Here is a 576,716-nt window from a genome sequence, read left to right on the forward strand (position 1 = left end):
TCATCATAATTTGTTCCTGTCATCTTAACCAATCTGACAGGTGTGTAGTGGTTTCTCAGAGTTGTCTTAATTTGCATTTCTCTGATAAGTAGTGATTTGGAACACTCTTTCATGTGAGTGGATATAGTTTCAATTTCTTCATCTGAGAATTGTCTGTTCATATCCTTTGACCATTTATCAATTGGAGAATGGTTTGGTTTCTTATAAATTAGGGTCAGTTCTCTATATATTTTGGAAATGAGACCTTTGTCAGAACCTTTGCTTTTAAAAATATTTTCCCAATTTGTTACTTCCCTTCTAATCTTGTTTGCATTAGTATTGTTTGTACAGAAACTTTTTAGTTTGATGTAATCAAAATCTTCTACTTTGTGATCAATAATGAAATCTAGTTCTCCTCTGGTCATAAATTCCTTCCTCCTCCACAGGTCTGAGAAGTAGACTATCCTCTGTTCCTCTAATTTGTTTATGATTTCATTCTTTATGCCTAAATCATGGACCCATTTTGATCTTATCTTGGTATATGGTGTTAAGTGTGGATCCATATCTAATTTCTGCCATATTAATTTCCAGTTTTCCCAACAGTTTCTTCCGAATAATGAATTTTTATCCCTAATGTTGGTATCTTTGGGTTTGTCAAAGATTAGATTGCTATAGATGTACCCTTTTTTGTCCTTTGTATCTAATCTGTTCCACTGATCTACAGGTCTATTTCTTAACCAATACCAAATGATTTTGGTGACTGCTGCTGTATAATACAGCTTTAGATCAGGTACACTTAGACCACCTTCCTCTGAGTTTTTTTTCATTAGTTCCCTTGCAATTATCGACCTTTTATTCTTCCATATGAATTTTGTTGTTATTTTTTCTAGGTCATTGAAATAGTTTCTTGAGAGTCTGATTGGTATAGCACTAAATAAATAGATTAGTTTGGGGAGTATTGTCATCTTTATTATATTCGCTCGGCCTATCCAAGAGCACTGAATGTCTTTCCAATTATTTAAATCTGACTTTATTTTTGTGGCAAGTGTTTTGTAATTTTCTCATATAATTCCTGACTTTTCTTTGGTAGATGGATTCCCAAATACTTTATACTCTCAACATTTGTTTGGAATGGAATTTCTCTTTGTATCTCTTGCTGTTGCATTTTGTTAGTGATATATAAAAATGCCGAGGATTTATGTGGATTTATTTTGTATCCTGCCACTTTGCTGAAATTTTGAATTATTTCTAGTAGCTTTTTAGCAGAGTCTTTGGGGTTCTCTAAGTATACCATTATGTCATCTGCAAAAAGTGATAGTTTAATTTCCTCATTTCCTACTCTAACTCCTTGAATCTCTTTCTTGGGTTTTATTGCCGAGGCTAGCGTATCTAGTACTATATTGAATAGTAATGGTGATAGTGGGCAACCTTGTTTCACTCCTGATCTTACTGGGAAAGGTTTATTTCTATTGTATATTATGCTTAATGAAGGTCTTAAATATATGCTCCTGATTATTCTAAGGAATAGTCCATTTATTCCTATACTCTCAAGAGTTTTTAGTAGGAATGGATGTTGGATTTTGTCAAATGCTTTTTCTGCATCTATTGAGATGATCATATGGTTCTTATTAATTTGATTATTAATATGGTCAATTATATTAATATTTTTCCTAATATTAAACCAGCCCTGCATTCCTGGAATAAATCCTACTTGATCATAGTGTATTATCCTGGAGATGATTTTCTGAAGTCTTTTTGCTAATATCTTATTTAAGATTTTAGCATTAATATTCATTAAGGAGATTGGTCTATGATTTTCTTTCTCAGTTTTCGCTCTACCTGGCTTAGGTATCAGTACCATGTCTGTGTCATAAAAGGAGTTTGGTAGGACTCCTTTATCCCCTATTTTTTCAAATAATTTATATAACATTGGGGCTAATTGTTCTTTAAATGTTTGGTAGAATTCACATGTGAATCCATCTGGTCCTGGGGATTTTTTCCTGGGGAGTTGATTAATAGCTTGTTCTATTTCTTTTTCTGAAATGGGACTATTTAAGCAATTTATTTCCTCCTCTGTTAATCTAGGAAGCCTATATTTTTGGAGGAAGTCATCCATTTCACTTAAGTTATCAAATTTATTGGCATAAAGTTGGGCAAAGTAACTCCTTATTATTTCTCTAATTTCCTCTTCATTGGTGGAAAGATCCCCCTTTTCATTTGTAAGACTATCAATTTGATTTTCTCTTTTTTTTTTGATCAAATTTACCAAAGGTTTATCTATTTTATTGGCTTTTTCATAAAACCAACTCTTGGTTTTATTTATTAATTCAATAGTTTTTTTTTTACTTTCAATATTATTGATTTCTCCTTTTAATTTTTGTATTTCAAATTTCATTTTTGGTTGGGGGTTTATAATTTGGTCTTTTTCTAGCCTTTTAAGTTGTAAGCCCAATTCGTTAATCTTCTCTTTCTATATTTTCTTCAAATAAGCCTCTAAAGATATAAAATTTCCCCTTATTACTGCTTTAGCTGCATCCCAAAGATTTTGGTATGATGTCTCATCATTGTCATTATCTTGGGTGAAATTGTTAATTGTTTCTATAATTTGCTCTTTCGCCCAGTCATTCTTTAAGATGAGATTATTCAGTTTCCAATTACTTTTTGGTCTATTTACCCCTAACTTTTTACTGAATGTAGCTTTTATTGCATTGTGATCTGAGAAGAAGGCATTTATTATTTCTGCCTTCCTACATTTAATTTTGAGATCTTTATGTCCTAATATATGGTCTATTTTTGTATAGGATCCATGAACTGCTGAGAAGAAAGTATATTCCTTTCTATTGCCATTCAGTTTTCTCCAAAGGTCTATCATACCTAGTTTTTCTAATGTTCTATTTAATTTTTTAATTTCTTTCTTGTTTGTTTTGTGGTTTGATTTGTCTAAATCTGAGAGTGCAAGGTTGAGATCTCCCACTATTATAGTTTTACTTTCTATTTCTTCTTGCAATTCTCTTAATTTTTCCTTTAGAAAGTTAGATAATATACCACTTGGTGCATATATGTTTAGTATTGATATGGCTTCATTATTTATGCTACCTTTCAGCAGGATATAGTTTCCTTCCTTATTGTTTTTAACTAGATCTACTTCTGCTTTTGCTTGATCTGAGATAAGGATAGCTACTCCTGCTTTTTTGGCTTTACCTGAAGCATAATAGGCTCTGTTCCAACCTTTTACCTTTACTCTGTATGTATCTCCCTGCTTTAAGTGTGTTTCCTGTAGACAACATATTGTAGGTTTCTGCTTTTTGATCCAATCTGCTATCTGTTTCCATTTGATGGGATCGTTCATCCCATTTACATTTACAGTTAAAATTACTAATTCTGTATTTCCTGCCATCATATTATCCCCAGATTATGCTTTTTCCCTTAACCCCCCTGATCCCCCTCCCCGATATTTAATTACAGACCCCCCCTTGTGACGCACAACCCTCTCTTTTTTTTTTTTTAGTATCCCTCCCCCCTCCCTCCAAGTCCCTTCACTTATTCTCCTTTTCCTTTTCCCTTTTCCTCTTCCCCCTTTTAATGAGGTGAGAGAAAATTCTCTGAAAAACAAATATGTTAATTGTTTACTCTTTGAGCCTCTACTGATGAGAGTAAGATTCACACAATGATTCTCCCCCTCACTAAGTTCCCTCAGATATGGTGTATTTTCTATGCCTCTTCCTGGGATGTAGTTTCCCTCTTTTTATCATTCCTTCCCCTTTTTCTGAACCGACCTCCTTCCCTTTACTACACCCCCCTTTTTTTCTTTTATATCAGTAAAATCAAATTATCCTTGAGTACTTTTTATATACCCACAACAGAGTTACAGTTCTCAAGGGTTCTGTGTACCTTTTTCTGTTTCTCTTCAGTCTTGTGGATGTAGATCAAATTTTTTGTTTAAGTCTGGTTTTTTTCTTAGAAACATATAGAATTCCTCTGTTTCATTGAATGACCATCTTCTTCCATGGAAAAAGATGCTAAACTTAGCTGGGTAGTTCATTCTTGGTTGCAGTCCTTGATCTTTTGCCTTACGGAATATCAGGTTCCAGGCCCTTCTATCTTTTAATGTGGAGGCAGCCACATCTTGAGTGACCCTTATTGTGGCCCCTTGGTATTTAAATTGTTTTTTTTCTAGCTGCTTGCAGGATTTTCTCCTTTGTGTGGTAATTCTGCAGCTTAGCCACAATATTCCATGGTGTTCTTTTTTTAGGGTCTATTTCAGAAGGAGTTCGATGAAGTCTTTCCACATCTACTTTCCCTTCTGTTTCTATTATCTCTGGACAGTTCTCTTTGATAATTTCCTGTAAAATAGAATCTAGGCTCTTTTTTTGTTCATAGTTTTCTGGAAGTCCAATGATCCGCAGATTATCTCTCCTAGATCTATTTTCCAGGTCTATAGATTTTCCCAGTAAGTATTTGACGTTGTTCTCCAGCTTCTCATTTTTTTTTTTGTTTTGTTTGACTGATTCTTGGGTTCTCTGTGAATCATTCATTTCTATTTGTTCCATCCTGACTTTTAAGGAGATATTTTCTTCTTTCACAGTTTTTAGTTCTTTTTGTAAATGCCCAATTTCGTTTTTAAATGAATTATTTTGCTCTATTGAATTTTTTTTCCATTTCCCTAATTTTTTTTTGAGAATTATTTTCTTTTTCCAATTCAGAAATTCTATTTTCTTGAGACTTTTTTGTCTTTTCCCATTCAGAAATCCTACTTTCCTGTGATTTTTTAATCTTTTCTAATTCACAAATTTTGTTTCCCTGCATCTCCTGTGAATTCTTTATTTTTTCCAACTCCAATTTCAGGACATTGTTATTCTCTATCATAGCTTCCCTTTCCTTTCCCCATTTTTCTTCAAGCTCCCTTAATTTTTTAATAGTCTCTCCTAGGAGAGACTTATGTGATGGGGGGCAGGAATCGTTCCCCTTTATGTTGTTATCTGCTGTCTCTCTACTGTTAACTTCTTCGGGGTTGGATACACACTCTTTCTCTGTGTAGAAGGATTCTATGGTTTTTCTGTTTTTTTTGTTCATATTTTAAAAATCTTTTGGGGTCTGTCCCTGGGTTAGGAAATTATTTATTTACTTCTTTACCAGCTTCCTCCCAGACCGGATGGATGCAGCCGTTCTAGCGCCTGAGCTAAGATAGAGCTCTGGGAGAGAGTTCCCTACCCCCTCCCTGGAAGTGCCTCAGAGGTGACTAGCACTGCTGTGCCCTGAGGGCGCTGTGTTTTAGCGGCTTCCCTGAGGTTGAGACTGAACAGTAAAGGCAGCACAAAGCCTAGCCTATGTGTCCCGGTGGGGTGTGGATGTCTGCAGCAGGTGACGTGAAAAGCCCCTGCACTCAAACTGGAAGTGTCTGCCAGAAACCGTGGTCCCTAGTTCAAAGGTTCGGCTTTTCTGGGACTTCCTGGAGCTGAGTTCCACTCCCTCCAGCTAATCTAGACAGTGTGTGTTGCCTTGGGCCGTATCTGCCCACTTGTCAATCTCTTAACTATTCTCAGGAGGTAGCTGAGGCCACACCCCCTGGAGCCGAGATCTGCTGAGTCACCTCCAGGATCGGGAAAATCTAATCTATCTGAATTTTTAAGGTATTTTAGCTTTCTCTTCTGAACTGCTAAATAATTAGCTGAGAAGAGCTAACAGCCTGTGCCAGGTTCCTTTATCTCAGTGGCTTCTCTGATCCCAGAGCCCTCCCCAGCGCGATCGGGGCTGTATGCTAGCACCCAGCTTCTGTGCTGGCCTCTCTTCTTCCTCCCCTGGGAACTGACCTTTTCTGTTGAAACTCCAGATTCTCTTCAGCTGGTAAGTTGTGCTTCCAGTCCTTGTGGTATCTATCAGTCCAGGGCTTATTTTGAGGCTTAATTTATCTAATTGATTGTGAGGGAGTGAGGACGTTCACAGAGTAGTGTGTTTCTTCTCCGCCATCTTGGCTCCCCCCTCAGCAGTCACTTTCTTTAACCTGGCACCCTTTAACCTGGTTCCCTAACCTGGGGTAGCCCAGCCAAGCTGATGGATAGCTGAAAGATAAGGAGTTTGGTAGTGAACATGTGGGTCTTCAGACCAGTTGTTCACTAGGGAACTGACAAGTCAGGGCATTATATGAGTAGGTGTAATAAAGGCTTTTAAGATTACACATGGCTATTCTTGAGTGTGTTACTGGTTATTAAACTACTATTCACAAAATTGTGGCCAGAGACCTTTGAAGGCCTCAGAGGAGGCAAGAGGGTAGAGTTGACACTGCAAAGGTCAGTGGTCAAAGGTACTCTGTTGGGCATAGGGCAGAGTAGTAATTGTAACTGCCAGGAGGGCATGTTACAGTCACTAGATTTTTAAGTGTTTTTTTTGAATTCTTCTATAAATTTGCTCTGAGCAGGGATCCATTTAACAATACTTTTTCTTTTTGGAATAGAAGAAGCTTTCTTTTTTTTTTTTTTTTTTTATTTCAGTGCCCTCCTTTGAAGATGAACCTTAGTCATTACTATTTCCACAGTAAGTTTCTATTGGGTATTTTTTCTTTGTAGTCTCATTAAAAAAATAATAATAATAAGTGGTATTATGGTAAGTATCTCTAATCTTTGGCTGGGGGGTTGGTACCTCTAGCTTAACTTCAGGTTTCCCTTCCAACTTGGAAGCCCAAACCAAAATCTCCACCCTCCAACCAGTGCCCACAACCAATAGCATCTCTGCCACACTGTTTCTACACTCACCTTCATATCCAGGGCCACATCTCTGCAGCACTGATGGTCCTTGTAATCCTAATGAAACAAGCTTCTTTCTGTCTTCCTAGACTCAGATCCTCAACACCTAAAATAATCCTGGAGATAAATGTCTCTGTGGTTCCTTCTGAGGCTCCAGCCACATCCAGATTAGCCTCATTGTTCACCACTTGGTATTGCTGTGGAGATACTTTGGAAATGATGATACTTCATGTGCATTAATCCCTGGCTTACGAGCTTTCTTCTGAGCTTCTTTTGTTTTTGTAAAAGGACTGATTTTCTGTCCCAAATTTTCTAGAATTCTCACGAATATATGTTTGCCCTGAGGAGCAAATTTGTTCTGTATGTGGAAAAATTGTGAAGAATTTGAAATTTTCCAAACTATTATTCCATCTTCTCTGAATCCTCACCTTTTATTTTTTCCAAGAAAATAAACACCATTTATAAAGAACTCCCTCTTATTCCTTTTATTATAGCTCAAAAACACAAAGTAATTTTCTCTTCTTTTCTTCTTTAATCTTCTCTTTTTTCCAATTTATTTTATTATATTATGGTGAATATAAACCTCTACTTCTTATTTCCATCATTGATAATGCTCTTGGCAGCCTCACAATTCAAGATGAACAATGGAATTTATATAACAGAAGTATGATCATATTGGAAATCATGTTCTTGCTTTTACTACAGAAGTTTAAAAATTGGCATGTCTATGTTAATGATGTATTCCTTCCCAATTCATAAAGGCTTAGCATAAAGCTTTCATGGCACTTTTTCAAAAAATTAGAATAATCTAAACTTATATGATAATACAATACTAGAGTTTCATGAATCATTGAATGTCTTTTTTACTTCCAAATGTGTAATATTATTATAAAACATATCCTGTATATCCCCAGAGAGGATTTCTAAATTCCCACTTATGCTGTAAGGCTAGGTGCAGAGATGTATGATACTATTTTTATTCTTAGACTTTTCAGTAGACTTCAGTGCTTATGAAATGTAGGACTATTTTTCTCTATTTTTTATAACCTTGAAGCCACCACAAATATGCTTCCTTCAAAGACACAATTCTAAATAGTTTATATTTTTTCTTTAAGGAAAAATGGCAAAACATATTTACTAAGGCAGTGAAATATTTAGACTTTTTAAGGGAAATTACTTTGGTAACTGGGTAGTGTAGGAATTTAGCAATAAATGAGTCATGGCAAATGTTGTAGGAGATGTGGGAAAACTGGGACATTGATACATTGTTGGTGGAGTTGTGAACAGATCCAATAATTCTGGAGAACAATATGGAATTATGCTAAAAAGTTATCAAACTGTGCATACCCTTTGATCCAGAAGTGTTACTACTGGGTTTATATCCCAAACAGATATTAAAGAAGGAAAAGGGACCTGTATGTGCCAAAATATTTGTGGCAGCCCTCTTTGTAGTGGCCAGAAAAATGGAAACTGAATGGATGCCCATCAATTGGAGAATGATTGGGTAAAGTGTGGTATATGAATGTTATGGAATAGTATTGTTCTATAAGAAATGACCAGCTGGAAGAATACAGAGAGGCTTGGAGAGACTTACATGAACTTATGCTAAGTGAAATGAGCAGAACCAGGAGATCATTATACACTTCAACAACAATATTGTATGAGAATGTATTCTGATGAAAGTTGCTATCTTCAACAAAGAGAAGATCTAATGCAGTTCCAATTGATCAATGATGGACAGAATCAGCTACAACCAGAGAAGGAATACTGGGAAATGAATGTGGACTACTTGGACTTTCGTTTTTCTTCCCAGGTTATTTTTACTTTCAGAATCCAATTTTGTGTGTGTGTGTGTGTGTGTGTGTGTGTGTGTGTGTGTGTGTGTGCAAGAAGAGAACTGTATGTATCTGCATGCATATAGTGTATCTAAGATATACTTTAACATGTTTAACATGTATAAGAATGCCTGCCATCTAGGGGAGGGGATGGAGGGAGGGAAGGGATAAGTTGGAACAGAATTGAATGTAAGGGACAGTGTTGTAAAATTTACCCATGCATTATGTTCTGTCAATAAAAAGAGAAAATTTAAATTTAAAAACAAATAAATAAATGAGTCATAGATAATATGGAGTAAATAGCAAAGGAATGAAAAGTTAATAGATTTAGAAATCAAAAAATAGTTGTTGATTGATTTACTGATCTGGTTTATGTAACTGTTCTCTTTCTATCTCATTTGATATTCATCAATAATACTCTCATTGACTAGGTAAAGGTCAATGCTCTATCCTAAAGCATGTTCATATTTGTCTATTTTCATATTAACCTGGTGTTCTAATCAGTATGCTAGAGTTATCATGTCTATGTGCACACAGCTACCAAATATATATAGATATAGATATAGATATAGATATAGATATAGATATAGATATACATATACATATAGATATACATATACATATAGATATAGATATAGATATAGATATATGTCTATATATCTATATCTATATCTATATCTATATATATATATCTATAGATATATATATATATACAGAGAGAGAGAGAGAGAGAGAGAGAGAGATCCTTTTTGGATTATAGACCCATATCATAAACTATCTGTTAGTTATATCCAAGTAGAAGACATATTTATGTATGCAAGTATTTGTAAGTACATATATGTGCATGTATATGTGTACTCTTTTCTATGAATTAGTATAACTTAATATTACATATGTGAATATCATCTTAACTTCAGCACATCAAAATGGAAATAATCATTCTTTCTCTTCAAACCTAAGTTCCTCTCTAAACGAAACAATTATCATTTTATTTATATTATTAATATATATTATATGTTTATATTTATAATATAGATAAACATTATATTCAAAATCTTGATTTTATCCTTTATTTCTCATTCTCACTCCACAATTCAATACATTTATAAGATCTTGAGGTTTATACCCCTTTATCACCTTTTACATATATCTACCACTCTTTATTTATACAACTAACATTTTACATCAATCTCATGTCACCTTTAATTTGAACTTAAGCAAATACTGTCCATATTGACTTCATAGTTCAAGTTTTGTTTTGTCTTCTTCATTATCCTATATTCTATCAACTAATTAATTTTCCTAAATTATAACTTTGACTATACCTGGTGTGTCTTAATTTTATCATCTATCTCTGCATAATAATTTTTGTCTACCATGCTTTCATCTTCTCCTCAGCTTTTTAAAATCCCTACCTGTAGAGGGCCAGAACACTGAACAGTTGTATCTTTTTTCTAAGTAGGTGCTTAGAGTCAAGTACTTAATGTGAGATAATGTTCTCTATGATAATGTAATGGTTACAAGTGCTCAGTGTGCTGTACTGATGTAATTGTGCTGGGATATTTAAGGTAGTCTAGGACACAGAAGATTCTATCAACCACAGCTCTCAGTCACAGACACGAGAGAAGACACCAGACTCCAGATTCCAGACTATGGAATCCATCTTTGACCAGCCTTGTGGTGGTTGTCCTGCTTCCTTCACTTCTCCACCTAAAGATCAAAAACTTGGGCTCCCAACATGCTCCAGAGAACTAGCCCAGACATTACATTCTGGCAGCCAAATGTAGGGCCCTAGAAATGCAGACCCTTGCAAAGGAGGGCACAAAAATTTTTGACTGATGCAATCATAATCTCAGTGGAGGAGTCCCTATGACCTGGAAATAGGGTGAGTATAAAAACAGACAAGCAGGAAACTTTGGTAACTTTTTTTTTTTTTTGGAAACTAGTCACTTTTATTTTTTTTTAGCTGAGAGGAGACAAATACTAAGAAAAAAGACTCCTCCACCACAAGGGAAGTATATAGAATGCATAGTTAGGTTAATGAAGAAGCAAGGTTTTTGTTAATTCAGAAGCAGCTCACTGGGCTCTTAACCATTCTCCTTCAATTTTATCTTCATGGATGGAGGGAGGAGGAGGAGTGGGAAGTGCAGTAACAGCATCAGCATCATCCATGCAGTAGCTTTGTCCACCCCCTATGACACAATTACAAAAAAGTCACTTATTAAAGCCAAAGAGGAAGAACAGGATACTTATGATTTGAGAAAAGAAACATAACTTGTGACTAAAGAGTTTGATACTTCAGGTCAAAAAAAAAAAAAAAAAAAAAGAAAGAAAATATACTCCATTTAATCTAGACATTATCAAAGATCTGAAAAAAAGTCTTGCTCTTTTTATGGGTCTACATCATCTTATATTAAGCTGTTATTAAAGATTTTGGCTTTTGAAATTTTAACCCCTAATGCTTAGAAATGTATAGTGTAGTATAGTAATTTATAGTATTTTAGTTTTTTTTTTAAGCAGGGCTGTTGTTGAAGGCCTGCCTGCATTCTCTTCTGTTCCCATTCAGTGAAAATCTTATACACCTGTGTGGTTAGAACAGTGGACCTTAGCAAATGATAAAATTCAGGCATTATTAGATATAGTACAGGAGCAACTTGACAAAGGATACTTACAACCTTCTTTAAGTCCTTGGAATTCCCCTATATTTATTGTAAGAAAGAAATCTGGAAAATGGAGGATGCTGACTGATTTAAAAAAAGTAACTAAACATATGGGAACTATAGGAACTCTTCAGCCTGACTTCCATCTTCTACTCAATTACCTATAGAATGGCCTCTTTGGGTTATAGACAATATGGATTGTTTTATTCTATGCCTCTGGATAAGGAGGATATGAAAAGATTTGCCTTTTCAGTACCCAGCATTAATTTACCTAAGCCTTATAAATGATATGATCAGACAGTTTTGCCACAGGGAATGAAAAATATTTTTTACTATGTGTCAGATGTATGCTGCTGCTACTCTCACTCCAGTAAGAAAACTATTTCCAAGTTATGTTATTACATTGCATATATGATATCTTAGGGTGTGCACTTGAGGATGTGTTAGCAGCCTATGTACAAAATACTATGGAAACACTAAGAAACTGCAAATTGCGTATAGTTCCAGAAAAAATTCAAAGACACACGAATTTTCAGCATTTAGTATATGAACTATATCCTAAGATGCCTACAGTAAAAAACTTTCCTTAAGAACAGAGTAGTTGAGGGGCAGAGCCAAGATAGCAGAGAAGCCACATGTGACTTTCTAAGCTCTCTCTTACCCTCACTACCAACTATTAATTCAGCCTCAAAAATAGAACTAGATTGATAAAACCCATGAAGATTAGAAGTACAACAACTTACCAACCGCAGAGAATCTGGAATTTCATCACAAAAGGTCTGTCCTGAGGGGCAGAAAAAGACCAGCATGGACAGTGATAGAACTAGGCTAGCATATTGTGCAGATTGGGCTGTGGAGGCCTCTGGAGTTAGAAAAGATACAGAGACAGAGCACTCTGGCATAGGCTGATTGCTCTACTCTGCTTGCAAAACAGCAGATCAGCAGAGAAATCAAAGCCACTTTAAAAAACGCCAGAAACTGTAGTTTGCCTATATCTACCGAACACCCCGAAGTGACTCAGCACATATCACAACACAGCTGTTCAGCCCCATTCTGCTGTATGGGGATTTTCCTTGGGGCAGTTAAGAACCTGCACAGCAGCAGGGGGAAACTGCCCAGGGCAGCTGCTAATCTGCACAGTAGGGAGCTCAGCTTGGGGCAGTAGAACATTCACAGCACTGAAACTTCCACAGCAGCAACTGTGCTTCCAGAGGCAGAGCTACTTCTTGTCTGTGTACTGGGGCTATTCACTGGTCAGAGACTAATATCCACAGTCTCATAGTGGTCTTTGGCCTGGGGTTGTGACACTTTCACTGTTCAGCCTCTAGCGTCAGGGCAGTTGCTAGGGCACACAGTGGGGGCTTTTAAATAGGGGGCCAGTTTACTGTCCCTAAGACTACTGGAGGGCCAGACTATTGTAAAAACAAAAACTCACACTCTGTCTCCTCCCCTCAACCCATTTTCCATAACCAGGAGGGCTACATAAACGTCCTGTGTGGCATATCTGGCCTGCTAGCTGTAGTGTGAGAACCCCTGCTATAGTTTTTTTTTTTTTTTTTTTTTTTTTTTAATGAGTAAAAAAATTAAAAGGACGAACGTTAGCTTCTATACAGAAAGAGAGCAGGTTTGCCACCTGAGGAGACTAATACCAAACAGTCTCCAGATAATTCCCTGAAGGGGAATGTTATCTGGCCCTTATCACATAATTCTCTCTCCTAGAAGAGACTATTTAAACCTCAAAAGAGAGTTAGAAGAAAAATAGGGAAAGGAAAGAGAGAAAACAACTTCCTGAAATGTTAATTGGAAAAGGTAAAGAACTTTCAGGAAGTGCAGGGAAACAGAATTTGTAAATTGCAAAATGTTAAAAAATCACTGGAAAGTAGGATTTGTGAATTGGAAAAGATAAAGAATTCCTAAGACAGTAGGATTTGTGAAGTGGAAAAAGAAAATAACTCACTAAAAAAAAAATAGTGAAATGAAAAAAAATTCCATAGAGAAAAACAACTCATTTAAGAACTCAATTGGACATATATAAAAAGAAGCAAAAAAAAAAAAATGAAGACAATACCTCATTAAAAATCAGAACTGAATAAATTGCAATAAATGATTCATTGAGACACCAAGAATCAGTCAAGCAAAACCAAAAAAAATGAAAACCTGGAGAAAAATGTCAAATATTTACTTGGAAAATTGACAGACCTAGAAAATAGATCTAAAAGAGATAACCTGAGAATTATTGAACTTCCTGAAAATTATGATAAAAAAAAATACTTTTTTACAGGAAATCATCAAAGAGAACTGCCCAGAGGTAATAGAACCAGGAGGTAAAATAAGCATTGAAATAATTCATCCAACACCTTCTGAAAAAGACCCTAAAAAAAAAAAAGTCCACGGAATATGGTGGCCAAACTTCAGAACTATCAGACTAAGGAAAAAATATTACAAGCAGTCAGGAAAAAACAGTTCAAATACCGAGGTGGCACAATTAGAGTCATTCAAGATCTGGATGTAAGGGCCTAGAATCTGATATTCCAAAAGGCAAAAGAACTTGGAATGCAGCCAAGGATAAACAGAACAGCTAAGTTCAGCATTTTCTTCCATGGAAGAAGATGGACATTTAATGAAACAGAAGAATTCCATTTGTTTCTAAGGAAAAGACCAAACAAAACAAAACAAAACAGATCTGAACAAAAACTTTTATCTCTAAGCACAGACCTCAAGAGAAGCAGAAAAGGGTAAACAGAACTCTTGAGGACTGTATTTCTATTGTGGATATACATAAAGAGTATGTGTATAATTTGATTGTACTGATGTAACATAAATAAGGAAGTAAAAATTTAAAGAGGATAGTGTCAAGAAAAGGGAAAAAAGGGAGATAAAAAGAGGGAAACTAGATCCCAGGAAGAGGCAAAGAAAACTTATCATAACTGAGGGAATTCAGAGAGGGGAGGAACATTGTATGAATTGTACTCTCATCAGAATTGGCTCAAAGAGAAAATAATTGACATATTTGTTTTACAGAGGATTCTCTCTCATTTCATTAAAAAGGGGAAAAGGAAAAGGGAAAAGGAAAAGAATAATAAGGGAAGGGTACAAGAAAGGGGAAAGAATTTTAAAAAGAGGGGGAGGCATATCAAATGATATGAACTGACAATTTTCAGATGATGAAATTGAAACTATTTCCACTCATATGAAAGAGTTCCAAATCACTATTGATCAGAGAAATGCAAATTAAGACAACTCTGAGATACCACTACACACCTGTCAGATTGGCTAAGATGACAGTAACAAATAATGATGAATGTAGGAGGGGATGTGGGAAAACTGGGACACTGATACATTGTTGGTGGAGTTGTGAAAGAATCCAGCCATTCTGGAGAGCAATCTGGAATTATGCCAAAAAAGTTATCAAACTGTGCATACCCTTTGATCCAGCAGTGCTACTACTAAATACTAAATACCAAAGAAGGGAAATAGACCTGTATGTGCCCAAATGTTTGTGGCAGCCCTTTTCGTAGTGGCTAGAAACTGGAAAATGGATGGATGTCCATCAATGGAGAATGGTTGAGTAAATTATGGTATATGAATATTAGGGAATATTATTGTTCTCAAAGAAAGGACCAGCAGTATGAATACAGAGAGGCTTGGAGAAAGTTACATGAATTGATGCTGAGTAAAATGAGGAAACTAGGAGATCATTATACACTTCAACAAGGATACTGTATGAGGATGTATTCTGATGGAAGAGAAGATCTAATTAACTTCCAATTGATCAATGATGGACCGAATCAGGTTCACCCAGAGAAGGAACATTAGGGAAATGAGTGTAAACTGTTTATATTTTTGTTTTTCTTCCCAGGTTATTTTTACCTTCTGAATCCAATTCATCCTGTTCAGCAAGAAATTTGATTCTTCACACATATATTGTATCTAGAATATACTGTAGCACATTCAACATGTATGGGACTGCATGTCATCTAGGGGAGGGAGTGGAGGGAAAGAGGGGAAAATTCGGAACAGAAGTGAGTACAACAGATAATGTTGTAAAAATTTACCCATGCATATATACTGTGAAAAAATTATAATTTTAAAATTAATAAAAAAGGAAGAGAAGAACAGAGAAGTTGAACACGTTAAATGACTTTCAGAAATTGATAGGAGATATCCAATGTATGGGTCCAGTGTTAGGCTTAAATAACTATCAATTATAACCATTATATGACATTTTAAGAAGAGTCACTGCTTTAAACTCACTACAAAAGCTTACAAAAAAAAAAAAAAAGTAAGGAGGCTTTGAGAGAGGTTGAACTGGCTTTATCCAATGTAGTTTAAAGAGTCAATCAGAATTCTTTGATAATATGTTTTTGCTACAAAAGAGGCACCCACAGCAGTCCTGAATCAAGATACAGTGGGTATCACTCTTAGCACAAGCAGAGTAAAGCCTTATTCCTTAAGCAGTGCTTGTAGCTACAATCTTATTAAAGGTCATTAAGTGAACAGTACAATTATCTAGGATAAGACATATCTATATGTATATATATAGATATATATCTATATATCTATATCTATATCTATCTATCTATCTATCTATATATATATATATATATATATATATGACAAAATATATATATTTTATACAAATGCACAAATAATGTATTCTGTAAAACCATCCCCGAGTGGCAAATTTTATTGGGCCCAGCTTTAAATTTTAAAGATGTATCTCCTTTAAAGATAACCCAGCTATTATATAATTGGCGATGGATTTTTGAAGAAATCATTTCTAAGATTCCTCTGAAATGATCAACTATCTTTACAGAGGCATCCAAACATAACATTTGTGCTGTGAACTCTGAAAAGGTGGATTTGAATCTGAATGGTGCTTATAGTTAAGCCCCTACTTAATGTGAGATAATGGTTCTCTATGGTGATGTAATGCTTGGGTGTGCTCTTTGTGTTGTAGTGATGTAATTGTACTGAGATATTTTAGGGAGTTTCAGACACAGAAGGCTCTCTCAACCACAGACCCAAGAGAAGTTGCCAGACTTTAGACTCCAGACTCTGGACAAGTTTTGACCAGCCTCATGGTGGCTGTCCTCCCTCCTTCACTTCTACACCAAAAGACCAAAGTTTTGAGCTGATCCTGAAGTCCTTCAGAGAGCTAGCCCAGATATTACACTTACCTTCCTTCAAGAGTAACTGAAAAGCTACTTTCTATAGAGACCTTTATATTCTTCTCTTTCCCTCTCTCCAAACTGATATCGTTTCCTTGAAAGTTGCATTATATCTAATTAGTTTAAATCTTATACATTTTTGTTTATAGACAGATTTCCCCATCCATTTTAATGTGAACTTCATGAAGAAAAATGCTAGTTTATATATTTGTATATCTGTGTGTTGCCTAAGCAATTAGTATATTACCTGACACATAACCCCTATATATCCTTTTTCATTGCATAAATTCACCATGCTTAAAAAAATGTACATCTATTTACAACAAAAATAATTCAGTAGTTTCATGTCTATCCAGGAACATTCATTGTCAATTATATTTACTTTGTCTCTTCTACTATAATTTATTATGATGCTACAGTATACTGTATGATACAGTATGAAGGGTTTTCTTAGATTCTAAAGTCTATTTTCCCAAAATATCCTTCTGTTGTAGCAACTTACTCAAAGCTAGAAAAATATACTCTGCTGATGCAATTTTAGGTGCTTTGTTGTCAATGGATATACCTAGTAAGATGTGAAAAGGCTCTTAGCCCTAGAAGCACATAATTTTGGTAAGGTTATACTTCTTTATGGAAAAAAAAAAAGTAGAAACTTTTAAATGGGCCTCAGCTTTATGCTTCCTTTTTCTCCTATCACAGAAATTGCAAAAGACTAGCAGAAATTTGGAACTGGGATGCTAAAAACCACGTATTTTAAAGAATGTCCACAAATAACTTAATACTGGATACTTTCAATATGGACTTGTGGTCCATTAAACAACTACTTAAAATACTATTAGAGAAATTTCACCACATTCAGAATATAAGTCTAGGCATAAATGAAACCAGAAGACCAAAAAAGAACACGTGTGGTGTGGGGAGAAGATAAAAATATAGAGAAATGTCAATTGCTCTTTTCAAAGAGAGAAATAAAACTATTGGCAGAGTTGGTTTTAAAGTTGTCCCAAAGGCAACACAGAAATATTTCACATGATACTTGATCTCTCACTGAGTGGTGCTTATAATTAATGTAGTCAAGGGAATTACCATAGATATAATTGTTGTAGATGTGCCAATATCTGTTGCAAAATAGGAAATTATAGATAATTTATACTAACACCATGATATGATGCTTCAAACTAGCCAGTATATTTGCTGATATTTGTCAGCTCTATGTTAGAGTTGGCACTAGGAAGAGCAGTCTAAATATATAAATAAACAAACAAATATATGAGTATATACACACACACACACACATATATATATATAAGCGTTTAAACATATTTATGTGTGCATGCATATATAAATGTGTATATATAGATATATATGCATATGTGTATGTGCACACACACACACACACACACACACACACACACATATATATATAGCAAATATATATGTATATATGCAATATATGGACATTTTACAGTTTCTCCTTAATAGAGGAAATAGACATGAAGCTTATAGATTAATATAGAATTTATGCATACATATATATAAATACAAACACATATGCATGTATGTATATATAGTATATGAATACATTATTTTAAAAGTCTTGAAAAAGCATTATAATTATATCTATTGTGTATAACAATACACAATTTTAAACATATTGCTCATCAAATGATATGAAATTTATACTTCTCTATTTAAATGTTTTAGAATCCATAATTTTGAAGTAATAACTAATCCTTACATTGACATAGATTTTAAAAACTCTATAGCTTAATTTATCTTTGAAAGTTAATGTGACCAAAAAAATTCTATTACTCTGAGAACAACCTAATGATAAGTCTAAAAACTCAACTAGACATTTCTTCAAACAATACATTTAGGATCCATCACCACACCATATTTGAAGGATTTTCTATAAAGAACACTTCTATTTCTTCCATGATCAAATATAAAATCCTTGGATAATTAAAGTTCTCCATAATCTGGTCTCTTCCTACTCTTAGTCTTCTTTAATTTTATTACACAGTATTTATTCTTAGAGCTAACTACATATATATCCCTGAAATTGCTGTCCATGATACTAAATGTCTAAGCTCTGCATTTGCACTGGTTGCTCACATTCCTGTTACACTATTTGTCCACACCTCCTCCTAGATTCTTTTATTTTCTTTAAGCCAAATGGGATCCTACCTTCTGAAAACAAAAGGGTCAAATTTTTCTGAGGTTCAGAATCAGAAAGGATATCCCTTAATAATACCTGAAGTGATTCTATACCAGTGAACCTTAGAGTTCTTGTCCCATTTTAAGTGAAATTGCCAACTAGATTTAACAATCTGTCCTTATAGTAGAAAGTGTTTGGATCAATTTGAGTTAGCAAATAGTTCTCATAAATCATTCGTTTTAATGACTAGACAGATTTCCTGCCCTATTAAAAGTTTCTAAATTCCTGATAAAAGATTCTGTTATTAGGATTTTTTTTTTTCCTGAGGCATTTGGGGTTAAGTGACTTTCCCAGGGTCACAAAGCTAGGAAGTATTGTGTCTGAGGCCAGATTTGAACTCACGCCTCCTGACTTCAGGGCTGGTGCTCTATCCACTGCACTTTATAACATTCATTTTTCAATCAAGGTTCTTAGCTTATCTGAATCATCAACTATATATCTACATCTATCTCTCTATATATAGAATGAAGAATTTAAGGAAAGCAGGTTACTTTTCTTTATATAATGGGGAAAAAACCTTTCATATAGAGGGATTAGGTCATTTTTATTCTTGTTTTCATTTTAGATAAAGAAGAAAGAAATGAAGGAGAGAAAGAGAAGTGATATATACACTATCTCTCTCCATGTGTTAACAGTTAGAATGATAACTACAAATGTAAATTTTCTTCACTTATTGTTGACATTTCTGGAATATTAAATTGTTTTTAACACAAAAAAAGTATTCATTTTAAACAGAACATTCAATGTAATGTTCTATTTTTAGAAGAATGAGGCTTTTAATTTAAACTTTGATATCAAAAGATCGCTACTATTTCTCTATTTAGCTCTAGGATCTACTTTCTTTTCTTTTTTGTAGTAAAATCTGATGTTATTTATTTAATTCACTTTCTATACAAGCTACACACTTGTATATCTCCATTTGATTTTTCTAATTTCCCTTCTTGCCACTTGTTCTTTATTGTTAGCAATACTTTTTCATAAAAAAAAACTATTATTCCTGTAATGATTATTACCATGATAGTCATAATATTAGGAATAGAATTTAACTTCATCTTGTGCTTTAAAATATCAGGAAAGACCACACAATGAAAAATAAAAGTTTGTTTCTTGGTCTTTCAGGATCCCATTGGAAGCAAAACATACTGGGCATTTTTTTTCCTTAATTAAAGTTCCAACTTCTTTTGTCATAATTTATAAACTAGGAAAATGTTTGTGAATTAAGTCTGATAAAGTTTAATTGCTAAAAATAATGCTTAGCGATGACAGGAACAAATAATGATGAATGGTGGAGGGGATGTGGGAAAACTGGGACACTAATACATTGCTGGTGGAGTTGTGAAAGAATCCAGCCATTCTGGAAAGCAATTTGGAACTATGCCCAAAAAGTTATCAAACTGTGCATACCCTTTGACCCAGCATTGCTGCTATTGGGCTTATATCCCAAAGAAATACTAAAGAGCAGAAAGGGACCTGTATGTGCCAAAATGTTTGTGGCAGCTCTTTTTGTTGTAGCTAGAAACTGGAAGATGAATGGATGTCCATCAGTTGGAGAATAGTTGGGTAAATTATGCTATATGAAGGTTATGGAATATTATTGTTCTGTAAGAAATGACCAGCAGGAGGAATACAGAGAGGCTTGGAGAGACTTACATCAACTGATGCTGAGTGAAATGAATACAACCAGAAGATTGCTGTATACTTCACTGTTGTATGAAGATGTATTCTTCAACATAAAGAAGAACCAACTCACTTCCAGTTGATCAATGATGGACAGAAATAACTACACCCAGAGAAGGAACACTGGGAAGTGAATGTAAATTGTTAGCACTACTGTTTATCTACCCAGGTTACTTATACCTTCGGAATCTAATGCTTATTGTGCAACAAGAAAATGGTATTTACACACATGTATTGTATCTAGGTTATATTGTAACACATGTAAAAAGTACGGGATTGCCTGTCATCGGGGGGAGGGAGTGGAGGGAGGAGGGGGATAATTTGGAAAAATGAATACAAGGGATAATATTATAAAAATAAAAATAAAAAAATAATGCTTAGCTTCTGAAAAGGGAGATTATTTTATCATCCAGCATAACACGCTTGAAACAGGTATTCACAGGTATTCTCTCTCTCTCTCTCTCTCTCTCTCTCTCTCTCTCTCTCTCTCTCTCTCTCTCTCTCTCTTTCTCTCTCTCTCTCTCATAGTTCTATAGAATAAAAATTCTATGACACCTTGCAACACTCATGCAGACTTAGATTAAAGTCAGCTAGCATTCTTTGTATGCTATTATTAAAATCATTTTCTACAATTATATTTGACAGTCTTGTCTGTCCCTGTTCCTACTCTAATCACAAAAGAAAGCCATGTTTTTAAAGTTTATTGTATGAGGCAGGCATTCATGTTTGATTTTCCACCTACCTTGTTGAATTTATTTGTAACTTATTTATTTTACCAATTCCACTAAGAACTGAAATATGCTATAAAGTTTGAATGACAGTGATTATATTAAAAAAATGATAAAATACTTTTTTTAAAAATAAAATTTATTGGAATAAATTCTCAAGAAATTTCTTTTGAATGCCTTAATGTAGTCAGTTTTTTTAATAAAATAGTAAGCAAAGGACTCCACTGAATCTACACAAGGAAATGAGCTAGAAAACATACAGAATAACAGAATTTGAAGACCCATTCCTTAACAGTCATATCTCTTATTACTCTCTTGAGAAGTAGTAATCAAATCTGAAGTCATATCACAAAGGGAAAAAAATAAAAACAACAAAAGAAAAACCAAACAAACAAACAAAAAAAAGCATTAATTCTTGACAACACATTCTATTTTTTGAATAAAACAAACAAACAAACAACAAAAAACTCAATATTAAAATAACAGACCTATTGTTTTTCTTGTCAATTTATTTTCTTCGATTCTGCTCTTGACAAAATGAACAAAAACTTCAAAAGGGCTCTAACCATTGACAGCTTTTGTATGGAGAGAGAGCAGACTTCAAATACTGAGGAGACTAAAAACAGACTGTCCCCAGAGGAATCCCCTAAGGGGGATATGATCTGATCCTCAATACTAAAGAATCTCATAAAGGAAATCAAAAAAGCTCTCACAAGAGAGCTAGAAGAGAAATAGGAAAAGGAAAGGGAAGCTTGGAAAGAGAGCCTGGAGAAGTTATCCAGAGTGCATAAAAAGATCAAATCATTGAGAAACAAAATTAGTGAATTAGAAAAGGTAAACAACTCCAAGGAAAACAGGATTAGTGAATTGGAAAAGGTAAACAACTCCAAGGAAAACAGGATTAGTGAGCTGGCTAAAGAAATCAGCTCTCTAAAAAAACAAAATGGATAAAATAGAAAAAAATTCCAAAGAAGAAAAAAAAAAAAACTCACTTAAAAACACAATTGTACAATTACAAAAAGATATAAAAAGGTGAGTGAAGAAAATACATCATTGAAAATTAGACTCGAACAAGTAGTGATGAATGACTCAAGGAGAAAACAAGAGGTAATCAAGCAAAACCAGAGAAGTGAAACAATTGAAAAGAATGTCAAGTACCTTATCAGAAAGACAACAGACCTGGAAAATAGATCCAAGAGAGACAATTTGGGAATAATCAGACTTTCTGAAAAATTTGAAGAAAAAAAGAGCTTGGACACTATTTTTGAGGAAATTATCAAAGAGAACTGCCCAGACATTTTGGAAACGGAGGGTAAAATAGACACTGAAAAAATTCATCGATCACCTACTGAAAGGGACCCTAAAATCAAAACGCCAAGAAATATAGTGGCCAAGTTCAAGAACCACCAGACAAAGGAAAAAAATATTGGAAGCGGCTACAAAAAAGCAATTCAGACATGGAGAAGCCAAAACAAGGATAACACAGGATCTAGCAGCATCCACATTAAAAGAACAAAGAGCCTGATACATGATATTCCAAAAGTCTAAGGAACTTGATATGCAGCCAAGAATAACATACCCAGCAAAAATGAGCATTGTTTTCCAGGGAAGAAGATGGGCATTTAATGAAATAAATGAATTCCATCTATTCTTGATGAAAAAACCAGACATACATAAAATGTTTGATCTTCAAATACAGAACTCAAGAGATTTCAAAAAAGGTAAAAAGAAATCTTGAGAACTATACTTCTGCCATAAAAAATATGTAAAGAACATATGTATAATTTATCCTAGAAACTAGAGGTAGAAAGGAAATTATATCATAAAAAAGTGTAAAGTGATGGTACTACATCTCATGAAGAGCCAAAGGTAACCTATTATATCTGAGAGAAAGAAAGGAGGGAGATGAACATAGTGTGTATCAATAGACATATCTAATTTATGGTGAAACTTCTTCCACTTCATTGAAAAGTGAGAGGGAAGGAGTAAGCTAAGGGGAAGGGAATACAGAAATTGTGAGGAAAAGGGGTACAATAAGGGGAGGAACTTTAAGGTGGGGGAGGGATACTATAAATGGAGGGCTGTGAAAAGCAAGTGGTGTTCACAAGTTTAATACTGGGTAGGGGGGTAAGAGGGAAGGAAAGGGGAAAAGCATAAGTAGGGGTTAATAGTATGGCAAGCAATATAGAATTGGTCAGTCTAACTATAAATGTGAATGTGGCAAACTGCCTCATAAAGAGGAAGCAGTTAGCAGACTGGATTAAAATTCAGAATCCTACTATATGTTGTTTACAGGAAACACACCTGAAACAGGGTGATACATTCAAACTAAAAGTAAAAGAGTGGAGCAGAATCTACTATGCTTCAGGTGAAGCCAAAAAAGCAGGGGTAGCCATACTCATCTTAGATCAAGCAAAAACAAAAACTGATCTAATTAAAAGAGAAAAGGAAGGGCATTATATCCTGCTAAAGGGTAGCATCAATAATGAAGCAGTATCAATATTAAACATATATGCACCAAGTGGTGCAGCATCTAAATTCTTAAAAGAGAAATTAAGAGAGCTGAAAGAAGAAATAGACAGCAAAACTATAATAGTAGGAGATCTCAACCTCGCACTCTCAGACTTAGATAAATCAAACCACAAAATAAATAAGAAAGAAGTCAAAGGGGTAAATAGAATACTAGAAAAGTTTGATATTATAGATTTTTGGGAAAAGCTAAATGGAGACAGAAAGGAGTATATTTTCTTTTCATCAGTTCATGGAACCTATACAAAAATTGATCATATACTAGGGCATAAAAACCTCAAAATTAAATGCCATAGGGAAGAAATAGTAAATGCATCCTTTTGAGACCACAATGCAATGAAAATTACATGTAATAAAAAGTCAGGGGAAAATAGACCAAAAAACAATTGGAAACTAAATAATCTCATACTAAAGAATGATTGGGTGAAACAGCACATCCTAGACATAATTAATAACTTCACCCAAGAAAATGACAATAATGAGACATCATACCAAAAGGTGTGGGATACAGCCAAAGCAGTAATAAGGGGAAGTTTTATATCTGTACAAGCCTACTTGAATAAAATAGAGAAATAGAGGGCCAACTAATTGGGCTTACAACTAAAATTACCATAAAAGGAACAAATTAAAACCCCCCAGACAAACACAAAACTTGAAATTCAAAAAATGAAAGGTGAGATTAATAAAATTGAAAGTAAAAAAATATTGAATGAATTAATAAAAGAGTTGGTTCTATGAAAAAAACAACAAAATAGACAAACACTTAGTAAAACTAATTAAACAAAGGAAAGAGAAAAAGCAAATTGTTAATCTTGAAACTGAAAAGGAAGAAATCACCACTAATGAAGAGGAAATTAGAACAATAGTTAGGAGCTACTTTCTTCAACTTTATGCTAATCAATTCGATAACTTATATGAAATGGAAGAATACCTTCAAAAATATAGCCTGCCCAGATTAACAGAGGAAGAAGTAAGTAGTCTAAATAGTCCCATCTCGAAAAAGGAATAGAACAAGCTATTAACCACCTTCCTAAGAAAAAATCCCCAGGACCAGATGGATTTACATGTTAATTCTACCAAACATTTAAAGAACAACTAACTCCAATGCTGTATAAACTATTTGAAAAAATAGAGATTGAAGGAGTCCTACCAAATTCCTTTTATGACATAGACATGGTATTGATACCTAAATCAGGTAGATGGAAAACTGAGAAAGAAAACTATAGACCAATTTCCTTAATAAAGATTGATGCTAAAATCTTAAATAAGATATTAGCAAAAAGACTTCAGAAAATCATCCCCAGGATAATACACTATGACCAAGTGGGATTTATACCAGGAATGCAGGGCTGGTTTAATATTAGGAAAACTATTAGTATAATTGACCATATTAATAAACAAATTAATAAAAACATATGATCATCTCAATAGATGCAGAAAAAGCATTTGATAAAATCCAATATCCATTCCTAATAAAAATGTTTGAGAGTATAGGAATAAATGGACTATTTTTAGAATTGTCAGGATCATATATTTACAACCTTCAGTAAGCATAATATGCAATAGAGATAAACTAGAACCTTTCCCTATAAGATCAGGAGTGAAACAAGGTTGCCCACTATCACCATTACTATTCAATATAGTACTAGAAACTCTAACCTCGGCAATAAGACCCAAGAAGGAGATTCAAGGAATTAGAGTAGGAAATGAGGAAATCAAATAATCACTCTTTGCAGATGACATGATGGTATACTTAGAGAACCCCAAAGACTCTGCTAAAAAGCTATTAGAAGTAATTCAGAATTTTTGCAAAGTTGCAGGATACAAAATAAATCCATATAAATCCTCAGCATTTTTATACATTACCAACACAATTTAACAGCAAGAGATACAAAGGAAAATTCCATTCAAAATAACCGTCGATAGTATAAAATATTTGGGAATATATCTACCAAATGAGAGTCAGGAATTATATGAGCAAAATTACGAAACACTTGCCACAATAATAAAATCAGATTTAAATAATTGGAAAGACATTCAGTGCTCTTGGATAGGCCGAGCGAATATAATTAAGATGACAATATTTCCTAATCTATTTATTTAGTGCTATACCAATAAGACTCCCAAGAAACTATTTAATGACCTAGAAAAAATAACAACACAATTCATATGGAACAACAAAAGGTCGAGAATTTCAAGGGAAGTAATGAAAAAAAAATAAATAAAAGTGGTCTTGCTGTACCTGATCTAGAACTATGTTATAAAGCAGTTGTCACCAGAACCATTTGGTATTGACTAAGGAATAGACTAGTTGATCAGTGGCATAGGTTAGATTCACAGGGCAAGATAGTGAATAAAAATAGCAATCTAGTGTTTGACAAATCCAAAGATCCCAAATTTTGGGATAAGAATTCATTATTTGAAAAAAACTACTGGTAAAACTGGAAATCAGCATGGCAGAAACTAGGCATGGACCCACATTTAACACCACATACTAAGATAAGATCAAAATGGGTCCAAGATTTAGGCATAAAGAATTAAATCATAAATAAATTGGAGAAACATGGGATGGTTTACCTCTCAGACCTGTGGAGAAGAAAGGAGTTTGTGTCCCAGGAGAACTAGAGACCATTATTGATCACAAAAGAGAAACTTTTGATTATACCAAATTAAAAAGTTTCTGCACAAACAAAACTAATGCAAACAAGATTAGAAGGGGAGTAACAAATTGGGAAAACATTTTTGCAGTTAAAGGTTCTGATAAAGGCCTCATCTTTAAAATATACAGAGAATTTACTTTAATTTATAAGAAATCAAGCCATTCTCCAATTGATAAGGGGTCAAAGGATATGAATAAATAATTTACAGATGATGAAATTAAAACTATTTCCACTCATATGAAAGAGTGTTCCAAATTACTATTGATCAGAGAAATGCAAATTAAGAGAACTCTGAGATATCATTACACACCTGTCAGATTGGCTAAGATGAAAGGCACAAATAGCGATGAATGTTGGAGGGGCTGTGGGAAAACTGGGACACTGATGCATTGTTGGTGGAGTAGTGAAAGAATCCAACCATTCTGGAGCGCAATCTGGAATTATGCCCAAAAAGTTATCAAAATGTGCATACCCTTTGACCTAGCAGTGCTACTACTGGACTTATATCCCAAGGAAATACTAAAGAAGGGAAAGGGATCTATATGTGCCAAACTGTTTGTGGTAGCCCTTTTCATAGTGGCTAGAAACTGGAAAATGAATGGATGTCCATCAATTGGAGAATGGTTGGGTAAATTATGATATATGAATGTTATGGAATATTATTGTTCTGTAAGAAATGACCAACAGGAGGAATACAGAGAGGCTTGGAGAAACTTACATCAACTGATGCTGAGTGAAATGAGCAGAACTAGGGGATCATTATACACTTCAACAGTGATACTGTATGAGGATGTCTTCTGATAGAAGCGGATATCTTCAACATAGAGAAGAGCTAATCCAATTCCAATTGATCAATGATGGACAGAATCAGCTACATCCAAGAAAGTAACACTGGGAAATGAGTGTAATGATGAATGTTGGAGGGGATGTGGGAAAACTGAAACACTAATACATTGTTGGTGGATTTGGGAAAGAATCCAACCATTCTGGAAAGCAATTTGGAACTATGCCCAAAAAGTTATCAAACTGTGCATACCCTTTGATCCAGGATTGCTTCTATTGGGCTTATATCACAAAGAAATACTAAAAAGGGGTAAGGGTCCTATATGTGCCAAAATGTTTGTGGCAGCTCTTTTCGTTGTGGCTAGAAACTGGAAGATGAATGCATGTCCATCCATTGGAGAATGGTTGGGTAAATTATGGTATATGAAGGTTATGGAATATTATTGCTCTGTAAGAAATGACCAGCAAGAGGAATAGAGAGAGGCTTGGAGAGACTTACATCAACTGATGCTGAGTGAAATGAATACAACCAGAAGATTGCTGTATACTTCACTGTTGTATGAAGATGTATTCTGATGGAAGTAGATATCTTCAACATAAAGAAGATCCAACTCACTTCCAGTTGATCAATGATGGACAGAAACAACTACACCCAGGGAAGGAAACTAGGAAGTGAATGTAAATTATTACCACTATTGTCTATCTACCCAGGTTAATTACACCTTTGGAATCTAATACCTAACGTGCAACAAGAAAATGGTATTTACACACATATATTGTATCTAGGTTATATTGTAATCAAGATGCTAGAACATTTTAACCTACTACCTGGATGGAATTAAATAGTTATGAAAATAAAATCTAACACATAAGCTAAGAATTCAGCATCACAAATCCAACAAAGAAAAAACATGATTAAATAGCTGTTGGAAAAAACAAAATATGGGAGTTTGGATGGTTTTTAAACCACTATGAGTCAAGATTGTGATGTTTTTAAAAGAAAGATAACAGTATCTTAGGCTCTATTGAAAGAATACAATTTAATTCCATGCTTTTTACCTTTTGATTTTCAGTGCGACATGTTTAGAATACCTTCTATCCTCACCTGTTCCTCTACCACACCATAGAGTTCTTCTAGACACAGCTAAACTACCATCTTGTTGAAAGAGGTCTTCACTATGATATCATCTGCTACTACCATTTCTCTTTTCACCCTACTATAACCTAATGTAAATTTCATTTATCTATAAACATATATACATACATGTAGAGGACTGGAACTCTGGAGAAGGATACTTGAAACAGGGATACTTAAAACAAGGTGTTCTCAGTGGAATTGATGAGATGATGGTTCTTTAGTAAACACATACTTAGTACTTAGCATGGTGATGTAATACTTCTCTAGTTCACAAGTCTTCACTGTGCTGTAATGATGTAATTGTAATAGGGTATTTAAGAGCTGAGATGATTGGAAATGAGATATTACATCTTTGCCCATCCTCCTGGTGGCGCTCCTGCCTCTTACACACCTCCACAAAGATCAAGACTTGGGTCAGACTGTTACAGGCACAGGCTGTGAAGGAGACAATAAAAGACTTTAAATTCTATTCCTGAGTATCCTCGTGTTGTTTATCCTGCTGAGAACAAAGCCCATCTGAAGATCCCCCAGAAAGCTAGCCTGAACATTAAACATACGTAGACAATTACATAAAAACATGCATTCATATATACATATATGTTGTTTCTCCAAGACAATGTAAGTTCCTGAGGCAAAGGTAGTTTTACACCTGTATTTGAACCCTTAGTACTTCATGCAGTTGTTGGCATATAGAAGCCATATGTCATTACCAGAACACAGCTATAGTACTATGCTCAGTTTGGAATTCCAGTGGTTAAAAAAATGGATAAACCAAAGATAATAAACAAGGATAGTACTGCTCATTTCACTCAGCATCAGTTGATGTAAGTCTCTCCAAGCCTCTCTGTATTCCTCCTGCTGGTCATTTCTTACAGAACAATAATATTCCATAACCTTCATATACCATAATTTACCCAACCATTCTCCAATTGATGGACATCTTTTCATCTTACAGTTTCTAGCCACTACAAAAAGGGTTGCCACAAACATTTTGGCAAATAGAGGTCCCCTTCCACTCCTCAGTATTTCTTTGGGATATAAGCCCAATAGAGGCAATGCTGGATCAAAGGGTATGCACAGTTTGATAACTTTTTGGGCATAGTACCAAATTGCTCTCCACAATCGTTGGATTCTTTCACAACTCCACCAACAATGTATTAGTGTCTCAGTTTTCCCACATCCCCTCCAACATTCATCATTACTTGTTCCTGTCATCTTAGCCAATCTGACAGATGTGTAATGGTATCTCAGAGTTGTCTTAATTTGCATTTCTCAGATCAGTAGTGATTTGGAACACTTTCATATGAGTGGATATAATTTCAATTACATCATCTGAGAATTGTCTGTTCATATCCTTTGACCATTTATCAATTGGAGAATGGTTTGATTTTTTATAAATTAGGGTCAGTTCTCTATAGATTTTGGAAATGAGACCTTTATCAGAACCTTTCACTGTAAAAATATTTTCCTTCTATTCTAATCTTGTTTGCATTAGTATTGTTTGTACAGAAAATTTTTAGTTTGAGGTAATCAAAATCTTTTATTTTGTGATGAATAATGATCTCTAGTTCTCCTCTGGTCATAAATTCCTTCCTTCTCCACAGGTTAGAGATGACCTCTCTCTTCCTCTAATCTATTTATCATCTCATTCTTTATGCCTAAATCATGGACCCATTTTGATCTTATCTTGGTATATGGTGTTAAGTATGGATCCATATATAATTTCTTCATACTAATTTCCAGTTTTCCCAACAGTTTTTTTTCAAATAATGAATTTTTATCCCTAATGTTGGTATCTTTCCGTTTGTCAAAGACTAGATTGCTATAGATGTACCCTTTTTTGTCCTTTGTACCTAATCCATTCCATTGATCCACTGGTCTATTTCTTACCCAATACGAAATGGTTTTGGTGACTGCTGCTATATGATATAGCTTTAGATCGGGTAAACCTAGACCACCTTCATCTGACTTTTTTTTTCATTATTCAATTGAAGTTCTCGACCTTGTATTCTTCCATATGAATATTGTTGTTATTTTTTCTAGATCATTAAAATAGTTTCTTGAGAGTCTGATTGGTATAGCACTAAATGAATAGATTAGTTTGGGTAGTATTGTCATCTTTATTATATTTGCTCGGCCTTTCCAATTATTTAAATCTGACTTTATTTTTGTGGCAAGTGTTTCATAATTTTGTTCCTATAATGCCTGACTATTCTTTGGTAGATGGATTCCCAAATATTTTATAATCTTAACATTTGTTTGGAATGCAATTTCTCTTTGTATCTCTTGCTTTTGCATTTTGTTGGTGATATATAAAAATGCTGAGGATTTATGTGGATTTATTTTGTATCCTGCAACTTTGCTAAAATTCTGAATTATTTCTAATAGCTTTTTAGCAGAATCTTTGGGGTTCTGTAAGTATACCATCATGTCATCTGCAAAGAGTGATAATTTGATTTCCTCATTTCCTACTCTAATTCCTTGAATCTCTTTCTTGGGTCTTATTGCCGAGGCTAGATTTTCTAGTACTATATTGAATAGTCATAGTGATAGTGGGCAACCTTGTTTAACTCCTGATCTTACAAGGAAAAGTTCCAGTTTATCTCTATTGCATATTATGCTTACTGACGGTCGTAAATATATGCTCCTGATCATTCTAAGGAATAGTCCATTTATTCCTATACTCTCAAGCGTTTTTAGTGGGAAAGGATGTTGGATTTTATCAAATGCTTTTTCTGCCTCTATTGAGATGATCATATGGTTTTTATTAATTTGATTATTAATATGGTCAATTATACTAATAGTTTTCCTAATATTAAACCAGCCCTGCATTCCTGGTATAAATCCTACTTGATCGAATTATATTATCCTGGGGATGATTTTCTGAATTATTTTTGCTAATATCTTATTTAAAATATTAGCATCAATATTCATTAAGGAAATTGGTCTATAGTTTTCTTTCTCAGTTTTCCATCTACCTGATTTAGGTATCAATACCATGTCTATGTCATAAAAGGAGTTTGGTAGGATTCCTTCATCCCCTATTTTTAAAAATAATTTATATAACATTGGGACTAGTTGTTCTTTAAATGGTTGGTAGAATTCACATGTAAATCCATCTGGTCCTGGCAATTTTTTCCTGGGGAGTTGATTAATAACTTGTTCTATTTCTTTTTCTGAAATGGGACTATTTAAGCAATTTATCTCCTCCTCTGTTAAACTAGGAAGCCTATATTTTTGGAGGAAGTCATCCATTTCACTTAAGTTATTAAATTTATTGGCATAAAGTTGGGCAAAGTAACTGCTTATTATTTCTCTAATTTCCTCTTCATTGTTGGAAAGATCCCCCTTTTCATTTGTAAGACTAACAATTTGATTTTTCTCTTTCCTTTTTCTGATTAGATTCACCAAAGGTTTATATCTATTTTATTGGCTTTTTCATAAAATCATTTCATTGGTTTTATTTATTAATTCAATATTTTTTTACTTTCAATATTATTGATTTCTCCTTTTAATTTTTGTATTTTAAGTTTGATTTTTGGTTGGGAATTTTTAATTTCGTCTTTCTCTAGCTTTTTAAGTTGCAGGTCCAATTCATTTATCTTCTCTTTCTCTATTTTGTTCAAATAAGCCTCTAAAGATATAAAATTTCCCCTTATTACTGCTTTAGCTGTATTCCAAAAATTTTGGTATGATGTCTCATCATTGTCATTAGCTTGGGTGAAATTATTATTGTTTCTATAATTTGCTGTTTCACACAGTCACTCTTTAAGATGAGGTTACTCAATTTACAATTACTTTTTGGTCTATTTACTCCTACCTTCTTACTGATTATAGCATTTATTGCATTGTGATCTGAGAAGAAGGCATTTATTATTTCTGTCTTCTTGCATTTAATTTTGAGATCTTTATGCCCTAATATATGGTCAATTTTTGTATAGGTTCCATGAACTGCTGAGATGAAAGTATATTCATTTCTATCACCATTCAGTTTTCTCCACAGGTCTATCACACCTTTTCTTTCTTATTTGTTTTGTGGTTTGATTTGTCTAAATCTGAGAGTGCAAGGTTGAGATCTCCCACTATTATAGTTTTACTCTCTATTTCTTCTTGCAGCTCTCTTAACTTTTCCTTTAGAAAGTTATATGCCATACCACTTGGTGCACATATGTTTTGTATTGATATGGCTTCATTGTTTATGCTACCTTTTAGCAGGATATAGTTTCCTTCCTCATCTCTTTTAATTAGATAAACTTCTGCTTTTGCTTGATCTGAGATAAGGATGGCTACCTCTGCTTTTTTGGCTTTACCTGAAGCATAATAGATTCTGCTCCCACCTTTTACCTTTACTCTGTATGTATCTCCCTGCTTTAATTGTGTTTCCTGTAAACAACATATTGTAGAGTTCTGACTTTTGATCCAGTGTGCTATCTGTCTCCATTTGATGGGAGAGTTCACCCCATTCACATTTGCAGTTAAAATGACTAATTTTGTATTTCCTGCCATAATATTATCCCCAGATTATGCTTTTTGCCTTGACCCCCCTGAACCCCTTCCCCAATTTATGTTATAGACCCCACTTGTGACTTGCAGCCCTCCATTTTTATTATCCCTCCCCCTTCCTTCCAAGTGCCTTCCCTTATTGCCCTTTTCCTTTTCTCTTTTCCTCTCCCCCCTTTTAATGAGGTGAGAGAGAATTCTCTGAAAAACAAATATGTCAATTATTTACTCTCTGAGACTAATCTGATGAGAGTAAGATTCACACAATGTTTCTCCCCCTCTCTAAATTCTCTCATATATGGTATAATTTCTATGGCTCTTCCTGGGATGTAGTTTCCCTCTTTTTATCACTCCTTCCCCTTTTTCTGATACTACTCCCTTCCCTTTACTACTCCCCCCTTTTTATATCAGTAAAATCAAATTATCCATGCGGACTTTCTACATATCCACAACAGAGATACAGTGCTCAAGAGTTCTTTTTTCCTTTTTCTGTTTCTCTTCAGTCTTGTAGATTTAGATCAAATTTTTTTGTTTAAGTCTGGTTTTTTTCTTAGAAACAAATGGAATTCCTCTGTTTCATTGAATGACCATCTTCTTCCATGGAAGAAAATGCTAAACTTAGATGGGTAGTTTATTCTTGGTTGAAATCCTTGATCTTTTCCCTTTTGGAATATCAGATTCCAGGCCCTTCGGTCTTTTAATGTGGAGGCAGCCAGATCTTGAGTGACCCTTATTCTGGCCCCTTGATAATTGAATTGCTTTTCTCTAGTTGCTTACAATATTTTTTTTTCCTTTTTGTGGTGATTCTGCAGCTTAGTTACAATATTTCATGGAGTTCTTTTTTTAGTTTCTTTTTCAGAACGTGTTCAATGAATTCTTTCAGCAACTTTTCTCCCTTCTGTTTCTATTATCTCTGGACAGTTCTCTTTGATGATTTCCTGTAAAATGGAATCTAGGCACTTTTTTTGGTCATAGTTTTTGGGAAGTCCAATGATACTCAGATCATCTCTCCTAGATCTATTTTCCAGGTCTATGGATTTTCCCAGTAAGTATTTGATATTATTCTCCAGCTTTTCTTTTTTTTTTTTTTTTTTTTCTTTTGTTTTGTTTTGTTTTCTTTTCTTTTCTTTTATTTTACTGATTCTTGGGTTCTGAATGAATCATTCATTTCTATTTGTTCCATCCTGTTTCTTAATGAGTTATTTCCTTCATTCACATTTTTTTAGTTCTTTTTATATATGCCCAATTGAGTTTTTAAATGAATTGTTTTGCTCTATTGAATTTTTTCCATTTTCCTAATTTTTTTAGAGAATTATTTTCTTTTTTCCAATTCAGAAATCCTACTTTCCTGTGATTTTTTAATCTTTTCTAATTCACAAATTTTGTTTCCCTGCATCTCCTGTGAATTCTTTATTTTTTCCAACTCCAATTTCACAACGTTGTTATTCTCTATTATAGCTTCTCTTTCCTTTCTCCATTTTTCTTCAAACTCTCTTAACTTTTTAAAAGTCTCTTCTAGGAGAGAGTTATGTGATGGGGGGCAGGTATCATTCCACTTTCGGCTGTTATCTGCTGACTCTCTGCTATTAACTTCTTCGTGGTTGGATACCCGCTCTTTCTCTGTGTAGAAGGAATCAATATTTCTCTTAAGCTTTTTACTCATGGTTAAAATATCTTTTGGGGTCTGCCCTTGGATAAGGAATTTATTTATTTATTTCTTTACCAGCTTCCTCCCAGATTGGATGGGTGCTGCGGACCCTGTGCCTGATCTAAGAGATAGCTTTGGAAGAGAGTTCCCCTCCCCCTCCCTGGAAGTGCCTCAGAGGTGATTAGTACGAGTGTGCTGTGAAGGTTGCCCAGTGAAGGACCCCACTTTATGTCCTAGAGACTTCCCTGAGGTTTAAGACTGAACAGTAAAGGCAACACAAAGCCCAGCCAATGTGTCCCTTGGGGCGTGGATGTCAGTAGCTGACATAAAAATCCCCTGTGCTCAAACTGGAAGTGTCTGCCTGGAAACCGTAGTCCCTATTTCAAAGGTTCTGCTTCTCTGGGACTTCTGTGGCTGAGTTCCACAGCCTCCAGCCAACCCTGGTCCTATGTGGATTAAATATTGCCTCAAGCTGTGTCCCCACTGTTCAAGCTCTTAACAACCCCAGGGTGAAGCCCCGGACAGCAGAAAGTGTCTGCACAGCCTATCTGAGATCTGTTTGGTCACTTCTGGATTGGGGTAATTCTAGTATCTGGCTTTATATTTTAAAGTGGCTTGACTTCTCCTCTGAACTGCTGTTTTATAAGCAGAGAAAAGCTAATAGCTTGTGCCAGATTCTTCTATCTCAGTGGCTTCTCTGATCCCAGAGTTCTCCCCAGCGCAATTGGTGCAGTATGTTAGCACCTAACTGTCTGTGCTTGCCTTTTTTCTTCCTCCACTGGGAAGTGACCTTTTCTGTTGAAATTCCAGATTCTCTTCAGCTGGTATGTTGTTCTTCCAATCCTTGTGGTTTCTATCAGTCCAGCATTATTTTTGATTTAACTAATTGGTAATGAGGGAAGAAGGGAGCTAACAAAATCACGTCTATCTTCTCTGCCATCTTGGCTCTGCCCTTCTGCTAAATAAATTCTTAAAGGCACTTTTATATATCTAGATGCTTATTTGCATAAAATAAAGAGATGATTAATAAATTGGGAATAGAACTAAAAATGGGAGGACAAAAAAAAAAAATAAAATCTCCAATTAAACACCAGATTTGAAATTCCAAAAATAAAATGGGAGACTAAAGAAATTTAAAATAAGAAAACTATTAAATTAGTAAATAAAACTAAGAATTGGTTTTATATAGAGAATAAGAAAATAAATAAACCTTTACTTAATCTGATTAGAAAAAGGAAAGAGGAAAATGAACTTCTTAGTATCAAGAATAAAAAGTGAGAGGATTTGTCCAATGAAGAGGAAATTAGAAAAAAAAAATTAAGAGTTATGGTATGCTAAGTGAAATGGAAGAATATCTACAAAAATATAGATTGCCCAAATTAAGAAAAGGTGAAATAAATTACTTAAATAGTCCAATTTCAGTAAAATAAATTGAAAAAGCTGTTAATTAGCTCCCTAAGGAAAAAAAAATATCTAAGGATCGATGGATTTACATGTGAATTTTACCAAACTTTTAAAAAATAATTAACTCTGATATTATGCAAAATATTTTTGAAAATAGGGAAAGAAGCACTTTTACATTTTTTTTAATGACACAGATATGGTACTGATACCTAAACCAAGGAGGATGAAAACAGAGAAAGAAAATTATAAACCAATTTCCTTAATGAATATTGGTGCAAAAATCATAAATAAGATATAGGTAAAGAGATTTCAGAAAATCATACACTTTCTGTATACATGATGGCTAAGTAGTATTCATACCAGGAATTCAGGGCTGATTCAATATTAGGAAAACTATTAGCATAATTGACAATATCAATATCAAACCAACAAAAACATGTTTATTTAGACGCAGAAAAAGCATTTGATAAAACCCAATACCCATTCCTATTAAAAACTCTAGAGATTATGATCAGTAGCATCTATTTAAAAACATCAGTAAGTCTCATATATAATGGGGACAAGCTAGAAGCATTCCTTTTAAGATCAGGAGTGAAACAAAGCTGTCTACTGTCAGCATTAAAATTCAATATTGTATTAGAATTGTTAGCTTTGGCAATAATAGAAGAAAAAGAAATTAAAGGAATCAGAATAACTAATCAGGAAACCAAATTATCAATCTTTGCAGATAATATGATGGATATTTAGAGAACCCTAGAGAATCTACTAAAAAACTACTAGAAACAATCCACAACTTTAGCAAAGTTGCAGGATACAATCTAAATCCACAGAAATCATAAGCATTTTATATATTATCAAAACATCCAGCTGCAAGAGACACAAAGAGAAATTTCATGGAAACTAACAGTAGATAATATAAAATATTTGGGATTCTACCTGCCCAGGCAATGTCAGGAATTGTATGAATACAACTACAAAACACTTTCCACACAAATAAAGCCAGATCTAAACAACTGGTCTAAACAACAAGTGCTCTTGGGTAGGCCAAGTGATTATAATAAAAATTAAAATATTACTTTAATTAATATAGTTATTTAGTGTCACATCAATCAAGTTCTCAAGATGTTATTTTATAGACCTAGGAAAAATAATAACAAAATTCATTTGGAATAACAAAAGGTCAACAATTTCAAATGAAGGGTGTGCCAGATGTAAAACTATTTTATAAAGCAGTAATCATCAAAACCATTTGGTACTGGCTAAGAAATAATGTAGTTGATCTGTGATATAAGTTAGGTTCACAGGACAAAGTAGTCAATAACTATGGCAACCTAGTGTTTGGCAAACCCAAAGACTCCAGCTTTTAAGATACGATTCCACTGTTTGGGAGGAAAAAAAAAAAAAAAGTTGGGAAAATTGGAAACCAGAATGGCAAAAACTATCCATTGATTCATACCTAATACCATATACCAAGATAAGTTTGAAATGGGTTCATGATGTAGACATAAAGAATGATATTATAAGCAAATTAGAAGAACATAAGATAGTTTACCTCTCAGATTTGTGAAAAAGGAAGATATCTGTGACCAAAGAAGGAAATGTAAGACACAAACACCAAACAACTAATTTTGATTATATTAAGTTAAAAAAAAAGTTGTACAAACAAAAGTAATGCAGACCACATTAGAAGGGAAGCAATAAATTGGGGAAGTTTTTTTTTTTTTTACATTTAAGGGTTCTGATAAAGACTTTGTTTCTAAAATATATAGAGAATTGACTCAAATTTATAAAAATTCAAGTCATTCTCCAATTGATAGATGGTCAAAGGATATGTACAGACAATTTTCATATGAAGAATATTAAAACCATTTATAGTTATAAATCACTATTGTTTAGAAAAATGCAAATTAAGCCAGTTCACAGATCCCACTACACAATCCTCACATTAATTAAAATTACAGGAAAATACAAGGATGAATGTTGAACAGGATGTGGGAATACTGGGACACTAATAAATTGTTGGTGGAATAGTGAACGAACCTAGCCATTCTGCAAAGCAATTTTGAGCAATTCTCAAAAAAATTATTAACCCTTTGAGCCAGCAGTGTTTCTGCTGGGCCGATATCCCAAAAATATCTTAAAGGAGGGAAAGGGACCTACATCTACAAAATGTTTGTGGCAGACCTTTTCACAATGGCAAGAAACTGGAAACTGTGTAGATATCCTTCAGGTGGAGAATGGTTGAATAAGTTATGCTATATGAATGTTAAGGAATATTTTTCTTTGAAAAGAAACAATCACCAAGGGCTGTGGGAACTGACTGTTAATAACAGCATAACATTTTCACTATTTTTGTTATTCAAATGCATTTTGCTTTCTTACTCATTTTCTTTCCTTTTTGATCTGATTTTTTTATGCAGCAAGATAATTGTATGAATGTTTACATTTGATATATATTTTATATATTTTGATATATATTTTAAGATGTATAGAATATATATTTAATTGTTTTTCATCTAGGGCAGAGGGCAGAAGAAAAGAAGGGAAAATTTGGAACACAAGGCTATACAAGAGTTAATGTTGAAAAAATTTCCATCCATATGGTTTGAAAATTAAAAGGTTTAATAAAAAAACATATAAAGTCATACAATGGTGAGAAAACAAACAAAAATTGTTAGAATTAATTAGGAGTTAGAATAAATTTGATTTTAATGAATTACTGCTCTGTTTGCTGACAAGCAGCCTGATACAATATGTGTAGTGTTGTTCTCCAAGGGAAGAAAGCATGGGTTCAAAACTTTCTTTTTTTGTGAATTATGTATTATGTTCACATGGGCAAGTTTTTGGTCTCTTCTGAATCTTTCTTGAGTGTAAAATGAAAATTCTGAGATATTGTTAAAAATAAAAAGATATTTCCTAAATTTTAAAACATTATCAAGTATATTGGTTTAATCAGTAGTATATTTATTGAATACTGATTATAAAATTTTCATTTCCAAACAGAGACACACATATAAAAGAAAAATAAAGTAATGTGAAAACAATTTGAAATTATCCTTCATTTATCAACACATTTTATTTATTTATTTTATGAGACTATTGGTGTTAAGCTCAAGGACACATAGTTATAAAATATTAAGTATCTGTGACTGTTATTGAACTCAGGTTCCCCTAGGACTTTAGGACTCTGGTAGTCATTCTACTATATCTGTAATGCTTCCTTTTCCTATTGTCTATTCATATCCTAAGTGAGGCTTGAAGAATGGATTTGATATAATCATCATACTGTCTAGCTTCCCCTATACACAGATCATTTGATGCCCACTACTACTAAAGCAAAGGCAAAGAACTTCTAGATAGCACAGATGATTGAATATCAGCCTTAAATTCAGTCAGACTCATCTTCCTCAGTTCAATCTGTCCTTGCTTCCTAACTATATGAAGCTTAGGAAATTATTTAGTTTGTCTCAGTTCCTCATTTATAAAATTAGCTGCAGAAGGCAATGACAAACCACTTTTGAGATACATCAAAATAGGTCACAGAGAGAAAGACATGACTGAAAAAAAAAAAGTTATCAAACTGTGCATACCCATTGCCCATTGATCCAGCAGTGCTACTAATGGGGTTATATCCCAAAGAAATACTAACATTGAGAAAGGGACCTGTATGTGCCAAAATGTTTGTGACAGCTCTTTTCGTAGTGGCTAGAAACTGGAAAATGACTGGATGTCCATAAATTGGAGAATGGTTGGGTAAATTATGGTATATGAATGTTATGGAATATTATTGCTCTGTAAGAAATGACCAGCAGGATGAATACAGAGAGGTTTGCATAGACTTACATGAAGTGATGCTGAGTGAAATGAGCAGAATCAGAAGATCACTATATACTTCAACAACAATACTGAATGAAAGTATATTCTGATGGAAGTGGATATCTTCAACTTAAAGAAGATCCAACTCACTTCCAGTTGATCAATTATGAACAGAAACAACTACCCCCAGAGAAGGAACACTGGGAATTGAATGTAAACTGTTAATACTACTGTCTTTCTACCCAGATTACTTATACCTTTGGAATCCAATTTTTACCGTGCAACAAGAAAATTGGATTTACACACATATAATGTATCTAGGTTATACTGTAACACATGTAAAATGTATGGAATTGCCTGTCATCTAGGGGAGGGAGTAGAGGGAAGGAGGGGAAAATCTGGAAAAAGGAATACAGGACATAATGTTATAAAAAAATTACTCATGCATATGAAATGTCAAAAATTTTTTTTATAATTTTATGATTATAAAATTAATAAAACAAAACAAGAACAAATCTCATATACCCATATGAGTATAAGAATATTTTCAAGTTATATTTTTGGTAATGCAAAATAATTTTATAGATGCCCTATATTATTCCATATTCAAGTTATTTGTAAAACTATGATTAACAATTTTTGACAAAATGTACCTACTATAACATAGTAAAACCCACTACAGTATCAGTAAGGGAACTGAACATTTAATTTTTTTTTTCCCTATGAAACTAATTAGTTCCTTGAATGTCATTTGACCTAGTGCCATATTGTTGTATTTGTCCTGAGCCATTAGGTTGGTTTTGATTATACTTATACATCATTCCATCTTATAAAATCACTTTAATACACACAGTGCATTAAATGCATTCAGTGAAAAATTCACTGTTCATATAAATCACATGCTGCCACAACTGGACTAATTCCAAAAAGCAAGGCAGGCATATTCTCATAATATAAACTAGTATGAATTCCAAGAGTAGTTAATTAGATTTCTAGACAGTAACTGGATAGAAGACTACCTAAAAAGCTGTGAGACAGTTATCCTCTTGCTTTGCAAATAATACAGCTGTCCTATTTCCCTAGTGTGAAACATGCTTTTTCCATAAGTCTACAATGAATTACATTATAACATTCTTTGATACCTGTAATGTAAATCAATGACTATAGAACCTTAGCAAAGTTCTTTGAATCCCCACAGAAAATTATGCATATTGTTCTAATACTTAATAAATTACATTGACTGTTAGAAAATAATGCCATGAAACATTTTCTTATTATACTTCTTTCTGAGATAAGTCAAATATTTTAATATCTTATTAGATATGTATTGTTGTCATAAAACCAAGAACTTAAAAAGAATATATATCTATATCTATATACTTAAGTATGTATTTATATTTACATATATATATATATATTTATATTTATATTTATTCTGTGAGAATATTAAGTGTTTGGAAAACCATTTCCACAAATATTTGTACTGCCTTACTTTTATGTCATGGTTGCTTCTTCAAATACATTTGTCTCAATACCTTTTGACAGAATTGTAGGTCTGTAATAGCAAAATGACCTCTCTTGCTACTTTGGGGATTGATTTTCATTTTGGTTGGTGTAACTAACCCAGTATCAATGTCCCTTTTGGGATTGTGCCCAGAGCATCTGGTCTAAACCTTACAAGCCAAAGCACTCTCCCAAGTCAATTCTCCCTATTATGTTGGACATATAGAATAAGGGAAGATTAAAAAAAGATGAAAGAGACAGAAGAGAATGTAAAAGAAGAGGAATAAAAGAGAGGAAGATTAAGACCTCGGAATTAGAAGGGCAAGTGCCTTTTATAAAGCTTTGAATTAATTTTGCAATGCTATTTATTATTGTTAAAATGAGCATCATTATTTATTCATTATAATCAGTTACAAAGGGACAAATATTATATAACTTTGGATTTGAGAAAAGCTTCTTTTAAAGTTTAATGTTATCTCTAACACAATGGTGGGAAAAATTAATGTTATAATGGTAGGGGAAGGTCTTATAGGTTCTTTAAGGAAACTATAAAAATAGATTTCTGTTTTCTTTACATTTAAAAATTCAAGGATGTTTCATTTCTATTTTGATAATATTATTAACTACCGTTCATAAAAGTATACTTTGAATCATTTCACTCATATTAAATATAATTTGCTTGTCAAATATCCAAAAGACTTTTAGCATTTGGTAGCTAAGATAAAGGATTACCAGTTTAGAATGACAGAAGAAAACATAAACTGGAGTAATTATATATATATACGAAAAAAAAATAAAGTTTATTTGATAGAAGTCCATTCTCTATACATTAATGTAAATAGCTATTAAAGTTACTTTCTTTATTGCCTCTCTCACGAGATCCCATAAAACAAATAAAAAGGATGTGCCAACTATTTTAAACTGGGTATATTTTTCTTTCTACTAGTCAAATAATTCATGAAACACTATTATCTCATTGTGAACTCTAACATGCAAATATTTTATTTCAGAGAAGAAGCACCACATAAAATGCAAGGGCTCTCATTAAACAGTATGAGTAATATGAGTAATAAGAGTGTTATTCGTTCTTCTTTTATCACAGCAACAGAAGTTCAGGTATTATGTCACCACATGATTGAAGAGGCAAAGTATCAGTTCAATAGTACTAAGAAATAATAGAAGAGATAAATTTAAAATCTTCAAAATATTACATCCCAGATATTTCACTCTACATCAGGAAGATAGTATGAAATAACAGTTGTAACAAAATCATTATCTTTTTTTGCATTAAATAGTAATGCCTATTTGTACTAATTTAGGGAACATAAATTATATAACAGAAAGCCTTTAATCTCCTCCACTGATGAGTCTTTCCAAAAGTAGTTAGTCTCAAAAGATTCTTGATACTTTGAAGATTCCCTTTTTAACTTAGATTTACCAAGTTCATACTTCTGGCAAAAATACTCTGGGAAGAAACATTACTGTTTGTATATGATGATAATTGTCTAAAATAATTTTAACCAAAATAGTGTAAATAATTTTTATCTATCATTGGACTTCCCAAAGAATATTTTTATACATTGTGAATGTGTCATAAGAACTATCTTCATTAGATCATGAAATTTGGTGTTTAACATTAGACTTTAATTTTTGCACTGTTCCAGGGGCGGAGCCAAGATGGCGGAGAAGAAACACACAACTCAGTGAACGTCCTCACTCCCTCACAACCAATTAGATAAATTAAGTCTCAAAATTAGCTCAGGACTGATAGATACCACAAGGACTGGAAGCACGACTTACCAGCTGAAGAGAATTTGGAGTTTCAACAGGAAAGGTCAGTTCTCAGGGGAGGAATAAGAAAGACCAGCACAGACGGTGGGGTAGGGGCACACTGCGCCCATTGCGCTGGGAAGGGCTCTGGGATCAGAGAAGCCACTGAGGTAAAGGAATCTGGCACAGGCTGTTAGCTCTTCTCTGCTAATTATTTAGCAGTTCAGAAGAGAAAGCCAAAATATTTTAAAACTCAAATTAGATTTTCCCCGATCCGGGGGGGTGACTCAGCAGAACTCTTGGCACCAGGGGGTGTGGCCTCAGCTACCTCCTGAGAATAGTTAAGAGATTGACAAGTGGGCAGATACGGCCCAAGGCAACACACACTGCCTAGCTTAGCTGGAGGGAGTGGAACTAAGCTCCAGGAAGTCCCAGAGAAGCAGAACCTTTGAACTAGGGACCGTGGTTTCTGGCAGACACTTCCAGTTTGAGCACAGGGGCTTCTCACGTCACCTGCTGCAGACATCCACTCCCCACCCGGACACATAGGCTGGGCTTCCTGCTGTCTTCACTATTCTTCGCCCTCGAAGCACAGTAGTGCTAATCACCTCTGAGGCACTTCCAGGGAGGGGGTGGGGAACTCTCTCCCAGAGCTCTCTCTTAGCTCAGGCTCAGGAGCCACTGCATCCATCTGGTCTGGGAGGAAGCTGGTAAAGAAGTAAAAAATTTCCTACCCCAGGGACAGACCCCAAAAGATTTTTTTAAATATGAGCAAAAAAGCTAGAAAAACCATAGATTCCTTCTATACAGAGAAAGAGCGGGTATCCAACCCCGAGGAAGTTGACAGCAGAGAATCAACAGACAACAACCTAAAGGGGAACGATTCCTGCCCCCCATCACATAACTCTCTCCTAGAAGAAGCTCTTAAAAAATTAAGGGAGATCGAAGAAAAATGGGGAAAGGAAAGGGAAGCTATGATAGAGAATAACAACGTCCTGAAATTGGAGTTGGAAAAAATAAAGAATTCACAGGAGATGCAGGGAAACAAAATTAGTGAATTAGAAAAGGTTAAAAAAACACAGTAAAGTAGGATTTCTGAATTGGAAAAGACAAAAAAGTCTCAAGAAAATAGAATTTCTGAATTGGAAAAAGAAAATAATTCTCAAAAAAAAAAAATTAGGGAAATGGAAAAAATTCAATAGAGCAAAATAATTCATTTAAAAAAGAAATTGGGCATTTACAAAAAGAACTAAAAACTGTGAAAGAAGAAAATAACTCCTTAAAAGTCAGGATGGAACAAATAGAAATGAATGATTCACAGAGAACCCAAGAATCAGTCAAACAAAACAAAAAAAAATGAGAAGCTGGAGAACAACGTCAAATACTTACTGGGAAAATCTATAGACCTGGAAAATAGATCTAGGAGAGATAATCTGCGGATCATTGGACTTCCAGAAAACTATGAACAAAAAAAGAGCCTAGATTCTATTTTACAGGAAATTATCAAAGAGAACTGTCCAGAGATAATAGAAACAGAAGGGAAAGTAGATGTGGAAAGAATTCATCGAACTCCTTCTGAAATAGACCCTAAAAAAAGAACACCACGGAATATTGTGGCTAAGCTGCAGAATTACCACACAAAGGAGAAAATCCTGCAAGCAGCTAGAAAAAAACAATTTAAATACCAAGGTGCCACAATAAGGGTCACCCAAGATCTGGCTGCCTCCACATTAAAAGATAGAAGGGCCTGGAACCTGATATTCCGAAAGGCAAAAGATCAAGGACTGCAACCAAGAATGAACTACCCAGCTAAGTTTAGCATCTTTTTCCATGGAAGAAGATAGTAATTCAATGAAACAGAGGAATTCTATATGTTTCTAAGAAAAAAACCAGACTTAAACAAAAAATTTGATCTACATCCACAAGACTGAAGAGAAACAGAAAAAGGTACATAGAACCCTTGAGAACTGTAACTTTGTTGTGGGTATATAAAAAATACTCAAGGATAATTTGATTTTACTGATATAAAAGAAAAAAAGGGGGGTGTGGTAAAGGGAAGGAGGTCGGTTCAGAAAAAGGGGAAGGAGTGATAAAAAGAGGGAAACTACATCCCAGGAAGAGACATAGAAAATACACCATATCTGAGGGAACTTAGTGAGGGGGAGAATCATTGTGTGAATCTTACTCTCATCAGAAGAGGCTCAAAGAGTAAATAATTAACATATTTGTTTTTCAGAGAATTTTCTCTCACCTCATTAAAAGGGGGGAGAGGAAAAGGGGAAAGGAAAAGGAGAATAAGTGAAGGGACTTGGAGGGAGGGGGGAGGGATCCTAAAAAAAAAAAAAAGAGGGAGGGTTGCGTGTCACAAGGGGGGTCTGTAAATTAAATATCGGGGAGGGGGATCAGGGGGGTCAAGGGAAAAAAGTATAATCTGGGGATAATACGATGGCAGGAAACACAGAATTAGTAATTTTAACTGTAAATGTAAATGGGATGAACGATCCCATCAAACGGAGACGGATAGCAGATTGGATCAAAAAGCAGAACCCTACAATATGTTGCCTACAGGAAACACACTTAAAGCAGGGAGATACATACAGAGTAAAGGTAAAAGGTTGGAACAGAGCCTATTATGCTTCAGGTAAAGCCAAAAAAGCAGGGGTAGCTATCCTTATCTCAGATCAAGCAAAAGCAGAAGTAGATCTCGTTAAAAAAGATAAGGAAGGAAACTATATCCTGCTGAAAGGGAGCATAAATAATGAAGCCATATCAATACTAAACATATATGCACCAAGTGGTATAGCATCTAACTTTCTAAAGGAAAAGTTAAGAGAACTGCAAGAAGAAATAGACAGTAAAACTATAATAGTGGGAGATCTCAACCTTGCACTCTCAGATTTAGACAAATCAAACCACAAAACAAACAAGAAAGAAATTAAAAAAGTAAATAGAACATTAGAAAAACTAGGTATGATAGACCTTTGGAGAAAACTGAATGGCAATAGGAAGGAATATACTTTCTTCTCAGCAGTTCATGGATCCTATACAAAAATTGACCATATAGTAGGACATAAAGATCTCAAAATTAAATGTAGGAAGGCAGAAATAATAAATGCCTTCTTCTCAGATCACAATGCAATAAAAGCTACATTCAGTAAAAAGTTAGGGGTAAATAGACCAAAAAGTAATTGGAAACTGAATAATCTCATCTTAAAGAATGACTGGGTGAAAGAGCAAATTATAGAAACAATTAACAATTTCACCCAAGATAATAATAATGATGAGACATCATATCAAAATCTTTGGGATGTAGCTAAAGCAGTAATAAGGGGAAATTTTATATCTTTAGAGCCTTATTTGAAGAAAATTGAGAAAGAGAAGATTAAAGAATTGGGCTTACAACTTAAAAGGCTAGAAAAAGACCAAATTATAAACCCCCAACCAAAAATTAAACTTGAAATACAAAAATTAAAAGGAGAAATCAATAAAATTGAAAGTAAAAAAACTATTGAATTAATAAATAAAACCAAGAGTTGGTTTTATGAAAAAGCCAATAAAATAGATAAACCTTTGGTAAATTTGATCAAAAAAAAAGAAAGAGGAAAATCAAATTGATAGTCTTACAAATGAAAAGGGGGATCTTTCCACCAATGAAGAGGAAATTAGAGAAATAATAAGGAGTTTCTTTGCCCAACTTTATGCCAATAAATTTGATAACTTAAGTGAAATGGATGACTTTCTCCAAAAATATAGGCTCCCTAGATTAACAGAAGAGGAGATAAATTGCTTAAATAGTCCCATTTCAGAAAAAGAAATAGAACAAGCTATTAATCAACTCCCCAGGAAAAAATCCCCAGGGCCAGATGGATTCACATGTGAATTCTACCAAACATTTAAAGAACAATTAGCCCCAATGTTATATAAATTATTTGAAAAAATAGGGGATGAAGGAGTACTACCAAACTCCTTTTATGACACAGACATGGTACTGATACCTAAACCTGGTAGATCGAAAACTGAGAAAGAAAATTATAGACCAATCTCCTTAATGAATATTGATGCTAAAATCTTAAATAAGATATTAGCAAAAAGACTTCAGAAAATCATCTCCAAGATAATACACTATGATCAAGTAGGATTTATTCCAGGAATGCAGGGCTGGTTTAATATTAGGAAAACTATTAATATAATTGACCATATTAATAATCAAATTAATAAGAACCATATGATCATCTCAATAGATGCAGAAAAAGCATTTGACAAAATCCAACATCCATTCCTACTAAAAACTCTTGAGAGTATAGGAATAAATGGATTATTCCTTAGAATAATCAGGAGTATATATTTAAGACCGTCAGTAAGCATAATATGCAATAGAAATAAACTGCAACCTTTCCCAGTAAGATCAGGAGTGAAACAAGGTTGCCCACTATCACCATTACTATTCAATATAGTACTAGAAACGCTAGCCTCGGCAATAAGAGCAGAGAAAGAGATTCAAGGAATTAGAGTAGGAAATGAGGAAATTAAACTATCACTTTTTGCAGATGACATGATGGTATACTTAGAGAACCCCAAAGACTCTGCTAAAAAGCTACTAGAAATAATTCAAAATTTCAGCAAAGTGGCAGGATACAAAATAAATCCACATAAATCCTTGGCATTTTTATATATCACTAACAAAATGCAACAGCAAGAGATACAAAGAGAAATTCCATTCCAAACAAATGTTGAGAGTATAAAATATTTGGGAATCCATCTACCAAAGAAAAGTCAGGAATTATATGAGAAAAATTACAAAACACTTGCCACAAAAATAAAATCAGATTTAAATAATTGGAAAGACATTCAGTGCTCTTGGATAGGCCGAGCAAATATAATAAAGATGACAATACTCCCCAAACTAATCTATTTATTTAGTGCTATACCAATCAGACTCCCAAGAAACTATTTTAATGACCTAGAAAAAATAACAACAAAATTCATATGGAAGAATAAAAGGTCAAGAATTGCAAGGGAACTAATGAAAAAAAAAGTCAGAGGAAGGTGGTCTAAGTGTACCTGATCTAAAGCTATATTATATAGCAGCAGTCACCAAAACCATTTGGTATTGGCTACGAAACAGACCGGTAGATCAGTGGAACAGATTAGATACAAAGGACAAAAAAGGGTACATATATAGCAACCTAATCTTGGACAAACCCAAAGATTCCAACATTAGGGATAAAAATTCATTATTTGGAAAAAAACTGTTGGGAAAACTGGAAATTAGTATGGCAGAAATTAGATATGGATCCACACTTAACACCATATACCAAGATAAGATCAAAATGGGTCTATGATTTAGGCATAAAGAGGAAGATAATAAATAGATTAGAGGAACAGAGGATAATCTACCTCTCAGACTTGTGGAGGAGGAAGGAATTTATGACCAGAGGAGAACTAGAGATCATTATTGATCACAAAATAGAAGATTTTGATTACATCAAACTAAAAAGTTTCTGTACAAATAATACTAATGCAAACAAGATTAGAAGGGAAGTAACAAATTGGGAAAATATTTTTAAAAACAAAGGTTCTGACAAAGGTCTCATTTCCAAAATATATAGAGAACTGACGCTAATTTATAAGAAATCAAACCATTCTCCAATTGATAAATGGTCAAAGGATATGAACAGACAATTCTCAGATGATGAAATTGAAACTATTTCCACTCATATGAAAGAGTGTTCCAAATCACTACTGATCAGAGAAATGCAAATTAAGACCACTCTGAGATACCACTACACACCTGTCAGATTGGCTAAGATGACAGGAACAAATAATGACAAATGTTGGAGGGGATGTGGGGAAATTGGGACACTAATACATTGCTGGTGGAGTTGTGAAAGAATCCAGCCATTCTGGAGAGCAATCTGGAATTATGCCCAAAAAGTTATCAAACTGTGCATACCCTTTGACCCAGCAGTGCTACTACTGGGATTATATCCCAAAGGAATACTAAAGAGCGGAAAGAAACATATATGTGCCAAAATGTTTGTGGCAGCTCTTTTTGTTGTAGCTAGAAACTGGAAGATGAATGGATGTCCATCAGTTGGAGAATGGTTGGGTAAATTGTGGTATATATAGGTTATGGAATATTATTGCTCGGTAAGAAATGACCAGCAGGAGGAATATAGAGAGGCCTGGAGAGACTTAAATCAACTGATGCTGAGTGAAATGAGCAGAACCAGAAGATCACTGTACACTTCAACAACAATACTATATGAGGATGTATTCTGATGGAAGTGGATATCTTCAACATAAAGAAGATCCAACTCACTTCCAGTTGATCAATGATGGACAGAGGTAGCTACACCCAGAGAAGAAACACTGGGAGGGGAATGAAAATTGTTAGCACTAATATCTGTCTGCGCAGGTTGCATGTACCTTCGGATTCTAATGTTTATTGTGCAACAAGAAAATGATATTCGCACACATGTATTGTACCTAGACTATATTGTAACACATGTAAAATGTATGGGATTGCCTGTCATCGGGGGGAGGGAATAGAGGGAGGGGGGGTAATTTGGAAAAATGAATATAAGGGATAATATTATAAAATATATATATATATATATAATAAAAAAAATTAAAAAAAAATCTCTTCAAAAAAAAAAAAAAGTCAGGTAATAGAAAGAAGTACACAAGTATAATAGAACATAAACTACTCAAAGGCAGGAACTGTGTCTTACCTTTTATCTCCAGTGTTTGGCAGACCAATTGACATGGAGCCACATAATATATCCTATATGAATTCTAACTTACTCATTCTTATCTTACAGTATCTTACTCATTCTCTTGGTCTTCCTAAAACTATGCACCAAATTGATATTTTTGGGTCAGCAGGCAATGAGGTTTAAGACAAACACAAGACTTAAATTACCAGAGTAACTTCCATTTAGTCACCTATATATTTAGAACTACCAGCTTAGTGAATTCAACGTTGCTGCTACATGAGGCAAAAGGATTCTTTTTTATAAAGAAACATTAGCTGATTTTGAATATAGAAGACTCATTTAATGTTGTATGTTGCCAACATTGTTAGTGAGTATCCTATTAAAATAAAAGAGCTAATGAACCTTCAAAAAAAAAAATAATTTGCACTGTTCCTTGAAATTTCAAAAGTTTGAGTTATATCAGACAATGATATGAGAAGAAAATTAAAATGAAATTGGAAATAATATTATCTGTTAAGAGGGGAAAGCAGTGATAAAAGACTTTGAATTCAAAAGATGGGAAGTTAAGTGAAGGAACTGGAACTTTTTAGTTTCAGAAAATAAGACTTGGTGAACTGTGGGACTTGATAACTGTTTTCAATAATTTTTCAGGTAGAAGCTGAATGGTCTAAATCTTGCAATGAATTAAGTAGATGTCTATCCCAAATATATGAAAACTTTCCCACCTAGAATAAACAGATGAGAACAATGTATTCCAATATACATGAAAAGGGCAAACGCAAGTATAAAGTTTACTCAGATATTGAGGATGCCAAGGCCATACATCGCATGGCAGGCCATAACAAGTCTTGAGACTAGTTAGTGCAAGAAACTGAATGTAAATATAAATATTCTTTATTCTGTTGCCAATTTCTAGCCAGTAGACCACATTGCTTCTTTCTTGCTTAGTTAATAGTTTTTTTAAATTGCATGTAAAGATAATTTTCAATATTCATTTTATAAGATTTTTTCTCTCTCCTTTATCTCCCTTCTTCATAAGACAGCAAGCAATTTTATGTACAATGCATACATGCAATTATTTAAACAAAAATATTAGTCATGTCATGAAAATAAAATCAGAACAAAAGGGAAAAATCATGAGAAAGAAAAAAAAAAACAAAAAGAGGCAATGATAGTATGCTTCTATCTGCATTCATTAACATAGTTCTTTTTCTTTTTCTGGATGTGGATAGCATTTTCCATCACAAGTTTATTGGAATTGTCTTATATCATTTTGTATATCACAGCTGAGCATCATACAATTATGCTACTACTGCATACAATGTGCCCAGGTTCTACTCCCTTCACTCAGCAACAGTTCATTTAATTATTTCCAGGGTTTCTGAAATCCCCTGTTCATTATTTCTTATACAACAATAGTATGCTATTACTTTCATATACCATAACTTATTAGGCAATTCCCCAACTGCTGAGTATTCACTGCATTTCAAATTGCTTGCCAGCACAAAAAAAAAGAAGTGCTACAAACATTTTTGTACATGTGGGTCCTTTTCATTCTATTTTAAAATCTCTTTGGGACACAGATCTAGTAGAGGCACTATTCAAATAATAGTTATGCATAGTTTTATAGCCATTTGGGCATAATTCCACATTGTTCCTTCCTTTTTAAATAAAAAATTTACACTAGAAGCTATCTGTATCTTGAAAGTCAAAAATATTGTCAGACATATATAAGAGAAGCAAGGTTAAGGGAAAGTTGAAGTTTCTGTCTCTCAAGCAATATGATGGAAAGATAGCAAAAAAAAAAAAAAAAAACTATTGGCAGAATATCCATAAGATGCTGGAAAAATTCTAAGGTAATTTCCTTTAAAATAAGTGTTTTTATTGACAATATACTCATCGAATTATGGATCATCACATTTAAAGTTTTCTCTAGAGCTTATAAAAATTTGTTCTTATATTTTGTTGTAGCTAAGATGGCTTAAAAGTCAGGATAAAAATATATTACATTTAATTTTTTTGTTAATTTTATAATTATAATTTTGACAGTACATATGTATGGATAATTTTTTTACAACATTATCCCTTGTATTCACTTTTCCAAATTTTCCCCTCCCTCCCACTACTCCTTCCCCTAGACGACACACAATCACATACATATTAAATGTGTTAAACCATATCCTAGATACAATATATGTGTGTAAAACCAAATTTCTTGTTACATAGTAAGATTTGGATTCCAAAGGTATAAGTAACCTGTGTAGAAAGACAATATTGCAAACATTTTACACTCAATTTGCAGTGTTCCTTCTCTGGGTGTAACTTATTCTATCCATCATTGAACAACTGGAACTAAATTAGATCTTCTTTATATTGAAGATATCCACTTCAATCAGAATATATCTTCATATAGTATCATTGTTGAAGTGTATAGTGATCTCCTGGTTATGCTCTTTTCACTCAGCATCACTTCATGTAAGTCTCTCCAAGCCTCTCTGAATTCATCCTACTGGTCATTTCTTATAGAGCAATAATATTCCATAATATTCATATACCATAATTTACCCAACCATTCTCCAATAGATGGGCATCCATTCATTTTCCAGTTTCTATCCACTACAAAAAGAGCTACCACAAACATTTTGGCACATACAGGTCCCTTTCCCCTCTTTAGTATTTCTTTGGGATATAAGCCTAAACCCAGTAGTAGCACTGCTGGATGAAAGGGTTTGTACAGTTTGATAACTTTTTGGGCATAGTTCCAAATTGCTCTCCATAATGGCTGGATTCTTTCACAACTCCACCAACAGTGCATCAGTGTCTGAGTTTTACAACATTCCCTCCAACATTCATCGTTGTTTGTTCCTGTCATCTTAGCCAGTGTAGTGGTATCTCAGAGTTGGCTTAATTTGCATTTCTCTGACCAGTAATGATTTAGAACACTCTTTCAATTTCATCATCTCAAAACTGTCTGTTCATATCCTTTGACCATTTATCCGTTGGAGAATGGTTTGATTTCTTAAAAAATAGAGTCAGTTCTCTATATATTTTGGAAATTAGGCCTTTAAAAGAACCTTTAATTTTAAAAATATTTCCCAATTTGTTACTTCCCTTCTAATCTTTTTTAAAATTTGTTTTGTTTGTACAAAAGGTTTTTACATTGATGTAATCAAAACTTTTTATTTTGTGATCAATAATGATCTCTAGTTCTCCTTTGGTCATAAATTCCTTCCTCCTCCACAGGTCTGAGAGGTAAACTATCCTATGTTCCTTTAATCTATGTATGATCTCTTTCTTTATGCCTAAATCATGCACCCATCTTGATCTTATCTTGGTATATGGTGTTAAGTGTGGGTCCATATCTAATTTCTGCCATACTAATTTCCAGTTTTTCCAACATATTTTTTTTTCAACTAATGAATTCTTATCCCAAAAGTTGGTATCTTTGGGTTTGTCAACCACTACATTGCAATAGTTGTAAACTATTTTGTCCAGTGAACCTAACCTGTTCCACTGATCAACTAGTCTATTTTGTAGCCAATACCAAATAGTTTGGTGACTGCTGCTTTATAATAAAGCTTTAGATCAGGTACAGCTAGACCACCTTAATCTAACTTTTTTTTCATTAATTCCCTTGAAATTCTCGACCTTTTGTTAGTCAATATAAATTTTGTTATTTTTTTCTAGGTCAATAAAATAGTTTCTTGGGAGTCTGATTGGTATAGCACTAAATAAATAGATTAGTTTAGGGAGTATTGTCTGTTAGGTTCTTACTAAGTGCTAAAGAGATAACGAGATATTAGGTTTTTACTAAGTGCTACATCAATACTTAACAATTCTCTAATTCTGGCCTTTACTGGGAGTTTTACTTGTGAACTCCTGGGGAGGAGCAAGTTCATTGGTTGAAGTAATTTTTTGAGAAGCCTTTGTGTTATCCCACACCCATTCTTTGGGAGTATAAAAGAGGGCAGCATTCCAGGGATAGAGAGTCTCTGTTCTAGGTCAGAGTTAGAGGAGCTCTCTGGAGGAGAGTCTTGTTTGGATCAGACTTGAGGTGGCTCTCTGGAGGAAGAAGTCTCTCCTCTAGACCAGAGAGCAATCAGCAGTTTCTGGAGACAACAGCACATTACAATTGTCATCTTGATTATATTCGCTCGGCCTATCCAAGAGCACTGAATGTCTTTCCAATTATTTAAATCTGACTTTATTTCTGTGGCAAGTGTTTTGTAGTTTTGCTCATATAATTCCAGACTTTTCTTTGGTAAATGGATTCCCAAATATTGTATACTCTCTACAGTTGTTTTGAATGTAATTTTACTTTTTATCTCTTGCTGTTGCATTTTGTTGGTGATGTATAAAAACACTGAGGATTTGTGTGGATTTATTTTGTATCCTGCAACTTTGCTAAAATTCTGAATTATTTCTAATAGCTTTTTAGCAGAGTCCTTGGGGTTCTCTAAGTATACCATCATGTCATCTTCAAAGAGTGATAGTTTGATTTCCTCATTACCTACTCTAATTCATTTAATCACTTTTTCGACTTATTGCTGAGGCTGGCATTTTTAATACAATATTGAATAATAATGGTGATAGTGGGCAACCTTGTTTCACTCCTGGTCTTACTGGGAAAGGTTCCAGTTTATGCCCATTACATATGATGCTTACTGACAGTTTTAAATATATGCTCCTGGATATGTTAAGGAATAGTCCATTTATTCCTATACTCTCAAGTGTTTTTAGTAGGAATGGATGTTGTATTTTATCAAAGGCTTTTTCTGCATCTATTGAGATGATTATATTGTTTTTGTTAATTTGATTATTAATATGGTCAATTATACTAGTAGTTTTTCTAATATTAAAGCAGCCCTGCATTCCTGGTATAAATCCCACTTGATCATAGTGTATCATTCTGGGGATAATTTTCTGAAATCTTTTTGTTAATATCTTATTTAATATTTTAGCATAAATATTCATTAAGGAGATTGATCTATAGTTTTCTTTCTCCATTTTCAACCTATCTGGTTTAGGTATCAGTACCATGTCTGTGTCATAAAAGGAGTTTGGTAGGACTCCTTCATTACCTATTTTTTAAAATATTTTATATAACATCGGGGCTAATTGTTCTTTAAATGTTTGGTAGAATTCACATGAAAATCCATCTGGTCCTGGAGATTTTTTCCTGGGGAGTTGATTAATAGCTTGTTCTATTTCTTTGTCTGAAATGGGACTGTTTAAGCAATTTACTTCCTCCTCTCTTAATCTGGGGAAGCTATATTTTTGAAGGAAGTCATCGATTTCACTTAAGTTATCAAATTTATTGGCATAGAGTTGGGCAAAGTAACTCCTTATTATTGCTCTAATTTCTTCTTCATTGGTGGAAAGATCCCTCTTTTCATTCTTAAGACTAACAATTTGATTTTCGTCTTTCCTTTTTCTGACCAGATTTACCAAAGGTTTATTTATTTTATTGGTTTTTTCATAAAACCAACTCTTAGTTTTATGTTTTAATTCAATGTTTTGTTTTTTTTATTTTCAATATTATTGATTTCTCCTTTTAATTTTAGAATTTCAAATTTAGTATTTGGTTGGGGTTTTTTAATTTGATCTTTTTCTAGCTTTTTTTTATTAATTTTATAATTTTAACATTTTTTGACAGTACATATGCATAGGTAATTTTTTTTTACAATATTATCCGTTGTACTACTTCTGATCTGAATTTTTCCCCTCCTTCCCTCCACTCCCTCCCCATAATTGCAGGAATTCCCATACATATTAAATATGTTATAGTATATCCTAGGTACAATATAAATGTGCAGAACTGAATTTGTTGTTGCTGTTGTTGTTGCAAAGGAAGAATTGGATTTGGGAAGGTAAAAATAATCTGGGGAGAAAAACAAAAAATGCTAACAGTTTACACTCATTTCCCAGTGTTCCTTTTCTGGGTGTAGCTGATTCTGTCCATCACTGATCAATTGGAATTGGATTAGCTCTCCTCTATGTTGTAGATATCCACTTCAAATCATAATACATCCTCAAACAGTATCATTGTTGTAGTGTATATAATGATCTCCTAGTTCTGCTCATTTCAGTCAGCATCAGTTGATGTAAGTCTCTACAAGCCTCTCTGTATTCATCATGTTAGTCATTTCTTACAAAACAATAATATTCCATAACATTCATATACCATAATTTAACCAATCACTCTCCAATTAATGGGCACATAGAGGTCCCTTTCCCTTCTTTAGTATTTCCTTGGGACATAAACCCAGTAGAAACATTGCTGGATCAAAGGGTATGCACAGTTTGATAAATTTTGGGGCATAATTCCACATTGCTCTCCAGAATGATTGGATTGGATTCTTTCACAAATCCACCAACAATGCATCAAAGTCCCAGTTTTTCTACATTCCCTGCAAAATTCATCATTATTTGTTCCTGTCATCTTAGCCCAACTGACAGGTGTTTAGTGGTATCTCAGAGTTGTTTTAATTTACATTTATCTGTACAAATCAAATGATTTGTAACACTCTTTCATATGAATGGAAATAGTTACAATTTCATCCTTTGAAAATTGTTTGTTCATATCGTTTGACCATTTATCAATTAGAGAATGGCTTGATTTCTTATAAATTAGCGTCAATTCTCTGTGTATTTTGGAGATGAGTCCTTTATCAGAACCTTTAACTGTAAAAATGTTTTCCCAATTTGTTCCTTCCCTTCTAATCTTGTTTGCATTAGTTTTATTTCTTTAAAAGATTTTTAATTTGTTGTAATCAAAATTTTCTATTTTGTGATTAATAATGATCTCTAGCTCTCCTTTGGTCACAAATTCCTTACTCCTCCACAAGTCTGAGAGGTAAACTATCCTCTGTTCCTCTAATTTGTTTATGATCTTGTTCTTTATGCCTAAATAATGGAGTATGTGGTGTTAAATGTGGGTCCATGCCTAGTTTCTGCCATACTAATTTCCAGTTTTCCCAGAAGATTTTGTCAGATAACAAATTCTTATCCCAAAATTTGGGATCTTTGGGTTGATCAAACACCAGATTGCTATTTTATTCACTATTTTGCCCTGTGAACCTAACTTATTCCACTGATCAACTGGTTTATTTCTTAGCCAATACCAAATGGTTTTAGTGACTGCTGCTTTATAATGTAGTTGTAGGTCAGGTACAGGTAGGCCACATTCATTTGATTTTTTTTTCATTACTTCCCTTGAAATTCTCGACCTCTTGTTCTTCCATATGAATTTTGTTGTTATATTTTTTGTAGGACATTAAAATAGTTTCTTGGGAGTCTGATTGGTATAGCACTAAATAAATAGGTTAGTTAAGGGAGTATTGTCATCTTGATTATATTTTCTAGGCCTATCCAAGAGCACTTAATGTCTTTCCAATTATTTAAATCTGACTTTATTTTTGTGTCAAGTGTTTTGTAATTTTGCTTATATAACTCCTGACTTTCCTTTGGTAGATATATTCCCAAATATTTTTTACTATTGACCCTTATTTTGAATGGAATTTCTCTTTGTATCTCTTGCTGTTGGATTGTGTTGGTAATGTATAAAAATGCTGAGGATTTATGTGGATTTTTTTTGTATCCTGCAACTTTGCTAAAATTCAGAATTATTTCTAATAGCTTTTTAGCAGAGTCTTTGGAGTTCTCTAAGTATACCATCATGTCATCTGCAAAGTGTGATATTTTGATTTCCTCATTACCTACTCTAATTCCTTGAATCTCTTTCTCGGCTCTTATTGCAGAGGCTAGCATTTCTAGTACAATATTGAATAGATTTGGTGATAGTGGGCAATCTTCTTGCACTCTTGAGCTTACTGGGAAAGGTTCCAGTTTATCGCCATTATATATGATGTTTACTGATGGTTTTAAATATATGCTCCTTATTATTTTAAGGAATAGCTCATTTATTCCTATACTCTCAAGTGTTTTTAGTAGGAATGGATGTTGGATTTAACAAATACTTTTTCTGCATCTATTGAGATGATCATATGGTTTTTGTTAATTTGGTTATTGATATAGTTGATTATTCTAATAGTTTTCCTCCTCAGGGTTAGAGATCCACTCTTTTTCTATATAGAAAGTGTCAATCATTCTCTTCAATTTCTTACTTATTTTTTTTTATAACTTATGGACTCTGCTTTCTGATTAAGGGGTTCCCAGCTTCCTCTACAGGACAGAGATATGAAAGGTAGCTATTTGTGAAAGGGTTGGAAAAGGTAAGACTCTGGGAGAGAGTTCCCTCCTCCTCCTCCATAAGTGGTTCACAGCCGGGCTATGGGTGTGCCCAGTGAAGGACCCCTGCTTTGTATCCTAGAGACTGCTCTAAGGCTAGGGGCTGAACAGTGAAAGCATCAAAACTCCAGACCAAAGCCCTGTGGGGCCTTGGATATTGGCAGCTGACCTGCAAATAGCCCCGTGAACAGACTGGAAGTATCTCTGCCCCGGGAAGCCCAGTCACTGTTGCTGGGGTTTGGCTTCTGTGGAATTTCCACTGCCTTGGGCTAAGCACCCCACTGTGGGATTAGAAGCTCTCCTGGGCTGTGTCTCCACCACTGCCTTGCAGGTTCTTAATTATTCTTAATTGTCCCAAGGAAAAGCCCTGGACAGCAGAAGGTATGCCACTATTTGTGCTCTCACTTCTGGTTTGGCATAGCTATAGGCAGTTTCTGGCGGTTTTTTTTTTTTTTAAGTGGTTTGACTTCTCTGCTAGTCTTCTCTTTTGTAAGTAGAGTAAAGCTATCAGCCGATACCAGAATTTTCTGTCATGGTAGATTTTCTAACCCCTGAAACCTTTCCAGCGCAGTTAGCACAGTAAGCTAGCCTTTAGTCTCTGTCTGTGCTGTTCCTTTTCCCCCCTCCCTTCATTACAGACCTTTTCTGATGAAGTTCCAGGTTCTCTTCAGCTAGTAAGTTGTTGTGTTTCTAATCTTCATGATTTTTACCAATCCAGTGTTATTTTTGAGGCTGAATTAATTAATTGGTATTGAGGGTAAGGGAAAGCCTTGAATTTCCTGTGGATCTTCTCTGCCATCTTGGCTCCACCCCCAAATGTATATCTTCTAAACAACATATTGTAGAATTCTGTTTTTTACTCTACTCTGCTTTTTGTTTCCATTTTGTCATAACAAGTTATGCATATCTCTCCATCCCATTTTCTCCCCCTATGCCCTTTTGTTTTCTCTTCCACCCAGTCCCTCTTTTGTAGTGTTTTGTTTCTAATTCATTCAGCACTGACTCTATCATCCTCTTTATCATCCTTTCTCTTTTCTATTACCAGTTTCTCTTAGTGTTTCTGTCCTTTCTTCAATCCATCCCTTTCCTTTACTTTCTCCTACTTCTTTATAGAGAAAGATACATTTCTATCCCCAAGTGAGTGAATGTCATTTCCTCTTTGAATCAAAACTATTGAGATTAAACTTCAGGCAATCCTCATTCCTGTCCCTTTTTTTCCCTCTAATTTATTAGCTTTTTTATGTCTCTTCATGTGATCTAATGTATGCCATTTTATGTTTACTTTCTTCTTATCCCAGTAAAATCTTTTTTTTCTAACTCTTACTGTCTTTTTCTTTGATATCATCACAACAAGATTAATTCATACTCAAAATCCCAGTCCCCTCTAAGTGCCCCAATAAAAGGTACAGTTCTCAAGATATACAAGTATAATTATGCCATGCATTGATGTAAACAATTTAACTATTAAATAAAATATGCTTTAACTGTTTGCCTTTCTATGCTTCTCTTGAGTCTTGCATTTATAGATCAAATTTTCTGTTTTAAAGCTTTCTTTCCAATAAAAATGATTGAATTTATCTTACTTCATTCAGTTTCTACCTCCTCCCCTGCAATATGATAATAATTCTTACTGGGTAATTAATTCTTCTTTATAATCACAGGTCCTTTGTGTTCTGGAATATGGTATTCCATGCCCTTTAATTGTGTATTGTAGACATTGCCAGATTCCTAGTAATCCTGACTATTGCTCTTCAATATTTGAATTGTTTTTTTTTTTTTTTTTTTTTTTTTTTTTTCTGGCAGCTTGCAGAATTTTTGGTTGAGTTCACAATTCTGTAGTTTCACAACACTGTTTCTTGGAGTTTTCCTTGTGGGATCTCTTACTGGAGGTGATCTATGTATTCTTTCAATGACTATTTTGCTTTCTAGTTCTAGTATATTAGATTTCCATAATGATCTCTTGAAGAATGCTAACTAGGCTCCAATAATTTGTAAATTGTCTCTCCTAGATTTATTTTATAAATCAGATTTTTTTTAATAAGGTAATTAAATTTTTGTTTCAATTTTTAAAGTTATTTTTGGTTTGTTTGAATGAGAGTCAATACCTGCCATTTGCCTGGTTCTAATTTTTAAAATGTAATTTTAATTTCGTTTTTGTATTTCTTTTTCTATTTGTTTAATTCCAATGTGTTGTTTTCTTAAGTGATTTTTTTTTTGCATTTGATAATTGTGCTTTTTAAGGAATTGTTTTCTTTTTCCAAGCTGTTGATTCTCTTGCCTACCTTTCATTTCATTTCCATTTTTTTCTTGTACTTTTATTTGATTTTTAAATTTGCCTAGCTCTGGTCTGTGGTGCAGGTGTTGCTGCCCCAGAGTTTTTGTACAGCTCTGAGCCTTTGCGTTGAGCCCACAGCAGAGAGTAGCCCTACCTGCTCTCTCCAATCCATTTGAATTCTGTGTTGAGACTAAAGGCTGCCCTACTGGCCTGTTCTGCTACTAGGCCAGAACAGAGGTAGTTACTTGTTGATGTGCTGTGATCTAGGCTCTCTCACTGGCTTTCTAGGATACCCATTTCACTCTAGTGACACTTAACTTTCTTGAAGTTTATCTAATTTATTTTGAGCTGGGGAGTGTTTTCATTCCATGAGACTCTGTTCAGAGGTTTGGTTTCATGTTGTTTTTGTTAGAAAATGTGTAAGCTTGAGCAGTTTCTTCACTTTATTTCATCATCTTGGCTCAGCCTGTGAACTCAAAATAAAATAAAATTTACAATATAATTTATGAAACTTATAAGAGATAAGACTTAGCAAAGAGATGTGACTACTAGAATTGAATTCAATATTTGTTTACAAGTTTTTGCACTGTCAGCCTTCTATGTATAAGCATGGGAAAGTTACTGAACTGCTTGACAGGCTTAAATAATTCTCACATATTATAATTTATGCATAATAAAAGGATCAGAGTTTTAGAGCTGAAACACTTTTGAAGGCAAAGAATCTTAGCATGGGCACGATTTACAAATAAGGAGAATGACGCTTATTAAATGATTTGTTGAGGTTCAGATATTGATTATCCAAGGAAAATTCAAATTTAGTTTTTTCCTGACACTAAATCCAGTTCTCAATCTATTGGAAAGCCAGCCCGTTTCTTAGCATCTAATATGCATGAGTGGAGGGAATTTGGATATTAGGGTTTTCCCATGCCTAAGATTATGTTGATTAAAATATTTGTGAGATTCCAGCAAGAATATTTCATCTATTATGAAATATATTCATGATTGTGACTCTGGGATTTATATAGGCTCTTTATATTCTACCATCATTTGATGCTATGGTTCAAGCTAATGGAATATTTTATGTGACCTCTAGTTTGTTTAACTTGCAAAAATAAATTACCACCAGTTTTAAAATTTATTTATTTAAACTTTATTTAAATTTATTTAATTTCAATTAGACATTGGAAGATAAAGAGTGGGAAAGTACCATATAGATATATATTCTAATTTCTTTTTACTTATGGACATCAATGTACCATGATTTTTTTTTTCTTTTGGTATTGGTTTTATTTGTTTTCTCTAATAAGAAGCTCTGGGCCTCATTTCCTTTAAGTGTAAAACAAAATTGTGAAAAGCAATTATCTCTATGACCTCTTCCAGATCTATCTATGATTCTGTGATATATTTCAACTTCACTTTTTACATTTTCATTAGATTATTTTCAGTTAAAGGTAATTAGACAGTTTTATATATCTGTCAGTCTTTTATACTAGGTACATAAAATAATAATTAAAGGTGGTTGTTGTTATCTGTTCTTAACTTTCAAAGATCAAGGACATCATGGGATAATGTCAACTTGTACATGAATTGAATGTAAGTGAGGCATATTTGCTTAAAATAATCATGTTTTCTTTCTTCCAGAGTCATAAAAGTCCGGTGAAAAGAAAAAAAATCATGATCGTTGGAGATGGCTCAATATGCAGTAAATAATCTTGGCTTCTCTGATATCTGACTAAATTCTGAGGATTCCATAACTGCCTTCATGAATGTTGGAACACATTTCTCTAATCCTTCCATTCTGACATGAGGAATATTCACATAAGTAGGGCTCACACCTCTTCTGTTTACTAATGGGAACCAAGAAAATGACTCAACAAGTCCTTACATAAGAAGTGCTAGTCCTTTCTAAAAACAAAGTATATTCCCCAAGGAACCTTAGAAGTCATCCCTGTCCAGATCCCTTACTTTATATGTGACAGAAACAGAGACTTGGTCACTTTAAGTGTCTTGCCCAAAGTTTCTTAAATAATGATAATCTAAGGAAATATTTGATTCAAAGTCCTTTTGATTTAGTGGAGTTACTGTTTATATAACTTCGCCACATATTCTAGATTTTGTTTTCCAGTGAATAACAGATGATTAATCAAATAGGACTATGTTACTGAAATATACCTAATAATATAGATATGAGAGTAAACATTTTTTCTTTCTTTCTTCTTCCTTCTATCTTCCCTATCTTCTCTTCTTCCTCCTTCTCCTTCTTCTCTTCCTCTTTCTTCTCCTCTTACTCCTCCTTCTCCTCCTCCTTTTTCCTTCTTTCTTCCTTCTTTCTTCTTTCTACTATACAATATAAATACCTCTAATTTAAATGTAAAACCCTAAGAAGAATTGTTTTTCTTTTGAAAAATATAAGGATGATAATTATATATAATTATATATAAACAGGTGTTGATAAAAAACCAATAGGATTTTTCAAAACTGATAAAATCAGTCACCACCTGTTTTGGTTAATAAGAATTGTTTACAAGCTAGGCAGCTGGGAAAGAATGGCATTATGAGTTGATATTGTTCATTAAAATTTTTGGCATGGAAATAATTTTATTTCAAAAAAAACTTTAAAAATCTAATTTTTAAAGCCAAAAAAGTAGAGTCGAGTGAAAATGAGCAGCTGTGAGTAGACAGATGGAATTAGGGGAAAGAAAATACAGCCAAATATTTGGACAAATATAATTGCCTCTCTCTCTTTGTCTCTGTTTCTTTGTCTCTGTCTCTGTCTCTCTCGCATCTCTCTTTGCTTCTCTCTCAACATAAGATGTTTTGTTAAGTTTTGTGTGATTTTTCTTGATTCAACTAGAACGGAAAAGAGAAGAAATATGGTCAGCATAAAATTGTCTCATCCTTTTAGTATTTTCTTACATCACAAATAAGGTAAAAAATGGGGAGATTGGATAATGGTAATAAAATAATATAAAACACAATACATTCATGATTTTAAATATTGCCATGACTTGAATAGCAAAATGAAAAAAATTGGATAAAAGATATACTATAGTAAGGGAGAAAAGGGAACTAGCACAAAGTCCTACAAAAAATGACACAGGGATATGAATATATAGAAAATGTAATGTGAATTTTATTTTTTTTCCCCCTGCAGTAAAAGTTAGCTGGTTCAGCATTCTAAGAACTAGAAATCTCTATTAACTGGCACATTGTGTTTCCAGCCAAAACAGCAGGTGGGAGTAAATAGCAGGGGAGAATGAAGTCTATAAAGAAGAAAAGATTCCATACTTTTGCAGTGTGATAGGCTGAGTACACTGAAGTGTCTCAAAACCCTGCATTGGCTCAAAAGGGATGAGTTGAGACTGTGACCAATAGTATTGGGAAGCTATATGGAAATTACAAATGTTTTGAGTTCTAGAAAACCAAAGTATACTGATAAATAAGTAAAGTTACTCGTGAAAAAAGAAGCAAAAAAAATGGGAAAACTATTCACCTTATGACTGTATAACTAAATTTATAGAGAAAAAAGATCATATCAAACTACTATTATATATATTATACACACACACACACACACACACACACACACACACACACATATATATATATATATATATATATATATATATATATATATATATATATATATATATATATATATATATATATATATATATATAAAAGCATTGAGAAAATGGCTAAGTAACAGAGAAAAACAATATTTTGTTCTTTTAAAATAATCATACTTGACACTTCTGCAAGGCCATTTAAATATATGCACATATGGGTGCATGTACACATACATATATGTGTATGTATATACCCATACAAACATCATGTATCCATATACAGTATATATGCTAAGGCTTGACATATTAAATAAGAATAATTGACTAAATTATTAAGTTCAAATGTTCAAATAGAACATAAATTTTTTTTTGGAATGTAACTTTCAGATGATGGGACACTTAGACCTATTATAGAAAGTGTATTAGAATGATGGCTAAGAGTCAATTCCCCTTTTGTGTATTTTGAGAAATACAGGTGTAGAAAAAGAGGACATAGTATATGTATGTATATGCATATGTGTGCATGTCTATTAAACTGGCCTCATATCTGTCTAGCAGATTTATAAAATAAGGCTCTCCATTTTATATAATTCTGAACATAGAACAGTGTTTTCAAAATGTCATTATTATTCCCACAGTCAAACAGCACTACTCTCTAATGGAGATAGCATCTCTGCAATAGGAAAGCTCCCTGTCTGTAATGTGCTCCCCATTGTCCTTTTTGCTGAAAACAAACAACAACAAAGACATAAGGCAGCATAAGATAGGGTTGGCTACAATTGATTATGAGAAATAATATTATTGGCAAATGTATTCCATAACATATTTGTGGGTGTGTTTGTTTGTGTGTGTGTGTGTGTGTGTTTGTGTGTGTGTGTGTGTATTGCTGATGCAATTGGGGTTAAGTGACTTGTCCAGGGTCACACAGCCAGGAAGTGTTAAGTGTCTGAGATCAGATTTGAACACAGGTCCTCCTGACTTCAAGGCTGGTGCTCTATCCAGTATGCCATCTAGCTACCCCCATAACAGATATATGTTTAAGGAAAATAAATAGAATTAATGGCTAGACACAGTGGAACCCACTTTTTCTTTGCTCTGTGTACTGACTTTCTTCCCCTCTTTTACTATAGGAATGAGTAGCTAGAGAAAGCATATTCATTCCCAGGTTCCATTCAGCCTGCTCATTTAGAGGGTATCTTTTGCAATCTCAACAAAAGGTACTATAGATTTGGGAGGTACCATCTGCTGCCATCACTGCATCAATCACACTGATGCTTTAGGATCACAGTCAGTTCTTTTTTCTTCCATTCTTATTCTCATAAAATTTTGTGGAACTCTATTTTCATTTCTCTGATAACTGATCTCATATGAGTTTCCTCACTTCACAAACTGGGAATCAAAAATATAAAGGGGTTTTGTGTTCAGGTAGCTTATATATGTATAATACATAGATGTATGTTAAAGCAGAAAACTGTAAATCATGGTGATGCTTATCAATTGGGGAATGGTTGAAGAAATTGTTGTATATGAATATAATGGAATAATATTGTTCTATAATAAATGATGAAAAGGCTGATTTTAGAAAACAACAACAACAAAAAAAAATCTTGAAAGCCTTACTTGGATTAATTCTAAGTGAGCAAAATCAGGACATTATACATAATCACATCAGCATTATGTGGGTGATCAACTTTGATAGAATTTGCTTTTCTCAACAATACAATGATCTAAAACAATTCTGAGATTCATGATGGAAAATTGTATCCACATCTAAAGAAAAGACTATGACTTCGGAATGCCAATTGAAATATAGTATTTTTCCATTTTTTTTCTTATTTTGTTTTTCTTTTTTCTTTCTAATGTTTCCCTCCCCCTTTATTCCTAGTTCTTCTTTTATAACATGACTAATGTGGAAATGATTAATATGATTGTGAATTCATTGCTATCTTGGGAAGAGGTGAGGGGAGAGGGGAAAAATGGAAATAAAAATTGTATAAAAGTACATATTTTTCAAAATATTATACATGTAGGCAAAATAAATTGACACATACATATGTATACATATATGTGTGTATATATCCATGTGGCTATGTATGTATGTATATATATATATATATATATATATATATATATGTGTGTGTATTAACTTACAGTCACATAGTGATAATGATTCTTATTTCATAGCTGAACTAAGTGACTAATGTTAAATTAATTTACTATGACACACATGTAAATTGTCAGAGATAGAGCATCTAAGTGGAAAATAAGAAAAAATGCAAAAAACAATGTTAAAAATTTCTAAAGCTCTTGAAATTCAAAGAGAAGAAGGTAGGTAGCTCTTGCACCTAACAAGTTTACATGGTGATGAAAGAAACACATATAAGTATAGAATAGAAGGAAAATTCCAGGAGAAAGAGAAGTTAAATTATGAATTCTAGTAGTCTGTTTTCTCCATTTGGTTTAATAGTGCAATTTAAAAAACAAGAAAGCTAAATTTCACTAACAAAGATATAACAGCCTACTGAAATAAGGGAAAAGTACAAATATGTTCTCTGCCCTTGATTTATATGCATGTGTGTGTGTGTGTGTGTATCAAAGTTTAATTACATTTTAACATAGATAATAATAAGCTGGGGAGTGTTCAACCAAGATACCAAGATGTTGCCAAACAATAGCATATAAGAATTTATTGAAGAAACTGGGTATGTTCCACCTGGATAAGAGAAGAATTAGTAGGAATATTATAGTTGCATTTCAGTTCTTTTTCTTTAAAGCAAATAGAAAATAGGAAATGATGAATGAAAAACACTATCACATGCACTGTAAAACATATGAAGAGATTCAAAATATTTAGCAATATATTTCCATTTTAAGAAAATAGATAAAATAATAAAACATATTGTATTTGGAACTACTTTGCTTTTTTATAGATGTTCTTTTGGTATCTGCTTCCCATGTTTTCTGTTTTTTTTTTTCTTTTTTTCTTCCCTCTCACTTCCCCCAAGCATGCATGCACATGTGTTTTATGTATGTATGCATACATATAAATGCACATATGCATATGTGGATGTATAACTATATATACATATATGGATATAAACATGCATACATATATACCTACATATGTACTTATTACCTTGTTTCCTTTCCCTGCTAACTATTCAGCTTTACTTTTACCTGCTAACTTGTATTGATATTACTTACTATTTTTCTATCCCTCAATAATTCCTCTCCTATCCTCTCCCCTCACCCTTTTCCTCCCTCTTTACCTTGTTCCCTTTAATCTACTCACATTATTCTATTCCCATTTATCTCCACACCCTTCTGTATCCCACCTTGTCCTATTCCCTCCCCTTCTTATTTTATTATAGATTTTGGATAGTGCTATACCCCTATGCCCTTGTGGACACATATGCACACACACACACACACAAACAGACACACACACACACGTGTGTGTGTGTGTGTATTTGTGTGTGTTGTTCATTTTAGCTCATTCCTGATGTGAGTAGAATTTCAGAATTACCTCTTCCCCCATCTTATTCATCCATGTCAGTTCTTGTTCTCATACCTTATACATATAAAATAACTACTATTTTTAGGTTTTCTTGTAGTTTTGCTTTTTATAATCACATCATATTCAACCCTACCCCAATCTTTCTTTTTGATTACCCAACTGATAATGACAATTTGAAATAGGGCTTACATTTCTATGTATAAAATGTAGTTTGCTCTTATTGAGTCTCTTGAAGTCAGATTTTTATATTGTCTTGTATATTGAATTATTTACTGACTTTATATTATTTTTGCCCCCAAGTCCTGAAACTCTGACACTAATGAATGTATCTTGTTTTGTTGTTTATTCATCACCTTATTTTATATATTTATGTATTCAAAATAATGTTTATTCAACATTATACTTATTTTAACTAGGGATATAGTTCAGCCACAACCTCAGTTCTTTTTACTGGCAAAATATTATATTCCAGGATGTTCACTCTTTTATTTTATTCAGTAATAAGTCTTATGAGAATATAATTGTAGTTAAAGTATATATGAGTAATATTCATGGGGGGTAGAATTATACCTGCACCCTTTACTAACAAGGCATAGTTCCATAATAATGACCTTTCTCAGAGATGAGATTCCTGGATGATTCCTGGATGAATAACCTTTTCCTTAATCTTTATGTTTTACCTCTTTCATTTCTTGAGTATTTTCTTTCTTTACATTTCAGGTAAAGTTCAAATGTGGGACTGGGAATTTTTCTATGAACTATAAATAAAATATGAATTAAGGAAGAAGTACATAGCCATGACCAAATGATTGCTCTATTAAGTTTGAATAGAGATTACCGGCCATCATAATTTCTTAACTCACTTATAAACATACATATTGCCCATCATTATCTATGTGTGCCAGGGAAAGAACTCTGGGAGATGATGATGAACCATTACATAGAATTCCTAAATCCCTCTATTTTTGTCAGCCTGCATTTTTTATTTCCTTCACAGGCTAATTGTATACTATTTCAAAGTCTGATTCTTTTTGTACATCAAAATAACTGCTTGGATGTATACATATATTGTATTTAACTTATACGTTAACATATTTAAAATGTATGGGTCAACCTGACATCTTGGGGAAGGAGTGGGAGGGAAGGAGGAGAAAAGTTGGAACAAAAGGTTTTGCAATTGTCAATGCTGAAAAATTACTTATGCATATAACTTATAAATAGAAAGCAATAATAATAATAATAATAATAATAATAATAATAATAATAATAAAAGACAGATAAATCCTTTAAAATATGTGTGTATATATATATGTGTGTATATAAATATATAGTAATATATTATATATATGTATATATACATATATGTGTGTGTGTGTATAAAAATATATATATCCAGAAAAATACAAACAGAAAAAGGCACATGTACAGAGATTTAATTGTGCACAGATTGTGGCTATACAGGTAAATGAGTTCCTTAAATAATAGAATACTTTGCTGAAGTTCCCAATGAAGTGATTTTTATTGTAGGTTCCTAACAAATATTTATGAAATGGAATTAAATGTAGCACCAGAATAATTCATTGGTGGAGACTTTGATAAACAAGGATTCTAATTTTGCAAATGCATTTCATATAAGTTTAAAATTTCACTTTTATTTAAATAATAAATAAACTCTGCAAATTGAATAAATTATCACAATGAGATAGAGGCATTATTTAACATGGGAAAAACAATTTGAATAGAAGTAATTACATATAATAATAATAATAATTCAAATAACATAATTTAAAAAGAGTCCTTGCTTTAATATATGTATATATTTTATAAGAGCTGATGAAATTCTCTCAACCATTATATTATTCATTCAAAATTATATTTTTGAAATTCAATAAAATAAAATCTTCTCCCATCTACTTCCTCCTTGTCAGTTCTTGTTCTTGCATCTCATACATTTAACACAACTAAATCAAGAGTATAATGGTTTCTGTGTTCGAATGAGGTAGGTTGGAGAAGTAGATTGAGGAATAATGAGCTTAAGGTAATTGAAGGAAAATAAGTATGTGTTTTGAAACCCCTACTATAAGTGAATGCATAAGAGAGAGGAGGAAGACCATGAATTGAGCTTTGAACTATTGAGGCAGAAAGGTGAATGTACTGGGATCAATATATAAATGAATGCCAATATTATTTTGTATTAAATGATAAATTTAAAGAACATACATCTTGAAGGAGAAATACTGAGTGATAGTGGCAAAGGCTGAGCGATAGTGGCAAAGGGAGAGCTTGGAAATGGCAATGAGATATCACATCAATATGTCAAAAATCATTTATTATCTATCATCTTTGTTCTGTAAACTGGATTAAATGTTGAAATACAAAGAAACTAGGCTTTGCACTCAGAAAGTATTCTTCTGCCTCCCACTGAACAATGATTCAGAAGGAATGATTGAAATTAAAATTTTTCCAGGAATACAACATTTTCTTTCTTTCTTTTTTTCTTTCTTTCTTTCTTTCTTTCTTTCTTTCTTTCTTTCTTTCTTTCTTTCTTTCTTTCTTTCTTTCTTTCTTTCTTTCTTTCTTTCTTTCTTTCTTTCTTTCTTTCTTTCTTTCTTTCTTTCTTTCTTTCTTTCTTTCTTTCTTTCCTTCCTTCCGAGGCTGGGATTAAGTGACTTGCCCAGGGTCACACAGTTAGGAAGTGTCAAGTGTCTGGTCAAGAGACCAGATTTGAACTTGGGGCCTCCTGAAATCAAGGCTGGTGCTCTATTCACTGCACCACCTAGCTGCCCCTGGAATACCATATTTTCAGAAGAAATCCAGGACTCAATATTAGAAGATGGAAAGAAAATGTTTTAGGATGAAAATAAATTTATTAATCAAGAAGTCAACATTCAACCAATCAATTTCAGAATCATTTATGTGTCATTCACTGTACTGCTAGAGATTTTTTTTTTTTTTTTTTTTTTTTTTTTTTAACCTCTGGTCATAAATTCCTTCCTCCTCCACAAGTCTGAGAGGTAGATTATCCTCTGTTCCTCTAATCTATTTATTATCTCCCTCTTTATGCCTAAATCATGGACCCATTTTGATCTTATCTTGGTATATGGTGTTAAGTGTGGATCCATATCTAATTTCTGCCATACTAATTTCCAGTTTTCCCAACAGTTTTTTCCGAATAATGAATTTTTATCCCTAATGTTGGAATCTTTGGGTTTGTCAAAGATTAGATTGCTATAGATGTACCCTTTTTTGTCCTTTGTATCTAATCTGTTCCACTGATCTACCGGTCTATTTCTTAGCCAATACCAAATGGTTTTGGTGACTGCTGCTATATAATATAGCTTTAGATCAGGTACACTTAGACCACCTTCCTCTGAGTTTTTTTTCATTAGTTCCCTTGCAATTCTTGACCTTTTATTCTTCCATATGAATTTTGTTGTTATTTTTTCTAGGTCATTAAAATAGTTTCTTGGGAGTCTGATTGGTATAGCACTAAATAAATAGATTAGTTTGGGGAGTATTGTCATCTTTATTATATTCGCTCGGCCTATCCAAGAGCACTGAATGTCTTTCCAATTATTTAAATCTGATTTTATTTTTGTGGCAAGTGTTTTGTAATTTTTCTCATATAATTCCTGACTTTTCTTTGGTAGATGGATTCCCAAATATTTTATACTCTCAACATTTGTTTGGAATGGAATTTCTCTTTGTATCTCTTGCTGTTGCATTTTGTTAGTGATATATAAAAATGCCGATGATTTATGTGGATTTATTTTGTATCCTGCCACTTTGCTGAAATTTTGAATTATTTCTAGTAGCTTTTTAGCAGAGTCTTTGGGGTTCTCTAAGTATACCATCATGTCATCTGCAAAAAGTGATAGTTTAATTTCCTCATTTCCTACTCTAATTCCTTGAATCTCTTTCTCTGCTCTTATTGCCGAGGCTAGCGTTTCTAGTACTATATTGAATAGTAATGGTGATAGTGGGCAACCTTGTTTCACTCCTGATCTTACTGGGAAAGGTTGCAGTTTATTTCTATTGCATATTATGCTTACTGACGGTCTTAAATATATACTCCTGATTATTCTAAGGAATAATCCATTTATTCCTATACTCTCAAGAGTTTTTAGTAGGAATGGATGTTGGATTTTGTCAAATGCTTTTTCTGCATCTATTGAGATGATCATATGGTTCTTATTAATTTGATTATTAATATGGTCAATTATATTAATAGTTTTCCTAATATTAAACCAGCCCTGCATTCCTGGAATAAATCCTACTTGATCATAGTGTATTATCTTGGAGATGATTTTCTGAAGTCTTTTTGCTAATATCTTATTTAAGATTTTAGCATCAATATTCATTAAGGAGATTGGTCTATAATTTTCTTTCTCAGTTTTCGATCTACCAGGTTTAGGTATCAGTACCATGTCTGTGTCATAAAAGGAATTTGGTAGGACTCCTTCATCCCCTATTTTTTCAAATAATTTATATAACATTGGGGCTAATTGTTCTTTAAATGTTTGGTAGAATTCACATGTGAATCCATCTGGCCCTGGGGATTTTTTCCTGGGGAGTTGATTAATAGCTTGTTCTATTTCTTTTTCTGAAATGGGACTATTTAAGCAATTTATCTCCTCCTCTGTTAATCTAGGGAGCCTATATTTTTGGAGGAAGTCATCCATTTCACTTAAGTTATCAAATTTATTGGCATAAAGTTGGGCAAAGTAACTCCTTATTATTTCTCTAATTTCCTCTTCATTGGTGGAAAGATCCCCCTTTTCATTTGTAAGACTATCAATTTGATTTTCCTCTTTCTTTTTTTTGATCAAATTTACCAAAGGTTTATCTATTTTATTGGCTTTTTCATAAAACCAACTCTTGGTTTTATTTATTAATTCAATAGTTTTTTTACTTTCAATTTTATTGATTTCTCCTTTTAATTTTTGTATTTCGAGTTTAATTTTTGGTTGGGGGTTTATAATTTGGTCTTTTTCTAGCCTTTTAAGTTGTAAGCCCAATTCGTTAATCTTCTCTTTCTCAATTTTCTTCAAATAAGCCTCTAAAGATATAAAATTTCCCCTTATTACCGCTTTAGCTGCATCCCAAAGATTTTGATATGATGTCTCATCATTATCATTATCTTGGGTGAAATTGTTAATTGTTTCTATAATTTGCTCTTTCACCCAGTCATTCTTTAAGATGAGATTATTCAGTTTCCAATTACTTTTTGGTCTATTTACCCCTAACTTTTTACTGAATGTAGCTTTTATTGCATTGTGATCTGAGAAGAAGGCATTTATTATTTCTGCCTTCCTACATTTAATTTTGAGATCTTTATGTCCTACTATATGGTCAATTTTTGTATAGGATCCATGAACTGCTGAGAAGAAAGTATATTCCTTCCTATTGCCATTCAGTTTTCTCCAAAGGTCTATCATACCTAGTTTTTCTAATGTTCTATTTACTTTTTTAATTTCTTTCTTGTTTGTTTTGTGGTTTGATTTGTCTAAATCTGAGAGTGCAAGGTTGAGATCTCCCACTATTATAGTTTTACTGTCTATTTCTTCTTGCAGTTCTCTTAACTTTTCCTTTAGAAAGTTAGATGCTATACCACTTGGTGCATATATGTTTAGTATTGATATGGCTTCATTATTTATGCTCCCTTTCAGCAGGATATAGTTTCCTTCCTTATCTTTTTTAACGAGATCTACTTCTGCTTTTGCTTGATCTGAGATAAGGATAGCTACCCCTGCTTTTTTGGCTTTACCTGAAGCATAATAGGCTCTGTTCCAACCTTTTACCTTTACTCTGTATGTATCTCCCTGCTTTAAGTGTGTTTCCTGTAGGCAACATATTGTAGGGTTCTGCTTTTTGATCCAATCTACTATCCGTCTCCGTTTGATGGGATCGTTCATCCCATTTACATTTACAGTTAAAATTACTAATTCTGTATTTCCTGCCATCGTATTATCCCCAGATTATGCTTTTTTCCCTTGATCCCCCTGATCCCCCTCCCCGATATTTAATTTACAGACCCCCCTTGTGACGCGCAACCCTCCCTCTTTTTTTTTTTTTTTTTTTTTAGGATCCCTCCCCCCTCCCTCCAAGTCCCTTCACTTATTCCCCTTTTCTTTTTCCCTTTTCCTCTCCCCCCTTTTAATGAGGTGAGAGAAAGTTCTCTGAAAAACAAATATGTTAATTATTTACTCTTTGAGCCTCTTCTGATGAGAGTAAGATTCACACAATGATTCTCCCCCTCACTAAGTTCCCTCAGATATGGTGTATTTTCTATGTCTCTTCCTGGGATGTAGTTTCCCTCTTTTTATCACTCCTTCCCCTTTTTCTGAACCGACCTCCTTCCCTTTACTACACCCCCCTTTTTTTCTTTTATATCAGTAAAATCAAATTATCCTTGAGTATTTTTTATATACCCACAACAGAGTTACAGTTCTCAAGGGTTCTGTGTACCTTTTTCTGTTTCTCTTCAGTCTTGTGGATGTAGATCAAATTTTTTGTTTAAGTCTGGTTTTTTTCTTAGAAACATATAGAATTCCTCTGTTTCATTGAATGACCATCTTCTTCCGTGGAAAAAGATGCTAAACTTAGCTGGGTAGTTCATTCTTGGTTGCAGTCCTTGATCTTTTGCCTTACGGAATATCAGGTTCCAGGCCCTTCTATCTTTTAATGTGGAGGCAGCCAGATCTTGGGTGACCCTTATTGTGGCACCTTGGTATTTAAATTGTTTTTTTCTAGCTGCTTGCAGGATTTTCTCCTTTGTGTGGTAATTCTGCAGCTTAGCCACAATATTCCGTGGTGTTCTTTTTTTAGGGTCTATTTCAGAAGGAGTTCGATGAATTCTTTCCACATCTACTTTCCCTTCTGTTTCTATTATCTCTGGACAGTTCTCTTTGATAATTTCTTGTAAAATAGAATCTAGGCTCTTTTTTTGGTCATAGTTTTCTGGAAGTCCAATAATCCGCAGATTATCTCTCCTAGATCTATTTTCCAGGTCTATAGATTTTCCCAGTAAGTATTTGACGTTGTTCTCCAGCTTCTCATTTTTTTTGTTTTGTTTGACTGATTCTTGGGTTCTCTGTGAATCATTCATTTCTATTTGTTCCATCCTGACTTTTAAGGAGTTATTTTCTTCTTTCACAGTTTTTAGTTCTTTTTGTAAATGCCCAATTTCGTTTTTAAATGAATTATTTTGCTCTATTGAATTTTTTTCCATTTCCCTAATTTTTTTTTTTTGAGAATTGTTTTCTTTTTCCAATTCAGAAATTCTATTTTCTTGAGACTTTTTTATCTTTTCCAATTCAGAAATCCTACTTTCCTGTGTTTTTTTAACCTTTTCTAATTCACTAATTTTGTTTCCCTGCATCTCCTGTGAATTCTTTATTTTTTCCAACTCCAATTTCAGGACGTTGTTATTCTCTATTATAACTTCCCTTTCCTTGCCCCATTTTTCTTCGATCTCCCTCAATTTCTTAAGAGCTTCTTCTAGGAGAGAGTTATGTGATGGGGGGCAGGAATCGTTCCCCTTTAGGTTGTTATCTTCTGAATCTTTGCTGTTAACTTCCTCGGGGTTGGATACCCGCTCTTTCTCTGTATAGAAGGAATCTATAGTTTTTCTAGCTTTTTTGCTCATACTTAAAAAATGTTTTGGGGTCTGTCTCTGGGGTAGGAAATTATTTACTTCTTTACCAGCTTCCTCCCAGACCGGATGGATGCAGCGGCCCCTGCGCCCGCGCTAAGAGAGAGCTCTGGGAGAGAGTTCCCCACCCCCTCCCTGGAAGTGCCTCAGAGGTGATTAGCACTGCTGTGCTTTGAGGGCGTAGAATAGTGAAGACAGCAAGAAGCTCAGCCTATGTGTCCGGGTGGGGAGTGGATGTCTGCAGCAGGTGACGTGAGAAGCCCCTGCGCTCAAACTGGAAGTGTCTGCCAGAAACCACGGTCCCAAGTTCAAAGGTTCCGCTTCTCTGGGACTTCCTGGAGCTGAGTTCCACTCCCTCCAGCTAAGCTAGGCCGTGTGTGTTGCCTTGGGCCGTATCCACCCACTTGTCAGTCTCTTAACTATTCTCAGGAGGTAGCTGAGGCCACACCCCCTGGTGCTGAGTCTGCGGAGTCAGCCGAGTCACCCCCAGGGTGGGGGGGGTGGGGGGGAAATCTAATCTGAGTTTTAAAACACTTTGGCTTTCTCTTCTGAACTGCCAAATAACCAGCAGAGAAGAGCCAACAGCCTGTGCCAGATTCCTTTACCTCAGTGGCTTCTCTGATCCCAGAGCCCCTCCCAGCGCAATGGGCGCAGTGTGCCCCTACCCCACCGTCTGTGCCGGTCTTTCTTATTCCTCCCCTGAGAACTGACCTTTCCTGTTGAAACTCCAGATTCTCTTCAGCTGGTAAGTCGTGCTTCCAGTCCTTGTGGTATCTATCAGTCCTGAGCTAATTTTGAGACTTAATTTATCTAATTGGTTGTGAGGGAGTGAGGACGTTCACTGAGTAGTGTGTTTCTTCTCCGCCATCTTGGCTCCGCCCCCGAGATTTTTTTTTTTAAAAGGCAGAGGAAACAGTGGAAAAAATGAGTGGATCTGGAATAGAACTGGGGGATTTTATTGGGATTGAATATAAAAGAAATAAAGTAATATTTTGGAGGTATGCAATGGAGTTGTAGATTGATATCTGAAGACTGATATAAAAGATTGGGAGACATAATTTCTGGGTAATTAATTATTTTGTTAGTTGTTGTTAGTAAAAATTAATAAAATGAATATTTGACCATCTCTCCTTTATCTTTGCAGGGTTTCTACTTACATCAAATTTACCCCCTACTACAATAATCCCTATAACAATACCTATCTTCACAAAACTCTCCGCCTTAATTGTAACTGTATTAGGAATCTTAATTGCCATTAAACTTAACTCACTAACAAACAAAATACCTAACAAATCCTTAATCCATATTCATAACTTCTCCAATATGCAAGGGTATTTCACACATATTTTCCACTGACTCAACCCACTAGTATATTTACACATAGGCCAACACATCGCTACCATACTCATTGATTTAAACTGATACAAAAAAACAGGACCCAAAAGTCAGGCCAACTTCCACAGCTCTGCATCATCTACCTCTACTTCTATTCAAAAAGGATTCATTAAAATATACTTCCTATCCTTTGTAATCTCTATTGCACTTACCTTAGTAATTATATAATTATAGACCTTGAACAATCTCTAAAACAACCAAAATAGTAATAAGCAAAATTCAGCCTAACAATACTATAGCTCACCCACCACAACTGTACAACAAGGACACCCTTAACAAATATGGATGATGGTAATATATATGGTCTTGGAAATGAAGGCCTTCCTGAGAGACACCAATAAATTCTGGTTAACAAATGAAAAGAAGTAAAGCCATCTATAGTCATATGAAAAAATGCTCTAACTCACTATTAATTAGATAAATGCAAATTAAAATTACTCTTAAGTACCACCTCATACCTTTCAGACTGGCTAAGGTGACAGGAAAAGATAATGATAAATATTTGAGGGGATGGTGAAAAACTGTAACACTAATTCATTATTGATGGAGTTGTAAAATGATCCAATCATTCTGGAAAGCAATCTGGAATTGTGTCCAAAGCGCTATCAAACTATAGAGCCAGATGTGCCTTTAGTGAGTCTGTATTCCAAGGAAATCATAAAAGAGGGAAAGGACACACAGGTGCAAAAATGTTTGTAGCAGCTCTTTTTGTGGTAGCAAGGAAGTAGAAATGAGGAGATGCCAATCAGTTGGAAATGCCTAAATAAGCTGTGGTATATGCATAATGGAATATTATTATTATTCTATAGAAATGATAAACAAGTTGATTTTAGAAAGGCCTGGAAAGATTTACATGAACTGAAGCTGAGTGAAACAAGCAGAATCAGGAATATATTGTACATAATTATAGCAAGAATGTGCAATGATAAACTATGAAAAAGTTATTTCTTTCAGTTTCAGTGGTCTAAAACAATCCCAATAAAATGTGGACAGAAAATGCCATCTTCATACAGAAAAAAAAAAAAAAAAAAAAAACTAAGGAAACAATATAAATCAATATTCATTTCTTTTTTCTATTTTTTTTTTAAACTCTGGCATAGTTTTTTTTTTTCCATTTTGCTCTGATTTTTTTCTCTCCCAACATAACCCATAAAGCAATGTGTGCTAAAATAAATAAATCCAAAGAGAAACAAATGAAAGAAAAAAAAAAAACTAAAAAGAAGAAAGACAATTATAATGAGAAGTGGACTTAATTTAATGAGGGCCTGGAAGACTTGACTTTGATTTTGTCAATCATGTAAAAATAAATATTATTTCAAACCAAATCACTCCCAACCTTCCACAATCTGGGCAAAGGATCTACTCCAATATCCAAGGCTAAGTAAAACACAATGGACTATAATTCACCTTAGATTATTATTATTATTATTTTTATTTCTTTTGTCGGCTAAGGTCTCTCATTGAGAATTGAAAAGCATATACCCCAGGGTTTTGGGCAATCTCATTATTCATAATTACTCTTTGGAAATTAAACCACTTGGAGGTTTGGTTATTTATTTGTTTGTTTTCTAAATGAGGAAATAAGAAGGGAAAACCATAATTCTAATTTAATAATTGATTATTAACATGAGCGAAATGACCCTTTAACTCAGGATTCAAAATCACTGCAATGAGAGTATAAGGAAAATGAAAAGAAATAAACTAATCTTTGAGAAATTAATTTAGTGTCTATGGATGGCGAGAAATCTGCTGAGACAGCTAAATGAATATACTAATATCCTCCCTTTGAGATTTAACACTGTAGCATATGGTAATGAGATGTCTTGTGAGCCCCAGAATCCATACCTCAAAGCAGGCAGAAACTGATGAAGAGTGAGTCTAAGCAAGGAGTAGCAAGTAACAATGGGATATGAGTCTTATTTGGGGAGTAGAATTAGAGCATTTCTTGAAATAAAAACCAGAACTCTCCCCATTGCATAATTTAGTGGAATTCCCTGAAGGCAAAACAAAGACTGATGGGTAAATGACTAAATCAAAATTATCAATCCTAAAATGTCAACTACACTGACAAAAGTTTTACCAAATCACTAAATGTACTGATCTGAAATCCACCAAATTAAGAGAATTGAAAAGGGTCACATTACAAAAAAAGTGTTTGAGGATAGAAATGAAGTCAGGTCTTTGTAATTTCAGGTCTTTCTGTCTATTCTGTTATTCAGGAGTCTTATGTCTTCCTCCCTTTTGTCTCTTTTCATATTGAATTTGGGAATTGACAAAGTATATACTGATTTGCCTTATGTCATGTGAGATTTTTCATACAACTATTTTATATTTTAATCCTTTAAAATTTATTAGCACATAAACTATGATATTTTATTGTTAGTGTTCATTTTGAGAAATGTGACACAAAAATGCTATTTTATGAAACATTTTTCTCATTCCCTTTGGGAACTCAATCATACCTTTTTCTGCCAATTCCTTCATTTTTTTCCAAAGAGCATTTCATAGGAATGCTTAATTTATCTTATTGTTTTTTTCTCTATCTTCACTAAGTGCAAGAATATCAGTATCAGTCATGTTAAGATTTTTCCAATTTGTTGAGAACCATTTGAACATAAAATTCTCACATTTAGAATAACAGTGGATGTAAAACTATTATTCATCCAATTTCTTTGAATTAATCTTGGTTTTTGAGGGAAGGAACAATGGGCTACACAAAAGTAAAAAAAATAATTTTGAATTTTCTTTAATTCTTTAATTTCATGGAATGACAGGAACAAAGTTTTCATTACCCAATGATTGACTTCTTTATTATAAATCTTTTGTGGTAGTTTAGGTTTTTTTTTTCAGTTTTATCTAACACTTTGTGATTTGATTTGGAGTTTTCTTGGCAAAGATACAGAAGGAATGTCATTTTCTTCTCCAGTTCAATATACAGATGAGGAATTGTAGCAAACAGGCTAAAATGACTTGTCCATCATTCCATAGTTAGTAAGAATATGTTTGAGGTCAGATTTAAACTCAGGTTCTATTGACTTTAGATGCAACATTCCATCCAATGCACTACCTATTCTTTAATGAATCTCTCTTTATATTTACCTAATTGGAGCTTAATCAGCTGCCTCACTCAATTAAAAGGGCTATATTTAAAACTGTGCAGCTTGATAGAAACACACAAAAATATTATTCTCTTGATAAATTTATTGAGAATCCATCCTTACCACACATCAGGAGAAGTATTTGGAGAAGGATTTAAAGCATATATGGTTGTGATATTATTAGAAAATTTGAGTGAAATAAAATGAGAAGGTTAAAGAAAACAGATTACTCCTAGTATAGATATTACTAAATATTTAAATAATGATAAGCTTCAGGAATAACTTATTTTAGTTTCTTCTCACTTTTTAACACTCAGTGACACCACACTAAATGTCAAACAACAGATAAAACATTATCTTTCAATAATATAATAATATTCTTTTATCTATCAAGAAACTATTTTACAAATAACAGTAAAAGATTTTATTTGATCACCAAATATTGGAGTACTTTAGAATAACAATTTTATAATAAAATAAGCTTGTATGCAAATAGTAACTTTGACATATTTATCAAATAATTAAAAAGTATCCTAGAAATATAAATTCATGGTTCTGGTATCACTATTTTTGTTAAGACAAATATTAATATTTTATAAATTAGGAAATGGACAGACCAAATACTAAAGCCTTTCTATTGTTGTATGGCTAAGTATAATAACATGTCAACCCATACACTGATAATTAAATAGCATTTTCAATTTACAATGTATTATATATGTATACATATACATGTATATATTCATATAATCTCACTTCCTCCTAGTAATAAGCTTTCTGAGATAAATTCTGCAAATATCATAGTACCTATCAATATAGATGAAACAACTAAGCTTGAGATGTTAAATTATTTGACTAGGATACATACGTGTTAAGTGCCTAAGGTGGAATTAAAATGAGATCTTCAAAACTGTGTGTCCAAAACTTTAATTACTCTAATTGATTTTTTTTTAATTTGTAAGCCTAGCATTTTACTTACCAATACTTAGTACTTGGTAAAGTATTATTGTAGTAGTAGTAGGTATTTGTTTGTTTGTTTTATTTTATTTTGTTTTTAAGTTCTCCATCCTACTCCATTCTAAAACTCTGCCTCTCTAGTGTAGTTATTGGAAACTTTGATTCTGCTTATCCAAATAATAGCCATTTTCCAGTGTCTAGCTTAAAATCTTTCTTATTATCACTATCATCCCTTTGAACTTGAGGAACTATGCTGCTACTCTCACCCCCAAATTCTCCTTATCACTGGTGTTTTTCCCCCTAATACAGTTAGTCATCCAGAGTGATACTTGAGTTATTGGCTTCATGTAAAAATGGTAACTATGCCAAATTACGTCTCTGCATTAGAATCTCTCATATCATTTATTTGTCACATATACTATGAATATTTTGTATCTATGCTTTAACTTGCCAAATTCCTTTCATCTAATGAAGTATCAAAATGAGTACATTCCCTACCTACATTCCTTTCACAAAAAAATCATATTCTTGTGTTCCATTTGGCAAATTTAACTATTTGGAACTTAAGGTATCAAAATACAAGAAATAAATTAGCTTCAAATCAGTGCTCCAGTTTCAACACAAGCCATACATAACATTAAAAAGTATCCTCATCCATGTTCTCAATTTGCACATGCACTTGTAGGATAGTAGTTCTGAATCAGGCTTCTTTCATATAGTTGGTTTTTTTTTTTAATAATTTAATAACTGCTTTATACAATAATTTATTTTCTTACTAATGTTACATATTTTACTCTATGTGTTTTAAAATGTTTTTGAAAAGGGACTCATCATATTTAGAAAATTATCCAAAGATGTTTACTGCAAACAAAAATAGTTTGAGAAACCCTATCCTAAGAGTTATCAACAATACTGGAAAGACAATACTTTCCTCCCTGACCCTCTATTTTTGCTACTGAATTTGAAATTATTAAATACATGTTTGATTTTTTTTCTTGCAAATGAGTCTTATTCCTAATTAGTTTATAAAGTTTTTGATTATAGTCTATGAATTGTGTTTTCCTTATATCTCTTAAATTTCCTAATCATTTTGGACCCATAGTAGACATTTACCTTTGATCTTTTTATAATGTGTTTGCAAAGTTGAAATAAGAAGCCACTTGTACTGAAAACCTTCCTAATAACTATTCTATTAGTTCTTTAACATTTACAAATAAAATTCACTTTAAGTATGTTTTTGCTTCATGTTTGTTTTTTCATAGTTGTACTTTAAGTAGACTTTTTTTGCTATGACATGAAATAAAGACTACTTCTAATGAAACAACCCAGCTTTATTAGTTTCGTAAGCAATTAATAGCCTTAATTAAGGTTAATAAGGTTGATATTAAAAAATGAATTAACCACTAATTCTTCATTAAGAAATTAAAGCAATTATCAAGAAATATTCTGCCCAATTATATGTTAATAAATTGATGATCTCAGCAAAACAGATAAATGTTTATAAAAATATAAATATTTCAGATTAATAGAGATGAAATTAAATACTTAACCAACCATTTTTGAAAAATAAATTGAAAAGTTCTTTAATTAATTTCTGAAGAAAGAAAATCCTAGGGCCAAGGGAATTATACCAAACATTTTAAGAACAATTTATTTGAATAATACGTATACTGTTTTGAAAATGAGGATTCCTTTCAGTTCTTTTTTATTACACAAATATATGATGATAAGCCAAGAAGAGCAAAAAGAACAAGAAGATAACAGAGACATTCTCATCATTAATATTGATGAAAATTTTAAATAAAATAGTAACAAGTTGATTATAGCAAGTTATTGCTATATCAAAAATACCATAAACTATGATTCAGATTATTTGCCATGACCACTAGAAAACCATAAGATAATTGATCATATCAATATAAGCATATCAATATTACAATCAATAGAAATCAAGATTATCTCAATAGACGCAAAATTGTTTTGAGGAAATAAAACACCCATTTAAAAAAAATAAGTAGAAATAATATAAGATCCAGAAAAACTCTAAGATGATCATTAAAATTAATCATAAGGCAGTGACAACTAATAGCTTGTTTATATATGATTAAAGAAAATATTAAGTGTTCTTAAATCTTATCAATACTAAGTTAGTGTGAAAGAAATGTTGTCCCTAAGATCTGTATGATGAGGTAATTACTAAAAATGGGTAGGAAAAGTTAAATTTGGCCAATATAAAATATGGATATATACTTATGCACACCTACAGATAAACAGTTATTTGTGTCTAATGTCTAGTGGTATCCATTTGTATGGAGATAAGAGAGAAGAAACATATATATATATATATATATATATATATATATATATATATATATAATTTTATTGCATATTTTAAATAGCAAGTTGTATATATTAGATTTGAAATTACATGTGCAATCATCTTTTTTATGATATTGTATTATAAAAATGTTCTTTTACATAAATTTAAATTTGAAAATTTAAAATATCACTGGAGAACATAAGAATGATTTCACTTTTCTTTTAAATGATAAATAATGTTTATATGAATGCAGGAGTAAGAAGTAACTGCAATGGATATAGCTTAGGGGCCTTCCCAATAAGAGTTGAGCAAGGATTTCCATTATCACAACAATGATTCAATATTATTCCAGAAATATTAGGTACAGACATAAAGGAAAAAAATTGAAGGAATTCAAGTAGGCAAAGGGAACATAATTATCATTCTTTTCAGATACTATGATGCTATAATCAAAGAATGCTAGAGGATCAACTAAAGTAATTGAAATAAATAACTTCATCTCAGTAGCAGGGTATTATGCAAAGTCTCATCAGGAATCCTCTATATTACCAAGAAAGCCCAGTAACATGAGATATGGAGATTCCATTTAAAATAACTAGAGAGTATAAATATTTGGGAGTCTATCTGCAAAGCCAACCCCCTGAACTATATGAACAGTTACAAAACAAATTTCATACAAATACAGTCTTCTGACTAAATAACTGGAAGACTATTACTCAAGATTAATACAAGTGAAGATAATAAAAATGATAATACTACCTATTTAATTCACTTATTCAATGACATACTAATAGAGCTACCAAAAATTATTTATGAAGCTTAAAAAATTTCATCTATGAAAACAAAAGATCAGAAATATTAAGAGAATTAATGAAAAAATGCAAAGGAAGATGTCTTAGTCATATAAGAGAAAATTGCATTATGAAGGGATAATCATCAAAACAATCTAGCATAAGCTGCAATATAAATTGGTGGAATAGATTAGGTAAACAATACACCTTAGTAAATGGGTACAGTAATTTTTTTTGTTTGTTTGTTTTAAGCTCCTAGAAGATATCAGGTCTTAGAAGAATTCATTACTTGAAAAATTTACTGGGAATCTTCAAAAGCAGTTTGGTAGAAACGAGGTACAAACTAACCTTTCACATTATATGACAGGTTAAAGTCAAAATGGTTGCATGATTTAGACATAAAATGTGTATCACATTTATCACATAAGTAAATTACTATAGCATGGAATAGTTTACCTCTCATATACATAGAGGGAATAGAGAATTTATTACTGAAAAAGAAATGGAGAACATTACAAAATGTAAGGATAATTTGTTTATATAAAAGGATTTTTTTTCATAATTGAAACCAATGGCACCAAGATTAAAAAAAAAAAAAAAAGTAGAAAACTAGAGGAAAGGAGGACGTTTTACAGTAAATTTCTCTGATAACAACCTCACTTCTCAAATATCTAGAGAATTGAGTCAAATTGATAAAAATACAAATTATTTCCCAATTGATAAAAAGCAAAGGCTATAAAAAAGCAGTTTTCATGGGGCAGCTAGGTGGCGCAGAGGATAGAGCCAGCCCTGAATTCAGGAGGATCCAAGTTCAAATCTGGTCTTAGAAACTTATCACTTCCTAGCTTTGTGATCCACTTAACCCCAGCCTCAGGAAAAAAAAAAAAAAAAAAAAAAAGGCAGTTTTCAGACAAAAAACAACAACAACAACAACAACAACAACAACAACAACAACAACAAAAATATCTATAGTTGTATGGAAAAGCATTCTAAATCACTATTGATTAATGAAATTCAAATTAAAACTTCTCTGAAGTACTACTTTATAACTCTCAGAATGCCTAATATTAGGAAAAATAAAAATGATAAATGTTTGAGATAAATGTGAGAAAATTGGAACACTAGTGAAGGGTTGGTGGAGTTGGGAACTGATCTGCCAGTCTGAAGAGGAAGTTGTAACCATAGCCAAAGGGGCCCCAAACCCTTTCTTTATGCTGTGATAAACCATTACCAAGTCTGTATCCTAAAGAGATAAAAAGATTGGGAGTGTGGGGAAGTGCGGTTTATGTATACTTTTTTGTGTAGTGATGGTGGCAAAGAATTCAAAGTTGAGAGGATGTACATTAATTGGGCAATGGTTGAATAAGCTGTGGCATATGATTTCAACAGAATATTATTATGCTATAAGAAATGACAAATAGTACAATTTCAGAGAAAAAAAAAATTCCAAATTCTCCAAATAATTCTTGTGTGATCAAAGTGAAATGAGTAGAACTAGGAAAATATTGTGCACATTAATATAATATTGTTGGGTAAACTTTCAATGACTTAGCTGTTTTCAGAAATACAAAGATTCAAGGTAATTCAAAAGGAATCATGATAGAAAATGCTATCTACCACTGAAGAAAGAAGTGATGAAGTCTAAAAAAATATTGAAAAAATATTGAAGCATAATATTCTTTATTATATATATATGTATATATATATATATATATATATATTTATACTTACTTTTTGTTTTGTGTTTTCTTTCATAATAGGATTAATGTGGGATAATTTTTTTATGATTTCATATGCATACCCAATACTAAATTGTTTACCTAGAACTTGAAAAATAATTTTTCCAAAAATGTTAAAATTATTTTGCATGAAATTAAAACTAATAAAATATTATTTTTTTTTTACAATTTTTTCCACTTCATTCATTTATTCTACAAACATCTAATTGGTATTTATGTACATAATATGCCATGCTCTTAAGAAGCAACTTTAATACTTCTTAAATTTGAAAAAAAAAACTGCATTTGAAACTGAATACATACCTCTGTGAAATTGCTAAAATGATAATAATAAATCAAGTTTATAATTATTTAATCCTTTCTTTGTGAATTTATCAGTCTTGTTATAAGAACTGTGCTATAGAAACACTTTTGGAATGCAATACTTTACTTAAGAAGTAGAAATAATCTGACAAAAGCTCTGATGAATACGTTGACTATTCTATTCCATGTCTATTGAAAGGAACATACATAATAGAAGAGGATTGCTGTGATAGTTATTTCACTATGCTCTCATGTGGTTTACTATATTTCTTTCTGGAATGGATACAATACATACTCATTTTACAAAAATGAGAGATGACATTTCTAAGGTTTGGAAATTAATATTTCAGATTTCCCATGAATTCTTATTATGACATGGTTAAAGAAAACTCTGCTTTTCTAATAGCAATATATTATATTAAAGTGTTCCATTAAATATTCTATTTTGGAAACAGAAAAATATAAAGAAACAGAAAAATAGCATATTTACAAATAGCTGCTTTTTGATGGTCGTGGTAATAAGGGGAATACATTGTTGTATAAGCTTAATTCCACTAAAAGTTTGGCCTTATGCTCATTACATGAAGTATACTTCCAGGAAATTCTAAGAAAATATTATTAGGCATTGAATGGAGTATTTAAGGAGCAAAAAAAAAAAGCACAATTAGCAATCAACAGTACATAAACTATGAGATTCAAAGTTTTTAGCCAAGACATTTTCTTGTACAACTCTTAACTCTGATAGATGTTACCAAAAGGTCTTTTTCAACAACATCTACATTTTGTTCCCAGTGTTATTGGATTGGCAAAACAGTGATACTGAAAATATCAGAGGGAATATAGTGTAGAGACAATGGAATTGATGAGTAATGAGACAGAAAATAAATATTTTGAATGAACTTGAAGGGAATATATTAAAAAGCAGTTGTCACAACAAGGTACTATTTCTATGCAATAATAACATAGCACTAATCTCTTCATCATACTTTTATGATAAATGTTGGTGTTCTGTTGTGTTACTTTCATGTGGGTAATTAGAAGTAAATTGTGGCCAATTAATTCTACTTCCTCTTTGTGAGTCAAATGCATACTTAAAAACAAAAACAAACAACAAAAAAAAAAACTTGGCACTTCCGGCCAAGATGGCAGCTTGGAGGCAGACAACTGCTTGAGCTTCGTGTTTTCTCTCAGGACTTACTTCATGAGAAGCCTCAAAGTTAATGCTTGACCAGAAAAGAAACCCACAAATAATCACCAACAGACGACATCCTTGAAATTCCCCAGAAAAGGTCTGTGTTTGCTTGGGGCAGGGTCTAACAGACTGGACGCAGACTGAGGGCAGGCAAGCCAGAGCAAGACAAGCAGCTCACACAGCTCAGACCAGAGGGAGGAGGGGTATGATCTCTGCCATTTCTGCAAAAGACTTTTACTCCAGTGTGGATAGTCCTTCTTGGCAGCAAACCAGGAGCAGTGGAGAGAGTGTAAACAGCGGAGGTGAAGATTAAAACCCCGGGAACCTAGCATCTCTCAGAACCTAGCCACCCCCAATCCCCACCTGGAGTGACTCCGAGTTATCAAAGCCTCAGAGCTCAGACACAGCGCAGCCATTGCTGTCCTATTACTGGCTCTCTGTTACCCTATCCCCAGTCTGTAGAGGAAGCCCATTAACACCATCCAGCCCCATCCCCACCAAAACAGACCTATTGTTTCTCTTGTCAATTTGTTTTCTTCAGTTCTGCTCTGACAAAATGAACAAAAAATTCAAAAGGGTTCTAACCATTGACAGCTTCTGTATAGAGAGAGAGCAGACTTCAAATACTGAGGACATTAAAAACAGATTCCCAGAGGAATCCACTAAGGGGGATATGATCTCCTCCTCAAAACAAAAGAATCTCATAGAGGAAATCAAAAAGGCTCTCACAAGAGAGCTAGAAGAGAAATGAGAAAAGGAAAGGGAAGTTTGGAAAGAGAGCCTGGAGAAGTCATCCAGAGTGGATAAAGAGATCGAATCATTGAGAAACAAAATTAGTGTATTAGAAAAGGCAAACAACTCCAAGGAAAACAGTATTAGTGAGCTGGATAAAGAAATCTGCTCTCTAAAAAATAAAATGGATAAAATGGGGAAAAAAAATCCATAGAAGATAAAAACACAATTGGACAATTACAAAAAGATATAACAAAGTGAGTGAAGAAAATACATCATTGAAAATTAGACTGGAACAAGTAGAAATGAATGACTCAAGGAGAAACCAAGAGGTAGTCAAGCAAAACCAGAGAAATGAAACAATTGAAAAGAATGTCAAGTACCTTATTAGAAAGACAACAGACATGGAAAACAGATCCAGCAGAGACAATTTGGGAATAATCGGACTCCCTGAAAAATGTGAGGAAAAAAAGAACTTGGACACCATTTTCGAGGAAATTATCAAAGAGAACTGCCCAGACATTCTGGAAACAGAGGGTAAAATAGACATTGAAAAAATTCATCGATCACCTACTGAAAGGGACCCTAAAATCAAAACGCCAAGAAATATAGTGGCCAAGTTCAAGAACCATCATATAAAGGAAAAAAAATATTGGAAGCTGCTACAAAAAAGCAATTCAGATATGGAGGAGCCACAATAAGGATAACCCAGGATCTAATAGTGTCCACATTAAAAGAACAAAGGGCCTGGAACATAATATTCCAAAAGGGTAAGGAACTTGGTATGTAGCCAAGAATAACTTACCCAGCAAAAATGAGCATCGTTTTCCAGGGAAGAAGATGGAATTTAATGAAATAAATGAATTCCATCTATTCTTGATAAAAAAAAAAAAAAAAAAACCAGACCTACATAAAATGTTTGATCTTCAAATACAGAACTCAAGAGATTTCTAAAAAAGTAAAAAGAAATCTTGAGAACTATACTTCTTCCATAAAAATATGTAAAGAATTTATGTATAATTTGTCCTAGAAACTTGAGGTGGAAAGGAAATTATATCATAAAAAAGTGTAAAGTGGTGGTACTACATCTCATGAAGAGGCAAAGGTAACCTATTATATCTGAGAGAAAGAAAGGAGGGAGATGAACATAGTGTGTATCAATAGACATATCTGATTTATGGTGAAACTTCTTCCACTTCATTGAAAAGTGAGAGGGAAGGAGTAAGCTAAGGGGAAGGGAATACAGGAAGTGTGAGGAAAAGGGGTAAAATAAGGGGAGGAACATTAAGGTGGGGGAGGGATACTATAAAGGGAGGGCAAGTGGTGTTCACAAGTTTAATACCTGGTTGGGGGGTAAGAGGGAAGGAAAGGGTAAAAGCATAAGCAGGGGTTAATAGGATGGCAAACAATATAGAATTAGTTATTCTAACCATAAATGTGAATGGGGTAAACTCCCTCATAAGGAGGAAGCAATTAGCATACTGGATTAAAAGCCAGAATCCTATTATATGCTGTTTACAGGCAACACACCTGAAACAGGGTGATACTTTCAAACTAAAAGTAAAAGGGTGGAGCAGAATCTATTATGCTTCAGGCAAAGCCAAAAAAGCAGGGGTAGCCATCCTCATCTCAGATCAAGCAAAAACAAAAATTGATCTAATTAAAAGAGAAAAGGAAGGGCATTATATCCTGCTAAAGGGAAGCATCAATAATGAAGCAGTATCAATATTAAACATATATGCACCAAGTGGTGCAGCATCTAAATTCTTAAAAGAGAAATTAAGAGAGCTGCAAGAATAAATAGAGAGCAAAACTATAATAGTAGGAGATCTCAACCTCGCACTCTCAGAATTAGATAAATCAAACCACAAAATAAATAAGAAAGAAGTCAAAGGGGTAAATAGAATACTAAAAAAGTTTGATATGATAGATCTTTGGCAAAAGCTAAAAGGAGACAGAAAGGAGTATACTTTCTTCTCAACAGTTCATGTAACCTATACAAAAATTGATCATATACTAGGGCATAAAACCTCAAAATCAAATGCAGTAAGGCTGAAATAGTAAATGCATTCTTTTCAGACCACAATGAAATCAAAATTACATTTAATAAAAAGCCAAGGGAAAATAGACCAAAAAATAATTGGAAACTAAATAATCTTATACTAAAGAATGATTGGGTAAAACAGCAAATCATAGACATAATTAATAACTTCACCCAAGAAAATGACAATAATGAGACATCCTACCAAAATGTGTGGGATACAGCCAAAGCAGTAATTAGGGGAAGTTTTATATCTCTACAGGCCTACTTGCATAAAATAGAGAAAGAGAGGGCCAACGAATTGGGTTTACAACTAAAATTGCTAGAAAAGGAACAAATTAAAAACCCCCAGACAAACACAAAACTTGAAATTCAAAAAATAAAAGGTGAGATTAATAAAATTGAAAGGAAAAAAAAATTTGAATTAATTAATAAATCTAAGAGTTGGTTCTATGAAAAAACCAACAAAATAGAAAAACCCTTAGTAAACCTGATTAAAAAAAGGAAAGAGGAAAAGGAAATTGTTAGACTTCAAAATGAAAAGGGACAACTCACCACTAATGAAGAAGAAATTAGAACAAGAGTTAACAACTACTTCGCTCAACTTTATGCCACTAAATTCGATAACTTAAATGAAAGAGAAGAAAACTTACAAAAATACAGCTTGCCCAGATTAACAGAGGAAGAAGTAAGTAGTCTAAATAGTCACATCTCAGAAAAAGAAATAGAACAAGCTATAAACCACCTTCCTAAGAAAAAATCCCCAGAACCAGATGGGTTTACATGTGAATTCTACCAAACATTTAAAGAACAACTAACTCCAATGCTATATAAACTATTTGAAAAATAGGGATTGAAGGCATCCTACCAAATTCTTTTTATGACACAGACATGGTACTGATACCTAAATCAGGTAAATGGAAAAGTGAGAAAGAAAACTATAGACCAATTTCCCTAATGAACATTGATGCTAAAATCTTAAATAAGATATTAGCAAAAAGACTTCAGAAAATCATCCCCAGGATAATACACTATGACCAAGTGGGATTTATACCAGGAATGCAGGGCTGGTTTAATATTAGAAAAACTATTAGTATAATTGACCCTATTAATAATCAAATTAATAAAAACCATATGATCATCTTAATAGATGCAGAAAAAGCATTTGACAAAATCCAACATCCATTCCTACTAAAAACGCGTGAGAGTATAGGAATAAATGGACTATTCCTTAAAATAATAACAAGCATATATTTAAAACCTTCAGTAAACATCATATGTAATGGGGATAAATTAGAACCTTTCCCTGTAAGATCAGGAGTGAAACAAGGTTGCCCACTATCACCATTACAATTCAATATAGTACTAGAAACTCTAGCCTTGGCATAAAGAGCCGAGAAAGAGATTCAAGGAATTAGAGTAGGAAATGAGGAAATCAAATTATCACTCTTTGCAGATGACATGATGGTATACTTCCAGAACCCAAAGACTCTGCTAAAAAGCTATTAGAAATAATTCAGAATTTTTGCAAAGTTGCAGGATACAAAATAAATCCATATAAATCCTCAGCATTTTGAAACATTACCAACATGATCCAATAGCAAGAGATACAAAGAGAAATTCCATTCAAAATAACGGTCGATAGTATAAAATATTTGGGGATATATCTACCAAAGGAGAGTCAGGAATTATATGATCAAAATTACGAAACATTTGCCACAAAAATAAAATCAGATTTAAATAATTGGAAAGACATTCAGTGCTCTTGGATAGGCCGAGCGAATATAATTAAGATGACAATACTCCCTAAACTAATCTATTTATTTAGTGCTATTCCAATAAGACTCCCAAGAAACTATTTTAATGACCTAGAAAAAATAACAACAGAATTCATATGGAACCACAAAAGGTCGAGAATTTCAAGGGAAGTAATAAAAAAAAAAATTAAATGATGGTGGTCTAGCTGTACCTGATCTAGAACTGTATTATAAAGCAACAGTCACTAAAACCATTTGGTATTGGCTAAGAAATAGACTAGGTGATCAGTGGCATAGGTTAGCTTTACAGTGCAAGATAGAGAATAAAAATAGCAATCTAGTATTTGACAAACCCAAAGATCCCAAATTTTGGGATAAGATTTCATTATTTGACAAAAACTGCTGGGAAAACTGGAAATTAGATTGGCAGAAACCAGGCATGGACCCACATTTTACACCACATACTAAAATAAGATCAAAATGGGTCCAAGATTTAGGCATAAAGAACAAAATCATAAATAATTTGGAGGAACATGGGATAGTACCTCTCGGACTTGTGCAGGAGGAAGGAGTTTGTGTCCAAGGGAGAACTAGAGACCATTATTGATCACAAAATAGAAACTTTTGATTACACCAAATTAAAAAGTTTCTGCACAAACAAAACTAATGCAAACAAGATTAGAAGAGAAGTAACAAATTGGGAAAACATTTTTTGCAGTTAAAGGTTCTGATAAAGGCCTCATCTCCAAAATATACAGAGAATTGACTTTAATTTTTAAGAAATCAAGCCATTCTCCAATTGATAAATGGTCAAAGGATATAAACAGACAATTTTCAGATGATGAAATTAAAACTATTTCTACTCATATGAAAGAGTGCTCCAAATCACTACTGATCAGAGAAATGCAAATTAAGACAACTCTGATATGTCTTTACACACCTGTCAGATTGGCTAAGATGACAGGAACAAATAACGATGAATGTTGGAGGGGCTGACGCGGATGCATTGTTGGTGGAGTTGTGAAAGTATCCAACCATTCTGGAGAGCATTCTGGAATTATGCCCAAAAAGTTATCAAAATGTGCATACCCTTTGACCCAGCAGTGCTACTACTGGGCTTATATCCCAAGCAAATACTAAAGAAGGGAAAGGGACCTGTATGTGCCAAAATGGTTGTGGCAGCCCTTTTCATAGTGGCTAGAAACTGGAAAATGAATGGATGACCATCAATTGGAGAATGGTTAGGTAAATTATGGTATATGAAGGTTATGGAATATTATTGCTCTGTAAGAAATGACCAGCAGGAGGAATACAGAGAGGCTTGGACAGACGTACATCAACTGATATTGAGTGAAATGAATAGAACCAGAAGATCGCTGTATACTTCATTGTTGTATGAAGATGTATTGTGATGGAAGTGGATATCTTCAACATAGAGAAGTGTTAATCCAATTCCAATTGATCAATGATGAACAGAATCAGCTACATCCAGGAAAGGAACACTGGGATATGAGTGTAAACTGTTAGCATTGTTTTTTTTTTTTGTTTTTTTTTTTTTTGTTTTTTTTTCTCTTCCCAGATTATTTTTACCTTGCGAATACAATCCTTCCTTTGCAACAACAACAACAAAATTCGGTTCTGCACATATATATTGTACCTAGGATATACTATAAGATATTTAATATGTATGGGAATGCCTGCCATCTAGGGGAGGGGGTGGAGGGAACGAGGAGAAAAACTTGGAACAGAAGGGAGTACAAGGGATAATGTTGTAAAAAAAAATTACCTATGCATATGTAATGTCAAAGAAAATGTTATAATTATGAAAATTAATAAAAAACAAAATTTAAAACATTTAAAAAAAACTTAAAAAAGATAACCCCATATGATGTCAAGAGAAGAAATGTATGACACAGCCAGTGAAAAAATAATCAGGTTCTTGAACTAATGGATTTGGGTTTGAATGTTTACTGTACTTTTGCTTGATTGAGTTGACCTGTCACTTATTTCCCTGCTTTTCAATACCCTTAGCTATTAAATGAGGAGCTTGGTTTATATGATTTTGGATGTCTTGACAAGTTCTAATTATGTGACCATACAATCATGTCTGGAGTTCTATACATTATTTAGAAATGACTTCATTATGCAGTGCTGACAGAAAGAACTTATAAGGCCTTTGTTGTCCATAATTATTTGTTTTTGGGTCTCTGACAGAGAAATGCTAAGTTTAACCTTGAGTAATTCTGTCATTTCTCTTGCATTAATCAACAAAAATTCACACAGTATATTTTATATGTATTTCCTATCAACTTCTCTCTTGGAAAATTGAAATAATAACATAGGCTATTGCAAGTGAAACAGGACTCAAAAGCACTGAGTATCAGACCACTTCTATTCTATTTGTGCCAATAAAAGCTTCAACTTAAGCTCACTAGATCTCAACAACTTTAATTGTAAAGTAATGATGTCAAACTGTTCCTTTCAATTGTAAAGAAATTAAATTTCTTGTGCCATGATGTATTAAAGCTTTAAACAAGCTCAGCGTTTTTCTTTTTACTAAAGAATAGTCAACAGATTTCATTTGTACCTCCCCTTTTCAAAGATAAATACCTACAATTCCCTACACCAGGTTTCATATGAAATCAACTTAAGGCATTTAAGTTTTTGGGTTGCTATCTTCTGAAAATTTTCAAAATCATCTGTGTACCTCCTAAAAAAATATGCCACTGATTTAAACATAATGCTACAGAGATATTCTGACCAGACTATATAGTGGATATTTACTTTCTTATTTCTTGGCACTATGACTCGTAATACAATTTTATATTTCACTAGGTTTTTTGGAGACCATATCATACTATTGACTCATATTAAGCTTTCAGTCTGTTGAAATCTCTATATCTCTTTCAGAAAAATAAAAAACAAAACAAACAAAAAAAAAAATTAATAAATAAATTAAACCATGACATCCATATTTTATATTTGTGAAGCTGAATGTGAAATAGTTTTATCTGTTGTTACTACTAACATTCCCGTCTGGAAATTTTTCTTAAATTGCTTATAATATTTGCCAGAGTGAATAAGAATTTTATCTATTACTCTATAAAGAATATACACTATTATGAGCAAATGAAAACAGAAGAAAAAAAAATTCCAATAATCTTATGGGGAAAAAAACAAAACAAAACAAAACAAAACAAAACAAAACAAAACAAAAAAAACAACCTTTCATGTGACCCTTGGCCATTCCTGGCACAAAATCTTTATATATAATTATAGTAACTATGTAATACCCAACCTGGCTGGACTAGGGTTAGATTGAGGAACTATGATTCGCTTCTCTTTGACATCAAAGACTGCTTCTCCTGAGTAAACTACCTCAAGTAACCAAACAACTTCCAATATATCTACACTTATACAACAAATCTGGCATGGGTTCCTCATTCTTCTATCTATCAGTACTATCTCAGAGTTCTGTGTCTCTACCATTAGTATGTTAGGGCACAAAAAAAGTCAACTTTCTAATAACTTGTGTAACTGGCAGGATAGTTGCCTCACAACAAATTCCAGGCACTTAAAACTGGCATGGAGGAAGGGATGTCCAGTCTCTTTGCTAATTGCTTGATTTAAGCATAAGGAATAGGCTTCTTTGGGAAGAGAAAATCCCCAAGTTGATCAGTCATGTGTGGAGGGAGGACTAGTCAGTTTAGTGTAGATGGCTGCACAATTTTAGGGATACTCAGGAAAACTTATTGACGGTTTCTTAAAAATTATGTATTGTGAAAGATGGCGGAGAAGATAAGCAAGAATCTGTGAACGTCCTTACTCCCTCACAACCAATTAGATAAATCAGCCTCAAAAATAGCGCTGGACTGATAGATACCACAAGGACTGGAAGCAGGACTTACTAGCTGAAGAGAATCTGGAGTTTCAACAGAAAAGGTCAGTTCCCAGGGGAGGAAGAAGAGAGGCCAGCACAGACAGTTGGGTGCTGGCACACTGCGCGGATTGCACTGGGAAGGGCTCTGAGATCAGAGAAGCCACTGAGATAGAGGAATCTGGCACAAGCTGTTAGTTCTTCTCTGTTTATAATATAGCAGTTCAGAAGAGAAATCTAAGCCACTTTAAAATTTCAAAGATAGATTAGATCTTCATGGATCCTGGGGGTGATCAGCAACTTGGCACTGTGGGTGTGGCCCCTAGCTTTCACCTGTGAGTAGTTAAGAGATTGAGAAGTGGGGAGATATGGCCCAAGGTAACACATAGTGCCTGGCTCAGCTGGAGGCTGTGGAACTCAGCCCTGGAAGCCCCAGAGAAGAGGAACCTTTGAACTAGGGACCCCAGTTTCTGGCTGACACTTCCAGTTTGAGCACAGGGGCTTTTCACGTCACCTGCTGCTGACATCCACGCCCCACCGGGATGCATAGGCTGGGCTTTGTGTCCCCTTTACTGTTCAGTCTCAAACCTCAGGGAAACCACTAGAACACAGTGCCCTCAAAGCACAGCAGTGCTAATCACCTCTGAGGCACTTCCAGTTAAGGGGTGGGGAACTCTCTCCCAGAGCTCTCTCTTAGCTCAGCTACAGGAGCCACTGCATCCATCTGGTCTGGGAGGAAGCTGATAAATAAATAAATAAATAAATAATTTCCTACCCCAGGGACAGACCCCAAAAGATTTTTTAAGTATGAGCAAAAAGCCAAAAAAACTATAGATTCCTTCTACACAGAGAAAGAGCGGGTATCCAGCCCCTAGGAAGTTAACAGCAGAGAGTCAGCAGATAACAACCTAAAGGGGAATGATTCCTGCCCCCCCATCACATAACTCTCTCCTTGAAGAGACTATTAAAAAGCTAAAAGAGTTTGAAGAAAAATGGGGAAAGGAAAGGGAAGCTATGATAGAGAATAACAACGTCCTGAAATTGGAGTTGGAAAAAATAAAGAATTCACAGGAGATGCAGGGAAACAAAATTTATGAATTAGAAAAGGTTAAAAAAAAACACAGGAAAGTAGGATTTCTGAATTGGAAAAGATAAAAAAGTCTCAAGAAAATAGAATTTCTGAATTGGAAAAAGAAAATAATTCTCAAAAAAAATTAGGGAAATGGAAAAAAATTCAAAAGAGCAAAATAATTCATTTAAAAAAGAAATTGGGCATTTACAAAAAGACTAAAAACTGTGAAAGAAGAAAATAATTCCTTAAAATTCAGGATGGAACAATTAGAAATGAATGATTCACAGAGAACCCAAGAATCAGTCAAAAAAAAAAAAATGTAAAGCTGGAGAATAACGTCAAATACCTACTGGGAAAATGTATAGACCTGGAAAATAGATCTAGGAGAGATAATCTGCAGATCATTGGACTTCCCCAAAACTATGACCAAAAAAAGAGCCTAGATTCTATTTCACAGGAAATTATCAAAGAGAACTGTCCAGAGATAATAGAAACAGAAGGGAAAGTAGATGTGGAAAAAATTCATCAATCTCCTTCTGAAATAGACCCTAAAAAAAGAACACCACCCAATATTGTGGCTAAGCTGCAGAATTACCACACAAAGGAGAAAATCTTGCAAGCAGCTAGAAAAAAAAAAAAAAAAAAAACAATTTAAATACCAAGGTGCCACAATAAGGGTCACTCAAGATCTGGCTGCCTCCACATTAAAAGATAGAAGTGCCTGGAACCAGAAGATCACTGTACACTTCAACAACAATACTGTATGAGGATGTATTCTGATGGAAGTGGAAATCTTCAACATAAAGAAGATCCAACTCACTTCCAGTTGATCAATGATGGTCACAAATAACTACACCCAGAGAAGGAACACAAGGAAGTGAATGTAAATTGTTAGCACTAATATCTGTCTGCCCAGGTTACATGTACCTTTGGAATCCAATGCTTATTTTGCAACAAGAAAATGGTATTTACACACATGTATTGTATCTAGGTTATATTGTAACACATGTAAAATGTATGGGATTGCCTCTCATCGGGGGGAGTGGGTAGAGGGAGGGGGGATAATTTGGAAAAATGAATACAAGGGACAATATTATAAAAAATATATAATAAAAATTAAAAAAAAATATGTATTGTTATATTTTAAGTTTTTGATTGTCTCCTTCCTTTACTCTCCAACCCACACTAGAGAAGACTACATTTTTAAAATTAATTAATGTATTTTAATACATATTGCTTTATGAATCATGTTTGGGGAGAAAAATCAGAACAAAAGGGAAAAATCATGGGACAGGAAAAAATGCACAATTTGATAGCCCTTGGGTCACAATTCCAGATTGATGTACAGAAAGGTTGAATCATTTCACAACTCCACCCATAATACATTAATGTACTAGTTTTCCACTATCTCCTCCATCATTTATCATTATCTTTTCTTGTTAGCCAATCTCAGAAGTGTGAGGTAGTAACTCAGAACCGTTTTAATTTGCATTTCTCTATTCAATAGTGATTTAGAACATTTTTTTCATATGAGCACAGATGGCTTTAATTTCATCATCTGAAAACTATTCATACCCTGTGACCATTTATCAATTGGAGAATGAATTGTATTTTAATAAATTTGACACAGTTCTTTATATATTTTAGAATTGAAAACTTTATCAGAAACACTGGTTGCTAAGATTTTTCTCTAGCTTTTTCACTCCTCTTTTAATATTTTTTTCCTGCTGGTTTAGTTCTTGCAAAAACTTTTAAATTTAGTGCAATCAGTGTTGTCCATTTTGCCTTCCAGAATGTTCTATAATTCCCTTTTGGTAATAAATTCCTCTCTTCTCCAAAGATTTGATAGGTAAATTATCCTTTCATCTCCTAATTTGCTTATGGTACATTAATGCCCAAATAAGATACACATTTTGATATTATTTTGGTATAGGATGTGAGATGTAGGTCTATGTTTAATTTCTGACATAATTTTCCAGTTTTCTCAGTAATTGTTAAATAATTAATTCTTATTCCTGAAGCTGGAGTTTTGGGATTTATCAAATACTAGATTTCTAAAAGCCTTGATTATTGTATCATGTATATCTAAACTATTCCAGTGATTTATCACTCTATTTTTATCCGGTTAGACGGTTTTGATGACTGCTGCTTTATAATAGTTAAGTTTGGTAATGTTAGGGCATTTTGTATTTTTTTTATTAATTGTCTTTTATTCTTCCAGATGTATTTTTGTAATTTTTTTTTCTAGTTCTATGTACTTTTATTAGTATGACACTGAACAAATAAACCCATTTAGGTAGAATTGTAATTTTTATTATGTTAAATAAACCATAGCTTATTCAGCTATTTCTTAACTGATGGACATCTACTCAATTTCCAATTCTCTGCCACTGCAAAAAAGGACTGCTAATACATTTTTGAACCTGTGGGTGCTTTCCCTCTTTTAAATCTCTTTGGGACACAAACCCAATTGAGACACTGCTTAACCAAAGGGTAGGCACATTTTTATAGCACTTTGGGCGTAGTTCCAAATTCCTAAGTTTTCTCCTTAATTCTGTTCCTTAGCTTGCCTTGCTAATCTTCCTCACATCCATAGATCTCTCTCTTTACATGTCTCCCTACACTTTTCTCCCTTCTTTATTTATTTCCTTTTATTCTACATACCTTATCCCACTGCTATAACTTTATACAACCTTTATAATCCACCATATCTTTTATTGCTTCCCTATTAATCTACATAGTTTTTTTATTGCCATAAATCTATACATCCTTCTATATCCCATCTTATTTTTCTATCTATTTCTTTACAGATTTTTGAAAACTGCTTTGATTTTCATGGTATCTAGCTAGCTATCTAGCTATTCATCCATCTATCCACACATTTATTTGAATATACATAAGTATATATGTTTATGTATATGTAATGTTTTTCTATTTTATCCATTCCTTATGTGCATACATTTTCAGGACCACCAGGACTTCTTCCCCCTTCCCCCGATGGCCCTATGTTGGTTATTTATCAAAACATCTTTCATATAACATAATTACTAATTTTACTTTTTCTTAGACAATTTTGCTTTTCAGGGTTAGGTCATACACATCTATGGGCTAGTTTTTCTTTTAAACTATCCACTTACTCATGTCAGTCTTAAACATATAGTACACATTTCAATGCAAAAAGACCAAAAAAAATGTCCATGTTGGGTCCCTTGAAATTATTTTTAACATTACATATTATGTTAAATCAACACTTTCATTAAATATATTTTTCCCTTCATCACTGGATAGTGGTATGACTGGATATATTTTAAGTCATAGATCTACTTGATTCTCTCTCTCTCTCTCTCTCTCTCTCTCTCTCTCTCTCTCTCTCTCTCTCTGTATACATATATATATATATATATATATATATATATATATATATATTCAATTATTCTTATAGTTGTTCTTGTTGATCTTTTGTTCTTTCTGTAGCTTTTATCATTATATGCCTAATTAATGGATCTTCTCTTTCTCTGTCTTATTCATGTAGCTATTTAGAGATATAAAATTTCACCTAAGAATTTCTTTGGCTGCATTTCATTGGTTTGGGTATGTTGTCTCATTATTGTCATTCCATTGGTTGAAATTATGGAGCATTCCTCTGATTTATTGTTTGACCCACTCATTTTTTTAAGAATTAGATTGTTTAATTTCAAATTGGTTTTTAGTCTATCTTTCCTTGCTAAAACCTTGGGACCTTGAAATTTTTTGACCTACTCTACCTAACTTCCAGAATCTTCCCTTGTCTTAAGTCTTTCTGTTCCTTCTCCTCATTTAGTTATTCTATATTTTATTCATTTATCAATATTTTCATCTTTCGACAAAACTTCAATTTTATTTTCATTTAAAATTATCAAATTTTGATAATTGAATTACTTCATGAGTTTCTAATAGTTGCAGTTTTTCTTTTTCTTTTTTTTTTTTTAAGAACTGTTTGTCCATGTGACCACTGATCCTTTAGGAAATGATTCTTAATCTGGCATGGATTTATGATACATTGGAGATATTTAATATAATTAGTTTAAAAATGTTTTCCTCTCTTATGTAGATGGCAAAAAAAAATTGCCATTTAAAAAAGATTTGATCTTCCCTTTCTGGGTAATCTTTACTTTTATTTGAAAATCTCATTTTTATATGTAGATATGTAGATATAGATAGATAAATATACATATCCCTCAAAAATTTATCATACTGGTTGTGTTCAAAAAATTCTGTCTCATTTTGCATATTACAACAATCATTTCAATTTAAGGATGTGGGTAGGAAGCTTTATCTTCAATTCTCCATAATCTTTCCTTGTCCTGGATTGAATTCTACAGCTTTTAAATTGATTCTTTTTTTATTTATGATAGTGCTACTTTTAAATAAATTGCTCTTATAGTTCTCCTTACTTCAGTTTTTACTTATTTATAAAGGACTGGTTACTTGTCCTTGAAACTGTTCTTTTCAGCATTTTATGGCAAAATATTATGCCATTTTAGTTATATGCCATAATTTGTTTAGCCACTCTAACAGCACAAATTTAGGTTTTTATTTTTGTTTTTGTTTTTTATTTTTCTACTATGAAAGTGCTGTGATTTATTTTTCTGTTTTGATAACAAATTTTAATTTTCAAATATATTTTCAAATTTGGCCAGTATGTTGATTTATTCTGCTTTAATATGCTTATATTTTAATAAAATAAAAACTCTACTTGGTGGAGGAAATAATGGATTCATAGGTAATAGTCATTGTTTTTTTAAAGTGAGCATCAAGAAAGCATGTTTATATGCTCAAAATAAAAGAAGAGAAAATAATAAATTTCTTGTCCCTTATATTATATTTGAAGTATTTAGGGATGCAGAAAAGGTGGCAAGAGGACACACATGTCTTTCTAAGCTCTCCAGTACTTACTCTCAGACTACTTTTTTATGAAACAGCCTCAGAATTAAAGCTTGAATGTCAAAACCCACAAATATTTGGAGTACAACACATTACCAACAGAAGAAAATCTCTAAATTCACCAGAAAATTGCTGTTTTTACTGGTGGGCGTGGATGGCTAGACCAGGTACAGGCAAGTAGGCAGGGAGACCACGGGAAACAGCTCACACTAAGCAGACTAAAGTGAGGTGGGGTATGTTCTTCACCAGTGGAAATTTTGCAGGGAAATTTAAAATGTAGAGCTATACAGTGCCAGCAGCTCTGCTGTGCTATAAACATAAGGGTTAGAGACTGTAACCCCAAAAGGTTAGAGTCTCTCTGGACCTGGACACACCCCTGAGGAACACACCACAATCTCAGCTCTGAAACCACTGATCCCAGCCCAGATGCTGATCACAGCAGAGACTCTAATCTCAGTGCAGACACTGATTCCAGCATAGCCATTGTTGTCTCAATGGTGTTTCACTGCTACTTCCTGTTGTCTGTAGAGGAAGCTTGCCCCAACAGCAGACTGATTTTTTGTTTGTTTGTTTGTTTGTTTGCTTGTTTGTTTTGCCTTTTTTTATAGAGTAAAACATCAAAATAGGTTCTATGATAACTTCTATACTGAAAGAGATCAGACTTCAATCCCTGAGACTATAAGCAGATTTTCTCCAGATGAAACCTCAAATGGTGATATAAACTAGTTTCCATCACACAAGGATCTCACAGAAAAAAACTAAAAAGGCTCTTTAAAAAGAACTACAAGAAAAATGGGGAAAGAAAAGGGAAACTTTGCAAGAGGGTATGGATAAGTCATGTTGCTCATTGAAAGATAGAGTGGATAAAGAAATCAACTTCCTCAACAACAGAATTAGTGAATTGGAAAAAAGAAAACAGTTCCCTAAAAAATAAAAATGGCAAAATGAAAAAAAAAATCCATACAACAAAACAGCTCATTTAAAAACTCAATTGGACAATTACAAAAAGAAATAAAAAGTAAATGAAGAAAATAATTCATTAAAAATCAAAATTGAAAAAATGGAAATGAATGACTTAAGGAGACACCAAGAATCATTCAAGTAAAACAAATAGAAAAAATAGAAAAAAAAAGTTAAATTCCTACTTGGGAAAACAACAGACCTGGTAAATAGAATTGGGAAAACATGTTTACAGTTAAAGGTACTGATAAAGGCCTCATTTCCAAAAACAATAAGAAATCAAACCATTCTCCAATTGATAAATGGTGAAAGTATATGAACAAACAATTTTCAGAAGATGAAATTGAAACAATTTCTACTCATAAGAAAAGATGTTTTAAATCACTATTGACCAAATAAATGCAAATTAAGACAATTCTGAGATAGCACTACACACCTGTCGGATTGGCTAAGTTAACAGGAAAATATAATGCAGAATGTTGGATGTGATATGGAAAACCTAGATCCTGGTGCATTGTTTGGGAAGTTGTGAATAGATCCAACTGGAGAGCAACTTGGAACTATGCTCAAAAAGATATAAAACTGTGCATATCCTTTGATCCAGCAGTGTTACTACTAGACTTTTATCCCAAAGAGTTATTAAAGAAGGGAAAGGGACCTGTATGTGCAAAAAATGTTTGTGGTAGCCCTTTTTGTAGCAGTTGGAACCAGAAATTGAATGGATACTTATCAATTAGAGAATGGCTGAGTAAATTATGTCATAGAAATGTTATGGAATATAATTGTTCTGGAGACTTACATGAACTGATGCTAAGTGAAATGAGCAGAACCAGAAGATCATTATGCATTTCAACAACAATATTATATGAGAATCAATTCTTATAGAAGTGGATATACAAAGAAAAGATCCAATTGAATTCCAATTCATCAGTGATGAACAGAATCAGCTATACACAGGGGGGAAAAACACAACAAAAACAAACAAACAACAACAACAACAAAAAAAAAAAAAAACACAAAACACTGGGAAATGAATGTGGACTGCTTGCATTTTGGTTTTTCTTTCCAGGTTATTTTTATCTTTCTAAATCCAATTTTTCTTGAGCAACAAAAGAACTGTATAAATATGTACACATAAATTGTATTTAAGATATAACATGTTTAACATCTATGATACTGTCTGCCATCTAGGGGAAGGGGTAGAACGAAGAAAGGAAAAGTTTTAACAGAAGTGATTGCAAGGGACACTGTTTAAAAATTACCCATGCATATACTCTATCAATAAAAAGCTATAATAAAAAAGATAGCATAAAAATAAAATGAATTATTTCTCCTATGATATCATTTAACCCATCAATATGAAGAATACATTCACAATTATCAATTTAGAAATTTATCTTTTATTTATCATAAATTTTATTGTGTTAATGATCACTTTTTATAATGCCATTCTATAGTATGCCAATACATATAGCATCATTTAATATATTCATATAGTTATGATAATAACTAATAAATTAATAGAAAAATCATCAGAATGGAAAGATCTAATTCATTCAATAATTTTTATAGCTCTACATTTTAAAAATATTTTATTTGGATTTATCTAACTCTGAGAAAGGAGTACTAAACTCTCTTACAAGTATTCTATTACAAACTTTTTTGCAATTGTATCAGTTTTCTTTTAAGATATAGATGACATGCCATTTGGAATATATTTAATATTTATATTTTCCATTCAACCATATAGCCTTTATAATAAATGTAGCATTGCTGCTTATCTCTGAATATATAAATGATAAATGTTTTGTTACCTTGTGCAATTATTATATCTGTTGGTTTTGTTCAAGGTTTTGAAACAGAATTATTTGCTTATTCTTTTACTCTTGTGCATAATATGTATATGTAACTGAATTATAGATTTTGATCTCAATTAGATATGAGAGACCATTAAACCTATTCTTATTTTTTTCAAATAAGAAAATTGGGTCAGATGTATGTATAGAGCTTTGCCTAAGATTACATAAATAGCCACAAGGAGTGAAATATGAACAAAAAATAATACTTCTTTCATTATACAATTCTGCATCCCAGAAATGCTTACCAGATTGTTTGCTTATATATATATATATAAAATATATATAAAAAAAAAAAAAATACATACATATATATATATATATATATATATATATATATATATACATATATATATATATATATATATATATATATATATACATATATATATATATATATATATATATATATATATATATATATATATATGTATGTATTTTTTTTTTTTTTTTGCTGAGGCAATTGTGACTTACCCCAGTTCACATAGTGAGTAAGTATTCAGTCTCTGAGGCTGGGTTTGAACTCAGATACTCCCGACTTCAAGATTGCACTCTACCCACTGCACCATCTAGCTGAGCAACTCATAGCTATTCTTTACTCTACTTTTATCTGTTTTAATAACTGCTGATTTTTCTGTGGAAACCTAGTCTAAAATATGCTAATAATGAATCATTTCCCTTTACAAGTTACAATACTTCACCCCCGGCCCATGCTGATTATTATTCTCTGTTCTTTCTCAAAAATCACAAAATCTCCTTCATTGAATGAAGATGGTCATTTGAAAATATAATTCCAGAGAGTATGTGAATTGACAGTGTTGTACAGTTTATCTGACATCCTAACTAGTCTCAGTCTTATAAATTCTACTTATCATTACTACAAATAACTTTCTTCAGTCCCTAGCCTAACCTTCAAATACTGTTTATGAAAAGAATAGGTAATCATGCCCTAGAGCACAACTGAGAGGTATCCTCCAAGAAACCTTTATAATTAGATTTCTTCTCCAATATTTTTTCCACTGATTCTACTGTCACCTTTTCCCCTCCAGTTAAAAATTAATTAATGCTGGTCTCTTCACTCCACTATTTTCTTGTCTTCCTATATTCACATTACTCAATAACCAACCCTTATTGTTTTTGTAATGTTGCAGTCTTCTATGAATTGCAGGCATAAAAACACTGCTGAGAGTAGAGTTCTCCCTATATCACTGGCACAAGCTTAATTCTCAAAAGCTGGCAGAAAAGTTGTGTCTTTCAAGGATGTCATGGAACTGCTTTTTATTAGCACTTAGGTGGAGGTCTTTTGGTGGAGTAATAGGTATGTGGGAACCTAGGTTGACTTTTCTATCATCAGCCCTAACAATAAGGAATATTTGGATAAAATGTCATAGGACAAAAGGGAAAACAAAACAAAATAAGTAACCCCCTCCAAAAAATCCAAACATTTAATTTTGCAACAGCCATAAAAATTGGCAAAAAAGCATTTGGGGAAACAACTCTGGGAACAATAAAAATCAATAAGAAAATCCCAAGACTTGGATGGTTTAATGAATTGTTTTGTGGTTATTCCTTTCTTTTTGTTAGGTGATTTGAAATAAATGATTTAAGTTAAATCTTCTATCTTGGATATTTATTAACTCTGATTCTACAAATTCTACTTAATGTCCTACTTGTAATGCCATTTTATTTTCTGTAATTGGCAATCACCACAGAGAGGCTAAGAAGTTTGATGTCCCAAGACTCAGAAGGTGGAAAACAACTGATTATTTTTAAATTACCAGAAATCTTTCTTAATAGTGAAACAAGGCAAATTTTCTTCACTGGCACTTGCCTTCTTCAAGAGAATGGGAAGATATAACACATTCATCAAAATATAGTATAGTTTGTTTTTGATGTCACAATATGTATCCAGTGGATAATGATGATAGGGAAAGAGAGAGAGAGAAAGGGTGGAGAAAGACACATAGAGACATAGACATACACACATACTCACACATGCAAACACAGAGAAAAAGTGACAGAGAAAAATGCAGAGAAAGCCAGAGAGCCAGAGATTGAGACAGATAGATGAGAAAAGCCCAGGGAGTAAGCAAGAAGCTGGGGTGGGGAGAATGGGTAGAAATATTTTCCGTACAGATGAAAGCATGTTAAACATTGGAGGAACTGGTCTGGTTGAATTGCTGCTTTGTAATCTCCTGACTGCCACAAACATTAGACAACCATTATTCAACCTACATGCCTACAAGCCAAAATTACTTGGGGGCTAGAAGATCCATCTGGTAGTTCTTGTATCATATTTGAAAGCAGTTTTGTTCAGTGCCAAGTTCTAGTGTGAGATTCTGGCCCCAGGCCAAGACAGGTGAACAGCAGAAATTCAGTCATGATTTCTGAAATTGTATGCATATCATTTACTGCCTCTGTTTAAAATGCTTAACCTCCAACTATATCTAGCAGTATTGGGCACTTTTCTGAATCTGGTAATATAATATGTCACATTGCTTGTCTCGCTTAGAGATATTTTGGAACAAAAAGAACTGTGAGATTCTACAAACATTATGGTCCCATGAAAAGTTATTTTCCACTTTTTTCCTATTATTTATGCACACACATACATGTATTTATAAGGTAATGAATAAATGTAGTGTAAATGTTCAGCTACAAGAGATATTGAGGGTTTTTTAAGACAGACATTCTTAATCTTTTTAATATGATGGAGCTCAACGGCAAATTAGAGAAGATTAAGGACTCAAAGATTTTCTTTAAGGATATTTTTTTAAATTAATACAATGGAATATATATATATATGTATATATATATATATATATATATATATATATATGTAAAATTACAAAGGAACATTATATTGAAAAACATTTTAAAAGTTCTTAAATAAATAAATCCAAAGATTTTAGATTTTTTGCACCTTTATATTTGAAAGCAACTTACTTATATATACAAATCAAATACCTAAACAAAGGAAAAAGCAGAAGATAGTGAAAATAACAAAGAAAATCACTAAGATTAAGGAGGATTGAAAGTCTTTTAGAAGAAGATCACAATTTAGTGGGGTCTTAAAGAATGTAAGTTAAGAGAAAAACAGGAAAAAACAGTGAAAATGTCTGTATTTGGGAGATTTAGTGTTGTGAAGACCAAAAAGCCCAATGTCATTTCATCACAGTATGCATAAAGGTTTGTGAAAACTGAAAAGATAAGAAAGGGACAGATAATGATAGGCTTTAAAAATCAAATTATATGATTTATTTGAACATTTGAAATAAGAAGTCTCTGATTTTTATTGAATATAGGAGTGACATAGTCTAACCTGTACTTTACCAACATGAATTTGACAGTTATTGAAAGATAGAGTGAGAAAAGAATTAATCAGGGAGAATAATTAGGAGTCTATGCACATTAGAGTAGATGGAAGTCTGGACTGGGATTGTGACAGTGTCAGAAGAGAGAGGAGGAAAAAGTGATATTACAAAGTTGAAAATGCAAAATTATTATTATTATTATTATTATTATTATTATTATTATTATTATCATTATATTTATTTTTATTTTATTGGCAAAAATATGCATGGTTCATTTTTCAACACTGAATCCTGCAAAAACTTCTGTTTCAACTTTTCCCCCTCCACCCTTCCCCTAGTTGTCAGGCAGCTCTGCATTTGTTAAACATCTTAAAGGATATATTAAAACAATATATGCATACATATATATATATATGCATATACACACACACACACATATATATATATATATATATATATATATATATATATATATATATATACAATTTTCTTGTTGTACAAGAAAAATCAGGTTTATAAAAAAGGTAAAAATAACCTAGGAAGAAAACAAAAATGCAAGCAAAGCAAAACAGAAAATGTGTAAATGCTATGTTGTGGCCCACACTCATTTCCCAGTGTTCTTTCACTGGATGTTGCTGGTTCAGTTCATCACTGATCAATTGGAGCTGATTTGGATCCTCTCATTGCCAAAGATAACCACTCACATCAGATTTGATCTTCATATAGTACTTCTGTTGAAGTGTATAATTATCCCCTGGTTCTGCTCATTTCACTTATCATCACTTGATGTAAGTCCCCGCAAGCCTCTCTGTATTCTTCCTGATGGTCATTTCTTACAAAAAAATAATATTCCATAACATTCATATACCACAACTTATTCATCCATTCTCCAACTAATGGGCATCCATTCAATTTCCAGTTTCTAGACACTACAAAAAGGGCTGTCACAAAAATTTTTGCACATATAGGTCCTTTTTCCTTCTTTAAGATCTCTTTGCAAAATTAGCTCAGTAATAACACTGCTGGATCAAAGGATATGCACAGTTTGATAACTTTTTCAGTATAATTCCACATTTTTCTCCAGAATAGTTGGATCACTTCACAACATCACCAATAATGCATTAGTGTCCCAGTTTTCTCACATCCTCTCCAACATTCATCATTATTTTTTTCCTTTCATCTTGGCCAATCTGACAGGTGTGTAGTGGTATCTGAAGAGTTGTCTTAATTTGTATTTCTCTGATCAATAATGATTTGAAACACCTTTTCATATGACTAGAAATAGTTTCAATTTCATCATCTGAAAATTATTTGTTCATAGCCATTGACCATTTATCATTTGGAAAATGGCTTGATTTCTCATAAGTCGAGTCAATTCTCTATATATTTTGGAAATGAAGATTTTATCAGAAACTTTAACTGTAAAAATATTTTCTCGGTTTATTGCTTCCCTTCTAATACTGTCTTCATTAGTTTTGTTTGTACAAAAGCTTTTTAACTAGATATAATCAAACTTTTCTATTTTATTATAAATAAGGATCTCTAGTTCTTCTTTGGTCACAAATTCCTTCCTCCTCTACAGGTTAGAGAGGTCAACTATCCTATGTTCTTCTAATTTATTTATAATCTCATTCTTAATGTCTAGGTCATGAACCCATTTTGAGCTTATCTTGTTTAGGGTGTTAAGTGTGGGCCAGTGCCTAGTTTCTGCCATACTAATTTCCAATTTTTCCAGCAGTCATTGTTAAATATTAAATTCTTATACCAAAAGTTGAGGTTTTGGGTTTATGAAACACCAGATTGATAAAGTTATTGACTATTTTGTTCTGTGCACCCAACCTATTCCACTGATCAACTAGTCTATTTTTTTAGACAACAAATGGTTTTGGTGACTGCTGCTTTATAATATAGTTTTAGGTCAGGCACAATTAGGCCACCTTCATTTGATTTTTCTTTCATTAGTTCCCTTGAAATTCTTGAACTATTGTTCTTCCAGATGAATTTTGTTATTATTTATCTAGGTCATTAAAATAGTTTCTTGGGAGTCTGATTGATATAGCATTAACTAAATAGATTAGGTTATGCAATATTGTCATCTTTGTTGTATTCTCTCAATCTAACCAAGAACACTTGATATTTTTCCAGTTGTTTAGACCTGAATTTGTGTGGAAAATATTTTGTACTTTTGCTCATATAGTTCTTAACTTTCCTTTGGCAGATAGATTCCCAAATATTTTATACTATCAACAGTTATTTTAAATAGAATTTCCTGCTGTTTGATTTTGTTAGTAATGTATAAAGATGCTGAGGATTTATGTGAATTTATTTTGTATGCAACAACCTTGCCAAACTTATAGAATATTTCTAATAGCTTTTTAGTAGAATCTCTGGAGTTCTCTAAAAATACCATCATATCATCTGCAAAGAATGATAATTTGGTTTCCTCATTATATACTCTAATTCCTTTAATCTCTTTTTCATCTCTCATTGTCAAAACTACCATTTCTAATACAATATTGAATAGTATTGGTGATAATGGGCAAACTTGTTTCACTCCTGATCTTATTGGGAATGGTTCCAGTTTATCCCCATTACATATCTCACCTATTGATGGTTTTAAATAGATATTATTGACTAGTTTAAGGGGAAAAAAGTCCATTTATTCCTATATTCTTTAGTTTTTTTAAATAGGAATGTATGTTGGATTTTATAAAATGCTTTTTTCTGCATCTATTGAGATGATCATATGTTTTTTGTTACTTTGCTTATTGATATCGTCAATTATGCTAATAGTTTTCCTACTATTGAACTAGTTTTGCATTTCTGGTATAAATCCTAGTTTGTCATGGTGTATTATCCTAGGGATGATTTTCTATAATCTCTTTACTAATATTTTATTTAAAATTTTTGCATTAATATCCATTTTTAGAATAAGAATTCACTATTTGATAAGCCTGCTGGGGAAATTGGAAATTAGTATGGCAATATCTAGGAATTAGCCAATAACTAACACCATATACCAAGAGAAGGTCAAAATGAGTTAATTATTTAAATATAAAGAATAATATTAAAAGCAAATTAGAAGAACATAGGATAAATTAACTGTCAGACATGTGGAGAAGGAAGGAATTTGTGACCAAAGAAGTACTGGAGCTCATTAGTGAACTTAAAATTGATAATTTTGATTATATTAAATTAAAATTTTTTGACAAACAAAATTAATATTGACAATATTAGAAAGGAAACAATAAATTGGGAAAACATTTTGCATTCAAGGGTTCTGATGAAGGCCTAATTTTTTTTAAAATATGTAAAGAATTGACTCAAATTTATTAGAATTCAAGCCATTCTCCAATTGATTTAAATTGGTCAAAGATATGAACAGACAATTTTCAAATGAAGAAATTATAATCATCTATAGTTATATGAAAAAGTTCTCTAAATCACTATTAAAGAAATTCAAATTGAGACAACTCTGAGTTACCACTACACAACTTTCAGATTGGCTAAGATGATAGGAAAAGGTAATGATGGATGTTGGAGGGAAAGTGAGGAAACTGGGACACTATTGCATTGTGGGTGAAATTGTGAATGGATCCAGCCATTCCAGCACAATTTAGAACTTTGCTCAAAGAGCTATTAAATTGTGCATATCCTTTGATTCAGCAGTTTTCCTAATGGGCCTACATCCCAAAGACATCTTAAAGGAGGGAATAAGACCCACATATGCAACTATGTTCTTGGCAGCCCTTTTGTAGTGGCAAAAAACTGGAAACTGAATGGATGCCCATCATGAATATTAGAATTATCCTGAAGCTAGATCTCATTGGTTTTACCTCCACAAGCAAATAACTTAATCATTCAGTTTGGTATAAAAATGTGCTGGAACTCTATCTTCCCAGAAATCAGCCGGAGTCAGAATCACTAAAAGTCTTTATTCTTGATCCCCAACGCCAGGTCATGAGTGTGAGAGAGTGTGAGTTCCACGACCCAAGTTTCTCCTCCTCTTCCTACTCCTCCCACACAAGTCACTTCCCCCTCTTTGTCCCATCAATCAAGTCAGCACAGAACAGCTGGGGAGGGTCAACCTTCAAATAAGTTAATAGGGAACCGTCCAATTGGCAATTAGTCTCACATGCTTCATTATCCAAGTGCATTGCTCAGTTCTAGCCCTTTACATCTCCTGCTTTCTTTTGTTTTAGACCGCAGGTGGTCACTCCATCCCTGACTTTTCAGGGAGGTGAGAACCCCCAAAAGGAGGTGATCACGCCCCCCCGACTTCTCAGGAGGGGAGATGAAAGCACTAAAAAGGAAGGGAGATGGAGAGCACCAAAGGGAAGTGGGGATTTGCTAGCGGGTTTCTGGGTTGAAGGGCCTTATTAGAGACAAGTATGCACAAACCCATAACATGGGAGGTATTGCACATAGCAATAACACAGAGGCTATTAGTGATGACTCTCTCCACAGTCAGTGCAAACTTGATGTGGTGTAACAAACAGGAATTGTACATGCAAGTAGTGATATAACAAACAATATAAATCAACATGGTATTGTAAGAGATTTCCAGAAGTCCTAGAAGGAGGGTATGTAAACATCAGTCATACATACATACACGCCTTCTTCACCAACCAAGAGATAGTCCAAAACCAATCTATTGTCCATTGCTTCACATGTTATGGAATCCAATGATCTCTACAGGTTTTGAAGTCCAGCAACAGTCTTATGATGCCTCAGAGAATCCAATGATTCCTGAGGACTTTCAGTTGTACACTAGTCTTATGATGCCTCAGAGAATCCAATGATTCCTGAGGATTTTCAAGTCCAACAGTTTTTGATGTCCATGGGTCAAATGCCATTAACTGCCAGGTTCTTTCAGTTGTGGGCTCTGTTAAAAGATCTTCCATCTGGCTCGTTAACCTCTTTATATAAGCATTATGTTCAGCTGTGTCCTTGAGCCTGATACCAGAGTTAACTGGATCCATATTGCCTGCCTTCCATCCTACAAGTGGCATTTCCACCGGATCCTTCAGAATCTTAATTCTGAATATTAAGTATTTTCAAAACCTGATAATTCCTGATGTATCCACGGTCAGGCGCCAGTTCTAGCATGCACTCCTGGCAGTTACAATTACTAATCTGCCCTAAGCCCAACAGAGTACCTTTGACCACTGACCTTTGCAGTGTCAACTCTACCCGGCTCACCTCTCTGAGGCCTTCAAAGGTCTCTGGCCATGATCTCTTGAATCTATAGTTTAATAACCGGTAGCACGCTCAAGAACAGCCACATGTAATCTTAAAAGCCTTTATTATACCTACTCACATAATGCCCTGATTTGATGCCCTGACTTGTTGGTTCCTAAGTGAACACCTGGTCAGAAGACCCACGTGTTCACTACCAAACTCCTTACCTCTTTCGGCTATCCATCTCAGCTTGACCACCCAGGTTAGGGAGCCAGGTTAAAGAGTGCCAGGTTAAAGAGAGTGACTGCTGTCTTCAGTGGGCTTATAAAGGGCCTATGAGGTCACACACACAGCCAATCAGCGAGAGAGATTTAAAGGGCCCTTACAATTCCCTTCTCTTGTTTTGCGGGAACAGTAAACAGAAGTATGACAATGAGAACTAGGCTCAACAGTGGCCCAAATACAACTAAACTAAGAAGAGTCAAAACAGGAAAGAAAATTATAGACGAAGCTCCCTAATGAATATTGTTGCCAAAAATTTAAATATAATATTAGGAAATTTATCAACAATTTATGAGCAGGATACTACACTATGATCAAGTGGGACTCATACCAGGAATGCAAGGCTGGTTCAATATCAGGAAAACTGTGATCATAATTGTTCATATTCATAAATAAACAACTATAATCATAAAATAATCTTAATAGAAGCAGAAAAAGCTTTTGACAAAATGCAATAGTAATTCCTACTGAAAACACAAGAGAACATAGGAATAAACAGAGGTTTCCATAAACTAACACATAGTAAATCAATCTAAAACCTACAGCAAGCATCATTTGTAATAGACAGAAGCTGGAGATGTTCCCAGTTAGATCAAATGTGAAACAAGATGCCCATTATCACCACTATTATTCAGCATCATACTATAAATTTTGTCTTTAGCTATGAGAAAAGAAAAAAAAAATTAAAGGAATTAGTATCGGCAAAGGGGAAATAAAAATCTGTTTTTCAGATATCATGATATGTTTAGATAATCATAGAAAATCATGCAAAAACCTACTGAAAATATTTCAAAGCTTTAGCAAAGTTGCAAGATAAAAAATAAAATGCATACAAATCATCAACTTTTATATACATTACCGGCAAAATTCACCAACAAGAGAGAGAGAAATTCCATTTAAGATTATTGTAAATAAAATAAAATACTCAGGGTCTTCCTGCCAAGACAAACCCAAAAACTATATAATTACAATTACAAAAGTGTTCTCACACAAATGAAATGAGATCTAAACAATTGGAAAAAGATCAATTTCTCATGGCTAGGTTCAGCTAAAGTAATATAAAATGAGAATTGTTCCTAAACTGTTCAACTTGTTCATTATCATGCCAGTCAAACTGTCAAAAATATTTTATAGAACTAGAAAAAAAGGAACAAAATTGAGCTGGAAGAACAAAAGATTAAGAATAGCAAAGAAATTAGTGGAAAAAATATAAAGGACCTTGCCTTAGCAATATAGAAAATGCCATCTGCATTCAGAAAAAAATCAAACAAAAACAAAAACAATTTAGGAGACAATCTAAATAAAAACCTTCTATGTTCATTTATTTTTTCTGTTTTTTTTCTCTCTCACCTGGTTTTTCTCTTTACTCTGATATTTCTCTCCAAACATGATTCATAAAGCTATATGTATTAAAATAAATAAATTTACTAAGAAAAAATAAAGTAGGATCAAAAAATGAATGCTTATATGCATTTGTCTTTCTAGACTAAGGAGATCTTTGCACAAATGTTCTAGACTAAAATGAAATATTTGGTGCACTTCAGAAGGCTTAGTTACCAAAACATGATAGAAGTGTATTTGAATTAGAAAGTGAAAAAAAGGAAAAAATAAAGTACTTATCACACATTATTTGTACATAGTAATGATCAAATCCTTTAAAAACTCATTATTTGATTAAAAAGTGCTTTAAAAATTGGAAAATTGTATGGCAAAAACTAGATATTGACCAGAACATAACAGCATATTATGAGAAGGTCGAAGGTTCATGATTTAGATATAAAGAGTAATATTACAAGCAAATTAGAAGAAGAAAGGATAGTCTACTCATCAGATCTGTGGAAACAGAAAGGAATTTATGGTGAAAGAAAAATTAGTGAATAGGATTAAATGAAAAATGGACAATTTTGATTATATTAAAGTGAAAAAGTTTTTTACAAATCAAAGCTAATGCATACAAGATTAGAAAACAAGAATTTAAACAACTGAGGAAAAAAAAAACTTTGCATCCAAGTGTTATTATAAAAGCCCTCATTTCTAAAATATTTAGAGAATTGACTCAAATAATACATTTGAGTCAATGTATTAGTTATTATTAACTTATAAGAATACAAGACATTTTCCAATTGAATAAAACATCAAAAGATAAGAACAGAAAAATTTTAGATGAAGAAATTAAAAGCATTTCCAGGTATATGGATCAGATAAATTCAAATTAAGACAAAAGTAAGGTACTACTACACACCTCTCACATTGACTAAAATAACAAGAAAAGATAATAGCAAATTTTGGAGGGATGGTGGAAAACTTGGACACTAATACATTGATGTTGGAGTTGTGAATGGATGCAATCGTTCTGGAGAGCAATTTGGACCTAGACCCAAAGTATTATCAAAGAGTGCATGCATTTTGATTCAATAATGTCTCTACTGGGCCAGTACCCCAAAGATATTATAAAAAAGGGAAAGGGATCCCTTCCTGCAAAAAATTTTGTAGTAGTCATTTTCATGATGCCAAGGAACTAGAAACTGATTGGATGCCCATCAGTTGGGGCATAGGTGAATAAATTATGGTATATGAATGTAATGTAATATTACTGTTCTAAATGAGCAGGATAATTTCAGAGAGGCCTGAAGAGACTTACATGAACTGATTCTAAGTGCAATGAGTAGAACCAAGAGAACAATGTACACAGCAATATGATTATGTGATGAGTAACTGTGATGGATGTGGCTCTTTTCAGCAATGAGGTGATTTCGGACAATCACAATAGACTTTTGATGGAGAGCGCCAAGAGGACTACTGGGACTGAATGTGGATAGCTTTTTGAACTTTGTTGTTGTTGTTGTTGTTTATTGTTTTATGTTTGACCTGACTTTTCTTGTGCAGCATGATAAATGTGGAAACATGAATAGAAGAATTGTACATGTTTAATATATATTAGATTATTTACTATTTAGGAGAGGACATGGGGGGTAAAGAAGGAGAAAAATTTGGAACAGAAGGGAGAATGTTGAAAACTAACTTTGCGTGTAATTTGAAAATAAAAAAAAACTATTAATTCAAAAATAAAACAGTAAAAATGAAAATCTTCATCTCTGAAGCAATTAACATGGGAAATCTTTACATATCAAAAGAATATACTTGATGAAAAAGTATTATATTTGTGTTAATTTTATCTTGAAAATTGTTTGTATTCATACATCCCCTCCCCCCAAAAATAATAATATTGTTTTATTTTCTCTACCATGCTTTTTCTACTATTTCATTTTGCCCTTTAGCTATCTGGCAATGCACAAACATATGTGTTATTTGTTTAAAAAAAAAAACTAATAGTATTTTCTCCAATGTGCATTTATATTAAAAATCCAGTAACAAGATTTATAATTCCTTTTAACACTTAAAAAGTGTTTTGTCTTATAAAATATCCTCCTTGACCAGGACATCACTATATACTTCAACAATAATACTATATGATGACCAATTCTAATGGAATGTGACCATCTTCAACAATGAGATGAACCAAATCAGTACCAATAAAGCAGAAATGAATTAATCCAGCTACACCCAGCAAAAGAACTCTGGGAGATGACTATGAACCACTACATCGAATTCCCAATCCCTCTATTTTTGTCCACCTGCATTTTGGATTTCCTTCACAGGCTAATTGTATGGTATTTCAAAGTCCGATTCTATTTGTACAGCAAAATAACTCTTTGGACATGCATACATACATTGTATTTAATTTATACTTTAACATATTTAACATGTATTGGTCAACCTGCCATCTGGGGGAAGGGTTGGGGGGGAAGGAGGGGAAAAATTGCAACAAAAGGTTTGGTAATTGTCAATGCTATAAAATTACCCATCCATATATCTGGTATATAAAAAGCTATAATAAAAAAATAAAATAAAATGTCCTACTCATCACTATTGATAAATATCTTCCTTATGTGTTTTACCTTTTTGAACTGTAGAGAATGATTGAATGTTGATCTTTTCCCTTGCCATCATCTTTTAAATTTAATTAAAATTGATCTCTCAAGTTTCTTGGAAGGATTTTTATCTAATCTATGAATGAGTCACTCCTAGACCTGACCATTAAAAATCTCTGGGAAATATTGTATTTAAATGAGGCAGGCTTCATGGAAAATAAAGTTCAATATTTCAATTTTATGCTTCTTCTACACAAACACAGATATACATACTCATTACTCCAGGATAAATCATTATATTCTAACATAAAAATGGACTAAATCATGCCTCTGTTAGTGAAGAAAATATACATACATACATATATAAAACCACAAACAAACAACATTTAACATTGAGGAATTCAAATTATCTTAGCTAAATCTGCCTATTTTATACCTAAATATCTTGCACTACAGATTTCTCTTTCTTCATTAGAGTGTCTCATTTCTTGATGTTGGAGTCTGAATCACATCAAGTTAATAGAGCAAGTTAGTGTTCACTCCTTTTAGCTGCTTTATTAATTACTGTTCTTCAAGTTGGACTAAAGCCAACTTTTTTGGTTTGTTGAGTTTGAGTCTCCCTATAGGTAGAGGTTATTTAAATAGCATAGGTTTAGTGGTGAGGATGGGAAAAAATATATATATATGCTTTACAGGTGGCATATTACTTGATTACTTGATTTATTCAGAATGAGAAATAAACATTTCTCTACAAATTCCAGGAGGAAATAATAACATTAAACTCTCATAGGAAGAAGCCACTCATGGATATTTAATCAATCTTGAATGTTAGGAAAAACAGTACTTGAATTGTGTATGGTCTTGATTTTTTTGAACTTTCTTCCTTGGTAGGATTCCAGACATTATCATATATATGAAAGAAACTCACCTATGCATTTGATTAAGGGAAAAGTTTCCCTTACCAATGTAGGATTCTACACTCATTTATTGACTTTCCCCTGTGAAAAGAACTAGAGTTTGGATTGGTACATGATTTTGTTTTAGTGCAAAGCTGTGATTACATAAATAATTTTTATCTTATCAAATCCCAGTTTTTTTTAATCTCTTTTTTTAAATTTTTTATTTTATTTTATAATTATAACATTTTTGACAGTACATATGCATGGGTAATTTTTTACAACATTATCCCTTGCACTTACTTCAATTCAGATTTTTTCCCTTCGTCCCCCAACCCCCTCCCCCAGATGGCAAGCAGTCTTATATATGTTAAATATATTACAGTATAATTTAGATACAATATATGTGTGTAGAACCGAATTTTTTTTGTTGCACAGGAAGAATTGGATTCAGAAGGTAAAAATAACAGTTTACATTCATTTCTCAGTGTTCCTTTTCTGGATGTAGCTGGTTCTGTCCATCATTAATCAATTGGAATTGGATTAGCTCTTCTCTATGTTGAAGAAATCCACTTCCATCAGCATACATCCTCGTACAGTATCATTGTTGAAGTGTATAATGATCTTCTGGTTCTGCTCGTTTCACTCAGCATCAGTTGATGTAAGTCTCTCCAAGCCTCTCTGTATTTCTCCTGTTGGTCATTTCTTATAGAACAATAATATTCCATAACATTCATATACCATAGTTTACCCAACCATTCTCCAATTGATGGACATCCATTCATCTTCCAGCTTCTAGCCACTATGAAAAGGGCTGCCACAAACATTTTGGCACATACAGGACCCTTTCCCTTCTCTAATAGTTCCTTGGGGTATAAGCCCAGTAGTAGTATGGCTGGGTCAAAGGGTATGCACATTTTGATAACTTTTTGGGCATAATTCCAGATTGCTCTCCAGAATGGTTGAATTCTTTCACAACTCCACCAACAATGCATCAGTGTCCCAGTTTTCCCACAGCCCCTCCAACATTCATCGTTATTTGTTCCTGTCATCTTAGCCAATCTGACAGGTGTGTAATGAAACCTCAGAGTTGTCTTAATTTGCATTTCTCTGATCAATAGTGATTTGGAACACTCTTTCATATGAGTGGAAATAGTTTTAATTTCATCATCTGAAAATTGTCTGTTTATATCCTTTGACCATTTATCAATTGGAGAATGGCTTGATTTCTTAAAAATTAAAGTCAATTCTCTGTATATTTTGGAGATGAGGCCTTTATCAGAACCTTTAACTGTAAAATTTTTTTTTCCCAATTTGTTACTTCCCTTCTAATCTTGTTTGCATTAGTTTTGTTTGTGCAGAAACTTTTTAATTTGGTGTAATCAAAATGTTCTATTTTGTGATCAATAATGGTCTCTAGTTCTCCCTTGGACACAAACTCCTTCCTCCTCCACAAGTCTGAGAGGTAAACCATCCCATGTTCCTCCAATTTATTTATGATTTCGTTCTTTATGCCTAAATCTTGGACCCATTTTGATCTAATCTTAGTATGTGGTGTTAAATGTGGATCCATGCCTAGTTTCTGCCATACTAATTTCCAGTTTTCCCAGCAGTTTTTGTCAAATAATGAATTCTTATCCCAAAATTTGGGATCTTTGGGTCTGTCAAAGATTAGATTGCTATTTTTATTCACTATCTTGTCCTGTGAACCTAACCTATGCCACTGATCAACTAGTCTATTTCTTAGCCAATACCAAATGGTTTTGGTGACTGTTGCTTTATAATATAGCTTTAAATCAGGTACACTTAGACGACCTTCCTCTGACTTTTTTTTCATTAGTTCCCTTGCAATTCTCGACCTTTTATTCTTCCATATGAATTTTGTTGTTATTTTTTCTAGGTCATTAAAATAGTTTCTTGGGAGTCTGATTGGTATAGCACTAAATAAATAGATTAGTTTGGGGAGTATTGTCATCTTTATTATATTTGCTCGGCCTATCCAAGAACATTGAATGTCTTTCCAATTATTTAAATCTGACTTTATTTTTGTGGCAAGTGTTTTGTAATTTTGCTCATATAATTCCTGACTCTCCTTTGGTAGATATATTCCCAAATATTTGATACTATCGACTGTTATTTTGAATGGAATTTCTTTTTGTATCTCTTGCTGTTGGATTGTGTTGGTAATGTATAAAAATCCTGAGGATTTATGTGGATTTATTTTGTATCCTGCGACTTTGCTAAAATTCTGAATTATTTCTAATAGCTTTTTAGCAGAGTCTTTGGGGTTCTCTAAGTATACCATCATGTCATCTGCGAAAAGTGACAATTTGATTTCTTCATTTCCTACTCTAATTCCTTGGATCTCTTTCTCGGCTCTTATTGCCAAGGCTAGAGTTTCTAGTACTATATTGAATAGTAATGGTGATAGTGGGCAACCTTGTTTCACTCCTGATCTTACAGGGAAAGGTTCCAGTTTATCACCATTACATATGATGTTTATTGAAGGTTTTAAATATATGCTCCTTATTATTTTAAGGAATAGTCCATTTATTCCTATACTCTCAAGCGTTTTTAGTAGGAATGGATGTTGGATTTTATTAAATGCTTTTTCTGCATCTATTGAGATGATCATATGGTTTTTATTAATTTGATTAATAATATGGTCAATTATACTAATAGTTTTCCTAATATTAAACCAGCCCTGCATTCCTGGTATAAATCCCACTTGGTCATAGTGTATTATCCTGGGGATGATTTTCTGAAGACTATTTGCTAATATCTTATTTAAGATTTTAGCATCAATATTCATTAAGGAAATTGGTCTATAGTTTTCTTTCTCAGTTTTCGATCTACCTGGTTTAGGTATCAGTACCATGTCTGTGTCATAGAAGGAATTTGGTAGGACTCCTTCAATCCCTATTTTTTCAAATAGTTTACATAGCATTGGAGTTAGTTGTTCTTTAAATGTTTGGTAGAATTCACCTGTAAATCCATCTGGTCCTGGGGACTTTTTCTTAGGAAGTTGGTTAATAGCTTGGTCTATTTCTTTTTCTGAGATGGGACTATTTAGACTAGTTACTTCTTCCTCTGTTAATCTGGGCAAGCTATATTTTTGAAGGTATTCTTCCATTTCATTTAAGTTATCGAATTTATCGGCATAAAGTTGAGCAAAGTAGTTCCTAAGTATTGTTCTAATTTCCTCTTCATTAGTGGTGAGTTCACCCTTTTCATTTTCAAGACTATCAATTTGCTTTTTCTCTTTCCTTTTTTTAATCAGGTTTACTAAGGGTTTGTCTATTTTGTTGGTTTTTTCATAAAACCAACTCTTAGTTTTATTAATTAATTCAATAGTTTTTTTACTTTCAATTTTATTAATCTCACCTTTTATTTTTGAATTTCAAGTTTTGTGTTTGTGTGGGGGTTTTTAATTTGTTCCTTTTCTAGCAATTTTAGTTGTAAGCCCAATTCGTTGGCCCTCTCTTTCTCTATTTTATGCAAGTAGGCCTGTAGAGATATAAAACTTCCCCTAATTACTGCTTTGGCTGTATCCCACACATTTTGGTATGATGTCTCATTATTGTCATTTTCTTGGGTGAAGTTATTAATTATGTCTATGATTTGCTGTTTTACCCAATCATTCTTTAGTATAAGATTATTTAGTTTCCAATTATTTTTTGGTCTATTTTCCCCTGGCTTTTTATTAAATGTTATTTTGATTGCATTATGGTCTGAAAAAGGATGCATTTACTATTTCTGCCTTACTGCATTTGATTTTGAGGTTTTTATGCCCTAGTATATGATCAATTTTTGTATAGGTTCCATGAACTGCTGAGAAGAAAGTATATTCCTTTCTGTCTCCATTTAGCTTTCGCCAAAGATCTATCATATCAAACTTTTCTAGTATTCTATTTACCTCTTTGACTTCTTTCTTATTTATTTTGTGGTTTGATTTATCTAATTCTGAGAGTGCAAGGTTGAGATCTCCTACTATTATAGTTTTGCTATCTATTTCCTCTTGCAGCTCTCTTAATTTCTCTTTTAAGAATTTAGATGCTGCACCACTTGGTGCATACATGTTTAATATTGATACTGCTTCACTATTGATGCTTCCCTTTAGCAGGATATAATGCCTTTCCTTATCTCTTTTAATTAGATCAATTTTTGTTTTTGCTTGATCTGAGATGAGGATGGCTACTCCTGCTTTTTTGGTTTTGCCTGAAGCATAATAGATTCTGCTCCACCCTTTTACTTTTAGTTTGAATGTCTCATCCTGTTTCAGGTGTGTTTCCTGTAAACAACATATAGTAGGATTCTGACTTTTAATCCGGTCTGCTAACTGCTTCCTCTTTATGAGGCAGTTTGCCCCATTCACATTTATGGTTAGAAGGACTAATTCTATATTTCTTGCCATCCTATTAACCCCTGCTTATGCTTTTCCCCTTTCCTTCCCTTTTACCCTCCTATCCAGTATTCAACTGGTAAACACCACTTGCTTTTCACAGCCCTCCCTTTTTAGGATCCCTCCCCCACCTTAAAGATCCTCCCCTTATTTTACCCCTTTTCCTCAAAATTACTGTATTCCCTTCCCCTTAGCTTACTCCTTCCCTTTCACTTTTCAATGAAGTGGAAGAAGTTTCACCATAAATCAAATATGTCTATTGATACACACTATGTTCATCTCCCTCCTTTCTTTCTCTCAGATATAATAGGTTACCTTTGCCTCTTCATGAGATGTAGTACCACCACTTTATACTTTTTTATGATATAATCTCCTTTCCACCTCTAGTTTCTAAGACAAATTGTACATATGTTCTTTACATATTTTTTTGACAGAAGTATAGTTCTCAAGATTTCTTTTTACCTTTTTTAGAAGTCTCTTGAAGATCAAACCTTTTATGTAGGTCTGGTTTTTTCATCAAAAATAGATGGAATTCATTTATTTCGTTAAATGTCCATCTTCTTCCCTGGAAAACGATGCTCATTCTTGCTGGGTAAGTTATTCTTGGCTGCATACCAAGTTCCTTAGCCTTTCGGAATATCATGTTCCAGGCCCTGCGTTCTTTTAATGTGGATGCTGCTAGATCCTGTGTTATCCTTATTGTGGATCCTCCATATCTGAATTGTTTTTTTCTAGCAGCTTCCAATATTTTTTCCTTTGTCTGATGGTTCTTGAACTTGGCCACTATATTTCTTGGCGTTTTGATTTTAGGGTCCCTTTCAGTAGGTGATCGATGAATTTTCTCAATGTCTATTTTACCCTCTGTTTCCAAAACGTCTGGGCAGTTCTCTTTGATAATTTCCTCGAAAATGGTGTCCAAGCTCTTTTTTTCCTCCCATTTTTCAGGGAGTCCGATTATTCTCAAATTGTCTCTCCTGGATCTGTTTTCCAGGTCTGTTGTCTTTCTGGTAAGGTACTTGACAGTCTTTTCAATTGTTTCATTTCTCTGGTTTTGCTTGACTCCCTCTTGGTTTCTCCTTGAGTCATTCATTTCTACTTGTTCCAGTCTAATTTTCAATGATGTATTTTCTTCACTCACTTTTTTAATATCTCTTTGTAATTGTCCAATTGAGTTTTTATCTTCTATGGAATTTTTTTCCATTTTATCCATTTTATTTTTTAGAGAGCTGATTTCTTTTTCCAGCTCTCTAATCCTGTTTTCCTTGGAGTTGTTTACCTTTTCCAACTCACTAATCCTGTTTTCCTTGGAGTTGTTTACCTTTTCCAGCTCACTAATCTTGTTTCTCAATGATTTGATTTCTTTATCCATTCTGTCTTTGAATGCATGGGATGACTTCTCCAGGCTCTCTTGCCAAGCTTCCCTTTCCTTTTCCCATTTCTCTTCCAGCTCTCTTGTGAGAGCCTTTTTGATTTCCTCTATGAGGTTCTTTTGTATTGAGGAGCAGCTTATATCCCTCCCAGGGGATATATCTGGGGACATTCTGTTCCTAGTCTCCTCAGCATTTGAAGTCTGCTCCCTCTCCACACAGAAGCTGTCAATGGTTAGAGCCCTTTTGAATTTTTTGTTCATTTTGTCAGAGTAGGAATCAAAGAAAACAAACTGATAAGAGAAACAATTGGTCTGTTTTGCGGGAGATAAGGCTGGATGTTATTAATGGGCTTCCTCTACAGACTGGGGGTAGGGCAGCTGAGAGCCACTAACAGAATAGCAATGACTGTACTGAGTCTGCGCTCTGAGGCTCTGAGAACGCACCGAGTCAGTCCAGGTGGGGGTTGGGGGTGGCCGGGCTCTGAGAGATGCTGGCTTTCTAGGGTTTTAATCTTCACCTCCGGTGTTTACACCCTCTCCACGGCTCCTGGCTTGCTGCCAAGACGGAGCATCCACACTGGGGCAAAAGCCCTTTCACAGAAACGGCAGAGATCACACCCCTCCCCCTCAGGTCTGAGCTGTGTGAGCTGCCTGTCTTGCTCTGGCTGTCTGCCCTCAGTCTGCGCCCAGTCTGATTGACCCTCCCCCGAACAAACACAGACCTTTTCTGGTGACTTTCAAGGATGTCTTCTCTTGGTGATAATTTGTGGATTTCTTTCTGGGTCAAGCATTAAGTCAGAGGCTTGTCATGAAGTAAGTTCTGAGAGAAAACGAGGAGCTCAAGCAGCTGTCTGCCTCCACGCCGCCATCTTGGCCGGAAGTCCCTTTTTTAATCTCTTAAAACTATATAATATATCAGATTTAGAAGTACCTTGGAATTCACCTATTGCAGGGATTCATCATGTAACTCTTTATAAATATATATATATATATATATATATATATATATGTAACTGAGGCTTTTGTTGTTGCTTGATTGTTTCTTGTCTTGCCTTGACGAAGTTACAATTTTTTAAAAAGTATATAGTCATTGACTAAGAAAAAAGTCATTACTTGTAAATTGAAGTATTTTTTAAAAATTTATAATAGTCAAAATAACCAAAATTAATGTGATTTCATACTCACAAAATTCCTAGATAGGTGAGTCATTATTCCCATTGATTATTGAAATAAAATGGAAGAAAAATTAAGCAAAATAATTTTTCAAGGTCCATTAAAGTTGTCTTTACATTATGAAACATATATCTGATTCAATCATCTGGATATTTGTTAGTCCTGAAATATTCAAATTTAGCAATTAATAAAGAAATATTCCCTGAGTTAGCTGACAGAACAATATAATTAAGACAGAATATGATAATTCACGTGATAGTTTGAATAGCGATGACTTCATCTTGCATTTCACATTGGGTTGAGACACTCACTATACAATTTGTATGAATGTGTGTTTGTATTGAATATATCTGCTTTTGGGACATGCATATTGTAATATATCTATGTTACATGTACATATACAAAATTCATAAAGCTAGTTTCACAAGATGATTATAAAATACCTTCATTTTTATATATAGATGAAGCCCATTAACCTCCTTAGACCACTTTTCTTGTCATTAAAACAAAAATAAACTTTGAGTTCCCTTTCAGCACTAAACTTATGAAACATAGATATATATGCACAACGTATCAATGTGTATGAACACATATGTGTGTATGTGCTTTGTGCAAGTGGGTACATATATATATAGACTCTCAAGTGAATACATATGCATCATATAAGCATATTAACATTCAAAAGCTTATAATGCTTATCTATACACAGATTTTCCCATGCATATAACTAAATATAGGTTTGTAATAAAAAGATATATAGCAGGGGCGGAGCCAAGATGGCGGAGAGGAAACACACGACTCAGTGAACGTCCTCACTCCCTCACAACCAATTAGATAAATTAAGTCTCAAAATTAGCTCAGGACTGATAGATACCACAAGGACTGGAAGCAAGACTTACCAGCTGAAGAGAATCTGGAGTTTCAGCAGGAAAGGTCAGTTCTCAGAGGAGGAATAAGAAAGACCAGCACAGACGGTGGGGTAGGGGCACACTGCGCCCATTGCGCTGGGAAGGGCTCTGGGATCAGAGAAGCCACTGAGGTAAAGGAATCTGGCACAGGCTGTTAGCTCTTCTCTGCTAATTATTTAGCAGTTCAGAAGAGAAAGCCAAAATATTTTAAAACTCAGATTAGATTTCCCCCCCCCCCACCCTGGGGCAGACTCGGCACCAGGGGGTGTGGCCTCAGCTACCTCCTGAGAATAGTTAAGAGACTGACAAGTGGGTGGATACGGCCCAAGGCAACACACACTGCCTAGCTTAGCTGGAGGGAGTGGAACTCAACTCCAGGAAGTCCCAGAGAAGCGGAACCTTTGAACTAGGGACCGCGGTTTCTGGCAGACACTTCCAGTTTGAGCGCAGGGGCTTCTTACGTCACCTGCTGCAGACATTCACTCCCCACCCGGACACATAGGCTGAGCTTCCTGCAGTCTTCACTATTCTACGCCCTCGAAGCACAGCAGTGCTAATCACCTCTGAGGCACTCCCAGGGAGGGGGTGGGGAACTCTCTCCCAGAGCTCTCTCTTAGCTCAGGCGCAGGGGCCCCTGCATCCATCCCGTCTGGGAGGAAGCTGGTAAAGAAGTAAATAATTTCCTACCCCAGAGACAGACCCCAAAAAATTTTTTTTAAGTATGAACAAAAAAGCTAGAAAAACCATAGATTCCTTCTATACAGAGAAAGAGCGGGTATCCAACCCCGAGGAAGTTAACAGCAGAGAATCAGATAACAACCTAAAGGGGAACGATTCCTGCCCCCCATCACATAACTCTCTCCTAGAAGAAGCTCTTAAGAAATTGAGGGAGATCGAAGAAAAATGGGCAAGGAAAGGGAAGTTATGATAGAGAATAACAACGTCCTGAAATTGGAGTTGGAAAAAATAAAGAATTCACAGGAGATGCAGGGAAACAAAATTAGTGAATTAGAAAAGGTTAAAAAAACACAGGAAAGTAGGATTTCTGAATTGGAAAAGATAAAAAAGTCTCAAGAAAATAGAATTTCTGAATTGGAAAAAGAAAATAATTCTCAAAAAAAAAAAATTAGGGAAATGGAAAAAAACTCAATAGAGCAAAATAATTCATTTAAAAACGAAATTGGGCATTTACAAAAAGAACTAAAAACTGTGAAAGAAGAAAATAACTCCTTAAAAGTCAGGATGGAACAAATAGAAATGAATGATTCACAGAGAACCCAAGAATCAGTCAAACAAAACAAAAAAAATGAGAAGCTGGAGAACAACGTCAAATACTTACTGGGAAAATCTATAGACCTGGAAAATAGATCTAGGAGAGATAATCTGCGGATTATTGGACTTCCCGAAAACTATGACCAAAAAAAGAGCCTAGATTCTATTTTACAGGAAATTATCAAAGAGAACTGTCCAGAGATAATAGAAACAGAAGGGAAAGTAGATGTGGAAAGAATTCATCGAACTCCTTCTGAAATAGACCCTAAAAAAAGAACACCACGGAATATTGTGGCTAAGCTGCAGAATTACCACACAAAGGAGAAAATCCTGCAAGCAGCTAGAAAAAAACAATTTAAATACCAAGGTACCACAATAAGGGTCACCCAAGATCTGGCTGCCTCCACATTAAAAGATAGAAGGGCCTGGAACCTGATATTCCGTAAGGCAAAAGATCAAGGACTGCAACCAAGAATGAACTACCCAGCTAAGTTTAGCATCTTTTTCCATGGAAGAAGATGGTCATTCAATGAAACAGAGGAATTCTATATGTTTCTAAGAAAAAAACCAGACTTAAACAAAAAATTTGATCTACATCCACAAGACTGAAGAGAAACAGAAAAAGGTACACAGAACCCTTGAGAACTGTAACTTTGTTGTGGGTATATAAAAAATACTCAAGGATAATTTGATTTTACTGATATAAAAGAAAAAAAGGGGGGTGTGGTAAAGGGAAGGAGGTCGGTTCAGAAAAAGGGGAAGGAGTGATAAAAAGAGGGAAACTACATCCCAGGAAGAGACATAGAAAATACACCATATCTGAGGGAACTTAGTGAGGGGGAGAATCATTGTGTGAATCTTACTCTCATCAGAAGAGGCTCAAAGAGTAAATAATTAACATATTTGTTTTTCAGAGAATTTTCTCTCACCTCATTAAAAGGGGGGAGAGGAAAAGGGGAAAGGAAAAGGAGAATAAGTGAAGGGACTTGGAGGGAGGGGGGAGGGATCCTAAAAAAAAAAAAAAAAAAAAAAAAAAGAGGGAGGGTTGCGCGTCACAAGGGGGATCTGTAAATTAAATATCGGGGAGGGGGATCAGGGGGGTCAAGGGAAAAAAGTATAATCTGGGGATAATACGATGGCAGGAAATACAGAATTAGTAATTTTAACTGTAAATGTAAATGGGATGAACGATCCCATCAAACGGAGACGGATAGCAGATTGGATCAAAAAGCAGAACCCTACAATATGTTGTCTACAGGAAACACACTTAAAGCAGGGAGATACATACAGAGTAAAGGTAAAAGGTTGGAACAGAGCTTATTATGCTTCAGGTAAAGCCAAAAAAGCAGGGGTAGCTATCCTTATCTCAGATCAAGCAAAAGCAGAAGTAGATCTCGTTAAAAAAGATAAGGAAGGAAACTATATCCTGCTGAAAGGTAGCATAAATAATGAAGCCATATCAATACTAAACATATATGCACCAAGTGGTATAGCATCTAACTTTCTAAAGGAAAAGTTAAGAGAACTGCAAGAAGAAATAGACAGTAAAACTATAATAGTGGGAGATCTCAACCTTGCACTCTCAGATTTAGACAAATCAAACCACAAAACAAACAAGAAAGAAACTAAAAAAGTAAATAGAACATTAGAAAAACTAGGTATGATAGACCTTTGGAGAAAACTGAATGGCAATAGGAAGGAATATACTTTCTTCTCAGCAGTTCATGGATCCTATACAAAAATTGACCATATATTAGGACATAAAGATCTCAAAATTAAATGTAGGAAGGCAGAAATAATAAATGCCTTCTTCTCAGATCACAATGCAATAAAAGCTACATTTAGTAAAAAGTTAGGGGTAAATAGACCAAAAAGTAATTGGAAACTGAATAATCTCATCTTAAAGAATGACTGGGTGAAAGAGCAAATTATAGAAACAATTAACAATTTCACCCAAGATAATGATAATGATGAGACATCATATCAAAATCTTTGGGATGCAGCTAAAGCAGTAATAAGGGGAAATTTTATATCTTTAGAGGCTTATTTGAAGAAAATTGAGAAAGAGAAGATTAACGAATTGGGCTTACAACTTAAAAGGCTAGAAAAAGACCAAATTATAAACCCCCAACCAAAAATTAAACTCGAAATACAAAAATTAAAAGGAGAAATCAATAAAATTGAAAGTAAAAAAACTATTGAATTAATAAATAAAACCAAGAGTTGGTTTTATGAAAAAGCCAATAAAATAGATAAACCTTTGGTAAATTTGATCAAAAAAAAGAAAGAGGAAAATCAAATTGATAGTCTTACAAATGAAAAGGGGGATCTTTCCACCAATGAAGAGGAAATTAGAGAAATAATAAGGAGTTACTTTGCCCAACTTTATGCCAATAAATTTGATAACTTAAGTGAAATGGATGACTTTCTCCAAAAATATAGGCTCCCTAGATTAACAGAGGAGGAGATAAATTGCTTAAATAGTCCCATTTCAGAAAAAGAAATAGAACAAGCTATTAATCAACTCCCCAGGAAAAAATCCCCAGGGCCAGATGGATTCACATGTGAATTCTACCAAACATTTAAAGAACAATTAGCCCCAATGTTATATAAACTATTTGAAAAAATAGGGATGAAGGAGTCCTACCAAACTCCTTTTATGACACAGACATGGTACTGATACCTAAACCTGGTAGATCGAAAACTGAGAAAGAAAATTATAGACCAATCTCCTTAATGAATATTGATGCTAAAATCTTAAATAAGATATTAGCAAAAAGACTTCAGAAAATCATCTCCAAGATAATACACTATGATCAAGTAGGATTTATTCCAGGAATGCAGGGCTGGTTTAATATTAGGAAAACTATTAATATAATTGACCATATTAATAATCAAATTAATAAGAACCATATGATCATCTCAATAGATGCAGAAAAAGCATTTGACAAAATCCAACATCCATTCCTACTAAAAACTCTTGAGAGTATAGGAATAAATGGATTATTCCTTAGAATAATCAGGAGTATATATTTAAGACCGTCAGTAAGCATAATATGCAATAGAAATAAACTGCAACCTTTCCCTGTAAGATCAGGAGTGAAACAAGGTTGCCCACTATCACCATTACTATTCAATATAGTACTAGAAACGCTAGCCTCGGCAATAAGAGCCGAGAAAGAGATTCAAGGAATTAGAGTAGGAAATGAGGAAATCAAACTATCACTTTTTGCAGATGACATGATGGTATACTTAGAGAACCCCAAAGACTCTGCTAAAAAGCTACTAGAAATAATTCAAAATTTCAGCAAAGTGGCAGGATACAAAATAAATCCACATAAATCCTCGGCATTTTTATATATCACTAACAAAATGCAACAGCAAGAGATACAAAGAGAAATTCCATTCCAAACAAATGTTGAGAGTATAAAATATTTGGGAATCCATCTACCAAAGAAAAGTCAGGAATTATATGAGAAAAATTACAAAACACTTGCCACAAAAATAAAATCAGATTTAAATAATTGGAAAGACATTCAGTGCTCTTGGATAGGCCGAGCGAATATAATAAAGATGACAATACTCCCCAAACTAATCTATTTATTTAGTGCTATACCAATCAGACTCCCAAGAAACTATTTTAATGACCTAGAAAAAATAACAACAAAATTCATATGGAAGAATAAAAGGTCAAGAATTGCAAGGGAACTAATGAAAAAAAACTCAGAGGAAGGTGGTCTAAGTGTACCTGATCTAAAGCTATATTATATAGCAGCAGTCACCAAAACCATTTGGTATTGGCTACAAAATAGACCGGTAGATCAGTGGAACAGATTAGATACAAAGGTCAAAAAAGGGTACACCTATAGCAATCTAATCTTTGACAAACCCAAAGATTCCAACATTAGGGATAAAAATTCATTATTCGGAAAAAACTGTTGGGAAAACTGGAAATTAGTATGGCAGAAATTAGATATGGATCCACACTTAACACCATATACCAAGATAAGATCAAAATGGGTCCATGATTTAGGCATAAAGAGGGAGATAATAAATAGATTGGAGGAACAGAGGATAATCTACCTCTCAGACTTGTGGAGGAGGAAAGAATTTATGACCAGAGGAGAACTAGAGATCATTATTGATCACAAAATAGAAGATTTTGATTACATCAAACTAAAAAGTTTCTGTACAAATAATACTAATGCAAACAAGATTAGAAGGGAAATAACAAATTGGGAAAATATTTTTAAAAACAAAGGTTCTGACAAAGGTCTCATTTCCAAAATATATAGAGAACTGACCCAAATTTATAAGAAACCGAACCATTCTCCAATTGATAAATGGTCAAAGGATATGAACAGACAATTCTCAGAGGAAGAAATTGAAACTATATCCACTCACATGAAAGAGTGTTCCAAATCACTACTGATCAGAGAAATGCAAATTAAGACCACTCTGAGATACCACTACACACCTGTCAGATTGGCTAAGATGACAGGAACAAATAATGACAAATGTTGGAGGGGATGTGGGGAAACTGGGACACTAATACATTGCTGGTGGAGTTGTGAAAGAATCCAGCCATTCTGGAGAGCAATCTGGAATTATGCCCAAAAAGTTATCAAACTGTGCATACCCTTTGACCCAGCAGCGCTACTACTGGGATTATATCCCAAAGAAATACTAAAGAGCGGAAAGAGACATATATGTGCCAAAATGTTTGTGGCAGCTCTTTTTGTTGTAGCTAGAAACTGGAGGATGAATGGATGTCCATCAGTTGGAGAATGGTTGGGTAAATTGTGGTATATGAACGTTATGGAATATTATTGCTCGGTAAGAAATGACCAGCAAGAGGAATACAGAGAGGGTTGGAGAGACTTAAATCAACTGATGCTGAGTGAAATGAGCAGAACCAGAAGATCACTGTACACTTCAACAACAATGCTGTATGAGGATGTATTCTGATGGAAGTGGAAATCTTCAACATAAAGAAGATCCAACTCACTCCCAGTTGATCAATGATGGACAGAGGTAGCTGCACCCAGAGAAGAAACACTGGGAGGGGAATGAAAATTGTTAGCACTAATATCTGTCTGCCCAGGTTGCATGTACCTTCGGAATCTAATGTTTATTGTGCAACAAGAAAGTGATATTCGCACACATGTATTGTACCTAGACTATATTGTAACACATGTAAAATGTATGGTATTGCCTGTCGTCGGGGGGAGGGAATAGAGGGAGGGGGGGTAAATTGGAAAAATGAATACAAGGGATAATATTATAAAATATATATATATATATAATTTAAAAAAAAAAAAAAAAAAGAATGTTAGTTCCTTGAGAGTAGTGCCTGTCATACTTTTTTGTTTGTTTTCTCATTGCACAGTGCTTTTCACACAGAAAGTATTTATTAAATGCTTTTAAAATCATCAAAAAAAAAAAAAAAAAAAAAAAAAAAAAAAAAGATATATAGCATAGATGATTATATATACAATTTGTATATGTAAAATACATATACACACAAATTGAATATATGTTTACTACATATACATACATAAAAAAGTTTTATTGTAGACATGTGTACTTGCATTTGTGTACTTTTGCATATGTTTGAGAATTCTCATGTTTTTTTAGTATTTCTGTTTATATCAGTAAGATTGATATTATATTTACTGTCCATTAAAATTCTTTATTCAAGAAAAAAATCACAATTTGTTATAGTTCAGCATAGTCTACCCAAAGAATATAAACTCCTTATGGATAATCATTTTACTTTTTAAGTCCTACATAGAGACTAGTTTTCAGGAGCATTCAATGAGTAATAATAAGCATAGTTATTTTTTGTTGTTGTTGTTGTTGTTGTTGTTGTTGTTGTTGTTTTGTTTTATTTTGTTTTGTTTTTAATTAGCCTGTTCACCTTATAATGTATGGGTCCTGGATACTTTATTTGGTCATGATGTTTTTTGATAATGATTTTGATCACAGCTGGATGGAAGCTGAATTTCACTAAAAAAAAAATCCATTGCCTTCCCATCCTCTGTAGTAACTGAAACAGCATATGTTAAAGCAATGAGGCATGGAACACCCTCTGGGCTTTCATATGCCAGTGTAAGGAGAATGAATTTTAATGCCAAAAGTACAGAAGCCTGGTAAAAATGCAGATGTTCTGGGAGAATATCCTTCACTAGTTCATGGTTCCAGGTTGTCATCTGATGTTTATTGGAAAACTCAAACATGAATAATGAGCATGACTTGCCCTGGGACTTTTTAAAGTAGACATCTTTGGCAAAGAACATGAAGAACTACAAGGCTGACTTTGTTAGAAAGATGTTAGAGCATCATTATGTTAAACAAAAAGTGTGTGTGTGTGTGTGTGTGTGTGTGTGTGTGCTGATTTAGAAATTTTAATAGCATTTTTATACATGCATTAGTTATTTACATTTTCATTTTCTGTCACTGTGTTGACACTACTATTTGTTTATGATAAACACACTAATGTTAATGGTAATATGAAGAGGCAAAAGATGCTAGAATATATGATTTAACTCTACCCAAGGTTAGAGAAATTACAGCAGAAATATATTTATAAGAAAAGACGAGTCATCGTGATATCAAATGGATGTGAATATATATATATAATATATGTATATATATATATATAAGGTGGTATGTGCTTATATCCTTTGACCATTTATCAACTGGGAAATGTTCTGTATTCTTGAAAATTTAATTCAGTTTTCTACATATCTGAAAAATCAGGACATTATCAAAGAAAATTGATGTAAACATTTTCCCCAATTTTCTGCTTTCCTTCTACTCTTGAATGAGTTGATTTTATTTGTGGAAAACTTTTTTAATTTAATGAAATTAAAATTATCCAAGTTATACCTTGAAATGTTCCATGTGATATTTGGTCATGAATCCTTCCTTTATCTATATACTTGATTGGCTAACTATTCTATGCTCCTCTAATTTGCTTTTTGCAATCATCCTTTGTATTTAAATCATGTGTCCATACTTATCATTGTATATGATTTAAGCAGGGTGCTTTTGATCTGCTTATTTAGTTCCAAGTTATTTCAAGAGATTCTTTAGGCAATTTTGCTAAAATCTTCTAGTATTGAGAATCAATACTATTTGGTACAAACTCCTAAATTAAATATTTTTACTACTTAGTTAATATGGTGAAAACCTTGTGAAACCTTATAGATCTAGTCCATTAATTACAGACATATAAGAAGAACATCAAATTAAGAATCCATAATTCAATTGAAATTTCTGAAAATTTCAGTTTAGTTGTACCATTTACTCTTTTTTATCTTTAGTTAAATATATCATGTAATATAAGATGATGACATAAACAAACTGAAGAATCTTTAATAAGGGTACATGAAGATCATTTGAAATGAATTACTATTATCAGACATGAACATCAAAATAAGGGGGAAAGTATGTGATTTTAATCATGTTTTAAGTTATTGATGCAATTTTATATTTTTGTTGCTGATTCAAATTCCAATAGTATCTTACACTTTGAGAGCCCATTTATAGTTTTCTTATAAGATATCCTTATGTAGTTTATAGTATCCTTCTTTAGATTGTTTTAAGATGAAGAAACTGCTATCAACAGAATTACTACATGTGTGAGCCCAGAATTAAATTTAGGAAGATGAGGCTTTCTAATTCTAAGCTCATATTCTATCTACTCTACCACCTAGTTGCCCTTATAATTTTATACATAATTTTTTATTTCAATTTTGAGAATTTATTACTAAATACTCAAAGCATGTATTTACAATTAGAAATATTTGGAAGGCAATCAAAAATCTTTGCGTAAATAGGTAGATAGGTAGATGGAAAGATAGATAGAAGTGTGTATAATCTAGTTCTCATATTTCCAATAGTCTAATTTTGTTACTTTCTCTAAGTTTTATAGCAATTGAAATTAATTGATTTCAATAAATTTAATTTAAATTGAAGCAATTAAGTTCTAAACATGTTCAAATTATTGATGAGGCTATCATTTACCAATACAAAGGATACTTATCTCTTCTTTAAAGGAAAATATTGAGAATGAGGATGATATATATATATATATTTTATGGAGAAAAATGGGAGCAATCAAAAAGTAAAAGGGAGAATCAGAAATGAAGGAAACAGTAGATTGAGAAGCATTATATTTTGGGGGGATAATGTGAATGGTTAGAATTTGGAATGTAGTGTTAGAAATATTCTTTTCTTCCTTGTTATTGCTATGGAAAACTCATTGATAGTGTCAACCTGCATGACTGTTTAGTATTACTGAAATAACAAACCAAATTATTTTAAATGAAAGTCAGTGTGGCAGAGGTATCAGAACAGACTTCTTAGAAACACTTGCATCCTTCAAGGATAATATATTTCCTTGAAATAAAAGTTATTGGTATGAAAATTTGACTTTTAAATTTAACTCAGAGACTAAGAGTAAAAACTAGAAGCAGTTTGATTTTTTTCAATTTTTGGTTTACTTCTCCAATAAATATAAGAACGTTTATGTCTTTATCTTACTCCCCTTCCTTGAAGATATAGTTAATCTTCACATCATAATTAAAACATTTTACAAACCTAATTTCAAACATGAATATATAATATATCAACTAGATAATAAGCCTAAAAATCATTTTACATAGTTGCATATTATAAGGAGTTGATTCATAATAAAATATATTCAGATAGTTTATTCATATTAAAATACTTGCATCCTATTATAATGACTCAGTTGTATTAGTATTAATACAGTTCACCTGTCCTGATTATAGAAATTTCCAATTAAAAAAAAGGAGGAGTGACATGGTTAGTGACCTGTACCTTCAAGGACACAAACAGATCTGACATAATCATAATAAGGGGGAAAGCTTCTGTTTAATTCCAGGATAAAGCCATGGTTAAAACTGGTCAAGCATCATAGTTCAACATCAATCATAATACACCATAGCCAGACATAAAATTAAACAGATAAGAAAATTTCATGTTCAGAAAGGAAAAACACACACACACACACACAAGCAGAAAATTGAGTGAATAGAATCTTAGTTTTGTGTATGCAGAGTCTTTCCCTAAACTTTTCTATGCATAGATATAGCAGTGAACTCCTTTTGAACAGCACATAGTTTGCTCTTTTAAAGGTAGACAAAATATTGACTTAACTAAAAATATTTTGTCTCAACTACCAAACTTTTATTAAGTGTGGTTTAAGATTATTACATAATTATTTTTTTCATGTTACAGTAGCAGCCAACAATAAGTACATAGAGAACATATTTTATTTATTATTTTCATCATTAAGAATAATGATATTTTGGAGTTTCACAAAACAGTAAATAATGATGGTTCATTCAATAATCCTAGCAAAATACTGAGTACTTATGCTTTCAGATTATCAGATATCCTTTGTTAAAGAGTGAAAATGCCATGCTGTGGTACATGCTCAGTTCCAACAGTCCTCTCTCTGGATGTAGATGGTTCTCTCTCTCAGTGAACAACTGGAACTGATTTGAATCACCTCATTGTTGAAGAGAGTCGCAAACATCAGAATTGATAGTTGTCTAGTATTGTTATAATTGTGTATAATGATCTCCTGGTGCTGCTCATTTCACTAAGCATCAGTTCCTGTAAGTCTCTCCAGACCTCTCTTAAATCATCCTGCTGGTCATTTCTTACAGCAAAATAATATTCCATAACATTCATATACCACAATTTATTCAGCCATTCTCCAATTGATGGGCATACACTTAGTTTCCAGATTTTTGCCACTACAAAAAGGGCTGACAGAAACATTTTTGCATACGTGGGTCCCTTTTCATCCTGCAAGATCTCTTTTGAGATATAAGCCCAGTAGAAATACTGCTGGGTCAAAGGATATGCACAGTTTGATAACTTTTTGAGCATAGTTCCAAATTGTTCCAATTTGCTCCAAATTGGATCCATTGACAGTTCCACCAACAATGTATCAGTATCCCAGTTTCCCCACTTCCTTTCCAATAACCGTTATTATCTTTTCCTGTCATCTTAGCCATTGTGAGAGGTGTATAGTACTATTTCAGTGTTGTCTTAATTAGCATTTCTTTGATCAATAGTGATTTGGAGTACCTTTTCACATGATTAGAAAGAGTTTCAATTTCTTCACCTGATAATTGTCTGTTCATATCTTTGACCATTTATTTACCATTTGTAGAATGGCTTTAATGTTTTTTTTTTTATAAATTTGAGTCAATTCTCTATATATTTTAGAAATGAGGTCTTTATCAGATGTTTTCCCAGTTTATTGTTTCCCTTCTAATCTTTTCAATACTTTTGTTTGTACAAAAATGTTTTAACTTAATGTCATCAAAATTATCTATTTTGTGACCAGTAATGATCTTTAATTCTGCTTTGGTCACAAATTCCTCCCTCCTCCACAGAACTGAGAAACTATCCTATGTTTGGCTAATTTGTTTATATCATACTTAATATTTAGATCATGAACCCATTTCAACCTTATTTTGGTATACGGTATTAGGTGTGGGTCAATGACTACTTTCTACCATAATTGTTTCTAATTTTCCTAGCACATTTTGTCAAATAATGAATTCTTATCACAAAAGCTGGGTTTGTCAAACACTAGATTGCAAAATGGTTATTGACTTTTTTGTCCTGTGAACCTAACCTATTCCACTGATCAACTACTCTTTTTATTTTTCTTTTTTTTTTAATTTTATAATTATAATTTCTTTTGACAGTACATATGTATGGGTGATTTTTTTACAACATTATCCCTTATATTCATTTTTCCAAATTTTCCCCTCCCTTCCTTTACTCCTTCCCCTAGATGACAGGCAATCCCATACATATTAAATGTGTTACCGCATAAGCTAGATACAATATATGTGGGTAAAACCAAATTTTGTTGCACAGTAAGATTTGGATTCTGAAGGTGTAAGTAACCTGGGTAGAAAGAAGATAGTGCAAACATTTTACACACAATTCCCAGTGTTCCTTCTCTGAGTGTAGCTGTTTCTGTCCATCACTGATCAACTGGAACTGAATTAGATCTTCTTTATGTTGAAGATACCTACTTCAATCAGAATATATATTCATTCAGTATCATTGTTGAAATGTATAGTGATGCCCTGGTTCTGTTCATTTCACTCAGCATCGGTTCATGTAAGTCTTTCCAAGCCTCTCGGTATTCATCCTGCTGGCCATTTCTTATAGAGCAATAATATTCCATAACCAGGAAATCCTGAGAGGTTTACACCAAGCTTATGTTTTGTGTTACACAAACAAATCTCTTTTTCAATTTATCTTGTTTTCAGGCTGTCCTCTTGGCAAAACTGATTAGTCACACATGGTGGGTATGTTGGGTAACCATGTGGGAAATATTTACCAAAATCCTAAATGGTTAATGAAAACAATTTAAAGCCTGAGCAAGAGGGAATCACAAATCATTTCAACTTTAGTCTCCTCTATGAAATAACGCAATACATTTATTTATGAAACTATTTCATATTTTGGCATCTGTTTTTATGAACAACAAAGTTATAGGAGTGGTAAAGGTCCCTAACTATTACTTGACTAAACTGGAAATTTCTCCAAAACCATGAAATGTGAATAAAAATAAGTAAGTCCATATCTAATTTCTGCCATACTAATTTCCAGTTTTCCCAATAGTTTTCTGTCAAAATTGTTTCAAATAATGAATATTTATCCCAAAAGTTGGTATTTTTGGGTTTGTTAAACACTGATTTGCAATAGTTGTAAACTGTTTTGTACTGTGAACCTAATCTGTTCCACTGATCAACCAGTCTATTTCTTAGCCAATACCAAATGGTTTTGGTGACTGCTGCTTTATAATATAGCTTTAGATCAGGTAGAGCTAGACCACTTTCATCTGACTTTTTTTTTTCATTAATTCCTTTGAAAGTCTTGACCTTTTGTTCTTCCATATGAATTTTATTGTATTTTTTCTAGGTTATTAACATAGTTTCTTGGGAGTCTGATTGGTATAGCACTAAATAAATAGATTAGTTTAGGGAGTATTTTCATCTTTATTATATTCACTCGGCCTATCCAAGAGCACTTAATGTCTTTTACATTATATAAATTTGACTTTATTTTTGTGGCAAATGTTTTGTAATTTTCCTCATATAGTTCCTTACTTTCCTTTGATAGATTCCCAAATATTTTATACTATTGACAGTAATTTTGAATGGAATTTCTCTTTGAATCTCTTGATGTTGGAATTTGTTGGTGATATATAAAAATGCTGAGGATTTATGTGGATTTATTTTGTATCAAGCAACATTGCTAAATTTGTGAATTATTCCAAATAACTTTTTATAAGAATCTCTGGGGTTCTCTAAGTATACTATCATATCATCTACAAAGAATGATAGTTTGATTTCCTCATTACCTACTCTTATTCTTTTAATCTCTTTTTTGACTCTTATTGCCGAGGCTAGCATTTCTCATACAATATTGAATAGTAATGGTGATAGTTGGCAACCTTGTTTTACCCTTGATTTTACTGGGAAAGGTTCCAGTTTATCCCCATTACATATAATTCTTCCTAAAGGTGTTGAACATATGCTCCTGACTACTTTAATGAATAGTCCATTTATTCCTATACTCTCAAGTGTTTTTAGTAAGAATGGATGTTGTATTTTATCAAATGCTTTTTCTGCATCTATTGAGATGATCGTATGATTTTTGTTAATTTGATTATTAATATGGTCAATTATATTAATAGTTTTCCTAATATTAAACCAGCCCTACATTCCTGAAATAAACCCTACTTGATAATAGTGTATTATCCTGGGGATGATTTTCTGAAGTCTTTTTGCTAATATCTTATTTGAGATTTTAGCATCAATATTCATTAAGGAGATTGGTCTATAGATTTCTTTCTCAATTTTCAACTTACCTGGTTTAGTTATCAGTACCATGTCTGTGGCATAAGAGGAGTTTAGTAGTACTTCTTCATCCCCTATTTTTTTCAAATAATTTATATAACATCGGGGTTAATTGTTCTTTAAATGTTTAGTAGCATTCACATGTAAATCCATCTGGTCCTGGGGATTTTTTCCTGGGGAGATAATTAATAGATTGTTCTATTTCTTTTTCTTAAATGGAACTATTTAAGCAGTTTACCTCCTCCTCTGTTAATCTAGGATGTCTATATTTTTTTGAGGTAGTCATCCATTTCACTTAAGTTATCAAATTTATTGGCATAAAGTTGGGAAAAGTAACTCCTTATTATTGTTCTAATTTCCTCTTCATTGGTGGAAAGATCCCCCATTTCATTTTTAAGACTAACAATTTGATTTTCCTCTTTCCTTTGTCTGATCAGATTTACCAAAGGTTTATCTCTTTTATTGGCTTTTTCATAAAACCAAACTGTTAGTTTTAATTTTTAATTCAATAGTTTTTTTTTCCTTTCAATATTATTGATTTCTCCTTTTAATTTTAGAATTTCAAGTTTAGTATTTGGTTAAGGGGTTTTAATTTTGTTTTTTTCTAGCTTTTTAAGTTACATATCCAATTCATTGATCTTCTCTTTATTTTATTCAAGTAAGCCTCCAAAGATATAAAATTTCACCTTATTATTGCTTTAGAAGCATCCCACAAATTTTGGTGTGATATCTCATTGTTGTCATTATCTTGGGTGAAATTGTTAATTGTTCCTATAATTTGCTTTGCACCCAATCACTCTTTAAGATGAGATTATTTAGTTTCCAATTACTTTTTGGTCTATTTACCCATAACTTCTTGTTGAATGTAGTTTTTATTGCATTGGGATCTGAGAAGAAGACATTTACTATTTCTGCCTTCCTGTATTTAATTTTGAGATCTTTATGTCCCAATATGTGTTCCATTTTTGTATAGGTTCCATGAACTTCTGAGAAAAAATGTATACTCCTTTCTATCACCATTCAGTTTTCTCCAAAGATCTATCATACCTAGTTTTTCTAATGTTCTATTTGCCTCCTTAATTTCTTTCTTATTTATTTTGTGGTTTGATTTATCTAGTTCTGAGAGGGCAAGGTTGATATCTGCCACTGTTGTAATTTTGCTGTCTATTTCTTCTGGCAACTCTCTTAACTTCTCCTTTAGGAAATTAGATGCTATACCACTTGGTGCATACATGTTTCGTATTGATATCACTTCATTTTCTATTCTACATTTTAGCAGGATATAGTTTCCTTCCTTATCTCTTTTAATTAGATCAATTTATGCTTTTGCTTGATCTGAGAAAGGGATGGCCACCCCTGTTTTTTGGCTTCACTTGAAACATAATAGATTCTACTCCAACCTTTTACCTTTACTCTGTAAGTTCTGCTTTAAATGCGTTTCCTGTAAGCAACATATACTAGGGTTCTGACTTTTGATCCAGTCTGCTATCTGCCTCTGCTTAATCTGTAAGTTCATCCAATTCATATTTACAGTTAAAATTACTAATTCTGATCACAAATAAATTGGAGGAATATGGGATGGTTTACCTCTCAGACTTGTGGAGGAGGAAGGAGTTTGTGTTCAAGGGAGAACTAGAGACCATTTTTGATCACAAAATAGAACATTTTGATTACACCAAATTAAAAAGTTTCTGCACAAACAAAACTAATGCAAAAAAGATTAGAAGGGAAGTAACAAATTGGGAAAACATTTTTACAGTTAAAAGTTCTGATAAAGGCTTCATCTCCAAAATATACAGAGAATTGACTTTAATTTATAAGAAAACAAGCCATTCTCCAATTGATAAATGGTCAAAGGATATGAACAGACAATTTTCAGAAGATGAAATTGAAACTATTTCCACTCATATGAAAGTGTGTTCCAAATCACTATTGATCAGAGAAATGCAAATTAAGATAACTCTGAGATATCATTACACACGTGTCAGATTGGCTAAGATGACAGGAACAAATAATGATGAATGTTGGAGGGGCTTTAGGAAAACTGGGACACACTTATGCATTGTTGGTGGAGTTGTGAAAGAATCCAACCATTCTGGAGAGCAATCCTGGAATTATGCCCCAAAAGTTATCAAAATGTGCATACGCTTTGACCCAGCAGTGCTGCTCCTGGGCTTATATCCCAAGGAAATACTAAAGAAGGGAAAGGGACCTGTATGTGCCAAAACGTTTGTGGCTGCCCTTTTCATAGTGGCTAACAACTGGAAAATGAATGGATGTCCATCCATTGGAGAATGGTTGGGTAAATTATGGTATATGAATATTATGGAATATTATTTTTTCTGTAAGAAATGACTAACAGGAGGAAAACAGAGAGGCTTGGAGAGACTTACATCAACTGATGCTAAGTGAAACGAGCAGAACCAGAAGATCATTATACACTTCAACAATGATACTGTATGAGGATGCATTCTGATGGAAGTGGATATCTTCAACATAGAGAAGGGATAATCCAATTACAATTGATCAATGATGGACAGAATCAGCTACATCCAGAAAAGGAACACTGGGTAATGAGTATAAACTGTGAGCACTGTTTTGTTTTGTTTTTCTTTCCAGATTATTTTTAGCTTCCAAATACAATTCTTCCTTTGCAACAACAACAACAACAACAAAATTCAGTTCTGCACATATATATTGTACCTAGGATATACTATAAAATATTTAATATGTATGGGAATGCCTGCCATCCAAGGGAGGGGGTGGAGGGAAGGAAGGGAAAATTTTGGAACAGAAGGGAGTACAACAGATAATGTTGTAAAAAAAAATTACCTATGAATATGTACTGTCAAAAAATGTTATAATTATAAAAATGAATAAAAAAATTAAAAAAATAAAAAATAAATAAAATAAAATTACTAATTATGTATTTCCTGCCATCAAATTATCCCCAGATTATGCTTTTTTTCCCCTTTGTCCCCCTTGAACCCCTTCCCTAGTATTAAAATTATGGGCCCCATTTGTGTCACTCAGCCCTCCTTTTTTAGTATCCCTCCCCCCTCCTTTTAAATCCCTTACCCTTTCTTGTACCCTTCCCTTTTTACTCTTTTCCTTTTCCCTTGTCCTCTTGCCCCTTTTAAAGAGGTGAGAGAGAATTCTCTGAAAAATAAATATGTTAATTATTAACTCTTTAAGTCTACTCTGAAGAGAGTAATATTCCCACAATGTTCCTCCCCCTCTCTAAATTCCCTCAGATATAGTGAATTTTTTTTGCCTCTTCCTGGGATGTATTTTCCCTCTTTTTATCTCCCCTTTTCCTGTTTTATATTACTATCCCCTTTCCCTTTCTACTTCTCCTTTTTATGTTATATCAGTAAAATCAAATTATAAATGTGGAATTTCTGTATATCCACAACAGTAATACAGTTCTTATCACTCTTTGCAGATAATATGATGGTATACTTAGAAAACCCCATTGATTCTAATAAAAGGTTATTAGAAATAATTCACAATTTTAGCAAAGTTGCTGGATACAATATAAATCCACATAAATCCTCAGAATTTTTATACATCACCAACAAAATGCAACAGTAAGAGATATAAAGAGAAATTCCATTCCAAACAAATGTTGAGAGTATAAAATATTTGGGAATCCATCTACAAAAGAAAAGTCAGGGATTATATGAGCAAAATTACGAAACACTTGACTCAAAAATAAAGTCAGATTTAAATAATTGGAAAGACATCCAGTGCTCATGGATAGGCCGAGCGGATATAATAATACAATACTCTCCAAATTAATCTATTTATTTAGTGCTATACCAATCAGACTCCCAAGAAACTATTTTAATGACCTAGAAAAAATAACAACAAAGTTCATATGGAAGAATAAAAGGTTGAGAATTTCAAGGGAACTAATGAAAAAAAAGTCAGATGAAGGTGGTGTAAGTATACCTGATCTAAAACTATATTATATAGCAACAGTCACCAAAAACGTTTGGTATTGGCTAAGAAATAGACTAGTTGATCAGTGGAACAGATTAGGTACAAAGGACAAAAAGGGTAAAACTATAGCAATCTAGTGTTTGATAAACCCAAAGATACCAACATTAGGGATCAAAATACTTTATTTGAAAAAAAAAAAAACTGTTGGGAAAACTGGAAATTATTATGGCAGAAATTAGATATGGACCCACACTTAACACCATATACCAAGGTAAGATCAAAATGGGATCATGATTTAGGCATAAAGAATGAAATCACAAATAGATTAGAGGAACAGAGGATCGTTTACCTCAGACCTGTGGAGGACGAAGGAATTTATGACCAGAGGAGAACTAGAGATCCTTATTGATCACAAAATAGAAGATTTTGATTACAACAAACTAAAAATTTTCTGTACAAACAATACTAATTCAAAAAAGACTAGAAGGGAAGTAACAAATTGGGAAAATCTTTTTATAGTTAAAGGTTCTGATAAAGGTCTCATTTCCAAAATATATAGAGAATTGATCCTAATTTATAAGAAATCAAACCATTCTCCAATTGATAAATGGTCAAAGGATATGAACAGACAATTCTCAGATGATCAAATTGAAACTATATCCACTCATATGAAAGAGTGTTCCAAATCACTACTGATCAGAGAAATTCAAACTAAGACAACTCTGAGATATCATTACACACCTGTCAGATTGGCTAAGATGACAGGAACAAATAATGATGAATGTTGGAGGGGATGTGGGAAAACTGGGACACTTCTGCATGGTTGGTGGAGCTGTGAAAGAATCCAGCCATTCTGGAGAATAATTTGGAACTATGCCCAAAAAGTTATCAAACTGTGCATACCTTTTGATCCAGCAGTGCTACTACTGGGCTTATATCCCAAAGAAATAGTAATGAGGGGAAAGGGACCTGTGTATGCCAAAATGTTTGTGGCAGCTCTTTTTATACTGGCTAGAAACTGGAAAATGAATGGATGTCCATCCATTGGAGAATGGTTGGGTAAATTATGGTATATGAAGTTTATGGAATATTATTGTTCTGTAAGAAATGGCTAGCAGGATGAATTTAGAAAGGTTTGGAGAGACTTGCATGAACTGATGCTGAGTGAAATGAGCAGAACCAGAAGATCACTATACACTTCAACAACGAAGTTGTTGAAGTAGATATCTTCAACATAAACAAGATCCAACTCACTTCCAGCTGATCAATGATGGAGAGAAACAACTACACCCAGAGAAGGAACACTGGGAATTGAATGTAAACTGTTAGCACTACTGTCTTTCTACCCAGGTTACTTATACCTTTGGAATCCAATACTTAATGTGCAACAAGAAAATTGGATTTACACACATATATTGTATCTAGGTTATATTGTAACACATGTAAAATGTATGGGATTTCCTGTCATGTAGGGGAGGGAGTAGAGGGAGGGAGGGGAAAATTTGGAAAAATGAATACAAAGGATAATGTTATAAAATATTACTCATGCATATGTACTGTCAAAAAATTATAATTATAAAATTAATAAAAAAATAAAGTTTTGTATTCTTCTATCTGTATCCTAGGTGATTCTTGAGTTACATAACTTTCCTTAAGAATGTGTCCTAGGTAATGAAATGGAGGTTCAGTATGTATTTTTTCTTGGGCCACTATTAATCCATACTTAGCTAATTGTCCTGTCATTAAATTCAATAGAGTCTGTTTTTGTTTTTTCTGTGAGAGTTGCTAACAGCATATCACCCATGTAATGCAATATTGTGCATTTTGGATATTGTTTTCTAATTGTATTTATTATTATATCAACATACCATTGACATAATGGTGGACTATTAGCCATACTCTGAGGGAGAATTTTCCACAGAAATCTCTGAGCAGGCTGTTGTAAATTAATTGAAGGCATAGAAAAAGCAAATTTTTCTCTATCTTCTGAATGTAAGGGAATAGAATAAAAGTAATCTTTAATATCTATAATTGCAATATGATATCCCACAGGTATAATGTTAGGTGAAGGTATTCCTGGCATCAGAGACCCCATTGGTTTCATCATTGAATTGATTGCTCTTAAATCTGTTAAGATTCTCCATGATCCATTTTTCTTTTTTATCACAAATATAGGTGAATTATAGGGGCTAAAAAAAGGTTCTATATGCCCTTTATCTAATTGTTCTTTAATTATTTCCTTTAATGCAACTAGTTTTATGGAAGTCAGGGGCCATTATTCCACCCAATTAATGAATTTAATTAATTCCTTTATTTCAATTCCACCCAAATAGATTTTAAATCCAACCATTTTATTTTCGCCCCCCAATAGTTGTTTGTAGGGTGATTCCCATCTCAAACATTATATCCCGGCCCCATAATGAAGCACCAGGGTTGGAACCTCCCTTGTTGATCATCTATTTTCCACTTTAAACTTAACTGTAAGCATGCAGCATGTTGATTCCCTCCTACTCCTTTTACCTCCACTCTGCCTTTTTCTAATGGCCATGAAGTATGCCATTCTTCTTCCCTAATTGCAGACACATCAGCCCCAGGATCTAACATGCCCATAAATGGAATGCCTTCAACTAATATTTTTAACATCAGGTGTTGGAGATTAATGGGTTGTGTTAAAGCAATTTGCCCAGAGGAAATAGCAGAAGGATTTCCTCTGGTATCCAATTTCAATGGAATAGCTCAAGCCACTGGATCTTGAGGCAATAAAGTAGTGGAAAATGCATGGGGATTGGTTGTTGATATACAATTTTCCCCAGGATATAACACAGTTGTATGAACTATAATTGGGGATGGAGCAGGAAGACCTACAATCAAACATCTTCCTCCACTTGTCTGAATCTGAACATCAATAGTAGAGAATGAAGGAATAGTTATAGTAGGAGCTATAATATTCACCATGAATTCCCACCTTTTAAGTGGTGGAACTCGGCTTGATACTGATCTATTGGGGTCTTTGATGTTATGGTTGAACTCCATTTGGCCTGGACTGGATAAGCTGTTGGGGCACTCATTAGTTTGTTTGTAGGGTGATTCCCATCTCAAACATTATGTTCTGGGAATTGCAACATAGGCAGATATGCCTGGTGGCTACACTTTCTGCAATTTATCATAGATGTCATTTACTTGTCTTTGGAGGTCTTGGAGATCAACACCAAAACCACCTAATCCCTCCCACTCAGAGTTAGCTCCTAGTTGGCAAACATTTTGATTTTCTTCTGTACTCACTGAACCATTTTGTTTTTCTTCAGTGCCTGGCAACATAGCTGTGTTTTTCTTCAAACTTACTTGAAAGAGCCCCTTGAGCCCCCTCCTCCTTTCTTCCCTTCCTCGTCCTGTGCTATTTTTTCTTGCCTGTTATTTTCCATTCCCTCCTTACTGCCACCTCCTTTATCCCTCCATTTACTTAATGATGGATACAAAGGCTGTCTTTTAGGGAAAATTCTTTTTTCTAAAGGTTCAAAAAATTTTTCTTCCTTTAGTTCTGCTATTGAATCACCTGTCTTTGTAATTTCTGTAATTAATCTTTTGGGATGTCCTGGACCACCACAGATAGCTGCTTTTACAATCCCATAAATTGTAAAATCTAATTCAGTTAACATTCCAGGAGACTCTTCTGCATATGCAGTCATTTGATACCCAACTGTGACCCATCGAGCACCATCCAACCCTGTGTATTCTAGCCAGGAGGAAGTCTTCCAAATCCTATCTACAAAGGTTCTACAGTATTTTAAATGCACACTAAAATTTTCATTTTCATCTGGCTTGACAATGGGAAGCAAAATCATCTGTCCTATGTCTATTCTACTCAGACTTCTCACTTAATTGTAGGGCTGTGGAGCTTCCAAACAAGGCTTTCAAGTCCAGCTATCCAGTCCCTGTTCAGGCCGCCAGTCGTTAACTCCCACTGCTGACCTCAGCAGGGTCAACTAGCATCTTACCTTCACCAGGTCTTCATCTTCATGGTTTCGATTATCTGAATCCAAGAACGACCTCAAGAGGTCCCCCAGAGAACACCCGATACACACGAATATGCAGCAACAAATCTTTATTCCACTACTTCATTACATAGAGTTCCCTATATCCTAATGTTCTAATCCTAAGGCATAATGAATCTAATCTACTCTACTCTACTCTACTGCACTCTACTCTACTGTACCATATTGTACTACTCTACTCTACTCTACTCTACTGCTCCTCCCCTTTCTGCAACTCCTTTTTCTGTAGTCCCCAGGTCACATGTCAGAGATTGTCAGAGCCAAGTGCATAATCAATTGAGAGTAAGGAGGACTTCCACCTCATTGGATGAGGCTTACTCTATGCCCATTAACACCCTATTTTGGACTCAGGCAGAGTAAGCCTCCAAGTGCCTCATACTCTGCCCTTGAGATTTGCCCTGGACCATAACAGTGGCTCTTTTGTATTCCTCACTGTACTTTACAGATAGAAGAAGCAAATCTATCACTTTTGTATGTTTCACAAATTTCTTCCAACTTGATTTTATTTTTCTTGTCTCTGAAGTTTAAAATTCAGCAAAGTTTGAAAATAATTGATTAAATAATTTTGAGTTATATCACTGAACATGTAAGTAAACATACATATATACTCAGAAGTTCTCTGGAGGAAAATAAAGTGATTTTTTTTTCCCTTATACCCTTTCTGGCAAATTTGATGCTGTTAAGTAACTCTTGAGATTAAAACTTGTTCTTACAGAAAGTGCTGTCCTTACAGGCTTGGGACTACAAACAGAAAGATCATCACAATTTAATATTTTAATTCATTACATTGTTTTAACTCCTAACATCCTCTGTATTTGAGTTAGAATAAATTCAAAGAAGAAATAGGACTTATTTATTTTATTTTAAATAGCCATTACTTTTTGTTAAAAATTAAATCACAAAACTATCAGTTCTTAAAATGAAAATAAATGCCCTTTTTAGATTTAGTACCAACATATTTTCTTTTCCTTTTCTACTTTCAGTTTTTGGTAAGCTACTATTTTACTTTACTTGTATATATAATCAGGCAAATGTTAAATTAAATATCACTCATTTGATTTTTTGCATTGACAGAAATTGTTTTGCCCATGAAATAAGAAAGGTGCCTATCCTATTCAAAACTTTGAAAAGAAAAAAAAAAGCTTTTGTATTAAGAGGTTTAAGGTATATGTTGAGTAAACAAGCATGCCTGCTAATTATTTAGAAGATAGCTAGACAATCAATAAATGTTCAAATAATTAATGTAGCTTTTTCCAAGTGATAAATTGTCAAAGGATATGAACAGAAAAATTTCATATGAAGAAATTGAAACTATTTCTAGTCATATGAAAAGGTGCTCCAAGTCATTATTGATCAGAGAAATTCAGATTAAGATAACTCTAAGATACCACTACATACCTGCCAGACTGGCTAAGATGACAGAAAATGATTATGATGAATGTTGGAGGGGATGTGGGAAAACTGGGACACTAATACATTGGTGGTGGAACTGTGAATGGATCCAAACATTCTAGAGAGCAATTTGGAACTATGTTCAAAAATTTATCCAACTGATGCATGATGTTACTACTGGGCTTATCCCAAAGAGATTTTAAAGGAGGGAAAGCAACCGGTATGTGCAAAATGTCTATGGCAGTTCTTTGTGTAGTGGCTAAAAACTGGAAACTGAATTGATGCCCACCAATTGCATAATGGCTGAATAAATTATGGTATATGAATATTATTGGTCTGTAAGAAATGACCAACAGGATGATTTCAGAGAAGTCTAGAGAGACTTATATGAACTGATACAAGTGAAGTGAGCAGAACCAGAAGATCATTATACACACAACAACAATACTATATTATTTACAATTCCGATGGATGTGGCTCTCTTCAAACAATGAGATGATTCAAACCACTTCCAACTGTTCAGTGATGAAGAGAGCGATCTACACCCAGACAGAGAACTGTGGGAACAGAGTGTGGACCACAACATGGCATTTTCAATTTTTCTGTTGATTTTTGCTTGCATTTTGTTTACTTTTTCAGGTTTTTTTCTTCATTACTCAATTTTTTTGCATGCAGAAAAATAACTGTATGAATATGTATATACAGATATTGGATTTAACATCTATTTTAAAATATTTAGCATGTATTAGATTATATGCCATCTAGGGGAGAGAGGGAAGAGAAAGAGGACGAATTTAGAGCAGAAAGTTTTGCAAGGGTCAATGCTGAAAAATTACCCATGCATATGTTTTGTAAATAAAAAGCTTTAATAAATTTTCAAAATAAATAAATATCTTTTTTTAAGAGTTAATGCAGCTTACAAAGAATGTTAAAATATCTCATTTATTTTTTACAACAACCCTGAGACATATTGATATTGTCACCCTTGTTTTACAGATGAAAACACTGAGGTAACAGAGAGATTGAGTACCTCGCTCACGATCATCAAGCTAGTAAGTCTATGAAGCAGAATTTTAATTCAGATTCTTCTGAATCCCAGTTGATTGCTTTATTGAACTATTATCTCCAGTTTTTCCTATACTCTCTTGCTGCCATGCATTTTTCTAATTACTAAAGATACAAAAATATAAAGGAATAGTTTCTGCCCTGAAGGTATGAAAATTTTAAAGGAGTAAAAATGAATTAATGCAATCAAATAACTTATTTAATCATAATTTGAAAATAAATACCTGACTTGATTAAGCCTCTTCCTCCTTCCATTCCCCAACTATCCAGTTAAACAGAAGAATAGTATGAGGACTGGCTATATTATCTTGACATAACATTAAGGCTTTGTGGTGACCAAGTAAATCAAACTGTATATGCAGAACATCAGTTACTCTGAAACCAATTAAACTTAAACCAACTTTGATGCAAATCCTGAGCCATCTGTTGTTTTGTGAACTTACTGAAGACAGCTTTGCCTAAAAATATTCCTTGTTTTATATTTTCTTGCCTTATTTTTTTTTTTTTTTGTGCTCTAGCCTGGGATTGTCAGAGTGATTTGTATCAAAGGGGCATATATCTGACACCTGAAAATCTTTTAGCCACCTTGTAGTTTTCTCCTTCCTTCAGATTAGAGAATATTTCCCTCCTTTCTCCTCAACTTCCTTATTTCCCTGCGTTTGAAAAGCATAAATATGTATTTCCTTTTTTAAAAAAATAAAGCTTTTTTATTTTCTTTTTTTTTTCTTTTTTTTTTTTTATTATTATTATTATATATATATTTTATAATATTATCCCTTGTATTCATTTTTCCAAATTGCCCCCCCTCCCTCTATTCCCTCCCCCCTACGACAGGCAATACCATACATTTTACATGTGTTACAATATAGTCTAGGTACAATACATGTGTGTGAATATCATTTTCTTGTTGCACAATAAACATTAGAATCCGAAGGTACATGCAACCTGGGCAGACAGATATTAGTGCTAACAATTTACATTCGCTTCCCAGTGTTCCTTCTCTGGGTATAGTTATTTCTGTCCATCATTGATCAACTGGAAGTGAGTTGGATCTTCTTTATGTTGAAGATTTCCACTTCCATCAGAATACATCCTCATACAGTATTGTTGTTGAAGTATACAGTGATCTTCTGGTTCTGCTCATTTCACTCAGCATCAGTTGACCTAAGTCTCTCCAGGCCTCTCTGTATTCCTCCTGCTGGTCATTTCTTACAGAGCAATAATATTCCATAACCTTCATATACCACAATTTACCCAACCATTCTCCAACTGATGGACATCCATTCATCTTCCAGTTTCTAGCTACAACAAAAAGAGCTGCCACAAACATTTTGGCACATATATGTCTCTTTCTGCTCTTTAGTATTTCTTTGGGATATAATCCCAGTAGTAGCGCTGTTGGGTCAAAGGGTATGCACAGTTTGATAACTTTTTGGGCATAATTCCAGATTGCTCTCCAGAATGGCTGGATTCTTTCACAACTCCACCAGCAATGTATCAGTGTCCCAATTTCCCCACATCCCCTCCAACATTTGTCATTATTTGTTCCTGTCATCTTAGCCAATCTGACAGGTGTGTAGTGGTATCTCAGAGTGGTCTTAATTTGCATTTCTCTGATCAGTAGTGATTTGGAACACTCTTTCATGTGAGTGGATATAGTTTCAATTTCTTCCTCTGAGAATTGTCTGTTCATATCCTTTGACCATTTATCAATTGGAGAATGGTTCGGTTTCTTATAAATTATGGTCAGTTCTCTATATATTTTGGAAATGAGACCTTTGTCAGAACCTTTGTTTTTAAAAATATTTTCCCAATTTGTTACTTCCCTTCTAATCTTGTTTGCATTAGTATTATTTGTACAGAAACTTTTTAGTTTGATGTAATCAAAATCTTCTATTTTGTGATCAATAATGATCTCTAGTTCTCCTCTGGTCATAAATTCCTTCCTCCTCCACAAGTCTGAGAGGTAGATTATCCTCTGTTCCTCTAATCTATTTATTATCTCCCTCTTTATGCCTAAATCATGGACCCATTTTGATCTTATCTTGGTATATGGTGTTAAGTGTGGATCCATATCTAATTTCTGCCATACTAATTTCCAGTTTTCCCAACAGTTTTTTCCGAATAATGAATTTTTATCCCTAATGTTGGAATCTTTGGGTTTGTCAAAGATTAGATTGCTATAGATGTACCCTTTTTTGTCCTTTGTATCTAATCTGTTCCACTGATCTACCGGTCTATTTCTTAGCCAATACCAAATGGTTTTGGTGACTGCTGCTATATAATATAGCTTTAGATCAGGTACACTTAGACCACCTTCCTCTGAGTTTTTTTTCATTAGTTCCCTTGCAATTCTTGACCTTTTATTCTTCCATATGAATTTTGTTGTTATTTTTTCTAGGTCATTAAAATAGTTTCTTGGGAGTCTGATTGGTATAGCACTAAATAAATAGATTAGTTTGGGGAGTATTGTCATCTTTATTATATTCGCTCGGCCTATCCAAGAGCACTGAATGTCTTTCCAATTATTTAAATCTGATTTTATTTTTGTGGCAAGTGTTTTGTAATTTTTCTCATATAATTCCTGACTTTTCTTTGGTAGATGGATTCCCAAATATTTTATACTCTCAACATTTGTTTGGAATGGAATTTCTCTTTGTATCTCTTGCTGTTGCATTTTGTTAGTGATATATAAAAATGCCGAGGATTTATGTGGATTTATTTTGTATCCTGCCACTTTGCTGAAATTTTGAATTATTTCTAGTAGCTTTTTAGCAGAGTCTTTGGGGTTCTCTAAGTATACCATCATGTCATCTGCAAAAAGTGATAGTTTAATTTCCTCATTTCCTACTCTAATTCCTTGAATCTCTTTCTCGGCTCTTATTGCCGAGGCTAGCGTTTCTAGTACTATATTGAATAGTAATGGTGATAGTGGGCAACCTTGTTTCACTCCTGATCTTACTGGGAAAGGTTGCAGTTTATTTCTATTGCATATTATGCTTACTGACGGTCTTAAATATATACTCCTGATTATTCTAAGGAATAATCCATTTATTCCTATACTCTCAAGAGTTTTTAGTAGGAATGGATGTTGGATTTTGTCAAATGCTTTTTCTGCATCTATTGAGATGATCATATGGTTCTTATTAATTTGATTATTAATATGGTCAATTATATTAATAGTTTTCCTAATATTAAACCAGCCCTGCATTCCTGGAATAAATCCTACTTGATCATAGTGTATTATCTTGGAGATAATTTTCTGAAGTCTTTTTGCTAATATCTTATTTAAGATTTTAGCATCAATATTCATTAAGGAGATTGGTCTATAATTTTCTTTCTCAGTTTTCGATCTACCAGGTTTAGGTATCAGTACCATGTCTGTGTCATAAAAGGAATTTGGTAGGACTCCTTCATCCCCTATTTTTTCAAATAATTTATATAACATTGGGGCTAATTGTTCTTTAAATGTTTGGTAGAATTCACATGTGAATCCATCTGGCCCTGGGGATTTTTTCCTGGGGAGTTGATTAATAGCTTGTTCTATTTCTTTTTCTGAAATGGGACTATTTAAGCAATTTATCTCCTCCTCTGTTAATCTAGGGAGCCTATATTTTTGGAGGAAGTCATCCATTTCACTTAAGTTATCAAATTTATTGGCATAAAGTTGGGCAAAGTAACTCCTTATTATTTCTCTAATTTCCTCTTCATTGGTGGAAAGATCCCCCTTTTCATTTGTAAGACTATCAATTTGATTTTCGTCTTTCTTTTTTTTGATCAAATTTACCAAAGGTTTATCTATTTTATTGGCTTTTTCATAAAACCAACTCTTGGTTTTATTTATTAATTCAATAGTTTTTTTACTTTCAATTTTATTGATTTCTCCTTTTAATTTTTGTATTTCGAGTTTAATTTTTGGTTGGGGGTTTACAATTTGGTCTTTTTCTAGCCTTTTAAGTTGTAAGCCCAATTCGTTAATCTTCTCTTTCTCAATTTTCTTCAAATAAGCCTCTAAAGATATAAAATTTCCCCTTATTACTGCTTTAGCTGCATCCCAAAGATTTTGATATGATGTCTCATCATTATCATTATCTTGGGTGAAATTATTAATTGTTTCTATAATTTGCTCTTTCACCCAGTCATTCTTTAAGATGAGATTATTCAGTTTCCAATTACTTTTTGGTCTATTTACCCCTAACTTTTTACTGAATGTAGCTTTTATTGCATTGTGATCTGAGAAGAAGGCATTTATTATTTCTGCCTTCCTACATTTAATTTTGAGATCTTTATGTCCTAGTATATGGTCAATTTTTGTATAGGATCCATGAACTGCTGAGAAGAAAGTATATTCCTTCCTATTGCCATTCAGTTTTCTCCAAAGGTCTATCATACCTAGTTTTTCTAATGTTCTATTTACTTTTTTAATTTCTTTCTTGTTTGTTTTGTGGTTTGATTTGTCTAAATCTGAGAGTGCAAGGTTGAGATCTCCCACTATTATAGTTTTACTGTCTATTTCTTCTTGCAGTTCTCCTAACTTTTCCTTTAGAAAGTTAGATGCTATACCACTTGGTGCATATATGTTTAGTATTGATATGGCTTCATTATTTATGCTACCTTTCAGCAGGATATAGTTTCCTTCCTTATCTTTTTTAACGAGATCTACTTCTGCTTTTGCTTGATCTGAGATAAGGATAGCTACCCCTGCTTTTTTGGCTTTACCTGAAGCATAATAGGCTCTGTTCCAACCTTTTACCTTTACTCTGTATGTATCTCCCTGCTTTAAGTGTGTTTCCTGTAGGCAACATATTGTAGGGTTCTGCTTTTTGATCCAATCTACTATCCGTCTCCGTTTGATGGGATCGTTCATCCCATTTACATTTACAGTTAAAATTACTAATTCTGTATTTCCTGCCATCGTATTATCCCCAGCTTATGCTTTTTTCCCTTGACCCCCCTGATCCCCCTCCCCGATATTTAATTTACAGACCCCCCCTTGTGCCGCACAACCCTCCCTCTTTTTTTTTTTTGGATCCCTCCCCCCTCCCTCCAAGTCCCTTCACTTATTCTCCTTTTCCTTTTCCCTTTTCCTCTCCCCCCTTTTAATGAGGTGAGAGAAAATTCTCTGAAAAACAAATATGTTAATTATTTACTCTTTGAGCCTCTTCTGATGAGAGTAAGATTCACGCAATGATTCTCCCCCTCACTAAGTTCCCTCAGATATGGTGTATTTTCTATGTCTCTTCCTGGGATGTAGTTTCCCTCTTTTTATCACTCCTTCCCCTTTTTCTGAACCGACCTCCTTCCCTTTACTACACCCCCCTTTTTTTCTTTTATATCAGTAAAATCAAATTATCCTTGAGTATTTTTTATATACCCACAACAGAGTTACAGTTCTCAAGGTTTCTGTGTACCTTTTTCTGTTTCTCTTCAGTCTTGTGGATGTAGATCAAATTTTTTGTTTAAGTCTGGTTTTTTTCTTAGAAACATATAGAATTCCTCTGTTTCATTGAATGACCATCTTCTTCCATGGAAAAAGATGCTAAACTTAGCTGGGTAGTTCATTCTCGGTTGCAGTCCTTGATCTTTTGCCTTTCGGAATATCAGGTTCCAGGCCCTTCTATCTTTTAATGTGGAGGCAGCCAGATCTTGGGTGACCCTTATTGTGGCACCTTGGTATTTAAATTGTTTTTTTCTAGCTGCTTGCAGGATTTTCTCCTTTGTGTGGTAATTCTGCAGCTTAGCCACAATATTCCGTGGTGTTCTTTTTTTAGGGTCTATTTCAGAAGGAGTTCGATGAATTCTTTCCACATCTACTTTCCCTTCTGTTTCTATTATCTCTGGACAGTTCTCTTTGATAATTTCCTGTAAAATAGAATCTAGGCTCTTTTTTTGGTCATAGTTTTCGGGAAGTCCAATAATCCGCAGATTATCTCTCCTAGATCTATTTTCCAGGTCTATAGATTTTCCCAGTAAGTATTTGACGTTGTTCTCCAGCTTCTCATTTTTTTTGTTTTGTTTGACTGATTCTTGGGTTCTCTGTGAATCATTCATTTCTATTTGTTCCATCCTGATTTTTAAGGAGTTATTTTCTTCTTTCACAGTTTTTAGTTCTTTTTGTAAATGCCCAATTTCGTTTTTAAATGAGTTATTTTGCTCTATTGAATTTTTTTCCATTTCCCTAATTTTTTTTTTTTGAGAATTATTTTCTTTTTCCAATTCAGAAATTCTATTTTCTTGAGACTTTTTTATCTTTTCCAATTCAGAAATCCTACTTTCCTGTGTTTTTTTAACCTTTTCTAATTCACTAATTTTGTTTCCCTGCATCTCCTGTGAATTCTTTATTTTTTCCAACTCCAATTTCAGGACGTTGTTATTCTCTATCATAACTTCTCTTTCCTTTCCCCATTTTTCTTCGATCTCCCTCAATTTCTTAAGAGCTTCTTCTAGGAGAGAGTTATGTGATGGGGGGCAGGAATCGTTCCCCTTTAGGTTGTTATCTGATTCTCTGCTGTCAACTTCCTCGGGGTTGGACACCCGCTCTTTCTCTGTATAGAAGGAATCTATAGTTTTTCTAGCTTTTTTGCTCATACTTAAAAAATGTTTTGGGGTCTGTCTCTGGGGTAGGAAATTATTTACTTCTTTACCAGCTTCCTCCCAGACCGGATGGATGCAGCGGCCCCTGCGCCTGCGCTAAGAGAGAGCTCTGGGAGAGAGTTCCCCACCCCCTCCCTGGAAGCGCCTCAGAGGTGATTAGCACTGCTGTGCTTCGAGGGCGTAGAATAGTGAAGACTGCAGGATGCCCAGGCTATGTGTCCGGGTGGGGAGTGGGTGTCTGCAGCAGGTGACGTAAGAAGCCCCTGCGCTCAAACTGGAAGTGTCTGCCAGAAACCGCGGTCCCTAGTTCAAAGGTTCCGCTTCTCTGGGACTTCCTGGAGCTGAGTTCCACTCCCTCCAGCTAAGTTAGGCAGTGTGTGTTGCCTTGGGCCGTATCCACCCACTTTTCAGTCTCTTAACTATTCTCAGGAGGTAGCTGAGGCCACACCCCCTGGTGCCGATTCTCTGCTGAGTCACCCCCAGGGTGGGGGGGTGGGGGGGAATCTAATCTGAGTTTTAAAATATTTTGGCTTTCTCTTCTGAACTGCTAAATAATTAGCAGAGAAGAGCTAACAGCCTGTGCCAGATTCCTTTACCTCAGTGGCTTCTCTGATCCCAGAGCCCCTCCCAGCGCAGTGGGCGCAGTGTGCCCCTACCCCACCGTCTGTGCTGGTCTTTCTTATTCCTCCCCTGAGAACTGACCTTTCCTGTTGAAACTCCAGATTCTCTTCAGCTGGTAAGTCGTGCTTCCAGTCCTTGTGGTATCTGTCAGTCCTGAGCTAATTTTGAGACTTAATTTATCTAATTGGTTGTGAGGGAGTGAGGACGTTCACTGAGTCGTGTGTTTCTTCTCCGCCATCTTGGCTCCGCCCCAGTATCTTTCAAGCTTTTTTATTTTCAAAACAAATTCACAGATAATTGGACAACATTGACCCTTGCATAGCCTTGTGTTTCAGATTTTCTCCTTCCTCCCACCTCTCCCCTAGATGGTAAGCAATCCAATATGTTAAACATGTTAAAATATATGTTAAATCAAATATGTAAAAAAACATTTATACAATTCTCTTGCTGAACAAAAAATTCAGATTAAAAAAAGAAAGGAAATGAGTAAGAAAACAAAATGCAAGTGAACAACAACAAAAAGAATTAGAATATTATTTTGTAATCAAAATTTAGTTTCTAAAGTCCTCTTTCTAGGTATAGATGGCTCTCTCCATTACAAGGCCATTGCAACTTATAAGTTCCAGTTCTTCTTTGCACACAAATTCCTTCCTTCTCCACAGATCTGAGAGGTAGACTATGCTATCTTCTTCTAATTTGCTTATAATATCAGTCTTTATGTCTAAATCATGAACCCATTTAGATGTTATCTTGCTACATGGTGTAATGTGTGAGTTGCAACTTAATTTTTTTCCATACTAGTTTCCAATTTTCCCAGAAGTTGTTGTCAAATAGTGAATTATTGTACCAAAAGTTGGGGTCTTTGGGTTTGGCAATATGTATACAATATATATTGAATTTTGCCCTGTGATCCAAATTCATTCCACTCAAGTACTCTATTTCTTAGCCAATAATAAATGGTTTTGAGTACTGTTACTTTATAACATAATTTTAAGTATGGTACACCTAGGCCACCTCTGTTAGCATTATTTTTCATTAATTCCATTGAATTTCTTGACCTTTTGTTCTTCTAGATGAACTTCATTACTCTTTTTTTTTCTAGATATGCAAAATATTTTGGGGAGTTTAATTGGTATGACATTAAATATGTAGATTAATTTAGGTAGTATTGTCATTTTTATTATGTTCAGCTTGATGGACCCATGAGCACTTGATATTTTTCCAACTAATTAGATCAGACTTTTTTTTGTGTAGAAAGTGTTTTTGTAGTTGTGTTCATATAGTTCCTGCTTTTCCCTTTGCAGATAGAGTCCCAAATAGTTTATACTATCCACAGTTATTTTGAATGGAATTTCTTTTCCTATCTCTTGCTGCTGGACTTTTTTGACAATATATAATATCCTGATGAAGTATGTGGATTTACTTTCTATTTTGAACTTTGCTAAGGTTGTGGATTTTTCTAGTAGTTTTTTTTTAGTTGATTTGCTAGGATTCTTTAATTATACCACCAAATCATTTGCAAAGACTGATAATTTGGTTTCTTCTTGACTTATTCTAGTTCCTTTCATCTCTTTTTCTTCTCTTATTGCTAAAGCTAACATTTCTAATACAATATTGAATAGTAGTGGTGGTAGGGGGCAGACTTGTTTTACTCTTTATTGCATTAGGAATGGTTCTAGTTTGTCCCCATTTCATATGGTGCTTGTTTGCTGTTGGTTTTAAATAGATGCTACTAATAATTTTAAGGAAAAGTCCATTTATTCCTATAGTCTGTAGTGTTTTTCATAGGAATGGGTCTTGGATTATATCAAATGCTTTTTCTGAAACTATTGAGATTATATGATTTCTGTTAGTTTGTTTATTAATATAGTAGATTATGCTAAAAGTTTTTATAATATTAAACCAGCCCTGTGTTCCTGGTATAAATCTTGCTTGGTTATAGTATATTATCTTTGGGGACAAATTTCTGTAATCTAATTGCTAATATTACATTTAAGAATTTTGCATCAATATTCATTAAGGAAATTGGTCTATAATTTTCTTTGTTTTCACCGTACCTGGTTCAGTTATCACCACCATATCTGTGTCATAACAAAGAATTTGGTAGGACTCTTTATTTCCCCATTTTTTCAAATACTTTATATAGAATTTGACTTAATTGTTTTCTGAATGTTTGGTAGAATTCACAAGTAAATCAATTTGGCCTTGGAGATTTTTTTTTCCTTAGGGAGATAATTAATATCTTGGTCTATCGCTTTTTTTCTAAAATGGGACTATTTAAATAATTTATTTCTTCTTTTGTTTATCTGGGTAATCTATATTTTTTGTAAATATTCCCCCATTTTATTTAGATTAGCAAAGTTATTGGCATATTGTTGGACAAAATAACTCCTAATTATTGCTTTAATTTCCTCTTCATTGGTAGAAAGTTCTCAATTTTCATTTTTGAGACTAACAATTTTATTTTGTTCTTTCAATTTTCTAATCAAATTAATTAAATGTTTATTTATTTTGTTTTTTATAAAGCCTTTATTATTTCAATAGTTTTCTTATTTTCAATTTTATTAATCTCACCTTTTATTTTCAGTATTTCAAATTTGATATGTAATTGAGAGTTGTTAATTTGTTCTTTTTTTCTGTCTTTTTTAGTTCTAAATTCAATTCATTTGTGTTCTCTTTCTCTATTTTATACAAGTAACCATCCAGAAATATAAAATTTCACCTTATAACCGCTTGGGCTGTATCCAACAAATTTTGGTATATTGTCTCATTATTGGCATTATCTTGGATAAAAGTATTGTCTGATTTACCGTTTCACTTATTCATTCTTTAGGATTAGATTATTTAATTTCCAATTAACCTTTTGTCTATTTTCTCCTGTCCTTATATTGCATGTGATTTTTTTTGTTCCATCATGATCTGAAAAAAAAATACATTTAACATTTCTCCTTTTCTGCATTTGATTTTGAGGATTTTTTGCCCTAATACCTGGTCAATTTTTATATAATTTCCATGAACTACTGAGAAAAAAGTAAACTTTTTGTCTCCAACTTTCTCCAAAATCTATCATAATGTACAAAAATATTTGTGGCAGCCCTTTTTGTAGTGGCTAGAAACTGGAAATGCCCACCAATTCAAGAAGGGATGAATAAACTGTGGTATGTGAATGTTACGGAACATTAATGTTCTATAAGAAAAAACCAGCAAGATGAATACAAAGAGGCTTGGAGAGACTTACATAAACTGATGCTGAGTTAAATGAGCAGAACCAGATCATCCTGCATTCAACAACAATATTGTATGGAGATCAATTCTGATGGACATGGCTCTGTTCAACAATGAGAGGATCCGAATTAGTTCTAATTGGTCTGTAATGAACAGAACCAGCTACACCCAGAGAAAGAACACTGGGAAATGAGAATGGACCACAACATAACATTTCCACTCTTTATATTATTGTTTGCTTGCATTTTTGTCTTCTCAGATTATTTTTACCTTCTTTCTAAATCTGATCTTTCTTGTGAAGCAAGATAACTGTATAAATAGGAATACATATAGTGTACATATACTTTAACTTATTTAACATGTATGGGACTACCTGCCATCTAGGGGATGGATTGGAAGGAGGGAAGGGCAAAGTTGAAATAGAAATTTTTGCAAGGGTCAATGTTGAAAAATTACCCATGCATATGGTTTGTATATAAAAAGCTATGAAAAAATCATCTATCATAACTAACTTTTTAACATTGTTTACCCCCCTTAACTACTTTCTTATTTATATTGTGTTTCAAATTATCTAGTTTTGAGACAGCAAGGTTGAGATGCCCCATAAGTATAGTTTTGCTCTCTACTTCTTGCATCTCTCAGCTTCTCCTCTTGAAATTCAGATGCTATGCCACTTGGTGCATATGTTTAGTATTGATAATTGCTTCAATACCTATTTTATCCTTTATCAAAATATAGTTTCCTTCCTTATCTCTTTTTTTTTCTTTTTGTATTAAAACTTTTTATTTTCAAAACATATGCATGGATAATTTTTCAACATTATTCTTTGTAAAGTATTATGCTCCAATTCCCCCCGCTTTCTCTGTCCCCTCCCTTATATATAAATCCAATATATGCATACATATTATTACAATTATCTTGCTGCACAAGAAAAATCAAATAAAACTTGAAAAAATGAGAAAGAAAATAAGATGCAAGCAAACAACAACATTAAGAGCAAAAATGCTATGTTGTGAACCACAGTCCCCTCTCTGGGTGCAGATGGCTCTCTTCATCACAAGATCATTGTCTGAATCACCTCATTGTTTTTTTTTTTTTGTTTTTTTTTTAATTTTTATTTTATTTTATAATTATAACATTTTTGACAGTACATATGCATGGGTAATTTTTTACAACATTATCCCTTGCACTTACTTCTATTCAGATTTTTTCCCTTCCTCCCCCAACCCCCTCCCCCAGATGGCAAGCAGTCTTATATATGTTAAATATATTACAGTATATTCTAGATACAATATATGTGTGTAAAACCGAATTTTTTGTTGCACAGGAGGAATTGGATTCAGAAGGTAAAAATAACAGTTTACATTCATTTCTCAGTGTTCCTTTTCTGGATGTAGCTGGTTCTGTCCATCATTAATCAATTGGAATTGGATTAGCTCTTCTCTATGTTGAAGAAATCCACTTCCATCAGCATACATCCTCGTACAGTATCATTGTTGAAGTGTATAATGATCTTCTGGTTCTGCTCGTTTCACTCAGCATCAGTTGATGTAAGTCTCTCCAAGCCTCTCTGTATTTCTCCTGTTGGTCATTTCTTATAGAACAATAATATTCCATAACATTCATATACCATAGTTTACCCAACCATTCTCCAATTGATGGACATCCATTCATCTTCCAGCTTCTAGCCACTATGAAAAGGGCTGCCACAAACATTTTGGCACATACAGGACCCTTTCCCTTCTCTAGTAGTTCCTTGGGGTATAAGCCCAGTAGTAGTATGGCTGGGTCAAAGGGTATGCACATTTTGATAACTTTTTGGGCATAATTCCAGATTGCTCTCCAGAATGGTTGGATTCTTTCACAACTCCACCAACAATGCATCAGTGTCCCAGTTTTCCCACAGCCCCTCCAACATTCATCGTTATTTGTTCCTGTCATCTTAGCCAATCTGACAGGTGTGTAATGATACCTCAGAGTTGTCTTAATTTGCATTTCTCTGATCAATAGTGATTTGGAACACTCTTTCATATGAGTGGAAATAGTTTTAATTTCATCATCTGAAAATTGTCTGTTCATATCCTTTGACCATTTATCAATTGGAGAATGGCTTGATTTCTTATAAATTAAAGTCAATTCTCTGTATATTTTGGAGATGAGGCCTTTATCAGAACCTTTAACTGTAAAAATTTTTTTCCCAATTTGTTACTTCCCTTCTAATCTTGTTTGCATTAGTTTTGTTTGTGCAGAAACTTTTTAATTTGGTGTAATCAAAATGTTCTATTTTGTGATCAATAATGGTCTCTAGTTCTCCCTTGGACACAAACTCCTTCCTCCTCCACAAGTCTGAGAGGTAAACCATCCCATGTTCCTCCAATTTATTTATGATTTCGTTCTTTATGCCTAAATCTTGGACCCATTTTGATCTATCTTAGTATGTGGTGTTAAATGTGGGTCCATGCCTAGTTTCTGCCATACTAATTTCCAGTTTTCCCAGCAGTTTTTGTCAAATAATGAATTCTTATCCCAAAATTTGGGATCTTTGGGTTTGTCAAAGATTAGATTGCTATTTTTATTCACTATCTTGCCCTGTGAACCTAACCTATGCCACTGATCAACTAGTCTATTTCTTAGCCAATACCAAATGGTTTTGGTGACTGTTGCTTTATAATATAGCTTTAAATCAGGTACACTTAGACGACCTTCCTCTGACTTTTTTTTCATTAGTTCCCTTGCAATTCTCGACCTTTTATTCTTCCATATGAATTTTGTTGTTATTTTTTCTAGGTCATTAAAATAGTTTCTTGGGAGTCTGATTGGTATAGCACTAAATAAATAGATTAGTTTGGGGAGTATTGTCATCTTTATTATATTCGCTCGGCCTATCCAAGAGCACTGAATGTCTTTCCAATTATTTAAGTCTGACTTTATTTTTGTGGCAAGTGTTTTGTAATTTTGCTCATATAATTCCTGACTCTCCTTTGGTAGATATATTCCCAAATATTTGATACTATCGACTGTTATTTTGAATGGAATTTCTCTTTGTATCTCTTGCTGTTGGATTGTGTTGGTAATGTATAAAAATCCTGAGGATTTATGTGGATTTATTTTGTATCCTGCGACTTTGCTAAAATTCTGAATTATTTCTAATAGCTTTTTAGCAGAGTCTTTGGGGTTCTCTAAGTATACCATCATGTCATCCTTCCTTATCTCTTTTAATTAGAACTATCTTTGCTTTTATTTGATCTGAGATCAGGATAGCTACCCCTGCTTTTTTAACTTCTCCTGAAGCATAATAGATACTGCTCCAGCACTTTACCTTCACTCTGTATGTATGACTATGCTTTAAATATGTTTCTTGTACATAACATGTTGTAGGAGTCTGGTTTTTAATGCAATCTGATATCCACTTCTATGTTTATGGGAGAGTGCATTCCATTCACTTTAACAGTAAAATTAACTAATTCTATATTTCCTGCTATCTGATTTACCCTGTTATGCTTTTCTCTGTTTTTTCCAACTTCCCTCCTCCCCAGTATTTTGCTTTTGATGACCATCTCCCTCAATCAGTCTTCCCCTTTAGAGTCCCTCCTTTTTTAAACCTTTCCACTAAGACATACATGTTTGCTTTTATTAGTCTTTCCCTTTCTTATCACCTTTTCTCTTTTACTTACTTATAAGATAAGACAAATTTCTCTGTGAAACTAAATATGCCTAATATTCTCTCTTTGAGTCAAATCTGAAGAGAGTAAGATTCACACAATGTTCATACCACTCCTTTCTTTCCCTCAAATATAATAGTTCTTCTTTGCTTCTTCATGAGATGTAATGTGCCTTATTTTACCTTCTTTGTCCTCTTTTTCTAGTACAATTCCCTTTCTAGCTCTAATTTATTCCTCATATTATCATAATAAAATCAAATTATACACACCTTCTCTAAGTACACTTATAATGGAAGTATATTTGTCAAGAGTTCTTTCCTTTTTAAATTTTTATGTTTTTCTTAATCTCTGTGCTTGGAAATGTTTTATTCAGTTATGGTCTTTTCATTAGAAATAGGTGAAATTCATCTATATCATTGAATGTCCATCTTCTTCCCTGAAGATAATGCTCATTTTATCTGGATAGCTTACTCCTGGCTGAAATTCAATTTCCTTTGTTTTTCATCATATCAGATTCCAGGCCATATCATTCTTTAAAGTTGAATCTTCTAGGTCCTCCAGTATTCCTAATTATGGCTTTTTTGTTTGTTTTTTTGTTTGTTTTTCTTTTCTTGATGCTTGCAATATATTTTTCTTGGTGTTGCAGTTCTGAAATTTAGATCAATATTTCTTTAGGATTTAATTTTGGGATCTCTGTCAGGAGGTGATCTGTGAATTCTTTCAATATCTATTTTACCTTCTGATTCTAAGTTATCAGGGGAATTTTCCTTCATGATTTCCTCTAAGATAATGATTAGGTTATTTTTATCATCATGGCTTTCAGGAAGTCCATTAATTCTTAGATTGTCTCTCCTAGATCTATTTTACATTGCAGTTGTTTTCCTAGAAGATATTTCATATTTTCTTCTACTTTTTTTCATATTTTTGTTTTGGTTTGACTGATTCTTGAAGTCTTATTGAATCATTCATTTACATTTGTTCAATTCTATTTTTTAGTGCATTATTTTCTTCAGTTATCTTTTTTAGCTGTTTTTGTAATTGTTTTGCTTATTTCATTTTTTTTCCATTTTACAAATTTTGTTTTTCAGTGAATTGGTGTATTTTTCATGTCTGTTTTGTAGGGCATATGTGCTTTTTTCCATTTCCTATTGCAATGAACTCTTTCCCTTTCTCCATTTTTCTTCTAAGTCTCTTTTAAGATCCTTTGTGCAATCCTCTAAGAAAGCCTTGTGAAATAGGAACTGGCTCATATCTCCCTTTGGAGTTTAATATGGAGTTGCTTTGCCCTTAGAAATGTCAGTATTTGAAGTCTGTTCTCTCTCTTCATAAAGACTGTTTAGGTGTAGAGTTGTTTTTTTACTCATTTTTTAAGGCTTGAAGTATGTTCAATGCAAAAGCATGACAGCTGCTTTAATTTGCCTTGAGGGAGTTCTGGTGATGGACTTCCAGTGCTGGGTAATTGCAGCTAGACCCTGAATTCTTCGGGGCTCAGTTGTTTACAATTTTCTTTTTGTAGCAAATCTGCCAAACCACATGTTTACAACCAGGAAAAGGTGGCATAAGAGGTTCACAGAAGATTCCCAGGTATGTGGAAGCTGCAATTCTCTGACTCCTTGCCCCAGGTCTTTGCCTTGTACTCCCAGTACTGTGGTCTGGGCTCAACAGACTGTCCCCCTGCTCATTTGAAACAGACCTCTTCTGAAGTTCTTCCAAGGAATATTCTTCTGGAAATTTGTTGTACTCCATATATTTGTAGGTTCATTTATTCCAAAATCAGTTTAAAGTCTTAATCTGCTACTGGTTTGAGAGGTCAGAGGAGATTAAAGAAAGTCATGTCTGCACTCCACCATCTTGGCTCCACCCTACCCATGTCAGTCTTTCTCACTGGACTTTCAATTTGTCAAAACAGACATTGGACAGATTTGCAAGATCATTCTTTTTTTTTTTTTTTTAGAATTTTTTTCACAGTATATATACATGAGTAATTTTTTTTAAATATTAGCCCTTGTATTCATTTTTTCAAATTATCCCGACCTCCCTCCATTCCCTCCCCCCGATGACAAGCAATCCCATACATTTAACATGTGTTACAATAAAACCTAGATACAATATATGTGTGTAAATACCATTTTCTTGTTGCACATTAAGTATTGGATTCCGAAGGTATAAGTAACCTGGGTAGATAGACAGTAGTGCTAATATTTTATATTCAATTCCCACTGTTCCTTCTCTGGGTTTAGTTGTTTCTGTCTATCATTGATCAGCAGGAAGTGACTTGTATCTTCTTTATGTTGAAGATATCCACTTCCATCAGAATATATCTTCATACAGCATTGAAGTGTACAGCGATCTTCTGGTTCTATTCATTTCACTAAGCATCAGTTGATGTAAGTCTCTCCAAGCCTCTCTGTACTCCTCCTGCTGGTCATTTCTTACAAAACAATAGTATTCCATAACCTTCATATTCCATAATTTACCCAACCATTCTCCAGTTGATGGGCATCCATTGAACTTCCAGTTTCTAGCTAAAACAAAAAGAGGTGCCACAAACATTTTGGCACATACAGGTCCCTTTCCCTTCTTTAGTATTTCTTTGGGATATAAGCCCAGTAATAGTATGGCTGGGCCAAAGGGTATGCACAGTTTGATAACTTTTGGGGCATAGCTCCAAATTGCTCTCCAGAAGGGCTGGATTCTTTCACAATTCCACCAACAATGTACCAGTGTCCCAGTTTCCCACATCCCCTCCAACATTCATCATTATTTGTTCCTGTCATCTTAGCCAATCTGACAGGTGTATAGTGGTATCACAGAGTTGTCTTAATTTGCATTTCTCTAATCAGTAGTGATTTGGAACACTCTTTCATATGAGTGGATATAGTTTCAATTTCATCATCTGAGAATTGTCTGTTCATATCCTTTGACCATTTATCAATTGGAGAATGGTTTGATTTTTTATAAATTACGGTCAGTTCTCAATATATTTTGGAAATGAGACCTTTGTCAGAACCTTTAACTTTAAAAATATTTTCCCTATTTGTTACTTCCCTTCTAATCTTGTTTGCATTAGTATTGTTTGTACAGAAACTTTTTAGTTTGATGTAATCAAAATCTACTATTTTGTGATCAATAATGATCTATAGTTCTCCTCTGGTCACAAATTGCTTCCTCCTCCACAGGTCTGAGAGGTAGACTACACTTTTTTCCTCTAATCTATTTATTATTTCATTCTTTATGCCTAAGTCATGGACCCATTTTGATCTTATCTTGGTATATGGTGTTAAGTGTGGATCCATATCTAATTTCTGCCATACTAATTTCCAGTTTTCCCAACAGTTTTTTTCCAAATAATGAAATTTTATTCCTAATGTTGGTATCTTTGGGTTTGTCAAAGATTAGATTGCTATAGATGTACCCTTTTTTGTCCTTTGTATCTAATCTGTTCCACTGATCTACCAGTCTATTTCTTAGCCAATACCAAATGGTTTTGGTGACTGCTGCTATATAATATAGCTTTAGATCAGGTACACTTAGACCACCTTCCTCTGACTTTTTTTTCATTAGTTCCCTTGAAATTCTTGACCTTTTATTCTTCCATATGAATTTTGTTGTTATTTTTTTCTAGGTCATTAAAATAGTTTCTTGGGAGTCTGACTGGTATAGCACTAAATAAATAGATTAGTTTGGGGAGTATTGTCATCTTTATTATATTTGCTCGGCCTATCCAAGAGCACTGAATGTCTTTCCAATTATTTAAATCTGACTTTATTGTTGTGGCAAGTGTTTTGTAATTTTTCTCATATATTTCCTGACTATTCTTTGGTAGATGAATTCACAAATACTTTATACTCTCAACATTTGTTTGGAATGGGATTTCTCTTTGTATCTCTTGCTGTTGCATTTTGTTGGTGATATATAAAAATGCTGAGGATTTATGTGGATTTATTTTGTATCGTGCCACTTTGCTGAAATTCTGAATTATTTCTAATAGCTTTTTAGCAGAGTCCTTGGGGTTCTCTAAGTATACCATCATGTCATCTGCAAAGAGTGATAGTTTGATTTCCTCATTTCCTACTCTAATTCCTTGAATTTCTTTCTCGGCTCTTATTGCCGAGGCTAGCGTGTCTAGTACTATATTGAATAGTAATGGTGATAGTGGGCAACCTTGTTTCACTCCTGATCTTACTGGGAAAGATTCCAGTTTATCTCCATTACATATTATGCTTACTGAAGGTCTTAAATATAAGCTCCTGATTATTCTAAGGAATAGTCCATTTATTCCTATACTCTCAAGAGTTTTTAGTAGGAATGGATGTTGGATTTTGTCAAATGCTTTTTCTGCATCTATTGAGATGATCATATGGTTTTTATTAATTTGATTATTAATATGGTCAATTATACTAATAGTTTTCCTAATATTAAACCAGCCCTGCATTCCTGGTATAAATCCTATTTGATCATAGTGTATTATCCTGGAGATTATTTTCTGAAGTCTTTTTGCTAATATCTAATTTAAGATTTTAGCATCAATATTCATTAAGGAAATTGGTCTATAATTTTCTTTCTCAGTTTTCGATAGACCTGGTTTAGGTATCAGTACCATGTCTGTGTCATAAAAGAAGTTTGGTAGGACTCCTTCATTCCCTATTTTTTCAAAAAGTTTATATAGTATTGGGGCAAATTGTTCTTTAAATGTTTGGTAGAATTCACATGTAAATCCATCTGGTCCTGGGGATTTTTTCCTGGGGAGTTGATTAATAGCTTGTTCTATTTTTTTTTCTGAAATGGAACTATTTAAGCAATTTTCTCCTCCTCTGTTAATCTGGGAAGGCTATATTTTTGCAGGAAGTCATCCATTTCACTTAAGTTATCAAATTTATTGGCATAAAGTTGCGCAAAGTAACTCCTTATTATTTCTCTAATTTCCTCTTCATTGGTGGAAACATCCCCCTTTTCATTTGTAAGACTAACAATTTTATTTTCCTCTTTCTTTTTTCTGATCAAATTTACCAAATTTTTTCTATTTTATTAGCTTTTTCATAACACCAACTCTTGGTTTTATTTATTAATTCAATAGTTTTTTTTCCTTTCAATATTATTGATTTCTCTTTTTAATTTTTGTATTTCCAGTTAAATTTTTGGTTGGCAGTATTTAAATTTGGTCTTTTTCTAGCTTTTTAAGTTGCAGACCCAATTCGTTAATCTTCTCTTTCTCTATTTTGTTCAAATAAGCCTCTAAAGATATAAAATTTCCCCTCATTACCACTTTAGCTGTATCCCACTGATTTTGTTATGATGTCTCATCATTGTCATTATCTTGGGTGAAATTATTATTTCTATAATTTGCTCTTTCACCCATGTCATTCTTTAAGATGAGACTATTCAGTTTCCAATTACTTTTTGGTCTATTTACCCCTAACTTCTTACTGAATGTAGCTTTTATTGCATTGTGATCTGAGAAGAAGGCATTTATTATTTCTGCCTTCCTACATTTAATTTTAAGATCTTTATGTCCTAATATATGGTCAGTTTTTGTGTAGGATCAATGAACTTCTGAGAAGAAAGTATATTCCTTTCTATCACCATTCAGTTTTCTCCAAAGGTCTATCATACCTAGTTTTTCTAATGTTCTATTTACTTTTTTAATTTCTTTCTTATTTGTTTTGTGGCTTGATTTGTCTAAATCTGAGAGTGAAAGGTTGAGATCTCCCACTATTATAGTTTTACTGTCTATTTCTTGCAATTCTCTTAACTTTTCCTTTAAAAAGTTAGATGCTATACCACTTGGTGCATATATGTTTAGTATTGATATGGCTTCATTGTTTATGCTACCTTTAAGCAGGATATAGTTTCCTTCCTTACCTCTTTTAACTAGATCAACTTCTTCTTTTGCTTGATCTGAGATAAGGATTGCTACCCCAGCTTTTTTGGCTTTACCTGAAGCATAATAGATTCTGCTCCAACCTTTTATCTTTACTCTGTATGTATTCCCCTGCTTTAAGTATGTTTCTTGTAAACAACATATTGTAGGGTTCTGATTTTTGATCCAGTCTGCTATCCGTCTCCGTTTGATGGGAGCGTTCATCCCATTCACATTTACAGTTAACATTATTAATTCTGCATTTCCTGCCATCATATTATCCCCAGATTATGCTTTTTCCCTTGACCCCCCTGAACCCCTTCCCCGATATTTAATTTATAGACCCCACTTGTGACGTGTAGCCCTCCCTTTTTTTTTTAGTATCTCTCCCCTATCCCTCCAAGTCCCTTCCCTTATTCTCCTTTTCCTTTTCCCTTTTCCTCTCTCGCCTTTTAATAAGGTGAGAAAGAATTCTCTGAAAAACAAATCTGTCAGTTAATTACTCTTTGAGCCTCTTCTGATGAGAGTAAGATTTACACAATGATTCTCCCCCTCTCTAAATTCCCTCAGATATGGTGTATTTTCTATGCCTCTTCCTGGGATGTAGTTTCCCTCTTTTTATCACTCCCTCCCCTTTTTCTGATACTACCCCCTTCCCTTTACTACACCCCCCCTTTTTTCTTTTATATCAGTAAAATCAAATTATCCATGAGTACTTTCTATACACCCACAACAGTGATACAGGTCTCAAAGGTTCTGTGTACCTTTTTCTGTTTCTCTTCATTCTTGTGAATGTAGATCAAATTTTTTGTTTAAGTCTGGTTTTTTTCTTAGAAACATGTGGAATTCCTCTATTTAATTGAATGACCATCTTCTTCCATGGAAGAAAATGCTAAACTTAGCTGGGTAGTTTATTCTTGGTTGCAGTCCTTGATCTTTTGCCTTTTGGAATATCAGGTTCCAGGCCCTTACGATCTTTTAATGTGGAGGCAGACAGAACTTGAGTGACCCTTATTGTGGCCCCTTGATATTTGAATTGATTTTTTCTAGCTGCTTGCAATATTCTTTCCTTTGTGTGGTAATTCTGCAGCTTAGCCACAATATTGGGTGGTGTTCTTTTTTTAGGGTCTATTTCAGAGGGAGTTCAATTAATTCTTTCAACATCTACTTTCCCTTCTGTTTCTTTTATCTCTGGACAGTTCTCTTTGATAATTTCCTGTAAAAAAAAAATCTAGGCTCTTTTTTTGGTCATAATTTTCGGGAAGTCCAATGATCCGCAGATTATCTCTCCTAGATCTATTTTCCAGGTCTATAGATTTTCCCAGTAAGTATTTGACGTTATTCTCCAGCTTTTCATTTTTTTTTTTTTTGTTTTGTTTGACTGATTGTTGGGTTCTCAATGAATCATTCATTTCTATTTTTTCCATCCTGAATTTTAAGGAGTTATTTTCTTCATTCAAAGTTTTTAGTTCTTTTTATAAATGTCCAATTTCGTTCTTAAATGAATTATTTTGTTCTTTTAATTTTTTTTTCCATTTCCCTAATTTTTTTAGAGAATTATTTTCTTTTTTCAATTCAGAAATCCTATTTTCCTGTGATTTTATAACCTTTTCTAATTCACAAATTTTGTTTCCCTGAATCTCCTGTGAATTCTTTATTTTTTCCAACTCCAATTTCAGAATGTTGTTATTCTCTATCATAGCTCCTCTTTCCTTTCCCCATTTTTTTTCAAACTCTCTTAATTTTTTAATAGCCTCTTCTAGGAGAGAGTTATGTGATGGGGGGCAGGTATCATTCCCCTTTAGGTTGTTATCTGCTCACTCTCTGCTGTTAACTTCCTCAGGGTTGGATACCCGTTCTTTCTCTATGTAGAATGAGTCAATGGTTCTTTTTTGCTTTTTACTCATACTTAAAAAATCTTTTGGGGTCTGTTCCTGGGGTAGAAAATTATTTATTTATTTCTTTACCAGTTTCCTTCCAGACTGGATGGATGCAGTGGCTCCTGTGTCTGAGCTAAGAGAGAGCTCTGGGAGAGCACCTCCCTGGAAGTGCCTCACAGGTGATTAGCACTGTTGTGCTCTTGAGGGCAGCACTATGTGTCCTAGCGTCTTCCCTGAGGTTTGAGACTGAACAGTAAAGGCGACACAAAGCCCAGCCTATGTGTCCTGGTGGGGTGTGGATGTCAGGAGCAGATGACATGAAAAGCCCCTGTGCTCAAACTGGAAGTGTCTAACCTGAAACCACGGTCCCCAGTTCAAAGGTTCGGCTTCTCTGGGACTTCCTGGGGCTGAGTTCCACAGCCTCCAACCAAGCAAGGCACTGTGGGTTTCCTTGGGCCGTGTCCACCCACTTCTCAATCTCTTAACTACCCGCAGGTGAAAGCCTGGACAGCCTAAGTTGGCCACACGCACAGTGCCGTGATCTGCTAAGTCACCCCCAGGATCCGGGATGATCCAGCCTCTGGTTTTACATTTTAAAGTGGCTTTGATTTCTCCTCTGAACTGCTGTTTTATAAGCAGAAAAGAGCTAACAGCCTGTTCCAGATTCTTCTATCTCAGTGGCTTCTCTGATCCCAGAGCCCTCCCCAGCGTGATCAGTGCAGCATGCCAGCACCCAACCGTCTGTGCTGGCCGTTCTTCTTCCTCTCCTGGGAACTGACCTTTCCTGTTGAAACTCCATATTCTCTTCAGCTGGAAAGTTGTACTTCCAGTCCTTGTGGTATCTATCAGTCCAGCGCTATTTTTGAGGCTGATTTTATCTAATTGGTATTGAGGGAAGAAGGGAGCTCACAGAGTCGCGTGTATCTTCTCCACCATCTTGGCTCCGCCCCCACAAGATCATTCTTAAGCAATAAATGCAATTGTATAAACTGTTTTTTTTTTCTGTAATCATTTTTTATTTTATATATTTATATATATTTTATTATATATATATATTTAAATAAATTTTATAATTATAAAAAAAAATTGACAGTACATATGCATGAGTAATTTTTTTATAGAATTATCCCTTGTATTCATTTTTCCAAATTTTCCCCTCCCTCCCTCTACTCCCTCTCCTACATGACAGGAAATCCCATACATATTAAATGTGTTATAGAATAACCTAGATACAATATATGTGTGTAAATCAAAACTTTTTTGTTGCAAGTTAAGAATTGGATTCCAAAGGTATAAATAACCTGGGTAGAAAGACAGTAGTGCTAACAGTTTACATTCAATTCCCAGTGTTCCTTCTCTGGGTGTAGTTGTTTCTATCCATCATTGATCAACTGGAAGTGAGTTGGATCTTCTTTATGTTGAACATATCCAAGTCCATCAGAATATATCTTCATAAAGTATTGTTGTTGAAGTGTATAGTGATCTTCTTGTTCTGCTTATTTCACTCAGCATCAGTTCGTGCAAGTCTCTCCAAGCATCTCTGTATTCATCCTGCTGGTTATCTCACAGAAATAATATTCCATAATATTCATATACTATAATTTACACAAACATTCTCCAATTCATGGACATGCATTCATTTTCCAGTTTCTAGGCAGTACAAAAAGAGCTTTCTCAAACATTTTGGCACATAGAGGTCCCTTGCTCAACGTTAGTATTTCTTTGGGATATAAGCCCAGTAGTAGCACTGCTGGATCAAAGGGTATGAACAGTTTGATAACTTTTTAGGCATAGTTCCAAATTTCTCTCCAGAATGGCCAGATTTTTTCACAACTCCACCAACAATGCATTAGTATTCCAGTTTTCCCACATCCCCTCCAACATTCATCTTTATTTGTTCCTGTAATCTTAGCCTATCTGACAGGTGTGTAGTGGTATTTCAGAATTGTATTAATTTGCATTCCTCTGATCAGTAGTGATTTGGAACATTCTTTCATATGAGTGGATATAGTTTCAATTTCATCATCTGAGAATTGTCTGTTCATATCCTTTGACCATTTATCAATTGGAAAATGGTTTGATTTCTTACAAATTAGGGTCAGTTCTCTATATATTTTGGAAATGAGACCTTTGTCAGAACCTTTAAGTGTAAAAACATTTTCCCAATTTGTTACTTCCCTTCAAATCTTGTTTGCATTAGTTTTGTTTGTACAGAAGCTTTTTAATTTGATTTAATCAAAATGTTCTATTTTGTGATAAGTAAGGATCTCTAGTTCTCCTCTGGTCATAAATTCCTTCATCCTCTGCAGGTGTGAGAGGTAGACTATCCTCTGTTCCTCTAATCTATTTATGAGCTCATTCTTTATGCCTAAATCATGGACACATTTTGATCTTATCTTGGTATATGGTGTTAAGTGTGGATCCATATCTAATTTCTGCCATACTAATTTCCAGTTTTCTGAACAGTTTTTTTTTCAAATAATGAATTTTTATCCAAATTTTTGGTATCTTTGGGTTTGTCAAACACTAGATTGCTATAGTTGTACCATTTTTTTGTCCTTTGTGCCTAATCTTTTCCATTGATTGACTGGTCTATTTTTTTTTATTTTTTTATAATATTATCCCTTGTATTCATTTTTCCAAATTATCCCCTCCCTCCCTCTACTCCCTCCCCCCAATGACAGGCAGTCCCATACATTTTACATGTGTTACAATATAAACTAGATACAATACATGTGTGTAAATACCATTTTCTTGTTGCACAATAAGCATTCGATTCCGAAGGTACATGTAACCTGGGCAGACAGATATTAGTGCTAACAATTTACATTCACTTCCCATTGTTTCTTCTCTGGGTGTAGCTACTTCTGTCCATCATTGATCAACTGGAAGTGAGTTGGCTCTTCTTTATGTTGAAGATTTCCACTTCCATCAGAATACATCCTCATACAGTGTTGTTGTTGAAGTGTACAGTGATCTTCTGGTTCTGCTCATTTCACTCAGCATCAGTTGATGTAAGTCTCTCCAAGCCTCTCTGTATTCCTCCTGCTGGTCATTTCTTACAGAGCAATAATATTCCATAACCTTCATATACCATAATTTACCCAACCATTCTCCAACTGATGGACATCCATTCATCTTCCAGTTTCTAGCTACAAGAAAATGAGCTGCCACAAACATTTTGGCACATACAGGTCTTTTTCTGCTCTTTAGTATTCCTTTGGGATATAAGCCCAATAGCAGCAATGCTGGGTCAAAGGGTATGCACAGTTTGATAACTTTTTGGGCATAGTTCCAAATTGCTCTCCAGAATGGCTGCATTCTTTCACAACTCCACCAGCAATGTATGTATTAGTGTCCCAGTTTTCCCACATCCCCTCCAACATTCATCATTATTTGTTCCTGTCATCTTAGCCAATCTGACAGGTGTGTAGTGGTATCTCAGAGTGGTCTTAATTTGCATTTCTCTGATCAGTAGTGATTTGGAACACTCTTTCATGTGAGTGGATATAGTTTCAATTTCTTCCTCTGAGAATTGTCTGTTCATATCCTTTGACCATTTATCAATTGGAGAATGGTTCGGTTTCTTATAAATTAGGGTCAGTTCTTTATATATTTTGGAAATGAGACCTTTGTCAGAACCTTTAACTTTAAAAATATTTTCCCGATTTGTTACTTCCCTTCTAAACTTGTTTGCATTAGGATTGTTTGTACAGAAACTTTTTAGTTTGATGTAATCAAAATCTTCTATTTTGTGATCAATAATGATCTCTAGTTCTCCTCTGGTCATAAATTCCTTCCTCCTCCATAAGTCTGAGTGTTAGACTATCCTCTGTTCCTCTAATCTATTTATTATCTCACTCTTTATGCCTAAATCATGGACCCATATTGATCTTGTCTTGTTATATGGTGTTAAGTGTGGATCCATATCTAATTTCTGCCATATTAATTTCCAATTTTCCCAACAGTTTTTTCCAAATAATGAAATTTTATCCCTAATGTTGGTATCTTTGGGTTTGTCAAAGATTAGATTGCTATAGATGTACCCTTTTTTGTCTTTTGTATCTAATCTGTTCCCTGATCTACCGGTCTATTTCTTAGCCAATACCAAATGGTTTTGGTGACTGCTGCTTTATAATATAGGTCATAGGTTTATAATCAGGTACAGCTAGAATACCTTCATTTGACTTTTTTTTCATTAATTCCCTTGAAATTCTCGACTTTTTATTCTTCGATGTGAATTTTGTTATTTTTTTTCCTAGGTCATTAAAATAGTTTCTTGGGAGTCTGATTGGTATAGCACTAAATAAATAGATTAGTTTGGGGAGTATTGTCATCTTTATTATATTTGCTGAGCCTATCCACAAGCACTGAATGTCTTTCCAGTTATTCAAATCTGACTTTATTTTTGTGGCAAGTGTTTTGTAATTTTGCTCTTATAATTCCTGACTTTTCTTTGGTAGATGGATTCTTACATATTTTTTACTCTCAACATTTGCTTTGAATGGAATTGCTCTTTGTATATCTTGCAGTTGCATTTTGTTGGTGATGTATAAAAATTCTGAGGATTTATGTGGACTTATTTTGTATCAAGTAACTTTGCTAAAGTTGTGAATTATTTCTAATAACTTTTTATTAGAATCTCTAGGGTTCTCTAAGTATACCATCATATCATCTATAAAGAGTGACAGTTTGATTTCCTCATTGCCTACTCTTATTCCCTTAATCTCTTTCTCTAATCTTATTGCGAGGCTAGTATTTCTAACATAATATTGAATAGTAATGGTGATAGTGGGCAACCTTTTTCACTCCTGATCTTACTGGGAAAGATTCCAGTTTATCTCCATTACATATTATGCTTATTGAAGGTCTTAAATATATGCTCCTGACTATTTTAAGGAATAGTCCATTTATTCCTATACTCTCAAGCGTTTTTAGTAGGAATGGACATTATATCTTATCAAATGTTTTTTCTGCATCTATTGAGATGATCATATGGAATTTATTAATTTTATTATTAATATGGTAAATTATACTAATAGTTTTTCTAATATTAAACCAACCCTGCATTCCAGGTATAAAACCTACTTGATCATAGTGTATTATTCTGGGGATGATTTTCTGAAGTCTTTTTGCTAATATTTTATTTAAGATTTTAGCATCAATATTCATTAAGGAGATTGGTCTATACTTTTCTTTCTCCATTTTCAACTTGCATGATTTAGGTATCACTACCATGTCTGTGTCATAAAAGGAGTTTGGTAGGACTCCTTCGCCCTTATTTTTTAAAATAGTTTATATAATATTGGGGCTAATTGTTCTTTAAACGGTTGGTAGAATTCACATGTAAATCCATCTGGTCCTGGGGATTTTTTCCTGGGCAGTTGATTAATAGCTTGTTCTATTTCATTTTCTGAAATGGGACTATTTAAGCAGTTTACATCCTCCTCTGTTAATCTAGGAAGCCTATATTTTTGGAGGTAGGCATCCATTTCACTTATGTTATCAAATTTATTGGCATAAAGTTGGGAAAAGTAATTCCTTATTATTTCTCTAATTTTCTCTTTCTTGGTGGAAAGATCTCCCTTTTCATTTGTAAGACTAACAATTTAATTTTCCTCTTTCCTTTTTCTGGTCAGATTTACCAAAGGTTTATCTATTTTATTGGCTTTTTAATAAACCAACTCTTGGTTTTATTTATTAATTCAATAGATTTGTTTTTATTTTCAATATTATTGATTTCTCCTTCTAATTTTAGAATTTTAAGTTTAGTATTTGGTTGGCAGTTTTTAAATTTGGTCTTTTTCTAGCTTTTTAAGTTGCAGACCCAATTCATTAAATTTCTGTTTCTCTATTTTATTCAAATAACCCTCTAAAGATACAAAATTTCCCCTTATTACCACTTTAGCTGCATCCCACAAATTTTGGTATTATGTCTCATGGTTGTCATTATCTTGGGTGAAATTATTAATTGTTTCTATAATTTGCCATTTCACCAGTTGTTCTTTAAGATGAGTTTATTCTGTTTCCAATTACTTTTTGTTCTATTTACCCCTAACTTCTTATTGAATGTAGTTTTTATTGCATTGTGATCAGAGAAAAAGGCATTTACTATTTCTGCCTTCTTGCATTTAATTTTGAGATCTTTATGTCACAATATATGGTCAATTTTTGTATAGTTTCCATGAACTGCTGAGAAGAAAGTATACTCCTTTCTATCACCATTCAGTTTTCTCCAAAGGTCTATCATACCTAATTTTTCTAATATTCTATTTACCTCTTTAATTTCTTTCTAATTTGTTTTGTGGTTTGATTTATTTAATTCTGAGAGGGCAAGGTTGAGATCTCCCAGTATTATAATTTTGCTATTTCTTCTTACAACTCTCTTAACTTTTCCTTTAGGAAGTTAGATGCTGTACCACTTGGTGCATATATGTTTAGTACTGATATGGCTTCATTGTCTATGCTACCTTTTAGCAGGATAAAATATTCAAACACAGATGGTGGAGATAAAGTGTTGTAGTCTTTCTTTTTCAAGTCTGGCTAATTGAAATATCTTAAAGCATTTAAAATTGGAGTCCATAAGAGTTGTAAGTGTATGTGCATGTGTGGGTTTGTGTGTGGGTGTGTTTTAAAGAGATTTTATGGAAGTTTGTGTGTTTGAAAGGAGTTCTTTTCAAAGTATTCAAAAATACAATTTCTCAATGATTTAGTATGTATGTAGTTTAGATAGATTTTACCAAAACACTTCAAAAGAAATATCAATCTATTTTTGGAGTTGTTTAATCATATGAATCAACAGATTCTTAAATAACTAAATGGCTTGAGCAAAAATAGAATATGGTGGTTCAATGCAAAACTAAAGGTCTTCAGTGAAGTACCTGATGAATCTCTTGTTCTAATCCCTGTTGTGTTTTCCATCATTTCCCAATATTTTACCTTAAGCCATAGAACCAATTCACTGTGAATAAGAAATGTCAACCTTACATACAGATAAAAGTAGAGCTAATAGAAATAATTATAATTAGAATTTTTTAAAAAAGTCTTGACAGATGAGAAGAAAATAATATAATTAGGAAATTGATAAGATTCTCTGATCAATCCATTCTTGAACTGGATAAATACAAACTGGGTAAACACTAACATTAAGAAGAAGCTTTTCTTCTGAGATTATCACCAATTTATCCTCTGCATATTTAGGTTATATTTACTCAATTAAAGTCTATCCATTTGATATTTCCAAGGAATGGTTTTTTAATGGCAGGATACATCACTATTCCAAGTGTAAAGTGATAATGGTTGTTACATGGCACTGGCATAACTAATATATGTTACAAAAATCAGAAACATAGGAATTGTGCACTACTTAGTATTTTTTTTATTATACCTTTTAATTTACAAGATTTATGCATGGGTAATTTTACTGCATTGACAATCACCAAGCCTTTTTTTTCTAATTTTTCTCTTCCTTCCCTCCACCTCCTCCCCAAGATGGTAAGTTGATCAATACATGTTACATATGTTAAAGTATAAATTAAATACAGTATATGTATACATGTTCAAACAGTCATTTTGCTGTAAAAAAGAATCGGACTTTGAAATAGTGTACAATTAGCCTGTGAAGGAAATAAAAAATGGGATTGGGAATTCTATGTAGGGATTCATAGTTATCTCCCAGAGTTCTTTTTCTGGGCATAACTGGTTCAGTTCATTACTGCTCTATTGGAACAGGTTTGGTTCGTCTCATTGTTGAAGATGGCCACGTCCATCAGAATTGATCTTCATATAGTATTATTGTTGAATTATATAATGATCTGCTGGAAATGCTCATTTCAGTCATCATCAGTTCATGGGAAGTCTCTCCAGGTCTTTCTGAAATCATGCTGCTGGTCCTTTCTTATAGAACAATAATATTCCATAACATTCATATACATATACCACAATTTATTCAGCCATTCTCCAATTGATAGGCATCCATTCAGTTGCCAGTTTTTGACAACTACAAAGAGGGTTGCCACAAACATTCTTGCTCATACAGGTCTCTTTCCCTTCTTTAAGATTTCTTTAGGATATAAGCCCAGTAGTAATACTGCTGGATCAAAGGATATGCACAGTTTGATAACTTTTTGAGCATAGTTCCAAATTGCTCCAGAATGACTGGATGCATTCACAATTCCACCAACAATGTATCAATGACTCTGTTTCCCCACATCCCCATCAACATTGCCCATTATCTTTCCCTGTCATTCTAGTCAATCTGACAGATGTGTAGTGGTATATCAGAGTAATTTTAATTTGCATTTCTCTGATTAATAATGACTTGGAGATCTTTTCATATGACTAGAAATAGTTTCAATTTCTTCTGAGAATTGTCTGTTCATATCCTTTGACCATTTATCAATTGGAGAATGGCTTGGTTTCTTATAGAGTCAATTATCTATATATTTTGGAAATGAGGCCTTTATCAGAATCTTTGACTGTAAAAGTGTTTTCCCAATTTATTGCTTCCCTTCTAATCATATCTGCATTAGTTTTGTTTGTACCAAAAATTTTCAATTTGATATAATCAATTGTTTTCTATTTTGTGATCAGTAATGACTTCTATTTCTTATTTGGTCAGAAATACCTTCCTTTCCCACAGGTCTTAGAGGTAAACTATCCTATGTTTCTCTAATTTATTTATAATCTCATTCTTTATTCCTAGGTCATGAATCCATTTTTGACCTGATTTTGGTGTATGGTGTTAAGTGTTGGTCAATGGCTAGTTTCTGCAATACTAATTTCCAATTCTCCCATCAATTTTTGTCAAACATTGAGTTCTTATCCAAAAAGCTAGGGTCTTTGGGTTTGTCAAACACTATATTATTAAATTTATTTATTGTTTTGTTCTTTGAATCTAAGGTATTCCACTAATCAACTAGTCTATTTCTTAGCCAATTCCAAATTGTTTTGCTAACTGCTACTTTATAACATAATTTTAGATCTGATACAGCTAGGCCATGTTCATTTGATTTTTTTTCATTACTTCCCATAAAATACTCAACATTTTGTTTTTCCATATGAACTTTGTTGTTATTTTTTCTAGGTCATTAAAAACATTTTTTGGGAGTCTGATTGGTATAGCACTAAATAAATAGATTAGTTTAGGTAGAATTGTCATTTTTATTATATTTGTTCTCCCTATCCAAGAGCATTTAATAGTTTCCCAATTGATTAGATCAGACTTAATTTGTGTGGAAAGTGTTTTCTGGTTTTACTCTTATAGTTTCTGATTTTCTCTTGGCAGAAAGATTCCTAAGGATTTTATACTATCAGTAGTTACTTTAAATGGAATTTCTCTTTGTAACTTTAACTGTTGGATTTTGTTTGTGATATATAAGAATATATGAGTTTATTTTGTATCCTGTAACTTTGCTAAAGGTGTGGATTATTTCTAATAGCTTTTTAGTAAAATCTCTGGGGTTCTCTAAGTATACCATCATATCATCTGCAAAGAGTGACAGTTTTGTGTCCTCATTGCTCATTGTAATTCCTTTAAGTTTTTTCTCAACTCTTATTGACAAAGCTAGTATTTCTAATACAATATTGAATAGTAATGTTTAAAGTGGGCAACCTTGTTTTGCTCCTGATCTTATTGGGAATGGTTGCAGTTTATCCCCATTACATATGATGCTTACTGATGGTTTTAAATGGATGCTACTGATTATTTTAAGGAAAAGTCCATTTAATCCTATACTGCCAAATGTTTGGTTTTTTTTAATAGGAATGGATGTTGAATTTTATGAAATGCTTTTTCTGCATCTATTGAGATGATCATATGCTTTTTGTTAATTTGGTTATTAATATGGCCAATTATACTAATATTTTTTCTAATACTAAACCAACCCTGCATTCCTGGTATAAATCCTACTTGATCATGGTATATTATCCTGGACATGACTTTCTGTAATCTCTTTGCTAATATTTTATTTAATATTTTATTATCAATATTCATTAGGGAGATTGTTCTATAATTTTCTCTCTCTATTTTCAACTTACCATATCTATGTCATAAAAGGAATTTGGTAGGACTTCTTCATTCCCAATTTTTTCAAATAGTTTATATAACATTGGGGTTAATTATTCTTTAAATGTTTGATAGAATTCACATATAAATCTGTCTGTTCCTGGGCATTTTTTCTTTGGCGGTTCTATTTTTCTTCTGAAATGGGACTATTTAAGCAATTTACTTCCTCTTCTATTAATCTGGGAAGCCTATATTTTTGGAGGTAGTCATTCATTTCACTTAGGTTATCAAATTTATTGGCATAAAGTTGGGAAAAGTAACTACTTATTATTGCTCTAATTTCCTCTTCATTGGTGGAAAGTTCTTATTTTCATTTTTAAGACTAACAATTTGATTTTCTTCTCTCTTTTTTCTAATCAGATTAACCAAAAGGTTATCTATGTTATTGTTTTTTTCATAAAATCAACTCTTAGTTTTACTTATTTCTTCAATAGTTTTTTTTATTTCAAAATTATTAATTTCTCTTTTTAATTTTAGAATTTCAAATTTAGTATTTGATTGGGGTTTTTAAATTTGTTTTTTTCCTAGCTTTTTAAGTTGCAAGCACAATTCATTGATCTTCTCTTTCTCTATTTTATTCAAGTAAGCCTCTAAAGATATAAAAAATTTTCTTTATTACTGCTTTGGCCACATCCCATAAATTTTGGTATGATGTCTCATCATCATCATCATTATCTCCAGTGAAATTATTGTGTCTATAATTTGCTGTTTCACCCAATTATTCTGTAAGATGAGATTATTTAGTTTCCAATTACTTTTTGGTCTATTTACCCCTAACTTTTTGTTGAATATAATTTTTATTACATAGTGATCTTAAAAAAAAAGAATTTACTATGTCTGCTTACTGCATTTAATTTTGAGGTCTTTATGTCCTAATATATGGTCAATTTTTGTTTAGGTTCCATGAACTGCTGTGAAGAAAGTATACTACTTTCTGTCACCATTCAGTTTTCTCCTATCATCTATCATACCTAAATTTTCTAATACTCTATTTACCTTTTTAATTTCTTTCTTACTTGTTTTGTGGTTTGTTTTATCTAATTCTGACCATGCAAGATTGAGATCTCCCAGTATTATAATTTTGCTATTTCTTCTTGCAACTTTCTTAACTTCTCTTTTAGGATGTTAGATGCTATACCACTTGGTACATATATGTTTAGTATTGATATACTTCATTGTCTAAGGTTCCCTTTATCAGGATATAGTTTCCTTCCTTATCTGTTTTAATTAAATCAATTTTTGCTTTTGCTTGAAATAACATAAGGATGGCTACCTTTGTGTTTTTTTTTTTTTACTTCACCTGAACCATAGTAAATTCTGCTCCAGTCTTTTACCTTTACTCTGTTTGTATCCCCTGCTTTAAATGTGTTTCTTGTAAATAACATATTGTAGGGTTCTGATTTTTGATCCAGTTTGCTCTCCACCTCCGCTTAATGGAGAGTTTATTCTATTCACATTTACAGGTACAATGACTAATTCTATATTTTATGCCATCTTATCATCCCCAGATTATGCTTTTCTTTTTTTTGCCCTGCCCAATTTTCTTCCCCAGTATTAACCTTATGGGCTCCACTTGTGTCATGATGCTCACCTTCTTTAAGATCCTTTACTCCCCCCTTTGAATCTCTTAATCTTTCTTGTATCCTTTCCTCCTTACTCTTTTCCTTTTTCCTTTTCCTCTCCCCCTTTTTAATGAGGTGAGAGAAAATTTTCTGTAAAACCAATATGTCAATTATTTTCTCTTTGAGCCAATTCCGATGAGAATAAGAATCACACAATGTTCCCTTCCCTCTCTAAATTCCCTCAGATATGATAGGTTTTCTTTGTGGGACGTACTTTCCCTCTTTTTATCCTCCCTTTCCCCTTTTTCTGGCACTATCCCCTTTCCATTTCTACTTTCCTTTTTATGTTATATCAGTAAAGTCAAATTAGACATGTAGTCTTTATGTATATCCACAACAGAAATACAGTTCTCAAGAGTTCCTTTTACCTTTCCCTGCTTCTCTTGAGTCCTATTGTTAGAGATTAAATGTTTTGTTTAGATCTGCTTTTTTTTTTTTTTTTCTCTTAGAAACAATTGGAATTCATCTGTTTCATTAAATGTCCATCTTCTTCCATGGAAGAAAATGCTGAGCTTAGCTGGGTAGTTTATTCTTGGCTGCATTTCAAGTTCCTTTGCCTTTCAGAATATCAGATCCCAGGCCCTTTGATGCTTTAATGTGGAGGCAGTTACACTTGAGTGATCTTATTGTGGCACCTCAATATTTAATTTTTTTTCTGGCTGCTTGTAATATTTTTTCCTTAGTCTGAGAGCTCTGAAATTTAGCCACTATGTCCTTGGAGTTTTTATTTTAGGATCTTTTTCAGAAGGTGTTCAATGCCTATTTTACCTTCTGATTCTATTACATCTGGACAGTACTCTTTGATGATTTTCTGTAAAATAGTATTTAGGCTCTTTTTTATCAGAATTTTCTGGAAGTCCTATAATCCTCAGATTATCTTTCCTAGATCTATTTTCCAGGTCTATCATTTCTCCCAATAGATATTTGACATTTTTCTCCAGATTTTCATTTTTTGGTTTTGCTTGACTGATTCTTGGTGTCTCAATTAATCATTCATTTCTATTTGTTAAGTTCTGATTTTTAATGAGTTATTTTCTTCATTAACTTTTTTTTGCTTCTTTTTGTATATGTCCAATTGAGTTTTTAAATGAGTTGTTTTGCCCTATGGAATTTGTTTTCCATTTCACTATTTTTTTTTTAAGTGCGTTATTTTCTTTTTCCAATTCACAACTCCTACTTTCTTGGGAATTATTTATCTTTTGCAATTCCCAAATCCTACTTTCTTGGGAATTCTTTACCTTTTCCAATTCACATTTCAGGAAGTTGTTACTCTTTTGCATAGATTCTCTTTCCTTTCTCTTTTGAGATTTTTAATTGTGTCTTCTAGTAGAGCGTTATTTGGGGTATTGTCTGGAGGCTATTTAGAATTAGTCTCCTCATGGTTGAGAACCTGTTCTCTTTCTGTATAGAAGCGAGTGATCATCCTTTTGTTTTTTTTTACTCATTTTTAAAGCTGTTAGGGTCTGCATTCAGGGCAAGGATGTTACCATCTTCCTTTGCAAAGCAAGGATAGGTGCCAACCAGCTACAAACAGTGGCCAGGTATGGGAGTGTTCTGGGAAAGTATTCCCCACAGGAAGTAATTTAGATGTGATTAGCATAGGAGAACTGGGGAAGTTCCCAATGAAGAACCCCACTGTGCAGATTAGTGAATGCCCTTAGGCTTGAGACTTTGCAGTGAAATTGTCACTATGCCAAGCCAAAGCCCTCTGTGGGTATTTGCAGCTGACTAGCAAATAGCCTTACACAGAGTACCCTCTGCCTTTGGCTTTAATTTTTCTGCTGGTCTGTTCCTTTACAACCAAGGCAGAGCAAACAGCCTATGCCAGAGTAGTCTCTGTACTTTTCCTAACCACAGAGGCTACCCCCTCCCTTGGTCCACTCTGTTTGCCAATCTCTCATATTTCCCTGTTTGCGTGGATCTGTTCCAGCCCCTCAGGACAAACCTTTTCTGGCAAACTTCCAGATTATCTTTGGCTGGTAAGTTGTACTTCTAGTCTTAGTGAGGTGGAGCTATTTTTGAGGCTGAATTTAATAATTGGTTGTGAGGTATGAGAGGAGCTTAGAAAGTCATTTGTGCCTTCTCCACTATCTTGGCTCTGCCCCCAGCACTACTTAGTATAGAAGGTAAATAAGCATGAAGTACTGATAATGATGTTTTTATTACCAGCTTTGGTGACTAGGAAGATAGTGGAATCATCAACAGTATTGGGTAATTTGGGAATAAATGAAGTTTTGAAGATAGATAATAAATTCAATTTTCTATATCAAAAGTTTAAAAGGTCTGATGTATAGAATACATGAGCTATAAATTCTAGTAGTATGGGACCTTGCAGAATAACTGCTCTGTTATTTCAGTTATACATTTTTTTTTCTTCTCATAGTGCTAGCATCTCTGAAAGTCATGTTGCCCAGTAGATTTCACTGGGCCTTTTCTTATCTTCAGCTGAACTCTGGATCAGTTAAGAAGAATTTCTCTTACCTTATCTCTTCTCTTATTGATGGCTTTCCCAACATTTTTGATTTGAATTCCATGAAGTTATATAAGGGAAATATATATCTTTATTTTTACTAACATTTAATTGATATTCAACTTTTCTTTATTTAAAATTATTTAAATTATATTTCATTTATTTAATTATTTAAAAACACTCTAGGAAACTGTTCCTAGGCTTCAACAGACTGCCAAATGGACTCCATAACACACACACACACACACACACACACACACACACACACAGAATAAGAGAGAAAGGGAGGAGAGGGAGAGAGAGACAGAGAGACAGATGGAGCAAGAGTGAATTGAAGAATCCCTTTTCAAGAATTTGCAAGGATGTTCCTTTGAAAGGATTACCATAATCTGATTAATTCTTTTACCTTCCTATGAATTTTCACTCTCTAATTCCATGAAATTTAATATAAGAACTTCTTCATACTTTACAAAAAAGTAATAAAGCATCATTTCATCTATTTGTGCTCATTTTTTCTTTATTTAGAATCTTAAATTCACATAATTTTTTAGTTTGCCATTTTTTTTGTAATATTGTTGGTTGATCTACATTTAGGAAGAATAAGGAAGATCTGTTGATTAGATCTCTCAAATCAAACTCTAATTACCTATCAATAAGTCAATGAGCTTGTATTCAGCTTAAAAGATTAATATCATAACTACAAAAGGAATAAGAGGAATTTAGGATACCATTGGTTACAAAAATAATCTAAAATGTTATCAAATTCTAATTATCTATAATCAGTATAAAAAACAGACAAACTAAGGTAATTGTAGGCTATATTAAAATAAAAATATGGTATTTGGACAGCTTCAATATTGAGTGTTGTGTTATGCTGTACATATGACATGTTTGCAAAGACATGGATAATCTAGAAACCATAAAGAGAAGTGCAATGAGACCAGGACTGGTTAAATAAATTATATAATATTTAAAAGACTGAAGAAGAAAAAAAAATCAGACATAGGGGTCCATGACAGCTATATTAAAATATTAGATTGTCAACTGTAAAGGGATAGAATTGAGCAAATGCACTTGGATAATGGAGCAAGTGAGACTAATTGTCAATTGGACAATTCTCTATTAACATGTTTGAAGGTTGACCCTCCCCAACTATTCTGTGCTGACTTAATTGGTGGAACAAAGAAGAGGAAGTGACTTATGTGGGTGTAGTAGGAGGAAGAAATTGAGGCATTCTCCTGGTGGTGGAGAGAGAGGAAGGTGGTGTGGAGATTGCTAAATCTAATCTCCTGATAGCGACCACAAAAGACCAAGAATAAAGATTTTTGGTGATCCTGACTCCAGCTGATTTCTGGGAAGACCGAGTTCTAGCAGTCAATCACAAAGATTAAATATCAGATTTATTTTACCTGTCCAAAGAAAACAAAACTAAAACTAAGGGGAAGAAATTGCAAAGATTCTCTAAAATGTCTGATATAAGGGGAACAAAAGATCTTATAAATGTCATATTTTACATTATTTTGTTTGGATCTCTCTTTATTTGAATCTTTTCCTTCCATTCATAATTTTTAATTTATTTGACATATAATTTTGAATAGATAATTGTTTTCATTTTTCTCTTATTCACTGTGAGTTCTTTAAATAAAATTGTATCCCCAATATTTAGTATAATGCCTAGCCCACTGCAGATACTCATTAAAGTTTATCAACTTTCTAAAAGTAGAATGGGGTGCCTTGGCAAGTAAGAGCTTCCTCCTCAGAGGAAGTCTTCAGAAAAAGCTAGATGAGCTACTTATTGGGTGTATGTTATAGTGATAATGTTTATTACTAGATGGGAATGCTAAACTTAGAATCAAAACATGACTTTAAATCTTTCTTCAGGATCGTTATTCTACAATACATTAGGTAATCATTTTAATCTTCCTCAAATACACTGGTCTTTCCCATGACTGTCATCAGAATCAAATGATATTTCTAAAGAAATTTGTAGTAGATAAGTTTCATTTTGTTTTATTGGGATTGAGAAATATAATTTTGTTGTTGCTGTTATGGTTGTTTGTTTTTGCATTTCCTGCAGTTATTAATTATTCAGATATAAATGGAACTAGATATTACTTGAAGTCCCTACCAATTTAGCCATCTTGGAATCCAGTGATTCTACAATATATGCCTCATGCCAGCAAAATATCCTTTCCAAATTTCAACTTATTTGTTTTTTTCTTTTATTGAATCATGCCTGTTTTCTCATTATTTTTAAATAGATCTTTCCTTAAAGAACCAAATTCACAATTAATTTAATAAAAGTTTACAACAGAAATGTAAGCCTTTCATTTTGAAGGAAGAGTAATTGGGAAGGAAGTCAATTTCCTAAAAGCTAGCAGGTGTGTGTGCAGGTACAGGTATGATTGAAAGTAGCTCCACTGAATCATTGGTATTAAATCCATGGTATTAAAGATGATTCAATGTAAGGGTTAAAAAGCCTCTAGAAGCAAGGAATGCAGTTCAAGGCATGTGGGAGGACCTGAGGGATGAGAGGTTGTGAGGCACAGGCAAGTCCTACCTGGAGGTGGGGCATAGCCCCAAGAGGCAGTGTCTGACTCCAGGTACCATACCTCCCTTTTTAGTGCTCCCAAAGCCTAGCACGCCTCCCTACTTCTTCTTAGGCCAATCCCATTATGCCAAGTTCCTAAAGGACCTTCCCCTTCCCCCAGATACTCAGGGGGTATAAATATGTGCTATCTCAGAATAAATTTCTCTTTCACTTTACCCCTACCTCCTGGGGGTCTGTCTCTATTGGATCCTGGTTGGTGCCCAAAGACGGGTAAATGTGGCCTAGCCGTGCCGTTGACAGACGGGCATTAAGAGTAGCTCTAAGGGGAGCTACCAGGTTAGAGTAGTCCATAAGGGTGTAACAATTCAGGTTCCCACATTTTCTCTGAGGTCAGAAACATCTCTTTCTGATTTAGTCTAGTCGACAAGTACAGTCTTTTTTACTTTAAGCCTAAAATAGATTCTTCCCAGACTAACAGATCTCAGTGTTTTTGGCTTTGCCTTTTACATGTTTTCACTGCCTTACTAACCCTGCAGCTATTGAGAATTGTGGGCAAGCTGCCAATTATCAGATGCCTTGCTGTTAGCATCCTACTCAGAATAGCACATATGAGGGATTTGGGTACTTAAAATATACTCAAAATAATATGCTTAAATAATATTAAAGCAATGATACAAGCTGACAAAATAAGAAATTTTCAAATCATTGCTAATATTTATATCCATGCAAACATCAAATTTATTAGTCCAAAAGGTTTGAAAGTTAGGTCAGATTACATTTAATTTTGATAATCATAATTTTCAGATTATTTTGAAGCTTGGACAGGGCTTTCTGAATAAATAGTGATCGACTGAAAGTATTCCAACTTAAAAAACACACACACACACACAAAAACAAACAAACAAACAAAAAAACCCAACTTTTTTAATGTTCTTTCCTTAGCCATCACATCTACTCTATTACATAAATCTTTCCTTGACTGAACAGTTTCCAAGTAGAGAAATTCTCAACTAAATTTACCTAAAATAGGTTTGGTTCAAGAGAAAGCAAATGTCCTATTTAATTGATATCTTTCATAGTAATCACTTAAAGTGTATGTTGTCCTAGAAGTTTTTGATCTTTAGAAAATATTTAAATATATGATTCTAACATGTAAATATTCTAAATAAGGGCTTACATTTCCAATCTTGAATTGCCTGTCCAATAAAAATTTTCCATGTTTGACCTTCAAGAACTTGACTAAAATTTTATAAAAGTCTGACTCATACACTGAACTCTCAAAATTTGTCTCTTGGGGATTCATTCAAGGAATAGAATCCCATGGAAAGCTTTTTTCTTTATTTTTTTAAAATCCTCAAAGTCTTTCCAATTTTTTCAATTGTAGGCCTTCAATATCCTTTGCGTCCTTCACCCCCTACATCAACCCTCCCAAAAATAATTGAATTATCTTGATTTAAACCTTCTATACTTTCTCTCTGTCCATCCCAAAATTTTATCTACTATTTATTTCTATAATATTGACCTAAGTAGCTATTAAAATATTTTCAGCATTGTTAATAACAATATCACTTGTTTTAGATAAAGCACGTGCTAATACTTAACAATGAGTATCTTTTTTCACAAAAATTGAAGAAGTAGGGGCAGCTATGTTGTGCAGTACATAGAGCACTAGCTCTGAAGTTAGGAGCACCTAAGTTCCAATCTGATCTCAGACATGTAACACTTCCTAGCTGGATGACCCTGGGAAAGTCACTTAACCCCAATTGCCTCAAGGAAAAAAAAAAGGAGTAAGTGAATTAGTATCCCTATTTTATAGATGAATAATATGAGGTACACAAAATTGTTGTAATTTGACCAAGGTTGTACAACTACTAAGTACCTCAGGCCTCATTTGAATTCAGATTTTTTTGACTACAGGCTTGCACTAAATCCACTTTACCACTTTAGTTTTTTTTTTCCTATTATAACTATTTTTGATAATAACTAATACAAATTAGTTATATTTACATGATAACTTGTATCAAACAAATTGTGTCAACTACCAATATCCATAGAAAACCAAACAAGTAAACATCCTGCTGTCTAAAATATGTTAACTCACCAAATTATTTACTTAGGTTGGTATTTTTTTAAAGGAAAAGGTGCATTGCTAAAAATAAATTAGGTTATTCTTAAAGACAAATGCATGTAAATTTTTTTGGCCTTTTCATAAGAAATATCACTATCAGTAAATATGCGAGTGACCATGAAGAATCACTCCAAATTTGTTGGTTTCTTAAACACCTTTATCCCTCTCATTCTCTTTCTCTCTCTTTTCCCCCAATGTAAAAAAGGTTTTTCTTATTTTATCTTCCTTTTTTTTTCCAATCATATGCCAAGCTTTTACTGATTTTCAGATATATGAAATGCTCATTTTTAAAGTATTTATGTGTATAGTGAGAACTCATTAATATCACATATTGAAATGTTTTTGAATCACTTGTTTAATAAATGGTTTAAATTCACATGCATCTGTGATTTCAATGGACAGCAACGGAGGCATGCTATATTATTTACTTAGCAGTATTTTAAGACATACTGCAGAAGGACTTTAAAATTGCCCATTAATAATGAACTATGAAAAATGTAAAAAATTATTATTGCCCATGACAGAGATAGAAGAAGGAAAAAGTCAGGGAAGGTCATATAAACATTGATGAACTTTATGAATTAAAGTACTATGAAAATAATTTAAAATGAATTTTTATGAAATAGGTTAAGTTAAAATATTCTGCAGAATGTTATATTTGCAGAGCTCATGAGATATGCCATATCCTCTATTAAGGAAGTTTATTTAATAAAAACAGTTTTGTAAAGCATTTATGTTAAGTTGAAGTATAAATTAAATTCTGTAATTTGATGATTTTCTTCAATTTTTTTCAACATTGAGATATTCTAATATCTTATAATCACTACGGACATTGTAGACACATAATTGCAAGTAAGCCTATGTTCTTAGAATTATGTACCTTGATTTTATGACTTGCTTAGGAGAGGAATTCACTTAAGTAAAACAATAAGTTCATTCTAAGCCGTTACTTAAATTATAGGACTGGTAAATATAAAGAAATATTAAAACAGTTACAAAATTGTATATTCCTTTTACTCTTTCAAAGATTCCCAGCTGTTCTTTTAACTTCTTTCATCATTCCCCCAAAAAGTTCACTTTAGAAAATAATTTCAACCCCAAATCTCAGAATCTTGATAGGTCCCTCTGATTAGAGGGTTGGACTTCTTCTGGATGTCCCATTTGAAGAGGAAACCCAGATTAGACATCTCACTTCCCAAATTTCTGCACTGCCATAGACTTCTCCATTTCCTGTCATTCAAAAAATATGCTTTTGCATGTATCCACACATATAAACTATAGTTTTATACATATATATGTGATTTATATATACTATATTTAGGATAATTATATATTTATAAGTGTGTGATGTCTATCTGTGAGTGTGTGTGTATATAGAGACAGATGGCAACAGTGATAGAGACAGAAAGAAAAAAGATAGACACTACTATAGGATTCTTTTAATAAATAAACACAAGAGGCATTTGAGGTTGAAATAATATTATAGCTATTAACTTTATGACAATGGGTAATTCTCAATCTGAGCTTCTCTTTCTTAATCTGTAAAACTAAGATAATCATACCTAATTCTTACTTCAGAGGGTTTTCTGAGAATCTAAATGATTAATAGTTAAGTACTTTATAAATATTAAAGTACAAAATAAATGCTAGCTGTTATTATATGTCAGCAATTTCAGCATGGATTTTATTGCTAATGTAGAGCAATCAATCAATTAATCCCATCTCACTTAAAGTAAACGATAAAATAGTCTTACTAGATATTGTAAACAGGTGAAAGTGCATTTCAATTAATCTGTCTTCATGTGCTTCAAAATGAGTGTATGCACTTAGAATAATATAGCCTACAGATAATATGTTTTGGTTGTTCAAGGAAACATTGGCATTCTCAGTAGGTCAGGCAAAATATATTATTCTTGTTTTGGAACCAAGGAATTTGATCCAAGAGGAAACAGCTCTGGCCCATGTTTAGAGAAGAAGTTGTTTGAATGGAAAGAGAGAACCTTGCCCCCCTCTTTGGCTAGAGGATGGCCCTGTTAACTTTGGAGGATCAAAGGAATGGAAAATTTTCATTCATATTTAGTAGCATTCAAAAAATAGTTGGAAGCTATTATGTGAAATATATGGAAGCAATATCTAAATGGAGAGTCAAGAACTTCCTGGACAGACCCAATGAGGAAAAGCAGATTCATAGTCCATAAGGAATCTTGAAGAATAATACTGAATGCAACATACTTAAGCAAAAATTACTTTGCATTGCATTAAAGGAAGAAAATGACTTCAAGAACTGTGAAGTATGCTTTTGCTATACGTGAGTCTCAGAACTTTGGTCTACTTTCTTCTGGATTGCTGTACATGATAGGGGAAGAAATAAATTATATACTTACTCTCTCTATATAGATAATTTCATTTACATATATAAGTATAAAAGTTAATAATTTGCATATATGAATAGATAGATAGATATGTATATACCTATACATAGGTAGAATTCATATTTTGCTAATCTTAAAGTGCTGTATCAATGCTAACTGTTGTTGTAATAGTACTAGCAGTTGTAGTAGTAGTAGTAGTAATAGTAGTAGTAGTAGTAGTAGTAGTAGTAGTAGTAGTAGTAGTAGTAGTAGTAGTAATAGTAGTAATAGTGCTATTTCATGGGGAGATCATACCAAATATGCCATTGCAATAAAAAAGTACATTCTAAAAACTAATTATCTGCCTAATTCTATAATATTAACTGACAATCATCGGTGGAATCACACAGTAGGTGATTAGTGATCTACTTCATCAGAAAGAAAAAAGCTTCAAATTCTTTCATTAATATCTCTAAGACCTGAAAGAATTTACTAAGAATATTGCAAAGGCCTGAATGCTCAAACCCAGTGGGGATTTATGATATATGCTGTATCATTAAACATATTAATAATAAACTAGATATTAAAGGCCTTAAAAAGACATTTATAGTAAAATGGCATTCTACAAAAACTCAATGTGCCCTTAGCTATTGACCTTTGGAAATATATTCAACTTGCCCATTTTATTTCCTTAAGTATTAAACATTCCTAAAGTATGTTTGAGAAAAAGTATAAACTATATATGTCAATACATTTATTATTATCTAGTCATATCAATTTAGATATGGCCCTTTTATTTAAGGATTTAAAATAATCCAAGGGTACATTACATTTCTATTATTACTTCTAAAATATTTTTAGCTTTTCTTATGAGAAGCCATTAATTTTGAGATACTTAATTTTTTTGTTTTAAAGGTTTTACCATAAATTCCTTATTTTCACTAATATTTTTAAAATAGCAACTTAATTGATAAAACTGTTTTAATCACAGCTTATACATTTCTCTTTATATAACCATGAAATTTAAAGTCACTAATATTTTCAGGTGCAAAACAAGAAAAAATCAACTGCACTATGATTGTAAATGAATGAATGGAATACTAATTTAAAAAAAATAAAAAATAAATAATTCCTTCCAGCCATTCTGGAGAGCAATTTGGAACTATGCCCAAAAAGTTATCAAACTGTGCATACCCTTTGACCCAGTATTGCTGCTATTGGGTTTATATCCCAAAGAAATACTAAAGAGCAGAAAGGGACCTATATGTGCCAAAATGTTTGTGGCAGCTCTTTTTGTTGTAGCAAGAAACTGGAAGTTGAATGGATGTCCATCAATTGGAGAATGGTTGGATAAATTATGGTATATGAAGGTTATGGAATATTATTGCTCTGTAAGAAATGACCAGCAGGAGGAATACAGAGAGGCTTGGAGAGACTTACATCAACCAATGCTGAGTGAAATGAAAAGAACCAGAAGATCGCTGTACACTTCAATGCTGTATGAAGATGTATTCTGATGGAAGTGGATATCTTCAACATAAAGAAGATCCAACTCACTTCCAGTTGATCAATGATGGACAGAAATAACTACACCCAGAGAAGGAACACTGGGAAGTGAATGTAAATTATTAGCATTACTGTCTATCTACCCAGGTTACTTATACCTTCGGAATCTAATACTTAATGTGCAACAAGAAAATGGTATTTACACATGTAAAATGTATGGGATTGCCTGTCATCAGGGGTGAGGGAGTTGAGGGGGGGGATAATTTGGAAAAATGAATACAAGGGATAATATTATTTAAAAAATTACTCATGCATATATACTATGGGGAAAAAATTCAAAATGAAAAAAATAAAGTAGAAAAAATAAATAAATAAATAAATGATTCTTAATGGCAGTCCCAATGTATATTGATGGATTCACACTGTTCTGTCCTGAGTTACTTGTATAGTTTGCTGTGAGAAATTCTGAATATAGCAATAAATATGAAAAAAAATCATACAAAGTTAAAGATATATTTAGAGAGAGAGACATTGCATGAGCTCTTGGCTTTCTTTCACTATAAAGAGAATTATACAAATGTTTTCCATTGATCACAGAGAAGAAAGATAAAAAGATATAGAGTGCTATATTGTCCAACAACATACTATCTATAAATCAATAATTTCTTTCTTTTTTATCAAAGCTTTTTATTTTTCAAAACATATGAATGAACAATTATTCAACATTAGCCTTTGCAAAACCTTGTGTTCCAGTTTTCCCCCTCCCCCACTCTGTCACCTAGATACCAAGTAGTACAATAAATGTTAAACATAGTAGCACTATATGTTAAATCCAATATATGCATGCAGATTTATATAGTTATCATGCCACACCAGAAAAATAAAATCAAACAAAAAAAAAAGAGAGAGAGAGAGAGAGAATCAAAATAAAATGCAACAAAAAACAAAAAGAGTGAAAATGTTATATTGTGAACTATACTTAGCTTCCACAGTCCTTTCTCTTGGTAGGCTCTCTTCACAACTGAACAATTGGAACTGGTTTCAATCATCTCATTGTTGAAGAGAGCCTCATTCATCAGAACTGATCATCTTACAATCTTGTTGTTGCTGGGCATAATGATCTGGTTTTGCTCATTTCACTTAGCGTCAGTTTATATATGTCTCACCTGGCCTTTCTGAAATCATCCTGATGATTGTTCCTTTTTTTATTAATTTTATAATTATAATTTTTGACAGTACATATGCATGGGTAATTTTTTTTTACAAGATTATCCCTTGTATTCACTTTTCTAAATTTTCCCCTCTCCCCCTCTACTCCCTCCCCTAGGCAATCCCATACATATTAAATGTGTTACAGTATATCCTTTATACAATATATGTGTGTAAAACCAAATTTCTTATTGCCCGGTAAGAATTGGATTCCAAAGGTATAAGTAACCTGGGTAGAAAGACAATAGTGCAAACAGTTTACACTCAATTCCCAGTGTTCCTTCTCTGGGTGTAGCTGTTTCTGCCCATCATTAATCAACTGGAACTGAAGAGCAATTATATTCCATAACATTCATATGCCATAATTTACACAGCCATTCTCCAATTAATGGACATCCACTCAGCTTCCAGTTTCTAGTCACTACAAAAAGGGCTGCCACAAACATTTTTGCACATGTGGGTCTCTTGAGCTCTTTTATGATCTCTTTGGGATATAAGCCCAGTACAAACACTGTTGAGTCAAAGCATATGCATAGTTTGATAACTTTTTGAACACAGTTCTAAATTGCTCTCCAGATGGTTGGATCCATTGACAATTCCACCAACAATGTATCAGTGTCCAAGTTTTCCAAATCCCCCTCCAATATTCATTATATTTTTCTGTCAGCTTGGTCAATCTGAGATGTGTAGGGGTATCTTCAAGTTGTCTTAATTTGCATTTCTCTGCTCAATAGTTATTTAGAGCACTTTTTTTGCTCTATTTTGAGCAATAGTTTTTCAACTATTTTGAAATAGTTTCAATTGCTTCATCGGAAAATTGTCTGTTCGTATCCTTGGATTAGTTATCTATTGGAGAATAGCTTGAATTCTTATAAATTTGAGTGAATTCTCTATATATTTTAAAAATGAGGCCTTTATCAGAACCTTTGAATGTAAAAATGGTTTCCCAGTTTATTGCTTTCTTTCTAATCTTGTCTGCATTAGTTTTATTTGTACAAAAACTTTTTAAATTAATATAATAAAAATATCTATTTTGTGATCTCCAGTTCTTCTTTGGTCACAAATTCCTTCATCCTCCACAGATCTGAGAGGTAAACTATCTTCCTCTATATTGTTTATAATATCATTCTTTATGTCTAGATCATGAACACATTTTGACCTTATCTTGTTACACATTGTTAGGTGTGGGTCAATGCCTAGTCTCTGCCAAACTAGTTTCCAATTTTCCCAACAGCTTTTGTCAAATAGTGAATACTCATCCCAAAAGCTGGAGTATTTGGGCTTGTCAAATACTAGATTACTACAGTTATTGACTATTTTGTCCTGGGAACCTAACCTATTCTACTGATAACTTGTCTATTTCTTAGCCACTTCCAAATGGTTTTGATGCCTTCTACTTTATAATATAGTTTTAGATCAGGTACAGCTAGGCCATCTTCATATGATTTCTTTCCATTAGTCCCTTTGAAATTCTTGACCTTTTGTTTTTCCAGATCAATTTTGTTTCAATTTTCTTTAGTCAGTAAAATAGCACTAAATAAATAGATTAGCTTAGGTAGTATTGTCATCTTTATTATATTTGCTTGACCTATCCAAGAGCACTTGATATGTTTGCAATTTTTTAGATCTGATTTTGTTTGTGTAGAAAGTGTTTTGTAGTTTTGCTCTTGCTGTTCCTGACTTTTCCTCGGAAGATATTTTCCCAAATATTTTATACTATCAACAGTTATTTTAAATGGAATTTCTCTTTGTGTCTTTTGCTGTTGGATTTTGTTAGCAATGTAAAAAATGCTTATGATTTATGTGGATTTATTTTGTATTCTGCACCTTGCTAAAGTTTTGGATTGCTTCTAATAACTTTTTCATTGATTCTCTGGGGTTCTCTAAACATATAATCCTACCTCTGCAAAGAGTGATAATTTGGTATACACATTACCTACCCTAATTTATTTATGTTTTTCATCTTTTATTATCAAAGCTAGCATTTCCAATACAATATTGAATAGTAATAGTGAACATGGACAAAATTTTCTCATCCCTGATTTTATTGGGAATAGTTCCAGTTTATGCCAATCACATATGATGCTTATTGATGGTTTTAAATAGATGCTACTGTGTGGCTCAGAAATGGAGAGGGGTCACCATTAAAAAAAAAAAAAAAGCTGGCGACATCTCTAGGAGCAAAACAATAGTTTATTGTACAATCTTGCAAGAATCGGGGTCCCAATTGTCTATCAGGCAATGTAAGGGAGGAGGCACTTTTTAGGACAAGTTTGACACTTAAATAGTCCCTAACATAAATACCCCTCTCAACACTGACCTTCATCCTCATTGGCTGAGGGTCTTACATTCTAAATGTAGGAACTAGCCAAGAAATTGAACTTGACCAATAGGCATATAGTTGCAGCCATTTGATTGAAGTAGGAAGAAAATGATGTCATGGGAGGATAGCAAGAAATAGACTTAAGTATGCCCTTGAATCAATGTTCAAAGACCTTCAGGCCTGAAGTAGATGAAGCCTTACTTGATTTTCACAACTGTCTTGAAAGATCACACCTCATCTCTTTGACTACTGACTGTTTTAAGGAAAAGTCCATTTATTCCTATACTCTTTCATGTTTTTAATAGGAATGGATGTTGTATTTTATCAATTCTTTTCTGCATCTATTGAGATAATCTTTTTTTGTTAATTAGATTATTGATAAAGAAAACTATGCTAATAGTTCTCCTAATATTGAACCAGTCCTGCATTCCTACTATAAACCCCACTTGGTCATGGTGTATTATCCTGGGGATGATTTTCTGAAATCTCTTTGCTAATATTTTATTTAAGATTTTTGTATCAATATTTATTACAGAGATTGGTGTATAATTTTCTTTGTTTTGGTCTTACTGGGTTTAAGTATCAGTACCATTTTGGTGTCATAAAAAGAATTTGGTAGGAGTCCTTCATTACCTATTTTTCCAAATATTTTATATAGTATTGGAGTTAATTGTTCTTTGAATGAGCGAATTAATATGTAAATCCATTTGGTCCTGGGGATTTTTTCTTAGGGAGTTGATTAACAGGCTGCTATATTTATTTTTCTAAAATGGGACTATTTAAGCAATTTACTTCCTTCTCTGTTAATCTGGGCAATCTATATTTTTATAAATATTCTTGCATCTCTCTTAGGTTACCAAATTTATTGGCACAAAGTTGACTTACCTTGATTCTTAACACTCTTTCTCATGCCCCTTGCCTGTGCCCCATTCTTTGATTCCTTTCCCTCCTTACATTCCCCCTTTAAATGTATTTATCCTGCTTCCTATCCCACTGAAATATTTGCTTCATGTTGTACATAGCTACTCAATTCAATTAGTTCTTCTTAACACTAAAATGATAATAGTTTAACTGATGATAAGAACTTAATTTCCTATTTTTTTAGGTAAGAGTATCTTCCCAGGTACTCTCCCCAACCTCCATTATCTTAAATCAAAAAAGTGACATGCAGAAATTGAAGGGGCAGAGAACAGTAGCTGGACAATGAAATAAAATTATTTCCATGGTTTCCAAAATTTTTCATGTCTTTTCTCCCTAGTAAATACTCTCGTATACAAGTGTAAGTATGACTCTATCATTAAAGGTCTCAATCTTTCCTGGGAGTCTAATGTAAAGAAAATATTAATGTTCGTAATGTCTGGACAATAAGACCAAGACAAAATTTTTGATCTTAGGTTGGAGGAGTGAAGGAGACAGGAGAGTAACCAGGTGGACCAAGATGGAGTCTGGAGTCTGGAGTCTGGAGTCTGGAATCTGAAGCCTGCTGTGGCTGAGATCTGCTGCTAAGAGCTGCTACTGAGAGAGATCCCTCTATCCTTGGGATTCCTCTTAAATACCCCAGCACAACTGCATCACGACACCACACTGGGCATGTGCTGTTGTAGAACATTCTATCACCACATTAACCTAAATATATGCCATCTGGATTGACCACATCATTACATTACATCAAGTATATGTTTAAAGAGTCACATCTCACACCAAGGAAGGTACTTAACCATAAGCACCCTACTGTCTTACATTCAAGTACACCCTTTCAGATGGTCAGCTACAAATGTTTTCTTTTAGCCAACGGGGAACATGTTTACATAAAAGTGCCCAGAAATCTGCCCATCAATTGGAGAATGGTTGGAATATTACTGTTCTGTAAGAAATGACCAGCAGAATGAATACAGAGAGGCTTGGAGAGACTTACTTCAACTGATGCTGAGTGAAATGAGCAGAACTAGGAGATCATTATACACTTCAACAACAATACTGTATGAGCATGTATTTCTGATGGAAGTGGATATCTTCAATAAAGAGAAGATCTAACTTAGATCCAATTGATCAATGATGGACAGAATCAGCTACACCCAGAGAAGGAACACAGGAAATGAGTGTAAACTGTTTGCATTTTTGTTTTTCTTTCCAGGTTATTTTTACCTTCTGAATCCATTTCTTCCTTAGCAACAACAACAACAACAAAATCGGTTCTGCACATATATTGTATCTAGAATATACTATAACATATTTAATATGTATGGGAATGCATGCCATCTAGGGGACAGAGTAGAGGGAAGGAGGGGAAAATTCGGAACAGAAGGGAGTGCAAGGGATAATGTTGTAAAAAGTTACCTATGCATATGTACTGTCAAAAATGATATAATTATAAAATTAAATAAAAAATAAAAATAATAATAAAATAAATAAAATAAAAAGTGCCTAGAAATCTGGAAAAAAATGAAAATGAGCAGAAGCAGAGAAAAAGGTCAAAATTTGTCTAAAATTGAATTATTGTTTAAGGAGAGTAAAAAGACCACCAATTCATTCAATTAACATAAGGCAAGAGATCACATGTTCCAGGGGACATATGGTATATATTTGGGTACTTAATATAAAATTAGTTTTACATTCTTCTTTAATGAGTAATACAGATCATAATTTATTTATAAATACTTAGAAATAATAATAGAATAGAATAGAAAACTCAAAGTAATCATAACAGCTTGTTTCATGTAATAGTTTGTTATTATTGTGAGTTTTAAGGTATTATATCAACTGACATGGTATAGAGAGTAGTAGAAAGAAAATTGCATTGAATCCAGAGATCCAGTTTTGAGACCTTGCTATGTCATTCCCTAAAAATGCACCTTTAAACTAATCACTTCACATCTATCTGGTTCTATTGCTATATCTTAAAATGAGAGACTTGGCCTAGAGGAGCTCCTAAGTACTTTTCAACTCTGACATTCTAATTTTCACCATTCTAGACAGGAGCAGAAAAAATATGACTCCTAATTTTCCCATGAAAAATCTAAGGTTATCATTGAATGTTTATTGTTTGCAGTGCATTGTGCCAAGTGATGAAAAAAAGTACACACACACACACACACACACACACACACACATATATATATATATATATATATATATATATATATATATAATGACATATTTGCAGAGATATAAGAGATCAACAGATAATTATAATATTAAATACAAATATTTTATTCTGTTATGTAAAACCCTGTACTATCTGGTATCAATTTATTTTATCTTATTTAACATTGTATCACCTCTCACATTTTCTGTTCCACCTTAACTGGAACAAGTGCATTTTTAGCATTCAACAGTTCCTCTTCCATTTCTATATATTTTCATAGATCATGATCTGTGATTTTCTTTTTTCTTTTTTATGACTTTTGGAATAAGTCCATTTCAGAGTTATACCCCCCTTCAAAAAAGAAATGTAAATGGGTAAGTGTGCAGGAAATTTAAGTAAACTGCTAAAAGTTACATAGCTAGTAAATGGAAGAGCATTTTTCTGATTTCATACTTTCTTCTCTTTCCTCTACCACCTCTGTATACTACAATCACTTATGCCCCTAGGAAGAGAAAGGATAGTATGACAGAATAGCAGAACAGATCACTATAAAACAAGGTGAATGGAATTGGGCTGAGGATGATTTGCAAAAGAAAAAACAAACCCTGAAAATAAATGTAGGTGAAGTCACAGGTCTAGACCACCAATACCCTCAAAGTATTATTGACAATTTTTTCATTTTCATTTTATTTATATCAGCACTGTACTACCAATAGTTTTAATGCCTAACCAAAATACACGCTTAATTTTAGCAATATTGTAATATTGTACACTTACATATGTTACTTTTACATTTAATTATCGTGTAGGATCAGTCAAAGATCAAAAGTGATAATTTAAGACACTTGTCCCATATGACACACTTCTGGAATATCTCAGAATTAGGATATTACAATTATTTTCTATTTACTACATACACATGAATTGTTTGTGTAACTTTTTCTGACTTTGTAAATTTCAAACTATTTAAAGCTATCAGATTATTTCTATATTCTTAATGCAGATCATGCTATATATGACAGAGTAGACAATGCCTGTTAAGTTCCAAGACTGGTGTCAGGAAGACATGTGTTCAAGTCTTGACACTATATACGTTGTGTGATTTTGGACAAGTCACTTAATCTCTCAATTCTCCTTGGTCCAGAAAACTTTTTTTATTTAAAAAAAATTAATTAGAGCTTTTTATTTTTAAAACATATGCATGGATAATTTTTTTCAAAAGTGACCCTTGCAAAACCTTGTGTTCCAAATTTCTTCTTTCTTTCCCCACCCTTTCACCAAGATAGCAAGTAATCCAATATATGTTAAACATGTTAAAATATATGTTAAATCCAATAAATGTATAGATATTTATATAATTATCATGCTCTACAAGAAAAATTAGATCAAAAAGGAAACAAAAATACAAATAAACAACAAAAGAGTTAAAACACCACATTGTTATCTACACTCAGTTCCTATAGTCTTCTCTGTAAGGTACATATGGCCCTCTTCATCACAAGATCCTTGGAACTGGCTTCAATCATCCTATTACTGAAAAGATCCATATCCATTTAGAATTGATTTCTATATAATTTTGTTGCTGTATACAATAATTTCCTGCATCTACTCATTTCCCTTAGCATAAATTAATGTAAGTCTCTCCAGAGTTCTCTGAAATCATCCTTCTGATTGATTCTTATAGGATAATAATATTCCATAATATTCATGTAACATAACTTATTAAGCCATTCTCCAATTAAGGGTATTGACTGACTCAGTTTCCAGTTTCTTAACACTACAAAAAGATCTGCTACAAACATTTTGACACAGTGAGTCTTTTTCTCTTTTTATCTCTTAGGATACAGATTCAGTAGAGACATTATTAGATATAAAAGGTATTCAAAGTTTGGTAGTATTTTAGACATACTTCCAAATTGCTCTCCAGAATGGTTGGATTAGTTCACAATTCCACCAACAATGTATTGGTGTTACAGTTTTCCTTTATCACCTCTAACATTCATCATTATATTGCCCTGTGATCTTAGCTAATCTGAGAGGTGGGTAGTGTTAACTCAGCTTTGTCTTAATTTTTATTTTTCATATGACTAGAAATGATTTTAATTTCTTCTTCTGAAAACTACCAGACAATTTTTCTTAAGTCGATAGAAGAAATACCAGCCCAACATTTGAATTAGTAAAATTACTATACCAGAAGTTCTTTATATTAAGTAAATCATAGATATAAATCATAAAAATAATAGTTTGAAGTATTGTGTCTGTCGTAGTAAATACAGATTATACACTGATCAAAAATGGAACTATTCAAATAATATAATTAAACTGAACAAACACCCAGAGAGAGACAGTATAAGTGATCATATAAGAAAATTTTTCTCTTAGAAATTCAATAAATACATTTTAGAAAAATCAAAATTGCATAGTAGAGAGCAAATAAATCCCTAATCCATATCCAATTCATCAATAAAGTTAAAATTCTCAATTGTCATAACCCTAGCAGGACCATAAACTAGAAACTGAAATGTTTTCCTCTATGAAATAAAGAACTATTAAAAAAAACTATCAAGACCTCAGAAATATTTCTATTTGATTTATTATTATTATTATTATTATTATTATTATTATTAATATTAATATTATTAATTCACTTTTTTCAAATTGCTTTAGAAGACCAAAAGGCAATGTTCAGAAAAGTAAGAAGGGAAATAGTAAAAAGCAGCATCATGAAAAATGCAGAAAAGATTAGAGCATATTAGAGAAAAGGGTGATCAATATTGTCAATGATTGCAGAGAGGTCAAGATCAGGGAGGATGTAGAACATATCATTAGTCTTAAAAATTCAGGTATAATTAGCTCTTTTGAATGGGGAACAAAAAGGTTGGTCTGCCAGACATCAGAAGAATAGAGCAAAAGAACAGGAAATAGAGACACCTATTTTAGATAGTCTTTTTAAAAAGTTTAAAGATAAAAGGCAGGAGGTGTATAGGTGCTTTGCTAGTACAGATCAATGAATCACATGAGAGATTTTTTGATGAAGAGGAAGGCTTGGCCATGTCTGCAATCAGTAGGAATGGAACTGATAAATAAAAAGTGTGATTGAAGTAAAATAGAGTAGTTCTGATAGATAGGTAAATTTGGAATAGAAGGGATGGAATGAGATCCTATATATAAAGAGGGGTTTGTCTAGCAAGAAGAAGGGTAATCTCTTCAAGTGAGGAGGAATAAGGGAGAAGTTAATGGCAGAAATCCTTCGAGAGGAAGTAAAAAAGGAGACAGTTCTCTGAAAAAGACCTCAACTTCTTGACAGAAATATGAGACAAAGATGATGGATGAGAAGATCCGATGGAATAGGCATGAAAATTTGGAGGAAGAAGTAAGATAGATAGAAAAGTAAATATGGTGAATGATATCATGAATTGATTAAAGGCTGAATAAGAGTGAAGGCCAAGGATGATGTGATTAATCCACTACTGAGGTTTCATAGGACAAAATCTTCATTAGAAAAAAAGGAAAAAGGATTCAATTAGAGGGCAGTAGAGTCAGTTTCCCAAATCAGTTTCCCAAGTGTTCAACATCAGTGGAATGCTTTGCATACCTAAAGCTGGAGTAATGATTTTTAAAAAAGAACTGAATCCTGGAGGAATTATCATGACAGTATAGATGGAAAGAACATGATTTGGAGGTCTAAAGCAGAAAGATGAAATTACAACAGATTATTATCAGAAAAAGGAATATCAGAATTCCTGAATATGGCTGTAGAATACTTTTAGGTGTTGTTAATATTAAGTGTGTGACCATCTGTGTGTATAATTTTGGTTGGGTTAATAAATAGTTTTTATAAAGAGAGTAAGTGGAAGATTTGGGACATTCAAATGTTTAATGGAGTATCAAATATCCATGTGGATTTCCTGTATGGGGGAAGAATTTATAACCAACCAGAAATAGAAAGCATTACAGGATGTAAAATGGAAACTTTTTTTTGCATTAGACTAAAAAGTTTTGCCCAAGCAAAACCAATGTAACGAAGAGTAGTAGCAAAGTAGAAAACTGGGATTTTTTCTATAAGTCTCTTTATAAAACATCTTTTATCAAATACATAGAGAGCTGAGTAAAAATTCATAAGAATATAAGTCATTTCCCAATTTACAGATTATCAAAAGCTATGAACATAAACTTTTCAAAAGAAGAAACTAAAGCTGTCTGTATTAATATAAATGTATGCTCTAAATCATTATGGATTAATGAAATGAAAAATCAAAGCAATTCTGAGGAACCACCTCACACTTATAAGATTTGATAATAAGATAGAAAAGAAAAATGATGAATATTAGAATGTGGAAAAATGAAAAAATGAATATACTATTGGTGAAATAGTGAATTGAGCTAATCATTCTGAAGAACAATTCAGAACTATGCACAAAGGTCTTTTCAATGAGGGATACTTTTTGACCTAGCAATAGCTCTGTATCCCAAAGAGTCCAAAGAAAAAGGAAAAGGACCTATATGTATACAAATATTAATAAGTGTTTGTTTGTGATGAAAAATAATTGAAACTAGGGATTACCATTGATTAGGAGATGACTGAATAAGTTGTGAAACATAATTATGATGGAATACCATTGTGCTATAAGAAATTATGTCAGAAAAACCTGGACATACATAGATGAATACATGCAAAGTGATGTAAACAAATTAGGAGAAAATTGTAGACAGTAAAAACAATCATATATGATAATTCACTATGAATGTTATGATGTCTAGACTAGCTTGCTGGAGGGCCTCAGTATCATTCAGAGTCAGGAACAGTCAAAATCCTTGGTCTTTAGGAGGAGAAGTGAAAGAGGCAAGCATGTTGCCTCTTGGCTCATAAAAGATGCATCCTGGACTCTGGATTCTATTGCCTGAAGTAGTCTCTCCTCAGCATGCTGTGGCAGAGAGGCTCTGACCCTTTCCCTAAGTCCTCCTATTCTTCTTCTCATTATCTCATCACAAAGCATTCAGCAAGCTACAATCATGAGTAGAGCCATCATATCAACATAGATTTATAGAACCATTATCACACCTTGAGTAGGTAATTAGTCTTAAGAGCTCTGCTGTCAGATTCAAATACACCCTTTCAAAGTTTGAGCCCTCTATAGAATATGATTTGGATATATTCAACAAAATAGGCATACCTCATTTTATTGCACTTCAATTTTTTTGCACTTTGCAGATATTGTAACTTTGTTGTTGTTATTGTTGTTGTTGTTTTTTAATCAATTGAAGGTTAGGACAACCCTGCATCATGTAATCCTATCAGTGTCATTTTTTTTTTTTCAACAAGCTATGCTTATCTTATGTCTCTGTATCACATTTTAGTAATTTTCATAATATTTCAAAATTTTTCAGTATTATATTTATTTGATGATATACAATCAATGATCTCTTATTTGAGTATTACATTTGTTTTGGGGAACCATTAAATGGACCCATATAAGATACTAAACTTAATAAATGTTGCGTATATGTTCTTACTGACTCAGTGACAGTCATTTCCTTATTTCTCATCAACTTTTTTGGCTTCATTATTATATGATACATAACAACATTTAACTTGGAAAACTGATAACCTACAATGGCTTCTATAATGTCCAAATAAAAGAAATCAGATATCAATGTGGAAAGCTTTATTATTTTCTTATTTTAAGAACTTTTTATAGCCACTCCAGCTGTCAACAATCAATACCCTGCTCAGTGAGAAAAGTATCAACATTGAGAAAAAAGTTTTTACCAGCAAAACAATTTTGACTCACTGAAGGCACAGAAAATGGTTAGCGATTTTTAGCAATAGACAGTTTTTAAATTAAAGTATTTATTTCAGAGAGGCTTGGAGAGACATACATGAACTTATGCTAAGTTAAATGAGCAGAACTAGGAGATCATTATATACTTCAACAACAATATTACATGATTCTCAAATCTCATAGACATAGCTCTCTTCAACAATGAGAGGATACAAATTAGTTCCAATTCATCTGTAATGAACAGAACCAGGTACACCCAGAGAAAGAACACTGGGAAATGAGTATGGACCACAATACGACATTTCCACTCTGTTAGTGTTTGCTTTCATTCCTGTTTTTTTTTTCTCTTCTCAGGTTATTTTTACCTTCTTCAAAATATGATCTTTCCTGTGCAACAAGACAACCGTATAAATATGTATACGTGCATTGTATTCAACATATACTTTAACATATTTAATATGTATAGGACTACCTGGGGGGAGGGGATGGAGGAAAGGAGAAGAAAAGTTGCAACAGAAGGTTTTACAGGGTTCAGTGTTGAAAAATTACCATGCATATGTTTTGTATGGAAAAAGCTAAAATTAAAAATAAAATTAAAAAAGAAAGCCTATATAATAAATATTACACATTTTATTCAGAGTTAAAAAATTAAAGCATTTATTTCCCTTGGGCATAAAACTATTTCATTTTTAAAAGACTACAGTATAGTGTATATATGCATTTATACGCAGTGGGAAACAAAAAAAATCATATGCTTCATTTTATTTTGATAGTTGCTTTTTTGTAATGGTTTGGAACTAAATCCATAATATCTCTGAGGAATGCCAACAGACCTGGAAAATAGATCTAGGAGAGATAATCTAAGGATTATTGGACTTGCAGAAAAGTATGATAAAAAAACCTAGATATTATTTTATAGGAAATCATCAAAGAGAACTGTCCAGTGGTAACAGAACCAGAAGAGAAAATAGGCAGTGAAAGAACTCATCGAACACCTTCTGAAAAAGACCCCCCAAAAACAACAACAACAACAACAACAAGAAAAAATCCACGGAATATTGTGGAGAAACCAGAACTATCAGACTAAGGAAAAAATATTACAACCAGCCAGGAAAAAAAAAAATCAAATATGGAGGTGCCACAATAAGGGTCACCCAAGATCTGGCTGCATCCACACTAAAGGATCTAAGGCACTGGAATCTGATATTCCAAAAGGAAAAAGAACTTGGAATGCAGCTAAGATGAGCATTTTCGTCCATGGAGGAAGATGGACATTTAATGAAACAGATGAATTTCATTAGTTTCCAAGGAAAAAAACAGATCTAAACAAAAAGTTTGATCTCCAACCGAGAGAAGTAGAAAAAGGTAAGAGCAACTCTCGAGACTTGTATTTCTGTTGTGGATATACATAAGGTACACAAGTATAATTTGCTTTTACTGATATAACATAAAAAAGGGAAATAGAAATAGAAATGGGATACTATTAGAAAAAGGGAAAAGAGGAGATAAAAAGAGGGACACTATATCCTACGAAGAGGCAAAGAAATCCCTTCATATCTGAGGGAAGTTAGAGAGGGGGAGGAACATTGTGTGAATCTTACTCTCATCAGAGTTGGCTCAAAGAGAAAATAATTGGCATATTTGTTTTACAGAGAATTCTCTCTCAACTCATTAAAAAGTGGGAGAGAAAAAGAGAATATGAAAAGAGTAATAAGGGAAGGGTTCAAAAAAGGGGAAAGGATTTAAAGGGAGAAAGGAGGGATACTAAAGAGAGAGGGTTGCATGACACAAATGGGGTCCATATGTTTAATACTGGGGAAGGGGTTCAGGGAGGAAAGGGAAAAAAAGCATAATCTGGGGATATTATGAGGGCAGGAAATACAGAATTAGTCATTTTAACTGTAAATGTTAATGGCAAATATCAGACTGGATCAAAAGTCAGAACCTTACAATATGTTGTTTACAAGAAACACATTTAAAGCAGAGAGATACATATAGAGTAAAGGTAAAAGGCTGGAGCAAGATCTATTATGCTTCAGGTGATGTCAAAAGAGCAGGGATAGCAATAGATCTTTGGAGAAAACTGAATGGTGATAGAAAAGAGTATACTTTCTTCTCAGCAGTTCATGGAACCTTTACAAAAATTGACCATATATTAGGACATAAAGTTCTCAAAATTAAATGCAGGAAGGCAGAAATAATAAATGTTTTCTTTTCAGATCACGATGCAATAAAAACTACATTCAACAAAATGTTAGGGGTAAATAGATCAAAAAGTAATTGGAAACTAAATAATCTCATCTTAAAGAATGATTGGGTGAAACAGCAAATTATCACACAATTAATAATTTCATTCAAGGGGGGTGGAGCCAAGATGGCAGAGAAGATACAGGTGAATTTGTAAGCTCCCTTCTTCCCTCATTGCCAATTAGTTAAATCAGCCTCACAAATAACGCTGGACTGATAAAAACCACAAGGATAAGAAGCACAACTTACCAGCTGAAGAGAGTCTGGAATTTCAACAGAAAAGGTAGGTTCTGAGGGGAGGAAAAAAAAAAAAAAAAAGGCCAGCACAGACAAGGTTAGGTGCGAACACACTGCGCCAATCAGGCTAGGGAGAACTCTGGGATTAGAGAAGCCACTGAGATAGAGGAATCTGACACAGGCTGATAGCTCTTCTCTGCTTATAAAACAGCAGTTCAGAAGAGAAATCAAGCCACTTTAAAATATAAAGCCAGATTATAGAACCACCCCAATCTGGAAGTGACCTAACAGATCTCGGCAGGGCTGTGAAGCCACCTTCTGCTGTCCCAGGCTTCACCTTGGGGTAGCTAAGAACCTGAACAGCACAGCAGGGACACAGCCTGAGGCAACATCTAATCCACATAGTGCCGGGCTAGCCTGAGGCAGTGGAACTCTAGCAGCAGCAGAATTCTCAGAGAAGCAGAATCTTTGAAATAGGGACCGCAGTTTCCGGGCAGACACTTTCAGTTTGAGTGCAGGAGCTTTTCAGCTGCTGATATCAATGCCCCATGGGACGCCTTGGCTGGGCTTTGTGTTGCTTTTATTGTTCAGTCTTAAACCTCAGGGCAGTTACTAGGCCACACATCCTTGTGACAGCATGCAATGGTTACACAAAGCAAATTCCTGCATTGGTTATGTCAAAAATAAATAATGATTCATTCAGCACTGAGTTTATCACTGTACTCCTTTTTATTAAATATTTTTTTAATTAAAAAAATTCATTCAAGATAATGACAACAATGAGACATCATACCAAAATTTGTGGGACGCAGCTAAAGTGATAATAAAGGGAAAATTTACATCTTTAGAGGCTTACTTGAATAAAATAGAGAAAGAGAAGATCAGTGAATTGGGCATGCAAGTTAAAAAGCTAGAAAAAGATCAAAGTAAAAACCTTCAATCAAATACTAAACTTGAAATTCTAAAATTAAAAGGAGAAATTAATAATATTGAAAGTGAAAAAAAAAACATTGAATTAATAAATAAAACTAAGAGTTGGTTCTATGAGAAAACCAATAAAATAGATAAACCTTTGGTAAATCTGATCAGAAGAAGGAAATAGAAAAATCAAATTATTAGTCTTAAAAATGAAAAGGGGGAACTTTCCACCAATGAAGAAGAAATAAGAGCAATAATGAGGAGTTACTTTGCCCAATTTTATGCCAATAAATTTGATAACTTAAGTGAAATGGATGACTACCTCCAAAAATATAGGCTTCCTACATTAACAGAGGAGGAGGTAAACTGCTTAAATAGTTCCCATTTCAGAAAAAGAAATAGAACAAGCTATTAATCAACTGCCCAGGAAAAAAATCACAAGGACCAGATGGATTTACGTGTGAATTCTACCAAACACTTAAAGAACAATTAGCCCCAATGTTATATAAACTATTTGAAAAAAAAATAAATGAAAGAGTCCTACCAAATTCTTTTTATGACATAGACATGGTACTGATACCTAAAAAACTGAAAAAGAAAAGTATAGACCTATCACTTTAATGAATATAAATAAGATATTAGCAAAAAGATTACAGAAAATAATCCCCAGGATAATACACCATGATCAAATAGGATTTATACCAGGAATGCAGGGCTGATTTAATATTAGGAAAACTATTAGTATAATTGGCCATATTAATAAGCAAATTAACAAGAACCATATGATCATCTCCATAGATGCAGGAAAAAAAGCATTTGATAAAATCCAACATCCATTCCTACTAAAACCACTGGAGAGTATAGTAATAAATGGACTATTCCTTAAAATAGTTAGGAGCATATATTTAAAATTGTCAGTAAGTATCATATGTAATGGGGAAAAACTGGAATCTTTTCCAATAAGATTAGGAGTGAATAAGGTTGCCCACTATTACCATTACTATTCAATATTTTATTAGAAGTGCTAACCTTGGCAATAAGAGTTGAGAAAGAGATTAAAGTAATTAGAGTAGGTAATAAGGAAAACAAACTATCACACTTTGAAGATGATATGATGGTATACTTAGAGAGCCCCAGAGATTCTAATAAAAAGCTATTAGAAATAACCCACAACTTTAGCAAAGTTTCAGCATACAAAATAAATCCACATAAATCCCCAGCATTTTTATACATCACCAACAAATTCCAACATCAATAGATACAAAGAGAAATTCCATTCAAAATAATTGTCGATAGTATAAAATATTTGTGATCTATTTACCAAAGGAAAGTCAGGAATTATATGAGCAAAATTACAAAACATTTGCCACAAAAATAAAGTTAAATTTAAATAATTTGAAAGACATTAAGTGCTCTTGGATAGGCCGAGCAAATATAATAAAGATGACAATACTCCATAAACTAATATGTTTATTTAATGCTATACAAATCAGACTCCCAAGAAACTATTTTAATAACCTAGAAAAAATAACAACAAAATTCATATGGAAGAACAAAATGTTGAGAATTTCAAGGTAATTAATGAAAAAAAAAATCAAAAGAAGGTGGCCTAGCTGTACCTGATCTAAAACTGTATTATAAAGCAGCAATCATGAAAACCATTTGATATTGGCTAAGGAACAGACTAGTTGATCAGTGGAATAGGTTAGTTTCACAGGACAAAATAGTGAACTACTGTAGCAATCTAGTATTTGACAAACCCAAAGATCCCACCTTTTAGGATAAGAATCCATTATTTGACAAAAACTGCTATGAAAACTGGAAATTAGTGTGGCAGAAATTAGGCATGGACCCACACTTAACACTACATACCAAGATAAGGTCAAAATTGGTCCATGATTTAGGCATAAAGAATGAGATCTTAAATAAATTAGAGTAACATAGGATAGTTTACCTCTCACACTTTTGGAGGAGGAAGGAATTTGTGATCAAAGGAGAAGTAGACATCATCATTGATCATAAAATAGAAAATTTTGATTACAAAAAATTAAAAAGCTTTTGTACAAACAAAACTGATGCAAATAAGATTAGAAGGGAAGTAAACTGGGAAAATATTTTTACATTTAAAGGTTCTGATAAAGGACTCATTTCCAAAATGTATGGAGAATTACTCTAATTTATAAGAAATCAAGCCATTCTCCAATTGATAAATGGTCAAAGGATATGAATAGACAATTTTCAGATGATGAAATTGAAACTATTTCCACTCATATGAAAGAGTGTTCCAAATCACTATTGATCAGATAAAAACAAATTAAGACAACTCTGAGATACTACTACATACCTGTCAGATTGGCTAAAATGACAGGAAAAAATAATGATGAATGTTGGAGGGGCTGTGGGAAAACTGGGACACTGATATATTCTTGGTAGAGTTGTAAATGAATCCAACCATTCTGGAGAGCAATTTGGAATTATGCCCAAAAAGTTAACAAACTGGGCATACTTTTTGATTCAGCAGTGCTACTACTGGGTTTATATTCCAAAAAAATACTAAAGAAGGGAAAGGGACCTGTATGTGCCAAAATGTTTGTGGCAGCCCTTTTTGTAGTAGCTAGAAACTGGAAAATGAATGGATGCTCATCAATTGGAGAATGGTTGGTAAATTATGTATATGAATGCTATGGAATATTATTGTTCTGTAAGAAATGTCCAGCAGGATGAATACAGAGAGGATTGGAGAGACTTATATGCTGAGTGAAATGAGCAGAACCAGGAGATCATTATGCACTTCAACAATAATACTGGATGAGGATGTATTCTGATGCAAGTTGATATCTTCAACAAAGAGAAGATCCAATTCAGTTCCAATTGATGGACAGATTCTGCTACACCCAGAGAAGGAACACTGGGAAATGAATGTAAACTGTTTGCATTTTTGTTTTTCTTCCCTGTTTATTTTTACATTCTGGATTTATTTTTTTTTTCTGTGCAATAAAAGAATTGTTTGGTTCTGCACACATATATTGGATCTAGGATATACTATAATATATTTAATATGTATAAGACTGCTTGCCATCTAGGAGAAGATGTGGAGGGAGGGAAGGGAAAAGTCGGAACAGAAGTGAGTGCAAGGGATAATGTTGTAAAAAATTACCCAGGCATATGCTCTGTCAATAAAAAAAAAAAAGTTATAATAAAAAAAATAAGTTTAGAACAAGGAAGTTCAGAACAGGGATTGATGATTTTTATTTTTGAAATGCAAAATTGAGATGCCTCAAAGACCAACAAGTTTAAATAACTGATAGACAATTGACAATGTAAGGCTAGAGCTCAAGTGAGAGATGAGGGCTAGATTTTTAGATGTGATAGCCCTCTGCACAGAGATGATTAGTGAATTCTTGGGAGTTTATAAAGTCACCAACCACTAAATAAACATTTAGGAAGTAAAAAAAAAGATAATTGTATAAATATGCATGCATATATGGTATTTAACTTATCTCTACCATGTGTAACATATACCATAACTTATTCAGCCATTCTCCATTTGATGAGAATATACTAAGGGAGATGATGGAGATAGGGCCGAGGTTTTACAAAGACAAATGTTGAAGGATTGTCCATGTATATGTTTTGAAAAGTAAAATCTTTAATAAAGAAAAAATTGTGAATTATTCTAATATTTTAGTTGATTCTCTAAGATTATCTAAGTATACCATCATATCATATTCTAATTCTTTTAATCTCTTTTTCTTTTCTTATTTCCAAAGCTAATATTTCTAATACAATATTGAATAGTAATGGTGACAAGGAGCAAATTTGTTTCATCCCTGTTCTTATTGGTAATGGTTATAGTTGTGACATCTGATACTTGCTGATGGGCTTTATATAATTGTTATTTATCATTTTAAGAAAATTCCATTTATTCCTATATCTCTAGTGTTTTTCATAGGAATGAGTTAGATTTTGTAAAATGCTTTTTCTGTATCTATTGAAATAATCATATGGTTTTTATTTGTTTGGTTATTGATATAGTCAATTATGCTAATAATTTTCCTAAAATTGAACCAGGCCTGCATTCTTCATATCTTGAATCAATATTCATTTGGGAAATTGCTCTAGAATATTTTTTATCTGTTTGGACCCTACCTGATTTAGTGGCATGTTTTTATAATAAGAAGAATATGATAGGATTCTTCCTTTCCCTATTTTTTCAAAAAGTTTGCATAATTTTAGAATTAATTTTTCTTTAAGTGTCTGGTCGAATTCACATATAAATCCATGTGGCCCTGTACATTTTTCTTAGGAAGCTGATTAATCGTTTGTTGAAATTATTTTTCTAAAATAGAAATATTTAGGCAATTTGTTTCTTCCTCTGTTAATCTCAGTATATATTTCTAAATATTCATCCATTTGATTTACAATATTATGTTTATTGGAGTACAGATGGGTAAAATAGTTCCTAATTATTGTTTCATTTTCCTCTTCATTGGTGGAAAGTTTATCCTTCTCATTTTTTATACTAACAACTTGATTTTCTTCTTTCCTTTTTCTGATCAAATTGACTAAATTTTATCTATTTTGTTTTTTTTTTTCATAAAATCAGCTCTTACTTTTGTTTATTATTTTAATAGGTTTTTTAAATTTTTTTTATTAATTTCCCCTTTTATTTTCAGAATTTCGAATTTAGAATTTACTTCTGGGTTTTTTATTTGTTCTTTTTTTAGCTTTCTTGCATAGCGAAGTCATTTATATTCTTTTTTCTATTTTATACAAGTAAGCATCTAGAGATATAAAACTTCCCTAAGAACAATTTTAACTAAGTCCCATAAATTTTGCTATATTGTTTCATTATTGTCATGTCTTAGATACAATTATCCATTGTGTCTATGATTTCTTGTTTCACTCATTCATTCTTTAAGATCAGATTATTTAATTTCCAATTAATTTTGGTCTGTTTTCTGTGGGCCTTTTATTGCATATGATTCTTATTGCATCATGATCTAAAAAAGATGTGCTTATTATTTCTGCCTCTCTCCATTTGATTTTGAGGTTTTTATGCCTTAATAAATGGTGAATTTATTATAGGTTTCATGAACCATCGAGAAAAAAATTATATATCCCTTTGTGTCTCCATTCAATTTTCTCCAAAGATACCTGACTCTTCTAAAATTGTATTAAACTTTTTAACTTATTTATTTCATGGTTTGATTTATCTAGTTTTGAGAGAGCAACTTAGAGTTCTCCCACTTAGTATAGTATAGTTTTAGTATAGTTTTAGTATTAGTTTTAGTATAGTTTTACTGTCTATTTTTTTCTTGCAGCTCTCAACTTCTCCTCTACAAATCTGGATTCTATATCAGTTGGGGCATATATGTTTAGTATTGATATTTGTCATTATCATTTATCAAGATATAGTTTACTTTCTTATCTCTTTTAACTAGATTTAATTTTGATTTTACTAGATCTGATATCAGGATCACTACCCCTGAATGACAAATTCTGCAACAGCCTTTTACCTTTACTCTGAATGCATAACTATGATTTAAATGTGTTTCCTCTAACATATTATGTTTTAATCCAGTCTGCTTTCTGCTTCCATTTTTCTGGTATAGTTCATCCAATTCATATTCACAGTCAAAATGACTAATTCTGTATTTCTCACCATCTTGTTTATGGCAAGTTACACTTTTCTATTCCCTTTCCCCCTTTCCCTTGTCACCAGTATTTTGCCCTCCCTCAAACAGCCCTTCCTCTTTATAGACCTTTCCCCTTTCTTACACCTCTCCTCAACAATTTCTGTTTTACCTTCTTTTAGTCATTCCCTTTCCTTTTCCTATTTCCCTCCTACTCATCTATAGGTTGAGACAAGCTTCTCTATGAAACCAAATATGTCTGATATTCTGATGAGAGTAAAATCCACAGTGTTCATCCCCTTCCCTTCTTTCCTTCAATTAAAATAGGCCGACTTTGTCTCTTTATGAGATGTAATTTCTCTCATTTTATATGCATTTTCATATTTTCTCATCATAATAATCTTTCGTCCAATAGTTTATTTGTAAATTGTCATAAAAAATCAAATAACTTTACTCTCTCAGTATACCTATAACAGATATAGTTTTCAAGAGTTCTTTCCTTTTTAACTTTTTATGTTTCTTTTGAGTATTGTATTTGAAGATCAAATTTTCTATTAAGCTCAGACCTTTTCATCAGAAATAAATTAAATTCATCTGTTTCATTAAATTTCCTCTTTTCCCCTTAAAAATGATATTCCATTTTACTGGATAGTTGATACTTGGTGTGATACAAGTTCCTTTGCCTTTCACAATATCAGATTCAACACCCTTAAATTTTTTAAAGTAGATGTTTCTAGATCCTGGGTAATCCTTATTTGAGCTCTTCAGTATTTGAATTGTTTCTTTCTGCCTGGTTGCAATATATTTTCTTTGCCTGATAATTCTGAAATTTAGCTATGATATTCCTTAAGAGTTTTAATTTTGGGGTCTCTTTCAGGTGGTAATCAGAAAATTCTTCCAATGGATAGTTTATTTTCTGGTTCTAGATCAGGGCAATTTTCATTGAGGATTTCCTGAAATATGATGTCTAAAGTTTTGTTGTTGTTGTTGTTGTTTTTGTTGTTCTCCCACCATGGTTTTCAGGAATTCTATAAAGCCTTAGATTCTCTCTCTTAGATCCATTTTCCTAGACAGTTGTCTTTCCAATGAAATGTTTTATATTTTCTCTCAATTTTTTCATTTTTTTTTCTGTTCTTTGAAATGATTCTTGATATTTCATTGAGTCATTTGCTTCCATTTGTTCAATTCTAATTTTTAGTGCATTATTTTCTTCAGTTAGCTATTTGAACTCATTTTGTATTTGGCCTCTTGAATTTTTAAAGGAGTTATTTTTTTCAATGGATTTTTTTTCATTTTACAAATTATGGTTTTTTTTTTTCCATTTTAACAAATCTATTTGTAAGAAGTTATATGTTTTTTTTTCAATTTCACCAAATTTATTTTGTAAGGTGTTTTCTTCAAATAATTTGTGTTTTTCCAAATGATCCTACAATGTTTTCATTTTCTTTCTCCATTTTCTCTCTAGCTTTTAAAACCCTTTTTAAATGCTTTCAAGATAACCTTATGGAATGGAAACCAATTCATCTCACCCATTAGGGCTTCATCTGGAGTAACTTAATTTTAATGTCTTCAAGGTCTGTTCTTCTCTTTCTCCATTAAAATAATCTATGGTCAGAGCTTTTTTTTTTTTTTTTTTTTTTTTTTTTTTTTCTTTTTCTTTTTTAGTATTTTTTTTTAATGTTAAATGTTATGATTCTTACAAGGTGCTAAGTAAGTGGACTTGGGACAGTGATTTAATCCTACAACAAATAATAGCTTCCTAGTGATATAATGATGGGTGTGTACTCAGTGTACAACATATAAGCAAGAAGCTTTCAGGGCCAGACAGATAAACCCACTCTCAGAGGCAGAGACAGATTAATTACATTTTCCACCTTTGTGCTGGCTGGAGGCTGAAGTACAAACGTGTGGATTTGGAGACATTCAGAAAGACCTACAGACAGAAGCCGGCAGAGGCAAAGGACTAGCGTCAAGATCTGGAAGGCCTCCAGAAAACTAGCTGAGCCCCAAGTGAAGGAGATAAGATTTTGATGGAAACAATAAAGGATTTGGACTTTAACTCCTGGCTGAATTTGAGGTGATTATTACTTTGAGCTGAAACTAAGGCTGCTCCTAGAAGCCTACCAAGAAACCTGCTCCCAGAGAACATTACAGTTTAAAGAAGAACATTACATGTTGGTGCCCAAACGTGGGACAGAGAGGGCCCTGTTTTCAGTGGAAAAGCCTCTGATCTTAATTTCATTGGAAAAGTCTCTGATCCTCATTTCAGTGGAAAAGTGTCCTCAACTCAGAAATTCATGTGAGTACAAAAACAGACAAGGAAACTTTGTTAAAGGTCTAAACTAGAGCTTCAGCTAAAATGGGACAGATGTTTAGAAATAGTCTTCTTCTCCAATTCAAGGAAAATGTGTAGAGAGCATTGTCAAAGTTATGAAAAGCCAAGGTTTGATTACAATTTAAGAGTAGATCACTGAACTTTTAGAAACTGTACAATATACTTCTCCTTGGTTCTCTATTGAAAAAGAATTGGGATCTAGAGGAGTGGAAATTAATAGGAGAACAAGTATCCTAATTCTACAATGAAAATGGATCTGACTCAATTTCCAAAGACACATTTAATACATATAATTTAATACAACTGGCTTTAGGAAATTATATAAATTATAAGAAGAAAGAGCAGGAGAGGGATGGTCCAACTAAACTAGGTGAAAAGGATGAAGAATCAGACAAGAATGGAATTAAGTACAATTTTGAGAGTGCTACTTCATAGCAGGAGAAATTAGGTCATTCCACATAGGTGGAGGAAGAAAGAGGAGGGGGAGAGGCAGTAACACATTCAGGACCTCCTATAAAGTAGCCTATGACAAGATTACAAAAGGCACTAATTAAGGCAAAAAAAAATGAAGGATGGGATATATCTTATTTAAAAATAAGTGCATACCCTGTGATTGAAGAGCTTGATTCTTCAGGTCAAAAATGGAGATGATACACTCATTTTGATTTGGAAAAAAAATAAAGATTTGAAAAAAAGTTTTGTATTCTTTATGGGTCTACATCATCTTTTGTTAAGATATTACTAGATAGTTTGGCTTATGAAATCCCAACACTGAGTGATTGGAAATCCATAGCAAGCACATATTTAGAACCTGGACAAAACTTGTTGTGGCTTTCAGAGTATCATGAATTATGTAGGATTCAAGCCAGATGCAATAGCCAAACAGAAGTTAATATACAAATCACCTTTGACCAACTAGCAGGTGAAGGTAAATATGCAGAGAATTCAGCACAGATTAATTAACCCATAACAGTTTATGAACAAATTGCTGCTGCTGCAACAAAAGCTTGGGATTTCCTCCCAGAGAAAGATGGAGGTAAATCCTTTGCAACAATAGAGCAATACCCCAATGAATCTTTTGCTGATTTTGTGGGACGTTTGCAGATAGCTATCACAAGAACCATTGGAGAAAATTCAGCTACAAAAATTATAATAAGACCACTGGCTAAGGAAAATGCCAATGAAGTTTGCAGAAGAATTATATGGGGACTACACAAAGATGCTCCTTTACAGGAGATCATAAGACACTGTGCCACAGTGGGGACAAATGCTTATTATATCCAGACTATGATGAACATGAAAAGACCGGGTGCCTCTTAGGAAGGGACTTCTAGAGAAAATAGTCATTGTTTTCAGTTTAGAAAAATAGGACATCTTAGAGCTCAGTGTAGGTATAGAGAAAGAGTGAGAGGACAGGGTGAAAGAATAAAACACAAAATCCAAGGTCCAAAATGCCACAAGGACTTCCACTGGGCCTCAGAAAGTAGATTGACCCAGGGAAATGAGAGGCAGGGCCCATCCTCAAGATATCATACAAAAGACAGATGGGGCATGATGATAGCTGAGTTTATACCCAGAGAGTCTTTAGAAAGTCACCTAAAAGCAAATAGCAGAAAGGGATTACAATTGTGGAGAATACAGACTTTTTAACCCAACAGGGCAGTGTCCAGTGCAAACAGCTCCAATATAATTGCCAGATGATGAGGAGAGTTTTAGAAAGTGGTAAATGGAAGGGACTAGATAGGTTTACTGCTTGGGAGAAAGGGTTTGCTTGTATTTCTATAGATGGAGAAGGAATCATATAGGCCAACAAGCCATATTCTCCTTGTCCATCAGAGAGATACAGAAAAAGAGAAAAAAAAAAAAAAAAAAACTCAAAACAAAGGAGAAGACCTAAGAACTTTCAAATATGAAGGAATCATTGAATTCCCTAACACAAAATGAGACTGTTGCAAGACTTAAAAATCTACAAGAACCATTGGATTCCTTGAGATGAAAAATTGTTGATGAAACTATTGCAGGACTTCAAAACTTGCAGGAATTATTAGATTCCTGGCACATGAATTAATGAACACTAGATGGACTATTCTAGGACTTATGGACATGTATAAATCTTCATGTTGATTCATGTTATTTGTTATATCACTACTAGCCTATGTTATGTTACTATGTGCTTATGCAATTTATGTAATTATGTGTAACACCTCCCATATTGATGGATTTATGTATACCTGTTTTAAGAGTGAGCCCCTTCAGAAATCCACTAATCTGAGTTGATTTCCCATTTCCTTTGGTGTTTTCATCTCCCTTCCTGATATGTCAGAGAGGGTATGACACCTCCTTTTTATGATGTTTTCACTCCTTTTTTGAGCAGTCAGGGAAGGCATTATCACCTTCTTTTTTGGGGTTCTCACCTCCTTGAGAAATCAGGGAGGTCATGACCACCTATGTTCTAAATCAAAAGAAAGCAGGAGATATTAGGATCCTTACAAAGTGCTAAGTAAGTGGAATTGAGGAAACAGTGATTTAATCCTACAACAAATAATAGCTTCCTAGTGATATAATGATGGGTGTGTACTCAGTGTACAACATATAAGCAAGAAGCTTTCAGGGCCAGACAGATAAACCCACTCTCAGAGGCAGAGACAGATTAATTGCATTTTCCACCTTTGTGCTGGCTGGAGGCTGAAGTACAAACGTGTGGATTTGGAGACATTCAGAAAGACCTACAGACAGAAGCTGGCAGAGGCAAAGGACTAGCGTCAAGATCTGGAAGGCCACCAGACAACTAGCTGAGCCCCAAGTGAAGGAGATAAGATTTTGATGGAAACAATAAAGGATTTGGACTTTAACTCCTGGCTGAATTTGAGGTGATCATTACTTTGAGCTGAAACTAAGTCACCCAAGAAACCTGCTCTTAGAGAACATTACATTTTAAAGAAGAATATTACAATTGAGGTATGCTTTTAGGACAAAAAAGAGATTGTCCAAGCTTCTTCTATAGCTTACAGTGGTTAGGATTCAGGGACTCACATTTGCCTTTTGTATTTATGTTGGATATCTCACAGCTAATGTGATTATCTACTGGCTTGCAACCAGGGCAGAATAGTCAATACTTCAGTAGATTCCTTTCAGTAGATTCCCCAGGGTATACAACTTACACTGCCCAGAGTCTCTGTACTGCACCTATACTTCACTGCCTCCCTTCATGGCCAATTGGAACAGACCTTTTATGAATTTCTTCCAAAATATCTTCTGCTCCAAACTTATTACACTTTAAATAATTGTAGATTAGTCACTCCACAACTATTTCAGAGACTTGATTTGGTGTTTATTTGAGGGACATCAGGGAGATCTCAGATAAAGACATATTTTCTCTTCGCCATCTTGGCTCTGCTTCCCAAATCATGACTTATTCTTTCATATTTTTCTCATCTGTAAATGAAAGAGGTTGAATTTCTAGAAAGTAATTTGGCATTATGCATAGGAAACAAGCAAATGAAAAAACAAATTAAAAATATGACTCTTTGATGTAGTAATTGCACTGCTAGGTCTGTATCTTCAAGGAGGCTAGAGTTAGAGTTAAATGTATATAAACTAAAATATCCAGAATGATATTTTACTTTTCTTATTAAGGGAATAAAACTAAATATTTCCTTAGGTTGAACAATGACTAAACAAATTGTGTGAAAATGTATTGAAATATACTACATTTCAAAACATGATTAACATGAAGAATTCACAAAAAGAAGAAAAAATATAAACATTCAATTTATCAAATGAACAGAAGCAGAAAACAATACATACAATCATTACATTGATGTACATGAAAAGGAGAAAAAAGTGGAAGTGGATTTATCAAAACAAAGTTAAGAAAATGTATTTTCACTTCTTGATAAAGGAAGCAAACTAAGATATAAAATATTTCATATATTATAAAAAAATATGTGAGGAAGGATTCTGGGAAGATGGCTGATTAGGTCAGTAAATTTCAAGCTCCCCAGATTTTTCCCACAAAAAGAACAAATTTGCATTTCAGGGCAAATTTAGACTGCTTTTCAGAACTCTATTTCTTAATTAAGAAGACTTCGGTAGAACAAGGATGCTTCTGGCACAACCAAAAAAGTCCTGAAGAAAGATCCCCATATTAGGGATTAATTAGTATGAAGTAAAAACACCTCTAGTCTAAATCTATAGGAAAACCAAGAGGGAACTCCTGGGGCTAGCTGGGTTTGGCTGAATCTTCTGCAGGAATCATAGAAACTTTTACCTCCTAGACTTTGTGCAGAGTATGGTGTCTGAATACAGAAATCTGAGTAAATCTTGGCCATTTAGGAATGCCAGAGCTAGGTGTACTTCAAAGACACAGACCTGGGTGAGAAGGAGTCAGCCCACCTGTGAGTACAGAGGCAGTGAGACTGGCACTTACCTGATGGCAAAACTTTTTTGTTTGGGGTTACAGGTCAGAGAGAAAAACTGAAGTGAAGCTAAAGGCTACATACACCTCCCACCTCAAGATTAGAGATCTTATTATTTTTTTTTAAAGTGAATCAGCAAGATAGAAGGAAACCAACTATAAAAACTTACTATGGAAATAGGGAAGATTGGGGTTCATTTCTGAGGAAGACAATGAGGGAATAAATCTCATTGTACCCCAGAGAATAATGTTAAATGACTCACTACTCAGAAAAAAATAAAGAAAAAATTTAAAAAATTAAAAATGAAATGAGTGACGTTGAGAAAAAAACTAAAAACTGCAAGAAAAACAAGAAGATTTTGAAAAAAATGTAATCAACTAGAAAAGAGGTATAAAGTGTTAAAAATGAAAACAATTCTGAAAATTATAATTAGGCAATGGGAAACCAGTGAAGCTACAAGAAACCAAGAAATAACAAAACAGAATATTCAGAAAAATGTTAAACATCTCATAGGAAAAAAACAGGTTTGAGAAAGTGTAATGAGCTGTCGTCTCTAGAAGCTGCTGGATCACTCTCTGGGAAGAGATCTGCTGTGTCTTCTACTCAAATCTCTCCAACAGATTCTTCTTCCTGTAACGAACCGTTGTCTCCAGGCAGTTGCTGTTAACTCTTGTCCAGAGAAGTGACTTCCCTTCCTGCAGGGAGCCCCGTCAAGCCTGATGCAATGCAGAGTCTTCTTCTATCTCTGGGAGTCCTCTCTTTTATTCTCCCAGAGAATGGGCGTGGGATAATGCAAGGGCTTCTGGGAAGAACCACCTCAGCCAATGAGCCTGCTCCTTCCATCAAGTCAACCTGAGTTCTCACCTTGTAATTGTCCAACCTGAATTCTCACCTTGTCACTTTCCAGACAACCCGAGTTCTCACCTAGTAATCCCAACATCTCCCCCTTTCTTTTGATTTAGAACATAGGACAGTCATGATCTTGAAACATAAATCCATCAATATGGGAAGTATTATACATAATTACATAAATTACATAAGCACATAGTAACATAGTAACATAATACATGCTAGAAGTATATGACAAATAACATAATCAAATAACCATAAATTGAAAATTTATAAATGTCCATAAGTCCATTGTCCATTAGTCTCATCTTGTGTGAGGAAGTCCAATGATTCCTGCTGGTTTTTAAAGTTCTTTAACAGTCTTCTTATTATCCATGCTCTTTCAGTGTCAGATGTTTCTTAGATCTTCTCCTTTATTTTGAGGTCTTTCTCTTTTTCTGTCTCTCTCTGATGGACAAGGCGAATATGACTCGTTGGCACCCATCTGATTCCTCTTCCTGCTGAAGAAATACGAGCAAACCCTCTCCCCCAGGCAGTTAACCTATCTGGTCCCTTCCATTCACCACTTTCTGGATCTCTCCACATCACCTGGCGATTATCTAAGGACAGTGGAGATGCTCGCACTGGACACTGCCCTTCTGGTGGGTTATAAAACCTGTCTGCCAGAGCCAGTGCATCTTTGTCAAAAATTAGAAAATTAATGGTATAGAGAACTAAATTTAGAAGTTCCCTAGGGCTACCTGTGGCTCCCCCTTTCTTTTGTTTTTGGAGGAGTGTCTTAATATCTCTGTTTCTTCTCTCTACTATTGCCTGCCCTTGAGGATTAAAGGGTATGCCCGTGGTATGTAAAATCTTATACTGTGCACAAAAGTGTGTAAAATGTTTGGACGTATATGCAGGTCCGTTGTCTGTTTTTATTGCTTGTGGCACACCCATAATTGCAAAAGCTTGTATAAGGAATTCAGTGACCACTCGGGCTGTCTCTTTTGCTGCTGGCATTGCAAATGTGAATCCTGAAAAGGTGTCTACCACGACATGAATAAAATATAGACGACCAAAAGATTTATAATGGGTCACATCCATTTGCCAGATTTCATTGGGTCTCAAACCACGAGGATTCTTCCCTGGAGGGAGTGTAGGAGCATGGAAAGGAAGACAGGCTGTACAGCTTTTTACTATGCTCCTAGCTTCCTCTCTTGTGATTCCAAATTGTAAACGTAAAGCTCGAGCAGCCTGATGATATTTAGAATGAGATTCTTGTGCTTCCTGAAATAAAGGACTACTGGCTAACATGGTTAGAAGGCTATCTGCCTTTGAATTTCCATCAAAAATGGGACCTGGAAGTCCACTATGTGAATGGACATGCAAGATATAAATCTTGCCTGGTTGTTTTCTCACTTGCTCTTGAAGTTCCTTAAAGAGCTGATAAATATTGGAGGCTGCAAATTTTATTTGGGCTGTAGCAATTCTTTGTACTACACCTACTGAATAGGCTGAATCAGTAATTATATTTACGTCTCCTGGGTAATAAGTAAGAGCTAGCATGATAGCAAATAATTCATTCTGTTGAGTGGATTGAAAAGGAGTCCTGATTACTCTCTTTATGGTTAAATCATGAGAGTATATGGCACAAATATTTTCTTTGGAGGCATCTGTAAAGATTGTTGGTCCTTTTAAGAGGAACCTTAGAAACCTTTTCTTCAAAAATCCATCGCCAATTATGTAGTAGCCGGGTAATCTTTAATGGAGATCCATGTGGAAAATTTGGAGCGGTGGCCAATAAAATTTGCCATTCTGGGATGGTCTCACAGCATACATTAATTTGTGCGTTAGTATAGAATGTGTATAATTTTTCAGGACTTATTCCAGATAATTGTGTTACTCTCTTAATAGCCTTTAATAAAATCCTAGCCACAAGCACTGGGTAAGGTGTAAGGCTTTGTTCTGGTTGTGCTGGGAGGTTCACCCACTCAATCACTCTGTCTCCTTGATGAAGGACTGCTGTGGGTGCCTCTTTTGTAGCAAAAACTGATATTTCCAAGGGTTTTTGAGTGACTCTTTCAACCACATTGGATAAAGCCAGTTCAACTTCTCTCAAAGCCTTTTGTGCTTCTTTTGTAAGCTGGCATGGTGAATTTAAAGCACTGTCTCCCCTTAAAATGTCATATAGAGGTTGTAGTTGATTGGTAGTTAAGCCTAACACTGGACGCATCCATTGGATATCTCCTATTAATTTTTGAAAGTCATTTAAGGTGTTCAACTTCTCTGTTCTTAAAGAAAGCTTTTGTACTGTGAGTGTCTTAGGATATACTTCATATCCTAAATATTGAAAAGGAGCATGACTTTGAATTTTTTCTGTAGCTATATGCAGTTTGTAGTACTTTAATGTTTCCATGGTCCTTTGTAGACATGCCTCTAACATTTGTTCCTCAGGTGCACATCCCAAAATATCATCCATATAATGTAACAATATTACTTTTGGAAAGGCTTTTCTTACTGGAGCAAGAGCAGCTGCAACATACATTTGGCACATAGTAGGGCTGTTTTTCATTCCCTGTGGCAAAACTGTCCATTCATATCTTTTATAAGGCTCGGCCAAATTAACACTAGGCACTGAAAAAGCAAATCTTTTCATATCCTCCTTATCTAGAGGAATAGAATAGAAACAATCCTTAATGTCTATAACCCATAGAGGCCATTCTCTTAGCAACTGAGTAGGAGATGGAAGTCCAGGCTGAAGAGTTCCCATAGTTTCCATCTGTTCATTTACTCTTCTTAGATCAGTTAACATCCTCCATTTTCCAGATTTCTTTTTCACCACAAATACTGGGGAATTCCAAGGACTTAGAGAAGGCCGCAAGTGTCCTTGGTCAAGTTGTTCTTGCACTATGTCTAATAAGGCCTGAATTTTATCACTTCTTAAGGGCCACTGTTCTACCCACACTGGTGAATCAGTCTTCCACTGAATAGGAACTGGTGAAAGTGCAGGTAGGCCTTCAACAGCAGCCCTGCCTAAAAAGCCGAAGTGCTTATTTGTAATCCTATCTGCTGTAAAATGTCTCTTCCCCACAGATTGATGGGGATTTTTTCAACCACAAAAGGAGTAAAAGCTCCTGTTTCTCCTTCAAATACCCATCTCAAAGGCCTAGCACTAACTTCTGCTGCTATTGATCCTCTCACCCCAGACATATAGGTGTCTGCTTTAATCTTTGGCCAGTGACCGGGCCAATTGGCACCTCTAATAATTGTACTATCTGCACCCGTGTTTACCAATCCTTCAAATGGTATTCCGTTTATATAAATAGTAAGCATAGGTCAGTCAGCTGTCACAGCTGCTGTCCATTATATTCCTGGATTTTGTTCATTGGAGTCAAAATCTAGGCGACTATCACTAGGTTGCTTATTAGGGGTCCGTAACAATAAGCCTGATGCTACTACTTCTCCTGGTTGATAAATCACACGTTGTCTGCCTGTGTTAGTGACTGGGATATTAGATACACGTTCTCCAGTCTCCCACATCAGTGTATGGATGGACACTGTTTTGTAGGCACTCTCAGAAGATGAAATGGTCAAGCCTACTGTGCCTGGAGGCAAAGGATCCATAGGCTCAACAGGAACAGATTTCACTTCTCCAGGGAGTATCTCGGTAGTCTCTACTGCACACAACTCTATTTTTCCTAATTTCAATCCCTTTCTTCCATCTGATTGCCTTTTGGCTGATTGATCATGTCTTAAAATTCTCTGGATGTAACCTCGGCTGCCATCATGCCCCACTTGGGGGGCTGAAGCTGGGCCCCACCTGTCATTTCCCTGGGTCAATCTACATTCGGAAGCCCAGTGGAGGCCCTTGTGACATTTTGGACATGGAGTTTTAGGTCTTCTCTCACCCTGTCTTCTCACTGTATCTCCATATCTACACTGAGCTCTTAGATGCCCAATTTTTCCACATTGAAAACATCGCCGAGTTTCTCTAGAAGGCCCTTGCCAGGAGGGACCCTGTCTTTCCACATTCATCATTGTCCGGGTGTAAAAAGCATTTGTTCCCACTGTAGCACAGCGTCTTATGATCTCCTCTAAAGGAGCATCTTTGTCTAATCCCCATATAATTATTTTGCAAATCTCATTGGCATTTTCCTTAGCCAGATGTCTGGTCATTATTTCTGTAGCTGAATTTTCTCCAATAGTTCTTTTGACAGCAGTTTGCAAACGTCCCACAAAATCTGCAAAAGGTTCATTGGGACCTTGCTGTATTTTAGTGAAAGCCTCTCCACGATCTTTCTGTCCAGGAAGGACACCCCAAGCTTTTATTGCAGCCTTAGCAATTTGTTCATATATTGTCATAGTATAATTAATCTGTTCCGAATTCTCTCCATACTGACCTTCACCAGCTAAGTGCTCAAAAGTGAATTGTGTGTTAACTCCTATTTCCAAATTGCAAGCCATAATAAATTTTCTCCAGGTTCCAGACATGTCCTTGCTATGGATTTCCAATCATTCGGGGTTAGGACTTCATAAGACAAACCATCTAGTAACATTTTGACATAAGCTGATGTAGCCTCATAAAGGGTACAACCTTTTTTCAAATCCTTAATTTTATTCAAATCTAAAGGTACATATCTTCTCCTTTTTTTGCCTACAGAGTCAATCTCTTCAATCACAGGATATGCATGTATAAAATCACTTATATCCTGTCCTTCTCTCTTAGCTTTAACCAATGCTTTTTCTAATCTTGTCATAGGCTTAGGCTGCTTCACAGGCAATTCTGTTTGTGTTTCTGCCTCTTCCCCTCTTTCTTCCTCCATCTCTGAAGGTGGGGTTGATGTGGGCCTGTCAATAATCTGTTCTCTAGGCAGAGTTGAAGCTTCTTCAAGAGAATCATACCCTAATTCCTCATTTAAATCCTCTTGCTCTAGGGCAAGATCTTGATCTTTCCTTTTTTCCTCACACTTCCTCCTCTGTTCATTTTTAAAACTTTTCCTTCTCCTACAACTTGCTTGATAGTTTAAGGCTAATTGAACTATGTTGTAGATATAAAATACTTCTGCAGAAATTGAACGAGGCCCATTTTTTGCTTGAAATTCTTTCATTTCATATCCCACTAGCTTCCATTTATCTACATCTATCTTTTCTTCCTCTAAGAACCAAGGGGATGTGCATCTTAATGCAGCCAAGAGTTTAGCAATCTGTACCCAGGTTACAAGTAAACTCTCCTCCTCAATTATCTTGATTATACTCTCTATAGTACCACTCCTGAATGGGGGTGGAGCTGAGGTTGCTTCTGGGGCTGGGGTTGAGTCGGCTGTGGTCCAGGGATTGAATATAGCTAACATCTGCCCCATTTCAGCTATAAGAGATTCCTGGTTTAGCCCTTAACAAGTTAAGTTCCTTATTTATCTGTTAGCACACTCACTTAATCTTTAACAAAGTTTCCTTGTTGCTCACGGTTCTGGGTCAGAGAGACTGAGATCTGGATGGGAGGCTTTTCCACTGGAATCAGGACCGTGTCTGTCCCTGCTCGGGCGCCAAATTGCGAAGGTCTGGTCTAGCTCCTCTTGTCAGGATAAGCAAAAGTCCTTGCCCCACGTGTGGACGCCAAATGTAGCGAGCTGTCGTCTCCAGAAGCTGCCGGATCACTCTCTGGGAAGAGATCTGCTGTGTCTTCTACTCAAATCTCTCCAACAGATTCTTCTTCCTGTAACGAATCGTTGTCTCCAGGCAGTTGCTGTTAACTCTTGTCCAGAGAAGTGACTTCCCTTCTGCAGGGACCCCCATCAAGCCTGATGCAATGCAGAGTCTTCTTCTATCTCTGGGAGTCCTCTCTTTTATTCTCCCAGAGAATGGGCGTGGGATAATGCAAGGGCTTCTGGGAAGAACCACCTCAGCCAATGAGCCTGCTCCTTCCATCAAGTCAACCTGAGTTCTCACCTTGTAATTGTCCAACCTGAATTCTCACCTTGTCACTATCCAGACAACCCGAGTTCTCACCTAGTAATCCCAACAAGAAAGAGATGAAGAAGAGAAAATATAAGAATAATTGAACTACCTGAAACCATAAACAAGAATAAAAAAGAACCTTGACACAATAATGCAAGAAAACAAAACAAAACGAAAAAAATGTTCTAGAGTGATAGAACATTAGTGGAAAATAGAAATAAAAAAAAAAAAATCACCCATCATTACTTCAAAGAGATTCTTTGAAAAACACACACACACACACACACACACACACAGGAATATCACTGCCAAATTTTGAAACTTCCAAGTCAAAGAAAAAATTCTTTAAGAAACAAGAAAAAAAAAAATCAGTCACAATAAAAGACTGCAAGTCCTGGAATCATATATACCAGCAACAGAAAGAACTAGTTCTATAGTCAAAAATATTATATACAGCAAAACTGTTAATAACATTGAATGGAAAAATGAATATTAAATAAATTTGAAGATTTTCAGGGCTTTCTGTCAATCAAACCTGAACTGAAAATAAAATATTAGAGCCAATGTCAAAGATCAATTTCAATGAACTTCCCATAGACAAATTGATTATGTTTTTAATATGGAAATGTATACCACATATTTAATATTGATTTCAGAAGCTGGGCAGCTCAAAAGAAAGATTAGAGCAGAGTTGAGTATGTTCTAACTCTAAAAATCAAAAACACCTAGGAAAAATAAATGTTGTGAAGAAGAATATATGCAGAGACATTAAACAGAAGAGAATATATTGGAATCTTCCCTGTAGGGCACATGACAATGTGCTGGGGTTTTTTTTGTTGTTGTTGTTGTTGTTCTTGTTGTTGTTGTTTTTTGTTACTTGTTTTGTTTTCTGTTTTTTTTTTTTTACAAAAAAGGAAATTTAAAAATTAAAATTAAAATCAATTAATAAAATTAAAACAAAAAAAAAATGTGTTAATAAGTTTTACCTGTTTTACCACTTTCATTATGGATCTTTGTTACAAGGAATTGCTCACTGGGAAGTGGAGGGAAAAGGGAACAATGCAATATGCATATACATAAATTCAAACATAAATGATATATAAAACAAAATATACCAATATATTAAAATGTTTTACAACACAAAAGCAAATTAATATGTATAATTAAGTATTTAATATAATAAGCTAATGCAACCTTTGAGATTTTTATCTGGGAAATAAATTGGCTATAAAAATAATCAGTTTCTTGAGTCCTTTGGAAGGCTTATTTGCTATATGGCAGAAACTATGTATTCAAACTGAACTTGTGATTTAAGGGTCTCTTTAAAGAAGAAATTCCCTTTACTAATTTAGATAACATCTTCTCTGCAACTGAACATCTCAGTTCACTCTGAGAAAATATTCTTTGAGGAACATGCCCAGGATCAAACATATATTTCTAATATCAAAACTAATACTGATGATGATGTCTGTGGTAAAGAAGAAGATGATGATAATGATCATGGAAAGTAGTATTTAAGATTTGTAAATTGTTTAAGGAATAATCTCTAAATACATACAACCAATATCTAGAAGAGATATTATTGGACATAAAAATACAATAAAATATGGTGGTTCTTTCTCTCAAGAATTTTAATAATAAGAGGGGAATACAAGATGTAAAATGTACTTATGAAGAAAGGTTGATGGGAAAGGGGGCTGCAGTAGAATTATAAAGGGCTGAAACTTTGAATAGGTGTACTTGAATCAGGCAAGGAAGCACTTAAGGCTAATTACCTATTCAATAATGACTCTATTAGCATATGTTTGGAGTTGCTCTTCTCACACTTATGCTGGCTCAATGTTTGGGGTTAAGAAAATTGTAGGCAAGGATTAGAAGGTGGGATGACAGAGGCCAGAGATTTCACTTTGCAGCAGGACAAGGAGGAGAGAACTTGGTGGTGAGCCTTGTGTCAGTTTGTCCATTTCCTTCACTTTTCCCCCTAAAGACCAAGGACTTTTACTTATCCTGACTCTGGCTGATCCCAAGGCCTCCAGGGAGCCTCATAGTTTCCTCAACAGAAGGAAACATTTGTTAAATGGCACCATGAAAGAATTAATATCTTGAGTAGGGCATTTTCAAGAATAAGTTGTATCTCCTTATTGTTACATAAAACATTACTCTTTAGATGATGAAAATAATGTAGAATATTCTAGTAAAAAGAGGTCATAATTTTGAATATAAAGACTTGTTTTTGAGTCTTCTCCCTGTCACTAGTGGAAAGTTAATTTATCTTGGAATATCTAAAATTTCTCCACTATAGAAAAAGGGATTAAAACAATTTTATAACCTTTTTTAACCACAAAAGGATTGCTGTGAAAATAAAATGAAATTACCCATGTAAACATATTTTGTAGCAATAATTTGTTATATATACCTACTTCACTATGTGTTGCTAGTCATATAGGAATGTAACTGTTTGAATTAAAGTATGAAAGAACATGCTTCTTTCCATTATTTAATTAGTAAAATTATTATAAATTTAATAGTAAGAATGTAAATTATTCTAACAAGTAAATTTCAGTAGAAGTTACTGTGTAATGATGGCTTCTTGTTTCTATTTTCTTTATATAATATAATATATATATATATGTATATATAAAATGATCAATATACCAAAAACAGATATGTAAAAATTATTTATCTTTTGTCTTCTTATCTGTAAAATCTTTACTTGAAATGTGCTGATCCAGTGATTATAGTGGCTATATGGTAGCACACATAATGTTTGTAAATAAAGTCAAGCTCCTAATTCTTTGCTCACTTAGAAATAATACTTGAAATTATGTTCTGAGTCAAAGTGGAAAAACAATGAGTTTCTTTCTTATGGCTCATATAATGGAGGGTTTATGATATTCTCGTATTCATGTTTAAAATCTGCCCACCTTTGGGCACAAGTAAAAAATATCCTTACCTATATATTTTAATTATTATCTGGTGTTTGTGAGTAGCCATTGATTTTTATCCTCATTTCCTAACAAAATATTAAAGCTGCTTCTGTATACATTTTGAACCTCTCCTGAATTGATATCAAAACAGTGAACTAGCTTTGCTTTGTTCTCTTACTCTGATTATATTTATTTTCCTGACACCCTTTCACTTCTTTTGAACTTTTTATTCATGTCCCGATTTTGCATCTATTTTTCAAGTCAGTTGCCTCTAAAATTTTCTCGCTTCATGTATTCTTCAAACAAGTTTCCTCATCCACCATATGGTATCTGATTTATTCTAAAGAGATTTTCTAAACAAGATACTTGCCAAGTTTAATTAGATTTTCTACTTGTGAACTTCAGGGTGACACAATTTGAAATAATTAACTTTACTCAGAAGGACATCTTAATGTCCCATGCAGGGCAATTATTATTTGAGAAAAGTTGAGTAGAATTAATAGATTATATCTCAGTTTAGCATAAACATTTTTAAGTCTCAACATATCATAAGTATTAGAAGATTATTTACTTTGGAGTCAGAACCTCAGAAATCTACAATCAATTTAACCTATTCTTTATGGATACACTATCTCTGAAGAAGAAGAAATGGAGCACTTTCTTTTCAAGTACCATTTATTTTTTTAGGTGTCTAGACTATCTCTTGGGTTTGACTTCATCCAAAACTTCCAAATCAATCTTAATTTGTAGGACATGATAATGTTTTTTAATGATGTTTTATTTTTTTTTCCAAGCACATGCAAAGATAGTTTTAAACATCCCCTTTTGCAAAACTTTGTTTCCAAATTTTTCACCCTCCCTCTTCCTCTCCCTAGGTAGCAAGCACTCTGATATAAATTAAACATGTGTAATTCTTCTAAATATGTTTCCATATTTAATCAAAAAGGAATAAATCATGAAAAAGAAAAAAAAAACAATAATAAATGAAAAGAAGGTAAAAACACTATGCTTTGACCCACATCATGCTCCATAATTTTCTTTCTGAAAGTGGATGGCACTTTGAAGTCTATTGGATTTGCTTTGTTGAAAAGAGCCACATCCATCACAGTTGGTTATTAAATCTTCTTATTACTGTATATAATGTTCTCTTGGTTCTGCTCACTTTACACTCCATCAGTTCAAGTAAATTTTTCTAGGATTCTCTGAAATCAGCCTGGTCATTATCACATTATATTCATATACCATAATTTATTCAGCCATTCTCCAACTGATGGGCACCCACTCATTTTCTAGTTCGATGCTATTACAAAAAGGGATACAAACATTTTTGTACATGTCTGTTTTATTTTTTGTGATATCTTTGGGATACAGACCCAGAATAGACACTTTTGGATCAAAGGGCATGCACAGTTTTATGGCCCTTTAGGCATAGTGGTAATGATATTTTTATGAAGTGAGTATTATTCCAGACATAAGTAAATGACATCACAGTGAAAGATCTACCCCATGTAAGCCCCATTGCCAACATCTTGACAGAGTTCAAGCAGTCTACATACCCCAATCTTAAATTCCTAGACTTTCTGAGACTTTGACCTTAGGCATACATAGAATATATAAGTAAAGAAACAGATAATATAAAACTACTGTATTACTGCAAGATTAGTAGTAGAAGATAGCTTTGTCTTATTGTTAGTACATATAGTAAAGAAGAATTTAAAGAAGGAATAATTTTCCTACTCAGTTTAAATATTTGAAAGATGCATTTTTATTTTTTTTTCCTTTTAAGAATGAATTATTTTATTCTTTGTTTTTTGTGTACTTTGCTTTTGAATAAATTATTTTCACAATTACATACATTAATTTAAATAAATTATTCCATCTTCTTCTTTAATTTATAGTGTGTATAGTGTAGTCTTGTTTAAATGTATAGTCTTTTATAGTTAAACTTCCCTTTCCCTGTTGCTAAAAAGTTTCTTGTTAATGGATTAATTTAATGAACAAATGTTGTAGTTTGAAGCCTTTTTTTGGGGGGGGATGATATTTACTGATTCTTTTACTGATATGTTGATTTTTATATTCAGTTTTTAGAAATTTTCTTGTGATTTTTCTTGAATGATGATACTAAGGTTATTGACTTCCATGACTTCCATTTTCTTCTTAAAGAACAATCATTCTTAAGTTGTTTATACATTTCTTTTTTATTTTTCTTTTTGTCTTCTAAATTATCTCTCACCTTAGCATATACAAATTATCAAATCACTTGCTATCTCTTATAGATTTTGGAAAGACTATCATGGATTTAAATTGTCTTTTTTTTTTCTTCTCTAATCTGCTAATATTTCACAAACTATTTTAATACTACAAAAACCGAGGGTGGAGCCAAGATGGTAGAGAAGATACACGCGATTTTGTGAGTTCCCTTCTTCTCTCAATACCAATTAGTTAAATCAGCCTCAAAAATAACTCTGGAATGATAGAAACCACAAGACTGGAAGCATGACTTACCAGCTGAAGAGAATATGGAGTTTCAACAGAAAAGGTCGGTTCCCAGGGGAGGAAAAAAAAAAAGAGGCCAGCACAGATGGTTGGGTGCTAGCACATTGCACTGATCGCACTGGGGAGAACTCTGGGATCAGAGAAGACACTGAGATAGAAGAATCTGGCACAGGCTGATACCTCTTCTCTGCTTATAAAACAGCAGTTCAGAAGAGAAATCAAGCCACTTTAAAATATAAAGCCAGATACTAGAACCATCCCAATCTGTAAGTGACCTAACAGATCTCGGCAAGGCTGTGAAGCCTCCATCTGCGCTCCAGGATTTCACCTTGGGGTAGTTAAGAGCTTGAAAAGCGCAGACACAGACCAAAGCAACACACAGTGCCTGACTCGGCTGGAGTCTGTGGAACTCAGCTGCAGAAGTCCCAGAGAAGCAGAACCTTTGAAATAGGGACCGCGGTTTCTGGGAAGAAACTTCCAATTTGAGTGCAGGGGCTTTTCACATCAGCTGGTGACATCCATGCCCCATGGGGACGCATTAGCTGGGCTTTATGTCGCCTTTACTGTTCAGTTTTAAACCTCAGGGAAGTCCCTAGGACACACAGCGCCCTCAAAGTGCAGCCGTACTAATCACCTCCAAGACACTTCCAGGGAGGGGGAGGGGAACTCTCTCCCAGAGTGCTCTCTTAGCTCGGGTGCAGGAGCCGCTGTATCCCTCCGGTCTGGGAGGAAGTTGGTAAAGAAATAAATAAATAATTTCCTACCCCAAGGACACACCCCAAAAGATTTTTTTAAATATAAGTAAAAAGCCAAAAAGAATCATTGATTCATTTTACACAGAGAAAGAGTGGGTATCCAACCCTGAGGAAGTTAATAGAGAGTCAGCAGATAACAGTCTAAAGGGGAATGATACCTGCCCCCCATCAGATAACTCTCTCCTAGAAGAGACTATTAAAAAATTAAGAGAGATTGAAGAAAAATGGGGAAAGGAAAGAGAAGCTATGATAGAGAATAACAATGTTCTGAAATTTGAGTTGGAAAAAAATGAAGAATTCACAGGAGATGCAGGGAAACAAAATTTGTGACTAGGAAAAGGTTAAAAAATCACAGGAAAGTAGGATTTCTGAAATGGAAAAGATAAAAAATTTTCAAGAAAATACAATTTCTGAATTGGAAAAAGAAAATAATTCTCTAAAAAAATAAGGAAATGGAAAAAAATTCCATAAGCAAAATAATTCATTTAAAAACTCAATTGGGCATATACAAAAAGAACTAAAAAACTGTGAATGAAGAAAATAACTCCTTAAAAATCAGGACGGAACAAATACAAATGAATGATTCATTGAGAACCCAAGAATCAGTCAAACAAAACAAAACAAAAAAAAAAAAAAAAAAATGAAAAGCTGGAAAATAACGTCAAATACGTACTGGGAAAATCTGTAGACCTGGAAATTGATCTAGGAGAGATAATCTGAGGATCATTGGACTTCCCGAAAACTATGACCAAAAAAAGAGCCTAGATTCTATTTTACAGAATTACAGAATCAAAATTCATATGGAAGAATAAAAGGTCCAGAATTGCAAGGGAACTAATAAAAAAAAGTCAGATGAAGGTGGTCTAAGTGTACCTGATCTAAAGCTATATTGTAATAGCAGCAGTCAACAAAACCATTTGGTATTGGCTAAGAAATAGATCAGTCAATCAGTGGAACAGTAGATACAAAGGACAAAAAAGGGTACATCTATAGTAATCTAGTCTTTGACAAACCCAAAGATACCAACATTAGGGATAAAAATTCATTATTTGGAAAAAAAAAACTGTTGGGAAAACTGGAAATTAGTATGGCAGAAATTAGATATGGATCCACACTTAACACCATATATCAAGATAAGATCAAAAGGGGTCCATGACTTAGGTATTAAGAATGAGATAATAAATAGATTAGAGGAACAGAGAATAGTCTACCTCTCAGACCTGTGGAAGAGGAAGGAATTTATGTCCAGAGGAGAACTAGAGATCATTAATTATCACAAAATAGAAGATTTTGATTACATCAAACTAAAAAAATTTCCATACAAACAATACTAATGCAAACAAGATTAGAAGTGATATAACAAATTGGGAAAATATTTTTAAAAGCAAAGGTTCTGACAATGGTCTCATTTCCAAAATATATAGAGAACTGACCCTAATTTATAAGAAACCGAACCATTCTCCAATTGATAAATGGTCAAAGGATATGAACAGACAATTCTCAGATGATGAAATTGAAACTATATCCACTCATATGAAAGAGTGTTCCAAATCACTACTGATTAGAGAAATGCAAATTAAGACAACTCTGAGATACCACTACACACCTGATAGATTGGCTAAGATGACAGGAACAAATAATGATGAATGTTGCAGGGGGTGTGGCCAAACTATGACACTAATACATTGTTGGTGGAGTTGTGAAAGAATCCAGCCATTCTGGAGAGCAATTTGGAACTATGCCCAAAAAGTTATCAAACTGTGCATACCCTTTAATCCAGCATTGCTGCTATTGGGCTTATATCCCAGAGAAATACTGAGGAGGGGAAAGGGAACTGTATGTGCCAAAATGTTTGTGGCAGCTCTTTTTGTAGTGGCTAGAAACTGGAAGATGAATGGATGTCCATCAATTGGAGAATGGTTGGGTAAATTATGGTATATGAAGGTTATGGAATATTATTGTTCTGTAAGAAATGACCAGCAGGAGGAATACAGAGAGGCTTGGAGACGCTTACATCAACTGATGCTGAGTGAAGTGAATAGAACCAGAAGTTCTCTGTACACTTCAATATTGTATGAAGATATATTCTGATGGAACTGGTTATCTTCAACATAAAGAAGTTCCAACTTACTTCCATTTGATCAATGATGGACAGAAATAACTACATCCAGAGAAGGAACACTGGGAAGTGAATGTGAATTGTTAGCACTACTGTCTATCTACCCAGGTTACATGTACCTTCGGAGTCTAATACTTAATGTGCAACAAGAAAATGGTATTTACACACATATATTGTATCTAGGTTATATTGTAAAATATGTAAAATGTATGGAATTGCCTGTCATCAAGGGGAGTAAGTAGATGGAGGGAGGGGATAATTTGGAAAAATGAATACAAGGGATAATATTATAAAAAAATTACTCATGCATATATACTGTGAAAAAAAATTATAAATAAAAATAAATAAATAAACATAGTTTAAAAAAAATAAAGAAGAGAGCTCAGTTCATAAAACTTTCTTACCTAGCTACGGGTAAGATTTTTACCACCATGTCATGTAGATAGCTTTTCCTCTGCAGCCACCCTTCCTCTGACTTTTTAACTTTTTTCTGTGTATTTTCTTTCTTCATTGTGTAAGCTCTTTAAAGACATAATGCCTGATATAACATTGATGCTAGTAAATTTTAACTATCATTATCATTGTTATAGTTCTGTTTACTTCACTCGGCATAAGTTAATAAAGGCTTTCTCAGTTTCCTTTGGGGGGAAAAAAAAAAGACTACAAAAACCATAGGAATAAGCTAGTATCCTTCTTTTGCTTACCAGTTAATAAAATATTCAGTATATAATTTCTCATAAATAGCTACTGTTTCTCATTCCTTAACCAGTAGAAAAATTTGAGGTTTTCATGAATGATGAAAAAAGGATACCTTTGAAGTATTGAGATTTAATATTGAATTATGTAAGATAATTTTACTCTTGAAAAATTCGACCCTTTGTAACATCAACATTATTTCTACAATCTTAGGTCTTAAGAATTTTACTTCTAATAATCATTCAAAATGGTGAAAAGTTTTAATTTGATTTTTTTTACAATATGTGGTATAGCAAATACTGTCTTTTAAGAAAAAGTTTGTTTGATATTTTTATAGCATAGTGGAAGAATGTCTAGACAACAGACTTGTGAATTGAGAAGATCTAAGCTCAAAATCTGTATTATACAATAGTTTGACCAGGAATATAACTTTAATCTTTCAGAATGTGGAATAATTTCCTAGTACTCTAATAAATCCACTAGTATTTGCTAAATTCCTCCTATGTATTAGGCACTTTATTTGATGCCAGAGATGCAAGTACAATAAATTAAATAATTCCTACTTAAAAATATATCTAAAATGGAGGAGAAACAAGCACTTCTAAAAGGAAACCTTACCAATTTTTTAAAAAGTGTGCAAAAATATAATAAACAAATACAACAAATATAAAGATATAAATAAGGTAGCCAGTGATAAATAGCAAAACAACTATAGATATGTTAGCACATAGAAATATAGACAAAGTAATCAAATAAGGAGTTATTTTGAAGAGTACTGACAGTAAAGAAAGAAGAAAATGCTCCAAAGAGAAAGAGATTGAGCTGTACTTTTCCTTTAGGAAAAAAATGAGAATCAATGAAGCAAAGAAAAAAATGTAATTAATTTTTAGTATATCCAATAGCTAGTAAAAAGTATAAAGAGGGAAGATCATGTGTCTGTGTTTAGGATAAGAAAAAAAGATCATCAGCTACATTTATTTTAATGTGTGGGAGAGGGAGTCTGAAGAGTTTTGTTAGGTAAAATTTTAAAAATTAAATACAGGGTCAGGCGATCAAAAAGGAAGTTAGTTTGCAGGGGTTAGCACTAGAAAAATGTAGTATTATCTCTATCTATACATCATCTATCTTTGTCTCTATAAATAAATTTTCTAAGATTACTTTTTTTTTTTTTTTTTTTTTTTTTTTTTTTTGCTTAACATTGGATGTTTTTTGGTTGAAGCAGAAGCCTTTCCAGAAGTTGTTTGACTCTGTGTTCTTTTGCAATTCATTGCAAGTTACCAAAATACAAGTCCACCTTCCATCTTTGCATTAAGCCAATCAGAGATTCTGGGTCCTTTAATGGACAAGATCCCTGTGGCCACTTCATTCAGTGAATAAGAAAAACTCAAGAAACTGGAAATGATTTATAGTAAGGGCCCATTTAGATTCCAGTTTAGACAATTTGTATACCATAACTGATATGACAGACAGAAAACGTATCTCAGATACTGGAATTTCTTTATTTAGACATTTTAAAATATAAGAGCTTCAAGATAGTGGATGTTCAAGAAAAGGGTCAGGGTAGTAGGGAAAGATCTAGTTAGTAGAAGAGGACAATTTGATGAAAGACATAGCCTTAAGTCAGAAACTCTTTGTTTTTTTCTACAAAAGTATAAAAGTGAAAAGACTATATGTGGAAATTTTACATATTGGCAATTTGTTGCTTCTATTCTACATGAAAGCAGCATTAAATATTTGTATTTAGAATAATAAAAATAAATAAATAAAACATTTTAAAGAGAACCTGAAAATTTGAATGTGCTGTCTATAGAAATATCAATTCATATATGTATATACCTCATATCAAGGAGCATGCTAATGGAGCATGAATAATAATTTATCTAGTAATGCACTATGTTTTTCTGATGTGTGAAATATAAAATAATGAATTTTATTCTGGTTATTTTAATTGAGACTTCAGATTAAAAATATATTTTGTTTATAAATTACATGAGGAAATATAGCAGAGAAAAGGTAGCAATTGCCTGAGCTCTCCACAAATAAATGTTAAATAATGTCATAAAACTATAGCATGAGAATCCACAAAAGGATTGGGTGAAATAATTTTCAGCTAAAGACAAATTAGAAAGCCATAGAAAGCCAGCAAGACAAAGCTGTTCCTCTCAGGTGAGAGAGGAATATGATCATGCACAGGCCATGCCTGAAGAAATCCTGTCTAAGCAAACCAAGAGCAAATCTTGGGGGCTAATAAGAATCAAGTCTACCAACAGCTGCTTCTGGAGCCCTCCATTCTCAAATAATGAAGCTGTTAAATCACTGCTCAGCAGAATAATGCTGGGGTCTCTTTGCTAGCACTAAAGCAAGACTGTTACTTTGCCCATTCTCACATTCAAGGCACAGTTCTGGATGGCAGACTAATAAGGAGGACTAATAACACATCAGAGTTTTAAGCCAAAGTTGAGTGGCTCTACTCACAGTTCTAGGGCAGAAAAGAGTACTTGTCATCACTCACAGATCAGAATACAGGCCATTTGAGAAGTAAGCATATCTCTCTAGAGTTATAATACCTTAGAAGAATTAAAAACTTACAATTCCCTAGAAACATCTCTTTATACAGTTGCACAAAACTGCTGAAGTAATCTCCTATTTTGGAAGCAGAGTTCTACTTAACCAAAGAGTTAAAAGTCAATAAATGGCTTGGGGAAATAGGCAATCAAAAAAAAAATATATATTCTTACTATAGAAATGGTGAGTATTAGGTATACATATGGTGACAAGATGGATCAAACACACACTCAGAAGAAGATAATAACCAAGTCAAAGCTGCTACATCCCAAACTTCCAAGATAAATAGGAATTTGAAATATGAATATGATCTATATAAGAACTCAAAAATATTTTGAAAATTAAGCAAGAGGTATAGAGAGAAATGATGAAAGGGAAAGGACACTGATGTAAGAAAATGGTCAAAATAAGTCAATAGCTTGGTAAAGATACATAAACATAAACTAAAAAAAATAACACTTTTAAAAAATCAGACTACGTCAAATGGTACAAAAAGCCCATTAGGAGAAGAATGAGTTGAATAGGCCAATGTTGGAATACTTGGGAGCCACCTGACAGAGGCTGCTGGAGATCCAACCTAGAATGAATCTCCTTGTGTAAGATGATGATACAAGGAGACTGAGGCAGTTGCTGTTACTTGACCTCTCTGACTAAGAGGCCATTCCATTGTCTGATCTCTCTCCTCTTCCTTCTGCCTCCAATTCATCTCATTCCCAATCCATAACACCTATGTCAGCAAGGTTGCCCCGCAACTACTTCCGATACTATGATGCATGGTTATGGAGAATCTTGGAGAAGTGACCGAATGGAAAAAAGACACAAAAACTCACTGAAAAATGAAAAAAAAAAACTATAAAAAAGTATAATTGTCTAAATAGAAAAGGAGGTATAAAAACTCATCAAAAACAATTCTTTAAAAATTAGAATTGAGCAAATGAAAGCAAATGAATTCATGACATATCAAGAAACAATAGAACAAAACCAAAAGAATGGGAAAAAAAGAATGTGAAATAACTCATTGGAAAAACAATTAACTTGAAAACTAGATACAGGAGAGATAATTTTAAAAGTTTGAACTACTTGAAAGCCATGAACTCCATAGAAGAAAGAACCTCAAAATCATAGCCAAATTTCATAAGTTCCATGTCATGAACAAATATTTCTTTTTTTTTTTTTTACTTAATAATTTTTTATAATATATATATTTTTATAATATTATCCCTTGTATTAATTTTTCCAAATTATCCCCACTCCCTCTATTCCCTCCCCCGACCACAGGCAATCCCATACATTTTATATGTGTTACAATATAGTCTAGGTACAATACATGTGTGTGAATATCATTTTCTTGTTGCACAATAAACATTAGATTCCGAAGGTACATGCAACCTGGGCAGACAGATATTAGTGCTAACAATTTACATTCACTTCCCAGTGTTTCTTCTCTGGGTGTAGCTACCTCTGTCCATCATTGATCAACTGGAAGTGAGTTGGTTTTTCTTTATGTTGAAGATTTCCACTTCCATCAGAATACATCCTCATACAGTATTGTTGTTGAAGTGTACAGTGATCTTCTGGTTCTGCTCATTTCACTCAGCATCAGTTGATTTAAGTCTCTCCAGGCCTCTCTGTATTCCTCCTGCTGGTCATTTCTTACAGAGCAATAATATTACATAACCTTCATATACCATAATTTACCCAACCATTCTCCAACTGATGGACATCCATTCATCTTCCAGTTTCTAGCTACTACAAAAAGAGCTGCCAAAAACATTTTGGCACATACAGCTCTCTTTCCGCTCTTTAGTATTTCTTTGGGATATAATCCCAGTAGTAGCGCTGCTGGCTCAAAGGGTATGCACAGTTTGATAACTTTTTGGGCATAATTCCAGATTGCTCTCCAGAATGGCTGGATTCTTTTACAACTCCACCAGCAATGTATTAGTGTCCCAGTTTCCCCACATCCCCTCCAACATTCATCATTATTTGTTCCTGTCATCTTAGCCAATCTGACAGGTGTATAGTGGTATCTCAGAGTTGTCTTAATTTGCATTTCTCTGATCAGTAGTGATTTGGAACACTCTTTCATGTGAGTGGATATAGTTTCAATTTCTTCCTCTGAGAATTGTCTGTTCATATCCTTTGACCATTTATCAATTGGAAAATGGTTCGGTTTCTTATAAATTAGGGTCAGTTCTCTATATATTTTGGAAATGAGACCTTTGTCAGAACCTTTGCTTTTAAAAATATTTTCCCAATTTGTTACTTCCCTTCTAATCTTGTTTGCATTAGTATTATTTGTACAGAAACTTTTTAGTTTGATGTAATCAAAATCTTCTATTTTGTGATCAACAATGATCTCTAGTTCTCCTCTGGTCATAAATTCCTTCCTCCTCCACAAGTCTGAGAGGTAGATTATCCTCTGTTCCTCTAATCTATTTATTATCTCCCTCTTTATGCCTAAATCATGGACCCATTTTGATCTTATCTTGGTATATGGTGTTAAGTGTGGATCCATATCTAATTTCTGCCATACTAATTTCCAGTTTTCCCAACAGTTTTTTTCCCGAATAACGAATTTTTATCCCTAATGTTGGTATTTTTGGGTTTGTCAAAGATTAGGTTGCTATATATGTACCCTTTTTTGTCCTTTGTATCTAATCTGTTCCACTGATCTACCGGTCTATTTCTTAGCCAATACCAAATGGTTTTGGTGACTGCTGCTATTACAATATAGCTTTAGATCAGATACACTTAGACCACCTTCCTCTGAGTTTTTTTTCATTAGTTCCCTTGCAATTCTGGACCTTTTATTCTTCCATATGAATTTTGTTGTTATTTTTTCTAGGTCATTGAAATAGTTTCTTGGGAGTCTGATTGGTATAGCACTAAATAAATAGATTAGTTTGGGGAGTATTGTGATCTTTATTATATTCGCTCGGCCTATCCAAGAGCACTGAATGTCTTTCCAATTATTTAAATCTGATTTTATTTTTGTGGCAAGTGTTTTGTAGTTTTTCTCATATAATTCCTGACTTTTCTTTGGTAGATGGATTCCCAAATACTTTATACTCTCAACATTTGTTTGGAATGGAATTTCTCTTTGTATCTCTTGCTGTTGCATTTTTTTAGTGATATATAAAAATGCCGAGGATTTATGTGGATTTATTTTGTATCCTGCCACTTTGCTGAAATTTTGAATTATTTCTAGTAGCTTTTTAGCAGAGTCTTTGGGGTTCTCTAAGTATACCATCATGTCATCTGCAAAAAGTGATAGTTTAATTTCCTCATTTCCTACTCTAATTCCTTGAATCTCTTTCTCGGCTCTTATTGCCGAGGCTAGCGTTTCTAGTACTATATTGAATAGTAATGGTGATAATGGGCAACCTTGTTTCACTCCTGATCTTACTGGGAAAGGTTGCAGTTTATTTCTATTGCATATTATGCTTACTGAAGGTCTTAAATATATGCTCCTGATTATTCTAAGGAATAGTCCATTTATTCCTATACTCTCAAGAGTTTTTAGTAGGAATGGATGTTGGATTTTGTCAAATGCTTTTTCTGCATCTATTGAGATGATCATATGGTTCTTATTAATTTGATTATTAATATGGTCAATTATATTAATAGTTTTCCTAATATTAAACCAGCCCTGCATTCCTGGAATAAATCCTACTTGATCATAGTGTATTATCCTGGAGATGATTTTCTGAAGTCTTTTTGCTAATATCTTATTTAAGATTTTAGCATCAATATTCATTAAGGAGATTGGTCTATAATTTTCTTTCTCAGTTTTCGATCTACCTGGTTTAGGTATCAGTACCATGTCTGTGTCATAAAAGGAGTTTGGTAGGACTCCTTCATCCCCTATTTTTTCAAATAATTTATATAACATTGGGGCTAATTGTTCTTTAAATGTTTGGTAGAATTCACATGTGAATCCATCTGGCCCTGGGATTTTTTCCTGGGAGTTGATTAATAGCTTGTTCTATTTCTTTTTCTGAAATGGGACTATTTAAGCAATTTATCTCCTCCTCTGTTAATCTAGGGAGCCTATATTTTTGGAGGAAGTCATCCATTTCACTTAAGTTATCAAATTTATTGGCATAAAGTTGGGCAAAGTAACTCATTATTTCTCTAATTTCCTCTTCATTGGTGGAAAGATCCCCCTTTTCATTTGTAAGACTATCAATTTGATTTTCCTCTTTCTTTTTTTTGATCAAATTTACCAAAGCTTTATCTATTTTATTGGCTTTTTCATAAAACCAACTCTTGGTTTTATTAATTAATTCAATAGTTTTTTTTTTTTACTTTCAATATTATTGATTTCTCCTTTTAATTTTTGTATTTCAAGTTTAATTTTTGGTTGGGGGATGAACAAATATTTCAAGAAGAAAGAAAGAAAAAATTCAAATATATCATGGAACCACAATCACAATAAGAGAACATTTAGCAGCTTCTACAGTAGATGGCTTGGAATACGATATTCCAAAGAGCAAAAGAGCTAGGATGATAACCAAGAATAACCTACCCAGCAAAATTGACTTTATAAAAATGATGCTTGTAACTAATAAAAATTTTCTCCTCATTAAGGCAAATTAGCAGAGTAAATATAGACAGCACAGGTGTAAGTTAAATAGGAGAGATGATATCTAATAAAATAAAAGAAAATTAAGGATTGAGAGAGAATCATATGGGAGAAAGAAAAGGGAGAAATAGAAATTATCCCACACAAAATAGTCAATAAAAATATTTTATAGAGGATGGTAAGAGGAGAGAGGTGTGAAGGAATGAGAGGATTGGTCTCATCAGAATTGACTTAAAGAGGGAGTAGCATTAACATTCAATTAGGTGTAATCATGTATTTTTTCCTATAGGAAAAGGAAGTTAATAAAGGAATAGGAAGTCATAGAAAACCATTTTGGAGGAGACAATAATCAGGAGCAAATCATAGTGAAATATGGGAAAAGAGGAAAAGAGGAAGGGATAGAATTTGGAACTCAAAATTTTAAAAATGAAAGTTTAAAATTGTTTTTACATGTAATTGGGTAAACATAAGATATGAAAAAGTTTTAAAAAAATAAATGCTGAAATGAATCCTAGGATCAATTCTAGGCAAACTATTAAATAGATGAAAAATTTAAAAAACTCTATATGAAAAATGAAATTTATGCAAATACAAAAATATAAATAAAATAAAATTTCATAATAAAATTAATTTGTTGAATAGTTAAAATATATAAGGCAGATATGTCAAATCAATAATACTTTAGTAACAAATATTTCCATCAACTTAAAGGTAAAATTAAATTTTTGAAAGCTTCACATCTAAAGCATCCACCAAGAAAACAGATGAGATTGAGTATATATGTAATTTTAGAATCAGTCCATAAAACTCCTTGTAATTATCCATCTGACATACTCATGCATCTACTTTACCAGAGAATCTTAAAATATTTATATATCATAAAAATAATTGCTAATATAATTACATATCTGTCTCCTCTTCTTTTTCCTCTTCTCTCTCCTTGTCTCTTCTTATCTCTTTTCCTCTCTCTCCTCCAGCTAAATGTTGATTTAAATGTGTTTGTATTTATATATGTATATACACACATATAAATTGATACAAGTATATACATATGCTTATTCCAGTGTGCTTGTATATATACATATTCATATATGTGCACATACACATTTACTTGTTCATAGACAGATTACGTACTCATTTCAAATAAAAGTATTATATGCTTTTGAAAAAACTTGTATTTTATTCTTGTCAATAGCTAAGATTTTTTTCAATGAACTCTATCAACTTTTTGGTATCTATTTATTTTTTTTGTTAACTTGCATATGTAAATTTCCTCTGCAAAATTTTTCCTTTCCTTCTCCAAGCCTAAAAAGATATTTTTGAAAAGGAGAAAAAAAAACCTCCCTATGATGATCATAACTTTTATATAGATGGTCTAAGGACAGATCTAAACATTTGACACTTTATGGAGGCATTCTTAGATCAAAATTTCATTCACATGAAGAATCTTTAGGATTTTTAATGATTATTTTTGAAAATACTCAAAATCCAGGTAAAAATCAGCTTTGAATGACTTTTTGCTAGTAAACAATGTGAAGGTGTTGCTTTAAAGAAAAAAAGAAAAAAGAAAAAGAAAAAAAAATCAAAGAAACCTGATTGTTGAATCATGTGCTATAGCATTACAATTCAGAATTCATCTTTTATAATTTCTGGTTTTCTTTCAAATCCTATCACCTAAGAACAGACACTTTGTTGACTTTGAAATGAGAATACTATATTATATTTACTTTTTAACATACAATGTTGATGCTATTACTATTTACAATGACAATGGAACTTTATCAAAACTGTATGAACCAAAGGACAATTTGAAAGTTTATTGTCCTTAGAGAAAAGCCTTTGTCTGCAGAATTTTTGTGTTACATTTGATTTTATTAAAAGATAGATCTGAAGCTTTTACAATGCTATCAAGAAATCTGAATAGCATTTCTGTGGAGAAGGACTCATAATTATTTAATTGGGCCAGTGATTCAGGGACTAGTTATCTTATTTCACCTAAGGCATGGATTTATTTGCAAGCTGCAGAAACTGCAAAGGCAAATGTCCTTATCCCTTAGCACAACATTAAGTAATGGTTGCTAGGCTGCCTTAGAAAGTGGGGCTTTCAGCCTTCTTGATTAGAGACCATTTGGTTCTTTTATAATATTTTTTTTCCAAAAGAAAATTTTGTTCCAGGTCCTCCTTTAAGAGTTACTAATAAGCTTGACTTAATAGCAATGCTAAATACTAGTTAGCATCCAAACCACTCTATTCATAAAATATGTATTTCAAAATTATTTGTGCTGTAATTTTACAGCTTAATAACATTACAATCACTATACACTACACTTGTAATTTTATAAATATTCAACCCTGTAGAAATATTTGAAAAAAATAAAACAAATATTTTAATCAGTCATGCAGAAGTTTATGATTACAATCTGAGTAAAAGCTATTGAAGGATTTAAAATTTAGAGCTGGAAAGGGTAGTAAGTATACTGAATTTTCTATTTATCATCTCTTCATTCACTATGTGGTTTTTCTTGAGAGAAGTTATTTTACCTTTTGTGACCTTAATTTACTTATGTGTAAAATGAAATTGATGGGTTCAATGATTCCAAATGCCCTTCTAGTTCTAATACATTATGATTCTAAAATCAATTTTTAAAAAGTCATTTTTTGTTTATTAAAAAAGAAAAGAAAAAAAAAAAGAAAGACCAACAATGTAAATAAAACAAACAACAACAGCAACAAAAATAACAGATAATTGCCATGTGCCCAGCATAACATTGGAAAGGATTCAAAATATATAACAATAAATTACCAGTTCAAGAAAAAAATATATAATAGAACAAATTATATTCATGAGAATTTTTTTGGCTTTCTTGTTATTTGTTCTTTGTTCTACTGGGCACTTTTTTTAAAAAAAATTATTCCTTCCTCTCCTTTCATAACTCTCACTTTTCCCAAGAATTATAGTTAAATTCAGATATCTTTATGTATTCCTATAGAGATATACATATATACACTGAGGTTTAACTCACTTTTTCCTGACTCAGACTCCCTATTCTGCAAGCAATCTGGGAGATGAAAATTTCTGTGGCACCTGCTGAAGCTCCAGCCACACCCAGGTAGAACCAGGGGTTCACACCAACTGGTTTTGTGGAGATATATTGGTGATATGTGTACTTTACACAGGTTATTAAACTTAGCACTGGCTGCTTCCCCTGATTGATACTCATTGTCAGATTTTCAGCCTGCAAGAAAAAGGTGAGATCTTTGTTGTATATAGTGAAACAAGTTCTTATTGAGTTACATCCTTATATATTTGAGTAGAGAAACTAAATTACATAAAACAATGATATTTTAGAAACGCTTTTATTAACTGAATAAAACAAGAGTTTAGTTATCCTTTCTGTTCTATCATCCTCACACTCACACTCTTGGATAAGAAAATTGTGTCCTTGCCATATATATTTTTGAATATCAATACTGAATGTTTTGTAGAGAATTCAATTATGGCACTGATGGGATATGTATAGTGTCGATATGTTCTACAACTAGAAACCTGCAAATTTACTCATTGTGAGCTAAGGAGACACTAGGCCTATGAAGTAATATGCCATAATCATTTACATATATATATATATATATATATATATATATATATATATATAAAGAGAGAGAGAGAGGTATGTATATATATATATGTGTGTGTGTGTGTGTATATATATATATATGTATATATATATATATAAACAAATACATATCTAAATATAAACATATGCATACATGTATACACATATACACATATATATATACAATACAAGCTAGAAATCTAACATAAAAAGCAGGAGGAATTGAATTCAAGAACTTTCTCTGACATACACAGATGACTTGTCACAGTGGGCAAATCATTTCATTTCTCAGCGATTTAAGCAATTCTCCAAGAGTATTTAAGTTGTAAATGAAATTCAAAGCAACATTAACAGAAAGTTTCTCCATATTTCAACAAATTACCAATTCCAGTCCCTATACATTGTCAAAAATATTTTCATTTATTGTTCATTAGTTATTCTTTATAACTTCTTTTATGTAATGGGAATTTATAATAATCCCTTGAGGAAACTGAAATATTAAATTCACAAATGATTCCTCTAGATTATTCTTTCACAATAAGGCTTTCTCATTACTATGAAACTTTTATTTCTAGAATCTATACTATCAAAAAGGGAACATTAAAGGTAAATATGGTGGTCTCCTCTACAGCTGGGCATTATTACTGACAGTCTTTCCTTCTTGAAATGGTCACTTTCTGGCTTCTCTGTCTTCCTTCAAGTACCAGCTAAAATTCTATAATCCTATCTTCTTTAGTACAGTTTTAATGATCACTTTTTCTTCTAAGTTCCATGGCTGTGTTGATTATTACCACTTATCATATATCTAGTTTATTTGTATATGTTTGTATCTTCTACCACAAACTAAGGTCTTTTTTTGTGTTTAAGGACTGTTTTGTTTTGGGTTTTTTTTTTTTTTTTTGGTTGCTTTTTTCTGCCTTTCTTTGTATCTGAAGGTCTTAGCATAGCCTGGCAAATAATAGTGTTCAGCAAATATTTAGTGCCTGACTACTTTCCTGTTTGACAGAGAAGGTGATTAGATTTAAGATAGAAACAGATGGAATTTTGTACTGAACAGAGAATCCTTTGATGAGGATGTAATCATATACTTTTTTTTTCCTTCAGCATCACCTGAATCTGAGAAACATGTTTGACTTTAAAGAAATAGTCTTACTTTCACCACATTGTGTTTGACTTTGATATATCATTGGAGTTACAAGTGCTATCAAGGATGTTAATGTCCTCCTTGATGAGTTCTTTACAAAGTTGTAAAATGGGTGGTCCCATACTCTTGAAAATTTTTCACGTAAAATAACAGTTTAACTCTCACTGTCCCTACTTCATTACTGAATGATTTTTCATGGTTTTTGCTCCTTTTTTAGAATAATCCTTATCTGTCAGATACTCCTTTCATCTTTAAACAGACCTCATATCTTTACTTCAGACTATATTTCCTTTGATATAATTGTCATATATTTCATTACTTTGTGTATTTCTTGAATTATTTTAATTTAATCTTAGTAAAACTTCCCTATTTCTTTACTTCAGACTATATTTTCTTTGATATAATTGTCATATATTTCATTACTTTGTGTATTTCTTGAATTATTTTAATTTAATCTTAGTAAAACTTCCCTATAATATACTGAAATTAGTGCCTTTTTAAACAAGAAAATTCATCAAAATGAAAGACAAAAGGTAGTTAGCAAACAAGCGGTAAACATGTAACTTCTTATATAAATCAGCAAATTTAGTGAACATTTTAGTTTCTCATAGAAGACATAGAGGAAAAAATGTTTAAATGTCAGCTGTGGTATAGGTTGTGATAAGATCAAAAGCTTAGTGCACTGCCATAAGAAAAAAATCAGAGATACAAAACCAAGTAATTTTTTGAATCACGAACGATATTAAAGTGTCTTCTTGAACTTGAACATTTATGCACTAAAGTAAATGTTTCTGAGTTTATGTTGATTCATTAGCTACTGACCAATAACCAAGGGCACAAGCATCATTTTCCTCAAAACTGTTAGGCTTTCAAGAGATCGGTGATGAGACTTTTATTTTTCATTAGAATTAATGAGGAGACAACACCAATCACTGTATCCATTTCAATCTTGACAATTTTTGCAGAATCTCAGGTTTTCATAAGATGGGATTTCCTAACCTCCTTGACTTAAAATGTACAACTGAAATTTTAGACTAGTCATGACCTTCTGAAAACTTGAAGCTTATATGTTTATGAATCTGGGTGGCAGTAGGAAAAAAATTGTGGAGGAAATGCTTTCTACTACTCTTAAAAATGCCTTAAAAACAACAAAAACAAAATTCTGGCTGCTTCAACACCACTTCCAAAGGGTTCTTTAAATCAAATCCCAGATACATTTCCTTTTCCTTTTTCCTCTCTATCCATATTTAAAGATTGTTTTAAAATAATAGGCCTAGTTTTAATCAATCTAGGTTGTAAAACTATGGGAACTAAGTAGCTAGTTAAAATATATTTCTATAAAGCTAAAAAGAACAGGTCTACAGACCAGTGATGTCCACATTGTGAAATGGTCACTCAACTGCCAGAGAGTGATTGAAACAAAAAACAAAAACAAACAAACAAACAAAAAAGTTAATGCTCAAGAATACATGATGAAGATATGAAAACTTTTGTGCTTTCAAATATTAAATTTGGAAAAAGTCACAGCCACATTCCAGAAGAAACTTTAACCTAAAACAATCAGCAAACGTCATTTGTAATTGGGATAAACAAAAAGCCTTTCCAGTAAAAGCATGTGTGAAACAAAAATGTTTACCATTGCCAATATTAGTCAATATTATGTTGGAAATAATAACAATAGCAATAAGAGAAGAAAAAGAAATGGAATAGGAAGAGGAAATAAAACTATTTTTTGCTGATACTATAATGATATACTTGGAAAATCCTAAAGATTCAACTACAAAGTTAGCAGGATATAAAGCAAACTCACATAAATCATTAGTATTTGTATGTATCACTACATATATCACTTAGCAATAAGAGAATGCTGGAGACTTCCCATTTCAAAATGTCTAGACAATGTAAAATACTTACCAAAGTAAAACTAGAAATTAGATGAACAAAACAATTTCCAAAACATCTTATTAGGTTTAAATAAATGGAGAAATTAAATTAATTTTTCATGGGTAGGCAGGACCAATATAATAAAAATGACAATTTTACCAGAATTAATTCATATATATATATATATATATATATATATATATATATATATATATATATATATACACCATCCCAATTAAATTAACAAAATATTATTTTATTGAAATAGAAAAATGTAGCAAAATTCACTTGGATGGATACAAGATATTCTTGAATATCAATATGCAAGAAATAAAGGGGAAAATATAAGGGAACCAATTTTAGCAGTAATAGATCTTAAACTGTATTTTAAAACAGTAAGTATCCAAACTATCTGATACTGGCGATAAAATAGTAAGGTAGATCAGTGATTATAGAGTAGATATACAATTTACAGAAACAATCAATTATGACAACATAGTGTTTCACATGTCAAGAGGTTAAAATATTGGAGATTAGGATTCATCATTTGGTAAAAATTTGGGAAAACTAGAATGCAGTCTAATAGAAAGAAATTGAACATAGATCAATATCTTATGCAAAAAAATTTTACAAAAATAAGGTCAAAATAGACATATGTCCTACATAAAGGGAGATATTAGAAGAAAATTTGAAAAGTTTTTCATATATTATCTATAATTCTTATAAATAACTGAAGAATTTATGAACAAAAGATAGTGTTGTGAGATGTAAAATAGATAATCCTATTTGCATTAAATTGAGAACTTTTTTCTATGAGTAAAACAAATATAGCCAAGATCAGAAAGAAAGCAGAAAACTAGGGGAGGAAGGGTATTATAAACAGTTGCTAAGAAAAAAGTCATATTTCAAAAATTTAAATGACATTGTTGAATCTATAAGAATTTATATACTTATTATATATATATATATATATATATATATATATATATATATATATATATATATATATATAAAGTAATAAATTATCAAAGTATATGAACAGGCAGTTTTCTGATGAAGAAATTATTATTTATATTCATATGAAATTTTGTGTATCTGTATTCCAAATATCTAGCACAAAAACTGCTTTATGTTTAAAAAAACACAAAAAAATTAATCCTTGCCAATTATAACAATAGCTAGTGCATTTCCTCAAAATTATCTTGTTTTTATTTTTTATATATGTGTATGTACATATAGTATGAATGTGTATATGTGTGTAGATATATGTGCATATATTATGTATGTGTTTTTCATACATTCACATAAATTATTATCTAGTAAAATATAGCTTTCTTAAGTGAAGGAGCTTTTTGTTTTGTCTTTTTAATCCCAGTATTTAGAAAAATGCCCAATATATAATAAGTGCTTAAAAAATATTTCTTCATTCCTTGGTTTACAAAGTACTTGGACAAGGAAGCTATATAGTATTATAAAAATACTAGATCATGTGTATGTGTATAAAAATTCAAATCCTGCTTCTGATCCTGATGATTACTATTTGTGTAATCCTGGGTAAGTCTCTGAATTTCTCTATGAGCTTCATATTCCACATCTATAATATGAGGGTCTCAAGCTATTTGTTCTATAATATTCCTTCTAACTATTGTCTTATGATATGACTTTTTTATTTTTTAAAATTTTTTGCCTCAGGCCTTTATTCCTATTTTAGTGCTAGTATCCTTAGCTTAGAGCTTTGTCAGTACTTCCCTTCAGTTGCTACAAAATTTTTCATGTCATATGTCCAGAATTGTTCAGGGGTTTTTTCATTGATTTCCTGGTATTTTATAAATTATAAAACAGATGTTGCCTCTGTCTTTTTATCTTTTGTTTTGTCTCTTACACATATGTTATATGTATGTATATCCCCTCTAGCCTTATTGCCAAGAAAGTCTAAATTATTAACCCATTTTGATCTTATCTTGGTATAGGATATTAGATGTGGTTTAATGCCTAGTTCCTGCTCTATTAATTTTGATTTTTTCCTGCAATTTTTGTCAGATAGAAAGTTTTTATCCCCAAAACAGGAGTCTTTGGGTTTATCAACATCAGGTTATTATACTCAATGACTATTGTGTCTTGTAAATGCAACCTATTTTCCTGATCAATCTCTCTGTTTCTAAGACAGTACCAAATGGTTTTGACCACCACTGCTTTATAGTATGGATTTAGGTCTGGTATAGCTAGGCTAACTTAATTTGCATTTTGTTTTCATTAATTTCCTTGGATTCCTTGATCTTTTGTTCTTGTAGATGAACTTTATTATTTTTTCTAGCTCTGTAAAATATTTTCTTGGGGATTTGATTGGAATACACAGAATAAGTAGATTAATTTCAGTAGAATTGTCATTTTTTCATAATACCTTGGCACTTGAGATTCTTCTAATTGATTAGATCTGACTTTATTTGCACCAAAAGTATTTGTATACATAACTATACCTATACCTATATATATATATATATATATATATATATATATATATATATATATATATATATATATATATATATATATACACACATATACATATTTATTTTGTCTTGGCAAATAGATTCCCAAATATTTTATATTATCTACAGTAATTATAAGTGGAATTTCTCTTTGTATCTCTTGTTGCTGGACTTTGTGGGTAACATATAGAAATGCTGATGATTTATGTATATTTCTTTTTTATCCTACAAAATTGCTAAAGGTGTGAATTGTTTTTAATAGGCTATTAGTTGATTCTCTAGTATTCTCTAAGTATTCCAATGTATCATCTGCAAAAAGAGATGATTTGATTTCTTCATTATCTACTCTAATATATTTAATCTTTTTTTTTCTACTCCTATTGTCAAAGGAAATGTTTCTAATACAATATTGAATAGTAATGGTGATAGTTGGCAAGTTTGTTTCACCTCTGATCTTGTTGGAAATATTTTTATATTATATATAATATGTTACATAGATGCATTTTAAGGAAAACTCTATTATAATAATTATCTTTTAATTGGAATAAGTTTGGGTTTTATTATATGTATTTTTATTATAACTTTTTATTGACTGAATATATGCCTGGACAATTTTTTACAACATTATCCTTTGCACACACTTCTGTTCCTATTTTTCCCTTCCTTCCCTCCGCCCTCAACCCTAGATGGCAAGCAGTCTTATACATATTAAATATGTTACAGTATATCCTAGATACAATATATGTGTGCAGAACTGAACAGTTCTATTTTTGCATAGGAAGAATTGGATTCAGAAGGTAAAAATAACCTGGGGAATGTCCATCAATTGGAGAATGGCTGAATAAATTGTGGCATATGAATATTATGGAATGTTATTGTTCTGTCAGAAATAACCAACAGGATGATTTCAGAAAGGTCTGGAGACTTACATGAACTGATGCTGAGTGAAATGAGCAGTACCAAGAGATCATTATATTCTTCAATAACAACACTATATGATGATCAATTCTGATGGACGTGACCATCTTCAACAATGAGATGAACCAAATTGATTCCAATAGAGCAATAAAGAACTGAACCAGCTACATTCAGCGAAAGAACTCTGGGAGATGACTATGAACCACTACATAGAATTCCCAATCCCTCCATTTTTGTCCACCTGCATTTTTTATTTCCTTCACAGGTTAATTGTTTACTATTTCAAAGTCTGATGCTTTTTGTACAACAACACAACTGTTTGGACATGTTAATTTATACTATAACATATTTAATATGTACTGGTCAACCTGCCATCCAGGGGGGGAGGGTAGGAGGGGAAAAATTGGAACTAAAGGTTTGGCAATTGACAATGCTCTAAAATTACCCATGCATATATCTGGCAAATAAAAACTATTAAAAAAATTAAAAATTAAAAAAATATAACCTGGGAAGAAAAACAAAAACATAAACAGTTTACACTCATTTCCTAGTGTTCCTTCTCTGGATGTAGCTGCTTCTGTCCATCATTGATCAACTGGAACTGAATTAGATCTCCTCTATGTCCAAGATGTCTATTTCTATCAGAATAATCCTCATATAGTATTGTTGTTGAAGTGTATAGTGATCTCCTGGTTCTGCTCATTTCAATCAGCATCAGTTCATGTAAGTCTCTCCAAGCCTCTCTCTATTCATCCTGTTGATCATTTCTTACAGAAAAAAAATAATATTCTCTAATACTCATATACCATAATTTACCCAACCATTCTCCAATTGATGGACATCCGTTCATTTTCCATTTTCTAGCCACTACAAAAAGGGCTACCACAAACATTTTGGCACATACAAGTCCCTTTCCCTTCTTTAGTATTTCCTGGGGATATAAGCCCAGTAGTAGCACTACTGCATTAAAAGATATGCACAGTTTGATAACTTTTTGGGCATAATTCCAGATTGCTCTCCAGAATGGTTGGATTTGTTCACAACACCACCAATAATATATCAATGTCCCAGTTTTCCCGCAACCTCTCCAACATTCATCATTATTTTTTTCCTGTCAACTTAGCCAATCAGACAGGTGTGTAGTGGTATCTCAGAGTTGTCTGAATTTTCATTTCTCTGATCGATAGTGATATGGAACATTCTTTCATATGAGTGGAAATAGTTTCAATTTCATCATCTGAAAACTGTTCATAACCTTTTGACCATTTATCAATTGGAGAATGTCTTGATTTCTTATAAATTAGGGTCAATTCTCTATATATTTTGGAAATGAGGCCTTTATCAGAACCATTAACTATAAAAATGTTTTCCCAGTTTGTTGCTTCCCTTATAATTTTGTTTGCATTGGTTTTGTTTGTACAAAGGCTTTTTTAATTTGATGTAATCAACATTTTCTATTTTGTGATCAATAATGATCTCTAGTTCTTCTTTGGTCACAAATCCCTTCCTCCTCCACAAATCTGAGAGGTAAACCATCCTATGTTCCTCTAATTTATTTATCATCTCCTTATTTATGCCTAAATCATGGACCCATTTTGATCTTATTGTATATGAATGTTAAGGAACATTATTGTTCTGTAAGAAATGACCAACAGGATGAATACAGAGAGGCTTGGAGAGACATCAACTGATGCTGAGTGAAATGAGCAGAACTAAGAGATCATTATACACTTCAACAACAATACTATATTAGGATGTATTCTGATGGAAATAGATATGTTCAACATAGAGAAGACCTAATTCAATTCCAATTGATCAATGATGGGCAGAATTAGCTACACCCAGAGAAGGAACACTGGGAAATTAGTGTAAACTGTTAGCATTTTTTGTTTTTCTCCCCAGATTTTGATCTTATCTTGGTATATGGTGTTAAGTGTGAGTGCATGTGTCAATTTTTTTTTTCTGTATCTATTGAGATAATTATATGATTTCTGTCACTTCTTGATATAGTCAAATATGCAAATAGTTTTCCTAATATTGAGCGAGCCTTGCATGTTTGGTATAAATCCTACTTGGGCATGTTGTATTATCCTGGTCATACCTTCTTGTAATCTCTTTGTTAATATTTTAGTTAAGATTGTTGCAGCAATATTAATTAGGGAAAGTGGTCTATCACTTCCTCTTTCTGATTTGTGCCTACCTGATTAAGGTCTCAAAGGAATAATAATAAAAGGAATGTTGTAGGGTTCCTTCTTTCCTTATTTTTCTAAATAGTTTGCATAGTATTGAAATTAACTGTTCTTTAAATGTTTGGTAGAATTTATGTGGGAATCCATCTAGCCCCAGATATTTTTTCTTAGTGAATAAAGAACTTATTAAATTTCTTTTTCTAAAGAGTAATTTTAACTAATATATTTCCTCCTCTGTTCATCTGGAAAATCTATATTTTTGCAAGTATTTCTCCATTTCACTTAGATTATCAAATTCATTGGCATAAAGTAGGGTAAAAAAGCTCCTAATTATTGTTCTAATTTCCTCTTCATTGGTGGAAATTTTGCTTCTTTCATTTTTGATACTAGCAATTTGATATTCTCCTTTTTTTCCTAACCAAATTAGCTAAATATTTATCTGTTTTGTAGGGTTTTTATTAATTTTATAATTATAACATTTTGACAGTACATATGCATAGGTAATTTTTAAAAATATTATCCTTTGTACTCCATTCTCCAATTGACAGGCATCTGTTCATTTTCCAGTTTCTAGCCACTAGAAAAAGGGCTGCCACAAACATTTTGGCACATACAGGTCCCTTTTCCTTCTTTAGTATTTCCTTGGGATATAAGCCCAGGAGTAGCACTGCTGGGTCAAAGGATATGCATAGTTTGATAACTTTTTGGGCATAATTCCAGATTGCTCTCCAGAATGGTTGGATTCTTTCAAAACTCCACCAACAATGCATCAGTGTCCGATATTCATCATTATTTGTTCTTGTCATCTTAGTCAATCAATTGGAGAATGGCTTAATTTCTTATAAATTAAAGTCAATTCTCTGTATATTTTGGAGATGAGGCCTTTATCAGAAGCTTTAACTGTCAAAATGTTTTCCCAATTTGTTACTTCCCTTCTAATCTTGTTTGCATTAGTTTTGTTTATACAAAAGCTTTTTAATTTGATGTAATCAAAATTTTCTATTTTGTGTTCAATAATGATCTCTAGTTCTCCTCTTGTCGCAAATTCCTTCCTCCTTCACAAGTCTGAGTGGTAAACTATAATATGTTCCTCTAATTTTTTATGATCTCATTCTTTATGCCTAAATTATGGACCCATTTTGATCTTATCTTAGTATGTGGTGTTAAGTTTGGGTCCATGCCTAGTTTCTGCCATACTAATTTCCAGTTTTCCCAGCAGTTTTTGTCAAATAATGAATTCTTATCCCAAAAGCTGGGATCTTTGGATTTGTCAACACTAGATTTCTATTGTTATTCACTATCTTGCCCTGTGAACCTAACCTATGCCACTGATCAACTAGTCTATTTCTTAGCCATTACCAAATGGTTTTGGTGACTGCTGCTTTATAATATAGTACTAGATCAGCTACAGCTAGGCCATATTCATTTTATTTTTTTCATTATTTGCCTTGAAATTCTCGACTTTTTGTTCTTCAATATGGATTTTGTTGTTATTTTTTCTAGGTCATTAAAATAGTTTCTTGGTAGTCTGATTGGTATATCACTAAATGAATAGATTAGTTTAGGGAGTATTGTCATCTTTATTATATTCACTCGGCCTATCCAAGAGCAATTAATGTCTTTCCAATTATTTATATCTGACTTCATTTTTGTGGCAAGTGTTTTGTAATTTTGCTCATATAATTCCTGACTTTTCTTTGGTAGATTGATCCCAAATATTTTATACTCTCGACAGTTGTTTTGAATGGAATTTCTCTTTGTATCTCTTGCTATTGCTTTTTGTTGGTGATGTACAAAAATGCTGAGGATTTATGTGGATTTATTTTGTATCCTGCAACTTTGCTAAAGTTGTGAATTATTTCTAATAACTTTTTATTAGAATCTCTGGGGTTCTCTAAATATGCCATCATGTCATCTGCAAGGAGTGATAGTTTGATTTGCTCATTAACTACTCTTATTTCTTTAATCTCTTTCTCAACTCTTATTGCTGAGGCTAGAATTTCTAGTATAATATTGAATAGTAATGGTGATAGTGGGCAACCTTGTTTCACTCCTGATCTTACTGGGAAAGGTTCCAGTTTATCGCCATTACATATAGTGTTTACTGACGGTTTTAAATTTATGCTCCTTATTATTTTAAGGAATAGTCCATTTATTCCTATACTCTCAAGTGTTTTTAGTAGGAATGGATGTTGTATTTTATCAAATGCTTTTTCTGCATCTATTGAGATGATCATGTGGTTTTTGTTAATTTGGTTATTGATATAGTTGATTGTGCTAATAGTTTTCCTAATATTGAACCACCCCTGCATACGTGGTATAAATCACACTTGGACATAGTGTATTATCCTAGGGATGATTTTCTATAGTCTTTTTGCTAACATTTTACTTAAGATTTTAGCATCCATATCCATTAGGGAGATTGGTCTATAATTTTCTTTCTCTATTTTCAGCCTACCTGATTTAGGTATCAGTACCATGTCAGTGTCATAAAAGGAATTTGGTAGGACTCCTTCAATCCCTATTTTTTTCAAATAGTTTATATAGCATTGGAGTTAGTTGTTCTTTAAATGTTTGGTGGAATTCACATGTAAGTCCATCTGGTCCTCGGGATTTATTCTTAGGGAGTTGGGTAATAGCTTGTTCTATTTCTTTTTCTGAAATGGGACTATTTAGACTATTTACTTCTTCCTCTGTAAATCTGGGCAAGCTATATTTTTGAAGGTATTCTTCCATTTCATTTAAGTTATTGAATTTATTGGCATAAAGTTGGGCTCCTAACTATTGTCCTAATTTCCTCTTTATTAGTGGTAAGTTCTCCCTTTTCATTTTTAAGACTTACAATTTGCTTTTCCTCTTTCTTTTTAAATCAGATTTACAAAGGGTTGGTATATTTTGTTGTTTTTTTTTTCTTAGAATCAACTCTTAGTTTTATTAATTAATTTTTCTAATTTACTAAAAATTTACTAAATTTACTAAAAAAATAGTTTTGTTTTTTTTACTTTCAATTTTAATAATCTCACCTTTTATTTTTAGAATTTCAAGTTTCTGTGTTTGTCTGGGGGTTTTTAATTTGTTCCTTTTCTAGCATTTTTAGATGTAAGCCCAATTCTTTGACCTTCTCTCTCTCTATTTTATGCAAGTAGGCCTCTAGAGATATAAAATTTCCCCTTATTACTGCTTTGGCTGTATCCCACTCATTTTGGTAAGATGTCTCATTATTGTCATTTTCTTGGGTGAAGTTATTAATTATGTCTATGATTTGCTGTTTCACCCAATCATTCTTTAGTATGACATTACTTAGTTTCCAATTATTTTTTGGCCTATTTTCTGATGGTTCTTGAACTTGGCCACTATATTTATTGGCGTTTTGATTTTAGGGTCCCTTTCAGTAGGTGATTGATGAATTTTTTCAATGACTATTTTACCCTCTGTTTCCAAAATGTCTGGTCATTTCAATTTGATAAATTCCTGGAAATAGTGTCCAGGCTCACATTTTTCAGGGAGTCTGATTATTCTCAAATTGTCTCTCCTGGATCTGTTTTCCAGGTCTGTTGTCTTTCCAATAAGGTAGTGGACATTCTTTTCAATTGTTTCATTTTTCTGGTTTTGCTTGACTACTTTTTGGTTTCTCCTTGAGTCAATTATTTCTATTTGTTCGAGTCTAATTTTCTTTTTTTTTTTTTTTTATTTTTTATTATATATATTTTATTATATATTTTTATAATATTATCCCTTGTATTCCTTTTTCCAAATTATCCCCCCCTCTCTCTACTCCCTCCCCCCGATGACAGGCTATCCCATACATTTTACTTGTGTTACAATATAACCTAGATATAATACATGTGTGTAAATACCATTTTCTTGTTGTACCATAAGCATTAGATTCCGAAGGTACATGTAACCTGGGTAGATAGACAGTAGTGCTAACAATTTACATTCATTTCCCAGTGTTTCTTCTCTGGGTGTAGCTACCTCTGAACATCATTGATCAAATGGAAGTGAGTTGGCTCTTCTTTATGTTGAAGATTTCCCCTTCCATCAGAATACATCCTCATACAGCATTGTTGTTGAAGTGTACAGTGATCTTCTGGTTCTGCTCATTTCACTCAGCATCAGTTGATGTAAGTCTCTCCAAGCCTCTCTGTATTTCTCCTGTTGGTCATTTCTTACTGAGCAATAATATTCCATAACCTTCATATACTATAATTTACCCAACCATTCTCCAATTGATGGACAACCATTCATCTTCCAGGTTCTAGCTACAACAAAAAGAGCTGCCACAAACATTTTGGCACATATATGTCTCTTTCCACTCTTTAGTATTTCTTTGGGATATAAGCCCAGTAGTAGCACTGCTGGGTCAAAGTGTATGCACAGTTTGATAACTTTTTGGGCATAGTTCCAAGTTGCTCTCCAGAATGGCTGGATTCTTTCACAACTCCACCAGCAATGTAGCAGTGTCCCAGTTTTCCCACATCCCCTCCAACATTCATCATTATTTGTTCCTGTCATCTTAGCCAATCTGACAGGTGTATAGTGGTATCTCAGAGTTGTCTTAATTTGCATTTCTCTAATCAGTAGTGATTTGGAACACTCTTTCATGTGAGTGGATATAGTTTCAATTTCTTCCTCTGAGAATTGTATGTTCATATCCTTTGACCATTTATCAATTGGAGAATGGTTGGGTTTCTTATAAATTAGGGTCAGTTCTCTATATATTTTGGAAATGAGACCTTTGTCAGAACCTTTGCTTTTAAAAATATTTTCCCAATTTGTTACTTCCCTTCTAATCTTGTTTGCATTAGTATTATTTGTACAGAAACTTTTTAGTTTGATGTAATCGAAATCTTCTATTTTGTGATCAATAATAATCTCTAGTTCTCCTCTTGTCATAAATTCCTTCCTCCTCCACAGGTCTGAGAGATAGACTATCCTCTGTTCCTCTAATCTATTTATGATCTCCCTCTTTATGCCTAAATCATGGACCCATTTTGATCTTATCTTGGTATATGGTGTTAAGTGTGGATCCATATCTAATTTCTGCCATATTAGTTTCCAGTTTTCCCAACAGTTTTTTCCAAATAATGAATTTTTATCCCTAATGTTGGTATCTTTGGGTTTGTCAAAGATTAGATTGCTATAGATGTACCCTTTTTTGTCCTTTGTATCTAATCTGTTCCACTGATCTACCGGTCTATTTCTTAGCCAATACCAAATGGTTTTGGTGACTGCTGCTATATAGTATATATATATGCTTTTTTTCCCCCTTGTCCTCCTTGAACACCTTCCCCAGTATTGAATTTATGCACCCCACTTGTGATGCACAGCCCTACCATTTTAGTATTCCTCCCCCCTCCTTTTAAGTCCCTTCTCCTTTCTTGTACCCTTCCCTTATTCACCCTTTTCCTTTTCCCTTTTCCTCTACCCCCTTTTAATGAGGTGAGAGAGAATTCTCTGAAAAACAAATATGTCAATTATTTACTCTTTCAGCCTACTCTGAAGAGAGTATGATTCACACAATGTTTCTCCCCCTCTCTAAATTCCCTCAGATGTGGTAGATTTTCTATGCCTCTTCCTGGGATGTTGTTTACCTCTTTTTATCTCTCCTTCCCTTTGTCTGATACTATCCCCTTCCCTTTACTACTCCCTTTTTAAAAATATATCAGTAAAATCAAATTATTCATGTGGACTTTCTGTATATCCACACCAGAGATACAGTTCTCAAAAGTTCTTTTTTACCTTTTTCTGCTTCTCTTGAGTCTTGTGGATGTAGATCAAATTTTTTGTTTAAGTCTGTTTTGTTTTTTTTTTTTCTTAGAAACAAATGGAATTCCTCTGTTTCATTATATGTCCATCTTCTTCCATGGAACAAAATGCTAAACTTATCTGGGTAGTTTATTCTTGATTGCAATCCTAGTTCTTTTGCCTTTCAGAATATCAGGTTCCAGGCCCTTCGATCTTTTAATGTGTAGCCATCCCAGATTTGAGTGACCCTTATTGTGACACCTGATATTTGAGGGTTTTTTTTTGTTTTTGTTTATTTTTCCCCTAGCTGCTTACAACATTTTTCCTTTGTTTGATAGTTCTGCAGTTCAGCTACAATGTTCCATGGAGTTCTTTTTTTAGAGTCTTTTTCAGAAAGTGAGTGGTGAATTCTTTCACCACCTGTTTTCCCTTCTGTTTCTATTATCTCTGGACAATTCTCTTTGATGATTTTCTATAAAATAGAATGTAGGCTCTTTTTGTCATCATAATTTTCGGGAAGTCCAATGATTCTAGGATTATCTCTCCTAGATCTATTTTCCAGGTCTATAGATTTTCCCAGTAAATATTCCATGTTATTCTCCAGCTTTTCATTTTTTTGTTTTGTTTGACTGATTCTTGGTTTCTCAATGAATCATTCATTTCTATTTGTTCAATCCTGACTTTTAATGAGTTATTTCCTTCATTCACATTTTTAGTTCTTTTTGTATATGTTCAATTGAGTTTTTAAATGAATTATTTTGCTCTGTTGAACTTTTTTCCATTTCACTATTTTTTTTAGTGATTTATTTTCTTTTTCCAACTCACAAATCCTAATTTCTTGGGAATTTTTTATCTTTTCCAATTCAGAAATCCTACTTTCCTGTGATTTTTTAACCTTTTCTAATTCACATTTTTTTTTTCCCTGCAGCTCCTGTGAAATTTTTATTTTTTCCAACTCAAATTTCAGGATATTGTTATTTTCTATCATAGCTTCTCTTTTCTTTTCCCATTTTTCTTCAAACTCTCTTAACTTTTTAATAGTCTCTTTTAGGAGAGAGTTATGTGATGTGGGGCAGGTATCATTCCCCTTTTGGGTGTTATTTGGAAACTGTCTTCTGTTAATATCCTAGGGGTTGGATACCCTCTCTTTCTCTGTATAGAAGGTTTCAATTGTTCTCTTCAGTTTCTTACTCATTATTAAAATTCTGTGTAGTTCTGCCCTTGGATGGGAGATGTACCAGCTTACTCCCAGACTGGGGATAAGATGCAGCAATCCTGTGACTGGGCTAAGAGAGAGCTCTGGGAGAGTGTCCCCCTCCCTCCCAGAAATGACTCATAGGTGGTTAGCTGGAGTGCCCAGTGAAGGATCCCTACTCTGTGGCCAAGCAATTGCCCTGAGGCTGGAAGCTGAACAGTGAAAGCATCACAAACCCAAGCCAAAGCCTCCTGTGGGGCCATGGATATTAGCAGCTGACATGTGAAAAGCCCCTGCGCTCAAACCAGAATTCTCTGCCTGGAAAGAACAGTCCCTGCTGCAAAGGGTCTGCTGCTGTGGTAGTTCCACTACTGCTGGAGTTTTGCTAATGAAAGAATTTCACTCCCTCAGGCTGAGCCCTGTACTATGTGGATTATAGGCTGCCCTGGGCTGTGTCTCCCTCTGTTCAAGTTCTTAAATGTCCCAAGGAAAACCCCCAGAGCAGAAGGTGGCTGCACAGCCGTGCCAAGATTGGTGTTAGGTCACTTCAGGTTTGGGGTAGCTTTGATTTATCTTCTGACCTGCTGTTTTATAAGCAGAGTAGAACTATCCGCCTATGCAAAATTCCTCTGTCTCAATAGCTTCTCTGATCCCAGAGTTCTCCCCAGCCTGTTTGGCACAATGTGCTAGCCCCTAGTCCAATCCTGTCTGTGGTGGTCTTTTTTTTTTCCTCCCCTTGGAACCTACATTTTCTGTGGAAATTCAAAATTCTCTTTGGCTGGTAAGTTGTGCTTCTAATCTTTATTTTTGAGGCTGATTTAACTAGTTGGTCTTGAGGGAATAAGGGAGCTTAGAAATTTGCGTGTATCTTCTCCACCATCTTGGCTCCACCCTCAATAATTTTCTTAATTACAATTGTATTAATCTTCCATTTGAATTTCAAATTTTTATATTTAATATTTAAATGAAGATTGTTAATTTGTTATTTTTCTAGCTTTTTTATCTACATGTCCAATTCATTCATCTTCTCACTGTTTTATGCAAGTATGCACCTGGAGATATAAAACTTCCTCTAAAAAGTTATTTGGCTGTAACCTGTAAAATTTTGTTGTGTTATCTCAATATTTCCATTTTCTTGGATGAAAGTTTTGATTGCTTTTATGATTTGTTGTTTCATCCACTCATTTTTTTTTCTTTTTTCCCCCCTGTGGCAATTTTGGTTAACAGACTTGCCCAGGGTCACACAGCCAGGAAATGTTAAATGTTGAGGCCAGAGTTTGACTCAGGTCCTCCTTATTTCAAGATTGGTGCTTTATCCACTACACCAACTTGCTTCCCCCACCCACTTATTTTTAGGATTAGATTATTTAGTTTCCAATTAATTTTTGGTGTATTTTCCTTGGCCATTTGTTATATTTAATTTTATTGCATCATTATTTTAAAAGGATGCATTTACTCTTTTGAGTTTTCTGAATTTGATTTTGAGGTTTTCATGTCTACTTCATTGTCAGTTTTTATGTAGGTTTCATGTACAACTAAGAAAAAAATTATATTCCTTTCTGTGCCTCCTTAGCAATGTTTTGTTTCTGACTACCACACTTCAATCTGCCCTCCTCTCTTACAGTGTCTCCCCACTTTCTTATACCTTTCCTCATCTAATTTTCTTTTCCTTTCTATTACCTCCCTTTTTCCTTACCCTTTTCTCCTACTTCCTTATGAGACAAGTTTCTATATTAAACTAAATATGTCTGATATTCTCTCTTTGAATCCAATTCACTGAGTTTATACAATGTGCATATGCCTGCCTTTTTCTCCTTAACTGCAATAGATCATCTTTGTCTCTTCACATGACATAATTCCTCCCATTTTACCTCTCTTTTAATTTCTTCTAGTACAATAGCTTTTCTACCTGTTACTTCTTTTTTATATCATTACAGTAAAGTAAAATTTATATATGTATATATATATATATATATATATATATATATATATATATATATATATATATATATATATATATATCCTCTAAATATACCCCTAACACAGATACAGTTCTCAAGAATTTAACATGCGATCATCCTATATAAGGATGTAATAATTTTAACCTTGAAAAAACAGTTTTTTTTTTGTTTGTTTTGTTTTTTGTTTTTTTTTTTTCCCCCTTCCCTTTTTGCGCTTCTGGAAGTCTTACTCAGACCTGTAGATCTCTGCATGTGAGAGGATGATGGTGATGATGATGATACAAGGAGACTCTAAGGCAGTTGTTTAGTCTGACTTCTCTGCTTTTCCCTTTGCCACCAAATTATTTCATTCCCAGTCCACAACCAACATCTGTGTCAGTAAAAGCTGCTTTGCAACTCTTTCATATATTATGATCCATAGCTGTGGAGGCTCTTTGGAGAATTGACCTGCCCCTTAACAAATGTCCATCTTTCCTCTGAAAGTTAGTGCATAATTTTGCTGCATAGTTGACTCTTGACTACAGTGCAATTTGCTTTGCGCTCCCAATTATCATATTCCAGGATCTTTTGTGCTTTAAGGTAGAAGCTAATATATCTTGAGTAATCTTGATTAAGGCTCTTCGATATTTGGATATTGTCCTTTAATTGATAAATTATTAAATACAATATTCCTTGGAATTTTCATTTTTTGGTCTCTTTCAGGTGGTAATCAAGAGAATCTTTCAATGGCTATTTTATCCTCTGGTTTTTGGACATCAGGACAGTTTTCCTTGATGAATTCCTGAAAGATGATTCCTTAAAATATTAAATACAATATTCCTTGGAATTTTCATTTTTTGGTCTCTTTCAGGTGGTAAACAAGAGAATCTTTCAATGGCTATTTTATCCTCTGGTTTTTGGACATCAGGACAGTTTTCCTTGATGAATTCCTGAAAGATGATGTCTAGACTTTTTTTGTTTTTTCTATTGTGGTTTTCAAGTAAGATAATAATTCTTAGATTGTCCTAGCTCTATTTTCCAAGTCAGTTGTTTTTCCAGTGAGGTATTTTCATTTTCTTTACATTTTCTTCTATTTTTTTGTTTGTTTTGTTTGATTGATTCTTTATGTCTCATTGAATTATTTGCTTCCATTTGCTTAATTCTAATTTTAGTGCATTATTTTATTCAGTTACCTTTTATAGCTCCTTTTACATTTGGCCAATTGAACATTGAAAGGAGTTATTTTGTTTATTGTTCATTTTCAATTTCACAACTTCTGTTTTTCAAGGAGTTTTTTTCTTTTTCTATTTAACCAAAATTATTATTTGAGGAGTGCTTTTCCTCTGACAAAATCTGTGTTTCCTTTTCCAGAGCTCTGATTTCTTTTCCCCATTTTTCTTCTCTCTTTTAAGATACTTTTTGAATTTTTCCAAGAGTCTTGTGAGAACGAAAACAACTTATATCACCCTTTCAGGCTTCATCTGGAAATGTTTTGTTTTCAATTTTCTCAGGATTTGTGCTCTATTCTTCCTTGTCTTTACAAAAGCTTTCTATGGTCAGAGCTCTTTATGTTTTTTGGTAATTTTTAAAGATTATGGTCTGCTTTTAGGGCAAAGGGGAGATTGCCCAAAGCTTCATCTATGTGCAACAGTAGCTTCTTGTTGTCCTGGGCCCAGTTCTGCTGGCTTACTATCTTTGCTGGGTAGGCATGACCAAGCCTCTTGCCATGCTGGGGTGAAAAGGCTCACACTTGCCTTCTCTAGATGTGTTTGAGTTTGCATAACTAGTCTGCTGATACACTGGCTTCTGAGGCAGGACAAATTTGCAAAAGCAGTATTCTGCCTATGAGCTTCCTACTAGTTTCCCCCAGCATACAGAAGCCTCTCTGCCCTAGATCTACCTGTACTGTGGGATGCTTGAGCTGGCTTGCAAGCAGCATCCCCAAACCCCCCACCATCTACTGGTTAATTGAAACAGATCTTTAATGAAGTCCTTCTAAAATATATTTTGCTGCAAATGTTTTACCTAAATATTTTTGAATTCTGTCACTCCAAAACCTGTTCAGAGACTTGATCTGGTGTTGATCTGAGTGAATTCTGAATACTACTTGTCTTTGTCAGTTATATATAGAGATACTGATGATTTGTGTAGGTTTATTATGTATGCTGCTATTTTGGTAAACCTGTTAATTTGTTCCAGATAGTCTTTGGGTGATTTTCTTGGATTCCCTAAGTCTATCCTTATATCATCTGTAAAGAGTGATAGTTTTATTTCCTCATTGCCTATTTTAACTAATTTGTTTTTCTTCTTTTAATTGTAAAAGCCAATATTTCTAGTACAATGTTGAATAATAGTGGTGATAATGGGCATCCTTGTTTCATCCCTAAACTTATTGGGAATGATGTTTATTTTTGGTTTTAGATAGATATTGGTTATTACTTTAAGAAAAACTCCCTTTATCCCTGTTATCTCTAGTGTTTTTAATAGTAATGGGTGAGGTGTTTTCTCAACAGCTTTTTATGCATCTCATGAAATTATATAATTTGTTGGTTTTGTTATTGATAGGGTTATGATAATATTTTCCTCATATTGAACCATCCCTGCATTCCTGATTTAAATACCACTTGATCATAGTGTATTATCATGTTTACAAAGTGCTATAATTTCTTTGGTAATATTATATTTAAATTTTTTGCATCAGTATTCATTATGGAGATTGGTCTGTAATTTTCTTTTTCTGTTTTGGCTCTTCCTGAGTTAGGTTCCATACTATATTTGTGTCATAATAGTAATTTGGCAGTACTCCTTCTTTATCTATTCTTCCAAGTAGTTTACATAGTATTGAAAATAAGTGTTCTTTAAATGTTTGGGAAAATTCACTTTTAAATCTACCTGGCCTTGGAAATTTCTTCTCAGGGAGTTCATTAATGGTTTGTTCAACTTCTACTTCTAAAATGGAATTATTTAATTTATTTCTTCTTATGGTACTTTAGACAGTGATTTTTTTAATGTAGCAATTTTTTTTTTACTCACAACAATTTAAAATAAAAGCCCAACAATTATGCAGCATGCCAATATCTAAGGAGAAACAGCTAATCTCTCCAAGCCTCTCTGTATTCCTACTGTTGGTCATTTCTTACAGAACAATAATATTCCATAACATTCATATACCATAATTTACCCACCATTCTCCAATTGATGGACATCCATTCATTTTCCAGTTTCTAGCCACTAAAAAAAAGGGCTGCCACAAACATTTTGGCACATACAGGTCCCTTTCCCTTATTTAGTATTTCCTTGGGATATGAGCCCAGTAGTAGCACTGCTGGGTCAAAGGATATGCAGAGTTTGATAACTTTTTGGGCATAATTCCAGATTTCTCTCCAGAATTGTTGGATTCTTTCACAACTCCACCAATAATGCATCAGTGTCCCAGTTTTCCCACAGCCCTTCCAACATTCATCGTTATTTGTTCCTGTCATCTTAGCCAATCTGACAGGTGTGTAATATCTCATAGTTGTCTTAATTTGCATTTCTCTGATCAATAGTGATTTGGAACACTCTTTCATATGAGTGGAAATAGTTTTAATTTCATCATCTGAAAATTGTCTGTTCATATCCTTTGACCATTTATCAATTGGAGAATGGCTTGATTTCTTATAAATTAAAGTCAATTCTCTGTATATTTTGGAGATGAGGCCTTTATCAGAACTTTTAACTGTAAAAAGGTTTTCCCAATTTGTTACTTCCCTTCTAATCTTGTTTGCATTAGTTTTGTTTGTGCAGAAACTTTAATTTGGTGTAATCAAAATTTTCTATTTTGTGATCAATAATGGTCTCTAGTTCTCCCTTGGACACAAACTCCTTCCTCCTCCACAAGTCTGAGAGGTAAACCATCCCATGTTCCTTCAATTTATTTATGATTTCATTCTTTATGCCTAAATTTTGGACCTATTTTGATCTTATCTTAGTAGTGTTAAGTGTGGGTCCATGCCTAGTTTCTGCCATACTAATTTCCATTTTCCCCAGCAGTTTTTGTCAAATAATGAATTCTTATCCCAAAAGTTGGGATCTTTGGGTTTGTCAAACACTAGATTGCTATTTTTATTCACTATCTTCCCCTGTGAACCTAACCTATGCCACTGATCAACTAGTCTGTTTCTTAGCCAATACCAAATGGTTTTGGTGACTGTTGCTTTATAATATAGTTCTAGATCAGGTACAGTTAGACCACCCTCATTTAATTTTTTTTCATTACTTCCCTTGAAATTCTTGACCTTTTGTTGTTCCATATGAATTCTCTTGTTATTTTTTCTAGGTCATTAAAATAGTTTCTTGGGAGACTGATTGGTATAGCACTAAATAAATAGATTAGTTTAGGGAGTATTGTCATCTTTATTATATTCGCTCAGCCTATCCAAGAGCACTGAATGTCTTTCCAATTATTTAAATCTGACTTTATTTTTGTGGCAAGTGTTTCGTAATTTCCAGCTGATATAATTAACATTATCAGGATACATTATATGATTGGATGGAAAAGATTGTTTAAATCTTTGGAATCTAATATTATTCATCATACATTTGTTGGTTTTAAGTCATTCCAGTTCTGTTAAACTCTTCATGATACTACCTGAGGTTTTCTTGGTAAAGATAATAGAGTGGTTTGCTATTTGCTTTCCTAGCTTATTTTATAGGTGAAGAAACATAACCAAATATTCTTAAATGACTTGTCTAGGTGATGCAGTTAGCAAGTGTCTGAGACTGGATTGGAATCAGACTCCAAGCTGGAGTCTTCCTGACTTCAGGCTTAGCTCTCTATTCATTGCAATCTCTCTGGCTTCTTCAAAATAAAGACCTATCAGAACTGAGAAAAAAAACTGTACATTGATTAGAAATATTACTCCAAATAATACTCTATTATTTAAAGTTATACAGTATATAATCTTTTTTCTATATTGAGTGAAGTATAATTCTCCATCACTAGGAGAATAATACTAAGTAACTTATGCCTATTATTATTACTACTATTATTACTTTGGAAAGATTCTATGCTCTACATACACATTTATATGTTTTTTTCTTTATATTTAAACCAATAATTTGAATTTATGATTTACTTTCTTTAAAATCTCATTTTCCCATTTTTACATTCTAGAGACATGGACTAATTATAAATTTGGGTTCTATTTTGATATAGTTATTATCTTTTCTTCCCTTTTGTCTATCACTGAAATTTGTCTATTCTTATATTTCTGTTATTTTCACCAACTTAGACACAATGTCAAACCCTGCTTCTGAAGAAACTTCAAAAGACTTTTAGTAAGGTTACCTAAAATACTGTTTGATAGAGAATAGGAAAAAGGCAACTATATTCAAGGTAAACAGAAAGGGAAAAATATATAGATAAGGTCAAGAAAAGTTTCCCTGGTAGATCATAGCTAACCTCTTATAAGGTCACAATGGATCAATGGGTTAGCATATAGTTTATGGAAATAGATTGATTAATTCTGAGAGAAAAGGTCAGGCAATCTCTGAGTTAAAGAAGTACAATCCCAATGCAGCCTTTACAAACAACAGATGTAAATACAAATCAAATACAATCACTAGCTGTTAGTACTTCTCTAACCATAAGAATTTAGTGGTCATCAGTAGAGTTAGCTACCACCTAAAAAATAAATTACTGTAATTGACTACATATCACAGAAAAATTGTGACTTTATCATTCAGTTTATAAATATGTATCATGTCATGAATAATTACATACAGGGTAATGCTTCCTACTTCTAATCTTCAGTTGCATATTTCTCCTTGCTTTAATCTATATTTATAATTTTGAAGCATAAATGGGTCCTAGCTCAGAAAAAGCCTTTGGGGCATATTAAAGACCATGACATATAGAGACCCAATTATGCTGTAATAAATGGCGTTGAATAAAAGAATAAGAAATGTAAATGGCTCTGTCACTTCCATGAAACAAGAACCATTAAGCCACCCACCATCTGAAACACTAATTAGATCTTTTCTTTTAAAGTGTTTGAGATGTTGTGATTTTTAATGTCTGCATATTATGACGAATCAAGTGGGAAAATTACTTTCTAAGTTCACATAGTTATTACATATGAACTTTAAGTAGAATAGTGTCTTCTGATTATTCACAAGGTCACCTTAACTGTACTGCCAGTCCAGTAGAGGGACCAATAGTAGTTCTCAAAGTTAAATTATTTGAAGCTTTAATACTTTTCTTTGATAATTCTTAGACATGAGAGTCCTAGGATCCTATTCTGTCATTATTCATCTCTCCCCTTTTTGAATACTATATTCCATTCAGTTGAAGGATATATTTTAAGGGACACTAATTGATTAGTCACAATGGCAACATAAAATAGCTCCCCACTTCTTTTTTTTTTTTTTACTTTCTCCTGGACTATCAGGGAGAAATATTCTTTAAATTATTTTCTACCTTCAGTCATAGCTAAAGCCACTTTTTATTTAATTCAAAGAAACATTATTTCTTTGAGAAATATTAAACTTTTATTTGTATGGAAGTAGCCTGATAAAACATTCGCTTTCATAGGAAACAAAAGCAAAATTTCCGAACCATCAATGTGATAGATACATTAAGAATCTGATCATTAAATAAGTGAAAGCAAATGAGCATTGTCTATTCTGAAGACAGAATAGATCAGTATGTCTGAAGTCTGTGGCATGTAGATGTGTACAATTTCTAAAGCAGTTTCCTTTTCTTTTGCTGCCAACTACTCAAGTATTAAATACATTGAAATTTTCCCAAGCAGCTGCAGAAAGAAAGATATGTGTGATTCTAACAAAGCCTAAAATAAGTAATGAGCACCTTATATAGGAGCCTTTTTATCTCCCTTTACTTTTTGATCCACATAATATTTGCAAATTAACCTAAAGTATGAAAAACTAAGTTAAATTTCCAAATAAACATCAAGCTATTTGCTATACCTATGTACTATGTTTTACAGCTTAGAGAATGACATTGGAGAATTTAAAGTTGTTATATATCTAGTTCAAAATCACATTTAATACAATTCTTGGTTTTATTAGGTGTTTAGTATATGTGTATGTTTTATTATTTGCTAATTTTGTATATGAAATCCTGTCTAGATTTCCAAAGGAATAAAATTGTAAAGATAATGGCTAAGATCATTAGTTCGGAAATATACTTTTAAATGGATCTACTAGATTCAGATCCCTAAGACTGCAAATACAGTACAAATGTGTATATATGTACATATATGTATATGCATGTATACATACATACACACACACACATATATATATGCATCTATATGTATGAGTCAAACATTCCAATCATGAATTTGACATCTTCTGTTCTATTCAATCACTGGCTCAGGATCCATTAACAATACATTAAGAATATTAAATATTAGAGCTGAAAAAGAGACATGTTCTCTACTATAAAGGGAATGTTACAAGCCTCTACATTTGAACTTTCTTTCTGGTCTGAAAGACCAAGTGTTGGAACATACTAGTAAGAAAAACAATAGGTATAGAAAATCCTTATATACTCAAAAGACCTCTAGATCACAGCCCTAATTAGAGGTGCTCTTTTTGTGGGTTCATATAAGTACTTATATTCCTTTTTTCTGAGGCAATTGGGGTTAAGTGACTTGCCCAAGGTCACACAGCTAGAAAGTGTTAAGTGTCTGAGACCAGATTTGAACTCATCTTCCTGACTTCAGGGCTGGTACTCTATCCACTGAACTACCTAGCTGCCCCACTTATGTTACTTTTTATGATTTTTGAAACTATTAACAACTTTTAGGACCTCGGTGTTTCAAGTGAATTATTCTATCTTCAGACATATTTTTGCTTGATTATCTTAAATCTATCTGATATCAATGTTCACCACAAACATATCCAATTTACAAGCATTTAATATTAAATGGTGTGGGGAAAAAAAGTGCTTGATCATTTTTACTACTAGTAATTCTCTCCAGAAATCCCCACTTTAGAGCCCTGGACTCTGTAACTTGACCTAATAATATTTTCTTTTGGATTTCAGTTCTACTTTGTAAATATGTTTCATAAAATCTGTCTTTTGCTCTTATACTATTATCCTTGTAACAGCTATTTGGAAGTATGTAGTTGAACAGTTCTAAGTAGCAAGAAATTCTTTAGTACTGATTAGTATTTAAGAACTGCAATTATTTTTACTGCAATGCTTTCTATTTGTATTGGTATTTAGACCATGATGTATAATATATAGAAATGATAAGAACTTTAGAAATTATCTACATTGTAAATCATCTCCTTTTGTTCATATGGGGAAAATAAAATCAGGTTCAGATTTTTCCAAGGTCACAAAGCATATAGTAAATTCAGATTTCTACATTTCAATTTTATATTCCAAAATCCTATGTTTCATGTATTTTTGCTATGCCAAAATAGGTAGGGATGAACACTTATAGATTTTACCAAGAGATACAACCTGGGAGGCCTAAAATCTTGCTGGATTTGAGGTAAGAAATCTTGGGTTTAAATTCCAACTTTTCTATTTTTTTTAAATTTTTATGCTTTTGGAACAAGATGATTTAATTGTTAAGACTAAATTTCTTCAAAAATAAAATGAAAAAATAGACCTGGAACAGCTCTAGGATCCCTTCTAGCTACAAATTAATGTCTTCATGTTCTGAAGCTCTTTGTCCTTTGTAATCAAAGAAAACTAAAATGAAATTGCTAAATTAGGGTAATGTTTACTGTGGTTGATCAAACCAATGCAAGTTCAAAAGTCTGTACCATAGGTTAGACACAAATAGACTGCATGAATATTTGGAATGGAGATTTCTCCAAATTTGCACATCTCATGCTTCTTTTTAGCTACTGCAATCCTGCTTTGGTCACAGAGCACAGTGTTTCTTTTGATGTAGGCATACTTAGATAGGCAAACCTATGTCAGTGTCTCTTTTGTCTCACAATTGATTTCAAATTTCTTCAGAGAAATATCAAAGAGTGTCCTTGTTTTTATTCTTCTGATCTCTATGTGAGCACTTGCCTTGTGTGAGTTCTCCACAAATAAGCTTTTAGGCAAATGCTTTGCTGACTTTTGAACAATGTGACCAGCCCAACAGAATTGGCACCCTAAGTAAAATTTGATTCCTTAGCAGTTCAGTTTGACGAAGTACTTCAGGGTCTAGCAGTTTATCTTGCCAAATAATTTTCAGAATCTTCCTAAGACAATTCAAGAAAGAAGTAAATCAATTTTCTGGCATGGAGAAATGATGAAAAAATGAAATCAGCAAAATAAACCTATAGATCTTTAGTTTGGTTGTCTAATACATCTTCTTTCCCATACTTTCTTGCAGAGCCTTCCAGACACTGAGCTAGCTCTGGCAATGCATACAAAAGCCTCATCACCTATGTGTACATCCCTAGAAAGCTGCTGTAAGTGAAAAGCATGGCATTCAAATTCTCCATTTGCTGTAATCAGTAGTTCCACATATGAATGGTGTGATTTTGGTTAAATCATGATATTGTTTTTTCTTAGTGTCAATTATCAGGCCAAAATTAACACAAATTAAAAATGATCTTTTTTCTCTGATGAATCTGAACCTGAGAGACAGCACTGAGTATAAAATCTTCTAAGCAAAAAAAATGCACATCAATTCAGTCTACATTTTAGTCTTAATTTATAACATTTTAAATTTAAATTAAAAATTACCATTTGTGTGGTAGTTGACTTCCATGCTGTTTTCTTCCTCACTGAAAGCATCTGACAGTGTAGCTAACAATCACTATGCTAAAAACAAAAACAAAAACATGGGAACAAGCATAGTCTCACTTCATTCCATTACTGACTGGGAGAGCAAGAGTGTCATTCATTGTGTAGAAATCATGAAATCAGACCATCATGGAACTGGAGTAGAATAAGAATATATTTCACTGTCAGATCAATGATTACCATATACAGATATCTGTGCTATTACTGACATTTCTTTTGGAATTGTTGGACAGCAAACACCATATTGTCAAGTCTGGGCTAGCTCCTCTGAAGGGCTCAAAATAAGTCCTTGCCCCACGTTGGGCGCCAAAATGTAATGTTCTGTTATCTCTCAATTTGAGATCATTCTTTGGGAGGGGATCTCTTGGGGAGCTTCTAGGGAGGCAGCCGTGGCTTTAGTTCCATTTTCAGTAATCCCCAAAATGCAGCCAGGAGTTAAAATATCCTCTATTGTGTCCTTCAAAGTCTTGAATCTTTTCCTGTCAGAATCTCTCCAGCCAGCTTCAGTCTCTAGCTCCTTCTAAATCCAAAGCCTCCAGTCAGCATGAAGGTAGTATCTCGAATCACCTTCTGCCTGAATCCTGGCTCCTTTTATACTCCCAGAGAATGGGCTTGTGAGTATTCCAAAGGTGTAAATTCCTTTAAAGGTACAAAGCCCCCAGAAGTCCAAAGGTATAAACTCCTTTTAAAGGTGTGAACCAAAGGTGTGCATTCTGAGCTAGAGAATTGCTAAGTACCAACTTATCACCTAGTAAGGAACCTAACATTATATCAACAATCTCTTTGTCCTTTATAAAATCATACTGGTTCTCAAGTAGATAACTATCTTTTATTTTTATTTTTTTAACATTTTTTATTAATTTTATAATTTTTAACTTTTTTTGACAGTGCATATGCATAGATAATTTTTTTTTTACATCATTATCCCTTGAACTCCATTCTGTACCAAATTTTTCCCTCCTATGCTTGGTACAATATATATGTGAAGAACCGAATTTTGTTGTTGTTGTTGCAAAGGAAGAACTATATTCAGAAGGTAAAAATAATCTGGGAAGAAAAACAAACAAACAAACAAAAAAATGCTCACAGTTTACACTCATTTCCCAGTGTTCGTTTCCTGGGTGTAGCTGATTCTGTCCATCATTGATCAATTGGAATTGGATTAGCTCTTCTCTATATTGAAGATATCTACTTCCATCAGAATATATCCTCATACAGTCATTGATCATGTGTATAATGTTCTAGTTCTACTCGTTTCACTCAGCATCAGTTGATGTAAGTCTCTCCAAGCCTCTCTGTATTCCTACTGTTGGTCATTTCTTACAGAACAATAATGTTCCATAACATTCATATACCATAATTTGCCCAACCATTCTCCAATTGATGGGCATTCATTCATTTTCCAGTTTCTAGCCACTAAAAAAAAGGGCTGCCACAAACATTTTGGCACATACAGGTCCCTTTCCCTTATTTAGTATTTCCTTGGGATATAAGCCCAGTAGTAGCACTGCTGGGTCAAAGGATATGCATAGTTTGATAACTTTTGGGGCATAATTCCAGATTGTTCTCCAGAATGGTTGGATTCTTTCACAACTCCACCAACAATGCATCAGTGTCCCAGTTTTCCCACATCCCCTCCAACATTCATCATTATTTATTCCTGTTATCTTAGCCAATCTGACAGGTGTGTAATGATATCTCAGAGTTGTCTTAATTTGCATTTCTCTAATCAATAGTGATTTGGAACACTTTCATATGAGTGGAAATAGTTTTAATTTCATCATCTGAAAATTGTCTGTTCATATCCTTTGACCATTTATCAATTTGAAATTGGCTTGATTTCTTATAAATTAAAGTCAATTTTCCGTATATTTTAGAGATGAGGCCTTTATCAGAACCTTTAACTGTAAAAAGGTTTTCCCAATTTGTTACTTCCCTTCTAATCTTGTTTGCATTAGTTTTGTTTGTATAAAAGCTTTTTAATTTGATGTAATCAAAATTTTCTATTTTGTGATCAATAATGATCTCTAGTTCTCCTTTGGACACAAATTCCTTCCTCCTCCACAAGTCTGAGAGGTAAATTATCCTATGTTCCTATAATTTCTATAATTTATTTATGATCTTGTTCTTTATACCTAAATCTTTTTTTTTTTTTTTTTTTTTTTTTTTTACTTTTTATTTTAAGGAGGAAGTACTCCTCCTCTTCTCTGGGTAAAATTATTATTTTTTTATTCACTTTTCCAAATTATCCCCTCCCTCCCTCCACTCCCTCCCCCTGATGGCAGGCTTTATACCTAAATCTTGCACCCATTTTGATCTTATCTTAATATGTGGTGTTAAATGTGGGTCCATACCTAGGTTCTGCCATGGTAACTATCTTTTAAATGAATGACAATCCTATTAAACTGACAAAAAGCTTGCCAGCAATGACTAAGCTAGAGAAACACTCACATGATTGTCAGAAATAACCCATTCTCTTTTCCTTTATAGAGATAGACAAAGTAACATCCTTGAACTCCTGTGGGGTAACCTCCTGTTACCACATAATTCAGAATATTCCAGTTAGCTTTTGCAGGAATAATACAGTCACTACCTTTTAGCTCTCTTTTGCAATGGTATTAACACTAGGTGCTTTTTCACATGAGAACAGTTTAATAACATTTAAAACCTCTTTTTCAGTTGAAAGTTTAGTTATAGAAAGATTAATTTCAACCTGAGCCAAATGGTCCATGTTTGAACATTGGTTGATGATGGTCCATTAAGAACATTATATAATATTCAGCCTTTGAAAACAGAATCATATTGTTGGGGGGCAGAGCCAATATGGCAGAGAAGATTCACGCGAATTTGTAATCTCCCTTCTTCCCTCATTACCAATTAGTTAAATCAGCCTCAAAAATAATGCTGGACTGATGAAAAAACACAAGGATTACAAGCACAACTTAACAATTGAAGAGAATCTGGAGTATCTACAGAAAAAGTCAGTTCCAAGGGGAGGAAGAAAAAAGGCCAGCACAGACAGTTAGGTGGTAGCACACTGCAACAATCTAGCTGGGGAAAACTCTGGGATCAAAGAAGCCATTGAGATAGAGGAATCTGACAGAGGCTCTTAGCTCTTCTCTGCTTATAAAACAGCAGTTCAGAAGAGAAATCAAGCCACTTTAAAATATAAAGCTAGATCCTAGAACTACCCCAATCTGAAAGTGACCAGAACAGATCTTGACATGTCTGGGAAGCCACCTTCTGCTATCCTGGCTTCACCTTGGGGTGCTTAAGAGCTTGGACACAGCCCAAGGCAACATCTAATCCACATAGGACCAGGCTTGGCGTAAGGCCATGGAACTCTAGCAACCTCAGAGTTCCCAGAGAAGTGGAACTCCCAGAGAAGTGGAACCTTTGAAGTAGGGACCTCGGTTTCCAGGCATACACTTCCAATTTGAGTGTAGGGGCTTTTCACATCAGCTGCTGATATCCATACCTCATGGGACTCATTGGCCAGGCTTTGTGTTGTGTTTACTGTTCAGTCTTAAACCTCAGGGAAGTCGCTAGGACACACAGCAGGGTCCTTCAGTGGGTAAACCTCACTGTGAAGCTTTATCATCTCTGAGGTATTTCCGGGGAGGGGGGAAGGGAACTCTCTCCAGAGCTCTCTCCTAACTCAGGCACAGGAACCGCTGCATCCATTTGGTCTGGGAGGAAGCTGGTAAATAAGTAAATAAATAAACTTCTTACCCCAAGGGCAGACCCCAAAAGATTTTTAACAATGAGTAAAAAGCTGAAGAGAACTATTGATTCCTTCTACATAGAAAAAGAGCAGGTATCCAACCCCGCAGAAGTTAACCACAGAGAGTCAGCAGATAACACTCTAAAGGGGAATGATACCTGCCTCCCATCACATAATTCTCTCCTAGAAGAGACTATTAAAATGTTAAGAGAGTTTGGAAAAGGAAAGAGAAGCTTTGATAGAGAATAACAATGTCCTGAAATTTGAGTTGGAAAAAATAAAGTATTCACAAGAGATGCAGGGAAATAGAATTTAGGAATTAGAAAATGTTAAAAAATCACAGGAGAGTAAAATTTCTGAATATGAGAAAGAAAATAACTCGCTAAAAAAAAATTAGGGAAATAGAAAAAAATTCAATTGAGTAAAATAATTGATTTTAAAATTCAATTGGGCATATACAAAAAGAACTAAAAAATGTGAATGAAGAAAATAATTTATTAAAAATTAGGAGGGAACAAATAGAAATGAATGATTCATTGAGAACCCAAGAATCAGTCAAACAAAACAAAAAAAAACAAGACAAAACAAAAAAAAAAAAAAAAAAGGTGGAGAATAGCGTCAAATACTTACTGGGAAAATCTATAGACCTGGAAAATAGATCTAGGAGAGATAATCTGAGGATCATTGGACTTCCTGAAAACTATGATCAAAAAAAGAGGCTAGATTCTAATTTACAGGAAATCCTCAAAGAGAACTGTCCAGAGATAATAGAATCAGAAGGGAAAATAGGCGTTGAAAGAATTCATCGAACACCTTCTGAAAAAGACCCTAAAAAAAGACCACCACAGAACATTGTGGCTAAACTGCAGAACTACCAAACAAAGGAAAAAATATTGTAAGCAGCTAGAAAAAAAACAATTTAAATACCAAGGTGCCACAATAAGGGTCACTCAAGATACCTGGCTTCCTCCACATTAAAAGATCGAAGGGCCTGGAACCTGATATTCCGAAAGGCAAAAAGATCACGGATTGCAACCAAGAATAAACTACCCAGCTAGGTTTAGCATTATCTTCCACAGAAGAAGAAGGTCAATTAATGAAACAGAGGAATGCCATTTGTTTCTAAGAAAAAAACTAGACTTAAACAAAAAATTTGATCTACAACCACAAGACTCAAGAGAAACAGAAAAAAGTTAAAAAGAACTCTTGAGAACTGTATCTCTGTTTTGGATATACATAAAGTTAGCATTGGATAATTTGATTTTACTGATATAAAAAAGGGGGAGTAGTAAAAGGAAGTGGGTAGTATCAGAAAAAGGGGAAGTAGTGATAAAAAGAGGGAAAATACATCCCAGGAAGAGGCATAGGAAATCTACTACATCTGAGGGAATTTAGAGAGGGGGAGAAATATTGTGTGAATCTTACTCTCATCAGAGTAAGCTCAAAGATTAAATTATTGACATATATCTTTTTCAGAGAATTCTCTCTCAAGTCATTAAAAGAGGGGAGAGGAAAAGGGAAAAAGAAAAGGGGAATAAGGGAAGGTACTTGGAAGGAAGGGGGAGGGATACTAAAAAGGGAGGGCTGCAAGTCACAAGTAGGGTCTATAAATTAAATATTGGGGAAGGGGTTGAGGGGGGTCAAGGGAAAAAAGCATAATCTACTATGATGATAAGAAATACAGAATTAGTAATTTTAACTGTAAATATGAATGGGATGAACTCTCCTATCAAACGGAAACAGATAGCAGACTGGATCAAGAGCAGAACCCTTTAATATGTTGTTTACAGGAAACACTTAAAGCAGGGAGATACATACAGAGTAAAGGTAAAAGGTTGGAACAGAGCCTATTATGCTTCAGCTAAAGCCAAAAAAGCAGGGGTAGCCATCCTTATCTCAGATCAAGCAAAAGCAGAAATTGATTTAATTAAAACAGATAAGGAAGGAAACTATATCCTTCTAAAAGGTAGCATAAACAATAAAGCCATATCAATACTAAACATATATGCACCAAGTGGTATAGCATCTAACTTTCTAAAGGAAAAGTTAAGAGAATTGCAAGAAGAAATAGGCAGTAAAACTATAATAGTGGGAGATCTCAACCTTGCACTCTCAGATTTAGACAAATCAAACCACCAAACAAACAGGAAAGAAATTAAAAAAGTAAATAGAACATTAGAAAAACTAGGTATGATAAACCTTTGGAGAAAACTGAATGGCAATAGAAAGGAATATACTTTCTTCTCAGCAGTTCATGGATCCTATACAAAAATTGACCATATAATAGGACATAAAGATCTCAAAATTAAACGTAGGAAGGCAGAAATAATAAATGCCTTCTTCTCAGATCACAATGCAATAAAAGCTACATTCAGTAAGAAGTTAGGGGTAAATAGACCAAAAAGTAATTGGAAACTGAATAATCTCACCTTAAAGAATGACTGGGTGAAACAGCAAATTATAGAAACAATTAATAATTTCACCTAAGATAATGACAAAGATGAGACATCATACCACAATCTGTGGGATGCAGCTAAAGCAGTAATAAGGGGAAATTTTATATCTTTAGAGGCTTATTTGAAGAAAATAGAGAAAGAGAAGATTAACGAATTGGGCCTGCAACTTAAAAAGCTAGAAAAAGACCAAATTAAAACCCCCAACCAAAAATTAAACTTGAAATACAAAAATTAAAAAGAGAAATCAATAATATTGAAAGTAAAAAAAAAAAAAAACTATTGAATTAATAAATAAAACCAAGAGTTGGTTTTATGAAAAAGCCAACAAAATAGATAAACCAGAAAAAGCAAAGAGGAAAATCAAATTGTTAGTCTTATAAATGAAAAGGGGGATCTTTCTACCAATGAAGAGGAAATTAGAGAAATAATGAGTTACTTTGCCCAACTTTATGCCAATAAATTTGATAACTTAAGTGAAATGGATGACTTCCTCCAAAAATATAGGCTTCCTAGATTAACAGAGGGGGAGATAAATTGCTTAAATAGTCCCATTTCAGGAAAAGAAATAGAACAAGCTATTAATCAACTCCCCAAGAAAAAATCCCCAGAAGCAGATGGATTTACATGTGAATTTTACCAAACATTTAAAGAACAATTAGCCCCAATGCTATATAAACTATTTGAAAAAAATAGGGGATGAAGGAGTCCTACCAAACTCCTTTTATGACATAGATATGGTATTGATACTAAACCAGGTCGATTCAAAACTGAGAAAGAAAATTATAGACCAATTTCCTTAATGAATATTGATGCTAAAATCTTAAATAACATATTAGCAAAAAGACTTCAGAAAATCATCCCCAGGATAATACACTATGATCAAGTAGGATTTATACCAGGAATGCAGGGCTGGTTTAATATTAGGAAAACTATTAGTATAATTGATGATATTAATAATCAAATTAATAAAAAACATATGATCATCTCAATAGATGCAGAAAAAGCATTTGACAAAATCCAACAGCTCTGGAAGAAAAAGTTAGTCTGTGCTTTAGACCAGGCTTGACGCGGCTCTCTGCAGTAAGGGAAGTCACTTCTCTGGACAACAGTTAACGGCAACTGTCTGGAGACAACAGTTCTCTAAAGGAAGAAGAATCTGTCTGAGAGATTTGAGTTGACAGAACAGATCTCCTCGAGAGCGATCAGCAGCTTCTGGAGACGACAGCACCTTACAATTGGCGTCCATACGTGGGGCAAGGACTTTTCCTTATCCTGACTAGGACTTATTCTGAGCCCTTCAGAGCAGCTAGCCCAGACCTTTGTAATTTGGCTCCTGAACAGGGACAGACATGATCCTGATTCCAGTGCAAAAGCCTCCCATCCAGATCTCAGTCTCTCTGACCCAGAGCGGTGAGTAATGCAGAAACTTTGTTAAAGATTAAGTGAGCTTTCTAATAGATAAATAAGGAATTTAACTTGTTAAGGGCTAAACCAGCAATCTCTTATAGCTGAAATGGGGCAGATGTTAGCTAAAGGCAATCCCTTGACCTCAGCTGACTTAGCCCTAGCCCCAGTGGCAGCATCAACTCCACCCCCATTCAGGAGTGGTACTATAGAGAATATAATTAAGATAATTGAGGAGCAGAGTTTACATGTAACCTGGGTACAGATTGCTAAACTCTTGGCTGCATTAAGACGCACATCCCCTTGGTTCTTAGAGAAAGAAAAGATAGATGTAGATAAATGGAAGCTAGTGGGATTTGAAATGAAAGAATTTTATGCAAAAAATGGGTCTTGTTCAATTTCTGCAGAGGTATTTTATATCTACAACATAGTTCAATTAGCCTTAAACTATCAAGCAAGTTGTAGGAGAAGGAAAAGTTTTAAAAATGAACAAAGGAGGAAGTGTGAGTAAAAAAAGGAAAGATCAAGAACTTGCCCTAGAGCAAGAGGATTTAAATGAGGAATTAGGGTATGATTCTCTTGAAGAAGCTTCAACCCTGCCTAGAGAGCAGATTATTGACAGGACCACATCAACTCCACCTTCAGAGGTGGAGGAAGAAGGAGGAGGGGAAGAGGCAGAAACACAAACAGAATTGCCTGTGAAGCAGCCTAAGCCTATGACAAGATTAGAAAAAGCATTGGTTAAAGCTAAGAGAAAAGGACAGGATATAAGTGATTTTATACATGCATATCCTGTGATTGAAGAGATTGACTCTGTTGGTCAAAAAATGCGAAGATATGCACCTTTAGATCTGAATAAAATTAAGGATTTGAAAAAAAGGTTGTACCCTTTATGGGGCTACATCAGCTTATGTTAAAATGTTATTAGATGGTTTTTCTTATGAAGTCCTAACCCCGAATGATTGGAAATCCATAGCAAGGATATGCCTGGAACCTGGAGAAAATTTGCTATGTCTTGCGGAGTTTCATGAATTAAGTAAAATTCAAGTCAGATGCAATTTGGAAATAGGAGTTAACACACAATTCACTTTTGAGCACTTAGCTGGTGAAGGTCGGTATGGAGAGAATTTAGAACAGATTAATGATACCATGACAATATATGAGTAAATTGCTAAGGCTGCAATAAAAGCTTGGGGTGTCCTCCATGGACAGAAAGATCGGGTCGAGGCTTTCACTAAAATAGAGCAAGGTCCCAATGAACCTTTTGCAGATTTTGTGGGACGCTTGCAAACTGCTGTCAAAAGAACTATTGGAGAAAATGCAGCTACAGAAATAATGACCAGACATCAGACTAAGGAAAATGCCAATGAGATTTGCAAAAGAATTATATGGGGATTAGACAAAGATGCTTCTTTAGAGGGGATCATAAGACGCTGTGCTACAGTGGGAACAAATACTTTTTACACCCGGACAATGATGAATGTGGAAAGACAGGGTCCCTCCTGGCAAGGGACTTCTAGAGAAACTCGGCGATGTTTTCAATGTCGAAAAATTGGGCATCTAAGAGCTCAGTGTAGATATGGAGATACAGTGAGAAGACAAGGTGAGAGAAGACCTAAAACTCCATTTCTAAAATGTCACAAGGGCCTCCACTGGGCCTCCGAATGTATATTGACCCAGGGAAATGAGAGGTGGGGCCCAGCTTCAGCCCCCCAAGTGGGGCATGATGGCAGCCGAGGTTACATCCAGAGAATTTTAAGACATGATCAATCAGCCAAAAGGCAATCAGATGGAAGAAAGGGATTGAAAATAGGAAAAACAGAGTTATATGCAGTAGAGACTACTGAGATACTCCCTAGAGAAATGAAATCTGTTCCTGTTGAGCCTATGGATACTTTGCCTCCAGGCACAGTAGGCTTGACCATTTCACCTTCTGAGAGTACCTACAAAACAGTGTCCATCTATACACTAATGTGGGAAACTGGAGAACGTGTAGCTAATATCCCAGTCACTAACACAGGTAGACAATGTGTGATTTATCAACCAGGAGAAGTAGTAGCATCAGGCTTATTGTTACGAACCCCTAATAAGCAATCTGGTGACAGTCGCCCAGATCCTGACTCCAATGAACAAAATCCAGGAATATATTGGACAGCAGCTGTGACAGCTGACCAACCTATGCTTACTATTTATATAAATGGAATACCATTTGAAGGATTGGTAGACACGGGTTCAGATCGTACAGTTATTAGAGATGCCAATTGGCCCAGTCACTGGCCAAAGATTAAGGCAGACACCTACATGTCTGGGGTAGGAGCATCAATAGCAGCAGAATTTATTGCTAGGCCTTTGAGATGGATATTTGAAGGAGAAACAGGAATTTTTACTCCTTTTGTGGTTGAAAAAATCCCCATCAATCTTTGGGGAAGAGACATTTTACAGCAGATAGGATTACAAATAAGCACTTTGGCTTTTTTGGCAGGGCTGCTGTTGAAGTCCTACCTCCACTTTCACCAGTTCCTATTCAGTGGAAGACTGATTCACCAGTGTGGGTGGAACAGTGGCCCTTACAATGTGATAAAATTCAGGTCTTATTAGACATAATGAATGAACAATTTGACCAAGGATACTTGCGGCCTTCTCTCAGTCATTGGAATTCCTCAGTATTTGTGGTGAAAAAGAAATCTGGGAAATGGAGGATGTTAACTGATCTAAGAAGAGTAAATGAACAGATGGAAACTATGGGAACTCTTCAGCCTGGACTTCCATCTCCTACTCAGTTGCCAAGAGAATGGCCTCTATGGGTTATAGACATTAAGGATTGTTTCTATTCTATCCCTCTAGATAAGGAGGATATGAAAAGGTTTGCTTTTTCAGTGCCTAGTGTTAATTTGGCTGAGGCTTATAAAAGATATGAATGGACAGTTTTGCCACAAGAAATGAAAAACAGCCCTACTATGTGTCAAGTGTATGTTGTTGCTGCTCTTGCTCTAATAAGAAAAGCATTTCCAAAAGTAATATTGTTACATTACATGGATGATATTTTGGGATGTGCACCTGAGGAACAAATGTTAGAAGCATGTCTACAAAAGACCATGGAAACACTAAAGTACTACAAACTGCATATAACTACAGAAAAAATTCAAAGTCATGCTCCTTTTCAATATTTAGGATATGAAGTGTATCCTAAGACACTCACAGTATAAAAGCTGTCTTTAAGAACAGAGAAGTTGAACACCTTAAATGATTTTCAAAAATTAATGGGAGATATCCAATGGATGCATCCAGGGTTAGGCTTAACTACCAATCAACTACAATCTCTATATGACATTTTAAGGGGAGTCAGTGCTTTAAATTCACCATGCCAGTTTACAAAAGAAGCACAAGAGGCTTTGAGAGAAGTTGAACTGGCTTTATCCAATGTGGTTGAAAGAGTCACTCAAAAACCCTTGGAAATATCAGTTTTTGCTAAAAAAGAGGCACCCACAGCAGTCCTTCATCAAGGAGACAGTGTGATTGAGTGGGTGAACCTCCCAGCACAACAAGAACAAAGCCTTACTCCTTACCCAGTGCTTGTGGCTAGGATTTGATTAAAGGCTATTAAGAGAGTTATACAATTATCTGGAATAAGTCCTTAAAAAATATACACATTCTATACTCACGCACAAATTAATGTATGCTGTGAGACCATCCCAGAGTGGCAAATTTTATTGGCCACCACTCCAAATTTTGCACATGGATCTCCATTAAAGATTACCCGGCTACTACATAATTGGTGATGGATCTTTGAAGAAAAGGTTTCTAAGGTTCCTCTTAAAGGACCAACAATCTTTACAGATACCACCAAAGAAAATATTTGTGCTGTATACTCTTATGATTTATTCATAAAGAGAGTAGTCAGGACTCCTTTTCAGTCCACTCAACAGAATGATTTGCTATCATGCTAGCTCTTACTTATTACCCAGGAGACGTAAATATAAATATTGATTCAGCCTATTCAGTAGGTGTAGTACAAAGAATTGCCACAGCCCAAATAAAATTTGCAGCCTCTAATATTTATCAGCTCTTTAAGGAACTTCAAGAGCAAGTGAGAAAACATCCAGGCAAGATTTATATCTTGCATGTCCACTCACATAGTGGACTTCCAGGTCCTATTTTTGATGGAAATTCAAAGGCAGGTAGACTTCTAACCATGTTAGCCAGTAGTCCTTTATTTCAAGAAGCACAAGAATCTTATTCTAAATATCATCAGGCTGCTCGAGCTTTACATTTACAATTTGGAATCACAAGAGAGGAAGCTAGGAGCATAGTAAAAAGCTGTACAGCTTGTCTTCCTTTCCATGCTCCTACACTTCCTCCTGGGAAGAATCCTCGTGGTTTGAGACCCAATGAAATCTGGCACATGGATGTGACCCATTAGAAATCTTTTGGTCGTATATCTTTTATTCATGTCATGGTAGACACCTTTTCAGGATTCACATTTATAATGCCAGCAATAAAAGAGACAGCCCGAGTAGTCACTGAATTCCTTATACAAGCATTTGCAATTATGGGTGTGCCACAAGCAATAAAAACAGACAATGGACCTGCATATACATCCAAACATTTTACTTACTTTTGTGCACAGTATAAGATTTTACATACCACGGGCATACCTTTTAATCCTCAAGGGCAGGCAATAGTAGAGAGAAGAAACAGAGATATTAAGACACTCCTCCAAAAACAAAAGAAAGGGGGAGCCACAGGTAACCCTAGAGAACTTCTAAATTTAGTTCTCTATACCATTAATTTTTTAATTTTTGACAAAAATGCACTGGCTCCGGCAGACAGGTTTTATAACCCACCAGAAGGGCATTGTCCAGTGCAAGCTGCTCCACTGTCCTTAGATAACTGCCAGTTGATGTGGAGAGACCCAAAAAGTGGTGAATGGAAGGGATCATATCGGTTAACTGCCTGGGGGAGAGGGTTTGCTTGTATTTCTTCAGATGGAGAAGGAATCAGATGGTTGCCAACAAGTCATATTTGCCTTGTCCATCAGAGAGAGACAGAAAAAGAAAAAGACCTCAAAACAAAGGAGAAAATCTAAGAAACATCTAACACTGAAAGAGCATGGCTAATAAGAAGACTGTTAAAGAATTTAAAAAACCAGCAAGAATCATTGGACTTCTAACACAAGATGAGACTAATGGACAATGGACATATGGACATTTATAAATTTTCAATTTATGATTATTTGATCATGTTATTTGTTATATACTTCTAGCATGTATTATGTTACTATGTTACTATGTGCTTATGTAATTTATGTAATTATGTGTAATACCCCCCATATTGATGGATTTATGTTTCAAAGTCATGACCACCCTATGTTCTAAATCAAAAGAAAGGGGGAGATGTTAGTTTCTTCCTAAGTGCTAAGGCGGTACTTGACAATTCTCTAGTTCCGACCTTTCCTGGAGAAGAGCTTGCATGCTTAGGAGGAGCAAGCTTATTGGTTGAAGTACTTCTTCCCAGAAGCCCTTGCATTATCCCACGCCCATTCTCTGGGAGGATAAAGAGGGCAGCTCTGGAAGAAAAAGTTAGTCTGTGCTTTAGACCAGGCTTGACACGGCTCTCTGCAGGAAGGGAAGTCACTTCTCTGGACAACAGTTAACAGCAACTGTCTGGAGACAACGGTTCTCTACAGGAAGAAGAATCTGTCTATGAGATTTGAGTTGACACAGCAGATCTCCTCCCAGAGAGTGTTCAGCAGCTTCTGGAGACAACAGCACATTATAATTGGCGTCCACACATGGGGCAAGGACTTTTCCTTATCCTGACAAGGACTTATTCTGAGCCCTTCAGAGGAGCTAGCCCAGACCTTTGCTTTTCAGAATATCAGGTTCCAGGCGCTTTGATCCTTCAATGTGGAGGCAGCCAGATCTTGTGTGACCCTTATTGTGGCACCTTTATATTTGAACTGTTTTTTTCCTTGCTGCTTGCAATATTTTTCCCTTAGTTTGGTAGTTCTGCAGCTTAGCCACAGTGTTCCGTGGAGTTCTTTTTTATATTTTAAAGTAGCTTGATTTCTCTTCTGATCTGCTATTTTATAGGAAGAGTAGAGCTATCAGCCTGTACCAGATTCCTCTATCTCAGTGGTTCTCTGATCCCAGAGTTCTCCCCAGCCATTTGGCACAGTGTGCTAGCACCTAACCCTGTCTGTTCTGATCTTTTTTTTCTCCCTTCAGACCTGACTTTTTCTGTTGAAATTCCAGATTCTCTTCAGCTAGTAAGTTGTGCTTCTAATCCTTTTGGTGTTTAACAGTCCAGCATTATTCTTGAGGCTGATTTAACTAATTGCTATTGAGGGAAGAAGGGAGCTTACAAATTCATGTGTGTCTTCTCCGCCATCTTTCCCTGCCTGCTCATAACTCTTTAAAATAGATTTGACAAAATGGAGAAAGGAAACCTTCTTAGACAAACAGAACTTGTGAAATAGAAAAGGAAAATAGATCTTAAAAAACCATAATTTGTGAAATAAAAAAAAGCCATAGAATAAAACAATTTATTTAAAAATTCAATTGGATAAATACAAAAAGAGGTTAAAAAAAAATAAAGAAAGAAAATGAAAAAAAAAAAAAAACAATTCCCTAATAATCAGAACTGAACAAATGGAAATGAATGACTCAATGAGACATCAAGAATTAGTCAAGCAAAACCAAAAAAAAAAAAAAAAAAAAGAAAGAAAGAAAGAAAGAAAGAAAGAAAGAAAGAAAGAAAGAAAGAAAGAAAGAAAGAAAGAAAGAAAGAAAGAAAGAAAAAGAAAATATAGGGAAAACAAAACAAAACAAAACAAAGCAAAAAAAAAAAAAAAAAAAAAAAAAAAAAAAAAAAAAAAAACGTGAAATACCTACTTGGGAAAACAACTGACCTGGGAAATAGATCTAAGAGAGGCAATCTAAGGAATATTGGACTTCCTGAAAACTATTATGACAAAAACAAAAACAGAAAACCAGTATAGACTCTATTTTTTAGGAAGTCATCAAAGAGAACTGTAATATTCTCTCTAAAATGTAACATTCTCTTATTAGGATTTTCTTGGTGTCTCTGGAGGTAGCCTTCCTTTCAGTTTGGTAATCACCCCAAATTCAGCCAGGTGTTAAAGTCCAAATTCTTTTAGTGTGTCTTTCCAAGTCTTGTCTCCTTTCCTGGGGCCTAGCTTAGCTTTCTTAGAGGCCTATCTCTCTTCTAGGTTCCAAGAGCTTAAGAACCTGCCACCATCCTTTGTCTTCTCTGCTTCTGCCATCTTCTTTAGGTCCTCATGAATGTACCTTGTTTTCTGTGGGAGTGGTAGGAGGACTGCCACCCTGGTCTCTGTCTTCCCTGGTTCTCTTTCTGGCTGAGCTTGGCTGAGCTTATATGGTCTATTATCAAAGGTGTGAATCTTCTAGAAATATTGTAAGTACTAAGTACATTACTAAACTAGAGAACTGTTAAACACCATATTAAATAACCATTGTCTCTATCAATTCCCCTGACTTAGCACCTTGTTTCAAGTTCTGACACATAACAGAGAACTGTCCTCATGTTATAGAATCAGAAGATAAGATAGTAATTAAAAGAATTCACCAAACACCTCTTGAAAGACACAAAAATTAAAACTCCAAGAAATATCTTGACTAAATTTCAGAACTACCAGACCAAGGAAAAAAAAAATATTAAAGCAGTCAGAAAAAAAACAATTCAAATACTGAAAAGCCACAATCAGGATTACCCCAGACCAATCTGTATCCAACTTAATAGATTGTAGTAACTGGAATTTGATATTCTAAAAAACAAAATAACTTGTAATGCATCCAACAATAAACTACCCTGCTAAACTGGGCATTTTCTTCCAGGGAAGAAGATGGACATTCAATGAAACAGGTGTAATTCCATTTATTTCTGATGAAAAAAAAAAAAAGAGCAGAACAAATATAATATAGAACTCAAGTGAAGCATCAAAAGATAAAAAGAAAAGAACTCTTGAGAACTGTACTTCTATTATGGGTATACGTAGAGAGTGCATGCATAATTTGATTTTACTGTTATAATATCAAAAAGAAAATAAAGGTAGAAAGGGGATTGAACCGTGAAAAAGGGGAAAATAGAGGTAAAATGAGGGAAATTACATCTCAGGAAGAGGCAAAGGGAATGGATTATATTTCACAGAAAGAAGGGAGGAGGATAAACATTGTGTGAATCATACTCTCATCAGATTTAACTCAAAGAGAAAATATGAGACATATTTGGTTTCATTGACAAACTTCTTCCCCTTATAGAAAAGTGGGAGGAGAAAGGGGAAAAGAGAAAGTATAGGCTAAATAGAAGGAAAAACAGAAATAGTAGGAGAAAAGTATAAGAAAGGGGAAGGAACTTTAAAGGGAGAGGGCTGCTTGATGCAAGGGTTGTTCATAAGAGGAAGGAAAGAGAAAATAATAATTTGAGGTTAATAAAATGGCAGCAAATACAGAATTAGTAGTTTTAACCATAAATGTGAATGGAGTGAACTTTCCCATAAAGCGTAAGCAAAGAGCAAACTGGATTAAAGACAGAATCCTACAATATGTTGTTTACAAGCAATGCATTTAAAGCAGTGATACAAACAGAGTAAAGCTAAAAGGCTGGAGTAGAATCTATTATGCTTTAAGTCAAGTAAAAAAGCAAGGGTAGCCATCCTTATCTCAGTTCCAGTAAAAGCAAAAAACTGACCTAATTAAAAGAAATAAGGAAGGAAAATATATCTTCCTAAAGGTACTATAGATAATGAAGCAATATCAGTACTAAACAAATAGCACCAAGTGGTATCCCATGGAAATTCCTAAAGAAGAAGTTAAGAGAGATGCAAGAAGAAATACATAGCAAAACTATAATAGTGGAAGATCTCTACCTTGCACTCTAAGAATTAGGTAAATCAAACCCAAAACACATTAAGAAAAGAAGTTAAGGAGGTAAATAGAATACTAGAAAAGTTATATGGTAGTTCTTTGGGAAAAAAAACAACTGAAAGGAGTACACTTTCTTCTCAGAAGTTCATGGAACCTATACAAAAATTAATGATATATTAGGGCATAACGACCTCAAAATCAAATGCAGAAAGGCAGAAATAGTAAATGCATTTTTTTTCAGATTACAATGCAATAAAAATTACATTTAATGAATAGCCAAGGGAAAATAGAGCAAAAAATATTTGGAAAATAAATAATCTCATCCTAAGCAATGAATAGTGAAACAGCAAATCATAGACACAATCGATAATTTCATCCAAGAGAATGACAATAATGAGACAGCATACCAAAACGTGTGAGATGCAGCCAAAGCAGTAATAAGGAGAAATTTTATATCTCTAGATACTTTCTAGCTTAAAATAGAGAGAGAAAAGTTCAGTGAATTGGAATTGTAATTTTAAAAGTTAGAAAAAGAACAAAATAACTCCTCAATCAAATACCAAACTTGAAATCCTAAAATTAAAAGTAGAGATTAATAAAATTGAAAGTAAAAAACTATTGAATTAATAAATAAAACAGTTGATTTTATGAAAAAGCAACAAAATAGACAAATCTTTAGTTAATTTGATTAGAAAAAGGAAAAAGGAAAATCAGAAAGTCTCAAAAATGAAAAGGGAAAACTTTCCTCCAATGAAAAGGAAATAAGAGCAATACTTAAAAGTTATTCTGCCAAACACTATGCCAATAAGTTTGATAATCTAAGTGAAATGGAGGAATACCTACAAAACATTGATTGCCCAAAAAATGTTTGTGGCAGCCATTTTGGCAGTGGCTAGAAACTGGAAATTGAATGAATGCCCATCAATTGGAGAATAGTTGAATAAATTGTGGTATATGAATGTTATGGAATGTTATTGTTCTGTAAGAAATGACCAGCAGGATGATTTCAGAGAGGCCTGGAGAGACTTACATGAACTGATGCTAAGTGAAATGAGCAGAACCAGGGGATCATTATACACTTCAGCAACAATACTATATGATGATCAATTCTGATGCATGTGGTTCTCTTCAACAATGAGATGATCCAAATCATTTCCATTTGTTCAGTAATGAAGAGAACAAGCTGCATCCAGCAAAAGAACTATGGGAAATGAGTGTGGACGATAATATTTCAACTCTCTGTTATTGTTTGCATGCATTTTTGTTTTCCTTCTCAGGTTGTTTTCACCTTCCTTCTAAATATGATTTTTCTTGTGCAGGAAGAAAACTGTATAAATATGTATACATATATTGTATTTAACATATACTTTAACATATTTAACATTTATTGGACTACCTGCATCTAGGGGAGGGGGTGGGAGGAAGGAGGGGAAAAGTTGAAACAGAAGGTTTTTCAAGATTCAATGTTGAAAAATTACCCATGCATGTTTTGTAAATAAAAAGCTATAATAATAAAAAATATATATATATAAAAACCCTAAAATATAAATTGCCCAGATTAACATAAGAAAAATAAATGACTTAAATAGTACTATGTTTGGAAAAAAAATTGAACTATTAACCAATTTCCTAAGAAAAACATTTCCAGGGCCAGATGAATTTACATGTGAATTCTGCCAAACATGTAAAGCTTTAGTAATTAACTCCAATACTACATAAACTATTTGAAAAAAAATATGAAAAAAAGAATTCCTACCAAACTCCTTTTATGACACAGCCATGGTACTGGTACCTAAAGCAGGTAGGAAAAAAACAGAGAAAAAAAATTATAGTCCAATATAGAAAGGACTATGGGAAATGAATATCATTCACAATATAGCATTTTCATTCATTTCTTTGTTGCCTGCTTATATTTTATTCTGTTTCTTTTTTTTACTGATTTGATTTTTCTTGTGCAGCATAATAATTATATAAATATATTTGCATATATTGGATTTAATATGTATCTCTACCATGTTTAACATAAAATAAATAAATTAGTGAGAAAAAAAAAAAGAAAATTGGCATTGGCCTCAGAAAACTTGTTTAAATTGTAGTTCTACCACTTAATTTGCTGATACCTTGGACAAATTACTTTCTGATGCTCAGATAATGATATGTTTACATCTTACCTCAATGTGTTCTTGTAAGGCTTAAATAATACAGTGCACAGAGATTGCTTTGTAATATATGAAAAAGTCACAAATTAAATTAATACATTATTTTAATAATATATAAAATACATTTTAGTTTCTCTTCCCAAAGTATGTATATTAGCTAGTTCTTTGTGTATTAGCCAGATGCAGTCTAAACATGGTACAGATTATGCAAAAACAAACCTGGGGTTGCTCTTCATTTGGTTCATGCTTATTTGATGAAAAGGTATAAAAAACAACCAAAGCATATTCCTAATTCTTACAGCTTTTCTCCTTTACATTTCTCAAGCAATGAGGAAGCATGTGTCAGATCTAACTGTTACTGTGTTTTCAGAAATTCTGCACAAAGGTAAGATGTGAATTGGCTCTTTGTGAACTCAAGTAGAAAACTGAACAATGTATTCCCCTCTTCTGCATAAAAATTATGCAGAGTAGCAGCTGTCTACTGCTCAGGCAGAAAGCAGATAAAGCTTGGCCAGTGGTCACAGGCTGCATATTCACCTCTGTCAACAGCCATCTTCAAATAAGTGCTGCTAAGTCAACACTTCCTTGTTCAAAGTGACCCTGATATAAGTCATCACTATTACAAACAAATACAGTGGATTGCAAAGTCACAGAGGATACTGAAATAAATATCACCAGCTGTCTTATCTCTAAATTTAAAATAAAACATGCATCATATCATCAATGCTAACAAAAGCATTCAGGAAAATGCAGCTTATGTAGACATTTTAAATTCATTTGTGTTAAGATTTTGCTGGGAATTAGAATATTAGAATCAATTGTTTGATAATTTAAATTATATTCTCTCTCTTAATATATAATATAATCTATAGATTTGAAATATATATTTTAAGAAATTAATTACAATACTATTTAAAGAAGAAATGATTTTAAAAGATTCTCTATTACATTTTTAGCTCCTAAACATTGGTCTTTTTTTCCTTTTGTCTCTCTTTGTAATCAATGTTGGTATAATGCTGGAAATATAATAATAAATGTTGACTTAACTTGATTCAAGATATTTTGTATTTATTTTTGTCTGCCTTACTGTAAGATTTCAAATTACTATGACAAGGCAGCAAACAAATTCTGGTGCCACCTTTGTCAGATTGAAACTAATATAAACACTTATTCTATTAAAATATTTCCCTAAATTTCATACATTATCTGGAGCATACTATTATTCAAATGCATGATATAATTTTAAAAATTAATATTGTGTTTATATGGGGGGAGGGAAATGGTGTAGGTAGACAATAAAAGGTAATTTTCTTTTTGTGTTACCTGTCACATAGACTCAAGAATATTGTTGTTGTTGTTCAGGCATTTCAGTCAGGCATTTGTAACATGCCCTCCTGGCAGTTACTATTACCAGTCTACCCTATGCCCAACAGAGTACCTTTGACCACTGACCTTTGCAGTGTCAACTCTACCCTGATCGCCTCCTCTGAGGCCTTCAAAGGTCTCTGGCCAAGATCTCTTGAATCTATGGTTTAATAACCAATAGTGTGCTCAAGAACAGCCACGTGTAATCTTAAAAGCCTTTATTATACCTACTCACATAATGCCCTTACTGATGGCTGATTACCCTCATTTTGGGTAAAGATACGGAAGTGATATGACATTTCCTTATCCAGTTCATTTTATTTGAAGATACTGAGGATAATTATCTTTCCCAGGGATACACAACTTGTTAAATGTCTAAAATCAGCTTTGAATTCATAAAGATATCTTCCAGACTCTAGGTACAACACTCACTGTACCACCTAGATGACCAACTTAAGAATTATGTTTTGATTTAAAGATTCAATGAGACATAGTCTTTTACTGCTTCATATCAAACCTCACATTGACTTGTCTTCTCTGTATAACAGCCCCATCTGCAGAAAATGTTCTTGTTGTTATTGTTTTTTTTTTTTTTCTATGACTTCTGAATATCTTCTTCAAGAACATTTTTTCTATATTCCTATTCTGATGTGAGAAGATACAATGACATAGATAACTTTTTTATTTTTTTGTTTTTATGTAGTAGATTCTAGTTTTGATTAACTCTAAATAGGCTTTCTTTATATAGTTGAAAATGACCTTGGCAGTTTCTCTTGATGATCAAATATTGTGAAAAGAATTCAGAAAATAAATTTGGTACTGCTTATTTTGTTAAGAAAATACTTAAGATGGAAACAATCCCAATTAAATTTGCCTACTTTCTTTTTTTTATACTTTTGCACTGTTGGCACACTAATTTTTTTATTTTATTTATAAATTTTTGACATTATATATGCATGAGTAATTTTTTTTATTCATTTTTCCAAATTATCCCCTCTCTCCCTCCACTCCCTCCCCCCAATGACAGGTAATCCCATACATTTTACATGTGTTACAATATAACCTAGATACAATATATGTGTGTAACTACCATTTTCTTGTTGCACATTAATTATTAGCTTCCGAAGGTATAAGTAACCTGGGTAGATAGACAGTAGTGCTAACAATTTACATTCACTTCCCAGTGTTCCTTCTCTGGGTGTAGTTATTTCTGTCCATCATTGATCAACTGGAAGTGAGTTGGATCTTCTTTATGTTGAAGATTTCCATTTCCATCAGAGAAATGCAAATTAAGACAACTCTGAGATACCACTACACACCTATCAGATTGGTTAAGATGACAGGAACAAATAATGATGAATGTTGGAGGGGATGTGGGAAAACTGGGACACTAATACATTGCTGGTGGAGTTGTGAAAGAATCCAGCCATTCTGGAGAGCAATTTGGAACTATGCCCAAAAAGTTATCAAACTGTGCATACCCTTTGACCCAGCAGTACTACTACTGGGCTTATATCCCAAAGAAATACTAAAGAGTGGAAAGAGACCTGTATGTCACAGGGGCAGCTAGGTGGTGCAGTGGATAGAGTATCAGCCCTGAAGTCAGGAGTTCCTGAGTTCAAATCTAGTCTCACTTAACCCCAATTGCCTCAGCAAAAATAAATAAATAAATAAATAAATAGATAGATAGATAAATAGATAAATAAATAAATAGATAAATAAATAAATAAATATAAAAATAAAAGAAGGATACAAAAATTTAATCTTTAATTAAATAGAAATGTAATATAATAGGTCATTATTAGTTCATAAAGAGAAGTATAAAGCATTCTCTATGGTACAAGAAAGAAAAAGATCTTTGTGTGGTACTAGAAAAAATATTCTAAAAAATGTAAAACATATGAGCATAAAGGTCTTTGTTGGCATTTATGGATGTTATGAGGTGCTGGCAGAGATTGACTTACAAATATGAGAAGTGGCTTATAGAATGGAGTAGAAAAATTTCTGGGTTTCCTGTTTTTCAAATTAGCTTGTTGTTTTATTAAAGACCAGCAAGGTGTCATAAGGTGTAACTTGTTTTAATGCCTTTGACTAATCTATTGATTCAAGAATGATCTCTAGACCTTGTTCACATCTAATCTATACTTCTGATTGAGTCAACTAAGAAGTCATTTGAAATGACTACTGATTAGTAGTTTTGTACTTCCATCAGAGAAGTCATACCTCAGATGGGTTCTTCCCAAGATGTTATCTGTTCAGATTCCTCACCCTAAATTGGCTTCCCTCACATTAACCTCCATATGAACAAGTAGTAGCTGTTTGTCTCTATGTGTTTGTGTGTATGTGAAGAATATATTAGTGAAGAAGTTCAATTTTGTTTATTCATAATGAATCAACATTTTAAATCATCACATATTGTTTATAAAGGCAGCTGTATTTTGAAAACTAAAATTGGCTAGAAAGCAAAGGCAAAACTAGCTCTGCTGCTGCCTAAAAATCTTCTAATTAGTAAGAATATAGCACAATTAAAAGATAGATACATTATGATGATGAATATCATGTTTGAGTAAACAAAATGGAATTAAGGTATTTCCATAATATCCAAAAAATCTACCGATAACTGAACTTCTATTTACTATTGTCTAAAATGAAGAATCTGTGCCCTTGGAATTTTCTAACTAAAAATAATATTTTGATCAGCATATTAATTTCAAGTTATTAAAGCAAGGGCAGTATTTTTTTTCCTTTTAATTTATTTGTTTATGTTTGTTTATTTTAATACTTAGCTTTATGAGTCCTGTTGGGAAAAAAAATTCAGAACAAAAGGGAAAAAAACATGGGAAGGGGAAAAACAGAAAAAGAAGAAGTGAACCTAACATGTGTTGATCTATATTTGATCTCCATAGATCTTTTTTTCTGAATGCAGAAGAAATTTGCTATACACAGTCTATAGGAGTTGTTTTGGATCACTGAACCACTGAGAAGAACCAAATCTTTCATAATTGGTAATCAAATATTCTTGCTGTTATCATATATAATTTATTCCTAGTTATGCTTGTTTTGTTCAGCATCAATTCTTGTAAATCTTTCCAGACTTTTTCTAAAATAAACCTTTCATCATTTTTATAAAATAATAATATTCCATTATCTTCATATATCACAATCCCCAATTGATGGGAATATACTCATTTTCTAATTCTTTGATACCACAAAAAGGGCTTCTACAAACATTTTTGCACATGTGGGTCCTTTTCCCCCTTTTATGATTTCCTTGGGATTCAGAATCAGTAGTGTCACTGCTGAAAAAAAAAAGTGTATGCATAATTATATAGTCTTTTGGACATAGTTCCAAATTATTCTCCAGAATAATTGGATTATTTCACAACTCCACCAAAATATATTAGTGTCCCAGTTTTCCCACCTATCCTCTGACATTTATCATTATCTTTCCTGTCATCTTAGCCAATCTGACAGGTGTGAGGTGATATCTAAGACTGGTTTAAATTCCATTCCTCTAATTAATTATAATTATAGATGGCTTTAATTTCATCATCTGAAAATTATCTGTTCATATTCCTTTTACCATTTATCAGTTAGGGAATGACTTGTATTCTTATAAATTTGACACAGTTCATTATATATTTTAGAAATGAGACCTTTATCAGAAATAATGTCTGTAAAATTGTTCCCACTTTTGTACTTCTTTTTTAATGTTATTTCTGTTGACTTTGTGCAAAACCTTTTTAATTTAATGTAATCAAAGTTATCTATTTTACATTTCATAATGTGCTCTTGTTCTTCTTGGATCATAAAGTCCTCCATTTCCCAAAGATCTGATAGGTAAATTATCTCTTTCTCTCCTAATTTGCTCATGGTATCACCCTTTATGACCAAATCATGTACCCATTTTGATCATAATTTGGTACGGGGTGTGAGAAGGAGGTCTATGACAACTTTCTGTCTTATTATTTTTCAGTTTTCCCAGCATTTTTTGTCAAATAGTAAGTTCTTATTCCAGTAGCTGGAGTCTGTGGGTTTCCCAAATATTAGATTACTATACGCATTGATTATTGTGTCATGTGTATCTAACCTATTCCATTGATCCATAACTCAATTTCTCAGTTAAAACCAAATGGTTTTGATGACTGATGCTTTGTAATGAAGTTTTAGGTCACTATCCTTTGTATTTTTTTCATTAATTAAGACTAGACTCTTTCAAAATTCTCACCCATTAAACCCAGGTCAAAATATATATTTGTTTTGTTTTGTTTAGAAAACATTATTTTATACTTCTTTAAGGCTGATTTATCTTTTTCTTGTCTTTAAATTATCAGATATATAAACTTTCAATTTTCAAATAAACATCTCATGCCCCCAACATCATAAAAGTTCAATTTAATATCTTTTGTAAGGTAAGAGGACTTTGGTTCAATTTTTTATTTTTTACAAAGCATTTGTTAGTATTTTATACTTTTGCCTAAAATCATCTTCTCAATTCCATTGGAAGAAATAAGCATGACTTTCATTTACTTACCTAAACATATGAAGATTGACAACTCCTGTATTAGGAAAATTCATGATACTTTGGGAAAAATACAAAATTTGAAATCAGAGGACCTGGGATTGACTTCAAGCTTTGGATGTATACCTTTAGTAACTTGAAGCCAATCTTTTCATTTCCCTATGTCTCAGGTCCTTAACTGTAAGATAAAAGAATTTGACTAATCTCTAAAGTACTTTCTAGTTATAAATTTATAATCTGAATACTGAAGGTTTTGATCCATATATATTTTTACATAAAACATAAATATATATAACAGAATGTATATATGTATATATGCATATATATGAATAAATATAGTATGTATACTTGTATGCATAACATAATATATAAATGTGAATCTAGTATTTATACAATGTACATACAAATCTATACACACAGATAAATGAATGTGCATGTGTTAAATATAGAGAGCTATACATACATATGTAGTTAAAGAAGTCTATAGGAATCTCTCTCTCCTCCCTCCACTAATGTGCTTATAAATTATTTTCAGCTTTATATTTTTATTCTCCCTCACATACTCTATGATCCAACCAAAAAAAGATTTCTGGGCACCCTTCCAAATTCATCCTATCTTTTGACAGGTTACTCTTTAGTTCACACTTTCTTCTGTATCTGAGATGTCCTCTTCTTTACCTTAATTGGAATGAATCAATTTTAGAACTGAAAGGAATCTTAGAGATCTTTACATGTGGTGATCTTATTTAAAAATGAGAAAAGTAAGGTGAAATGGCTTCCTTGAGGTCATCTACTTGTTAATGGCAAATGTTTCTGAAACACTAATTTTCTGTACACATGTAACAACTTCTCTCCATTTTATTCCCTCTTTTAGCAACATAAAACATACCATTGGACACTATCAATACTATTTCTTCTATAAAATTTCTCTACTTTCACTCCTTTGAACATTTCTCCTTAACTGATTTTATAGTGATTTGTATGCTTCCTAGGAACTCATTCCTTTGTCTATTGTATATTTTTCTGTACATGTATTTTATTACTATCATTAGATTATGAATTATGAAATAAGTAAAAATCCTATTTCCAGATTTTATTTTTTGTTATATTTCATTGTGTCTGTAATCTTAATTGTATTCTTTTAATCTGTGTTTTCATTGGTGTCAGGGTTTCCCAATATACAAGCCTTCTTTAACAATGAAGATTAATATAGGCTCTAAAACTCATGGTATTAGGAAATTTTCTGGCAGATAAAGAAAATAATTTTTCCTATCGCACGAAAAGCACATGCAAGAGCCTGAACCTGAACTCAGATTTTTCCAGTTCTGAGTTTAGTTCTTTGGCTTACATCACTCTATCTTGGTAAATACTTAAGAAGTCTACTGAATCAATAAATGATCCGTTCCCAACATAGTTGCAAACTGTCTCAATTAAGGGTGCAGTACAACTACTTGAGATTTAGATGCTCATTTACTCATGTATTTTTAATTCTCTAGCATTCAAAATAGAAATCAACTTTATTTTTTATTGGGATATCACTGCACTCATGCCTGGATATTCCCTTGGTACCTCCAAAATATTTCACCTTTAAGAACAATAATATTAATCTATTCATAATGTATGAGATGATAGTGGAGATAATAATTATAAAGTATTCAACATAATTTCTGGGACATAGTGTTAATAGTTTATTATTATCATTGATATTATTACCATTATTATCCCCATATTTATCTTCAAGTGATGTATAAATAATTAAATGCTTATCAAAAACATCTATTACTGTAATGGAAGAGATTTAAAGTAGAGTTCAGCAAAAGGTCAAGAATTTCAAGGGAATTAATGGAAAATAAAATGCTAAGGAAGGAGGCCTACCTGTGCTAGGCCTAAAACTATATTATAAAGCAGTGGTCATCAGAACCATGTGGTACTGGCTAAGAAATAGGGTAATCAATCAGTGGAATAGGTTAGGAACCGCAGGACAAAATAGGCAATAACTATAGCAATCTAGTGTTTGACAAACCCAAAGACCCGAACTTTTGGGATAAGATCTCACCATTAAAAAAAAAAAAGAAAAAAACGCTGGGAAAATTGGGAACTGGTATGGAAGAAATTAGGGCTGGACCCATACCTAATACCACAGACCTTTAAGATCTAAATGGGTTCATGATTTAGACATAAAGTGGGATAATATAAGCAAATTAGAGGAATATAGGAGAATTTCAAAGATCTGTGTAGAAGGAAGGAATTTATGTCCAAAGACAAACTAGCACTTATAACTAAACTCGAGATAGATAATTTTGGTTATATTAAGTTAAAAAGTTTGTGTACAAACAAAACTAAAGAAGACAAGATGAGAAGGGAAGCAACAAACTGGTAAATCATTTTTTACATTTAAAAGTCGTGATAAAAGTCTCATTTCCAAAATATATAGAGAATTGACTCAAATATATAAGAATTTATGTCATTCTCCAGTGGATAAATGGGTCAAAGGATATGAAGAAACAGTTTTCAGATGAAGAAATTAAAACTATTTCTAATCATATGAGAAGGTACTCTAAATTACTATTGATCATAGAAATGCAAAATAAGACAATTCTGAGATACCTCTACACATCTCTGAGATTGGCTAAGATGACAGGAAAAGACAAGGACGAATGTTGGAAGGGATATGGGAAAACTGGGACACTGTTACATTCTTGGTGGAGGTCTGAATGGGCACAGTCATTCTGGAGAGCGATTTGGAACAGTGTTAAAAATTTTTCAAACTGTGCATACCCTTTGACCCAGCTGTGTTTCTACTGTGTATCTTCTATTTAATATCTCCCAAAGAAATCTTAAAGGAAGGAAAGGAGCCCACATGTACAAAAATGTTTGTGGCAGCCCTTTTTGTAGTGGCAAGAAACTGGAAACTGAGTAGGTGCCCATCACTTGGCAAATGGCTAAATAAGTTATGGTATGTGAATGTTATGTAATGTTATTGTTCTCTAAGAAATGATCTAAGTATGATTTTAGAAATGCCTGGAGAGATTTACAGAAACTGATGACAAGTGAAATGAGCAGATCCAGGAGATTACTGTACACAACAAAATCAATATTATACAAAGATCAATTCTGATGCACATGACTCTTTCCAACAATAAGACAATTGATGCCAATTTCAATGATCTTATGATGAAGAGAACCATCTACACTCAGAAAGAGAACTGTAAGAAGTGAATGTGGATCACAGCATAACATTCTCACTCTTTTTGTTGTTGTACATTTGCAGTTAGTTTTCTTACTCAACTACTTTCTTTTTTTGATCTGATTTGTGTGTGTGTATGTGTGTGTGTGTGTGTGTGTGCAGCAAGAGAATTGTATATATATCTTTACACATATTGGATTTAACATATATTTTAACATGTTTAACATATATTGGATTGCTTGCCATCTAGGGGAAGGGGTGGAGGGAAGGAGGAGAAAATCTGAAACACAAACCTATGCAAGAGTCAATGTTTTCCATGCATATATTTTGAAATTAAAAAGCTTTATATAAAAAATAAATAAAGTAGAGTTCAGGAGAATGAATTATTCTCTATGGATGGTATGGTCCCTCAGATTCAACTTTAAGGTCACCATTGTTTTTCTTGCATCAAGCCCAAGGAAGTTTTTTCTGTCCATTCATACAGACAAAAACAAATAAATAAAGAATATGTTCAACCCATTCAGCATATATTTGGATGGCTATCCAATAGAATTTAATAGTAAGTCTATGTTGGATTGTCAATATAAATGAACCATGAAATTGCCCTATAGATAAAAAGACAAGTGTCTGGATTGTTTTTAGTAAATTAAAAAGCTCTCATTCACCCCAAACTTCCCATGAAGGCAAAATACCATCTTTTTAATGCTAATATTTTAAAAGAATCAATTTATAGCACTGAGATATGGAACATCTTTGCATTCAAAAAACTGAAATGGAATCTGAGACTATCACAGGAGAAATTTGATATACTAAAGTGTCTCATCTAAAACCAACTCACTGATTCCACTGTTTTGATGCATTTTTAATAGAATGTCTTACTTTGTCCTACTAAATCATAAATATAGTAATGAGTGAAACAGACTGTAGTAATATAGGGACTATATAATTTTAGAGAAATAGCTAGAAGAAATAGTCTTGGAAAATGGACCAATGCTAAGAGTTCATGTTAAGTAGTCATGGAATGGCAGGAACAGGGTAGTAAACACAGGAGAAGTATTAAATTACTGAAATATTCATTTCAGTGACTGAGCAAAATAAGTTAGACAGGACCTAGCATTTAGGATGAACAAAGCAGAAAACATTCTAAATTTATCAAAAGACTTTTTTAGAGGCAGCTAGTGGTGCAGTGAATAGAGCATCCTTCTTGAAGTAAGGAGGACCTGATTTCAATTCTAGTCTCAGACACTTATCACTGCCTTGCTGTGTGACTCTGGCAAGACACTCAGCCCCAGTTGCCTCAGGAAAAAAAATATATAAATAAATAATTTTTGTTTGTTTGTTTGTTTTTAATCAAAAAATTTAATAGCTTTCTTGAACATATTTTAGTCACTTAAACTAAGTAAATAAATGTTCCATTTATGTCACCAAAGTAGCAGTCAGAGAATGATTTGAAGCCTTCTGGCCAAGAATATTATATTGCAATATAGGATTTAGTCATTATGAGGGATTAATATTTTCATAACTCTATTACTCAAGTATATACTTAGTTTAAAAATTCTGTGTTTATGGCAAGACTTTCAAATTTCTATTTAATTTGGCAAGATGAAGCTCTATTGATCATGGAAAATAAAATCCTAATCACATATTATAAATAAAAAAATATTGATATTATCATGTTCGTTATCAACTTTTAATATATTATTATTAGTCAAACTGTTTAGGGTGAAAAAGTATTTATTACCTAAGGAGAAAAAGACTCAAGGATACAAAGATTAAACTTACCTTATACATTCAAACAGGTAATTAGCAAATGTATTGCCATAATTAAAGGAGTTAACATTTTTTTAATTGAGAAATTATTTTCTTGTAAAATTATAATAGCTATTTCTATCATTTATTTACATTGTTTAAAATAGTAGTTTTACAATACCAAGTGAACTTGTAACTGAATTAAACCATAGCTTATATTTTCTTTGCTCTTGTTAAGTTTTCCACCTTAATAGGCACAGATAAAATGCTTTATATGAATATAATACAGGTAAAGACAAGGAGAAGGAGAGCAACATGACAAGAATATAATTAAGTCTAGTTCTTTTGCCCTGGGACAAGGAAATTCAGTTGAAAAAATATTTTCTTTCAGCCCCATCTCCACTCTTGAATGTAGAAATGTCACAAAGCAAAATATGAGAATTAATTACTTTGTTTTAATAAGTTAAGAATTTAAAAGTTATTACATTTAAATAAAAGAAGACTCTTAGTGGTCAGCATTTAGCTGTCATAACTGCTTAACTTATCAAAATTGTTCTTTTTAATTTAAAGTTATAGTCATTATAATTCTAATACCACATAGCTTTCAAAGTGTCTTTTAGAACTTCTAAGATTTCTCTCAATAATGAACATTGCTCATCAATAGCTGCTGTCAAATGCAAAATAATCCTAATAAAAACAGGTAATTTGATTGAACTGTTTGATTTGATTGATGGCTATTTTTGAATTTGACTTTTCAGTCCTTTAGTTACATCGGGAACAACTCAGATACAGGACTTAGAGTTGCTAGCAATTTTGAAGGATATCAAACTCATTTCAAATAGAAGTCTAGAGAGATTAGTTAAACTTATTCAAAGTCATACATGCAATATATCTCATAGTTAGAGATTTTAGTCCAGGTCATTGACTTAAAGTCCACAGTCCTTGTCTACTTTTCTGTTAAATTTTATTGAATCCACTGAGTTTTTTTTTTTAATCCTTTTAAAAATAGAAATTTATTTTTAAGAATCTGCTAAAATTGTTTTGTAAAAAAAATAAATTATACATAAATATTTTCCATGTTTGAGGTAATATATTTTTATTTAAAAATTTAACAGTAAAAAAGTACAAAAGAACATCTTATTTTTTTTTTCTTTTAAATGGACCATTTTTTACTAGTTCATTAGGTTAACCTAAACTGAAATGGAATTTCTTTTAACAATTATAATAGTTATTTCTATCATTTACATTGTTTAAAATAGTAGTTTTTACAATACCAAGTGAACTTGTAACTAAATTAAAGCATAACTTATATTTTCTTTGCTCTTGATGAGTATTGCACCTTAATAGGCACAGATAAAATGCTTTATATGAATATGCTATAGGTAAAGACAAGGAGAAGCTGAAATTTATTTCCATTAACACAAAATAAGTAGATTTTTACTGATACAAATTTATAAATCTGAGTGCAGAATGAGCATTTTAGTGGTATTTTGATTAACATATGTTTGAAGAATTATTTTTATTAAACTAAAAAATGAGTCATAATCTCTTCTGGTTCAAACAAATTGTTTGAAGAATGAAGATACAGTCATTTGGGAATGAGTAGCTCATGTTATGGGCTTGCCTTATTTGCACAAATACAGTCTGTAAAGCTCTGGATTAATCCCTAAAGCAAGTTAATATGTTTCTTTGACAACTCTTATTAATGATAACAAGGCATTTAAATTGCAGATAACCTGCTGAGTGAATATTTAAAAGCCATTTGACAGCCAAACACCAACATACCAGATGCTCCTTCCAAGAGAAAGTGCATTCTTTTATTTTAGGACTTGGAAAAGGTGGATTTAGTGTCAAAGTTTCCTGGCTTCAGAATTTAATGGAGTTCTGGGTCTCTGGGAAATAAAATCAAAAAACCCAAAAAGGACAATAAAGTTCGCCTCACAATTTGAGAAAGAAGAAATGAGATTAAACTCTAGTAAGAGCAATAAATCTCAGACAAAAGGAATAGTCTAATGATGGTAAGGCTGTCTGAGATTTAAGTTGGCATATGCCTGAAGATAGGTGGATTAACATAAAATATAAACTGAATTTCTCATAGTGTTAAGGTTTTATGATTTTGTGAATACTTACAAATATTTTAAATTCATGTATTTAGAGAGATAAGAGAAGATAGCATGGGATGGAATACTTTCCCTAGCATTTAATATTAGAAATGCAGCTAGAAAAGTTTTGCTGCCCTAGGGTAGACAGAAAAAAAAAAAAAAAAAAAAAAAAAAAAAAAAAAACAACCTCGCTTATGTCATATAAGTTGCTTAAGCAAGCAACTTTGAGATTCATAATGTGAAAATAATACAAAAAAGTAATTAAGACAACAATACTTGAGAGGAGGAATTAAGTAGCATCATTTAAATCTTCTTGCTAATTGGGTTTTGAACTTAATTATATATTCTTATCATATATATCTTTTACATTTTTTTCTCCTCCAAATTATTTAGCACTGGGACAAATATAATCAGCTTTCCCTGATTGTAGTCCTTCATATTAGATGTGGGCAAATATTTTCATCTCAATAAATGCTAATTGACCTAATCTGAAAATAAGAATGGCTAACTATATTTATACTGCCTATCTTAAATTATTATTATAAAACACATTGTGATTTATAATTGAAGTGTTATTATTATTAGCAAAATAATTATACTTACATGTTTATGGGTCTCAGTTTCTTAAAATACAAAATGAGGGAATTGGATTAAAATTCTTATAATTTCTAAATCTAGAAGTCTATGATTTAGAGCTAAAAACTAGAGATTCTATAAATATACTATAATGTAAAGTATAGCCCAGTAGGCCTAAGTTTGAATAGTGATTCAGGTATGCACTTTCTGTGTGATCATGAACAGACCATTTATTTTCTCACAGTTTTAGTTTTCTCATCCATAAATATAAATATAGTGAGAAAACACTTTACTGAAAGATATGGTTAGGGGAAAAATTTTGAAATGTCTAATGACTACACAAATTTGAACTGTGTTGTTGTAATTTATATAGTCAAGCACATATCAATTGATGAGATTACAAGGAAGAGATTATATGTTAAAAAAAAAAAGGTAATTGAAGAAAAACTTTTAACTGACCCTCATGTTTAAGATGTCGTTAATATATGAAGAATCAGCAAAGAGATAATGTCTATGTTTTCTAATGGTGTGATCATTAATTTCTAGGTCACGTACCCACTTTGTGTTATATAAGCATATTTAAAAGGAGTAATTATATAAATAGGAGAACTAAGGAGAATAGTATCACAGAAGTCAAAGGTGTATAGGCTGCATAAACATGTATAAAAATAGGAAGCCATCATTTGTGTGACAGAACATATGAAATTTACAGAGAAATCAAGGGAAATGGAGACTTGGAATTGCCCATTGAATTTAGTTGGTTAGCATTCACATTTTGAAAGAAAATTTCAGTACAAAAGTGGAGTCAAAATTTTCATAAGCAGTACAGGAGAGAATGAAGAGTGGAAACATTGAGAGAAAGAGATAACTCTTTCATAGAGTCTGGAAGTAAAAGGTAGGAAAATTGTGTCAGCTTGAGAGGATGAAAAAGACAACTGAAGTCTTTTGTTGGTGATGATTTTGGTTATTGTGGTTGTGATGGTGATTTATGGTTTTTTAGGGATTTTAAAAGCATATTTAATGAGAATATATATATATATATACATATACATATATATATGTGTGTGTGTGTGTGTTGTGTGTGTTTTAAAAGGAGACGAGAATATTTCTCTATAATTCACTTTCCAACTACTGCTTAGATTAATGCTGCAATTCATTCTTCCTTCATGCTAAACTCATAAAATTGGCATTAAAGAAAATGTTCTAGTAACATGACACTAGCTAACTTCTAAAATATCATAACAATTTCTTGTTATGCATTAAGAAATTATATGTAGGGGCAGCTAGGTGGTGCAGTGGATAGAGCACCAGCCTTGAATTCAGGAAGACCCGAGTTCAAATCTGGTCTCAGACACTTAACACTTCCTAGCTGTGTGACCCTGGGCAACTCATTTAACCCCAGCCCCAGAAAAAAAAAAAAAAAAAAAAGAAAGAAAAAAATAATTATATGTATCATAAATGATGCTGGTGAAATACTTAAAGAAAATACTTTATGTAAATTTATAAAGAATAACAATTTATAGCTCAAATTTGATAATAATATGAAACAAGCCTGGATGGTTAGAAGACAACAAGAAGGACCTTGTTAGACTGGATATTTTATTTTATCTCTTTAGCAAAACAAAATCACTGGTGATTTTTTCTTATAGTATCATTGTTTTTGTTACTTAATGACTTAAAATAATACTATACATTAACACAAATAACCATATTTATATATGTGTGTATATATTTATGTATATGTCTATATGTATGTTTGTGTGTACACTTATAATACATTATATATTTATGTATGAAATCATTATTTTTAAAACACAAGGTTATACATTTACTAAAATAGTTTCCTCATCTATAAAATGAGAATGAAAATACCTGCACTACCTATGTCACAGAGTTAATGTGAGGAAAGTGTTTTGCAAACCTTAAAGCAGAGGAGAAATGTGTTGTCATTATTACTATGTGCTTGACAATGATCTCCAACAGAGAATTTTATGAATCCTATAATTAGGGGCACAGCTAACTGAACAGAAAGATCAGAATTCAAAATATCTTTCCTAATCGTTTTCTTTTCATTTCAGTATTAAGTCTCCCATATATAAGTTTCAATCCTCTGAATTTACTTCAAAACAAATGTCTTTTATATAGCAATATTATTTCTAATGATTTTTTAAAATGTCTTTCTCCAGACAAATATCTAGGTGTTAGTCTGAAGGAAAAATACCAAATAGCTGGCCAATAGTTAAATACTACTCCACCACCTCCCCAAAAAGATCAGAAACAAATTCTGTAGACATTGAAGCCATTCAATTAAACAAAATTGAAAGAATTTATTAAGCATCTACTATGTGCGAGATTGCTTACTATAAAATAAGGATACTATGTCAGTCAATAGCAAATAGTTCTTCCCTTCAAGAAATTTCATTCTATTTGGAGAAATCAATAGATTAATAATATGGCATCCATATTCAATAAATATTAAATGATTTCAGAGATATATAATGGGAATACAAACTGTATACAAAATAATTTGGCAGGAAAGTGGTGCAGTAGAAAAAGGTCTGGGCTTGGAGTAAGAAAAGAGTCTTTTTTTTTTTTTTCTGAATTCAAATCCAGTTTCAGAAACTTATTAGCTTTGTGACCCTGGGCAAGTCATTTGACCATGTTAGCTTCAGTTTCCTCAGTTATAAAATGACCTGGAAAAGTAAATGGCAAATTAATACAGGATCTTTGCTAATAAAATCCACTATGGCATCATAAAGAATGAGATATAACTCAAACAACTGAATAATAGCAAATTTCAGGGTGATAGAACTTAAGAGGATGATGAAAGGTCTCTTATAGGAAATGACATTTGAGCTGAGCTTTACATGTAAAAAGGATTTTGAGATAAAAAAAAAAAAAAAGAAAAGAAAAGGGGGAGTACTATTTTCATGAGGTAGACTAGTTCAAAGGTAAACTGAAAAGATTGAATTCATGTACATAAAATAGCCTAACTCTAGCTGGCAAGTAATGAATTCTCATCAAGTAATAGCTAATCAAACTGGAAAGATAGGTTCTAACCAGGTTATGAAACACTTGAATGCTAAACAGGGAGTTTTTTTGTGGCATTTATTTATTTGTTTGTTCAACAATCAATTCATTCATTTATTTAATCTTAGATGTAACAGTTAGCCACTGAAGTCTCCTCAGTCAAACTTAGGCTTCATAAGTATTAATTTGGCAGCTTAGTAAAGAATGGATCAATAAGAGGAGAGACTGGAGGAAATGAGATCAATTAGGAAGTAATTGTAATAGTTCCCCTATAACAAGGATGTATCCTTGCTTTAGAATGGTGGCTATATGAGAGAAGAAAATGGTCTTGGTGTGAGAGATGCTATGAAGGCAGAATATTTAAGTCATTGATGAGGTGTGAGAATTGAGGGTAAGAGATTCTCTTTGGTGGATGTCTCAAATCACTTGCAAAAGAATTCATAAACCTGAAGTCTGTGACAAAAGGGAATTTATTTACTTAAGAAGACAACTTTCTAAGAAAACAGGTTTTTTTAGTGGGCAGGGTCCTGTTTAGTTATTAGCAAAGGCATGTTTACACTGAGAAGAACATATCTTCATCAGTGGTCTACTTTCAAAAGGGCAAATAGCTCCTGATTAAGAATTTGTTAAGGGTGGGTTAACACTGAGAAGAAAATATTTTCATCAGTGGGCAAAATCCTCTTAGGATTTATCAAAGATTCAGGGTTCAGAGTTACCTTTTATTCGCCTTCTTAAGCTTTATCAGGGTTTGCCCAGGCCCAAGAACTGGGAGCAGTTTGAAGGACTAATCTCCAGTTCAATAGAGGGCGGTTATTATGCCTCTGACCTAGATCTCCAATTAAATGAGATTACTTATGAATTGGTGTGGCCCCTCCTAGGGTTTGAGAATCAGGAAATCCCTCTAAGGGCAAAGAAAGTCAAGGCCCCCTCAAAAATTAAAGAGGGACACATTACATCAACATGATGATTGATTAGCTGTTGTGGATGAGTGTAAGTAAATAGTTAAGGATTACTTCTAAGTTTCTTTGCTACAATTGTTGTTTGTACTTCATTCTTAGAGGACCATGGCATCACAGAGGTAAAGCCAGGAAGTGAAAGTAAATTGGATTTAAGTGAGGGAGGGCTGTTCAAGATCACCTCCCTCACTTTCACCTCCAGAGCCATCTGTGTCCAGTGGTCAGATATAGATCCAGATGACTGGAAGTGGTCCTGGATAAATAGGGGACCTTGGCTTTTTTTAACTAAAGTCTTTAACGGATCTCAGTTTGACCCAAAACACTGTATATTAATGTGTGAATAGCTTTGGATGGCTGGTAAAAGCTGTTATTTTCTGCTCCTCCATCTTATAAGAAAAATAGCCTTTGTAGTCAGTGAGAGAGACAGCAGAAGGAAAGGAGGGAAGAAGGAAGGGAAAAGAGGAAGAGAAAGATGAAAGGAGTAAAGGAAGAAGAGAAAGAAGGAAAAAAGGAAGGAAGGAAAAAAGGAAGGAAAGAAGGAAGGAAGGAAGGAAGGAAGGAAGGAAGGAAGGAAGGAAGGAAGGAAGGAAGGAAGGAAGGAAGGAAGGAAGGAAGGAAGGGAGTTATCCAAATGACCAATTCTAGGTTGTGGGCCTGTTTTACTCACAGAGGTTGTTTGTCCTTTGTTCTTGAAGAGGACCAAAATATCAGGGAGGTGATGATATGATATTCATATGAATAGGACAACCTACTAATGATAACATTCTTTTCTGATTAATGTTTTAGTTGACAGCAAAGGCTATTTTCTTGTAAGCTGGAGGAGCACAAAATAACAGCTTTTACCAGCCATTGAAAGCTATTCACACATTAACATAACAATGTTCTAATACCTTTCTGTCCAAAGTCAGCTCTCCCTTTTCTTTTGCACTAAATCTCAGTGTCTTACTTTCTTTATATATTTATGGTATTATTATCCTCCTGCACATATATAAGTATTACATAAATATTTTTGAATGTTATTGTCCCTTCCTCTCTGGATTATTTCTCTCACTAATCGAGATTGCCTGTTATCAAATATAGAGTTATTCCTCAAAAAAATGGCTACCCCTAACACTTTAACAAGACACTCAAGTGGAGTCTTCCTCTGAGAAATTTGTAAACTTATATCATAGAAGGATATTATGTTTGACCACATTAAGAAATTTAGAAAGAGGAGGTAATTTTAAGCATAAAGAAGGAATTCTGCTTTGGACTTTTGGGATTTGAGATGTCTATAGGGTATCCAGATGGAGATGTCAGGTAGGCAGATGGTAATATGAAACTGTAGCTCAGAAGGGAGAATGCAAATTTAGAAGTCATAGGAGTAGTGAGATAGAAAGAGCAACAGGGACAAAGCAAGACAGAAACAGAGAGACAGAGAAATAAAGGGAGAGAGAGAGAGAGAGAGAGAGAGAGACAGAGAGACAGAGAGAGAGAGAGAGACAGAGACAGAGAGAGAGAGAGAGAAAGAGAGAGAGAGAGAGAGAGAGAGAGAGAGAGAGAGAGAGAGAAGAAGAAGAAGAAGAAATGAAGAAAAAAGAAAAAAAAGAAGAAGAACAAGAACAAGAAGAGGAGGAGGAGGAGAAGGAAGGAAGGAAGGAAGGAAGGAAGGAAGGAAGGAAGGAAGGAAGGAAGGAAGGAAGGAAGGAAGGAAGGAAGGAAGGAAGGAAGGAAGGAAGGAAGGAAGGAAAGAAGGAGGGAGGGAGGAGGGAAAAAGGTTAGGTAAGCATGTTGAAAAAAAAAAAAAAAAAGAGAGAAGGCCTATGGCAGAGTTCTTTAGGGTGTCCAACAGAGAGGATCATATAAGTATTCAACATTCAAATGCAATGCAAAAATGTTAACACATTTTAAACTTCATGGCAATGCTTTGTCATAGATTTGTCATTCATGTTATTTAATTAATTTCCTTAACAGTTTCCCTTAATGTTGCAAAAATGGGTCTGGCAAAGTAGTAACAAAACATTATACAAGAGATGTAGACTAAAAATGGAATTCCAAAGGTTTGAAGATCCTAGATATGAACAATACTGTAAAGAAGAGACTTTTTCCAGAGGGAAAGAGTGGAAGAAAATAAAACAGTTGTAGTCATTGTTATTTATATAACACCTTGTGGTCTATTTAAAAAAAAAAAAAAGTTTATACATGTTAAGGCTTATGAATCTCTCTGGTGCGGCAGCAGAAATATTTCTATTTTGAAATGAACAAACAGATTTAGGGGGAATATATAATTTGGACAACAAGGACGAACACCTTATAAACACAAACGTTGAGATTTGAATATATCTTACCAATCAACAGGTCCAACTCTCCTTTCAATATCGAATCCAGCAGATGACTCTCAGAATGAGAGTGACATGAGAGAATGACATCTCAGGCTACTCTCCTCTTAAATCCCACATTACTAATAAATTGTTAATACATATCCAAATGGTATCTTACATCCAAAAGATAAACTAGTATTTTTCTTCCTTGTTCTAATTTTCCTCCAAAAATTCTTTATTTTGTCATCCCCTGAATATGACTTTTATCCTTGACTTTTCTGCCTCTTCACCCTTTGTATTTAATCAGTTGTCAAGTCTTTATGATCCTGTTTCACCAACATCCATTTTCTCTATCTTTTCTCATAATCATATGGCCACTACCCCAGTTTTAGGCTGTCATATTAACCTATCACTTTAACTACTGCCATTGTATACTATTTGATCTTTCTAGTCTCAATTTCTCTCCTTTAAAATCCATACACCAAACATCTGTAAAAGTAATCTTCCTAAATATAGCTTGTGGATGTCATGGTATTTTTTGAAAAATCATCCCTGACTTCATTCCAACAGGTTCCTATTTCTCCTCAGGTAACTAGCAGGATCATCCTCGCATGTAAAATTTTCCATAACTTAAATCAAACCTACTTTTACAGATACTTCTCATTGTTTTCCTTCATAGACTCTTATGTTCCAGCAAAAATACCCAATGAACCATTTTCCATATATGGAATTCCATCTCCTATTTCTATATATTTCTAAAATTATGTCGCAAAATTTGAAATTCATGCCTTCTTCTCTACTTCTTAAAATTCTTTCTTTCTTTCAAAGCCCAGTATGTATATTGCTTCTTATGGGAAGTTTTATTTTGTTTTTTGTTTTTTTTGTTTGTTTGTTTTTCCTATTCCCAATTCCCACTATAGTCTGTGTGTTCTCTCCTTTCTAATCAATTCTAGCTTTTGCATCAGTTCTCTCATGTGATTCCTTTCTCACTTCTTTCACTATCACCATCTTGCTACAATCCCTCTTTTCCTGAATCTTGTCCTAATCCAACAACAATAGCACAATCTACAATCTACAAATCAGAATGGTTATCAATCTCAGGGAAAATTATACAATAGATTCTTAAACAGCTGATTTCAGGGCATTTAGATTGAGATAACTGCAAAGAGGTTTTTTGTTTTTTGTTTTTTGTTTTTTGTTTTTTTGTTGTTGTTTTTTTTTCCCACTTGATTCAACAAACAGTTATTGAGTACTATTAACTATCTCCTTCTTCTAGCATCTATTCAGCTTTAACTCTAGGGTTATCTCCCTGCCCCAAATCAGGTTCCCCCAACCCCACAGTTCTTATAGACTTAGCCATGGTCTAGAAGTTCAGACCAAAAATAGTTTTAATTCTTTCCTTATACAGTTTGATTTTTACTATATAGAACATAGTAGTTTAATTGTTGGAGCTATTTTTCCATTTTTCTTTTTTTGCTTTGTTTCACCATCACTAAGCTTTGCAAATAATACCACAGGTAAAAGTGTTTTAACACTCTCTTGCCTTTAATCATCCTTAATCACTTGCCTTTTTTTCATTAGAATTAATTGCGTCTTTACAATAATTATTTTCTTCTTGAATATTTTCCTTTCCTCTTAAGTCATCTTCCCTTGTTCATACATACTGTAGCCTAAAACTTCTTAAACTGTAAGTCAATTCTCTATATGGGGTAGTTAACTGAGTGTGGAGTCATAAAATCATGATTTATTATTAGGAAATGTTTTATTTATGTACTTATTTTATAAACTTGTAAAAGCTATGCTACAGAAAAAAAAATCATGGGTGAAAAGGGAAGTGGAAAATGTTTAAGAAGTCCTGATCTAGCCATAGACAGAGCAATGGCTATCCTTTCCAAAACTCTTTTGAATCTATAGTAAAAATCAAACTCTATAAGGAAAGAATTAAAACTATTCTTAAACTGAACTTCAGAAACATGGCTGTAAGAACTATGAGGTTGGGAACCTGACTGGGGGTAGGAGATAGCCCCAGAAAATAAAACAAAACATATCCTAGCAGAAGGAACCAGCTGGGATACCAACCCTCCCTCACTCCTTGTGGCCAAAGGATTCCAAGATGAATATTAAAGACTAAAGAATGGAATAATTTTAAACATGATCAATGACCTTTAAGTAATTGGGAACTCACAAATAATCCTAGTGGTAAGGAGGATTCTGGAAAGACGGCAGAATAGGCCAGCAAATTTCAGGTTCTCTAGATTTCCCCCACAAACATAATAAATTTGCTCTTCAAGATGAACATAGATTGGTGAAAAATCAAGAAGACTTGGGTCAGAACAGGGGTCCTCCTATCACAACCCAAGAGGATCCACAGAAAGATGACAGGCCAGTTATTAATCTGAGTAAAATGCAAACACCTCCAGGCTCTCCAGAAACACAAAGTGAGGAGCCTTGGGGGTAACTAGGTGTGGTTGGAGCCTCAGCAGGAGCCACAGAGACTTTCACTTCCCAAACAGCTCAAGGAGTCTTGAGTCTGAGTCTAAAAGACTAAGTGAAAATCAAGTGATAAGGAATGCCAGGCCCAGTACTGCTAAGGCAAAGCCCTGGGTGAGAAAGGACCAGTATCCCTGGTGAGTGCAGAAGCAGTGGGGCAGGGATGTTTCTGAATGCAGGCACTTGCAGGAGAGTAGAGCTTTTGGTTTGGAGTTCAAGGTCCAAGGGAAGAGCTGAAATGAAGGTAGAGGCATTATCCCCCTGTTCCATGATTAGAGTTACTTATACTAATAGTTCTCATTAAAAACAATGAACCCAGCAAAGAAGAAAGAACCTCACCATAGAAACTTGTAATGTCTGGCCTAGCTTTCTGGAGGATTTCAGGACAGGCCTTTGTCATTAGATGGAGAAGTGATGAAGGCAGGAGAGTCACCAAGAGGCTGATCAAAGATGGAGTCCGAATCTTCTGTGTCTGTAGCTGAGCTCATATGTGTTTCCTCTGTGTCTGGCTGAGACTCTCCTGTGTCTGTGGCTGAGACTTTTTCTCAGCCTTTAAATACCTCAGAATGATTACATCACTACAGCAACTGAGCATATGGCAACTGTAGAACATTACATCACCATATCACACTCAGCATATGGCAACCAAAGTGATTACATCATTACATCACAGTTAAGTATATGTTGAATTAGAGAACTATTATCCCACCAATCACACTGAGTAACTACTTAACTATAAGCACTTTGCTGTCCTTGATTCAAGCATACCTTTTCAGAGGAAAGGCCTTCTACAGAAATTTATTATGGAAATAGGGAAGACTTGAGTTCATCTTCAGAGGAGAGCACTGAAGTAAAAAGAGATTTTTCCCCAAAGAGCAATGGTAAATGGCTCCCTGTCAAGAGAGATAGAACTCGATGGATAATTTTAAAATTAAATGAGAGACATTGAGGAAAAAAGAAAAGAAAAGCCATTCCAGAAAAAATAAGATTATGAAAAAATAAGTTATCCAGCTAGAAAAGAAGATACAAAATCTTAAAGAAAAAATTGAAAAATTAGAACTTTGCAAGAGAAAGTCAGTAAAGCTCTGAGACCAAGAAATAACAAAAGAGAATATAAAAAATGAAAAAAAAATAGAACAGAATGCGAAAATCTTATAAGAAAAACAAAAGATCTGAAAAACAAATCAAGAAAAGAAAATATAAACAGAATTTGACAAACTGAAATCTGTAAACAAAAAAAAAGAACCTTAACACAATAATGCAAAAAACAATCCAAGAAAATTGTCCTAAAGTGATAGATCATGAGGGAAAAGTAGAAATAGGAAAAATCCACTGATCATCTCCTCAAAAAGATCCTTTGTGGAAAATACATAGGAATATCAATGCCAAATTTCAAAACCCCTAGATCAAAGAGAAAATTTTGTAACAAGAAAAAAGCAATTCAAATATGCTGAAGCTACAATTAGAATTGTACAAGACTTGTCAAAAGCCACAATAAAAGACTGCATCATATAAAGGACCTAGCATCCAATCTACCCACAATCAAAAGAACTTGTGTTGCAGCTAAAAATATTATATCCATCATAATTATAATATTCAAAGAAAAAAAATGAACATTCTACAAACATACAGATTTCTCAGGACTTTCTATTAGTCAAACTAGAACTCAGTAAAAAATATAACTTATAAGAGCCAATATGCAAGATTAATTTTAACTTAGCATGGGCAAATTGTTATGCTTTTTACATGGAAATGTACACCATACATTTACAATTGACATAAAGAACTGAGTAGCTCAAAAAAAAGATTAAGACAAATAAGATGCTTAGGAAGCCATTAGACTGGGAAGAAGGGCTCATACTTCTGAAAAACTACTTACATTGGGAATGGCTTAAATTGACAACATTACATATATACCATGAAAGGCATAGCACTCTCCAAAATCTATAAAGAATTAAGGTGTGAGGGAGTGGTGGAGAGGGATGCAAAAAAGAATGAGAAAAAGATAAGGGAAGGATCAATGTGTGAAGGGGAGTTTAAGTAATAGCAAGGAGGTTAAATAACATCAGAATAAAAGTAGAAGACTTAGGAGAGATAGTAAAGAAGTTATGTGCATTAACATTAGATCAGGAATTGAATTTATTAGGGAAAAAAATATGTCTAGTTGTCATTGATATTAGACACAGTCAAGCTTGAAGTTTCAATTAAGAGAGAAATTTACATTTTATGTCCAGCATACTAATATTGTTTTAGATACATATTTACAAAGAGAAAAGTGCATGCATATAGATAGATATGTGTGTTTGAGTTTATGAGATATGCGTGTTGCTTTGTGTATGTATGTATATAGATGTAAGTACATGTGTGTGGGTCTATGGGTAGGTGTGAATGTATATGTGTGTGTGGTGTAACAAATATAGTTGTGCTTAACTACATAATGATTGGTGAAAGAGGGGAGGACAAAAGGTGGGAAAAGAACAAATTTTAAAAAGTGCACAGCCAAGCACAAAAACAACAGCAAAAACACCCAAAAAAAACAAAAAACAAAAACGAAAAACAAGGAAATAAAGAAAAGTTGGACACTCATGAGTATAATTACTTTTACTATTATATATATTTTCTTGAACTGAGAATTCATATTTTGAATCCTCCCTCTCTGAGAACATCACAATGTTCTGCTATTTTTTTTTTTGCTTTGTTTTATTATTATTTTTTTTTTATTTTGTGAGATAGCTGTCATACAAACTAATGGTGAAAAATGCAGTAACAGACATTATGATAAGGCAACTTGCTAAAGAAAATGCTAATGATTATAGTAGGACTATGCAAGGATGCTCCTTTAGAGAAGATCATAAGATGCTGTGCCACAGTGGGCACAAATGCCTTTTATAACCAAGGTATGATGCAGATTTCCCAAGATCCCAACATGGGAAGACAGGGTGCCTTTTGGCAAGGGACTTCTAGAGAGACTTGTCAATGCTTTCAATGTGGTAAAGTAGGACATCTGAAAGCTCAATGTTGGCAGAGACACAGTGAGAAAACAGGGTGGGAGAACAAGACCCAATACCGCATGTCCAAAATTCAACAGAGGCTTCCATTGGGCATCAGAGTGTAGACTGATTCAGGGAAATGGCAAAAAATACTTGGGGCATGATGGCAGCTGATGCTACACCCAGAGAGTGCCTAGAGGTTCAATACCCAGACATGACCAATCAGTCAGGAAGCCATCTAATGAGAGAAAGGGATTACACAATCAATCAGCCAGGAAGCAACCTGATGGGAGAAAGGGATTACAATTTGGGAGAATAGAGTTGTATGCAGCTGGGACAACTGAGATACCCCCTGGAGACATAAAATCTGTTCCTTTCAAGTCTATGGATCTCTTGCCTCCAGGCACAGTAGATTTTACCATTTCAACTCCTAAGAGTATTTGCAAAACAGTGTCCATCCATTCACTGATGTGGGAAATTGGGGAATGTGTAGATAATATCCCAGTCACTAACACAGGTAGACAATGTGTGACTTATCAACCAGGAGAAGGAGTGGCATAAGGTTTATTGATACAGATCCCTAATAAGCAATCTGGTGATAGTTGCCTAGATTCTAACTCCAAGCAGAAAAACCCAGGAATATACTGGACTGCAGCTGTGACAGCCGACCGACCTATGCTCACCATCTATATAAATGGCATACCATTAGAAAGATTGGTAGACACTGGTGCAGATCGTACAGTCATTAGAGGTGCCAACTGGCTCAGTCACTGGCCAAAGACTAAGGCAGACACCTACATGTCTGGCTTAGGAGGATCAATAGCAGCTGAAGTTAGTGCTACCCCTTTGAGATGGATATTTGAAGGTGAAACTGGAGTTTTTACTCCATTTAGAGTTGAAAAAAATCCCTATCAATCTGTGGGGAAGAGACATTTTACAACAATTAGGATTAAAAATAAGTACTTCTGTTTTTTAGGCAGGGCTGCTGTTGAAGGCCAGCCAACACTTTCACCTGTTCTTATACAATGGAAAACTGATACACCAGTGTGGATACAACAGTGTCTCTTAGGAAGTGATAAAATTCAGGCCTTATTAGATATAGTAGAGGAGCAACTTGACCAAGGACACTTACAACCTTCTCTAAGTCCTTGTAATTCTCCAGTATTTGTTGTAAGAAAGAAGTCTGGAAAATGGAGGATGTTGACTGATTTAAGAAAGGTAAATGAATAGTTGGAAACTATGGAAATTCTTCAACCTGGACTTCCATCTCCTACTCAATTGCCTAGAGAATGGCCTCTTTGGGTTATAGACATTAATGATTGTTTCTATTCTATCCCTCTAGATCAGGAGGATATGAAAAGATTTGCCTTTTCAGTGTCCAGTTTTAACTTAGCTGAGCCTTATAAAAGAGATGAATGGACAGTTTTGCTATAGGGAATGGAAAACAGCCATACTATTTGTCAAATGTATGATGCTGCTGCTCTTACTTCAGTAAGAAAAGCATTTCCAAAAGTAATGTTACTACATTACAAGGATGATATATTGGGATGTGCACCTGAGGAACAAATGTTAGAAGCATGTCTACAAAAGACCATGGAAACACTAAGGAATTACAAATTGCACGTAGCTCTAGAAAAAAAAAATCAAAGACATGCTCCTTTTCTATATTTAGGATATGAAGTATACCATAAGGTACTCACAGTACAAAAAATTTCCTTAAGAACAGAGAAGCTAATCACCTTAAATGACTTTCAGAAATTGATAGGAGATATCCAATAGATGCATCCAGTGTTAGGCTTGACTACCTATCAATTGCAACATTATATGTGACATATATATGACATTTTAAGGGGAGACAGAGCTTTAAACTAACCATGCCAGCTTACAAAAGAAGCTCAAGAGGCTTTGAGAGATGTGGTTGAAAGAGTTAACCAAAAACCCTTGGAAATATCTGTTTTTGCTACACAAGAGGTACCCACAGCAGACCTTCATCAAGGAGACAGTGTGATAGAGTGGGTGAACCTCCCAGAACAACCAGAACAAAGCATTACTCCTTACCCAGTGCTTGTGGCTAGAATTTTATTAAGGGCTATAAAGCAAGCACTAGAATTATCTGGGATAAGACCTGATAAGATATATACCTTTTATACTAATGCACAAATTAATGTGTGCTGTGAAACCATCCCAGTGTGGCAAATTTTATTAGCCATGGCTCCAAATTTTACACATGGGTCTCCATTTAAGATAACCAGACTATTACATAACTGGCAATGGATTCTTGAAGAAAAAATTTCTAAAGTTTCTCTTAAAGGATCAACTATCTTTACAGATACATCCAAACATAACATTTGTGTTGAATAGTCTCATGACTTAACTATAAAGAGAGTAGTCAGAACTCCTTTTTCAGTCCACTCAGCAGAATGAATTGTATGCAATCATTCTAGCTTTTACTTATTGTCCAGGAGATATAAATATAATATCTGATTCAGCCTATTCAGTAAGTGTGGTACAAAGAATTGTCACAGCCCAAATAAAATTTGTAACCTCTAATATATATCAGCTCTTTAAGGAACTTCAAGAGCAAGTGAGAAAGCATCCAGGTAATCTTGCATGTCCCACTCTCATAGTGGACTTCCGGGGTCCTATATTTGATGGTAATTCAAAGGCAGATAGCCTTCTAATCATGTTGGCCAATACTCCTTTCAAGAAGCCCAAGAATCTCATTTTAAATATCATCAGGTTGCTAGAGCTTTACATTTACAATTTGGAATAACAAGAGAGGAAGCTAGGAGCATAGTAAAAGCCTATACAGCTTGCCTTCCTTTTCATGCTCCTACACTCGCTCCAGAAGAACCCTCATTGTTTGAGACCTAATGAAATTTGGCAAATGGATGTGCCCCATTATAAATCTTTAGTTGTCTGTCTTTTACCCAAGTGGCAGACACTTTTTCAGGATTCACTTTCCAGCAGCAAAAGAGATAGCCCGAGTGGTCACTGAATTCCTTATACAAGCATTTGCAATTATGGGTGTGCCACAAGCAATAAAAACAAATAATGGACCTGCTTATATTTCTAAACATTTTGCACACTTTTGTACACAGTATAAAATTTTACACACCACTGGAATACCTTTTAATCCTCAAGGACAGGCAATAGTAGAGAGGAGAAACAGAGAAATTAAGACACTTCTCCAAAAACAAAAGAAAGTGGGAGCCACAGGTAACCCTAGAGAACTTCTAAATCTAGCTCTTTATACTATTAACTTCTTGTTTTTTGACAAAGATGCATTGGATCCAGCAGACAGGCCTTATAACCCACCAGAAGGGCAGTGTCCAGTGCGAGCAGCTCCACTATCTTTAAATAATGTGATGTGGAGAGACCCAGAAAGTGGTAAATGGAAGGGACCAGATAGGTTAACTGTTTGGGGGAGAGGGTTTACTTGTATCTCCACAGATGGAGAAGAAATTAGTTGGGTGCCAACAAGCTGTATTTGCTTTGTCCATCAGAAAGAGATGGAGCAGATCCTTGAAACAAAGGAGAAGACTCAAGAAACATCAGGTGGTTCTGTTGCTAACTGTGCCCACTAATGAAAGACCCTGGAAGTTATGGCGTTTGACCCATGGACATCAAAAATTGTTGGACTTCAAAATCTTCAGGAATCATTAAAATCCCTGAGACATGAAAAGATTGTTGTAGGACTTGAAAACCCTGAAGAATCATTGGATTCTCTGAGACATGATAAGACTGTTGTAGGACTTGAAAACCCTCAGGAATAATTGGATCTTCTGAGAAATGATAAAACTATTGCAGGACTTAAAAATCTGCAGGAATCATTAGATTCCCTAACACATAAAAAGAATGTTGCAGGACTTCAAAAACTTGTGGGGATCATTGGATTCCATGACATGTGAAGCAATGGATGTTAGTTTGGTTTTGGACTATCTCTTGGCTGTTGAAGAAGGTGTATATGTGACTGTTGTTTACATACTCTCCTAGGACTTCTGGAAATCTTTTATAACAAGTTGATTTATATTGTTTGTTATATTACTTCTTGCATGTGCAATTCATGTTTGTTACACAACATTAAGCCTGCACTGGCTGTGGGGAGAGTCATCTCTAATAGCCTGTGCATTCTTGCTATGTGCTTCTGTAATACCTCTCATGCTGATGGGTTTGTGCATACCTGTTTCTCATAAGACCTTTCAGCCCAGAAACCCACCAGCAATTCCCACTTCCCTTTGGTGCTTTTCATTTCCTTTGCTGAGATGTCAGGGAGGGCAAGATCATCTCCTTTTTAGTACTTTCACCTCCCTTCCTGAGAAGTCGGTAGGGGGGGAGTGATCACCTTCTTTTCAGTGTTTTCACCTCCTTTCCTGAGAAGTCAGAGAGGGTGTGATCACCTCCTTTTTAGGGTTCTCACCTCCCTGAGAAGTCGGGGATGGAGTGACTACCTGTGTTCTAAAACAAAAGAAAGCAGGATATGTGAAGGGCTGAAACCCTTGAGTCAATACACTGAAGTGGCACAATCAAGCACTTGAGGCAAATTATTGATTGGACAATACTTTATAAGAATATGTTTGGAAAATGACCTTTTTCACTATCCTGTGCTGGCCCAATTGTTTGGTATATACAAAGAATTGTGAGAGGGACTAGGTGGTGAAGTGAGACTAGACAGGGTCACTTCTGCATGGAGAGGGGAAGAGGTGAGGTCACAGAGATCTTACTGGTCCATTCCCCTTGATTCTACTGCTGAAGACCAAGAATAAAGACTTTTGCTTATCCTGAATCCGTCTTAGAATACCTGATTTTAAGGTATTAAGGGTGCTAAAAAGGTCATCGCAGCACATTATCACCATTATTATTCAATTTTGTATTAGAAATGCTACTTTGGCAATGAGAGTTGAGAAAGAGATTAAAGGAATTAGAGTAGGTAATGAGGAAACAAAATTATCACTCTTTTCAGATGATACCATGATATACTTAGATAATCCCAGAAATTCTATTAAACAGTTATTAGAAATAATCCACAATTTTAGCAAAGTTGTAGGATACAAAATAAATCTACATAAATCATCAGCATTCTTATATATCACTAACAAAATCCAACAGTTAGAGATACAAAGAGAAATTCTATTTAAAGTAACTGCTAATAGCATAAAATATTTAGGAATCTATCTACTAAGGGAAAGTTAGGAACTATATGTGCAAAACTATAAAACACTTTCCCAACAAATAAAGTCACCAAAAAAACACGTAACCAATTGGAAAAATAGTGCTCTTGGATAGATTGAATGATTATAGTAATGATGACAATACTACCTAAACTAATCTATTTATTCAGTGCTATACCGATCACACTCCCCAAAAACTATTTTAATGACCTAGAAAAAATAACAAGAAAATTCATCTGGAAGAACAAATGATGAAGATTTTCAAGAAAAATAATGAAAAAAAAATGAAATGAAGGTGGCCTAGCTGTACAAGATCTAAAACTATATTATAAAGCAGCAGTCACCAAAACCATTTGGTATTGGCTAAAAAATAGAGTAGTTGATCAGTGGGAATAGCTTAGGTTCATAAGACAAAATAGTCAATAACTTTAATAATATAGTGTTTGGCAACCCAAAGACCCCAGCTTTGGGGATAAGAATTCACTATTTGACAAATACTGCTGACAAAACTGGAAATTAGTATGGCAGAAACTAGGCAATGATCCATACTTAACACTGAACAGCAAGATAAGGTCAAAATGGGTTCATGATCTAGACATAAAGAATGATAATATACATAAATTAGAAGAAAAGAGGAGAGTTTACCTCTCAGACCTGTGGAGGAGGAAGGAATTTGTGACCAAAGAATTAGAGATCATTATTGCTCACAAAATAGAAAATTTTGACTATATGAAATTAAAAAGCTTTTGTATAACTGTGCACCCACTAGTGTTGCTACTGGGCTTATATGCCAAAAAGATCTTAAAGAAGGGAAAGGGACCTGTATGTGCAAGAAAGTTTGTGGCAGCCCTCTTTGTAGTGGCCAGAAACTGGAAACTGAGTGGATGCCCATTAATTGGAGAATGGCTAAATAAATTGTGGTATATGAATGTTATGTATTGTTCTGTAAGAAATGACCAGCAGGATCACTTCAGAAAGGTCTGGAGAGAACTGATGCTGAGTGAAATGAGCAAGACCCGGAGATCATTATATACTTCAACAATAATACTATATTATGATTAATTCACTGTTTTGTTTGTTTGTTTGTTTGTTTGTTTTTATTTCCTGCTTGCATTTTTGATTTTCTTCTCAGGTTAATTGTACCTTATTTCTAAGTCCGATTTTTCTTGTGCAGCAAAATAACTGTATGGATATGTATTCATATATTGTATTTAACATATATTTTAACATATTTAACATGTATTAACAAATACTGCTGGCAAAACTGGAAATTAGTATGGCAGAAACTAGGCAATGATCCACACTTAACACTGAACAGCAAGATAAGGTCAAAATGGGCTCATGATCTAGACATAAAGAATGATAATATTCATAAATTAGAAGAAAAGAGGATAGTTTACCTGCCATTTGGGGGAAGGGTGGGGGGAATGAGGAGAATAAGTGGAACAGAAGGTTTTGCAAGTGTAGATACTGAAACTTACCCATGCATATAGCTTGTAAATAAAAAGCTATTAAAAAAAGAAAGAAAGAAAGAAGGCGGGAGGGAATAGGCTAAAATGGGACATAGAAAAGTGTGTAGATTAACAGTAGTGGAATTGGGTATATTTGTTACTAAAAAAGAGATAAAGAGGGAGGGAAAGTGTAGGAGTAGGGATAAGATAAGGGACTGTAAGGAGGAGGTTAAATAATGGAAAGGCACATTATCCAATAGTAGAGGTAGCAAGCAAAAGAAATAAGAGATATATACAAACACAACAATGATCAAGAATGTATTTTAGGGGAAAAAAAATCAGAGGCATGAATCATTGATCTCAGACAAAGTCAAATTTTAAAATGATTCAATTAAGCAAGAAATCTATTATATATCTCCATATTAATATTGTTTTAGGTATATTTGTATTTATGTTTACATGCATATGTATTGTGTATATATGTATATGTGCATACACATATGTGTATGTATGTGTGTATTACTTAAAAGCCATCTTTGGAAGGGGGAAAGAGAGAGGGAGAAGAAAAGAAAGAAAAAAAAATAAAGTAAAAAATGTACATCAGAAAATAAAAGAAAAGCTACAAGGAAGAAAAGAAAGTTGGACATTATGAATACAATTTGTTCTATTATTATATATGCTTTCCTGAAATTGAAGTTTCTTGTTATATATTTTGAATCTTCTTGACTGGGGCACACAGCAACATTTTTAAAAAAATTTTTCCTGTCTTTCTTTTTTCTATTATTTTTTGCTTATTTTACATTTAAGTTTTAAATAAATAAATTCATTTTTAAAAAAATGTTTCTTACAGACTTATGTGAAAGTTGAATGAGAAGGCCACAGCTAAAGTTGATCGGCTCTAACGCTTTGGAAAGCTTTCAGAGTCGAACTGTTAGTCTTTCCTGAAGACCCTATATACCCTATTGTGCTAAATACTGGAGCTAAAAAGAAAGGCAAAAATTATTGCAATATCTCAAGAAACTCACATTATAATCAGTTATTTAATATTTGCATTTTTTCAAAACTTTTCCTTTTTTGTTGCATTTTTGTTAGCCATATAAATACTTTTCATTTTACATAAATCAAAATATCTCTTTTCTCTTTTACATTCTGTTTTGGTCTTGTTTTGAACATCAATTCTGTCTCTAATAATCCATAAAGTACTCCCTCCATATATAAAATAAGGATCATAACATAATATCATTTCATTTTGATCCCCATGACCATCTTGAAAAGTAGATGATATTTTGATCTCCATTTTACATGTTTTTGTTTTTGTTTTTGTTTTTGTTTTTGTCTTTTAAACTGAGACAAAAAGAGGTTAAGTAGCTTGCTCTGGGACACAGCTATGAAATGTCTAAGGTCCAGTTTGAACTCATGTTCTTGACTCTACAGTTATTGACCAATGAAGTCTGTTTGACTATATAAAAGTGTCAAAAGCAATATTTCTGTAACTCAAATAACATTGAAATAAAAAAAGAATGTCTATAGATTTTTAGCATTTAATGAAGTGAATGAAAATCTTGCACATGCTCTTGAAGAGTCAAATTCTGAAAAAGATTTGAAATAAATTAGAATTTTATGCCTTTTTTAGTAACTTTTAGGGGTATATTTCCAAATTGTTTTCAAGACTGGCTAGACCAATTTATAGCTCTACATTATTTGTTATTTACTATATTTTACTCCTTTTGTTCATTAATGTAGGGGGAAAGAGAAAAGAAACAAAATTATTATTTGTAAATTGAAAGATAATAATGATTTTATACCCCAAAAAACAATAATAAGGAAATAGAAAAGATGTGGCCTTAACAAAACCCTGAGATAAAACCAAAGGTAGATAAAATACTGAGTGATAATATATGTTTATTAATGAATTAGGCACATAATTGGGGTCACATTTGTTTCTTTAAATCAAATATAATCCTTCTAAATATTAAATAGGCAATTCCATGAAAACATATAATGTTTTAAAGAAATTTTTTTCTTTTTTTTCTTTTTATTTTATTTTTTTCAGCACCTAGGGATTATTACATTTTTTGCAGAGCTGTATTATGTCAATTGCATTTTATATTTATTAATTGTAAGTGAAATGAATGCAGATATACAAGTGATATAGAAATTGTATCTTCTAGCTTGAAATGAGATGAGTTAGTTTTCTTTTACTTTTAGTTTCTTTTTTAAATTTTAAGTAAAATGTTTATTTAAAGAGCAAGATGTTTGACTTGAAGGGAAAATTGTCTAAGATCAGTTTCTTTACATTAAATTATCCTTCTGAGAGATAGGGGACATCCATAAATGTATCAGCTATGTACAAAAAGTTGCAAATTTATCCTTGGTTATATAATGATATTAGGAAAATATTAAAATTATCCAGACAAAATGTACAAGGATTTGTGTCTGCTATTTGTTATTTGTTGTTGAGTTTTTTGGTTGTTTTTTGTGAGGGTTGATCTGTGTCTGTATCTATGTCTGTGTCTATGTGTGCTTTTTGTTAAGCAGTGAGAGGAAAATAATTTACTGAAATATAAAAATATAAGTTGAATGACTATGCCACTGCTAGAGAAAAATGATTTTTTTTTAGCAGAATGAATTTGTTTTTTCTCCTTCTTCATCTCCATTTTATATTGATCAAAACATACCATTGACCATTTGAGTAAAAATAAAATTCACAATATATTTGTGCACATGCATCAATTACTTCATGTACAATAAAGGAATTGAGGGAGAGAATTAATTGCTAATGTATCATTTTACCTGAGAGCACACTCGTGGAGTAGAGTGGCAAGTTTTCTTTTTAACAAATATCTCCTGTTTGCTGCTGGAATATAAATTATATTTTCAGCCTCTGCTTCCAACTGTGCAAGTTTGTTTGTATCATTGATTGACTACCTTTCAAACTGAATCTGATCTGCCTCACTGAGAAACCTGGCCATTTACAATAGGCTTCTCTTACATACTAAGTAGTATGTGCCTCTTAAACTTAAACTATACAACTGATGCATCTTTCCTCCTACCTTCAAATGAATGTACTTGTTTTCAGTCTCGACTCTTTCTAATTGACCATGGAGAGACTGTGGGTTTTTTAGCTACTGCTTCACTAAAGAGATATGAGGATGGTCCATACCAGTGGAATGGGGGGAAAAAGGAACTAACTGTGGCAGGACTAAAAGTAGGAAAATAGCAGTAAAAAGTACAATGAAGAAAACAAAAAGGAAAAGGGTGAAGAAAAGTAGAAAGAGAAGAAGGTTAAGGAAGAAGAATAAGAAAATGATCTTCAGCCATCGTTTCATAGAAAGCAAGGGTCCCATAAATGCAACATTATATTATTTTTATTTTGTTTTCCATTCATCTATTTTCATTAACCAACTTTTATGTTATATTTATTGCATAGATTTCTGAATGTTTATGCAATTACTTAAGTTGTTTTTAAAATTTAAATTATCTTAATTCAGGTGTTGAGTTCCAATAAACTTCTATTTTTAAATCAATATAGCAAAATTGAGTTGAAAATAATATTAATAACTATTTCAACCCTTCTGAAAATATTTTTAATATTTAATCTGTAAGAAATACCAGGAACAACTACTTATTTAAAGAAATGTTTATTAAATTGATCTCAAACTGAATAATCTTTATTTTTTGTGATTTGATGGTTCTATTCCAAGAAGCATGAGTTATAAATATGGAACTATAATAAATGCTTTTTCTAAAAATCTTTGATCTAAGAACACGTAATATAAAGATGATCTTCAGCCAAATGTGAGCTGCTTTACTTGGTGAACTATTTCTCCCATTCTTTGTATATTACAAGTGAAGAAGTCTTATTTTGATTTGTAGGATTTGAGAATTAACTTAGTGAAACTAATAAAAGCATTTCATATTTTCATTAAGAAAATCAAGCTAAATGTTGATATATATATCCACTACTATTAGATACCTGATGTTTATATCATGAGACAATAGGAAAAAAATATCACCTTCTCTGGAATGTTGATATGGTTTCTGAGGATGTTGACATGGCATCTAAAACAAGTGATTTGGGTGAAGTGGGTCACAGATATTGACCCACAAAATAATAGTGAACATCACAAGGTTAAAAAGCATAACTGTAAAAAGAAATAGCAGAAATAAAAGCAAAAGTAAAAATATTTAATAGCATTTTTATTCTAAAGCATTTCAATTGTATTTTCTCTAAATATAGCAAAAGTCTTTTGAAGTAGGTTGTTCACATATTATATGTTTATTTAAAAATCAAAGAATCCGAACTAGAGGAAGAAATTTCAGTGTCCAACTAACTGCAGTACAATTTCCGCATTTTGTAAATGACAAAACTGAATCTATTTAGGTTAAATTATTTGTTCAAGGTCAAACATTTGTTAAATGGTGAATATGACACTCAAAGTTTGGTTTTCTGACTCCAATTCAAGTGCAATTTGGATAATGTGGAATAATGGAAAGTCTAGCAGACCGATCAGGTTGGCATGCTATTAAATCAAATTGAACACCTCTTCGCAAATGATAGTGTTGCAAATAAATGGTGGTGAGCTCTGACAAACATGGATCCAATCCAAAATCAAAGAATTTGTATATTTTATAAAATTATCACTGTCACTGGTGAAGGAAAATATGAGGCCACTGATGATAATCACACACTATTCCAAAGTCACTAAAGACAAAATGAAACAAAAGTGTTTTCCACACTGTACAACATAGATCTTTTTATTATTGTTTTTGTTGTTATTGTTGGCAGTACTAGTTACTATTTTCAGAGCCTATCACTATATACAGTTCTTCCTTTTATTTATCCTGTCTTAGGATAAATAAAAACCCTAAGCACACCATATGCCTTTTTTACATTAACTTAAAAAAATTACAGTAATAATCAGAAAGCATAACCTTAGAATATATATTCCTTGAAGTATGGCAGCTATATCATTTGAAAATAGTTTACTCCCATTTCCATTTATTCATTTAGACTATGGAGACAGTTACAGAGGCAATTAAGCAAAAATGAAAATCTTGACATATGACAGTTAATGACTTTGCTACTCCTAAGAACTTGGGGCTAAAAGGTAATAGTTCCCAGAGAAAACACATTAAAATGAGTAACAATCCTTCCCAATTGAATAAAGGAGTGAATACCCAAGGTATATCTTTCTCAAATTGAAACTAATGCAAATACTTTGGTATTATACAAATTGTGTCTCCTGACCAGAAATGAAACACAGGTCATCCTTTCTTTGACCCTTCTTTTCACAGAAAAAAAGGGAAAGCCCAAATGCAATATTACATTTTTATGTTGTTTGTCATGTCATACTTGTGCCTTCAACATTTTCATTATCTAACTTACATGTTATTGTATCTATTGTATAGATTTCTGACTGTAATAACTGAAGTGTGTGTATGAGTATGTGTGTGTGTGTGTTATCTTAATGTAGCTGTTATCTGTCATTCTTAAAAGTTTTTTAAGAGTTTACAATGTCTTCCATAGAAACATATATCATTCCCCTTCAAATGTCCTAAGTATATTCTTTGATTTAGGGATAGCTATATTTGTCACAAAGCTCAATGCCTTTTAACTAGAACTATATAAACTGATAAAGAATTGAGTATTGGGAGGACAGCTCAGGGACAGATCATATTGTCAGTATTTGAATTGAGTAAAACAATTTTCTCTTATTAACTCTTCTTGAAGAGAAAGTGAGATAAAGAGAATACTTCATTACATTCAGCCTATGAAATAGAATTATTTTCTAACAACTTCATGCCACATTTGAATTCTGCTCTATTTAGAATAAGACATGAAAGTTAAGATTGTATTTCTGAAATGCTATGTTTTATTGACTGAAAAGCTATCATTTTCCTCCACCTTAGTACATTTTATTAATTTGAAATTCTAAGAACAGGAAAAGCTCATACGATTTTTCTTTGTCCCATGTACATTTGTTTCTGATAGATGATGCATAAGAGAAACTAAACGTTATTTTATTTGATATATAATGTCTTATATATTGTCCTTACCCTTCAGCAATGGGAAGAGAGGGGAAGTAAGATTGTTAAGGGAGTTATTTTATAAAACTTTTCCATTAGAAATTAATTCATGTGAGTTATATGGTTTTCTTCAAATTGGATCATAAATGAAAAAAAAAAAAAATAGCCCAGCACAATGAATGAAATAAAGTTTCAGCACCTTAGATCAGTTTTTAACTATGAAAACTCTTCTTTGTAGAAATAAAACAATTTCTCACTATGTGACTTTTATGTGTAAAGACAATGGAGAGTAAATGCCCAAGTAGTTGAGACCCAATGACTCTTCTGATAACTAATAGTTGGAAAAGTGATTGTCTGCTGAATAAATGTCATTGAAGTACTTTTATCTCTGTTTGTATTCTGAATGTTCAAAATGAATTAATTCCCTGTCTAAAGACCTGTGATCCCTTTAATATGAATACATTGCAAGTATGTAATTCATACAAGTTTGTATCTCCTCATATCTGAAATTGAAACCTATGCTAGACCACTCTCCAATCTTTTTTAAACTTCCTTTTTTCCTTCTTTAGTCCCTCTTCTTCTTTTACTCCTCTTTTTCCTTCCCTCTCTCTTTTGCCCCCTTTCTTCCTCACTTCCTTTCTTCTTTGAATCCATTCCTTCCCATGACTTGAAATAAGAGAAGTTAATGAGCTTAGGAGAGTCACTTTTACTTTCTTGTTCTCAGTTATACCATTATTCTCAAAAATAGTTGAAATTCCTTAGTGATAAAGCTAAATTTTATTTGAGTAGACTATTAAAAAGAAATCACATCCATCTAGTTTTATGGGCCAGAACTCTGAACTCGAAACAAAGGATTCTTACAAGGTACTAAGTCAGTGGAATTGAGGACACAATGGTTAAATCTAGTTTAGCATTAATTTAATCCTACAACAAATAATGGTTTCCTAGTGATGTAATGATTGGTTTTTACTCAGTGTGGGGCATATAAACTAGAAGCTCTCAGGGCCAGAAAAAACAAGTGAGCTAGAAGCTCTTGGAGGCTGAGACAGATTCATTCCATTGTCCACCTTTATGGTGGCTAGAGGCTGAAGCATAAACTTTTGGATTTGGAGAGATTCAGAAGGCCGAGAAGGAGGCAGAGCTCTCAGAATCAAGGAGAGAGATAGGCCTCTAAGAAATCTAACCAGGCCCCAGGAAAGGAGACAATACTTTGAAAGAGACAATAAAGGTTTTGGACTTTAACACCTGTCTGTGATTACTAAACTGAAATTAAGGCTGCCTCCAGACACCCCAAAAAAACCTCAACAGAGAACATTACATTTTAAAGAGAAAATCACAATCTAGCATTTGGATTTTGTTAAAGGAAAACTATATTCATTCAAATTGTTTATTCAAAGTGTTACTCAATTGTTACAAAATTCCCAACTAGTTTTTATTTTGCTTTTTTTTTCTTTTTTCTCCTTTACCTGCTCAAAGACTCTGTCAAAAAAAATAGATATCTACAAGATGTTTTCTCCTTTACTTTTTTTTTTTTTTTTCCTTTAAGGATCTGTCTCATAAACAACTACATGACTATGGAAAGGTTGCTTATTCTCTGTATTCTTCAGCCAACTTTCTGGAATTTATTTACTAAGTCATTGTTCCTTTATGATTTTTGTGTGCAGAAGGAATTTCCCCAGGAAATCACAGATCTTTGCTGTGCTAATATAAAAACTGGCATTGTTATGTTTATATTTCCATAGGCAAAGGAAAATGGAAAGTTGGAATATGCACACAGAATTGAATAATCCTACAGGTGAAACTGTAAAGTTTATCAATCCTTTCCAATACTCTACTTTATACATGATGAAACTAAGGAATGTCATCCCAGTTATTAGCCATTAGAATCTAATATCCAGTTTCCCTTAAAGATATTGACCTTAAAGACATATTAGTAAGTACATACTTCTCATACACTTTCCAGCATGCTATTCTGATTTCTGGAGGGAAATCCTAAGGCAGTTTCTATATGATATTGGTCCCTATACTTTCACATTTAAATTTGGTATCATTATGTAATGAGATAACATTGGGCTTGCCGCATGTCAGTACTCAGGCTTTGTTGCTAGGTGGCCTGCAAAATCTGGCATACAACAATCACGACTGTAAACCTTAGCCCTGAGTCTTCTTAACCTGTGAATAATGAACGAAAGGAAGAGCCTAACTGCCTTCCCCCTTGGATTCCCTGACTACCACTCTATGAAAACAAAACAAAACCCCAAAATAATTATCTGATGTAAAACCCACAAGCTGGGGAGAAATAGTTATGCCTCCCACCTCTTGCCAGTCCTCAAGTCTTGATTTCTTTCTCCTAATCTTTGAAATTTTACTAGGCCTTAACCTCTAGCTTAAAGTGTTTTAAGTAAAAGGAAAGGACAAATACCAAGCCAAATACTTATATTCATAGTTACGAGCCAAATTATCATCCTCTGAAGGGGAGATAATAATATCTCTCCCCTTATATCACTGTCTCTCTTCTCTCCTTAAACTATCATTAGTGGAAGGAAGAGTGTCAACATAAGACAAATGACAGAAACTCTAATAGATGAACATATTTTAATTCTGCCTCCAACTAATCTTCTCACCATGTGGTTAGCAGAGTAGAACAAATTATATAATGTCTATGTGGGGTCCAAAGTCTTTCAGAACCATAACCTTTTCAAGAAACAAGCTTCTCCAATTCATGGATTAATATTGGCAAAATCCTGCACATAGTCATAGGGACAGCTAGGTTCAGTAGATAGTGTTTGTCCTGAGGTCAAGAAGACCTAAACTCAAATCCAAACTCAGGCACCTGGACAAGTCCCTGGACCCTGTTTCTTTCTTTCCTCATCTGGAAAATCAGCTAGAAATGGAAATGACTAACTATTCTTGTACTTTTTTCTAAGAAAACCCTAAAATGGAGTCACAAAGAATTAGGCATGACTGAACAATAACAATAGTTAACATTTAAATAATGTGTTTAAGATTTACAAAGCCTTTTTTTCATATTTTATCTTATTTTATCTTAGTTACTCTTTGAAGGAGATTGTACAACTTGTTATTCCATTTTATAAATGAGGAAACATGCTTACAGAGGCCACATTACTTATCTTAATGCAAATAGCAACTGTAAGAATAAAAACTCAAATTTCTCTCACTCCAAGCACAGTGTTCTCTTTGCTACTCTTCAATCTTTTTACCATAATCAAATTATCTGGATAATAATATATAATATGTATTAGTTTATTGACATCCATAGAGCTTATAATATTACTAAAACAAAAAGAAAAATGCAATTTGCAATCAATATTTCCTTGTAAAGAAGAACATCTTCTAATAAAGTCTTCTGATATAACGAAGTAATCTTATCCTTTGGATTAAAATAGGAGAATGAATATCACTTAAAGCTTTGTTTTTTACTATGCTATATAATACTAAACAGATTATTTTTTTTCAAGAAGTCACAGAAAGCCAATTTACGTTGATATATTTTGATAAACAAATCAATTTAATGTTGCCATAATAAAGTTATTTTTCACATTTATTTAATGAGTACTTTGTATTCATGGATATAACTACTGATAAAATTTCCCCTGTCTGGTTTTAGCTTGATATTTCCTATTTCATAGAATGATTTTTGAAAAATCTGCTCAGCCAACATAGCAACACAACAAGAAGAGAATCTAAAGATGGAAGAAGCAAGAAATTTAGTGCTATTTTTTCTGTTGAGATGAATTCTAATATTAGAATGTTTCAATGTGAAAGACCATTATGACTTATTTTTGGATCCAGAATGTAGAACCAAGAGAAATGAGCATAAGCTATAGAAGTAAATTTATCTGGTATAAAGAAAAAAATATATTAAAATTTAGAGCTGTCAAAAGGGAGAATGGTCTATCTTAGCATTTATGAGTTTTCCTCACGGGAATTTTTTAACAAATACTAAATAACCAATTTGTCATGTGTTATAGGGAGGATTTCCTATTCAGGTACAAATTAGCTGTAATGGACTCAGAGGTCCCTTGAAACTATAAGATTCAATAATTCTATTTGAGAAAGTATGATAAAGAAGTTTAATCACACACACACAATTTTACACACAAGTTTATACACAATTACAATATTAAAAAACACATTTAAGTAAAATGTAGGCTATTACAGAATTGTCTTCAAACCAAACTGCAAAATTTTTAGTTGAAAATATTTTTATATTATTATAAAAATTGATTATTGCATAATCTTCCCTTTCAAATAATAAACAAGATAACATGTTCCCATTTTACCTGACAATTAATTTTGTGTTTTTAAATAACTTATAGAAATTCTTACATTGCAAGTAGATAAGCATTCTATAAAGATTTATTGTTCTTCAAAACTATTCAAGAAGAAAAAGTGCCATTGTTTTGAAAAGTATCAGTATTCCTTTGTAGAGAAATGTAGAGAAATGGCTTGATCAGATTTGTTTCAAATTCGATTTTGGTCACTTGGTAAAATTACTTAATCTTAATTACTTAATTACTTAAGTGATGACTGATATGGGTATATTTTATATCCTGCAACTTTGCTAAAGCTGTTAATTCATTCCAGTGTCATTGTTTTTTTGGATGACTTTCTAGAATTCTCTGAGTATATCATCTACAAATTGTGATAGTTTTATTTCCTCATTGTTTATTTTAAGTTATCTTTATTTTCTTATTGCTGAAACAAATATTTGTTGAATAATAGTGGTGATAGTGGTGATAATACATTCTTGTATCACACACAATCTTATTGGGAATGTGTCCAGCTTCTCTCCTTTACAAAAATAATACTTGATGTTGATTTAAGATAGATACTGATTATTAAGGAAAGTTATCTTTCTTCCTAGGTTATCTAATGCTTTTAATAAGAATAGGTGTTATATTTTGTCAAAAGCTTTTTTCTGGATCTATTGAGAGTATCATATGTTTTTTGTTGGGGGGGGGGGTTATTTATATGATTAAGTTTGGTAATAGTTTTCCTTATATAGAACCAGCCCTGCATTCCTGATGTAACTCCCACTTTGTTATTGTTTATTATCCTGCTACATGTTGCCACAATCTGTTTGCAGTATTTTATTTAATTTTTTGGATAAATATTAATTAGGGAGATTATTCTGTAATTTTCTTTGTTTGGTTCTTCCTGGTTAGGTATTAGAGCCATATTTTTATCCTAGAAGGAATTTGGTAGTACTCCTTGCATTATTTTTTCCTTGATATTGTAGTTCTGGAGTTTCACAACTTAGTATTTTCCTTGTGGGATTTCTTCCCTGTAGATGGCTGGAACTCTGTAGAAGTATACTTGAAACAAGCTATGAACTCAGTGGAATTGATGAGATAATGGTTCTCTAGTTCATATGTATATTTAGTACTTAATATGGTGATGTAATGGTTCTCTAAGTTCATATGTAATCAGTAATGATGTAATTATATTAATGTATACAAGGGCTAAGAAGGACTGGAAGATAGATAATCTATCTTTGACCAGCCTTGTGATGACCCTCATGCCTCCTGCATTAAGATCAAGACTGAGCCAGGATAAAGAATCTAGACTCTACTCTTGACCATTCTTGTGGTGTCTATCCTGATGAAATCAAGGCCCATCTGAAGAAGTTCCAGAAAGCTAGCCCAAACATTACAATACAGAGAGTAAAATTTAGGAAGTTTGAAAAGCTAAATGATTGTATTAATCTTCACTTTTATTTTAAGAATTTCAAATTTGGTATTTAATTGGGAATTTAAATATGTTATTTTTCTAGCTTTTTTTAGTTCTATTTCCAATTCATTGATCTTCTCTTTCTCTATTTTATGCAAATAAGCATCTAGAAACATAAAAGTTACCCTAAGAATTCCTTTGACTACAGCCCATAAATTTTGGCATGTTGTCTCTTATTGTCATTCTCTTGGATCAAATTATTGATTGTGTCTGGGATTTGTTGTGTATCCACTCATTTTTTAGAATTAGGTTATTTAGAATCCAATTACTTTTTGGCTTTATTTTTCCCTGGTCTTTTATTACATGTGATTTTTAGTGTATCGTGATCTAAAAAATTATGCAGTTACTACTTCCATTTTTCCATATTTGATTTTGAGATTTTTATTCCCCGATATATGATCAGGTTCCAAGAAAAAAAATAACAGAAATTATCCCAGGTCCCTGTGCTTGCCTGCACTTGGCTACCTCACCCTGTGCCCAATTGAAACAGATCTTTTCTGAAGTTCTTTCAAAATATCTTCTTCTGGAAATGTTTTTTTTACATTTCAAATATTTGTGGGTTCTGTCATTCCAAAACCAATTTAGAGGCTTGCTGTGATATTGACCTGAAAGAATGCAGGAAGAGCTCAGACAGAGACCTGTCTAATCTCTGCCATCTTGGCTTGTTCATATACATTGTTTTTTTTTTGTTGTTGTTGTTGTTGTTTTTTTTTAATTCTTGATCCCCGGGTGATCCTTGGATTCATTTGAAGAGTTTCATGAACTAGATGGGGGAGGGGGGAATAGCATCTTAACATTGCTGGAATAACTTTCAAGAAACTTTGTATGATATTTAACATGTATGTTTGTGTGTGTGTGTGTGTGTGTGTGTGTGTGTGTGTGTGTGGTGAGACTGAAAGAGAGATAGAGACCAAAACAGAGAGTCTTAGAGACTTGTTGGAAAAGTATCTTTAGGTTTTCATTTTGTTCTACTAAATAACCTACTTCTTTTAAAATAATAATAATAATAACAATAAACAAATGAGCATAGAATTTTGATTATGGTTTTTTTTTTTCCCTTTTTGGGGAACAGAAAGAATGAGAGTCCAAAATTGAAATATAATTGGTATGTGGAATCAAGATTAAACAGAACATCTCAAAAATAAGTACTAAATGAGATGGACAAAAGTAGTATTTGGAGCAAAATACTGATATGGTTAAACCTTTAAAATTAGGCAATACAAGCACAAAAAGATTCATTTCAAATAAATCTACAATTCTAGCTTCAATGTATGCATTCAACCAAGCTAAAACTAGTTACACAAGGTCTATAAGACTGTGAATCACATAATTTTTCTAGAAGATTTCCTTTAATTCAGATTATCAACTTCTCTCTAATTTATAATCTTAGAGAATTTTGTGGGTCAATCTTACCCTTGGTAATCCAGTGTGTTTTGAAATATGTAAGAAAATTTCAATTTCTATGAGACTTTATCTATAAATGTCATGACTATTTGCCTTTGATGGTAAGCTTACTATCTGTGTGCTGGCATTTAATAGAATGTTACACATTTATACTACAAATGTAAATAAATGAGGCAAATCCCAGTCCATGCCAACTTTCTCTTCATTCCTTAAGCAAATAATGATTTACCAAACAAGCAAGGGGTAAATATTGAAGTGAGAATAATACAACATAAAAATGAAGCACCATGAATATATGAACAGATATAGTTAGCTATAGAACATTTGTTTTTGTATGTATATATGTGTGTGTACATTTATTTATTTATTTATTTGCTTATTTTTTGACCATTGAAGTTATGCCCTCACAGAAAAATGTTGACTGTCTATTTTGACAGAGGCTTTTAGTACAAGAAACTACCTAGGCCTGTGTGAAATATATTCCTGATAGAATATAAAACTAATATATGTCAAGAGCTCTAAGGAAGAACAAAATTATAGTTTTCATTTATTTGAGAACCTGAGGCTATATCATCTTATTTCATAAAGCTCATCAAAAGGTATTAGTTTTATTTAGAATCATTCACTTGCCCCTCTTGCTGTGACAGGAAACTTATTATACACCAAGAAAAATTCTAGGTAATTGGTTGGTTTTGATCTGAAACTTCTCATCTCTCTGATTCCAAGGTTTTTAGATCCTATTTATGCAATAATCATGCCTCTAGAATCCAACTTTTTATCTCTTAGACTAGTCATGATTCATTCCCTATAATTTCTAGGCTAGCTCCCTGGAAACCTCAGGAATAGCTGGAGTCAGAATAAATAAAAGTCCTTGATCTTCAGGAGGAGAAGTAAAGGAGACAGACAAACTGCCACAAGCTAGCCAACCAACCTTACTTTTCCTCCTCCTGCTTCAAAGTGAAATTCTCAAGCCTCTTTCACCCCACCCCTGATTCCTTATCTACAATTATCTGTATACATCAAACATCCAGTCATCACAGAACAGTGAGAAAGGCCATTTTTCCAAACATATGCTAATAGAGTTATTGTCCAATAGGTAATTAGCCTTAATTGCTGGGTTTTCTGATTCAAGCACACCTTTTAGAGTTTTAGTCCTTTACATTTCCAATACCCTTTTCAAAGACTTCTTTTTCTTATCTTCATGCAGTCTACCCTACTCATAATAACTTAAATTTATTTGATAGCACCAGGAATAATTATCAGGTGTGGAGTTAGGAAGAATTGAATTCAAATCCAGTCTCTGGCACTTATTATCTGTGTGACTAAGAACACACCACCCAATCTCTTTCTGCCTCACTTTGCTCAATGTATAATGGAGATAATAATGTTATCTGCCTCCTAGATTTTTGTCAGGATTGAATGATGTGATATATGTAAAGCTCTTAGCACAATGCCTGGCCCATAATAAGAACTATATAAATATTAGCTGTTATCATATATGACACTTTAATGTTAATGAAGAATTTTATAGATATTATTTCATTTTATCCACACAATAACACTAAGCTCAGTATACTCAGTGTTCTCATTTTTCAAATGAAGAAACATGGGCTTAGATAGAACTGGCAATAAAATTATATGATCATAGTCAAACAGATGGTATCTGAAGAAGGATTTCATCCTACATCTTCTTCAGTCCAATTTTTCTTCATTCCACAGGACTTTCTGCTCTTTAACCCAGCTGAACTGTATTCAGTTCTTGGAATGTCATCACATTCTCTAGCAAACAAATATTAAGAAAGCAATAGAAAAAAACAGCTTTCCCAGCTTCTCTTAAATTATCAGGTATGTTATCTTTAGACTAGGTTTGGAGAAGCTCTTATTTCTTACCCTTACCCTCTAGCTGCCAAGTCAAATTGCATTGGCTAAAAAAGAGGAGATTTTTCTTCATTAATCTGATTATAAATAAATCTTAATGAGTATGAACAATAGACAAGTAAAACAATCTGTTAAATATTTTGGAAGAATGCCTATTCTCTACTTAAATTATTATCATTTTCTTATCTGATTGCCTACTATCAAATTATATATCAATTAGCCTACCAAAAAAACACCTGCCAGTTTAATTAAGAGTTTGAAGTGTAGGCATTTTATAACATTTAAACAAAAATGAAAGGAAATCATTTATTTTGAATAAAATTGGTGCTTTTCACTATATAACAATAATAAGTTCATCATATTAGGATGTGATTTATTGCATTATTGTTTTTAACCAAAAATATTTTCATCATTAACTTTGTTAGAATAATTTAGTTAAATAAGTAGAGCAAAATATTGTTTTATCTTGAAGTTCAGCATCATTTATATCTTAGAGATAAATAAAAAAAGTTTTGAAGTTAATAAGTGTTAGAATTTATGTAACACTTTGAGAGCGAAGGGCAAATGACAATCTGTAAGTAGTAATAGTTGCTCCAATGGGTACCACACTAGAGAATTCCAGTTGGCAGTACTACTCCTTTCTTTTTTCTTTCCCTTTTTCCTTCTTTCTTTCTTTACTCCTTCCTTATTTTCCATTCCTATCTCTTCCTTTTCTCCCTCCTCTCCATACTCATTCTCTGTTTACATAAGGAATTATCATTGCTCAAGGTATATGCATTTTAATTGCTAAAACCTCTCAACATATATTGAGGTTTCCAGCTATACTTCTTTTTTTTTCCCTCTTACCTACTTATTTATTCTATCATTAAAAACGTTAAGACAGTTAACTAATTTGTCCTATGTGGTTTCATTTTTTTTCTTGAAATAAATATAGCATTGGAAAGCCTGCATTTGATAAAGCCCATTGGGATTCCTCTCAGTGTTCTAGACAATGCTATAAAACTACATATTATATTGAAGGTGATAACCTGAATTAATACAAGAAATTTCTTCACTAGAGAGTTTTTCTTAAGCCAGTATAATTATAGATTTGTTTCTATCCTTTCTTTTTTCTTCTTGTCTAATCAATCAATATTTTTGTGTCTCTCTTGTGCCAAGTACCGTGCAACGTGCTAAAAATACAAAAAGAGGCACAAAAGAATCCCCATCCTCAAAGAACTTGCAATATAATAGACATGGTTCTAAATGGACATATAACTAAAGGAAGTATATGAGATACATGTTGATATTCTCCATATAAATGAAACCAAGACTCAAGAAAATTTTATCTAAATAAAAGGAAGTCTAATAATTACTCCATGGAATGAAAAATAAATTGGAATTGACTTTAGCAAGCATCCAAAGTAAATAAGAAATAATATTGTAGATCATTTGGTTCCAGTTTTCATGAAAATAATTCACTAAAGATCTCTTATGAACATTGAAATATGTTTCATAAAATGCCTATTGCATTAAAAATAGAGAATTTCTATAAAGAACTTGATTACAACCAAGAACAAATTAAATCAATATAGATTTTCATATATGATAACTTGAATATGAAGTTGGCATGAGGGAAATAATGAAATACAGGATGGAATACACAGCTCAAATATGAAAATATATGGTTACACTAAATTTTTATAGATTGCAGATGATCACATGGAAAATATCAGGAATATTTTCTTAAAGAAAAAGTGTTGGATATATTGGAAGAGTTGGAATAAATAATATTGACAGAGTAATTACCAAATGGGAAATGATTATATACAGATGTTAGTCATTGATGAATCATTTATCTTCTCAATTAAAACAAGATAAAAATCAATATAATATTATTATTTTAATTTTATAGAAGAGGAAACTGACAAAGGCAGGATTAAGTAATTTATCTAAATTCTTGCAGTCATTAAATAACATTCAACATGTTTTATAAAGAACCTCAAATTCATGTGTGAAGCATAAGACTATCATTGTAATTCTAATAATTTTCCAGGAAGTCCTGTAAGTCCCTATCTTCAAAGGATTCAAGCTGTAAGTCACCTATAGGGCAATGAAAAAATTCATGGGTGACATAGAGTTGCAACTTTTTGTCAAAAGAGAATTTCACAGGAAAAAAAAAGTTATAAGTGTAAAGAAAAACAAATGAGGAACAATCCAAAAAAGAAGTATCCAGTCAGCAAGCATTTAATAAGCATCTGCTATGTTGCAGGGATATTGCTTAATGCTAGGAATGTAAGTGAGACACTGTCCAGTTATTGTACTTTAGGAACTCATGGTCTAATGAGTGTGATCAATAATATCAGATCATTTATCAAGAATAAGACATTAATAAATCAGTGAATATTTTTTCATATCATTTATGAATACTTATTGTGTGATAATGCATGGTGCTGAACACAATGTATACAAATTTAAAAAGAGAGACTTTCTGCCTTCAAGGAGTTTAGCAACATATATCTTCTGGTGGTAACTAAGGAAGGGTGGTTTCTTGGGTATAGTCACAGGATTGAGAAGTAGAGAGAAGGGTGAGTGATTCTTCAGAAGCAATGGGAAGATTGCTCAAATTATAATGCTTAGAGAAGAGGTGACAATGATCTATATAAGTCACACACCTACAACAATATATATGCATGCTTTCCAAAAGAAATCAGTATTCACTTGATAGTACTCCTATGTAAGAATTAAGAAAGGAATTGGTGATGGAAAAGGAATATGTATGGTGATAAAATAGAGGGTAAGGGTATAAACAGTTTGGATGGCTCATGCAGCATAGTTTATTCCCAGGCTAGCTAAATATAATAGCTTTTCTAAAAGTTCCATACTTCACAAAGAAGAATTTCAAAGGAAAATGGATTTTAAAATAGCTAATAATTATGGTTAGCATTTGTATAGCTCTAAATTTAAGTGGACAAGAGGTGTAGTCAAAATGGTAGATAACAGACAGGCAATTGTTGGATTCTCCTCAGTTTCCCTCAGAACAACTTTTAAGTCATGCCTCAAATTGAATTCTGGAGCAATATATCCTACAAAAAGAGTAAAAGAATTTTTCTCTTCAAGATAACGTAGAACTTTAAGAAAAAATATGCGTGTAATTTGGTGAAAAGGAAACACAATCAAGGACAGGTGGTATCTGAAAAAACCAGGGGAGGCTCATAGCCCCAGCACAGATTAGCAACTGAGGTAAACCAGCAGGTAAGTTATAAGACTTGCAGCCCCAGTGCAACAAGCTAGTGCTCAGCTCTAGCAGGGTAAGAAGCCTCAGTGCATCCAGCTGTATTAGTTCTTAGACTTCAGTGTTGCCATGGCTACAGTTCATGAACTGCCAGTTGCTGAGGCCCTCCTGTATAAAGCCAGTAATGAGCTCCCTCACATCACAATGCAAGAAGTTTGAAACAGTTCCACCCGTACCACAGGAAGAGATATCAACTTTAAAATTAGCAAACAACAACAGAGTTCTAAACACAGAGAGTTACTATAATGACAGGGAAGATCAAAACACAAATTCAGAAGAGGACAATGTCAAAACAGCTACATTTGAAGCCTCAAAAAGAAATATGGATATCTCAGACACACAAAGTCCTAATGGAAGAGCTGACAAAAAAGATTTTAAAAATCAAATAAGAGAGGTAGGAAGAAAAAAATGAAAAAAAAAAAAATGAGACACATGAAAGAACTTTATGGGGGAAAAAAATCAACTTAGAAAAAGAAAACAACTTTTTAAAAGTAATATTTACTATATAGAAAAGGAGGCACAAAAAGAAGAAAACAACTCCTTGAAAAGCAGAATTACCCAAATAGAGAACGTACAAAATCCCATTAAAGAAAATAATTTCTTAAAAATTAGAATTGGGCATGTGGAAGCTAATGACTCTATAAGATATCAAGACATCAATCAAAGGAATCAAAAATAGCAGAATATGTAAAATTCCTCATTTGAAAAACATCTGACTGGAAAACAGATCAAGGAAAGAAAATTTAATAATTGTTGAACTATTTAAAAAACAGATTGTTTTAAAGAGCCTAGATATCATCTTTCAAATAATTATCAAGGAAATTAGCAAGGAAAACAAATCTGAAGCTGAGGATGAAGTAAAAATTTAAAGAATCCATTGATTGCCTCTTGCAAGAAATCCCAGAATAAAAACTCCCATGAATATTATAGCCAAATTACAATTTCTTAGTTCAAGGAGATGATATTATTATCAGCTAGAAAGAGACAATTCAAATATTGAATAGTCAGAATCATGATTTTACTGAATTTATCAGCTTCTACATTAAAAGAATCTGGGTTTTTAGCAAATGATATTTCAGAAGGCAAAGAAGGTTGGATTACTATTATATATTGATTCCCTGGCAGAACTAAGGACAATTTTTCATGGGAGAAATGGATAATGAAAAGACCAGAGCTAAACAGAAATTTTGATTTTAAAATACAAATCTCAAGAGAAGCCTGAAAAGGTAAACAACAAAGAGAAAACATAAGTTGTTTGATAAGGTTTGCAATGCGATATGGTATGTTATTTGATCTTCACAACAACCCGTCATGAAATAGATATTTTATCTTAGTTTTACAACTGAATAAAGATTTCCCCAAGCTCACATAGCTAATAAATGTCCAAGTCAGGATTTGGACTTAGTTCTTCCAAATGTCAAACACAATAGTTTATCAACTGCACAATGTAGATGTATGGTCATGGGGATGTCTTCTTGAATATACAGTGTAAGAATTATAGTAGAAAGAGAGTTAGAGTAGGCAACTGAATGAGATGTACAAAGGATAAAAGCAGATGAAAGAAGCCAATCCCCAAGCCCATAAAATAACCAGTGTTTTTATTTGAGATGGGAAGAGAGACAACTGTTGCACTACATTCATCTCACTTCAATTTCCAGGTAGCCAGCCCTAAAGAAGAAGGAAAAGAACCCATATATCCTTTTCAGACAACTTATACCATTTTTACACCCTATTTATTACTTTCCTAACATGTAGCTAGACAGTTTGACACTAACAGAAAATGCATTCTCTACCAGAGCCAAAAATGATGGTCAATCTTCTATTGCAATCTAGATAGATCCTCCATGCTAAATGACAAACTTTCATTCGATGAGGAATTTTAAATTTAAATTATTATGTGTGAACAGGAACATCTGCAATTATTCTTTGACAGCTCAATATTGATAAGAAACAGTGAAGATTGTCAATTATGTTAGGATTTGTGTACTTGATATAAGTTTAACTCTTCAGCTGCCCACTTCACCCATGTCTTACTAATAAATGAAGAAATTACAATTGGCTTGATACTAAAGAAAATGTTATTTACAGTAACTCTGTTAAATGTAATGTATTTTTAATAAAAATTACTTGCCAAACTAAGGGAGAGTGGGTATATTCTTAGCAAATAATAAATATCACCTTGGCAGAAAAGATATATCCTGAACCAATTAGCAGATACAAAGAGAATCTTTAAGCTCATATTAGACTACAAATGTGAAGTTATTAAGTTATTTATTCAATGTGAGAGACACATTTGTGTGATAGGGGTGTGTGTGTGTGTGTGTGTTTGTGTGTGTGTGTGTGTGTGTAGATAGATAAACAGGAGTGAAGCCAAGATAGCAGAGGAAAACCATGAAATTGCTAGAGCTCTGTTTCATTTAAAAACTGCCTGAAACCATGTTTTTGAACAGAATCTGACAGAATGAAACCAGTCTCCAACTCCAAATACATTGGAAGGTCTTTGGGATAGATGGGGTATTCAGCCCAATCCATACAGAGTCTGGGAAAGCCAGTGAGAGGTTCTTAATCTAAGATGCTCAATTCTGACTTAATAGTGGAGCATATCAGAGGGGTAGCTCCCAGTACCACCTCATAGAGCAAATTTTAGAAAATCAGGCTCTTTCTGGAAAGAGCAGGTAAAATATAAGCAAAACACCAAACACAAGGGTCCCCTGTGCTCAAAGCCAAGACTCAGAACTGAACAGGAAGCTTGGGATAGTGTCTACTTTACCCCAGGAGTGGAGCTTGCCCATTAAAAAAAAAAAAAAAAATGAAATACAACAGAAAAAGAAAAGAAAATGAGCAAGAAACAGAAAAAAATGTCAACCATAGAAACCTATTATGGTAACAGGGAAGACCCAAATCCCAACACAAAGACAAAATGTCCACAGAGGAACTATCAAAAAATAATATGCACTGGTGTCAAGTCCAAACAGGTTTTTTTTTGGTAGTGTTTGTTCATAAAAAAATTTAAAGGCAAATAAGAGAGTTACAAGTAAAAATGAGAATTGAGAAGTATGCAAGAGAGAGTCAGTAGCCTAGAAAAAGGAAGAAAATTCCTTAAAATTCCTAAAATTGGCCACCTGCAAAAAAAAAAAAAAAAGAATTCCACTGAAGATAACAATACTTTGAAAAGTAGAATTAATCAAATGAAAAAAGAGTTACAAAAGATTTTAACTAAAGAAAATCACACAGTATAAACTAAGACAGTGTAAATGAAAACTAATTACTCTATGAAACATCAAGAATAAGTCAAACTAAAAAGAATGGAAAAATGGAAGACAATGTAAAATACTTTAGTGAAAAAACAGCTGACCTAGAAAATAGATCCAGAAGAAACAATATAAAAATCATTGGTCTAACTGAAGGCCATGACTGAAAAAGAAAAAAACAAAAACAAAAACAAATGATCTATATGGCATTCTTCAAGAGATTGTCAAAGAAAACTGCCCTGATATTCCAGAAATAGAGAGGGAAATAATCATGAAAAAATCTAAAAATCACCTCCAGAAAAAGATTCCATTAGGAAAATTTCAAGGAACAGTGTTGCAAAAATCCAGAACTATAATCTTAAGGGAAAAAATATTACAGGCTGTCAAATAAAAACAATTCAAATAGCAAGTAGCCACAATCTAGATTCCCCAGGATCTATTGTAGATGGCAGCATCTACAATAAAGGAGAGGAGTACCTCCTGGAATACCATATCCTGGAAGGCAAAAGACTTGGGTTTTCCAACCCAGTGAGACTGAACAAAATCTTTTAGAGAAGGAGATGGATCTTCAATGAAGTAAGAGGATTTCAATCATTTCTAATGGAAAAGCAAACAAACAAACAAACAAACAAAAACAGAACTAAACAAAAAACTTGATCTTCAAACACAGGATTCAAGAGAAATATAGAAAGATAAACACACACACACACACACACACACACACACACACACACATACACTTTAAGGTTAATCATATAATTACTTAAAGCTTAAAATATTTATATCCCTAAATGTAAAAAGCATATCTATAACTCTTGAGAACTATTTCTATTATTATGGCAGTTAGAGGAGGCATCCTATCAATGGGTGTGGTTGTGAATAAACTCTGATGTGATGATATCAAAGAAAAAAAAATGTTAAGAGGTGAGAAAAGGACTATATAGAGAGAATAGGAAAAAGGAGATATTATGGAACAAATTAGATCACATAAAAAGGCACAAAAGACCTCTTAAAATAGAAGGGAATAAGGGAATGGATGAGCATTGTTTGAGGTTTAATTTTATCAGTTTAAGAAAAGGTACTTAAAATAGGCCATGAAGAGATAGAACTATCCCTCTTTACAGATGATATGATAATATACTTAGAGAATCCTGAAAAATCATCTAAAAACCTAGTTTTTATAGGCCAGAACTCTGAAACAAGAATTCTTATAAGGTGTTAAGACAGTGGAATTGATGAGACAATGATTATCTAGTTTAGCATGATGACTAATAATTCTCTAAGTTCAGTATGATTGATTTAATCTTACAACAAATAATGGTTTCCTAGTGATATAATGATTGGTTTATACACAGTGTAGAGTGATTTATTGACAATATTAGCTCCTTCCTTTACAAATTTAAAATTGCAGCATATTAGAGCACACTAAACCCCATCTCCTGGTTTCATTTAGAAAACAACATTGTTACCAGATAGAAACAATTCTATCTAACAATTTTATAAATATGTATCTTCATAATTTGTGTTAGTAACAAACACCTACAAAAGCAAATTAACTGAAGTTTATAATAACATCAGTCGGCTAGATAGGACACCAGTGAAATTTTAATCCAGAAGCAAAGACAACTGGATAGGGAAAAGGTAGAAAGAAACTGGAGATGAACTCTTAGGGCAGCTTGGTGACACAGTGCATTGACTGTCATCCCTGGAGTTAGGAAGACTTAAGTTCCAATCTAGCATAAGACATTTATTAACTAAATAGACCGACCCTGCCAACAATACTTAAAAGTAACCTTGAAGATAATAATGAAATCAACAAGTGTACACTACTCTGTGTTTGAAATATGAATAGTGATCATTATCAACATTATCTAATCTTTCAATTTTTTATTTTAATTATATTTCATAATTTTTTGCAAAACCTTATGTTCTTCCTTTAGACAACAAGCAATGTGATACAGGTTAAATGTACAATTTTTCTGAACATATCTCCATATTTCTATATATTTTGGAAATGAGGCCTTTATCAGAACTTATGAATGTAAAAATGGTTCCCAGTTTATTGTTTCCCTTCTAATCTCATGTCATTAATTTTGTTTGTACGATACCTTTTAAATTTAATATAAACAAAATTATGTATTTTGTGTTCAATAATGAACACTAGTTCTTCTTTGGCCACAAATTCCTTCTTTCTCCCAAAATTTGAGAGGTAAACTATCCTTTGTTATTCTAATTTGCTTATACTATCATAAGAAAAATCAGATCAAAAAAAAAAAAAAAAAAAACCAAGAAAGAAAAAAAGTAAAGAACCACAAAAATAAAGGTAATGATACTTCCTTTGGTAGACATTCAGTCTTCATAGTTCTCCCTCTGGGTGAGGATAGCACTTTCCATCAGTAGTCTATTGGAATTCTCTTGAATCACCTTGCTATTGAAAAGAACCTCATTCATCATAGTTGATCATCCCATAATCTTTTTGCTACTGTGTACAATGTTTTCACTTCATTTGGCATGAGTTTATGCAAATCTTTACAGGCTTTTATGAAATCGATTTGCTCAGGAAACTAATATTTCATAACCATGACTTATTTAGCCATTCCCCAATTGATAAATATCCACTTAATTGCCAGTACCTTGCCAGTATAAAAAGGGCTGTTACCAATATTTTTGCACATATAGGTCCTTTTAAAAATTATCTCTTTGTGATACAGATCAAGTAGAAATATTTCTGGATCAAAGGGTATGCACAGTTTGATAGTCCATTGAGCATTGCTCCAAATTGCTCTCCAAAATGATTAGATCATTTCAGAACTCCATCAATAATACCACATTGACACAGTTTTCCCACATCCTCTTCAGCATTCAGCTTTATCCTTTCCTATCATCTTAGGCAATCTGAGAAGTGTTAAGTAGTACCTCAGAATTGTTTTAATTTGCATTCCTTTTAATAACAATTTAGAACATTTTTCATATTATTAGAATTGGCTTTAATTTTTCATCTGAAAATTATCTGTGCATATTCTTTTCCATTTATTAATTGGGTGATTATAAATTTGAGTCAGTTCTCTATATATTTTATAAATGAGGCCTTTATCAGAAATGGTGTGAAAAAATTTTCCCTCAGCTCTCTGCTTCCCTTTTAATCTCAACTACATAGACTTTGTGCAAAAACATTCTAATTTAATCTAATCAGGATTATGCATTTTCCATTTCATAATATTCTTTTGGTCTTCTTTGGCCATAAATTCCTCCCTTCTTCACAGATCTGAGATTTATATTATCCCTTGTTCTAATTCACTTATAGTATCATGCTTTATGTCTAAATGATGAATTTATTTCAACTTTCTCTTTATATAGCATGTTAGATGTTGGTTAATACCTAGTTTCCACAATATTATTTTCCAGTTTTCCCAGTAGTTTTTGTGAAATAATGAGATCTTATTTATACCAAAAGCTGGAGTTTTTGGGTTTATCAAACACTAAATTACTACTATATAGTCAGTATCTTTTACATCCAACCTATTCCACTGCTCCACTAGTCTATTTCTTAGCAAGTACTAAATAGTTTTCAAAATCACTACTTTACCATATAGTTTTTGCATCTGGTACTTTCCTTTGCATTCTCTTTTTCATTAATTCTCTTGAAAATCTTAATCTTTATTTTCTTCTTGATGATTTTTGTAATTATATTTGTTGCTTTTTGAAGCAATATCATGGCAGATTGATTGGTATGGCACTGAATAAGTAGATTAATTTAGTTAGAATTGTCATTTTTATTATATTACTTTAAACCTACCCATGAACATTTGCCATTCTTTATTTGTTTAGATCCAACTTGATTTGTGTTAAAAGTGTTTTGTAATTGTATTCATATATTTACTGGTTTTCCCTTAGCAGGAAGTAATTTAATCTGAATACATGGAAAACAAATATTACCTATGTATACACATACACATACATAAATATGTTTGTGTGTGTGTGTATATATATATATATATATATATATATATATATATATATATATATATATATATATATATATATATATATATATATATAGTTTGAGCTTATTGCAACTTAATTGTCAAGTCCTCTTTAAAACATTGAACATATATTATTTTTCTAGTAGGACACAATGTGTTGTAAATCTCTAGTCTCCAAAGTCTAAAGTATGCCATACATTAAGGAGTATACAATATAATAAATGAAGTTGTAGAAAGAATACACAAATCTACACATACACAGCTCTGCATAATTACACATACACACACACACATATACACACACACACACATATATATATATATGTATATACTTTATTTTATTTTATTTTATTTATTATACTTTACCACATTGAAAGCATTGGCAAGTCTCTCTAGAAGTCCCTTGCCAAAAGGGACCCTGTCTTCCCATGTTCTGCATCACAGCTTGGGTATAAAAGGCATTTGTGCTCACTGTGGCACAGCGTCTTATGATCTCCTCTAAAGGAATATCTTTGTGGAGTCCTAGTATAATTCCTCTACAAACCTCATTAGAATGTTCTCTAGCAAGTTGTTTTATAATTATTCCTATTGCTAAATTTTCATTGATAGTTTCTATGACAGCTGTCTGCAGACATGCCATGAAATCAGGAAAGGGTTCATTTGGACCTTGCTTTATTTTTGTGAAGGTTTCTGTTCTATCTTGTGTTCTTGGGAAGGTGCCCCATGCTTTGATAGCAGCAATTTGCTCATATGCTATCAAAGGGTAATGAATCTACACTAAAGTGTCTGCATGAAGACCTATACCTGCTAGTTGATCAATGGTTATTAGTATATTAACTCCAGTTTGTCTATTTCATAGGTCTTGTATTCTACGGAGTTCACTATACTCCAAAAGCCACAAGTTTTGAGCAGGTTCTAAACATGTCCTTGCTATAGATTTCCAATCATTAGGGATTAAAATTTCATATTTTTAAATTTTTTTATTGACAAAAGATATTCATGGATAATTTTTCAACACTGACCTTGCAAAAACTTCTGTTCCAACTTTTTCCCTCCTTCCCTCTATCCCTTCCCTAAATGGCAGGTAGTCCATATATTTTAAATATGTTAAAGTATATGTTAAATACAATATGTGTATATATATTTATACAGTTGTCTTGCTACACAATAAAAATCTGATTCAGAAAAAAGGTAAAAATAACCTGGGAAGCAAACAATAGCAAAAATAATGTAAATGCTATGTTGTGGTCAATACTCATTTCTCAGTGTCCTTTTGCTAGGTATAGCTGGTTCTGTTCATGACTGATCAATTGGAAGTGATTTGAAATCCCCTCATTGTTGAAGATAGCCAAGATAGCCACTTCCATCAGAATTGATCATAATATATATATATATATATATATCATAATATATATATATATACACACATATATATGTTATATATGTATATACATATATATGTTATATATATATGTGTATATGTGTATATATGTTATATATAGTGTGTATATACATACATGTATGTTATATATGTATTTATATACATATATGTTATATATATGTATATATGTTATATATAGTGTGTATATACACATATACGTTATATATATGTATATACATATATATTTTATATATATGTATATATGTTATATATAGTGTGTAGATATATATACATATACATTATATATGTATGTATATACATATATGTTATACATATGTGTATATATATGTATATGTGTGTATATGTATGTATGTATAATTGTTGACATGTATAATGATTTCCTGGTTCTGCAGATTTCATTTAGCATCAGTTCATGTAAGTCTCTCCAAGCCTCTATGTATGCATTCTGCTAGTCTTTTCTTACAGAACATTAATATTCCATAACATTCATATACCATAATTACCTAGCCATTCTCCAATTGATGGACATCCATTTAATTTCCAGTTTCTAACCACTACAAAAAGTCCTGTCACAAACATTTTTGAACATGCAGATCCCTTTCTCTTCTTTAATATCTCTTTGGGATATAAGCCCACTAGTAACACTGCTGGATCAAAGAATATGTACAGTTTGAAAGCTTTTTGAGCATAGTTCCAAATTATTCTCCACAATGGTAGGATCTATTTACAACTCCAGAAACAGTGCATCAGTGTCCCAGTTTCCCCACATCCCCTCCAACATTCATCACGATCTTTTCCTGTCCTCTTAGCCAATCTCGGATATATAGTGCTATTTCAGACTTGTCTTAATGTGCAATTTTCTGATCAATAATGGTTTGGAACACCTATTCATATGGGTAGAAATAGTTTCAATTTCATAATCTGAAAATTGTCTGTTCCTTTGACTATTATCAATTGGAGAGTGGCTTGATTCCTTATAAATTAGAATCAATTCTCTATATATTTTGGAAATGATCTCTTTAGCAGAAATTTTAACTGTAAAGATGTTTTCTCAGTTTATTGCTTTCCTTCTAATCTTGTCTGCATCCGTTATGTTTGAACAAAAGCTTTTTAACTTGATATAATCAAAATTTTCTATATTATAATCAGTATGATCTCTAGTTCTTTTTTGTTTACAAATTCCTTCATCCTCCACAGGTCTGAGAGGTAAACTATCCTATGTTCTTCTGATTTATTTACAATCTCATTCTTTATGTCTAGATCATAAACTCATTTTGATCTCATCTTTGTATACTGTGTTAAGTGTGAGTCAATTCCTAGATTTTGCCATACTAATTTCCAATTTTCCCAGCAGTTTTTGTCAAACAGTGTATTCTTCTCCCAAAAGTTGGGGTCCAAGGGTTCATCAAACACTAGATTGCTGTAGTTGTTGATTATTTTGTCCTGAACCTTACATATTCCATTGATCTAGATTATTTCTTAGTCAATACCAATTGATTTTAATGACTGCTGCTTTACAATAGATCTGGTATGGCTAGACTACCTTCATTTGATTTCTTTCATTAGTTTCTTTGTAATTCTTGCCCTTTTGTTCTTCCAGATGAATTTTGTTGTTATTTTTTTTTCTAGGTAATTAAAATAGTTTCTTGGGAGTCCAATTAGTATAACATTAAATAAATAGATTAGTTTAGGCAATATTGTCATCTTTCTTATATTTGCTTGACCTATCCAAGAGCCCTTGATATTTTTCAAATTGTTTAGATCTAACTTTATTTGTGTGGAAAGTGCTTTGTAGTTTTGGTCATATAGTTCCTGATTTTCCCTTGGCAGATAGATTTCCAAATATTTTATACTATTGACAGTTATTTTAAATGGAATTTCTCTTTGTATCTTTTGCTGTTGGTTTTTGTAAGCAATGTGTAAAAATGGTGATAATTTATGTGGATTTATTTTGTATCTGTAAGTTTGCCAAAGTTGCTATTTTTCTAATAACTTTTTAGTAGAATCTCTAGGGTTTTCCAAGTATACCATCTTATCATCTGCAAAGAGTATTACTCTTTGGTTTCTTCATTACCTACTCGAATTCCTTTAATCTCTTTTCCATCTCTTATTATCAAAACTAATATTTCTCATACAATATTGAATAGTAATGGTGATAGTAGGCAATCTTCTTTCACTCCTGATTTTATTAGGAATGGTTTCAGTTTATTACTATTACATATGAAGCTTACTAGTGGTTTTAAAAATATGTTAATGAATATTTTAAGGAAAAGTCAATTTATTCCTATACTCTGTAGTGTTTTTGATAGGAATGGGTGTTGTATTTTATCAAATGCTTTTTCTGCATCTATTGAGATGATTGTATGTTTTTTGTTAATTTGGTTAAAATGTTAAAAACCAAATTCTCTACTACCATCTTAACATAAGATGATGTAGCCCCATAAAGAGTGCAATCCTTTTTCAGATCTTTGATAATTTCCATATCAAAAGGATCCGCTTGACATTCTTCAATCACAGGGTATGCTTCTATTTTTAAATCAGATATAGCTAGTCATTCTTTTTTAGCTTTAGTTATGGCCTTTTGTAATCCTGTCATAGTGTGTGAACAAGCTGCTTCATGGGTGATGCTGATTGTGTCACTGCCCCTCTTCCTCCTTCTCTCTCTATTCATAAAGGATTAATTGAGGGGGGTGCCTCAGGGAAGTAGGATACCCTAATAGCTCTTGCTGTAAAATACCACTCAATTTGATTTCATCAGCATTGTACTTAACTCCTTTCTTATCTTATCTTCATGCTTTTCAGCTACTTTGTCCATATCATCCCCCCTCCTCTTTCTTCTTTTTTCTTATTCTAAAACTTTTGTAATTCCCTAAAGTCAATTGTATTATATTGTATATATGAAATGTTTGTTCAGGAATAGAATCAGGATCATTATCATTTTAATATTCAATTAGTTGCCCTCCCACTAGTTTCCATTTATCTGGCTCCAATTATTCTTCCTTAGAGAACCAAGAAGAGGTACACTTTAATGTTTATACAAATCCAATGATCTACTTTCAAGTTGCAATCAAACCTTGTTTCTTTATTAGCCTAATTATGCATTCCACACATTTTTCTTGGGGTAGGGAAGGTTTATTTTCTAAGCATTTGTCCCATTTCAGCTGAAACACTAGTTGCCCTTACCAAAGTTTCCTGCTTGTCTATTTTTGTACTCACCCTATTTCAAGGTCATAGGGACTTCTCCAATGAACTAAGGTTCATGTCAGTCCAACTGCTGAGTGTAAATGCTTATAACCCTGCTTGGACACTGAAAATATAATGTCTGGCTAGCTCTCTGGAGTTCCTCTGAATGGACTTTGGATTTAGCAGAATAATCACCATGAGAATAGTTAGAAATGAATTTTAAAATCTTTACTGTCTCATTCATAGTCTATCTTTTTTGCTTGAGGCTGGGCTAGCTTTCTGGGGGACCTTCAGACAGCCCTTGGTCTTCTTAGTGCAGGATGCAGGAGAGACACCAGGTTAGTGGGAGATGGAATGTTTGTATCTGACTTTGTTCTCAGTTTAAATATCCCATTACAATTACATTAATTGTAGAATTATTTCATCACCATGCTAAGTACTAAAGTATATGTAAACTGGATAACCATTGTTTCATTGATTCAACTGAGTTAACACTTTGTTTCAAGTACACTTCTCCAGAGTTCTGGCTCTCTACAATGGTATTCTTAGAGAACACTTGAGAATCAACTAAAAGCTACTAAGAAACAATTCACAATTTACCAAAGTTGTAGGATACACAATAAATCCTCATAAATCATCAGCATTTATATATATATTACCAACACAGTCCATCAGCAGGAGATGCAAAAAAAAAATTCCATTTAAAATAACTGTTAATAATATAAAATCTTTGGGAGTCTATATGCCAAGTCAAAGCCAGGAACTATATGAACACAACTACAAAACACTTTCCACAGAAATAGAGTGAGATGCAATCATTTGGAAAAAAAATGTCAGGGTAGGTTGAATTAATATAATAGAAATTACAATCCTAGCTAAATGAATCTCCTTATTCAGTGTCATACCAATCAAAGTCACAAGGAATTATTTTATAAATGTAGAAAATAATAACACAATTCATTTTTGAAGAACAAAATGTGATGAATTTTAAGGGACTGAATGAAAAAATGCAAATGAAGTTGGCCTAGCTATTCTTGGTCTAAAACTACATTATAAAGTAGTGATCATCAAAACCATTTGGTAGTGGCTAAGAAATAGAGAATTTGATGAATGGAATAAATTAGGTTTACAATATAAAACTATCAATGACTATAATAATCTCATGTTTGACAAACCCAAAGACTCCAGCTTTTAGGATAAGAAGTCACTCTTGGACAAAATCTGTTGGGAACATTGGAAAATGGCAGAAGCTAAGCATTTATCCATACCTAACTCCATATGCTAAAATGAGGTCAAAATGATTTCATGATTTAGACATAAAGAGTGACATTATTAGCAAATAAGAACAAAGGATAGTTTACCTTTCAAATCTATGGAGAAAGAATAGATCATTTTGATTATATTAAATTTAAAATGTTTGTACAAATAAAATTAATGTACACAAGATTAAAAGGGAAGTAATAATCTTGGAAAATATTTTTATATTAATAGGTTCTGATAAAGGCCTCATTTCCAAAATATATAGAGAATTGACAAAAATTTGTAAGAATTCAAGCCATTCTCCAGTTGACAAATGGTCAAGGGGATATGAACAGATAATTTTCAGATGAAGAAATTGAAACTATTTCTAATTATATGAAAAGATGCTCTACAACACTATTGATTAGAAAAATACAAATTAAAATAACTGTGAGGTATCACTACATACTTCTCAAATGGGTAAGACGAGAAGAAAAAATAATGATGAATGCTTGAAGGAATGTGGAAAAATGGGTTCACTAATACATTTTTGGTAAAATTGTGAATGGATCCAGCCATTCTGGCAAGCAATTTGGAACTTTGGACAAAGGGCTATCAAAATGTGCATGCCCTTTAATCAAGTAGAGTTTCTATTATATTTATATCCCAAAAAGATCTTAAAGGAGGGAAAGGGAGCCACGTGTGCAATTTTTGTGGCCTCCCTTTTTATAGTGGCAAGAATATGGAAAATGAGTAGATGCCCATCAGCTGGAAAATGTTGAATAAGTTATGGTATATTATTGTTTTATAAGAAATCATCAACAGAATGATTTCAGAGAGGCCTGGTGAGACATGTAAGTCTCTGATATTAAATGAAATGAGAAGAACTAGGAGAATATTGTACAAAGCAACAACAAGATTATAAGATGATCAATTCTGGTGGACATTGCTCTTTCCAACATTGACATGATTCAGGCCATTTCCAATGACCTTATGATTGAGAGCCAGCTATATGCAGAAAGAATAGAAACTGAGGGTCGATCACAATATAGCATTTTAACTGTCTTATAAGGTTTAATTTCATTTTTATTTTCTTTTTCTTTTTCTTTTTTTTTTCATTTTTGATCTGATGTTAGTTGTGCATCAAGATAATTGTATAACTATGTATATTTATAGTGGAATAGGTGTGGATAAATGCTTAGTTTCTGCCATTTTCCAATGTTCCCAACAGATTTTGTCCAACAGTGACTTCTTATCCTAAAAGCTGGCGTCTTTGACTTTGTCAAATATGAGATAACTATAGTCATATTTTTACCATGTTTAAACATATATTGGGCTACATGCCATCTAGGGAAAAGGATGAGGGGAAGGGAGGGTGGAATTTGGAACATAAGGTTTTGGAATATAAAGTCAATGTTGAAAAATTATCCATGCATCATATGTTTTGAAAATAAAAAGTTTTAATGAAATATATTTTTCATTGATGAATTAAAGCTCCCATTTCCATTATATAGTATATAAGTGCTAATCTATTATATAGAATTTGCTAAATCTTTTAAATATAAGTAATTTTCTTTTCCTTTTTCCTTTGCCTCCTCAAACTCTAGAGATGGTTTCCATTAGACACAAATATATATGTATTTGCATGTTTATATATAAGTACATATATATGTACAATGATTTCATACATGCTTCTAATTATCAATTATTTATTTTTATATTCTAACAGAGGAAGACAAAATGTAAAAAGGAAGCTGGAAATGGGAAAGTTCAGTAGGCATGGTACATAAATGTCAAGATCATATCTTGAAGACCTTACCTGGAGAAGAAAAAGAAAAAAATCACCTATCTGAACAATAAGGCTCAAAACATTAAAAGTTTAGTGTAGGTGTGAATACATGGCAGGTGAGAATGAGAATGACAGTGAAACAGGAAGCACCATAATGACAAATAGCAGCATAATGACATTGGGATGAAGGCCTATTTTCTGAAAGAATAATAATGAATAATCACTTATCAAAACCCAAAGTTAATCAGATTGGAATTCAAAGTTGTGGTAGGGAAGGAGATAAGGATAATGCCTGGAGTGTAAGTAGCATGACAAAGTGATAGTTAGAAAGAGACAAGGAAGGAGTTTTTACAATAATTACTATTAAATTGAATGACACTATCCCTAGAATGAAAATATATACTACAAATTGCTAAATGAGAACAATTACAAAGGGGAATCAAATTAACATAATGTTATTGTAGAAAACAGATGTTGTAAGGAACTGAAAGATGTTATTAGTATTAGTTTATTAATTTGCAACACATGATTTTGCCAGGATGAATGCTTTCCCTCATATCCTCTCATTTTCCCTTTGTTACCCTATTATAAATATATATGCATATATATTTTGAAAACAAAAACCTAAAAATAGAAAAAAATTAGTCATGAGACTACAATTTATATACATATCCAGACACATATCTTCAGGAAGAAAAAAAGTCTGAGTTAGGATAATCATTGTATTTTTTCCTTTTCATGAGACAAAAAAAAAAATAAATAAATAAATGAGCAAGCTGCCTATAGATTTCCTAATCATATCTATCTATCTATCTATCTATCTATCTGTAAATATATGTATATATACATACATATACATATATATATATATACATACATACATATACATATATATATACATACATACACATATATATGTATATATACATATACACATATATATATACATATATATATATATATACATATATATATATATATATATATATATATATATATATATATATATATATATATATATATATATATATATATATATATATATATATATATATATATATATATATATATATTAGTTCTTCACAACTAAGTATGAAAATAAATGGGCTCATTGATCATCTAATAATTATCAGAAATAAATCTTAATGCCTAAGTAGTATCAACAAAATATTAAAATATCCCAAAGAATGCCTCTAATACATTGGGTAAATACACATTGGGGAAAATATGTAAGGATATAGACAATAATTTTTGGGATCTCTGAGAATGAAAGGACTATCCATAACAGTGAGTATATTTCAAATATGTTTCAAATTTCATGCTAGCTTTCTTTAACATATATTTTTGTTTTTGCTACTTTATGATTTACTTTTACATGATCCCTTTTGAACTTTATATACAATTTGATTTGATTTGAAATTCCAATGTATGAAAAGAGGAACTCTTCTTTTGTTTTAATATGTTGTGATTTTTTCATATGTGATTGTGATAAATAGCTGCAAGGATCACACAAATGTATTAAACAGTTATCCAGTACTAAAACGAGAAATACTGTAAGTAGAAATAATGGCAAAAAGATCAAGGAACTAGATCATTTGTTCATCAATAAAGACAAATAGACCACAACAGTCTTCCTTGAGTCTCAGCTGTGTTTGCTATAAGAGAAACTCCAGTGGGATAGCAGAAAGCAAGGTTAAGATAGGGTTCATATAATGACAGAAGCACCATTACCATTGCTATTGAGTGACAGAAAAGGAATTTTTGTAATGTTTCCATCATGCCATTTTTTTTATTGATATTGTTTTTGTAACATTATGAATTAATATTTTGCTAAAGTGCAGGGGAAAAAAGTAAATATAAATGCATATATATGGGGCCATTTACTATCAAACTTTAATGTTTCTGAAAGCAGCAATTTTTCCTATATGTGAAACTACTGAGTATTTTATAAAACAGCCAATGACAAAAATAATACTCTTAATAATGATTTTTTCAACTATAGTTCCTAATTTTCTCCAAAAGACACTCAGTCAACTTGGAAACTTTTAAATATGGAATTTTTATTTAATTTTGGGCATAATTAAAGTCAAGATGACCAAATCATGTATGAAGAGAAGAAAAAAAGAGGGGGACAAGCTAATAGCAAAAGAAAGAAGAGGAAAAGAAATACTAAAGTTTTAGAAAACATTACTATTTTGAAAATTATCTCAAATATAAGAATAAAAAGGATGAGTAAAAAAGGAATAAATTGTAATGTATGTAAGTTATAGAAGCACCAGTATGGATCATGGAAAATTTGTGTTTAGAAAAATCTATTCATACACCCAGACAATGCTAAACCCATGAGGATATGTTGTAAAATATATTTAAATATTCATGATTCTCATTTATAAATGTATTTATTAAACAACTATTTTTATAAAGAGTAACTGGAAAGAGGGCTGGACCTTTCAACAGCAGACTTTGTTTAAATGTGCCTCTAACCTGTAATAACTACGAGAATATAAGCAAATCACTTAGTTTCTCTGATTCTCTAGCAACTTTGTAAGGTTATTTTAACCCATCTTCAGTAAATCAACTCAAAAGGCTCCTCAGGCCAACACAACAGGCTCTTGCCATTGTTTAAGACACTATACCTCACTATACATACACACATACATGCATACAGATTTTTATTTTCAAAATATATGCATAGATATTTTTTAGCATTCATTCTTGCAAAACCATGTGTTCCAAATTGTTTTCTCTCCATTAATCTCACACTCTCCCTTAGATAGCAAGTAGTCCAATATATGTTACACATGTATAATCTTCTATACATATTTCCACAAATATCATGTTGCTCAAGAAATATCAGAAAAAATGAAATAATGCAAAAGAAAACAAAAAGCAAGCACACAACAACAACAAAAAAAGGTGGAAATGCTATATTGTAATCCACAGAGACCCCACAGTCCTATTTCGGGATGCAGATGACTCTCTCTGTAGAGGACCTGATCTCTGGAGAAGTAAACTTGAAACAAGGATACTTACAACAAGGTGTTAACTCAGTGGAATACTGTCTGATCCAGTCTTAGTGTAGGAGTGCAGGAGGCAGGATAGCTACTAGAAGGATGGTCAAAAATGGAATGTCTCATTTCCAGCCCTCTCAGCCCTTAAATAACTTATTGTAATTATATCATTGCAGCATATTGATCATGTGTGAACTAGAGAACCATTACTGTGTACAATGTTCTCTTGGTTCTACTGAATTCTCTTAATATCAATTTGTGTAAATCTTTATAGGACTTTCTGATATCATCCTGTTAATCATTTCTTTTAGAACAATAATATTCCAATACAATTATAAATGATAACTTATTCAGTCATTTTCCAGATGATGGGCATCCACTCAGTTATCAACTCCTTACCACTACAACAAAGGCTACATAATAATAAAGGCACATAATTCCAAATTCCTTTTCAAAATGGTTGGATCTGTTCACAGAAAGTTCCTAAATTCAGCAAATGTTTTGCACAGAAGCTTTGCGGACATCTTCCACTGGAATCACTGGAAAAAGAAATAATTTGGTTTTCATTGCTCACCAGTCTAGTATGAGCAGTCCTTCTGTTGAAATCATTTCTGTGCTCTACTCTGTCAGGCTGCCAAAAAAAGGCAATAAGCAGACTAATGTTAATAAGTACACACATTGTATCTGGGAATCACTGATAACATTCCCTGTGGCTGTATTAATGACTTCTGCATAGCAGAATATAGTAGAGACTTTTAAATGGATATCAGAATTACAAGCCTACTATAGTAGGCAATTTCTGAATTTTGTTTAAAAGGAAAATTTTGTTTTTATTGTCATTTTATTTGTTATTGACCTGTGCAATTAATATGAATGAAAATGAGATCTTTTTAATAGGTCACTTTATTAGTTTGAGAACAAGTGTAAAATAGTTATTCTATTAGAAATCCTTTTCTTCTTTCTCTTCATTTTTTTTTCCTTTTTCTTCAGCTTTATTGTTTTACTTATTATTCTTTCTCCTCCTCCTCCTTGTCCTTTTCTTCATCTTTTTTCTGCTTCTCCTTCTGCTCATCTTCCTCACTCATTGTTAATATTGTGTTTCCCCATTCTTTCTTGGTTGTTTCTTTTCCTTCTTTCATTGTATTGTTTTTCTTTTTCTTTCTTTTTTTATTTTTTCTTGTTTTGTTATTGTTCTTCTTTCTCTTTTTCTTTGTCCTTCTCCTCCTTCTCCTCTTACCAGTCTTCTTTTTTTTCCATTATATCTTACTAAAGATATATAACTCAGGTCTAATTTTAATTTTAATTTAAAACTAAATACAAAAAGAGAAAAAACAAAATAGAAAAAAAGACATAAAAGAAAAATGAGAAAAAAGAAAATATTGTCATATTCTTAACAAAATATTAAGAAGAATTAAACATGTATAACAATAAATTTCCATTTCAAGAAAGTGTATATAGTAACAGTAGAGAATATATATTTGTGATTGTACATCTTTTCTTTGGTTACTTGTAAGACTTTCCTTAATTCTCTGCTGTGTGCTTTTTTATTAATTCTTTTCCACTTACATTCCTCATACTTCCCCTAAGCAAGTAACAGGTAAGCAAATATATATATGCATATGTGTGTATGTGTGTATGCATCTATGCACACACACCCATACCTATACATTATATACATACAAACATATATCTATATGCACACAACATATATCTACATGCATGTGTACACACATAATTATATGTATTTACATATCTGTAGATATGCATCTAAAATAACATCAACATATATGACATATAATGTAGATTTCTCTCTTGATTTAGTCTTTAAGATTGATTGGCTCTGAGATAAATGATTACTGGCCCTATTTTTTTCTAATTAATTTTACTCCTGATCCTTGTTATAGTGTTTATGTGTAGCTCTTATGTCCTATTCCTGATAATGCTTCTATTTTAATTCTAGTCATTAATTTGCCTTGCTAATACTTAACCACCTCCACTTATGGATTTTTCCCTTACTATCTTTCTCTCCCTTTTTATCCCATTCTGCAGTTATGGAATAGTAGTTAAATACCTTTCTCTGTACCTTATCCTATGTCATATTTTCCAATATCTTTATCCCTTTCTCATTAATCTACATACCTTGTCCAAATACCATAATTCTACACACCCTTCTGTTTCCTACTTAATCCATTCTTCATATGAATAGCCTGCCATATCTAATTCCTCTATTAATTCTTCTTTTGCATCTTATTTGAATAGCATATTTATTTTTATTTTTTGTAATTTTACTAGACAGTTTTGCTTTTTACAGCTATACTCAGCTCTATCCTAATCTTCCTTTTGAGCTATTCAATTACTAATACCAATTCTAAACATGTAATATACTTTTTCATTTAATAACCATTTATCTTTTCTTTCAGCTCTTATTTGTCAAATTTTCTCTTAAGTTCAGATTCTGTTGAGACAAAGTCCTGAAAAATCTACAAGTTTTTTGAATTTTTTTCATTCAATATTATACATATTTTTGCTGGATATGATATTTTTAGTCACAAGCCTAATTCTATTGATTGTTAATATGTATTATTTCAGGATCTGTGATTTTTATTATAAAAATATTTCACTAAGTTCAAGTGGAACTTTTAGTGAATGATTCAGAGAAGTCATCCCCAAACTATTCTTTAAAGGAGATTGGAAGACCAAAGTATAATAAGCTTTGGAACTTTTACAGTGTCAGTCAGTTGTGCTGAACTTTATTCTTTTTTCTCTAAAAATACTATTTTTCATATGGGATAGCTTTTTGGAAAGCTGAGAGAGAGGGATACATGGAATGAACTATAATTTTATTTAAGAGACACAATATCACCAAAAAACTTTAAAAAAATATTTGTGTTATAATCTATAATATAATAACCAGACACTTTTCTCCCTTTGTTGCTCTGATACATAGTGATTTTTTCCTGACATTTTGAGGATTTTATATAAATTTCAATATTGGAATCAAAAGATTCACATTTTTAAATACTTTCCACTATGAGAAAATAAGTTTTTTTGTTTTTATTTTAAATGAGAAAAATGGATATTCAACAAATTTACAGATTTTCAAAACTCTTTCAACCAATCCAGAACTTAACAGAAAATTTACCATATAAGAACCAATATGAAAGATTAATTTTAAGGAATTCAACATGGACAACTGTTTAAACTTGAACAAGTGAATTAAGAGTGTGTGTGTGTGTGTGTATGTGTGTGTGTGTGTGTGTGTGTGTGTGTGTGTGTGTTTATATATGTATGTATGGCATATGTTTAAGACTGATGTCAACAGTAGGGCAGCTAAACAAAAGATAGGGGCAAAATTAAGATAAAAATAGCAAGCATGTCATAGAAAGGGGATGCAGAGGATGAACAGACACAGAGGTATTAAAAAAGGGAGGAGGACTTGTAGTTCAGAAAAACTTGTTCACATTGGGAATGATTCAATAGTCAACACTATATACCATGAAAGGTATATAGTACCCTTAAATATCTATAAAGAAATAAAGAGGGAGGGATGGGAAGATAGGGAAACAAAGGGTGAGGAAGAAGACAAGGAATGAATTCTTTCATGGGGGAAAGCTTAAGTAATAGAAAGGCAAGTTATGAGAAGAATTTAATTAAAGAAACATCAGGTATAAGAAAAACTGCTGGAAAACTGGAAATTAGTATGGCAGAAATTAGGCATGGACCCACACTTAACACCATATAGGGAGATAAGATCAAGATGGGACCCATTCCTAAACCCCTGATTTAGGCATAAAGAATGAGATTATAAATAAATTAAAGGAACATAGGATAGTTTACTTCTCAAACTTGTGGAAGAGGAAGGAATTTGTGAACAAAGAAGATCATTATTGATCACAAAATAGAGAAAAAAAAATATTCTATCAAGTTAAAAAGCCTTTGTACAAACAAAACTAATGCAAACAAAATTAGAAGGGAAGCAACAAACTGGGAAAACATTTTTTACAGTTAAAGGTTCTGGTAAAGGCCTCATTTCCAAAATATACAGAGAATTGACTCTAATTTATAAGAAATCAAGCCATTCTCCAATTGATAAATGGTCAAAGGATATGAACGGACAATTTTCAAAGGATGAAATTGAAACTATTTCCATTCATATTGAAAGTGTTCCAAATCACTACTCATCAGAGAAATGCAAATTAAGAAAGCACCTGTCAGATTGGCTAAGATGATAGGAAAAAATAATGCTGAAAATTGGAGAGGATGCGGGAAAACTGGGACACTGATACATTGTTGGTGGAGTTGTGAACGAATCCAACTATTCTGGAGAGCAATTTGTAATTGTGCCCCAAAATTATAAAACTGTGCCTATCCTTTGATCCAGCAGTCTTACTACTGGGCTTATATCCCAAAGACATCTTAAAGAAAGGAAAGAGACATGTATGTGCCAAAATGTTTGTGGCAGACCTTTTCGTAGTGGCTAGAAACTGGAAAATGAATGAATGCCCATCAATTGGAGAATGGTTGGGTAAATTGTGATATATGAATGGTATGGAATATTATTGTTCTGTAAAAAATGACCAGCAGGAGGAATACAGAGAGTTCTGGAGTGACTTACATGAACTGATGCTGAGTGAAATGAGCAGAACTAGAATTCACTTCAACAACAATTCTGTATGAGGATGTATTCTGATGGAAGTGGATATCTCCGACAAATAGAAGATCTGATTTACTTCCAATTGATCAATGATGGACAGAATCAGCTACACCCAGAAAAGGAACACTAGGAAATGAATGTGAACTATTTGCATTTTTTTTTCTTCCCAGGTTATTTTTATTTTCTGAATCCAATTCTTTCTGGGCAATAAGCGAATTGTGCGGTTCTACACATATATATTGTATCTAGGATATACTATAACATATTTAACATGTATAAGATTACCTAACATCTAGAGGAAGGGGTGGATGGAGGAAAGGGAAAAGTCAAAACAGAAGTGAATGCTAGGGATAATGTTGTGAAAAATTACCCATGCATATGTTCTGTCAATAAAAAAAGTTATAATAATAAAAAAATGTGCCACAATAAAAAAAAGAAAATTGTTGATGACTTTTGAACATTTGTCAATTGAGGAATTTTTAAAAAAAAATTTCAGTTCTCTATGCATTTGAGAAATGTGGACTTTGTCAGAGAAACTTGATTAATTTGTTTTTCATAATTATTCTTGCTAACTATTTCCTCCCTATTCATTCTATTCATTCCATTCTTTCACCTTGTCCCTCCTCAAAAGTATTTTGCTTTTGACTAAACTCTTCACCAATATGCCTTTTTTTAAAAAAATTAAACTTCCCTACACACATATCCTTCTTCTTCTACTATACTGCAAAATAAGATAAATTTCTATACCAAATTGAATGTATACATTATTCCTTCTTTAAAGTAAGTCTGATGAGAGTAAGGTTCTTATATCCTCCTCTTTCCCTCCAGTATAAAAACATTCTTTTGCCTCTTTTATGTAATAATTTATCCTTTTCTATCCCATCCTTTCCTTTTCTCCCAGTATATTCTTCTCTGATGACTTAATTTTATGTTTTAGATATGCTTTTACTTTGACTAAAACCTCTGCCAGGTATATATATATATACACACACACACACACACACACACACACACACACACACACACACATATATATATATTATAATAGGAATGGATTAATATAAAAAGTTTAATCTAATTAAATCCCTCATGATTTTCCTTAATCAGATTTTTACATTTTTATGTTTCTCTAGAATCTTGAATTTAAAAGTCTAATTTTCTATTTAGCTCTGGTCTTTTCATCAAGAATGCCTAAAAATCCTTCATTTATTTAATTATCTATTTCCCCCCCTGAAAGATTACACTCAGTTGCACAATATTCTTGTGTACAATCCTAATTTTTTAGTCCTACTCCTTTATACTCCAGTATATTCCAGGTCTTCTTATCTTTTAATGTAGAAGCTGGTAAATCTTGTGTTATATTGATTGTCTCTACAGTACTTTAATTATTTCTTTCTGACTGCTTTCAATATTTCCTCCTTCGGAACTTTGGAATGTGGCTACAATATATCAGAGAATTTTATTTTTGATATCTCTTTCTTTGGATTCTTTAAATTTCTATTTTACCCTCTGGTTCTAGAACATCAAGGCAATTTTCCTTAACAATTTCTTAAAAGATGTCTAGGCTTTTCTTTTGATTATGGTTTTCAAGTAGGCCTATACATTTCAAATTATCTCCCCTGAGTCTATTTTCCTGGTCATTGTTTTTCCTATGAAATATTGCATATCATCTGCTTTTTTTTTTTAATTTTTTTGGTTTTGTTTTCTTACTTCTTGAGTTCTCATGAAATCATTGGCTTCCATTTGCTCAATTCTAATTTTGACATAATTATTTTCTTCCATGAGCTTTTGTACCTCCTTTCACATTGTCCAATTTTATTTTTAAAGGATATGTTTTCTTCAGTGGGCATCCCTCCTAAAAACATAATTTGCAAATTGGGGAGTACTTATTTGTTAGTTTATTTTTCCTTTACTGAATTTTTGTGCCTTTCAATTTTGACAGTTATGGATTTTAAGGCATCTCCTTATTGCATTTTTGTATGACTTTTACCATTTGTACTAGGCTATTTTTAGATATTATTCAGTAATTTTTTTTTTTTTTATCATTTACCAAGCTGTTGACATATTTTTCTTGATTTTCTTGCATCACTTTCATTTATTTTTCCACTTTCCTCTCTACATCTTTTACTTGATTTTCAAAATACTTTGTGAGTTCTTCCATGGTCTAAAATTGTATTTTTATCCATATTTAGAATTCATCTTTTTCTTGAAGGCTTTGAATGTAGGAGCTTTGCTTCTGTTACCTTCTTCCAAGTGAATGTTTTGATCCTCCTTGTCACCATAGTAACTTTTTATGGTTAGAATCTTATTTTGTTATTTGCTCATTTTCCCAACCTATTGAGTTGACTCTTAACTCTGTTAAAATAGGGCTCTGCTAACAGTATGAAGGTTGCACTGTCCTAAGCTTCAGGGGGTTTATGCTGCTTTTTATAGAAATAATGACCCGTAAGTTTTTCATATAAGGCGGTATATAATCAAAGGAGAGTTGATTTTATTACTTTAGTGTCATGAACTCTGCTTCATGAGTTACTATAAGCGCTTCCTTCTACCTGGAACTGTAAGGAGGATTCTCACTTCACTGTAGTTATAAGGGTTGGTATGCAGATGCTCCTAATCCTGGAACCACTAGCTACGTCTATGACTTGGATGTGAGTATGATAGGAAAAAGAGCCCTTCCTTAGGGATAGCAAAGAGACCCTTGTAATCTCCTTTCAATAAGCTGTTCAACTGCTTTGCTGTCTAGAGCCTAACATTCCTGGAAGCAATCCATGCTGCTATTGATTCAGTGACCTCCAAGGTCTGCTTCTAGTTTCCTTGGGCTGGTGCATGTGCTAGCATGAGCTTGACTAGTCTACTCTAACTCTAGTGTGACAGACTTTTCTTGCTGACCTTCTAAGTTGGCCTTGTTGTCTGAGAGGTTTAGAAGCCTCTTTCCACTGATTCAATCACATAGGGGGATTCTCCTAGTTTGCTGGGGCCTCCTGTGCCGGGGTGTTTCATGTGGTAGATTGAATTCCTTTCTCACACTTGTTCACCTTTAGTGTTGACTTTAATTTGTCTTAGAATGGAAAAAAAAAATACTTTCACTCTGCCTTTTTGCAGGTTCTACTCTTTAGAATTTGTTTGGTGTTGTTATTTAAAGGTATTTGAAGGGTTTGTGGAGAGAGAGTTCCATCTTCTTGGGAATATATTTCTTAAAAATTATATATATATATAAATAGTGGTTGACCTCTAAAAATGAAAAGTTGGTAGAAAATGGAATTCAGAAGAGGACTTTTAAAGAGGAAAGTAGAATATATAAATGATTTAGGGGGAGAGAGCAAAAGAAAGAAAGTGATATGGAAGTTAAAAACAGAAAGCCATTTTTGATTTATATTCAACTAAGGAGATGAAAAATAATTTTCCATTTTCAAATAAGAGTAAGCAGTCCATATATTTTGGACCTCTGATGCTGAGAGATTTTAAGGTGATATAATTGTGACATTGAAGGTAGAAAGTTATTAAGTCATAATAAAATATAAAGTAGGGCAACAGGCTTTAAGTAGTGTAAATTGAAGTAGTTATGTAATGGTTATCAGGTTCAAACAAAAACTGGATATATCTTGGGGGAGAGGCAATGATTAGAGGGAACTATTTCATCCATGGATAACATTCTTAAGATTTCTAATTTAGGAAAAAAAAAATTAACATGTGGCTTTACAGTTAACAAAATAAATAAAAGTATTGGCTATAAAATTCAAGAATTCTAAGAGATTGGTTTGGCAGGCTGAATTATGAGTATGTGAGTAAATCAGTAAGGTATAATCTCCAAGAACTAATAGAGAAAATATTCTCAACATAGAAAGAAAAATGCCACCTCTTAAATTAAAGAGAACAAATATGGAAAATAAATTTAAAATGATTACTGTTTACTTCATACAGAAATATATTGTTTCACAAGTGCTTTTTAAGTCTAAGTTGTGAGAGCCAAATAGGATTCCCCTATGGTTTCAACAATGTTCGTATTAAATCTGCTTACAATTCCATTAGGTTGATTGGAAAAAATTCAAGGATTATGAATGTCATTCTCTGGTACACCTGGATATTTAATGACAGTTTAAAAAAAATCTTTATGCATTGGAACAATATAATAATGTTCCTGCCACTAGCAAAAATAATGGAGTTAATACTTTTATATCTAGCTCTAGTAGAGTAGCCATTCCTGAATGCCTCATTTAGTAAATTCAGCTTTTCCTGAAATGTATGCATTCTTGCTATCAGTACATATTAGATACTATGCAACAATTATGGGTAGTGAAAGTTACTTGAGTTGAACCAACATTCATCTACTTAAGGACTCTCATTTTCTCCATAAACATTTTAATCTCCAAGAAAAAAAATGTTTTTATATTGTTCTTCCTTGACAGAAGAATTTCACATCATTAGGTTCTTGACAAAACTTTCTATTAGGTTAAGGAACTTCAAGAGCAAGTGAGAAAGCATCCAGGTAAGATTTATATCTTGCATGTCCACTTTCATAGAGAACTTCCAGGTGCTATTTTTGATGGTAATTCAACACCGCCTTCTGTGTTGGCCAATATTCCTTTATTTCAGGAAGCCCAAGAATCTCATTCTAAATATCAAACAGCTTTATGTATGCAATTCAGAATAACAAAAGAGGAGCATAGTAAAAGTCCATGTAACTTGCCTTCCTTTCCATGCTCCTACACTCCCTTTAGGGAAGAACTCTCATGGTTTGAGACCCAATGAAATTCGGCAAATCAATGTGACCCATTTTAAATCTTTTGGTCATTTGTTTTATATCCATGTTGTGGTAGACACTTTTTCAGGATTCACTTTTGCAATGCCAGCAGCAAAACAGACAGCCTGAGTGGTCACTGAATTCCTTATACATGTATTTGCAATTATGGGTGTGTCACAAGCAATAAAAACAGACAATAGACCTGCATATACTTCTAAACATTTTATATACTTTTGTGCACATTATAAGATTTTAGACATCACTGGAATATCCTTTAATCCTCAAGGACAGGCAATAGTAGAGAGAAGAAACAGAGACATTAAGACACTCCTCCAAAAACAAAAGAAAGGGGGAGCCACGGGTAATCCTAGAGCATTTCTAAATCTAGTTCTTTATACTATTAACTTCTTGATTTTTGACAAAGATGGCCCTGGCAGACAGGTTTTATAACCACTGGAAGGGCAGTGTACAGTAAGAGGATCTCCACTATCTTCAGATAATCGCCAGGTAATGTGGAGAGACCCAAAGAGTGGTAAATGGAAGGGGCCAGATAGGTTAACTGTTTGCAGGAGAGGATTTGCTTGTATCTCCACAGATGGAGAAAGAATCAGATGGGTGCCAACGAGCTGTATTCGCCTTGTCCATTAGAGAGAGACATAGCAGAACCTTGAAACAAAGGAGAAGACATCCTTCTTGTTTACATGCCCTCCTTCTAGGACTTCTGGAAATCTTTTACAATACCATGTTGATTCATATTATTTGCTATATCACTACTTTTATTTACATATATATATATATATATATATATTTATATATGTAATTCATTTTTGTTAGACCACATTGAGCCTGCTAGCTCTTATATTCATTTACATATCATGCCACATTGAAAGAAACCTTAAATTTAGCTATATTAGTATAATAAAGATAGAATTTTAAGAAAATGAATCTTGAAATAATTACTAACTAGTTCTCAAAGTCATCACTGCTAGCCTGTGCTTTATTGTTATGTGCTTGGGTAATAACCCCCATGCTGATGTATTTGTGCATACATGTTTCTAGTAGGATGCTTCAGGCCAGAAACCTGCTAACAATATCTGGCTTGATTCCCCACTTCCCTTTGGTATTTTTCACCTCTCTTCCTGAGAAGTAAGGAGGGATGTGACCTTCTGTGTTCTAAAACAAAAGAAAGCTGGAGATGTAGAGGGATGAAACTCTGAAAAGGTATGCTTGAATCAGACAGCAGAGCACTTAAGGCTTACCTATTTGATGTGAGATAATGGCCCTATATTCATATATTTAGATGAGATGGTGATGTGATGGCTCTCCTCACCATTGGTGTTTGCTGAATGTTTGGTGGTGAGGTAATTACAGACAGGGATTGGAGGGCTGAGGGAGAGAGGTCAGAGTCACTTGGCTGCAGGTCAAGGAGAAGAGAGGCTAGAGAATCGAGACTCAAATATCTCCTCTTCTGTTAATCTGAAACAAACTATATTTTTGTAAGTATTCATCCATTGCATTCAGATTATCAGATATATTGATATATAGTTGGGCAAAATATCTCCTAATTATTGTTCTAATTTCCTCTTAGTGAAAGTGGTGAAAATTGGTGAAAGCTGAACATTTTCATTTTTGATACCAACAATATGATTTTTTTCTTTCTTTTTCTAATCAAATTAACTGGATTTATCGATTTTGTTAGTTTTTTCATAAAACCAACTAATTTTATTTTTTAATTCAATAGTTTTATTATTTTCAATTTTATCAATCTACCCTTTTATTTGCAGAATTTCAAGTTTGATATTTAATTGAGTGTTTTTAATTTGTTCTTTTTGTAGCTTTTTTAGTTGCAATTCACTGATCTATTCTTTCTATATTTTATTCATTTAGCTATTTGGAGATATAAAATTTTTTTTCTTAAGAACTGCTTTGGCTGGATCCCATAGATTTTGGAATGTTGTCTCATTATTGTCATTTTCTTCTATGAAATTATCAATTGTGTCCATAATTTGTTGTTTCACCCACTAATTCTTTAGAATTAGATTACTTAATTTCCCCTGGCCTTTTATTGCATGTAATTTTTTATTTTACCATGATCTGAAAAAAAAAGAAAAATACTTACTATTTCTGTCTTTCTGCATTTGATTTTGAGTTTTTTTTTTTTTTTTTAAGTTGGTCAGTTTTTAGATTTCATGTACTGTCGAGAAAAAAAAAAAAAGTATTTTCCTTTCTATTTATTTTAAATTTTCTCCAATGATCTATCATCTCTAATTTTTCTGGGATTCTATTTACCACTTAAAGTACTTTCTTATTTATTCTGTTGTTCAATTTATCTAGTTCTTAGATTGAGATCCCTCTCTATTTTAGTCTTGTTGTCTAAAATTCTTCCAGCTCTCTTAACTTTTTTAGGAATTTGAGTGCTATACCACTTGGTACATATATGTTTATTACTGATATATTTTTTTTATCTATGATACCTTTGAGCAAGATATAGTTTCCTTCCTTCTTTCTTTTAATTAGATTTATTTTTGCTCAGTTTGATGAGATCAGGATTGCTACCCCTAATTTTTTTTTTTTTTTTTTTTTTTTTTTACTACAGGTTACTGAACTGAAACGAAAGCTGCTCCCAGAGACCCCAAGAAAACCCAACAAGAGATAATTATATTTAAAAGATAATATTACAAGGAACATTATTGTAAAACTCCAAAACTATAATCTCAAGGAAAAAATACTGCAAACTATCAGACAAAACCAATTTAGGTATCAAGAAGCAACCATCAGGATTACTCAGGACCTGACAACTTACAAATAAAGGATTGGAGAACCTGGAATACCATATTCCAGAAGCAAAACACCTAGGTTCATAATTTAAAAAAAACACTGAGTCAAATTCAACATCATTTTTCATAGGAAGAGATGGAGCTTTAATAAAGTAAGAAATTTTCAAACATTTCTACTGAAAAAGCAGAGCTAAAAAGAAAATTTAAGGTACAAACAGATGACTCAGGAGAGCCATAGAGCGGTAAATAGGTGAGGAGGGAGTATATATAAAGGTCAAGCTGTTTCTAACTCTAAATGGGAAAATAATATTTGTAAATACTAAATACTGTATCTGATACTGGGGTAGACAAAGGGGGGGAATCACATGGACCGAGAATGTTATTGTGAATGTACTCTGATGAAATGACATCAAAGAAAAAGAGGAAAGGGGTGGTTTAATGGAAAAATTACTTCACATGAAGAAGTGCAATTTCTATTGAAATCCAGAAAAGAAGGGAAGGGAATGAGCACTATCTGAAGCTTGATCTCATCAGTTGTGGTTCTAAAATGGAATAACTTAATTATTAATCTGTGTATAAAAATTTGTCTAATGCTATAAAGAAATAGGAGGAGAAAAAGGGAAAGAAAAGGGAGGAACAGGATAAAAAGGAGTGCAGAAACCCAAGGAAAAATGTAAGAGAAAGGAAGAAGGGTTGATAGAAGAAAAAGGAGTGGCTGGAGTGGATTAAAAATACTCTAAAAAAACCACTAATAAAGGAAAGGAAAGGGTTGATAGGAGAGATTAGATAGTGGGTATAGTGTGTAAAAAAAGAAAACACAAAACTAAGGACAGGGTGGAAAGAGAACAAAAGTATATACAGGAGAAAATAGGATGAGGGAAATACAGAGTTGGTAATCATAACTGTTAATAGGCATAGGATGAATTCTTCGATAAAACAGAAGAGAATAACAAAGTAGATTAAAAAACAGACTCCTTGAATATGTTATTTACAAGAAATGCATTTGACACAGTGAGACACATATGGAGCATAAGCAAAAGGCTGGAAAAGAATTTATTATGCTTTATTCATCTGAAATAAAACCAAACCAAACATAAAACAAACAAAGAAACAAACAAACAGGGGTAATGATTCTGATATCAGATAAAGCCAAAGTAAAATTTGGTCTTATTAAAAGTGATAAGGAAGGAAACTACATCTTGATAAAAGGTACAGTAAATGATAAAGTAGTAATGATACTAAATGTGCATGTACCAATTTGGAGAACAGACACATCCCTAAAGAAGATTTTAAGCCAGTTACAGGACAACAAACCTATTCTAGTGGGGAACACCAAACTTCTCTTCTCAGAAAGAAAAAAATCTAACCATAAAATAAACAATAAAAAAGAAGTTAATAGGATTCTAGAAACCTAGATATGATAGATTTCTGGAGAAAAGTGAATAGGGAACATGGCAGTGGCAGCTACACAAAAACTGACCACGTAGTAGGGCATAAAAACCACACAGTCAAATGTAAAAATAGTAAATATTTCATTTTCAGAAAACAATGCAATAAAATTATATTCAATAAAAACCCAGGGAAAGTTAGACAAAAAACAAGTGGAAACTAAATAGTCTAATTCTAAAGAATTAATGGGTGAAACTACAAATCATACAAGAGAATGACAAGAATGAGGCAATATACAAAAATCTATGTAATGTAGTCAGAGCAATTCTTAGGGGAAAATTGTATTTTTAAATAGCTATGTGAATAAAATAGAGAAAGAGGAGATCAATGAATTAGACATGCAACTAAAAAACAAGAAAAAAAAAAAAAAACAAATTGACCTCACCAAATAAATACCAAATTAGAAATTCTTAAAACTAAAGAGGAGATTAATAAAATTGAAAGTAAGAAAACTATTTAAATAATAAACAAAACTTAGAATTGGTTTCATAAAAAACCAACAAAATAGATAAACCTTTAGTTAATTTGATCAGAAAAAGGAAAGAAGAAATCAAAAAGGGTGAACTTTCCATCAATGATGAGGAAATTAGAGCAATGATTAGGAATAATTTTGCTCAACTATAAGCCAATAACTGATTGCATTAAGTGAAATAAATAGTTACAAACATATACATTGCCTATATTATCAGAGGAGGAAATATATTACTTAGTCTGATTTAATAAAATACCTTTAAACAAGCTACTAATCGACTCCCTAAAAAAAAGCTCCAAGGCCAGATGAATTTACAAGTGAATTCTACCAAAACATTAAAGAACAATTAATTGCAATACCATGCAAACTATTTGGAAACATAAGGATAGAAGGAGTCCTACCAAATGCCTTTTATGACACAGATATGTTGCTGATACCTAAACCAGGCAATGTTATTTTTTTTAATTTTTTAAAATTAATTTTATAATTATAACATTTTTGACAGTACATATGCATAGGTAATTTTTTACATTGTCCCTTGTACTCCCTTCTGTTGTGAATTTTCCCCTAATTCTGCTCACCCTCTCCCCTACATAGCAGGCATTCCCATGCATATTAAATATTTTATAGTATATCCTAGGTACAATATATATGTGCAGAACTGAATTTTGTTGTTGTTGTTGTTGTTGTTGCAAAGGAAGAATTGGATTAAGAAGGTAAAAATAACTTGGGGAGAAAAAAAATGCTAACAAGTTTACACTCACTTCCCAGAGTTCCTTTTCTGGGTGTAGCTGATTCTGTCCATCATTGATCAATTGCAATTGAATTAGCTCTTCTCTATGTTGAAGATATCCACTTCCATCAGAATACATCTTCATACAGTATCATTGTTGAAGTGTATAATGATCTCCTAGTTCTGCTCGTTTCACTCATCATCAGTTGATGTAAGTCTCTCCAAGCCTCCCTGTATTCATCCTGTTGGTCATTTCTTACAGAACAATAATATTCCATAACATTCATATACCATAATTTACCCAACCATTCTCCAAGTGATGGGCATTCGTTCATTTTCCAGTTTCTAGCCACTACAAAAAGGGCTGCTACAAATATTTTGGCACATACAGGTCCCTTTCCCTTCTTTAGTATTTCCTTGGGATATAAGCCCAGGAGTAGCACTGCTGGATCAAAGGGTATGCATATTTTGATAACTTTTTGGCCATAATTCCAGATTGCTCTCCAGAATGGTTGGATTCTTTCACATTGCCACCAACAATGCATCAGTGTCCTAGTTTTCCTACAGCCCCTCCAACATTCATCATTATTTATTCCTGTTATCTTAGCCAATCTGACAGGTGTGTAATGACATCTCAGAGTTGTCTTAATTTGCATTTCTCTAATCAATAGTGATTTGGAACACTTTCATATGAGTGGAAATAGTTTCAATTTCATCATCTGAAAATTGTCTGTTCATATCCTTTGACCATTTATCAATTGGAAAATGGCTTGATTTCTTATAAAGTAGAGTCAATTGTCTGTATATTTTCGAGATGAGGCCTTTATCAGAGCCTTTAACTGTAAAATTGTTTTCCCAATTTGTTACTTCCCTTCTAATCTTATTTGCATTAGTTTTGTTTGTACAAAAGCTTTTTAATTTGATGTAATCAAAAATTTCTATTTTTTGATCAATAATGATCTCTAGTTCTCCTTTGGTCACAAATTCCTTCTCCCTCCACAAGTCTGAGAGGTAAACTATCCTATGTTCCTCTAATATATTTATGATCTCATTCTTTATGCCTAAATCATGGACCCATTTTGATCTTATCTTAGTATGTGGTGTTAAGTGTGGGTCCATGCCTAGTTTCTGCCATACTAATTTCCAGTTTTCGCTGCAGTTTTTGTCAAACAATGAATTCTTATCCCAAAAGTTGGGATCTTTGGGTTTGTCAAACACTAGATTGATATTTTTATTCACTATCTTGTGCTATGAACCAAAGCTATTCCACTGGTCAATCAGCCTATTTCTTAGACAATACCAAATGGTTTTAGTGACTGTTGCTTTATAATATAGTTCTAGATCAGCTATAGCTAGGCCACCTTCATTTGATTTTTTTTTTCATTACTTTCCTTGAAATTCTCAAACTTTTGTTCTTCAATATGAATTTTGTTGTTATTCTTTCTAGGTGATTAAAATAGTTTTTTGGGAATCTGATTGGTATAGCATTAAATAAATAGATTAGTTTAGGGAATATTGTCATTTTGATTATATTCGCTGGACCTGTCCAAGAGCACTTAATATTTTTCCAATTATTTAAATCTGATTTTATTTTTGTGGCAATTGTTTTGTAATTTTGCTCATATAATTCCTGACTTTTCTTTGATAGATATATTTCCAAATATTTTATACTATCAACAGTTATTTTGAATGGAATTTCTCTTTGTATATATTGCTGTTGCATTGTGTTGGTAATGTATAAAAATGCTGAGGATTTATGTGTATTTATTTTGTATCCTGCAACTTTGCTAAAGTTCTGAATTATTTCTAATAGCTTTTTAGCAGAGTCTTTGGGGTTCTCTAAATATACCATCATGTTGCCTGCAAAGAGTGATAGTTTGATTTCCTCATTACCTACTCTAATTCCTTTAATCTCTTTCTCAGCTCATTTCCACCGCTAGTGTTTCTAGTATTGAATAGTAATGGTGATAGTGGGCAACCTTGTTTCACTCTTGATCTTACTGAGAAAGGTTCCAGTTTATCGCATTACATATGATGTTTACTGATGGTTTTAAATATATGCTTCTTATTATTTTAAGGAATAGTCCATTTATTCCTATACTCTCAAGTGTTTTTAGTAGGAATGGATGTTGGATTTAACAAATGATTTTTCTGCATCTATTGAGATGATCATATGGTTTTTGTTAATTTGGTTACTGATATAGTTGATTATCCTAATAGTTTTCCTAATATTGAACCAGCCCTGGATTCCTGGTATAAATCCCACTTGGTCATAGTGTATTATCCTCGGGATGATTTTTTCTAGCCTTTTTGCTATTATTTTATTTAAGATTTTAGCATCAATATTCATTAGTAAGATTGGTCTACAATTTTCTTTCTCTGTTTTCAGCCTATCTGGTTTAGGTTTCAGTACCATGTCTGTGTCATAAAAGGAATTTGGTAGGACTCCTTCAATCCCTATTTTTTCAAATAGTTTATATAGCATTGGAGTTAGTTATTCTTTAAAGATTTGGTAGAATTCACATATAAATCCATCTGGTCCTGCAAATTTTTTCTTAGGGAGTTGGTTAATAGCTTGTTCTATTTCTTTTTCTGAAATGGGACTATTTAGACTATTTACTTCTTCCTCTGTTATTCTGGGAAAGCTATATTATTGAAGGTATTCTTCCATTTCATTTAAATTGTCAAATTTATTGGCATAAAGTTGGGCAAAGTAACTCCTAACTATTGGTCTAATTTCCTCTTCATTACATTAGTGGCTAGTTCTCCCTTTTCATTTTTAAGACTAACAATTTGCTTTTCCTCTTTCCTTTTTTTAATCAGATTTACTAGGGTTTGTCTATTTTCTTGTTTTTTTTTTTTTTTTTTGTTACTTTTAATTTTTATTAATCTCACCTTTTATTTTTAGAATTTCAAGTTTTGTGTTTGTCTGGGAGTTTTTACTTTGTTCCTTTTCTAACATTTTTAGTTGTAAGCCCAATTCTTTGACCTTCCCTTTCTCTATTTTATGCAAGTAGGCCTCTAGAGATATACAACTTCGCCTTATTACTGCTTTGGCTGTATCCCACACATTTTGGTATGATATCTCATTATTGTCATTTTCTTGGGTGAAGTTATGAATTATATCTATGATTTGCTGTTTCACCCGGTTATTCTTTAGTATGAGATTATTTAGTTTCCAATTATTTTTTGGCCTACTTTCCCCTGGCTTTTTATTGAATGTAACTTTTGCTTTGTGGTCTTAAAAGGATGCATTTACTAATTCTGCCTTACTGCATTTGCTTTTGAGATTTTTATGTCCTAGTATATGATTGATTTTCGTATAGGTTCCATGAATTGCTGAGAAGAAAGTGTACTCCTTTCTGTCTCCTTTTAGCTTTTGCCAAAGATCTATCATATCAAACTTTTTCTAGTATTCTATTTACTTCTTTGACTTCTTTCTTATTTATTTTGTGATTTGGTTTATCTAATTCTGAGAGTGCAAGGTTGAGATCTCCCACTATTATAGTTTTGCTGTCTATTTCTTCTTGTAGCTCTCTTAATTTCTCTTTTAAGAATTTAGATGCCGCACCACTTGGTGCGTATATGTTTAATATTGATACTGCTTCACTATTTATGTTACTCTTTAGCAAGATATAATGCCCTTCCTTATCTCTTTAAATTAGATCAATTTTTGTTTTTGCTTGATCTGAGATGATGATGGCTACCCCTCCTTTTTCGGTTTTACTTGAAGCACAGTAGATTCTGCTCCATCCTTCTACCTTTATTCTGAATGTATCACCCTGTTTCAGGTGTGTTTCCTGTAAACAACATATTGTAGGATTCTGGCTTTTAATCCAGTCTGCTAACTGCTTCCTCTTTATGGGGGAGTTTACCCCATTCACATTTATGGTTAGAATGACTAGAATGACTACTTTCCTTCCCTTTTACCCCCCTCCCCAGTATTAAACTTGTGAGCACCACTTGCTTTTCATAGCCTTCCTTTTTTAGTAAAGCTTCCCCACCTTAAAGTTCCTCTTCATATTTACCCCTTTTTCTCATAATTTCTGTATTCCCTTCCCCTTAGCTTATTCCTTCCCTCTCACTTTTCAATGAAGTTTAAGAAGTTTCACCATAGATTGAATATGTCTATTGATACACACTATGTTCATCCCCCTCCTTTCTTTCTCTTAGATATAATAGTTTACCTTTGCCTCTTCATGAGAGGCACCACTTTACCCTTTTTTATGATATAATTTCCTTTCCACCTCTAGTTTCTAGGACAAATTATACATGTGTTCTTTACATATCTTTGTGGCAGAAATATAGTTCTCAAGATATCTTTTTACCATTTTAGAAATCTCTTGAGTTCTGTATTTGAAGATCAAACTTTTTGTGTAGATCTGGTTTTTCCATCATGAATAGATGGAATTCATTTATTCTGTTAAATGTCCATCTTCTTCCTTGGAAAATGATGCTCATTTTTGCTGGGTAAGTTATTCTTGGCTGCATACCAAGTTCCTTACCCTTTTGGAATATCATGTTCCAGGCCCTTTGTTCTTTTAATGTGGACACTACTAGATCCTGGGTTATCCTTATTGTGGCTCCTCCATATCTGAATTGCTTTTTTCTAGCAGCTTCCAATATTTTTTCCTTTATCTGATGGTTCTTGAACTTGGCCACTATATTTCTTGGCGTTTTGATTTTATGGTCCCTTTCAGTAGGTGATCAATGATTTTTTTCAGTGTCTATTTTACCCTCTGTTCAGTTTTCTTCGATAATTTCTTGGAAAATAGTGTCCAGGCTCTTTTTTCCCTCAGATTTTTCAGGGAGTTTGATCATTCTCAAATTTTCTCTCCTGAATCTGTTTTCCAGGTCTGTTGCCTTTCCAATAAGATACTGGACATTCTTTTCAATTGTTTCATTTTTCTGGTTTTGCTTGACTCCTTCTTGGTTTCTCCTTGAGTCATTCATTTCTACTTGTTCAAGTCTAATTTTCAATGATGTATTTTCTTCCCTCACTTTTTTTTATATCTTTTTGTAATTGTCCAATTGAGTTTTTAATCTTCTATGGAATTGTTTTTTTCCATTTCATCAATTTTATTTTTTAGAGAGCTGTTTTCTTTTTCCAACTCACTAATTTTATTTCTCAATGATTTGATCTCTTTATCCACTCTGGATGACTTCTCCAGACTCTCTTGCCAAGCTTCCCTTTCCTTTGCCAATTTCTCTTCTAGCTCTCTTGTGAGAGACTTTTTGATTTCCTCTATGAGAGTCTTGTGTATTGAGGAAGAGATCATATTCCCCTTAGGTGATTCCTCTGGAGACAGTCTACTTTTAGTCTCCTCAAGGTTTGAAGTCTGCTCTCTATCCATACAGAAGCTGTCATTGTTTAGAGCCCTTTTAAAATTTTTGATCATTTTGTCAGAGAGGAATCGAAGAAAACAAATTGACAAGAGAAACATTTGGTCTGTTTCTGGTGGTGGGGTGATGGGCCTGGATATTGTTACCGGGCCCCTCTACAGACTGTGGGAGACAGCAGCAAGGTACTAGCAGGACAGTGATGGCTGCAGGCTGTGTCTGCACTCTGAGATTCTAAGAACGTGCTGAGTCACTCCAGGTAGGGGTGGGGGTAGCCAGGTCCAGAGAGATGCTAGGTTTCCCGAATTTTATTCTTTACCTCTGGTGTTTACACCTTCTTTGCTGATACTGGCTTGCTGCTAAGTCGGAATATCCACACTGGGATAAAGGTCTTTCAGCAGAAAAGGCAGAAATCACATCCCTCCCCACTCTGATATGAGCAGTGTTAGCTGCCTGCCTTGCTCTCGCTTCTGTCCTCAGCCTGTGCCCAGTGTGATTGTCCCCTTCCCCAAGCAAACACAGACCTTTTCTGGTGCAAGGATCCCTTCTGTTGGTGATTATTTGTGGGTTTGCTTTCTTTCTTTCTTTTTTTTTTTTTTTTTTTTTTCCAGTCAAGCATTAATTCCTAGGCTTGTCATGAAGTAAATTCTTAGAGAAAACACAGAGCTCAAGCAGCTGTCTGCCTCCATGCTGCCATCTTTAAATTAGGCAATGTTAAAACACTAATAGAAAATTATAGGCTGATTTCCTTAATGAATATTGATATAAACATCTTAAATAAAATAGATTACAATACAATACAAAGAGATTATAATAAATTATCACTAGAATAATACACTATGACCAAGTAAAATTTATTTCAAGGATACAGAGCTGGTTCATCCTTAGAAAAAATTTAGCATAATTGATTCTTTCCACAACAAATTGACAGAAATACCAATAGGTGGAAAAAAGCATTGGCAAAATCCAACAACCATTCTTATTATAAACTTTAGAAGGCATAGTAATAAATGGAATTTTGCTTAAAATGATCAATCATATCTAGCTGAAATCATCAGCAAGCATCATACATAATGGGAATAAACTAAAAGCATTCTAAATAAGATTAGTGGTAAAACAATGTTGCCCACTATCACAATTACTATTTAATATTATATTAGAAATGTTAGCTTTAGCAATAAGAGAAATAAAATAAAATATTATTTCATTGTTTAGTCATCTGAAAGCAAACAAAGATGAAATTTTCATCTTTTTTTTTACAAGAATGCTATTTCTTTAACATAATAGGTATTTAAGATTATCTTTTTTTTTGCTGTAATTGAATTATATGCTTCTAGTTGACACTTTGGAATATTATAGGACTGAGATGAAAAGTTCTTTGATTACAAATAAATTTATTTTTATTTATGTTTCCAGATCTTTATTATACTTGATATTATCCTGGATATTCATATCATTAACATCTAATAAACTGTGGTCATGTCAACACATGGCAATTTATTTGTCATGATGAGGGTGATAGGCATCATTAGCCTCCAAAGAAAAATGTGGTACTATAGTGTATCTCTAATTCCCCTCTCACTTTAAATCTTTAAGTCAGTTGTAAATGTTTTCTGGTTTTCTAAGTGAGAAAGATGGCAAATAAACATATTACTTAATTTACTATCTACTGCAAGTGGAACTGAGTTTTAAATACATCAGAGATGAATTATGGGACAATACATTTTTTAATACTATAGACTTTGAAAAAAAAGTCTCTATTTTAATGGGTGTAAAGGGAGTTTTCATAGATAGATAATAATTATATTGAACTTTAAGGTTTGGGATATGCTTAATACAGCAATCCACTTAATCATCACAACAATAATAAGAATAGGTATTGTTATTATCTCCATTTTACATATGAGGAAACTAAGGGACACTGAAGGTTAAGTGATTTGTACAGAGTCATACAGCTAGTATATATTTGAAGCTAAATTTCAACTCAATAATTTTTTTGTGGCAAGACTAATTCTTTACCAAAGTGCCATATTTTTAATTGACATCATGAAAACATAGCAAATGTAAATAGATGCCTCATTCTAATGGATAGAGCCAATATTTATTATCTATTTTATGCCAGATGTTATGTTCATCCCTAAGAATCCAAAAGCAAATTAACAATCTTGCCAAATAAATAGAAATATCACAAATTTCAATGAGATGCATTAAGGGAACAATATCACTTATAGCACAAGTAAAGAATTTTGAATTCCTTAACAGATATTTTGAAGAAGTATAGTATTTTCAAAAAATATATTAGACTGTATAGCTTTAGAAATCATACAGAATAAATTCTGCTCCCCCCAAATTTTAAACAATATTTTAGTCAAGAAACATAATGTTTCCTATACTCATGGAATTTATACACATATAATATACATGAATAAACATACAAACAAAATATTAAAAATAATTTCAAGATAATTTTGAGTGGCATGTGTCTCGACATTAGTGAGATATATCAATTAAAGGAAACAGGAAAGGCTTTAGTAGAAGAGAGGGATTAAGTAGAATTTTGAAAGAAACTAAGAATTCTGAGAAACAATTTATTCTAAGAGGTAGAAAATGAATTGCCTTCTAGTTGTGCTGGGAAATCTAGGAGTTAGACGATGTTGCATCATAGATAAAGTTAGACTGCAGAGTACTCAAAGGGGAGTAGCATTACTAAGATTATAAAGCTAAGATAGAATGATGCAGAATGGTTTAAATTGCATTGTGGAGAAAATAAAAAGTCACTAGATTTTAATGAGTAGGAGAATCACATAATAAGACAATCTCTTTTTAAGTAATCACTCTAACAACTATGTAGGAGAGATTAGAAAATGGAAAAATTTGAGAGAATAATAGCAAGTAGGAAGCTATATTGAATGATGAATGATGAATAATATTAATCCTTTACCATAACCTTGAGTACTTTGAGTAATTCAATTAATTACTGTGAGTACATTTTTAACCACAAAGCTAAGATTCATAATTTAACAGGTAATGAGCTTTAAACTAAGATTAATTAAAACCCTTTTTGAAAACAAACTATCTCTGAATTGGAAAAAAAGAAAAAAAAATAAGCATGCTATATACATATCTGAACAACTGATAGTGAATAGAACATAATTAATACTTTGATTAAAACTTTTATTAATTTCTTACTATATGAGAAGAGCCATACTAGACCTTAAGGATAAAAAGAGGAAAGAAAATAGTTCCTGTCTTCAATGAACTTAATATTTTGTTACAGGATAGTGAATAACATGTAGAAGAAAATTTAAATTAAGATAATGCAATTGTAACATTGATAAATGTTGCTACGCAAAATAAAATTTTTTCTCTTTTGTAAGAACTGGTCAAAATATATATTTCCTATTTCCCCCCTTCATAGATATATAGAGTCTGACTTTATTTATCACTTTGCCATAGCACTCAATTTTCTCATATTGCAAGCTAGAGATTTGACTATACATATATACCCTGATATAGACTCTAAGTTTTATTCCAGGGGCAATATAGTTTTACATAGTAACTTTCTGCCATTTTATACAGTTTCTTCAAATAAAAAGTTTTTGATATAATTACATTAATTCATATTCTCCAGTTAGGGATATTGCTAATGTTTTACTAATTTAAATTTTGTTTATAATTAGCTAATTCCTCTCTTCTTCCAGTTCCTTTTCCTTGGCATAAATATGGAATGTCATGTGTGTATATACATATGTGTATGTATATATTTGTATGTGTGTGTAGAAGCACACAAAATATATCTTCATGATGACAGAAGAAATAATCTAGATAAAGAAAATTGAGGACCATGGTACACCTTTCACTACATTCTTTCACTAGAATGATATGAAGAAGGAAATAGATGAAAAGAGTAGTTGTTTCTGAACTTTCTTCAGTTCTTGAAGATGATAGCAAGCAACTAAATTTTTTGCTCCAATTTATCTATAGAAATCTAGAGGCCCGTTTCAAACTTTCCTTTATTTTTTACCTTTTAATGAACATTGATGAAAGAAGAAAATTGTACAGGGGAAACATCTCCATTTTGAGGTTTGTGCCTAGGCCAATCAAGCTTCTGGTTCGGCTTCCAAATCTCCAAATCTGTCAGCATGTCCAACATGGATTCCTCCTTCTCCCATCCCTATCCACTTTTTATCTCTGTATTTCAGCACTGTGGTATATGCTTAAAAATTACTTGCTTTTTGTCACGTGTATCTCCCTTTTACTTCTTCAGTAATGATTACAAAGTTTAAAAATGGGGCAAAATGTGTTAAAAAATCAACAACAAACAATAATTGACAGTGCCCTATAGTCTATCCATTTTTCTCCTTTTGCAACAGTATATTATAATATATTAGTCCTGAATCTTATTCTCTGAAACAAACCTATCAGTGTTCCAAAATTGATGTTAATAGCATTGTATTGGGACCACATTTAAATTGAACTTGCTGCTTTTTTTCTGCACTAACTCTCTGTGAATCATGTTCAGAGTTAATTGCAAAAGTAAATACTGTTTTTGAAAAAAAGTGTTCTATAAATACTTCAGAGTAATTATTTTTTTATTGAATCAACTTCATTAAGGAGATTCTATCAAGTTATAATTTTAATGACTATTTTGATGGGTTCAAGTGTTCTAATTGCAATTCCATTTAGAAATGTAATAAGGTAGTGATAGATTACAATGGCTTACAAGTACTATTAAAATCAAGTAGGACAATATTCCATAAATGTAGCATAATTAGAGTAACAAATGATAATAGCAATGTGCTATCATTACATTATTCAATTTAGTGCAGTGTAGACTATTCTACACTCTCTGAGAAAACCCTAGAAAGATTTCAAAGTACTTTAAATCAATATAGTCACACGAATTTAATTGCCATTGGAAAGGTAAATTCTAAATGGAGAAGGAAGCAAAATGAAAGTTAGGAAGTTGATTTTTATCTATGCCTTTGACAAAATCTAGGAATGTAGTAGTTGAGGCAGTAACTTATACATGCAATGTAATTTTTCTATCTAATTAGAAATCAGGATAACATTGATAAAATTATTTTTTTTTTCATTTTTGTATCAAATATTTAAGTATAGAAAATAAGAATTGTTTTTGTTTGAAATTGTTTTATCTTTCTGAAAAATGTCTATCTTTAAATAACCTCCAGATCTAAAAAAACAAAACAAACAAACAAATAAATAAAGGGAGTTTATTTAATTATTCTGCATTTCTAGCACCAAGTTTGCAGGCTTAGAAAATAATAAGCATCACCTGTATTCCTTATTTGCTGAGTTAAGTTATAAATTAAAGAATTACAAAATCCCATACTTCTACAAATAATAAAAAAGAATAGAATTTGAACAAATGATAATATATTCTTTATTTCCCAAAAAAATGTTCTCAATGTTTTCATTTAGAGATATTTATTAATTAAGATTTGGAAAATACTCAGATTCTATCAGATATGGTACTGTTCTAAGGTCTAATCAAATGAGCAATTGAAATGACGTAAATTTGATTATCTTTGTCAACGGCCAGTTGAAATTCTTTCCACTATTGTCTATATTCCTTGTTTTGGAAGAATAAATACAACTAGCAATATTCATGAGCTTTATATTGAAACTATTTCTCTAGTGATTGCTCCTCACTACAATGTTTTTAAGAAGCTAAAGTCACAGACGACTGACCAGTAGCTATTTTACATGGAATAACTCCTTCAACTCTGTTCTATCATTGTTCCTATGCTCACATAGTGATTATACATGAATAGAAGCATCTATACATGCATGTACAAATACATATATGTGTGTCAATGTGTTAGTATGTGTGCATATATGTGTATTTGTATGTAGGTGTGAATGTATATATATGTATTTGTTTTAAATTTTATTTTCCCCAATTATATATAAAACAATATTTTTGTTATATATGTATGTTCATTTTTTACATATTTCAATATGAATCCTGTTGGGAGAGAAAAATCAGAACATAAGGAAAAAAACCATGAGAGAAAAAAGAAAATATATATGTAAATAACATGTTGATTTACTTTCAGTCTCCAAAGTTGTTGCACTGCATGAAGAGAGTGTTTTCCCATCAAAGTTCGTGGGAATTAATTTGAATTAATAAATCATTGAGAAGAACCAAATCTGTCATAGTTGATCATTGAATAATCTTGCTGTTTCTGTGTGTAATGTGCTCCTGGCTGTGCTTATTTAGCTTAGCATCAGTTCATGTAAATCTTTCTAAGACTTTCTAAAATCCACCAAAAAATCTAAAATTATTTTCTATAGAAAAACAATATTCCATTACTTTCCTATACTATAACTTATTCAGCTAGTCCACAGTTGATAGGTGCAAAAGAATTGGTAAATAAGTAGATGCCTGTCTATGTACAAACAATTAGACAATGCTTCCTCTCATGATAAGCACAAACTTAACATCATATTCTTTCATTCCCAGCAGCTTCAGTAAGGAATTTAAAATGAGTAATGCTATTCTTGATTTAGGGGGCTTTTTTAGCCACATAAATTTTCTACTTCAATGAATAATGAATAATGAACTTTCTAAATCTAGCTTATCAAGTTTATTTGTTATAATGAAGAAGAAAAATCAGAGAGGGAAAAATAGTGTACATTGTGGATTAGTGGAAAGCCTATTATAATTTGAGTGAAGAACATTAGATTTCAAAACTGGTTAGGTTATTAGCCATATGAACCTGAAGAATTTAATGCACTTCTGTAGCCCCAGTACATTTATCTCCAAAATAGTGATGATACTTCTAATAGCTAGCTGGCAAAATTGTCATTATTAAGTTGACTTTAAAAAGTGAAATATTGAAATATGAAGCTAAATATAAATTTGGGAAATTTAGTAAAATGTAAAAGATTCCACATCATGTAAATATCTTGTACATCAAAACATATTGTATTGAGGTTAATGTAGCAGTTTTTAAAAAGTTAGTAAATAATAAATGACCAGGTATAAACAGTATAGATCTGATAATATGAGAAATACAGATTAAAAGCAATATGAAGTTTCAACTGACTTCAGACCAATTGACAAAAGTTGGAGGTGGAGATGTAAATAGTCAACTGTGGGAAGAGTGACACACTGTTGTATTTTTTGTGGGACCAGAAACAAAAATACAATATATCCATATCCAATAGTGCTTGCTGTAGGAAAAATAAAAATTATAACATTGGTTCATATCAATTAGAAAACTGCAAAGATGATACACTAACTACTTGTAAAGAGATATTATTGTACAGTAAGAAACAAGGAATATGAGAGACTCAGGGAATCATTAGAAGCCTCCTGGGAATGATTAGAACACAATAATAATCAATACAAGAATGTAAATGAAAGATAGGTAAAAGGAAACTGATCTCCAAGACATATAAAGACAGTGAAGGCCCAGGATTAAAAACAATGACAACTCCATCTTTCCTCACACTGTAGGAGATTATTAGAACAGAAAGTTCTATGCATTGAGATAAGGTTTCTGTATCATATATAATATATATTTTTACTAATTTTATTGGACCATGGTAAGGTTCAATATGAGATAAAGTGAGATGGTATAAACTGATAAACTGTACTGTTTGAAAGCATAAGATATAACCGAAACTTTATTTTTTTTTTTAATTTTGTAACAAATAATGGGAGTTAATATGAGATATTACCTCATATAATAGCAAAAAAACAAAAACAAAAAGAGTGAAGAGGGGAAAATGTTTTATAATGTTATAACTAAGCAAAATTCATCCCGAATCATTATAGGAGAATATTGCAAGGACCACATATTAAACAAAAAATCAACCAAAAATGTAAATATTTTATAAGCCTTTTTACTTTGCCAATGACAGCGGCACCCCCAATGTTTGATGGTCACTCCAAATGTAGTATAGATGGCAATAAAATTAAAGATAAATATACATTAAAGGACAATTTAAATGGGCTTTGGAAATTTCATGATTTTAAGGATGCTAGGATTTTGACTTCAAATGTATAAATTGGAAAGAGAGTGAGGGAAAATATCTTAACTCATTATTACCCCATCCTCAAAGGCAACAGGAAAGTTATCAATATTTATCACTTCTACATTTTTGTAAGAATAATGTTTACAAGAATGGATAATTTTTAAAAGTATAACACAATTCAAACTTTCACAAATTATAAGGAAAAGAAGATATTAGCATAACTACCTGCCTAAAAGATACATAGATGTTAATATTTTAGTGTAATCATATATGCAGCATTCTATTCAAGGCTGATTCCTTAACTCCCACTGGCATCAATGGGTCAGGTCTCTAGGTGATATTTACTATTGGTCATGAACTACCACATTGCATTATAATTTAAATAGTAACCTGAATTAGTTTTTAGGAAAGGGATTTATTGAGAAGGCTCACAACTAAGCCAGCTCACTTGCCTATGGGCTCGAACCTGGATCACACAGAGACAGAACAACCAGGGTGGGAGCCCAGAGTGCAATGTCAATAGCACCAAACCTGCCTCTAGCTTCAGTAAAGAGGAACCACAGAATCAGTTGCAGTGCTGGAGACTTCTGGAACTCTAAGCCAGGGAACACCAGAGAGGACTCAGAAGGTCAGTAGAGAGGATCTGTGGTAATGGAGTGGGAGTCTGGGGTGCTGTCCCAACCCAGCCCCAGTCAGTGGAACCCCAGTCCCAGCCAACACACTAGATCTTACAGCTACTTTGGAGCAGAAAAACACCCAATAACTCCAAGGCAAAAAGAGTGCTTGTGGTCAGATTCCTAAAAAAAAATTTTGAAAACAACTGCAAAAACCCTGTGAAATTTGGGACAATGCAACTTCCATTCTGGAAACAGAGCCCTACTTTAACAAAGAATTAAAAAACAAATAATAGGCTAGGTAAATGAGCAGACAACAAAATTGAAAGCTATTATGATGACAAGGAATATCAAAATACACATTCAGAAAATGATAAAAAGTCAAAGTTTTTACATTCAAAGACTCCCAGAAAAATAAGATTATGGAAGAGTTCAAAATGGACTTGGAAAATCAAGAAAGAGAGATAGAGGAAAAATTAGGGAAAGAATTGAGAAAGGCACAAAAGGAAATTCAAAAGACTAATGAGGAGAATACTGACTTAAAAAGCAAAATTGGCCAATGGGGAAAGAATGCACAAAAGATCACTGAGGAAATTAATTCTTTAAAAAATATAATTGAGCAAAGAAAAGCTAATGACTTCATGATAAATAAAGATGCAATAAAGCAATAGCAAAAAGAAAATATGTGTATTTATATATATATATGCATATATATATAATTTTAGTTTTATATATATATATAAAATATTTATTTAATATATATATATAATTTATTTAATTTATATATATAAATATATATTTATATATATGTATATATATAAATATATATTTATATATATAAAGTTATCTCATTGGAAAACAACTGACCTGAAAAATAGATCCAAGAGAAATAATTTTTTTTAAAAAATGTATTAATCTACCTGAAAGTAATGATAAAAAAACAATAGCTTGGATATCATCTTTCAAGAAATTATCAAGGAAAACTGTCCTAATATTCTCAAATCAGAGGGTAAAATAGAAATTGAAAGAATCCACCAATCACTTCCTGAAAGATATCGCAAAAGGAAAACTTCCCGTCAAATTCCAGAATTCTCAGGTCAAGGAGAAAGTATTGCAAGCATCCCTTAAAAAAAAAAAAAAAAAAAAAAAAAAAAAAAAAATCACGTGTAGGGAGCCACATTCAGGATAACACAAGATTTAGCAACTTCTACATTAAAGGACCAGAGAACATGAAATATGATATTCCAGAGAGCAATGGAGCTAGGATTGCAACCACAAATCACCTACTCAACAAAACTCAATATAACCCTTCAAAGGAAAAAATGGTCATTCCATGAGACATAATTTTCAAGCATTCATGATGAAAATATCAGAACTGAATGGAAATGTTGATTTTCAACTATAGGTGCTGGAGAAGCAAAAAGAGGTAATCAGGAAAATTATATCATAAGGGACTTAATTAAGTTTATCTGTTTACATTTCTATATGGGAGAATGATACTTCCAACTTTCATGATTCTTTTTTTTGAGATACAGCACCAGTAATGACTCTGCTGGATCCAAGGATATGCACAATTTTATAATTCTGGAGACATAGTTCAAAATTGCTCTCCAGAATGGTTTCCCACATACATTTCAACATTTATGATTATCTTTTTTTCTGTCTCCCTGCCTATCAAAGAGGTGTAAAGTGGTACTTAAAAGTTATATCAATTTGTATTTCTCTAATCAGTATTGATTTAGAGCATTTTTCATAGATCTTGAAATGGCTTTAATTTCTTCATCTGAAAATTGTCTGTTCATATTCTCTGACTAATTATCAATTGGGGAATAATTTGTATTCTTATAAATTTGAGTCTATTTTCTATATATTTTAGAAATGAGGCTTTTTTCCCCAGAAACACTACTTGTTAAAATATTTTTCAGCTCTTTATTTACCTTCTAATCTTGGGTACATTGGTTTTGTTTTTGCACAACCTTTTTAATTTAATGTAATCAAAATTATTGATTTTGCATTTCATTATGTTCTTTAGTTCTTCTTTGGTTATAAATTTCCCACCTCTTCTCCACAGATCTAACAGCAAGATTATCCTTTGTTCTACTTATTTGCTTACAGTATCACAACTTATATTTAAATTATTAACCCATTTTCACCTTATTTTAAGATAGGGTGTTAGGACTTGGTCAATAGCATCCTAATTCTTAGAAAAGTTAATTCAGTTACAGGAAGAAACAAGTAGCAAAATTATACTAGTGGGGGATCTCAACTTCCTCCTCATATAACTAGCTGAATCTAACCAGAAAAATTAACAAAAAAGAAAGAAGTAAAAGAGATTAATATAATTTTAATAAAAGAGATTAATATAATTAATATAATTACACTGAATGACTATAGAAAGGAATATTTTATTTTCTGAGTTATAAATGATCACACATTAGGGCATTAATAACCTGACATAAAATACAGAAAGAAAGACTATTTGCATCTTTTGCCAAATTTGTTAATATTCAATGTATATGAGGTAGAATCTTGTGGTTGTTTTGATTTGATTCTCTCTTATTAGTTATTGGAGAATTTTGTTTCATATAGTAATTAACAGTGTGTAATTATTCCTTTAAAACCTACTTAGTCATTTCTTTTGATACATGTTCTGTTCATTTTTCTATTTACCTAAATTATTTCTATGTCTTAAATGCAAACCCTCATTAAAGAAAATTGGCACATGGAATATTCTTCTCATTGGATTGTTTCCTTGTGTAAGCATATGAAATATTAAATTTATTTGTAGAACTTTTCAGTTTTAAGTAACAAATGTTTTTATTTTATCTAATGTTAGACCAAAAGTTAAGATACTACAATATAGGGTAAATTACATTGTTTTTAAATACAAATATTTTTGGGTTGTCAAGGAACTTTGTTGAGATCTTATGAGATAAAGACATCTACATATTCCTCATAGTCACTGAAGAGTAAAGTGAAAACTACAGTAGAATGGAATTTCAGGTTGCACTACCTTTAACAAGATCCCTTTTTTCTCCCAGGTTATGAATCTATTGTCATAAGGATATGTTTTCTCCAAAAACCTACACCCAATCAGTGAAACTCTTATGACATGAAAGTAATATAAGTATTTCTATTCAGTGCAATAGAAAGAGGAAGTTTACAATTCATTTTAATAACATGCATAGGCCATTAGTTCAAAGGCATATATTTATACTATATTCAAAAAAGTCCTTTTTATTTTTTATTATTTTTTATAATTATAACATTTTCTTTGACAGTAAATATTCATAGGTATTTTTTTTTACAACATTATCCGTTGTACTCCCTTCTGTTCCAAATTTTTCCCCTCCTTCCCTCCACCCCCTCCCCTAGATGATGGCAGGCATTCCCATAAAAAAGTCCTTTTTTTGAATTTAATGTTTTATAGCCATGATAGAGAACATTTCAGTGACATCATGATAGATTGCAATTGGTTTGGAAGCAGGCATTATCAGTGCATTCCACTGATTGCTATGAATGATATCAAATAATAATGCATATGAAATATGCACTATAAGGGCAATTCTCCATTGAATTGCTAATCAGGCTAAAGCATAATGATAAATCAAATACCTAAGGAAAACCTCAAACCTGAATATAGTCATTAGTTTCAATATTAACACATCTGTAGAAATGATTAAAAATTAGCATTTGCATAGTTTGAATTGTTTCTAATTGTTGAGAACATTTTGGTCATTTTGGCAAACTTTAATGAACATAGATATGGATTTAGTGATCTCTCCAAGAACAGCCCTGGTAATCAATTTATTACTCTGATAATTACTAGAGATATAGCTATGGCCATGCCACTTTACATCTTTAAATTTCAATGTCTTTATTTTTTTTCATGAAGAAGCCTGAAAAAAAGGATTCCTATTTTCCACTGCAATACTAAAATTGAACTAGGAAAAATGTTAACAAAATTTCCCACCAGTTATGTAAATATATATGTGTGCATATGTATATGTATATATATATACATATATATGTATGTACATATATGCATATGTTTATATGTAATATTTCATATTAAAATAATTAATTATATGGTTTCTAAGCTGCTTTCCCCATAACAATCTTGGTAGATAAGGAAAGGAATCATTATTATTTGGCATAGTAATCAGATTAAATATTATCCTGAACATAGGTTTTCCTTTAAAACTTCTAAAGGGAGGAGGAAGAAAGAGAGACAGAGAAAAAAAAAAAAAAGAGAGACACAGAGACAAAAAGAGTAACAGAGACAGAAAGGCAAAAATACAGAGACAGGCAGAGAGAGACAGATAAAGAAAAAGACCGAGAGAGAAAGACAGATAGAGAAACAGGGAGATGGAGATAGGGAGAGACAGAAGAGATAATTTTTACATTTTTCAAAATCATCAGATCATTTTCCAACTTACCTTTTTACTCTTCTCATTTAAAATACATTTTTAAAAATGTTTCATATTTAATTATAATGGATCTTATTTTAACTAAATTAAAAGAGAAGATAATTATAAAAATACAGCAAAATTCTCTGCCTTTATTAGTGCACCTTGACCTGCTGAAAAATCACAGTCTTAATAGGCCTTATATACATATTCAGTCCTTAACTTTTGTACAGAGAGAATTCCTAGAGAATGTTATGAAAGCCAAAAACACTAATGTAGAAACATATACCCTATGGAAAATAGCAAGATGGGTAGTCTAAAGATTAAATAACTATCAAAAATAGAATATTTTGCTATAAATTTCTGAAAATACACTTTTTTGCATATGACTTTCTATTGCAAAACATTAATTTTATTAATATATTCACTTTCTGTAATGCATTAATAATCATGAAATAACTCATAAAATACAGTATACAAAGTAAAATTGGCAACATCAAAAACATTTTTCTTGGAAGTAATTTCCTAGCATTCTGACCTTTTGTGCTAACATCTCCAAAAAAAGTTGATTTCATATAACTTTCAATTTTCATAACTCATGGAACCTACTGTACAATACATTCTGTATAGCAAACAATTTTTTTTTATAAAAAGATAATTTTTAACATAAATCTCACCTTCCACGGTGTTAGATCATGGTATTTGGTACTATATTTTATACTGTTGTTAACCTCTCTACCTTGGTCACAATCTTGAAATCAAGAGAGAGATTACTAAGACTTTAGTCACTGCTTTTGGAAGACACCAAGACTGATGAGATCTTCACTTCACTGAGACACTTAGTTCTTCATGACAGATGGATGACCTTAGAGATCATGGAGGACACAGAGGATTGAAATGATCATTATCATATGCTTTCTGGAAAGTTTGAGATCTTAAGGAGTATGGGAACATATCAGTGGTGAGTTTACATTTAACCTTGAATTTACATAAATGGTGGGATTCATAGCCTCAATGTTTCTGGCCTGCTGATCCATTGTGACAAGCCATCCTTCAAGCTTGGAAACCTTGAATTATATAATTTTGGGAATGTATTCATTACCTTCTCTTTGCTGTCCTAAATATAAAAGCCATATAACAGCTATTACAGAAATAAGCATTATATTTCTTTATTGTTTTCCTATACTCTACATAGCTGCAAATGCATAAAGTTGTTAATTCAAAAATAAAAATATAAGTATTAATAAATCCATGAAAGCTATATGAATGCAATTGGGAACTGACTACCTCTATATATAACCCCACAGTTTGGTTTTGTATATGTGCATGTATATATGTGTTATATTATGTACTAATAATTATATAATGATAATTATGTGTGTATGTATGTAAAATATATATTTGTATGTTTGTATGTATATTTTTATGTATGTCATGCCTTATCAGAAATAGTGTTCCTACTGCATTTTACTTTTCCTTATATTTAATGCTAGACAGAGTGTTCAGCACCATGAAATTCCATATGTGAAACATTCTTTTTTCATGATTTTCACCCTTGCATTCTTGAGAGAATAATGGAAAATAATTTTATTCCAGTGACCTATATCCAATGCATAAAAGGAAAAGTATACATCTTTGCTGGGGTCAATTACAAGAAAAAAAAAAAGACACAGAAAAACCTCATTATGAAAGGCCTTGCCATATTGTGTGTAAAAGCAAATCCTCTATGTATGTGATCATGGTGACTTTATCTTCCTCTAATATGGAAAACCAATACTATCCCTGTTATTGTTATTTCTTTACACTAGTGTTATGAAGAGGTTCCACTAGGGAAAAGAAGACATAGGAAATTGTAAATGTCTTTACTGTTTACATCAGCTTTCTACTTTTGGATAAATAGAGCATCGGGACTCTACTTGCAACTGTGTGTGGTCAGGAGCATTTCAAAACTATAGTCTTGAAAATAATTTCCAAATGCAGATTTAACAATGCATAGAACAAGTATAAATTTCAAAAGAGAAGTTAACTACTGTTCCTCTCCCCCCACCCCCCACAATAGCAACTATTGTAACAATGTCCATGGACACTTAGTAATAGTGAAAGTATTAGTATATTACTAAAATAAAATCAGTTTGCATTACATAATAAAATAGTCCTACATAGAGAAGCAATTGGCAAATAAACCACTTATATGAGGAAGACTATGCTCACATTAAAAAACTAATTCTATTATATTGATTAATTGATAAGTTATGAAATTAATATTTGAATGAAATGCCCCAACCAATTATTTCATCCACTCTCCTAAGCACTTTTCTCTTTATTTTCTTTATATACACTCAATGGATTCCTCGATTCTCCTTGATTTAATGATCATCTCTATAAAAATGACTCATAGATTTGTGTGGCTGGTTCTATTCTCTTTACTGAACTTTATTTCTACATGAATAATTACTTATTGGAAATCTTAACATCAATATCCTGAAGATATCTCAAACATAACATATCCAAAGCAGAACTCATTATATATTTACCAACCATTTACTCAGGAAAATTTCGGCTTTTCATTTAGGAACAATACTATTATTTTTGGTCTCCTAAATTAATAATCTCAATTTCATTCTCAAGTTCTCACTCTCACTCACCTTACATTTGTTTGTTTGTTTGTTTTTTTAAATTTTTTTATTATATATATATATATATATATATATATATATTTTTTTTTTTTTATAATATTATCCCTTGTATTCATTTTTCCAAATTACCCCCCCTCCCTCTATTCCTCCCCCCGATGACAGGCAATCCCATACATTTTACATGTGTTACAATATAGTCTAGGTACAATACATGTGTGTGAATATCATTTTCTTGTTGCACAATAAACATTAGAATCCGAAGGTACATGCAACCTGGGCAGACAGTTATTAGTGCTAACAATTTACATTCACTTCCCAGTGTTTCTTCTCTGGGTGTAGCTACCTCTGTCCATCATTGATCAACTGGAAGTGAGTTGGATCTTCTTTATGTTGAAGATTTCCACTTCTATCAGAATACATCCTCATACAGTATTGTTGTTGAAGTGTACAGTGATCTTCTGGTTCTGCTCATTTCACTCAGCATCAGTTGATTTAAGTCTCTCCAGGCCTCTCTGTATTCCTCCTGCTGGTCATTTCTTACAGAGCAATAATATTCCATAACCTTCATATACCACAATTTACCCAACCATTCTCCAACTGATGGACATCCATTCATCTTCCAGTTTCTAGCTACAACAAAAAGAGCTGCCACAAACATTTTGGCACATATATGTCTCTTTCCGCTCTTTAGTATTTCTTTGGGATATAATCCCAGTGGTAGCGCTGCTGGGTCAAAGGGTATGCACAGTTTGATAACTTTTTGGGCATAATTCCAGATTGCTCTCCAGAATGGCTGGATTCTTTCGCAACTCCACCAGCAATGTATTAGTGTCCCAATTTCCCCACATCCCCTCCAACATTTATCATTATTTGTTCCTGTCATCTTAGCCAATCTGACAGGTGTGTAGTGGTATCTCAGAGTGGTCTTAATTTGCATTTCTCTGATCAGTAGTGATTTGGAACACTCTTTCATGTGAGTGGATATAGTTTCAATTTCTTCCTCTGAGAATTGTCTGTTCATATCCTTTGACCATTTATCAATTGGAGAATGGTTCGGTTTCTTATAAATTATGGTCAGTTCTCTATATATTTTGGAAATGAGACCTTTGTCAGAACCTTTGTTTTTAAAAATATTTTCCCAATTTGTTACTTCCCTTTTAATCTTGTTTGCATTAGTATTATTTGTACAGAAACTTTTTAGTTTGATGTAATCAAAATCTTCTATTTTGTGATCAATAATGATCTCTAGTTCTCCTCTGGTCATAAATTCCTTCCTCCTCCATAAGTCTGAGAGGTAGATTATCCTCTGTTCCTCTAATCTATTTATTATCTCCCTATTTATGCCTAAATCATGGACCCATTTTGATCTTATCTTGGTATATGGTGTTAAGTGTGGATCCATATCTAATTTCTGCCATACTAATTTCCAGTTTTCCCAACAGTTTTTTTTTCCAAATAATGAATTTTTATCCCTAATGTTGGTATCTTTGGGTTTGTCAAAGATTAGGTTGCTATAGATGTACCCTTTTTTGTCCTTTGTATCTAATCTGTTCCACTGATCTACCGGTCTATTTCTTAGCCAATACCAAATGGTTTTGGTGACTGCTGCTATATAATATAGCTTTAGATCAGGTACACTTAGACCACCTTCCTCTGAGTTTTTTTTTCATTAGTTCCCTTGCAATTCTCGACCTTTTATTCTTCCATATGAATTTTGTTGTTATTTTTTCTAGGTCATTGAAATAGTTTCTTGGGAGTCTGATTGGTATAGCACTAAATAAATAGATTAGTTTGGGGAGTATTGTCATCTTTATTATATTTGCTCGGCCTATCCAAGAGCACTGAATGTCTTTCCAATTATTTAAATCTGATTTTATTTTTGTGGCAAGTGTTTTGTAATTTTTCTCATATAATTCCTGACTTTTCTTTGGTAGATGGATTCCCAAATATTTTATACTCTCAACATTTGTTTGGAATGGAATTTCTCTTTGTATCTCTTGCTGTTGCATTTTGTTAGTGATATATAAAAATGCCGAGGATTTATGTGGATTTATTTTGTATCCTGCCACTTTGCTGAAATTTTGAATTATTTCTAGTAGCCTTTTAGCAGAGTCTTTGGGGTTCTCTAAGTATACCATCATGTCATCTGCAAAAAGTGATAGTTTAATTTCCTCATTTCCTACTCTAATTCCTTGAATCTCTTTCTCGGCTCTTATTGCCGAGGCTAGCGTTTCTAGTACTATATTGAATAGTAATGGACTCACCTTACATTTGAATAAATTGCAAAAAAAAAAACCCTTGTGATTTCTCTAAACATATTTCTCATATCTGACTGCTTCTATCTATTTACACAGCCACCATTTTAGCTCAGGCCCTTATCACTTCTGTCTTAGATTACTACATGACCTCCTATTTGGTTTCTCTTCCTCAAATCTTTTCCTCAAATCTCTTCCTTCTCCGAGCCATCTTCTACCCACTACCAATATATTTTATCTTTTTAAATTATCTCTTTTCCTTATTTGATAACTTCCAATGACATTTTCTTATCCATAAGAAAAAAAAAATTCCTAAGACTGACTTTAAAACTATCCCTACCTATCTTCTGATACACCATATTTCCATCTTTCCATTTATGACCTAAGTAAGTTAGAAAATTTAAGCTTAGAGATTATGGTAAAATGTGCATGTTCTGTACAAATAGATATTCTTACTTAGCAAATTGATGAGAGCTAATATTTTTCTTGAGTAAGACCCTCATGTACTGACTGTATAGTTGGCACAATTATAACTTTCTGGTTTACTTGAGCTAACATATATTCATTACCCATGAATGAATATAAGGTTAAATATTTGAAGGTACCATGGATCTAATTAGACAAGTCAAGGCAGGTATTGTAAATTGAAAGAATGATTAGAAGCAACAAGTCTTCTTAGAGATAGTGGCCTTAGCAGAGATAGTTATGATTTTTGATTTGCAAATAGACTATTAATGTATCAACTTTTTCTCCATTTTGGATACCTGTTTTATATAAAATAACAAGGGCTGGCAAACATGAGGAAAAGAGGTCATACATGATTTTACATGCTGATTGTAGTAGTTACAGAGGCCTCTAGCCCTTTACAAGATTCTTCAGGTTATCAACAACAGTACTATATGATGATCAATTCTGATGGATGTGGGTCTCTTCAATAATGAGAGGATCCAAATCAGTTCCAACTGATCTATAATAAATAGAACCAGCTACACCCAGAGAAAGAACACTGGGAAATGAATATGGACCACAACATAACATTTCCACTCTTTCTGTTACTGTTTGCTTGAAGTTTTGTCTTTTCTTTCCAGGTTATTTTTACCTACTTTCTAAATCTGATCTTTCCTGTACAACAAGATATATACATATATTGTATTTAACATATAATTTACCTTTATTTAACATGTATGGGACTGCCTGCCATCTACGGGAAGGATTGGGGGGGACAGAGGAGAAAAGTTCGAACAGAAGTTTTTGCAAGGCTCAAGGTTGAAAAATTACTCATGCATATGTTTTGCATATATGAAATAAAAATAAAAATAAATAAAAATAATCTTCAGGTTATAAATAAAGTTTATAACAATGTAACTGTAAATATTTCTGATAGTTTATGCTGCTTCCACTTTTTTTCTTATCTTGTGCTTATAGACTTAAGTTTAACTTGTGCTTATAAACTTATTATAGGAAGATATCTATGTAAAAATATTTTCCTATTAGTCATGAAGAACTACTTAGAACTGTTAAAAACTGAGTTATAGTTCTCCATTGCCTTATGTTTTATATACATCCTTCTGTTATTTCACTATGGTTATAATCACATTAACGTATCTAAAATGATAAATAAAATAAAGAATAAACAATATTGGTCAAAGGGTTTCAAAAATTGATAAACAATGGACAGTGAAACTAACTACATAGATATGGGAAATCAATAGGAGAAAGTTACATCTTTGACTCCAATAGAAGCTCTAAAAGCTATGCCCCTTTGATTAGCAATGAGAAAAAAATGTATTAAATTGCTATAGTTGATCAAATAATTTGCTAAGTTCTGAGAACACAAAGATATAGAATAATTTGATTCTATTCTCAAGAATCTTAAAAGTAAAGTAAAATTTGGGGAATTATAAAGAACACATGAAAAAAGACATTGCATGATGAATAGAAATATGTATGGAATGAGTTTACATATATAGACATATTTTGGCCTACTGGTAACATGTTTCAGGTATGGAGAAAAGGACAAAAAAGGGAAAAAAATAAAGTTACATGAAAAATTTATTATATATGAAAAAAACCAAATAGTATATATTAGATTTGCAGTTTCATGTACAATCATCTTTTATTTTTCAATTATACTTTTTAACAAAATGATTATTTTTTAAATTCATAATAAAAGAAACAACATTTTTAAACAAGGAAATGGGGTAATGACATTACCTGTGGAGTGGAAAGTAAAATAAACAAAAAGGAAATGCTTAAGTTATTTACTAGAATAAATTTGGGGAGATAAGAAGAATGAGGGATAAATCTGGGTCATTTAGGAATTTTGGGAGAGAATCATAGGAGAAACAGTGTCTGAAGGGGTAAAAGTGACAATAAGAATATTATTATCATTGTTGTTGTTACTGAAATTTATGAAACATTTTAATATGTACAAGGAATTTATTCCAAGAATGGAGGAATTATATGGGAAAAGAAAGGAACAGAGATTGGAGAGGGAAGTATGAGAATAGAGGATGGAGAGTTACCTAACTCAAATTATTAGCAAAACTTGAGGCTGGGCAGATCAGTTGGTCATAGAATTTGCGAAGTCTTCAGTGCCAATGTCAAGAATATATGATAGGCAGAGAAATGCAAATTAAGACAGCTATGAGATACCACTATACATCTGTCAGATTGGCTAAGATGTCAGGAAAAAATAATGTTGAAGGGGCTGTGGGAAAACTGGGACACTGATACATTGTTGATGGAGTTGTGAAAGAATCCAACCATTCTGGAGATCAATCTGGAATATGCCCAAAAAGTTATCAAACTGTGCATACCCTTTGATCCAGCAGTGCTACTACTAGGCTTATATCCCAAAGAAATACTAAAGAAGGGAAAAGGACCTGTATGTACCAAAATGTTTGCAGCAGCCCTTTTTGTAGTGGCTAGAAACTGGAAAATGAACGGATGCCCATCAATTGGAGAATAGTTGGGTAAATTATGGTATATGAATGTTATGGAATATTATTGTTCTGTAAGAAATGATGAATACAGAGAGGCTTGGAGAAAGTTACATGAATTGATGCTGAGTAAAATGAGCAGAACCAGGAGATCATTATACACTTCAACAAGGATACTGTATGAGGATGTATTCTGATGGAAGTGGATATCTTCAACAAAGAGAAGATCTGTTTCAGTTCCAACTGATCAATGATGGACAGAATCAGTTACACCCAGAGAAGGAACACTGGGAAATGAGTGTAAACTTTTTGTGTTTTTGTCTTTCTTCCCAGGTTATTTTTATCATCGGAATTCAATTCTTCCTGTGCAACAAGAAATTTGGTTCTGCACACATATATTGTATCTAGGATATACTATAACACATTTAACATATATGGGACTGCCTGTCATCTATGGGAGGGGGTGGATGGAAGGAGGGGAAAATTCAGAAGAGAAGTGAGTACAAGAGATAATTTTGTAAAAAATTACCCATACATATGTACTGTCAAAAATTATAATTATAAAATTAAAAAAGAAAGAAAAAAAGGCATGTTGAACACACTAATTATTCATTAAAATTAAATGATTTTATATGCCTTTTCCTTCTGAAGATATTATATAAAACAAAAAGTATCTATGGTGATATATTTTTAAATGTATAAATATATATGTTTATTAAATATGTAAACATATTTCTTTATATAATTATGTATGTATAGGAACAAAACTAAAGTTCACAGAAGTTAAAATATTTGTTAAATCCATGTCCAAAATGTTTTAGCAAACTAAAAATGAGCAAAAAATTGAGCAAGATGAAAAGTTGCCAATAAAAATGAGTCATTTAATAAAAAAAAGAATATCTGATAGGAAATGGGGAATTACTAAATTTTGAGTAAAAATTGATAATATAATCAAAACACAATACTAGAAAATATTTGTGAAAGTCTGTAGATTGAGTTAGGAAAACAATTTAGGAGGTATTTATTAGGAGGTCTAGGAGAACAGAAGACCTACACTATCTGTTACAGAAAAAGTTGGCTCTTACAAAACATGAAACTTCTCCTTCATAGTGCAGCAGAAAGCAAAAATCTATAAGAATGTCATTCAAGTCTCATCTTGTTGCTTGTTAACTCTATGACTATAGAAAGAAATTTATTTCTCCGAACCTCAGTTTGCCTTATTTCTAAGTGTTATATTAGATGATTCTTTCTAGGCTTTAATTTAATTACATAATAAAAAAGTATTAAAAGAAATGCAATATTCACATATTGAATAAAGAGCTTTTCTCAGAGTCTAGAAGACTTGAGTTTAACTATTGCTTCTTAAATACATTAGATACATGATCCTTAGCAAAAGTTTCTTAATTTCTTAATGCCCTACTCACTTTTCTCAGCCTATAATAACAATTGTGGATCATTTTCTTTTTTTTTTTTTTTTTCTTTCTTTCTTTTTTTTTTTCCCTAAGGCAATTGGGATTTAGTCACTTACCCAGGGTCACACAGCTAGAAAGTGTTAAGTATCTAAGTGCAAATTTGAACTCAGGTCCTCCTAACTTCAGAATTGGTTCTCTATCCACTGCACTACCTATCTGCCCCACAACTGTGGATCTCAATTGACAAAAAGAGTTTGCTCATCAAGAATTTCCTATACCAATAACATAATTGATTTAGTGCCATAAAATCCCATGTTGAAATGACATATTTTAGGAGCAAAACTATGTAAGTATAATATTGAGAAATAATTTCTTCTATCCCTGACAAACATATAAATCATTAAGCTTATAATTCAACTAGTAGGAGTCAATTAAAAAGATATGATACTAACAATTACTTGGAAAGCAGAAACTTCTGTACTACACAGATGAGCATAATCAATCCTGTTTCAATTATGACACCTTATAAAAACAAGCATCCATCTTTCTTATTTTCCATTACATATGGTAGATTTTTAATGAAAAAAGAAATCATTCTTTTTCCCATATATCATATCCTTGTAGATTTATATGATTGTTTTAAGATATATGTTTGAACTCTGACCATTCTCAGAAAGAACTAAAATTGAAAGTAGGAAATGTTAAGCAACAACCATTTGGACTTTATTCACTATTAAATTATATTTAGATAAGGTTGGCCTTTTGTTTTTGATTTAGGCAAAAGGAAGTAGAGTTAAGAAAACTGTCGCAAAAATTGTACTCTTAAATGATCTGTTTAAATTTCTTTCCAACAAGTCACCCATATTACTATCACTTTAGAATATATCATCTAGAAGCACCTCAGTCTTCTTCATAACAAAGGGATAAGAAGTTTTTTTTTTGTTTTATTTTATTTTGGTTTTAGATGAAACATTTGAAATGTCCATTACAGAAACATCTTTGGCATTATTACCATCTACCATCAACTCAATAGACTTCATAAGTTTCTAGAAAGTCTCAAGATTGCCCCAAGGACTACAGATAAAATTAATCAAGATTACAAAATGTATTACAACTTTTTAATCAACAAGATTGCTTCTCTCTCAAGCTATGCACAGTAAGGGCTATATTGTTCATGGCTTTGCATTTTATGTTCAGAAACATGAAGATCCCCATTGCAAAAGTTGGCCAGATCCTAATAGTACAAGCATATGTTGGTTGAACTCACAAACATCGTTTATAATTCAAAATGTAATTTTCTACATGTCAAATGACATATAATGGATATTTTACTTCTTGGACACAGTTGTTCACTTACTTTTTACAATATCAAAATTCCCAAAAGGCACAGTTTATAATAAAAACTCATTTATTTAATACTTTAAATTTTGCAAAGAACTCCCTTCATAATGTCTAGAAGAATAATATAAAGAAAAAATGAAGCAACAAGTATATAACTGGTAAGTACTATGTTCTTGGCATAGATTTTAAATGCTGGGAATATAATAATGAAAAAATACTTCCCCTGACCTCAAGAATATTATATTCTAACAGAGAAACAACAACATGGATATATGCACAGACATATATATATGTGTGTGTGTGTGTGTGTGTGCATGTATGTGAATATATATATATATATATGTGTGTGTGTGTGTATATATATATATATATATATGTGTATATATATATATATATATATATATATATATATATATATATATATATATATATATATATATATATATGTATATGTATTAATTGAAGTGATCAATTCAATGTTAGTATAGCTAACATTAAAGGGGTCTTTCTAATTGGAGCCACCGAACGAGGAAACCAGTGTTTAGGGAGATAACTGACATTCTAGAAGCTGTCATAATCATGACAGGAGTTAAAAAAAAAAGACAGTGGTGTTTGTGGATTTGAAGCAAAAATATTGACTGACAGAGATATAATCATACATTCATACCATGATGACCAGATAAACAAAAGTTGTAGAAATCATATTTCTTTAGACATAGCTTTTCTCAGTATGGAGTTTTTGGGGAAAATTTTTCAATTTCTTAACTCCATTAGACTTCCCCATCATGCTTCTAGAAACTTCTTTATGTTACAATATTACATCAGCCTTAATACTCAAACCTTATCAATAGTAAATTTTAGAACATTTGTAATTACAAAGAGGAATGGAGAGGTTTTCCCAAAATTTCAATTTATAAAGACTCATATCCTATTATTTCGCATAAGATTGGACTCTTTTGGACATTTCTCTCATGCTTTTGTATTAATAATCTTTCCTTCTACTTTCTCCTCTTTTCCCATACTTTTCAGTTTCCTTGTCTTATATTTCCATTTGATCTTTTCCTTCATTGGATTATAAATTCAGACAGTAATCTTTTTTTTTCCTTCTGCATTTGTATTCTCAACACTTAGCACAATGGCTGGAAAAACATTTTAATGTTATATAATTGTTAAGGAATATTTATACATGTCATAAACTATTTTTTAGAGAATTGAAGCAAGTACAAGTATACATTTTGGGATCTTTAGATTGACCATGTTTGAAGACCCTGAAATTAGCATATTACTGGGAAGGAAAGGAAAGTAACAGTATGGTAGCTATTTACCCAAATACTCATGATAATGAGTAACTTGCCTGACCAAAAAATGTATTATTCACAATCAGTTTGGCCACAAAATCATCTGCTTCCTGACTTATTCTAATTTGTTTGATTTTTACTCTTCTCCCTAATCTGAACTCCCATAGACTCTGGATTATCCCAGAGTTTAAGCCCAAATATCACATGATACACTAACATTTTTCACCTTAATTGCCCTGGTTACCAACTTCTGTCCTTGTCTTACAGGTGTCTCCTTGAGAAGGACAGCATATATAATTCAGTTATTACAATTTTTATTCATATACACATATCCAAATCTATATACAGCAAGATCATTTCTTCATTTTGAAATGTGCATTACAGACATGCAAAGAAACAATGATGCTACTAAAATCTATCTACTCAATTTCTTAATAAATCTATGAAATGAATTTTAGAAAGCAAAAATACATTTGGAAGTGACCTACCATATTTGAATTTTTTGAACTTTGTCTTTGAGAACTTACTGGATATTTTTTAGGTAATATATTTAGTTCACATTCTAATACACTTGTTTCATCATGAGTATTGTTTGCAATGAGTTTTGTGTTTTCCTGAGGTAATTTTATAGTCCCAATTTCTACATCTGCTTCCTTGAAAAAGAGGAAAGAGTTTCTCAGGCATATGCTAAGCTAAAATATATCACCAGGAGCTAGAACCAATGAACCAGTCAGAAGTCAGAAGTATCTGGACCAGACTATAATTAGCCTAGTACAAGAAAATTCCCAAAGTCTTCCCTCATGACAAGGATTTATGGTTTTCAGTGTCATCTTGACCTCACTTGACTTCTGCAACAAAAAGAGTAGTGTATTATAGATTTCAAAGTTTTGCTAATAGTCCCGAACTCTACCTGCACAACTCTACTTATAGAATGGAAACAAATCCATATCAGATGAGAACATATCTGTGAGGCCTCCTTTACTTATACCAAGAAAAAAAAAGTTTTTTCCATGATGAATTTCACAGTGAAGATTACATTGATCACATAGGGTTTTTAATAGTCACATATCCTCCATAATATTGTTCACATTAACATGCACAATATGGAAGTATTATCCAAAACATCATTTGTGACTATGGCATTGTTGCTCCACCCCACTTCTATCAATGCTGATCTATTTCTATGACAAAATATCTACATTTGCAAGTCCAGGATACTATCTTAGGAATGGTTGATCTTTTGATTTAAAAAAATCACTTTTCTTGATTCTTCACTTTTTTTTTTAATAGCTTCATTACTCCTAGAGAAAAAAAAAAATGCTTAAGTTACCTACCTTTCCTCTCAAAATTCTTTCAAATCAAAACTCCACTTTATATAACAACTCTCTGCAAACCTAATCCCTGCACTAGAAGCAGAAAGAGAGAGAGAGAGAGAGAGAGAGAGAGAGAGAGAGAGAGACAGAGAGACAGAGAGACAGAGAGACAGAGACAGAGAGACAGAGAGACAGAGAGAGACAGATATACTGCCCATCACATTCCATCTGCAACACAAATGAGCATGCTAATTATGGGCTACAGTAGTACTTTCCTTGATAATATTCATATTACTAAAAGGATTGCTCTATTTTTGTTCCTCACAGAATTCTGGTATAACAATTCAAATCACTCTTGAAAATATAAGACTCTATTTGCCAGTTGCATAATCCATTCCAATGTTTTTTCCCCCTAGTTATCCTAATCCATATGTAATTCTAGTGTGGTATAATTATTTGTAGAGATCAGAAAATATTGACAAAGTCAGTTTATCCTTGCTCTGTCCTGCAATTATTCCAAAAATAATTAAAGAATATTAGATTAAAAATGAGTGATAAATCCAAAAAAGAAAATATATTTGGTCTTGTTTATTTGTTTTAAGTCCAAACAATATAATAGAGATAGATTCCCTAAAATTTTGTACAATGGGGTTGACCCAAAACCCATGTATTCTAGGATAGGGCATTAGACTATATACAAGATTAAGGATTAATAATGAATTATTACATGGTTCCTACCTGAGCTGAGTTTCAAGTTAGACATAGAAAGTTATAACTCTAACAGTATAGAATAGCCAAATTATAGGGAGCCTACAAAGGTGTAAGAGCCCTTTAAATGGGTGGCACCACAGCACATCTGGAGACTGAGGCCCGGAAGTAATTTCTGTGGATATTAGAACTGCCTTGTAGGTGGGATCTTAGCCACTATGAGATAGCTTCATTATGGGTGACTCTCTTGCTGATTGGCTGTGTGTGTGACCTCACAGGCCCTTTATAAGCCCACTGCAGGCAGCAGTCGTTCTCTTTAACCTGGCGCTCTTCACCCTGGCTCCCTAGCCTGGGTGGCCAAGCCAAGATGGGTAGCCAAAAGAGGTAGGATTTTGGTAGTGAACACTTGGGTCTTCTGACTAGGTGTTGACTCGGGAACCAATAAGTCAGGGCATCAGTCAGGGCATTATGTGAGTAGGTATAATAAAGGCTTTTAAGATTACACGTGGTTGTTCTTGAGTGCTCTACCGGTTATTAAACTATAGATTCAAGAGATTGTGGCCAGAGACCTTTGAAGGCCTCAGAGGAGGTGAGCTGGGTAGAGTTGACACTGCAAAGGTCCGTGGTCAAAGGTACTCTGTTGGGTCTAGGACAGACTAGTAATTGTAACTGCCAGGAGAGCACATTACACAAAGGAAAGCCTGAAATGAAGTATCATCTTAGGATAAGTATAAAATTCACATAACTAACAAATTCTCTAGATATTTGAATATATGAAGCATAAGATAATGACTATCCCAAAGTTAGAGAAAAATTAAAACAAAATTTTAAAAATAGAAGAAATATAAGATACTTTATTTAAAATGAAAAACAAAAAATTTCAGGGAGATATAATTTAAAAAACCTTTGGTTGAAGATGCTTGATCTCAAAAAGGCAAAAAGTTGCCTGAGGTCTTCCAGTTTTCCTCAACACCAATGTTAAATTTAGCTTCTAAAAAAATTCAGGCATGATAAAATCCACAAAAAGATGGAGTAAATAATTATTTAGTTCAAGATAATTTAGGAGGAATTTAAAAAGTCTGTTTCATTTGGTAAAAGGGGAGCACAGTCCAGTGCAGGAGATATCTGGACAAGCTAATGGGAAACTCTTAGCCAAAGGAGAGATCAGCAAGTAAGACCTTGCATTTCTGGCCCAACAGACCAGTGATACAGCAAGTCATCTCTGAGGTCTCAAGTTCCAGCAGAGTAGGCAAAACTGCTAGCACTGGAACCCAGAGCACAACAGGCATGATTAGGCCAGGTCAATACAAGTGCAGTGAGTAAATTATGAGCCCCAAAGATCTGACAGAAAGCTACTAGCCAGGAACTTGGCTGCCCAGAGCAAGAAGTTTGGGAGAGAACCCCAAGAATAGAATTCAATTTTTTTTAAATAAGCAAAAAAAGGAAATAAAAAAAGAAGAGAGAGAAAGAGAGAGAGAGAGAGAGAGAGAGAGAGAGAGAGAGAGAGAGAGAGAGAGAGAGTGAAAGATAACCTAGACTATATAAAGCAATTACACCAAAAGGAAAGCACAAAATATTAACTCAGAAGAAGATGACAATATCAATTGACTACATGTGGAGCCTCAGCAGGAGATATGAAGTTGTTTCAAGTCGCAAAAGTCCTCTTGGCAGAGTTCAAAAAGATTTAAAAATCAGATAAGAGAGATAGAAAAATATTGGGAAAAGAAATAAGAATCATGAAAAGGAGTCAACAACTTGGAAAAGGAAGCAGGAAAAAGAACTGAAGACAAATCCTTAAAAAATAGAATTGGATTAATGAAAAAAAATCCACTAAAAATCTTCTTTAAAAGAAGAATTAACCAAATGGAAATTAACGGAAGGAAATAATTCTTTAAAATGAGTATTGGGGAAAAGGAAATAATAATTCTATGAGACATTAAGAATCACTCAAATGAAATAAATACAATAAAAAAGAAATTGATGGAAATGGAAAATGATTCCTGGGAAAAATAACTGATTTGGAAAATTGATCCAGGAGACATAATTTTAAAAGTACTAGACTACATGAAATATATGATTTTTTTTAAAAATGCTTAGACAGCATCTTTCAAAATATTATAAAGTAAAACTACCCTTATATCCTAGAAACAGTTGGTACAATAAGAAATGCATCAATCACCTCTTGGAAAGGATCCCAAAATGAATGCTTTCCAAGAATATTTTAGTTAAATTATAGAATTATCTGGTCAATGAGAAAATACTGCAAGCAGCCAGAAAGAAATAATTCAAATATCATGGAGACATAAATAAGAATTATCAAGTATTTAAATTATCAAGTAAAGGATCAAACTGCTTGGAATATGATATAATGGAAGTCAAGAGAAATTGGATCACAACCAAAAATAGCTACTCAGAAAATTCAAGCATAATTTTTCAGGGGAAAACATCAAGATTCAGTGAATTATAGGACTTTCAGACATTCAGAACAGAAAATTCAACCTTCAAATATAAGACTCAAAAGAATGCAAAAGGTAAACAGAAAAGAAAGAAAATATATCATCCAATAAGATAAAACAGTTTAGCTTCCTACATGGGAAGAAACTACTATTAAATTTTTAGAACTATATCTTTATTAGGACAATTAGAAAAAAAGTATACTTATAGGGCTTAAGCATAAATTGACTTAGAGATCATGATTTTAAAAAAATAACAATTAAGGGATGAACAAAGGATTTAAAAGAGTAAGGGAGAATCAAAATAGGGCAATAGTACCACATGAAGTGGCATGAAAGATCTATTACAGAAAGGAAGAAGAGAAAGGATGAACATTGTTTAAGTCATACTCTCATTGAATTTACTCAAAGAGGAAATGACATGCACACTCAATTGGGTAGAAAAATCTCTCTTGCCCTATAGAACAGTAGGAGGAAGAAATGGGTTATAAAAGAGAGAAGAAATTGATAGAAGGAAAGGTAGATTGAGGGAGATAGTGGTCTGAAACAAAACACTAGTAAGGAGGGCTAAGGAAAAGGAGAGATAAAAAGTATAAAAAGAGTATTTAGAAGGAAATAGGATTAAGGAACATAGTTATAACTATGAAAGTGAATGAGATGAACTCTCTCATAAAAAGAAATGGGTAAAAGAAAGAAATGAAAACAAAAATATTTAAATATGTTGTTTATAAGAAAAACATTTGAAGCATAGAGAGTCACACAGAAAAAAGGTAAAAGAGGGAAAAAAGCATAGGTGAAATTTTAATCTTTGACCAAAATAAAGGAAAAATAGATCTAATTAAAAATGACAAGAAAGGAAACTACAGCCTTCTGAAAGATACCATGACAGTGAAGCAATATCAATATTAAAATGTATGCACCAAGTGGTATAGCATCCAAATTCCTAGAGAAATGCATTACAGAAAGAAATGGGCAGCAGAATGATACTAGTTAGGGAAGTCAAATTCACTCTCACAGAACTAGATAAATCTGACCACAAAATAAATAAGAAAGGAATTAAGTAATTGAATAGAATTTTTAAAAAAGATATGATAGACCTCTCACACAAATCTAATGGGGTTAGGAAGTATATACATTTTTTTATCAGCAGACCATGGCACCTACTTAAAAAAATGACAATGTAGTAGAACACTAAATCTTCCCAGTGAAATACAGAAAGTCAGATAATGATGCAATAAAAATTATATACAATAAATAGCCATGGAGAAATAGACTAAAAACTAAATAGGAACTAAACAATCTAAACCTAAAGAATGAGATAATAGAAACAATAGATAATTTCATCAAAAAGAATGACAATAACGAGATAACATTCCAAAACTTATGGGATGCAGTCAATGTTTTTAGTGGAAATTTTAAGTCTCTATATGCTTATGTGAATAAAATAGAGAAAGAGGAGATTAAAAAATTGGGCATGCAACTAAAACCGATAGAAATAAAACAAATTTAAAATCTTCAAGTAAATACCGAATTAGGAATTATGAAACTCAAAGGAGAGATTAATAAAATTAAAAATTATAAAATTATTGGGAGGGAGGATTTGGGGAAGATGGCAATTGGCAAATTTCAAGCTCTCCAAATTTCCCTCATGTAATGTTTTTTGGTCGGTTTTCTTGTGGTCTCGGGGAGTTTTGGGAACAGCCTTCCTTTCACATCAGTAATTACCCCAAGAACAGCCAGGGGTTAAAGTCCAAATCCTTTATTATCTCTTTTAAAGTCTTGTCTCCTTTCCTGGGACCCAGAGCTTTCTTATAATCCAGATTATTTATTATCTCCTTCCTGGGGCTAGGCAGCTTTCTGGAGAGCTTTTCAGACCCATGTTGGTCTTGGTGGAGAAACTAAGGAGAGCCTGCCACCAGGATGGTGTGAGATGGGATAAATGAATCTAAGTAAAAGGGCTTGTGCTCTAGCCTCCAGCCTCTTTTCTTCTCTGCCTCTGAGAGTTTCTCCTCTGCGGCTCTCAATCCCTCCTTATATGCTCCACACTGAGTAAAAACCAATCATTATATCTCTAGGAAACCATTATTTGTTGTAAGATTAAATCATTCATACTGAACCATGCTAAGCTAGATAAACATTGTTTCCTCAGTTCCACTTAGTATGTTGTAAGCATCCTTGTTTCAAATTAAGAGTTCTCATCCGGGGGGGCGGAGCCAAGATGGCGGAGAAGAAACACACGTCTCTGTGAACGTCCTCACTCCCTCACAACCAATTAGATAAATTAAGTCTCAGAATTAGCTCAGGACTGACAGATACCACAAGCACTGGAAGCATGACTTACCAGCTGAAGAGAATCTGGAGTTTCAACAGAAAAGGTCAGTTCCCAGGGGAGGAATAAGAGAGACCAGCACAGACGGTGGGGTAGTGGCACACTGCGCCCATTGCGCTGGGAAGGGCTCTGGGATCAGAGAAGCCACTGAGGTAAAGGAATCTGGCACAGGCTGTTAGCTCTTCTCTGCTAATTATTTAGCAGTTCAGAAGAGAAAGCCAAAATATTTTAAAACTCAGATTAGATTTTCCCCGGACCCTGGAGGTGACTCAGCAGATCTCGGCACCAGGGGGTGTGGCCTCAGCTACCTCCTGAGAATAGTTAAGAGATTGATGAGTGGGTGGATATGGCCCAAGGCAACACACACTGCCTAGCTTAGCTGGAGGGAGTGGAACTCAGCTCCAGGAAGTCCCAGAGAAGCAGGACCTTTGAACTAGGGACCGCGGTTTCTGGCAGACACTTCCAGTTTGAGCACAGGGGCTTTTCACGTCACCTGCTGCAGACATCCACTCCCCACCCGGACACATAGGCTGGGCTTTGTGCTGTCTTTACTATTCTACGCCCTCGAAGCACAGTAGTGCTAATCACCTCTGAGGCACTTCCAGGGAGGGGGTGGGGAACTCTCTCCCGGAGCTCTATCTTAGCTCAGGCTCAGGAGCCGCTGCATCCTTCCAGTCTGGGAGGAAGCTGGTAAAGAAGTAAATAAATAATTTCCTACCCCAGGGACAGACCCCAAAAGATTTTTTTAAATATGAGCAAAAAAGCTAGAAAAACCATAGATTCCTTCTATACAGAGAAAGAGCGGGTATCCAACCCCGAGGAAGTTAACAGCAGAGAGTCAGCAGATAACAACCCAAAGGGGAATGATCCCTGCCCCCCATCACATAACTCTATCCTAGAAGAGACTATTAAAAAGTTAAGAGAGTTTGAAGAAAAATGGGGAAAGGAAAGGGAAGCTATGATAGAGAATAACAACGTCCTGAAATTGGAGTTGGAAAAAATAAAGAATTCACAGGAGATGCAGGGAAACAAAATTTGTGAATTAGAAAAGGTTAAAAAAACACAGGAAAGTAGGATTTCTGAATTGGAAAATATAAAAATGTCTCAAGAAAATAGAATTTCTGAATTGGAAAAAGAAAATAATTCTCAAAAAAAAATTAGGGAAATGGAAAAAAATTCAATAGAGCAAAATAATTCATTTAAAAACGAAATTGGGCATTTACAAAAAGAACTAAAAACTGTGAAAGAAGAAAATAACTCCTTAAAAGTCAGGATGGAACAAATAGAAATGAATGATTCACAGAGAACCCAAGAATCAGTCAAACAAAACAAAAAAAAATGAGAAGCTGGAGAACAACGTCAAATACTTACTGGGAAAATCTATAGACCTGGAAAATAGATCTAGGAGAGATAATCTGCGGGTTATTGGACTTCCAGAAAACTATGACCAAAAAAAGAGCCTAGATTCTATTTTACAGGAAATTATCAAAGAGAACTGTCCAGAGATAATAGAAACAGAAGGGAAAGTAGATGTGGAAAGAATTCATCGAACTCCTTCTGAAATAGACCCTAAAAAAAGAACACCACGGAATATAGTGGCTAAGCTGCAGAATTACCACACAAAGGAGAAAATCCTGCAAGCAGCTAGAAAAAAACAATTTAAATACCAAGGTGCCACAATAAGGGTCACCCAAGATCTGGCTGCCTCCACATTAAAAGATAGAAGGGCCTGGAACCTGATATTCCGTAAGGCAAAAGATCAAGGACTGCAACCAAGAATGAACTACCCAGCTAAGTTTAGCATCTTTTTCCATGGAAGAAGATGGTCATTCAATGAAACAGAGGAATTCTATATGTTTCTAAGAAAAAAACCAGACTTAAACAAAAAATTTGATCTACATCCACAAGACTGAAGAGAAACAGAAAAAGGTACACAGAACCCTTGAGAACTGTAACTCTGTTGTGGGTATATAAAAAATACTCAAGGATAATTTGATTTTACTGATATAAAAGAAAAAAAGGGGGGTGTAGTAAAGGGAAGGAGGTCGGTTCAAAAAAGGGGAAGGAGTGATAAAAAGAGGGAAACTACATCCCAGGAAGAGGCATAGAAAATACACCATATCTGAGGGAACTTAGTGAGGGGGAGAATCATTGTGTGAATCTTACTCTCATCAGGAGAGGCTCAAAGAGTAAATAATTAACATATTTGTTTTTCAGAGAATTTTCTCTCACCTCATTAAAAGGGGGGAGAGGAAAAGGGAAAAGGAAAAGGAGAATAAGTGAAGGGACTTGGAGGGATCCTAAAAAAAAAAAAAAAAAAAAAAGAGGGAGGGTTGCGCGTCACAAGGGGGGGTCTGTAAATTAAATATCGGGGAAGGGGATCAGGGGGGTCAAGGGAAAAAAGCATAATCTGGGGATAATACGATGGCAGGAAATACAGAATTAGTAATTTTAACTGTAAATGTAAATGGGATGAACGATCCCATCAAATGGAGATGGATAGCAGATTGGATCAAAAAGCAGAACCCTACAATATGTTGCCTACAGGAAACACACTTAAAGCAGGGAGATACATACAGAATAAAGGTAAAAGGTTGGAACAGAGCCTATTATGCTTCAGGTAAAGCCAAAAAAGCAGGGGTAGCTATCCTTATCTCAGATCAAGCAAAAGCAGAAGTAGATCTCCTTAAAAAAGATAAGGAAGGAAACTGTATCCTGCTGAAAGGTAGCATAAATAATGAAGCCATATCAATACTAAACATATATGCACCAAGTGGTATAGCATCTAACTTTCTAAAGGAAAAGTTAAGAGAACTGCAAGAAGAAACAGACAGTAAAACTATAATAGTGGGAGATCTCAACCTTGCACTCTCAGAGTTAGACAAATCAAACCACAAAACAAACAAGAAAGAAATTAAAAAAGTAAATAGAATATTAGAAAAACTAGGTATGATAGACCTTTGGAGAAAACTGAATGGCAATAGAAAGGAATATACTTTCTTCTCAGCAGTTCATGGATCCTATACAAAAATTGACCATATATTAGGACATAAAGATCTCAAAATTAAATGTAGGAAGGCAGAAATAATAAATGCCTTCTTCTCAGATCACAATGCAATAAAAGCTACATTCAGTAAAAAGTTAGGGGTAAATAGACCAAAAAGTAATTGGAAACTGAATAATCTCATCTTAAAGAATGACTGGGTGAAAGAGCAAATTATAGAAACAATTAACAATTTCACCCAAGATAATGACAATGATGAGACATCATATCAAAATGTTTGGGATGCAGCTAAAGCAGTAATAAGGGGAAATTTTATATCTTTAGAGGCTTATTTGAAGAAAATTGAGAAAGAGAAGATTAACGAATTGGGCTTACAACTTAAAAGGCTAGAAAAAGACCAAATTATTATTTTATTATTTTTTATTATATATATATATATATTTTATAATATTATCCCTTGTATTCATTTTTCCAAATTACTCCCCCTCCCTCTACTCCCTCCCCCCCGACGACAGGCAATACCATACATTTTACATGTGTTACAATATAGTCTAGGTACAATACATGTGTGTGAACATCATTTTCTTGTTGCACAATAAACATTAGAATCCGAAGGTACATGCAACCTGGGCAGACAGATATTAGTGCTAACAATTTACATTCCCCTCCCAGTGTTTCTTCTCTGGGTGTAGCTACCTCTGTCCATCATTGATCAACTGGAAGTGAGTTGGATCTTCTTTATGTTGAAGATTTCCACTTCCATCAGAATACATCCTCATACAGTATTGTTGTTGAAGTGTACAGTGATCTTCTGGTTCTGCTCATTTCACTCAGCATCAGTTGATTTAAGTCTCTCCAGGCCTCTCTATATTCCTCCTGCTGGTCATTTCTTACCGAGCAATAATATTCCATAACCTTCATATACCACAATTTACCCAACCATTCTCCAACTGATGGACATCCATTCATCCTCCAGTTTCTAGCTACAACAAAAAGAGTTGCCACAAACATTTTGGCACATATATGTTTCTTTCCGCTCTTTAGTATTTCTTTGGGATATAATCCCAGTGGTAGCGCTGCTGGGTCAAAGGGTATGCACAGTTTGATAACTTTTTGGGCATAATTCCAGATTGCTCTCCAGAATGGCTGGATTCTTTCACAACTCCACCAGCAATGTATTAGTGTCCCAATTTCCCCACATCCCCTCCAACATTTGTCATTATTTGTTCCTGTCATCTTAGCCAATCTGACAGGTGTGTAGTGGTATCTCAGAGTGGTCTTAATTTGCATTTCTCTGATCAGTAGTTATTTGGAACACTCTTTCATGTGAGTGGATATAGTTTCAATTTCTTCCTCTGAGAATTGTCTGTTCATATCCTTTGACCATTTATCAATTGGAGAATGGTTCGGTTTCTTATAAATTAGGGTCAGTTCTCTATATATTTTGGAAATGAGACCTTTGTCAGAACCTTTGTTTTTAAAAATATTTTCCCAATTTGTTACTTCCCTTCTAATCTTGTTTGCATTAGTATTATTTGTACAGAAACTTTTTAGTTTGATGTAATCAAAATCTTCTATTTTGTGATCAATAATGATCTCTAGTTCTCCTCTGGTCATAAATTCCTTCCTCCTCCATAAGTCTGAGAGGTAGATTATCCTCTGTTCCTCTAATCTATTTATTATCTCATTCTTTATGCCTAAATCATGGACCCATTTTGATCTTATCTTGGTATATGGTGTTAAGTGTGGATCCATATCTAATTTCTGCCATACTAATTTCCAGTTTTCCCAACAGTTTTTTCCAAATAATGAATTTTTATCCCTAATGTTGGAATCTTTGGGTTTGTCAAAGATTAGATTGCTATAGATGTACCCTTTTTTGTACTTCGTAGCTGATCTGTTCCACTGATCTACCGGTCTATTTCTTAGCCAATACCAAATGGTTTTGGTGACTGCTGCTATATAATATAGCTTTAGATCAGGTACACTTAGACCACCTTCCTCTGAGTTTTTTTTCATTAGTTCCCTTGCAATTCTTGACCTTTTATTCTTCCATATGAATTTTGTTGTTATTTTTTCTAGGTCATTAAAATAGTTTCTTGGGAGTCTGATTGGTATAGCACTAAATAAATAGATTAGTTTGGGGAGTATTGTCATCTTTATTATATTCGCTCGGCCTATCCAAGAGCACTGAATGTCTTTCCAATTATTTAAATCTGATTTTATTTTTGTGGCAAGTGTTTTGTAATTTTTCTCATATAATTCCTGACTTTTCTTTGGTAGATGGATTCCCAAATATTTTATACTCTCAACATTTGTTTGGAATGGAATTTCTCTTTGTATCTCTTGCTGTTGCATTTTGTTAGTGATATATAAAAATGCCGAGGATTTATGTGGATTTATTTTGTATCCTGCCACTTTGCTGAAATTTTGAATTATTTCTAGTAGCTTTTTAGCAGAGTCTTTGGGGTTCTCTAAGTATACCATCATGTCATCTGCAAAAAGTGATAGTTTAATTTCCTCATTTCCTACTCTAATTCCTTGAATCTCTTTCTCAGCTCTTATTGCCGAGGCTAGCGTTTCTAGTACTATATTGAATAGTAATGGTGATAGTGGGCAAACTTGTTTCACTCCTGATCTTACTGGGAAAGGTTGCAGTTTTTTTCTATTGCATATTATGCTTACTGACGGTCTTAAATATATACTCCTGATTATTCTAAGGAATAATCCATTTATTCCTATACTCTCAAGAGTTTTTAGTAGGAATGGATGTTGGATTTTGTCAAATGCTTTTTCTGCATCTATTGAGATGATCATATGGTTCTTATTAATTTGATTATTAATATGGTCAATTATATTAATAGTTTTCCTAATATTAAACCAGCCCTGCATTCCTGGAATAAATCCTACTTGATCATAGTGTATTATCTTGGAGATGATTTTCTGAAGTCTTTTTGCTAATATCTTATTTAAGATTTTAGCATCAATATTCATTAAGGAGATTGGTCTATAATTTTCTTTCTCAGTTTTCGATCTACCAGGTTTAGGTATCAGTACCATGTCTGTGTCATAAAAGGAATTTGGTAGGACTCCTTCATCCCTATTTTTTCAAATAATTTATATAACATTGGGGCTAATTGTTCTTTAAATGTTTGGTAGAATTCACATGTGAATCCATCTGGCCCTGGGGATTTTTTCCTGGGGAGTTGATTAATAGCTTGTTCTATTTCTTTTTCTGAAATGGGACTATTTAAGCAATTTATCTCCTCCTCTGTTAATCTAGGGAGCCTATATTTTTGGAAGAAGTCATCCATTTCACTTAAATTATCAAATTTATTGGCATAAAGTTGGGCAAAGTAACTCCTTATTATTTCTCTAATTTCCTCTTCATTGGTGGAAAGATTTGAAAAAGACCAAATTATAAACCCCCAACCAAAAATTAAACTTGAAATACAAAAATTAAAAGGAGAAATCAATAAAATTGAAAGTAAAAAAACTATTGAATTAATAAATAAAACCTAGAGTTGGTTTTATGAAAAAGCCAATAAAATAGATAAACCTTTGGTAAATTTGATCAAAAAAAAGAAAGAGGAAAATCAAATTGATAGTCTTACAAATGAAAAGGGGGATCTTTCCACCAATGAAGAGGAAATTAGAGAAATAATAAGGAGTTACTTTGCCCAACTTTATGCCAATAAATTTGATAACTTAAGTGAAATGGATGACTTCCTCCAAAAATATAAGCTCCCTAGATTAACAGAGGAGGAGATAAATTGCTTAAATAGTCCCATTTCAGAAAAAGAAATAGAACAAGCTATTAATCAACTCCCCAGGAAAAAATCCCCAGGGCCAGATGGATTCACATGTGAATTCTACCAAACATTTAAAGAACAACTAACTCCAATGCTATGTAAACTATTTGAAAAAATAGGGGATGAAGGAGTCCTACCAAACTCCTTTTATGACACAGACATGGTACTGATACCTAAACCAGGTAGATGGAAAACTGAGAAAGAAAATTATAGACCAATCTCCTTAATGAATATTGATGCTAAAATCTTAAATAAGATATTAGCAAAAAGACTTCAGAAAATCATCTCCAAGATAATACACTATGATCAAGTAGGATTTATTCCAGGAATGCAGGGCTGGTTTAATATTAGGAAAACTATTAATATAATTGACCATATTAATAATCAAATTAATAAGAACCATATGATCATCTCAATAGATGCAGAAAAAGCATTTGACAAAATCCAACATCCATTCCTACTAAAAACTCTTGAGAGTATAGGAATAAATGGATTATTCCTTAGAATAATCAGGAGTATATATTTAAGACCGTCAGTAAGCATAATATGCAATAGAAATAAACTGCAACCTTTCCCAGTAAGATCAGGAGTGAAACAAGGTTGCCCACTATCACCATTACTATTCAATATAGTACTAGAAATGCTAGCCTCGGCAATAAGAGCCGAGAAAGAGATTCAAGGAATTAGAGTAGGAAATGAGGAAATCAAACTATCACTTTTTGCAGATGACATGATGGTATACTTAGAGAACCCCAAAGACTCTGCTAAAAAGCTACTAGAAATAATTCAAAATTTCAGCAAAGTGGCAGGATACAAAATAAATCCACATAAATCCTCGGCATTTTTATATATCACTAACAAAATGCAACAGCAAGAGATACAAAGAGAAATTCCATTCCAAACAAATGTTGAGAGTATAAAATATTTGGGAATCCATCTACCAAAGAAAAGTCAGGAATTATATGAGAAAAATTACAAAACACTTGCCACAAAAATAAAGTCAGATTTAAATAATTGGAAAGACATTCAGTGCTCTTGGATAGGCCGAGCGAATATAATAAAGATGACAATACTCCCCAAACTAATCTATTTATTTAGTGCTATACCAATCAGACTCCCAAGAAACTATTTTAATGACCTAGAAAAAATAACAACAAAATTCATATGGAAGAAAAAATTACTCATGCATATATACTGTCAAAAATGTATAATTATAAAATTATTAAAAAAAAGAATGCAATGTTTTGCAAAGGTGAATGTTGAAAACTATCTTTTTTCATGTAATTGGAAAATAAAATACTATTAAAATTTAAAATTAAAGTAAAAAAAATAAAAAACAGAACTTGAAAGGAATTCAATTTTTTTCTAGTAAAATACAAAAATGGTTAATCCATTGTGCTTATTGCATAGATTGAAAAGGACACATTATTAAATATTTACTAATTCTAATCTAATAAAAATCCATTACATTTACTAATTAAGCTACCTTGAATTTTTCAAAGGACAATAGCTTTCCTTTTTTTGACAGCAGGGGAAAATGCATTATTGTATTTAGCAAATAAAACAGCAAAAAGGGAATCTACTTGAAAAGTTCAGTTCTTTTTTCATTTGTTTTAGTTTTTTGTTTTTGTTTTTGTTTTTTTTTTGAGGATTGAAAAAAAAAGGAAAAGCAGTCTGTAGAAATAGCTCTCTAACAATGAATGAAGTAAATAGATTAAACTCTACCTACCATAAGAAACAAAGAAGGCTGACAGAATGTAATAAATTCATGGAAATAAAAAGGATGATTTTAGGGGGTTCTATAGAATACAATTTGAAAAACTGCCTGAATTCAAAAACTGGGGTTGGAGAAAATGAAATTCATTTGACATGTTGTCATTAAAAACAAAGGTGGAAACTGAAGAAATGAGAATATGCACTTAATTGCTCTCACTTTGCACTGCAGCCAGTTATACCTTTTTCAATATTTATGTTCTCTTGGTCATTGTTTAATTATTATATTGCTATATTATTATTTTGTTACCATGCTACTGTATAATTATTAATGGAACATTAACAATAATTACATGTTTATATGTAATTTTAGATTTGTAAGTATTTCCTGATAATATTCACATGATAAGTATTTACAATGATAATTCTGTGAGTAAAGCAGTATAGATATAGATACAGTTAGTTTCATTTTACAGATCAGGAGATTGAGATTTAGCCTGATGAGGTGGTTTGTTTTTGATTGCATAAGGGTGTCAGAGTCAGGATTTGAACTTAGATCCTCTTAACTTAATGTTTAAAGATTTTGCGCTTTGTTTTCTTCCTAATAGATGCTTGGCACATAGGAAATATTTTCAATCCTTGTGGATTAACCTATTTATATGATTTAAATTATACAGAATGGTAGTCAAATTCATTCATTAAAAGTTATTTTACTATGCTATCCAGATCATCACCTGCTTATGCCCTGACATCTGCTTACTTACCTTCCTGGTTTCTGACGTATTTTTGTACTATACCTTACCTTCAGTTTTCTGTTGTCCTGGCCCTATGATTTCCTCTTTATATTCTAGATAAAGGTTCTAGCTATGGATCTATATCTAAACCATCAGCTTCCCAAACATGGCATTCTATATGTTTCTTAAATATGATTTTAAACTAAAAATAATATAGAATATTATTTTTTCTCTAATCTGATGATTACTTCTTGCTTACATAAGTAGGAGTAATATATTTAAATAAAGTTAATTTAACAAAATCAAGTAATAGAGGCAACTGCGTGATACAATGGATGATATTTTGGGTGGTACAATGGATGCTGTATTGGACTTTGAATCTAGAACATGTGGGTTTGAATTCTATCTCATCTGCTTATTAACTGTGTGACCCTAGGCATATTAGTTGAACTGTTTGCTGTATTTTTTTTATCTGTACAATTCAGATTAATTTCCCAGGATTGTTGTGAAGAACAAGTAAAGATTAATTGTGGAAACTTTTACAAATCTGAAGTGTCATGTAAAAGCTTTCTATCATTAGAATTATTATATTATTATTATCCATGAATGATAACAATTTATGTTTGTACAGTACTTTAATGTATATATATATATATATATATTATATACATATAGAAAAACATATATATATGGTTTAATTTGTCATTTAAAATAACCTTGTGGTGTCAACATAGATAGCGCAATTAGTATTATTATCATTTTACCATTAAGGAAAAATAAACTGAAGCTTAGCAAGATTCTGTGATTATCTATTTTATGTATCAAATTAAGATATGGATTTAAGTATTCTGATCCTGAGTCCTATGTTGTTGACAATGCCAAAGATGACACTCACATGGTTTGTTGCTCAGGATACTCTTTCTCACCATGATGATGTCAGTGTTAATGATAGATAATACAATCTATATTGCACATTAAAGTTTACAAAGCCTTTTCCTCAGTAACCCTGAAATCTTTAGGTCCCATATTTTTTCTGTATTGCAAATTCAGCAACATAGATTTAGAAAGTCTAAGTGATTTCAATGTGGTTACACAGCATGTTGGAATCAGAATTTGAACTTAAGCTGAGTTCAAGATACTTTGCACTACAATCAGTCTATCAGTATTTTTAAAGAGCCTTTTTCTTTCCAGATGGCATCTTTTCCCTTCCATTAAAGCTAGGAGAGAAATTTGTACATATATCAGCATATACAAATATACAACATATATTGAATGTACTAGTAACTACAGGTAACAATATAACTGAAAGGGGAGTATGCAAGAAATATAATGTAAATAGAGTAACTAACTGAAAATATGTGGTAATAAAAACTCAGGAATCTAAGATGAATCAAGGTTATGAATCTGACTGAATGAAAGATGGGAGTTTCTTCAACAGTAAAAAATTTTAGAAGCGGGTGGACTTTGGAGAAATTTGTTTTGGACATGTTGAGCTTGAGATGCCTTAAAGAATTTAGTCCAAACACCAATTGGATGGTAATAGTAACAACAATTGCAATAATAGCATTTATATAGAACTTTAATTTTGCAAAGTGCTTTATAAGTATAATTTCATTATAGGTTTTATTTTTTACCCCTATTTTGGATATAAGGCAATCAAGACAAAGAAAGAGTGGGTGGCTTGAGCAGGTATCTGCACCAGGATTTGAACTGGGGTCTTCTTTACTTCCAAGTCCAATGCTTTATTAACAGTGCCTCCTAGCTACCAATGATGTACCTGATGATGTGAAACTGGAGAGAGAAAGAAGCATTATTTACTCATCATCTGGGAGTCATCTATTAGAAATAGGACTGAATCTATAAGAGATGATGAAGTCATCAAATGAAAAAGAATTGAGGGAAAAGAGAAAAGAGAAAAAAGTTTAAGACAGAGCCTTTAGGCACACTCACAGTAACAGTCATAATGAATATGTATATTGTTTGTACATAATTGTTTGCAAGCTACCTTTCCTTTATAAAGGTTTCTTAAGAGTAAGGATTACAGGTCTTTTGTTTTTCTTTTTTTCTTTCTATTCTCAGGGCTTAGCCCAGGAACTGAAATATAATTGATGTGCATTTCTATGGTGAATATAGTAATAACCCTAAGGTCACCTGGTCTTGGTAGTGATGTAGTTAGAAATTATATATTTCTTTCCCTAGCCTATCTTGCCCCCGTTTATTCTATATGATCAGGATACTAAGGTCACAAATATTACTAGGTGTCTAATAGCAGCTTGTTGGTCCATGCTAATGAGTTTCTGAGATTAATGAGCAGCAATTAAAGTTTGCTTAAAATTGATTCAGGCACAGAACAAAATTGGGTGTCTGCCACTTGATGTACTGATGTTTCAACCCTAAAAACAGACCTTTGGAAGGTTTCCTCTGTGAGCTCTGCTTAGAAAATTAAAGGTACTACACCTGCACACAAAGTCAGAACCAGACCACTCCTCAAATCCACCTCTATACCAAAAAATTAGTATATCAGTAAGCACCTGGTTTCTCTAACTTTTCCCTATAAATTTAATTTCTGCACCTGGTTCTTTACTAACTTCTTTTGGAACATAGCATGATTATAGTGTCAATAAATCTTTGCCCCTTTATTTGGAGACAAACTGAGTTTTAAAATTATTTCCCATACCTGAACACCAACCTGGGAACCCTCATATTTTAGCATGTCTTCACCCCAATACAGCTAATGCTTAATAAATCTGTGTTAAAGGAAATCTAAAGGATTAATAATGAAAGATTAGCTGCCTCCAGAGAAAGAACTGATACTGTTTGAATATAGTCTAAAGCATGATATTTTTCACTTTTATTCTTTTTCATTTGATTTTTTTGTATAAAATGACTAACATGGAAATATTTTACATGCTTGCTTATTTATAATTTATTTTATTGTTTTCCATTTCAGAAAGGGGTGAGAAGGAAGAAGTATAGACTTTGGAACTTAAAATTAAAAAAAAATGATTTAAGCTTCGTAAAATATTTAATCTGCCATGCAAAATAAGGCATTGTGTTACAAGAAAGTCATAACAAAATTTTGTGGATATATTTCAAGAAATAATTTTTAAATGCCTAAATTTATTAGGAGAAAAGCACAAAGTGAGACCAGAAAAAAGTCTATCAGAGATCTTATTTTTTTTAAAAAATTCAAACTGACAGGAATTTCATAGCCAAGATCTAAAGATCACTAATCTGAGAGAAGAGGGGAGGAATACTGCAAATTTACAAAAAGAAAGAGGTAAAGTATCAAGAAACCAGTCAAGAAAATACAATATTGACAGTTACTATTGAGAACATGGAATAAAATATCCAAAAAGGATAGCAGGCAAAATAACAACCAGAAAAGTTGAGTATTTGGAAGAAACATTATAGGAAATGCATATGTGGCATGTAAGGAATGGAGCTTTAATAAAATAGAGGACTTCTAAATATTCTTGACCAGAAAGGAATAGAAAATTGAGTGCACAAACTCAGGAATCAAGAGAAATCTACAAAGGTAAATTTAAATGACTAATCAAAAGGGAGTATACAAGTGTTTATTTCTAATGAATAAGGGGGGAAAAGTGTCAGGTCAGAGACTCAAGAACAGAATTAGAGGTAAATAAGAGAACAGCTGGGGAGGGTTTTGTTATTTTTTGAAGGCATAAAAAGAAAGAAAAAAGAAGAAAACTGTTGTGAAATGGAAGCCACCTTCCCGTGGCTGCTGGACATCTAATTCAGACTTATAGAATGGATCTCTTAATTTGTGTGCTTCTTATACACTACATTCAGGCATTATATATGTTATATGGTAGCCTGCTCAGGCAAGAATAAATGGACCACCTGGCAGTGGCTGCTGAAGGTATAACTCAGATCTGTAGCATATAAGCTGCTGCTGCTGCTGCTGCTGCTGCTGCTGCTGCTGCTGATGATGATGATGATGATGATGATGATGATGATTGATGATGATGAAGACAATGACGACGACACAAGGAGATTGAGAGGCAGTTGTACTCTATGACCTTTCTCCTCTTCCCTCTGCCTCAAATTTATTTAAGTCCCAGTCCACAAGCAACATATGTGTTAATAAAGTCTGCTTTGCAACTCCTTCAGAGGTTATGATTCACATCTGTGGAGTCTTTCAGAGAATTGGCCTGCCCTGCTTCTTCACCTAGGCATGGTCCTTAACAGAAAACAATACTTAAAAGAAAAAAAAAATGGAAGTGTTGAAAAAAATATGTCATATAACTAGAATGTGTGATTAAAAGTGTTATAGAAACATGGAAGAGAAATATGGACAGCTGGCATCTCTTGACCTTTGAATGGAGCATATACATGTAAATGCACACACATGTAATAACAGAGTTTGATATAGAAATATATTAAAATTCACAAGGAAGCTGGGGAGAATTGAGAAAGGGAAGAGAAAGAGTAAGATAAAGAAACTATTCCATGATGGATATGTCAAAGAAAATGAATTCCAAAATTAAATGTTTTGAATTAGGAAGGGGGAATTTAAGAGAAATAAAAATATAAGAAAGTTCTTGATGGGCAAAAAAAGAGAACAGGGGAAAGGCAAAGAGAAGAGACAAGTTGAATCAAGCCTTGAACACTAGTGCTGCACAGACATCTCTCTCACTATTTTCTTCCTTGTTATAAAAAGTAATAAGAGAATAAAGAGAAGTGGGAAAAATAAGAGAATAGGATGGATGAAAATATACAACAAATGACAGCTATGAATATAAATCAAATGAGTTCATCCATTAAAAAAAAGTTTGAAGATAGCAGATTGGATGAGGAAGCAGAATGTAACAATCTGTTGTTTACCAAAATATTTAAAACAAAGATTCACAGAGTTAAAATAAGAGACTGAAACAAATGCTCTGTTTTAATTTTAAAAGATGTTTTAATTTAAAAAAAAAAGAATTTTAAAAGCATTCATAATCTAAGGAAAGTATTGTCTAGTATTGTCAGTAATAAACATAATTTTAAGGAATATTTATATTACCTCAGTGTAATACATACTTATATTTTAATATGTAAAGCTAAATTATTCATTATCACCATTATTATTTGTTACAGTACTATGGAATATTATCTGAAAAAACTTGAAACTATGGATGCTAATTTATGTAATTTTCAAAACCACAAAAATATAATAGACTTGTGCTTTGTTTAATTATAATTATTGAATAAGAAAAACTTATGGTGTATTTAAAATTTTGATAGAAAAAGAGAAAGTAAGAGATCCTTCCACATATTATAGAAAACTAGGATGCATAGTGATGTGAAGACAAAACAAACACAAAACATTGAGGAACAACATAAATAGAAATAAATTTGCATCCTAGAAGAGTAGAATCACTATGTTGGAGAGAAATGACAAATACTTTATCTGAGCAAAAACCAATTGGTTGTGACAGAAAGAGAACAGGATATGAAATCAGAGGACATATCTTCAAAACTGGACAACTCATTTAATCTCCCTGTGCCTCAGTTTCTATTTGGAAATGGAGGGATTAGGCTAGATGATATCTACCCATCCTTCCACTTCTATATTTTTGAAGACTATTTCTTTATGTATATTATTAAGTGATAAGATTTTGAGATTCTCCTTTAATGGAATCCATAGGAAACATTTCAATACTTTTCATTAGATTAATTTGAATGCAGTATATAGGGTAGTTCAGAATGAAGAATGGCATTTAAGAAGTTCTTAAAGTATCCATGGATAATTACATCTTTTAGTAAAAAGGAGGGAAGATCATATCAACTGGAATCAAAATTATAGGAATAGATCGTTATGTGTTACAGTATTTATATAACTAAGAGAGAAAAGGATTTCAAAGAACTGAAAAGTTGGCCAAAAGTGAGTATATTATGGGTATTAAACTATTATGAAGAATAGTAAAAATAGAATTATGAAAAAAGAAATAACCTTGAAATATGGTATGGGGACTGGCCAGTACATAGTGTATTGGATTTTCTAAAATAGAAAGTTCTATAATTTCCACAGTATTTTTTTTTCATAAACATATAGGCAGCTGATTTTGATATCACGAAGTTATATGACATACTTGTTACATTCTTTAAGGTAAATTTAATAAAATCTGGCACTATTTTTTGGACAATTTAAGCATTCACTTATTCCTTGAGAATGCATTACTCAATTTTGGGTAAAGGAAACACTTCTATTTCTCTAACATCATATTCTTATTTCATTTTGGATAAGCTATATAATTATCTAAGGAATTTCAAAACATAATGACACTAAAATAAATTCATAATGCTATTAATGAGCTTCCTGATTGGCAGCATATGAACCTGCAACTGAAAGCATAAATGAATCATTTTGATGTAGAGACAAAAGGAGAAATATTTGGGGAAGCCCAAATGATATCTTAAGAGTAACTTTAAGAGAAGGCAACATTCCAGTTTGGGTCAAAGAAGATTAAAGATAGTGCTGCTTTGTTTCCAATCGATGAGTAATTATCATGGTAAAGTTAGACTTGGGGGAATTCTTTGTGAGACAGCTGAGAAATGTGTCTTTGCTATGTACTGCCAGAATGCTCTCCTAAAAGATTCTAAGTTTTGTATTTTTCTAAGTGCAGTATTGTTCCTACTAGAGAGTTGGCTGCAGTCTTTTATTCCTGAAAAGGACCAAAATGACATTACTATCTTGAGGTCAAGGTAGAGAGTGTCTGATCAGACCAAGACAGACTTTTAAGGTTTTAACATAGGTTGGGAACAAATAGCCATATGAGTATTTGGAGTGGAAATGTCTCTAAATTTGTACATCTTATATTTCTTTTGTGGTACTGAAATTTTGTTTCTCTTAATAATGCATTTATTTTTTTAAAAATAATATATTTTCTTTCATTGTTACCATAAATGGAAAACAATGCATTCACCCTGACATGAGTAGGCTAATTGGTACAGGAACCATAAGCACAATAACCTCCAGAGTTTCAGAGCAACCAGTATATGGGTCAGAAAATCGAAGTGACTTTGGCTAAATTTCAATCAAAATTGCTGAAAATAGTTCTTTCTATCTTATGCACCATTTAGCAATAATTTAAGCAATAATCTGTTTTGATAAGACTAGACAAATAAATTAGATTTGTCTTATAACAGAAACACTTGATCATTGCTAAGTATTTGAATGGTTATATTTAATTTAACATGTAAAGATTATTTTAAAAATAGAAAATGGGATGTTTTTACTGTAATAAGTGATGAATTTGGAATGTTTTTCATTTTTAGAAAAAGACAACATAGTTTTCACAATATATTCACAGTATAATCCTGACAGAAGTTTTAGGATTTTACTGTCATTTTATAAAAATTTTTATTCATGAATAAAAATCCATTATAAAGCTGATATCATTGCACACAAACTTCTTTTTTGTATTGATTTTTTTCACTTAATATCATTTAACAGTAAAAATGTTCATAATATGATATTGTCTATTAGAATCAGTTTTCTGTTTTTATATCTACAATGAAATTAATTAATATCTATATATTATGCTATATACAGCCGTATCTATGTCTTTCTACATTATTTCTATAGCCCCATATCTAAGTATTTACTGTATGTACATGATACATACTTGTACATACATATGTACAAACATACATACATACACATATATAATAAGTCCTAATCTTCCAGAACTTAGATTCTGTTGAGATATGTGGATGGGAACAACATAGACATAAATAAATACAAAAGCTAAAAGTAGTAAATAAAAAATGATTCTGGAAAGGGATTATTAAAGCCCCAAAATTTATCATGATAAATATAGTACTAGTGCAGCAGGTAAGCTTAACTTTTAAGGGAGCAAAGGAATATGAAATCTAGAAGTAAAGAAGAAGGATTTTCTAATATTAGAAACATTCTTTGCAGAAGCATCAAGATGGGAGATAAAATATTCTTTGCAAGTTTTAGTTGGTCAGTTTGACTGAACATTGAATTTTGACTGATGTGAAATGAAATCAGATATATAAATTCCAGCCAGGTGGGGAAGGGCAGAAGTAGCAGCCAATCAATTAAATCTTATGGATTTGCATTCATTGAACTGTGATTCAGCTCCCAGATCTCCCACTTGCTACTTGTGAAAACTTAGGTTGAAACTACATTTCACCATTAAGCCTCAGTTCCCTCATATTTAAAATAACGTGAATAAGTTGGAGTTCAGACTTGTTCAGCGATTATGGGGATAGAGCCAAGTTCCAAGTTCTCTAGTCACAATTCTCTATGACCATAAATTTCATAAGGTCTTATTTGAGTTGATAAAGTTTTCACTCAAAATTCCTTTTACTAATTACCTTTGCCTTCCCTCTTGCCCTTTTCCCAAATTCTTCATTAGAACTATAGTCCATTGAATTATTGTAATAACATATGCATCAGTAGATAACATTAAGTAAATAATGAAATTGGTCATACATTGAACAAAAGGAGATCATGCTTTATTGCATTGGGGGAAATAAACAAAATTTTAATTACATCCAGCTGCTTCATTATGTAAACCTTTTAACTTTTAGCAACCAACATTCTTCAGTTGATTCTATATAAATGTCAATCACGGAACATAATGGTCTCCAGAAAAATATGGTGACTTAAAGGGTAATAGAAATATGCATTTTGAGTGTAAGTAGATAAAAAGAGTGCTTGTGATATTTTTGGTTTGTTGCAACAGACTCAAGCTGGTCAGCTATTTGTATCCTGCCAGTAATACTCAGCAAAGAAATTTGCCATTCATTCATTTGCTCCCCTTCAGCCGCCCACACTAAAACACTTGCTGTGTGCTGTTTTTATCTCATCCCTACAAGGAGATCAACCTGCCAAAACCTACATTATTGTGAGCCAGTTTACAAATAAATACAGCCCACAGAGGTGAAAAATATTTTTCCCAATAGGAGGAATTCCAAGGAGTTCCAAAAATCATCGTACTACTCATTTCTTTCTTTGCAAAAATTGTCACAGCAAAACAGATAATACCAAAGCCAAAACTTTAAAAGGATCTAGGAATGTGAATAATGTGATCATTCCTGGGGAAAAAAAAACAAAAAACAAAAAACAAAACAATAGTATTCTCACAAACTCACAAGAACTAAATCAACAAATAAATGGTTCCATAGTAAACTCCTTGTTATCTGGAGCCATGTGTTACTCATATTATATTTGTAATGGTATCTTTAATGGACTTCCTATTCCACCCCCTGCCATATTTCACTTGCTTCCAGTTTGATGTCTACTCTCCCTTGGGAAAATATGTGGTGGATCATATGTAGTATGATAGATATATGTGATATATGCAATAGATCATATGTAGTATTTGGCAATCAGAGGTGTGAAAAGATCTCCTACCTGCAACCAAGTGCAAAAAATGTCAACTTTCAGAAATAATGGACAATTAGCCTATGCTTGGACTGAGACTAAGAATAAGTTTCCTGAACTTCCTGATTCTGACTCTATTCTTCTAAATTGCTGTTTGAATTTCTGAGAATAGTCAACAATTAGAAATCCAAATAATGATTGTTTCTAGTCTTGAGGTTACTGCCTCATTAGGAATTACAGGTTAAATAATCAATGGCCTCTCAGAGGGGAAAATATTCTTTAACAGAATTCTTCAAAAAAAAATAAAGAAAAGAAAAGAAAAGAAAAGAAAAGAAAAGAAAAGAAAAGAAAACAACCAATAAATTCATATTGCAGTTAGAAAATTAATCCATGTCAGGAGGGCCTCCAATATATAGTTTCAAATATAGCTCCAAGGTAAATGAGGAATATGTATTCAACATTACTAAAAGACCTTTTTACCTCCTTTAAAAAGGCATATTTGAGTGTTTTATGCTTCAGACAGATCTCTAAGATGATAAATGACAGAAGATGTGTATATTATATTGAGTGACTTAAGAAAAAGGGAATCAGGATTTATATAAGCCTACTAGTTCCAGGCAGTGTGGTAAGTTACCTTTTTAATTTTTTTTAAAATTAATTTATATATTTAATTTTTACAAAAAAATTTTGCATAGGTAATTTTTCAGCATTGGCAATTGCAAAACCTTTTGTTCCAACTTTTCCCCTCCTTCCCCCTATCCCTTTCCCCAGATGGCAGGTTGACCAATACATGTTAAATATGATAAAGTATAAGTTAAATACAATATATGTATTCATGTCCAAACAGTTATTTTGCTGTACAAAAAGAATCGGACTTTGAAACAGTGTACAATTAGCCTATGAAGGAAATCAAAAATGTAGGCGGACAAAAATAGAGGGATTGGGGATTCTATGTAGTGGTTCATAGTCAACTCCCAGAGTTCTTTTGCTTGGTGTAACTGGTTCACTTCATTACTGCTCTGTTGGAACTGATTTGGTTCATCTCTTTGTTGAAGAGGGCCACGTCCATCAAAATTGATCAACATATAGTATTCTTGTTGAAGTATATGATGATCTCCTGGTCCTCTTCATTTCACTCAGTATCAGTTCATGAAAGTCTCTCCAGGCTTTTTCTGAAATTATCCTTTTGGTCATTTCTTACAGAAAAACAATATTCCATAATATTCATATATGTGATAAGTTCTTTACAAGCATTGTTTCATTTGATTATTATTGGTTATTATTGATTTATTTTCTAGAAAATGAAATATAAAAATATTGGCTATTATTGAAACATTTTTGGAAAATGAAATAGAAAGGAAAAAAAAAAACTTCTCTATTCTAAATATACATAGTATCCACTGGTTATCTTGGTGGGCCTAGATCCTGCTACCCCACATGTTACCTACATATGAGATAAATCTAAATTTTGATTTTACATATTTTTCAAAAGAACCTGATAGGAGCAAGAACCAAGAGAGAACTCGACCCTTTAAGGTCAAGCTTCCAAAACACAATCTGGCTAGAAGGAGCCCATAGTTCTTTGCACCCCAAATAATAATTATTGTTTTTAATACTTTACTTTTAAATGTTTACAAATTTTATATGTTTTTAATACAAATCTCTTTTTGAATGAGGTAAGCAATTAAATGATGTTCACTGGTTTGTGCAATTTGCAGCAAAATAAGGGATTACTTAAACATCAACGGTCTAGAAAAGTGCTTGCAGTTTCAGAGAACCTTTCCTGGATAAAGTTCATAGTACAGTCCAGTAGAACAGTAACCACACCAGTATCCAGATTGTACTACATTGAAACTACTGAAAACATAAAGAGCTTCATAACTACTTCTGAAAACAGTAGTGTGAAAAGCCTGAAACTTGAGACACTATTTCCCCACCCAGATGGGCAGAGCCCAGTTGTACCCTACAGTTCTAAATCAAGAAATAGGCTGGAAAAATGAGCAATCATGAAAAATGACTCAGATAATTAAAAAAAAAAAAACTATTATGGCTCAGGTAAGATCCAAAAACTGAAAAGGAAACAACATTACAAAACAAATGCGAATATGTCCATCAAGTCCAACAAGAACTCCTGAAAGAGTTTTTAAAAATAGATAAATATGATAAATATGATAGAGGGAAAATTGTCAAATGGAATAGATTTTTGTGAAACAATTATGAAGAGATGTTTACTGGCTTGGATAAAAAGGGGAAAAAACATTCTGTGAATAAAAGAATGTTTTTTTGTGGTTTTTTTTTGTTTTTTTTTTAAAGTAAAAATGATCAAATGGAAAAGATAGCATAAAGGAAAACAATTCGTCAGAATTTCAAATTGGGCAAGTGAAAATTAATTACACTATGAGACATGAAGAAACAAGATAATAAATTCAAAAGTATAAAGAATAAAACAAAATATAAAATATTTTATTGGACAAATAACTAATATGGAAAATAGACCATAGAGAGATTATTAAAATTCTTGGTATGCCTGAAAGCCACGATCAAAGAGTCGATATATAATACCTTAAGAAATTTTTAAAGGAAAATCATCCTGGTATCTTATTGCCAGATGGTTAAATTGAAATTGAAAGCATACACTGATGTTCTATTTAAATAAATACTAAAATTAAAAAAAAATCCCAAGAATATTATAACTAAATTTCAGAGCTTCTGAATGAAGGAGAAAATACTGCAAGCAGTCAGAAAATATATATACATATTTTGGAGCTGCATTCAAAATCATATAAATTTTAACAGCTTCCCCATGTAAAGAAAAAAAAAAAAAAGGTCTTAGAATATGATATTTTACAAGCCAAGAGAGTTAGGATTAAAACCTAGAATAAGTTACTCAGAAAAATGAGTATAATCCTTCTGGGGGAAATGGATATTTAATATAAAAGAGAAATTTCAAGCATTCCTGATGAATAGAAAAAACCTGAATAGAAAATTTGACTTTCAAATTCAAGACACAAGAAGAAGCATGAAAACAGGAACAAAGAAAGTTCTTAAATAAAGTACTTAATAAAGTTAAAATTTTTATATTTCTATTGGGAAGAAGATATATGTAAGTATGTGTATATACATATACATGCACAATACATATATGTATATGCAGACACATACATGCACAATACATATATGTGTATACATATACATGCTTGGTTAAACACACACATATAACTTCTAAGAGCTTTATCATTATTAGGGCAGATAAATAGACAGAAAACAAGAATGTGAGTTGATTATATTGGGATGATTTCTAAAAAACAAAAAACAAGCAAAAAAAAATGAAAAGGTGAGAAAAATCAATAAATTAGGAAACCGGGGAAGAGAAAGTGAAAATGGGGGGAAATTATTTCACATTAAAGAGACAACAAAGAAATTTTATACTGGAGGAGGGATGATATGGGAAGAGGTTAGACAATAATTGAATAACATTTTCGTTGTTGGATATATACATATGCATAAACTCTTTGGCATAGAAATCTGCCTTACCAAACAAGAAATAGAATGGTAAAGGGATAGGAGAAAGGATGGAAAGTAGGATAAAAGGGAGATTGGATTAAGAAAGGCAATGGTAAGTGACAAAACAACTTTTGAGGTGGAACAGGATAAAAAATGAGAGAGCAGGATAAAAAAAGGAAAATAGAATGGAGAGAAATGCACAGTTACACAGTTAATAATCATAATTGTGAACATAAAAGGAATAAACTTAACCATCTGTGGGTTCTTTTCCTTCATTCGTGAAGAGAATCAAAATGATATCACCTTGTCTGAATCAAATTAGTGTTTTTGACTGTGGCTGATTACAGTAATACAGTGTGGAATGCTCTGCCACAGGTCAGACACAAATAATGCCTATGAACATTTGAGGTAGATTCTCTAACTTTATTTATCTCAGTTTTCTTCTGAGCCAATTCAGTTCTACTTTTCTCAGAGAGCACAGCACCTTTTCTGATGAGGGCATGCCATGTTGGGCAGTCCTGTGCCAGTGTCTCCTATGTCATGTAATTAATTCTAAAGTTCTTGAGAGAGGCATTGAGAGTGTCATATTACTTTTTCTGACCACCTTGTGAGTGCTTGTTCAGTGAGAAGAAAACCCTATGACCTGGAATACCTGTGTTCAGAGTTGTGACTACAGCTATCAGTATATCTGCATTTTTGACTTCATCACTAGCCCATCAACAATAGGACTTTGATGTAAAATGGTATGGTGATGTCTTGATTCCTTCATAAGCTGCATTTAAGTGAGGCAGAGCTGCACAAAGTGGTCAGTTTCATTCTTTTTTCTAGAGTCATCATTGTCCAGGGCCAGGACAGAGTCAAAATGACTAGTGATTACTAGAGATGCAATGGATGACCCTGATGTCTTAAATATCTAACTCTCCATGCTCCACAGCACCTACTTCCTCATAAAATGAAAGTGCATACCAGATTGGATTAGAAGCCAGAATACAACAATATGTTGTTTACAATAAACAGAAAAACATATACAAAGTTAAAATAAGGGACTGGAGCAAAATCTAGTATGCTTCAGCTGATGTAAGAAAAAAAAATGCAGGAATAGTTTTCATGAAATTAGATGGAACAAAAGCAAATATAGACTGAATTAAAAGTAATAATAAGGGAAACTACATTTTACTAGAAATTCCACAAAAATAAAGTGATATCACCATTTAAAATGTATATGGTAAATGGCAGAGAAATAAAATTCTTAAAGGCAAAACAAAACCAACGCAGCCAAAATAAAAAGGAAAACAAAAACAAACAAAAAATTACAATACATTTCTCTGGTAAAGACTTTATTTCTCAAGTATATAGGGAGGGAACTGAGATAAATTTATAAAAATAAGCACCACTTTCCAATTGATAAATGGTCAAAAGATATAAATAGTCAGTTTTAAAAGGAAGAAATCAAAGCTGTCAATTATCATAAGAACAATGCTCTAAATCATTATGTATTAGAGAAGTAAAAATTAAAATACCTGGGGGTACATCATAAATCTCAGACTTGCATAACTGGTAAGGAAAACAATAAATGTTTGGAAGAGATGTGGAAAAATACTGGCATTAGTACACTAGTGGTTGAATTATTAATATGTCCATTCATTCCAGAGAACAATTTTGTATTCTCAAAAGGATATAAAACTGTGTATATTTTTGACATGCATAGCAATAGTAATACTATTATATAGTTCTGTATTCTAAAGATGGCAAATAAAAGGGAAAGGACTTAAAAGTTATACATACATACATATATATGCACATAATATCTCTTTGGAGAGCAGAAAATAATTAAAAATTAAAAAGATGCAAATAAATTGGATTATGGCTATTCTGCCATGTATGTTTATGATGGAATATTTTTGTGCTATGATGAACAGGACAGTTTCTGAAAAACCTGGAAGGATTTTTATACACTGATGAAGAATAAAGTGAAGAGAACATCTTTGTGTATATCACCACAATTATAACAATGATCAACTGTGAAAGACATTATTAAAATCAAAATAATAATCCAAGATGATTCTAAAGTACTCATAGTGAATAAATTATCTATCTCCAGAGGGAAAACTGATAACTCTGAGAGAAAATTGAGATATATTTATACACTTTATTTCTATTGCATTATTTTTTTGGCAACACAACTGATATGGGAATATTATGCATGATTTTCATATGCATAATTGATATTGTGTCACTTAGCTTTTCAATGAGAAGGAGAAAGGATTCAGGAAGGTAGAGAATTTGTAACAAGTTTTAAAAAATTAATGTTAAAATAAATAATAAATTTTGTATTTTAATTCTAATATAAGGAGAAAATCATTCTTTTTTATCACAACTCCAATTCTATCAAGTCCTTTACCTGTTAATAGAAGCTGTACTAGTGTTCAATTAATTTTATTTTTCTTAATGATTAATAGAGAAAGATGAAATTTTGAAAATTGGCAGAAGTGAATCAACAAAAGGAAAAATATTTGGAGAGCACTGCTCATATTGTAAGATAAACTACTAAAAGGTTAGAAGACATTTGTGGTGTTTTTTTTTTTTAAGTAGTAAGAATGAGATAAAGAAAAGCAAGAAATATGCTATGATGCAAAAGGCAATTGTTAAATTTTTATCCAATGAGAGCAATGCAATATAACTTAGAAATGAAGAAATTCATGTTAACATATGTTTCCTGTGTTCTGTCAGGTAAAAGAAAAGTGGATTATGAAATAAAGCAAAATCATTAGGTAAATTAGGTTATTTTGCTTAAGTATTTTAAGAAACTTGTCAAATATCAAAATTTTTTCAATCAAAAATGCTCCACAATATAGATCATATAGAGTGTCTACATGTTTTGAATAAATGTAATTAATTAATAATAATTTTCTTTTTCACACAAATAAAAATTATGGTGAATCTTTTCCTGTTTTATGCCACTTATAAAAGTTTTTATCCACATTATATCAAAGGAAAAAATAAAAAGAAATTTGAGTATTAAATGTAGTTGGTCAGATCATAGTTTTGTATGGATATATATTTTCTCAGCAAAGAAATAAGTTTAATAACAAAATAAATTAATAATGGCTAGAAAATTTCAATTAGATTAAATAAATTCTTGAGAATATGTTCATGAAAATGATGTTTCTAAAAATAAACATGTTTCTGAAAAAAACATGCCAAATAGTATTGATAATTATGTCATAGTAATTACATAGGGTCCTTCTTGATTTTTCATGACAATGAATTTTATGACAATCTTTAATTATTCCAATTTGAACTAAAAATAAAGGTAACAATTTGTGAAACTAAAAAGAAAGTTAAAGAGGAACAAAGAATTAAAAAGCAGAAGCACACTTAAAATAAATGGTAGCTAAAATCTTTAGATCTTTAATCAAGTTTTAATGCAAATATGGGGAGGTATGTATATAGGGTGGGGGAATAAAGTGTTTTTTTTTAAAGTATACTTCCTTCTGTATTCAGAAACAACCAGTTCTTTCTCTGTGTATAGATAGCATTTTTCAACATAAGTCCCTCAAAGAAGTATTCAATTATTTTATTTCTGAGAAGAGCACAGTTTATTCATAGATGATCATCCCATGACATTGCTATTACTTCGTACACTATATATTTCAGTTTGCATAAGTTCATGGATGACTTTCCAGGTTTTTATGAAAGTATTCTGTTAATCATTTCTTACAGAAAAATAGGATTCCATCATAATCACACACACCACAGTTTACTCAGCCCTTCCCAACTGATGGGCCTTCCCTCAATTTCCAGTGCTTTGCCTTGAGAAAAGAGTTGCTATAAATATTTTCTTTTTTTTTTTTTAATCTCTTTTGGAATAAATGCCTATTAGTAGTATTATTAGGTCAAAATGTTTATCATCCAGCTTCTTAAAGAAAAAAATAAGTGAATTATTGTAGAGGGGAAGGTCAATTCTTCAAGAGCCTCCATATCTGTGGATCATAGTATCTGAAGGAGTTGAAGAGCAGCCTTTGCTGACACAGGTGTTGCAGACTGGGAATGAAATAAATTGGAGACAGAGGGAAGGGGAGGAAGGTCAGAGAATAGCAATTGCCTCACAGTCTCCTTGTATCATTCTCTCACATTCCATTTTGCAGGTCTGGGTTGGATCTCCAGCAGCCACTGTCAGGTGGCTCCCATGATACAACAAATTACAGGAAGATAGAAAAACTATGAGTGGGAGGCCTCAGCTGTCTTGTCACACAAATCAATAAATATAATTTAAAATTAGGGGGAAAAAAGTAAAGAAATAGATAAGATTTTTTTTTTTTAAGTTTGATATGACAAACCTCTGGAGAAAATAGAATGGAAACAAAAAGGAATATATATTTTCCTCAGCAGCATATGGCATTTACACAAAAAGAAGCCATAAAAATTCAAAAAAAGTGAAAAAACAGAAATATTAAATGTATTACATTTTTGGTCATAAGAAAATAAAAATTATGTTCTGTAACCTGCTCTCCTGGCAGTTACAATTACTAGTCTGTCCTAGACCCAACAGAGTACCTTTGACCACTGACCTTTGCAGTGTCAACTCTACCCGGCTCGTCTCCTCTGAGGCCTTCTAAGGTCTCTGGCCACAATCTCTTGAATCTATAGCTTAATAACCGGTAGCGCACTCAAGAACAACCACGTGTAATCTTAAAAGCCTTTATTATACCTACTCACATAATGCCCTGACTGATGCCCTGACTTGTTGGTTCCCGAGTGAACACCTGGTCAGAAGACCCAAGTGTTCACTACCAAAACCCTTACCTCTTTTGGCTACCCATCTTGGCTTGGCCACCTAGGCTAGGGAGCCAGGGTGAAGAACGCCAGGTTAAAGAGAGCGACTGCTGCCTGCAGTGGGCTTACATAGGGCCTGTGAGGTCACACACACAGCCAATCAGCGAGAGAGTCACCCATTACGAAGCTATCTCAATATGGCCAGGATCCTGCCCAAGGGCAGTCCTAATATCCACAGAAATTACTTCCGGGTCTCAATGATGTGCTGTGGTGCAGCCCATTTAAAGGCTCCTTACAATGTTCAACCAGGGGCAGTGGAAAAATAGATAAAAATAATTGGGAGCTAAATATTCTAACCCCAAAGAATAATTGGGTCAAAGAACAAATCATAGAAACAATCAATAATTTCATTAAAAATAATGACAACAATGAGACAAAATACCAACATTTATGGGATGTAGACAAAATAGGACTTAGGGTAAATTTAGTTCTCTAAATTCCTAGATCAACAAAACTGCGAAAAAGAACAAATCAATAAATTAGTCATACAACTAAAAAAAAAAAAGTAGAAAGAGAACAAATTAAATTTTCAACAAGTATCAAATTTAAAATCTTGAAAATCAAAGGTGAGATTAATCAAAGGTTAATCAAAATAAAAATTAAAAAAAAAAACTATTGTAATAATAAATGAATCTACAAACTGGGTTTATGAAAGGGATGAAGGGATGAAAAAATTAGATAAGTCATTAGGTAATTTGATTTTTTTTAAAAAAGATATAAGAAAATCAAATATATAGTATTGAAAAATTAAAAATCAAAGTAATTACCCATGAAAAATAAAATAAAGAAATGTTTGCAAATATTTTGCCCAACTGTATGCTAATAAATCTGAAAAATCTGAGAAAAGCCAATGTTTGTTGATAAGTGAAAATGGTCCTATCCTGTGCTTATTTATAATAAGTGCTTGCTCCAAGACTTCCAGTCTTTCCTGTCTTTAATAAATTAACATCAAACTTCTGCTAATCTCATCTTTTTCTCTTTCTTTTAAATACAAGAAATGTAAACTTTACAGTAGAAAACTGCCTACTTAACTTCTATTCACAGTCTTTCCTTGCCATACATTATCTTCCTAACTGTGTGACCCTGGGCAAGTCACTTAACCCCAATGGCCTTAGCAAAAAAAAAAAAAAAAAATTACTTAGGTTAGCAGAGCCAGAAATAATAAACCTAAATAATGCCATCCTATTAAAAGAAATTTAACAAGCCAACAGTATCAAACATTGCAAGAAAAGTTATTCTATTCTAATACTACACAAACTATTTGGGGAAATAGTCCAAGAAGCAATGCTACAAAGCTCCTTTTAGGACTCAAACATGGATGATTTCTAATCCAGGAAAAGCCACAACAGAGAAAGAAATTTACAAATCAATTTCATTAATAAGTAATAATGCAAAACTTTGATCCAGATTCTAGCAAAGTGATTGTAGCAATAAAAAGCAAGGATTATACAATATGACCGGATGGGATTTATACCAGGAATACAAGTTGATTCAATAGTAGGAAAACCATCAACTTAATTGACAATATCAATACCAAAATCAATGGAAATCATATGATTATCTCAATAAATGCTGAAAAAGCTTTTGAAAAAATACAGCATCTATTCTGAGAAAGTAGGAGCGTAGAAATAGAGTAGTTCTTAAAATGATAAGCTATAATTACCTGAAACCATTAACAAGCATTATTTGAATGTAGACAAGAGGGAAGCCTTCCCAATAAGATCAGGGCTGAAGCAAGAATGGACATTATCACCATTATTATTCAATATAATGCTGGAAACTTCAGTTATATTAATAACAAAAAATAAACAGAATGAATTAGAATGACTAATGAGTAAACAAAACTATCACTCTTTCAGATGATAAGATGATATTCTTAGAGAAACCTAAGAGATTGTACTGCTCTGATCATGGTACCTTGACCCTGACATAGTGAAGTAATTTTGATCATTTTGGAGTATGAAGGACAACCACTAAACAACTATTATTAGCTATAATCAACTAATAACTAATCAAAAGCTATGGTCTTCATACAGTCACTACTATTAAAGCTTAGAAATAACCACCAACTATAATTGAAGTTGCTAAAAGGTCATGATAGTAAATGCACTTACATGATTTAAATCACAGGACTCATGCCATGTCTCTATTTTTGTTGTTGTTGTTGTTGTTTTAAATAGCTAAGGAAATAGAAGACAATAAAGAATAAGCAATTCACCTGGTGATTTTGGAACTTTAAGTTTTGGCTTTTATTGTTGTTTTGTTTTGTTCTGTTTTAAATATATGCTACTTTTTATTTTTTAGTTATAGTAGATTGCATCTTGTAATTAATGAAGCCTTATTTTATGTCGAGGAATTCAATAATCTGAAGTAGCTTCTTTATCCTGAAAGTATAGTGAAGTAATTGATTAATAAATTTTCTGTTTCTTATTGATTTAGGTTCTTAATATCTTTTCCTATGAATTTGGTCAAGACTTTGAAAGAATTCAGTGCAGTTCCCTGCAAAATCACATATTTAAAAAAATGTTTATTTTCCCCAATTATATATAAAAGCAACATTTTTTTTGGTTTTGCACATACATTCTTTTTTTTTTTTTTTTTTTTTTTTTTTTTTTTTTTTTTTTTTTTTTTTACGTATTTCCTTATGAAACGTGTTGGGAGAGAAAAATCAGAACAAATGGGAAAAATCACAAGAGGAAAAAAAGCGAATGTAGCTTGTGTTGATTTACATTGACTGTCCTTAGTTCTCTTTCTGGAAACAGATGGAGTTTCTCATCCAAAGTTTAATGGAATTGTCTTGGATCACTAAACTGCTGAAGAAGAACCAAGTCTATCATAGTTGATCATCCCCCAATCTTGCTGTATTCCCAGGTTTGTTTTTTTTTTTTTATTCAGCATCAGATCATGTAAATCTTTCCAGACCTTCCTAAAATCAGTCTGTTCATCATTTTTCAGTAGAACAGTAATATTCCATTACTTTTATATACCATAACTTTTTGAGGCATTCCCCAGTTGATGGGCATCTTACTCACTTTCCAATTCTTTGCCACCACAAAAAGAGCTGCTACAAACATATTTGTACATGAAGGTTCTTTTCCTTTTTATATTATTTCTTTAGGATACAGAGACAGTAGTGATAGTATTTTGGGAATAGTTCCAAATTGCTCTACAAAATGATTAGACCATTTCACAACTCCACCAGAAATGCATTAGTGTGATGGTTTTTCCATATCCCCTGAAGCATTTATCATTATTTTTTCCTGTCATCTTAGCTGATCTGACAGATGGCGTAGTACCTCATATTTGTCTTAATTTTTCATTTCTCAAATCAAGAGTAATTTAGAACATTTTATATGATTATAGATGACTTTAACTTCGTTATCCACTTAAATATTTTTTAAAAATTATTTTAGCCTAGAATTAAATTAAGCAAATATTTTTGTATTTTTGTTTTCCCCTGATATATATATATATATATATATGACACTAAGAAAAAGATGTATACATTCACTTATACATATATACAAATGTATATTGCTAATTATTTAGACCATTTGACATAAAGCATAATATACCTAATTTATTTAGACATCCCTCTTGAAACAAGCTTTAGAATGCTAGAATTCAGACAATCACTATAAACACTGACAGCTTTGGTATTTGATTCTTTCCAAATGTTTTGACCCTGAGTAATAATAACTTCTATTTTCAAATAATAATAATAGCTATGATAAAATAATAATTGTTAATATTAATCACAAACAATAATTATGTATTGCTTATCATGTGCTAGGAATTTTATAATTATTACCTTATTTTGTATATACACATTATGAGTAATGTTGTATTATTATTTCCATTTAAGACATGAGGAAATTGAGGCAAACAATTTAAAGGACTTGCTCAAGCTGGCATGGCTGGTAAATGTCTGAAGGTGGATTTGAATTTAAGTCTTTTCCAATCCAGGACCAACACTCTATTCACTGTACTACCTAGATGTTCCATGTAGCTTTGTTGATAAGTGAAAATGGTCCTATCCTGTGCTTATTTATAATAAGTGCTTGCTCCAAGACTTCCAGTCTTTCCTGTCTTTAATAAATTAACATCAAACTTTTGCTAATCTCATCTTTTTCTCTTTCTTTTAAATACAAGAAATGTACATTTACAGTAGAAAACTGCCTACTTAACTTCTATTCACAGTCTTTCCTTGCCTTACTTTTATCCTGTCTACCTACATGATGAGACAACTAACAGGACAACAATTCTGCCCTCTCCACTGGTCCACATAGCTTTCCTCACATCTATTCAGCAGTGTAGCAGCATCTATAGTATTTTAGAACTCTATCAAGCTTTTTTAGCTCTTAGTTCTAATCTAGATTAAATATTCTGCCTTTACAATCTACTTTCCTAATGGAGTTGTTAGAATCTCTTCTTAAGGAAAGCAAACCCATATTTTTTTTTTTTCAAAAAGCACATTCTAACTTTTTCTCTTATCTCTTTACTTCTACTAGCTGAGTTTTAGATTTTTGATTATAGTTAGTGGTAGAGCAAGGGGCAGCATGGTCTAGAGACTTGAAGTCAGAAAAATCTTGGTTAATTCTCACTCTGATCCATCCTGGCTATGAGACTCTGGACAAATCAATTAACCTCTTGGTGATAACAGCTGTCTAAGACTATAAATTGCAGAGAAGGTTCTGACCTATTCCAGTAAAATCATATTTTCTTTTTCCACTCCATGAGATGCTCTCTCAGTTTACTTATCTGTTAAGTGATGATTATTTTTTTCCTGAGTCTGTGATTTTATTGCTGTATTTTTTTATCAAATTTTTATTGAGATGAAAATAAAGGAAAAATGATTATATAGTATTAGATTATTTTATACTACCCATTATACTTTCATTCTCCTAAGCTTTATTTAATGGTTGTAAAGAATTCATAAATTCTTAGTCAGAAGTGCAATTATTTCATAACATGATTTTAATAATTATGATAATAAATGTACTAGCAGCATTATCAATAGCAGTAATAACAACAGCCTCAATGGAGGAACAGTATTTTAAAGCATTTGTCTTGGAGGAAGGATGACTTGGAATCCACTTCAGATAAAGGAAGAAGTGGAAATCCCATTTCTGAGATGGGCTGTGTGGCTGTAAGTCATTTAACTCTAAACCCAACAAGCATTTCACAGCTAGGTGGAACACTGGATAGAATGTCAGCCCTGGAGTTAGAAAGACTTAACTTTTTGAATTTAAAGTTGACTTCAAAAACATATTATCTATGCAAAGCAAGTCACTTAATTCTATTTTTTCTTAGTTTCATAATCTAAAAAATGAGAAAATGAGCTAGAGAAGGGAAAAGTAACTCCACTATTTTTGCTTAAAAATATGGAGTCACAAAGATTCAAACACATCTGAAATATTCAAACAATAACATTGATAGGAGTTTCCTAGTAAAGAAGTTTACCATTGTAACTATAGATCAAAGACTTATACTTTAATATAGTGCTTCATGGTTCACAAAACAGCTTCCTCTAAATCACCTATGAGATGCTTAGCATTAAGTACTCATTCTCATTTGCTGAGGACAAGGCAGAGTCACCCAGAAGTTAAGTCATTTTTTGAGTCATACAGCTAGTGAGTTGAGCAACTGCTCTATTAAAATATTATTTTCCATAGTGATACTTTGTATTTGAACTATTATTTATACTTTTAAAAATGTCTTAACAATAATTATGGTAATATTATTGTAATTCTCACTTTAAAAAGTACGTCTATATATAATACATATAATTTTGTGTGTATATGTATATGTGTATTTTATAAACACATAAAGACATATATAATAGTACTGTACAAGGTCCTGGAGTAGAGTTCCAATATACTAGTAATCATTATTTGTGTTTGTGTGTGTGTGTAAAACAGGCTGGAGAAACAAATGGATCCCAGTACTCTCTGAGCAAAGACTCTTAGTCACTTCCATGCTCCTCGTAATATATTCCAGTCCTAAAGAATTTTTTATGTTTCCTAGTCTTTTGCTTAGGTAGTTGATTGATAGTTCAGGTCTGATCATTTCTTTTGTAAGTCCCCTCAAGACTTGACCTTCTTTGATTGATTCCTACCAAAAGAGGATAGCTTGGATTCGGTGAACATTCTCGATCTACTCTTCTTTTCACTTTCCTTAGTACCCTTCATTTCTGTCCCTTTTCTCATTTTACATGTACTTCCCAGTGATTCTCCCAATCACTTTGCAGTTATGACACATCTAGTGAAAATTTAATAAAAAAATAAAATGTGTCTGACACAGAATGGATCTATCTGATGCTACACAAATTTAACTTATTCTCTCTCAGCCCCTTTTTTTTTTCCCCATGGAGCTCGACAGGTACAAGAATAGTGGCCAATGTGGCAGTCCATTAATCCCTGAAGTGAATTTTGAAAGAAAAAGCTGAAGCATTGAAATTTTTTATATTTTATCTTCTGGATATCTTAGTTAAACTCCTATGGTCAAAAAGGTCAAAAACAAAGATCAGTTCTCTCAACTCATCATAGATTCATAGCTTTTAGAGCTTGAAGGGATACCCAGGAAAAGGATAGCAGAAGGTCATATGTCCTTAGATGTTTTATATTATCTCCTTCTCATATCCAGGAATGATGCCTTTATTGTTTCCCAGGAGGGAATGATTGCTTTGCTTTCGAAGTGTAATAACTGTAACATTTTTTCTTAATATCTAATTACATTTTCTTTTTTAGTTTCTGGCCATTTTTACTTCTCATTAGTTGTTCTTTAAAAATTATCTGAAAGAATTGAATTATTGCTTTTTATAACTGTCTTATAGATATTTATAGTTGATTATCTTCCCTCATTCCTGTTCTCTCTCTCTCTCTCTCTCTCTCTCTCTCTCTCTCTCTCTCTCTCTCTCTCTCTCTCTCTCTCTCTCTTCTCTCTCTCTCTCTCTCTCTCTCTGTGTATATATATATATATATATATATATATATATATATATATATATATACACACACACACATATAAGTATAGACACATATACATATACACAAACATATATTCTTCATTTGTTCTATGTGAAACAAACCTTCAAATTCTATATTATTTCCTTAAAATTATTCCTAGTGGAAAAATTTTCAATGTTAGTTAAATTAAATAAGATGATTATATTCTACTTGAGATATCATTAAAGGAATAGATTTAGCCTCATTAGTATTATACAAGGAAACAAGATTTAAATTTTGTAATAGAATAAGACACCAAATTGAAAAAAAAATCCTCTAGTCTTTTAAAAGACTGACCTTAGACATTAATATTTAATATAATTGTCATTTTCATTTCATTGTTTCTTTGTGCTTATCTCTTTTTTGCTATTAAACCAGTTCTTTTATTCTGTGTCATAGAATATATAACTATATTTCTTTAGAAAATATAATTTTCATATACATCATTCTTTTTATTATGCAAAATTCTGGCATATAGTATTATCATTCATCTAGATCAGGAATTCTTAAACTTTTTTCTAATGGCCACCCCTTTTTGCTCAGGAAATTTTTACATGACCATGGTTATGTAGTTGTATAAATAGCTATACAAAACAAACTGGTAATAAATAATAATTTCACAAGCCCACATTCAGTTACAAGACTCCACATGGGGTCATGAACCACACTTTAAGAAGGTGGGTAGATCATATAATCATAGATTTAGTGCTGAAAATTTGTTTAAAATCTAGCATAACTCCCTCTATTTTTTTCACAACAAAGCAAAGATTTTAGAAGAGGTGAAATTACTTGCCTAAGTTTACAGATAGTATCAGAGAAAAGATTTGAATTTAGATCCTTTGACTCCAAAATCAGTGCTTGTTAAACTGCATTATGGTGCTTACTATGGTAAAGGCTTACATACTAGTAGGCTAATTAACACTGGCACAGTTTAATATTTAAAGAATCAATATGAGACATAACTAAAGCAAAGCAATAGGGACTTTCCATAAAGCAACAGATTTCGTGGGTGCCACATCTATAGAATATTTACTGATCAGAATGGTAATTTTTCTGTAGAGCAGAAACAATGGAGCTTAATTAATAAGAATACTAAGTTCAAATAGAAAGTTACCAGATGGAAGGCTTGGGTGAGCTCATCTCCCATGGTACCTTTAGAAAAAGTTCCCCATAGTTTTCATTTCCCTCATAGTGTGGTACCCCACACCCTACTTTCAAATGAAGGTAAGCATTGTGACAGTTGTCCTTGGTACAAAATGTCCATTTATGTGTTTGCTAGCAATAACTGCCAAATATGGATATAAAACTACTCTGCCTTACAAACATAGTTTTTCTTGTGCTCATATCTCGAACACCTCAGTATCAGAAATGCATGCAAATGAACTTCAAACACACACTGCCATGAATTTTTACTGGCTGAAAATGATTTGAAATTATGCAACTATTAGGTTATCTCCCTAACAAAGAGTCTGAATCACCTTGACTGTCAGTCTCCTCGGCAGTGCTTGAGGGTGTATAATATGCTGATCTTATGAAAGCAAAAAGTTCTTTTGATCATTGAAAAAGAGAACATCTGTGACTATTTTTATTTTAATCTTAATCCTCTCTCTGATAAACCCTGAGCATTATTGTTTAGGAAAGCAGGGTAAGAACAAGTGAATGTTTTTCATCTCATTTATTCATGATGTAGTATAATTAAATCTGTATTTCAGGAAAATATATTAATTTAGTAAGGTCTGAGTATATGCCATTAAAAAAAAAGATGCTTTATTTTTCCATGAATTTTATTTTTTTAGATCTGGAAGACAATTTGGAAACTATATAGTCCAAATCTTTTGTTGTTGTTTGTTGTTTGTCCTTTGTTTCAAAGAGGACCATGACATCAGGGAGGTGATCCCATAATATACAAATGAATTAGATTTGAGGGAGAGAGGGCTATACAGGTCACCTACCTCACTTTCTTCTACAGAGTCATCTGGAAGCTCTGGCAAAATATAGATCAAGAGGACTAGAGATGGCCCTGGGTCAAATGGGAAACCTTGGCTCTTTTTTTTTTTTTTTTTTTTTTTTTTTTTTTTTTTTTTTTTCCTTATGCTGGAGTCTACAACTGTCTTAGTTTCACTTAAGCCATGCACATTCAGTGATTAAAACTTAGGTAGTAGTTGAGGCAAAGAATCTCCTCTTTCACGTAGCCCCAAAATCTAAATAAATAAATCTAGAAGAGGCAGATCCTCCTGGTTTCTGGCCAAAGCACAAATGACTGTTATTTAAATTCAATCTGAGTCAGTTAGGATCCAGATATTACCAATTGGGGCTTGGCCAAGGTTAATGAGAATCAGATTGATTTTGATTTAAGGCAGGGTCCTTAAGAAAGAAATATAGCCACTAAACCCCAAGAAATCTTGGGAGGGTTCAAACATGAGATGCAAAAGAGAAAAAAAAAAATATATATATATTTTTTTTAAGAGCATCTGTAGATAAGGGTATTATACTTCATGTGCCCAGAAGAAGGAAACGAGGGAAGGAAGGGAGGGAGGGAGGAAGGAAGGAAGGAAGGAAGAAAGGAAGGAAGGAAGGAAGGAAGGAAGGAAGGAAGGAAGGAAGGAAGGAAGGAAGGAAGGAAGGAAGGAAGGAAGAAAGGAAGGAAGGAACGAAGGAAGGAAGGAACGAAGGAAGGAAGGGAGGGAGGAAAAAAGGGAGGAAGGAAGGAAGGAAGGAAGGAAGGAAGGAAGGAAGGAAGGAAGGAAGGAAGGAAGGAAGGAAGGAAGGAAGAAGCATAAAGATGAAAGGACAAAAGGAGAGAGGAAAGGAGAGAAGGAAGGCAGAAAGGAGGAAAGAAAAAAGGGAGAAAGAAGGAAGGAGGGAGAGAAGGAAGGAAGGAAAGAGGGAGAAAGGGAAAGAAGAAAAGAGAAAGGGAGGAAGGAATTTATGACCAGAGGAGAACTAGAGATCATTATTGATCACAAAATAGAAGATTTTGATTACATCAAACTAAAAAGTTTCTGTACAAACAATACTAATGCAAACAAGATTAGAAGGGAAGTAACAAATTGAGAAAATATTTTTAAAGTTAAAGGTTCTGACAAAGGTCTCATTTCCAAAATATATAGAGAACTGACTCTAATTTATAAGAAATCAAACCATTCTCCAATTGATAAATGGTCAAAGGATATGAACAGACAATTCTCAGGTGATGAAATTGAAACTATTTCCACTCATATGAAAGAGTGTTCCAAATCACTACTGATCAGAGAAATGCAAATTAAGACAACTCTGAGATACCACTACACACCTGTCAGATTGGCTAAAATGACAGGAACAAAAAATGATGAATGTTGGAGGGGATGTGGGAAAACAGGGACACTAATACATTGTTGGTGGAGTTGTGAAAGAAGCCGGCCATTCTGGAGAGCAATTTGGAACTATGCCCAAAAAGTTATCAAACTGTGCATACCCTTTGACCCAGCATTGCTGCTATTGGGATTATGTCCCAAAAAAATACTAAAGAGTGGAAAGGGACCTGTATGTGCCAAAATGTTTGTGGCAGCTCTTTTTGTTGTAGCTAGAAACTGGAAAATGAATGGATGTCCATCAATTGGAGAATAGTTGGGTAAATTGTGGTATATGAAGGTTATGGAATATTATTGCTCTGTAAGAAATGATCAGCAGAAGGAATACAGAGAGGCTTGGAGAGACTTACATCAACTGATGCTGAGTGAAATGAATAGAACCAGAAGATCGCTGTACACTTTAATGCTGTATGAAGTTGTATTCTGATGGAAGTGGATATCTTCAACATAAAGATCCAACTCATTTCTAGTTGATCAATGATGGACAGAAATAACTACACCCAGAGAAGGAACACTGGGAAGTGAATGTAAATTGTTAGCACTACTGTCTATCTACCCAGGTTACTTATACCTTCGGAATCTAATACTTAATGTGCAACAAGAAAATGGTAGTTACACACATATATTGTATGTAGGTTATATTGTAACACATGTAAAATGTATAGGATTACCTGTCATCGGGGGGAGGGAATGGAGGGAGGGGTTATAATTTAGAAAAATGAATACAAGGGATACTATTATTTTAAAAAATTACTCATGCATATATACTGTGGAAAAAAATTCTAAATTAAAAAAAAAAAAGGAAAAGAAAAAAAAAAAAAAAGAAATTGTCAAGAAAAACTGTCCTGATATTCTGGAAATAGGTAATAAAATAGAAATTGACACAATTCATCAATCATCTCCTGAGATTCCAAAACAAAAACTCCTCAGGATACTATACCCAAATTCCAGAGCTCCCAGGTCAAGAAGAAAAATTGGAAACAGTCAGAAAGAAACAATTCAAATATCTTGTTACCACAATCAGGATAAGAGAGAGTTAGCAACTTTTACATCAAATGATTGGAGTGTCTGCAATATGATATTCCAGAGGGCAAAGTAGATGGGAATATGACCAAAAAAAAAAAAAAAATCTACCTAGTAAAACTGAGTATAATTCATCAGGAGTGAAAAATGAATTTTTAAGGAAATAAAAGCTTTCAGTCATTTTTGATGAAAAAAATCAGAGCTGAAGAGAAAATTTGACTTTTAAATACATTTTTGTAATGAATTAAAGCTTTCTTTCATATAGTTTTAGGTAAGTAGCTGTGATTACTTCATCTGATCCTTTATGTTATGAAATGACTCTTATTTCTCTATATGTTTGCTTCAATTTTTTTCACACTTAAACTTGCTAACTGTACCCCCCCATTTATTATCATCCCTCCTTCCTTCCTTCCTTCTTTCCTTTCTCCTTTTCTTCCTTCTTTCTTTTAGAGCTCTTTCTCTTTACCTCTTCCTTTCTTTCTTTCTTTCTTACTTTTTTTCTTTTTCAGCCTATATTTTCTTTCACAACATGACTATTATGTCATAATATACATATATACATATATAATCTATATTAAATTGCTTGCAATCTCAACAGTTATAAGATGAAGTAATATGACACTAAGTTTTTTTTTTTTAAATGTATGCTAAAATCGTCTTTACGTGTAACTGGGAAAAAAAATAAAATACTAGATGAATTTTTTTTTTATTTAAAAAGGAATAATGATTAACATCATACTAGCACCACCACCTCAGACTGTTAGGCAGAAAGAATTAAGTTTCCCACAATACCTATAATGATGGATCTTTGTGGAAACTGGTAAACAGGAGGATAGTCCCCTTCACCATCCCTCAGATTATGAACTGTCAATTTTGATTTCTTTCCTCATTCCATCCTCTACTAATGGGAGAACTAAAAGGTTCAGCCAATAACTCTGCCAATCTATATTTCAAATATGGTAGCAAATCAGATCTTTATTTAGTTCTTTTGAAATGATATTATGAGCAGACTGAATATTGCCAAGTTTAAGAATCAGATAATTTTAGAATTTGAAAGATTATTAGTATTTGCTTAATGTAATCATCTCATTTTATAGATGAAAAAGTTAGTTTATTTTGACAATTTCTTACTTGTTTGAATTTCTGTTTTAATGTGTCTTTTAACCACATCCTACTGCCTTTTTCTATTTCAAATAAAATATTGATTGATGACTTGAAATGTTTATTTTTTCAAAATAATATTGAAATCCTAAACATTATCAGTGTAATGATAACTTGAATTTATATGTATGATTTTTAGTAACATTAATGATATATACACAGGTTCTGTATTTATGCCCATTTTGCAGATGCAGAAACTGACTTACAAACTAAAATAATATATGTAAAATGTTTTGTAAATGATGAAGAATGTATAAAGTATCAGTTATTTTATTCTACATCTTGTTTTTTTTTTTTGTTTTGTTTTGTTTTTTTATTGATTTGCATTCTTTCACCATTCAAATGCCACTAAAAAAAGAGGGGTGGGTAAGGAAAATGTATTTATTCTTATTAATACTTTATCTTGGTAAAATGCATAACAATCAAGCTATGATCTGCTTTTTGACAATGTTCTTTCGCATTTTGCTTATCACAAAGACTTAGTTAAGTAATTCTGAATCATGGACCTTATCTCTTTGCTTTTATTTTTCTTTCTTATCAATCCTGTCACAAGAATGCAATTCTTTTGCATAATCTCTCTCCTTTTTCAGCTGATTGCAATATACACTTGATATTTGAGCATGAACAGCTTTTCAGTCACTGTCCTTTTCTGTCAGCACCTGTGCTATTTATTACCTACAAAAATTTGATTTTTTCCTTTTCTCTTTTTTTCTTTATTACTAGATGATTAGATTGCTCAAGGTTTTTTTTTTTTTTTTAATTGTAGAAGGCACTGTCTCAGATACTAAATGTTTGACAACACTGAATTATTTATGTTTAAAAATTATGCTACATTCCATGACCATGACAGCCATTTAAGATTTTGGATATAACATGCTGGATTGTAGAATTGGAATAGATTGTGTTTTTCTCATTTTAGATGATAAGGAGGACAAATCCATAATAAAAATTACATCTTGGGAGTGGGGGGAGAATACATTTTTCTTATTTAAATAGAAATGGATTTGTATTATTTTGATAGCAAAAATATTATGTGTCATCCATTTAGTTTGTTTATTTGATTGGTTTTATAAAAACTATAGCAACAACATTTTTATTTTTCTTCCATAATTTCATTTGCAGAAAAATTGTCTACAAATTAGATTTTTATCTTTTCTACTTATTGAGAATATAGGTATTATTGTAATGAGGTTAAGAGATGGGGGGAACAGATAAAAGAAAAGAAAAATGTTCACTTTTACTGGATACTTTCAGCTACCTCAACTCTTTCTCCCTGACTTTTTTTTTTATTAATTTTATAATTACAATCCTTCTTGACAGTACATATGCATGAGTATTTTTTTTTACCAACATTATTCCTTGTATTAATTTTTCCAGATTTTCCCTCCCTCCCTCCATTCCCACCCCCAGATGACAGGCAATCCCACACATATCAAATGTTCTACAGTATAACCTAAATACAATACATGTGTGCAAAACCAAACTTTCTGTTGCAAAGTGAGAATTGGATTCCGAAAGTATAAGTAACCTGGGTAGAAAGACAATAGTGCAAACAGTTTACATTCAATTCCCAGTGTTCCTTCTCTGGGTGTAGCTGTTTCTGTCCATCATTGATCAATTCCCTGAATTTTAAAGAAAAGGGCATTCTGTTCCCAGAATCACAAGGTTTTTAACACAACCTAAAGAAAAATTTATTATAGAAAATTATTCAGTACTTTATTTAGTACTTGTTTGCTCACAACCTAGCTCCAGAGAGAATTTTTTCCAACCTTCTTATGCTTATTCCCCTGACATCTCTCTCTGTCTCTCTTTCTGTCTGGCTGTCTCTTTCTCTCCTTCCTTGTGTCTGTCTCTGTCTCTCTCCCCATGTGTGTGTGTGTGTGTGTGTGTGTGTGTGTGTGTGTGTGTGTGTGTGTACAGGTATATATGTATTTCTGTCTTTTCCATTAAAATGAAAGTTCTTTGAGACAGAAATACTATATAATCCTTTCTATATATTGAGTGGGCAATGCAGTACATTCATTGACATATTGATTTATTGATTAGACCAGCAAGTAATCAAAGAGGCTACAGAGGATAGAGAAATTGGCCTGGAGTCAGCAATATGAGAGTTAAAAATCTATTCTCAGAAATGTACATGTGTGACCCTGGGCAAGTCAGCTAACATCCATTTGCTTCCATTTCTTAATGGGGGTCATCATAGCACCTATCTCACAGGATTGTGAGACTCAAAAGCATCGTATTTGTCAAGTTCGTAGAACATTTCCTGGCACATAGCAGGCACTGAATAAAAACTTATTCCTTTCCATTTTTTTCTTCAAAGACCAACAGCCATATATTTTCTATGAAAGACTATCTGAAAAGAAAAAAAAAATTAAATACTATGGTTCCATCCAACAAACATTATATTATCTGATGTCCTCATGAACTTCTATTAAGAAGTCTCAACATGATGAGAAGTAAGGAGAAGGTTGTTCAAAGGAGAACATTAACACTTTTGAGAACAGAGGAAACATTTATAGATGAGGTTGCACTTGAATTGAGTTTTCAAAAATATTCTGAAAAGTAGAAATAAGGAAAGAGTTTATTCTAGTCATGTGGAGTTTGAACTTGGATTATGAATCTGATAGAAGTTGAATGAATTTTGGATTTGGAGTCAGACTCACTGAAATGAAATTCTACCTTGATCTTACCGGTGATCTTTGGGCAAAGCATTTAATATCTCTAAGCCTCAGTTTCCTCAAATGTAAAGGGACTTGAACTTGATGGTCTAGAAATAGATTCAATTCTAAATAAATCATCTAATGAGTTTCCTAGTTTAATTTATCTGGAAGAAGGTGTGCATAGAGGAAAATAATGTGAAACAGAGATTGAAAGGAAAATTAGAGACATCTTTAAATGTTGTCAAAAAGTTTGATGTTAACAATGATATTTATATATATGTATGTGTGTGTGTGTGTATATATATATATATCAGATGTTAACAAAATATATGTTAACTATATCTATATATATATGTGTATATATGTGTGTGTGTGTATATATATATATATATATATATATATATCAGATGTTAACAAAATATATGTTAACTATATCTATATATACATATATATGTGTATATATGTGTGTGTATTTGTATATACATATATATATATATATATACATATATATGTGTGTATATATATCAGATAATTATATATTGTTATCTCATTTCACCCTCATGGTGATCCTATGATATAATAACTTCAGGTATTATCAGCCATATTTTAGGGATAGATAAACAAACAGAACACTTATTAAGTATTTATAAAACTTATTTTTACAACTAATCTTATGAGAAGAGATAAAAATACAGAGACAGAGACAGAGACAATGAGTGGAGAAGAGACAGACTGAAAATATAAATTAAAAAAAAATAACAGTGAGAGAAAGATACAGAGAGATATGAAGCTACAGACAAGTTGGGAAAATTTCCTTGTAATCATGCCCTCAATTTATGTCCTGCTTTGTTAAAAAATTAAGGGATTTTTCTTATAGGGTAAGATCAACAGACCCTGAGACAATGATTGTGAATGAAAAGAAAATTGGAGGGGAAGTCATGGAATAACTGAATAAACTGAGAGTCAGGGCAGTTAAAAGTCTTGTCTATGGTCATATAACTAATAATTATTAGAAGTGGGATTTAAAAAAAAATAATCAGCAAAACCTGATGTCCAATTTAGAGCATTTCTATCCTTTCCCAAATATCTTCAATGGTTCTTTAGAGTGCTAATATTCTATGATTATCATATTATGAAACAGTGATATTTCTAAAATTCTAGGAACATTTTTAAAGTTGGAAAGTTTTTTTATAGGTTATCTACCACTTAATTTTACAGAAAAGAAAATGAAAAATTGGAAAACTAAATCATTTTTCCAACATTTCACAGGAGTTGACAATCAGATCAAAAAGTGCCTGTTTACCTCTTTTAATTAAATATATTAATTATTCTGATTAAATATATTTGAGTTAACTTGTGCATTAGCTAATGCATAATAAATTATATTCCACCCCTCTATTTTATAGACTATATAAAAATATATATTCTGTGTGAATATATTCTGTGTTTGAAGACTTTTAGAAACCTGTTTTGCCAGGTAGGTTGTTGTCATATTGGGAGTTTTCCTCAGTTCCATCTACTAAAGAGAAATTTTTCTGTCTGTTATCATAAATATTTGTATTTCACTCTTGAATTACAGATGAAATTAAATTCCTCATTCAGATAACAACCTAGCTTTAATGTTTGTAAATGTGCCTTACAAATATTATTTCATGTTATACTCATAATAACTTTGGGAAATAAGTACTATTATTAAGCCCCTTTTACAGATGAGGAAACAAAGGATTATAGAAGGTATTTGCTAAGGATACAGTTAGTAAGTATTTCTGGCCAGATATGAAATCATGTCTTCCTAGTTCCTGTACTGTATAAATTGTGCCACAGATGCCAACTTTTTTTAATTCTACCATTCTGTCTTATTTTCTCAAAGCTAAATATTGTGTCAAATTTATAAGAATATAAGTCATTCTCTGTAATATTCTCTGGTTTGGTTTTCTTGGAGTCTCTGGGAGCAGCCTTCGTTTCAGTTCAGTAATCATCACACAAGTAGCCAGGTGTTAAAGCACAAATCCTTTATTATCTCTTTCAAAGTTTTGTCTCCTTTTCTGGGGTCAACTTAACTTTCTTAGAGGTCTTCTGGAGTTTTGGTCACAGTGGAGGAAGTGGAGGAGCCCAGGCCACCAGGAACCTGACCAAAGATGAAATGAATCTCCAGTCCTTGCTGGCTGTTATATACTCCATTATCATAAGTGTGCATCTTGTGGAACTATATTAAGTATCAAGTATAAGTACTGAACTAGAGAACTATTAAGCACCGTGCTAAACTAGATAATCATTGTCTCATCAATTCCACATAGTTAGTACCTTGTAAGAATACTTTGTTTCAAGTTCAGAGTTCTGGCCCATAACAGAGCACCAGGGAGGGATCAGTGGGTGGGGCAGAGAGGAAGTTACCTTAACCTTAGAAAAATTTGCAGGGATAAGAAATGAGATATACAAAAATGCAATAACAATAATCAGGAGTAGAATTGATTAGAAAGTAAAAGTAGAAATAGTAAACATTGATCCCCTTTTAAAAGATTCAGTTAAAAGAGAAATCTACACTTTATATATATATATATATATATATATATATATATATATATATATATATATATATATATATATATATACTATTTTAGATGTAGGTGTATATATGTCAATATATGTGTACAATTGTGTGTAGGTCCATATACATGTGTCTGGATTCATATATATATATATATATATGTATGTGTACATGTGTATATATACATGGAAACATAAATATATCTGTGCTCCCTGTTTGGGAAAAATGGGGGGGAAGAGGGGGTTGCAGGAAAGTGGAAAAAAAGAATAAAAACAAAAGAAAAACTTACAAGGAAGCAAATAAAAGATGGACAGTTATGAACAAAATTTCTTCGACCATTATATATGGTTTCTTGAAATGGAAACTTACTGTTAATATTTTGAATTGTTCCTGATGTTCTGCTCAGCACATGGCAATGTTTATTTTTTTTTCCTTTCTTCTCTTTTTCTTTTTCTCTCTTTTTTTTCTTATTTTGCATTTTTACAATAAATACATTAAAAATATTTAAAGTAAAAATAAAAGTGTATTCTCCTTTAAACACATTTGAGAAATATGAACCTTTATTTCATATGTGAAGCTAAATGTTGATATGGATATTATTGGTAGGGAATTCAAATTAGAAAAGGATTGCAGCCACAGAAAATCTGCATAAAGCTTTGACTCAATGTGTCCCAATTTAAAAAAAAAAAAAAGTTTATTGAGTTTTGTGGCTTTTTGTTTTGTTTTGTTTTGTTTTGTTTTGCCTTTATACTGTAAGTCATTTAAATTATGAGAATTTTGGTAGGACAAGTGAGAAACAGATGCAACTGAAGGCGTAAACAGGCCTTCCAGCGAATATAGCAGAGTATTTTTTTTTAATGTTTACATTGGGTTAAAGAGCAATATTTCATGGTAAAAGCCTCAAGTAAATGTTTTATATACTCAGGGTTTGTCTGACATATGATATGCAAGTTAAAAACATGCAACTTGATTGATTGAAGTTCTTTCAGAATTGAATCAGACATAAGTGGTTCAGGTTTTAGGCTGCTTTGCTAAAGGCAATCACTATTGTCCCCATCATTGATTTTTTTTTTTTTTTGCATAGGTTTTGAAAAACCTATGGCTGTATTTAGAAAGAAAAAAAGATATTGTATATATCCACCAATTATCTGTCTAATTGGTAGAAATAGCATTTTACTTGGCAGGGAAACAATTAGTGAAAATAAAAATATTTTGATTGAAGAATACATGGGAAAATTATTAGAATTCACAAGAGGAAAGGATTATTTTTCTATTGATAAGATCAGAGAAGATTTAATAGAGGATATATGGTAAGAATTTGGACAACAGGAGAGGATTCTAGGTAGATTGTAGAGTAAGTCAGAAAATCCAAATTCTCCAGATTTCTTCCATAAGATAAATCCTTGGGGTAAATGTACAATGGTAAAAATAAATATGAGCTGGGGCAGAACCATGGTCTTCCTAGTATAATCATATCCCCCCCAAAGAAAGGCATCAGGCACTTCAACAACAATACTATATGAGGATGTATTCTGATGAAAGTGGTTATCTTCAACAAAGAGAAGATCTAATTCAGTTCCAATTGATCAGTGATGGACAGAATCAGCTACACCCAGAGAAGGAGCACTGGGAATTGAGTGTAAACCTTTTGCATTTTTGTTTTTCGTCCCAAGTTATCTTTACCTTCTGCATCCAATTCTTCCTGTGCAACAAGAAATTCATTTCTGCACACATATATTGTATCTAGGATATACTATAACATAGTTAACATGTATGGGACTGCCTGCCATCTAGGGGAGAGGGTGGAGGGAAAGAGGAGAAAATTCAGAACAGAAGTGAGTGTAAGGGATAATGTTGTAAAAAATTATCCATGCATATGTATTGTCAAAAAATGTTATAATTATATAATAAATAAATAAAATTTTAAAAAAGAAAGGCATCAGGATGGAAGTTTGGCCAGTATGAAGTCTAAATATTTTCCTGTTAGTTGTGCTGAGACACAAAAAGGGGAATCCTGGAGCTAATTGGGTTAGGAGGTGTCTTAGGACCCAGACACAAGCATCCTTTACTTCCCAGACAATGCTACAAACCTCAGGCACAGCTATAATGCCAAGATGTGACCCTGGGAGAGAAGACGAGTGAGTGCTAAAGCAGTTGGATAGAAACATTGCCAGCTGTAAGCACTTTTTGATTTGGGGTTCTAGGTCAGAGGGGAGAAGTGAAGAAGGACCTGATACCAGAGGTCCCATCCCCCATGCTACAAGTGATTATAATAGCAAGCTACTATTAAAAAAAAAAAAAAAAAAAAAAAAAAAAAAAAAAAAAAAAAAAAAACAAGCAAAGGAGAAAAAGCCCAATCAACGAAAGTTACTGTGGGTTATAGGGAAGAATAGGGTACATCTTCAAAAGAGGGTACTGAAGAAAAGACTAAAACAAAATAAAGCCTCTCCTATTCACAAAGAACAATGTTAAATGATTGGGCAAGGGGAAGTATATAAAATTATAAGGGATCAAGAAATAATAAAGCAAAATATACATAATGAAAAACTAGAGGATAATGTAAAACATCTCACAAGATAAACATTTAATCTGGAGAAAAGATCAAGACAAGAAAACACAAGAATAATTTGATTACCTGAAATCTATAATCAGATAGGGAATCTTGATAATAATAATAATATGAGAAATAGTCAATGAAAATTATACAGAAGTTGGGCTTATATCCCAAAGAAATACTAAAGAGCGGAAAGGGACCTGTATGTGACAAAATGTTTGTGGCAGCTCTTTTTGTAGTAGCTAGAAACTGGAAGATGAATGGATGTCCATCAATTGGAGAATGGTTGGGTAAATTATGGTATATGAAGGTTATGGAATATTATTGCTCTGTAAGAAATGACCAGCAGGAGGAATACAGAGAGGCTTGGAGAGACTTACATCAACTGATGCTGAGTGAAATGAGCAGAACCAGAAGATCGTTTTACACTTCAATGCTGTATGAAGAGGTATTCTGATGGAAGTGGATATCTTCAACATAAAGAAGATCCAACTCACTTCCAGTTGATCAATGATGGACAGAAATAACTACACCCAGAGAAGGAACACTGGGAAGTGAATGTAAATTGTTAGCACTACTGTCTATCTACCCAGGTTACTTATACCTTCGGAATCTAATGTGCAATGTGCAATAAGAAAATGGTATTTACACACATATATTGTATCTAGGTTATATTGTAACATATGTAAAATGTATGGGATTGCCTGTCATCAAGAGGAGGGAGTAGAGGGAGGGGGGGATAATTTAGAAAAATGAATACAAGGGATGATATTATTAAAAAAAATTACTCATGCATATATACTGTGGAAAAAAATTCTAAATTAAAAAAAAAGAAAGAAAATTATACAGAAGTGTTAAAAAAAAAAAAAAAAAAAAAGAGGGAAAAGTAGAAATGAGGAAAAAAAAAATCCACCAATCACCACCTGATCAAGATTCTGTGAGAAGCCAAATTCTGAAACCCCAGGTCAAGGAGAAAATATTATGAACTACAAGAAAAAAAATCAAATAAAGTAAACACATTTAGAATTACACAAGTCCTAGCAGTGACTACGTTAAAAGACACAAGTCTTTTACATATGGAAGAACAAAAGGAGTAGTGTGATATCTAAAAATGTCATTTCTAACAAACTTAAGCATAATCCTGAATGGGAAAAAAAAAATCAATGAATTGCCAGACTTTCAGGATTTTGTGGCAAGACAATCTGCACGTAATAAACAATTTGGCATATAAGATCTAAAAACCTCATTTTTCTTGGATCTTTTCTGTCAAATTGTATATTAAGATAAATATCAAATACTCACTTTCAGAAATTATTAAGGACAACTGGTAACGTTTTATATGTAGAAATATACTCCATTTGGGTAGAGTTGAATATGATGTGATTCTAAAAAGCAAAACCACATAAAAAATGTAAAAAGGTTAACTATGTCATATGAATGAAGTCTAAGAGCAAGACTTGACATTCAGAAATTAGATGGGAGAGGAGGAGAAGCTGGTAGTTCTGGAATCCTACTCTCATCAGGAATTATTTAAAGAGGGAAAAATACATCTGTATCTTGAAAAGTATAAAAGTCTTCTAAATTAATAAAGAAATAGAAATAGGGAATAGGAAGAAATATATAAGAGCATATTGAAGTTGATGTAAATTAATGAGAATGGAAAGGAAGGAGAAGGTGAGAGGAGAAGATAAGGAAGGCATCATTGGGGTAGAAGATTAGACTAAATGATAGCAAGACAAATTAAGGAGAAGAAGTAAAGCAGATAAGTCAGTAGAGATAGGAAATAAAGGATATACACACACATGTAATGATAATGATCAGGAGTAAAATTTATTAGAAAAAATGCAATCAAAATATTGATCTAAAAGTTAAAGCTAAAATAGATTTAATCACAAGAGAAAGATAGGGACACCACACACACACACACACACACACACACACACACACACACACACACACACACACACATATATATATATACCATATGATTCCATATTGTTTTAGGCTTTTTAAAATAACTAGATAGTATATGGGTGAAATATTGCTGTGATGAAGAAAATGAGTTGGTAGATTTAGGAAAAATATGCAGAGTTGGATTTATAAAGGATGATGTTATCCACCTTCAGAGAAATAGGGTAAATAAGCATAGTTTGACCTTATATAAATATAAATATATATATATATATATGTATACATAGATATATCTGTGCTTAAATGCAGCCTTCTTGAGGGATATGGAAAGGAGGAAAGGGAGGAAAAAATAAAGCAAAAAGTACACAGCACAGAGCAAAGAAGCAAAAGAAAAATGAATAAGTCTGAAAAACATCTATAGCATTTATTATATAAAGTTTTTTAGAATAAAAATTTACTGTTTCACATTTTGAATTCTCTCATGTTTTGCTGGGCACATAGCAATTTTGTATTTAAGCTTTAAATAAGTAAAAATAATTTAGACAGCAGAAAGGGAGACCATTCTATAAAGTTAGAAAAGAAATAAATTATTCTCACCAGAAAATAAGTAGATTTGTTTGATTAATTTTGCTTTTTTTTTAGAATGATGATTTCATATGTAGGAAATTAAGAGATAAAAGTGGAAGTATCATTTGGGATACAATAGTGAAATATGAATACATGTATTAATGTAAAAATGGAATAAAACATATTTTACTCATGTCATTAGATCACTATCTTGATTCTAGTAAAATTTGTTTAAGAAGAGTAAAAGTGAAATTATATCAGTAAAAGAAAACAGAATATCAATAATAAATATGACATAGACACAATGTTGACATCTACATAATGCTTTCTTATGACTCCATATCTGGCACATTCTCCATTCCCTCATGTTCTTTTTTTTTTTTTTCAAAATAATGTTTAAAAATATTTCTCAGTCACCTTGAGCAAATATATGAGTGAGAATGCTATTTATTTATAACAATAATGGCAAAAACGATTGGAAAGTTAGATAAGGATCAGATTATGTCTTTTAATGTTTGCCTAAGTTTTATACTATAATATCAACTTAATGTAGTATAATAAAGGGGGTGGAGAGAAGAATTGCTATCTAAACAACTAACTTAAGCTTATTTCCAAGCCAACATGCTAGTATTGGAGAGAAAACAAAGAATAACATTAAGAACTAAGGAAGGAGATTCAACTAAATCCACTGGGCCATAAAAGAAAAAAAAATAATGATAAATCAAAAAAAAAAAAAAAAAAAAAAAGGTAAATAAACCCAATTGGTAGCTAAATGTATGTTGACCTAAGCAAGATGCATAAGACAGAAATATGTCGAAATTTTGCAGATAGGCAGAAAAAGAAATCAAAAGAATACTGATATCATTAGTTAATACAATTATAATTAGCAGGAATTACAGCAACAAACACAAAAGCTGGCATGAAATCTATTAGTAATTAGCAAAGGGGATCATGGACTTCAGCTTACTCAATTAAAATCCAGAGGTCAAATATTAAGGAGTCTTCAACAAATGCTTTTTCTGTTCCCTTTGAAAGTTACCATCTGAATTCCATTTATACTGATATCAACCTAGTTCAAGAACTTAATGTTTTTATTTTATTTGTATTATTGAAATAACCTTCTTTCTGGAGGCTCTTTTGTAATTTATCATTTTAATTATTGGAAAAGCAATATAGGATCATATTATATGAATCATATTATTACTATAATGGGATCATAGAATTAATATTGAAAAAGATCGTAGAGTTCATCTTTTCTAAATAGAAACCAGAGTTCAATACTATATGATTACCTAAGATTAGAAACTCTATTCTCTTTTTCCAAGTTCAATACAATTTCCTCTATATCTTAATGTATTCAAATAACATGTTTTATGTTAAGGAGCAGTTCAGAATTGTCAAAATAACTGCACCATTTTCCAAATGCAATACTATTCAGGCCTCCTATTTTTCAATTCTATTATCAGATCATTGTCCATGTTTATTTCCTTTCTAAGATGTATAGACAAGATGGACTACCTTGTTTAGCTATTAATACTAACAATTTCCATTGATATAGTAAATTTTAAGATATTCAAAGTGTTTTAAGCATACTGATTTGATATTTGCAATAGTCCTATGAGATTCATGTTACAAATATGATTACTTAGTTTTACAGATAGGGAAACTAAGCTTCAGGGAGATAAATCAATTATTCTCATTTATCACAGCATTAGGTGCTTTTTACTGTACTTATCTCCAACTTCATGAAAGAGAAATGTTATTTCTAGCAATGGATTGTTCCTATTTCTAGTGTGGGGAAATTATTGTGTAGTAATAGATATATTAAAGAGGAGGAAGGAAAGAAGGAAGGAAGAGAGGGAGGGAAGGAGAAAGGAAAAAAGGAAGTCTTTATTTAATGCTTATCCTTTGTCAAGAACTGTGCTAAGCATTTCACAAATATTCTTTCATTTTATATTCATAATAGTCCTGTGAGCTAGGCGCAACTTTTATCTCCATTTTATATTTGAGGAAACTGAGGGAGATACAAATTAAGTGATTTAGAGAGAGAACTACTAAATACCTGAGGGAGACTTTGAACCTAGTTTCTTCTGACTCCATGACCATTTTACTATCTATATGCCACCTAGATGACTTTGTGTGATACAGATAATCAACAAATCTTTATAATGCACCATTATATTCCAATCACTGTTCTAGATATTAAGTTGACAGCCTTATGTCTAAGTAAATTTCATTGTAAATGATATCTCTTAAAAAATAGCATTCATAATTGTGTTCTAATCAATCCAATACATCTTAATCTTAAATCCTTCAGAACCTTTAAAATTACTTCACATCAAGCCTGCTTTTCTTATATATGCATTTGAGAGTCTGTGTTTTAGAGTAGATCGATTGTTGAAGTTGAAATCAGTATAATTGGATTAACAAATACCTTTAACTTCACCAGCTGAACTTTAGTTACTTCTCTTTTGTGCTACCAGATGCTCTGTCTATTTATCCCTATGGGATGCTATTTTTTTTAATGGAAGTAAAGATCTGAAGTGTATTTCTTTCAATTCAGCAGATACATAGATAGATAGTGACTGACAAATTGTAGATGCTTAATAAATTATTGTTTATGGTGGGTTCATTGTGACTCCTTTATATTACTTGATTTTTACAACTCCCCCATGATGCATGCTCAGACAAGGTATGTCATTTGCCTAGAACATATAACTAGTTAGTAAATGAGGTGTAAATTTGTCCCAGGTACTCCTGAATACACAATTTATCTATGATATGCACTGGACTGCTATAAATGGAATGACAGAGTTGTAGCCCTGGAATAGTGAATAACCATAGTATTCATATCCTGTCTTCATATACTGCTCTTCTATATGCCCTATATCTGATCTTTCTTCTGTATATATAAATTTCCATTGATGGACTATGTATTTGTGAAAGAATTCTAGTTTAACAAGGGGGAGATACGCAAGGTGGTGATGAAGACAGTATGTTGGAACTTTATTTACTATACTATTTCATTAGATGTCTTTAACCTAATTGTATCTTCAATTGATTATGAAAAGTGATTTTCATTTTTTTTGGCAGAGAATTCTGGCTATTACAATATCTAGAAGCTTGGGTGCTTTCTGGGGATCCACAAGCAAGTAAGAACCTGAGCATTATAGTGTTGTGCCACAGTTCTCTTTTATTGTTCTGCCTCATTTTCCTTAATTGTTCTGCCTCAGTTTCCCTAATGGTCCTGCCTAAGTTTTCTGAATTGTTCTGCCTCAGTTTCCCTAAATTGTTTTGCCTCAGTTTCCCCCTTTTCTACTTATTAAAACTGAGATAATTAGGGTTGTGGAGATTTGTCATTCCAAAAGATAAAAACTCCAGATGTCCTATCTCAGATGTCTAATTGGCATTGTTTACAACTCTTAAATTTCAGACTTCCTGCCTCTAGTTGGATACCTCCTTAATTCTCAATTTGTTAGAATTTATGGTCATATTCCCAACCTGTCAGAACAGAATTTATGGTTCCTGCCTGGAGATTCCTGATCACCAGAGTTTGGACTCCATCTCCCCCTCTCCACTTTCTCTCTTCCCTTCTCCCCTACACCCCCCCCTTTATTTAGTTTCCTGAGCTTGGAGCTAGGGGTGTGTGTGTGTGTGTGTGTGTGTGTGTGTGTGTGTGTGTGTGTATCATTGAGAACTGGATGCTTTGGACATCAGCCTGGGGGAATATTCTCTACAAGCTCTTCCTCTCAGAAATTCAAATAAAATATCAAAAACTCTCTAATCTCTATCTCCCCTCAGTTTTTCTGGCATTACAATATATAGTATTTCAAGGTTCATAATAACTTATCCATTTTCATCTGTGGCATCTAGTAAATTTTATCATCAGTAAAGAATTATTTCTATATTTAGACTTTGAGTGAAAGATCCTTCATAATGAATACCATTGTTGACTATATGCTATGCTTCCTAATTTTATACCTTAATAGATATTAACAAAATGGTGATTTCGAAAGTTACTTATATGATTGCATTTATTGAGGAATATTGTATGATATTAAGATATTTATTGGGAGACTCTGTTGAAAAAAGTATCCAAGGCTATTGCTTTACCAAGTTGAATATCATTATTATTTTTATTCATTGTCACCATCATCATTTTTGTCATCATTATCATTATCATCATCATAGTCATGATCCTCATTTTAACCAGATTTTTTCTTGGAGAATATTGAGTGAAAAAAATTCCATAAATGAAGATTAGCAACTGCAGAACTTTTACTTTTAGTCTGTTCTCTGAGGGCACTAAGAAACAGAATTCCTTTCTCAGATACAGATAAATATCACAACTAGAATTTGAATTCTGGTGTTCCTGACTCAAAAGCTAGCCTAATATCTACTGCACTATTGCTGTACTCTCAACTAATGTTTAATAGTGAGTTATACTATTCTGCATATTTTCAGTTTATATGACTGGGTTCATGTGGATTACTATAGAAAATGTCATACAAAAGTGCTTATACATTTCCCCATATTTTCATTAAGGCTATTTACATTCTGTAAGAAGGTCATGTTCATAAAGATTGTATGCAAATGAAAAGATAAACACAAGGTTTGATAGTTTTGTTTGGAAATGAAAAAGAAAACACAAAGTTTGGTAGCTCCTCATTGTCTATCAATATTACCACCACCCTTTGTAATTGTCTATTGCCATTGTCATTGTCTATTGCTGTGGCTTTTGCCTTCACTGACATTGTCTGATCCCAATATTCTCATTTTGTAATTTACAAAAAGGAAGATGCAGAAATGAAACATGTTGGCCAAAATTACAAAACTTGTCAATTTCAAAGCAAAGTAACACTCTGATCTTTTAACACCTGGGGGGGGGGGGGTGTATTCTTTTTGATGGTGTGACATGTGATTTTTTTTAATTTAATTCTGACAAACATTATCCTATCCAAACCAGGAATTCTCCTTGAGCTTTGGGCTGTGAGTCAAGGAATAATCATTTCACTTCCAAATCTATTCCAGAATCAGTACATAGTTGCAGCTTAATTTGTGTATGTCTTCTTTCTTTTGGATCTCTTAAATGGGGGTAATAACCTTTTATTTCATAACCTAGGAACTGGTGGCATGTCAGATTCTTTAAAGAGAAGTGTTATGGAAAGGTGACTTATGTATGCTATCCACAGTGACATGAAAATGAGTCAGTGAATTGTATATAGGTTATGAAGGCCTTCAGCATACAATGGAAGAAACATATTTTTCTGTTCACAAAGAATCTGTCCTTTCTCAAGATTCCACTTTGTCTCACAAGGAAAGTCTCTCATCCATAGAATCAGTCATCAAACATCATGCCATAAGGACTAAATGAGAGAGAAGCAAAAATAACAAGGACAAGTTGTTTTTCCCCAGCCTATCCACAACCTTTTATCATTTTGCCAGCCTCTCCTCTCAGCCTTCTGTGGATTCCCTGACTTATTTCATCTGATGCTAAATTGACAGTGACCTTATTATGAAGACTGAAATGGGACCTATTTCCCAGATTGTTATCACATTTTACTTGACTTTTGGATACCATCAATGCATTTTGTCTCTTTTAAAAAACTTGTCTGTTTTGAATTGGTTCAAGTTATATTTATGTCAACAAAACTTACTACTTGGTTATTGTAGCTTAGCCCCATTTATTTTGAAAATTCTTCCTAAGGCCCCCTATTAGGATATATCTCATTTTATGTTTATGCTTCTATTTGTTAATATTATCGGGTTATATTGGCCCTGTTTATGACTAAAATTCCCATAGTTACCATACAAAATGAAGGTGTTTTTTTCTGTATCCTCTAGGTAGCCTTCCAATCAAGTGCAATAGTGATAATCTGAAAGAGTCAGTATGATGACCCTTTCCTACTAATTTTCTCCTCTAGGTGCAGTGTTTAATATACTTTTCAATTTACTTTATGTTGCTGTCCTTGTGTTATCCAGAAAGACAATATGAAATAAGAAATGGCAGTTTATTATTAGAGCAGTGCTTCTAGGAGGTCTTATTGATATTGCATTCTAGTAGTGTTTTCATTTCCTATCCTCCTATCCTTTATTGTTCCTTAAAGCACTTGTATCTTAGATGTTTAATTTGAAGTTTAGATAAGAGAGAGAGAGAGAGAGAGAGAGAGAGAGAGAGAGAGAGAGTTTTATGAATCTTTTAGACTAAAGAGAGAAACTTGTAAACATATAGTTCAAAGATTATAGGTAATATATTTTTTTGTTTCTTCAATGTTGGTTTTCTCATGCTGACTTACTAAAAATGATTGGTGTTTCTGTGAATTCTAACAAAAGAAAAAACAATTGAGAAGCAAAACAAATTATTCTATTGTGATGTACAATGGCAAAAATAAATCCTTTTGCCTTTGTACTGGTGTTTGAATGGATCATAAAATTAAATTTTTCTTTAAGACTAAAACTAAATTTCTTGAGGAAGGTATAATATCTTACCTATCTTTTTATGCTCAGAAACTGGAACTCAGAAACTCAGAAATCCTGAACATTTCTGGCACTCAGAGTTTGATAAATGACTAATTGAAAAGTCATTCAAGCTGTATCTAGCAAGATGAAAATTAATAAGAGCTTCAATATTCTGTACGTCTCTAAAAAATCAATTGATCTGTACTTTCATTCATGTGTGTATTCCCTCCAATGGGAATACTCATAAGTCATTCACTACTTTCCATTCAGTATTACTCTAGCCTTCCACAAACTGTCACAGTATATACACTTACCCACTATTCGAAGTAGTACAAGTAGAATTTTAACCCAGGAGCTCTGTAACAGAAAGAGTAATATTTGCATAATAAGAACTCCTAAATTAAAAATACTATATGTGGGCACTCTGTGAGTTGGGTAAGGTCATTTGATCTTTCTGTGTTTCAGTCTTCCCATTTATAAAATGAAGGAGTTGGATAAGATCACATTGTCACTCTTAGATCTAATTCTATTATTCTATGACCTACCTTTTCCGGTTTTACAGGTATCATATGTCATATGATAATTTTTATGTTACTTCCTCTGTGCATAGCTGAAAGTTGATTTTTTCTTACCACACCCTTTTGCATTGCCCTTTGGTCAATCAACAATTTCATTCCTTTAGAAACTATGATGTTTAATTAATTTCTCTCACGTGAAATATTTGGATGGATACAGATATTAAAAAGAATTATCTTTGGGGAATGAGCTTGATGACATTAATATTGTCTCTGTATTTCTCAAAAAACTTACAAAAAATTTCAGCTCTAAGCAATCCAGGGAAGCCTGAATTCAGAATAGGAAAGGAACAGCATCTAAGAAACACCAATATTTTTGCTCAAATTGGGAGCAGTTAAATTGGGATAGTTAAACAAGGAGTTGTAATACATACCCTCTAAGGACACTGAAGATATCATAATTTGTCAGTCAATAAATATTTATTAAGTTCCTACCAACTCCCAGGTACTAAGCATTAAGCATACAAATACTAAAAAGAAAGGCACATTTCAGGAGGTGGGGATGCAAAGGAAATGTGCAGCCTCAGGGCAAGATGGAAAAATCCAAAGCAGTCTAAAAGAGTGCCAGAAGAGTCCAAGACAGCAAAAAAAAAAAAAAAAAAAAAAAAGTCTTATTTTAGATTGATAATTCCTAAATGTATACTAGCTTAAAATCTATGACTTCACAAAAGAGTAAGTTTTTGAAACATATTTTCTGATTCAAGAATTCCAGGAAAAGCTAATTTCAAATTAATTAGGTACAATGCTCTTTGCCATATATTCAGAGGTCAATTGAGTCTTTTTACATTTGGGTTGTACAATAGGATCACTTCTCACAGTGGTCAATCTGCTATCTCTTGGCTGGAACATATTAGCTGCTTCAAGAAATTTTTAAGAGGGAGGCACTGGGTCCCAAGCAAATCTATGTCTTGGGGGCTTAGGGGGCTTTGTTGTTATAGAGCTATATCAAACTACTATGCATTCCTCTCTAAGCTGATCTGACTAGCTGAGTTTAAATTTTCAAATATTAAAGATTAAAATGAAAACTAAAGACTAAGGGCCATTGTCTCCATTCTGAAGACAGTTCCCAACATTCCTCATTTAGGAGCTTTTGAATTCTTAGATGCTCTTTTTTCAAAATCTATTTATTTATTTATTTATTTTTATTAAAGCTTTTTTTTTTTGTTTTTTCAAAACATATGATTGGATAATTTTTCAACATTGACCCTTGCAAAACCTTATGTTCCAAATTTTCCTCCCATTCACCCCACTCCTTCCTCTAGATGGCAAGTAATCCAATAAATGTTAAACATGTTAAAATATATTAAATCCAATATATGTGTACATATTTATACAATTTTCTTGCAGCACAAGAAAAATCAGATGAAGAAGAAAAAAAAATGAAAAAGAAAAAATAATTAAAAGAGTAAAAATTCTGTGTTGTGACCCACCCTCAGGTCCGTCAGCCTTCTCTCTGAGTATAAATGGCTCTCTTTATCACAAGATCCTTGGAAATAGCTTGAATCATCTCGTTGTTGAAAAGAGCCATGTCCAACAGAACTGATCATCATACAATAATCTCCTGGTTCTGCTATAGCTGTTCATTTGCTTGTAATGCACAGTGGAATTTGAATTTCTAAGCAAAAAAGAAAAAAAAAAAGTTTAAGAACAAGTTAAAAACAAAATAGTCAAGTAGACTATGATTTTTCCCAACTACAAGATAATATTATGATGTTGCAAAAGTTTTATTGATAGTAAAGTACTTTAAAAGATAGTAAGGAAATAGTGGTTTTTGAGCAAAGAATCTTTAGCAAAGGTTCTGACCATTATTCTAGTAATTGCCCTGTGGTCAGATTTATTGAGTGCATTGAAGGCTTGGGGAGGGAAAATAGGCAATTTAGGCAATATTTAATCCAAACCCCTCATTTTTTAACCAAGAAATCTGAGGTCTTGAGAGGTTAAACAGCATGTAGAAGTTGATAAACCAAAACAGAGAGTGAGAGAGTGAGAGCAAAAGCTCTATGACTGATAAGTCATGTAACTTTATTTAGTCTCAAAATATTCTTATATGTAAATGGAGACAATAAATAATCTTAATTAATTTAATGGATCATTAGAGAGTCAGGTTAAATAAAAATAAATGAACATACACATACATATGGAAATTTTCAAGTGTTACATAAATATTAACTATTATGAAACTACAAAAAAAATCAAAATTTTGACAAACAAATATAGAAACATCAGTAGAATTTAAAACAGACTCATAGATATGTGATATATCTAAATATGTAATATAAGTCCATATATATGCATATTTATAGAATATCTATATTTGTATATTTTATATCATTTATCTAAATAAATCCAACATCTGTTCTATTAAAAAATATATATATCTTTTCGTGATTTAAAGGAAATTCTGAGAGATCCTGAAACCTAATAATATGAACAGTTTAAGAACATATTTCTAACATATCCATAAAATAAATTTTATCCAAACACATCAAACTGACCAAAAAAAAAAAAAAAAAGAAAGAAATTTAAATGTGTTATCTACCAAAAGAAATGGTAGGATATAAGTGAAGCAAAGGTAACTCTAGATCATTTGTTATCCCTCACCCAGATATCCTGACAATGCCTCAGTAGAGTTCTAGAGGACATGACACACTTAAGATCCTTGAACCCTAGAAGGTAAATGGTGTGTTTCTATTTTCTCATTAAACTATATATACATGAATCACCAAAATGATCTCTAAACCCAATACATGAAATTCCATTGTCCCAATTCTGTGTTAATTCCTTTGCTATTGAAGATAAATAATATATATAACTTAGAATTTAACTCTTTCTACTTCTATTTTTCTTTAATTAGAAGACAGGAAAAAAAGAAGAAATGTATTGTAGTCCTAGGAAAGGGATGCATCAAAAAATTGAATACCATGAGCTATAAGTTTTGTTATGTGTGGTTAATGTTTTTCCTATATCTTAGGCATTTATCTTTAATTAAATTGTTTAAATTATTTAAGTAATAATAAAAAATTGTGTAAAAAAAGCAAATAAAAAAGGGAAGGCAAATTATGCTACAATAGCTATGAGTATTGGTTGACTGATAAGCATATGTCTTGGGGGCTTAGGTTTTGACCAGTTGAAGAAAAATACTTTGGTTTATATTTTTTTTTTCCCCACAAAAATATCCTAATTAAACATTTGGTTCTGTTGGTCAACATGGAAAGCTAAATGGCTAAACAGATAGAGTTGGTTTCTTTTGTAATTGTAAGATTACAGGATCAAAAATTTAGACAGAAAATGAATTTTAGAGACTTCTGGAAGTGGAGCGCATATACCAGAAAGAAGCCAGGAAGTTACTCAAAGAGCCACGTGAACCTACGTCTCTGAACAATCTGAATGAATGAAACCACTCTTCAGCTCAGAATAGATTGCAAAAACCTCAAGAAAGATCAATATCACTTGGGTGGGGGGGGAGTATTTAGGCCAGACAGGGTCTGGGAATGCCAGTAAGAGGGTCTTAATTATAGCAGTCAACAAGTGATACTCTTGTTGATCCTGGCATCTAGAGGTGCAGACCAGTAGGGCAGCATTTAGTCCCAGCTCTGAAGGCAAATTCTAGGAAACCAAGCATTTTCCTAAAAAGAGCAGATAAAGCTACCCCCTGCAAACAAGAGGCCCCTGTGCTGAAAGCCAAGATGCAAAACAGCACAGAAAGCTTGGGCCTGAGTCCTCTTTACTCCAGGAGTAGAGCTCAACCATAAAAGTAAAAAGAGAGAAAATACCAAAATAAAGGAAAGAAAAGAAAATGAGCAAGAAGTAGAAAAGAACCTTGACCATAAAAAGCTACTATAGTGACAAGAAAGAACAAAACACTAACATAGATGAAGACAAAATTCCACAGAGAAAATGTCAAACAGTGATTTGAATTGGTTGCTAGCCCAAAGAAGCTTTTTGGAAGTGTTCACAAAAGATTTTTAAAAGAAAATAAAAGAGATAGAAGAAAAATGAGAAAAGAAATGAAAGGTTTGTAAGAGAAAGTTAACAGCTTGGAAAAGGAAAGAAAAAATGATTGAAAAAAAACAATTCCATAAAAAAGCATCAGCTTCCAGGGGAGGAGATAGATTTTCAATGAAGTATGAGACTTTCAATCATTTCTATTGAAAAAAAACAAACAAAAAAAACAAACAAACAAACAAAAAAAAAAAAAAAAAAAAAAAAAAAAAAAACAGAACTAACCAAAAAATTTAATTTTCTGGTACAGGACTCAAGAGAAACATAAAAAGGTAAATAGGGGGAAATTTTATATTATTTAGAGATTAAACTGTTTACATCCCTAGATGGGAAAATTATATCTGTAACTCTTGAAAGCTATCTGTTCCTGGGCACCCTCCTGGGTGAGGCGCAGAATATTGATGGAGAGTTTGGCTATGAATTCACTCTGCTGTGATGCTATCAAAGAAAAAGACATTAAGGGGTAGATAAAGGATTGTACTGGGAGAAGAGGAAAGGAAAGATAAAATAGGACAAATTAGATCACATAAAGAAGCACAAAAGACCTATTATTGCAAAAAAGAGAAAGTAAGAAGAGGGATGAGCATAGATTGAAGCTTAATCCCATCAGTTTGGGAAAAAATTGGATCACATGAAGAGATCCATTATTATAATACAGATAAAGAAAGGAGAGGGATAAGCATAGTCTGAAGCTTAATCTCATCAATTTTGACTCATAGAGGGAATAAATTAAACATTAAGTTGGGTATACAAATTTCTTACCCTATAAAAAAGTATGAGAAAGGGAAACAATCTAACTAAAAAGAATAAATATTTACAAAAATATAAATATTCCAGATTAATAGAAGAGTAAATAAATTACTTAAATTGTCCTAATTTTAGAAAAATAAATTGAACAACATATCAATGAACTCCCTAAAAAAATTCCAGGACAAGATGTAATTTATAAATGAATTCTATCAAATGTTTAAAGAACAACAAAGTCAAATATTTGTAAACTATTTGAAAAATGCATAAAGAAGAAATTTTGGCAAATTCCTTCTATGACACAAATATGGTACTGATACCTAAACAAGAAAGATACAAAACAGAGAAAGGAAAATTACAGACAAATCTCCCTAATGCATATTGATGCAAAATAAATAAATAAAAGATTAGCAAAGATATGAAAGCAACTTTTGAGAAGCATAATACTATAAAAACAAGTGGGATTTATTCAAGGAATTCATGACTGGTTCAATAACAGGAAAACTATTGTCCACAATCAATCGTTATCAATAACAAAATCAATAGAAATCATTTGATAAAACCAATAGGTGGAAAAAAAAAAAAAGCTTTTGACAAATTACAGCACTTATTGCTATTAAAAACACTAGAGAACTTAGGGATAAAGGGAAGATTCCTTAAAATAATGAACAGTAGCTATCTAAACCAACAGCAAGCAGTATTTGTAATAGAGAAAAATTGGATATATTCTCAATAAGATCAGCAGTGAAATCAGAATGTTTATTATAACCATTATTATTAAATAACATTGTACTAGAAATGATGGCTTCAACAATAAGAAAAGAAAAAGAAATTAAATGAATTAGATTAGACTATGAGGAAATAAACTTGTCACTCTTTGCAGATGATATGATGATATACTTAGAGAATCCTAGAACACCATCAGAAAGCCCACTGGAAATATTTAACAGTTCGAGCAAAGTTACAGGATAAAAAAGAAACCCTTACAAATCATTGGTATTTCTATATATTACTGACAAAGTACAGCAAAAAGAGATAGATAAATTCCCTTCAAAATAACTATAGACAAAATAAAGTATTTGGTTATCTAGCTGCCAAGATAAACCCAGGAACTATATGAATACAATTACAAAGCAATTATCACACAAATAAAGTCAAATCTAAACAATTAGAAAAGTATCAATTGCTCATGGATAGGTTGAGCTTATATAATAAAAATAACAATTTTGCCTAAATTAGTCTACTTGTTCAGTACCATATCAAACTGCCAAAATATTTTAGTATTAGAAAAATAATAATAAAATTCATCTGGAAGATCAAAAGGTCAGGAATATCAAAGGAATTAATAAAAAAAAGAAAAAAGAAAACACACACACACACACACACACACACACACACACACACACACACACACACAAGGATGGTGGCTCAACAGTACCAGACTTTAAACTATATTATAAAGCAGTATTTGATACTGGCTAAGAAATAGTATGGTAAATCAGTGGAACAGGTGTTACACACAAAACACAATAATCAAGGCCTATAATTACCTAATATTTAATAAGCACCCAAACTCCAATTTCTGGAGTAAGAACTCACTATTTGACAAAAATTACTGGGAGAATTATGTCAGAAACTCAGCACAGACTTCTTCTCTTACTCCCTACCAAAATAAGGTTAAAATGGGCTTACAATTTTGGATTAAATTGTGATACCATAAGTGAACTAGGAAAGCAAGGGATAATCTATCTATCAGATCTTTGGAGAAGGGAACATTTATGACCAAAAAGAACTAGAGAACATCATGAAAGACAAAATGGACAACTTTGATTACATTAAATTAAAATACTTTTACACAAACAAAACCAACAGAAGTAGCATTAAAAGGGAAGTACTAAACTAGAAACAATTCATAGCCACTGTTTCTGATTAAGGTCTCATTTCTAAAATATATAAAGAACTGTGTCAAATATATGAATAGAAATATATGAATTTCCAGATATGAAATAAAAGCCATCTATAGTGAGATGAAAAAATATTGTAAATCACTGTTTGTTAGGTTCTTACTAAGTGCTAATGAGATAATGAGATGATAGGTTCTTCCTAAGTGCTAAATCTATACTTAACAATTCTCTAGTTCCGGCCTTTAAAGGGAGTTTTAGTTTTACCCCTTTGAACTTCTGGGGAGGAGCTTAAGTTTAAAAGAAGCAAGTTCATTGGTAGAAGTAATCTTCCCACAAGCCCTTGTGTTATCCCTCGCCCATTCTCTGGGAGGATAAAAGAGGGCAGCTCTCTGGAGGAGGAGGAGTCTCTACTCTACTTCAGAGTTGGTGGCCAAGAGATTGAGTTGAGACAGCAGATCTCCTCCCAGAGAGTATTTGGCAATTTCTGGAGACAACAGAACATTACATATTGGCACCCAACATCAAGGAGAAGATGCAAGCCCAGCAATTCCATACTTTTGGAGGGGAAGAAAAGGACAGAGAGAAAGATTCACAGAGAAAAGAAAACTCCTCCCAGAGAAGGATTACAACTGAGAGACTATCAGAACTTTACAACTAAGATTAGAGAAATGCAACTTAAAAAACTCACACCTGTCAGATTGGCTAAGTTAATAAGAAAGATCATGATAAATGTTGGAGAAGTTTGGGAAAATTGGCACACTAATGCAATTTTTGGTTGAGTTATGAAGTGATCCAATCATTCTGGAAAACTATCCCCAAAGGGCATATTCCATTACCTTCATATACCATAACTTATTCAACTATTCTCCAATTCATGGGCATTTATTCATTTTTCCAATACAATCATTCCCCAATTGATAAGTAATCAATAAGGATTCATTCAACTCTACAGTGTCCATGATAATAAATGTTTTTCTCCTGTGTGATTTGTTGATATTATTACACATTTTTTTTTAAATAATTCAAGTAATTATAGATGCTTTAGTATATAACATAGGTAACTATATAATATATTGTAATGATCAGGATAACTTTCTGGAGATCTTCAGGACAGGCCTTGGTCTCAGCAGGACAGACAACAGGAGAATGGTCAAGAATAGTCTAGAGTCTTTATTGTTTCCTGCACAGTATGTCTCCTTTACAATCTATGTTTGTCACAGTCTGACCCAGTCTTGATCTTATTGGAGAAGTGCAGGAGGGAGGAGAGACACCACGAGGATGGTCAAAGATGGAATGTCTCATTTCCAGGCCTTTTCAGCCTTTAAATACCATGGTATGATTACATCATTACAGCATGATGAATATGTGTGAACTAGAGAATTATTACATTACATTATTGTTCTATTAAAAATGGTGAGCAAGCCGATTTTTTTTTATTTTTTTTCCACAGTATATATGCATGAGTAATTTTTTAAAATAATATTATCCCTTGTATTCATTTTTCTAAATTATCCCCCCCTCCTTGCACTCCCTCCCCCCAATGACAGGCAATCCCATACATTTTACATGTGTTACAATATAACATAGACACAATATATGTGTGTAAATACCATTTTCTTGTTGCACATTAAGTATTAGATTCCGAAGGTTTAAGTAACCTGGGTGGATAGACAGTAGTGCTAACAATTTACATTCACTTCCCAGTGTTCCTTCTCTGGGTGTAGTTATTTCTGTCCATCATTGATCAACTGGAAGTGAGTTGGATCTTCTTTATGTTGAAGATATCCACTTCCATCAGAATACCTCTTCATACAGCATTGAAGTGTACAACGATCTTCTAGTTCTATTCATTTCACTCAGCATCAGTTGATGTAAATCTCTCCAAGCCTCTCTGTATTCCTCCTGCTGGTCATTTCTTACAGAGCAATAATATTCCATAATCTTCATATACCACAATTTACCAAACCATTCTCCAATTGATGGACATCCATTCATTTTCCAGTTTCTAGCTACAACAAAAAGAGCTGTCACAAATATTTTGGCACATACAGGTCCCTTTCCCTTCTTTAGTATTTCTTTGGGACATAATCCCAATAGCAGCAATGCTGGGTCAAAGGGTATGCACAGTTTGATAACTTTTTGGGCATAGTTCCAAATTGCTCTCCAGAATGGCCGGCTTCTTTCACAACTCCACCAACAATGTATCAGTGTCCCAGTTTTCCCACATCCCCTCCAACATTCATCATTATTTGTTCCTGTCATTTTAGCCAATCTGACAGGTGTGTAGTGGTATCTCAGAGTTGTCTTAATTTGCATTTCTCTGATCAGTAGTGATTTGGAACACTCTTTCATATGAGTGGAAATAGTTTCAATTTCATCATCTGAGAATTGTCTGTTCATATCCTTTGACCATTTATCAACTGGAGAATGGTTTCATTTCTTATAAATTAGGGTCAGTTCTCTATATATTTTGGGAATGAGACCTTTGTCAGAACCTTTAACTTTAAAAATATTTTTCCAATTTGTTACTTCCCTTCTAATCTTGTTTGCATTAGTATTGTTTGTACAGAAACTTTTTAGTTTGATGTAATCAAAATCTTCTATTTTGTGATCAATAATGATCTCTAGTTCTCCTCTGGTCATAAATTCCTTCCTCCTCCACAGGTCTGAGAGGTAGACTATTTTCTGTTTCTCTAATCTATTTATTATCTCATTCTTTATGCCTAAATCATGGACCCATTTTGATCTTATCTTGGTATATGGTGTTAAGTGTGGATCCATATCTAATTTCTGCCATACTAATTTCCAGTTTTCCCAACAGTTTTTTCCAAATAATGAATTTTTATCCCTAATGTTGGTATCTTTGGGTTTGTCAAAGATTAGATTGCTATAGATGTACCCTTTTTTGTCCTTTGTAGCTGATCTGTTCCACTGATCTACCGGTCTATTTCTTAGCCAATACCAAATGGTTTTGGTGACTGCTGCTATATAATATAGCTTTAGATCAGGTACACTTAGACCACCTTCCTCTGACTTTTTTTTCATTAGTTCCCTTGCAATTCTCGACCTTTTATTCTTCCATGTGAATTTTGTTGTTATTTTTTCTAGGTCATTAAAATAGTTTCTTGGGATTCTGATTGGTATAGCACTAAATAAATAGATTAGTTTGGGGAGTATTGTCATCTTTATTATATTCGCTCGGCCTATCCAAGAGCACTGAATGTCTTAACAATTATTTAAATCTGACTTTATTTTTGTGGCAAGTGTTTTGTAATTTTTCTCATATAATTCCTGATTATTCTTTGGTAGATGGATTCCCCAATACTTTATACTCTCAATATTTGTTTGGAATGGAATTTCTCTTTGTATCTCTTGCTGTTGCATTTTGTTGGTGATATATAAAAATGCTGAGGATTTATGTGGATTTATTTTGTATCCTGCCACTTTGCTAAAATTCTGAATTATTTCTAGTAGCTTTTTAGCAGAGTCTTTGGGGTTTTCTAAGTATACCATCATGTCAACTGCAAAGAGTGATAGTTTGATTTCCTCATTTCCTACTCTAATTCCTTGAATCTCTTTCTTGGCTCTTATTGCCAAGGCTAGCGTTTCTAGTACTATATTGAATAGTAATGGTGATAGTGGGCAACCTTGTTTCACTCCTGATCTTACTGGGAAAGGTTGCAGTATATTTCTATTGCATATTATGCTTACTGACGGTCTTAAATATATGCTCCTGATTATTCTAAGGAATAGTCCATTTATTCCTATACTCTCAAGAGTTTTTAGTAAGAATGGATGTTGGATTTTGTCGAAGAGCAAGCCGATTTTTAAAAAGCCTGGAAAGGTTTACATGAACTCATGTTGAGTGAAACAAGCAGAACCAGGGACACATTATACACAATAACAACAAGAATGTGCAATGATCAATTATGAAAAACAGTTCTTCTCAGTGGTTTAGTGATCCAGGGCAATTCCAATAGACTCTGGATAGAAAATGCCATCTGAGATGTGGTACTTTTCTTTTCTTTTCTTTTTTAATTTTATTTATAATTTTTTTTGACATATATGCATGAGTACTTTTTTTTTTATAACATTATCCCTTGTATTAATTTTTCCAAATTATCCCCTCCCTGTCTTTACTCCCTCCCCTTGATGACAGGCAATCTCATATATTTTACATGTGTTACAATATAACATAGACACAATATATGTGTGTAAATACCATTTTCTTGTTGCACATTAAGTATTAGATTCCGAAGGTTTAAGTAACCTGGGTGGATAGACAGTAGTGCTAACAATTTACATTCACTTCCCAGTGTTCCTTCTCTGGGTGTAGTTATTTCTGTCCATCATTGATCAACTGGAAGTGAGTTGGATCTTCTTTATGTTGAAGATATTCACTTCCATCAGAACACATCTTCATACAACATTGAAGTATACAGCGATCTTCTGGTTCTGCTCATTTCACTCAGCATCAGTTGATGTAAGTCTCTCCAAGCCTCTCTGTATTCTTCCTGCTGGTCATTTCTTTCAGAGCAATAGTATTCCACAACCTTCATACACCACAATCCACCCAACCATTCTCCAATTGATGGACATCCATTCATCTTCCAATTTCCGGCCTGAGATATGTCACTTTTCAACAATGAAATGATTCAAGGCAATTCAAACAGACTTATGATGGAGAGAGCCATCCGCATACAGAAAGAGGGGTGTCAGAACTGAATGTGTATTATTTTCACCTTTTTTTGTGGTGTTTTCTTGCTTTTTTTCTTTCTCTTTTTTCCTCCTTTTTGATCTTATTTTGTTGTGCATCATGATAAATGTAGAAATATGTATAGAGAAACTGTACATGTTTAACATATATTGGATTATATCTTCTCTAGGTGAGTAGGTGAAGGAAGGGAGGGAGAAAAATTTGGAACACAAGGATTTGCAAAGGTGAATGTTAAAAATTATCTTTGGGGGGCGGAGCCAAGATGGCGGAGAAGAAACACACGACTCAGTGAACGTCCTCACTCCCTCACAACCAATTAGATAAATTAAGTCTCAAAATTAGCTCAGGACTGATAGATACCACAAGGACTGGAAGCACGACTTACCAGCTGAAGAGAATCTGGAGTTTCAACAGGAAAGGTCAGTTCTCAGGGGAGGAATAAGAAAGACCAGCACAGACGGTGGGGTAGGGGCACACTGCGCCCATTGCGCTGGGAGGGGCTCTGGGATCAGAGAAGCCACTGAGGTAAAGGAATCTGGCACAGGCTGTTAGCTCTTCTCTGCTAATTATTTAGCAGTTCAGAAGAGAAAGCCAAAATATTTTAAAACTCAGATTAGATTTCCCCTCCCCCCCCACCCTGGGGGTGACTCGGCAGACTCGGCACCAGGGGGTGTGGCCTCAGCTACCTCCTGAGAATAGTTAAGAGACTGACAAGTGGGTGGATACGGCCCAAGGCAACACACACTGCCTAGCTTAGCTGGAGGGAGTGGAACTCAGCTCCAGGAAGTCCCAGAGAAGCGGAACCTTTGAACTAGGGACCGCGGTTTCTGGCAGACACTTCCAGTTTGAGCACAGGGGCTTCTCACGTCACCTGCTGCAGACACCCACTCCCCACCCGGACACATAGGCTGAGCTTCTTGCTGTCTTCACTATTCTACGCCCTCAAAGCACAGCAGTGCTAATCACCTCTGAGGCGCTTCCAGGGAGGGGGTGGGGAACTCTCTCCCAGAGCTCTCTCTTAGCGTGGGCACAGGGGCCGCTGCATCCATCCGGTCTGGGAGGAAGCTGGTAAAGAAGTAAATAATTTCCTACCCCAGGGACAGACCCCAAAACATTTTTTAAGTATGAGCAAAAAAGCTAGAAAAACTATAGATTCCTTCTATACAGAGAAAGAGCGGGTACCCAACCCCGAGGAAGTTAACAGCAAAGATTCAGAAGATAACAACCTAAAGGGGACCGATTCCTGCCCCCCATCACATAACTCTCTCCTAGAAGAAGCTCTTAAGAAATTGAGGGAGATCGAAGAAAAATGGGGCAAGGAAAGGGAAGTTATGATAGAGAATAACAACGTCCTGAAATTGGAGTTGGAAAAAATAAAGAATTCACAGGAGATGCAGGGAAACAAAATTAGTGAATTAGAAAAGGTTAAAAAAACACAGGAAAGTAGGATTTCTGAATTGGAAAAGATAAAAAAGTCTCAAGAAAATAGAATTTCTGAATTGGAAAAAGAAAATAATTCTCAAAAAAAAAAATTAGGGAAATGGAAAAAAATTCAATAGAGCAAAATAATTCATTTAAAAACGAAATTGGGCATTTACAAAAAGAACTAAAAACTGTGAAAGAAGAAAATAACTCCTTAAAAGTCAGGATGGAACAAATAGAAATGAATGATTCACAGAGAACCCAAGAATCAGTCAAACAAAACAAAAAAAATGAGAAGCTGGAGAACAACGTCAAATACTTACTGGGAAAATCTATAGACCTGGAAAATAGATCTAGGAGAGATAATCTGCGGATTATTGGACTTCCAGAAAACTATGACCAAAAAAAGAGCCTAGATTCTATTTTACAGGAAATTATCAAAGAGAACTGTCCAGAGATAATAGAAACAGAAGGGAAAGTAGATGTGGAAAGAATTCATCGAACTCCTCCTGAAATAGACCCTAAAAAAAGAACACCACGGAATATTGTGGCTAAGCTGCAGAATTACCACACAAAGGAGAAAATCCTGCAAGCAGCTAGAAAAAAACAATTTAAATACCAAGGTGCCACAATAAGGGTCACCCAAGATCTGGCTGCCTCCACATTAAAAGATAGAAGGGCCTGGAACCTGATATTCCGTAAGGCAAAAGATCAAGGACTGCAACCAAGAATGAACTACCCAGCTAAGTTTAGCATCTTTTTCCACGGAAGAAGATGGTCATTCAATGAAACAGAGGAATTCTATATGTTTCTAAGAAAAAAACCAGACTTAAACAAAAAATTTGATCTACATCCACAAGACTGAAGAGAAACAGAAAAAGGTACACAGAACCCTTGAGAACTGTAACTCTGTTGTGGGTATATAAAAAATACTCAAGGATAATTTGATTTTACTGATATAAAAGAAAAAAAGGGGGGTGTAGTAAAGGGAAGGAGGTCGGTTCAGAAAAAGGGGAAGGAGTGATAAAAAGAGGGAAACTACATCCCAGGAAGAGACATAGAAAATACACCATATCTGAGGGAACTTAGTGAGGGGGAGAATCATTGTGTGAATCTTACTCTCATCAGAAGAGGCTCAAAGAGTAAATAATTAACATATTTGTTTTTCAGAGAATTTTCTCTCACCTCATTAAAAGGGGGGAGAGGAAAAGGGAAAAGGAAAAGGGGAATAAGTGAAGGGACTTGGAGGGAGGGGGGAGGGATCCTAAAAAAAAAAAAAAAAAAAAGAGGGAGGGTTGCGTGTCACAAGGGGGGTCTGTAAATTAAATATCGGGGAGGGGGATCAGGGGGGTCAAGGGAAAAAAGCATAATCTGGGGATAATACGATGGCAGGAAATACAGAATTAGTAATTTTAACTGTAAATGTAAATGGGATGAACGATCCCATCAAACGGAGACGGATAGTAGATTGGATCAAAAAGCAGAACCCTACAATATGTTGCCTACAGGAAACACACTTAAAGCAGGGAGATACATACAGAGTAAAGGTAAAAGGTTGGAACAGAGCCTATTATGCTTCAGGTAAAGCCAAAAAAGCAGGGGTAGCTATCCTTATCTCAGATCAAGCAAAAGCAGAAGTAGATCTCGTTAAAAAAGATAAGGAAGGAAACTATATCCTGCTGAAAGGTAGCATAAATAATGAAGCCATATCAATACTAAACATATATGCACCAAGTGGTATAGCATCTAACTTTCTAAAGGAAAAGTTAAGAGAACTGCAAGAAGAAATAGACAGTAAAACTATAATAGTGGGAGATCTCAACCTTGCACTCTCAGATTTAGACAAATCAAACCACAAAACAAACAAGAAAGAAATTAAAAAAGTAAATAGAACATTAGAAAAACTAGGTATGATAGACCTTTGGAGAAAACTGAATGGCAATAGGAAGGAATATACTTTCTTCTCAGCAGTTCATGGATCCTATACAAAAATTGACCATATACTAGGACATAAAGATCTCAAAATTAAATGTAGGAAGGCAGAAATAATAAATGCCTTCTTCTCAGATCACAATGCAATAAAAGCTACATTCAGTAAAAAGTTAGGGGTAAATAGACCAAAAAGTAATTGGAAACTGAATAATCTCATCTTAAAGAATGACTGGGTGAAAGAGCAAATTATAGAAACAATTAACAATTTCACCCAAGATAATGATAATGATGAGACATCATATCAAAATCTTTGGGATGCAGCTAAAGCGGTAATAAGGGGAAATTTTATATCTTTAGAGGCTTATTTGAAGAAAATTGAGAAAGAGAAGATTAACGAATTGGGCTTACAACTTAAAAGGCTAGAAAAAGACCAAATTATAAACCCCCAACCAAAAATTAAACTCGAAATACAAAAATTAAAAGGAGAAATCAATAAAATTGAAAGTAAAAAAACTATTGAATTAATAAATAAAACCAAGAGTTGGTTTTATGAAAAAGCCAATAAAATAGATAAACCTTTGGTAAATTTGATCAAAAAAAAGAAAGAGGAAAATCAAATTGACAGTCTTACAAATGAAAAGGGGGATCTTTCCACCAATGAAGAGGAAATTAGAGAAATAATAAGGAGTTACTTTGCCCAACTTTATGCCAATAAATTTGATAACTTAAGTGAAATGGATGACTTCCTCCAAAAATATAGGCTCCCTAGATTAACAGAGGAGGAGATAAATTGCTTAAATAGTCCCATTTCAGAAAAAGAAATAGAACAAGCTATTAATCAACTCCCCAGGAAAAAATCCCCAGGGCCAGATGGATTCACATGTGAATTCTACCAAACATTTAAAGAACAATTAGCCCCAATGTTATATAAATTATTTGAAAAAATAGGGGATGAAGGAGTCCTACCAAATTCCTTTTATGACACAGACATGGTACTGATACCTAAACCTGGTAGATCGAAAACTGAGAAAGAAAATTATAGACCAATCTCCTTAATGAATATTGATGCTAAAATCTTAAATAAGATATTAGCAAAAAGACTTCAGAAAATCATCTCCAAGATAATACACTATGATCAAGTAGGATTTATTCCAGGAATGCAGGGCTGGTTTAATATTAGGAAAACTATTAATATAATTGACCATATTAATAATCAAATTAATAAGAACCATATGATCATCTCAATAGATGCAGAAAAAGCATTTGACAAAATCCAACATCCATTCCTACTAAAAACTCTTGAGAGTATAGGAATAAATGGATTATTCCTTAGAATAATCAGGAGTATATATTTAAGACCGTCAGTAAGCATAATATGCAATAGAAATAAACTGCAACCTTTCCCAGTAAGATCAGGAGTGAAACAAGGTTGCCCACTATCACCATTACTATTCAATATAGTACTAGAAACGCTAGCCTCGGCAATAAGAGCCGAGAAAGAGATTCAAGGAATTAGAGTAGGAAATGAGGAAATTAAACTATCACTTTTTGCAGATGACATGATGGTATACTTAGAGAACCCCAAAGACTCTGCTAAAAAGCTACTAGAAATAATTCAAAATTTCAGCAAAGTGGCAGGATACAAAATAAATCCACATAAATCCTCGGCATTTTTATATATCACTAACAAAATGCAACAGCAAGAGATACAAAGAGAAATTCCATTCCAAACAAATGTTGATAGTATAAAATATTTGGGAATCCATCTACCAAAGAAAAGTCAGGAATTATATGAGAAAAATTACAAAACACTTGCCACAAAAATAAAATCAGATTTAAATAATTGGAAAGACATTCAGTGCTCTTGGATAGGCTGAGCGAATATAATAAAGATGACAATACTCCCCAAACTAATCTATTTATTTAGTGCTATACCAATCAGACTCCCAAGAAACTATTTTAATGACCTAGAAAAAATAACAACAAAATTCATATGGAAGAATAAAAGGTCAAGAATTGCAAGGGAACTAATGAAAAAAAACTCAGAGGAAGGTGGTCTAAGTGTACCTGATCTAAAGCTATATTATATAGCAGCAGTCACCAAAACCATTTGGTATTGGCTAAGAAATAGACCGGTAGATCAGTGGAACAGATTAGATACAAAGGACAAAAAAGGGTACATCTATAGCAATCTAATCTTTGACAAACCCAAAGATTCCAACATTAGGGATAAAAATTCATTATTCGGAAAAAACTGTTGGGAAAACTGGAAATTAGTATGGCAGAAATTAGATATGGATCCACACTTAACACCATATACCAAGATAAGATCAAAATGGGTCCATGATTTAGGCATAAAGAGGGAGATAATAAATAGATTAGAGGAACAGAGGATAATCTACCTCTCAGACTTGTGGAGGAGGAAGGAATTTATGACCAGAGGAGAACTAGAGATCATTATTGATCACAAAATAGAAGATTTTGATTACATCAAACTAAAAAGTTTCTGTACAAATAATACTAATGCAAACAAGATTAGAAGGGAAGTAACAAATTGGGAAAATATTTTTAAAAACAAAGGTTCTGACAAAGGTCTCATTTCCAAAATATATAGAGAACTGACCCTAATTTATAAGAAACCAAACCATTCTCCAATTGATAAATGGTCAAAGGATATGAACAGACAATTCTCAGAGGAAGAAATTGAAACTATATCCACTCACATGAAAGAGTGTTCCAAATCACTACTGATCAGAGAAATGCAAATTAAGACCACTCTGAGATACCACTACACACCTGTCAGATTGGCTAAGATGACAGGAACAAATAATGACAAATGTTGGAGGGGATGTGGGGAAATTGGGACACTAATACATTGCTGGTGGAGTTGTGAAAGAATCCAGCCATTCTGGAGAGCAATCTGGAATTATGCCCAAAAAGTTATCAAGCTGTGCATACCCTTTGACCCAGCAGCGCTACTACTGGGATTATATCCCAAAGAAATACTAAAGAGCGGAAAGAGACATATATGTGCCAAAATGTTTGTGGCAGCTCTTTTTGTTGTAGCTAGAAACTGGAAGATGAATGGATGTCCATCAGTTGGAGAATGGTTGGGTAAATTGTGGTATATGAAAGTTATGGAATATTATTGCTCAGTAAGAAATGACCAGCAGGAGTAATACAGAGAGGGTTGGAGAGACTTAAATCAACTGATGCTGAGTGAAATGAGCAGAACCAGAAGATCACTGTATACTTCAACAACGATACTGTATGAGGATGTATTCTGATGGAAGTGGAAATCTTCAACATAAAGAAGATCCAACTCACTTCCAGTTGATCAATGATGGACAGAGGTAGATACACCCAGAGAAGAAACACTGGGAGGGGAATGTAAATTGTTAGCACTAATATCTGTCTGCCCAGGTTGCATGTACCTTCGGATTCTAATGTTTATTGTGCAACAAGAAAATGATATTCACACACATGTATTGTACTTAGACTATATTGTAACACATGTAAAATGTATGGTATTGCCTGTCGTCGGGGGGAGGGAATAGAGGGAGGGGGGGTAATTTGGAAAAATGAATACAAGGGATAATATTATAAAATATATATATATATATAATAAAAAAAAATTTAAAAAAAAATTATCTTTGCATATATTTTAAAAATAAAATGCTATTATTTTAAAAATGAAATAAAATAAATTTTAGAGTCATTGAAGCTAATTCTTTCATTTTACAAAAGGGATTTGAGGTCCACAAAATCTAATTTAACTTTTAAGGTTTAAATTGCTAGAAAATATCAGATGAGGAATTCAAATCCAGGACTTTTTGAATCCAAGTATTAGTTATTTTTCTCATTTCCTCCTGAATATAAAATTATTTAGCTAATCACTATTAGTTGCTGCTACTGTGATACAAGGCATTAGACTTAGAGAAAAGATAACTTTGGTCTATAGGCTGATTCTGCCATTTGTTACCCATGCGACATGGGTCAAGCCATTAAATCTTTCTGAACCTTGGTTTTCTCATCTTAAAAAAATAATATTCAACACTCTAAGGTCACTTTCAGCTCTAAATCTATAAACCTTTTTCTTCTGTGTCTTTGAGAAATTCAGTCTTTACTGTCCCTTGCACAGTCTATCTACTTTACAATTTATGCTTGTCACAGTCTGACCCAGTCTTGGTCTTATTGGAGGAGCGCAGGAAGGAGGAGAGCCACCAGGAGGATAGTCAAAGATGGAATGTCTCATTTCCAGTCCTTCTCAGCCCTTAAATACCATGGTATGATTACATCATTACAGCATAATAAATATGTGTGAACTAGAGAACCATTACATCACTATGCTAAGTACTAAGTATGTGTATACTAAAGAACCATCATCTCATCAATTCCACTAAATTAACACCTTGTTTTAGTTTCATTTCCTTTGTTTTTGGAGGTGAGTCTTGATGTCTCTGTTTCTCCTCTCTACTATTGCTTGTCTTTGAGAATTAAAAGATATGCCAGTGGTGTGTAAAATCTAATACTGTGAACAAAAGCATGCAAAATGTTTGGAAGTATATGAAGGTCCGTTATCTGTTTTTAGTGCTTGTGGCACAGCCATAGTTGCAAAAGCTTGTATAAGGAATTCAGTGACCACTTGGGATGTCTCTTTTGCTGCTGGCATTGCAAAAGTGAATCCTGAAAAAGTGTTTACCACAACATGGATAAAAGACAGACAACCAAAAGATTTATAATAAGTCATATCCATCTGCCAAATTTCATTGGGTCTCAAACCACAGGGGTTCTTCCCTGGAGGGAGCTTAGGATCATTGAAAGGAAGCAAGCTGTACAGCCTTTTACTATGCTAATAGCTTCCTCTCTTGTTATCCCAAATTGCAAACATAAAGCTTGAGCATCCTGATGATATTTAGAATGAGATTCTTTGGCTGCCTAAAATAAAGGAGCATTGGCTAACATGGTAAGAAGGCTATCTGCCTTTGAATTTCCATCAAAAATAGGAGCTGTATGTTCATTATGCAAGTGGACATGCCAGATATAAATCTTACCTGGATGTATTCTCACTTGCTATTGAAGTTCTTTAAAGAGCTGATATATATTAGAAGCTACAAATTTTATTTGGACTGTGGTAATTCTTTGTACCACACCTGCTGAATAGGCTGAATCAGATATTATATTTATATCTCCTGGATAATAAGTAAGAGTTAGAATGATTGCATACAATTCATTCTGCTGAGTGGACTAAAAAGGAGTTCTGACTACTTTCTTTATAGTTGTCACTAGAGTATGCAGCGCAAATGTTATTTTTGCATGCAACTGTAGAGATTGTTGGTCCTTTAAGAGGAACTTTAGAAACTTTTTCTTCAAGAATCCATCAACAATTATGTAATAGCCGGATTATCTTTAATGGAGACCCGTGTGTAAAATTTGGAGCTGTGGCCAATAAAATTTACCACTCTGGGATGGTTTCACAGCATGCATTAATTTATGCATTGGTATAAAAGGTATATATCTTGTCAGGTCTTATTGAAGGTAATAGTACTGCTTGCTTAATGGCCTTTAATAAAATTCTAGTCACAAGCATTGGGTAAGGAGTAAGGCTTTGTTCTGCTTGTGCTGGGAGGTTTACTCACTCTATCACACTGTCTCCTTGATGAAGGACTGCTGTTGGTGCCTCTTGTGTAGCAAAAACGGATATTTCCAAGGGTTTCTGAGTGACTCCTTCAACCACATTGGATAAAGCCAGCTCAACTTCTCTCAGATTCTTTTTAGCTTCTTTTGTGAAATGATGTGGTGAGTTTTAAGCAGTGTCTCCTCTTAAAATGTCATATATGGTGTAATTGATATACCATAGGCTTGACTAGTCAAGCCTAACTTTGGATGCATCCATTGGATATCTCCTATCAATTTCTGAAAGTCATTTAAGATGTTCAACTTCTCTGTTCCTAAAGAAAGTTTTGTACAAAGAGCAACTTAAGATATACTTCATATCCTAAATATTGAAAAGGAGCATGTCTTTGAATTTTTTTTCTGGAGCTGTGTGCAATTTGTGGTTCCTTAGTGTTTCTATGGTCTTTTGTAGACATGCTTCCAACATTTGTTCCTCGGGTGCACATTCCAATATATCAGCCATGTAATGTAATAGCATTACTTTTGGAAATGCTTTTCTTACTCAAGTAAGAACAACAGCAACTTGCATTTGACACATAGTTGGGCTATTTTTCATTCTCTGGGGCAAAACTGTCCATTCATACCTTTTGTAAGGCTCTGCTAAATTAATGCTGGGCACTGAAAAGGCAAATATTTTCATATCCTCCTTATCTAGAGGGATAGAATAGAAACAATCTTTAATGTCTATGACCCAAAGAGGCATTCTCTAGGCAATTGAGTAGAAGATGGAAGTCCAGGCTGAAGAGTTCCCATAGTTTCCATCTGTTCATTTACTTTTCTTAAATCAGTCAACATCCTCCATTTTCCAGATTTCTTTTTTTTTTTTTTACAACAAATACTGGAGAATTCCAAGGACTTAGAGAAGGTTGTAAGTGTTCTTGTACTATACTAATAAGGCCTGAATTTTATTGCTAGCTAAGAGCCACTGTTCTATCCACATTGGTATATCAGTTTTCCATTAGATAGGAAGAGATGAAAGTGGTGGCAGGCTTTCAACAGGAGCCCTGCCTAAAAAGCTGAAGTACTCATTTTTAATCCTAACTGTTGTAAAATATCTCTTCCCCAGAGATTGATGGGGATTTTTTCAACTATAAAAGGAGTAAAACTTCCAAATATGCATCTCAAAAGGGTAGCACTAACTTCAGCTGCTATTGATCCTCCTAAGCCAGACATGTAGGTGTTTGCCTTAATCTTTGTTCAGTGACTGGGCCAGTTGGAACCTCTAATGACTGTGCGATCTGCACCTGTGTCTACCAATCCTTCCATTGGTACGTCATTTACTTAGATAGTGAGTATAGAATGGTCAATTGTAACTGCTGCAGTCCAAAACATTCCTGGATTCTTGGATTCTGTTGTTGGGCTTCAGAATCTGGGCCAACTATCACCAGAGTGCTTATTAAGACTCTGTATCAGTAAACCTGATGCTACTACTTCTGTTTGATAAGTCACACATTGTCTACCTGTTTTAGTGACTTGGATATTATCTACAGATTACCATACACTTATCACATCAGTGTATGGATAGACACTGTTTTGTAAGTACTCTCAGGAGGTGAAATGGTCTAGCCTACTGGGCCTGGAGGCAAAAGAATTATAGGTCAGAAAGGAACAGATTTCACCTTTCCAGGGAATATCTCAGTTATCCCAGCTGCATAAAACTCTATTCTCCCCAACTGTAATCCCTTTCTCCTATCAGGTTGCTTCTCAGCTGACTTATCATGTTTGAATACTGAATTTCTAAAGACTCTCTGGGTGTAACATTGGTTGCCATCATGCCCCAAAGTGTTTGTTTTGTTTTTTTTATTTTTTCCTGGGGCCCTAGAGCCAAGCCCCATTTCCTATTTCCCTAAGTCAATCCCAATGGAAGCCTTTATTGTCTCTTTAGCAATCTGTCTCCTTTACAGTCAGTGTCTATCACAGTCTGACCCAGTATTGATCTTAGTGAAAGAGTGGAGGCAGGAGAGCCACTCAGTATGATTACATCATTACAGCATACTGAATATATGTGAATTAGAGAGCCTTGTTGTAAGTATCCTTGTTTCAAGTATGTTTCTCCAGAGTTCCAGCCCTCTTTTATATATATATATATATATATATATATGCATTTTAATGTTTCTCTATCCTTTTCCCAGCTAGTCATCCCTTAACAAAACAAAATTTAAAAATACAAAGAAAAGATAGCAAAATTAGCAGACAAATCAACAAAATCCACCATTATATTCAATATTCTGTAGCTAGAGCCCCCACTTCTTCAATGAAGTAATGGAAGTATGAGTGATAGACATTTAATTATCAGAAAGAGGGTAGTTTCCTAGAATTTGAGACACAGTAAATAAAATAAACATCTCTCAAGTGGAGAGGGATCATAAGTATCTTGACATCATGTAACTGAATTTAGAGACCTATGTGTAAAATGTAAGAAGGAATAAATATTTGAGTTCCCTGGAAAATCGTTTGTATATAGGTCCAGGATTCAATATACTATGGAAATCTTCAGAAAAGATGGAAACACTGGTGTGGAAATGAGTTTGGGAAGTATAAATAAATTTGACTAAGAAAAAGTTCCATGGCATTTTTCCCTTTAAATGCTGTCAAAGGAATATCTTTTGATTTAGAAAAAACAAAAAAAAAAACAAAAAAACAAACAAACTTGTACACTTACTGGAGATTGATACAAATGGAAGTAGGATGGAGAGGAATAGAGGACAAAGAAGGGAGAGATGATGGCACTGTAACAAAGGACTGCAGTCTGTTTGAAAATGCATCTGCCCCAAATTCTCAGGTGACAAGGATAAGTAAAAAGAAAAAAAAAAAAGTTTGAGGCAAGCCTAATGTAATGGATGGAAGCCAAGTGCTATAGCCAAGAATCTCTGGCTTCAAGTTCCCATGTGAGTGAACAAGACACTTCAATTTCCTGATTTGCAGTGTTCTCATATTTCAAAAAAAGAAGATTGAACAACAGCTTTCTCCCTAGCTCCAAATTCCATAATCTATGACCTTTAGTAACTGCAATCCAAATAGCTGGTAATGCTTTTTTTTTTTTTTTTCCCCAAAATACAAAGAATCAGAAAGTAAACAAAACAAAATATATTACAAATTCTGTTCTTTGAAGTTCACGTATATTTTGCAGAGGAAATCAGTAAATATAATATCTGAGGAAGAAAATTAAAGGAGCCATACAAGTAAAGCTCAAAAGAGCAGCTTTTAGGTTGATAAGGACTTTATATTTTATGTACAGAGAAGAGAATAAAAGATAATGGGCAACTGATATTTATTTCTGAGTTTCCTATATCTATTACAAAATTCCACATGCTCTTAAAGATGTAAGGAGAGATAGTATGTCTTCATTATTATAAGTTTATCAGTTTCTAAATAAAATTCTAGGAACTGTCTAGACAGTATAAATGAAGCTAAAAGGAAGCAAATTTGACCTTTTGAGGAATTTTCAAATATCTTCAGAATGGATTTATTCAATTATATGCTATTGAGATAGGCACATTTCAATTCAATTAGACAAACATTTATTAGAGATTTAATCTCTTTAAAGTATTGCCTGAGGTTCTAAAAATTCGAAGTTAAAACACATATATTTTTTGTCTTCAAGGAACTTAAAATCTAGTAGGTAGAAAATGCAATATCCATAAATAATTTGAATAGAAATTGGAATACACTTTAATAAAGACGTATCAAACTGACTAGGATTTTGCATTTGAGAAATAAGGTAAGCTTAAGGTAGGTTTCAGAGAGTGGCACCTGGATTTGGCTTTGAAAATAGAAAACCATGTCTGCTATTCTCATGTGTGTTAAGGGTTTTTTTTTTTTTTTGTGTGTGTGTGTGTGTGTGTGTGTGTGTGTGTGTGTGTGTGTGTGTGTGTATTTTAAGTTGAGCCTCAGGTTCTATGGACCTTTTTTTTTTTTTAAAAAACAAGCATAATTATCATTATTTTTGTTAACACAAAAGCTTATAGTATCCACAGCAGCTGTCCAGGTTCTCTGAACCTAGGCATTTTAGACATTGTAAAATATTTGTTGTAAAAAATAAATATAGTCTCTTTCTAGATGTAGTTGTTGTGTTTATAGGCTTGGAAAATGACATTTAAAATATAGCAAAGTTGCCAACATTGGCAGTATAGTTTATAGCAGAATTATAGTAGCTATTCCTAGCCATCTTTAATGACTTTTTAAATATAAAAGCTGGCATGACACCAATAATCTTGGAATAGGATGCATTAAGATTTGTCCATAATGCTCAGTGATTTTGCTGGGCACTATATATAAGGTTTGCCAGTCTTATTCCCCCAGTAACTATGGAATGGTGAATACTTTGGTCATCATTGTCAAGTAAAAGACTTTAAAGGATTTTTTTTTAAAAAAGACAAAGAAGTTTAAGTTTTACTTAATAGTAAGAGGGAACCATTGAAGAACTGCTGTCCAAAATGACAGATGATGAATAGTAATTGCTTCCTTGGAGAATTTGATCCCAAAGATAACTGCTAAAGGGAGAAAACAAAACAAAACAAAACAAAACAAAATGAATCTGCTACTACCTCTAATCTGTTTCTGAAAAAGCATGATATCCAAAACCTTATCCTTTAATGAGTTCTCTATGAACTTGTAATTGGTAGAAAAAAACAAACAAACAACAACAACATAACTCTTCCCAGTACTTAAACTTAATGTCTTTGAAATTTTTTGAAACCATATTTTAGTTATAATCTTAAACATGATTACAGGAATCTCCTTTTTGTCTTCAGCATTTTTTTCCTCCATTCCAAGGTCCTGACTCAAACTTGGCTTATGCTGAAGCCTGAGTAGAAGTGACCTCAGACTGTAGAAACACATTCTTCAAGACCCCTTACTTCTTCTCTGGCATCTGTCAGATTTTTGGATTATTAAACTCATTTTCAAATTGAGAAAACAGAGACTCAGGGATTATGTGACTTGCCAATGAAATATTTCATCAGGTAAAAATATAGAAGTATTTTTCCCTCAGGAAGAATAGCATGTGCAAAAAAGGGATGAGGTCAAAGATAAGTAAATAAAGCTTACAAAGCATGAAAGGTAATAATTAATGCTGTTGGATAAAATTTTACCCTTCTCAAAGAATTGGGAAGATGCCTATTTTATTTGGAATCTTCCAAATACAAATATTTCTTCACTTTGAGAAATTTTCCAGTAACAATAAATTTCAATGTCCTGAAGTAAAGTTGCAAACATAATGTAGGACCAATTCTTGTGGTCTTAAGCACAAGTTAAATAAGTTTAAATTTTATTCCAAATCAAAAGGGAACCACTGAAGAACTTGGAGTAGAATGATCAGATTTATACACATGATCAGATTTATACACATGATAGTTTGCACAACTATAATTAGATTGGGGGAAATGTAAAAACTAAAACTTGTTAGGAAGTGAATAGGATAGTGTTGCCAACAATTTTTCCACTTACTCATAAGACTTGTTTCCTAGAAACGTTGTGGATGAGAATCCAACAGCTGATGAACAAGAAGACTGATACCACTAGGACAACTAGCAAATGCTATACTGTTAAAGGGATATAGGCTGTTCCACCATATCTATAAATTTTATTTTATTTTCAAAGGAAGATTGGAAGGATTTAGTGTCCATTGTTTTGAGTTTTCTATCAAAAATACTATTTTCATATAGTTTATGAATGTTCTTATTTGAGGTTCTTCCTTTTCTTTTACCCATTTTGTAGAGACTAATAATGATTTTATAGGGTCATTTTTTATTTGATACTTAACAGACAAAAAAGGCAGTCAAATCTGAAAGCAGAGATTTTATAAATAACACATTTCTAAAAGTTACATGCTTTGACCATAAAACAAGACTATAAAAATTGCATTCCTTTTTGCATTAATCAGGTTTCCAAGACTTTTTGATAGACTGGATATGAATACAGCATGTAAAACTTGGTGCTTCTCAAAAGGTGACAAGAGGTTGGAATGTGAAAATGTAAGGTGAAATTTCTGCACTTTAGGACATTAGTCACTACTATTACCTTACAAAATAGTTAATGAAGATAGATTATGTTCTTTCATACTATACCTCCCATTTAACATACCTTTTTTACCTTTAGTGGATGAGTGTGCTATTGAAATTTTTTGAAATCATATTTAAGTTGTAATAAGTGATTAAATCAAGTGACATATTTTAAACCATCTATAATTTCTGTTAGAGGACTTCTATTAAATAAAAAGTATTATTATCATTATTATTATTATTATTATTATTATTATTATTATTATTTATTGAGGTAGTTGAGGTGAAGTGACTTATCCAAGGTCACACAAAGGCCACATTTGAACTCAACTCCTCCTGACTTCAAGGCTGGTGCTCTATCCACTGAACAACCTAGCTGCCCCAAATCAAAATTATTTTGAAATCTCTTAGGAATTAAAAATTATGTAAGGATAGTTGGCAGTAGGCAAACACATAGTGGTAAATAATCCTAAGTAGGACAATGCATTGTCCCACAATCAATATAGTGGAAAATATTATTAAAAAGAAAGAAACAATCAAGTAGGAATAGATATCCTACTCTAAATGCATGACCTAAAATCATCAAATTACATTAAGCCATTTTAGCAAAATGATCTTTAGGCAAACTTTTTCAAATAATTCTGGGGGAAAATATATTGACATAAAGAATTACAGATATATAGATATATTATTTAATTCATTCTAAAATTGCAAAATAGAGCAAGAAAAAAATGAGAACATTATTCTTATGTAGAATATAAAGTTCTAAGCCTAGTCCTTATTTTTCATTTCATCAAAAATAATTGATTTTTGATTACTTGTATCTGTTTTATAAGAATAGGAATTAAAAAGAATAATTTATTAAAAGTGAAGGATTTAATGCCTTATCATACTTCTTGAAACTTATTTTATAGATCGAGTATGATAGTTCATGCCTGTAATCCCACTTAGTCTGAAGCTAATGGATCTCTTGAATTTGAAAGCTGACTTGTTGCAAACTAAGTTCGTTGTTTGCCCATGCTACATCCACTATCAATATGGAGAACTCACAAAAGGGGCAAAAGGTAGTCTAAGAAAAGGCAAACTGGTCCAGATCAGAAATCAAAACTCCCGTGGTGATTAATAGTTGTCATCAGTAGGAATTTTTGTTAAGTTACCATCCACTGCACTTCTAGCTTGAGTGAGAAAGGCAGACTCAGTCTTTAAAAAGAAAATAAAGTCACTGTGTTACATTTGGGAAAATAAAAAAAAAAAATTCGGAAAGAGTCTGTCAAGACATATTGTTTACTGTGAAAATCTGATTGGAGAACTGGCAGAACTCCACTACTTACTTAAAAAGTAAGAGGCTATAAATATGATTTTTTTTCCCCTTCAGGTAATAGTATTAGACCAGAGATGTCAAAATGAGTTATGGATCTCCTTCTGAGACCAACTTTCAGCAACTTTTTTAATACAAGTAAAATTAATGTTCCTCATAATTTCCAATCTATATCATACCATGTGCTTCATGTTTTCTAATATGAGGCAGATAATCATTTCAATCTATAAAACATAACAATAATGAACACAGAAGCACAGAATGTAGCTGAAAGAAACTTAAAAGTCATCTTACTCAACCCTTTCACTTCATAGACAAGGAACGTGAAGCACACTAAGAATAAATGACTCATCTAAAACTTTATAATTTAATAATAATAATAATAGGAAAACACATTCAAGTTTCTTAATTATAGTCTCAATTCATCTTCCACTGAAATTTGACTTAGATGTGTTGACAAGAACTTCCCCATATCAATTCCAAATAGCAGCCAAGTACAGCTACAATAACAGAGCTAGTTCACCTTTCTAAGCATATGAAATAATATATAGAAAAATCATAAAAATATTCAAAATAAATACCTTTGAATAACATAATTTTAGAGTGAATTAAAATTAATGGGATACATGATGCTTATGATAATTACTTGTTGACCAGAAGATTTTCCCAGGAGAGCTAAAGTATACTGTATAACAGTTTTGCCTGATTCATTAAAAAGACATATTAATAATTCCTAAAATTTTATAGCAATTTAAAAAGTTTTAAAATTGCATAATAATCTCATTTTACCTTCATGAGAACTCTGGAATATTGGTGGAATTATTATCCCTTTTTTACAAATGAGAAAACTGTGGCAGATAGAGGCTAAGCTTTCTACTAGGTCATACAACTGTCCAGTGCCTAGAACTAGATTAGGTCTTCCTGACACCATGTCTAAACAGAATTATGAGTTCTCATCTCGGAACATAGAGTATTCATGTAGCCTCTGTAATGAATCTGACTGTCACAACACTGCAGTGAGCAGAGGATGGTCATAAATTGCATGACTTCCTCTACATGACTTGAAATGCTGTGGCAAACAGTTTTGGACAATATATTTATGACTGGATGACTAACTAGTGGTAGAGATTCAATTAGAACATGAGGTTTTGATTTTGATTTCCAATCCAGAGATTTTCCGCTACATGTTCCTGCCTCTCCACTGAGTCAACAACCATCCAAAGTTTTTTCTTGCCACATCCCTTGCACTTTTGTCCCAAGATAAATAAGACATTGGAACATATAAAAGAACATATTATAAGCCAATGGAATTATACAAAATTACCTGAATGAACCTAAAATCCAAAATACTTGAGGTATTTAAGTGACAGACTATTTAAAAGCAAATCTCAAAAACTAGTACAAATTATGTTTTATTATAATTGCAAATGCATTTAAAATTGATGCAAAAGAACATTTTAGAAATCCGTGGCTTATATAGACTTTTCAAACTTTCATTCTATAGGAATTTTCCTTTCCAACTAGCCTTTTCAAAACATGCATGTACAGTGGATCAGGCAAACAATCAATATTCCATATAAATTTATTATGCACATATGTTCCAGGGAGTGTTTCTAGAAATACAAAAAGAGGCAAAAGACAGTCCTCCCCTCCAAAAGCTCACAATCTATTGGAGGAGACAACATTAAAACAAGTAAATAAAAGCAATCACTATACATGTTAAATAGTAAATAATATTATTAGAAGCACTTCAATAAATATGGATTTATGGGGTGTCAATTGACACTGAAAGGCAGAGAAGATAATAGTCAGAACAAAGTAAGGAGAGTTTTCCAAGCAAGTCAGACATTTGGAGAAATTTCCTGGAGCCAAAAGATAGAGTGCCTTGTTCACAGAACAGCCAGGAGGCCAGTGTCACTGAATCAAAGTGCACATGGTGGGGAGTAAAGTGTAAGAAGATTAGAAAGGGGGAAAGGGAAGATTGCAAAGCTATGAAGTACTTTGAATGTCAACCAGAGGATTTTGTATTTGTTCTTGTAGTTTACAGACTAGAAATGTGACACAGCCATTACTGTGCTTTAGGAAAATCACTTTGATGGCTGAAAATGAATGGATTTGTTCAGAGACAGACCTATAAGCTACCTATTGCAATATTCTAGGCACAAGGTGATGAGTATCTGCACCACAAGGGTGGCAAAGTCAGAAGAGATAACAGGAGACATTTCAGACATACTAGAAAGATACAATTGGCAAGTATTAGAAATCCATAGGATCTCTGCTTCTTCTTTCCTTGGTGATATCTGTTTTATACAATAAACAAATCTGTACTGCTATATTAGATCCTCCCTTTTCCTAGCTTAGGTATATTAATTTAAACAGAAGCTTGCTATAGGTATTGCTTTTACCAAAAGAAGGAACTTTGATGGTGGCAGGTTCATTTACAATAACGAGATTGTGGAATTTCTAGGTAGACAGAATATTCCAGCCTATCTTATTATGCTTGGCTGTTGTTTAACTACTCTGACTATAGTGATTCTTCCCTAGAGAGGACCTTTAAAACTTTAAATCTATAATGACTAGAAATTTTGCTGTTTTCTACTCCCCATATTATCCAAAAATCAATATGATTTTTAAAAATATCTGAAAGAATAACTCAAAAAATATATTGGGTTTTAATTGCTTGGTTCTTAGGTATTCCAAATATGGTAGAACCTTGTATGGAATAAGAGAAGGGTAAAACCTTGTCAAGGAGAGACACTGAGAATGATTTTTAATTTTGACACTGATAAGAGTCAGACTTACCAAAGAATTGTGTGTACCATAAAATCAAGGCTAGCAAGGATCTGACCATCTTAGGTTTGATGTGGCAGTCTGTGGAATCAGATTCCTCATAGAATTAGGCAAGAGATCTGGCCTTGAAGGGAATCTTAGTAAGGAATCCCAATGACTCTTGGGCATATCTTTGTGTAAATTTGTTTGCTGAGAACTTTGCAATATACTCCTAGCTATCTGATAAATCTCATGAAGCATCAGGAGGCATGGCCATCCTCCTGGTACCTTTGTGAATGAATATTCTTTATGGTAGGCCTATGTTAACTCCAAAAATCTGGCCAGTTCCTGGAGTAAACACAAATATTTTATTTGTTGGTCCTCTTAGTGATAGAGCATCCCTATACCTTGGGGAAGGGGTTCTACTTTGTCTCAAGGGTCACATATCAACTGAAAATATTTATTATGGTGCCTTTTTTGTTCTCAGCCTATAAAAACTCATTAGTAGAAAGAGACTTTGAGAGCTCAAGTAGGAAGTTGGTACCACTTGCCTAATATACACTGGCATCCCACTCAGGGATCCTTGATCACTGGGACTTGGGCTCTCCCAGCTGTTGGAGTCCAGATGTGGCAGCTTCCTTGAAGTGGTGAAGATTTATGCTGCATATTGTCTGTTGTCTGTTTCTTTCTCATATTGTCTCAGAGATTATTATGTCTGCTAATTGTGCATTACTTTTATGCTATGTTTCCTTTTTTTTTCTTATCTTGTTTAAATCAAGGATTTGAGCACTAATAAACTCACTGTCTTTAAGATTATGTGTATTGAATTATGACCCTAAGTAAATCCTACAGGCCTTTACTGGAAAAGACAGTGTACTGGATGACAATTAAGGAGAAAAATAGTTCACATGATCATTGCGACATTCTTAATTAATCATCAAAAGAAAAGCAGTGTTTGAATGACATACTTTTTGCATTAGACAAAAAGATGAAAAAAATACTCTAAAACATGTTACAGTTTGATTGGGAAGATAAAACATAAGACATATAAAACAGGATCACAAAGTATTCAAATTCAAGTGAGCAATTCTAAAATTTCTGCCTTAGGGAACATTAAGCATCATCACTTTAATTCCAAGTCATGAAAGCGGTATTCTTATTGGCAAATATAAATTACTTAATTTCTTATTGAACAACACATTCTATAAACCACAAAGAAAATAGTCTGCTGTATCATTTAAAGCTCCAGGGGTCACCACTGTCAACTCTCTAGCTGCAATCTTGAAATTACTAGGTAGTCATAAATCAAGAGGTTGGGGACATTTTTGTGTCATAAACTCATTTGTATCAGTCTAATGAAGGCTGTGGACCATTTCTCAGGGGTAGAGGAGGAAAGCCTTTAAAAGCATTAAAAGAAGTAAGGATATAAAGCAAATTAATTATAAATTTATCAAAATACTTTTAAAATAAAATAAAACATTTTAGCAAGTCTCTGATTAAAGACCCCTGTCCTCCATGGTAAATTATATTCCCTTGCCAACTATTAAATTCCTCAGAGACTTCTATTCTTGTCAAAATAGACTTGCAATGGTTTTTGTAACTACAGTAGTAATTAGCATATTGCTGCAAGGAGACAATCTGGAATTTAATTCAAGTTCACAATAAATGAAGTTTTTACTGCACTTGACTTCATTCTAAGTAAGTTTAAAATAAAAGGGTGAACCATGGGCTAGAGAGAATGAAAAAAGATATACTAACTAAATGTGGAGAAAATAATTGCTCAGCTAGGGGTGAGGGAAGGACCAAAATAAAAGTTTTTTTTTTTTTGTTTTGTTTTTGTTTTGTTTTTTTTTAGCAATAATCTTGTTAATAATGGTGTTATAACCTTTTATTGATGTTGACAGAATATTCGAGCATTGACATAAGTCTCACATGTGTCTTAAGCATTAAATGACTGCAACTTCAAAAAAATTTATTTTTTTAAAATTAAAATGTTTTATTATATGAAAACTTTTAATGTACTAGATAGAGTACTTGACTTGGAATCTATGAGACCCGAGTTCAAACCATTCTCCTAACACTACGTGACAAGAGGAGAGTCACTTAACTTTTCTTAACCTCAGATAACTCTTCAGGGTCATTAATTTTAAATTTGTAATATCTATCAATAGAGAGAGCCAATAGATCCACTAAATCTCAAGTACTTGACATGTGATTATAGTTTTCATTGAACCTGGTGTTTGAAGATTGATAATTTGCTTTGCAGACAGTGTGTGTGTTTGTGTGTGTGTGTGTGTGTGTGTTTATGTGTGTGTGTGTTTATGTGTATGTGTGTGTATGTGTGTGAGAGAGAAAGAGAGAGAGACAGACAGAGAGAGAGAGAGACAGAGAGGAAGGAAGAGAGAGGGAGGAAGAGAGAGAGAAACAGAGAGAGAGAGAGAGAGAGAGAGAGAGAGAGAGAGAGAGAGAAGGGGGAGGGAGGGAGGGAGGAAGAGAAGGAAAAGGGAGAGAGGGAGAGAAGGGGAGAGGGAGAGGGAGAGACAAAGACACACACAGAGAGAGACAGAGAGAGACAGCGAGAAACAGAGAAAGAGAGAAAGAAAGGGAAGGAGAGAGAGAGAGAGAGAGAGAGAGAGAGAGAGAGAGAGAGAGAGAGAGAGAGAGAGAGAAGAGAGAGCGCAAAGAGAAAGATAGGAGGTCTTCTTACTTTGAGTGTTTTTAGAAATCCATGGACATGAGTCATTTGGAATGTGTATACACTGTGCTAAATCCAACCAAATGAAAATGTCTTACTGTCTTAGTAGCATCTTTTCCTTCTGTCTCTTCTGGAATTCTTCAAATGCAAGGAAATGTGAGAATCTATGAGAAGTGGAGAATAAGATTGAGTACTGACATAAAAAGCTAGATATAATCATAATCTCAGAGTCCTTAGAATCATAGCAATCTGAATTTCTCAATGATTAAATGAAGAAAAGAATAAAACTCATAGTAATGTCAGTCCATAATATTACAGTAGAAACTTCTGAAGGAGTCTATGTCATATTTCTCCTCTGTCTTCTCCTTTAACTATTTTGTGGTTGAGGAGGTAGATAAAGGACCCAGAAGGAGTTGCTCAGCTCTATGTTTCCAACCTTGGTTATTAAGATTTGTATTTCAGGCACAGTTTACTCACAGATAAATCAATTAAAAATATTATCAAATTAAAATCAAATGAGCATTAAATTGGGATAGTTACCAATGGTGATTGTAAGAAAATCAATTAGATTTTACCTCCATATTAAATAAGCATATATATACATGATAATAGTAGAATGCTGTAGAATGGTGAATTATGTTCTCTTTTTATTTCATCAGAATTTCACCTTAACAACAACAAAGGAAGCCTTTAGTTTCAACTTCTCATGGGGATGCAAATACTTTCTCAGAAATAGGGTAATTTTCCTAAGCATGAAATGAATGGTTTACTTAGCAACAAGTCAATGTACTTGGAAGCCATTATGGAGGAAAACAATTCTGTGAAGGTTCCCAAGGTGAGATGTTATACAACAATTTATGTTTCATCTTTTCTTCTTTTCTAGTGTAAGTGAAAAATTCCAAACACAATGCCCAGATTAGCACAAAAGGACTAGCATGTACTGTCCAATCTTTTAAATAATTACATTCAGTAACAGTAATATTGATAAGATACCATGGTGTTACCTTCCGATAAAACTGGTTGGTTTCAAAACAACCTCAAAAAGTCTTTGCTAACTGGCACATTAATCCAACAAGCATGAGTCTACCATTCTAACTAAATAAAATTTGATTATTATCCCATATGTTTTCTCTTTTGTTATCCCCCTATCAATAAAACCTGTCAGTAATTTTAGTGCAAAGTGGAATGGTTATAACCAACTACTACTTTTAGTCTCCATAGGGATAGGCAATTTTTTTTTCATTTTTCCACTGAAACAAACAGCTATGTTAGGGGAGATTTGGTTTGAATTTTTATTATTCTTTTTGCTTTTAAAAATATATATAAACTTAATGAAATAATATGTTCTTTTTACAGAATAACTGTATAGTAGGAGTGGGGTTGCTGAAATCCCTGGCAAACTAATCCTACACATGGTTACACAACTAAGCATTTGTATTAAAGGGAAGATAATCAGCAAGTTTAGTTTTTAGTATGTATTAGAATAATTCAACCTGTAAAAAAAATCTTAGACATTCTATTTTTGGTACGAGAGGTAAACTAGAAGATATGGTAGGTGAAATGCTAGATCTGAAATAAGAAAGTCTGGCATTCTACTCTAGCCTCAAACATTTGCTAGTTGTATGACTCTTAGAAAGTCAGTTAACTTCTGCTGTGAATAGTTTTTTTTTTTCATTTGTAAAAAAGATATAATGATAGCAACTATTTTTATATCCTATTAACAATCTTAAAAGTTTTATGAGCATAAAATGGGATATTTGTAAAGCACTGTGCAAATCTTAATGTACTATATAAATGCTAGCTATTAAAATACACAGTTAAACTGGTTATATCAGATACAAACTGAGATTTGTATGCTATCTTATTTGTTCTCATTAGGATAGGCTTTAGTTTAGTTTAGTTTAGTTTAGGGAAAGAAAGCTAATGGCATACACACACACACACACATATATATATATATATATATATATATATATATATATATATATATTATAATATATTTTATGGATGTATGTTTATACCCATACATGTGTACATATGTAAAATCGTGTGTAAACACATATACACATTCATATATATGTGTACCATGATTGAATGCACTGACCTTAGTTTTTGAACACTAAATTAGAAATGGGGATTCACTGAGAGGAAATATCACAATCAGATTTGCAAATTGATGAGCCCTCCTCCTCCCTGCCCTAATTTGAAAAAAATATACCAGTTTACTCACATGAAGTAGTATGTTTTGAGTTCTATAAGATGAATGGGTCCAGTGGGCTTTAAGGCATACATAACTATGTCAGTCTCCTATCCTATGTGTATTGTTAGAATAACCATTTTCCTCATGCTCTGACAGAAAAAGTGGATACATTGATATCTTGTAGGCATGGCATAACTTTCTAGTATGATTACTGGATTCTGTGAGCCCTGTATATTCTTGACTTCTTTAATTAACCATGTATTACCTCAGATTTATAGAAATTTTGAGATTGGTAGAATTTGCTTATATTTGACCTAGAACCTTCAGGAACCTCATGTATGTATCTCAGAACCCCAAGGGAAGATGAAGACCACCATGATTACCTAGTTCTTTCAGAGGCATCAGACACATTCTTGGGCTGTGAAAAGAGAAGTCATAAACTGGAATCAGTACTTTAGTATCTTTTTGATCCTGAGATAAAAATCCCCTTGTGGAGCTCCAAGAATGTGTACGGAGTTCCAAGAATGTGGATTATGACAAACAGCTCAGGAAAATAGAGGCAAATATCACTTCTTTCACTTAAAAACAGATTAGTCTTTCCTTCTAAACTAAGAACGGGAGATAATATGATTTAGTTATTTCTAAGGCATGAAATCATTTTGGGGAATGCATCACTCACCAAGAACTCTTCATAGAGAAGCTGCTAAGAGGCTGCTAACACTTAGTCCCATGATGATAACTTACCACTGAGGAAATTTATTATTAATGGTATTTCATTATGAATCATTTTTCTTTAGTTGTAGAAATACAACTTATATACTTTTAAAAGAAACTGTGTAAAATGCATGAAAGGAAAGAAGTTAATTTCCAAAGCCACTAGTATAAACCAATATCTTTACATCATAGAGACTTTCAACAATTTTTGCTTCACCTTATTCTTTTTTTGTTGAAGGAGAGAGGGAAGAATTGTTGGGGAAATAATACAAGAGAAAGATTTATGTGGCTTTTCCAGGTTTTTAAAATTGTTCTTTCCATATCTGAGATCATTTCTGGAGATATTTCCATTCATAAAACCACAATATATTTTATGTCTTTCTCTCATAAGAATTTTAATAGGAAGAGTGTAAAAGTACAAAAGAAGCTCATAAATAAAACTCTTTGGGATTGTTATTAACCAAAATCTTTGGATTAAAAAATGTCCTTGAAACTTCTCCTTCTACCTTTTTTTTCTCCTTTCCTTCTCTCTTTATCTCTCTCCGTGTGTGTGTGTGTATGTGTGTGTGTGTGTGTTGGATTTTAGATATCTATGAAACATCAAATAATTTAGTAGGTAATTGTTGATGCAGGACTAAAGTTCATGAGAAAGATAAAGATATGAGGAATATAGGGGATGGGAGATCTAATGAGATAATGCTATACATCTGAAAAAAAAATAAAGATTATATATTTAGAACAGCTAGGTGGCACTATGGATAGAGTGCTAGGTCTGGAATCAGGAAAATTTTTCTTCCTGAGTTCAAATTTGGCTTCAGATACTAGCTGAGTGACCCTAAGAAAATCACTTAATCCTGTTTGCCTCAATTTTTTCATCTATAAGGAAGCTTCAGAAGGAAACGGCAAACCATTCTGGTATCTTAGGCAAGAAAACCCCAGATGGGGTCCTGAAGAGTCAAATACAACTGAAAACTGAACTATATACACAATAAATGCATATTCATGTATATGTGAATTTGCATATGTACATGTATTCATATATTCACTTATACATACATATATGCCTGTGTTTGTATCTGTTAATGTAATATGTAAGCATGACATAATTGGGGAGAGAAACAGAGAGAAAAAGAGAAAGGAATGGTAGAGAGGGAGAAAAGAAGAGAGAAAGAGAGAGAGAATCTCAACAGGACAGGTAGTCAACATACTGAAACATTACAAAGGGGATTTAATTAGAATAGAAAATAAGACTAAATTAAGCATGAGACTCAATTTTATCCAAACATGCAAAAACCACATATATGGCTATAACCATCTTTTCAATAGTGAGAAAGAGAAATGATCTCTCAGAAACTCATGCAAGGTGAAAAATTGTTATATTTCAGAAAGGAATCCCTTAGGAGTAATTTCTCAAATTAGACAGCTATTTGCTGGCACTTCTGTCAGCAATTGTTTATAGTTATTTGCTTCTTAGTTTTATCTCTCTCAATTCACCGGGCATGGACCCAGCATTGCCTTGTCTAACCACTCCACTCAGCCACCATCTGATGTAGCTCTGTCTTCCATTGCTGCTTTCTACTCCAAAACGGCTTCTCTGATGAGCTGCTGCTGCCACCTGCTAAACTGTCATCTGCTGCTGCAGCCAATTCTTCTTCCTTAAGGCAGTGTTTTCACTCTTTCAGTGTTAGATTGCCTTCTGCCAATATTTAGTGGATTTAATCAACACATTTTCAGCATTCTTGTTAGTCAGCCCTCTGTTTTAACTGGCCTAGCTACAAAAGAGTCATTCCATGGGCTATCACCACCTGGAATATTTGCTCCTGTGACAGAAAGATTCATGGATCTTACTCAGAGATAAATTAAGGAGAATGAAATCCTTTTAATTTTCCCCTGACTATATTCAGACTATGTGACCATTGCTTTGACCTGTATGCTCTCCTCCAATAAGTATCTCTGAATTTAAAAATAAGAATATATATATATATATCCTTATAATTCACCGTAGCTTCTAGCAGTTAGTGTCCGTGTCATTCAAATTGCCTTGGAATTTGATACAGCTCCAGGAAGTACTTAGCAACACTAGTAGGGCAGAACTATCAATTTTTTAGGCATTTCTGTTACTGTGTTAGATATTCATTTTCCTCTTACTATTGTTAGTGACAGTGAAATAGGATGGTAGAGACAAATTTTGCATTTGGATAGTTCAAAGATTATACATAACCATTTTGGGGACCCTCATGCTTAACATTTATTTAATAAATAATTGTTCATAATATATGGTTGTTATAATAGGGGGAAAGATGTACATAAAACTGCTTCACTTTCACCTCTTTCCAAAGATTCTTGTATTGCAGAACTTGACAAAGAAGCAGCAAAATTTTCATCTCTGCTTGTCTCCATTGGTTTACAGGGATCCAGAAAAGTTTCATTATTAAATTTCTTTTTTCATAAATCAATTTATAGAAAACTATCCTTAAGAAGGGATAACAATTGATCAATGATGGACAGAATCATCTATACCCAGAGAAAGAACACTGGGAAATGAATGTGGATTACATGCATTTTTGTTTTTCTTCCCAGGTTATTTTTACCTTCTGAATCCAGTTTTTTGTGTGCAACAAGAGAACTGTACTGATCATTACACATATATTGAATTTAAGATATACTTTAACATGTTTAACATGTATGAGACTGCCTGCCATCTAAGGGAAGGGGTGGAGGGATGGAAGGGAAAAGTTGAAACAGAAGCAAGTGCAAGAGATAATATAAAAATTACCCATGCATATGTTCTGTTGATAAAAAGCTATAAAAATATAAATAAATAAGAAAAAAGGGATAAAATCTCTATGCAGCAATAAATTATTCAATAAGTAAGTATGTGTCCTTACTGAATCAGGGCCATATATCTAATTACCATTGTATCTTAAAGAGTTCCTTCTATTATTTTACATCATACTCCAAAAACTCATAACTAATTTTAGTATTATAAAATAGTAAAATAACCGCATCCTTTTCATTAGCATCACTGACAGAAACAGAGCCAACATTGGTCTACTGGTCATTTGAATTCTACCTTTTCCAGATTGTTTCTCAAGAAAAGAATGGGGTCAAGATGGGATTAATTCCTGAAAATGCAGATATCTAGTAGTTCCTTTGGTACAAAATATAGTTTCTTTTCCCTGTTCTTTTTTTCTTCTTGTCTTTTTACCATTAGAGAGTTTTAAATAACAAATGTAAAAAGAAGTTTTGTACATCCTAATATTTGAGAGATAATAGGAAATTTTAATCAGGACTTCTTCACTCTACAATTTAATTGGATCAATGGAAGGGAAACAATATTACATGGTGGGAAGAACATTAGACTAATCTCAGTTGTAGATGTGTTACTGGAAAGATTCAATCTTTCTGAACTTCAGTCTTCCTTACAATATTGAGATTGGACTAAGTAATATCTAAGATTGCTTTGGGTTTAGAAAATTGATCATCCTGTGCTTTAATGCCTAAAGATAGAACTTCAACTTGGAAGGAACTTGGCAAGCATCTAGTGAAAGTCCTTTCTTTGTATAAGAAAAATGAAGGACAGAATCATTACATGACTTGTTTAAGATTAGCTATGAACAAAGTTCACGTTTGAACCAGGTCCTTAATTACTAAAGCACAATAAACTTAAAGAGTATCATCTTTTGAACATCTAAGAAGAATTAGAATAGAGGATATGATTAGGGAAAAGAGTGACAATATTTATACTAACAATAATGGTGATAATAATATGACTATTATTAATAACAATTATCATTAAAGGTTGCAAAGCAATTATATTACATATTATTTTATCTTTACAACAACATGTGAAAGTGCTATTATAATTCCTACTTTACAAATGAGTAAACTAGGATTGAAATTGATTGTGACTTGTTCTGCCTCAGAAGTTAAGCATCTGATATGATATTTGATTTTGATTCTTCCTCATTTTAACTCTAGTGCTCTCTTTACTATACAAAGTTGCTTACAAAATAATAATAATAATAATTTAATTTAATTTAATTTTAAAGAGATGGACTGATAATTGGCAATTGTGAGAAATAATAAATCAATAGTCTATATGCTACATTACTATCCTTATGATATCAGGAGAAATTGAAAGTGTTCCCAGAATGTTAGATACACCTGCTATTATAAATTTATCAGAAAATATGAACTAGTATTGGAAAAGCTAGACAAACATGGATAGATCTCTCTCTAAATCATTTTAAGGAGCTTTCAACTTGATGAAACTCTTTCTAGTACTGAGTTATGAAATGCTTTGGTTTATAGGTGAAGAAAACAAACCCAAGAAGATACAAGTGATCTGTACAAAGCAGTAAAGCTGGGATTTCAGATAATATAATACTCTTTGTAATATTTATTATACAATTCCTCTTGGATTATTAAAATTCCTTCTGTTGAAGCCTTTTGCTCAGTTTTCCCAGAGGCAATATGATCATATCTATTATAGGAATAGTGTTTCCTAAAAGTAACAGGGACCTCTCCCATGAATAATAATGTTAATATAGTTCCCCCTAGATGCCAAATTGTGCTGCCACTAGGCACTTTTCCTACAGGGCAATGGATTGAATTTGATTACATTGATTGATTAAATTTACCACAGCATCTATGACTGGCACCCTATGGTCTTCAGGCATGAATTTCCATTTTATAAAGTTCTGAAAATGGTAAATTGACTATTTCACAGTGTCAGTAAGTTTCTGGCAAATGATCATGTCATTTATTTGATTATTCATAATCAATATGTGTTCACTTCAAATAAAAGAAAATAACTCTTTGGAAATTTTTAACTGAAATTAGATTGTCTGGACAGGCTACAAATGCTTCTCATACCTATCATTGAGATGCAAGAATGTCATAGTTTAATGTAAAGGGCATGATTGAGTAACAGGGGAGCTCTGAGCAGGTTTTAGAGATGAGATCTGAAGAGAAAAAATATATATATTATTCAATATTCTATTTTTCTTTTTTGTGTTTTTGTTTTTGTTTTTCTTCTCACTTCCAGGTAGTAGATGAAATGGGATTGATGATTAAGTATTGTTTTGCTACGATTATAAAGGTGCAAACTTTTTCTCTCTCATTTTGCTGTTTTCTCAGAAAAAGGAAATGTAAGCTTAGGACTTATTCTATATGGTTAACTAAGTTTATTATGGTTAGTTTTATATCTAACACATATTCTTGACAACATACTTCCTTTTTAGTTATTTATCCTCCTTATTTTCAAAATTTCATTTAGTATTTTTTCCAATGTGACATGTAAAAACAATTTTAACCAGTTTTAAAGCTTTGGATTCATTTTTTTTTTCCATTACTAACTCCCAATCATCCCTCACCGCTCCCCTGCATTGAGAAGGTAAGGAATTCAATATAGTGTATTCATGTAAAACATTTCCATTTTAGTCATGTTGTGAAAGAAAGCATAGAATAAAAGGGAGGAGGAGAGAGAGGAATCTCAAAAAAAATAAAGTTTCTTAAAAATATGCTTTAATTTGTATTCTTACTTTCAGCTCTTTTTCTCAGGAAGGCTAACATTTTTCATCATAAGTCCTTCTGAGTTGTCTTGGATCATTGTATGGCTAAGAATAGCTGAGTCATTCACAGTGATCATCTTATAATATCGTTGCAAAAAGTACATTTCACTTTGCAACAGCCCATGGAAGAGTTTCAAGTTTCTCTGAAAGCATCTTGACATCATTTATTATAACAAAATAGTATTCCTTCATAATCACATAAAATAATTTGTTCAACAATTCCCCAATTGATCCAGTTCTTTATCACTACAAAAAGTGCTGCTAGAAATATTTTTGTACATATAGTTTTGTAACTCTTGGCACAGAGTTCCAAATTGCTTTACAAAATGGTTGAATCAGTTCAAATTTCACCAACAGTACACTAATGTCTTATTTTCCCACATCTCCTCCAACATTTGTTGGTTTATGGTTCTGTTATTATTAGTCAATCTATAAGTATAAGGTAGTGAGTCAGAATTATTCTAATTTCCAATTCTCCAATTAATATAGAAGTCAAATATTTTTCATAATCCTATGGATATTTTTATTATATCATCTGAAAACTTAATATCTTCTGATCACTTATCAGTTAGGAAATGGCTCTTACTTTTATAAATTTGGCTCAGTTCTCTATGTTGGAGAAATTAGATCTTTATGAGAGAAATTTATTTTAATTTTTTTCACACTTAATCTTGCTAACTGTACCTTTTATTTATTCTTTTCTCTGTCTCTTTTCACCCTGTCTCCTCAAAAAATGTTTTGGTTCTGATTACATCTCCTCCAGTCTTCCCTCCCTTGATCAAGCCCCCACCCCCATTTCCTTCCCCTCCTATTATCCTATAGAATAAGATAGATTTTTATACCCAATTGAGTGTGTGTGTTATTCTCTCTGATAAAAGTAAGATTAATTCACTCCCCATTATCTTATCTCCCCCCTCTTTTTCTGTAAAAGTTTTTTTTTTTTTTTTTTCTTGCTTCTTTTTTTGGGAGATAATGTATCCCATTCTACCTCTGCCTTTCCCTTTCTCCCAGACATTCCTCTCTTGCCCTTTAATTTTATTTTTATATCACCTCTTTATATTCAACTCACACCTATATTTTCTGTCTATATATACTCCTTCTAACTGCCATGATAATGAGAAAGCTCTTCTATGTTGTATCTTACCATATAGGAATGTAAATAGTTTTTAATCTTTTAAATCCCTTATAATTTTCCTTTCCTATTTACCTTTTTATGCTACTTTTGAGTTCTGTATCTGAAGATAAATATTCCTATTCAGTTCTGGTCTTTTCTTTATGAACACTTGGAAGTCTTTCATTTCACTGAATATTCATCTTTTCCCCTGAAGGATTAAACTCAGTTGTGTTACATAGATGATTCTTGATTGTAATTCAAGCTCCTTTGCCCTCCAGGATATTCTATTCCAAGACCACAGGCCTTTAAGCAGCTAAATCTTGATTGTAGTTCCATGATACTTGAATTATTTCTTTCTTTCTTCTTATAATATTGTTTTCCTTTTCTTGGAAGCTCTGGAATTTGGCTATAATATTCCCAAGAATGTTCATGTTTTCATTTTGGTTTCTTTTTCAAGATGTGTTCAATGGGTTCTTTTAATTTCTCTTTTATCCTATGGTTCTAGAATATCAGGGTAATTTTTACTGATAATTTCTTGAAAGATGATGTCTAGACTCTTCTTTTGATGTTGTCTTTCAAGTTACCTAATAATTTTAAAATTGTTTTCTTAAATCTGTTTTCCAGGTCCACTGTTTTTCTAATGATATAGTTCACATTATCTTTTTTATTTTTAAGTTTTTGGTTTTGTTTTACCGATTTCTCATAAAATCACTATCTTTCATTTGTTCATATCTAATTTTTAAGGAATTATTTTCTTTAGTGAACTTTTGAAATTCCTTTTCCATTTGGTAAATTCTACTTTTTGAATTTTTTCCCTTTTCCAGTGAATTTTTGTATTTCTTTTGGCTTTGACAATTCTGCTTTTTAAAGCATTACCCTCCACCATTAGCTTTTTGTACTTATTTTCCCATTTGGCCTAGTTTATTTTTTAAAGTGATTTTTTTCAGTATTTTTGTCTGCTTTATCAAGTTATTAACTTGTTTTCCCCCAATTTTCTTGCATCCCTCTTAATTTTTTTCAATTTTTTCCTCTTTCTTATTTAATTGTTCATATTTTTGTTGGAGGATTTAAATATAAGAGCTTTGACTTTATTATCTTCTTCTCATTTGATCTTCCTTATCATTAGAGTAATTTTCTTTTCTTCTTTTTTTATTTGGAATTTTTTTCCACAGTATATATGCATGAGTGATTTTTTTTATAATATTATCCCTTGTATTCATTTTTCCAAATTATCCCCCCTCCCTCTATTCCCTCCCCTTGATGACAGGCAATCCCATACATTTTACATATGTTACAATATAACCTAGATACAATATATGTGTGTAAATACCATTTTCTTGTTGCACATTAAGTATTAGATCCCAAAGGTATAAGTAACCTGGGTAGATACAGTAGTGCTACCAATTTACATTCACTTCCCAGTGTTCCTTCTCTGGGTGTAGCTGTTTCTGTCCATCATTGACCAACTGGAAGTGAGTTGGATCTTCTTTATGTTGAAGATATCCACTTCCATCAGAATACATCTTCATACAACATTGAAGTGTACAGAGATCTTCTAGTTCTATTCATTTCACTCAGCATCAGTTGATATAAGTCTCTCCAAGCCTCTCTGTATTCCTCCTGCTGGTCATTTCTTACAGAGCAATAATATTCCATAATTTACCCAACCATTCTCCAATTGATGGACATCCATTCATCTTCCAGTTTCTAGCTACTACAAAAAGAGCTGCCACAAACATTTTGGCACATACAGGTCCCTTTCCGCTCTTTAGTATTTCTTTGGGATATAATCCCAATAACAGCAATGCTGGGTGAAAGGGTATGCACAGTTTGATAACTCTTTGGGCATAGTTCCAAATTGCTCTCCAGAATGGCTGGATTCTTTCACAACTCCACCAACAATGTATTAGTGTCCCAGTTTTCCCACATCCCCTCCAACATTCATCATTATTTGTTCCTGTCATCTTAGCCAATCTGACAGGTGTGTAGTGGTATCTCAGAGTTGTCTTAATTTGCATTTCTCTGATCAGTAGTGATTTGGAACACTCTTTCATTATCATTAGAGTAATTTTCAACAGGTCAAAATGTTTTTCTGTTCTTTTGCTCATTTTCCCAATCTATTTCTTGACTTTTAAGTTTTTTGTTAAAGTAAGCCTCTGCTTCCAAGGTGGAAGGAGCAGTATCCCAAGCTTCAGGGATTTTTATGCATCTGTTTTTCAGAGATGCTTCTAGTAACTTGTAAGTTTTCAGTTCTTCCAAGGGGGTAAGTTCTAAGGAAAGTGTTTACTACACTCCTGATCTGTGCTTAGGTCTCTAAAGGACCACAAGCACTCTTTTCTGCTTAAACCTGTAATGAGGGTCTCCAGTCAACTGGAATTGCAAGCTCTGTTGACCAGTGGTCTTCGTAGTCCTGGAATTGTCTCTGAGTACTGTGATTCAGACCTGAACGAGGCAAAGCAGCTAAGTCCTGCCTGTTTAAGATGTAAAATTCTTTATGCTGGCTTTTATTTCATTAATAATGTATGGCTCAAACCTACGATTCCAAGAAGGAAGAAAGGGAAAGGGGAAGGAAAAAAAAAAAAAAAAAAAACAAAGGAAGACTGGAACAAATGATGGATTGAATGAACAAAGGAAGGAAGGCAGGACTTGATACATGTATATAATCAACCAAAAGAAAGTACTACATTTACTATGTGAAAAAATTTATTGTGGAATTTTAAGTCTATCACCTCTCTGGAAAATAATTGGAGGAAAGTATGTATCATCTTGGATCTTCCATAATAACTGATTATTTACATTTATCAAATACAAATTAATACAATATAAATTTTATTTCTTGTGCTTAGCATTTGAGTGCTTGCTCATTGGCAATTTATTTTACTGTTTTTATTTTTTTAATTTTTCAATTGCTGTTTGATTCTTCAATAATTCTTATGATTAGCCTCCATAATTGAACACATTGTAACTTGAGTCTAACATACTGATGCTAGTTTGGTCCTCTCGAGAATGAATTACACCGACCAACCAACCATATATTGAATAAAGATTTTTTTCATCATCTATGATAGTTAAGTACAGAGTTTCTAGCATTTTTCATTAGCAATTTTTGGTTTTATCTTTTTAAAATTTGAGATAAATCATTCCTTTATAAAACATAAAAATAGGGGCAGTTTGGTGGCATAATGGATAGAGCACCAGCCCTGAGGTCAGGAGGAGCTGAGTTCAAATTTGGCCTCAGATACAACACTTCCTAGCTGTGTAACCTGAGAAAGTCACTTAACCCCAATTGTCTCAGCAAAAAACAAAAAACAAAAAAAAAAAACAAAAAAAAAACATAAAAAATAGTTTTTATTCCCCCTTAATTATTACTTAACATGTGGATACATGTATTTTTCAGATATATTTCATATATGCAATACATTGTTGAGGTATCTAAATCAGTTTTTTATTCTTTTTATCAGGGAATTTATCCAGTCATATTAGAAAGTTTTTTTTTAATTAATAAATACATATATACCCAAATTTATATTTATAAAATCTTTAATTAGTCTTTTGCATACATTAATCAGATCCTTATTTTTTCTTCTCTCCTTCACCTTTTAAATTTCTCTCCTTGCCTCTCTCAGCCTCAGTCTGTCTCTGTATCTATCCATCTGTCTTTCTGTGTCCCTCTCTTTTTTCTGTCTCTGATTATCTCTCTTCCTGCCTCTTTTTTTTTCCTTTCTCTCCCTTCCTCTCTCCCTCCTTCTTTCTTTCTTCTTTCTTTTTTTGTCTCTGTCTCTTTTTCCCTTTACCCTCTTCTTCTTCTTTTCTCTCTTTTTCTCTCTCTCTCTGTGTCTCTCTCCTCCCCCCCACCCTTTCTCTCTCTCCATCTTCTTTACTAGGTAAGTTTGTTGTCTAATGTTGCTTCTGTGAAAAGGTAGTATGATCTGAAAGCTGAAGCTAAGATCTCTGATATAATTTACCATTTTTCCCCATTTTCCCCATTTAATGGTATTCCATAATCCTATCAAATCTGTAATTGTGTTTATAGTTTATGTTTTGAGCCTTTATTCATCAGAGGCATAAGGAACCCATTTTCACATGAGGAGATTAGTACTACTGACACATAGACAGTACAGATGTTGCTATAATTCAGAAGTTGTAGTTGTGATAATTATTATAAATAAATTTTGCCTATAAATGAAGTTCTGGATTTGTAGCTTTTTAAGAACAATAACTTGATATATTATTATAATTACTAAGAAACCAGTAAACATTATATTAGTATATATGCACACACACAATATGCACACATATAAGTATATAATTATACATAGCACAATTTTATATTTCTTCTAAAGCAATGAAATAATATGGTAAGATCACTACCGACATACCATGATTCTCCTTTACAGTAATCTATTATAATTCACTAAAACATGTTTAACACTTCATGAATCTTAGCCAATTATTCTTTTTACTTCATACAGATTTCATTTTCACTTTCCACTGGAAACTAGACTCTGACTGACTCAAATGATTGAATGAACTTTAATTAGACCTCTCAAAGCTTAAGAAAAAGATTTCCTTTCATTCAACAATGATTTACTCAGTATTGCCTAAGATGATGATGAAGCTTTTGTGTATGTCTTTCCAAGGAGGGAGAAGAGATTATTATTTCTTTAAAGGCAAAACTATTATTTTTAAATGATCAGCTCATAGTAGTTTGAAAAGCAAATTGCATTATCCCCATGCTTGTACCTTGTTGAAATTCCCATCAAACCAGGTTTGTTAAGAAATACCACATGAAAATTAAGGCACTCCAAAAACAGTAGGGCATGACCTCTGAATTTCTATGAAGTCATTTTCTGTTGTTCAATAATAGTTTCAAGAAAATCCAAAGAAGGAGAGGCATTTCTCCCATAAAAATCAGACTCCCTTGAGAATCTATATCTCATAACTAAAATGTAGTCTGTGGAACCCATCTGGTAGACTAGGGGATCATCTGCTTCCTTTGAACTGTGTTCAATTATACTGGAAAGAGTATTGTCTTTCAACACTTTTTCACCATCCTGCATATTATGTGCATTTTTTTTTGTTTTGTTTTGTTTCTCTTGCCAGCACAGCCAAGTAAAATGTACTTTAATATTAGGCTTTGATTAGAAAGGATCAAAAGGCAGAAGAAGCACAAAAAAATACTTATTTCATGTATTCTGATATTTCTGAAAAGATAAAATTGTAAAGTTTACTTTTCAGCACCAATTTTTGATAAGCTGTCCTCTTTAATAAAATTCAGGTAAGGCTTTAAAACAAAGATGTGGACACAAAAAGTACTATGAAGATTTCTAACATCTTAATCTTCCCCCTTAAATGTCAATAGAGATAATTAACACTTAGAACAAATACTGGTTGGCAGCATTTGCAGATAGCTTTGAAACACTGAAAGAAGATATACTAAGTGCAGATGGTTTTGTTTTCCTTTGCATGTTTAAGAACTAAAAGAAGCATTTTAAGTTATAAGATAGGCAAGAATGACAGGGAGACCACAGATATATTTTTTTAAACTAGGTGGTTTTAATTATCTCTGTTCATTCTTTAACCACAGAAGTGGTTAAAGGGGCAGTGATATTTTGCAGAAACAAAATTACTTGTTACCACAATAATGCAGGGGATTGAAAGTGACTTTAAAAAAACACTAAAATGATAGGGCTTTCTACTCTAGGTTTTGTTCAAAAGCACTGGATATTTTCTGAAATGTCTGATCAAGGAATAAGAAGGAATCAAAGAAAAGAAATCTAAGATTTTTCACTACTTTGTACGATTATATAATTTAAAATTGGAAGGTGATTTTCCAATTATTTAATCCAGTTGATTCATTTTATACTTGAGAAACCCAAGGCCAGAGATCTTTTACCCATGCAAACATTCAGCAGATATTTATTAAGTACCTTCTATGTAGAAGAAAGCTAATTAAACAACATTTATTGAGCAATTAGTATTTACCAAACAAATTGATAGCTAGTTGAAAAACAAACAAAATGATACACCTCAGCCACTGAGTCTCTTATAATCAATTTTAGAAGACATGGGTTTATGTTTACATGTAGATATATATGTATTTCACAACCTAGCTATGCATACATACTTATATGCATATGTATATATTTACATATGTGCACTCTTAAAACCACAGGTCTTGTCTAAATATATCATAAATTAAAGAATATACAATATGTTATATTTACATATATTTAACCTAGACCTAAGATTTTATGAGTGTAATGGCATGGCAGCTCATGGCAAGGAACTTTCACTACCATTTCATACTGGCATCTTCTCTGTAGTCTTTAAAGAATCACCTCCATCTCTATGAAAATAAACACCTTTACCAAGATCACATATCCAGTATGAGTCAGAGACAGAACCTAATCTCTAGTCTTCTTGAGTAAGGTCAGACCTCTTAATATTCATTACATATGATCATTATTTTTAAATCATTATTATTCCTCAAACTTTCTGATAAAGAAGCATTATCATTTAAAGCTGTAATGTACCACAAAGATCATATAGTCTCTATTTGTATAAAATATCTGAAAGAAAATTTTGGATTTCATATGAATATCTGGGGGGGGATCAGAACCAAGAATCTGATATTGTACTAGGTGATCAGGACCCAAAGACTATGCAAGTACATAATTTGTCAAACATAGCCCATAGGATAAAATACAACATTTAAGAATTTAAAGTCTTTTATAATCTGGATCCTATCTACCATTATATTTTCCTCTTCTCCCCTTCAATAACATCGTATTCAAGCCAAATTTGTCTACTTATCTTGAGCTCTCCCTATAGTGAATTTTGGCATACCTATTCCTTGGTTATTTCTTCTATGTTTGATAACTTTTTTTTTCATCTTCAGATTTCCTGGACTTTGTTCTATAAAGGAATAATAGTTATTTGAATAATTTAATTTAATCAAAGAAAAGTGACTTCAAGAAAATTATAGCTTTAGGGTTTTAGTCAAGAGAAACCATTCTCTGGTTGGTAATACTAGAGCCAAAATTAAGCAGACTAGTCTGGAGATGCCTATTTATAGAGTGGAAATATTGAGTAGAAAACATGGGTTTCAGCTATCTACATTTGTCCAAATTGTTCTTTCAAATTTAAATATGAATCATCTCCACAAAGGGAGAATTTAATCACATGTTTTAGATTCAATTTTGATTGTTCTTGTGGAAAATAGGCGAGATAAGGTGAAGAACTTACAATATTATGTGAATTCTTCTTCTGTATTTTATTTTCATTATTTCTGTGCTTCCCCTATGACCTGTATAATATGTGAGGGCACATATTTACTTGAGTTTTGGCCAGCTATAATCATATTTACTTGACCTGAAATGATGACATTTATAACTATTCAATACTATCAATATTTAGACTATTACTTGAATGCTGTTTAGCTTAGTAATCTAAATTTTGAATGTCTGTTGGCACCCATGTCTAACATTCAATTAAGGGGAGAGGGCAACTATTTCTCAATGCTCCCCAATTTATGATGTAATCCTTTGTAACAGAAACCTTCCATTCCAATCTCTCCGAATAGCAACAACCAAATAGATGCTTTCCCTTGCCCTTTTCAATTCTCTCTTACTTGTGATGTAATTTTTTTTGTATAAAAGCTATGTATCTTTTCTACTTCTTTAGCTCTCCTAATTCAAGCTTTTTCTTATCTCATGATGGGATGGCTCATACTCCGAAGGTTTTCAATAAACAATTTTTCTGCCTTCTACTGAGTGATCTCTGAGTAGTCATTTTGGGTAAGGGTCTTCTACATCCCTCACATTCTTTAATAATAGTATAATTTACTTTCCCATCAGAACCATTTGTCTTTTTTTAAATAGAAAGTAAAGCTTCATTTTACTTTCAAAACTGCTCCATTATGTTTCCTTGTGAGATTCTTTCTCTTCTGTGTATCTACAATATTTCAGTAGCTATCTTTTTTTTTTTACTACATCAATGTTGATAACACCCAAGTCTCTGACAGAAAAGTAAGAAGTCAAAAAAAAAAAAAAAAAAAAAAAAAAGAAAAGAAAAGAAAAGAAAAGAAAGAAACTTTGTATTTAGTATGCATAGTCAAGCAAAATTAATCTCCACAGGAACCATGTCTAAAATTATTTTATATTATTTCTTTCACTTTGTATAAATAAGTATTCAGGTAGTCTTTGCAGGAAATTCAATGACTACGGAAAAATCACAAAATTGTTCTAAAAGAATACCTTGTTTATTGTTTGTTATATAATTTGAATTCAGGCTTCACTGTAGTAAGGGAATATTTTTCCATTACCATAGTTGACTTGTTATGCCACTTATCACAATAACATTAATAAATATTTTCATCCACATTCAAATCTCTTATATCTCCTGATTGCCATTTCTCAGTTGACAATCTTACCTCATATCTCACTTAAAAAAAACAAGATTATTTGCTGAAAGTTCCCTGTGTCAATTTTTCTGATTGCAATCACCCAGATGTCTTTTGACATTATCAAAGCTTCAATGTCTTTTTCAAATATAGCTTTCTAAGTCATATAGTTCTACACACAAGAGGATCCTATTCCCTCCTGTATTCTATAACAGATTATTTCTTCTATCATCCCTATTCTCTTGCTTACCTCAATTTCTTTTGCCCATTTCCCTATTATTTTCAAATGTGCTCATGTCTCCCCCAATTTCAAAAATAACTCACTAGATTGATCATTTAAAAAAAATTATCATCCTATTTCTCTTCTGTTTTGTGCGTACAACACTTTAAAACTTTCAAAAATAGATGCCTCCATTTTCTTTTCTGGGTTGCAAACTTATCCATAAAATGGAAGTGAATAGGAAAATGGATTAAAAATTAGAATTTAACAATATGTTGTTTACAACACACTTGCAATAGAAAGACTCACATGGAGTAAAAATACTTAAAATAACGATTGATCAGAAGCTAAAATATTTCAGCTGAAGAAAAAGAAAAAAAAAAAAAAAAAGACAAGGGTTGCAACCATGATCTCAGATAAAGAAAAAAGCAAAAATAGACCTAGTTAAAATAGATGATCAGGAAAACTATATTTTGCTAAAAGGTATCATAGACAATGAAACAATACTCAAAAATTTTACAGCAAGTTTCTCTGATAATTTCTCAGATATGTACTCTAAAGAACTGAGGCAATTTTATAAAAATAAAAACTGTTCCTGAATTGATAAATGATCAAAGCATACAAATAGACAGTTTTTAGATAAATAATTCAAAGCTAGTCATATGAAAAAAATTCCTAAATCACTTTTAATTAGAGAAAGGCAAATTAAAACAAGTATGAGGTACTACCTTCCCACTTATCAAAAATGACAAATGCTAGAGGGGAAAAGGATAAACAAGTACATTCATGAACTATTCATAGAATAGTGAACAAGTCCAAACTCTGGAGAACTATTTGGAACTAGACCCCAAGAGTTTTGTTTTTGTTTTTGCTGTTGCTGTTGCTGTTTTTTAGTTATTTCAATTTTGTTGACTTCTTGAGACTTGACTCCTTGTGACCTTATTTGAAATTTTCTTGGCAAAGATACTGCAATGGATAGACAATTCTTTCTCCAGTTCATTTACAGATAAGGAACTAAGGCAAAAAGGGTTAAGAGACTTGTGCAAGATCACATGGGTAGTAAGTGTCTGAGGCTGAATTTGAATTCATAAAGTTGAGTCTCCCTGATTCCATGCCCAGTGCTGTATACATTGTGCCACTTAGTTTCCTCCCTCCACGAAAGGAGCTATAAAACTGTTACCCAAAATATCAGTATTAGGTCTGCATTGCAAGGAGATAAAAATAAAAAGGACATGTATGTGCAAAAATATTTATTGTAATTGGAAAACAAGGGGATATTTATCAATTGGGGAATGACTAAGCAAATTGTGACATATGATGCACCATTCAGTTGTCAAAGTGATCTTTCTAAAGCACATTATTCCTAAAAAAAAAAAAAAAAAAAAAAAAGAAATCACCCCACTTTCCAACTCAGTAAATTATAGTAGTAAAATAATACCTTCAGGAAATAATATAAAAGCCTCTATTTGGCTTTCTAACTCCTTTAAAACCTGTCCTTTCTCTGCATCATTCTAATCAATTTGTACCTTACATTCTACCTCCTTTCTGATCAAATAACATGACCTTTTTATTCTTTACATTCCATTTCCAAACTCTGGGCATTTTCCCTTACTATTCTGTATGAATAGATAAGTATCTTATTTTTCATCTCTGTCTATTGGTTTTCCTAAAATCCTTTAAAATCCAACATCCCATCATCCACAACAAACTTTTTTTTAAATCCCTTAAATACTAGTTCTTTCCTTCTCTTATATCCATTATATAACCAATTTGTACAAATTTGTTTTCATAATCATCTCCTTCATTGAACTGAGTTCCTTGAAAGCAGGCCTTTCTTTGTAATCCCAGTATTTAGCATAATGTCTGTTACAAAGGTTTAATAAATGTTTACTGACTTAACTGACTAGTTTGTTGGTAGTGGCTGTGGTGGTGGTAATGGTGGGTTTGTTGTTGTTTTGTTTTTTTTTGTTTTAGTAACTCCATTTGGGGAATTTCTAAATCTGTAATTTGTTTTTCCTATTGTTCAGTGTTTTTTTTTTTTTTTTTTTTTTTTTTTTTGTTGTTGTTGTTGTTGTTGTTGTTGTTATTGTTTGTTTGTTTTATTTTTGTTCAGTCATCTAGTCCTGTGTGACTCTTCATAATCCTGAGGACCAAAGACTGCCATTAATATCCATGAAGTTTTCTTGCTTTTTCTGTCAAATGTTTTGTCATTTGTTTCTTCAGTGTATTAAGGCAAATAGAGCTTAAGTAGCTTCCCCAGGTTCAGAAAACTAGTAAGTATCTGAGGCCGAATTTGAACTTAGGTTTTCCTGACTCTAGGACTACCACTCTATTCACTTAGACACAATGAGAACAGGTTCTGGTATTTGCTTTACTCATTTATTTGCCCTAAGATTAGCACTGCTCCATAGTGTGTTTTGGTGGAACAATCAGCTTTGTCTCAATTCATTCACTTCCTATGATGACTTCTACATCTCAATTTTTGTTTCTTGTTTGTTTTGTTTTGTTTTTGTTTTGTTTTGTTTGTTTTGTTTGTGTTGTTTGTTTTGTTTTGTTTTTGTTTTGTTTTGTTTTGTTTTGTTTAGGTTTTCTGACTATTGTGAACAGTTTTAGGGAAATATCTACTCTTTGTTGCCCTAGACATAGATCCTTTAGGTTATATGTCTCCCTGCTAATCTGGGACGTCTGCTGATATTTGCTAATTCTAGAAGTTATCCAGTGCTTGTGCTGGCTTTATAGATAGACTCCTTTCTTATTATCTATATTATTCTGGATAACATATTTATACAAATCTTGGGTGGAAGAATTCCCTTAATGTGATTTCTTATTCAATTATTCACTCCAGTACACATTATACATATTTTGTTGAAGTATGCATTTGAGGGCATAGAAATCAATCTCACGTTCTATTTCAATCAATTTCTATTTTTTAATCATTTTCTTTCTCTCCTTCTGTCAAGCCTTTTCTTGTTAAAAGAAGGAAAAGACAATGAGAATAAAGAACTAAAACAAGAAAATTTAATTATTTAATTTAAAGTTTATTTTTTTTAAATAAAGGATTTTGCTCTTAATCTGATTTCCCTTTTATCCCTCACTCTGAGCTCCAAAAGGTAAAATCCTCAGTGTTTAACTACACAGTCTAATTAAACAAATGTTTTCTTTAACCATGAGGACTAAACCATTTGGAAACATTGCCCAAAAAAAGACATTCCCTCTTACCACACCAACTAAAGATTCTCTTAACTAGAGGTGAAAGAGACCCTCTTCAAGTGGAAGTAACTCCAGAAGGTAAAAGCAAAATGGCAGAGAGAAGGCAGGAACTCTAACCAGTTTCTCTCAGAAATAAAATTAAATCAAGACTATGAACAGATTCTGGAGTAACAGAACTCACAAAAAGATGGAGTAAAACAATTTTGTAGCTTAAAATAACTTAGAAGGATTTTAGAAAAGATCTCTCTTGCTTGGGTAAAAAGGAAGCACAACCCAGTGCAGGCTATTTCAGGGAAACTCAGGGTAAGGCTCTTACCACAGTACAAGCCAGCAACAGAGGCTCCTTAATTCTAGTTCAGCAGATTAATGGAACAGCAGGCCAACTATGAGGTCTCCTTCCCCAGCCCAGAAGTCAAATTGTAAGCCCCACAACCCGTACACAATACACTTGATAAGGAATAATGAAGCCAAATTCCAGAATTATCAGATCAAGAGAAAATAGCCAGAGAGAAACAATTCAAAGATCAAGTAGGTACAGTTAGAATGACAGGTGACTTAACAGCTCCTGTATTAAAGGATTGCAGGACTTAGAAGAAGATATTCTTGAAAGCAAAGAAGTTTGAATTACAAACAGCTTTTGCTGTTTCCCCCCCATAGCAAAGAATGGACACTTAATAAAATAAAGGATTTTCAAACTTCCTTTTGAAAAGAAAAAGGGGTGAAAAGAAAATTAAATCTTAAAAAGTAAGCAGGAAAAAATGTTATTCAAAAGTATTAAATTGCTTGCATCATCACAAAGGAAGATGATACATGTAACTCTTGAGAACTGTTTTTCTATTAAGGCAGAAAACATAGAGATAAAAGGGGTGGGTATAAGCTGACTTTGGTGTGATTATTTAAAAAAATACTAGGTTTTATAAAAAAAAAAAAAAAAAAAATTTACCGTGTAAAAAAGGAAAGGGGGAAGCATAATAGGATAAATTACATGACATAAAGAAACACAAAATGCTTATTATGATAGAGGGAAATAAGGGAGTTGTTGAACATTATTTTATGAGATTTGGCTCTAAAAGGAGATAACATACACACTCAGTTAAATAGACAAATTTATCTTACCACATAGAGAAGTAGGAGGGAAATAGGGAAAGAAAAGCTGAAGGCAGCTTGAGGTAAGTGGTGGTCAGGAACAAAGAGGGGATTGATGAGGTACAGGGTGAATAAAGAAAGAATATAAATAGGGGAGAATAGGATGGAGGGAAATACATAATAATAATAACTGTAAATGTGAATGTGATGAACTCTGCCATAAAGCAGAACTAGACAACAGAATGAATTAAAATATGTTGTTTACAGGAAACACATATGGAATAGAGAGATACACACCGAGTAAAGGTAAAGGGCTGGAACAGAATATATTATGCTGTAGTTGAAGTATAAAAGCAGGGGAAGCAATCCTCATCTCAGACAAAGCAAAAGCAGAACATAAATCTAATTAAAAGAGACAAGGAAGGAAACTACATCGTCCTAAAATGTATTATAGACAATGAATATCACTACTAAACATATCTGTAAAAAGTTGTATACCATACGAATTCTTTGAAAAGTGAGGTACAGGAAGAAATAGACAGCAAATCTACATTAGTTAGGAAACTCAATCTTCCATTCTCAAAATTAAATAAATCAAACCACAAAATAAACAAGAAAGAAGTTAAAAAGGTGAAAAGAATTTTAGAAAAATTAGATGTAATAGACCTCTGAAGAAAACTAAATGGAGATAGAAAGGAATATAACTTTTTCTCAGTGATACATAGCACCTACACAAAAAATTGATCATGTATTAGGGAATAGAAACTCACAATCAAAAACAAAAAGAAAAATATTAAATGCATCCTTTTCTGATCATGATGCAATAAAAATTTTGTGTAATAAAAAGCTATTGAAAGACTAAAAATAATGGAAACTAAATAAGCTAATCCTAAAGAGTGAATGGCTCAAATAACAAATCATAGAAAATCAATGATTACACAATGAAATTGACAATAATGAGATAACATGCAAAAATTTATGAGATACAGTGAACGAGTCTAGGGAAATTTTTATATCTCTAAATGCTTGAATGAATAAAATAGGAAAAGAGGAAATTAAATAATTGAACTTGCAATTAAATTTTTTTTAAGAATTTCTAATTAGTTTTATGATATCTGAGCCACCTACCAGATGCTGCTGAAGGTTTAACTCAGACCTGTAGCATGTGAAAAGATGAGGATGATGGTGATACAAGAAGATTGAGAAGCAGTTGCTGTTATCTGACCTCTCTCCTCTTCCCTCTGCCTCCAATTTATTTCATTCCCAGTCCATAAGCAACACCTGTATTATGATCCACAGGAGAATTGACCTGCCCCTTCACCTAAGCATGGTCCTTAACAAAATAGCAAATATAAAATTCTGAAAATTAAGGGAGAGATAAATAAAATTTATGGAAAACCATTCAACCAATAATTTGAACTAAGAACTTTATGGGAGGACAGATCAATATTTGGCTAATTCCATTAAAAATATAAGAAGACAACTTACCAATTTTTCAAAACTGAAAATATTAAATTCACTGCCAATGAAGAGAATGGATAAATGAAGGAATGAAATGGATAAATATTTATAAAAATTAGCAAATTGGTCAGATTAACAGAAGAGGAAATAAAATATTTACCCCTATTGTAAACAAAGAAATTGAATAAGCCATCAATAAATATCCTGAGAAAAAATTTTCAGGGCTGGATGAATTTAAAAATAAATTCAACCAAGTATTTAAAAATCAATTGATTTTAATACTATATAGACTATTTTGGGAAAATACAAATTTCTTTTTTGATAGAAATAGACTACTGATACTCAAACCAGAAAGAATTAAAACAGAGAACAATATAGATCAATTTCCCTAATGAATATTGATACAAACATTTAAATAAAATATTAGCAAAGAGATTACATCAATTTATCAAGCATAAAATATCTTATGACAAAGTTGAATATCCAATAACAGAATTTCAGGGCTGGTTTGATTTTGGAAACTGTATCAGCATAATTGACAATATAAATATAAAACTAACAGAAATCATATGTTTATCTCAATAGTTGCAGAAAAATCTTTTGACAAAATCTGCACTCTTTCCTATTAAAAAAAACACTTAAAAATCCTCCCTAGAGAACATAAGAAAAATGGAATTTTCTGGGTTTGTATCCCAAAGAGATCTTAAAGAAGGGAAAGGGACCTGTATGTGCAAGAATGTTGTGGCAGCCCTCTTTGTGGTGACCAGAAACTGGAAATTACATGGATGCCCATCAATTGGAGATTGGCTGAATAAATTGTGGTATATGAATAATATGGAATATTATTGTTCTGTAAGAAATGACCAACAGGATGATTTCAGAAAAGCCTGGAGAGACTTACATGAAGTGCTGCTGAGTGAAATGAGCAGGACCAGGAGAGCATTATATACTTCAACATGATCAATTCTGATGGACATGGCCCTCTCCAACAAGGAGATGAACCAAATCACTTCCAATAGAGAAGGAATGAACTGAACCAGCTATACCCAGCAAAAGAACTCTTGGAGATGACTATGAACCAATACAAAGAATTTCCAATCCCTCTAATTTTGTCTGCCTGCATTTTGGATTTCCTTCACAGGCTAAATGTACGCTATTTCAAAGTCTGATTCTTTTTGTTCAGCAAAACAACTGTTTGGTCATGTATACATATATTGTATTTAATTTATAGTCTAACATATTTAACATGTATTGGTCGACCTGCTATGGGGGGGGGAGGAGCAGAAAAATCAGAGCAAAAGATTTGTCAATTGTCAATGTTGTAAAATTACCCATGCAAATATCTGGTAAATAAAATCTATTATTAAAAATAATAATAATAATAAGCACTATATCTAAAATTACCAGCATCTAAAATCTAAAATCATTGTCCAATCAGTAATTAACCTTAAATTCTCAGACCTCAGTGCATTAACTCAAGAGTTTCAGCCCTTTACAAATTAGATTATGGCTGAACAATTATGCATAATTTTGATAAGATATAAGTCCTCCCTGTAAGATCGATCATTAGTTTAAACAAGGATGTCCATTATCACCACTATTATTCCCCATTGTGCTAAAAATGTTAGACTTAGCAATGAGAGGGGAAGAAAAGGAAATAGAAGGAATTAGAATAGGCAATGAAGAAATTAAACTATAATGCACATCAGATGATATGACAGTACACTTATAAAATCCTAGAGTGTCAACTTAAAATCTATTTTAAATAATTAACAACATTAGGAAATTTTCAGGATATAAAATAAAATCACACGAATCTTTAGCCTTTTTGTAAACATTACCAATATAAAGCCCAGCAGCAAATAGATAGAATAATCCCATTTAAAATAATTATGGACAATTGGGAGTCTACCTGTCTAGACAAACTTAAACTATATGAACATAATTACAAAACACTTTTCACACAAATAAAGTCAGATCTAAACATTTGGGAAAATATCTCATACTCTCTATATTCTGATGATTATCACAAACTAGTGCATGGGTAGGCTGAATTAATATAATAAAAATGACAATTCTATATTAGGATTCTTACAAGGTGCTGTCAGTTATCTAATTTAACATGGTACTTAACAATTCTCTAGTTCACTAATGTACTTAGTACTTATTAGAGTTCTACAACATTCACACCTTTAAAAGAAAATATATAAGTTAGGAGCCTCAACCAGAATTGACTTCAGGAGATTCACAAGCCAGGATTCAGTAGAAGAGATTCACAAGCCAGAGAAGGCAGTTTAAGCTCTCGGAACCAAGGAAAGAGATAGGCCTCTAAGAAAGCAAACCGGACCCAAGGAAGGAAACAAGACTTGGAAAGAGAAAATAAAGGATTTGGACTTTAACTCCTGGCTGCATTTGAGGTGATTATTACTCTGAACTGAAAGGAAGGCTGCCTCCAGAAGCTCACCAAGAAACCTGCTCCCAGAGAACATTATATTTTAAAGAAAAACATTATAATTCTACCTACTTAATTAACTTATTTATTACCATGCTAATTAAACAAACAAAAATAATTTATAAAGCTATAAAATTGTAACAAAATTCATTTAGAAGACCAAAGATCAAGCATATTGAGAGAAATAATAAAAATTACAAAGGAAGCTACTAGCTGTACCATATAAAACTATATTATAAAGTTGCAATCATTGGAAAGATTTTCAACTGACTAAGAAATAGATTGGTGGATCAGTGGAATAGGTTACATACATAGCAAATGATTACAGTAATCTACTATTTGATAAATCCAAGATTTTAGCTTCTGGAGTAAGAACTCACTATCTGGGAAAGGGGGAGCTGGAAAAACCAGAAAATAGTTTGGCAGAAATCAGGCACAGGACAATATCTCACAACTTATACTGGGAAAAGGTCTAATTGGTACATGATTTAGGCATAAAGGTCGACAACACTAGCAAACTAGAAGAACAAGGAATAGGATATCTTTCAGATCTAAGGAGAGGGGAAGAATTCATAACCAAACAGATAAAAAGCATTATAAAGTTGAAAACAGAGAATTTTGATTGCATTATTTTAAAAAAAAAGGTTTTGTAGAAACAAAACCAATGCAATCAGAAGACAAAGGCTTTACTTTTAAAAATAGAAAAGTGAATAACATTTATAAGAATACAAGTCATTCTTCAATTGACAAATGATCAAAGAATATGAACAGGCAGTTTTCAGGTCAGGAAATCAAAGCTATCTATAGGATTATATTAAAAATTATCTAAATTACTCCTGATTAGAGAAATGCAAATTAAAACAACTCTGGAGTATCACCTCAGACTAATCATTTTGACTAATATGAAAGAAAGGTAAAATGATCATAACATTGAAGACATGACAAAGAATTCCAAATTGAGGGGATACCCATTAATTGGTGTGATGACCTCATTAGCACCCTGAATGTGATGTCCACATTAGCACCCTTGATACCTTAGAATCAGCCCTCCGGCTAGATATCCAGCAGAATAAGCAAAAGTCCTTGGTCTTTATTCTTGGTCTTTAGCAATAGAAGTGAAGGGACTGGACAAGTAGGATCTTCTCAACCTCACCTCTTTGTCTCTTGCCCAGAAGTGACGCTGGCTAGTCTTACTCCACCTCCTGGTCCCTCCTAAAATTCTCTGTATACACCAAATGATGGGGTCAGCACAGGATAGTGGGAAAGGCTATTTTCCAAGCATATTCTTATAAAGTATCTCCCAATCAGTAATTAACTGTAAGTGCTTGGACCTCAGTGCATTAACTCAAGAGTTTCAGCCCTTTATAAATTAGATTATAGCTGAACAAGTTGTAGAATAAGAATTTAATAAAATACCATTGTATCGTTAAAAATGTTGAGAAGATGGATTTCAGAAAAGAAAAAAAAATCCTGGAAATTCTTATATGAACTGATGCTGAATGAAGTGAACAGAATCAGGAAAACATTGTACATAGTAAAAGCATCATTGTTCCATGATCAATTGCTATAGATTTAATTCTTCTCAGTAATACAATGATAGAAGATAATTCTCAAAATTTGTGATGAAAAATGTTATCCATATCCAGAGAAGGACCTATAAAATCTGAATGCACATCAATCTATTTTCATTTTTGTTTTATTTATTTTTCCTCATTCCTTCCCCCCCTTTTTGTTCTAATACTTCTTTTATAACATGACTAATATAGGAATGTGATGTAACAGGATTATTCATGTATAACCCATATCACAGTGTATCCTGTCTTGAACAGGAAAGGATGGAAGAAAGAAAAATTTGGAATTAAAAATCTTTTTAAAGTTGGCAATATGCACAATTCTTTAAGACATATTTCCATATTTGTCATATAGTACAAGAAAAATCAGACCAAAAATGAAAAAAATGTGAACGAAAAATAACAACAAACAAATAAAAAGGTGAAAATACTTTGTTTCAATGCACATTCATTCTCTTTAGTTCTCTCTCTGGATGCAGATGTCATTTTCCATTCCAAGTTTATAGGAATTTTCTTGAATTACCACATTGTTAAGAAGAACCCAGTCCATCACAGTTGATCATCACATAATTTTGTTGTTACTATGTACAGTATTCTCTTGGTTCTGTTCTCTTCACTCAGCATCATCAATTCATGTAAGCCTTTCCAGTCTTTTCTGAAATCAACCTGCTCATCATTTTTATAGAACAATAATATAGAATTTAAAATTTTATAAGAATGATTGTTTAAAATTATCTTTACATGTAATTGGAAAAAAATAAAGTACTATATTAAGGGCAAAAAAAGAAAAAGAAATAGTCCTTAATTAAACATCAGGATATCTGGTTCCTAACTAAAATAGCTTTGTGATTTTAGGTATAACATGAGTCTCATGCTCTATTATTTTCAGGATGAGAGAGATTACTTTAGGTCTTTCTAAATTCATGTTTTTATCATTATTTGTGGATCTGCTAAACTCAAAATAAAACAAAGGCTTTAATGTCCAGGCTAGCTCTTTGGAGGATGTCAAGGATGGGCCTTGGTCTTTAAGTGGAGAAGTAATGAAGGCAAGAGAGCCGCCATTAGGCTGGTCAAAGATGGAGTCCTGAATCTTCTCTATGTCTGTATCTGTGTCTCTCAGCCCTTAAATATCTCAGCATGATTACATCACTATACCACCCTGAGCATGCCCCAACTTTTAGGAGACCCATTACATCACCATATCACACTAGTATGTGCTTAACTATAGAATCATTTTCTCATCAATCACACTGAATAAGTGCTTAACTACAAGCACCCTGCTGTCAGTATCTTAAGTATACCTTTTTAAGAGTTCAGACCCTCTACAAAAGTCTACCCTCAATGTGAGTGTTCCATAAAAATAAAGTTTCCAAGTATTTCTTTTAAACCAGAATTTTTTTATGTACCCACAGACTCAGAACTATAAGAAGTTTTCAATAATCATCTTCTATAAACACTTTTCAATTTATAGATGATAAATCTAAAGTTGGAGTCGCAATGTAAATTGCTTGAGGATGTAGATGATTAATGACAGCAGAAGAATCTGGACTTCAGATAAAGAATTCTAATCTCTGCTGCCTCATTTATGCCTTTAATAAAACAGAAATATTCTAGAGGCAAAATTGAGCAATGATCACTCCATCCCTCATTTCAGATTTCATGATCATAGAACATAGATAGAGAACAAAATAGAATTCATTCTCTTATTTTATATATGAATAAACTTAGATATAGAGAAGTTAGCTATCCAAAATCACAGAGGAAGCAATTGTAGAAATAAGATTTTAACCAAAATTTTAATCCCTAAATATTAAGTGTTCTTTCAAGTCTATAAAAAGCATAAAAAAACATGAATTTATAAACTCTAATAACTGGAAGGAATATTAGAAATCATCTAATTGTATATCTTTCTTTCATAACAAAAAATACTATGATTCAAAGAAGTTATATAGTTTCCCAAAGGTCACACAATTATTTAGTTACCAAACTTGAATTAAAAATAGATTTTAGATATTACTAATTCTCAATGATGCCAGTTATTTCATAACTTGTTAATTTTACCTCAAATAAGCTAAACATGGTTTTTTTGTTTGTTTGTTTGTTTGTTTGTTTTTGTTTTGTTTTGTTTTATTTTTAATTAGAGATAAATCTTTTCAATCCCTAGGAGTCTGATCTGAGAATATAGACCAAGATAATTTGAAGCTAAATTCAGGCTGCTGTTGCTTCTATGTGTCTGTGTTTCTTTATATGTATATGCACATTTGGCTCAGATTTATGATTTAGCCATATGAGAATCTGAGAGAATAAGCTTCTTTATTAAGAGAAACCAACAACTACCTTTCAGTTTAACAATCTTAGAGAGTTTCTTAGTGAGACTTAACAGTCTTAGAAATTGAGAGACTAGTTATACCAGATTACATAACTACTGTTTGTCAGAGAAAGGATTTAAATCTAGGTTTACCTAGTAGACACAATGTCTCAGGAATATCGACACTCATATAATAATAAATAACATTTATATTATGTTTTAAGGTTTACAAAGTACTTTGCACATATTATCATTTTTGTTCTCACAACAGCCTGGTATGTAAGTAGCAATGTTATCTTTTAAGGATAAGATCATTGAGACAGATATTAAGTAAATTGCTATTAAATGCTTGAGTTCAAATTTAACAGGTCCAATGCAACTCCATCAGTTTCAACAACTAATTAAGCTATTCTGAATCTCTTTGTGTGTCTCTGTCTCTGTGTCTATTTCTGTTTCTCTATGTCTTGTCTTTCTGTTTGTCTCTCCCTCACACACACACACACACACACACACACACATACATACATACATTAATGCATAAATACATATATCAAGTGAGGATTTTGGAAGCCAAACTTTGTTTGCAAAGAAAAAATTTCAGTTTAAAACTTTGTACATTTCTGAGATTATATAGCCACTAGGAAACAATATTGTTTTTCTGTTCTGGGAAGCACTGAACCAGTATCAAATTATTAAAAGAACAATGCTGCAATTGTATAAGCATTTGTATATTAGAGATTTGGGCTTTTTACTTTTCAGGAAAAAGATGCTAACTACTTTATTTAATTGAATTCAAGTAAAGGGGGAAAAAAAGAGAAAATGGGAGCTGGATAATGGCACTAAAGATCAGAGTATTAAAGAAGTTTGACTCAGATGATCATATGGGGTATGTGATGGTACAGACTGAGCCTTTCTGAACTTTTCTATTTGGGATAGTTATGTGCTTTAAGTCCCAATTTTTCCTCTTGCTCCATCCTCCTTGTATAGCTTCCATACTCCTTTCAGATGGAAGATATTGTTTCCAAAGTTTTTATTGTTTTTTTTTCTATTCTATAATCTTGTTCATAATCCTTGATTTAATTAGCACTTTACTTAATAGGAAAACAAATTGAACTAAGCTTCTTGTTTTTCTTTCTTATTTAAAAAAGAAAGGCAAAGAGAAAGTGGGTAGTGATGACAAGCTTCTTATCAAGATACAAAGGAAAATCCTTCTACCCTGGTTAGGAGCTTTGATATAAAAGAAATAATATCAATAAATTTTAAATTATATAATCAGTTTAAAAGTGGCAAAGATGATCTGGGAAGACTGATTGGCTGAGTTATTCTATCTCACTCCCACAAACTCTTTGGAGTACTAGAGGTGAGAATAATAACTTTGGAGAGAGGAGAAGAGTATACATAGATGACAACGTAGACATTGCAAGAGTGACAGCTAGCGTAGGGAAGTATCTCTCTTTTATTTTACATTTATACAACAAATTCAGGTAGTATAAGAGTTAACTAAGTGTTAAAAAGAAGACAAAATGTGATTTATTGTAAAATGGAATGGGAGCTTTTATAAGTCATAAAAATGTAGTTCGTTAAACTCTAAAGCACAACACTTTAGATCACAAAATACAAAAAAAAAAAAAAAAGTATCATGCTGCACAGGAACCTTTTAATCAGATATACTTTATTTGAAACTTGGAATACATTATTTCCTATAGAAATAATATTTTAATTCCTAAATATCCCACAAAATATAGCATTGCCATATTACCAAAAAACTTAATTTACAATGGAAAAATAGAGAAAGTACTGTTGTTGCAAGACCAATTAGTAAATAAATTGAATAATAATAATTTATTTTAGCATGCATAGGATAATCACACAAAGAAATTTTGTTGTGTTTTAGTTTTATTATGCTGTTTCCTAAATTTATTTTCCTGTTTTATCATTATAGAAATATTTTAGCACTATATCAAATAATAGTAATGATAATGAGCATCTTCACTTTATCACTCATCTTCTTTACTCTTGTCTACAAAGTGGACAGTTGAGTATTGCAGTAGGAAGAGAATTGGTCTGGAATCATGCATATGTTGTTTGCTCAGTTCAAATCTAATCTTAGATACTTACAAGCTGTGTGAACATGGAAATGTCAATTAACCTCTTCACCTCATGTGTAAAATGAGTAAAAGGACATGACAAACAATTTCAGTATCTTTGCCAAAAAAATCCCAAATAGGATTGGAAACAACTGAACAAAAACAATTCAGTTTTGCATAGAAAGTATATAGTATATTAGGAAAAAGTATATTTAAATCTCAGCTTTTTAAGAATATGTTGCTGGAGTAATTGTAAGCAAGACTTTGGTGACCTTAATCATAATGAGGATTACCTGAAGGGATTCTTAAGAGAAAAACATTTAGAAAATGAATAGCTATTTAAGAATATGATAGTACAAAATAAAATTTAGACTTGAAGAAGAAGAAGAAGAAGAAGAAGAAGAAGAAGAAGAAGAAGAAGAAGAAGAAGCAGAAGAAGAAGAAAAAGAAGAAAAGGAGGAGGAAAAAGAGGAGGAGGAAGAGGAAGAAGAAGATAAAGAGAAGGAAGAGGAGGAGGGGAAGGAGGAGGAAAGGGAAGAAGGAGAGGAGGGGGGAAAGAAAGAGAAGAAGGAGGAGGAGGAGAGGAGGAGGTAGAGAAAGAAGAAAAGGGGGATAAGGGGGGAGGAGGAGGAAGGGGGAGGAGGAAGAGGGGAGAGAAGGAAGGACAGGAGGAGGAAGGGAAAAGAGGAAGAAGGGGGGAAGGGGGAGGAGGAGGAGGGGTGGAAAAGAGGGAGAGGAAGAGCAGGAGGAGAGGTGAAGATGGGTGGGTGGTAGCAAACAATTATAGGGAGCCTTAAAATTTGCAAAATAATTTGCGCACACTATCACGTTCAAGAGTCACAATCAGCCTGTTAATATTATTACTACTTTACATATAGTTGAGAGAAATCAAATTTAACGTATAGTTGTTTATCCATAATTACAGAAAAAGAAATTCTTAGGGAAAGAATTTGAATTCAGAACTTCCTCAATCTTATGTCCATAACTGTATCAGTATTATGTTCATCATTCTATGCTTCCTACTTTTGAATTACACAGATGAATCAATTTGATTCAAATTCAATTAAACAATTACGATTTATTATTTTTGAAGTAGGATTTATGACTAGAATATGTCTGGGTGCATATGGACCTTAGTCTAAAGGAAAAAGGGAATAAAAACGAATGTATATTTTCATTTTATATTAGGAAAACAGAGTCTTTTAAATAAATTATATACCTAAAAAATAGGCGCTAGTGTGGAAGGTATTCAGAGAACATCTAGACAGAAGTAGTAAATGTGTATTTGAAATGCGTATTTGAAATATAGTCACAGATATGATACAGATATGGAACAAACAACAGCTCCAGCCATTCAAATTATTGTTAAACATCACTTTTCTGTCAAAAGAAAAATAACTAACACCTGACTTGCTTTATAGACTATTTCCATTTTTCAACATAGAATATAGAAATATATATAGAATATAGAAATTTTCAATGTGGATTAAGAAATATTCAATAAAGGAAATGATTATGAGAGTTAGAAAGGGACTCTATTCTTATTAATGAGGATAAAGTTGTTAGGTTCTTACTAAGTGCTAATTAGATAATGAGATGATAAGTTCTTACTAAGTGCTAAGTCCATACTTGACAATTCTCTAGTTCTGGCCTTTACTGGGAGTTTTACTTCTGTGATCTCCTGGGGAGGAGCTTGCATGCTTAGGAGGAGCAAGTTCATTGGTTGAAGTAATTTTCCCCAGAAGCCCTTGCATTGTCCCACATCCATTCTCTGGGAGGAATCTGCTGTGTCAACTCAAATCTCGCAGATTATTCTTCCTGTAAAGAGCCATTGTCTCCAGACAGTTGACTTCAACTCTGGTCCAGAGTAGTGATTTCCCTTCCTGCAGAGAGCCGCCTCAAGTCTGGTCCAGACAAGACTCTCTCCCTATCACTAGAGTGCTGCCTGTTTTGTCCTCCCAGAGAATGGGCATGGGATAACGAAAGGGCTTCTGGGAAAAATTACTTCAACCAATGAACTTGCTCCTCCTAAGCATGCAAGCTCTTCCCCAGGAGTTCACAGTGGTTAAACTTCCAGTAAAGGCCAGAACTAGAGAATTGTCAAGTACCAACTTAGCACTTAATAAGAACTTATCATCTCATTATCTCATTAGCACTTAGGAAGAATTTAACATCTCCCCTTTTCTTTTGATTTAGAACATAAGGTGGTCATGACCTTGAAACATAAATCCATCAATATGTGAGGCATTGCACATAATTACATAGATTACATAAACACATAGTAACATAGTAACATAATACATGCTAGAAGTATGTAACAAATAACATGATCAAATAATCATAAATTGAGAATTTATAAATGTCCATAAGTCCATCGTCCATTAGTCTCATCTTGTGTTAGGAAATCCAATGATTCCTGCTGGTTTTAAAGTTCTTTAACAGTCTTCTTATTAGCCATGCTCTTTCAGTGTCAGATGTTTCTTAGATTTTCGCTTTTGTTTTGAGGTCTTTCTCTTTTTTCTGTCTCTCTCTGATGGACGAGGTGAATATGACTTGTTGGCACCCATCTGATTCCTTCTCCATCTGAAGAAATACAAGCAAACCCTCCCCCCCTCCCCGGCAGTTAACCTATCTAATTACCTTCTATTTACTGCTTTCTAAATCTCTTCTAAACATCTGGCAATTACATTGGGGTTGTTTGCACTGGACACAGCCCTGTTGGTTTAAAAGGCCTGTATTCTCCCCAAGTGTAATCCATTTTTGGAATCTGATTGCCTTTTGGCTGACTTATCAGGTAATCCCTTTCTGCCATGTGATTGCTTTAATGCTGGTTGATCAAATCAGAATCCTGACCTTCTAAAGGCTCTTTGGGTTTAATATCGGCTGCCATCATGCCCCAAGTCTTTTTTGTCTGGGGCCCTGGACCTGGGCCCCTCATCCCGTTTCCCTGAATTATTCTACACTCTGATGCCCAGTGGAGTCCTCTGTTGCATTTTGGACATGGGGTTTTAGGTCTTCTTTCACCCTGTCTTCTCACTTTATCTCCATATTTACACTGAGCTCTTAGATGTCCTATTTTTCCACATTGACAAGATCGCCGAGTTTCTCTAGAAGTCCCTTGTCAGGAGGGATCCTGTCTTTCCATGTTCATCATAGTGAGGGTGTAAAAAGCATTTGTTCCTACTGTAGCACAGCGTCTTATGATCTCCTCTAAAGGACAATCTTTGTTTAATCCCCATATAATTCTTTTGCAAATCTCATTGGCATTTTCCTTAGCCAGATGTCTGGTCATTATTTCTGTAGCTGCATTTTCTCCAATAGTTCTTTTGACAGCAGTTTGCAAAAGTCCCACAAAATCTGCAAAAGGTTCATTGGGTCCTTGCTCTATTTTAGTGAAAGCCTCTCCCCAATCTTTCTGTCCAGGGAGGACACCACAAGCAGCCTTGGCAATTTGCTCATATATTGTCATGGTATAATTAATCTGTTCTGAATTCTCTCCATACCGACCTCTTTTGATTTTGATTGCTAAAGTAGAATTAATTCAAAAGCTTGAGAGTACGTTACATAAATGTCTCAATTATCTTTTAAAATACTTTTCTTGTGCAATTCTTCAATGGTGATATATTATGGTCTACTCACTTTTACTATATGACTCTGTATTGATATTTGGTAAGCACTGAATTTTAATTCTTTGGAGACTGAAGTATTCTAGGATTCATAACAATCAGCATTCCTGAAAAAGATTGTTGTTTAAAAAATATGATCTTTGATTCAGAGAACAGTATGACATTATTAATTATATTCTATGATTTGCCAAAAGCAATGTAACAAACTCTCTCTGATATTTGGTGATTAATTCATTGATAATACTCAATATCTGTTCAAGATACAAGGATTATTAGTTCAGATCTATGAAAGTTTTTGTTGTGGTTGGTTTTAGTTGTTTGTTTTTATTCGACTTCATGTTATAGTCTAGACAATAGATGTTCTTCATCAATTTGGTTCGTATCGTGTGAAGAAATAGTCCAAATTCTGTTAAACTATTCTAAATATCCTTACATATTTATTCAATGTTTATATGCTTGCTGAAGTCAGTACAATGACATTCCCAGACAGGAAATTGCTATCTAAAAGTAAGAATGAGGCATTTTCATCTAAAATGATAAAACAATTATAAGTTTATTATGACAAGTATATTATTGAAAATTGATAACATGAAATTCTTTTCTAATTGATCCAGGCATTAGATAAGAGTATTGTGTTCAGTTATGAGCATTTTAGGAAAATGTACAACGTATAACTTGGTTCAAGTTCTTAAAAGTTTTGCCAAGATAGTGAGGGAACCAGGCATTGTATCTCCCTAGTCACAGGAACAATTGAAATTTAGTATATGAACTAAAAAATGAAAAAGAAAAAAAAAAAAAAAAGGCGAGTGACTGAGCCAAGATGGTGGAGTCAAACCTTTTTTTTTTTTTTTTTTTTTTTTTTTTTTTTCTCTTAGCTTCATAGCATATCTCCTCCACAGTAGACTCAAAGAGGCACCAGGATGAATTCTTAATGGGAAAGCAAAGAAAAAAAATTAAAGTGCATCATGTTTTTACATCTCAGAACCGCTTTGGAAGACAGACAGAATAAAATACAGATCTTAGCCAGAACTGTTCAGTCACAAATGTCAGAAGCTACACTAGAACTGGGAACTTTACCACGACCAAGGATGGAAAGGGGGCTGAGAAGGAAAACTAGTTGAGAAAACACAAAGGCAGAAAAAGAATCCCTAGGACCCCCACTTAGCACTGGGGAAAAGAAGAGGTGTCATCAGGCAATTTTGACATCAAGTATCCTTTTTTCAGGTCATAGTTTCAGGGCTGAGGGAAATGACTGTTAAATGAGAAGATGAGTATTAAGCGTAGTATATTTTCAAGTACTTCAGGTATGTGGCACTGACTCCAAAAACATAGTTGGACCTTTGATTGAGAACCTAAGCTTTTAGTCAAATAACCAAAAGCAGAGACCAAGAAAAAAAGGGTAGCCAGAAATTCAGATACTCTAAAAATGAAAAAAAATTCAAGTGAGGTAACAGTGACTGAGTCCAGGAGCAGTCTACTGCCCAATTATACACATGGCAAAAAAACACATTGCAGATCACAGACCATGAGGGAAATTAAAAAAAAAAAAAAAAAAAACCTTTCCTCAGATCACATTACTTTGGAAGACCCTCAGGTTGAATTGTGAAAGCAGCAGAAAGACCCAAAAGGACAAAAGTTAAAGTCAGGTATTTATTATCCCAAGCTTTCTCATATGTGAATAGAGCTCAGCATTCATAAAAAATCCAAAAGCAAGAAGTAGGTTGGACTAATGAGAAAAAAAAGGAAAAAAATATAATAAAAATGGTGACTAAGAGGGACTCAAAGAAGACAATGTCTTGAAAACATATTTAAGCAAAGCTTCAATTTAAATTTAAAAAAATTAAAAATAGAAAGTGGGTACAGAACAACAATAATTATTACATATTTTTAAGACAGAAAATAAACAGAAATATTTTAAGACAGAAAGAAAAACTTATTTTTACAAGCAATTTATAACAATAAAATATAGATATAAAAAGATAATTAACAATGTGAAACAAGATAAAAATATCATTGAGGAAAACAACACTATGATAATTAGAACTGTTAAATGGAAGTCAATGACTACACAAAATACAAGTGATAAAACGACAAAGATAAAAAGAACTAGAAAAATGGAAATATATTTCATAAGGAAATCAATTGAGTTTCAAAAATAGATTGAGGAAAGATGACTTGAATCATAAATCTACCTAACACCCATGAGCAAAAAAGAACAAGAAGAAAAAGAAAGAAAGAAATGAAGGGAGGAAGGAAGAAACAAAGAGTGAGGGAGGGAGGAAAGGAGGGAGGGAGAAAAGGAAGGAAGGGAGGAAGGAAGGAAGGAAGGAAGGAAGGAAGGAAGGAAGGAAGGAAGGAAGGAAGGAAGGAAGGAAGGAAGGAAGGAAGGAAGGAAGGAAGGAAGGAAGGAAGGAAAGAAGGAAGGAAGGAAGAAAGGGAAGGAGGGAGGGAAGGAAGGAGGGAAGGGTATATTTCAGAAAATTACAGAAAGGACTGCCCAGATAGTTTAGAACTATACATAATGGACTATAGCAGATTCCAAAGAATTACTTAAAATAAACAAGGGATGACTTCAAACAAAGCAAAAGCAAAAATAGATGTAATTAAAAGAGAAAATCAGGGAAAACACATTTTTGCTCAGATATATCATTGACAATGAAATAGTATCAAAAATTATAGCAAGGTTCTCTGATAAAGTTTTCAACTTTCAAACATATAGAGAATTAAGTCAAATTTATTTTAGAGATACTTCCAGATTAATAAATGTTCAAAATATATAAACAAGCAGTTTCAGAAGAAAAATCAAAACTACATATAGTCATTAGCTATATTCTACTTCTATCAACAAGAGAAATGCAAGTTAAAAGTACTCTGAAGTTCCAATTTACAGTCATCAAATATGACAAATACTGAAATACCAGAGGGGATCATAAAAATAGGTACACAGAAATATTGTTGGTAGAGTAGTGAACTGGTCCATCCATTCTGGAGAACTATTTGAACCTCTTCACAGATGGCTATAAAACTGTATACTTTGATGCAGTAAGAGTACTACTAAGGTTTTATCTCAATAAATATATATATATATATATATATATATATATATAAAATATATATATATTGAAGGGGATACTCATCAACTGGGGAATGGCTGAACAAATTGTGGCATTTTATGTGATAAAGTACTATAATGATATGAGAAATAATGAGGGATGTAAGTGGTCTCAGAAAAAATAAAAATCATGACAAGACTTATCTATATGAATGAATATAAAGTAAAATAAGAACTAGAAGATCACTGTGTCCAGTAGCAGAAATATTGCTATGATGATCAACTATGAAAAACAAAACAATGTTGCAAAACAATTTCAAAAAAACTCATGATGGGAAAAATAAAAATAAAATGAAAATGTTTCAATCTCCAGAGAAAGAACAGAGAATGCCAAGAGATAGTTGAAGTTAATTTTCTCATTTTTTTTGCAATATGGCTACTGTAGCAATATTTTTGATATGATTTAGTAAGTATAATTAATGTTATAATGCTTGTCTTCTCAGTGTGTGAATGAGAGATTTGGAGAGATTGGAAGAACTTAGAGCTCAAAATTTAAGAAAGAAAAGAATCTTAAGTAAATAACTTAAAAGGTGACTTTTTAAAAAAGTGAATCTTTGATATAGAAATATCAAATAACTTACTTTCTATAATGAAGCCAAATCTTTTTTTTCTTTATCTTTCCTTTTTTTCTTTATCTGCAAATTACACACAAAAAAAGATTCTGTTCAATATATGTTGATGTCACATTTTATTTATATTCATTATATTTGAATTCCTTGTATTTTCATTTGATGTTATATATGTAATAAAATATTCATTTAAATGATGTTTTATTTCCATGTCTCAGATTATGACTGATAAACTGTAAAGGTCCTGTTTTCTCTCAATTGTAATCCTCTGGGAGGAGATCTCTTTTCTGTAAAATCTTTTCTCTATGAGCTGGTTTCTTGAAAGCTCTGAATCTCTTCCAGCTCTTGTCCTTCACCAATCCAGACTCCTCCTCCAGGCCACTGTCCCAACTAACTCCTTTCTCAATGTTGTCTTCTTTTATCCTCCCAGAGAATGGGCGTGGGAAAATTGCTTCAAGCAATGAACTTGCTCCTTTTAAAGGTTGTGTAAACTCCTTTTCATATGTAAACTCCTCCTCAGAAGTTCAAAGGGGTAAACTCCCCTTAAAGGCCGGAACCAAAGACTAGAGAATTGTTAAGTACTGATTTAGCACTTAGTAAGATCCTAACAATATACACTTTTCATGTAAGCATGCATGTATTTATGTATAGGGATATGTCTTGCCCCTTGTGTTTAAATGCCATGTCAATTCCATGGGGGAGAGAGAACCTCAAAAAATTTTTTTATAGAATGAGATTTTTACATTAGCTAACTTCTGAGGACCCTTCCAGACCTCAAATTCTGTGACTCCATGACTTTCAAATTCCATTTTACTTTTTCCAAACCCCACTATTATTGGCAATACTGAGTAAAAAGATTCCTATTACTACTTTCCATACTTGGCTATAGGATTTTAAAACTTGCCATTGAGAATGTATTTCTATGCCAGGACTTACCAATTCTATGACCAAAATATTTCCAATGCTCTCCTTTTATTGGATGCATTTTCCAGTAATTAATAAAGAAAAATCTCCAAAACAAATTTCTATTCCTTCTTCCCTGGCATAAAACTTTGTACATGCAAAAGATACACATATACACATACACACATATACATACATACAGATATCTGTGCACACGCACCACGCTTCATGCCATGAACTTGTACAACTATACTTTTAATAGTGTTATAAATGTATCACTATATGATCATAAAAAAATCTGGGGATACATGCTTCAAAGCATCAGTTGAAAATTGCATTTTAAAATGATTGGACCAATTCAAAGATCCATTGATAGTATATTTTAAAGTGAATGTTTTTATGCAGCTCCATTCTACATTTGTCATTTTCCTGTTTTGTTTATTTTATTAATCTTATGCTTATGAAGTAGAACCTCAGAGATGCTTTAGTTTATATTCTCTTGTTTATTTAGAGCATTTTTGTATATGATTATTGATAGCCTATATCTCTTCCTTAGAAAACTGTCTACACATATCTTTGATCAATTTGGGACATGATACTTAGTCTTTTATATTTGAATTAGCTTTCCTTACACCTTAGAAGTGATAATCTTCTCAGAAAAACTAGCTACAAATATTTGTGTGTGTGAAGATCTTTCAGTTTTATGTAATAAAATTTGTTCATTTTAAGTTCTGTGTTTTCTCCCCCCTCCCCCAACCTTCATTTCTGGAACTGTAATGAACACATCCTTTATCTAGACATTGTTAGGCATTTTCTTCTTTATTCCTATAATGTATTGTGTTTCTGTTATGTCTAAATCACCTATCCATTTGGAGTTAATCTTGATATGGAAAGTTAACATAGATTTTGACATACTCAAATTTTAATTAAAAAAAAAAAAAATCCAACAGTTTATCCAATAATTCTTACTCAGGCAAAGACTTTGGTTTGATAACATTCTAGGCTACTGTGTTTGCTTTAATGTATATATACAAACATACATATTTTATGCCTAATTCTTTAACAATTTTCTCTAATTGTCTTCTATTTCTTCTACCAAATCATTTTGTATAGTTTGAAATTTATTGCTTATAATCCCATAAATTTCTATTTTTAAAATTATTTTCCTTTGAGATTCCTCACCTTTTGTTTCTACAAATTGTTCTCACTAATATTTTTTTCTGGTTCTATAATATAATTCTTAGGTGGCTCAAATGATATAACACTGAATAAGTGAATTTGTATATGTGATACTGACTTTTTATTATGTTGGCTGAGACTATATCTCAGTATTTCTTCAGTTATTTAGGTTTGCTTTGATGACAAGATTATTTTAATTTGAGGTGTTTGAGTGTAGACGCTACTATTCTGAAGTGCTAGTACCTATGGTGTGATGGCTTACCAAGCCATTTTTAGTGCCATTCATCCACCTTTGCTATCCACCTGATTCATTCAACTCTCATCTGTGGATCCATAAGCTGTGACATATGCAATAGCTACACCACAATAAATCACGTTGGCAGACAATCTAAATCAAATTGACAAGCCTCAAACTTACAATGAGTTAGAGGGATGTCTACCCCAAGCATGGGAAGACTTTCCCTAGATGATTGGATGGATGAAAATAATGTGTTTTAATGTCTATGAAGGAAGCTGAAACAGGTAGAGTGCTAAGAGCTTGATTAGGCACTGAAGAAACCAGTCACCCACTATATCAGTAGATATCAAAAGTCATCTTGATTTTTGTTCTGCTGCAGAATTTTGATAACTCAGGAAAAGAGAGTGAGTCTGACAACTTTGTGAAACTAGTTTACTTAAATCCAATTCAAACACAAATCAAGACATCATTTGTGATGCAATTGTCTTCAAAAATGAAAGACTAAGAAATAACATTTTATACTTGTATTCATAGTTCTTTTGTATGTCTTGGCATATTGAATCAAGCATTTTATGTATTGTGTAATTATTTAAAATAGAATTTCTCATTCTACCTCTTCCTATGTGTTTTATTAGGAACAAACAAACAATTTACATATGTTTATTTTATTGCTTTTCTGGCTTCATTTTCAATTCATATTTTCAGGTGACTTAAGTAATATCATAGGCAAAAGTAATGATTTTTTTTTCACTTTGTGCTTATTGTCTCAATTTCTTTTTCTTACCTCGTTCCTAAATATATATTTTTTCTGTTTTTAAAACTAGTAGTAGAAATAATGGATATAATTATTATTATTTCATTTAAATGGAAATATTTTTTGGGCTGTCCCCATTGCATGCAATGCTGGCTCTTGGTTTTAGATAAACAGCTTTTGTAATATTAAAAATCCATATATTACTTTCTTTTGCAGTGGTTTTAATAGTAATGCATATTTTGCATTCTCAAAAGGTTTTTCTGCATCTATTACAATAATCATCTATTTGTTATTCTCATCAATATGGTTTAATATGATAATAAGTTTTGTTGTTGATCATCTTTTTTTTCACTTTAATTGAATCTTTTTTTTTCTTTTTTTTAAATTAATTTTATAATTATAACATTTTTTGATAGTACAAATGCATAGGTAATTTTTTACAACCTTATCCCATGTACTCCCTTCTGTTCTGAATTTTTCCCCTCCTTCCCTCCACCCCCTCCCCTAGATGGCAGGCATTCCCATACATATTAAATATGTTATAGTATATCCTAGGTACAATATATATGTGCAGAACCAAATTTTGTTTTTGTTGTTCTTGCAAAGGAAGAATTGGATTTGGAAGGTAAAAATATTCTGGGGAGTAAAACAAAAAATCCTAACAGTTTACACTCATTTCCCAATGTTCCTTTTCTGGGTGTAGATGAGTCTGTTCATCATTGATCAATTGGAATTGGATTAGCTCTTCTCTATGTTGAAGATATCTACTTCCATCAGAATACATCCTCATACAGTATTATTGTTGAAGTGTATAATGATCTTCTGGTTCTGCTAATTTCACTCAGCATCAGTTGATGTAAGTCTCTCCAAGCCTCTATGTATTCATCCTGTTGGTCATTTCTTACAGAACAAAAATATTCCATAACATCCATATACCATAATTTACCCAACCATTTTCCAATTGATGAGCACTCGTTCATTTTCTAGCCACTACAAAAAGGGCTGCCACAAACATTTTGGCACATACAGGTCCCTTTCCCTTCTTTAGTATTTCCTTTGGATATCAGCACAGTAGTAGCACTGCTGGATCAAAGAGAATGCACAGTTTGATAAAATTTTGGGCATAATTCCAGATTGGTCTCCAGAATAGTTGGATTCTTTCACAACTGCACCAACAATGCATCAGTGTCCCAGTTTTCCCACATCCCCTCCAACATTCATCATTATTTGTTCCTGTCATCTTAGCCAATCTGACAGGTGTGTAGTGGTATCTCAGAGTTGTCTTAATTTGCATTTCTCTGTTCAGTAGTGATTTGGAACACTCTTTCATATGAGTGGATATAGTTTCAATTTCATCATCTGAGAATTATCTGTTCATATCCTTTGACCATTTATCCATTGGAGAATGGTTTGATTTCTTATAAATTAGGGTCAGTTCTCTATATATTTTGGAAATGAGGCCTTTGTCAGAACCTTTAACTTTAAAAATATTTTCCCAATTTGTTACTTCCCTTCTAATCTTGTTTGCATTAATATTGTTTGTACAGAAACTTTTTAGTTTGATGTAATGAAAATCTTCTATTTTGTGATCAATAATGATCTCTAATTCTCCTCTGGTCATAAATTCCTTCCTCCTCCACAGGTCTGAGAGGTAGACTATTTTCTGTTTCTCTAATCTACTTATTATCTCATTCTTTATGCCTAAATCATGGACCCATTTTGATCTTATCTTGGTATATGGTGTTAAGTGTGGGTCTGTATCTAATTTCTGCCATACTAATTTCCAGTTTTCCCAACAGTTTCTTCCAAATAATGAATTTTTGTCCCTAATGTTGGTATCTTTGGGTTTGTCTAACAACATTGCATTCTGATTTCTATTCCTTCCCTCTAAATAAAACAGATAGATACCTTCTTACTCTTACAACTCTTATTTAAATAGAAAGCAACACAAAGAAGTATAATGATCAATCAGTTGCCATTAGCACTAATTAAACAGAAAGTAAACATCTTTAAACAACATTGATAAATATTTGGAAGGAAATAAAAAACAAAAACTTATGTTCTCTTTGTGGGCGAAAGTGAAATTAAAAGGAAGATGTTATATAACTACATAAATGAGTTCTCTCCAAGAAGGAAGCATTTCAGCATTAACATAAATATCTCTCATATAGGAAGCAGTGAATAGCTTCAACCATGGTTCTATCTATAGCTTGTTACTGGATTATTCTGATTTAACATTATCTAAACTTATCCTTACCAAATCAACACTGGTGAGTTTTTCAAGCTGTAAATTCTTGATTATCAGAATATTAGTCAATTGCAATTTCCTGTTCATAGTTATTTTCTCTAGCATTCTATAGTTGTGTACATCTTCTGTTCTAAGGATATATTGGAAAATCACATTTTCCTTTCCTAACTGTAAAACTTAATTTCCCAGCATATTATTTCTCCATGTCACAAAAAATACCCAGGGTTGCATTGATACAGAAATACACAAAATGTATAGAGCAGATAGGAAGAAGATAAGAAGGTATTAAGGCTAGGGAGAAACTGTCATCCCACAAATATCAATTAGAGTAGGTAGATTATAAACTTTGACTGTACTGTTGAAATCTTCCCTAGAGATTTTTAATCAGATTTTTTTCTTTGGTTGGTTTGGTTTTTGGGGGTGGCTTTTTGTTGTTTGTTTGTTTGTTTTAGTTTTTTGTTAGTTTTGTTGTTGTTGTTGTTGTTTTTTAAAGTCAGGAACATTACCATTTACATGTTGTAGTAGATATCAACCAAAATCCCTTCCAAGTTTCAAATTAAAGGTTTCTTTCATACCCAATAAACCAGTTCTGCCTTCTTCTAGTAAGAGGCATTAATCATTCCCTACATTTTCAAACAATTCCTTCTTTCCTGGAAGATGAAGAAAGAAAGATACTTAGCTCTATAAGATCCTTTATAATCTGGGTGCGCTCTAATTTCCTTGTCATAGTTTGTACATGTTATCTTGAAATTTTAATCTAGACAATTCATTATTTCCTCATTTTTATTTCCTTTCATTCTTCTTTGCACTTGTGCATTGAAAATATAAAGGCTGAAACAGACATTCTTGACACCTTTGCTTTGCATTTTGAAGAATCATAGTAACTCAGAGCTGAAAGTGAACTCACAAGCCAATTAGTTCAGCCCACACTTGAACTGAAAAGATTATTTGCCACATACTTGAGGAGTCATCATTTTTTTTTTCTGTTTAAAGTTTACACTTAGAAGAATTGTCTAAGTCCAGCTTATTTCATTTTTGAATACTACTTATTTTCTTAAATGGATGATGTATTATATCTAGGAAAAATCCATTTCTCTCTAACTTCTGCCTATTTATCTTAACTCTACCTTTATTCCTTTCAATTACAAGAAAATAATTAAAATGTCCCCTTTGTTTATTATTTTTTATTTCAAAAAGTGGATTTTTGCTTTATTTTAGTTCAATTTTATTTTTTTTATTTTCAAATTCTGTCTTTCCTCTTACTCTCATCCACTAAGAAGATAAGAAAAATAAAATCCATTATATATATATTATATGTATAATTATGCAAAAATGTTTTCCATGTTATCATGTTAAAGAAAAACAAGAAAATGAAAAATAAAAGAAAATATGCTTCACCCTACACTCTGAGGCCATCAGTTCTTTGTCTGGAAATGAATAGTGTGTTCCATCATGAAGCCTTGGAATTGTGTTCAATGTATGATAAGAATCACTCTTAAAGTTGATGATGTTACATCATAAAGATGATATTGTTACAGTGTACATTTTTCTCCAATTTCTCTTTATTCTGGATCACTACATGTAAGTCTTCCTAGATATTTTTGTCTATTCATAATTTCCTACAGCACAATACCATTCCTTCTTATATTAAAACATATGTTGTTCAGCCATTCTCTGATTGAAGAACATCCCTCATTTTCAATTCTTTGCCATAGGAAAAAAAAAAAAAAAAGATAAGATATAGATATAGGTGTGTATGTGTATGTGTGTTTGTGTGTGTGTGTGTGTGTATGTGTGTGTGTGTGTATATGTATGTGTGTATTTGAGTATTATGGAAATCCATTTGCCTTTATACTCTTTTCCTCCCACACCAATAATTAAAAAAAAAAAAAAAAAAAGAAAAAAAAAACTTTTCTTCAGTAAATTATTATTACACCTCTTTTTTGCTTTGGCCAATTTTACTTTTCAAAGGAGTTCCTTTCTTCATTTGTTTACACCTTTTACTCTTTGGCAATTTTTAACCTTTTTTCAGCATTTTCATGACTCTTTTACTAAGCTATAATTCTTTCATTATGTTTTTCTTTCATCACTCATTTTTTTCCCAGCTATTAGAACTGGAATATTTGTAGGCTTCTCCATATTGGGTAAAGTTCTTAGCAATTATTCCTAGAAAACTTAGATGAAGATCTTTGGCTGCCCTGAAGAAATAAGGCCTGAAAATTATAATAGGTAGCATGGCTCTGTTGATAAGCTCTCAATTCAACAGAACAATGTAGCTGTGAAAATTGTATAATGACACCAGCAAAGCTCAGGGGTCTACATATCCAGCAAGGAGTCTACTTCCAATGACCTGAAGATTAAGTCTAGAAAAAAGAAAGTCACCAAAAAGAAATTGACTTAGGAAGAAATGTGAAATGACATTTCAAAAAAGGTTTCTGAAATGTTACTTATACCTACCCATAGTAGGTTTGGAATATTCATGCATGTTTCATCCACTCATCTATATTATATAGATTTCGAGAAGAGGATGACCTACATTATTTTAGCAGGAAATGTTCTATTATAAATCTTCTTACTATGCTATGTCACTTCCTTTTGATCACTTTCATAGGCATTAGTGGGGATTCATTAGCTATTGCCTTAGATGATTAATATCACACACACACACACACACACACACACACAAAAAAAAAAAAAAAAAAAAAAAAAAAAAAAAACTTTGAATCTCAAGTTGCTATTTGGGTAGACCCTCATTTAAGAGAGAGATACTATAGGTGCTACAGTTGCAATAACTTTTATGGTATTGTGAGGTTCTTGCTGTTGTTTGTTTATGATTATCAAAGAAGTACATGGTTAGATTATAAGTTTACTATATAATGGTTGTATAATAAAATTAAAATGTCTAATTCTTATAAGCATCAACGTTGGTACAATTTGATTTAATTTGCACAATAAATGGTAGGAAGAATTGAAAATTTTATGAGAATTAAAATAAATTTAATAAATATTTATTGAGCATACCATATGCAAGACATTGGCTGAATTTTAAAGAAAATACAAGGATAACCAAAACAAACAAGAACAAAGACAATAGAAAGAAGCAGTCTAAGCCTTCAATAATGTTATACTCTTCTATCCTAATAAATAAAACATGATTAAGAATCTGTTACATGTCTTTGAAGATGAATAAATTAAATACTATAGAAACAAAATAGAAAATTATTTCTTCTCCCTGGGAAAATGAAGAAAAGTTTGCTAACAAGGAAGTATCAAAGACGCTCTTTGATAGGTAGCTAGAATTCTACATGGAATGAAAAATATAAGTATAGGTGTATAGATTAAGAGGTGTGGGGAAACTATGGTTAGTTTAGGGAACTGCCAGGTCCTACTTGATTACAACTTTGAATGTCTGAACGAATATTGAGAGCCACCTTAGTAGGTAAAAGTTAGGGAACAGGTTGTAGGAAGAGGATTTGAAATTGCATTATTTCAAAACATTTAGATCATGTACAGCAAATTTAAAATTTGGGATATAAAATAGGAAACATGATTGACATACAGAGGTCATCAGAATATTTCTAATAAGTACCATCATTTATACTTTTTGTTCAAATGGTTTCTTTATGGAGTTTCTAATTAAGAGGAATAGAAAAGAAAGTGTTTCCAAAATTATCCAAAAATACTACTTTTGAAACAAAATATTTCATAGGCAATTAAAAACCCCTTAGAACAAATAGTCACTGGAAAATTTTAGACCATCAATTAAGTCATCATTCAGATCATCATAGTTATCAATACTCAGGAAACTGTCTAGGCCACTACTATTATTGTTTAATAATTGACATATCACACACATGTGCAAATCCTGATTTTGAATCTTTATTGATATTTGTTTTAATTGCTATTATTTCATCTTAACCATAAAATATATTATTTTAAATGTACCCTAGTTTAATTTTTGACTGTTAAAATGTCAGTTTCAAAGAATACATTAATTTTACATTTTAGAAATGGATTATTCCCATCATATTTTAATAGACTTGATATAGTATTTGTCAAACATTTATATACATGGAATAAATATTTTTGAATTTCCCTTCAAGCCAAATCAAATCAAATAGTTTCAACAAATACCTCATCCCTTTGGTAATTATAGTATTCATGACTGAATACATAGTAAATAACTTTTCTTTAGCACTCCATCTCTATTTTGGTTACAATAACTGCTGAAATAAAATAGAGGTTTTACTCTCACCTCCATTTCTGTTTTGGTTACAGTAACTCTGCTGAAATAAAAGAGAGGAAAAGTTCCTGGAAGAAAAGCTATCTTAGAAAAATATTAGCAGCTATATTATCAATAAAGATATGAAAAACAAAGTAAGATGAGTGACCAGGTTAAAAATTCAGTTCAAATATATACTAAGTTACTCCAATATGTATCAGACTTTATCAACTCATTGAGGCTGTATAGGCTGTCAAAAATGTTTTCTGAATTGAATTGAATCTCCTTTCTTTCTACTAATCTCTTCTCCTCTTTTTCTGTCTTTTCCTCTGTATGTGTGTGTGTGTGTGTGTGTGTGTGTGTGTGTGTGTGTGTGTGTGTTTCTGTGTGTCCTTCTCTCTCTCTCTCTCTCTCTCTCTCTCTCTCTCTCTCTCTCTCTCTCTCTCTCTCTCTCTCTCTCCTTCTGTGTGTGTGTCTCTCTCTGTCTCTCTCTCTCTCTCTCTCTCCTTCTGTGTGTGTGTCTCTCTCTGTTTCTCTTTTCTTTCTCTCTCAAATATACATTTTCCTTCCCTCTGAGCCTTACTCCAATGTTGATTTACTTTATCTTTCTTTTTACATATGTTTCTTTCTAAATTTTCTTCTCTTCAAAGGTTTAATTCCCTTTTGTATCTAGATAATTTAAAATAATTCCATTATTTTTGAAGAGAAAAAATAAAGGTTGATGGAGAAATAATTGCCTCTCCTACATCTTCTCTCTCTTCCTCATGTGATGATTAATTTTCTTTTATAGTTATTTTCTTAGAGATATTATTGAAATGCTGCCAATTTGTATCTGACACTCAAGATATTCATATGGTTATCATTATTCTTTTGAAGGAGAAAGTTTCCTGGGCTAGCCAGTAATATGTACTGACATCAATATTAAAAACATATCCTTATGTATTAGATTTTGCCTTTCATTGATTCAAATATACATTTGGGTTTTCTAATGGATCTCTTCAAATATCTGATTAACACTATTCATAACTTGGATTGGAAGCATTTGGAAGTATATGAACTACTCTAGATTATTTGTGTCATCATTGCCATGGGACATAATTTCACCTGGAGTAAATATATTTTTTTTATTTTCAGTTACCAAAAGGTTATTCTCTAGAAAAGCCTTTAAATCTTGTAATGGATATAATAACTACCTGTTTTCTCTTAAGTTCTTCACAACTTCTTTTTTCCATTTGAGAGATCTAGAGATTGATTCCCATATCTATGCACTCTTGTAATCTTTTTTGAACAAAGAAAAGAAGTTGGTGGATAAATATGATTTCACACATGTATTGGACAAGTCTGTAAGCAGCATTGTTTTAGGTGATTTGAGTAATAAGTTATGTTGAAAAATATAGCTTGGTTAGAGAGATAAGAAATGCACATTTTAGAAAACAGTGAAAGCAAGTAAGCTAAAAGTGTCATATAAAGTATACATGAGCACTTAGTAATAGAAAATAGTGATATTATCTGCTCACTTACTTCAGTCATACAAATTACTTCAGATTCTTTACTGTAAACCATGCTTTTCATGGAAGCCCATTCCAAAGACATGATCTTAAGAATAATTCTACTAACTAATGAGGCTGGAGTTTGATACAGTTCCTTCATCTATTAGTGACACATTTCCCAAAGAAGACTATGGCCAAAAAAGGGTATGCTAAAAATATTGTTACACTGTTAAATGCTGAGTGAGGGTTTGGCTGTAGAGACGTGGTTAATAAATGATATAAAACTCAGAGAAATGGAAAAATGTAATTTTAAAAAACACAAAGTATAAAAGTAGCATAACCGGAGCACACAAAAATTTTTTGAATCCTTAAAGTGAATTTTTTCAAGCTAAGCAAACATGAAAAAAATCGCTAGGAATATGATGTTTTAGCCAAGATAATGTTGTACCATCCAAACAAGCATGAAACATTAAAGGAACTAGAAGCTTTTGGGGAAAAATTGTAGCATTTTTCTTGTATTAAAGAGAATGCTAAAAATGAACTGAAATAGAGGAGAAAGTAGTTGTGTGGTGTTCTGAGTATCATTCACAGACTTCAAAAAGTACTAAAAAATCATGACAAGTTCTCTGACATAGAAGTTTCAAACACTGAAACAGAGATTAAACAATAAATAAACTGATCTCTTACTATTCTGACAATATCTAAATATCTCCACTTTAGTTTTCTTTCGTTTTTTTAATCTCTTGAAATATGTGAAAGTATAATCATTGCTACACTGACTTTGGTTCATTGCTTTCTATTAAAGTACATTCTTTTGAAATGTCCATTAATTATACAGAAGTTATTTTAATGAAAGTAAACTTTATGAAGATTATTTTTCTTCTTATCCTTTAAATCCATGAAATATTTCTAAAATATTTTTAAAAGTTTGCATTTTTATGTCTATGATGGTTTTTAAAGTGGTAAAATTGGAATAGATTCAATGCAGTTGAATTATATAAGGAAGTATTTTAGTATATGTGTGTATACATGTGGAATAAATTTAATGGAATTCCCATTATGAAAAATCCTCCCCCTTTTCTGGAAGTTCTATTTAATAGATACAATATAGGAAGTTGCCTGAGGCTATGATTTAGGCAATCTTGCATTATTAGTGTCAGTCAAAAGAATGCTTTCAATTTCACTCTTCCCAACCAACGATAAACTCCATGTTCTACCATAAGCCAAGATGCCTCTAGACATGTAAAAGTTTACATAGGAAAATAATGAGGCAATTTCTAACTTAGAGAAATGAATTGTCAGTGACTTTATCTCTGATAGAAAGTAATAATTAATTAGAAAAAAAAATTTAGAAAAGACATCAAGCTATCCAATAAATACTTATTGAACGCTTACTATATGTTAAACACTATGCTAAGCAAAAGTTTTTTTCCCATTAGACCTGAATCTATTGGCTAGAATTTAACTTCCTTGTTGATGTCAGCATCGGTGATTTGGAGAGAAGGATGGCTGTAAACAGATACCATAACAAGGATGCAGTAATGTGGGCCCAAGAGTATCAATTGACATTTATTGTGCTTCTTATGCCCTTGCCTTATGTAAATATCTTCAGTGTGACTGTCTATGGTCCTATATACAGTCCTGGACAACAATTTCAAGGACCCCATTACTGTAATTTCCCACATGTTCTTATCCCAGACTTTAACTTTTCCCACTATCTTTCCCTTGGATATAAATACATCTATTAGCGAATTCTCCAGGCAGACTTCCTGCTTCAAGTATGAGCTGAAAAGGTGAAGTTAGAGGCTAGAAATGGGTTACTCTTCTTTGTCAACAGTACCCCAATAGAGATCTTGCCATCACATCTAGCTCTCCTTGCAATTGAACTTACCCTAGATGCTACATTATCAGTTATAATCTTGCAGTTGAAGTAATGGTGGAGAATTAAGACAAAAGATTTTGCAGCAAAGAATAGTGCAGAACAGCCAGATAAACAAAACATTTTGGGGGTAGTAAAGAAACCTATCTATAGGTCTAGCAGCAAGTTGAAGGGCTCATAGTTTAACAAAACAGAATTTAGGTTAAAAATCTGGGTTCAGATGAGTAGAAGATCAGAAATTTAAAGAGAAGGGAGTGAAGTCTCAAAGGGTGGGGATTATTGAATTCAGCAACCTCAGGCATTATGTTTCAGGATTTTACCAGCCTTAGACCTTTGGAGCTGGCTGAAGTTCAGCTAGCCACACCTCTTTATCCCATTTGATGAGCTGCAGCTGCTCTTGCTGGCTTGGTAGAGGGTTTCTCAGCTGTGGAATAGTTGTTGTCATTACTTTTTTAGAATTGTTCAGCTAGAATTATCCTAAAAGGTATGTGGCCTTTGGAGCAAATTCCACTCAGCAGGCTATTAACCTTTTATCCTACAACCCATTGAAATTCAGGCTAAAATTTTTTGAAAGTTTAAAAAAAAAAAAAAAAAAAAAAAAAGATCAAGGATTCCTTTTGTGGGGAGAAAGATGAGGGAAGCAGATGTCACCAAAATGCAATATTCAACCTCAGGAATGTGCATGGAAGTGGGAGAATTATTTTTACTAAATAAATAACTTACTCCAGATTCACCTCCATTGAATACACACACAGATATTGTCATAGGAATCTAGAGCTGGAACTTCATAGGACAACTAGTCTCAATCAAGTTTTGCAAATGAGGAAATTTTGGCTAAGAAAACTTAAGGGACTATGGGTCTCACATCATTTTCAGCAACAGTTGGTTATACTTCCTAGTTGGTCCCCTAAAGCAATACAACCTAGTTGTCTCCTATGTTATGAATGACACTATGAAAAATTCATTGATTAACAGCACCCTTAATATCTCTCACTAAATCTCACTTGGATTCAGTAATTTTTGGCTTTTAAATCTGTGACTGTTTGGCAAGCTATTCTCAGAGATACCTTCAAAGCAACCATTTCCAGAGCTGCAAGGGGATTTTTTTTTTTTCTGAGAGATCACATAGTGAATGGCTTTAATTAACTATGTAGCCAAATTCTAAATAAAATTTCATTTCTTAAACTAAAAAAAAAAAAAAAAAAAAAAAAAAAAGTCAGCTAAGAATCTGGCCAGGAAAAGACCAGCAACAATTGTTTTTAAATGTCATATCTTATATTTTCATTAAAAAGGAGTAAGGATTGAAAATGAAACAGTTTGGGAGTGCTTAAAATAGTTACAGCTTTCAGAGAAATTTAAAATGAAGTAATTGCTATAACAATAAAATTGACTCAAATGTTGAATCTTTTCAAATAAGCCAATGATTTTCAAATAAATGGGTTCCTTAATAGCTAGTGATGTAGTATATTTGCTACTGGCTATTTGTGTGTGTGTGTGTGTGTGTGTGTGTGTGTGTGTGTGTGTATGTGTGTGTGTGTATGTATGATTATGTGTCTTTGTTGCTTATTAACATCTCTTAAAAGTAATAAATATACATACCTCAGAAATACAATCAACATTGTTTAAAACTGGAAATGTTTGATGGGGAAAAAAAAGTATGGAAGATCAAACAACAAAAGAGGAGAAACCATGTAATTCGGATAGTACTATATTTAATTTTCTTGCCAGTCTGCCCTACTAGAAGGTTTCCAATTAAAACTACAGGTGTTAACATTCCCAATATGTTGCCACCATATTGAATACCCAAAGCATTTTATGTTTCTTGCTTGCTTTAGCAAATCTGGAAAGAGAATGACTTGAAAGAGCCAAAGATAAAATAACAATTAAGAGTAAATTCAAAAGTTAAGGGGGGAAAAATACATATTAGTAAATGTGAGAGAAACTCTAAACTTATATGGAAGGTGAAATAAGGAGCCAGCTTTTTTTTTTCCTTGTTAATGTCAATGTTCTCAAATGCTAAAGCTAATCACATTTTGATGTAAAGAATTTGTACACCAGGTGTATGATAATGCATAGCCCAGTTGGGGAACATATTTGTTTTAAAGTATATAGAACATTTTATGAGTAGAAAGTAGACATTTACCCTAGAAATTTAAACATACAGATTATTCATTTAAGATATCTCTGTGTATACTTTTGGAAAATGTGGGTTCTCCCCAGAAGTAATAAACATGCTTACCTAGAAGGGATACTATCCATTATTTCACATTTTTAATGTTCCTGTAATTGAGAAGCGCATTGCTTTCTTCTGAATGTAAACTATTATTATTAGAAGTGGACATTGTAGGATGCATACCTCATTTCACTCAGCTATGACAAATAAAGATAAATATCTCTTCAATTAAATTATTTAAGCCTAAATTAATAAATCATATCTGTAGACTATAAAGAAAAAGTAAATAACAGGACTGAATAATTACATGATCAATTTAAGCATTATCATGCACTGTTTGTTCTAGACACAATTATGAAAAACATAGATTGATTCTTGGACAACTTTTGATTTTCCCTCTCAATACTCTCTTCTTCTCTGGTGTCACCTCTTCAGGAGGGTATCATGTTCCTTACTTACACAGTAATAACAAATAGTATTTAGCAGTTCTTCAATTAAAGTCTTACATGCTATTATTTTATTTGATCTTTACAAGTTTGTGAAGTAAGGACTATTATCATTCCCATTTTGCAAATGAGGAAATTGACAGCAAGCAAAGTTAAATGACTTACCCAAAATCATAAAGTTACTAAGTGTCTGAATTAAGACAAATTTACACAACACTATTGCAAGTTCAGATCTCTTATCAGCTGTGTCACCTACCACACATATAATTATAGTAAGTTAGAGGTGGAAGAAACCTTAGAGTATATCTAGTTCAATCTTCTCATTTTACAGTTGAGAAACAAGTCCAAAAACAGAAGAATTTCCCAATTTCATACAAATATTTAGAACCAGAGCCAAGTTTGTAACTAGGGCTTTATGTCAATTCAGTGTTTTACTTTTGTTCTGTTCCCACCAGCACTACCACACTACTCTGCTCTATTATTTCTTCTCCAGGAACTTGCTTAAATGTTAATTTTAATCCTTCTTACATAATAATTGTTAATATTTAAGATGTTACACATCCTAAAATTATTTGCATATTATAAAAATTTTGAAAACCAAGGTAAAAAAATCAATCTCTAATGATAAATTTTAAGTATTTTGATTTTCTAATGTGCCTATTAAATCATGCCATGCATGTAACCACATATTTCTGCTATTCATATTAGTTTTGATAAGTCATAGTAACATTTTTGCATAACTTTTATTTTACCTAGATTATAAAATCTTTAATGTGTAAGACTATCATATCATATCTGTTTTTCTTTGAAAATCCAATAAATAATATAGTACTCTACTTAATAAATGTTTATGATAATGATGGATAAATGTCTTTCTCTTTTGATTATTAGTCAGAGATCATTATATTTGAAAATTCTTACTAGAATATTTAGAATTTTAAGGAAAATTTTGCAAGGGTTAAAAAAACCATGAACATTTTGTTATTATTGTTAATATTTTATTATTAATTTTATATTAATTAATTATTGTATTAGTTAATATTGTATTAAACTTTTCTTAGAAGTATATGGGTTTTCAGAGAATACCAGTGTTTCTGATATGGGGGCTACTTTCCACTTTTGCTTTCTACCTGCCACCAAACTCTTACCTGTGACTCCAAAAAGATGTAGCATATACAGAAGCCACATTTCACTCTGTGTAAAGAACTCTGATGTGTAACTTGAATTCCACAATAAGCATAGATTATTGAAAATGATAGAGTGTCTTTGGCAGCCATTATGGAATTGGAAAGATTAGTCACTTGCTACAGAAGACTTGAATATCCCATGACCTTTTCACCACCAACTTTGTCTTCTGATTTATCTAAATACAATAAAAATTCACAGATACACACTAATAGGAAACACTGGAAAAGAGACAAAAAAGGATGTAAAATCAATGAAGGTGATATGTGAAAGACAGTGCTGGATTCATCATAGATTAAGTCTTATTTGACTTTCCCCTCCCAAAATAAAAGTGATGGTCACAAGCCAAGACAACTATCAGAAAACAAAACATCAAGAGATTAAAGTTCTTCCAACAATCTGTTGCTATTATGGAAGGAAGGCTGAGCAAACATATGTTTGGCAACAATAGAGTAGAAAAGGAGTGGGCAACTTTCAAAGACTTGGTGTACAAGTACAGCATTTACTCATCTAGGTCAGAACACTCATAACCACCAAGATTATTTTGATAAGAATCATGGGGAAATTCAGAAGTTGCTAAATTGTAAAATAGAACTTCTAAAGAGTGTACCAGCAGAACAGTTCATCCATCTCAAAGAAGGCAACATGTGACTCCATAAAAAGGGCAAGAAAAATTTAGAAAGTTCGGTAAGAAGGCAGTTTTGTCGTTTTATGTTGATAGTCAATCTAAATATACATATTTTTTTTTTTATTCAATGAAATCTCTTTAAGGGAGCAGAACCTATAGTGCAACTCAAATACTTACTGGTAACATGGCAACATTGATAAGAGATAAGGACAAAGGTTGAACAGAACCAAAGTGTTCCCAACACATTGTCATTAATCAATGCTGAAGCCATTGATTGCTTACTTCAGATTGAGGTTAATCCCTCCCTAGTCAAAGTTCTAGTGGAAGAAGATGTTTTCAATGCCATTAGACTCCTCTTGTGTATTTGATACTGATTCCATGCCTTCTGAGATTTATAAAGCAATGTGTTCTGTTGCTCATACAAAATTTAACTAGAATCTTTTGGGTTATATAGTAAGAAAAGATTATGCAAGAGTCTAAGAATAGCTTCATTGTTCATCTTTATAAAGGAAAAAGAAATATGTTGTCCTGAGACAGTTGCATAAGAGTCTCTTTCTTAGACATTGTAGCAAGATTCTTGCCAAAGTCCTTTTTAATAAAATCATCCTAGAAGATGACCACATACCCAAGAATCAGTGTGCTTTCAGAAACAGTTGAAGAATAATTAATATATTGTTTGCTACCTAAGAATTACAAAGAAATTCCAGAAGCAGAATGGAAGTCAATAACAATCATTATCAATCTTATTAAGGGTCAATTTTATTAATGATCATCAGACATGAGGGCTTGAGGAATATCATGGCAAAATTTAGTTTCCTAGAGAAGATTATCAATATCATACATCAGTTCTGGACAATGGACAATGAAAAATGGATAGTGCTTTTCTGGTCTGTTAAGGAGAAAAGCATTTTCATCATATTACTTTGAGACCCAATATATTTCTATGTTCAACTGAATTGAAGTTAGTTTACTACAACCGTTTTCATCCCTTCTTGAAGAGGGCTTTTCTCACTTTTCTTTGAGTCAAGAGAGTGAAGGAAATTTATAGGTTGGGAGAAGAAATTTCTTCTACATGTGAATTAGAAAAAAAATACACACATAAACATATAAACACATGCATGTGCATGGTGAAAGTATAAGGCTCTATCCATCTCTTATGGATGAAATTGACTTATCTTAATTATGAGCCCGTTGTTCTCAAATCAAATTTATCATCACTCATTTCTGGTTCTCAATTTGATTTGCTCTACTTCTACATTAGTTTGCTTTACCTCTACATTATTACTCCCATCATAGTACCCTCATTAATTCTCGTAATTCTTCCACCCTTCTTATCTTTTAGTATTTTTTTTTTAATTTTTTTTATTATATATATATATATATATATATTTTATAATATTATCCCTTGTATTCATTTTTCCAAATTACCCCCCCTCCCTTATTCCCTCCCCCCGACGACAGGCAATACCATACATTTTACATGTGTTACAATATAGTCTAAGTACAATACATGTGTGTGAATATCATTTTCTTGTTGCACAATAAACATTAGAATCCGAAGGTACATGCAACCTGGGCAGACAGATATTAGTGCTAACAATTTACATTCCCCTCCCAGTGTTTCTTCTCTGGGTGTATCTACCTCTGTCCATCATTGATCAACTGGAAGTGAGTTGGATCTTCTTTATGTTGAAGATTTCCACTTCCATCAGAATACATCCTCATACAGTATCGTTGTTGAAGTATACAGTGATCTTCTGGTTCTGCTCATTTCACTCAGCATCAGTTGATTTAAGTCTCTCCAACCCTCTCTGTATTCCTCCTGCTGGTCATTTCTTACTGAGCAATAATATTCCATAACTTTCATATACCACAATTTACCCAACCATTCTCCAACTGATGGACATCCATTCATCTTCCAGTTTCTAGCTACAACAAAAAGAGCTGCCACAAACATTTTGGCACATATATGTCTCTTTCCGCTCTTTAGTATTTCTTTGGGATATAATCCCAGTAGTAGCGCTGCTGGGTCAAAGGGTATGCACAGTTTGATAACTTTTTGGGCATAATTCCAGATTGCTCTCCAGAATGGCTGGATTCTTTCACAACTCCACCAGCAATGTATTAGTGTCCCAATTTCCCCACATCCCCTCCAACATTTGTCATTATTTGTTCCTGTCATCTTAGCCAATCTGACAGGTGTGTAGTGGTATCTCAGAGTGGTCTTAATTTGCATTTCTCTGATCAGTAGTGATTTGGAACACTCTTTCATGTGAGTGGATATAGTTTCAATTTCTTCCTCTGAGAATTGTCTGTTCATATCCTTTGACCATTTATCAATTGGAGAATGGTTTGGTTTCTTATAAATTATGGTCAGTTCTCTATATATTTTGGAAATGAGACCTTTGTCAGAACCTTTGTTTTTAAAAATATTTTCCCAATTTGTTACTTCCCTTCTAATCTTGTTTGCATTAGTATTATTTGTACAGAAACTTTTTAGTTTGATGTAATCAAAATCTTCTATTTTGTGATCAATAATGATCTCTAGTTCTCCTCTGGTCAAAAATTCCTTCCTCCTCCACAAGTCTGAGAGGTAGATTATCCTCTGTTCCTCTAATCTATTTATTATCTCCCTCTTTATGCCTAAATCATGGACCCATTTTGATCTTATCTTGGTATATGGTGTTAAGTGTGGATCCATATCTAATTTCTGCCATACTAATTTCCAGTTTTCCCAACAGTTTTTTCCGAATAATGAATTTTTATCCCTAATGTTGGAATCTTTGGGTTTGTCAAAGATTAGATTGCTATAGATGTACCCTTTTTTGTCCTTTGTATCTAATCTGTTCCACTGATCTACCGGTCTATTTCTTAGCCAATACCAAATGGTTTTGGTGACTGCTGCTATATAATATAGCTTTAGATCAGGTACACTTAGACCACCTTCCTCTGAGTTTTTTTTCATTAGTTCCCTTGCAATTCTTGACCTTTTATTCTTCCATATGAATTTTGTTGTTATTTTTTCTAGGTCATTAAAATAGTTTCTTGGGAGTCTGATTGGTATAGCACTAAATAAATATATTAGTTTGGGGAGTATTGTCATCTTTATTATATTCGCTCGGCCTATCCAAGAGCACTGAATGTCTTTCCAATTATTTAAATCTGATTTTATTTTTGTGGCAAGTGTTTTGTAATTTTTCTCATATAATTCCTGACTTTTCTTTGGTAGATGGATTCCCAAATATTTTATACTCTCAACATTTGTTTGGAATGGAATTTCTCTTTGTATCTCTTGCTGTTGCATTTTGTTAGTGATATATAAAAATGTCGAGGATTTATGTGGATTTATTTTGTATCCTGCCACTTTGCTGAAATTTTGAATTATTTCTAGTAGCTTTTTAGCAGAGTCTTTGGGGTTCTCTAAGTATACCATCATGTCATCTGCAAAAAGTGATAGTTTAATTTCCTCATTTCCTACTCTAATTCCTTGAATCTCTTTCTCGGCTCTTATTGCCGAGGCTAGCGTTTCTAGTACTATATTGAATAGTAATGGTGATAGTGGGCAACCTTGTTTCACTCCTGATCTTACTGGGAAAGGTTGCAGTTTATTTCTATTGCATATTATGCTTACTGACGGTCTTAAATATATACTCCTGATTATTCTAAGGAATAATCCATTTATTCCTATACTCTCAAGAGTTTTTAGTAGGAATGGATGTTGGATTTTGTCAAATGCTTTTTCTGCATCTATTGAGATGATCATATGGTTCTTATTAATTTGATTATTAATATGGTCAATTATATTAATAGTTTTCCTAATATTAAACCAGCCCTGCATTCCTGGAATAAATCCTACTTGATCATAGTGTATTATCTTGGAGATGATTTTCTGAAGTCTTTTTGCTAATATCTTATTTAAGATTTTAGCATCAATATTCATTAAGGAGATTGGTCTATAATTTTCTTTCTCAGTTTTCGATCTACCAGGTTTAGGTATCAGTACCATGTCTGTGTCATAAAAGGAATTTGGTAGGACTCCTTCATCCCCTATTTTTTCAAATAATTTATATAACATTGGGGCTAATTGTTCTTTAAATGTTTGGTAGAATTCACATGTGAATCCATCTGGCCCTGGGGATTTTTTCCTGGGGAGTTGATTAATAGCTTGTTCTATTTCTTTTTCTGAAATGGGACTATTTAAGCAATTTATCTCCTCCTCTGTTAATCTAGGGAGCCTATATTTTTGGAGGAAGTCATCCATTTCACTTAAGTTATCAAATTTATTGGCATAAAGTTGGGCAAAGTAACTCCTTATTATTTCTCTAATTTCCTCTTCATTGGTGGAAAGATCCCCCTTTTCATTTGTAAGACTATCAATTTGATTTTCCTCTTTCTTTTTTTTGATCAAATTTACCAAAGGTTTATCTATTTTATTGGCTTTTTCATAAAACCAACTCTTGGTTTTATTTATTAATTCAATAGTTTTTTTACTTTCAATTTTATTGATTTCTCCTTTTAATTTTTGTATTTCGAGTTTAATTTTTGGTTGGGGGTTTATAATTTGGTCTTTTTCTAGCCTTTTAAGTTGTAAGCCCAATTCGTTAATCTTCTCTTTCTCAATTTTCTTCAAATAAGCCTCTAAAGATATAAAATTTCCCCTTATTACCGCTTTAGCTGCATCCCAAAGATTTTGATATGATGTCTCATCATTATCATTATCTTGGGTGAAATTGTTAATTGTTTCTATAATTTGCTCTTTCACCCAGTCATTCTTTAAGATGAGATTATTCAGTTTCCAATTACTTTTTGGTCTATTTACCCCTAACTTTTTACTGAATGTAGCTTTTATTGCATTGTGATCTGAGAAGAAGGCATTTATTATTTCTGCCTTCCTACATTTAATTTTGAGATCTTTATGTCCTAGTATATGGTCAATTTTTGTATAGGATCCATGAACTGCTGAGAAGAAAGTATATTCCTTCCTATTGCCATTCAGTTTTCTCCAAAGGTCTATCATACCTAGTTTTTCTAATGTTCTATTTACTTTTTTAATTTCTTTCTTGTTTGTTTTGTGGTTTGATTTGTCTAAATCTGAGAGTGCAAGGTTGAGATCTCCCACTATTATAGTTTTACTGTCTATTTCTTCTTGCAGTTCTCTTAACTTTTCCTTTAGAAAGTTAGATGCTATACCACTTGGTGCATATATGTTTAGTATTGATATGGCTTCATTATTTATGCTACCTTTCAGCAGGATATAGTTTCCTTCCTTATCTTTTTTAAGGAGATCTACTTCTGCTTTTGCTTGATCTGAGATAAGCATAGCTACCCCTGCTTTTTTGGCTTTACCTGAAGCATAATAGGCTCTGTTCCAACCTTTTACCTTTACTCTGTATGTATCTCCCTGCTTTAAGTGTGTTTCCTGTAGGCAACATATTGTAGGGTTCTGCTTTTTGATCCAATCTACTATCCGTCTCCGTTTGATGGGATCGTTCATCCCATTTACATTTACAGTTAAAATTACTAATTCTGTATTTCCTGCCATCGTATTATCCCCAGATTATGCTTTTTTCCCTTGACCCCCCTGATCCCCCTCCCCGATATTTAATTTACAGACCCCCCTTGTGATGCGCAACCCTCCCTCTTTTTTTTTTTTTTTTTTTTTTTTTTTAGGATCCTCCCCCCTCCCTCCAAGTCCCTTCACTTATTCCCCTTTTCCTTTTCCCTTTTCCTCTCCCCCCTTTTAATGAGGTGAGAGAAAATTCTCTGAAAAACAAATATTTTAATTATTTACTCTTTGAGCCTCTTCTGATGAGAGTAAGATTCACACAATGATTCTCCCCCTCACTAAGTTCCCTCAGATATGGTGTATTTTCTATGTCTCTTCCTGGGATGTAGTTTCCCTCTTTTTATCACTCCTTCCCCTTTTTCTGAACCGACCTCCTTCCCTTTACTACACCCCCCTTTTTTTCTTTTATATCAGTAAAATCAAATTATCCTTGAGTATTTTTTATATACCCACAACAGAGTTACAGTTCTCAAGGGTTCTGTGTACCTTTTTCTGCTTCTCTTCAGTCTTGTGGATGTAGATCAAATTTTTTGTTTAAGTCTGGTTTTTTTCTTAGAAACATATAGAATTCCTCTGTTTCATTGAATGACCATCTTCTTCCGTGGAAAAAGATGCTAAACTTAGCTGGGTAGTTCATTCTTGGTTGCAGTCCTTGATCTTTTGCCTTACGGAATATCAGGTTCCAGGCCCTTCTATCTTTTAATGTGGAGGCAGCCAGATCTTGGGTGACCCTTATTGTGGCACCTTGGTATTTAAATTGTTTTTTTCTAGCTGCTTGCAGGATTTTCTCCTTTGTGTGGTAATTCTGCAGCTTAGCCACAATATTCCGTGGTGTTCTTTTTTTAGGGTCTATTTCAGAAGGAGTTCGATGAATTCTTTCCACATCTACTTTCCCTTCTGTTTCTATTATCTCTGGACAGTTCTCTTTGATAATTTCCTGTAAAATAGAATCTAGGCTCTTTTTTTGGTCATAGTTTTCTGGAAGTCCAATAATCCGCAGATTATCTCTCCTAGATCTATTTTCCAGGTCTATAGATTTTCCCAGTAAGTATTTGACGTTGTTCTCCAGCTTCTCATTTTTTTTGTTTTGTTTGACTGATTCTTGGGTTCTCTGTGAATCATTCATTTCTATTTGTTCCATCCTGACTTTTAAGGAGTTATTTTCTTCTTTCACAGTTTTTAGTTCTTTTTGTAAATGCCCAATTTCGTTTTTAAATGAATTATTTTGCTCTATTGAATTTTTTTCCATTTCCCTAAATTTTTTTTTTGAGAATTATTTTCTTTTTCCAATTCAGAAATTCTATTTTCTTGAGACTTTTTTATCTTTTCCAATTCAGAAATCCTACTTTCCTGTGTTTTTTTAACCTTTTCTAATTCATTAATTTTGTTTCCCTGCATCTCCTGTGAATTCTTTATTTTTTCCAACTCCAATTTCAGGACGTTGTTATTCTCTATCATAACTTCCCTTTCCTTGCCCCATTCTTCTTCGATCTCCCTCAATTTCTTAAGAGCTTCTTCTAGGAGAGAGTTATGTGATGGGGGGCAGGGATCGTTCCCCTTTAGGTTGTTATCTTCTGAATCTTTGCTGTTAACTTCCTCGGGGTTGGGTACCCGCTCTTTCTCTGTATAGAAGGAATCTATGGTTTTTCTAGCTTTTTTGCTCATACTTAAAAAATGTTTTGGGGTCTGTCCCTGGGGTAGGAAATTATTTACTTCTTTACCAGCTTCCTCCCAGACCGGATGGATGCAGCGGCCCCTGAGCCCGCGCTAAGAGAGAGCCCTGGGAGAGAGTTCCCCACCCCCTCCCTGGAAGCGCCTCAGAGGTGATTAGCACTGCTGTGCTTTGAGGGCGTAGAATAGTGAAGACAGCAAGAAGCTCAGCCTATGTGTCCGGGTGGGGAGTGGATGTCTGCAGCAGGTGACGTGAGAAGCCCCTGCGCTCAAACTGGAAGTGTCTGCCAGAAACCGCGGTCCCTAGTTCAAAGGTTCCGCTTCTCTGGGACTTCCTGGAGCTGAGTTCCACTCCCTCCAGCTAAGCTAGGCAGTGTGTGTTGCCTTGGGCCGTATCCACCCACTTGTCAGTCTCTTAACTATTCTCAGGAGGTAGCTGAGGCCACACCCCCTGGTGTCGAGTCTGCCGAGTCACCCCCAGGGTGGGGGAGGGGAGAAATCTAATCTGAGTTTTAAAATATTTTGGCTTTCTCTTCTGAACTGCTAAATAATTAGCAGAGAAGAGCTAACAGCCTGTGCCAGATTCCTTTACCTCAGTGGCTTCTCTGATCCCAGAGCCCCTCCCAGCGCAATGGGCGCAGTGTGCCCCTACCCCACCGTCTGTGCTGGTCTTTCTTATTCCTCCCCTGAGAACTGACCTTTCCTGTTGAAACTCCAGATTCTCTTCAGCTGGTAAGTCGTGCTTCCAGTCCTTGTGGTATCTATCAATCCTGAGCTAATTTTGAGACTTAATTTATCTAATTGGTTGTGAGGGAGTGAGGACGTTCACTGAGTAGTGTGTTTCTTCTCCGCCATCTTGGCTCCGCCCCCCACTTTTAGTATTTTTTTTACATATTTCTTTATTTTTAGAGTGTTCTCAGTTCATTGAGAGTCAGGACAATCTTCTTTTCTTTCTTTTTTTTTTTTTATTCTGTATCCTAAGGACATCCCACAACACACAAACCATAGTAAGTGTTAAATAAATGCTTCATATATTTAATGTTGACCATTTATCCACCTATTGTTGAGACCCTGGATATCTTAGAATCAGCCAGAGTCAGGATAAGCAAAAGTCTTTATTCTTGGTCTTTTGGGGTTGCTCTTAGGGGATTAGATATAGGAATCTTTACACCTCCTTCCTCTCTCTCTACCAACAAAGAATTCATCCTCCTCCTCCTACTCCTAGCCCTTTACAACCTATATTCTTTGATTGTTCATGAATTAATTCAACAAATATGATTTGAGAACCTATAATAATGATGATGATGATAACTAACATTTATATAGCCCTCTTATTACATTTGATTCTCACAACAATTCTGGGTGGTAGGTGATACTATTATTTATATTGTACAAATGAGGAAACTAAGTCAGATAATAATCATGTGATTTGTTCAAGGTCACAAAATTATTCAGTGTATAAAATCAAATTTAAACTAGTATTCCTGATTTCAGTCCTAACATTCCATCTACTCCATCACAAAGGTGCTTCCAGTGTATCTAAAATGTATGGTGCCTTTTACTAGGTGATGCACTAAGAAGAGTTGACAAAAATATCAAATTCTTCAACTCAAGCTGTAATGTTTGGGCTAGCTTTCTGGAGGACTTTTGGATGGGCCTTGGTCTCAGCAGGATAAACACCAAGAAAATGGTCAGGAGTAGAGTCTAGAGTCTTTATTCTGGCCCAGTCTTGATCTTAGTGGAGGAAGCAAGAGAGCCACCAGAAGGATGGTTAAAGATGGAATGTCTCATTTCCAGTCCTTCTCAGCCCTTAAATACCCTATTACAATTACATTATTACAGCACACTGATTATATGTGAAGTAGAGAACCATTACATCACCATGTAAAGAGCCAGAATTCCGGAGAAGTATGCTTGAAAAAAGGTGTTAACTCAGAGGAATTGCTGGGACAATGGTTATCTAGTTTACATATATTTAGTACTTACCATGGTGATGTAATAGCTCTCTAAGTTCATATATTCATAGTGTACTGTAATGATGTAAATGTAATAGAGTATATAAGGACCAACAAGGACTGGAAGAGAGACATTCCATTTCCCACTATCCTAGTGGCTCTCCTGCCTCCTGCATTCCTCCACTAAGACCAAGGCCCATCTGAAGTTACCCCAGAAAGCTAGCCCTGCCTCAGGTGAAGGACACAGACTGTGAATGAGATAATAAAGACTTTGGACTTTATTCCTGACTATTCTTGTGGTGATTATTCTGCTGAAATCAAGGCCCATTTGGAGGACCTCCAGAGAACTAGCCAGACATTACATCATTATGCTAAAGTACTAAGTACAGAACCATCATCTCCTCAATTCCACTGAGTTAACACCTTGTTGTAAATATCTTGGTTTCAAGTATACTTCTCCAAAGTTCCAGCCCTCTACATAAAGCTTTAATAAATTTATATAACTTAAGTGTCTAGTTTCTTACTTTACTCCTCTCAGTTATTTTATCTGAGCTTTGTCATCTAATTATGAGTCATCTAAAGTTACTAGAAATAGAAATTCAACTTCCTAGAATGAAGATATATTACTATCATGGTGAAGTTGAGTAAAAACAACATCCTGGGAGTGGATTGTACATATCAGTAATTTTATGTATAACCTGATAGAAAGTCTCATAAATTTTCAGAATTTATTTGTGAGTTTTTGCTGATTATTTCATTTTTTATTCTTTTTCAATGATGCCAATACTTGTGTCTTAAATTTGGTTGTTGTTATTAGTTTATCTAGTTCTTTAAATGTTTTTTTTTCTTATACTGAACTGAAAATTCTGCTGCTTCATTTAGTTTAAAAAGCAAGCAAATATGAATCGTTTATGCTTGTATCCATTTTCTTATTTATTTATTTATTTATTTATTTATTGCTGAGGCAATTGGTGTTAAGTCAGTTGACCAGGGTCACACAACTAGCCCATTTTCCTTTTAGGTATATCCTTGTTTTCAAATTTCCTCAGTCAATAAGGAATTGGTTTTTCCATTTCATAATTCTTCTCAATTTATTTTCCAAGCATGTATATTCCATATTGTTGTTCAGAAATCATGTGCATTTATATATATATATATATATATATATATATATATATATATATATATATATATATATATATATATGTATAATATATCTGAAGAGCATGTATTGAATTAAAATTCACTTCTTGATGGTAATGCCAGAGGATAAAGAATATCTATGATGAATAATTAACATTATTTAAATTTATTTTAAAATGTTGGATTTATTAAACTAACCTTTAACTTCTCATTTTAATTTCCATGTTAAATACCAAAGTTGTAGTAGTATATATGTATGTTGGGTAGGAGCTAGACCGGATTTTGCAATCTTCTAATAAGAAGCCTGTTAAAGAACTTTAAAACCAGCAGGAATCATTGGATTTCCTAACACAAGATGAGATTAATGGACAATGGACTTATGGACATTTATAAATTCTCAATTTATGATTATTTGATCATGTTATTTGTTACATACTTCTAGCATGTATTATGTTACTATGTTACTATGTGTTTATGTAATCTATGTTGATGGATTTATGTTTCAAGGTCATGACCACCCTATGTTCTAAATCAAAAGAAAGGGGGAGATAAGTGCTAAGTTATTACTTAACAATTCTCTGGTTTCACTCTTTAAGGGGAGTTTTACCCCTTTGAACTTCTGGGGAGGAGCTTAATGTTTAAAAGGAGCAAGTTCATTGGTAGAAGTAATCTTCCCAGAAGTCCTTGCATTATCCCACACCCATTCTCTGGGAGGATAAAAGAGGGCTGCACTCTGGAGGAGGAAGAAGTCTCTACTCTAGGTCAGAGTTGGCAGTCCTTTACAGGAAGAAGAATCCGGTTGAGAGATTGAGTTGAGACAGCAGATCTCCTCCCAGAGAGCAATGGGCAGTTTCTGGAGACAACAGAACCTTACAGCTCCTGATATAATTTCCTTTTAGCAGATATACTAACAACTTCTCCTGATACTATAGATATGTCAGAACTGGAAGTAAGAGCCCCATTCTAAACTAGTATCTATGTTTTTCTTTGTTTCAACTAGAAAATAAGATGATCTATATAAAATTACTGCTTATAAATGGTAATAATGTAGAAAAATATACTGACTTTGAACACAGAAGACTGGATTCAAAGTGTTCTCCATTGTGAGTAAGAGCAATTTATTTAATCCCTTGGACTTCACTTTCTTCATATAAAAATATGAAGGTTTTGCAATGGCTGCACTCTGAGGTACCCCCAAATTCTAAAATATAATTATTTCTTGTGAATAGTCTAATTTAATAACTCTTGTTAATTTAGCAATGTAACAAATTATTGAATCATTTTTTTTAACTTTTGCAACTAATTTTCATCTTGGATTAACTTTGTTCTTTACAGAAATGTGATATTATAATTTTGAATGATATCCATTATCGTCCACATTAGTCATATTTCTGAATTTCATCAAACTCCAGAGTCTTCTATATAGTGATTCACTAAAAAAATTAAAGAACTACCATTTTTTTTTTACCTGGGTTCATTGGAGAAAGCAGATCAAGAATTATGAAATCATAAATACTCTATTTCTTATCAAAAGACTACACAAAAATCTCTTCTGCCCCCAAATTTCTATGTTGAGCAGATGAAATTGGTCAGTTTATTAATATTTATGCTATTTGGGATGGTACTAGGATGTTAAAAGACTGTATTCCCAAGCATTTTCCTTAAAAAAAGCAGTGAGTTGCTCTGTAATTAAACTACATAAGAAATAAATATACCAAATGTGGAAGAGTTTCATACTATTTAAATATAAGATTTATCTTTGATTTCCCAATTTTTTTTTATTTGTCTTTTTCATTGCATTTATAGGAAGTTTTTCTAAAGCACCATAAAAATCTAGAAACTATATGAACACAATTACAAAATGCTTCTCATACAAAATCAGATTTAAACAATTGGAAAAATGAAAATTGCTCATAAGTAGGCCAACCTAATATAAGAAAAATGACAATTCTGTCTGAATTTATCTACTTGCTCAATGCTATACCAATCAAATTGTCAAAAAATTATTTTATAAAGATAGAAAAAATAATAAAATTCATGTGGAAGAACATAAAGGAAAGAATATCAAGGGAATTAATAGAAAAAAAAACAAAGGATGGTGACTCAGAAATCAGATCTAAGACTACATTATAAAATAGCAGTCATCAAAACCAATACTGGTTAAAAAAGAGTTGCAGATTAGTAAAATAGGTTAAATACACATGGCACAATAATCAATATTTGTAGTGATCTAGTATCTGAAAAAGCCTCACACTCCAGCTTCTGGAAATCAACATTTCACAAAAATTGCTGGGAAAACTGGACAACAAGATGTCAGAAACTCAGCATAAACCTATATGTCTCACTCCATATCAAAATAAACTCAAAATGGGTACATGTTTTAGGCATGAAAGACTTGATTCTTCTCAGCAGTTCAGTGATCCAAGGCAATCCCTTCTTATCATGAAGGAAACTGGAAACTGAGTGGATGTCCCTCAGTTGGAGAATGGCTGGATAAATTGTAGTATATTAATGCTATGGGATATTATTGTTCTGTAAAAAATGATCAGCAGGATGATTTCAAAAAGGCCTTAAGAGAACATGAACTGATGTTGAGTGAAATGAGCAGTACCAGTAGATCATTATATACTTCAGTAACAATAATATATGATGACCAATTCTGATGGACATGGCTCTCTCCTACAATGAGATGAAACAAATCATTTCCAATAGAACAGTAATGAACTGAACCAGCTACACCCAGTGAAAGAACTCTGGGAAATGAGTGTGAACCACTACATAGAATTCCCAATCCCTCTAATTTTTGTCTGTCTACATTTTTTATTTCCTTCACAGGTTAATTGTACACTATTTCAAAGTCCGATTCTTCTTGTGCAGCAAAATAACTCTCTGGACATGTATCATATATTGTATTTAACATATATTTTAACATATTTAACATGTATTGGTCTACTTGCCATCTGGGGGAGGGGGTAGGGAGAAGGAGGGGAAAATTGGAACAAAAGGTTTTGTAACTATTAATGCTGAAAAATTATCCATGCATATATCTTATAAATAAAAAAAAAAAACTATAATAAAAAATGAATGTTGAAAACTATCTTTACACATATTTGGAAAAAAAATACTATTACATGGACAAAATAAAAGAGGTAAAGAATTAATTTGGTTAACAACCATAACAACTAATATTATAACAAAAAGTTCTTTGAAAAATATTTTAATGTGGCAAAAAGCTAAGCAATAATAATAGCTTTCATTTTATGGTATTTTAAAGTATATAAAAATCTTCTGAGAGATGTCAAATATCATTAATTTCATTTTATGGATGAGGAAATTTAGCATAAGAGAAATAAAGTGATTAATCCAAGGTCATATGGCTAGTAGGTGTCAGAATTTAATTAAGAACTAGTTCTTATTAATTTCATGTTATATGCCTTCCACAATATTTTGCTACTTATGTAAAGTATCTGATTATGCCTATATACCCTATTGCAAAAAAAAAGAACAAATTGTTAGTTGTTTAAATTTAATACAGAATATAAAAATGACAATTGTTAGGAAAAGTAATTTGAAGCATTTTTTCTTGAAACGTGATGACTTAAATAGGCTGGATCAAATGAAAATCATGAAATCTTTAAATTGTTCCTCATCCTTCATATTTTTGGATCCAAATGTCTTAAATGAAGGACAAAATCCACTTATTTTCATGAATACTCTCTTCATTTTCTTCTTGATTATTTTTCATAATATGTGTTGTTTTGTTTCAGGAAGAGCAATCTACTGTGTAATTACCACTAGAGGCTAACCTTTATCTCAAGGTGCAGAAATGCAATGGTTCAGGTAATATGCATACAAAACATATTGTGACTATATGGTTTACAGGGAGGGAAAAGGTATATGATATTGCTTTACTTTAAAAACAATACTATTGTTATGCTATATTATGTAAAAATCATCCTAGAAGACTATAGAGTTGTCTTTGAAAATCTTATTAGAAATCTCATTTTATAATCATGACAAATCAAGGTTAAAAAATTAGCTATGTTGAATAATATTGTTATAAAGAAAATTTTAAATGGAACAGCAAGAAGAATTAGAAATATTTAACATTCTATGACCTTTAAAATATTAATTTATAATCTTTTTGCTCTTGAAAAGTATCTGGGAAATCAACTCCATTAAAGGTTGATTTTTCTACTGAAGACCCAGGTAGTAAGATTCATCAATATTAAGACATTTTCTGTTTCCCAAAACCTGCAGAGGCATCAAGAAGATAAACATAGATACGAGACAAAATGACAGAGAGACAGAGAGAGAG

At 33.0% G+C, this 576,716-nt stretch overlaps 1 long non-coding RNA gene across 1 annotated transcript; it reads right to left on the bottom strand.

Annotated features, from left to right (window-relative positions):
• Positions 1-62,597: 62,597 nt before the first annotated feature.
• LOC141553623 (uncharacterized) lies at positions 62,598-317,854 on the bottom strand. The gene is made up of 3 exons (XR_012485552.1): positions 317,686-317,854; positions 294,667-294,702; positions 62,598-62,853 (listed from the first exon to the last, which is right to left on the bottom strand). It is a non-coding gene; the product is annotated as an uncharacterized LOC141553623 (long non-coding RNA).
• Positions 317,855-576,716: the final 258,862 nt, after the last annotated feature.

Source organism: Sminthopsis crassicaudata, chromosome 1 (genome assembly GCF_048593235.1).
Source record: "Sminthopsis crassicaudata isolate SCR6 chromosome 1, ASM4859323v1, whole genome shotgun sequence".
Taxonomy (NCBI): Eukaryota; Metazoa; Chordata; class Mammalia; order Dasyuromorphia; family Dasyuridae; genus Sminthopsis; species Sminthopsis crassicaudata.